Consider the following 543370-nt stretch of genomic DNA (forward strand, 5'->3'; position numbering starts at 1 on the left):
GTCCCCTGCAGCCTGGCACTTCCAGGACGAGCTGAGCAGCACAGTGTGACCCCCTGAACCAACAACCACTCAGCTCCCGAATTTTTCCCTGTGTCCCATCACCTCCCCTGTCCCAAACTGCTGATGCTGGGTCCAGGGTGGTGGGACAGGGAACTGGGTCAACCCAGGAGTCCTGGGGTTTAAACCTGAAATCCTGATGCAGGATTCCTTCCCTTAAACTGTGTCAAGATGAGAGACCAGCGCCTGGGCCCCCCCCGTCCTGGTAACTGGGACACCTGGGGACAAACTTGCAGAGAGGCTGGGAGATATGGCAGCAACATTAATTATTTGCTGCCTGTAACAAGGCTTTGTTTTTCTGGAGCACATCCCAGTGCGGGGCTTTAAAGAGGCTGGAGACGAGGCCAGTGCACATCCCGTGGCTGTGTCCTCCCGCTGCCTGCATCCCTGCGGGAATACCGGGACTGGGCTGGCGGTGGGATGCAGGGTGGGGTCCCATCCCGGTGTCCCATCCCGGTGGTTGGTGCCTTGGCAGAGGGGCACTGACAGGGGAGGGAGAACAAAGCTCCCACCGGGCTTTTGCATCACCGAGGTTTATTCTGAGCGCTGCTAATTGCAGCCTCCTCTGCTAAATCATTAATAGCTTGTCAGCCCGGGCAGAGATCCTGCAGTGCCACAGGGTTCTGGGGACTCAGTCACTAACTTACTTCAGGCAGTTCTTTTATTTTCCTACTGTTTGCCTTTTCCAGCTGCTGTCTGCTCACCACTGGGACGTGCTGGGACAGCCTGGGGACATGGTCACCTTCAGCCTCACTGCTTAACAAACCCAGCCCCCCCTCTCCCCCCTGCTCCCTGTTTCCATGTCCTTTTCTCACCCCGGAGCAGGGCCTGGAGCTGGGAAGGTGACAAGCAGCGCAGGCGTGGGAGGTGATCCAAAAAAAGCAATTATTTTCTGAGCAGGTGACGACAAAACAGGCACCTCCTGAGATCACTCCAACCTCTGCAATTGAGAGGTTTCACTTTTGGGGAATGGGGGGAGCTCAGAGCACGGCAGATCCCAGCCCTTTTTCCCTTCAGGAGGTACCCTTGGGGATCTAAGTGCCAAGGAAGCAGAGAAAAAACGAGAGAGGAGGATGTTCTGTTAAATTCCTGCCTGTCCCCGCAGATTTTTAGGCACAGGGAGCAAGGGCAGAGCTTTAACCCCACGATGGAGCAGCCCCCCTCAAACCCCACACCCCGTTTTAGAGCAGCATTTGTATCAGATACACGAAGACTTCAGCTTTCCCACAGCCTGGAATGCAGCCTGCAGGGCCTGAGGAAGTGCCGTGGCCGTCTCTCCGACCCCGGGCGGTGGGGGTGCGGTGTCTACAGGGGACGAGCCGGCAGCGGGGGCTGGAGCAGTGACGCAGCGGCCGCTGACGCCGCTCCGGTGCCTGGCAGACGTGTGGCAGCCTGGCAGGAGCAGGAATGTGATGCAAAGCACAAGAGATGGGGTTCTATTTTTCCTCCTAAGGTAAGGGAAGCAAAAATGTCACCAGCTTCGTGGGCGACATCCACTGCAGGCTTGGATGTGGCTCTGCTCGGAACAGATTTAGGCTGGGTTTTTGTTTTTAGCTTAGGCTTTTGCTCCGGTTTGGGGGTGGGATGAGAGCTCGGCACCTGGTTTCTGTCATCCCTTTTATCCTCTCTGCTGCTGCGATGTGAAACACGAGCAGGTTTTACCCCACGCACCCACATGAAGATGCAGCTACTGAGGATGGCGTTCCGGCAGGAGGAACCCCAAAAACCAGGCCCTGTGGGGGAGCGAGGTGGCAGCGGCACCTCCCTCTCCAGCCTCCTCCCCGTGCCATCCCACCCCCAGGTCTATTAACACCGTACAAATGATAATGACGTTGGCAGCGATGTTGCCGTGACAGCCCTGCGACCACGGACACGCGGTCCTGGTGTCACATTCCCTGCGCCCCAGGATGGGACACCCCAACCACAGCCCTGGTGGGTGTTGGGGGGAAAGGGGCTGCCCCCTGCTCTTCTCCTTGCCCCAGGCAGAGGCACCGGCATCGCTCAAACAGCACCAAGACCTTCTCAACTGCTTCTCTCAGGAGCTGCAGACTCAAACCGGCCGTTCCAGTAACCCCTCACAGCCCAGCCGCCCCCACTAACCCATCCCGGTAAATCTCCCCAGGAAACCTTTTCCGGTCCAGCCTTTCCCAGTGACCCCTCAGTAACCTTCTCAGCGTTTCCAAGTGATACCAGCCCTCCCCAGCTCCCTATTACCCACCGGTGTCCCCCGAGGGCACCACAAACTGGTAACGCCACCGGGACAGTGCCCTACCGGGCCATAGCGATCCCGGTGTCCTGTCAGTGCTGGCACCGAACCCGTATCGATGCCGTACTGGGCCATACCGAGCCCGGGGCCGGTGTTGGACAGAGGCCGGTGCCGGTACCGGGTCTGTACAGGGCCATACCGAGCCATGCCCAGCCCGGTGTCGTACCAAGGCTGAGGCCGTGCCAGTGTCGATACTGGTAATGTGCCCTACCGGGCTATGCCCAATCCCGGGCCAGTGCAGAAACAAGCCCGTACCGGTGCCGTACCGGTCCGTACCGACCCCCGGGCTGCACCGCACCGCTCCGGGGTCGCGCGTCCCTCCCCTGCCCCTCCACCCCCCCTTTGCCGGTGCGGAGCCGCTGCCGGAGCCGCCCCCGCCGGGGCCGAGCCACCCGCCGCCAGCACCGCCCCCGGGCTATATATCCCCGCCGCATCCCTCCTCTCCCGCTCCCGCTCCCCATGGCTGCATCACCGGCGGCACCGGCATCCCGGAGCCCCGCCCGCGGCGACACGCAGCGCCCGTCCCGCGGCGGCCCCGGCGGGCCCGAGGCGGGCCCGGAGAGCGGCGGCGGCGGCGGCGGCGGCAGCCCCGGCGCGGTGGAGCTGGCGGCGGCCCGGCGGCGGCTGGTGGCGGCGGAGGGGCGGCGGCGGGCGGCGGCGGAGCTGGAGGGGCGCGTGTGGCAAGTGCACTGCGCCCTGCGGCACGCAGAGCTGCGCCTGGCAGCCCGGGCGGAGACCCTGGGCCGGCTCGGGGCCGGCGTGGCACAGGCACAGCTGGCGCTGGCGGCCCAGAGCCAGCGGCTGCAGAAGGGGCTCCGCCGCCGCCCGCGCCCCCGGCCCGCCGCGCTCCTCGCCGCCGCCCGCGCCCTCCGCAGCTGCGTGCCCTGGGCACCGTCCCGGGCACGGGGGGCGGCCGCGGGGACCCCCGTGCGCCGGCTGCCCGCGGCACCCCGAGGGTCCGCGTAGGGAGGGAGGGGGACGGGGAGGTGTGAAGGGGGCTGGGGTGCTTAAGGGGGTTTGATCGGGGGGGGGTGTTCTGAAAGTTCTTTGGTGGGTCTGGGGACCCTGCAGGATCTGGGAGGACCCGGTGCTCCGAGGAGCCCTGGGGAGTCTGATCGGTGAGGATCCGGCGGGGGGGTTTGGGGAGCTGGAGGGGTTTGAGGTCCTTGAGGGGGTTTGATCGGGTGGGTTCTGGAAGTGGGGGGTGCTGTGATGGGTCTGGGGACCCTGTGGGATCTGGGGGGATCCAGTCCTTCGAGGAGTGTGATCGATGAGGATCCGGGGGCTTTGGGGGTTCTGAAAGTGGGGGACAGTTTGATGGGCCTGGGGGACTCTGCAGGATCTGGGGGACCCCGCGGCATAGGGGGATCCTCCTCCTGAGAAGTCCGACTGGTGAGGATCCAGGGGGCTTTGGGGTCTGGGGGGGTTCTGGGGAGCTGGAGGGGTCTGGGGTCCAGGGGGGACTGATCGGTGGGACACAGGGGTTCTGAAAGTGGGGGGCACTTTGATGAGTCTGGAAAACCCTGCAGGATCTGGGGGACCACATGGTGTGGGGGTGACCCAGCAGGGTCTTGGGTCCTTTAGAGGGTTTAGGGCAGTCTGGTGGGCTGGGAAGCAGTGCGTTTGCAGGTCCTGATTGGATTCTGCAGGGTGGGAGAGGTCTGGGGGACACTATGGGGTGGGAGGACCCAGCAGGATCTGGGGAATCTGATCGGCTGGGACCCAATGGATTTGGGGGTCCCGGAGGGATCCTGCAAGGTGGGGGAGGTCTGGGGGACCCAGCAGGGTCTGGGAACCTTGGGGGTGGCCTGAGGGGTCCAATGGACTGGGAGGGCTTAAGCATCCCTGGGGGTCCCAGAGAGATCCTGCAGGGTCTGGGGGACTCTATGGGGTGGGGGTACCCAGCAGGATCTGGGGACCCCAGCAGTGGCCTGAGGGGTCTGATGGGGGAAGACCCTGTGGGGTCTGAGTTGTTTGGGGTTCTGTAGGGGACCCTCTGGTATTGGAGAACTCCTCAGCAGGGTCTGGGGACCTTGGGGTGCTCTGAGGAATTTTTTGGCAGGGAGGGGGTGGTCCCTGGGTGTTTGGAGTACTTGAAGGATCCTGCAGGGTCGGGGTCCAGGGTGTGCAGTGAGCTGGCAAACTGGGGGGGGCAGTGAGGTTGGGGGGCCCAGCAGGGTCTGGGAACCCCCATGGGGTTGGGAGACCCTCCAGGGTCTGGGATCCCTGGAGGATCTTGCCAGGTTTGGGGGTGTTTATCAGGGAATCTACTGCCAGCACCTCCATCTCAGTCTGGAGTCACCTCCCTCTCTAAGGCAGCAGGTTCAGGGCAGCCACTCTGGGGCAGGGCCCCTTCCCTGTCTGAGCCCCACAGACCCCCAGGAGGGGTTCCAGAGCCCTTGGGCCAGCAGGACACTGATGGGACTGGGACTGATCCTGGGCCTCTGTGCAAGCCTCAGAGGGGAATCAAGTGGGCTCGGGGCCACCCCACTTCCACCAGCCCTGGCCAGCGATTTCAGCCCCGGTAGGGGCAGAGAGCGGGAGAGGACTGGAATTCATGAGGGCTGGAACTCGTGATGGCACCGGCACCATTCGCCTCCCATGGAGCTGGAATTTTGGGACTGCTCTGATGACTGACCAAGCGGGTGACACTTGAAACCTCCCAGTGCTTCCAGCAAACGTCCTTGGGGACATCCAATGTCACCTGGCAGCAGAGCCTGTCGCTGCAGGCTGGCGAGAAGGCACGAGGAGGAGGAGGAGGGCTCGGGATGAAGGATCCCTCCCTGGGCAGAAGGCTCGTGCAGGGCCCTGGTGCTGCTGTCCCCATCACTGTCCCCACTGCTGCCCCACCAGCCCTGAGCCGGCCTCAGGGCGGAGGGCTCGGACCTGACGGGATCACCCCTTTGGATGGAGGACTCGGATGTGATGGGATCACCCTTTCCCCGCCGGGAATTGCAGTGGCTCAGCTGGCAAAGCCCCCCTGTGATCCTGCTCCTCCGCCGCCGTCCCCGGGATAACAGAGCCCCTCACCTGAGCCACCAGCTCTCGCTTCGCTGTGCCAAGCTTCTGCAGTGGCTTTCCCCCAGAGGCTGCATGAATCCCACTGGAAAAAAATGTTATTTATTTATTTTACTTAAAAAAAACCCCCAAAAACCACTTGGTTTTGGGCTGGGGCGGGGGTGGGATTTCACTGACGTACGAATGTGCCGCGACTACCTTGGTGTGACAGCAGGTCTGTTGTGTAACCCTGGCTGCTGCTGCTGCCCTCACCGTGCTCTGGAATAAACTTTGATATATATTTTATTCATTACATGCAGTGTCCTGAGGTGCTGGTTGAAATATAACCGAGAGGGTGATTAGAATGGGGATTAGCAAATAAGCCCCGGTAATGGCGTGTAATTAATACCAGGGTGGATTTCTCTGATTATCAACCTCTTCCCTCCTCCAGGGGTGTGGGGACATGAAAAATGTGCTCAGAATTCCTGCAGCAGAATGTCACTGTGGGTGGCTGGGGTCTCTGGCACCACATATGTAAGTATATATTTATACGTGTATATATATATACACACAAAAATACAGACATAGTCTTTCCTGAAAAACTCATATAAGGTGACAAATAAGGTACAACTTGCACGTAAATATGTGCAGAAAAGAGGTGGTAGAGAAATATTTAAGCTACCACCCTGCCTTTATGGTCCTGCACTGGGAGACCTATACCTTATTCCCATTAATCCCAGTTTTCAAACAATTCTCGGGTTTGTGCTGCCCTAAGTGGAGCTCTGAGTGCTCTGATACCCCTTGGTGCTCCCTAATTTCTACCCTTTCACTGAATCAGTCCCTGGGGGAGGTTTTCCCCTCAGTGCACAGCTGTAATCCCAGCCAGGAGGTGATTCCTGGAGCCGGGTGGGGAATTTGCTGTTAATAGCAGCTTATGGGTCTCAGCCAGGAGAAGGGACACATTATCTCTCTCAGGCTTTCAATTAATGGTATGAAATGCACAGCTTGGGCTTAAATCCCTCGATTTTTTTCCCCCCTTTCTCTGGTGATTATTTGCAAATCAGCTTTTGACCCGATTAGAGCAGAACTGACTCAGAGGAAACGCAGGGAAAGACCTTAAAATTGTGATAAATCAACTCCATTAAACCAGTCAGACCAAAATAATTCAAAATCCTTCGATGCAATGGTTCATGCACACCCTTTGGTCTCAGTAAGGTTATGGTCTCATCCCACTTTGTATTCCTGGAGTACCTTCAGCTGGAACATGACATCCATCACAATTCACTCTTACTCCCATTTTCCTCAGGGATGTGGTCAGCGAGGACAGGAGGAGTGTGGAAGGGCAAGAAGGAGACCCCAGGCCTCCTCACCACCCTGCAAATAGGTGAAATAAAGATACCTGTCTGCTCCAGGTGCCCAGGGAACACCATACCCAGGATTTCAAAGGATGGGGAAAGGCAGTGGGGTCCCCTCTGTCTGCTGGGACAGGGGGACATCCCCTCATTCAGCAGTTAAACTGCACTGGGGAGGTTGGGATGGGCAGTTGTGTCCTGGTTTTTGGAGTGGAGGAATAACAGCAGCTCCCCAGGCTGATGCTGGAGTGAGAAGTGATCCCTGTTTCAGGAAAAATAATTAGAAGGGAATAAAAGCCAGTCTCAGAGTCCCATTACACAGCGGCTGCTCATGGGAGCGGCATCACCTCCTGCACCTCCACAAGTCCCAGGAAGCTCCAGCTGCCACTGCCACTGCTGGAGGGTCCTGGGCCTGTTTGGGGCACAGATCAGGAGGTGGGAATCCCACAGCACCTCCAGCCAGAGGCCAGAGCAGGAGCCAGACCCCCCGGTGCCTTTGGGATCAGCCCCTGCCTCGGGAGCACAGGGTTTTATATAACCCTGCTGCCTTCCTGCCCTCCTGCCAGCCATGCTGTTACATAAACAGCACCGACACTTGTTGGGTTTATGGGATTATTTTGTTACAGACTTTCTGGGAAAAATAAAATTAATGTGGCCTGTTAATACCTAAGCCTGGCTTCTCTCCTTTCCGCTGTTAATTCCTTCGGGCTAGTCCTGGCGAAGTGTGTGGGTGTGAGGGGGGTTGGCAGGGCCACAGGCACCCACGGGCAGGGGTGCCCAGAGCTGAAATGCCTCTGAGGGGCTGGTGTGAGAGCAAGGGGGGGAAGGCAGGGGCTGTGGGAAGGTGGTGGAGGGAGACAGGGACAGTGAGAGTGATGGAGAGGGGGACGAGGATAGTGGGAGGGTGATGGGGAGGGAGAGGGGATGGTACAAGAGTGATGGAGGGGTACAGAGACCATGTGAGAGTGATGGAGGGGAGGACAGGGACAGTGGGAGGGTGATAGAAGGACGACAGGGATGGTACAGGAGTGATGGAGAGGGGACAGGGTGGGTGCAAAGTGATGAAGGGAGGTAAAGGGACGGGGCGACGGCGATGGAGAGGGTCTGAAAGGGACGGTCCCGGAGCGATGGGGAGAAGGGGACAGGGCTACCGTCCCGAAGGTCCCAGGGACCGGGAGGCCACCGAGGCCGCCCGGAGCCTCCTGGTTCGGTCACCAGAGGGCACTGCGGGAGCCGCTGCCGCAGCCGCCGAGGCGGAGCAGCCCCGGGGCGGCGGGGACCGGGCGGGCGGGTCCGGCTCCCCCCTCCAGCCCCGGCACTGGCGAGGTGTCCCCCCACGCAGGGGTCCCCAGACAAGGCTGGGGGACAAGCCTTACCCTCACAGAGTCCTCTCACTTCCCCCCCCACCCCAAGATTCCCCCAGCTCTCCCCTTTCCATCCCTCAAGTTTCCGTCTCCATCCCCCCAGCTCTCCCCTGTCCTCCCCAGAGCTTCTCCTCTCTCCACCCTCCCAGCTCCCCCTCCCCACAGCCCAGCATGTCCCTACACAAACCTCTGTGTGAGCACTTAAAGAACATTCCCCCTGCTCGCCCTTAACTCTTTCCTGCTGGGACCCCCAGTGTCCATTCCACGCCCTCTCCCTGCTCCGGTGTTTTCTTTAAGAGGTGGTTACAGCCCCAAGTAGTCACAGGGAGTGGGAATTGCCCCCCTGGTCCTGATTTACCCCTTCCAGCATCTGAGCCCAGCCTGGGCTCCCCCAGAGCTTTTATGGGGGGCTGAAAGTCATCTTCCCCCACTCCCTCAGCCCCGGGGCGGGTAACCTTGTGCTTCATCCCAGTTCAGACGTGCTGAGAAGTGCCCATAAATCCCCTGTTTTCAGTTCTGTCCCCCCACTCCTGGCCAGACCCCCTCACTGACAGCCTGCACCTTTCCCCCCCAGACCCAAGGGCCAGTGGGTCGGTGTGGGATTTGCAGCCACCCCATCCCTGGGCTGAGGAGAGCTGGAGGTGGGGGGTGCTGCCTGGGGCCTGGAGGTGGGCACCCCTTGTCCCCCCCACCCCATGACCCCCTGCCCCAGCACCCCCAGGGGTATTTCCCTGGCTCTGGTGAGCTTCCAGGTCTCAGAAGCCCATTCCTGTGGGAGCTGGCTGTCCTGCACTCTCCTTACTGTGCCAAGCTCCTCTTGGTCCACTTCTCTCTTCCCCGCTAAAGCTCTTTAAGTCACTGATCTTTTTAAACCTCGGCAATCGGGTTGTTTTGCCCTGTAAGTTAATGTGCCTAATTCCTGCCCTGCTTACTCCTGATTCCCAGCCCCAGAGTCCCACGCTGGGACTCTGCCCCTGCTCCTATCCTGGGCGATTTTGACCATGGCAGCCCCGCGGGGAGTACTTTTGTGTGAAAAACAGCAGGAAGTGGCTTGTTCAGCCTCCTCACAGCCCTTTTCCAAGTGTTTGGGTGTTCAGAACACTTTTCTCCAGGCATTTGAGTCCTTTTTCAAATGAATCATGTAAGGGAAATTGGGTAATTAGAGTGGGCTTAGAGAGGTGGTTTCTCAAGGCCCTTCTCCTTCGGGGAAGGCCAGGCTGGAGCTGGGCACAGCCAGGAGCGTCCAAGCCATGATTTTCCAGGGGTCAGGTATCCCTGCCTCTCACCTCCCCGCCGGGGTTGTCTGGATCACCCTGCGAGTCTCCCCTCACGGAGCAGCGTCTCTATTTTCAGCCCTGGCTGCCCTAATCGGATCACACGCTCTGCCCGCAGCCGGCTCCTTCCCAAAGCCCACAGGTGCTCCAGGTTACAGGCTCGGGCAGGAGCCGCCGTTTCCTCCGAGGGCTGAGTCTTCAGCAGAGGGGAATTAACCTCCCGCTCCTCCCCGGGGCTGATCCCGAGCGTCCCAGGGCTCGCAGCGACCCCTTCCCTGAAGAACTAGGGTTTCCCTCCATCCGCAGCAGCCAAATCTGTGGATTGGCAAGCCCCTGGGAGGGTGATGGAGTGAGGAATGTGCCCCCAAAATAGCTCCATGACGTGCACAGCAAAGGGCAAGGTGCTGCTCGGTGGTTTTGCCTTGCTCGCTGTCCCGTCCCGTGCACGGCAGGGGGAGGTGGGAAGAAACCCTCCCCTGCAACCCCAATATATATAGAACTATAATAAATACATAAAATTTAACATCTAGATGTTGAATCCAACCCCCCCCAGGCTGCAGCAGGGATGCCCAGAGCAGACAATAAGGGATTCATCCCCTCCCCTGGCTGCTTCACTCCCTGTCCCTGCTAATCCCCGGCAATCCGACATGACGGGAGTCCTGTAACCTGATCACGGTTCATTAAGGGGTTTAACGAGATTATTTGCCAAAAGCACCAGTTACTGCCCGCAGCCCCTCCCTGGGGAGGATCCGGAGATCCCTGGGCTCTGCACGCTGGGATGTCAGCGAGGATCTCCCAAAACTCCAGCGGTGTAATCCCCAAAATTAGCAAATTTGGAGGGTTTGGGGTTCTCATTCCAGGGGTGGGGGTGCAGAGGCAGCTCCGGGTTTTCACGTGTCCCAGATCCACCGTGTGGTGTTTATCCCTCCGTGGGTGACACCCCGCCCTCAACATCCCCAAACCAGGGTTTGCAGGCTGCCAAAACTCCAGGAGGTGGGGATTTAAGGAATAATAATAATAATAATAAAAAAATCCCCAAACTTTTCCAGCCTTCTGTTGTTTGCGGGTGTGTTTGTTCGACCAGCAAACCTCGTTTGGCAGAGCTAAAAACATGGTGGTTTTGGGAGGTTTGAGTGATCCCAGTGGTGCCGATCCCGCTGTGAGCTCTTGTGAGGTGCTTTGCCTTGGAAGGGAAGGAGGGAAGGAAGGGGAAAAAGGAAGGAAGGAAAAAAAGGAAAGAAGGGAGGAAGGGAAGAAGAGAGTGAGGGAGGAAGGAAGGGAAATAGAGAAAAGAAAACCTCCACACATCCCTTCTTTCTCTTCCCCCTCCCGCACCTGTGGGTCCGCAGCGAGCTCATCCCTGTGCCATGGGATGGGTGACACCAGGACCCCCCCGTCAGCCTTTTTGGCTGGAAATAACCCCGGGGCAGGGCCCTGTGCCCACCACCCCGCGCGGGACCCCCGGGCACCACGAGGCATCGAGCCCCAGCGATGCCCCCGGGGCTCATCAGCCCGACCCCGGCACCGCTGACACGCGGCAGGGCTGACGCTGGGACTATATCGGTCGGTGACAGGCAGGAAAGGAATCCGTGGAGCAAAGCCAGGCACAGGCTCCTCTCGGTTCTCCCCGTCGCCTCGCCTCTTATGGAGAGGAGCAGGAGGGAAGAGGGGCCGGGAGCAGCTCCCGTTATGGAGAAGCCCTGGGGAAACCCTGGCTCACCCGGACACCCGGCAGGGCCCCAGCAGCCCCAAAGTCCCCAGCGTGCTTGGGACATGCCATAATCCGCGGGGACAGCCCAGAGACACGGCTTCGAGCCGTCCTGCCAAGGGGGTCCTGCCCTCTCCATGGTCAGGAGAGGTGGGATTCCCTGGGAGGTGAAATAATTGCCTCCAGGTTTCAGGCAACTGCCAGACCTCTCCGTGCACAGGCAGAGGGACTTGTCGCACTGAAGAACACAGGGATACAGGGATTTAAATCCCAATGGGACCACAGGGCTGACACCTTTACCTTACAGCTGAAGCCTCCTGGAGAGGAAGAGGAGGAGGAGGAGGAGGAGGAAGAGCTCACATTGGTGCCCTGGTGGGAGCAGCCAGGCCATTAACTCGGCCTCACCCCAGGGCTTTCCATGCCTCTAATTCCCAATTAGTGCTGACTCTCGATGCTCCAGGGTCAGCCACTGTCTGCCAAGGTGTGAGCAGAAGGACCTGGGGGGTGGGCAGGGGCTGCTGGGTGCCCCTGGGTACCCCAGGGATGGTGCCTTTTGCACAGCCTCATTCCTTGATTCCTACACCATTTCCAAGCAGACTGAGCAGATGGGGAATGTGCTGCTCCCAGAGCTGGAGCTGGGAGATGGTTGAGGTGAGGGAGCAGTGGCAGGCACATGTCCCTGCCCTGGTGGTGTCAGGGCAGGAGGGATCTTCGGTGCCTTGCTTTAAAAAGCAATAAAAAATGATGCTTTAAGCTACCATGGACACGGGGGAAAGTTTCAGGATGTGAATCCTGGAGAAAGTAAATGATAGATGGGACTTTCCCCCCCTAAGCACAGCGTTGTCACTGTGGGGGTGAGGGGCTGGGGGTCGTTTGGGGGGATGATGGCACTGGTGAGGGAGGGTGTCCAGCACCCCATGTGTGATGCCCCACTCCAACACCTCGGGGCTGCCACTGCACAGTGCTGCTCCCCTTCATACACAGCAGGATTTGGGGGTAGACTGGGGGTCTCTGGGGACCACAGGAGCTTTGAGGATACTCAGCACAGGCCTCAGGGCAGAGCCAGGCATGCTACAGCTCCACCTCTCCCTGAACACCCCTTCCCTGGTGCCCAGTGGGTTTTTCCAGGGCCATCCAAGAGTGATTCCCCTTTTCTGGGTCGCAAATTAAAACCCATTTTGTGCAAACCCGCAGAGCATGAAGAGGCTCAAAAAACCCAGGCAGCTCAGCATGGTGACAGGTCAGGGCACAGCTGAACCCCCACGGCCCGAGCCTGCCTCCCCAGGAACTTCCCTCTGGAGCCAGGGAAGCAAATTCTCCTGCTCTTTCCCACGTGTTATTGTGCTGGACAAATATTTGCTTTGGAAAGCGCTGCCTTGCCTGAGCCCTGCAGCCAAGGCCGGCCCTGGCACCAAGGCTGCTCGCACCAGGCACCGGGGATGGATCCTGCTCCAACCCAAATCCGTGCCCTTTTCTGAAGGGAAACAACCACCCTGGAGCTGGACTCTCACCGGAATGTTCTGTGGGGACTTGGGACCTTCCTCAGAGTGGGAATGTTACAGTCTGGGAAGGCTGTGGGCTCTGACAAGGGGAGCTCCCTCCTCGGCCACTTCCACAGAAAGGAAATCACCTGGAAAACAGGGCAGCAGGGCTGGAGGGGAGGTCAGCACCCCATCTTGGAGCACCCCGGGGTACAGGGAGTGCAGGAGAGGCATGTGGGGTGCTCAGGGCTACTGGGTGTCCATGCTGGGCTTGGAGCCCCCCAAAATCCTAGGAGACAGGCTGGGGATACACCTGCAGAGGGAAAAGCCCTGGGAAGCTGCTCGAAAGCCTCAGAGGGAAATCCCAGCCTTTCTGTGCTGTTTTACAACCCCTCTTTGCTCCTAGAAGTGCACTTTTGGCGGTGGGGAGCAGGAGAGGGGGTCGTGGTGGGAGCCGGGCGTGGCTGGGGGGGTCTCTAGGGCAGGAATTTGGGGCGGGATCCCCCGCGGCGGCGGCATTCCTGGCTCTGCCAGCGCTCCCCAGCCCTGGCCTCCGCACCGCCGGGAGCGCGACCAGCCCTCGGCGCTGGGACACTGCCCTTTGTTTCGGAGAATAAAGTTAGCGCTGTTACTCAGCCTGTCGCTATTCCAGCAATTCCTGCCTCCACTTTCGCTCGGCAGCAGCGGGAAACATTCCTGCCTGGGGGCTGCCAAGAAAAATACGCACCGGAGGGACACGCAGGGACGGGGACTGGCAGCACCGCGGTGACGGGGATGGCTGTGGGAACGTGGCTGCCCGGGACGGGCATCACACCCCGGCTGTGGGATGCTGCCTGGTTTGCATCCTAGGGGACCCCATTCCCATCTGGAACACCAATAACCTGCTGCTATGGGTGGCTTTGGTCCCTTGAGTGCCCAAACAGCAACCAGAGGATGGGGGGGACAAGGTGTGTCACCTCTGTGTGTCCCAGAGGTGAAGATTCATCTCCGAGTGCCACTGAATTCCACGGAAAGTTCTGCTGATGCCAGCGGGGCTGCCACGGCCGCAGCCTCATGGATCCATGTTTTTTTTTCCCCCCTGCTTGTTTTCTGCTCTTTACCTTGTGATAGGCAAAGCCAACAGTCTGTCCTCGAGGTCCCTGTGCCCCCAGGAACCTCTCGTGTCCTTGTGCTGCTCCGGTGTTATCATCCCGAGTGGAAAAAGGCGGCTGCTCTGATAACCCTGCTCTGAGGGATAAAACAGCTGCCTCGAGGAAAAGCTGGGGCCTCTGCCAGATCCCACACACCAGCACCCTCCTCCTGCACACATCCCTTCCCCTGCATGGTTTGGGAGCCCTGATTTAGGTGCTTCCCACTCCCATCCTGGCCAGCACCTCCTGCCCACACCAGGCTGGGGTTGTAGGACACGTGAAGCCTTGTGAGGGCCAAGAGGGGATCCTCCTCCATCCTTTTTCAGGGGATGGTCCTCTCCCCTCCCCTCCCTGTTACCCCAGGAAGGTGCTGGGACTGCATCCTCTGCGAAACCCTGGAGAACAGCCCCCCTGTCACGTGCATAGTCCTGAAACCCCCCGAAAACCCGTGTGGGCACCAAACCCCAACAGCTTTAATCCGACCGCCCGGGGCAGCTCACCCGCAGCTGGGGCTCCGCGCTACAGTGCCCAACCCCAGGAACAAAGGCAGGACAGGAGGGAGGCCGGGAACGTCCTTTCCCAGCCCCGGGGACATTAAACAAACCCCAAGAGATCATTCTCCCTTTGTCAGCCCCGCAGGTCAGCCGAGGTTTGATCTACAGCCCAGCACAGCAGATGGAAAAATTCCCGGTGAGGGTTTTGGATCAGGTCCTGAGGTTTCCCTTTGACCAGGGAGTTGCTGCTGAAGCTGCCTGGATGCTGCTTGCTGTGGTGTGAACCCCAAAAAGCCCCTCTCATCCTTTCAAAGCCCTCTGAAGCGATATATATTTTCCCCACTTCCCTTCTTCCCGAAATCCTTTAAATCCTTCCTATGTCTGGGAGTAAAAGTTTGAAGGCTGAGCCATAGACGTGCTCAGCAGCTTGGAAACATCCTAAATTTAAGCCCCAGCTGCACCGTGGGCTCCCAGGAGCACAACCCTCCAAACCTCCATGACCTGCTCTGCTTTCAGCCCAGGATTTTAACCCAAATCCCCACTTTGTGCCAGAATTTCAGCCAAGATGAAGCTGCATTTCCACTCGAGAAGAGCTGCTGAGGGCTTTGGGGAGAAAGGGGACAAGGGGCAATGGCTTTAAACTGAAAGAGTAGGTTTAGATTAGATTTTAGGGGAAAATTCCTCCCTGTGAGGGTGGGGAGGCCCTGGCACAGGTTGCCCAGAGAAGCTGTGGCTGTCCCTGGATCCCTGGAAGTGTCCAAGGCCAGGTTGGACGGGGCTTGGGGCAACCTGGCATAGTGGAAGGTGTCCCTGCCCATGGCAGGGGGGTGAAATGGTGCAGGTGATGCTGCACTGCTGGGCTGGGGCTCAGGATGAAGGGAAGGGGATTTTTTGGGCTCACTTCATCTCACTGTGCTTTGTGGGATGGAGCTGATTCTGGCAGCAGGGTCACCAGCACTGGGGACAGGAATCATGGATGGTGTGAGGCAGGATCTGACCTCTCCACGAGCCCTGGTACCAGGCTGTGCCAGCTGTGCCACGATGGACACCCAGGATGTGACATCTCCTCCCTGTCCCCTGCAACCAGTGGGCTCACATGGTCCCGGAGCAGGACACAGCCCACACATCCATCCTGTGTCCCAGGAGCACCACGGAGCTTGGATGCAGCTGGAAAACTCACCTGCCATCCCGGGAGGGGAAAGGCTGGATTAGACCCTCCGGGCTGGGGCTGAGAGAGCGGGCTGGAGCCCAGCACAGGGCACAGGGACATCAGTGTCCTTATCTTGGCTGTCCTTATCACGGCTGGGCACACGTGTCGAGTGCCGCGCTCTGGGAAGGGAACACGGCTCCGGTGGCTCCGGCAGCTCTGGCCCCAGCAGCATTGGCTGGAGCACAGGAGTCGGGCAGATGGGTATCACAAAGCACCCAGTGCCTCATCACCTCCTTTTTCCAGCCCATGTCCTACGAGGGGACAATTAAAAGGTCTTCCCAGGGTGTGACACGTGGCGTGGGGACTCCCAAAGCCGCCCTGTCCGGTTCCCCCGACACCCCACTCCAGGCTGTCCTGCTGCACGGGTGGCCCTGGTCCTGCCCTGGCTGTGACAGCAGGCTGGGGGCAGCTGTGTCCCCTGTCCCCTCTGGCCCTGGCAGTGTGGCTGAGAAGGCAATTCCCACTGGGATGATGCAAGCTCCAGGGCAGGAGGATGAGGAGTGGGCGGCATCTCTGTCCAGATGGAGCCAGGAGTGCTGCTGGTGCACAGCCCTGAGGGTGTGCTGGGCTCAGACAGGCTCTCTGTGCCTTCCCCATGCCCAAAACCTTGTGCTGGCATTTAGGCTCTGCCATACAGCATCTCCTGACACCCCTTTATGCCAGGAAACATCCCCTAAGCTCCAGCGTGACCTGGAACCACAGCCCAGGGCAGACCTGGGTGCTCCCACCTGCTAAATGCCCTCTCCATCAATATTCCAGCTCAAAATACTTATCCAAACTGCTCCTGTCTCAACTGACCTCTTCATCCTTCCTGTTGAATATATGCCCAACACATTTATGTGGCCCAGGTGAGGGCATGGCTGTGTTGGGGGAGATCCAGGCGTGTGTCCCACTGTGCTGGGAGAAATCACCCCGCTGGCCTCTCCCATCTCCTCATCCCACAGCCAAGTCCCCCTGGAAATGGCCCCGGGAGCGCTGGCCTGGCCCAGCCATGCACAGCTTAATGAGCTGGCCCAGCTCCCAGGTCCCAGCCAGGATCAGGGAGGAGCAGGCTCTGCTCCATGCAGGAAGGGCCCCCCCTGCCCGTGCACCCCACACCCAATTCCCCCCCAGCCCAATGCTCTCCCGAGCACGGGTGCTCTCTCTGCACTGGCAGGGTCACACTGCAGCACCTCCTCTCACCCTGTTGATCCACTGGGATGCACCAGATCAGTGGGATTTCATGCTGGCCGAGCTCCTCAGCATCCTCCTCTTCCTCAGGGGTGGCAATGGAGCCATCCCAGCTGGGGGAGCATCCCTGAGAGGTGATGTTTGCCTGATGTGGTGGGAGCTGGGATGGACCCTGGTGTGGGGCTGGGCTGGGGGGCAGAGCAATGGGGCTCTGCCTGGGATGCAGGGCAGCAGGAGGGTCAGGATTCCGGGAGAGCCCAGCATGGTTTTCCTCTTAAGCAGATGTGCCACATCTGGAACTCTCTGGCAGAGCTGGATTTGGATCTGAGTCCTGTTACAGGTGTGCCTGGACCTTGGGTAGCTGATGCTGACGGATATCCCAGCCCGGGATGTTTGTAGGGACAGGCTCAGCAGTGACCACGCTCCATCCCAGAGGCTGCAGGGAGCACGGGCTCCTGCTGGCAGCTCCACCAAGGAGAAAACCTGGTGCAGAAAATTAAGCTTTACCCACAGCAGTCAGGAGGCAGCACCGACCTGCAGTGAGAGCAGAGAGGGGGAAAAACCATCCCAACCCTTTTGATGCCACAGCTCTTGGTGGCACGAGCTGGGGGCTGGGAGCAGCCCTGTGGCCACCCCTACAGCTTGCTGGGTCCCAACCTCTGGGGTGCCTTTTGGGGGGTTCAGGGGTTGGGGAAGCAGTGGGGACCCCCCACCCTGAGAAGAAAGGAGGAAAGGGAACGAGGCAGCAGCAGCCGATGGGGCTAATGAGAGGGTGGATTTCCTCAATTATGGGATAATGCCAGTAATCCCAGCTTTCGAAGGTTTAGGCAAGAGACAACTGCTGTGGGATGAGCCTTCCTCCCACCCACGTGATGGTGAGGAGCCCGGTGCCTCCGCTGTGAACTGGGGAGCAGAGCAGCTCCCAGCCTGCCCACAAACCCCAGCAACCCAAACCCTCTGAGCACCCTCCCCTAAAACTCAGCAGCTGCCCTGGGGGAGATGAACCCTCTTTAGTCCAGATCAGTCCACCCACCAGCATCTGCCATCACCTGTCCTGGAGGCAGGAACCAGCTCTTCCCAGCTGCCAGTGGGTTTTGCACTTACCTAGGGCTGTGGGAGCTGCCAGGGCTGCCAGGGGACCCTCACAGGGAAGAGTTTATCCCCAATATCCCATCTACCCCTGCCCTCTGGCAGTGGAAATCCATTCTCTTGTCCTGTCACTCCATCCCTTGTCCCAGTTCCTTCTCCAGCCCTCCTGGAGCCCCTTTAGGCACTGGAAGGGGCTCTCAAGTCTCCTTGGAGCCTTTTCCTCTCCAGGTGAACACCTCCAGCTCTCCCAGCCTGGTTCCAGAGCAGAGGAGCTCCAGCCCTTGGAGCATCTCTGCGGCCTCCTCTGGATTCTCTCCAGCAGCTCCAGGTCCTCCTGGTGTTGGGGTCCCAGAGCTGGAGGCAGCACTGCAGGTGGGGTCTCACCTAAGTGAGGCAGAGGGGCAGAACCCCCTCACACCTGCTTCGCATGCTGAGGGACAAGCTCAGGACACGGTTGGATTTCTGGGCTGCAAACACACATTTCCAGGTCGTGTTGAGCTTCTCGTCCACCAACACCCCCCAAGTCCTTCTCCCCAGGGCTGGTCTCCCTCCACTCCCCGCCCAGCCTGCATTTGTGCCCATCCCCATGGTCTCTCCTGGCTCACCTGCACGCCCGGGGTGGCCTCGGGGCGGATGAGCTGAGGTCGGAGGTAACACGGCCTGCCTGGATAAAACAAATCATCGGCTGAATAACTACCAGGCAATTACTGCCATTAGCAATGCCGACCTTCTCCAGCTCCCTGGGCACTCACAGGGGGGGTGGAGGGCACCTGGCCCCTCCCAGGGTTGGCTCACCCGTGACGTGGGGTGGTGGTGAGGATGCGCTTCCTCACGTCCCTGCGCCCTCCGTCACGGGCAGCGCACGAGCCAGGGCAGCAGCACCCAACCCCTAATGAGCAGGTTGGCTTCAAAGGCTCCCTTCTTCTTCGGAAAGACACGTTCCCAAACCCCAGAGCTGCCTGTGGTGGGAGCAACCCCGGCGCTGCGGAGGAGGCGACACGTGCTCCGCAGTCCCTCGCGGGCGGTTGTCACCGTAGGGGAGGGCTGTGTCCCTCCTGCCGTCCCACCATCCTCAGTCTGGGGTTTTATAGCCTCCTGATCTCAGGTAAAACACCCCCAGGCACACAGGCATCCTTTGAGGGGCTGATTTCCCCCTGAGCCCTGCTACAGAACCCCTCTGCAAGGGGGGATTACACCCTGGATGATCAACCTTTGTCGGGACTATCAAGGGCTGCAGGGAAGGAGGAGCAGAGGAAGGAACTGGCTAAACTCGTTACACTGGTGACATTTGAAGAGGGTGGTTAGCAAGTTGCATGTTAACATTATGTCCAGTCTTTAAGGAATGCATCCAGGATTCATCAGGGGAGCAGTTGTTAGGTGAGTCACGCTGCGGACATGCGGATTTAACTGGGATTTCAAGCCCAAGCGACCTGTAATTGCACATTAGCAGAGGGATGCTTAAAGTAATCAGCTGTTCCAGCCACGCCGACTACGGGGGGGAAGGGAGGAGGGCTGGAGGGGTGTCCTGCACCCAGCCCCTCCTTGGATTACAAGGCAAAAATATAGGCCACACAAACAGCCCGGGGGACACGCTGCGCGGTGGTGGCTTTTCCTTTGAAGGCAGGGTGACACTGCTCCTGCTGAACCCTTGATAGTGGCAAGATAAGGAGGGTAAACACACCGCGGTGGTGGAGAGGGCAATGATCAACCTCCCCGGCCAGTCGGCCCCATGCAGGGCTTCATCCTCATCCATCACCAAAGGGAAACCTCCCGGCCGAGAGGGAGAGGTGGGAACGGCTACGGCACTCGGAAAGAACGATGAGAGCTGCTGGGAGGGGAAATGCGTGTTCTCGCTTGCACGGGAGGGAGAGATAACACATCACACACCGCCCTGCGCCGCCCCGGGCGCCGCTCCAGCCTCACGCCTGTCTCCAGAGCCACCGTCCCACCCAGAGTCCCTCGTCTCTCCCGGGAGTGTCGTTATTTCCCCTTGGCATCGCCGGTGGGATGTGCAGTGGGTCCGGGCAGGGGGGTGCAAGGACACCCCGTCCTTGGTTCGTGTCACAGCTCGGTTGTGCAACACCTCGAGGCTGCAGCGAGAAGACAATTGACTTCTTTTCCTCCTTCCTGAAGGAAACGCCTCTGTGACGGTTGTCAATCATTCCCCCGAATACCTCGGGATGCCAGCAGAGGATTTTAATCAAATTTGTCAGAGCCATCATGATTCTACAAGCTGAAAGGGGTGTCCAGGCTCGGGGATCCACCCAGGTGAGGGAGCAGCAGCAGCTCGGCACACAGGGCTCACTCCTTCCAGAAGGAGCAGGGAAGAGCAGGCACAGGGCACACTGGGATTTTAGGGAAAGCTGGAATGCTGTGGAGCAGGCGAGAGGCTTTGCACGAGCTGATCCCTCCTTGTGATGGCTCAGGAGGGAAGGAAACGCCTGAGCTGCACATTCCAGGCTGGATGCAAGAAGTCAGAGGTGGGAGAAGGTGGTTGAGTCAGGGAAATCACGGAGCCAACAGCCAAAAGGTCTGTGGCAACCTGTGTTTGGAGCTGAACAGTGCAAATACTGCATGTACAGAGGGAAAAAAAGCCTTTTAAATGCTCCTCCACCTCCACACAAAAGGTTCTTCACCCAGAGGGTGGTTGGGCACTGGAACAGGTTTCCCAGGGAAGTGGTCACAGCACCAAGTCTGCCAGAGGTCAGGAAGCGCTTGGAGACAAGGCTGGGGTTGTCCTTGATGATCCATGTGGTTCCCTTCCAACTCAGGGTATTCCATGTTTCCAACAAGAGCCGAAATCCTATTTGGAGTAGAAAAGCCCAAACCAGAACCTCCAGCAGCAGCTCCAGGAGGTGAGATTGGAGGGTTCAGTGACAGAGCATCACACACTTCTCACCATCCACCCTCACCCACCCAAGGCTCAGGACCAGGCAGGGTGGGCTGTGCCATCCCCCCCAAGGCTCAGGAGCAGGCAGGGTGGGCTGTGCCATCCCCCAGGGCTCAGGAGCAGGCAGGGTGGGCTGTGCCATCCCCCCAAGGCTCAGGAGCAGGCAGGGTGGGCTGTGCCATCCCCCCAAGGCTCAGGAGCAGGCAGAGTGGGCTGTGCCATCTCCCCAGGGCTCAGGACCAGGTAGGGTGGGCTGTGCCATCCCCCCCAAGGCTCAGGAGCAGGCAGAGTGGGCTGTGCCATCCCCCGGGGCTCAGGAGCAGGCAGGGGGGGCTGTGCCATCCCCCGGGGGTCAGGAGCAGGCAGGGTGGGCTGTGCCATCCTGCGGCAGCTCAGCTCCGTCCCGGGAGCAGACTGCCCTCCCGGAGCGTCCAATATCAATGGAGCATTTGTCTCGTGCTTGGCACCAGGCTCTGGAGCACAAGGGCCCGTGTGCTGGATCGCCCAAACACAGCTATAAATGGCAAGAGGAGCTGCACAGACAGACTGTTCTCTCATGCTGCAGGAGCTCGAATGGCACAGTTAACACCCGCGCTGCCCAAGCGGCTCCCGAGGAGGAGGAGGAGGAGGAGGAGGAGAAGGGCAGCCGGGGAGAAACACTGGCACACACTGCAAGGGAGAAAAAAAAAAAAAAAAAAGCTAAATAGAGAGATTAAAATAAAATTTAAATGCCATGCTGGGTCTAGCAACCCGCCTGCACAGAGCTGGTGCCACCCTCGGCACCGGGCCAGCGGATTAAGGATGGCTGGGAGCAGGGAGGCTGGAGCAAGATGCTTCTTGCATTCTGGAGTCAAGACAAATTCCTGCCGTTTCAGCGATCCTGGAGCAGGGCCAGATGTCCTTCCAGGAGAAAAAGCTGCAGATGTGGAGCCCGCATCGCCAGCCCTGGGAGTGATCTCGCTGCTACAACGCCGAGTATTTTTGGATGCGTCTCCAGGCATTGATCACACAGCAGCCCTCTGCAGAGGTGCTGTGGGCACGTGCTGTACTGTACCACGGGCTGTGGCGTGGGCTCCTCCGCTCCTGACTCTGGTTATCCGAGCTGGGCACTGCCCAGACCACTGGGCTAAATATAGGGGACTATATTTATAGACAGTTACTATAAAGGAGCAGCCAGCCCAGCACACGTCTGTCCTCAGAGCAAAGCTCCTGAGCCAAGTGTCACTTAGAGCCCAAATCTCACCCACCAGAGCCCTCAGGCACACCCTGACTTATCCATCGCCCTCTGCCTCAAAGAGGAAAATAATGACAGACTACAGGCTGTGAGAAAATATACAGGTTTTTTTTTTATTTGACAATTAACAAAAGAGGGATCCGAATCTCGGCTGTAAACATTGATAGCTCCTTTCTGATCACAACTAGTACTTTCCACCAACATCCTTTTGTATGGTCTGATCCGCTCCAACAATGCTGAGCCGACTCTGTCAGGGCTTTTGCTGCTCTGCTCAGGGTCACAAATCCAGAGGCAGCTTATTCACCACAGCATCAACAGCAGGACCAACCACCCACACCGAAGACAGCTGATGGACTAAGACACTTTAGAGCTGCTTCCATACATGAGAGACGCTCAGGGAAGGCAGGAGGCCGTGCTGGGTTTGTGCCAGAGAGAAGGAAACATCTCTAAACCCAGCAGGTTTGGAGAGAAACCAGCTCTGCAGAGGCAGAGCCCTACTCGAGCAGGCAACAGGGACTCACACAGTGCCAGCCCAGCCAGAACATCCCAGCCCTGTTGTCAGAGGGAAGCTTTGGCCCCGGACTGTAAAAATTTGGAGATGCAGAGCCAGCAAGTCTGTCCCAAAGAGGGACTGGCACCTCGTCAGCTCCATTGTTGCAGTGGAACCAGAACCGCCTGTAGCTTGACAAGGGGAAGTGAAACTTCATCTTGGGCTGGAGGGCAGCCAGAGCTGGAGGAGCTGGCACCCAGCTGCCAGCCATCCCACGGGAATCTGGCCTGAACATCAGCAGAACTGAGCTTTTTTAGGGAGATAAGCCTTCCAGAGCCTCTCACCCTCCCCTTTTCCAAGAGGAACCACTCTGCAGGTGGGTCAGCTACACACAGTATCCAAGTCTTAACTACTCAAACCACCTTTTGCTGTTCAAAACCACCAGCAGGGAACGAAGCCGTGGAAAACCAGCAGGGAGAGTCTCCCAGTGCCATTCCCACAGCAGGGACCTCAGATCACCACCTCGGGCCACCCTCCCCCCTCCAGCAACATGAGGAGAACCAGGAAAAGGGAAGATGCACAACACTAAAGAACAGTGTTATAAATAGAAACCTCCCTCAGCTGCAGGAGCGACCTGCCAACAGCTACACAATTCCTGGGATTTGTAGCTGCTTCGGAGAGAGGGAGGGAGCAGCCTGAGGTACAAGGAGCATCTGGGCAGATCCAGGACCAGGATCTCAGCTCCTTCTGAGGTCACCCGATGGTTTTGAGCCTGGTTTTTGGTGGGAGCAGAGTCACCTCATCACCACGACTCCCCCGATTGGACAAGCAAATAAAAATAACCCAACAGATTTGAATACACTGTATTTATTCGTAACAGATTCTAAAGAATCTAGTGAGTCTATGTCAAGCCCATTGCATGACAAGTGATACAGGTGTAGGAAAAAAAAAAAAGACATTTAAAACAAAACAAAACAAAAAAAAATATCAAGTGCCATTCAAGCTACTGGAATCTTCCAATTGCCCCCTCACAAGAGGCAGCACAGTATCACTGCAAGGTCTAGAAAAAGTCAGATTCAACCCATTCACAAGAGTCCCACCACACACACTCCGTATATCAAAAGTGCAATCTCAATGGGAAGTCGCCCTGCTGAGCTGTTGGCTGTAGGGGATCTTTTTGGGCACCTCAGAGGGAAGGAGGGAATCTCAGTTTAGTGTGTCTACGTGTCTGTGGGCAGGAGCAGCCTGCAGAAAACATGCTACATGGCATCTACGTTCATCTGAAGTTTAAAATGAAAGAAAAAAAAGTATCATCTGCTCCCACAGGCAGCCCTTAAAGCAGTTTTAACTTGCACTGGAAAATCTCAAGCTCCCACCACTGAGGCTCTGGGGAGTTTTGGGGCTGCAGCAGAGCCGACACAGCAGCCTTGGCCACGAAGGCAGAGCTGTTCTGCAGGGAGGCAGCTAAAAACCTACACTGTTAGTGACACTTCTTCAGCTCTGTCTGGAGAGGGAGCAAAGCTGGACCAGTTTCAACTGGGTTAGTTCATGTTAAGCACAAGAGCCACCCCCCCACCCCTTACTCCCAACTCCACATCGCCCCTACCCCAAAAAAAGGTACCAATCTGGCTATGCACATTCCAAGGATCTAGTCTTTATTAAGAGCGTTTTATCTGCCCAGCTATTACAGTTTTGTCACAAAAAAAAAAAAATCCCAAAACAAAAGAAAAAAAAACAAAACAAGTTAGTAAAGATACTTGGAGTACCTCAGCCTCGGAGGAAGCACCACTGAAGCCGTGGTGTTCCCGGAGCAGCATCCCTAGGGAATGCCTGCTGCCTGCCCGCCTCTCCCTCCGTGCATAGTTAAATCTGAGATGCTCCACGGGCACAGCAATCCAGGCACCTCCATGAAAAACTTTTGTGCTCCAGACACCCAAAAACTTCAAAGCCACGTTGGACTGAGAGAGCCAAACCCTCACAACACAAGAGGGTCTGTTTAGAAGACTTTTTTTTTTCCTTTTTCTTTTTTATTTCCTAAGGCAAACTAACTTCACCCACCCCCCCCAGCTCCATTTCTAGCTAGAGAATGAATTTCAAATGCTGATGGAATCACATAGCTGGGAACAGGCTGCTTTGGAAGACAGGACCTGCCCAAGGGAAGATCTCCAGACTGGAAGAGCTCTGCCCATCTCCTCGGAGGACACAGGCTCCAGCAACAGCTGGAAATAACTGACTCGTGAACTGAGTGGTTTGTGCTTCAAAAGGACAAGCCTCATCTTCCCCGATAACCCAGCTGGCCTCTGGTTTTGTGCATTAAAACCACACTGCATGCCAAAACAAAAAAAAAAAAAAACCAAAACAATTAAAAAAACCTAGGAAGAGCAGCATTTCAAATTCCCCTAGAAAATACAGGATTAGGTCCAGCAGCCTGGGGCAGGCTCCTGGACAGATCATCTGCCTCATCATCTAGGAACAAGACCGTATTTTGGCACTGCAGACTTGGGAGCTTGAAGAAATTCATATGCAAGTCCCCTGCTGCCTTTTTTTCCAGAAAGCTCTGCACAGCATTTTCCACCATGCACTCCCCCCCTTCCCCAGTGTTCCCCGTTTCAGGCATTTACACGTAGCCATTCCAATACCTCCCTGGTTTATGCAGCCCCACTTTGACAGCTCTTTGCTCCAGCTGGTCCTTTCACAGGCAGCAAGTCATGCCAAAAAAAAAAAAACCAAACAAACACAACCTCAGCGACACAGAACCTCAGCCAGGTTACTAGAAATGATCTTACGACCCTCCCCACCCCACAACAGAAACATTTTCCTCTTCAGACAATCCCCACTCAAGCTCTTGGGACATCAGCCCCTGCAAAAATAATAAAGGTTTACAGTACAGTTGTGTTTATATTGTTACAGGCACTTAAACAGGATTCTTTGGTCCTTCAAAGGAATTTAGCCACTCGGGCTTCTGTTGGCAGAAACCACAAGTTTGCACACCCATAACACCTCCTGCACTAAAAAAAAAACACAACAAAACAAAACAAAACACAACACAACTCAGATCCATTTCAGGGCAGTGCAGCTCTACCTTAGCGTAATTCTACAGTCTCCCCTCACACACCCCCACCCACCCCATTGCCTCCCAGAATCCCATAAGCGAGTCTTCCCATGAACGTCCGAGTCACCTCATTTCTATAACACTGCACTTCCCATCACAGTGTACAGCAGACAGGTCTTGTCCCAACAACCCCAAGGAACAAGACACTCAAGCAGGAGTCCAGGAAGTTTCCTTTTGTTGCAGTTCTAGGAAGGTTGGTTGGTTTTTTTGTGTGGGTTTTTTTGGGGGTTTTTTTGTTTTTGTTTTTTTTTTTTTTTTTTTTTTACCCTTCCCCATCCCACCCTCCCGACTCGCCAAGGCAAGGAAATACCTTGGAGGACAGACCCTGACGTTTGTCCTGGCTCAGTTACAGGGAAGCCACGTTGGGTAGGACTGATTGCAAGGCAGGAAGGGCTGCACGTGGGTGACATAGTAGTTGAAGTTTATTTCACTGACATAAGGGGCTGGCTGGTAGTAGCAGGTAACGTTTGTGACGGTGGGGATGATGTTCTGCTCAGCCAGGACCCTCACAGCCAGCATGGCAATGAGGTTCAGGGTCTGCCTCCTCTCGTGTCCCATGAGGCAGACTGTGCTCTCATTGACCACCCTGTGGAGGGTCATTAAATAGTCATATCTGTTGCTCTCCATCCCAACAAAGTGGCTCTGGAGGTAACATTCCAGCTTCCTCAGCTGCTCACCGATGTCAGAGAAGTCTATGAAAAACCTGGAGCACATGTACCTCTGTAGTGCCTTCATATCCACTTCGGATTTGGGCTTAAACCCCCTCACCAGGAGGTTGCAGTACTTCAGGAGCCCCCCCCCTCGGATCTCCTCCGGGTTCCTGGTGGCGATGACCCTGTTCCGCAGGTGGTCCATGGCCTCCTCAAAGTCCCCGTACATGCTCTCCCCGGTGACCGTGGGGTGGAAGTTCTCAGCCATGGGGTTCTCCGAGCACTCCCCGAACAGCAGGAGCGAGTCCAGGATGATCTGGAAGGAGTCCACGCTGAACTCGAACTGCCGCCGGAGAGAGTCCACGAATTTGAGCTCCACGTTCTTCCCGCTGTTGTTGGAGAGCGAGATGAGGCTCCAGCGGTCGGTCTCGTTGCACACCTTCACCAGCTTCTGCACGTAGGCCTCCTTCAGAGTCATGGGGGTGATCTTGTCCTTGTTGACGCCTTCGGGGAGGAAGTCAAGCAGGCAATCCATGACCACGTCTTTGACGAGCTGGAAAACATCTTCTGTCTTCAGGTCCACGCCGAAAATGAGGTCCAGGTCTTTGTACCCCAAGCCACTGTCTTGATGCAGAACGTGACTGGCTGCTGAGCCGTTCAACCTGACATTATGGACCGTGATTCCTTTCTTCTCCAGGCGGCTACGGACAACCTGAGACACAAAGAGAGTCAGTGAGAGGCAAGTAGGAATTTTTTGGAGCAGCCTGGTGACAGCAGGATCCACTCCCTGGGCTTATATGGGTCACTCCAGTGCAAGACAGTGAAATAAAAAGCTAATCCATTAGAAATAGGTCACTTTGGAAAGCATCCCGAGTCCTGCCAGCAGCTAGGGGTGGCTCTCCTTTACTTATTCCCTGGCATTAGAGGGATCTGACTGCACATGATGAGCTGTTCTGCTTCCAGTGCAGTGTCTGCCTTCCCCACACTGAAGGGGAGAGGTTCCCTGACCCCATTTTTGGGGGTGGTCCCTGCCCCCCTTCATCCCCTCACAGTTCCAGCCAGCGAGCCAAGACCAGCCGACCCCAAAGTGACCCCAAACAGGGAGGCAGCAGCACAGCCTGCAGCAGTCCCAGTGGATTTAATCAGGGTGGCTCGCTCCTTTTAGCCATCCCCTTCGGCCTGTCAAGATTCATTAAAGGCAAATCAAGATGCCAGAACTGCTCAAAAGCCCCAGCCAGGCGTATGCAAGTTCATGTCCCAACTAGTAAGTGTATCCTAACAATTTCCAGTGTGTCAGAGCTTCGTGCTGAGCTTGGCATGCTATCAAGCACAAGAGGCAGCTTTCATCTTACGGGTGTTACTCCGGTGATTTTAATGCTGCCTGCTCAGTCCTGGCACACCCACCAGTCCCTCCAAAGCTTTGTTCATTTAGAGGGAAGCTGAATCACCTGCCTGATTACTTAACAAGCAGGAGGCTAAAATAACCCCCAAGACCATAAAATAAACTCTCTGGACACCAGCTTATAATTTGAGTTTAACTCAGCTCAAAGATCCCAGGAAGATTAAGTCCGCATCTTCCACCAGAAGCTCTTCCCACCTCTCATCCTGCTTTCATGTTCCTCTCCAGCCATTACCCATTTTCCTGGGACTCCCAGCTAACCAGCCTGAAGCGAGGCTATGGCTTGAAAGAGCCAAAGCTTGGGACACAAATGGACAAATTGTATCACCAAGAGCCAGTCCAACCAGGCCCTTCAGCTCTGCGAGGCTGCCCTAGTTTGAGAGGCCCCACAAATTCTGATTTTCGGCCTCCCAGAATCCCAATTTTAATTCAGAACTTTATCAGAAGGGGCAAACCCTCTTGCTGGTTGAGCAGACAGTGCTGGGGGAGATCAGAGCGCTGCAGCTCCGGCCTCAGCAGCCGTAAAGCTGCCCCTCCACGAGTTTTGTTTAGAAAGAAGAACACACAAAAAGTGAAGAACTGCAGCGTGAAACCCTCACTGTGTCACAGACCCCTTGGTGACCCAGCTAAGGGCCGCCATCAAGTTCTGCTGCCTCTGCAAAAAAAAACCCCAAAACATCTCAGAACAACCTCACGGATGTTTTTGCACTTAGAGGTTGTTCAGGCTCACGATGCAGCTTCCCTGCTGGTGTTTCCCTTTTCTCCCTGACACGAGCCATCCCTGCTCAGGCTAGAAACATGCCTGGGCTCCTTGCCAGGCCCGTGGTGACAGTCACATGTCAGGCAACAGTTAACCAGGGAGCTATTCACCATCAGAAGTCTCAGGTCCCCACCAGCACATCCAATCCAGCCAGTGAAAGAAGTTGTTTTCCAAGGCAGATAGTTTGAAAAAAAATAAAATAAAATTAAGTTTACTCCTGGAAGAGACACAGGGTTAATCCCCCAAATTGAACAAACATCATGCAGGGGAGCTCCTGGTCTGCATCTGCTGCCAACTGGAGTCACTCACCCGGGGCACGGCTCCAGCACTACTCGTGGAGTTAAGAGTTTTGTGCTATTAGGCTTAGAGAGACAAGATGTAGGTCACAAAAGTGTTAGATGCGGAGCCAGGCCCAGTGCTTGGAGAAGATCTCATTCCAGATTAATTCCCTAACCCCAGAGAACATCTGCTTAACCCCTTTCCGAGCAAAGCTCGGGACCTGCAGTGTTTCAGACCCATAAGCTCCAGGCTTACTTGAGCTCCCCAGGTCTGTCCGTGTGAGATGTACTCAGAAAACAGGGGAAAAATGCAACTGCTCGAGTCAGCTTTGTCCTAAATCACCCCAGAAAGCTCCAACCCTGCAGAGCACCTTGCCATTCCCTGGGAGCTCAGCTCCCCAGCTGCAGGCAGTGGGTTCAGGGATGCATTTTTTCCCCCAGAGGGTTGGATATTTCTAGGGTTAGGCAGCTGCTGACCTGCTTCCCAAAACAGCAGCTCACCTTCCGTGTGGTTGGGATAATTGACTCTGACAGCCAGGCAGGAGCAAATCCTGCTGCGTCCTGACCTGCCGCTTCCCACCTCCCACAACAACAACAACAGGATAAATAACTGCCTTTTGGGTTACTTGTTCCAGCTTAGTCAGCCCTAAACACAGGGTCTGCCAGTACGGCCGGGCACAATTACAGCCCTCAGTTATTCCATGTTTGAAGTTGCTACTGGCAACATCCTTTTCGGCAGCTCCGACACCGAATCGCCGCAGTTTTTGTGGAACCAGAGAGGAATAACTGGTGGAACATTTGATGCTGCACAGTGCTGTGGTCTCGCCCGAGCCAAGGGCAGCGTCCTGCCTGCAAATCTCATCTGTCATTCAGCTTCAAGATCCAGCGGCCAAAATTTAGCGCTTCTGCCCCCGACAGATGCGGCAGGAACTCGAGGAATTTAAAACCAGCCGAGCCTTTCAAATGTCACCCTCCCGTCTTCCAGGCTTAACTCGAACTATTTCTCAAGCAGCTGAGGCTCCGAAATCCCGGCGATTAGGTTATTGTGAAAGCCAGTTGGGTTTTAGCACCGTGAATAGGCTTTTTAATTAGAAGCCAACATGCCCGATTTTACATTTGATGAGTCATTACTGAGGAATGAAGTCGCCTCCCAAACATGAATATGCATCAGCTCATTCGAACTACATTGTTAGTTTAATATTAAACACGGTTATTACTTGATAGTTAAACTAACAGGAGCTCGTGAAGTCTCGGGCAGGCTCTGGAGGATACATCAGTGTCCCGAGAAATCAAAGGACACGGACATTTGATCCGGCATTTGAATTAATAAATGCCTCTTCCAACACAAGCCCAACATGTCCACCAGCACGAAGCCATTTCGTGGAAGCAGCTCCAAAAAAAAAAAAAAAAAAAAAAAAAAAGAAAAAAAAGCCACTTTTGCCTTGGCCACACACACTTCACAGCTCTTAGGGCACCAAATTAACTCGAAAAGAGGAGGAACAACACAAGATGGGAGGAAGCTGAGCATTTTAAAGGCATGCAAGTTTTCCAGGAGGGTCCTTCCAGCTTTAGACATCGCTGCAGTGCAATGAATTCCTGCCAGCCCTACCGAGACCCTCAGGGTTGGGAAGTGGGGCCAGTTGAGTGCACAGCACCCCCCGGATGATGGGAGCCGGTCCTCCCATGCAGCTTTTAACCCCTGTGGAGCATCCAGGCCAGGCTGGACAGAGCTTGGAGCAACCCGGTCTAGTGGAAGGTGTTGGAATAGGGGTAGGGGCTTGGAATGAGACGGTCTTCCCGAATCCCAGGCGTGCCAGAGGCCAAGCAGCGTCTTGACAATGCTCTGAGACACAGGGTGGGATTTCTGGGGTTTGTGCCGTGCAGAGCCGGGGGCTGGGATGGATGATCCTCGCGGGTCCCTTCCAGCGGAGAGTATTCAAGGTATTTAAGGTACTTTGCAACCCAAAGCGTTCTGCGATCCCCGCGCCAGGAGCTCTGCCCTGGGCCCGGCGGGGGGAGGCCGAGGGTGCCCGGGCGGGTTGGCTCGGGGCCCGACGGGGACGATTAATGTCGCCTCAGCACTTTTTATTTTCTCCCTGACCCCCGCTGGAACCGGGGCAGAGTCCAACGGGGCGACAGCGAGCGGCCCGTGTGTCCCCCCGCACCCCGCACCCCACAACCCACCCGGACGGCCCCTCCAGCCCCTCGGCGCTCACCTGGACGATGGTGCGGGGCCGCACGGACAGCGTGGGGAAGTTGCCCCGGCCGTGGATGGGCACGGCCTCCCCCAGGATCTGGTCCAGCCGCTGCACCTGCTCCCACGTCAGGACGCTGAAGCGGCTCCCGCGCTCCTCCGAACCGCCCGGGGCGGCCCCCGCCGGCACCGCCGACACCTCCAGCATCTCTCGCAGACCGCCCCCCGTCCCCCCGAAAAACGAGAAACGAACCGCCGCCCGAAAAAAACGAGCCGCTCACCCGGAAACAGCCCGGAAACCGGCCGGAAGTGGCGGGTGGGGAGGGGAAACGGGGGGGAAGGTTTAAAATGAGGGGGAAAAGGTAAAAAGGAATCCCCCGAGAGGCGCCGGCGAGAGGGGGGGGGGTGGGCGCGCGGGGCGCGGCGGGAGGCGCGGTCGGTGCCCGCAGGGACTCGCAGCGAACCGGCCCGTCCGCCCCCCGCCCGCCACCGGCTCCGCCGAGCGCTGCGCCCGCCCGCCCCCCGCCGCGCCTTATATAGCCCCCGCCCGCGCCCCATTGGCCCGGCCCACAGCCAATCCCGACCCGAGCGCGGGCACGGGGGGAGGAGAGCGGCCGGGCCCGGAGCCAATTGGAGGAGAGGGGAGGGGGAAAGGGGAGGGACGATGGAGGGGGCGGAGCGAAGGCGGTGGAGCTCCGCCCCTCCGGCGCGCGGGAATCCCGGCGGCGATTAGTCGGGACGGGGCGCGCGCTGAAGGGACACCCCATTGATGGGCTTTGATTCCCCATTGATGGGCTTTGATTCCCCATTGATGGGCTTTGATACCCCATTGATGGGCTTTGATACCCCACTGATGGGCTTTGATACCCCATTGATGGGCTTTGATTCCCCATTGATGGGCTTTGATACCCCACTGATGGCCTTTCTTACTCCACCAATGCCTCTTTGATGCCTGTTTGATTCCCTTTGATACCCTTTGATTCCAATTCATGCCCATCGATGCCCCATTGATGCCCCTTTGATGTCCCTTTGATGTCCCTTTTATGCCCTTTTGATGTTCTTTGCTGTCCATTGCTCTTCATTGATGCCCATTGATGCCCCAGTGATGCCCAACAGGCTGGTACCCCATTGATTCTCCATGGACTGATACCCCATTAATGCCCTGTGATCTGATACCCCACTGATACCCCACTGCTGTCTATGCCCTAGTGCCCTGCTGATGCCCCATGATCTGACACCCCATTAATACCCTGTGCCCTGGTGCCCCATTGATGCCCTGTGATGTGATGCCTCATTAATGCCATTGATGCCCCATGCTCTGGTACCCCATTGATTCTCCATGGACTGATGCCCCACAACCCATTGCCCCCAACTCCCCCAGGCCAACAGTGTCCCCAGGGAGCTCTGGCACCCAGGAGACACAGGGTCACACCGCGGGGTGACACCCCAGGGTGACAGAGCTCTCCCAGCCCCGGGAGCTCAACCCCAGCCCCTAAATCCCATCGCGTGGCCTCACTGCCAGTCAAGCCACCGCCTCCTCCTGGGGCCAGACGTGTCCCCAGCCTCTGGTAGCCCATTTCCTTTCATCCCAACAATTCCCATCCCTTTAAAGAGCTCATTTCTCCGCAACATCTCCCCCTGCAGACATTCCCAGCAGGCGCCTCCCCGCCGAGCTGGTGCCCGATGCCCCGCGGACCCGTGGATGGATGGGCACGACTCCAGGCTCTGCATCTGCAGCTGCTGCTCCCTTTCCCCAGTTCCTGCTTGGAGCTGGGATCCATTCTTAAAAGCTACAAACCCCGTTGGAAGATGAGCCCAATTTTATTTTTACACCCTCACAGGGTTTTATTGCGAGAGCTCCCCTGAAAACCCCCACCTGCCCACCCCGGGGCTTTGCAGAGCTCTTCCAAGCTGCAAAGTCTGTCAGTGAAGCCAAGGTCTCTCCCATATCCCAGGGGTTTGCTGCTGGAAGCTGGAGTTGGCAGCGGAAAGAGCAACTGAGTGCTGAGGGATCTGGGGGGAAATGGGGTGTTTAGGAGCATCCACAGCTGAGGCTGGAGGGGAAAGGGGGCACCGGGTGTCCCAAGCACTGTCACCTCCATAATCCTCCCCATTCCCTGATGGGGAGTCTCAGCAGTCCCCATGGGGGCTGGAGTCCCCTCTGCCAGGGTCCCCACTTGGGATTCTCCTCCTGCTGAGGTGTTTTGCTCTCTGGCTTCTGTCTGTGTCATCCCATGACTCCCCCAGTCATCTCCACCTGGATTAAAAGCTGCTCCTGGTTGCTCTCCATGAGTCTCTGAACCGGGGCACAGGAGGAGGGGAGCCCTGCTGTAAAATGATTTTTCCAAGGAACTTGATAAAATCAGGCAGCTGCCTCCAGTTGCAAAACCCTTTTTATTCTGCCAGCAGCAAAGCTGGATCGGGAAGGGTTTCCCAAGGTTCTGAGAAGGGCCAAATAGTGTTAGGGATCGGGGTCCATCCAGCTGGGGGGATCCAGCAGGATGAAGGGCTGACTGGGGGCTGAGCACCCCTCGGGTTTGGGGGACCCCACGGGCCACAACACCTCTGGGTGGAGGGGCAGGATGTGCCATGGAGCTGGTGGGATGGACAGGGCACTGCAGGTCCCTGGGGGACGAGCCGGTGGCCTGGCAATGAGCTGGGACATCCACGGGCCGGGAGGGACGGGCTGCTGCCAGCTCCGGAGAAAACATCGGCCCATTAAAAAGAGCTGACGCGCTCCGGCCGGACTGGCTGAGCTGCTCGTTAACATCCATCACCAAACGATTATCCCAGAGAGCCGCCGGCAGCGAACCCAGCGCTGGGAATGGCACCCAGGCCGTTTCCTTCCAGCTCAGCAAGAGCCAGCCCGGGCTTTATTCGTTTGTTTTGTTGGCAATTAAGGAATAATCGTCGTCCCGGGGTGAAACGCGGGCGGATCCTGCCTCCCGGGTGGTGGCACGAGGGTGGCAAAGCCCCTTTGGGGATGTGAGGGTGGGACAGGGGCTGTGCAGGAAGACGGGGGCTCGGGGTGCCACGGTCCCATTCGTCCCACGGATCTGGGGTCGGCAGCATCCCAGTGCTGCCCGGGGGACACCGGGAAATCATCTGGGGTGGAGCCGGAACGTGCCCCGGCGTGTGCACGGGGAGGAGCAGGGGTCTTCCTGAATTCCAAGCATTTCCAGGGGTACGGAAAGGGGCAGAGGCTGCCAGGAGGGCGGGTGGGGACAAAGGTGGAACATCCCCACCTGAGCTGAGCCCCGCGGGGCGTTGGGAACCTTTGGCAGCTCCGTGTGGCGTGGCGGGCTGGTCAGTGGGGGAACTGTGGGGAAAAGGGCTGGAAGCGCCGGGGGAGCGGGGCAGGGGGCGAAAGCCCAGCCTGGAGGTGAAGAGACCTCAGGGACGCCCTGAGCCGCGTGGGACCGGCTCCGTCCCACTCGGCATTGCGCAGGGTGTGTGCCAACTCCCTGAGCGCGCAGGAGGGACCAAGCCCTTCTCCCGGAGCCACCAACGTCACCCGGTGTCGCCCCGGGGGAGCAGCAGTGCTCGTGTCGGGGTGGGGGCATTCCTCCCGCCCCGCTCCCACGGCAGCCGCCCTGGCACCGCTCACGTCAGCCGCGTCCCGGGCTGTCCCCGTGAACACGCGGGCTGTCCCCAAGCCCACGGCGGCTCTCACCGGGCACGCACGGGCTGTCCTGTGCAGGGCTGCCCCGTGCACACGCACAGCTGTCCCCGTGGACACGCAGCTGTCCCCACGGCGGCACAAACTGTCCCCGTGCAGACACGAGCTGTCCCCGCACACACAAACTGTCCCCATGCACGCACACAGCTGTCCCCACGCAGACATGAGCTGTCCCCGTGCACACAGCTGTCCCCACGCAGATGCCAGCTGTCCCCAGGCAGGCACCAGCCGTCCCTATGCATTTCCCTGCCATCCCCATGCACGCACTTGCCACCATCTCCACACAAACGCCCGCTGTCCCATGCACACCTGCTGCTGTCCCCACACACTTGTCACCGTCCCCACGCCCACACTGCCATCCCCACTCACGCCGGGCTCCACGTGCCTGCTGTGGGTTTAGGAGGTGGAACCCTCCTCTGTGGCCGTGTCCAGCCCCTCCCTGGGCAAACACAGCTCCTGGACACCTCCCAGTCACTCGGGTTCACTGTCCAGCTCCTCTCGCTCCCACACAGCCCATCCCAGAGGTGCCACTGCTGCTCGCTGTCCCCAGACCCTCACTGATGGGGAACCCGTGTCCCTGGGGCTGTGCCACCAGCTGCTGTGGTGGCCCTGAGTGGCCACAGTTGCCCAGAGAGGTGGTTTTCCCATGCTGGCCATGGCAGGGTTGGATTTGGCACAGGTGCACAGTGAGCACTTGTGTTCACTGCATGGCATGAGGGGGGTCACTCTCTGCTGTCACTCTCTGCTCTCAGCCCGGGGTCCCTGTGTCACCATCCAGGACCCCCAGACTCGGCCCCATCCCCGGCTGCCTCCTGGAATGGATGATGAGTGATGCCTCCGGGATGCCCTCGCCCTGGAGAGGGGCCACCAGGGAGGCCCCGAGATGAAAGGGAGCACAGGGTGTTATTACTGCAGGTGACACAGAGCTGGGGAATGGCTCCTGTCACCTCCCCTGGCTGCTGCAAAATGCTGCCCGGGGAGTGTGGGGGGGACATGGCACCCCCGGGGCTCAGGGACAAGGACACAGCAACGACATGGAGCACCAACCTGGCCCCACAGTGGGCAGGGACTGAGATGCCCTCTTGCAGCTTCCCTGGGGTGTCACCAGCTGGGGAGGTCTCCATCCCCTGGCAGCATGAACAGTGACCTGTGTGTCCCCAGGCTCAGTGGCTTCCCGGTGACACCACACGCTGTTTTTCTTGGCATGATTTGTGCCTTTAAAGCCGTGGCAGGGGATGACCCATCTCAGTGCCACTAATTTGAGCCTGGCAGAGAGCGCAGCCGCTCCCTTCGCTTTGGGTTCTTGGGCCCCGGGTGACACCTGAGCACGGCTGAGGGTGGTGGCAGCTCCAGGACACCTTGTGCCATCGCCGTGCTGGCCTCTCCTCCTGGGAAATTTGGGGAGCCAGCCAGGAGCTCTGCCTTGTTGGGCTGCTCAGCCTGGAGCCAGTGATTTGAGGAGTGATTTCATGGCCTTTCCCAAGTCCTCTCGGTCCTTGCTGGGGCTGTGGGAATGTTTGCTCTCCTCCTGCCACCCACTGCCCCCCAGGCTTCATGTCAGACCACAGAGGGAAACAACAGAGTCCATCTCCTGGCTGGGGCAGTTTCCTGCAGCTCTTTAACCCCCATGGATGGGGGTTATGGGGAAGGGGGATAAACACCCTGGCACGTGTGTGTGTGTGTGTGACAAGGTCGTCCCGCTCAGGAACTCCCTGTTCAGGAAGAACTTGATGTGTCCTTGGTGCCACCACCATGGCCCAAATACACTTTGGGAGGGAAAGGGGGGATACAGGGCTGGAGGGAGCCATATGTAGGGAAAAGGCATCACCACCAGGACTGTGGATAGGGCTGGGGGTACACACCAGGGCCCATCCACCCCTGGCCTCGGCACTTCGTGTGCTTTGGCAGTTGCTCAGCGGTGACAGCCCATCCCTGGGGGGGGGATCATTAGTCCTCCCTCATTAAAAAAAGTTACTCACCCTTTAAGACAGAAACAAGAATATCCTGGAAATGCCTGGGTTTGGGGAGCTCTCACATTAAAGCTATGACTGGAGCCAAGAGGACGGCTGCACGTGACGCTCACTGGCACGTGGGCAGGTGAGATTCCCGGGCACTGCTCGGGGCTGCCGTGCTCCTGCTGCTCCCTCCGTGCCCTGGGCTGTATCCAGCACCTCTAGTTCTCCTACCCCTTGAGCTGGGATGGCAAAACCGCTGCTTTCCTCCAGCAAGGACAGAGCCATGGCCTGGCTGTGCCTGTTCCTGCCAAACCCTCCCGCTTTGGCACTGCTGCCCCCAGGGATGAGCCACCCTGATCCTTGTGTGGGGTGCAAGGATGGCACTCACCAAACTGGCACCTCCATGGGGCATATGTCATTGCCCACCCCGTGGGCCCCATGGCATCACCTGCCCCATGGCATTGCCCATCCCATGGGCCCAACAGCATCACCCACCTCATGGGCCCCATGGCATTGTCTGTCCCCTGTCATTGCCTGCCCCATGGGCCCCACAGCATCACCTGCCCCACGGCATCCCCTGTCCCACATCCCTGGCCACCTCATCCCGCCCAGGCCCCCCTCGGCAAGGAGGGAACCCCTGGGGCAGGGTGACCTGGCCAAATCCCAGCCCGGGGCCACGGGGGACCCTGGGGTTCAGGTATTTTAAGCAGGTGAGCAAGGCCGGCGCTGACGCGCTGCTGGAGGGCGGGGGCTGAGTCACGGCCGCCTGGTGGCTCAGGGCTTTAATTTGCAGCCATGAAACACATTCCCATTGCAGTTGCCCCAGGGCGAGGGGCTCCGGTTGCCCCGGGCTCTGGGAGGGGTCTTGGTGGGGAGGGGGGAGAAGGTGCAAGCCCTGCTGGAGCTGGGGAGGAGGATCCTGGGGGATTTTTGGGTTGCCCTCACCCAGGCAACCCAGGCAGCCTTGAGCCTCTTCCCTCTCTGCAAACGCTCCTCTCTGAGGGCTCAGCTCCAACTCCTGGGGAAATCCAGGAAAAAAATCACAGGGCTCAGATGTCCTTGAGCCCCCTTCCCTAGGGATGGAACCTTTAGCCCCCCCAAAAACCCTGCTGCAGCGCCAGGACAAGGCAGCTGCTGCCCCTTCCTGCCTGGGGACAACATCCTGAGCTTGGGGTGGGCAGAGCTGTGCTGGCACATCTAGCCGGCACCCCAGGGCTGTGCCAGGGTGATCCATCCCCCTCCAAAAGCACCTTCATCCCGTGAGACCACCAGCCCTTTCCCTCCCAACACACCCTTACATCGGTGTGGCTCTGGGAGGGATGTGGGAGCCCAGGATCTGTCGAGTATCCATCTTTGCCAAAACTGGGAATGGCTTAAAAAGCCCCCCTTGGGATGAGGTTCCAGTTCTCCCCAGGCCACAGCAGGAGGGCAAGGGGCAAACCCTCCATCCCAGTGCTGGGGACGAAGCCTCACACCCACCTTGTTCCTCTGGGGCAGCCGGGACCGTGTGGCAGAGGGTAGGAGCCCGAACAGCTGGAAAATACCCCCACTAAAAATTAACATTAATTTATTAGAATATTTATGATAAAAACCAAGAATCTCTCTTTACATGTGGGTTTGGTTTTTTCCTTTTTTTTTTTCCTTTTTTTTTTTTTTTTCTTTTTATACAAGAGAATTTCCATTGCTTTTTGTTGTTGTTTTGTATTTTTTTTCCCCCTCCTGGAGGCAGAGCAGGGCAGCAGGCAGGCGCAGGCAGCGACGTGGGTGCTCACCCCGGCACACACCGGACCCCCAGGGGTCCCAGTGGGATGTGGAGCGGGGTGGGCACGGGGGGCAGGTGCCCACCAAGGCAGCGGGGCAGAGGCGACGCGTGGCAAGGCACGGCACGGGGAGGGGGGAAGCGGCTGGGGGGGCTCCCCAGGGAGGGGAGGCACATGGCATCCACGTGGTGGGAGCTGGGTGGCACATGGGGGACGAGGTGATGTGCTCAGACAGGATGCAGGACACCCCTGGGCCCGGGGAGGGCTGTAAATCACCAAAACACTCGGTGATCCCTCCAGCCAAGCTTTAGGGGAAAGACGGGTCCTTCCAAACCCAGGACCCCTGGCACCCACTGACATCCCCCTCCTGCCAACTTCCCAACGTGTCCCCATGCTGTTCCTCAGCTCTCCCCCAGCTCCTCTTGGTTGCAGGAGAGATAAATAATCCCCCCCAAGTAGGAGATGCTCCCCTGGCACACCCCAGACCCCGTCTTTGGTTAAGGAGCAGCCGCTGCCGCGCTGGCACAGGGTGAGGGGCCAAGGCTGGTGGAGAGTCCCCACGGGGACAGGTGACAGTGGTTCCAGGAGGGATGGAGAGGCTGCTCAACGAAAGGGGATCCTGGCTCCCCCCTTGCATGGCTCTAAGATATTTATTTGACAAGACCTGGCATGAAATGTGGGGCCAGGGGGGAGGATCCTGGGCACAGCTGGCCCTGGGGGGGAAGTGGCCAGGGCAGGGAGCAGAGGCACCATCCCGAGGTCCCTGGGAGGGTCCTGGGGGGAGTGTGTGTATGCCAGCCCCACACAGAGCCTGGCTCCTGTTGTCCCATCCCTCTGCTCCAGAGCAAGGCAAGGGGGCAGATAAAGCACAACTGGGGAGAGGGGAAGCTGTGCCATGGGGGAGCTGTTATGGACACCCCTGGTCAGAGCCCCCTGTGCCGGCCGCAGCCCCCCCAGGGAGCCACTCGCAGGCCCTGAGTGGGTGGGCACCTCTAGGAGAGCCCCGTGGGGGCTGTGAGGCACCTGCAAATCCCAGTAAATCGTCCGTCACCCCCAGGCCACGGCGCCCGAGGAGCCCGGGGCATCCCGGGGCTCCTTCCCTGCTCATCGGGGCCAGCCCAGGGCAGAGCTGTCCTGGCAATTCCCAGTCCATCCAGGACAGTCTCCCCTTCCCAAACCTGGTGTGTAGTGACAGGAAACCAAAAAAAGGAGAGCAAAGAACGAACGAATGAAGAGAGAGAGTAACGATAACGAGGCTTCGTGCCAGCAGCTACTGCCCCTTGGGGATGAAGGGCTCCCCCTCCTCCGGCTCCGGCCGGGGCCCCGGGTCGCTCAAGCACCGCAGCATCCGCTGGTTGCTGGGACTGTCGCCGGTCCCCGGGGTGAAGACATCGTCAGTCCCCGGGGAGGAGGGCTCCTTCACCCGCATCACCAGCCCCTCCTCATCCTCCTCGGGCGAGGGCGGGAGGCCGCTGCAGCCCTTGGGCTCCTCGCTCATCAGGTCCACGGACTCGGGGGACTGCGGCGAGGCCGGGTCGATGGTGATGATGGGCAGGTTCTCCGAGTCCGCCTTGGGTTCGTAGGCCAGCGGGTCTGGCGGGGCAGAGAGGGGTCAGGAAGGGAAGGGGGGGTCTCAGGGACACCCAGGTGATGCACCCCAGATATTATGGCTGGGGTGTTTGGGGCTGGAGGGCCTGGGTTGTCTCTCTGCTTTCCAATTCTGCTGTGTAATTCCTTTCCCCGATTTCCACATCCCGTCTGGAGCCGCCGACAGCCCGGCTCCATTTGGAAGGACAAAGCTGCCCTCTGCTGATGGACCGCAGACTCTGCAGCCCCGTCACACCCCGTCACACTGTCACCGTGTCACCAGAGCAGGAAGGGACACACAGGACAGGAGGAACTGAGGATTGCAAAGCACGTGCGTGACAGAGGAGCTGGGAGTCCAGACCAACAGGTCTTGGGGCTGAGCGCTCCTGGTCTCCTCCCCTGGGGAGGGCAGGGAAAGGCATGGACACAGACATGGCTGCATGGAAGGAGTAAGCTGAGCTCTGGAGAGACCGGCCAACCCCACTTGCCAGTGGGAATTGTGCTGAGAAGCAAACTAGGTGCTTCTGCTCAGAACAGCAAACCCCTGGGGCTTGGCTGGATGGGTGTGGGATGGGGATGGTCGGGGCTGGAGAGCCACAGGGAGCCGAGGAGGTGCAGGACAGCACACCCTCCGAGTGTTTTGGGTGCCAGCAGTGACACTCCTGCCACAGCTCCATCCCACCTACCTGAGCCTATGCGAGCCCGGGACATGGTGGGCGAATCCAGCCTGTGAGCCGGCACCGTCAGGTAGTTGTTCATCTGGAATGGGAGCACAGGGACTGTCTCAGGGGAATGGCCAAGGTACATGAGGAAGGGGAGGCAGGGAACTGACCCCAGGCCCCAGGGATGAGCAAGGAGCAGCAGTGGGATGCACAGCACATGTGCACATCCTCCCAGCCATGCTGCAGGGAATTGCTCAGAGCCTGGGGCAATCAGAGACCCCCAAGGTTTGGGGTCGCTCACTGTCATCTGAACCTCAGCTCCCTCCCTGTGCTGGACACTCATGTGTTTCCCAGGCTGGGAAGCCACCCTGTCTTCCCCATCCTCCCCAGCCTGTGGCAGCATCCCAGTTCCAGCATTGCCCTGACACCTTCTGTTCCAGCTGCCGGGCCTTCTGCCTCCGCAGGAGCATCTGGTTCCAGGCCTCCTCGTAGGGGTCGGCCACGAGCGTGTGCCGGTTGTAGGATCGCAACTGGGAAGAGACCCCAAGGAAAGGAGGCGTTAAAATCCCACACGGAAAGGGAAGGAAGGTCACAGCCCTGTTTTCCCTGGAGATTGATGAAACAGCCACCAGTGGGCAGAGCAGCTCCAGGCAAGCTGGTGGTTCATCTCTTGTGTGCCACTGTGGGATGCCTGATCCTGACCCACCTTGGCCCAGTGAGGGTTTAAAGGCTGGGCTCACCCCTTGACCAAGCCATCCTTCCCCTCAGATTATCCGAGTGCCATCTCAGGAGGAAAAGCCTCCTGGGGATGGAGAGCCAGGCCAGGAACACAAAGGGCAGCAGGGTAGGGACAGTGGGAGTGAAGGGCCCAGCTGAGGGCTTCTGGTGGGCAGTGGTCCTGGCCACCCCCAGCGAGGCAAAGGGGACACACACGGTGCCAGGGGACACCTCACCCTCTGCCTGGTTTTCTGCAGGTTGTTGCGGAGGATTTTCCGGATCTCCTCCTCCTTGTCCTTGGACAGGGCCGGAAGGATGCGCTCCACAGGGAGGGACTTGGGGTTGATATTCCTGCGTGGACAGACAGGATTCAGAGCGACACCACAATGGCCACGCAGGACCCAAGGGCTGCTTGCCCTGTGGCCATTAGCAGGGAGCACTCAGGGTCCCATGGGAGGTGCCAGGGCTGGGAACTCACTGGATGGAGACAGTGGAGACAGCAGAGGGGATCTTGCCTATGCCCCCACTCTCCACCAGCTCGATGGCCTGCTTCATCTCCATCTTGTGGTAGAAGGCGATGAGCTGGGGCTCCTTGGAGCGCTCCCCTGCGATCAGGCACTTCTTCACATACTTCTTGTTGAAGCGGTTCAGCCTTCCCGAGGACACGGGGAAAGAAGGAGCAGCAACATGTCAGACCTCCCCCTGCCCTGCCACCCACTCCCTGCTCCCCATCCCTGGCCCAGGATAGCCTGTTCAGTGGTGGGCTCAGTTCCCACCAGCGCAGGTTAGGCCAAGCTTCTCTGAATCCCTCCTGAGCCACACAGACTCCAAAACACCCAGAAGCTGCTCACACCCACTATGGACAGTCCTGAGCTCCTGCAGGGACCAGCCACCAGCAGCTCCCACCCTGCTGTGGTGAAGGGGCACAGCCCTGCAGCCCCGCTTGGACCCAACCCAGGGCCATAATTCACCGCAGGGAGAGTGTGTGTGAATGTTACAGCCTAGGGAAAAACCCAGCACGGGGCTGAGAAACCTTCTGGGTGGTGATTCAAACCCTTTCCCAGCCACCAAACCTCCACACTCACTTGTCCTTCCAGTGGTGATGCCCGTAGTGACCACAGATATCCTCAATCCCCGTCAGAAGGTGATCCAAGAACTGGAAGAGACACTCCAAGGCGTCAGCAGCTCAGAGGGCTGTTGCCCACCCTCTCCCCACCCCAACACCCAGGCTGACACAGAGGGCACTCAGGGGGTGCAAAATCAGGGCTGTGGGTCCAGGATGGGCCTCGGGAGGGCAGGACAGACCTACACAACCAGGTTGCGGCTCTACCAGGCACAGGGGAGAGCTGGGTCGGAGCGGGCACTGGATGACACAGACGGGAGAGAGCCCTCGCTCTGTCCCCCCTTACCTTGGGCACTGATTTAGGGGCAGGTCCTGCTCTGTGAACCTGCCTGGTTACAGCGGTGGAGGTGGCAGAAGCAGAGAGAGCAGAGGGCTAAGGCGGCGACGAGAAGCGCGCGGGGAGGGCCGGCCGGAGCAGCGCGTTACCTGTGTGTGGATCTCTTCGTTGATGGAGCGTTTTGTCTCTTGCTTCTTCTTCACGGCCAGCAGATCCACTAAGGGCCGGATGGTCATGCCCTAGGGAAGGGGGAGAGGGGGTTAGATCTCTCCCCAAGGCACACTGGTGGGAGCAGGGGGGGGTTCAGCAAAGCCAAGTCGCTGTTGGTGTCACCAGGGAACCTCAAGAGCTTTTGGGGGGACAGTGACAGGGTCAGGGAGGGAGGGTGGGGTTGTGCTCCTCACTCTCCACACACACACACAGAGCCATTAAATAACCCCTTTCCCTCTGAAACCACAACCTGAGCACCACCAACCTGCACGAAAACTGTGAAGAAGATGACGGTGATGATGGCTGTGAGGAACATGTCCCTCATGCCGAAATGTTTGTAGTCCAGGAGGTACCCGAGGGAGAAGGCGATGGCTCCCCGCAGGCCCCCATAGGCGATGATGAACTGGTCCTTCGGCGTCAGCTTCACAATTCGGAACTTGTTGATGAACCAGGTGAGGACCAGGACACCTGGGGGAGCAGGGCAGGGTCTTGTGTGACCACATGGTGAAGGATCCCCTCCAGACCCAAAGAGACCTCCTGGCAGTCCAGCCTGCAGTGCAGTGTCACCCTCCCCAGGGTTGTGGGTGTGGGTGGGTGCTGTCCTGCTGCTCATCCCAACATCCCTCACTAGCTCCAATCCCACACCTGGGACAAACATGGCCTTTACCCCACCTCCCAAAGCCAACCACCTGCAGGGGTGGTGCCCATGGTGGAGCAGTGCCACCCAGTCAACTCCAGTCTCCCCAGCAAGGCAAACCTGGGCATCAGGGTCCTGAGAGTTGCCCATGACCCAACACCAGGGTGGCCACTCAAGGCCACATTGGACTGGAGCAACCTGGTCTAGTGGAAGGTGTCCCTGCCCATGGCAGGGGGGAACTAGATGGTGTTTAAGGTCCCTTCCAACCCAAACCACTCCATGATTCTGTGACCATCCCCAAGGACTTTGCCACCACACTGACACCTCACCTAACACCCTGGCGATGAGGCAGAAGAGCAGCGTGCTGATGACGAAGGTCCAGTTCCAGTAGTGGTGACCAGCCACGGTGGAGACACCCAGGAAGATGAAGATGAGGGTCTCGCTCACGCTGCTCCACATCTTGAGGAAATACTTGATGGTGGTGTGAGACTTGTGGGAGATGTTGGCTTCCACATAGGGCCTCATGACCACGCCGGAGGCGATGAGCCTGGGGGCAAGGTTGGGACACTCAGCAGTCATGGGGACATGGGGACAGCGCCAAACCCTGGCCCTGCAGCAGTGTTTTGGGGGACAGCCCCAAACCCTGGCCCTGCAGCAGCATTTTGTGCTCTTGCACCAAAACACAGAGCAGGACAAAGCTTGTGAGGCACCAGCAATTATTCAAGGCCTCTAGAGAAGGCAACAGGAGGTTTATCCTTCCCCCTGGCAGGGCAGGAGTGAGCATTGGAGCCAGGCCCTGCCTGCTCCTGTGTACCCAGGAGAATGGGAAACGGGCTGCCAGCACCCTGGGATCTGTGGAACAACTCAAGAGTCACTTTCCTCATCTGCCTCCCTGCTTATACCACCCCAAACACACCTCTGGCCCTCACTGGGCAGTTACTAGCCATGCTGGGTCGGTGGTTACACCACAGTAAATCCTCCAAACGGTCCTGGGGACAGGAGGGTGTCTCATCCCCCCCATTCCCAACTCACGCCATAATGCCGGAGAGGTGGAAGAGCTCTGCAGAGAGATAGGCCATGTAGCTGTAGAGGAAGACGAAGAGGGGCTCGATGACTCGGATGTGGGAGGTGAAGCGGGACGTGAAGGCGGCGATCACCCCGTAAATGACGCCCACCAAGACACCACCCAGCGACACCACGAAGAAGCTGAGGAAGCCGAGGATGATGTCGAGGATGGTCACCTGCTCGAAGTTGGCAAACTCCTCAAAGAGGTGGTAGAGGACCTGGGAGGGAGAAAGGAGATGGGTTCAAACTGTCCTGCTGGCAAGAGACAACCCCACCTCGGAGGAGACCTGCACGGGGACCTTCCCTGGGAGCCAGGCAGGGCCCCAGTGTGGCACACCTGAGCTGAGGTGTGTCAGTGCTTGGTGACCCCACGCTGGGTCCTGTGCTTGACCAAGCCTCATGCCAAAAAAGGCTGGTGGTGCTTTGCTACACAGACCCATAGGGACCGACCAGCTCCTCGTCCTCTGTAGCTCGGAGGGACACTGGGCCATCAGAGATGTGTCTGGGACAGCTCTACTCTCCAACTGTCCCAGGAAGGGCTTTGGTCATGGTCTAAACCAGCCAGAGACCATTCCTGTTTCCCAATGGAACAGTCAGGAAGGATCCAGGTTGGGAGACCCTTGACAGATGCACAGAGAGAAAAGCCACCATCTGCTCTGCTCAGCCGGAGAGGAGCCCAAACCCTTGAGACAGCTTTGGAACTGAGGGAAACCTCACAGGAGGAGCCCACCCCGGGCTGCATCACCTTCTCCCACCTCCAGACACTGGAGAGATGTTAAGGCAGCATGTCAGGATGGGAAAAGGGATTTAGGGCATCCTGCAGGAACAGCAGCACTTGCAAGCAGGCAGAGGGCGAGGTGCCAGCTCCTGCCTGCCAGGGCTGGGCCCTGGGACATGGGCAGGGACAGATGTGGCAGCAGAAGGCAAAAGAATTCCCCAGGGATGGGAGCAGGGACACAGATCCTGCAGGCAGCCCCTCTGGTCAAAAATGGGGGAGTAGTGCCTGGGAGGAGCCCTGTGGTGGGTCAGCATGTTCCTCGTCACCAGGAACCTCGTCAGCAACACAGCAGCACGCTGAGCAGCCAGCTCCGAAACGGACAGCTGGGACATGGGAGAGGAGCCAGGAAAAAGCAGTGGGTTAGAAGTAAATTTAGAGGTCAGCTCTGCAGAGAGGAGGAGGCCACACTGATGGCTGAGCCAGCACCTGGACACTGACGTCCTTTGGAAATGGAGCAGGCCTGGCTCCACCTCCCAAAGGTCCCTGCAAAGCTGCTGCTCAAAATGGGGCCGAGGGTGGTCTGGTGGGATGCCAGCCTGGCTGCAGCCCCCCAGCTCCCCTCTTGCCATGGCTGGTGATGTCCTGCCCTCCCACCTCCTCATGGCTGCATCTGGAGGACAGCAAGGGTGACCACATGAGAGGAGACAGAGGGAGCAGCAGCTACATGGCTGTGCTGCCTGACCCAGCACCAGCCCCTCTTGCTTTCTCTGGCAGGACAGGCATGGGCACGGCAGCAATTCCACCCTGGAGAGCTGATTCCCAGCAAACCAAGGCACCAGGCACAGTCCCCGCTCTTCACCAAGAGGCAGCAGCTGGCTGGACACGTGCCCTTGGCCTCCCCAAACCATCAAGCAAACTGCTTCACCCTAACTCACCTCCGCAGTGTTTTAAGCCACTATATTTAGCTTCGAGCTGGACAAGGTTTGGAGCGTTTGGAGCTGCTGCAGCTGAGCAGCTTGGAATGGCCCTGACATGAGCTGCCAGTCCCGGTGTCCTGGTGCCACCACCCCGAGATGCTCCCCCAAACCCAGCCCCATCCCCTTGGCCGAGCCCCTCCGCGCACTCACCACCGTGACGGCGTCGTTGAGCAGGGACTCCCCGAAGACCAGGATGTGGAGCAGCTCGTTGATGTGGATCTCCTCAAACACGGCCAGCACGGCCACAGGGTCCACGGCAGAGATGATGCTGCCAAAAAGCAGGTTGGCCAGGAGGCCGATGTGGTTGAGGCCGGGGCCACCCAGCTGGCACACGGCGTACATCAGCCCCCCCAGGAAGAAGGCGTTCCAGAGCGTCCCCACCACGGCGAAGATGAGGATGGTGCCCAGGTTCTCGGTGAACTGGCGCAAGGGGAGGAAGTAGCCGGCGTCCAGGATGATGGGTGGGAGGAGGAAGAGGAAGAAGATGTCCGATTTGAGGATGGGGGGCTTCTCGCCCACCCCTTTGATGAGCCCCCCGACCAGAAGGCCCACCACGATGAGCAGGCAGCTCTCGGGAACGATGCTGGACACTGAAGGGATCACGTGGAAGCCTGGAGAGGAGGAGGAGAGAGGAAGGCACATGTTGGCTGTACAAATGGAAGGTGTTGTCTGCAGGAGGACACCCCTGCTGGGGTCAGGGAGCAGTTCCCAGCCCTCCCTGCACTCTTCAGCATCCACTATCTTTGTGTGCCTCAGTTTCCTCTCCTGTCCCAAGAGGAAAACCTTGACACTCTGTCAAGTGGAAACCAGACCCACACACCCTGACACTGCTGATCTCAAGCCGGAACATAACAGTAAATCCCAGTTCAACAGCCACCCTTGGGACACCCCAGGGTCTCTCTGCAGACCCCCAGGCCCACGACAGCCGCCTGTGGCACAGACAGTTCTCCCCACACAAGCTGTCGCTGGCTCCAGCTCTTCCCATTGCAACTAATCCCGAGCACACGTAGGCACTGGCATTTCCCTCCTGTCAGACAGCACCCTGCCCACCCAGTGCCATTATTCCTGGCATACCAGTGCTGGCAGCAGCACACTGCCCATCCCTGGTGATCCCTGATGCAGGGGACAGGTTGGTGCCCGGTGGGTTTCAGGATGCAATTCACCTTCCTGCAGCTTCAGGAGCCAGCAGGGAGGTTTCACATGCCTGGTTGCAGCAGGGACAGGATGAATCCTTGAGGTGCAAGGTAACAGGGAACATGTTTTCCCCTTTTCTAATCACAGCAAGACCCCAAATGCTGGTCTCTGAGCCAGCCATGACCTGCTGGGATGATATTCCCCCACCAAACACCCCCCCAGCCAGGCATCTGGCCAACACACCCATACCCACAGAAGGATTTTGGGTTCCCTGGATCTTCTCCCAGGCTTTATAATTATTATTTTGAAGTGAGGCATATTTGTTCCCTGGCAAGGGAAGCAGCTTAAAATAAGGAACCCTGCCTTGGCATCCCGTGTTCCTCCGTTCCTTCCGGCCGGGCGGCTGTGCCATCTGCACATCGTTTCACAACACATTAAATCCCATCCCATAACGAGTCACGATCCCACTGACGATCCAGAGCCCCCCCCGGGCCCCCTCCCTGAGCCTGCAGGGACCACATCTGCGCCACGGTGCCGGCTCATCCCTCCTCCACCTGCGCAGCCGACGGGGGGAAGGCGCCGCATCAATCCGGCTCCGATGGGAAAAGGTGTCACTTCCACAATCCCTCCCTAAGGACGGGCAGTGAATCAGCTCCCAGCCACAGGCACGGGGGCAGGATTAGATCCCAGACTGCCACCTGAGCTGCAGGCACAGGGTGGGTGAGCCCAGAGGATTCATCACGCCCGAGGCTCCGTGCAGGTCCGGCCGCACCACTCCGGCTGCTCCGATGGGTCCCTGGTGCCGGAGCGATGTGGGAGGGAGCCTGGTTTCTACCTTGGCTTTGCCACAGCAGCACCAGCAAATGCTCAGTGGCTTCAGGTTCAGGTATGAGGGGAGGCCAGGAGGAGATGGGAACATCCAGACTTTCTCCCAGAGCTCTCCCAAAATCCAGCCACCCATGTTCAGGGACTTCTCAGCCTGGATGCAGCTCCTGATTCACCCCCACAGGGTTTTCCTCTGTCTCGGATCCCCTGGAGCCCACACAAGTGCTGAGCACCCCAAGGCAGCCCTGGCAGGGTGCTCCCCATGGGAGGGGAGAGAATAATCCCTTCTCCATGCACAGCTCATGCAAACACCAGGAACAACCAACCTTCCAGCATGCCAGGCAACTGCTGGCTGGAATAAGGCTCAAAGCCACACAAGCAGTGAGAAGCCCACAGCAAATCAGTTTTTGCTTGGTAAGTATGTTCAATCATGAATAAAACACAAACACTGACAATTAAGCATCTCTCACTTCTTCCCCACAGGCCCCAGGATTCCATTAAACTGGAACATTCGTGTGCTGATGGGAATTCAGTGGTTTAGGGCCTTTTTGTAGGGTCCTAAAAATACACTCACACGGGCTGCATTTTAATTATGCCTTTGATTTCACTGAATCTCAGCCATTTTTTGCTCCCTGCTTTCTCTGCTTTAGTATTTTTAGAGCGCTCCAGAGCTCATCTGGACCAATCTGTTGGTGGGATCCTGCTGGGATCCTGCTCCAAGCGTTCCAGCATCCCGCTTTGGGGTGGGAGTGACTAGTGGGAAGAAAACCCCTCGCTGTGGGGATGATGCCAGGCAGGGGTGAACTGGTTTGATCCCAGCTCTGTGCCCGAATTTCCCTCCTGGAGGATGAGGAAGGCTGTGGCAGGGTGAGGAAGGCTGCAGCAGGATGCTGGGTGATGAGGATGGCCAGCCATGGGCACACCCGGGGGCAGCAGGAAGGGGAATAAGCCTTGGTAATAACTAGAATAATAATAACAATAACAATAACAATAATAATAACAATGCTTAATACCCTTCAGGCTCCTGTTTCTGGCTGATTTAGTAAAGATTAGTTGCTGTTCATCTGCACCTACTGGTGCCACCCTCCTGTTCCCAAATGTGGTGCCCCTGCTGCAAACTGGGATCTCTGCTGCAGTGAGGTCTGTAAATCCTCCACCACGGGGCAGGAGGGCACAGCCAGAACCCACTGCTCCTTCAGGTTCCTTTGTTAAGCAGCAAGTGGTTCTTTCCACAGAAGGGCAGGAACTGGCATCTGAGAGGTCCCCCCAGCTGGCAGGGCTGTGTGGGATGTGCTTCCCTAAGGATTGAGGAGCAGGAATGGGGAGGCAGTGCCCGCACCAGGCGTACGAGACTCCTGGCACGCTGCTGCCAGCACAGCCTGAATAAACAAGTGGTGGGGAGCTGAGGGGATGAGGCAGCTGGTCCCTGGCACATCCACATTTGGAGGATGAACAGGGAAGCACAGGCGAGCACACGGAGCAGCTTCACCCATGAAGAAGCACCCACTGTATTTCAAATAGTCTTCCTGAATCCTACCAGCAGGGAATTCCCCTTGAGACCTCATTTCCCTGAGAGCAACACCTGACCCCCAAATCCCCAGCTTGGGGCAGGCGCAGTCACTCAAGTTTCTTCCTCTGGAAAACAAACTCCATGGAAGCAGCTCTCCTGTGCACAGCATCAAACAGCACCGAAACTACTAAAAGAGAGACCAGTTGAGTCAACACCAACCCTGAGAGCTTGAGCAAACAAGGAAAAGGAAACCCAGGAGTTAATAGATCCTATTAAAACAGCTCCTTGCCCACATCACGCACCCCGGCTTCCACGTGCCCAGCAAGGGAACACAGGGATTGCTGGTGGTCAGCAATTCCTTGGGTTAGGGTAGAAAGGAGATGGGACTGGAATTCCAGTTTTAACCACAGTCTAAACACTTGAAGGACTGGAGGAAACACCCATCCTTCAAATGAAAGAGATTTTGGGGCAAGGAAAGCTGTTGCAAGGCAGTGCTGGCGCTGCAGCTCCTGAACGTTTCTTGTCTTTATGTTGGGATCAGCAGATTCACACAGGGCCATTCCTGCCCAAGGAATCGATGGCAACATCAGGAATTTGCCCCCACTAACTTCTCCAACACAAGGGCTCCCATTTCAGCTGCTAAAAGTTCATCCCCATCCCTCCAAGGGGGAGCTGGGCTGCTTTTCCCAAGGCTCCGGCTGCTGGCGGATGCAGTGCCACGTAAATATTTACTCCTGAGCAACCAGTCAGGGAGAGACTCTGCCCCACGAGTAGTTTTTTTCCTTCCTGGGCTGTATCTGGGTTACTGTAGCCCTGGCAGGGGCCGGATGCTGTGCCTGGGGTTATATAAGCTCCATCCAGCAGCGTCTGCTCCCTCTCTGCCTAATGACTCCAAACCCACCCTGATCTGATCTGCTTCCATCCTCAGCCCGGGCAGGAAGAGCCCAGGGAGGGATGTGGAGGGAAGGGATAGGGAGGGAAGGGTGATGGCACCCAACCCAGACCCAGCATTCCCACCCTGGGGATGTCAGAACCAGCCAGGTCCCACATGCTTCTCGCCCTGCAGCTGAAGCTGAGGTGACCTCCATGCCCTGAGCTGCTCACAGACATTTGGGAACCCTCTCTCAAGGCCAGAAGGGAACGATTTGCAGCTTCCCAGCACCCTGGCCGCTGCAATACAGCTCCATATGGCACAGGATCCAAGGTCAGGCTTAGTCAGAGCTCTGGCAGCGCTCCCTCCCCTGATTTTAAAGACCTCCCTCAAAGCAGTGCGGAAAGAACATTAGAAGAACACTTTAATCAAACACTTTTCGTGCAGGAAAGGAGGTAAAGCCTTCACGCACTTCCCTGATCCAGGCCAGGTCAGGGAGATGTTGACATCTCCCATTCCAGCTCCCACCATGGGGACATTCCTGGAGTCAGAGCTGGAAGAGGCTCTGCAATTCCCATGGCCCTGAAAAATGCTGGTGTTCAGAGGCAATAAAAAAAAAGAAAATAAAAAAATAATATATATGCCTGCCTGCATCAGGAGACACTGTGCCAGCCCTGGGGACAAGGGGGTTGTCCCTGTGAGCCAGTCCCTGCAGTTGGGGTTGGCATGAGCCACCACATCCTCCTGCAGGTTGAATTAGGGTGGGATTAACGTCCCCTCCTTTCACAGGAGGAAAAGAAATATGAAGGAGGAGGGAGGGAAGAAAACCCACTTGGTTGGTGTTTCAAGTTGGAGCCGGGTACAGAGGGGGAGAAGGAGGGAAGGGAGCACATGGAGTGGTTGGAAGGGCTTGGCACGTTCACGGTTAAGCCGGATGCTCCCGTGGCTTCATCCCGGCTTCCCAAGCACCCACGCATGGGAAGATTGTTTGGGAAAGCCAGGATGCTTCCAGGATGATGCCTGTTAGCTAAGAAGAGGCACAAAAATGAGAATGGTTACAAAAACACCCTGTCCTCCCAGGCCTCCCAAGTTTACTGGAGCAGCTGCGGGCTCCAGCAGACGAGGAATTACACAATCATTAACCAGGGTTAGGCAGCTCTCCCACCCCCCTGGATGATTTTTCTCTGGAAGGAGGCAGATGAGGGGTCAGTCTGGGTGAGGGGGTGGTGAAGACCCCCGGGTGAGGCTCGCTGGGGACCCATGGGTGATTTTTTGGGGTGCAGGGTGGGAGTGAGTGGCTGCGGAGCTGGAAAAGCCCTGGGAGAAGGCACAGGGTTTGGGAAGGAGGGGGAGCAGGCATGCTCAGAAGGGCTGCCCTTCTGAAGGACACTGCAGAGAGCAGGGCTGGAGGAGACACACGTGTCTGAGCAGACCAGGGCCACTCCAAAGGCCACTTTAACCCTTTAGGACACTGGGCTGGGTGGGCCCTACAGAGAGGCAGCAGTCCTGGGTCAATCAGCAATCCTAGTGGGGAGGGATGCAGGCAGGTGTGGACACCATCCCATATTCCTGTGTCACATGGGGACCATGGAGAGCCCCCACATGTGGATACTTTGCTGGCTGAACCCCAAAATCACTGATGTGTCCCCAGCCACGGGGACTCTTCATCCACAAAGCCATTACTCAGGACCATCCCCTTCTTTCTCCAGGTAGAAGAAGCAGCAGGGCAGGAAGGAGAGATGGTTGGTTTTGGGTGGTGGAGGGTCAAGGATGTGGGAATAAGCCCCCAGCAAGGCTAAAGCCCTGTGAGGACAGTAATGAAAGAACAGAGCATTTTGCAACTGGCTCCCAGGGGAAAACCCATCTCAGGCTCCCACAGTTTGGCTGCAGCTTCTTCCCATTTATCCCTTTTCCTCATGTAAAAAACATGCTGGATTTCTCTCTTCCCTTGCCTGACCATCAATTGCCCAAAGATCAGCCAGGCTTTGCTGATGGCTGGTGGCCTCCAGCACAGCCCTCATGGGATGTGTCACTGGGAGTGTCTCAGCCCCGCTGTGCATCTCCCTTGGAAAACGGAGCTGGATCCAGTGACTCCCTGCAAAGACAGGGAGTGAGGAGCCTGGGAAGGGCACGGAGAGGGCTGTGTGCTCCCAGCACCAGCAGCAGACGTAGCAGGGAAGCCTCGAGGGAAGGGGATGAAAATTGAACTTGCTCGAAAGGAATTAAACAGCTGCCGATTTACACCTATAAATAGAGCGAGGCCACGGCTCGTGTCACCCTGCAAGGGGAGGTGGTAAAACCACGATACTTAAATTACACCCACTGCGTCTCACAACGTCACCACACGCCCTGAACTTCCAGCCCCACGGAGCTCCAGCGTGGATCACTCCAGGAGCTGTCCCGCTGGGACGGCACGTGCGGGGCCGTGACGCACCTTCGGCTTTGCCAAACCCTCTTCTGCCTCACCAGGGAGCAGGCAGGGGTTCAATGCAGGTCCACATCCCCCCGCTGCTCTCCTGCAGCTCTTTTTGGGCTGGTTTCAGCAATTTGGGTTGGTTTGGGCAATCTGTAAGAGAAGCACCCAGTGGCTTCAATGTTCAGAACGGAAAAGCGTTGATTTTCCACCCCAAAATGACATTTCCTGGTGAGAAGTTGACTTCTTGTTTTTTGTTTAAAGATATAGGTACAGAAAGTGCTTCTAAGCAAAACAATTTCCTCCAGAACAAACCAAATGTTTCATTCAAGCCTCATTATTTTCTTGTCGCTAATTACAAAGAAAAGCCAAGAACCAGGAAGGTAATTAATTTATGCTGCTTTTTGTGACTCACTGAGTTAATGCAGATACCACACAGGGGCCACAGAGCCATTCTCCCCCCCAAACCTCTCTGTGGGCTCAGCTTGCAAAGCAAGCACAGGGAGAGAAGGGAAAAGCAAAACATCCGGCCCTACTTTCGGGGATCACTCCTGTCTTGGGTGGCAGGGGCTGTAACCAGGATTGGGGTTAAAATCCTCGAGCATCCAGCACTGCCCTGCAGCCTCCAGGCATTTCCAGCTGTGAGGATGGACTACATCCACATGGGATGCAGGTGGGGAGGTGGATGAAGTCCTGGGTTTCGCCTGGGCTGGGTCCCTGCAGGGTTTGCCCACCCAAGGTGCCCAGCACAGCCTGGCTGTGATCCCAACCAGTTCCCAGAGCTGGATTGCACACAACGCCCCCAAAAGTCATGTTGTCACAGTCAATAACCATTAAGACCCGTTGCTAGTGACAAAGGGACTGTTTTATTTTCTCTTGGTGTGACGTTACCACCCCCTTACCTACAGACCTTGCTCAAACAGCTGGGCCCCACCTCGAAGTCACTGAACTGCCCCTTGTTTTCCCTCTCTTTCCCCATAATGCAAACACCCCAGGGGCAAATGGAAAGAGTTTCCCATGATAGGAGCCCAAGAGCTGCCTGGTACAGCCTGCAGCTCCCTCGATCCCGCGTATCCAGCCCCAACGCCTACGTGTGGGAGAAGGTGACCTGGCTGCACCCTGCCTGCTTTGCACAAGATAAGAACAGCCTTGATAGCATCGGGCCAGCCCTGGAGTGACTCAAAAGCCACAGAACAAAAAGCAGACACTGACAGGTACCAGCCTTGCTGCAGCTCAGCCAGGCAGCCACAACCCAGAACCCGTACCTCGCAGACCTTGTGAGGGTTTAGGTTGGATATTAGGAAAAGGTTCTGCACCCAGAGGGTAGCTGGGCACTGGAACAGGGTCCTCAGGGCAGCAGTCACAGCACCAACCCTGACAGAGCTCAAGGAGTGTTTGGGCACATGGTGTGACTCTTTGGGATGGTCCCGTGCAGGGCCAAGAGCTGGACTCAGTGATCCCTGTGGGTCCCTTCCAGCTCAGCATATTCCATGACTCTGTGACTCTCTTGTCAGGAGGGGCTGGCAGGGGATGCAGCAGGGCTCTGATGTCTGACAGTTTCCCAGTGCCACCATCCTCCTGCAGCAGCAGCTCACAGGCAGTTCCCACTGGCAGGCCCCGAAGAAATCCTCCAATGGAAGGGGAGACAAGTGTAGCCACTCTGCATCCCAAGGCAGCTGGAGGGAGCAGCCGTGCCTTTCCCAAATCTCACTGTCCCCTGGGGACCTCTGGGGAGCAAAGCCCACACCCCTTAACAGGATAAACACAGAAAAAGCTGCAGCCAGAGCCTTCCTCCTGGATGCTGAGAGCTTCCCATGCTCCCTGCACACATGGGATGGATGCCAGGGCACCAGCAGGAGCGATGCTGGTGGGGCTCCCTGCAAGGTCAACGTGCCAAGTACAGTTCAGAGCCGGTCCAGGGGACAAGGATGGGCTGTCTCATGCCTGAAGCCTTTTGGAGAGCAGCTCTTTAGAGCCATTTCATGCATTTTAGCAGCGAGGCCATGGGGAATGGTGACCATGGGGATGGGTGTGGTGTGCTGGTTTAACAGCCATTATGGCAGGGCACGGAGGGAAGGGTGAGCAGGGGGTGCTGATCCCTCTCCCCTGCACCAGTCATTGGCACAGCACAGCTGGGCACACAGAGGGCGAGGAGCTGAGCCCTGGCACAGGCAGCAACAGCTAGGCAGGGCAAGGGCAAAGCCTCTTCTGGTAACTCAGTGCCTGCAGCAACACCACGTAGGAATGTGCCTCTAATCCCATACCAGCCCCAGCAGGCACTGCCAGACTCCAGAGGGATGCAGGGAGTGCCAAACTTCACACCCTGGGGAAGCAGCCCCCTCCCAGCCATGGGAATACCCAAGGATGGTGATGGCACTACCAGGAAGCTGGGAGGTTGTGGGTTTTGTGTAGGGCTTGATCCAGAGACGCAGAAAGGTCCCCAAAAAGATGAGCAGCCCGGGGAACACGACCAAAGGCGTCACTGCATCCTGCAGCAGCCGGAGTCAGGAGCCGCATGCAGATGAGCCTGGCTCCCTACCTGCCCTGACACCCTCCCAGGAGCAACACGCTCCCCTTGGAAAGGCAAACCTCATTTTTCCCACCCAGAGCACCCCTGGAAGGCGGCAGGGGAGGGGAGGAGGGTGCTGCACCGCAGCCAAGTGGGACGCAGGTGTGGTGGGACCCCGCCGGCAGCGCTGCAGTGCTGCAGAGCAGGAGGGGGATGCAGCGATCCCGGAGAGCTGTGAATCATCCGCAGGCACCCTGGATATCAGCCTGCCAGGATGGGCGGCCCCCCTGCCAGAGCCCGCTGTGTACACTTAGGAATAAGCTGTTTACACAGAGAATTCAATGATAACACAGAGATCTCTCCCTTGGCCACGATCCAGGCTCGGCACCCACTCGCCCCTCTGGCACAAAGCTCCTTCATTTGTTTTTCCCACTTGCCTACTTCCCGTTCAAAGGGGCTATGCCAACCTCTCTTCCCAAACATCCTGGGACAGCTGAGGGAAGCCCACCAAGCCCTTTGCATGACCTAAGGACCAGGCCTTCCCTGCAAACCAGACAGCAAACCTCCGTGTGCTGAGCCTGCAGCTTCGCAGACAAGCGCCAAAGAGCCGGCGGCGATTCCTCCCAATTAAACCTCATTGCCCTGACCCAGAAGGTCTGGTCAGCCAGGCGAGCCACAGACAGCCTGAGTGCTCCTAATTCTCCCCCTTCTGACTCTAAAAGATACACTAATTAATTAAGATCAACCCAAACCAACCAGTTGGCTCCACTGTGCTGTGTGGAGCAGCTTGCAGCAAACTCTAATTGCGGCACTGGCGTCTATCAGTGGGAAAGGGACTCATCCTGCTTTGTCTGCACTGTTCCAACTTGGGCTTTCACTTCCTTTAGGCTTAGGTTAGGGTTAGGCTTAGTTTTAGGAATAGTTCCAGGCCAGTCAGCACCTCCCCACAGAGAGGGGGGCATCCACTGCAAGAGCCACGTTCGGGGGAGACCCATGCCCAGAAAAACTGCCTAAAACAGGCCGAGAAGTGCCCGGTTGTCACTGCCCTTGCAGGCAGGGCAGGAGTGATCCTGCTTCCCTGACTCATCCATGCCTGATTCAGGTAAGCCCTAAAAGCTCATTTTTCCCACCACCTACTTCTCACCAGGTCAACTGTGTGGCTCCATGCTGCAGCACAGCAGGCATTCCCTGGAATCTCACAGGGAGCATCCACGCAGGGCAATGTCCCCAAGGGCTCAGGGTGCCAGCAGTGATCATCACAGTGCCAAAATTTTGGGACGGATATCCCCTCTGACCAGGCTGGGATGGATCACAGCCTGTTGCTTGCCCAATGGCACCTTGGCTGGGATAAGAATGTGCTGGTGAACATTCCAGGGAGGACAGGGAAGGCAGCACCAGCCTCCTGGGAGGAAAAGGTGTCCATACACAACCATAACAGCAATCCACAGACAGAGGCCTTCAGGAGAAACACTTTAACATATTTATTTTTGAGAGCAGGGAGAACCGAAGCAGCAAGAGCGTGTCACCCTCATTTTATCTCCTAAGCACTCACAAGAAATTAACAGATCAATTGGGAGTCTTTTACAGGGCTGGTATTAATTTCCTCCCAGCTGTAAAAAGGAAATGAGAGACAAAGGGCATTAAATGGACTTGCCCAAGTCCCCAAGTGAATGGTGTGAGAGCTGGCGTGAGAACCCAGCAGCTCCCAATTTCCAGCCCTGTGTTTAGATAATGCTTCTCCTTCACACCAGAAGGAAAGCCAAGGACACTCTGCAAGAAAAGCAGATATTAAGAAAGACCTAATTGCTGGTAAAGATTGAGAGGCTCAGGGTGCCTTGGACTGTCACCCCATGCCTACAGCACTTCAAACAGAGAGAGAAACACGGAGTCAGCTGGAGATGCTGCTGGAGCAGCGATGGCTTGGGAGGCTTCAAAGCTCTCCTCCACCTCTCTGCAGCTCCAGGGCTGTCCCATGACAAGATGCTGTCAAACCCAACGTTCTCCTCTGAGCTTTGAGAAACAAGTCAGGGTTTGGCACTACGTGTCCAAACCTCCAGTGACTCTGGGTGCTCCGGTAACCCCGATCCCTCCTGACTACATTCCTCTAACGGGCACGTTGTGGAGCCACTCCCAAACCACAGCCTGAGATCACCAAACCTGTTCAGAGCCTCCAGGCAAGCTCCACACACAGCTTTTCTAGGGTGGAACCGCATGAATCTTTACCAACACATGGCACTCACCCAGCAGGAGCCGGGCACGCAGGCACAGAGGCACACAGGGACAAACTGCTGCTGCTCCAAGACTCATTCTGACTTTTTCTCACCAACCCTGGATGGGTGAATACCACAGCCAAGCCTGCAAGGCTGGAATCTTCCTGGCACAGCTCATTTACCCTGGAAAACTGAGTCTTCTTTAGGGCAACAGCATGCTCATCCAAGTTCATATCCTTCAAAACTATCAGAACAGTGACAGCAGCTGGACTTGAGCATTTTGGGGAGGTTTAAGGTCTAGAAAAACTTCTCCAGCCCCAGGGAAAGGGACCAGCAGCTAAACATAACTCGCTCTCACCAGCCACACTCTTCTCAGATTCTCTCAGCTGCCGCAAGGCGCTGGATGCCGCGAACAGCTGGGTTAGGAGGGGTCAGTGCCGGGGGATTTCTAGAACAAAATCCTCCCAGTTAACATCTGCATGGTGCAAAGGGAACCTTCACGCTGTTTGATGCAGGTGGTGAGTGCTCTGGAGCAGAAGGGACCCAAGCTGATGTGGAGAGACAGCACCTGGTCACCCAAAATAAGGCTCCAGTCGCTCTCCCAGCTCCTTGCCCTCAACCACATGGCACAGCTTTTAACTCCCAGTTCCTGCTGGCCCTCGAAGCCTTGGGGAGAGTTAAAACTGAGCCAGCACGAGGTGACCATGGACAAACTCCCCAGGCAGAGTGATGCCAATCAGCCTTTCCCAGGAAGGGCAGATTTCCTACCAGGAACACGGGCAGGAAAGACAAACAAAAGCTTTTCAGGAAACAACCTGTTGGTCTCCACTCGGACAGGAGGGAGGAGGTAATTGCAATTAGCACTGATTGCTACCGGGCTTTGCAAGCCCAGACAAAGTGACACCACTCTCAGCACACGCCAGGGGTGACTCCAGAGCCAACTGAGCACTCGGCCACCGTCACCTCTTCCCCAGCTTTTGTCAGCAGCTGCCAGCACACAGAGATCCCACCCTGGTGAGAGACCCCAGTGGCTGGAGAGCCTTCCCTGTCAGACACCATTCCAGCCTTCCAGCACTGTTCCCAGCCAGGATGCTATTTCACACCCAGCCAAGCTCCTGGGAGCAGATGCTCTCCCCACCACACAGCAATTCAGACAGGAGAGGAGCTGTACCCTGCAAAACACACCCCCAGGGACCAAGGCTGCTGTGGGAAAAGCATTCCCAAGAGAAACTGAGGCACTCATGGGGCTAGATGCACCAGCTCTTCTCTTTAAATGCCTCTGTGTGCTTAAATTTGTGCTTAAATCTGGCATGTCTGCTGTTAAATCTCCAGCAGTGGGGTGGGAAACTGCCTTGTCTCCAAATCCGTCATTAGGATTTAGCATGTCGTGACTCCAGAATGCAGAATAATTCCAGGCACTGGAAAAAAAAAACCGCTGCCAAAGAGTGTCTGCCTCTGCAAATGTGTGTCTTGCAGGCCTGATGAAGAGAGGGGAATTATTTCCCCAGCAGCACCCTCTGTTAAGTGTAATTTAAGTGGTGTCCCTCGAGGTCGATCATATTGTGACTTTCTGGAGACAAAGGCCATGGATGGTGTGATGTTTCTGAGTCACTCCTGGGAAACCCAAGGAAACACACGTGTTCTCCTCTGATTACAAAAAGTACTTTGTATTCTCTGACTTTCCGCTCACAACATCACCCCAACTTCAAAGGAGCCTTTGGTCAGCCCTGCCCTAATCACACAGCTCTCCTGGGAAGGAACCCGAAGCCACGGGGTGATGTGCCACCAAATTTTTGTACCACCCCAAAGGTGACACATCACCAGATTTATTCCCACTGCTCCACTCCAAGCAAGGCTCAATCTTTGATCTTGCCTTTTCTGACAAATGCAAACCAACAAGTGTGTGCACGCCCGTCTGCAGAGCTTTTAATTTCATTTCTTCCTTCCCGAGCAGGAACACACGTGTTCTTCTGCCCGAGGAAAGAGCAGAGGAAGAAAACGTGACAAGATAGCCATCCCTCAATTAACACGCAGCTGGAAGGTGTTGGAAAATCAGAGAGATAAGTGAGATCTCAAGCACCATGCAGAATAGGTGGTGAGGGCACACTTGCCTAAGGAGGTGCATCAGCCAGCACCGTGAAGTGAGGGGATTAACCATCAATACTTGGTTCAACTCAAACCATCCCCTGCTCCTCTGCTGTTCCCTTTGAAGTCACCTGGCCCTAATTTCAAAACACTGAGGATGTTATTGAGCCTACACCAGCAGCTTTGAGCCCCAAACAGGGGAGAAGGAACTGCTGATGAGCCAGGCAGCCCAGCAAAGCCAGAGTGGGGATGAGGTGTTACCCAGCTCCGGCTCTGCTCCACAAGGCTGTGTTTTCACAGAGTATTCCATGAGGATTTCGGTTTTCATTTGAACAAATTAGGCCTTGGGGATGCAAAAGAGAAGAAAAAAAAATAAAAGAAATCAAATGTTTACAAGGCAGCTGCAGTAATTCATCCTCATTACTGCTTTTCCTCTGCTGGTATCCACAGCTCCAATGATGCTCCACCAAAGGATCAACTCCTGCACGACCCTGGGACAAGGCTCTACAGTCCCCATCTGCAGTCTACAGCCAAAATCCAAGACTTGCAGGAGGGAAAAGGGAAAGGATCATGTTAATGAAGTATTTATTTGAAAGCCTAATGAGTGTCTGGTTTATACAAGTGCTACAGAGATGTCTGTCTCTGTTCTGCAGAAGAGGGGCTGCAGTCTCTTGGTGCCACAGGATTATTGTCATCCAAAGAAGGACCCTCTGCCCTCCACCACCACCTGGTTTCCCCTTCCCCCATGTGTAATTCTCAAACCTCAAAGGACTCTAATTAGCTACATTAATTGCAGACAAAAGACTTGTTCTTCACCACACTAATTCCCAAGGGAACTCCAGCACCTCTGGGTATTGTGGCTGGGTCCCTGGACAATTTGGGAGAGAGGACAGGAATCAAACAGGCCAAATATTGGCACGTTCTGTTCTTACCCCACAAACCACCCCAGGTCTCCTGGAGGTCTCAGGGGAGGGGGAACTTCATGGCATCTCCCTGAAAGCCGGGCCAGCACCAATCTGGGCTCCAGCTGCCACAGGACCTCTCAAGGCGACCCCCAGATCCCAAATTCCACCTGCAGCCTGTGTGGGAAGCCAGCCCATCCCTGACCCCTGGCATCAGGTCTCCAATAAGATAAATGGGATGAAACAAAAGCTTCAGATCCTGAGGGCCTCGAGGTCCAGAAGCTGCCACAGGCAACAGAATCCCTGCAGGGAGCAAAGCCATGGCTGCAAACGGAGTGTAATCCTGCCTTAATGGACATTAGGGCTCACCAGGGAGGAATGGGCTGTGATTACAGACCTGTTCTGCTTTTCCCACTCCATCACCATCCCCGTATTTCACAGCAGGAACCTTTCAGTCTTCCAGCCCTAATTAAACTAATGTTTTTCTCAGATCCATGAAGGGAACGGTTTGGATGTTTTTTAGCTCGAACACCAGCAATGGGCAGAGCAGGGAGGAAAAAATAAATGCCATGGCTGTTCTTTGTGAGATGGCAAAGCAGGGAGAAAGGGAGCCAGAGCATGTGTTTGGATCATTCCCCAATAAGGAAGTAGGAATGCAACAAGTCTGCATTGGAAGAGACTGTTTAAATTCATTATCATGACAATTTACACTTCTGTGGCACCAGCTGCATCAGTATTTCAAAATCCTTCCCGAACAGTTATTCACCAAGCCTCAATTCCCCTGAAACAGCCACCAGCTCCCCAAGACAAGCAGGGAAGCATCTGAGGTTATCCCAGTCCACACACCACCACGGTATCTGCAGACAATACCTGTGATAAGACAGGTTTTAAGACAAACATTTCCCTCCAGCCCAGCGAGGGAATCCGCATCAACCAGTCCCAGGATCCAGCTGGAACAGCCCTTCCCACCAGCCTTGCTTTGCCAATGGCCATCCCAGCAAAGCCAGCCCAGCACAGCCCTGCCTGGCTCCCAGGAGAAGCCAACCCTGGGGCGGCAGAAGGGTGACACAGATAACCCCTGTCATGCTCATCCCACGTCACACACACACGCATTTCCATCACGGGGCAAAGCACTTCTTGGAATGTTACTTTGCTGTCCCCTTTCCCAGCCTTGCAGGTGGCACCAACAGCGACGTCCCCATGCTGGTGGCTTTGCTCCGGGGTGTTTCTGCTGTGTCTGGCCTCAAGATCCGGTTCCTACATCCTGTGCCACCACCACAACAGGTTTCCTACCCTGCTTATCATCCCTCACCCAAAAAAACCCCTCAAGTTCCTCAACTGTAAGACCTCAGGGTGGCCCCTCCAAAAGCCCTGGTTTCAGAGGACGGGTGTGGGCCGCTGAAAACATTTTGAAAAGCACCCAAGTTTTTTAGCACCCAAGTGTTTTAGCACCCAGATGCCGCTGCCAGCCAGCAGCTGCCAGCTTCCAAAAACATTTCTCTGGCAATTTAAAAGCTGTCCCTTCTCCTCCGTGTGCAGGAGCCACCCCACCATGGCTTGAGCTTCCGTGAGGCTCCACCACCCCACTTGCACCCATCGTGTTCTGCTCTTCTTTCCCCAGCTCCTATCACCCCCCTGCAGGCACCGGGAACTTCCTTAATCTCGTTCCTCCCCAGACACCAGCAGCAACAGGGGGCAGCTGGAACTGGCCAAAGGCGACTGGTGCCACTGCACTGAGCACCAGAGCTGTGCTGGTACAGTGGGCTGAGATGTGACACCAAGTCACCCCCAGAGCAGCAGCGTGTCCCCACGTGCCCACGGCTCTGGGCTGAGCACCGACTCCGTCCCCGGCTCGCTTTACACCAGCCCCACAATCACACACTGGGGACGTTTCTGGTTGGTGCTGGCAGCTGTCAGACGATCTGGAGGGAGAGGGAACACCCCAGACACACGGCAGAGCCGAGTGCTGCGAAGGGGGAAGAAGAGAGAGAGCAATGACTCAGTGATTGCTACAGGCTCCAAACCCAACCGGCGGTGCGCACGTCTGGCGCATCAGCGAGCCGGGGAGCTCAGCTGTGAAGTCGTGCCCTGCAGTCACCGGCGTGGACACGCAGGAAATCGAGTCCCCATGTGCTGGCTCTGGCTGAGCTGGAGTTCATTTTGCCCTCACAGTGGCTGGAAGGGGGTTTATAACACCCCGGTGTTTCGGCTACTACTCAGCAGGGTTCGCAGCATCAAGGATACCTTCAACATTCCCCCCTCACCAGGAGGCCGGTGGTGGGCATGATCCTGGGAGGGACTGCCAGGACAGCTGCCCCAAACTGACCAAAGGGATACTCCATACCACATGAAAGCCCAGAGAAAGGAGGAAGTGGGGTGGATATTTGTTATTATGACATTTGCCTTCCGGAGCAGCCACTCTGCGTGCACTGAAGCCCCACTTCCTGGGAAGCGGCTGGACATCGCCTGCTGATGGGAAGTAGAGAATAAATCTTTTGTTTCCCTTTGTTTCTGCACATGACCTTTGCTTTTGCTTTATTAAACTGCCTTTATCTTGACTCATGAGGGTTTTTTCCATCCTAGGGTCTCCCATCCCATCCTGCTGAAGAGGGGAGTGATAGAGTGCTTGGTGGGCACCCGGGGTCACAGAATCCCAGAATGGTTTGGGTTGGAAGGGACCTTCAAAGACTATCCAGTCCCACCCCTGCCATGGGCAGGGACGCCTTCCACTAGCCCAGGTTGCTCCAAGCCCCATCCAACCTGGCCTTGGACACCTCCAGGGATCCAGGGGCAGCCACAGCTTCTCTGGGCAACCTGTGCCAGGGCCTCACCACCCTCAAAGGAAATTATTTCTTTCTTATATTTAATCTAAACCTTCCCTTTTCTAGTTTAAAACCACTGCCCCTCGTCCTGTCACTAAAGGCCCCAGACTGAAGTTTCTCTCCATCTTGCAGTCAGAAAGATGGACTCCCAGAGAAAAGAAGTAGAGGCACCACCCAACTTTCAAACTTTGGTCTCAAGATGTAAATTTTAGGTGACTTTCCAGTCAAGCTCGGCCCATCACACCCCTTGATGCTCCAAGGAGGCTGGGAAGCCATTTGGTGCAGACAGACAGCCCTGCAGGCAGAAAACAGGACTGGATGGAAGGTAGCTCCTAATGGAATATGACTGCTGTGCTTTCTGGCTTTAGAAGGAAGGGCCTGAGATGTGCTTTGGAGACACAGTAGCCCAAACTCTTCTCCAAGGTGGGTAAGAGCTGGTGGCCCACCACAAAGCTCTGCCTGCTGGGCCCCAGCACATCCAGCAAAGGGACTGCTGCCCACAATCTGTTATTTACACTCCTGACTCACTCCTTCCCTTTCCCCTGAAACAGAAAAGTATTTACAGTCAAACTTGAATTCCCCTGAATGTCTCCAGGAGCCACGTGAGCTGAAAGGTCAGTCCTCAGTCAGGAAACCAGGTCCTCGTGCTAAGAACCCCCCAGCCCTTCCCAGCCACTCCTTGGGCATGGGGTGAAGGAACCCATAAAATATCCTTGCAAAACCTTGGATATAGGGCACAGAGGGCTTCTGCTTCGGATGTTTTATGGAGAGCTGACCTGCAGCAATGCAACAGGTTGAGGCAACAAGCCTCAGCCACAAAGGTTTCTCCTGGCAAAGTCAAGTCACCACCAGATGTGGTCTGCACATGGTTGTAGCTGCACCTCACCCCCTCTTCTCCTACACAGTCTTAAAATACCACGTGATTATTAAGTAAAGCAGCCAGCACCAGCCTTCCCCTTCTTAACAAAGGGGATTAACAAAGCAGGAACAGCCCATGCCTGCAGGACATGCTGGGGTGACAAGTCCCTCCATCCCCTGTCCAGTGGGGAACCCTCCAGGAACCAACATCCTCTGAGGTACTTTACAAAAATGACATGAAGAGGGGAAGGGCTCAAACTCACACCTTGGATTCCTCAAACAAACCTAAAGTTTGGGCTGCTGGAGAGAGGATATATCACCTGGAAGGGACAACACCTGGATGCATTTAAGCCTTAATATGTGTCTAAAGTGTCAAGAGGAACAAGGGGGAACTGAGCAACAGGACAAGGGTCAGGATGCATCTCCTGGCCCAGGGAAGAGCCCTGTAAGCACTTCTGAGCTCCTCAACACAGTCACCCTGCACTATGCCAGGGGATAATACACCAAAGCCATTCAGAGCACTGAAGACTCTCAATTTTGTAGCAACACATGGCTCAATCACCAGTTCTAACCCAGCACAGAGGCCCCAAGAGCTGGGGAAGGGAAGTCAGGAGGTGCCCAGCTGTCACTCACAGCCCACACTGCATTCCTAAGAAGGAATTCCCCTTCTCAGAACAAAGATGTTTGTCCCTGGCACCTCAGAATTTTGCAGGGTCACCCTGATGCACCAATAAACTCACACTGGCAGGATGGGGGGAAGGAGGAAGCACTGCAAATTCCTGCTCTGCTTATCTCCCCCCTCCTCCTCTACATGGAAACTGGATGCTCCAAACCCTGTCCTGTTCAGGGGAGCCTGGAGATGTGTGTGGCTCATCCTGCCATCCCAGTTTGTACTACACAGCAGTGCAGGTTGTGTAAGAGCTATTCCTGTGTGGAAAAAAGCCTGTTTTGCTGCTCCTGAAAAACATCCTGTGATCCAAGGCGGGACAGACAAGGCTGGGATTTGGACATGGAGCAGCAGCTCACGAGTGGAGGGAGGTGTACCAGTAACTTGGGAACTACATGCCAAGACAACATGAACAAGCAACGCTATCCCCATCAGAACCACGGAGAGGAGGCCAAGGAAAAGGAAGTCCCAGGACTGCACTGCTGCCACAGCCCCTATCAGAGGTTAAGGTAAGCTAAGGTGTGGATTTTGGCATAATCGGCATCCCTGGAGCTCTGCAGAGCACCTTCCATCCCCAAGGACCCCTGCCAGACCTTCAGCCTCTCCTAAAATACACCCCTTAAACACGCACAGTTGCATAATATTCGTAACACCTAAGAACTCGCCGGCAGAAATAACTTTTCCTGCAGCACAAACCAGCCCCAACTCCAGGCAAGGGCGGCAGGAACAGCTTCTCCCGGGGCCGACGATGACGGAGGGTGCCCGTGGGAGGATGTCCCCGTGTCCCCCACCACGGACGCCCCCCCGGGAGCCGCTTCCCGATGCCCATTCTGGTGTTTTCCAGCGGCGGTTTCCCAACGCACACCCCGAGCAGGCAGGGCCGCAGGCCATTAGCCCCTCCTTTCTCCACCAGCTTCCGCACACAGATACTCCTGATTTCATCACTCTTTGCTCTCCGAGGCAGGAGGACTGAAAGCGCAGTGCAACAGCCCCGCACAGCTCGCTCAACACGCGCTGGGAGAGCCCTGGGAAAGAGGTTTCCCGGCTGCGATCCCCCCATGGAGAGGCACCTTCCAGCTGAACGTGCCTGAAAATCGTCCTGGGCAAAGCCAGGAAGGGATAAACCTCCATGGATCCAACCCCCTGCCCCGACTGCCTGTCTCCCAGACAAGCCTCCGGGTCTGAAGTGTTTGCACTCCTGCGCCCACACGAAAATAAAACACCCAGGAGGGGTTGTGAAAACGGGGATTTACCTGCCTACTCACGCTCACACCAAGCTGGGAAGGGGATGGGATATTTTTAGGAATACGGATCTGACCTCCTGGGGGTCTCTTGGACCCCTCCAGACCAGGACAGCGCACAGTTTACAACAGGCATCAGCTTAAAAAAGCTCCCAAAGCGAGATTTCCCTCAGCAAGCTGGAGTGCTCCATAATCACAAGAGCTGCCCTGAGTGTTATTGAACCACTAATGGTAATTGAGGAGCAAAATTTAAAAAAAAAAAAAACAAACAACAAAAACAAACCAAATCACCCTCCTCACCAGCTCCAGGCAAACATTTCGCCTGCCCTCTTGGCTTTATCAGCACGGACAGGACCGGGGCCAGCTCAACCCCTGCACTGCCAGGAGTGCGGAGCAGTTACATCACATCGCCGGTTTGGGGTAATTCGGTTGGCACGGATCCAGCTCCAGAAGTTTGGAAAACACTTTGTCAACAACACCCCCGCCCCGGCAGGCTGATGCTTTCCCAAGAGCAGGTGACTTTTCCAGCCCTGCTGCCCGTTATCCTTAATGCGGGAATCCTCCGGACGCTTTGCAGCAGAGGCAGCTGCCCACCCCGGTTCGCTGCAGAGGGGGAGGAAGGGGAGGCTGAAGCACCGGGAGATTTTTTTAAGTGACTTCTCCAAGGTTACAAAAGGCGTCTGTGGCTGAGAGAGGAAGAGAACAACCCGGACGCTTCTGCCCTGAGTGTCAAAGCAAAGCTGGTTCAAGAAGGGGATGGTCGGGGGTCACGGAGCATCTTCAGCCCCGCTCCCGGGCAGGGAGATGAGCGAGTCTGTGGGAGCAGAGGGGCTGAGGTGCTGCTGCCTGCCAGGCCCGGGACAGAGACCCAAGGTCGTGGGCAGAGGGGTGCCCACCCCAGCCCAGCAGGCCTGGAGGGGGTGTACAGGACGTTTAGGAGAATTTACCCTGGGATGTTTGCGGTAGTCATACCCTGAGATGCTCAGGAGGGTCTCTCCTTGGGATGCTCACAGGGGTCACTCCTTAGGATGCTCAGGGATGTCTGTCCTGTTCGGCTGTGAGGTCCTACCCTGGAATGCTTGAGGGGCCATCCCTGGGATGCTCAGGGGGTCTCTCTCCTTGGGATGCTCAGGGGGTCACTCCTTGGGATGCTCAGGGGGTCTCTCTCCTTGGGGTGCTCAGGGGGTCTCTCTCCTTGGGGTGCTCAGGGGGTCTCTCTCCTTGGGATGCTCAGGGGGTCACTCCTTGGGATGCTCAGGGGGTCTCTCTCCTTGGGATGCTCAGGGGGTCTCTCTCCTTGGGATGCTCAGGGGGTGACTCCTTGGGATGCTTGGCATGTCTGTCCCATCTGCCTGGGGGGTCCCACCCTGGGATGCTCAGGGGGTCCCTCCTTGGGATACCTGGGGCGTGACATTTCCATTTGGCTGGGGGTCCCGCTCTGTGATGCTCGGGGGGGGTCCCTCCTTCAGACACTCGAGGCCCTGCTCCATGACACCGGGGGCCCCTCCCCAGCCGCCTTCCCCGTGACCCCCCCCCACGCCGCCGCCCACCTACCCAGCTTCATGAGGCAGGCCAGGAGGATCCAGAGGGAGATCTCGAAGGGGATGCGGACGTGCGTGTAGTCGATGCCCAGCACGGGGAAGGCTTTGCGGGGCTTGTGGTGCCCCTCTCCCGAGCCGTTGGCCGGCTGCTCCTTGAGGGGGTGGATCACCTCGGGGGCCGCGGGGGGCGCGGGGGTGAAGCCCCCGATCTCTCCGGCGGGCAGCGGGGCGGGCTGGCCCGGCGAGGGCTCGGAGGTCACCATGGGGTTGGCCTGCAAGCCCTGCCTGGGCAGCAGCGGCCCCAGCAGCAGCAGCGCCCAGGGCAGGGCGCGCAGGGCCGCGGCGCCCATGGCGGCGGGCTCGGGGGGCTCTGAGGGGCTCTGGGGGGGCGGCCGCGGCGGCGGCTCGGGGCTGGGGCCGCCCGGGGCTGGGGCCGCCCCGCCGGTACCGGAGCGCAGCTCGGGGCGGCCGCGGCGCCGGGGCTCGGCCCAGCGAGCGGGGCGGGAGGGGCGGGCGGGAGGCGGCGGGGGCGGCGCCGGCGGCGGAGGGAGGGAGGGAGGGAGGGGAAGGGGGGACGGGGAGAGCGGTGAGGGGGGTAACGGAGGGAGGGAGGGAGAGAGGGAGGGGAAGGGAAATGGCGGAGCACGGGGGGGGTGGGAGGTGGGGTGCAGGGGGGGACAGGAATGGGGAGAGGGGATGATGGGCGTGTCGGGGGGAGAGGGAGGGGAAGGGAAGGGGAAAAGGAAAGGACAGAAGATGGGGTGCAGGATTGGGGAGAGGGGGAGTTGGGGGTGTCGGGGGGAGAGGGGCAGTTGGGGGTGTCGGGGGGAGAGAGGGAGTTGGGGATGTCAGGGGGGAGAGGGGGAGCTGGGGGTGTCGGGGGGAGAGGGAGGGAAAGGCAAAGGGAAAAGAAAGGGGGAGAAGATGGGGTGCAGGGGAAAGGGGGTGCAGGACTGGGGAGAGGGAGAGTTGGGGATGTCGGGGGGAGAGGGAGAGTTGGGGTGTCGGGGGGAGAGGGAGGGAAAGGCAAAGGGAAAAGGAAGGGGGAGAAGATGGGGTGCAGGGGAGAGGGGGTGCAGGACTGGGGAGAGGGAGAGTTGGGGGGGTCGAGGGGAGAGGGAGGGGAAGGGAAGGGGAAAAGGAAAGGGCAGAAGATGGGGTGCAGGGGAAAGGGGGTGCAGGACTGGGGAGAGGGAGAGTTGGGGGTGTCGGGGGGAGAGGGAGGGAAAGGCAAAGGGAAAAGGAAGGGGGAGAAGATGGGGTGCAGGGGAAAGGGGGTGCAGGGGGGCAGGAACGGGGAGAGGAGGAGTTGAGAGTGTTGGTAGGAGAGGGAGAGGAAGGAAAATGGGGGAGCAAGGGGGGTAGGAGATGGAAAAGAGGATGTGGGGGTCAGGAATGGGGAGAGGGGGATTTGGGGGTGTCAGTGGGAGAGGGAGGGGGAGGGAAAGGAAAAGGGGTTCATGGACGGGGGTGCAAAGGGGGGATCACGGGGGGTGGGAGGTGGGGTACAGGGGAAAGGGGGTGTGAGGGAGCAGGAATGGGGAGAGGGGGAATTGGGGTGCTGATGGGAGAGGGAACGAAAGGGAGAAGGGGTGCACAGAGGGGGGTGCACAGAGGGGGGTGCAAAGGGGAGGGCAGGGGGGAGTGTGGGCGCCTGGAGGTGAGGGGGTGCAGTGCAAAGCGGGGAGCAGAGAAATGGAAGGGAGCTAAGGCAAGGCTGGCACCGGGAGAGGAAAGGCAGGAAGGGATGCAGAGAGATGATGGGGGTGCAGGAATCAAAGGCACCCCAATGCAAAGGCGGGGAGGTGCCAAAGGAAAGAAGGAAAACGGGATCTGCGAGCAGGTGCCTGCTGCTGGAAGGGAGCAGAGAGGTGACACAGCACTGCACCGTGCCCAGCAGTGTGTGGGTGGCAGGGAGATGGAGGGCTGCACAGCCCAGGCACCCTGTGGGGAGTCAGACAGGGTTTGTGGGGCTGGCAGAGCACCTTGGCTTGTCAGGAAGAGCCCGGCAGCCACCTCTGTGTTTGCTCCTTGAAGAGGCACAGCTGTGGTCTGCGTATCACTGGGAGCAGGAGAGTTGCAGGGCGGTGGGGTTTGTGGGACACGGAGGGGTCTGATGGGCATTGGCTGCTATTCTGGCCCAGCCTGGATCTGTAACCCCATCTGTGCTTGCTGGAACGGCCGTGCCCTTCGCCCCGGTCACCAGCCGAGTCTGAGTCACCAGGAAATCTGATAAGGCTCCAATAAAACCACTGGAGTAGCATTGAGGGGGGGTTGCTTGGCACTGTGTGGCCGGGCTCAGCCGCCCTGATTTCTTGGCTCTGCTCCCGACATCCTGAGTGTCATATGTGTGTGTGATTAGAACGGTCCAGACCAGTGGGAGTTTTGACCTGGTTTAGCTAAACTTCAGAAGCTAAGGGGCCTTTTGGTAAAGATGCAGTCCCTAGTCCTTGGGGGGGCAATGTGTGGGGAAGGCATGGGCTCTTTTTCCATGACATGTGGCAGCTAAACCTCGAGCTTTGAAGGTTACGCCTGTTGGTTTGCATCGGTTACATTCTTAATTTAAGACGGCATCAGTTCCCAGAGCGCTGGTGCTTGGAAGGCTGCAGGGAATGCAGCCCTTCCCGGCAGGCAGGAGGGGAGCCCAGCAGCCCCTGCTGCAGCTCCTGGGTGGAAATCATCCCCAAACAGTGACCCATCAATTAAAGCGAATCGTCAGCCCCAGCAGGAACCAGCTAGGTGTGTCAATTCCTCTCTTCCGCTTGGTTATGTGCTGGATATTCAAATTAATCTGTTTTAGCAATTAGGCAAGAAATCCTGAAGCGTTTCTCTTTTTGAAAGGGCTTAGTCATAACTGGGTGAGAAGCCTGAGCTGAGGCGATGCGGTTGGTACGCTTTGGGTTGAGGCAGGACTGTGCACTGGCAGCGAGAGACTCGCTGAGGCGAAAACACGGGGGCTGGTTTGCTTTCAGAAACAGTTCCTGGAAGCTAAAACAGGTACAATGTTCCCATGAAATAACTGGGTCAGGTTTTTTCTACCTCCTCGTGCCTGGATCAGTCGGCAGCCAGGGTGGGTAGGGCTGGATCTTTCGGTACGTGGCTGTTGTGCGTTTGCCAGAGGGGGATGAAGCGTCAAATGAAGTCCTTGCTGCTTTGGTAGCAGGTCCCCAACTGGCTGGAGACTGTTGAACTCTGCAAAAAATTCCGGTTGGTGCAGATTCTTGACAAGGAGGAAGAATTTCCACCCCTGGAGGTGTCCAAGGCCAGGTTGGACGGGGCCTGGAACAAGCTGGTCTAGTGGAAGGTGTCCCTGGATAGTCTTTACAGACCATCCAGCCCAAACCATTTGGTGATTCTGATTCTATATTCCTGCTTCCTTCGGATCAGGAGATGAAAACCTGGAGATACTCAGTTAAACCCGTGTTGCCAAGTTAATTCATCAGCACTGCAGTGCTCTGACAGTGGCAGATACCCCCATCAGAGCCTTGGGGCTGGACCTCCCTTGGGGCTTCATCAGTTCTTTGTGTCAGGAGAGGACTCCAGTTACCTCCAGCTTGTCCTGGCCCAGCTGAGGTGCTCAGAGTGACTCCTGGAACACTGTCCTTGCATTGGGAGAGAATGTAATTAGAATTAAGCTCCTTAGCCTGGGAAGGGCACAGGGTGTAAAAATTGAACTTTATGTGCATGTTGTGGGTTTTTTACACTGAATTTTCTTTTTTTTTTTCCCCTGCATGTTGCATAGATTGAGGATAGAAAAGGAGACAGATTTATTGAAAGTGTTAAAAATGCCTTCTGAATTAAATTGTTTTCCTTCAAACATTGTAAAAAGGGGCAAGGCCAGCTCTCAGGCAGTTTTATTCCTTGTTCCCTGTAAATTTCCTTTAAACCCACGCCCTGTTTCATGAGGGTACTTCCCCAGATGCAGGAGCTGAAGTGCTGGGAGAACACCTTGTTTCCATTCCCCAACTTCGAAACTGCAGCAGGAAGCTTCAGCTCTGACATCCAGAACCAGCAAGTCCTCCTTGTCTCCAGCCCTGTTATTCCTGTCTGTCACCAGCTTGAAAAAAAATCAGGCTCCTGCGCCCCAATTTTCTCTCCATCAGCAAGAAAAACTTCCATGTCAAGGGCATCCAAAGCCTGCCCGATTTTCTCTGTGGAGCTTTAGATGCCCATGGGGACGGTATCTGAGAAGAGAAGATAAAACCCTTTTATAAGGATGGTGGTGATGGATCCCAATTATTATTTGTTTAATTAAAAGACTCTGGACCGATGCAGAGGCAACAATTAACAATTATCTTCTGTGAAGAACTTTGACAACAGCTGAATAAGTTAATGCATTATGAGATGGAGACAAATCATTGCAGCTCTGTCATTTACGAGGGTGGAGGTGTAAGGGAGAGTCCTCAGGCTTCCACATACTGTCTGATTTAAGGGGCTTTTCCTCCTCCTGTTGGAATAAGCAAGTAGAAATTTTCTTCTGTTGTGCAGCTGGGATTATCTGGGAGCCAGGGAATTAAGATCTAAATGAAAATTTATACTATTCATTACACTTTATTAATAGACCTTGGGGATGTTTAATTGTGGAAATAAATTATAGAGGGATGAATTGGTAAGTTTTGATTCGTTTTAAGCACACCCCCTTTTTGGGAGGGTTCGTTGAGATAATTGGGACTAGAGGGGACACCAGCTTTGCCTTCATCCCAGGCCCGTCCCCACAGTCCACAGGGCCAGCGAAGGACAAGGCAAAGGGAAGGGTTTTGCAAACACTGCCACCCCCTGGCTCTTCCCACGGAGTTTTATTTTCCAGCAAACCCCGAGCTTTGTGCTGCCTGGGCGAGCTGCTTCTCGCACACTTCCCTTCGACAAGTTGTGCTGGAAAGAGCAAGCGCTGGGATGGGTTTTTCCGCAGGGGCTTGGTCACAACTCGCTTCCCGTGGAGAGGTCAGAGAATCACAGAATATCCTGAGGAGGCCACTGAGATGATCAGAGGGATGGAGCAGCTCTGCTGTGAGGAAAGGCTGAGGGAATTGGGATTGTTCAGCCTGGAGAAGACTACAGGGTGACCTAATTGTGGCCCTTCAGTACCTGAAGGGAGCTGACAGGAGAGATGGAGAGAAACTATTGACAAGGGACTGGAGTGACAGAACAAGGGGGAATGGCTTCAAACTAAAAGAGTAGGTTTAGATTAGATTTTAGGAAAAAATTCCTCCCTGTGAGGGTGGTGGGGCCCTGGCACAGGTTGCCCAGAGAAGCTGTGGCTGCCCCTGGATCCCTGGAAGTGTCCAAGACCAGGTTGGACAGGGCTTGGAGCAACCTGGGCTAGTGGAAGGTGTCCCTGCCCACAGCAAGGGTGGAATTGGATATTCTTTAACATCCCCTCCAACCTGAACTGCTTTGGGATTGTATGATTCTCCTGACCTGAAAGGGACCCACAAGGATCATCCAAGTCCAACTCCAGGCCCTGCACAGACACCCCAACAATCCCACCCTGTCCAAGCCCTCCTGGAGCTCTGGCAGCCTTGGGGCTGTGCCCACTGCCCTGGGGAGCCTGGTCAGTGCCCAACCACCCTCTGGGGGAAGAACGTTTCCCTGATATCCAACCCGACCCTGCCCTGACACAGCTCCAGCCGTTCCCTGGTTGCTGTCCCTGCTCACCCAGAGCAGAGTTCGGAGCTACCCCTCAGGAGGAATAGAACCATGGAATGGTTTGGGCTGGAAGGGCCCTTAAAGCTCACCTCATTCTACCCCCTGCCATGGGCAGGGACACCTTCCACTAGCCCAGGTTGCTCCAAGCCCCATCCAACCTGGCCTTGGACACTTCCAGGGATGGGGAAGCTGCAGACCCCATTGAGGTTTCCCTTCAGCCTCCTGGACAAACCGAGTGATCTCAGCCTATGGCTTCCCCTCGAGACTCTTCACCACCCTCGTAGCGGAGTCCATACCTCGAGCTGCCCGTGATGCTGAGAGAGCCCAGACACAGTGAGAGCTTCTACCCCGCCCAGGCTTGGGGAACGGGAGGGGGAGTTATGGCCGCCATCACTCCTCGACTACAACTCCCAGCAGCCCCTTCGCGCCGCCGCGCTCCCGCCCCCTCACACCATTGGTGCGTCCCTCAGGAAGCGCTCTCTCCCTCCCCATTGGCTCAGCGAGCTGTCAATCCCGGCTCGGCGGCGCGCAGCAAACGGTGCGCTATTCACGAACAGCACTTACGCCATTTGCGCAGCGGCCGGGGCGTGGCGCCGCGTGGGGGGCGGTTGCGCAGTTGGCGTGGCGCATGCGCGGTGCGCGGCGGCGGGGTTGGGGGGGGCGCAGCGGAGCCCCGGACAGCTGGCGGGGGTAAACAGGGCCGGGGGCGGGGGGCACGGCCGGGGGGCCCTCGGGCACCCCCTGCGCTCCGTCCCGTCCCGTCCCGTCCCGTCCCGCTCGGGCCCGCATGGATGGAGCCTCGCCGCTGCCCGCTGCCTGCCGCGTTCGCGCCCGGGAGGCCTGACAGGTAACGGCCCCTCCTGCCCCCCTCCCGCGGGCCGGAGGGGCCCCCCTGCCCTGTCAGCCGCCCCCTCCTGTATCCCCTTCCCTGGCAGCCGCCCCCTCTCTGTGCCCCCTTCCTTGTCGTCTGTCCCCGCTATGCCCTCTTCCCTCTGAGCTACAGCCCTCATAGCCCCTTCCTTGTCTGTCGCCCCCCCTCCGTGCCCCCTTCCCTGTCATCTGTCCCTGCCGTGTCCCCTTCCCTCTGAACTACACCCCCCCTAGCCCCTTCCTTGTCAGCCACACCCCTGTGCCCTCTTTCCTCTAAGCTACAGCCTCCATACCCCCTTCCCTGTCAGCAGCCCCCCCTGCCCTGTCAGCCCTGTACCCCCTTTTCTCTGAGCTACACCCCCCCAAACCCTTGCCCTGTCAGCTGTACCCCCTTCCCTGTCAGCTACACCCCCCGTGCCCCCTGCCCTGTCAGTGGCACCCCCTTCCCACTGCTCCCTGCGCCCTCTTCTACCCGCCCTGTACCCTCTTCCCTTGAGCTATCCCCCCCTTCCCTGTCTGCCACACCCCCTGTGTCCCCTTAGCTATCAGCTTTCCCTCCTCTCCCTTTCCTGACATTTCCCCCCTATCCCTGTCTTTCCCATCAGTTACCCCACCCCAGGCTCTGTCGAGTGCCCCCCTATCTCCCCCCAGGTGTTACCTCCCTTCTCTTTGCCAGGAGCAAACCAGTCCCAATTTTCTCCAGCCCCTCATCCCCGTTTTCCCTAGACCCTCTTCCTGCCCTCTCCCCCCCATTCCTGCATCCTCTGGCAGGTACCCAGCCCCTGTCAGGTGCAGCCCCTGCTTTTTGGCTTCCCTTTCCCCCTCCTACACCTGGCATTGCCCTGTCCTCACCTTCCTCTTCCCTTTCCTAACTGTGACCCTGCCCTGCTCCCTCCTCTGCTCACCATCCCCTCTCTAAACCCTTCACAGAACCTTTCTCTGCCCCTGATGGGGTTCCTGCAGCCCCTTTCCCTGGAAGGGGGATCAGCCTTTCCTCCTCTGCCAGCTGAACTCCTTCCTGGAGCTACTGGGCTGTGTGGGTCTGGGCACTGGGATGTTGCTTGTGCTGGGTGAGGTGTTGTCTGGCATCTTTCTGTTATCTCAGTGGATGTGCGAGCTGGGGGATGAAGGGGAGAGGTAGGATTCCAGTTGGAGGGCTGAGCTGAAAGCACTGTATGGCTCTGGGCTATCTGGGTTTCCCTGACAGTCCCCTTGTGCTGAGTCTGTCAGGGCTCAGATCCCACTTCTCCTCACTCTCTCCATGTTCCATGTCCTGGGGACCTCCTGGCCACTCCTTCAGCTGGAGCAAAACCTTCTTTTAGCAAGGTATTTGCTGCTAACCAGCTCATTCCCTCTTGGTTTTCCAGGTTTCTTAAAAAAAAAAAAACAAACACATAAATGTACCTATCTCCATGTATTTTAATTTGATCCGTGACCTCTTGGGAAGTCAAGGTAAAGAGGGCAGGAAAATTAAGTTGTGAGGATAAAGAAGCTGCCTGAGTTGTGTCCTGACTGGTGTTTGGATGGGTCAAATAATTTGTAGATGCTGAAGGGAAGGGTCTTGGGAATGTTCCTTGGGGATGAGCCGTGTATCTGCAGGGCTCGTGGTGTGCAGAGTGCTGCTTATTCCCAGTGACCTTGAGAAACTTGGGCACATCCACACAGTTAGGAATTGGATTGCTTGCGTAAAGCTGCTGATTTCAGGGGTCCTGCTGCTTTGTGGAGTTTCTTGGGGTGGATGGAGCTTTTCCAAAGGCTCTGACCCCCTCCTCTGCAGGGCAGGTCTGTGTCAGGATGTCGCTGTGGGGGTGAGGGAGGTGGGGGCTGTTCAGGTGCTTCCATGACAGGGAAATACAATCCAGCAAAGGGGCAATCCCCCAAATCCGACCTGCGTTGGGATAACTTGGTATTAAATCAGTGGAATTATTTGTGTTATCACTGTCAAGGTTTTGTTTCCAGACTTCGAGCGAGTGTTTTGGGAAAATTGGAATCCCTTTACTCCCCTTCCTCCCCATGCCCTGGAGCACCCTCTGGAAGTGTACTTTCCCAGGAGCTTAAGGGGCTTTTAAACTGCTGTCAGTGTAAACACAGCCTGCCAGGTTTGGAGCCCACAGCCTGCAGAAATCTGTGGCTTGTTAATTTTTGACTGCGAATTTAAAGGCCAAGTGTTGCGAAAGTGCTTTTTGTGCCTTTGGAGTTCAGTGCTGCAGGAGCAGGAGAGTCCAGGAGGGAACTGCAGGTGGGCTGGTGCTCTGTGTGCTCCAGGTGGAGTTTAAGAAGAGGCTGTTGCCATGGGTGAGGTGACAGTTGTAACTAGATCCCAAGTTTTTAGTCCTGTCTGTGGTGTCCCCAGGGCAGGTTTGGAGCACTGAGGGATGAGGGAAGGTTGTCCTTGCTTGGAATTGAAGTGTGATGGAGAAACTCGCTCCAGTGTCATCTAATAAATGACCCAACAAGGTCACAATCACAGAATCATGGAATAGTTTGAGTTGGAAGGGACCTTAAAGATCATCCTGTTCCAATGGCAGGGACACCTTCCACTGTCCCAGGTACCTCCAAGCCCTGTCCAGCCTGGCCTTGGGCACTTCCAGGGATGGGAAGGGATGGGATCATCTCTAACGTGTAGCCAAAATGAAGCTGCTTGTGGAGTCATCCCTGGTAGCACTAGTGCAGACTCATCCTCCACTGTCCTTGTCTCTGGGACTTAATCCTCTCATTCCACCACAATCTGGTTGTGCAGGGTTAGTGAAAAGCCAGAGAAGTGCAAGGATGGGATAGAACAGAATTTGCACAGTGGTTTTGCCAGAAGAGGAACATCCTTTACTGATTTCCATGCCTTTGGTGGTGACAAAGACTCTCTGAAGGGGCTTCATGTTTGGAAGCCTTTATGTGGCTAAGAAATTGGGAGACAGGGTTTATTTTTGTCTAATTATTTATTATGTATATTTTTCAGGGGACCTACAAATCTTGGGGGATTCTGTGTTTTATTCCAGGGTCAGTTTGTAACTGGAGAGTGGATCTACCTGTACAGTGGTGGGGTCAGTAGTCTTTAGTGTTAACAGCACTTAATATTTGTTTAATTAAGTTATTATGTATTTAGTTAGTTAATAGTCAAGAATGAGGTAACTGTTATATTCATGGTGAATGTGAGTCTAAGATTGTGACCAGTTGTGGCTAATGCTCAAAATCTGACCCAGAATCAGAATTTGGCACCTTTTAATTCTTTGTCTGTGATCCCACGATAATTTAAAGGTTGCCTAAGCTTTTGTAGCTGTGGAATACCTGTTGAGCAACAAAAAAAATAGCAATATGAAAGCAAGAGAGGCTCTTGGAGTCTTCTTGGCCAAGCATAGACACGTGTTCTGGGAGACCTTTGAGCATTTTACAACACCCAGCTGCCAAACCAAGCCCTTTCTAGGAAAGAGAGACACCTCAGGCTCCTGCATTCCTGTTTGACTGTGGGTTTTTTCCTCAGCCTGTCACCCAAAGGGCTGATTTCACTGATAATTTTCCTGACCTGTATCTTTTAAGGAATAAAGTTGTGTTGATCTCCTGAGACCTGAGGAACAACGTTCTGTTGGGGACACCTCTGAGTGACAGTGACCTGTCCAGAGAGTTGGGAAGCTCCACAACACATCTTTAATCCTAAAAACACTCCCAGAAATAGCCAGCTCCTGTGTATTGTGTCCCCTGGCCAGTGTGGGTGTCAGAGTTCCAGAAGGGAGAAAATACTGGGACAAAGGAGACTGTTGAAAATCAAGGCAATTTGAGTCTCTCTTATATAGACTGGCAGGTTTTGGGGGATTTGAATCTTCCTTCTCTCCATTCATACAGTGGATTTATAGTGTATTAATGGTTTTGCATTGATTTATTTAGCCCTAAACTGGCTTCTTGGTGTGGGTTATTTCAGTCTGTATAGGGGAGATCTGGATCTTTCCTTGGACGTGGATTTTTCCACGTGTGTCCTTGAGGTTGTTTGGTGCTGTTTGAATGAAAAGGAGCTGATTGGAAATTAGCCATAATTGGACATAGAAAATGTGACCAGGTTTTTTTTGTAGGGCTCTTAAGAGAGCAGTGGGGTTTTTTGTCCTTTGGGAGGTGAGAGCCTGCCTGGCCCTGGCATGGTGTGGGTCCTTTTGGGGTTCTAAGCTCAAAATTAAACTGCTCTCAAAGAGGGAGACAAGAAATCTGCCTGTCAGGGAAGAAGAGGAAAAACCTGAATGCTGCTTGGAGAGAGGACAGAATCTGGGAATGTTGTAGGGAAGCACTTGGAAGAGTGGAAAGCTGCAGACAAGACTGAGGCCCTGAGATCTGCTGGAATATTGTCCCTCGTGTCTCTTGAGGATAATTTGTTTCCATGGAAAAAGTTGTTTAGCTGCCATCAGTGACTGGTCACAGGTTCCTGTGGAGAAGGGCTGGGTGAGGGAGGGTGGCTGGTGTGGTTAAAATTCCCTGTGAGGAGGAGAAGGAGTGGAGCACTGGGATATAAATCTTAGAGGTAAGAAGATCTTGGGTTTTGTCCAGTGAGCAGCAGCCCCTCACCTGAGGGGTGAACTGCTGAGGTGTCACAGAATGATGGTCTTTGCCCTGTTGCAGCTCTGGCTGGAGAAACTTGCTGTATCCTGGGGGATTTGTTTAAGGAGGCCAATCCATGGGGATCCAGCCCAGGAGAAAGGCAGGTGGAGGCTTGCTAGCTGGAAAAGGTGTCTGGAGAAGCTGGAGGAGAGGGATGGCAGATACCATTGATCCTGCACGTGTGGTGTGTCCAAACCTGGAGCTGCTTTTTGAGGCAGCAGTGCTCCCTCTCCCTGCAGAGCTCAGCACACAGGGCTGTCTGGGAACCCCATCCTCTGGGATATCTCCAGCAATGGGGCTTATTTAGCCCAGCTTTGTGTGGATCTGACCTTGGACATGAGTAGTGAGGGGTCTGTCCTGATTCCCTGTGTTTCACAGGGTCACCGAGGTAATTACCTCTTGCTGAGGTAATTGGGTGTTCAGTTGGCCAACCATCACCTGGTGGTTGGCTGTTGTGATTTCTAGGAATGTTTGTACCCTTTTGGTTGTTCTAATTTGGTTTTGCTGATAATTTAATGTAGTAAAAAAGAGAGAAGAGGTGACCAAAACCATCCATACTGTGTTTATTCACAATATGAGTCTTGTTGATTGTAGAGCTTGGGAAACATGACATTGGACATGAGTGGACATGGAATGATGGGAGGGGAAGCTGTGGGACAGGATGCTGCCCAGGGTCTTTGCTGGCATAGAAACATGGATTTTCTAGACTTGTTTAGTCCTGGAATTCTGCTCATTGTGAATTCCTCCACAGACTGGGGATGGCCTCAAGTCGGGCACTGTTCCTTCCTAGAGTTTCTTCAGGAGCCTCTATACCCAACTTCTCAGTTCTTACCCACTGCTGTGTTTGGAAAATAAAGCTTGACATTGTCTGAATGGCCTAATATGGTGTGTGCCTGCCTGTGTCCCCTCCCTGTGCTGTCCTGCAGGTAACTGAATGCCCCCAGCGTGGATCTTGGCTCGGTTGGAATGCTTGGATGCACAGCAGCTCTTCCCATAGCTTCTTTTCCTCTGCCCCATTACAAGAAGATGGCAAAAGCCAACATTACCAGAGACATCATCCACAGACAGATCAAGGTATGTGTTGGGTGGAGGGAGATGGAGGATCAGTGTTTGTGCTGGATTGGGAAATACTTGTGGTGGTGCCTTTACTTTGGAAAAGATCTCTTGTTGATAAGCTCCATGAGAAGCTTAAGAGAACAAACACATAGGACCTATCACTGTCCTTAATGAGGAGCTGGGGTGAAGTGTGGCATGGCAGGAATACAGTTCCTCTCCCTGTGCTAGTTTGCCATCAGGAGGTCTGTTCCTTTTGAGGGAAATAAATCTGCTTGTGTTTGGGCACCACAAAGGCCCCTTAGCCAGCTTCTCTCTCTCCTCTCTGTGTTCTCCCCGTGTGATCTTGCCATCAGAGGTATTTCTGACTGTAGTAGAGCTAATGATCTCTGTCACAGCCTCTCTCTGTCTCCTCTTCTTTAGAGAGTGGTGTGTTGCTTCCTTTGTGTAGGGGAAAAAGCTGCTGCAGTGGTTGGATCAGTCATCTGATGGCTGCATTTGTGGAATATCAACGTGAAAGGACTGGCTGCAGCAGACACAATAGGCAATTATTGCTTGGACTCAGAGGCCTGAAATCATTTGCAGCTCTGCTGGTAATCAGCATTCAGGAAAAGGGTCTGTGAGTAGCCAGAATAAGGAATTGGAAGTGCTCACTTTGCAGTTTGGTACCAAACTTTGTGTTACGAGCTTGTAATTTAATCCATGTGCAAAGATTTGTTTTGCTGCCCTAACAAGGAGAGGCTGGTTCTGTGGTTAGAGCCTTAGCCTGGGACTGTCTCATGCTGTCTGCTCTGTCAGACTTCGATCTGTGACCTTGGAAAGGTTGCTAAGTCTGACAGTTCCTTGTAGGGAAAGCAAAATCCTACTCCACAGCCCTCACAAAGCCCCTGAGGCTGCAGCAGCACAGGAATTACACCTGCAGCACCTTGCACTGGGCCCAGCAGGGCCTTAGGAATGCTCTCCACAAAAATACATCAGGGGGTTTGAAGTTTGTCATGGAAGCTCCTACAAAAGGCCTGGTTTGTTTTCCCTCCAACGCTTTCATGTCTGTCTCCATTTTGTTTTCAAATAGCTTTTGGAGTGTGTGGAGTTCATTACTGAGCGTTGGGCTGGGAAGGGAATTCAGCAGTTCTGTGTCTGCTCTGGGACTGCTGACATGTTCCAAACCCCATCAGTGTGATTTTTTTTTTTTTGAGCCCCGTCAGTGTAATTTTGACATTGTTGTTCCCATCCCTAAATGCTGATAGTGAAGGAGTAAGTTACAATTTTTGACATTGGTGTTCCCATCTTTAAATGCTGATTAAAAAGGCTTGAGTTGAGCGTGGTATGGGATGGGACCAAGGCTGGGTGAGGTCCTAGGAAGGAACCTCCTTGGCTGTTCCACCCAAAATGTGACTTGCATTCCCTTGCCTTCATCCCTGCCTCTGCAGTTGGCCTTTTTTCATCGAAGCCATCTGCTGATGCATCTGTGAGCCCTGTGAGATCACAGGGGAAACAACTGTCCTGCTTTTCTTCACCTTCATTTGTACTGACGCAGTTCTGTGGCAGCTGTTCCCTCTAGAACAGCCTGTGCTGTGGTGCTGCAGCTCCAAGGTCCTGCTCCATGGCTGAGGAAATAACCCATCCCAAAGGAAGCTGTCCAGTCACATTCCCTGGGACTTTGCCCGTGCTGGTGCCTCAGGACAGGCTCTGTAATGGCAGAGTTCTCCTGAGCAGCTCTGGTCCAGAACTGCTGTCCTCAGGATTGAGTTCCTGCTGAAGTCATCACCAGGGGATAATAATAGGCATTCCCAAGCTCTTGCATGTCTTCTGTTTCAGGCCCTAAGTAGGCAACTTACTCTGCCTTAGTGTGGGCCTGGTCTTGGCTCCCCAGCTGAGCCTGGCGCTGAGCTGAACATCATTTTAAACCAAATCAGGGGCAAAAATTATGCCTGAAGATGTTCAAATGATGGCTTAGAAGGCTAGAGAGGGAATTGTCAAAAAGGCATGGAGTGATAGGACAAGGGGGAATGGTCTCAGCTGAAAGAGGCCAGGGTTAGATGGGATATTGGGAAGAAATTCTTCCCTGTGAGGGTGGTGAGGCCCTGGCACAGGTTGCCCAGAGAAACTGTGGCTGCCCCATCCCTGGAAGTGTCCAAGGCCAGGTTGGACGGGGCTTGGAGCAACCTGGGCTAGTGGAAGGTGTCCCTGCCCATGAAGAGGGTGGAACTGCATCATCTTTAAGGTCCCTTCCATGCCAAACCATTCAGTGATCCTCTGATTCTGTGCCTCCTTACTTAGAGCACAGCTCCCTCGTGCTATGGACACCCCAATACCCAGCAAAGCACCTGCTTGATTTTTAAACTTTCAAGAATCTTCTCTTAAAAGGGGAAATGGGAAATGTTTTGTTTGCTGTAGTCAGTGTGGTGCTTGTTTGCCCCGTGCAGGAGAGGGGAGCGCTGGGCTTTGAGCGGCACTACCACGTCACTGACCCCTTCATCCGCCGCCTGGGCCTGGAGGCAGAACTGCAGGTGAGTGGGCAGTGCCCAAAGAGCAAACCAGCTGCTTCCTCACTGCAGGAAGGGTATGAAATTCTCTCTTTTGAGGGGTAGATGCTGATTTCTTATCCCCTAAGCTGTGTTAGAGCCAGGAATAGCTCAGTGAGAGTTGGTGTGAGCTTTCCGCGCTTACCTGATGCACCTGCAGGAGAGCCAGTTGTCAACTCCTCAACACACTCAGCTCTAATGCTTAATGTGTTCCCTAAAGAACAGGTTGTTTTGCACTCTGACACAGCTTATTGTGTCACATCTTAATATTATCTTGGTTTGGGGGAGGAAAGGGTCCTTTTGCCCCCCTTTTCAGTCGCATCTCCCGAATCAAACGCCATCAGTGCTCCCCCACTTCTCACTACAGCTGTTGGTTAATTTGGATGAAGGTGGATGATGGAGTCACCCAGCAGCAAGGTGCTTCTAACAGAGCTATCAAAAGTGCCTTTTCCCTGTGTTCCCAGAGAACCTGCACATGTAATTTGTCAGCCTCACCAAGGGCTTTGGAAGCAAAGTCACCTTTCCCTGCGTACAGCAGGATCTCAGCTGTAGCCTCCGAGACTAAAACTGCCATTTTATTCAACACTACCTTTTTTTTTTATTATTTGTTTCACTTTGCCTTTTTTACCCCGACTGCTATAGCGTGTCTTTCTTTTCTGGAGGTGCTTATTTGCCATGTGGGTGGGTTTTTTTTGGGTTTTTTTGGGTTTTTTTACAGGGTTGGAATAAAAACATAAAAAAACCTGCTTGTATTGGAACAAGTTGTTATTTGTGGGGAGCTCGCTGTGTCCTTGCCTTAGAACAACTCTGCTTGATGAATCTGAAGTTTGTGTAATACCATCTTCCTTTTTTTTTTTTTAATTCCCTCAGGGTCACTCTGGGTGTGTCAACTGTCTAGAGTGGAATGAAAAAGGAGAGTAAGTATGTGGCTTGGTTTGGGAGCAACAAACCCATAACCCCAAGTTCTCCTAAGAGTAGGATGTAGGTCATCTTATCACAAGCAGCTGCTTCCCATTTCTAGTAAAGTGGAGCTCAAGCTCAAAGTTTTAGCTGTAGTAGAGCTCACGCTTCAAAAAGAAGCTTTATTTTGTTAAATATATCTGGATATTATTAGAAATGCCCCTTTAGTCAGTTCAGAAGGGAAATGGTCAGACTAAGAAGTGGAGATTGAAGGCTGCTTCTCTTCTCTTAAGTGGTATTATGGATTATAATGGATCTTTAGGATTTGCCCAGCTGGTGGTGACATTTCCCAACCCCCTTCACCATGCTGTTAAAAGCTGCTGCAGGGGCACAAATATCTAAGGGAAGGAGGTAGAGAATTTACCCCTCTGCAATTTTAGAGAGAAACTAAAGGGCATTTCCATTAACCAAGTGGAATAAAGACTTTCTGCCTGAGAAATGAGTGGATGGAAGGAAGAGCATGTATTTCTGGACACGCCTCTTAGAACATCCAAGGTCTGCTTCTCAGAATGATTTACCAGAAAAATTTCATGTGCTTGAAAGAGATTTGGCTACAAGGAAATAAGTTTAAAACAGCTGAGAGTTGCAGATGTCCAGTTCTTTTGGGCTCAGATGCAGAGGGATGTGTGAGATCAACAGCACCTTGCAATGACTTTATGCTTTTAAAGCGGTTTGTGGTTCACTCCATGAGCCCTGGGACTGCTTGGGCACATCCAGAGCCTGGGAATAAATGCCTTGGCTTGGCTTCAGGGATGATGGGGAGCACTTAACACAGCCAGGATAATAAGGAAAATGGAGGCCCTGCATTTTGTTGTTGACCAAATACCTCTGTTTTCCCCTGTGCCATCGGAATCCGTTCAATGAGCCGAACCGACGAAAACCACTCACTTTATTTTCCATGGAGCTGCTGTTTGGCTGGTTTAGCTCCTTGACCTGGCTGAATGGATGAGTGCATGGGGAACACAGAGCTGAGGAAAGAGAGAGGAAATGGGCCGCTTAGGGCTGAATTAACTTAATGGATGTCTGTGGTCAAACCGCTCTGTGAAATTGGTCACGGCTTAGAACAGAACAATACTTGGTGCATATTTCTCTTCTCTTTCATTCAGCTTGTTGGCCTCTGGCTCTGATGACCAGCACACCATTGTCTGGGATCCTCTGCACCACAAGAAACTCCTTTCTATGCACACAGGACATACTGCGAACATCTTTTCTGTCAAGGTATGTGGTTAGAAGGAATGAACAGCCAACAAAATTGGTAGCTAAGCAGCAAGAGAATAAATCCTTGCTGGGAAACATTTTCCTGCAAGCAGTTTGCCTCCCAAATAATTTAATATTTCTAATGATAAAAAAAATGAATTAAATCCAGTACTGCATTTAGTTTATGCAGATCTCAGGCTTATTCTCTCTGTGAGTTCAAAGGAAATGGTTGTAGCAAATTGGGATTTGTGACGAAGAGGCAAATTGAAATGTGTGTGTCTTGCTGTAGCTGGTGACTCCTGGGTGTGCACACTGCCATGTGTGTAATGTAGGCAATGACATGGGTTATCCCATGTTCCTGAAGCAGTTACTGCTCCGTGACTGCCCAGACAGCCCAGTGATGTCCACGTGAGCAGCCTCAGCCTGAAGGTCAGATCTCTCTCCCGCAGTTCTTGCCGCATTCGGGGGATCGGATCCTCATCACGGGAGCTGCGGATTCCAAGGTGCACGTCCATGACTTGACTGTCAAGGAGACAGTCCACATGTTTGGAGACCACACCAACAGAGTGAAGCGGATTGCCACAGCTCCCATGTGGCCAAACACCTTCTGGAGTGCAGCAGAAGACGGGTTGATCAGGTACAGAATTCCAGCTGGTTTGGTTTTAGGATCCCTCACAGTACATGCTGTGCAGGCATCTGGAGGAAGGCTGTCTCTGTACTACAGAGCTTAAGCTCATCTCTCCCTTTCTTAAAACTGGAAAAATTTATCTCATAAAATCTGATAAATACCCTCCTCATCTCCTCCATTTTGCTCCCCTGAAGAGGGAGGCCAGGAAAGGAACAACCATGTCAGAGGCAAGGGAGATATAACACTGCATAACATTTCCCTCCAGAGTCATTGAGACTCTGAAATGAGTATTTTTACTATGAGGCTCTCTTTCACTTTTCCTACGAGCTACTGTTTGTGAGGTCATGACTTGGAGTTTAATTTGGAACTTGAATAAATCTGTGCACGTTATAGAGCTGGTTTTAATGATTATCCTGATACTGAGGCCTAGTGTGTATTGAACTGAGATGCTTCCAGTAACCTGTGGCACAAATTACTGTTGTTAACATGTCCTTGGTGTCATCTCATCATGGATAATGAAGTGTAGGTCACTGCTTAGCAGTGTCAGTGTGCTGCTTTGAGTGGTCTTCAGTTTGGTCACCAAGGAAAACTTAACAAAAGGTTCTTCCCCCAGAGGCTGGTTGGGCACTGCCCAGGCTCCCCAGGGCAGTGGGCACAGCCCCAAGGCTGCCAGAGCTCCAGGAGCATTTGGACAACGCTCTCAGGGACAGGGTGGGATTGTTGGGGTGTCCTGTGCAGGGCCAGGAGTTGGACTGGATGATCCTTGTGGGTCCCTCCCAACTCAGGGTGTTCCATGATCCTCTGTTGCTGCTTCTGCTCTCCATGACACGAGTGCCTGACTCCCTCCCTTTGCAGACAGTACGACCTGCGAGAGAACAGCAAACGCTCCGAGGTCCTCATAGACCTGACTGAGTACTGTGGGCAGCTGGTGGAGGCCAAATGCCTGACAGTGAACCCCCAGGACAACAACTACCTGGCAGTGGGGGCCAGCGGGCCCTTCGTGCGGCTCTACGACATCCGCATGATCCACAACCACAGGTACCAGCACCTGGCTTTGCTGGGCACGTGTGGGCTGCAGAAATCTGGTCAAGGCTCTGGGGGGAAGGGGGACTTGGAGGGATTCATCATCTGTGAAGTTTTACTCTTTTTTTTTTTTCTATCACCCAAAGCCTTTTTGATTTCTGAATACACTGGGGTGATGTGAGGCTGGTGACCCATAGCTGAGTGGGCCTTGTCCTCGTGGGTGAACATAAAGTGTTAGCTTGAATCAGGCTTCCAGCAGTTGAATGCTATGATTATAATAAGGCTGTTCTGGCTAGAAAAAGCATGAAGCAGAGCCCTTCAGCTGGAGTACACACGTTCTGTGACCGACAGAAGCCCCTCCCGGACGGCGCGGCGCAGTACTACGTGGCAGGTATGGACACCTGTACTGGGGAGACACTGGGAGAGACTGGTGGGACTTTAATGCCTGAAGAAGCAGAGTTGTGCTCCTCACACAAGGAACCACTGCTTGGAGGAGTTCTTCCATGGGATATTCCCTGGAATTGCAGTTTATTTCACTTCTGTGCTGTGGATTCTTGCTCAGTTCCCTGACCTGGCAGTGCTGTGGGGTGGTGAGCTGACCTTGCTGCTTCTTGTCCAGCATAAATGTCTTTTTGTCACTTTTGTTGGAAAGTCAAGAATTGGATAACCTGGGCTCTTTATGCTTTCCTGGAACTGGTCCCAGCAAAGCTGCTGTTCAAAATCTTTTTGGCACAGGAGAGAAATGACTTGTCCTCATCCTGCAGATGAAGAATCAGTGATGCAGTGTCTAAGCAATCTATATGACATTCTTCTCCAGTGCTTGTTATTTACTATCCTTTTCCCCAAAATGTTCGGGTTTTTTCCAATATCTCAGACCAGCACGTTCAGCAGACCAGTTCTGACAGTCCTGCTTCTGATGAGTCCCACTGGAGGATTCCTCAGGTCCCCTGAATTGGTCATGCAACACATCTGCTGTCTGAGCAACAGAACCTGTGTGTGAGCTGAATATTTAGGAGCTTTGGTTTGGTTGTGCTGAGGGCTTTATTAAGGAGACCTGATTAGAGGGTTGAAGATGGAGGTATTTGCAGATGGCACAAATCGCAGAAGCCAAATCCTGGTGAATCCCTAAAACTGAGATTTCCTGGGTTCTGCAGGCTCCTTTTTAACAAGGCAGTTACAATCCCCATCTTCATGTGGAGATGGCCTTGCAGAATTAAAATCATTGGATGGTTTGGGTTGGAAGGGACTTTAAAGCCCATTTCATTCCACCTCTTGCTATGTATGGGCAGGGACATCTTCCACTAGAGTGGTTGCTCAGAGCCTTGGACTCTTCCAGGGATGGGCATTGATACTTAGAAGCTGTGAAAAAGCTCCCTGTGTGTTTTGGTGGCTGGTGGAAGGATCCAATAAACAGCAGGAAATGGGTGCTCCATGGCTTTGCCCTTGTAAAAGGGAGCAGCTGGGGTAGGACAAAGACAGCACTTACTGGTTAAGCCAATAATTACAAACTTCTCCTCTCCACAGGGCACCTTCCAGTGAAGCTTCCAGACTACAACAACAGGCTGAGGGTTCTGGTGGCCACATATGTCACCTTCAGTCCTGATGGCACTGAGCTCTTGGTCAACATGGGAGGGGAGCAGGTAAGGAGACAGCTGAAGTTTGGCAGAAAGCTTCAGATGCAGTTGTTGAGTCACTGCACATTGTTGTGTGCTCTTGAAAACAGGTACAGCAACTTCTCTGTGGGTAATCTGATTGATTTTAAACTGCTTTCTGATTAATTCAGACTAAGCGCTTGGGATTAGGGATTTATTTGTTATGCTGTCACTGATCAAACTTGAACCACATTCTGTTCTGGTTTTCCAATTCACAGTTCACTCTCTGGAAGAGGAAAAAAAAAAATAAACAAGTTCTGGAACTGACCTTTGCTGACCTAGAAAAGATTTCATAACTCATTCTTGAAACATCAAACTGCTTCTGTAATAGGGCATAGTGACTAAAGGACTTGGAGAAGTAAAGGCCTTCACCTGGAATATTGATTGCTTTAATTTTAAGCTCTGGGTGATATTCATGGATCTTCTGTAAAGCCTATCAATGAAATGAGAAAATCCTCCTGACAGCATTAATCAGCATGGATTAAGCAGGAACTTTGCTAGTGGGCAGGTTGCACTGTGGTTGTCCCCTGCAGGTCTTTCTCACCTGTGCTCTCGTTCTCTTTAAGAGAAGGTGCTGAGAAGGTGAAGTGTAGGGCTGATCTGGGCTGTCCATTCCTGTCCCAATACAACTGTAAAATGGAATTTCACAGGGCTGCCTTTGGAGTTTCTCGGGAAATCTTATAGAAATCTTGAATCTCAATATATCCTTCTCAGTTTCTCAGGTTTCATCTTGAAGAAATTCTTCTCTCAGTTCAGTGTACCACCTCTTTTCTGTCAGTAAATGTTTGGTTCCTTCATGATCACTGTGTTAATTAAAGTATCTTACTGGAGTTGAAGCTTTCTGAGCAGGTTGGTCAGTGGTCAGGCCATCTTTTAAGTTCTGTAGGTATGGGGAGGGCTGTCTTAGCTCTGGGATAAGACCAGGCTGCTGTTTCTCAGCATTATTCCTTCTGAACCCAGTGCTGGAATGGAGCACACCACTAGTACTGCTGCCATCCCCATCTCTAAACAAGACTCCCAGTTAGAAAATTGGAAACAGCAAACACAAACATGAAACTGTACACCCATCTGGCCCTGTTTTATTTTGGTGACTTGAGCATCTATATTTTGCTGATTTTTTTTTTCTTTTTCCTTTTTTTTTTTGGTCTCATTCTCTCTTTTTCCTTTCTTTAGGTCTATTTGTTTGATCTGACATACAAACAGCGACCGTACACTTTCCTCCTCCCGAAGAAGTGCCACACTTCAGGGGGTAAGTGTGATGCTGTCACTAAAGGGAGTGGAAGGCAGAGTGAAGTCAGGGTGCAGCAGGGAAAATGAAGCTGTTGCTGGGCTGTTCCTGCAGTGCAGTTCACACCCTGAGTTCTAAAACCCTTCTGCAGAGGGCCAAAACGTGTGTCTGGAGGGGAGAAGTGACCTATGGGGAGCTGGATGTGTGTGTCTTAATTAAGGAGAATGCTTAAAGCTGTGCACAAGGATTAAGTAGACTTTGTAAGTGGTTGAGGTCCTGGTATCCTGTCTTCAGCTAAGGGGGAAGCTTTGTGGACAGGCATGGAAGAGATATATTGTTTGATTTTTTTTTTTCCTTTTAATTATTAGTAAAATATAGGATACTGTTGTTTCCTTATACACTCAATACAAGGAAACAGAGCAATCTTCCCTAGTCTAACAATCTGGCCTGGCACTAATAGCCCTCTTACAATCAAAAAGTCATTTATTTGACCAGGAAGTTTGTCCAAAAGCCCTTTCATTCCTTGTTCTGTACACAGATACCACAGTCAGCAGGCAGTGAGTGGCTGCAGTGATGCTCCTGACTCTTGGCAGGGAGTGTTCCCTGCTCACCCCTTCCCTGTGTGACCTGTGTCCTCACCTTAGGCCTTAATCTAAAAATCACCTCCTGGTAGCAGGGAGGTGCAGCTGCACCAAACACTCCCTACTGGGCACAGAAAGTTCAGGGAAAGGCTGGGAAAAGGTGTTACCAGGTCAAAGTCCTGTGCCTGCACGTCTCTGCATGCTGAGATCTCTGAGCAGCCCAGCAGGCTGGTTGGGCAGTGTCCCCAGTTCCCCAGTCTGAAGTGGCTGCAGGAGCACTCCCAGCTGCAGCATAAATGCAGTTTGTAAAGTTTAACCTGAATGTTTTCTGGTGAAATGGCAGCTGGTGTGGCTGCATGATCTGCAGAGGATTGGTTCAGCCTGTAACAGCTCCTTGAGCAGTAGGGTAAGAAAAGAACTAAAGGAAGAAAGCAAGCAAGCATCTGGAATTCATCTGGATTCCTTCAGTGGTTCTACTCATCCTCCTTGTTCTATTAAGTATTCAACAGCTTAGTTGTATGTTCATTTGTCTGAAATACAGTGTTATACTGATGTCACTAAATACTTGTGCAGTTTTGGGATTTTTCACAAAGGCATATAGTGACAGGACAATGGGGAATGGCCTTAAACTGAAGGAGAGCAGAGTTAGATGGGATATTGGGAAGAAATTCTTCCCTGTGAGGGTGGTGTGATAGAGGTTGCCCAGAGAAGCTGTGGTTGCCCCATCCCTGGAAGTGTCCAAGGCCAGGTTGGATGGGGCTTGGAGCAACCTGGGCTAGAGGAAGGTGTCCCTGCCCACAGAAGGGGTTGGAACTGGATTATCTTTAAGGTCCCTTCCAACCCAAACCATTCTGGGATTCTGTGATACTCCAGCTATGGCCTAGGCTCAGTCAAAGGCAGGTCCCTTCAAGATGCCCTCTGTGTGTGTGTGAGTACTTAGTTCTGTGTGTATCTGGTTTTCTATTCAAGAGTACCATTGCAAAGGCCACTGCAGAGGTTTGGTACTAAATAGAAGAAGGCAAATCAAATCTGGGTGGCTGGAGGAGGTGGGACGTGTGATATCCCAGAAGTGATGTGGTGTGGCTTTGGCTTGGCTCTGCTGTACAAAAAACCCTGAAGCTGCAGATATGAGTTTGTATAATCTACACTGATGCTTAGCATGGCTTTATATATATATATACATTTTTTTTCTAACCTTCAGAAGTGCAGAATGGAAAAACCTCTACCAATGGAGTGTCGAATGGCATCCACCTCCACAGCAACGGCTTCCGCCTGTCCGAGGGGAGGGCACACGTGAGGTAAGGGCACAGCTGCACCTCCACAGGGGTCCTGGGCCTCTCTCCTTGTCCTCTTCCTCTTGCCAGGGTGAGGTACTGCCAAAAAAAGTGTGAAGTACAAATCCACTTGGTGTGTTCGACTTGATTGTCAAGTGGCCTCTGTCCCAGGAGCTGTATTGGCTTCTGGCGCCTGGGCTGTGAACAAGAGCATCAGGAAGAAATTATCCATGAAGATTTTTCCTCTCTTATGATGAATTAGGGTGGACAAAACTAAGAAATGACTTTTCAGGCCTGGAAGCAAAGCGTCCTGGGTGGTTGTTTCTTCCTGACTTGCAGGAACTGTGTGTTGGGAATGGGAGAGGCTGCCAGGTGAAAGAGCCTTGCTTCCCTTTGCCATTTTTTGGGCACCTGCCTTCTGGAAATTGAAGGAAGCAGCCAGAATTTCTTTAGGACAGTGACACTGGAGTCACTACTCCTGCACTCTGCATGGGAGGTGGGAATGGATGGAGAACCTCTTCTTATTATCCCTGGTCCTTTCATTCTTTAAGAGCAAAATGCAGTTGAGGTGAAGCAGCAGGAGCACATCTTGGTGGCTGTTTTTCCTGAGACGTGGTTCAAAGTCAAGACACTTATTTAATACCATATATGGGTAGTCTGGGTTCCACCAAAGTCACTTTGTGGAATGTTTCAGCTCATTTCCTCTAGATGGCCCCTCCACCACGGCAGCGGGAATGGGGCTGGAATTTTGGGTTGCAGAGCATGGGCCTGGTGAACTCGGATGCTTCTGGATTTGCATTGTTATGCATTGCTAAAAGGGGGTTGGAAATGTTGTTTATGCAGTCGAAACAAAGAGGTGTTGGTGAAGTGTGGTGTTTAAAATACCCACTGCTCAATTTGGAGCATCCCTGTGTATAAAGGAGAAATGGAAGCGGTCAAATGATGGTCAAACTGATGCAGTCAGACTGACAGAGGGCAGGTTTAGATTGGATATTAGGAAGAAATTCTTGACTTTAGGAAGAAATTCTTCCCTGTGAGGGTGGTGAGGCCCTGGCACAGGTTGCCCAGAGAAGCTGTGGCTGCCCCTGGATCCCTGGAAGTGTCCAAGGCCAGGTTGGATGGGGCTTGGAGCAACCTGGGCTAGTGGAAGGTGTCCCTGCCCATGGCAGGGAGTTGGTCCCTCCCAGCCCAAATCATTCTGTGATTCTGTGGTCGAAAAGAAACCTTCCTCCTAAATTCAGGTTATTCAGATCCAGGGTCTCTTCTGCCTTTTCCTGAATCCTTTGGTATTAGGTAATGCTCACTGGGACTTGCTAAGCTTGAACTAAACACCACAAACATTTACCTGGAGTTAAGGATGTCCAACTTAACCTGTGCTCCTCCCTTCTTTCCCATCAGCCCCCAAGTGGAGTTACCTCCTTACCTGGAGAGGATCAAGCAGCAAGCCAACGAGGCCTTTGCCTGCCAGCTGTGGACTCAGGCCATCCAGCTCTACAGCAAAGCAGTGCAGAAAGCCCCCAACAATGCCATGCTCTATGGGAACAGGGCTGCTGCCTACATGAAGCGCAAGTGGTAAGGAGCCAGAGTGTCAGAGTTCAGTGTCACAAGTGCCTGACTTCCAAGGACCATGAATATCTTGTTGGAGGACCTGGTTTTCCTGTGGGGTTGGGGTTATTGGGTTGAGTCATAAGTGGGCACCTCTGGCACAGCAGTGTGTGTTGGAGAAATTATGGTCAGGCCCAGCTGATAAAGCTCATCATCTCACCTGCTGACATGCTGAGTGAAGTTTTGATCCTTCCTTTTTTAAAAAAAAAACCTCAAAATCCACTTCTGAGTCACAGGGTGTCTCCAAGGGTGTTTGCATTTCTCTGGATGGTTCTGATCTGCATTAGAGTGGGGCTCTAAGGCTGCTGTCAACAGATGAGGTGATGGTGACTGTGCTTTATAACATCTCATGGTAGAAGGTTGGTTTAGGGCTGCCTGGGGTGGCTTTGTTTGCTGCTTTATCCAAGTACCTCATACTGGAGATATTCAGACCTGGTGGTTCCTGTGTTACCCCAGTTAACCCACACTCCCCTTGACTGGAAACCTCTCAGAGGGATCTGGAGAAGTGGCAACTGGTGCCTTGGAATGTGAAGGGGATTCTGTCCTAATGGTTGCAAAACACCCTATCAGCCTCTGCAGTAGGTAATGTCTCTCTGACCAGTGGCCAGAGCTGCATCTGCAAGATGCAGCTGAGTTATTTTAGTGTCTGTCCCCTTGAGCAGAGTAAGACTGAGTAGCATGACTTGCCATTAACATATTTAAAATAGCTGTGGTCCTTCATCTCCATTTGCTTTGTGAGGATATCCTTCTCCTCTCCCTGCTGAAATCCCCAGTATGAATTCTCCTCTCCTCTTGCCAAGATAAAGAGCAGCCAGCAGTTGTTGTGACTGTTGGTAACTGGCCTACTGGCTGTTTTGCAATAGCAGAGATTTGGGAGCTGCCTCAAAAAGACCTCAGTGTTCAGAGGGAGAGGAACAATAGGTTGGGATTAAGGAATGGAAGACAGAAGCTGAGTGCTGATCTCATGAATGACATTTTTCATATAGGAATCGTTTTTCCCGAAGGGTATTGGCAGATCTGAACCTTTCAGTGTCAGCTACTGCCTTGCCACAGTTTTTGGTAGCAGGAGGATGTGAAAAACATGCACACAATGGGTTTCTGTGGCATGCAATGGGTAGAATTTAAATAGTACTGAGCTGATCTCTTCCAGGTGCAGAAAAGGGACATTTTTCTGCTAGAAACAGCTTCTGGTGTATGGAGAAGGTGGCTGGGATGTCACTGAGCAGGAGGCAGAGGCAGGCAGTGACCCACACTGAACCACAGCGTGTCTCTGAGGTGTTCTTGATGTTTGGAGCAGGAACAGGTATAGGCCACCCTCAGAAACCTGCAGGTCCTGCTTTGGCCTTGTTCTCTGAATAACAGAGAGATCAAGAAAAAAGGAAGGTCTGTAATTTCCTAACCTCCCCTTGCTCATCTCCCTTAAGATGCTGCTCATACTCTACAGCACTTCAAGGCTGTTCTTTGATATTTTGCTCCTAAAAGCCAACTGCATCACCCTCTGGATTGCTTTTAGCAGTCCATGTTGACAGTACTGAGCTGATTTCCAGTTTTGCACAGGCTGAGTCAAAGCTGTAACAAAGGGAGAAGTCAGTGCCTGTTTTACATCTCACTGTGTACGTTTTCACACCAGTCTGTTGGGCTGACACTGGTAAGTTGAGGCTGAAGGATGTTTGAGAGTGGTAAAGCAGCTCATAACCCAGTCAGGTCTGAAAATGTGACATCCTAACAAATAACTTGCATCCCCTCTTCCTCTGATTAAAAGTGGCCTGTTGCTGTGTCCAGCTTCCTGAATTAACACAGACAGTGCTGCAAAGACAGCCCTGAAGAGCAACATTCCTGCTACCCTTCTGCAGATCTCATGGACAAGGCATTCCACCTTCTGACTGTGCTGGCCAGTGGCCAATACCCACCTAGATAGGAGGGAGCTGGAGGGTCAATGGTTTGCAGAATATGTTTTGTGGCACTGAGTAACTGCTCCTTAGGGTGTAACCCAAAGAGCTGGAGCTCCTCTAGACGAGTCCAGACACTGGAACACCTCTTCCCTGTTCCACTTGAACATGAGGAGCAGCTTCTTTACTATGAGGGTGACAGAGCACTGGGACAGGCTGCCCAGAGATGTTGTGGAGTCTCCCTCACTGCAGATATTCCAAAGCTGTCTGGATACAGTCCTGAGGAACATGCTGTAGAGAACCCTGTTTGGGCAGGGAGGGTGTCCTATGTGACCTCCAGTGATCCCTTCCAACCTGAGTCATTTTGGGATTCTGTGATTCCGTGACAAAGGCTCCGTATGATCTAAAACTGTTACCCTGTAGAAGGCACAGGGCAGTTCATCATCTTCCCTTTGGGACTGTTTCAGACAGTGCATGGAATCCCAGACTCCTGGAATGGTTTGGGTGGGAAGGAACCTTAAAGATCATCCAGTTCCACCCCCTACCATGTGCAGGGACACCTTCCACTAGCCCAGGTTGCCCCAAACTCCATCCAGTCTGGCCTTGAACACTTCCAAGGAATGGGGCATACAGGTTACAGGGATGAAACATCATTATTATTCTTATTATTAACCATCACATGGTACTCTCTCAGGACAGCTTGTGGTGCCTCTGAGCAGTTCAGGCTCCATGCTGGTGCACCAGGTGTGTCAGCCCTGTCAGTCTGAGCTGAACACCACACAAGGCTCAACAAATCCCTCTTGCTCCCAGAGCACGAGCGGGGACACCCTTATTCCCACAGCCAGAGCTCAGGGAAATCAAGCATAGTACTTTAAACAGGATATCAATATCCATTACCATACCAGTCTGCTGTAACACTCATTTCTAAAACTCGAAGTTTTTTCCTGTAAAGGTGAAAAAAAGACTCCTGCTTGAGCTGTTTGTCCATCAGGGCTCTGAGGTGGGGTGGGTGGTTCTGCAGCCCCTGGCTGAGGGCTCTGAGTGTCCGTGGGCAGGAGCTGTGCCGTGTGTCCACACAGGGGCACGAGTGAGCTGCCGTGTGAGGAGCCTGTTTGCCTGGCACGGGAGGCCTGTGCTGCCTGGCCAGAGGGCTGCTGCATCCTCCATCTTCAAAGGACTTCCCGAAATGTGTTACAGCAGGGAGCTCTGCTCTCCCGGATTTAAAATGGCAGGTCAGGGCTCGCAGGGCATCCCTGTGTGGTCACATCCCAGGGCTGCCTGTGGGCGTTGGGGAAGCTGGGCTGGGTCAGGTGGTGGCCCCGAGACACAGCAAATGCTGTTAGTGAGCTTTGTGGGGTGCCTGCTGCGTGGAAAGAGCTGGAAACAACAAGCTGTGGTGTGAAATCAGGGCTGGGAAACGGCAGTGGAAAATGTTTGCTGTTGCTGCTCAGGCTGTGTGATCCACTGCTCCCTTTTCCTCAGGGACGGGGACCATTACGATGCTCTGAGAGACTGCTTGAAGGCCATATCCTTAAATCCATGCCACCTGAAGGCCCATTTCCGCCTCGCCCGCTGTCTCTTTGAACTCAAGTATGTGGCAGAAGCACTGGAGTGTCTGGATGACTTTAAAGGGAAGTTTCCAGAACAAGCACACAGCAGTGCCTGCGATGCATTGGACAGGGACATCAATGCAGCCCTTTTCTCCAAGAGTGATAATGGTGAGTGCCACTGCTCCGTGTGCTCCTTCAAGGTTACACTGAAATCTAATGATCAGACAAGGATTTTCCTCCTTAAACTGCCCCTCAGAAGTAAAGCTCCAACTTCTGAGAGAGATTGATTGTTACCATGCACAAAAACCGACCTGAGCCTGTTCTTTCCTTGCGCCTGGTCCTGGTTTGCTCTTGAGTGAGAGTGTGATAAAAGGAGTCTGATGTAGCCAGGAGATAATCTGGAAGGAAGCTGGTGCTCTAAGCCCTGCTCCCTACTGGAATCGTCCTTAACTCTTCCCTAAAGCTGTTGGGGTCTCTTGGAGTGCTGTTTGCTTAGAACGTGTTCCTCCCCAAATGGTGTAGAGGGAAAAAATCTGTTGTCCTTCCAGCTGAAGACAAGAAAGGGGGAGGCCCCATCCGGCTCCGAGCCACAGGCCGCAAGGATTCCATCTCTGAGGACGAGATGGTGCTGAGGGAGCGCAGCTACGACTACAAATTCCGATACTGTGGCCACTGTAACACCACTACAGATATCAAAGAGGCCAATTTCTTTGGCAGGTATGTTGGCAGAGTGTGGCAGGGGTGCAGGACAGGGGTGTGGGCAGCAGCAGGATGCTCTCTTCCGTCAGATGAAGCCTCGTGTGTTTATAAAATGACGCAGGCACTGGTTTGGAGGGTTAAAAAAGACGACAGGAACCCTCCTCCTGTGTGGCTGCTGATCAGTAGCAGATCCACAGAGGGACCTGGTTGGGTTAGTGTTTCAGAAATCCATTTGGGATTAAAAACAGGACTCCTGGGGATAGAGGGACCAGCACAGGAGCTTTATCTGGATCTGTCAGCATGAGGGGTGTCAGCCTGTGAATTATAGAAGATTCTCCTGTCTGCTAGAGACTGGCTCTGAGCTGTGACCTCCAGCCTGTGCTCCTCTCGCCCTAGCAATGCACAGTACATAGTCAGCGGGTCGGACGACGGCTCCTTCTTCATCTGGGAGAAGGAAACCACCAACCTGGTCCGAGTGCTGCAGGGAGACGAGTCCATTGTGAACTGTCTCCAGCCTCATCCCAGCTACTGCTTCCTGGCCACCAGCGGCATCGACCCGGTCGTGCGACTGTGGAACCCCAGGCCAGAGGTAAGAGCTGCAGTCAAAGACTCCCCTTGTCAGGAGGTGGAACATGGTCTTTCCTACTGTTTTCTCCCCGCTGGCATCTCTAGTGAGAGCAGCAGTAACAGCCCCTGAGCTCTCTCCCTTGGTGCCTTGCAGAGTGAAACGCTCAACGGCCGCGTGGTGGTGGACATGGAAGGTGCTTCCCAGGCCAACCAGAGGCGGATGAACGCGGACCCTCTGGAGGTGATGTTGCTCAACATGGGGTACCGGATCACAGGACTGACCAGTGGTGGGGCTGGAGGCTCAGATGATGAAGACAGCTCAGAGGGGCAAGTCCAGTGCCGGCCCAGCTAAAATAGAACTGCCTCTCCTTCCTCTAATTGTTTGGCTGAAAGGGAACCTAGTTTCCTTGGTCCTGGACTCTCTCTGATGAATGACTGCACTGTTTCGCACTATGCACAGAGTAGGACAAGCTGGCAGGGGCAGGAGCGGCCGTCTCTGTAAACCATCACCTCCTCCTCCTCCTCCTCCACAGCATGGCAGTGCAGTCCGGGGTTTGCCTTTAGTGGAATTTAGTCCCAACAGGGGTCTTTGAGTTGTCTGTAAGCAGTGTAACTGGTGATTATTTTTCCAGAGCTGCTGTATGATGTGGTACAGGGTGATGTTGCCTGCATTGCAGAGGGGATGTTAAATTCCTGAATAAAATACAAACCTAGGGCAGGGGTTATGGAATGAATTTACTGCAGTGATTCTGAAAGCTTGACTCTGTGCTACCAGCCTGTCTAGAGGCCCCCAGTTTAGGGTTGTTGGCCATGAAACACCTGTTTTATCCCATAACATCTTTCTTCTGGCTTCCATCTCAGACACGTTGTCAGCAGATGTGGCTGTGCTGTATTGAGGACTGGAGATTGCCTGTCTTGTCCCCCTGTCTTAGCTGAAGGATTGTTGAAGGCACTGGATATGTGCAGCTCAACGGGGCAGGATGTGCTTGCCCAGTTCTGGTACTTCCTCCTGTGGTCCATGAACCCATGGAGGGAGGTGACAGCAGTGGGGACAGATTGGGTCAGAGCCTTAGGACTCGTGTAGCTGAAGCTGCTGAGGAAAGGGGCAGGTCACAGCCTCTCTCTCTGTTGCCCGGTGTGTGTAGCTGTGTTCACCTTCTCCTCTCCATGTCACCTGTGTGGGAGCTGAGAACGTTGTCATCGTGTGTATGTTACAACTACAGTTTGGAGCTGTTAGAAGCAGCATTTCTGGGCAGCCAGCTGCTCTGTCTTGGCCGAGGTGGGCCTTTTCTGCCTCGTTGTTGGTGTGACATTGGATGGATTCATGATCCTCTCAGGAAACCTCCTTCCTCTTCCCGCTCTCCACACACTGACTGGCTGCAGAGCCAGGAGCACACCAAGAAACGCAGCACTGGTACTTCCATTCCTTCCCCTCTCATGTAGCACACGGCCCTGTTTTTCCCTCTTGCAGTTGCCAAACACTAAATACCCAACAGATCTTACACAGCTGTGCTACAACCGAACCCGCAGAAGTTGTTTTTTTCTAGGACTATCAACTAAGACCAAAGAGCCCCTGGAGATCTGAACCGCTCTGCGCTGTCTCGTAGCTCTTCCTGCTGAAGGTCTGAACATGCCAGCCTTGGTCCCAGGGGTGTGAGGTGTGTGTCTGGGAGTGTGTGCGCATGTGTGTGTGCTGTTCTTCCATGTGGTGCAATCCCTGGTCTTCCTGTTGCTGCTGTGGAAAGAGGAGAGGCCTCCTTTTCCTCCTCTGGCTGTTTCTGGCTGCCAGGCGTTGCCGAGCGAGGCTGCGCAGTGCTGGCTGAGCAAGGGCTGCCTCTCCCTTCCAGAACAGTCTTTGAGATGAGGAGGGAGAGAGGTCATGGAGTCTGGCAGCATCTCTCCAAGGACACTGTTCCCTGCAGGGAGAGAGAACTGGGATCTCATCCCTGCCCCTCAGACAGACGTCACCTGCTCTGTCTCGGAGTGAAGCCGAGTCCGCCCCGGTTTAGTGAGAGCCCCTTGAAACAACCGCCTCCCCTCGAGCTCTGGGATGGCAGAGTCCTCTCCACCTTCTCCCACTGAGGCAGAGCTCACCTGGGACAGGTCACTCTGCTCCTGAGGGCAGCTTTGCTTGTTTTCACGTGGAACCCACGACTGTTCAGTTCACCTGTTTGCTGGGGTACAGGCTCCCCCACCCCGGGTGTACCTGCTCTTCAAGACCCAGAGGCAGCAGAAAATTCTCCTCACTTGGGTGGCTTTCTGACACGCTCTGCCCTTTTCTTTTTTTGCTTAAGGCTTCCTACTAGATGCATCCTCTTTTTTTTTTTTCCCCTCTTCTCCTCCCACTCAAACTTTTTTTTCAGTTTTCAGTAGACAACGTCTGCAGACTTTGATTTTTAAACTGAGAGACTGAGATGGAAAGCTCTGAAGAGAACAGACCTCTCCCTCCCTGTTCACCTTTTGCTGTGGCAGCTATTTTTTGGGGTTTTTTTACACTCGTGAGACAGTGCAGCTCTTTTACCTGCCAGTTGCAGTGTGAAAGCAAACAGATTCCCTGCCTCTGCAGTGGGTTGCTGTTTTTAATGGCTGCTTTGGTTAAAAAAAAAAAAAAAAGATAAATAATAATAGGAGTGAAAAATCTTTCTGCCTCCAGCCCCTTTTCCCCTTGTTGTGGGCAGATTACCTGCTTGTCACTTGTTAATGAGGAATTTGTATTTATTGGTGAAGGGAAAAAACATGCTGGGGAAGTCGGGAGAAGATGTTGCTTTATTGACCTCTGCTGTTTACTTCAACCCCCTCTTTGGGAAAGCTTCTTCCTGCTCTTTCTGGTTAACTCTTTCTAGCCTGGGATGTGCAGGGATGCCTCCTTTATTTTTGTATTCTAGCAATGGGCTCTCCGTTAGGAGACTCTAGGATTCTCTTAGTGTTGCAGTGACCATTGCTTCTCGCTTTTTTCGAGTACTAAAGATGATCATCTCGTAAACTTTGCCCCTGCAGTTGTAGAGGTAACACACGAGCCTTACTGCCCTCATTAGTAGGAGCAGAAAACTTGTTTCTCTGGTCCCTGGAAGAGAAAGGGTTAAGTGATTAAATAATTCTTTGTTCTAGTCCTTTCTTGGTGTCATTTTGTTTGGGGGATTGTTCTGGCTTTGTTCTACCTTCCTCCTCTGTGGGTGGGGTGGAGGGTGGCCTGGTTGGGGCTGGGTGTTGTCTGTGCTTCGTGGAGAACAGAGACTCCAAAAACTCGAGTGGAAAGGGGGCTGGGGAGCCCAAAATGTGGTTTATAAGCTGTGGTTGCCACTGAGTTAGTGCTGAGTTAGTTTATCCAGGTTTGGGAACTCATCTGTCAGTGGAGTGAGGGTCCGACACCGTTTAGACCCAGAGATGATCCTTTGCCAAAGGATCTCACAAACTCACTTTCTCCTCTGGGCTCCTGCTGCAAAACCTCCCAAATACTTCCCTGCCCTCCAAGCTGCAGCCCTTAAGGAAGAGTTGGAAAACCAGTCTGCTGTTTTGAGAATCCATTTGAACTCTTTAAAAAATTCCCGTTGGACACCTTTCAGCTGAAGGCCTTTTGAGGCCTCTTCATTTCAAATCCTGTCTGATATAAATTATTGCTTGAAAAGGCAGCTCTGCTCTAACAAAGCAATGAGCATCCATAGCTGGAATTGGCAATCAGCTAATTGGGTCAGCTCTTGGAGTGAGTGGTTGGAAGCTGAGTGGTTGAATCGTGGGTGGAAATGGGTAGAAGGACCCAGAAAATGAGTTTTATTTGTAATTTTGGTGAGGGGATTGGGTTGAGAAGGGAGAGGAGTGATATAGTCTGGGATGTGGGGGGAGGAACAGTCACAGCCTGACTGACAAATTCATTTTTCTCTGATGGAACTGTTGCAGTGCCAGGAACAAATGTGCAAAGGGCTCAAGATGGCTCCTGTCTCTGAGCAAAATGGGAGCAGGATGTTGGGAATCTGCCTGCTGTGGGTGCAGGGGGGAGTTCAGTCCTTGGAATTTTTTCAGGCCTTGCTGCTGCAGGAGATGAGACTGATGGGGACCTTCTCTGGGGCTGGCACAGAGAAGAGGTGGGTCTTGTCCTGGATTTCATAGCTGAGAAATTATAGTGAGCAGCACTTGGCTCTGTGCTTCCACTTGTCCCTGAGAAACTGGTGGCTTTTTCTTTAAACATGAAAGTTGCCCTGTGGACCAGCTGTGTCAGTTGGAGAGGGAGAGAGAGAGGAGGAAATGCAGCTTCCAAGTGACAAGGAAAGAGAAAAGACCCGAAGGTCAGAGCTGAGGGGTGAGGTGGCTCAGGGCCACACAGTTGGGGTGGGTGGCTGAGCTGCGTCTGTTCCTGAGCAGCACCATCATCAATAGAGCCCAGAGTGACGTTTCTGGTTCATGCTGAGCCATTAGAGCCTGTCAGAGATTGCAGCAGGCACAGACCAGAGGAGGGGAACAACAAAAATGCAGAGCAACCCAGCCCAGCCTCACCTCCGGGGCGGGGGAAGGACACCGGGCTCCGTGTCCTCCATCAGCCCGTGGTGCCTCGGTGACATTTCCAGTCGGCTCCTGCTGCTGCCTCGGCTGTCAATGTCAGGAGGGGGAGGGGATCTCCTCCTGGAGTGGTTTGGTTCTGGCAGTCCCTCTAATGTTCGAGCTGTCACAACAGGGAAGGTTCCCAAGGAAGCGCTGCTGAACAGGAGCTGGCTGGGCGCCCGCTCCTTCCAGGCTCTGCCATGAGCCGGGCTGGGAAGGGGCTCCAGCTGCTCCCATGGTGGTGTGTGCTTGGACAAACTGGTCCATCCTCTCCTCTCAGGAAGGCTCTGGATCACCAGGGTACGAGCAACACCCTGGCACCTGCAGTGAGCAGGGAAACGTCCTCCTTGTCCTGAGGATGTTTTGGCTGAGGGGAGGTAGAGCTGCTTCCTCACTGACAACGGCAGAGAGGAGCCATCAGGGGCAAGTCCCTGGCAAAACCTTTTATTTCTCCTCCAACGAGAGCTTGCACAAACAATGATGGCACCATTCCTGCTCTGCACATCGATCCAGTGCTGTAGTCAGGCAAGAGAGCTGCAATAAAACCCTGGCCTTTAATTTTATGCATGGAGAACTTCTTACCTGCTCTCCCCTCCCTGTCCTCTCCCCCCTGCCCCCCCTGCAGTTCCTGTTCCAACTGCAGCTATTTTTCCCTGCTGACTTCAGGTGTTTTGTATTCTGCTTAGATCAATAGCAGCACAACAGCAGCAGCTTTCCAGTTGTCACTAGGAAGACCCTGCTGTCAGCTCCAGCTCATCCGTGCGGTGCTGGAGCTGGAGAGCCCTTGTGCTTCCCTGACAAACACAAAGAGATGTGCAATACACCAGTGCTCTATTGATTTTTTTGTTTTGTTTTGTTTTAATTATTATTTTTATTTTTTTTTTTAATCCAGCCTGGGGAAAGCTGTGTTCTTCCCGAGCTTCAGCAGCTGGATTTGTCTTCCTGCACTTGGTTTGAGAGGGACTAAACTGTCTGAACAGCCCCTTGCCCGCGCGGGAGGTGGCACTGTGGGGACGTGTCCTGCTGAGGCTGTCAGTGATGTCCCTGCTGCGTGGCTTTGCCAAGGAGCTGGTCCCTGGTGATATGCTGCTTAGCAGCCTCAGAGCCACGAGCAGGAAGAGCAAATCCATTGCCTAATCCGACAAACATGCCAGGACCACATTAGCTGATGTGAACATTGGCCCCTATTCATGGATTTTTCACAATCTCTGATGTTTATGGTGGCCGGGAGCAAACTAATGCCAGAGGTTTTTTTTTTTCCTTTGTTGAACAAAAAGTGTTCACTGAAACACAGCCTCTGTGTGCATCTTCCATCCCAAGTGCCAAAATGGAATCATAAATTGTTTAGGGTTGAAAAGGACCTTAAAGCCCATCTTGTTCCACTCCCTGCCATGGGCAGGGACACCTTCCACTAGCCCAGGTTGCTCCAAGCCTTGTCCAACCTGGCCTTGGACACTTCCAGGGATCCAGGGGCAGCCACAGCTTCTCTGGGCAACCTGTGCCAGGGCCTCACCACCCTCAGAGTTAAAAATTTCTTCCTGGTACCTAACCTAAATTTCCCCTCTTTCAATTTGTACCCACTGCTCCTTGTCCTAAAATAGGAAGTGTCTGTCAGAAAGCAAAGCACCAGCCATGGCTTAGCTCTCAAGAGTGTTTGATTTCGTCAGCTTTCTCTCTTTTGGAGACTGTTTTGTGAATTCCTTTACTGTCAGATCCCGAGGAGCACAGTCTGAGGCTCTTGATCAGCTCCTGGCACAGTGACAGGTCACACAGAGACAGTGCCCACGCTGCAGCTCAATGTGAGCACCAGATGGACAACTCTGTGTCCATCCCAATGCCCTCAAAGCAGCTTCCACAGGATCACAGAATAGTCAGGGTTGGAAGGGACTTCTGGAAACCACCCAGTCCAAACCCCCTGCCAAGGCAGGGTCACCTGGAGCAGGTGACGCAGGAATGTGTCCAGGTAGGTTTGGAATGTGTCCAGAGAAGGAGACTCCACACCCTCCCTGGGCAGCTGTTCCAGGGCTCTGCCACCCTCCTGCTGAGGTGGAACTTTTAGTTTATGGCCATTGCTTCTTGTCCTGTTGCTGGGCACCTCTGAACAGAGTCTGGCATCATCCTCTTGACACCTGCCTTGGAAATATTTACCTCTTAGGCTATCCTAAACCATGGTCTAGACTAGGAAATCAGGTGGGATGTTAGATGAAGTCTTGAGGGCTTGGTAGAGGTGAGGAAATGTGTAAATGTAGTGTTTAGGGCATTACTGAGGTACTTGTGTTGAAGACTGAGTGCCCAGGAGGAGCTGGTGTGGCTCGAGGTGGGGAGGCCACCTCAACATGAGACCTTAGTAATTTCTGCTGCCACAGTGGCCCCTGGAAATGGGAGGACACCAAATGGTGTCCCCTCTGACATGGGCAGAGGTCTCCCATCTCCTGGGCTTTCCCCCTGGAAGCTTCACTAATCTCAAACTCGTGGGTTTGTAAGTGCTCTTGTGTCCCAGAACAGAGAATATTGATGGAGGTGAAAGGCTGGGCTCAGCTTAATGATTGGAAAAAGTCAGGTAAGGGAAGGCAGGACAGAAAGTAGGGAGAAGACTTTGTTGAAGGAGAGAAATGTCAGTAAAAAGTGGGAGCTGTAAGTTTGTGATGACTGTTGGGAACAGGGTTTGTTAATCCCAAGGCCTCTGCGCTGGAGCTGCCTGGAGAGGAGCCCAACCACGTGCAGGAAGGGGCAAAGACTGTTTATTTTTATTCCCAAACCCCTTGGCACAGTGCAGTGTGACACCAACAAATGTCCTGGAGAGCTCTGGCCACTCCATGCCCTCGACAGGAAAACACGGCTCAGGGTCTCCGTGTGAGGAGGAAATGAGCAGCTTCCAAGGAAAGTGTGGAGAGGAGAGCAGGGGCTGGATGCTGGACGCTCTCCTGCACCCCTGGGGCAGAACATCCCCATCCTGTGCTTCCCATGGGTCTCGCTCTGTGTTCTGAGTGTGCTGTGGTGGGTGGAAATCCGGAATAAACGCATTTCTTCAGCTTCCTCGTGTAGTTTGGATTAAACTTCCTAATAAAGCAATTGTTATTTTTCTAACCCAATTCTCCCTCTGTAAATGCTGTTGTTCCCCGGGCTGTACCTCCCCCTCCTCCCCTCTCCCGGGGGTCTCCATGTGATGGTCATTCCTGCTCCTGCGCTTCCCTGAGGGGGTTTCAGCTGGGGGGGGGCTCTTCCAGATCCTGCCCTGGGAAGGGCGACAGGGAGGAGGTCGCTGGATCCACACAAGGTGGGTGTGAGGGGTGAAGGGACCTGCCGGGAGGGGCTGTCCCAGGGCAGGGACACAAACCTCGCTCCCTTCTGGCGGGGGACTGGGGGTGCTGGCCCAGAAAGGGGGTCCCAGCCTGGATTTGGGGTCCAGACTGGGGTTGGGGTCCAGGACTGGGACAGGGGTCCAGACCAGGGCTGGGGGTGCTGGGCTACAAGAGGGGGTGTCCAGGACCAGGATGGAGGTCCACTACCGGGGCTGGGGGTGTTGGTCCCGTAGCGGGGGTCCAAACCCGGGTTTAGGGTCCGGTCCTGGGGCTGGGGTCCAGGACCGGAGTGGGGGTTCCAGCCCGACGTCAGTGTCGCTGACGTTTGGGGTCTGGGGTCTCTCCCATTCCCATGTCCTGTTATCCTGTTATCCCGTGTCCCGTATCCCGTTCCCTTTATGCTGCGTCCCGTTCCCGTGTCCCTTGTTATCCCGCTATCCCAACTCCCGTTCCCGTGTCCCCCGTTATCCTGCTATCCCGTGTCCCGTGTCCCTCGTTATCCCGTTATCCTGTGTCCTGTTCCCATGTCCCCCGTTATCCCGTTATCCCGTGTCCCCCGTTATCCCGCTATCCCGTGCCCCCCGTTATCCCGCTATCCCGTGTCCCCCGCTATCCCGTCGTTATCCCGTTGTTATCCCGTTGTTATCCCGCTGTTATCCCGCTGTCCCGTTATTATCCCGTTGTTATCCCGTTGTTATCCCGCTATCCCGTGTCCCCCGTTATCCCGCTATCCCGTGTCCCCTGTTATCCCGTTATCCCGCTATCCCGTGTCCCCCGCTATCCCGTCGTTATCCCGTTGTTATCCCGTTGTTTCCCGTTGTTATCCCGCTGTTATCCCGCTGTTATCCCGCTGTTGTTGTCCCGGCGGTTTCCCGGCAGCGCGCGCGGCCCGCGGGAAGTGACGCGATGCGGGCGCGCGCCCCGGGCATGGCGGCGGCGGAGCCCGGCATGAAGCAGTTCGGTGGCGGCGGCGGCGGCGGGGCCGCCCCGGATGCCGAGCGCGGCCGCTTCCCCCACTGCGTGGTGTGGACCCCGATCCCCGTCCTGACGTGAGCGCCGGGGCCCGGGGCGGGGGGGGCGCCGCGGTCCCCTCGCCCATCCCGCGCCCCTCGGGGGTCCCCCCGCCTCGCTCCTCCCTGAGCCCCCCGAGCCCTTCTCGGACCCCCCCTTCGCCCCTCCCGTGTGTCCATTCGCCCTTCTCGGCCCCCCAGCCCCCATCTCTCCCTGGTTCCCCCTCGCCCCTCCCGGCTCCCCCATCGCCCTTCCCGTCTCCTCCTTCCCCCTTCCCGGTTTCCCCCCCAGCCTTTCCCAGGATCCCCCATTTGTCTCTCCTGGGGCCTCTCGCCCTTCCCGTGTTCCCCACTCCGCTTCTCTCGGGACCCCCTCGCCCTTCTGGACCCCCCCTTACCTCTCCTGGGTCTCCCCCTCTCGGATCCCTCCCATGTCCCTTCCCGGGTCCCCCCTCGCCTCCCCCAGGGCTTTTCCTCGCCCTTTCCTGTCCCTCCTCGCCCCTCCCGGGGTCTTCGGCAGCCTCGGGCCCCTGTCCCTGGGAAGGGCTCCTTGTTTTCCCCCTCCCCGCAGCCAGGGCATGTGTAGGGAAGGCTCTGTGGTGAGCGGGCTTGTCCCTGCAGGAGCGGCATCCAGGGGAACGTGGGAAGGCTTTTTTTGGAGCAAAAGTTTGCCCGCGGGGATCTGAGACCACCCCGTGCCCCCGAGGAGAGTCTCGGGTGCTTTGCTTTTGATGAGTTAGGGCTGGGTTTGCCTTCCCAGGCTCTCCAGCCAAGTGTGAGCAGGCTCCAGGGAGAACTTCTGAGTTTTCCTCTGGTCGTGGGAACGTGAAAAGCTGTGGATGTGGCTGTGGGGGTTGTCTGGGCACACCGAGGCTTGTTTTCCTGCCTTCCTCTTCCCCTCCGGTTCCCATCAGGTGATGTTTACTGAGCCAGAGCTCAAAGTCAGGTAGAAGATGTGGTGTGGTGTGTGCCAGGATCGGGAATGGTCCGGAGCTCTCCTCGCCCAGGAAAAGCTGCACCTTCCCTCTTGCTGTCCCGTTTATCTCTTTCCTTTTTTGATCGCTTAAATTTCTCACCCCAGTCTTTTCCTGGAGGATTTTCCAAAGCTTTTTGACCTCCTTAACCCCTGCTGGGGCTCGCGAAGAGAGTTGCCCTGCTGCCAGAGCCACTGGGCACTCGTGTTTGTGGGAGCATTCCCTGGTGGATTGTGGCATCTGGAGCACGAGTCTGATAAGGAGAAGCTGTGGGGGGCTCATCCTGGAGAAAAGGAGGCTCTGGGGGGGCCCTGCTCCCTCTGCAACTCCCCGATGGGAGGGTGGAGCCAGGTGGAGGTCGGGCTCTGCCCCCAGGGAATAAGGGACAGGATGAGAGGAAACACCCTCAAGTTGTGCCAGGGCAAGTTTAGGTTGGATATGAGGGAAAATTTCTTCATGGAAAGGGTAATCAAGCATTTTGCTGAGAGGAGAGTTACAAAGAGGAAGTGTCTGTACCTGGGAAGGTGACAGTGTTGAATCCAGCCACACTTGGGACTTCCAGAGGCCTTTCCCCACGTCATAGGGTTGTTATCCACAGCTGTTACCCACAGCTATCCAAAAACTATGTGCTATTTATATCCTCAGCCCCTCTTGTTGGCTTGTGTGGCTTGACTTTCCTCCAAAGGCCTCGGTCCCACTTTATTTTGGGATCTCTGGTGGGTTTTTTAGGGTCTCTGGTGAAGCCATGGCTTGTGAATCCGTTGCTGTGGTCTCTTCTGGAATATTAGTCCCTGCACTCAGTCCTTTAGGGAGAGAGGAGTGAGAGGGAGATCACCAAACCTGAGGATGCTGGAGAATGTGGGAGAAGGCTGGAATGTGGCCTGGAGTATTTAATTCTAAGTGATAATGATGGAAAGGGGGTTGGGATAAAGGTCTGCTGCTCCCTGGGGCTGTAAATACCCGTCAGGGAGAAGGTCTTCGAAACAATGGGATCGTTTAGAAGAGGGAATGATCTTCCTAAAGCCAGGAACTCTTGTTTTCTATCCAGACAGCTTAAATCCAGGTTGCTGTGGAAAGCTGCAGGGCGGTGGGAAGATGGGCAGGGTGACCTGATTTTCAGCGGAGTGGAAAGTCCGGTTTATCCCGAGGCAGTTTCTCCAGGATCTGATCTTTTTCCTTGGCTCCACAAATGGGTTTGTCTGGGAGACCGGGGCTCGCCCTTCCGTCCGGGGTGTGTGTCTGGAGCTCTCCTCTAGACCTGCTGCCAGCGGAGTTCTGGGCATTCCCTGTGCATTTTCCCTTCTTTTCCTGGTCTTTACCAGCCTTTCCCTGGCTTTGGCTCCCCCCTTTCCTCCTCCCAGCCGTGTCTCCCAGGTTATCCGTGCCTGCCCACCCCGCGTCGTGCCGTTGGCTGCGGCCGCCCCAGCCATTCCCGCTCCAGCCATTCCCTCTCCAGCCATTCCCACTGCAGCAGTTCCCAGCCCTCCCAGGTGTGATCAGGGACAAATATCCCACCTGATGGACCCCTTGTTGCCTTGGTAGGTGGCTCTTCCCGATCATTGGCCACATGGGGATCTGCACATCCACTGGAGTCATCCGGGACTTCGCGGGGCCGTACTTTGTCTCCGTAAGTAGATCCTGGATCCGGGTGCATGAGGAGAATCCCTGCTCCCTCTGCTCCTCTCCTTCCTCCGTGACTTTCGAGCCATCCCTGCCTCTTGCAGCTCCAAAGTTGTGCAAAATAACAGCTTTAAGTGCTTTTAAAGGTCATGGATCGCTGCTCCGTGGGCAGCTCCAGTGGAGCTCGCTTGGGGATGTGATAGGTGCCTGTTTTGCTGAGCAGAAGGGGAAAAAATCTTGTATTCCAGGCTCCAAATTAGGTGTTTTGGACCTAAATTCTCTTCCAGCAATCTAATTCTGAATAACAGAAGTAACATGGCTGTTAACTGTTGTGCTGTATGTGCCAGTCCTGAAAGCTGCTTGTGGTCCAGTGGGCTTTGGAAGCAAAGTGAGTTTTAATTTGGGATGATTAGTACTCTGACTGGGACATTTGCAACTTTGAGTTAACAAAATATTAACAGTTAAAAAAAAAAAAAAAGGAGGGGAACAAGGCACTTATTCCCTGTATTCCCCATGTAGGGAATATTTCTGGAGTAGAAATACGCTCGAGCTCAGATCAGGAATATGAAAACAATCGGAATCTAAACCAGGCACACACAGGATTGGAGTCTGGGGACTGCTGAGGCAGCCTGGCAGTTTTATCACTCAGCCATCCCGGGCTGTGAGACCTTCCAGCACGATCCATGCCATGAATTTTGCAGGGGGTTATATCCTCCTGAGACAGTTTTCCTCTTTTTTTCTTTTTGTAGGAAGACAACATGGCATTTGGGAAACCAGTGAAGTAAGTGCTGTTTGTTTTTATTAAACTGACCAACTGACCTGCTGGTGTCCTTTAATTCATGGGGACAGAGGAGCTGTGATATTGCTTCTCCTGGTGTTCAGCTGCCCTAATTCACATTGATGGCCACTGTGGCTCTGCTTTTCAGGAAACCACGTTAAATTAAATCTTCTTAGAAGCGTGACAGCAACGTCATGGCATTAATAACCAGAGCTGTGTGGAGCCTTTGTTTAAAAAAAGAAAAAGAAAAAGGCTAAAGCGTTTTAAGATGATGTTAACAAGTGCTCTGAGTAAACAGTGCCTGGCTGTACTAATGAACTGTCCTCACTGACGTCCTGTTAATGGTTCTGGAGGGAGGAGAAGAGGTGCCTGGGGTTTGTGGATCTGTCAGGTCAGGTTTGTGTCCTGAATGGCCAGGAGGTTCTGTGCCATGGGACGTGAAAGCAGTTCAGGGTGTTCTGTGCCCCTGAGGTCTGTGATTTCTCTCTCTGGGGTGCTGTGGGTGCTGAGCAGCCATTTCTGCTGCCCTCTGCTTATTTGAAGAGCTGGGCTCTGTGGATTCCAGAGGCAGTGGATTTCTCCAAGTCCTTCAAGCCTGTGCAGGGCCAGGAGTTGGAGCCGACGATCCTCAGGGGTCCCTTCCAACTCCGGAGGTTCTGTGATCTCGGAAGGGCAAGAAGTGGTGAAGGTGCAGCAGCAGAGTGATGCAGTGGGATCTGTTCTCATCCTCCCAGGTACTGGAAGCTGGATCCCAACAAAGTCTACACCACTGGTCCCAACGCCTGGGACACGGCCGTGCACGACGCCTCGGAGGAGTACAAGCACCGCATGGTACGGCTCCAGTCTGGGGGGGGAAAATCCCTGGAGGTTGGAGAGATACTGGGGATACCCCGTCCCTGGAGGTGTTCCAGGCCAGGCAGGAGGTGGAACTGGATAATCTTTAAGGTCCTTTCCAACCCAAACCATTCTGGGATTCTGTGATTTTGTATCTCCCCAGCGGTTTGGAGGGTGCACCAGGCCTGGGTCGGGAACAGGATGTCTAATCCCTTTTTTTTTTTTCCATTCCAGCACAACCTTTGCTGTGATAACTGCCATTCCCACGTGGCCCTGGCCTTAAACTTGATGAGGTATGATAACAGCACCTCCTGGAACATGGTGAAACTCTGCTTCTTCACACTCCTGTATGGGAAATACGTCAGGTGAGCCGAGGGACAGTCTGGACTCAGCTCTTTCATTCTCCTGAGCCCTCTAAAGCATCCATTTGTCCTGTGGAAAAGGGAGAAACATCTCCCCCCCTCCCAACCCGTGGGTGTGTTGCTGGTGGGTGGCACCATCACTGCCTGTTCTTAGATTCAGGAGTGTTTGCTGGTTTGCACTAGATGCTGCTCCCAAAATACTCTTTTTGGCTGCTAATTTGGAGCGCCTGGAATTTGGGAAATGCTAGCTAAAGCAAATCTCACTCTGTGTTGTCTTCTGGCTGGGTTAGGTCAGAACATAAGGTCACAGGATGGCTTGTCTCCAAGGATTACTGGTTTCTCTTCCCTCTCTTGAATCTTGTTTACATAAAAACTAGTTGGATTTCCAGCAGCTGTGGAGCTTCCAACTGGGGTGGAGAGGGAAAGCCCGAGCTTTCCTTAAGGAAAGGGCACTGAATCTCCATTCCAGCTCATTGTGCCTGAAAAAGAGGTTCTGCAGGGACTACCCTGCATAAAGCTCCACTCGTGTGGGTTCTTCCCTGTTCTGTAAAAGCTTCTTTACCAGCTTTTGGACCAGTGTAGCTCCTGCTCTCTTGGTTAAATCCACCAGCACTCAGAACAGCGATGTCTGTGGTAATGAGGTTTCATTTTTTGTGGTCTGTCACCATTCCTGTCTGTGCAGGTATTAAATATGTCAGTCTCTGACTTAATTTAAGCTGGGAGGAGATTCCAGCCCTGTTTTTGTGATATTTTTGTTGTGGACCTGACTTAGTCCCAGTTTTTACACTGTATCTCCAGCATGATGGGACGTGTGGCAGTGCCAGCAGTGGATGACAGAGTCAGGAAGGTGTCTGTCTCCCTCTGATTGCTCCAGTTATCCCCCCATCCTTTTGTCTCTGCTGGTTTCCCACGTCTGAACCTTCCCCCTGTCTCCCTCTTGCAGCATAGGGGGGTTTGTGAAGACCTGGCTGCCCTTTATCCTGTTCCTGGGGGTGATTGTGACCGTTGTTCTCACCCTGCACCTGCGGTGATGGCAGCTCTGAACCCCCCAATCCCTGAGCACACGAAGGAAGAAACTGTGACTGATCCAGCGGGATGGAGGTTTGGGACTCTGGGAGCCGTTTTCCAGGGAAGGTGGTGACCCCACTCCATTGTAACAGCTCATCTTTGTTTCCTGGAACTGCCTTCTTTTCCTCCTGTTTTTGTTCTGTCGATGGTGTCTCCCAGTGTCAGGGGTCTGGAAGCTCCTGCTCTCCCCCTGCCTGCAGCTGGGGAGGTGGGAATGGGATCAAGAAAGGGAAGGGTTGGGCACCTTTGCTTTCAGTGCCAAGAAAAGCCACGAGGCAAACCTTGCCTCCTCCAGGAGCACAAGCACATCCACCTTTTAAGGTTCTCTCTGATCACCTGCTTTCATCCTCTTGGCAGATTCCACCAGGTGCTCCCTCGGATTCCCTGAGTCTCCAGTTAGGAGTTGTTTTCCCTGTTGCACGTCCCTCCAGTAGCACACATTCCAAGTGGAGGTGTGGGGTTCTTCCCGGGGGGATGGGGTGCCCCAGCACTCACTGTCTCCCTCCCTGGCAGTGGCAGGAAGGTGTTGAGGTGGGACACTCCTGAGGGACGCTCCGTGGCAGGGCCAGCTCCCCTGGTCCCGCTGGTGAGCCTGGAAAGGCAGGAAAGTCGATGGGCTGGCTTGGGAATGGCTCATGGCAGTCTGCACCCCTTCAGGAGCCTGGTGCAGCGCTGGGAATCAGCTGCTCGGGCCCTTTCAGCTTGTGCCAGAGAAAATAGCGCTTCCCTGCTTCTCCCTGTGCTCTGAATAGCTAAATCTGTCCTTGCACTCCTCACAAGCCTCTCGTTTTCCTTTGATCCCTGTCCTTTGTGTCTCCCAGGCGGCGGCAGGGACGTGTTTCTGGGGCAGAGGGCTGAGCGTGGGGTCTGGAGGCCTCTGTGAGAGCAGCACCTGAGCTTAAGAGGGGCCACCAGAGATGAGAAGAGGAGGTGAAGGGACTGGGAGATGCCCATCCTCTGGCTGGGCTTTGCAGCAGCAAACTGGGACACTGGCTTTTCTCCCTGGGCGGTGGTTCAGGGCTGGTTCAGCACCTTTGGTGTGCTTTGGAGGGCACACCTGGGGTACAGCTTTGCAGGGCTGGGTTTGGTGTGAGGCAGGCAGTGGTGGGGGCTGATGGCCCTGTTGAGCCCTGGGAGGGGCAGGATGGGCTGTAGGGGGTGAGGTGGCTCCTGAGTGCCAGGCAGGAAGGCAGTTTGGGTGTGACCCAGCACCCCTTCCACGTCAGGGTCTGTGTCTGCCAAGGCTCTGCCCTGCAGGTGCTGGTTTTGGAGGGCCCTGAGCCAGGTGGGTTCTTAAAAAACAAGCCTGGCTGAAGGCTTATGTGCAGTTGAGCAGATCCCTGCTGACTGCAGAGGGAGGAGAAGAGCTTTTTCCGGTCGGAAAACCAGCTCGTTACCTTGCTGCCTGATGGATTTCAAGCTCAAGGAGTGCCTGTGGCCAGCAGGGAAGCTTTCCTGGACTCCCTGCAGTCTCTGACTGGGGAGCCCAGTCACTGCCACCCCCCTGGCTCTCAGACCCCTCCCCATGTGCCTCCCTGCCCTCTCCCACCTCCCTGATTCCTCCAGCCCTATGGGAGGGTTGGAGCCTCCTCTTGGGCTCATTTTTGTGTTTCCTTTTCCTCAGTCACCTAAATTGCCCCTCTCCCTTCTCCTTCATGGTCTCTCTCTTGCCCTGTGCTGGCTTTCCTGGGGTGGGTGCCGACCTTGGCACCCTTCCCCATCTCTCTGGAGCTCCAACATGCCGGTGTCTGCTCTGTGCAGTCCTTCCCCTCCTGTGTGGGGAGCGTGGGATGGAGGGTGCTGGGCCTGGGGCTGCTCAGAAAGCCAAGATCCCGATCAGAGAGAACCTTAGGATGAAAGGATGGTGTGTTCCGGAGCTCCCCTGCCTTTCCACCCGGTAGCCACAGGCCAGCGTGCCCCGGGGGGGGGGTTGGGAGAGAGGAATCCTTTCCCTCTGTGTTTATTTAAAGTGTGATTCCTTGGAGTGACCGGCCCTGGGGCTGGAGCTGACCCGTCCTACGCAGCAGCAATAACCTCGAGCCCCCTGGGCCCGGCCCGCCCGTGTTTTACCCATGAGCTCCACAAGAATTGCCAAAGCTGAGACTTGGGGGTGTCCGGCAGCCCCGCTCCTGGGACTCCCCAAACCCCACTGTGAGACCCCCTCTCGTTTGCTCCCGATGCTTTTTAACCCCAGGGGGGTTTGGAACGGCGAGGGCGAGCCCCCCCCTGTCCCTCACGTCCTTTGTTCCCTTCATCTCTGCGGGGCGCTGGATTTCTTTGTAAATATTTAAACTCTGCTTCTGTGGTTTCGTAATCCCGATGGCAGGGAAATAAACTGATTTCTGTGGATGTCTCCAAGTGCTGCATCTCTTCTTGTCCAGGCTCTTCCCTCCTCCCAGCCCGCAGCGGGGTTGGGATCCCCCCTGCCCCGCTGACCCCTGGCCTCTCTCCTGCCCACAGGAGCTGGATCCTGGAGCTCATAATCCTTTTACTTTATGAACTTGCCCATTTCCCTCCTCCAGGGAAAACTCACAGCCCTGCTGTTGGGAAGGAGGTTTGGGAGGCAGAAGGATCCCCATCCCTGCAGTGCAGGAAAGGTTTGTGGGGTTTGGTGCCAGGTCTCATGCCTGGGCAGGGGAAACCAAGTGTTCTGGGATGTAAGATTCATTTTCCAAGGTTTTCCTTCAGCTGTGGACAGTTTGCCTTTTGTCTCTCCCATCTTATTTTCCTGGAGATGCTGCATTCCCAGCTCCTTTCCAGTCTGGAGCCCTCCATGCTCCCAGGGGGAGGGGATGCCTGTGCTGGCCCCGGGGCTGCCAGAAGCAGAGTGGAATGGGAAGACCTGGACTCGTTTTCCCCCTCCCAGCAGGATCTGCTGCCTGAGCTGGGAGCAGGGGAAGCTGTGCCTGCTGACTGCCACCGATTTTGTGTTCCATCTGATATCCAGAGGCTGGAGCTGTGTGTGTGGGGAGCAGATCAGCCTTAAAATTGGGTTGTGTCCGAGGCTGAGGGGTTTCACAGTGCATCCATCTTATGGAACACCACCTGGATCCTCCGGCTCAGCCCCTCCAGCCAAACCTCAGCTCCTGCGGGGTGGCAGCTCCGAGGGGTTTATCCCACACACATCTGTCGCTGGAGGATGAGGTGAGGATGCCAAATCCCCCCAGGGCCACAGGGGTCCCTCCTCGCCTCTCCAGCCTGGCAGGATTTTCCTAACCCACTCCTGCTGCCTGGGAGCTGCAGGGAATCTGGCGTGGGATGTGTGGGAGCTGAGCCGCGTGGTTCAGGTCATGGGATGTGGGGGTTATATGGAAGCAGCTGGGTTGTTGTTCCCAGGTAGTGCCACTCAGATGCCTGGGATGCTCCCAGCTCTCTGCCCAGGCTGGTGTGCAAGCCCTGCTTCCCTCATTTTCCTCTCCGAGCCCCCAGTGGCCAGCCCAGCCCCGGGGAGCGAGGAATGCTGTGAAGCAGAATGTCAGGATCCATCCCAGCTGCCACGTGGCCTCAGCCATCATCCCCGAGTGACCCCTCTGCCTCTGCCCCTCTGCCCTCTGCAGTGGCTGAGCATGACCAATCCCCCCGGCACCACGGTGGGGAGCAGGGCTGAGGGTCCCCGACCTCCCTCCCCGCAGGGATCCAGGAATGCCACAGCCCCGGAGCCGCCTTTGATGTGGGATCACTTTGCCTCAGCTGCCGGAGGGGAGGGGGCCCGGGGGTCACCCGTTTTGGGGGGGGATGGGGCATCAAAGGGCTCCCCGAGGAGCAATCTCACGTTGCACTTTGGCAGCTGCACACGGGGAGCTCTGGAAGCCACCGGGGGCTGTGGATCCCTCCTCATCTTCACCCTGTCGTCCCTGATGGTTCCCAGGCAGGGGAGGGGAAAGGGAGTGCAAGACCCAGCACTGGGGGGTCTTCATGCTGGTGGCTTCCCAGAGGCAGTGTCATTCCCAGCTGGAGCCACAGCTGGAAATGCCTCGAGGTCCCTGCTGTGTTGGGAGGGGGGTTGAAATTAAAAATTTGGAGGGGGTGAAAGCGAGGGGCCCCTCCAGCCTGGGGGAGTTGGGATCTGTCACCATGGGAGCTGGGGTCTGTCCTTGTTGAGCTGGGATTGTCCCAGTGGGAGGTGTGGGTCCATCCCTGTGGGAGCTGGTGTCCACCCCTGCGTGTCCAGGGAGGGCTTGAGTGGCACATCAAAGGCTCTGCGAGGGCAAAGGGCACAGGAGCCGAGATCCCATCGGGGGAATGGGGCCAGGTGACCCCATTGTTCGGGGGGACATGTGGCAGTGTCAAAGCCCAGGTGCTGCCCCACTCCTCCCACCAAACCCTCTGGGGGGTCTCTGCCGATGCTCCAGCACATGCTCCTGCCTCAGCTTCCTCCCAGGAAGAACCAGACTCTCCTGCAGCTCCCAGACCTGAGGAACGAGTCCTGGAGGGGGAACAGGGCTGGGAGCAGGACGGGACTTGCTCCTTGTCAATGCTGGCTCGGGGCTGCCCACACAGGGCAGAAATGAGGCAGAACCTGTTCTGCTCATCCACTGGGACACTGCCAGCACCCAGCACCTGGCACTCATCGCCCAGGAGCAGGGTTTGCTCTTCAGAGGCTGCTCCAGGAGGTGGCTGGAAGGAAAACCACCCCCGAGGGCTGGCCCAGCCTCTGGGTCACCGTGTGCTGGTGGCCGGGGTGTTCCTGGGTGTCACTGGGGTGTTTTGGGCTGACACAGCCCCTGGTCCTGCCACCCGAGGCACCAGCTGTGACTGAGACCCAGCAAACTCACTACACCTCTGGGTCACCAGGGGTGGGGTGGGGACATGCTCTGCAGGATGGGACCCACGCCTCGGGCCATGGGGTTTGGCCCTGGCTGTGCTCAGGGCTGTTCCCAGCTGCTGGATGTGTCCCAGAGAGTGGCACCCATGACTGAGGTGCCATCCATCCATCCATCCATCCACCCCTCCTCAGAGATCCAGGAACAGGGACCACATCCTGCCACGTCCTTCTCTATCCCATAAACATTCCTTGCTCTGGATATCGCAGGGGCAAAGGGTCCAGGATGCCCAGAAAGGGCTCAGTGCCCACCATGGGTGACCCAGATCTGAGCCCCCAGCCCATGTTAGGGCTGTCCCCACACCACTGTCCCCCTGCAGAGACCTGGCCACGCTCACTGCATTCCCAGGACAGGGGCCTCGTCCCTCTGGGACCCCTCCCCACCAGAGCTGAGCTACAAGTGCCCTGCAAGGGGAGGAAGACGAGGGTGGCCCACAGACAGATACAGTGTCACTGCTGAAGTCTCATTTCCTGAGAAACCAGGCTAAAAATAATCCCCTTTTCTTGCGGTTCTGTGCTTAGTTTGTGCTGCCATCTCACCACAAAGCTGGGGGGAGCCTGAAACCCCCCCAGTTGGCCTCTCTCCCCCTGGGATTGAGGGAAGCTGAGGCACAGGTCCTGCTCTGCCAGGCAGGGATGTTCCTGCCCCGGGTTTTTCCCTGCCTGGCACTGCCGGCCTCATCCTGCGTGGGGCTGAGCACCCAGGGTGGTCCTGAGTGGGCAGGACCCCCGGCCATTCAGGGCAGGATGGGATTGTTCCTGGCAGGATGGAAGCTGTGGGTCTGGGGGCACCCACAGGATGGGGAATGTGGGGCTGGGGGGAGCCATGGGGTGAGGGAGGGGCTGGTTTGGGGCTGTCCCATGGGAAAGGGGCCATGGGCTGGGAATGCCTTGAGGGGTGGGAGCCATGGAGCTGGGGACACCCTGTGGGATGGGGAACCAGCAAAGCTCCAGGGACCCCACGTTGCCCCACACTGGGCTTTTGGGGTGGGGGGCTTCAGGGTGCTGCAGGGAGGGCAGATGTCCTGCTCCCCCCATGCCCAGCACAGACCAGTCCCCCCAGTGCAGCCCAGGTGCCCTCCCAGGCACCCCATGCCCGCATCCTGCCCCCCCAAACCCCTGCGTGACACCGGGGCAGGGGGGGTCTCCCACCCCATCCCCTTTCCCACACCCCTGACTTCGAGTCTCCACTAGACTTGGGGTCCCCCCGCCGCGGGGCTTCATCCCCGCCGCGCCACCCCTTCCCAGGCGCCTGACGCCTCCCAGTTCAGCCCAGTTCAGCCCAGTTCAGTCCCGTCCGGCAGGTGCTGCTGGCTCCAGTCCCTGATTTCGTGCCGCCGGGCGAGGAGGCGCTCGCAGGGCTGCGGTTGAGTCACCTCGCACCCAGCCGGGGGTGGGACCGGGGGGCACCCGCGCACCCACGAGGGTCCCCGCGGGGTTACCGGGGTCGCGACGAGACACCGAGACCCCACCACCCGGGCAGGTAAGGGCGGCCGAGGGGCTGGACCCGCCGCGGGGGCTGCACAGACACCCCGGGGTGGGTGTGAGTGTGTTTGTGTGTGTGGGTCTGGCTCCTCCCGCCCCACCCCGTGGGCTGCAGCCCCCCCTCCCCTCCCTGCTCCGCTCCCCACTGAGGACAGTGGGCTGGGGGCTCGGGGTCACGCCTTTGTGGGGTGACTTTTCCTTGTCCCCACGCTGTGGTAGAGGCCTGGGGCTGGCTGGGGGGCTCCTTGGTGCCGGGAGGAGTGGAGGGGGGGTCGTGGGTGGCGACAACCCCCGGCTGGGATCTGCCGGTCCCTGGGGGGCTGTGGGGGGTCACCCAAGAGGGGCTGAGCCTTGGGTGCATTTTGGGGGTGAGGGGGCGTTTCATGCCGTCTGTTGACCCCCCTCCACTGCCACGGGCTGCCTGCCAAGAAAAAAGGGGGGCCTGCACACCCCCCTGCAGATTGTGGCTTACTGGGGAGGTTTAACTGGTTTGACTGGTCTCCCGTGCAGGGTGGGGGGCCGGGTGCTCAGCACCCCTTTGCGCACCGGCGGGCGCGGGACGGGGAGTGCCTGTTTACGGCTCGGTTTTTGGGGTCCCCACAGGGAGCTGGGGACCCACAGCAGCGCCTGGGCCAGACCTGGGTGCGTTTCGAGGTGGCAGCGCTGTTCCGGGGCGGGGGGACCCCCCCGTGTGCCGGCAGTAAACAGGATACGAGCGGCTGCGGTGGGGAGGCAGCGGCAGCATCGCCTCAGCCCCGGTGAGAGCCGGTACGTGGCCCCTGAACGCCCCCCACCCCAGCCCTGATGAGAGCCGGGATGTGCCCCCCGAAGACCTCCCAGCCCCGCTGCTGGGGGCAGGGTGCTGGTGGGTGGCACAGGTTCCCCCTGGAAAGGGAGGCCAGGTGGTGTTGGGGGTCCCTGGTGTCGGGCTGGGGGGGTCTGTGGTGGGGATGGCACCCAGTGCTCAGGTGCTGGACTGAGGTCTCCAACACTGGGAGGTGTCTGAGGCCCCCCGGGGCTGGGACAGGGTCACCCGTGGGGCGGGGACAGGGTGACCCACAGGACTGGGGTAAAGGCAGCCGTGGGGCTGGGACAGGACCTTCTGTGGGGCTGAGGACAGGCTGGGAGAGGGCAGGGACAGAGTCACCGGTGGGGCTGGAGGCAGGGCCGCTGGTGGGGGGGGGGTACCCCCGGCCGTGGGGGTGCTCAGGTCCCCGTGGGGTGGCCGGGGGCGGGCTGGGGGGGCTCTGGGTTGGTCCTGCCCCACCGCTGCTGCAATTTCCTGCCCGTGGTGACACCAGGCAGTGCTTCCCCAGCGCCGGGGACAGGAAGGGTAGTGGTGAGGCAACGCCGGCTGTGGAGCAAGACCCCCCTCGGGAGGTGTGATGAGCTGAGTACGGTCTCAGCCCGGTTCAGTCTCAGCCCGGTGCAGTCTCAGCCCGTTGTAGGGGCAGCCAAGCCCCCTTTTGCCATCTGTCCGTGTGCCTTGGCACCCGGTGAATCCCATGGGAAAGCGGGCAGGGGCAGAACCGGCCCTGAGCAAACACCCTGGGCAAACACAGGCCGCGGGCAGGATCCCGGCAGCGGGCGGAGCTGACCCTGGCACGGAGCCGGCGGCGGCGGGAGCGGCACCGTGTCCCTCAGCCTGGCCTGGGCACTGCCCATCCTCTTCCCTCGGCCCCCTCGGCATCATCCCACCCCTTTGTCCTCGCTGGGGGTCTTTGGGGTGGGTGCGTGGGTGCGCGCTGAGCTTCCCCCCCTTCTCCTCGCAGCGGGATGATCGCGGGGGATCATCCCCCGCGGCCCCGAGGTCCCTCTCCAGATGTTGGCATCACTGGTGCATGCCCGGCACGCTGAGCCCCCCCGGCACGCTGAGCCCCCCGATCCTCAGCGCCCACCTAAGCCAGGGCCCCGGGGTGTCCCCGGGGTGTCCCCCCGCCCCGCCATGGCGCTGGAGGTGGGGGTCGAGACACTGCTGGACCTGAGCTTCCTGACGGAGGAGGAGAGATGTGCCATCGCAGAGGTGCTGCGCCGCGACTGGCAGCTCCGCCGGCGCGAGGAGGGGCGCATCAGGTGGGCTGGGGGTCCCCTGCTCGGCGTCACCCTTGGGGACAGCGTGGGCCGCCCCCAGGAGTAGCCAGTGTGGGGTCTATCAGCTTTAGGGACAGCTGCTCCTCCCAGCTCCAGACCCATCAACCTTGGGGACAGCACAAATCCCCCAAAAGCAGCCACCTTGGGGTCTGTCACACTTGGGGACAGCAGGAACCCCCCCAGAGCAGCCACTTTGGGGTCCATCAAAGGTGGGGACAGCACAGCCCCCCCAAAAGCAGGCACTCTGGGGTCTGCCACCCTTGGGGACAGAGCAGTCCCCTTTTCCCCGGTGATGGGGTCACCCACGGAACCCAGCCAGGGTTAAGCCCCCACGGTGGGTCACACCAGCCCTGGGGGTCCCAAACCCCCCGGGAGACAGTGGCCAGTGGCTCCCTTGGTTGGGATGGGCCCTGGGGACGGTGGTGTTGGGGGGCTGATGGCAGTGCCAGGGCAGGGGTCCCAACGCCAACCCTCCCACCACCAGCAAGCTCCGCAAGTCGGTGTCGGACCCGGTGCGGCTGCGGGTGCTCACCGGGGACTGGTTCTGCGACGCCCGCGCCCAGCGCCACCGGCACCCCCTGGGCTCCGACCTCGTCCGGGCCTCCATCCGCCGCAGGAGGCGGCCCCGGGGTAGGTGAGGGACGGGACGTGTGGGGACAGAGGTGCCAGGGCTCTACCGCTGAGCTCCCCGGTGTCCCCAGGAGCGGGGGACCTGGAGCGCGGGCCCAGCCTGGGCGAGCTGGGGGCCATCGGAGAGCCACTGGCGGAGGAGAAGGAGGATGAGGATGGCACGACAGACACGGATGAGAGGTGAGGGGGGAAAGGGGGGCTGTCACCCCACGGTGACACCGGGGCTGGTGACATCTCATTGGTACCCACCAGGGGTGGTACAGGGGGGGCTGGAGGTGGGGATTGAGGAGCAGAGCCTGTGATGAAGGGGATGGTGCAGCTGCAGCTGGTGTATGTCTGTCCACCATCCCAGTGTCCATCTGTCCACTATCCCAGTGTCTCCCACCATCCCAGTGTCCATCTGTCCACTATCCCAGTGTCTCCCACCATCCCAGTGTCCATCTGCCCACCATCCAGTATTTGTCTGTCCCTCATCCCAGTGTCTCCCACCATCCCAGTGTCCACCTGTCCACAATTCAGTATTTGTCTGTCCACCATCCCAGTGTTTCCCGTCTTCCTGGTGTCTACCCACCATCCCAGTGTCCATCTGTCCACCATCCAGTATTTGTCTATCCACCATCACAGTGTCTGTCTGTCCACCACCCAGACCAAACTAACGGTGGTCTCTTCCCACAGCAGCCCCAGGGAGGAGGAGCTGGTGGCCACCAAGCCCCAGGTGGGTCCCTGGGTGGGGGGTTGAGCAGTACCTGACCCTGGTGATGGGCTCGATGGGTGGGTGGAGGGTCACCCCTCTGCAGCCTGGAGCACCTGCAGTGGCACCCCAGGAGTGTGGTGCTGTTGGGGCCAGCCTTGTGTGTGATCCCAAACCCTGTGGAGTGATGGGAGGTGTCCCATGGGATGCCCCCCACGCTGTCCCCAGGGACACAGAGGGGCTGGGCTGAGGGGAGCAGGCAGGGGAGAAGGAGGTCCCTGTTTACACCCTTTCCCTTGGTGCCACCTCACAGCCCAGCCCCCCAGCCCTGGAGGAGGCCCCCGTGTCACAGCCCCCACAGAAGGGTGACATCCCAGCGAGGGAGCAGGACATCCCAGCCCAGACAGGTAACTGGGATGGGGGGTTGGTGCTGGGGAGATCTGGGGGGTTTGAGCCCCCCCAGCACTGCTTCCCAGCCTCCTACCTCCCCCCTGGCTCCCCATTGTGGCCCCTCATCTTGCTCCTTTTGCCAAAAAAGGGGATCCCCACCCTTCTACCCACCCCTGCTGGGTCGGTGCCACCCCACACCCTTGCAGGTGACACGGGAGGTGGGAACCCTTTTGGCTCATCCAGCACGGAGGAGGATGAGGAGGAGCCCGACTCTGCACCCAGCAGTGCTGGGCAGGTGGGATGGGGGGCTGGATGGGATGGGAGGGCTGGAGGGGGCTGGATGGCATTTGGGGGAGAATAGGACTATATAGGGCTATATAGGGCTGTATGGGGTTGGAGGAGCTGTGTGGAGTTGGGAGGGGGCTGGATTGGGCTATAAAGGCCTGTATGGGTGTGGGGGACACATATAGGGCTGTAGGGGGTTGGAGGGGGTTTTATGGGGTTTTGGGGGACTGGAGGGGGCTGCATGGGGTTGGGGGGCACATATAGGGCTGTATGGGATTGGAGGTGTTTTTTGGGGGGTTTGGGGGACTGGAGGGAGCTGTATGGGTTTGGGGGGCATGTATAGGGCTGTATGGGGTCAGAGGGAGTTTTATGGGGTTTTGGGGGACTGGAGGGGGCTATATAGGGTTGCAGAGGAGCCTGTCTGGCCTGAGCAAAGCACAGACCGTGCCCACACACATTGTGGGTCCGGGGGGTGTGCTGACCCCTCCTTGCATTTCCAGAGACCAGAGACCCTCCAGACGGATCAGACACTCCCAGACCAGGTGCCCCCACAGAACGGCCACACCCGCCCAAGCCTGCTGAGCACCAGCTCCTCTGTGTCCAGCCTCAGCTCCTCCACGGTACGGCACCGGGGGCTGGTTGGAGGTGTGTGTGGGGGGGTCACCTCCCCAGCCCCCCCTGACCCCACTGACCCCATCCCCCTGCCCTGCAGCTGAGTGGGAGCCTGATGAGCCTGTACAGCGAGGGGGAGCTGGGCAGTGTGGCCGTGAGGGGCTGTGTCCAGTTCTCCCTCCACTACGACCCGGCCAGGAAGGAGCTGCAGGTCCACGTGGTGCAGTGCCGGGAACTGGCTGAGGCCAAGAGGCAGCGCTCGGACCCGTGAGTGCCACAGCCCCCAGGGGCACTGCCCAGCTGGTGCCCACGCTGGCACCCACTGCACCCACCCCATTTTTTGATTCCCAGGTACATCAAGACGTACCTGCTGCCGGACAAGTCCAACCGCAGCAAGCGCAAGACCGCGGTGAGGAAGAGGAGCTTGGATCCCATCTTCAATGAGACCCTCAAGGTTTCTACCCCTGCCCTGGGGTGGTTTGTGTTGGGGGGGCCCCCTGGTTCAGCTTGGTTGGGTGGGGGTGGATGATCTCACCCTGTGTCCCCTCCCCACCAGTACAAGCTGGAGAAGAGGGACCTGCAGGGCCGGACCCTGAACCTCTCGGTGTGGCACCACGACAGCCTGGGCAGGAACCTCTTCCTGGGGGAGGTGGAGGTCGCACTGGGTGCCTGGGACTGGGCCAACACACGCCCTGAGTGGTTCAACCTCCAGCCACGGGTGAGCCCCCAGCCCCCCCAGCTCCACCTTTCACCCCCAGCCCCCTGTAACCCCCCCCCGATCCTCCACAGATGCCCATCCCCTCGGACGGCCTCGCCAGCCGGGGCAACCTCAGCTTGGCACTGAAGTTCATCCCTGCTGGCTCGGAAGGTGAGAGGTGCCCGTGGGCAGCTGGAGTGGGGGTCTGGCATGGCAGGGTGCCCCTGACCCCTCTGACCCACAGGCAGGGGGAATCCACCCACGGGCGAGCTGCACATCTGGGTGAAGGACGCTCAGAGCCTCATCCCGCTGCAGAGCGGCACCGTGGACGCCTTTGTGCAGTGGTAGGAGTGGGGTGGCACCTTGGGGGGCACCCAGGGGGGCTGGTGGCAGCGTCCCCTCACCCCCTGTGTCCCCCCAGCTACGTGCTGCCGGATGACAGCAAGGCCAGCCGGCAGAAGACGCGGGTGGTGAAGCGGAGCCTGAACCCCCTCTTTAACCATACCATGGTCTACGACGGCTTCCAGGCCAAGGACTTGGCCGAGGCCTGCGCCGAGTTCACCCTCTGGCACCAGGAAGCCTTTTCCAAGCGCCAGCTGGGCGGCATCCGGCTCAGCCTGGGCACCGGTGAGGCCGGGGGGGACCCCAGCACCTCAGGGTGCCCCCTGTGCCGTGGCTCAGGGGGGGACCCCCAGCACCTCAGGGTGCCCCCTGTGCCGTGGCTTGGGGGGTGACCGTGGGGGTCTCTCCGCAGGGAGCAGTTACGGGCTGCCCGTGGGCTGGATGGACTCGACGGCGGAGGAGCAGGGGGTGTGGAAGCGCCTCCTCCAGCAGCCCCGGCAGTGGGTGGAAGCTCTACTGCCCCTGAGGACCAACCTGGCCCCCCGGGCGTAGCCCCCCGGTCCCACAAGGACCACCTGGTGCCAGCGGGACTGTGGGACCTGGGGGGATGGAGACCTGGAGCATCACTGTGCAGGGCTGGGGGTCTGTGCCCTCCCCTTCCAGCAGCAATGAAGTGACATCAGAGGGCACATCTGGTGGCTGTTTATTGCTCTGGGCACCGTACCCCGATTTCTCCCTCCACTCTGGGGCTGGAGCTGCTGCACCTCACTGCTCCCAGCGTGGAGCTGTCCCCTCCATCACTGTCCTGCCAGCCCCTGGGGTGGCAGCCCCGGGGCTCCAGTGGCCTTGTCACAGCCCTGGGTGGGGTGGAGTGGTCACTCCCACACCAGGATGGCCCATTCCTTACTGGGACACCCCACAGTGGTTCTTCTCCCCTGGTCACTGGGAGGACTGGAGTCGTTTGGGGCCACCCACCAACACCACCCTGTGGGCAGGACACAGCCACATCCCCAGAGATTTGGGTTGCAGCCAAAATCTGGGACAGCACCCATTACTGGGGGCCTGGCAGCGACAGGTGACAGTGACACAGACACCAGGAATTACAGGAAAATCCTTTATTAGTCTCTGTCCCACCCTGTGCCGTCTCAGACTTTGCCCCAGTGTGGGTCTGGGGTCTCGGCCAGCAAAGGGCCCCCCCCCTGCCAGCCGTGGCCACGTGTCCTCTGATCCCTGGGGTGCCCCAGGTCCCCTGGGTGCGTGGCAAGAACAGGGTGGGGGAGCCCCAGGTGGGATTCAGGGCTGGATGGGCCCCCCCTGCCCACCTGCATCCCCCGGGGAGCAGCCAGAGGGTGCAACCCCCTGGAGCATCCCCAGCCACCGCTGGGGACAGGGACAGGGGTCAGGCCTGGGGGACATGTCCCACCCTGGTGTCCCCAGCTTTGCATAGTCGTGGTGTGGGGGGGCCCTGTGGCCGCAGGGAGTGGCACCAGCAGCCTCTTCACCCCAGGGAGGACAAGGACAGCGTCCCCCACCCAGCCTGGGGCACGCAGTGGCCTCAGATCCTGGTGCATTGGACAGAGAAGAGCCGTGGCAGGAAGGGTCCTGGAGGGCTTTACCCTGGGGGGGTCCAGCCCTTCGCAGCCCCCCCAGGCAGTGGGGTGCAGGAGGGGTGTCCCAGTGCCCACCCTGCTGCACCCATGCCATGAGGAAGGGTTGGGCTGCACTGGGAACTCCTGCAGGGCAGGGATGGGGGGTACCCCCTGCACCCCCCCCCGGCTACACGACCCCCCCCCGGACACGACACAGACACCACCTCGCAGAGTTTAATGGGGGGCAGCCCAAGCTACAAGTGTCACCCCACAGCACACGACACGCACCCCCCTCCCCAAAACAACACACAGAAAGGGGGTGGGGGGACAGGGAACCCCCCCCAAACGCCCCCCCCAGAGCAACACAGAGGCACAGCAAAAGCACACAGCGAGGGCCTGGCTCCGCTCCTCCGGTGGGCACGGGGGGCTGGGGGGTCGGGGTGGGCGGGGGGGGTGTCAGGGCAAGGGGGTGGGTGCTCCAGTCAAAACGCTGAAGGGAAAAGAGAGACCACCAGGAGAAGAGGGGTGGAGAGGAGAGAGAGAGACCACCCCAGCGAGCCCCTGATCTTTGGAGAGGCTGCCAAGGTGGCTGCTGGGTGCTAACTGGGGCCAAACTGGGAGCCCTGCAGCTCCTGTCCTGTCGAGGACGCTCGGGGTGAGGGGGGGCTGCACCCTGCTGTGGTGGGACTGGGGGTGTTGGAGGCACCTCGCCCCGGTGGCAGAAGGGGCTGTACATCAGCTGCACCCCCCAAGGGGCTCCGTGCCTGAAAAGGGGGCAAAGGGGGGACACCCCCTTCCCTTCCACCACTAACGACTCACAGGAAAACAGCAAACCAGGTGGGAAACACCCGACATGCAAACCAGGGGAGAGGGCCCACGCCACCCTCCTCTCCCTGGGGAGGTGCGAGGGAAGGGTGAAGCTCCGGGGGTGCAGGGAGGGCACCCCCTCCCCATGGCCACCAGCACCCAGAACCTACTGGTTGTCCTCTCTGGCAGCGTGGAAGGAAAGAGAGATGGGGCACAGCCCCCCATGTTAGACACGACGAGCCCCACGGACGTGGGAAGAGAGTGTGGACCCCCACCTGGCTCAGCCTCAGAGGGACGGATTTGGGGTGCCCCCCACTCCCCACAGGGTTTAGAACCAGGATCCAGCCAGACAATGACACACAGAGGAGGTGGCAGGACAGCCAGACACCAGTGAGGGGACAGGTGGGGAGGGACAATGAATCCTCCCCTCACTGAATGAGGACAAAGAGCCACGGGAGACAACACAGCGGCGAGACAGGACACGCACCGGGGTGACCCCATTTTTGGCTTCAAGGGTGGGCTTGGCCTGGGTCCCCCCCTCCACCCCGGATCCCAGGGAGAGTGTGGAAGCCTTACAGTGTTTGGTAGGTGCTGTCCTTCGACTTGATGAACTTGATGACGAAGAAGACAACGGCCTGGATGCTCAGCACCAGCACGATGCCGCCAATGAAACTGGCCGTGTCGAAGCCGGGCGGGTGGAACTCGGGGCTGCCCGTCAGTGGGGCACTAGTGGTGGTGGTCCCTGTTGTCAGGGCAAAATGAGAGGTTTTTAGGGGGTTACGGGTGCTCTGGGTATCCCTGAGCACTGATGATCCTGCCAAGGGGAGGCAATTTGGGGTCCACGCAGCCCCCAGTTGCTGAACAGGGAGGGATGGTAGTTCCCAGCTTGGGGCTACTATGTACCCACCAACATGTGGATGCTGGGATGGGCTCAACCCCTTCCCATGCCATAGCAGCTGGAGCTGCAGGAAAGGAGCCAGCAGGAAAAAGATCCCAGTGGGATCAATAATTCAGAGGGCTCTGGGCTCTGGTTACCCACTGTAATTAGCCCAGTGCTCTCCAGTTCCCGCTTCCTGGAAGACACTTATTCTCTGCTCCCAGCTCCAGCTCCAATCAGGCTGGAGGTGGAATTTCCAGCAAGGATGGCATCAGGGATGGTTCCTGGGGGACTGTGGGGTGCCATGACCCCCTCAGCTCCATCCAAGCACTGTCCAGGGCAGAGAGGGGGGACGGGGACAGAGCTCCGACCCAGGACAGCGGTGGCACCTCCTGGGGCACAGTCCACTGATGCAACCCTGAGGCACATCCCTCCCAAAGGGGTGTGCAATATGGAGGGAATTGTCTTGTTGGGACTGGGGCATCCAGGACCCCCATCCCACCACCTCCCACCCCCCAGACCCACTCACTTGTGGAGTGTGTCACTGGCTCCTTGCTGTGGGACCGTGGAGGCTCTTCTGTGGGGGACTTCAGAGCTGGAGAGGGTAGGGACAGAGGGAAGGGGCAAGAAGGAGTGTGAGGGGACATTGCCACCCCCCCCCCCCACCCCAGATCCCTGTCCCAGGGGTGGGATTTCTTCCCCACGGTCCCAGCACCCAGAGCAGCACCTCTGTCCCGAAGGCTGCTGGGCCTGGGGGGTCTGTGGGGGTCTGGGGTTACCTCGGCACAGGGTGCTGGTGTTGTAGAGTGCACAGGTCTCCCGTGTTGCTGCCCCTCTCTGCACACAGCTCCCTGTTTCTACAGGAAGAGGGAGCAGGGTTTTCCCAAGGATCCCAATCCAGCACCCACTGCAGCCGATGGTGTTTGGGCCCTGGGCTGCCCTGAGCACCAGAGGGTTTGGGATGATGAGGACTCATTCCCAAGGCTGGACATTCATCCCTCCAAGGGGCTGCGAGTTGGGGCTCATATCTGCTCCTCCTCAGGGAAGAGCCCCAAACAGGGGCTTTATGAACAGCTGGTTTTCTTCCTTTTCCATCGCTCGGTGCTGCTCCATGTGCACATGACAGAGGGTTCCCAGTGTTATCCCAGCATGGCAGGGAGCAGCACACACCAAAACCTACACCCTTGCCCACTGGACTGGCACAGATCCCTTCCCTTTGGATGGGTCAGCTGAGATGGACCTTGACCATGGAAAGCAGCTGGGACTGGGCACCTGAGGGTGCTGAGTGCTGGCACCATCCCAGCACTGCCCCAGCCCAGTGACAGGGGCTGGAGAAGGCTGGTGGGAGCCCCTCCCTGTCCCCCCCAGCTGAGCCCCTCACCTGGCTCCTCAGGGGTCCTGCAGCCCACCCAGACGCAGCCGGTGGTGTTGTGTGAGGGGGTGACAGCAGTACATGTCTCACAGGACCTCAGCTCGCCACACTCTCCTGCCAAATCCAGGGAAAAGGGATGAGGGCAGGGCCAGCATCTGTCCCCCTGGCTCTGGGGTTGAGGTTGGACCCTCAGCTCCATGGAGGGGGAATTCTGATGACGCTGTGGGAGGGATGAAGGCACATCCCACAGCACCAAGCCCACCCACACGCCCGTCCCAGTGGAGTGTTTGCAGCGTCACCAGCTCTCCAGAGAGGGGACACCCCACAGCTCCCAGCCTGGGACACACAGGGCTCACCCCATCACCCACAGTGCAGGAAAACATCCCCCAGCCCTTGGGCTGGGATTTGGGATCCTGGGATCTTTTGGCCCATGTTTAAATGCAACGAGGCGGCAGCACAGCCTGGTCGGGGTTACCTGAGCAGCATCACACCCTTGTCCCCCCAGACCACCCCACAGGACCCCCGCTCCCACGGCCCCGGTGAGGGCGGTGAGTCACTCGGGTGTTTGTGGCGCTGCTCTTCCCCCACACACGCTCATCACTAATTTACAGCGCTGACTGTTGGCGAGGGAGGCTGCGACTGACGAGCCGCGGCCGGGCCCTGCCTGCACCTCGCCGCGTCCCACGCCCGCGTTTGCACCATCCCGGGAAAGACCCGGGAGCCATTTCCCACCCTGGATGTGTTTCCAGGCTCTCAGGGGGCAAACCCTCCTCCCAGGGCTCGCTGAGGGCTGGCAACCCCCTGGGTCTGCTCCTCAGGGGTCTTTCCAGGCAGGGACCTACCAAGCACAAGGCATCCCTGCCGGCAGCTCTTCCCACCACATCACCTCCCTTCGAAGGGACCAGCGCCAGCCCCTCAGCTTTTAGGGTCCCCTAAAAACCGTGCTTGGCTGATGGGAAAGTCCCTTCTCTTTTTTTTTCCCAGCAAAAGCCAAGGGGGCAACTGGTGGCATAAGGCAGGAAGCGGGGATGCTGCGGCCCCATTGCCATGGCTACGGGAGGGGGGTGGGCACGCCGCTGGGCCCCCCCTCCAGCATTTAGAGACCTGCCGGGAGCCAATGGGAAAGTAGGACTTTGTTCGCAAGGGTTTCAGGCAGGTTTATAATTTTAAGTTATTTTTATCGCGGCAGGCGCAGGAACAGACGTTTGAGCCCAGCGTTGTCAACTCCCGCTCCTGCCATCAGGTGTGGGGAGGGAGAGGGAATAAAGGGGGACAGCGGGGCCGGCTGAGGGCACCCCCATCCCCATGGGCTCTGGGAACACGCATGGGTCCCGCTGGGATAAGTCAGGGTGGAAACGTCTCCCGGGAGCAGAGCGGGGGATGGGAGAAGGGGGGCAGAAGGATGCCGGGGGTTTGCATAATTAATGCCCGGAGTTGCAGCACCTCGGGAAGGGGGATGACGGCTCCGCTCCCCGCTCCCCACCACGAGCCACGAGATCCCCACACTTTTTGGGGGGGAGTTGGACCCTGCACCCCGCTTATCCCGCAGCAGCCCAGCGCACCCCTCCGGGCCCTGGGGGGTCCCAGCCCCCCGGAACACGGCTGGGAGAAGGGGTCCCTCTCCCTGCGAACCGAGCAGGCAACGGAGTCTTGTGGGGGCGGGAGGAGCCTCTGGAAAGAAAAGACCCCCCAGAAAAAGTTCATCTGCTCCAAAGCTGTAAACTCACCCCCCCAAGCCCCAAGCTCCCCCCCCCCGCGCCCCCCGGCCGTACCTGCGCGGGTGGGAGCGGGTCCCTGCGCACAGAACAGCGCGCACAGGAGCGCGCAGCGCAGCGCCCCGGGACCCGGCGGGGCCATGGCCCGGCCCGGCTCGGCTCGGCGCGGCTCGGCCCGGTCCCAGCGGGCGGTGTGGCCGCGGCTCTCCCGGGAGAGCGGAGCGGAGCGCCGGGCAGATGCGCGCCCGCGGGAGGCGGCCCCGGCGGCGGCGGGGGAGGGTGGGGGGGCGGCCCCGCCTCGTCGCGCCCCGCCCCGGCAGGCCCGGCCCGGGAAGGGGGGGTCTCTCCAGAGGTGCATCCCCCCCCTCCCCACACACACACACCCCCCTCGCTGCCGCGGCCGTGGGAAAGCCGCGGCTGACCCGGGACCGTGGGGTCCGGGCTGAACCCCTGGCACGGGGTGTTCTGCTGCACGGGTTGTACACACCGTACACCTGCACACACCTGAACACCTGGACACACTGTACTCCTGCACACCTGAACACATCTGCACACCTGCACACACCTGCACACCTGTACACCTGCACATCTGCACACACCTGAACACCTGGACACACTGTACTCCTGCACACCTGAACACACCTGCACACACCTGTACACCTGAACACACTGCACACCTGAACACACCTGCACACCTGCACACACCTGCACACCTGAACACACTGTACAACCCGCACACCTGAACACACTACACACACACCTGCACACAGCTGCACACAGTGTACACACTGCACACCTGGACACCCTGCACTCACTGTACACACTGTACACACTGCACACCTGGACACACTGCACCCCCTGCACACCCAGCACACCTGAGCGGGCACACGCAGCACACACCCCGCACGCCGTGTGTGCACCGCACGCTGCCTGTGCACGGTACACCCCGAACACCGCGCACCCCCCGCACAGCCCGCCCGCACACAGCCCCCTGCACACCCCATATGCTCCCCCCGCCCCTGCCCCGCGCTCGGGGCACCGCGACCCTCCCCGGGGCTGGGGCGGGTCCCCCCGGGGCCCGGGTCCTCTCGTTCAGCACCGCGAACAGCTCCCGCCGGGCCGGGCCGGGCCGAACCGGGCCGGGACCCTCCGGTCCCTGGCCGAGCTCCGAGGGGGCGGCCGCAGCCCCCTCTGGGAGCATCGGGGGCTCTCGACCCCCGTGGAGTGCCGGCAGTCTCATGTACCCCGGGACCCCCCCCCTCCCCAGCAGGGACAGGGAAACTCCCCGGGCTTCGAGGAACCGGCGCGGGGGAAGAGTCCCGGGGGGCGCACGGCTTCGCCTTCCTCCCCCTTCTCCTCCTCCTCCTCCTCCTCCTCTTCCTCCTCCTCCTCCTCCTCCTCCCCGGGGGGAGGGCTCCCCGCCAGCCGCCCTTCCCGCAGCCCCTCCCGGCCGGGCCTTCCAGCTTCTCCCGGCCATGAATTATTCAGCCCCGCGTGGGAAAGCCGGGCCGCGGGGACCCTCCGGGGCTGCGCGCCCCTGGATGTGCGGGGCCAGGGGAGGACTCATCCTCACCCCTTCCTCCTCCTTCTCCCCACCGGCCGCCCCCTCCAAGCGGAGCCCCCAAACCTCTGCATTGCGGGGAGGGGGGGATGCGGGGGGGAGCCCGCACCCCTTTTTCTTTATCGTGGGGGTTTAAGGGGAGGGTCCCGTGGGTGGCGTGAGCCCGGGTTTGAGGTGGGCAGGGGGGTTTGAAGCGGGGCGTGGGCCGGGGTGGTGGTGGATGGGGGTGAGGGCCCTGTTTTTTTATGAATGAGCTGCGATTACTATGCGGCGCGCGCGCGCCCGCGCTGCCTGCGCGGGCGCTGATTGGCCCGTCGGCGGCATTGACGTCACGGCGGGGTGAGCGGGGTTTTGGGGGGGGCGGCGGTGAGTCACCCCCCGAACCCCCCCCGAGCCCCCCCGGCCGGGCTCGGCCACTATAACTCGGCGGCGCCCATGGCAGCGGCCCCCCAGCCGGGCAGCCCAGCACAGCCCGGGCCCCGGCCCCGCAGCATCCCGGCAGGTGAGTGCCTGGCACCGCGGGGGGGGGCACCGGGACGGGGGGGGAGCCCGCAGGGCGAAGGGGAGGGCGGCGAGGAGCGGCCGTGCCCCCCCCCACCCCGTCCAGGGGCTGTGCTGCCTGCCCAGGGAGGGGTAGACCCCCCACGGTAAGTGGGGATCCCCTGGTTGGGGGGTGCATGGTGGGGCTGGGGAGGTGCCTCTGGCCGCTGGGGTGCTGGTCTGGGGGGGGAAGGGTTACCCCCTTCACCTGCTGCTTGAGATACCCTCGGTTTGGCCCTGAAGTATTTGCTGGGGAAGGGTTTCCAGTGCCAGTCCTGTTCCCCCAGGATTTATCCACCAAAATCATGCAGTGCCCAACCCCCAGGCAGGCAGGAGCAGGGGTGTCGTGTGTGTGTCCCCCTGCCCTTTATTCACCTGTTTATTTTAAAACCAAACCACTCATCCTAAGAAATCCCCTTGGAGCAAACAGCGAGCCCCCCCCTCAAACACACACAGCTCTGTCCCCACTGCTGTAGACAACTTTTGGGGGGAAGCAGGACTGTCCCCAGCTGAGTGGCACAGGGAGGGCTCGTGAGGGCAGCAGGTGCTGAGGGGGCTGCTTTTGCTTTCAGCTGCAGCAGGTCACCCTCCGCCACCATGATGGAGAAAGGGCCCCCCAACTCCAGCGAAGGCCAGCAGGGCTGGTTTTCTGCCAGGAATGGCAGCGGCAGCTCCCTGGACCTGGAGTCTGTGGTGCGACCCCTGGCCCTGAACCCGTGGGACGTGGTGCTCTGCGTCTCCGGGACCATCATCTCCTGCGAGAACGCCATCGTGGTGGTGGTCATCTTCTACACGCCGGCCTTCCGCGCCCCCATGTTCCTCCTCATCGGCAGCTTGGCCACGGCCGACCTCCTGGCGGGTTTGGGGTTGATCCTGCACTTTGCCTTCGTCTACTTCGCGCCGTCGGAGGCGGTCAGCCTGCTCACGGTGGGGCTGCTGGTCACCTCCTTCACGGCCAGCGTCTGCAGCCTGCTGACCATCACCATCGACCGCTACCTGTCCCTCTACAACGCCCTGACCTACTACTCGGAGAGGACGGTCACCAGGACTTACATCATGCTGATCCTCACCTGGGGAGCCTCCATCTGCTACGGGCTCCTGCCCGTCATGGGCTGGAACTGCCTGAAGGAGCCGCCCGCCTGCAGCGTCGTCAGGCCGCTGACGAAGAACCACCTCATCATCCTCTCCGCGTCCTTCTTCGCGGTGTTCGCGGCGATGCTCCAGCTGTACGTGCAGATCTGCCGGATCGTGTGCCGGCACGCCCACCAGATCGCCGTGCAGAGGCACTTCCTGGCCAGCTCCCACTACGTCACCACCAGGAAAGGCATCGCCACCCTGGCCGTCATCCTGGGCACCTTCGCGTCCTGCTGGCTGCCCTTCGCCGTCTACTGCCTGCTGGGGGACTACACCTACCCGGCCCTCTACACCTACGCCACCCTCCTCCCCGCCACCTACAACTCCATGATCAACCCCGTCATCTACGCCTTCAGGAACCAGGAGATCCAGAAAGTGCTGTGGGCCGTGTGCTGCGGCTGCTTCTCCTCCGCGCCGCCCTTCCGCTCCCGCTCCCCCAGCGACGTCTGACGTGTCCCCCCCCGACCACCTCCCTGCACCTTCCACTCACCGGCTGCACTCGGGGGATCCGCTTTTGTTCCCCCTTCTCATTCCCAGAGGCAACGGTTGCAGGAGCTCTTGGAACCAGGCAGCTCTTCCCAGCCTCGTCCTTTTCGGGCACAACCCCTTCTTGGCCTCTATTTTTCCACTTTTTGAATGTACAGGAGAGAAAAGCGTATTTTTTACCCATAATATAATCTATATTTATGTGTGAGAGAGAGACAGAGAGAGAGAGGGGGGAGTTCCTCATATTTTCTTTAAAACTATTTACGATGCTTTATTTTTTTAAGGGGGGGGCGACACCAGGAACGTTCACCCCCATCTTGCTTTTTTTTACAACCTCATTATTTACCTCAGATAGTTAAAATATATTTTGTACGTTTGGGGAAGGGGGGAAGAGACTCATTGCCAGAGGAGGAGGGATTCAAACCCTCCCCCCCCACACCTTCTCCCAGCTGTCCATCCATCGCTTTATTTATTGTTTTTTTAATTATTATTTAATTTGATTTCTGTACCTCCCTCCCACCCAGCGCTGGGCCCTGCTGCCCTCTAGTGCTCGCTGCCTTCGGGAGGAGGGGGCTGCCGGAGGCTCCGCACCCCCAAACCCAGCAGTTTTGGGGTCCTCTGGGTGCTGCCACCCCCCCTCCTGGCACAGAGAGCTCCCCCCCCCCCCCCCCCCGCCAAAGCCTTTCTTTGCACTGGGGCTGGATTTGCACATTTTGGAGGGGGGAGATAGATGTGAAGAGGCCTCTTGTGATGGGGCCCCTCTGGATGGGGATCTCCTGGGATGGGGGATCCCTCAGGATGGGGAACCCTCGGGATGGGGACCTCTCAGGGTCGAGGTGAGGGCGGAGGGGGCTGCTTCTTGTTTACAACCGTGGGAGGGGAATAAATTAATTTGTGATACGAGGTGCGGCTGTTTGATGCTGGGGAGGGGGTGGGCTGGTGTTTCCCGAGGAGAGAGAGCAGGCTGAGGTCCCCGAGTCCCATCAGGGCCGTCTCCCCGCTCCGTTTCCCTGCTCCCGGACAGGAGATGCCAAGCGACAGCGCTTCCCCCACCCATCACATCCTGTTAGCAGGAGCCGGCCCGGGGGGGCGGGCCCTGACCATCCTCATCCTCACAGCGCCCAGCGGGGCTGCACCCACTCTCCCGGTGACATCTGATGTGTCCCCCTCCAGGCACGGCGAGGACACACATTCCCGGGGGGGTGTGTGTGTCCGTCCGAGGCGCCCGAGCCGGGCCCTCCATCCCCTGGGATGCTGTCCCTGCCTCCATCACTGCGCTCCAACCCCTCTCCTGGGGGTCTCTGCATGGGGGGCACCCCCACACTGAGCCTCCCGTGCTCCAAGAGCCACTGCTCACACAGGGTGTGGGACACCCGACCTTGCTGCCCGTGCTCCTGCTCGGCTCAGGGAAGGAAGGGTTAACGATGGCACAGCTAATTAGGGCAGCTCAGCCCCTCTGGTGTCAGGACTCTGCACCCCCCAGAGCCCCCCGTGTCCCTGCCCACCCCGGTCAGGGAGCAGCAGGTCTCTCCCAGGCGTTTGTGCATCCGCAGACGCGCCGGGATGTGGCAGAGCCCGGGGCTGAGGAGCAGCCGGGGCCGGCTGGTGCTGTGGGAGGAGTGTCGGTTCCCCCCCCGAGGCTCCACTTCACCTTGGGCTCGGGGACCTGGTGGCAGCCCGGGGGGTTGGTGCTGTTTATTGCAAAGGAAATAAAGATTTCCTTCGGCTCTGTGCTGGAAAGGGGCTGTGGCAGCAAGTGATGAGGGGAAATGGGGTTGGAGAGAGGCTGAAGGACCCACAGATCGTCTCTCCCACTCTCCCAGGGCTGGACTCAGTGTTGTAGATGGGGAATTTGGGGCTCTGCTTGTCCCCAGGGAGGTTAAGGCAGGGGTTGGAGATGCTCATTGTACCCCAGGGCCCTCCATCCCTCAGCCAGGGGATAATTCCCAAGCCCACCTCCCCCAGCAGTGAAAAATCCTGTAATTCCCAGCCCTGCTGTGTTCAGGAGCAGTTCATACCTGGTGGTTCTTATGTCAACATCACATGGCAGCTGAAACAGCTTCTCTCTCTCCCTCGTGCCTCCCCTGCTGATGTCTTCAGAGGGAGCTTCTCCGTGGTGTGCAAGCCCATCCAGTCCCTCCCACTCCCCGGGGTCCCTGTCACCTTCCCTGGGGACAGGGTGACACACCAGGGTGTGCAGGGCACAAAGGCAGCACCATTCAGGTCTGCTGGGACCCCCCTCAGGCTCCCACCCCCCACAGCCAGCAGTGGGGTGGGCACAGGGCTGCAGCTCCCCCTTCCCAGATCCTGGCAGGGCTGTGCTGGAGCTGCTGGGCTTCCAAGATGGATGGGAGGCTGATTTCTCCTGAGTCCTGGGAGTGACCCACAGTGACAAAAGCCACCACAACCTAGGCCAAGGGGTTCTCCCCACGGCCAGCAATTTGGGAGCTGTTGGTGCTGGAGCCCTTGAGTCCTTTCCCCCCCCCCCACAGGTGCCCCAAAAACGTCACCCTCACAGCCCTGTCCCCTGGTGCCACCAGGGTGGCCATCACCCAGCACGTGGCTGCTCCGTGTGCCCCTTCCTGCGTGGGAAACACACCCTGTGCCTCCTACCTGTGTCTGATTCCCTGCTGCCAGGATGGATGAGGGAAGCTGAGGCTGAGCACAGGGCTGGAGGAGCCACCACCCCCCAAGCCTGCTGTTGCTGGTCCTTCTCCCAGCACTCCAGCCAGTCCAGAGGCATTCCCAGTTGCTCCAGGCCTTTGGGGGATGATGGAGCAGGCGGCAGCAGGCAGGGAGGTACAGCCTGCAGCAGCATGGCCCAGCCTGCTCCCTTTTTTGGTGGAGAAAGACGCAGAAAGTGGAGCTATAAAAAAGAGTCAAACCCATCCAAGAAGGCGCCTGAGTGCTGAGCAGCCACCCCCACGCTGGGGATGAGCAGGAGGGGCTCGGGGGGGACCAACAGCCCAACTTTGGGGTTAAAACATGAGCTGAGAGATGTGGGCACGGTGTCACCCCAACTGTGCTCACACATCTGGCAGGGCCAGCCCTCCCCAGGGTCCCAGCAGATGCCGTAAGCACAGCCAGCTCTTGCCTCCAAGCCCTGCCCATGCTGCAGTGCAGGCAGGGGACTGGGGTGGGATTTGTTTCCTGTCTCCAGTGTGGGCAGCCCTGGTCCTGTTGGCAGCAGCAGGGCTCAGATCTGGCTCCAAGGACCTGCCCTTGGCCACCTTGCAGGTGAGAGTGCTGGCAGCACCCACAGCAGAGCCAGGGCTGGTCCCAAAGCACCCACTGCGGAGCCTCCACTCCAGCCCTGGTGCCAGTTTCACCAGATGGGAGGAGGGGAGGAGGTTGCTGCCACCCCAAAACCTCCCACCAGCATCCTGAACCCTGAGTGCCCTCCCTGGGGCAGAGCCAAGCGTTGCCCTTGCCCACACCTCATCCCAGGGATGGGTCTCTGTCCCAGTGCCTTACTGGGACACCCGTGACGGGATCACGATCCCCAATATCCTCCCTGCACCACCCTGGGTCCGCCGGGCCATGGGGAGGGCTGGCAGCTCCAGTTATGGGCCTGGGTTACATTTAAATGAGAAACCTCAGCCCTGGCTTGGGGGATTTTGTTTCCTTGGAAGCAGGAGCAGGCAGGAAATGAAGAAAACACGGCCCCACTGTAAGCGTTTTACCAAATGCCGGAGGCAGCGGGAGGCATTTCCCGGCGCGGCTCAGCCTCGGAGCATCATCCCGGGCCACCACCGCAGCCGTGGCTCCAGGAGGCATGGGGTGGTGCTTCCCAGGGAGGAAAGTCTGTCTGAAAAGGTTGTGCTGTATGGGAGACAGAGAAGTGCAGGGTGGAGAGGGGGTCAGTCAGTTTTGTTCCCGCCGCAGCATCTGATGCAGAAGCGGCTTCGTGCCACGAGCCCTGGATGGGGCGCAGGGACCCGGGGCCAGCAGGACCCTCTGCTCCCCTTGGGAAGCTCCCAGAGGACCAGGCTCCCATGCTGGCTGAGGACTGGGGCTTTGTCTGACTGGATGGGGAGGATAATTCCTCCCTGGCCACATCCCCAGCTCCGCGCCGGCTGCCTCGAGCCCTCGCCATGCCGGCCTTTGCAGAGCGGCTGAGCCCGGCGCAGAGCTGCTGCCCTGCCAGACTGCAGAAACTTGAGCTCCAAATAACATAATTCCTCTGGCACCCCGTGGTTATTTGTGAGCTGCTGTGAGCAGATGGAAGAGTTACAGATAAAGCCATCCGCAGCACGGGAGCCGATTGCCTTCCCCACACAACCGCGTAGGCAACGGCAAAGGCAGGGAGGAGGAGAGAAAAAAAACCACCAGGCAGCAAGAGGAGCGAGAGAGAAGGAGTCAGCCATTTCTGAGGGGCTGAGCTGCCATCTCAGCACACCTACGTGCGAGGAACGGGGACTCTCTGCTGGCAGCGGGCCCTTCCCATGATGCTGGAAGAGGGGAGTGCTCTCCCACCACCCATGGCTGCTTGGCCAGGGACAGCAGCGCGAGTCGGGGGTGACATTGGCACGGCGGAGCGCTGCCACACACTGGGAGAGCAGGCTGTTAACGCTGATCCGAGCTGGCAGCGCCTGCACTCGCTTCGGTCCCAGAGGGGGAATTAAGGGAGAGAAGCTGACGTCAGTGGTGGAAAGGACACGCAGCCCACTCGTCCAAGGCAGCCGGCAGCATCTTCTGGGTGTTGCTAACACCACCTTGAAGGAGAAAATTAAATAGGTCTTTGGAGACGAGGGGCTCCTGTGAAGCCGCAGCCCGGCCAGCTGTGATCCGGTGCCGAGTCGTGTGGAAGAGACAGACGGGCAAGGACAGAGATCAAAGGCCAGGGCCAAGGTTGGTGTGCCAAGGCACTGGAGCTGTGGAGAGGCTCCCCCAGCTGGGGCAGGAAACTGCAGCTCATGGGCAGGGCTGGGGCTCCGAGAGCACCGGCACACAACTCCCAACAATTCCCATCTTCTCCCTGCACCAGGCACCAGCAGCTTCCCTGGAGAGTGGAAGAGTAGGGCCCTGTGGGTTACCCGGGAAGGCAGATCTGGGACTGAGTTCTCCCTGTGTTTTAGGGGGTTAAACCAGCACGACACTCACCAACACCCCCCGGACTCCAAAGATGACTTCCAAGGGCTGTCACCCCAAAAGCACAGGGCCACGTGCTACCGTGCACCCCAAAAAAGCAGAGGCACCACCTGGCCACAGCCACACCCATGCGGGGTGCCAGGAGCACCGGCTGCTCCTCCCGGCCTCGAGGCAGAGCCATGAGCTGGGACACAGAGCTCCAGGGAGCGTGGAAGCCCCAGAGCTCCCTCCTTCCCCTGCCCTCCGCGCCCCAGCACGACTAAAGGCCTTGCTTGTTCAGGAGCTGGCAAGGCCAATTAATCTAATGAGGTTTTGCAGCCAGGGACTATTGTCAGCCAAGAAAGGCACAGCACTGCGGAGCGAGGCACCGGTGTCTCCGAAAGCCAAGGGAATTTGGCAGAGCAGAGCCCGCGGTAAAAGCAGGGACGAGGAGCAGCAGGGATGGAGCCTTTTGTTGCTCTTCAGCGACCGGGAAGAAAACGGAGCCACACGGAGCGAGGCCAGACGAGGCACCTGAGCTCGGGGCCAGGAGCCGCCGCTGCCAGGCAGATTAACTGCACGAGGGACCTTGAGCTGCGAAATGGAGGCAAAAAGCCTCGGCAGCCCCCTCCCAGCCCAGCTGCAGCCACTCCGCTCTGCAAGATGGAGCCCAGGCTCATTTCCTAGGGCAGGGAGCACCGGCAGGAGGCTCCTCCTGGATGGGGCTTCCTCGGATCTGTCACGAGACTCCCACCATGGATAACCCCCAGCCCAGCCCGGCACAGGGAAGAGGTGTTTGTGCTGGTGGTGTTTGCCAGACAGCTCGGGATGCGCTGGGTGTCCTCGGACACAGCCAGCACTTCCATGGACACTGGGCTTCCCAAGGGACACCCAGCAGCCCCGTGTGACACACTAAGGACACAAGGGTAGGCACGAGTGGCTCGTGGCCCAGCACCTCTCAGTGCTCCCGGGAAGGAGACAAGTTGCCCAGAGAAGCTGCAGCTGCTCCATCCCTGGAGGTGTCCAAGGCCAGCTTGGAAAGGACTTGGAGCAAACTGGGATAGTGGAAGGTGTCCCTGCCCATGGAATGGGATGAGCTTTAAGGTCCCTTCCAGCCCAAACCATTCCATGATTCCAAGTCACGCCCAAAGCCACCGCAGCCCCTGTGCTCACCCCCCACCCCAGTAACACACACAAGCACCGACTGGATAGAAAGGTTTTATCAAGTTTTAAAAAAGGATCAAAAAAATTATTACTTTTTTTTTTTTTATACATGTACATTACAAAATATTTGCAGTTGGGATCTTCATCCGGGGGTTACTGAGCTGATTATTAAAAACAACAAAACAAAGCAGCAGGAAAGCCTGGCTTATACAGCAACCGACAGGGAAAAGCACAGACAGACATTACATGGGAATACAGAAGGCAGGGAGTCTGTGCTGGGATGTACAGGTATGGACCTGGAGCGGGTTCCAATCCCCCACCACCCACTGCCTCCCTGCAGAGTCCGACCATCAGTGTTTATTTTGCAGGGGTAAAAAACAAACCAAATAAACCTACAGTATTTTTGCTCACAAGGTTGGTTTTTTCCTTTTCTTTTTTTTTTTTTTTTTTTTTTTAAATCTTTTTTTCTTCTTTCTAAGCAGAGTTTCACTGCTGAAACTCCTTTGGTCTGAAGTGAGGAAGCCCCTGCACCCTGAGAGTATCCATCAAACATCACCCTTCCAACCCTCCCAGCCTGGCCGGGTCCAAGGAGGGCACTTCCCCTCCCTCCTCTCCCACCTCATCTTCTGCTCAGCAATAAAACCCTAAGACACAAGTGGAATAATTACTCTTATAAATATATTTATATCATGTAGGAAAATAAGGCACTTCAGGAGGGGTTACAGCTCGTCTAATTCTATGACATTCTAATCAGGAAGAAAAATGGGTTAGTTTCTGAAATGAATTAAAAGGTATGTTAATACAGTAATGAAAACATAGGATCCACTTCCCACTTCAAGGCTTTGTTTAAAAAGGAAGAGAAGAAAGCACCCCCCCCTCCCCTGCCCGAAATCCAACAGCAATGAAACCTGACCCGGGGCAGCTGCATCTGCCCTGCCAGGCAGCTCCCCCCCAGAGCCCCTCCAGGGCAGTGACTTCCAAAAGAAACATGTTAAATAAGTTCGTGGACTGAAAAAAAAAAATAAAAAAAAAATCTCTATATATAACCCCCAATCTATCCTTTCCCCGAAACGCCGCTCTGCACGATTCCTCAGCCATCTGGGAGCTCCGGGAGCCCCTTCCCTGGATCTGGTCTGGTGCTCTGGGTCTGATAAGGAGAGGAGAAGCAGTGAAGGTCACCGACTGCGGCGGAGGCTCCGGGCTGAGCCCGGGGAGCCGGGATGAGGCTTTCCCAGCGAGCGGGAAGGGGGGCGGCGGGGGAGAGGCTGCCGGGAGCAGCAGCCAAGCACTGCGGGCGAGGACACCGGGAGAATGTTTAACCAGGGAAGGGAAGGCGGTGGTGACCTGCCCCAACTTGCACACCCGGAGCAAAACGGCTCCCGGGATGGGCGAAATGGCTGCTCCGGCTTCCAGCGGGATGAAATGGAAAGCGGGGGGGGGGATCCTCGTGGGGAGGACGGGCTCTGGGCTCTGTGAGATGGTCTGAGGTTCGCCCCAGCCTCGCCTGGGAAGAGGGGAGGAAGGAGTAAGTGAGCACGACATGACGACAGCGATGGCAGTGCCCTCGGCCCCGCAGTTACAGCACAGCTGCTCTGTCTTGCAAAGGTTGTTTTTGGCACCTCTCCTCCTCCCCTACTGCTTCAAAAAATATTGAGCTTACTTGGTGGCCCAGCGCTCTGTGATTTTGCAACGATACTCAGAGATGGTCCCTTTACAGCAGCTGTTTCTCAGGGATCCCCACACAGGCTCATCCCGCTTGGCAACCAGACATTTAAAAGAAAAGCAGGAATCAAAGGAGATTTAAAAAAAAAACACCGAAACAACCAACCTTCCCTACCTGTTCCTACAACCCTGACCCTGCAGTTTTGATTCCCACCCTGGGATGGGATTTGGGAGCAGAGGGTGGTTGCAGGCTTGCAGGGACAAGGCAGCGTCCTTCCCGCTGCCAGGAGGGCTGGAGGAGCCGCCTCCACCCAGGGCTGAGCCCTGACGCCCACACAGCAACATCCTTGTGCAACAGGCAGAGTGTGGGGGGCACCCCAAGGCACGGCCCTGCCCGACAGACCATCCACAAGGGCACAGGGAATATGGCACTGCTCCGTATTTCAGGCGACAGGAGGACTCGCTCCCCTTCCCCAGCAGGGGCCAAGTCTAGTTAAGGCAATTTAAAATTAACCCAGGTTTGGCATTTGTGAGCTCCTCCTCCCCTGTGTGACACTGCTGTCAGCCCGGGTGAGCTCAGGGGTCTGTTTTTCCCAGGAACCCGGAGGAGGATGCTGCCAGGAAGAGCATCAGCAGAACAAGAGGCAGCGACCCTCTCACACACCCCCCCCCATCAGCTTGCAGCAATCATCCCTTTGCATTTCCAAGCCTCTCCACTGCACCACGGCTCACTGGCACTCCAGGGGTTTGTTCCCTCTTCCAGAACCTGGAACTAGTGCTGCTCAGATGTTCCCAGCCCATCGGGATGCCTCGCTGCCTACGCCCTCTGCATCCTGCCTGGCAGCTGAGCTGCAGACAAAACCTGACGGTGCAGCGATCCAGGGAATCTCGGGGGGTCTCACTGGATCCCAGCTCGATCCACACCCCAAATCCCACCCTCCAGGCCATTGTCTGCTCTGGCCAGGATTAAAATGCACAGGCACACACACAAGAAATCAGTAAGAACTCGATGGCACAAGCTGAAGCCATCAATCAAACCCCAAGCACGCTGGAAGCCTCGGGCAGGGCCTGGTGTTCCAGGTATCAGCAACATCATTAAAGGAGGAGAACCAGGGAAGAGAGAACAGGCACAGGCTGGTGAAATACTTTAGGAAAGGCAAAAAGGTGGGAGAGCTGGTATAGTGGGACACACACCCCACAACAGCTGGACCCATAACCTCCAAAAGGCTTTGGAATTGCTTTTTGCATGACCCTGACCGAGTCATGTCCAAATTAAAATACACACCGAGGGTATTTGGGTTAGATTTGTAAGATATGCTCATATTCTATGTACGGTAACATAAAACAGCAATAAAACCGAGGTCAGCTAGTTCAAATTCCCCATTTTCCCCTGCCAGTACTGGATCTGTAGTGAGCAGCCTGGGAATTAATTCGCAGGGTTAGTGAGGAGAAGAAACGTTCTCTTAAAATTAACTAATGAATTATGGTAGCAAAATTAGGGTAGGTTAGGTCTGATGTAACTGATGGGCAACTCAGTCCACACACACGATGTTTTTAGGCACACAAACTCCCCTCCCTAAGTGGAAGGGAGAAGAAGCAAAGGTAATACCAGCATTGAAGTCCCTGTGTTAAAAGTATGGTCATCCCACTAAAAAAAGCACCTCTCAAACTGCTCTGGCCAGGCCAAAGACCACCACAGTGCCTGGTGTTCAGAGAACCCCTCCCCACCCCATCTCCCTGCTCTAGGCACTGGATTTGGAATTTTTAAACACAATCTCAGCATGAATTGGAGAAATCAGCCCAGCGGGGTCTGGCCCCCACTCGGAGCCGACCACAGATGTGTCTCAGTGGGGCAGTGGCTCTGCTTTCCCAAAAGTGGGAAGCTGAGCAACCATCCTGCCCTGGTTTTACATCCCTCTGTGCAAGTCTCCTCTTGGCAAAGCAGTCCAGGAGATCTGAGCAAGGTAAAGGCAGCTTTTAAAATAAAACAAGTCCCTCCTTACATTGCACCCAAGGCACTCCATGGTCCCGGAGTCAGGAAGCTCACCCCACGCAGGGTGGTCTGGAATTAATACTCAGGGGTCAGAGGGGAAGGAATTGTGCACTAGTGCCAAAAACCTGATTATTTGACAGTGGGATGCAGCAGAGAACTGACATTTAAAGCCCATTTTCTTGCAGCACTACCAGTATTCACTGGAAAGGAAGAGCCATCAGATCAACTGTCTGCTGTTGCACTGAGAAAACCAGCTGAAAATGTCCTTCATCCAAAAGGCCACGCGGCCGCAACAGGATCATCCATCTTTACTTTAAAAATCCCTCAGGATGGAGGGTTTATATGTGCTCTGCCTGGTGGCATCGAGAATCTGGAGGTTTAGCTCTCTTTTAAATAAGCAACCGTTACACCCCCTCCAGCTAAATCCCAACGCCGCATCCTCAGTGTCCATGAGGAGACCTTTTGGAAAGGCAGAGCACAGAGTCCTGCCAAAGCCGGAGGGGGAAGGGAGAGGGGAGATATGCTGCTGGTTGTCTGAAAACCCTTGGCACATCTTTGGTTACGGGATGAAAAAGGATGTGGTGGAAGGTTTGGCCACCTGATTCTGTAAGAAGTGAACCCAGGAGGGAGGGGGAGAAGGGGATGGGACCGTGCCTAATCCGACCACTCGTCCTCGTCAAACTCGGAGGAGTCGTCCTCGGAGTCGCTGTATTCCACAGCGATGCGGCGCGACAGGATCGTTGCCACGTCATTCCCTACAACGTCCCGCTTCTCCTGCTCCCTCTGCTCCTCCACCTTGCGCAGCTGGAAGCCTGTAGGGAAGAAGGGAACGGAGGGGGATCATGCAAAGGCTTTGGTCGCGCTGGAATCTCCCACGCAGCCTTGTCAGAGTCCCCTGAGCAAGGGAGTATTGGGATAACACTGATGGTGAATGACAGCCAGGACAGGCTGGGTGGGGAGGTGGAATGGGAAGCAAATCCTTTCTGTGCTGCTCCAAGGGGTAACACCACTGCTGCAAATCCACAACAAACGTGGACCACCCCAATTCCAGCACTGCCATGCTCGGCAAGGCAATAAAACCCAGTGAGGTGCTCATGAGGAGGGACCCCAAGGGACAGGTCTTGAGCAGTGGGGCAGTCACACAGCTTACATGAGACAGCTCCCAAATGTTCCCACTGGGAAACTGTGGGGTTTTCCAGAGCCAAAGGAGAACACTGGGATGGAAACAGAACCTCACCTTGCCGAATAGCCGAAAGCAGATCACTCCTGGCATCGCTAACCGCGGGCAAGGATGACTTGGGCTTGGAGGCGGAGGTGTCGGAGGGTGGAGGAGGGGGTGGGGGGCCATCCAGGCCCCCAGAAACCAGTGGAGGTGGGCCAGGAGGTGGTGGGGGTGGAGGGGGGGGCGGTGCACTCCCAGTGCCCGGCTGAGGCAGCGGAGGTGGGAGCACACTGGAATAGTCGACTGCTGGAGGGGGTGGGGGGGGTGGAGGGGCAGCAAACTCGGGGTGAGGGGGGAAAGAAGGGGGTGAGGGTGGTGGGGGGGTTCCCGGGGAGGGGAAGCCCATGGCAGGTGGTGGAGGGGGGGGGTTTCCCATCAGTGGTGGTGGTGGAGGAGGAGCTGGAGGGGGAGCAAAGCCCGGCCTGGCTGCCGAGGGGGATCCGATCGGAGGAGCTGGTGGTGGGTGGCTCGGGCTGACCAGGCTGGACCGTTTGGTCCCTCCAGAACCAGAACCTCTTTGGTTGTCTACAGGATAGCTGTGGCAATGGAAGGAGAGAGAGAGAAACAAGGAATTAGCTGCGAGGCCAGATCAGACTGTACAGTCTCAATGTTAATGCAAATCATGTGTGTTCGCTGCAGTCCAGACCAAAAAAAAATCCGAGTTCCAGCTTTAACTGGTGTTTCCATGAGACCTCAACTCCTTGGTTTTAGTTCCCTCACAGTGTTTCTTTTGGCCTTCACCTCCAGAACAAAGGAAAGCTGCTAGGGACGGGCAGGAATGCTATCCCTCCATCCCATCTCCCCGGCTGACAAGAACACCCGCCACCTCACCTCTCCGAGCTCAGAGCAGCCTCCTGGCTCCAGAGCTCCTGCAGCAAAACACCCCTCCTCACCGAGGTCAGGCTCGTGACACGCCAGGCAGGGATGTCTGCCGTGATAAATCGCACGAGGAGGGGTGGGGGAGCCAGGAAAGCATATGCTCTGAACACCTGCTAGGAACAGATCTCCTCACCGGATTCCACGGCTCGGAGCTGGAGCGCAGCAGCCACGGCTCATAGCTTGCCGTGGGGAGCGAAGGGGAAGGCATGGAAACCCAGTACTGCTGGATGCATGAGTGACTGAATCTCCCATGATGGAGGCTGTGTTCATACCAGAAAATTCTACAGGTAAGGCCAGCCCCGAACTGACACCTCCTCCCATGGCGAGACAGAGAAATAAGGTACATTTGGCACAAAAACGTCGCAATTTCTAACAGTGCTGATCCAAAACAGACTCCTGGAGATCAAACCAAACACCCAGGGTTCATTATGAAAACAACCACCAAAACAAAACCAGAGAGGGGAGATCTGTGTGGCTGGGCAGAGATCTAAGCAACCGCATAAGGCAGCGTGAGCTTCATCTGAGAGCTCGTGTCTGCTCTGCCCGAGAGGCACAGGCTGCAGAGAGCAGTGCTGGGTATCTCTGACACATCAGAAGAGCCTTTGCTGCAGCACTGCTGCCTTTGGATAAGATGGAGACAAGCCAAGCAGCCCTGTCTATCAGACAGACTTGCTCTTGTTACTCTTGACTCGGTTTTACTGTCTTTAAAACAAAAAGTCTACTCTTGTTTCACCCTTTGTGTCTTGAGCCACTGCTGGACCGTAACTCTCATCTCTAGAGGTGCCTGGGAGTCACCATTTCATTCAATCCAAAGTAAATGCCCTGAACTTGCACCCAAGTCCCTGGGAAGGAGGCAGCTGCTGTGCTCAAGTCCTTGAAATTCAACTACATCTACACCTCCAGTGCTCACGTAGTGCATTTCCCAAAGATCAGGGGGCAAATGGTAAAAAAAAAAAGAAGTGAAAGAAGTTGTTCTTTGCAAAGCTCAGTCATGGAATATCCTGAGCTGGAAGGGACCCACAAGGATCATCGAGTCCAACTCCTGGCCCTGCACAGGACACCCCAACAATGCCACCATGTGCCTGGGAGCGCTGTCCAAATGGAACATGAGTCCACTCTCTGGAACAACTGCATTGGAAAACCCAGGCAATGGAGCCAAACCATTCACTGGGACCCTGCTGTGGAATAAATCTGCTCTTAGTTCTCCCCTTCTGCCTGGGAATGAGGACAGTGGCTGGGAGTCATGGAGAGCTGTGCTGCCTGTGCCTCTGCCCCTGCCTGCAGTTGCACTTCCCCTCCAGACAGGAGCATTCTGGTTCCCATACAACACCCGTCAGGAAGTTCTGCTGAACTATCTCAGCCCGTCTCATGTCATCCTTTTACACCACCTACTACTCCTTGGTGACAGAAGGGATCCCGTAGGCTTACCTAAATTCCACCGGGGGTGGAGGCAGGCTGTCATCTGGGAACGAGGGAGGTGGTGGCACAATGGAGTCAGTCTGCGGCGGTGGCGGGTAGCAGTTCCCATCCATGCTCTCGTTGGAGCCGATGCTGCCGTTCTGATACACCATGTTGGAGGGGTACCTGGGCCACAGCAGGATGAGCAGGTTATTTAATGAGCTTGAGGCAACGTCTAAAGCTTGTTTTTCCTCAGAGAGTTGCCCGGAGAAGCTGTAGCTGCCCCGTTCCTGGAGGTGTTCAAGGTCAGGTTGGACAGGGCTTGGAGCAACCTGGGATAGTGGAAGGTGTCCCTGCCCATGGCAGGGGGTGGAACTTAATCCTTAATGTCCTTTCCAACCCAAACCATTCCAGGATTCTATAACATTAAAAAAAACCCCTCTACTTCTCAAAGATTCCTACATAAAGAACCACATACACCTGTATTAGTTTGCTCTGCATAATTCTTTGGTTAAAATTTGGCCAGATTTTGCCTGTTTGTTTATTGCTGCCACACACCAGAACAGCACTGGTATACATTTTAATAAACAAGGAAATGCCTAAATAAACAGATTTTCCTCAACATTTCATTTTGTGAAAACACTTAGAAGTGTTTTGACCAACTTGGACTTAAAGAACTTGCAGTTACACTGAGTATCATCAGTGGCAAAAGCAGAGGAGGTAATCAAAGATGCCAAAAAATAAGCTTGAGAACAGAATATCAAAAAGGACCCCAGAAACAGTGATGCCTTTAAAACAACTCTCCAAAGCTGGAGTACTACTGAAGGAAGAGACTCTCAGTGAGCTCTGTGAGGTGGTAGAACCACCCCATCTTTGGGGGATCTGGACCCTGAGTGAATTCAAACACATGAACACACACACACACACACACAAAAAAGAGAGGAGCAAGAAAATGGTGCTGTTGTGCTGCTCAATTCCCCTGCTAGAAACCAAACCTGCTCTCCTATTAAACTAAAGGCAAGTTTTATTTTTAGCTGGAGAGTGTGATTTAAAGAGAGATTTTTTTTTTTTTCTTATATGAAAGGAAGCTGCAAGGGAGAAGAGCATTGTGGGGAATTCAGTCTGCTTCCAGCCTTGCTGGTGTCAAAAGTTAAATGAATTCCCAAGCCAGAAGTGCTAAAGAGAGATCTGTAGAGCTTGAAATACTTGGATGGGGATGGCCCCCGCTCCAACTTCGGGGTGTGAAGAGCCATTTGTGAAATGTAACAAAGCAATCCCACAATGCCACCGAGATCCCACCCTCGGCTGGGTGTGAGGGGAGGGCATCACCACGGGGCAGAGCCAGAGCTCCCGACACCTCCGTGCCCACAGGCAGCTGGGAGCAGCCTCGCTGCTCCTGCCACCTTGCTCGAACCGTGTAGCTCCCTGATTTATTTGGCAAATTTGAAATCAGCAGACGGATTTACTTTGGAGAATGTGATTAGTGGCAGTATCGATCCGCGCCGCGGATCCGGAGGAGCTGCAGAGCAGGGTGAACTGCATCCCAATCAACCAGCCCCAGACTTGCTTACCCAGCAGGACCGTGTTTGTCCTTTGACTCGACAAATTCTTGTCCCATTTTCAGCTTCTCCCACTCTTCTTTCCGGGTCTTGATTTTCCGCGGATTCACATTTCCTCGGTTGGGATTCTCCTTTTTCTCTTTCTAAGGGTGGAGGAATCGAACACGAGCTTTATTTTGGCTTTAAATTCACTGGGCATGGGGAGGGACAGGACAGACCTGTGGCCTCTAAAAGCAGACACATTCTCAAAGAGGATTTTCAGTTCCCTTTCCCGACTGCTGCATGCTCCAGAGATCTCCCATACAGAAAATTTGGAGCACAGATAATACGAAAAATGCCAGACAACACCAGATTTCCCAGTGCAGCCCAGACATGATTCCATCATTACCCCCTGGTACAACCACCTTGAGGGCAGTGAAAGCTCAGTTTCCCACATCAATTCAGACTTTGTCAAGAATTCCAAATCTCACCATCGTCCTGATGGTGTTTAGTGTTTTGGGGTGCAATAATGGACACCTGCCCACAAAGAATTGGGCTTTATCCTCACTCTTCATTCTAACACACCTTAAATCTCTCCTTTCTTATTTCGGTTGAAAAAATCACGATCTGTTTTGATATTTAATACTCCAGTTGCTCAGAAGCTAAATAAAGTATGTTAAAACTACATCTTTCATGGTATGATATAATTTAACATTAAGGCCCAAAGACGATGGCATTTGGAAAAACCAATTAAGGGTACCTTTATTTTCTTTGTTTAATTAACAAGGATGAGGGTAAACCGGGTAAAAACTTCACCAAATTGATCCCTGAAGAGTTTAAAAAGTGCAAACCTGAATTCTGGATGGCAAATGTGGAGTCCAAGATTTATTAACACTTCCCACCTCCTATTCCTCCCAGCCAATGACTCCCAGTTCCTCACCCTATGTTTCCTCTTCTCCTTCATGATATCCTTGGTGTCCTGAAGCATCTTCTCTTTCCAGAGGTCAAAGAAATATGAAGGATCTGTGTAGAATTTAAGCGCCTCTTTGCCATCATCCCTGGAATGGGGAGGGGAAAACATAGAAAGGGATCAAGTCACACATTTGAAGCCCAAAGAAAACACCAGGCACAACCTCAGATGACAGTTTAAAAGTGCAGTGAGATGGTCAAATGGGCTGGTCTTGCCTCTGTCCTCCATTTCAGACTGGAACAGACCCCCAGCCTCCCCCATCCCGGCCTCTCCCACTTCCCATCCCTTCTGCCCTCACACAGACCCTCCATTCCTGAGCACCCGAAGAGCTCAGCTGCTCTGAACAATCACCAAGAGAGCAGCAGGTCTCTCACTTCAACTCCCTCTTGTTTGTGTTGTGGTTTTGGTGTGAAAAAACCCCTCCTTCTCCAGCTCAGGAACCCTAAATCAGACCAGGAACGTCCTTGAGGCTCCCGAGCGAGCGCACACACACACACACTCACACACTCCCTTCCTCCCACTTTGCAGTGCAGCCGCGTCTGGCAGGAGACAGCTGCCTCCAGCTATCTGTAATTACTTTTTACCTGTTCAAAAGATATTTATGGATGTGGGATAAGTCTCTGGATTCTGACCCCCTTTCCTTCTACTACCCACAAGATGAAATCGGAGCGGGGTTGCTCAGAGCAGGTTGCACAGCCAGTGTAGGACCCACCAGACGTCTCAGACCCGGCGCTGGAGGCCACAGGAAGCGTCTCCAGGAGGCTGCTGTGCCCACCTGGGTGAGAGCCACTTCCAAGGGAACGCTCTGCACTGCGGCTCTTTGGAAAGGAGCCAGGGGGCCACGGAGAAGCACAAGAAAAATGCCTCCTCTGCAGCACACCCAGCGTGGTTCTGCAGTGCCAGCCAAGCCTTGCCCCAGGGCAGTCACAAAAGCGACAGCAGGGAACCAAAGAGATCATTTTCTAGCTGCATCCATTTGTACGACCCCAAAAGTGAAGTTTTATGTAATCCAGAGGATGGAGATTTCCTGGTGGATCTGAGTTTAGTAACCCAATAGCCTATTGGAAATGGCCACCTCAACACAGCACGGGATGGGAAAGGACCTTCCCAGCAGGTTGGGAGGAAGAGGATCTCCTCTGCAAGGGAACAGGAAGGTATTGCAGCCATACCTGTAAGGTGAGAGGATGTTGAGAGGTGGAGGAGTATTGCAGGCCCTGTAGGTTTCGAGGACAGGCACAGGGAGAGAATCTCTGTCAAAGAGCTTCTGGTCCTGAGTGGTGGAGCTTTTGAAGGCCTTCCTGGTGTTAATGCCTTGCAGGGAGACTGTAAGGAAGAGGAGAGAGCAAGTGAAGAGCAGCTTGACCCAGGCCAATGATACTGAAGACCAAGCAGCAAACATCTGATTTCACTTGGAGTTCTTGGCATGCTTCGCACTTCTTAAGGTCAGGTTCCTTTTCCCACAGGTCCCCTGGGAAACCCATCAAATCTCAGAGTGTGCCGTGCCAAGATCCGCTGCCGTATCGACACAGCTCTCTCGAGAGGTTTGGAACCTCTGTGACCAAGCTCAGGCTGCTCAGCCACTGCTATCCAGCTGCTGGAAAGCGAGTTCCCACATGGAGACTCACCAACGAGCAAACCTACACCTGGCCAAAAAGGCTGTGTCCACCTGAGGGGAGGAAACAGCCCCCTTTTGTGAGGGAAGGCAACAGTCCCTCTCAGCTCCAGAGAAGACATTCCAGCCCCCATGGCAGTGTCACACTGGTTTTATGGCACTGGGCCCACCCTGCTGACTCAACAAGAACCCCTGTGCTCCACTCCATTACCTTCTTCCTCTTTGGGGTCCAGCTGAGTGACTTTGACTTGCAAACGGTCAACCCTCTCGACCAGAACGCTCACCCGAGAGGCAAAGGTGTTGGCTTGAGTAAACAACTCTCCAAATATGTCTTCTGCAGATTTACCTGGAATATTAAAGTGTCCACGTCACCCCTGTGAGCCACACCAGACCATACTCAGTCTCCCAGTTTGTTTTCTTGAAGAAAGAAGAAAGGAAGAAAGAACCAACCGTGCTTCTTTTCAAGTTTGTCAGGGTTGAGTTTAACATCCAGGAAGAAAACGCTTTGTTCCACCAAAACCTGACATTTCCAAGGGATCTTCAAGCAATAAGGAAACAATTGAGACATACTTTAAAGTCTATTAAAGTAAAGAACTAAAGAGGGCTGACAACACTACACTGGTCTGAGTCTGGATGGGTCTGAGGGTCCTTTAAGATTCTCTGCTGTTCTGTTTATTAGACAAGGAAATACAGTTAGATTTTTATTGCTCTGGAGAATCTCAAAGGCTCCCAAGTCTCCAGCAGACCTGCCTCCAGGGGAACTGGCACATATTTACAAGCTCAAAGCACTCTGGAGGCAGAGAGCAGACCCAGTCCTTGATCCCAAAGCTGGAGCTGTAACCGCAGCCAAAAGCACTGACCCTGTTGTTCCTTCAGGTGGCAGTGTCTGAAAAATTGATGTGTTCACGTTGATTCTAAATCAAAACCAAAGGGGAACTTCTCAATCAGGGACCATTCTCTCTGGAACAGCTTGGATTGCCCAGTGGGCTGCTATGACAAACACCATCCATTGTTTGGATCAGGAACTCGCTGCACCACTTACAGGCGCCACAAAAAGATGTCCCTGTTTAAAAGGGAGGTTAAAAACCTGCAGACGCGACAAGGGATGGCCACAGGTAGACAGAGGTGGGAGAGCTGGAAGAAAACCAAGCACTTCCAAAGATTCCTGTCTTTTTGTTCTGCTCCCAGGCACGACCCAAGCCAGGGAACCCCAACCACGCCGAGGACAGGCTTGGCACCGACAGCAGACATGGGCCCGTGGCGTTCCCACTGATGGGAAACATTTCCAGCCACGGCTGCTGAGTACAAGGCTGCTCCCAATAAGCAGCCTGGTTTTGAAGTGCATCATCATATGGTCAACAGTTTGCTCTGGAATCTGTTACTCCCAAGGATCCTCGCCGACATTCAGGAGAGGATAACCAGTTGGAAGTCTAACTTTGGAAAATGTGGTTGTCTGCAGAGCCTCATCAGAGAGATGAGCGCCCCTTGCACAAGGCAAGGCGAGGGCATCCCCCAAAGCCCGGTTGCACAAACACTCCCAGCTATCTAACCCAACATATCAGCTCTGTTCCTGCTCCCAGAGCTCCTTGTTCCTGCTCCCAGGAGATCTCTTTACACTGCCAAGCACGGGGAACCGGCCAGGTTAAAATTCAACCTCCTCCACCCCTTTTGGTGGCAATGCCAAGCTCCAAGTGTTTGTAGAAAGCAAATGCTGGAGGTTAACTTCAACTGACCTCTTCCTTCTACCCTCCCAGACAGTACAGACTCCACAGATGAGCCATTAACAAGCCCAAGCAGCTTTCCCCAAACTCATGAGAAGGATTTTATTTCTGGAGGCCCAAGGGCCAGGTAGCTCTTGCCCTCTCCGTGTTCAACATCAGCACAGACCAGCTCTCCTATTTGACCAAAGAGAGTAAAAATTTATCTGTGGGAAAATCTGAAACCTTCCAGCAACAGCTCAAAAAAAGAAAAGTTGTAATTCGGTTTCTACTTTCATGAGAAGTGAAAATACTTTCTGAATTTCACAAGGAACTGCAAAAAAGCACTCGGGGGGGGGGGGGCGAATGAAGTCCTTGGTTTGCAAAGTATTTTTCAAGTGTAAAATAATATATAACAGCATTTTATACACTGGTCTTGACCCCGGAGGGAGAAGAAGGGATGATCTGTGTTCCCTTGCCTGTGTAAGTGCACCTGGAGTTATCACACGCCGGCTGTGCTTCACACACACTTTTAGACGGGGCAAGACAGAGATTAATTTTTTAGTTTAGTTACTTTGACTGCAAAAGCACAGCTTACAATCAGAATTATCTTTGTCATGCACTGGCAGGAAGACAGACGGCATGATTTAATAGGTCCTTCCATCTTTAGCTTGTGGATTCTATAAAATCACACAAAAACGCGCAGTCGACTTATACAAAGTGCTCCCAGCTGCGATAGTAACGAAGGGTAAACTCACTGGAATATGAAAGTTTGACAAGATTTATGTTTGCATCTTTGTAAAGAGACTGTGGTGCACCAGGCATGGCTGATTATTCACTTGACAGGGCTGTCACAGCCTACTGAACCCGCTCTGCGTTCCTGTAACAGTCAAGGTACAAGGAAAGAGCGGGTTTGTTTTTTGGAAGAGAGAGGAAAGGGTGGGGGGCAGGAGTTTGGGCATTTGGGTGCAAGTGCAGGCTAAATATTGCTTTATTTAAAGTACTGCTGACCCTGGGGAAGCGGATGGTGCTCAGCATTTCCTCCCCACCTGCCTGGCTCCCCCCTCACACCGAGTGTCAGCAGGAGCCACCTCTCCACAGTTTCTCCTCCAGGTACCAGCTCCCACCTCCTCCCCACATCCCAGCTCCCAGGGTACCTTCCCCAGGGAGAAACCAGGCTGCAATTTGGCTCCCAGCGCTTCAGAAGCAGAGAAGCTCTGAATATCTGAGCTGTGCAAAGGTCTAAACCTGCAGGATCTGGGCAGGGCTCTGTCACACTAACCCAGGGAGTGTCTCTGGACTGGGATAAGCTTTCCCTGCAGCTGGGATTTGCACAGCTTTACTGCCTCCTTCCTCACCATTTCACATGCACGAGATGGATTTTACTCACACTCCACAACCATCTTGGCTACCAGACCTAACAAATGAACACCAAGGGCCAGTTGAACACGAGCACAGAGCCTGGTCTCGCCTGTGCAGTGACATTTCTCCAACCCAACAGAATGTGACACAGACTGGCAGCAAACACGGGCCCAGATTTCAGTGACAGCCATGGTTTGCACTGCTGGAAAGAGGCTGCACCCAAACTTTCCCTGCCACATGGCGGAAAACAAGGGGCCTGCTTTGCAGAGCAAGCAGAAGGGCTTGCAAACACCACGGAGAAGCTAAACAATAGATTAATTTGATTATCAAAGTCTCGCTTCAAGGACAAAGGTGGTTAATCAGAACCCAGAGCATTTCAACAGAGTACAGAGTCATCCCGGAGAGACCACAATTAACTCTTCATTTTTCCTAGGGCATGTAGGCCCGTGTTTTCCCTCCAGCTTTTCCAAGGCTATGGGTCAGCCCACTGGAGAGCTGAGCCAGGCATTGCTCCAGCTCCTGCTGCCATTTCAGAGCAGCCTCAAGCCCCTGACGCTCCAGAGGCACCGCTTGGCTCAGACGGGTCTTTGGGTCTCACGACACAACAAACAGCAGCAGGGGCAAACAGGAGCTTCTGCGTGGGGGCTTTAATTATCTTTCATTATAAATAAGACTACTGACATGGTGCAGATTCAACAGAGTCAAGCTCCATTTAGTAGCTCGTGCAATTACAGGCACGTTCTCTGACACAAGATCCCGGCTGCTCCGAGAGCCTCCCATTTTACAAGCCTGAGTTGTGCTCCATCCTTCCATCTGCAGTTTCACTGCAGCCTCTCTCTCTCACACACAACACACACATCCACACACACCCCCCTCCCCATTTTCTCCTAGATAGGGAAGGCAGTGGGACCGGGGATATGAAATTAGCATCGGATTTCTTTAGGAAAACATTTTAGCATTACCCAGGGAAGGCAGATGGGGGAGAAATAGGAACACGAGAGTAGAAAGGGAGCTAAATAAAGAGCAGTAGCGACTCCTGAGGGCAACGCGCAGGCTCGCCATGGTACTCACTCAGGCTGCCCAGCTGTCGAATGACATTTGCCAGGGTGATGTTGGTCACGCATTCCAGCTCGCTCCGAACGCTAGGCAACGTCTGACGGCACAGGTGCCTTGGCTCAATGTTCCTCGTTACTAACGGCATGGTGGACCTGCTTCAGGCACTGTTCTGAAAGATGAAAAACAACCCAAAAAAGAAACAGGAAAGGATTACTCAACCGCAAATTCCAGGCACACCAGAGCCATGGTGTTCGTTTTTCCTGCTCTCGAATGGCTTTATTTATAAGCCTTCGCTGCCCCCCCCCCTGCTCCCCACCCTGAGAAAACTGGCTCATCAGAAATAAAGATCCTGCTGTTCTCTCGCTGGCAGTGACAGCAGAGCCCCACCAGCTCAGGTACAGAGGCAGAGATGGAGAACTCCACATCTTCGCCCACACGCAGCCCTTGTTCCTTCCCTTCCTACCCATCCGTGGTCTCCTTCCTCCCGCGCTCACGCGCAGCCTCCTGCGTGACTCTTACGAGCTCTCCTTCACAAACATTTCAAACTCGCAATCAATAGTTGCTTAAACCGAGGAGAGGAAGATGGGAGATGTTATTATTGAAAAAAAAAAAAAAAAGGAAAAGGAAAAAAAAAAAAAAAAAAGGAACAGAACAGCTTCTCCCAGCACACCAAAGCACACGCGGTGCCTCTCTCCTGGAGCAGCAGACAGGGCCCTCCTGGAACAACAGGAAGCGCTTGCAGCTGACCAGGAAACTTTCTGGTGACTGTTCCTTATCCTGCAGGCTGCACCCCTCTTCCCTTGGGAAATCCCCCGGGGATGAGGTTTACACTGGACCATTGTTTTCGTGCTAGAGCAGTTTAAGGCTGAGGGAGCTCTGCTCAGGATGCAGGACTGGAGCGCGCTCAGGGAGAAGTCAAGATTGATTGTACAACAGGCAGGACAAACTTCCAGTTCTTTAAAAAAAAAAAAAAAAGAAAAAGAAATAAAAAACCTGAAGAAAACGGAGTGTCCGGAAGTTACACTTTGGACAGAAAATGCTTTTATGTGCAGGTCAGTGCCTTGAACTCACAAAAATCTCCTTTGCTAACAGGCCCAAACACTGAAGCAACAAACAGCTCCCTCCTGGATCATCCAGCTCCAAGAGGGAGGAGGAATCCTGGGTGACCAGGAGCATGAGACATGCCTGAAATCTTTAGGACTAAGTGAAAGCAAATACATCCCAACTTCTTGATTAATTTAGAAGGGGAAAGAATCACTTTTCTAGGTCAGCTGAGGAACAACCCAAGAGAAGCAGGCAGCTCCCATGTGATAGGCATGCGGATCTGCTCGGGCTGGGTGTAAAAATAAAACAGGAAGCGAACAGCTTGGGGAACATGGCTTCCTGTCACCACCAGCAAAAAACCAAGAACCAGAAAAAATCAGCTGTTTGCTCTTGACTTTGAGCCACCCTTTGATAGTCTCTGTGGCAGCTGGCAGCTTATCTTTGAGGTCCAGGAGTCCTTCCTGGATGTTTTTCTATCAGGGTGTTAAGAGGAAGAAGTGGGCATTATCCCTCCTAATTACCTCACCAGCCAGATTTTGAATTGCTAAATTTGACCCATTAAGGCAGAGGAGTTCAAGAGCCGCAGCACCCGGCGCTGGGATATCTCCCAGACAAGCAGATGCAGGTTGCTGCCATTTTGCAACATCTCTACACGAGGGATTTCACAGAATCAGAGAATCACAGGATGGTTTGGGTTGGAAGGGACCTTAGAGATCATCTCGTTCCAACGCCCTGGGCAGGGACACCTTCCACTAGAACAGGCTGCACGGAAAAGGGTCTCTGAAACCAGACACTGCATAGAACAGGGAGATCTGCATCCAAATAAATAAAAGCAAGACCCTCTGAGGATCAAGTCCACGTTGTTCTTCACCGTGTCCAAGCACTGCCACAGCCACCAGGATATTTAAAGAACAGGGTGAACTAAGGAAGGGCTCTGACCTTCGCTTCCCAACACCCTGTGTTTTATCGATTCCAGCCCAAGCCCTACAATCTTTTGTCAGCTTTAGTGCTTCATGCCAGACAAACTTTCCCAGCTCCCCCCAGACTGCAGTCTGCACCAAGAAGCAGCTCTCATAAACAAGGCAGCATTTGCAGGCTGCCTGCATCCAGCTTTTCTCCCCCGTGCTTCCCCAGGGCTCGGCCAGGGAGCACACGCGGTGGGATCTGCAGAGCCGGAGTGGACAGCCTGGCTGGAAACCTTCCAAGGTGTAGGACAGACAGAAGGAAAACAGCAAGAGGAAAAATAAGCCTGGAAGTGGGGGGTGAGATGTGAGCATACTGTGTAAAAAAGAGACAAAAAAGCCCCCTGAAGATGATGGGTAGCTTGGTCAGAGAAACACAGGTAGCACTGATCCCTGCAAGGATGGGGAAAACAGGGTAGAAAACGGAGCAGTGCCTCAAATACCCACAAAAAAAAGGCTCAGAATGCATTGCCTATGTACAGCCACCCCAAAAGTGTTTGCCTTCAAAGCATGCTTTGAAACTAAAAGCAAGGAGTAGTGGGGAAAATTGCTGTTTTTAAACGAAAAACAATGGTAGAGCACCCATACAGTACAGCACCAATCTGCACCGGTACAAGACAGCAGAGATAAGGGCTAAGAAAAACACTCCCTTCATAGCCCAGCTCATCCTGCCAGCCACCCCCACCCTCTGGGTGCAGCCACACTCCACTGCAGAACCCAGAGTTTCGCCCTCGTGATCGCCACGACAGCCTCCTCGACAGCCTCCTCGGGCTTCCCAAGGCCACTGGGACGGCCCTGCTGCCCCTAAAACCAGCCAGGATCCAGCAAACTACGGGATTAACCCTCTGGAGCACTGGAGAGGAGCAAGGCAAGGAGGGCAGGATGGGCTGTGGACAACCACCCTGCTCTCCCAGCAGCTTCTGAGGGTAAGAGGCGTTTTAAAGCAAAAATTCCCCTCCTCTGAGCAGGACAAGGAGCTTCGAGGTTTTAGGAAGGAAATCTGGGACCCACACGAGCAAAAAGAGCAGTCGATGCCCCCCTAAAAGAATGTCGTTAGACCTTGTTTTTCCCAGGAGTGTTCAGAGGGGAGGGATAGAGATAACAGCTAATGGGCTCCTGTAAAACCTTCATGCCTCCTGAGTAGGTGGGACAAAGATTAATAGCGGGGATTGGAAAATAAGTGGTGTATTTCGAAAGCAGGAGTCAGGTAGGGCAGAAAACCAGGTGTGGAAAAGCACAAGGTGTGAGAGGAGAGGGGGAAGGAGGAAGAGGAAGCAAAACACTGGAGCCCAGCGCAAGGCATGAACTGGGGGCAGGGAGGAGACACGGTGGAGCTAAAAGAGCTTTCCGGGAGGCTCCTGCTTTTATTCTTTAAGAGAGTCATTAAGAAGCCGATTGACAGCACAGTGCCAGGCACAGGACATCCAGAAGCGCTTCACTTTCTGTGCTCAGGGCATGACAGCACAGCAGAATTCCACCCTGGCTGGCCAGCCTGGTCATCAGGCATTAGTCACTGTCACACAACCACCGCACACCATATATTATAACTAAATCCTACCACTCACATGCAACTTAAATGGATTGCAAGGCCGAAAATCCTTATCTTCGGGGCAAAGATAAGCGTTTCCATTTGCTTAGGAACGCTGGAGATTAGATTTGTTTCAGGAGTAGAGTTTTGGGGTGTGGACATTGATTTTAAGAAGTTGCAAGAATGACGTGGGCACAGAGGACCTGCCTTGATCACAGTGTAATGGGAGAGGAGACCAAGTATGTTAAAAGTAAAAGGAAACTGCGTTTAGAAACAGAAAACTGTCTGCAACAGATTCCTGATGAATATGGAATCTTCAAGGAAACTAAGGAAGTCTTCAAATTGCAACACGGTGCGAGGCAAGAAGTTCAGTGATCTCTGCTGGCTGGGAGAGCCATAAGGAAAATCCACAAACCTTGCATCAGTGATGTTCAAAAGACTCATCCTCCCAACCACTGTGCTTCACACCTTCTTAGAAACAAGGCTTCTGACACACTAACAAATGATTTTCCACTCTCACTTGAACCAGCCCCTTCCTACCTGCTCCCAAGCATTTCCTCTGAAGCCTCCAAGTCACGACTTGAACCACAGAAGGCTCCAAGTCCTGTTGTGACGGCAGTGACTAAACGCCAAACCCTCCGCAAAGCCCGGCTTCGCCCCGCAGCTCCCTTCCCCACCTCCAGCCGGCCACTGCCAGGATTCCTCACAATTTCCCCTCTCCCGAAATGCTTACGCAGGCGCTGCCGAGCCCTGGCCCGCTCCAGCCCAGGGAAAAAGTTTGCTGAGCACGACAAAAGCCCTGGAAGCTGAACTCACCCCTCCTACATTCCTACTGATCTTCCAGCCACAACTGGCACCTCGTTTCCTGGGCTCACCCTTCCTGACAACTCCTGAGCTTTGTCACTGCCCTCGTCATGGTCTTGGGTGCCTCGTGTTTCTCCAAGAAAGCAGGATCCATGTGCAGAGCTTCTTCCCATGGCTGCCCATCTCACACCTCGCTCCCTCCACAATAAATTCTCACCTTGAACGTCCTGCTCACCAGTTTTTAAGAGGATTCCGACTTTGGCAATTAGTTCTGTAAATACTCTTGGGGCACTGGGGAACGAGCATGGCCCAAAACACACCCAAAAAGGAGCAGGGGGGGGAAATGCAGCTTGCAATTTTTGCCTTTCCGAATGCGGCGCTTTGAGCAAAGCCTGAGGTAAATCCCAGATAAGTGTGCTGCTCCAAGATTTCCTATCAGCAAGTCATCGACCGCTCTCCCCATGAGCTCTGCTGCAGCAGATCACTCAGGAATCCCAGTTCTGGATTAGAGTCAAGCACAATTGGTTTGTTTCAAACAAGAACTGCCAGCCTATAAACCCCTCGCACAAAGCTGCGCCTTATTGACTATTTTTAATAAATGGGGTTGGCACAGTAAAATTGGACAATTGTTAGGGACAATGAAGGAGACAGACTTTGATTACAAGTATTGAGAAGCAATACAGGGCTGTTTTAGGGTTGAGTGTTTGCTTTCCAAGGCGAGTTCTGTCAACTGAAAGCAGCAACTCGGAGCAAATACTCCTTAACAAGCACTCTGGAACCGAGCAGAAAACAGTGCTGCACAGCAAGGGAGGAATCAGACCCGGGTTTGGGGGGTTTTTTTGTGGATAGCACAGTCACCGTGGTGGTGCAGAGAAGGCAGGCAGGACTCCAACAATGCACACAAAGAGCTGTAAATAACAGGTGAGCTGGAGGGAGAGATCTGGCGGGTTCTCCTCACTGGTATTTGACCAGTTAGCATAGCGTTACTGGGAGTCACCTGGGTAATTCCCCGCTCAATGTGACACACAACCTCTTAGATCAGGGACCATCTGCAAATAAATCTGGACCCCAGCAGTGAGATCATCTGTCATAGTGTCTGGTGTAGCACAAAGCACCTAAGGAGGGCAGGGAGCTTTTTTGGGGGAAGGGGAGGGAATTTAGGCTTGATTTCCAAGTACGTCAGGGTGACCAACCACCCTTACAAAATCCTCTGCCTGGACACAAACAAGCAGCACAGTCAAGGAGACCAAGCCTTCAGCTAAGCCCCTTGGAGAGCTGCCTTTAGGAGTGCCCATCAGGGGATTAGGCACACCAGCAGGTTTGGGAATGAGGGAGAAAGGAGATAATCAGATCTGAAATTCCCATCAGTATGAAATAAGACTTAACTCAGTAGCTTGCCAACGCAGACCGACTGTTCTTTCTAATGTCTGTGACAACTCTGCTTCAAATTTCAAGCTTCTCTCAGCAGTAACTACTCCCCCATGTAGCTGTAATGGCCAGAAAGAGACTGGCTTTTATGTAACCCCAAAAGACTTGCAGAAAGGGAAGCAGCAGCCACACACACACACACACAGAGGGAGAACTGAGGGGGGGGGGAAATCAGCAGAAGGCTCTGCTGAGTGCTCAGGGCTATATCCAAGCTCACAATGCAGCCACAGAGAAGTGGGATGCAGCAATCAGAAATGCTCCAGTTCCACGCTCGGAGAGAGACCCAGCAATCAGTGCTGCATCCGAGCAATAGGGAGCGAAATTATAGAGCAAACTGCCATGTGATGCCACAAACTACTCCATCCCGCCAGCTGTAACAAGTATTCATTCCCAAAAACGCGTCACAGGCTCATCTGTCATTACCAGCCCTGCCTGCCAGCAGCTGAGCAGGAGTCAGCAGTGAAGGGCAGCTGCAGGGCTGCTTCCTTTCACAGTGGGCTATTCTCCCAAAAAAACACGGGGAGATGGACGGGTAAAAACCCCCTAGGGCACCAGGGAACACGCTGCCCACCATCCCTCACCAGCCGGTGGGATGGGAAGGGCATGCTGTGTTCTCACCCACCATTACACAAAAGCCCTCCTGAAGCAGGATCCAGCAAAAACCCTGCGGGGCTTTCAGGGGAACACACCGAGCTGATCCCAAAAACCCAAAAACCGGCCTCCATAACCCCTCTGTGCATTACCAACCCACTCCAATCGCCGGGAGCAGAACTCTGCAGATAAGATCTGCCAGCCTTACGAAAGAGGCTGTTTGGGCAACAACGTGGGGCAAGAGCAGCCGCTGCCCATCTCCACAGCGATGTTCCGACACACCGGGGGGGAAGGTCAGCCCTGATCCCGCGGCATAACGAGCCATTGCACAGCACACCGCGGAGTCCTTGAGACAACAAACACCCAGCCCGCTCCGTTCCCGGAGTAAAAATACCCTTTTTTTTCCCCTCTCCAGTCTGCTGGCTCTGAAAAATGCAAAAGAGGCTCAGAAAGCCATTTTCTGCCTCTTTTTTTTTTTTTTTTTTTTTTGTCTGGCTCATGCATTATCATCATCATTTACTGCCCTCAAGGGGATTGCACAGGTGTGACTGAAAATTTGGCTCTTCCTTTTAAACTTTTTTGTTATCGGCTTTGCTGAAGATGATCTTGCCGGAATAAATACCAGGCTGCTCTCCTGGAGAGGGACTTGCTCGGAGCTGTTGGCAGAAATCAAGCTGGGGGTGGAAGGATGGGGGTGTCACTAATGGGGAACGTACAGATCCTCCTGGCTTCTGCTGGAGTGCTAATACAGCCAGCAGTTTGACCTGGACTTCTATTTTTTTAATCCCTAAAAAACACACCGTTGCACTAATTAATGTTTCCATTCATTTAGCTGAAAAACAAGTTAAACAAAGAGGGTCACCTGGTGTTCCTATCAATACCTGACTAGGATACAGGCAGAACAAATGCATTTAAATAAAACTCTAGAAGAGATGTGACAAGAGAAAGGCAGTTTAGCTCAATTAAAGAGAGCTGTCACAGGGATTTGATTCTCAGAATACAGAACTATTGATTAAACAGGAATTAAAGCTCCGGAACAGAAAGGTTTCAAGGTCTTTGCCGTGAGGGTGTACATCAGCAGAGAGAGGCAGGGCTCCTTCAGCGCCACAAGAGCTCTGGCTTTGTTGCTTCCTAGGAAACAGGAGCAGCAAAGGGAGCAGAATGCTCTCTGCTAAACCTGTGAATAATTTGGGCAAGGATACAAGGGCAGTGACAACGCAGAGTGGCATCACGAGCGTCAATCAACAGGTAGGTTGGATGTACTCAGGCACGGAAAACCCGTGAGAGGTTCTAAAATGTTTTAGGAGTGGGTGGGGAGGTGCCTGGGCAGCGGGCAGGTTTCAGTCCTAGAATCCTGGAATGGTTTCAGTTTGAAAGGACACTAAAACTCATCTTGTTCCATCCTCCTGCCATGGGCAAGGACACCTTCCACCATCCCAGGTTGCTCCAAGTCCCATCCAACCTGGCCTTGCACACTCCCAGGGATCCAGGGGCAGCCACAGCTTCTCTGGCCAACCTGTGCCAGGGCCTCCCCACCCTCACAGGGAACAATTCCTTCCCAAAATTTAACTCAAACCTACTCTTTCAGTTTGAAGCCATTCCCTGTGTCCTGTCCCTCCATCCCTTGTCCCCAGTCCCTCTCCAGCTCTCCTGGAGCCCCTTTAGGCCCTGCCAGGGGCTCTCAGCTCTCCCATGAGTCTTCTCTCCTCCAGGTGAACATCCCCAGCTCTCCTGGCCTGGCTCCAGAGCAGAGGGGCTCCACCCTGGAGCATCTCCATGGCCTCCTCTGGGCTCACTCCAACAGCTCCACGTCCTTCCTGTGCCGAGCTGGAGGCAGCTCTGCAGGTGGGTCTCACCTGAGCGGAGCAGAATTTTCCAAGGCTTAAAGTCCGTAACAGCACCGAATTCACTTCAAAAAGGTCTTGAGGAGAAGGACACAATTTAGGTGGAGAAGACAAGCTGTGTCCTTCCCCATGGCTGCCTGTGGAGGTCCTGCAGGAATTCAGCCCTCTGGCTGTGAGAATGCCTGCGCAGACCCACAGCCCAGCTCCCGGAGCAAACAGCACTGACTGGCTCAACCCCGGGCTGAATTCCCGCTAATGAGGAGAGCGGGTTTGCTTCCTCTCCTTCCCAGCAGCCTCCTCAGCGAGGGAAGGCTTGTGCCTGTCGCTCTAACAAAGCACAACTCACAATACATCAGCACATTCCCGTTCCCGGGCAGCACTCAGTAATTAATACGGAAAGAGAGGGAGTGGGGTGGTTTTTTTTCCCCCCCAAATGACTTATCCCTTAAGTTCGAGCATATTTTAACCTTCCTTTTCAGCAGATAAACTCTGTCTCATTTGCAGCTAAGCTCAGCCTTCCCTTCTTTGCCACACACTAAACTATTTTGATTAATGAAAGAGTAGGAACAAACCAGTTCCAAGTGTTTTCTATAGAGCTCAACTGCTCTTTCGGTTTCCACTCACGCCTAGATAATTATATCACAGCTCTGAGTGCCCCCACCCTTCTGCTGCACTTGGGGAATACTGGAAAGATAAGTCTTTTCTTAATTATTAAATGTAAATAGCTCATTAAATATAATCCAATTACTTTAATTGTAAGAAAAAGGAAGTAATTACAATATGTACATGTATTCTTGCCTGAACAGTTTTCATATCTTAAATGAATCTTTGCAGCATTAATATTTTAAGTTAACCTTTGACATGAGGGGAGGAAAAAAAAAAAAAGACATTGACTCCCTGATATTTTCCAGAAGTGTTATATCTGCTGGGATTTCGGTCACAAAAAACAAGAGAGTAGCCTTGGGCGCTTAAATTAAAATGGTTATGAGTGGTTTTTATAAAGTCAAAATAACACAGAGGTTTTCTATTGTGGAGGGAATAAATAAATATATACACATGATGCCACATAAAGAGCCTGAACACGCTTCTGGGATCCATCCTGGATCTCAGGAGTCAAGTGGCACTACTGTGATCCCCCCACACCAGTACCAAAGTCACCACGTATCTGGGGTTTTCCAGGCAGTTCTTCCCCGTGCCTACAATCTGTCCTGTCCAAATGTGGCAAGAGGATGCAGGCCTGGGGGAGAAGGGGCCTGCTCCATGTCTGGGATTCCCCAGCTCCTTCATGGGGGTGCCCAGTGAGGTGATCCCACAAAACCACCAAATCCAACGTTGTTGTGTGCACACACCATCTGTGCAACGCACGGGCTCGGCACATGATCCCGGGCTGCCATTTGGGATTTGCAGGCAGAGCTGCAGGAAGCTGTGAGTAGCTCCCCTCTGGTTTTGCTCAACAGCATGACAATCCTTGGACTCACTTTCTCCATCCCTGCAGCCAGCAGGACCGAACAACCTTCCAGCAGACTCCAGCAAGGCCCCGCTGTTTCGATCGGCCCCCCTGGTCTGACAGAGCAGGGTCAGGTTTCAGCTTGGCTGTGGTGACAGATGCCTGTGAAATCTCCCTGGGACAGGCAGAAAAATACTCGGTTTAAGCTGTAGTTGTTTCCATTTTGCATGTTCTGAGCCCAGCAGTGATCTCACCTTATGTAATCTCCAGTGCAAACTCCGGGCTCTGAACCGTCCAAAACTATTTCAGAGTGTTTGAAACCATAAAATCCCAGAACGGTTTTGCCTGGAAGGGACCTTAAAGCTCATCTTGTTCCATCCCTGCCATGGGCAGGGACACCTTTCACTAGCCCAAGCTGCTCCAAGTCCCGTCCAACCTGGCCTTGAACACTTCCAGGGATCCAGGGGCAGCCACAGCTTCTCTGGGCAACCTGTGCCAGGGCCTGCCCACCCTCACAGGGAACAATTCCTTTCCAATATCCCATCTAACCCTGCTCTCTGACAGTGGGAAGCCATTCCCTGTGTCCTGTCCCTCCATCCCTTGTCCCCAGTCCCTCTCCAGCTCTCCTGGAGCCCCTTTAGGCCCTGCAAGGGGTTCTCAGGTCTCCCTGGAGCCTTCTCTGCTCCAGGTCAACACTCCCAGCTCTCCCAGCCTGGCTCCAGAGTAGAGGGGCTCCAATCCTTGGAGCATCTCCATGGCCTCCTCTGGACTCTCTCCTGCAGCTCCACATACTTCTTGTGTTTGGGAAGCCAGAGCTGGATGAAATACTCCAGGTACTGGAGTAGAGGGGGAAATCATCTCTCTACCGAACTGATCTTTTTGGGAGAAGACAGATTAGATCGTATTAGGGATTCTATGGATGCAGCCCCTTCTATCCAAGCTTACCACAAGGTCTATAATAAGCTGCTTTATGGAAACCTCTCATGTGGAGCCAGCCCCTAGATGTAACCTCCTTGATACAATATTGAATCCTCAATAGCAACCAAAAGGCTATTTTGTCGAAGTTAATTACAGCCGTTTTTAATTTAGCTTCCAGAAGGGAAGTGGCCAGTGATTTCATGCTGCCCTAGACAGAAGGTAAAGGTTTTCCACAAGCTGTGTTTACAGCTCTACGCCTTCCTCCAGCAAAGCACCGGCTCTGCAGCTGCTGGTATTGAAAGAACAGGATCTGGGTGTGTGCTCGGTTCTCTCTTGCCTGGTTGGGTTGTTGTTTTTTTTTTTTTTCCTTTTTTTTTTTTTTTGCAGCTGCAAGGCCAAACCCATGAGAGTGTGTGTGCTTTTTCTTACGGTGACAAAGGCAGGGTGCCTGAAAGGGAACTCGCTTCCGCTCTGGCAAGCACTCAACCAACTATTTGCTGGGCTAAGGGGTGGTCGGGGAACTTTCACCCATCCATTCAGCCAAGGCCGCTATTCCCCCTCCCTCCCAATTAAATCCCATTTTTTGCACTCCATGCATGAACTGCAGCCACACCAATACATCAGATATTGTGGCTGATAGTCTCCTCTGAATGCCACTTAAAGCCCTCCAGTGTGGAGAGCTCTGAAAAGCAAAGCATCGCTCATTCTTTGAGCGACAGAAAGAGACTTTTCGCTATAGAGAGACTCGAAGCAAGACTCTGAGTAGTAGGAAAAGGGCATCCAGAGAAAGAGGAAATGAGAAATTAAAACCACATTCAATCTTATTAGGGGTAATACAATAGGTCAACAAAAGTACTTTGCACAACTCCACAGCATGGGAACAATTTATGCAGAACTCGGAGCAGTGACACAAACGAGTCTGGCTTTCACCGAAACCAGCAAATCTTGTCAGCGCTACTTTAAACAGCCCAGCTGGGAGGGGAGAGGGCTGGAGGGACGTTTTTACCTCCATGCCTTGCAGGAGAGCACACTTAGGAGAGGAGAACGTGAGGAATATTCCCCCCCTCCTCCTTTTCCATCTGAAACATTTTCTCTCTCAGGGGATTTCCAGCATCTTATGAGCGCAGCCTCTTTGAAGTGCCGCAAAGTGGCATTGCTCATCATTTCAGTAATGATAGTAAATAAGCTCCAGTATTTTGTTGATCCTTTTCCTTTTGCTTTCCAAACAAAAGGTCAGAGTCATTAGCCCAGTTTGATGAGTGGGGAGAAATGGAGGCTCGGAAGAGGCAGGTCATCGGAAATGAATGAACGAGACAAGTCACAGGAATTAAAGGACATCCACACTGGGTCATCCAGCCTCCAGATAATCCAGAGTCCTCTCTCCACTGTGGCCAGGGATCAGATGCACCAAGAAATGAGCATGGGAACAAGGCAAGCACAGCTCTCCCCGCTCTCCTGCTCCATGCTGCAGCATCCCACTGGCACCTTAAGACCATGTGGAAACAAACACTCTCATTTAATTGTCCTTTACGGATTTAACTTCCATAAACTGGTCTCCTCGATTCCTGAACTCATCTAACAGTGAATCCGTGAGACCCTGGGGCAGCAAATCCCATTTTTTATCACACACTAGGGAAAAGATGCTTCATTTTATGCCCTTCACTTGACAATTAGGGGATTTTAATCTCAAATCTATGTGTGGCTTTCCTGCATAAGGGGGTTGTTCAATAAATTTATCACCATTCATATGAAACAAGTCTTTCTGAGAAGGTTATCATCAGGCTGTATTCTGAAGGCCAGGCTGGACAGGGTTTGGAGCAACGTGAGATAGTGGAAGGTGTCCCTGCCCATGGCAGGGGGTTTGAAAAGATGGGCTTTAAGGTTTTTCCCAACCCAAACCATTCTGGGATTCTGTGATCAAACACAACAGAGGCTCTCGGTTCTCATGGAGCACTTTTAGCAGAAACCAAACTAATAAACTCATGGTTTAGGGTTTGATTTACAGCAGCAGTAAGAACAGACTTTTTTAGTGATCAGTTCTTTGTGTCCAACCCAGTCTGGGCCCTGCACAACTTCCAACAGGAAGGAGAATCCAACCTCACAAACTCCAGTGCAGGAGAATCCAAACCTCCCAAACCCCCAGTGATTTGGGAGCAGCTCACCTGAAGCAGTGGTGCAGCAACAGCCTCCCAGGCAGAACTTTCAGCCCTCAAGAACAAGCATCAACTGCTGCTGCCCCACAGGCGTCACCCCTGCCTTCCTCACTCATCACAGCACCCCTTAAACCACTGCTCCTCCCCAAAAACAGTCTGGGACACTGCTGGGGGAGAGGAGGGGACACAGAAGGCACTGAAGGAACAGAGCAGGTCACCACTGAGCCATTAGGGAGAGACCCATCGAGATTCCTTGGTGCTTTAAATTCCTTCATCAAAGCCCCTGGCAGATGCATACTTGAGATATTTGAGCTCCACCACTTCTCCAGCAGCAACCTAACACCAGAAAGCTTTCCTGCGATTTCAGGAATTAGGGTAGGATCTAGAGGAGCTATTTCCCAGGCTCATTACTGCAGGGAAGGCGAGCTCGGGATGGAGAATGTGATTAACACTTTGCATGGCCTCAACAAAAAAAAAAACCAACCCAAACACGTGGAAATGCACATTTCAGTTCTTTTGGGAAGGGCCCTCCCCTCCCACTGCCTCCCAGGCAGGGAAAAAAATATCCTGCAGACCTTCAGATGGAAGAAGAAATGTTACATAAATGAGAATCGGGCCGGGAGCTGATCACCTTCTAGCAAGCACATCCTTTGCAGTGAAGCCTGATCTGCTTCCCCTCCCCAAAAAAAGAACCAGCATGTCTTTTTATTACACAGAGTTGCAAAAATACAAAAGGAAGTAAATGTCACCGGGGTGGTTCTGTTCTGAGCAGTCATTTGCTTATTACCCAGAAGCCACTGCCACATGCCTTTTTTTAAATCCCGTGTTTATAAATACCTAAAGTATTTAAATAAATGTTAATCTGCGGTAACTAAGGCCCTGATCTCACAAATATTTATCCTTGCACAGTGAGAATAAACACTCAAATACACAAATTTCTTACTACAGATCCCATTTCAGCGAGAGCGTTGCTGAAAACAGTAACACACCAGAAGACAGGCTGGGAAAAAAAAAAAATAGTTGCATTTTTGCTTTCCTGGGTTTTCCACACAGTGGAAGTGTCACTTTTGGTTTGTCTCCTGTGCTTTAGAAACTGTACAAAGGAGCGAGGGCAGCGCTGAGCCATTGGACAGGGCCCGTTGTGGCTGTTGGAACCCTCAGAGGGAGCTCTTGGCAGGGTTTTTTGCCAGTGTCCCATTCTGTACTGGGACAGCAGGAACTTTATCCACAGCACATGCGAACACAGTCCCTATTCAATCCCTTTCCTGGTTTGTGACTGACTCATGAGCAACGTATTCTGCTCAGCTGAATGACCAAGGGCTCGGCATCAAACCCAGCAGAGGCAAACCCAAACCCCTGCATTTAAAGTTATTAAACATTTCGAGTCCAGAAAACCCACAGAGAGAAACTATCTAAAAGGATTAAAGCCCAGCCTTACACTTGCTGAAATCTTCCTTGTTATAATCTGTCAAAAGAAAACCTGATTTTGTGAAAAACATTAATCCCACCAGCTTTCTTTGTTCTCCTAGCACGTCAAAAATATTAATAAATAAATAAATAAATAAATAAATAAACCCAGGGGAGGGATTTGTTGCTGTAACTTTATGCATATGAGGCAACCACTGAAGTTTTAACCCCTCCACCCACACGCCACGATTATCTAACCTTGGTGAATGAAATCAACTTTTCCTAGACCAGCCCTGAAGAATGAGATATATTCAAAGCACGCTGAGAAACTGGGTTGGGACTGATCAGAAAGGTTGTATTCTCTGTCATGAATCACTGCCTGCAAATACCTTCTGAGCTGTAACTTAAAAAAAAAAAAAATACACCATTTCTGTGTGATGTGTCATGTTATTCATAGGGAAAGCAGTTTTACACTGGCACGGGCCATCAGAAAGGTTTTATTGCTTTAAATAATAAAAAAAAAAGGAATTTGGGGCATTTACTTTTTGAACTTGTTACCAGACAGATAAAGAAATACCACATCTCTTTTTAAAACCATTGAAAATACAGAGTTTAGGAAAAAAAGTTGACATTGAGTTCACCCCTGGAAGTTTATCCTCTTACAAATCACAATTATAAAGCACAGCAAGGCTTCACCTTGTCTCAGGTGGGCTGCACAGGGAGCTGCTAAACCCGCTCCTCCAGGCTTTTTAGCCAAGCAGAAATCGATGCTTTGGAAGGTAAATCCCAGGAAGTTTGATCCCCACCAAGGGACAGCACTGACAACCCCAGTTTAAGCCAAGATCAGCCTTAGGCAGGTCTTGAAAGCTCAGGTCACGCTCTGTCACTCAAACTTCACGTTTTCAAGCACATTCCTTAACAACAAAACCCCTCAAAAAAGGGCACAGAACTTTGTGCCCCACCCCGGTTGGATAAAGCCCCTCCTCAGCTGTGGGTGTGAGGGGGGGGTTTCAAAGCCTCTCCACGGACACACTGGTTGTGTTTTCCGTGGGGAGATGTTGGCCCTGGTTTGTTTTTTAACTAAAGTTTGGGATTAAACTCCGAGTTGGTTTCTATGGCAAAGCCCCACTCAAGGTCAGCAGGGGACAAACGGGGACGAGAAGTGTCGCAAGGCAGGGTTTGGGGATTCCTGCAGTGTTCAAGCAGCAACTGATTCTGCAGATGTTGAAAACGGGGGGAAAACGTAACTGCACAACCATTCCCCTCCCTCACGTGAGCGAGTGCACCAAGCCTCAGGGAAATCCCGCTTTATGGGAAGTACTGGTCTCGTGGAAGCTGCCCCTGCCCACGGCAGGGGGTGGAATGAGATGGGCTGGAAGGTCCCTTCCAACCCAAACCATTCCATGATTCTATAAAAGCAATGTTTTGCATCAGTTTTACCTCAGGGAAGCACACCCCCCCCACACACACACACCAACTGGCTTCCAACATCTTTTGGTTTCAACTTCTTCACCTCACGATTCCTTGGGAAGGACACACCAGGGTGAGGGTTACAGAGGGCTCCATCAGTTATGACCCTGCCTGCAGCTGATGTACTTACTAGAAGTTTTTGGGATTTTTTTTTTATCATTATTAATATAATTTCACGTCCACCAACACCTGCAGTGCCGAGAGATTTAAGACTTCCAGTGTTTCCTTGTGCTGAACTCCTGGCATTAAGACATCAAACAGCCCCACCAGTGCTCTGACCCATTCAGAGGTGCCCAATTCTTGCTGTTGCTACTAAAGAAAGTAAAACAGCAAGGGCCAAATGTGAAACTCTGACAGGGAAATAAAAAATGCTGCTGCAGGAAGGTCCTAGAGGTCAAATAACAGCTAACAAGGAGAAGCTGCAATCTTTACCTTTCTCCAGATTATTTGTATCCCAAAGTAACCCCAGCACACTTAAATGCTGGTGAGTTACAACCCCAAGGACATTCCCTAATAACTTATTTCTTTCCAGAAATATGAGCTGAGGTCACTAAGAGGTTGGTGCACTTGATCAAACTACCCAACTATATCCCAAGCCTTTTTTCAGGAAAAAAACCCACAACATTTCCCAAAGCATTCTCCAGCACCCACAGGGTGTCACCCCAAGCAGTTTAAGGTTTTAAGTGCTGTGTGGACAGTTAACAGCCAAGGGGCTTGGACACATCCTTAAGGCATTCCCAGACAGACCCAGGGGTGCACCCAGGAGTGGGGCAGGAGGAAGGAGAAGTTTCCTTCCCAGCAACACCCTCGAGTGCGACCACCAGAACTGGCACCAACAAGGGCACGCAGGTCCAGCCCCGGCAGACTTTGCACACCGGCACACACACGTTTGCACCAGCACCGATGTCAAACCCAGGCAGCAAACGCCTGGAAGAGAGGGGACCCCCCTCTGCTCCCCCGGCACGGCCCCACTGCTCCCCTACAGAGGGGGCCCGGCGGCACCCCCTTGCTCCCCGAGTCCCCGGGCATTCCCGGCTATCCCAGAGCTCGGTGCCGGCCCCAGGACAGCAGACACCGGCCAGGCCTGGGGAGAGCCCCGCAGGCGGCACTTCCCTCACCCAGCACCGGGCTCTGCCCACCGGCGGGGCAGGACCCTCGCTACACCCCAGCACCCCCTACAACCCGGCCGGGGCACACACCCCGCAGCCAGGCACGGCCCCCGGGAGGGGCTGCACAAGTGTCAGCGCGGGGATGGAGCCCTAGACCGGGACTGACCCTCCAAAACCCCCCGCCCGCGACCACAGCTGGCAGGGCTCACTATGTGGCAGGAAACACTGCCCGCCTCACCCGAATAGCTCACTATTTGGCAAGGGCCTAGCGGCCCACCCCAGCGCCTCTGCCTCTCTCCCCCGGGCAAGAGGAAGTCCGGGGGGCTCGGCGAGGCACCGCTCGCCTCTCCTGCACTCACCCTGTCCGCGGCTGTCCCCTCGGGGCTCCCGGGCTCGCTACCACCAGGGCGGGCCGGCCCGCCCGTCCGCCATTCCACGGCTCCCCCTCCCTTCCCTGGCGGAGCCTCGCCCCGCCTCCCCCGGGCCGCCGGAACGCCGCGCCATTGGCTGAGCGCTCGGCGACGCTGCCGCGCTATTGGCCGAGCGCGCCTGTCCATCAAAGCCTCCCTACGCCATTTGCGTACGCTATTGGCGCAGCCCAGGAACCGCACCCAGGGTGGCCGCGCAAAGAGAGTAAACAGGGAGGGGTGGACCATGAAGGGGGAGAGGCGGGGGGAGCCCCGGGCGGCTTGGGGACAACTTCCAGAGGAAGAGAGAATCGCGGCGCTGTGCACAGCCGCAACGTTTTAAAAATGTTTGTTTGTGTTTGGATAGAGCTCGGTATCCTTACAGGCCTCTTTGGAGGAAAGGGATGTGTGTGTCTTCCGCACCCCCCTCAGAGGGCTCTCCGTTGGTGTCGCCTCTCGCCTCTATGGTCTCCCGCCCTGCGAGGAAAGTTCCACCTGGGGGAGCGGGGGTGTCACTCCAGGGCGGGGCCACGGGGAGAGTGGGGGGTCTGAGATTGGGGATTTGGAATAGGGGGCGGGAGCCGTGGGGTCAGGAGTGTGGGGAGGGGGCTAGGGGGCAGGAGAAGGGGTGAAGGGATGGGGGTTCTGGGGGGGGCTTGGGGAGAGATGGGAGGGTGGCAGGAAGTGCAAGGAATGGGGACAGTGCTGGGGTGGGCAGTGGGAGGGGAGCCTGGCGGCTGCAAACCCGGGGGGGTCTGCAGCCCTTCGCCCACCTACCGCCCTCTAATGAGGGAGGGGGGTCCTGAGCCCTGGGGGTCTCCAGCCCCCCATCTACCTCCAGCCCTCAAATGAGGATGGGGGGTCCCCAGCCCCTTATTGACCTCCAGCCCCCTAATGAGGGTGGAGGGGTTCCCAGCCCCGGGGGTCTCCAGCCCCCCCATCCACTTCCAGTCCCCAAATGAGAGTGGGTTGTCCCCAGCCCCTCATCCATCTCCAGCCCCTGGGGGAGGGTGGGGGGTTCCCAGCCACCTCCAGCTCCCAAACCAGGATGTGGGGGTCCCCAGAGCTGGGGGCCATGGGGACAGCCCCCCCCTGCCCTCCTGTGTGCCTGTGCAGGGGCGATGGCCACTGGAAGCATCCGGGGGACGCTGATTTTGGCTCCTGCCTGGATTTCCCCCCACGGCCTGGAATCAGGGATTAAAGGAGCCTGGATTAACGACCAGGGCTGGTGGGGACATGGGGCCAGGTTCTACCGCCCTGCATCCCAATCCCACAGGGCCATTGCAGCAGGTGGGGGTCACGCCAGGGCTCGGAAAAGCCCCGTTCCCTGCCCGGCCCTGAGCTGGGGTGACCTCGGCAGCACAGAATCAGGATCCTGGAATGGCTTGGGTTGGAAGGGATCTTAAAGCTCATCTTGTTCCACCCTCCCTTCACCTTCCACCAGCCCAGGTGGCTCCAAGCCCTGCCCAACCTGGCCATGAGCACTCCCAGGGATGGGGCAGGAGCATCCTGTGGCTCATGCTGGCCCTCAGCAGAGGGATGCCCCCCTCCAGGGAGTGCAGGAGCAGAGGTTTGATCAGAAATCCCACCACACAGCATTCCACACCTCTGCTGGCACACCTGGCACACCAAATCCTTCCTCCCTGCCTGATCATCCACCCGGAGCATCAGGTTCCTTTGTACCCACAGAGGCAGAAGAGGGAGCGGGATGAAGGGCATGGACATCTGTCTGTCCTGTGCTGTGTGCTCCTGCTTTAAACCAAACTGCAGGGAGTAAATCACCCACCGGGAAGCAAACAAATCCATGTCGGAGCTGTGATGGCACAGCCAGCATCCCAGGGGTCCCTGCCCATCCTGTCCATGCTATCTGCCCTGTGGCACAGCCTGTGCCCGCTCTGGGGGTCTCTCTGCCACTGCCACCCTCCTTTTGGATCCTCCTGGGAGAGATGGACGCACACACGTGTTGAAACTGCTATTTCTTGCCCGTTTTGCATCATTCCCTCCATGCACGACCAGCTGGGTGCGATGCTCAGCACTTCCCGGTGCCCCCATCCTGCTGCATCCAAGCAGGAGGAAATGGGACACAGAGGGTGCCTGGGATGCACGGACACATGGAGTACCTGGGGTGCATGGGATGCCTGGGGTGCCTGGGATTCTGAGGACACATGGGATGCATGGGGGATCTGGAATTCACAGGACACATGGGGCGCCTGGGATGCACAGGATACCCGGGATGAAACTGTGCACACAGGAGGGAGAGGGTGCCCAGGGTACTCAGGATACACAGGACACATGGGATGCACGTGGTACCTGGGATGCAGAGGGGCACAAGGGATGAATGGGGTACATGGGATACTGCCCCAGCACCCCCATACTGCCCCAGGACCCCCAGTTCTCCCCTGTGGGTGCAAACCAGGGGCTGAGGTGCTGCTGGAGGCCGCTCAGCTCCATGTTTTCCAAGCTGCCAGCGAGCCTGTTCCCTTGAAGAAGATCTGCCTCTATCTCAAGGTGTCACAGCCTCAAGGGACCCACCTAATCTGTATCTGCACTGCAACCTTTATCTCTCCTGCTCTGTTTATAGCTGCCGAATAAAACCTGCTAAACTGCAGGATCCAGCCCCCCCTCCCCACCGCGGTGCCCCCCGACACCTTTTTCCCTGATGCTCCCGCCTGCCAGGTGCTTCCCTGCGTTTTGCTGGAGGTAAATGATTCCCCAGGGCATGGGGAAGGGCAGCCAGGCTGCTCCTGCCTCCTGCCTCCCTCCCAGGTGGGCTCCAGCCGTGTCCAAGCCTCTGATAACCCCAGACAGACCCTGGCACAGATTGGTGCCTCACCCCAACCCCGCTTCCCTCAGCCTGGGCTTGGATTCTGCCAAAAACGAGGTGGGATCCAGCAGGTCCAGCCTCATCCTTTCTCTGTGCGATCCGGGGATGGAGAGGGGACATTCTCCACGGGAGGGAGGAGATGGCAGCTTGTTGCAGCCTTGGATGTCCCTTCCCTGGCCAACTGCCCCTATCCCAGCAGGCACAGCTGCATCCCTGTGGGAAAGGAGCCAGGGCTGTCAGCACCAGAGCTGTGAGGATGCTTTGGAAACACTCAGTCAGGTTTCTCCTCCATCCCTGCTTCCCATAGACCTGGGTGTGTGGGATGCACAGGGTGTGTGGGGCACCTGGCTGGGCCCCAGAGATGTGTGGGGCATGTGGGATGCACCGGGTACACGGGGTATCCGAGGTGCCTGGGATGCAGGGTGCACAAGGATGCAGTGGGGCCCGTGGGATGAACAGGGTTCCCAGGATACAGAGGGCAAATGGGATGCATGGGATGCACGGGGGACCTGCCATACCCAGGACACTCGTGGTGGCCAGGAGTGCATGGGGTACCTGGGATGCAACGGGCCACAGGGATGGATGGAGTGCCCAGGGTACCTGGGATGCACAGGACACATGGAGAGGCCAGGGAGGTGTGGGATTCATGGGATACCCAGAATGTGATGGGGGACACAGGATGAACAGAGTGGCCAGGTTATCTGGGATGCACAGGACACGTGGGATACCTGGGATGGAATGGGGCCAACAGGATGGACGAGGTGCCTGGGATGCACAAGGGTCATGGGATGCACGGGATACCTGGGATGGAATGGGGCACAGGGGAGGAATGGGGTGCCCAGAGTGCCTGGGACACACAAGACACACGGAGTGCCCAGGGTACCTGGGATGCCCAGGACACGCGGGATGCCCAGGATGAAGTGGTGCACACAGGATGGATGGGGTGCCCAGGGTGACTGGGATGCAAGGACACACGGAGTGCCTGGGGTGCCCACGACACAGAGGATGCACAGGACACCCGGGATGCAAGGGGGCACACAGGATAAACGGGGTACCTGGGACGGAGGGGGTACATGGGACACCCAGGGTAACCCGGGATGCGACGGGGCACACAGGACGGGCAGGACACATGGAATACCGGGGGTACACGGGATGGCCGGGACGCCCAGGGTGTCTGGGATGCACAGGAGGTGCCCGGGGCGTGGGGGGTGCCCGGGGGCACCCGCTGCCCGCCGGGTCCCCGCGCCAGCGTGGCGCGGGCAGTGGCTGCGCCGCTGACATTTACTAATCAGCTCTCACCCAGCGCACACCCGCTCCCTTCTCTTGCTGTCTTGTCTCCATGGAGACTCCGCAACCTTTGCTCACTCGTTAATGGTATCTCAGCAAACGAAACTCCAACGCCACCCAGCCTTCCCCTCCCGGCCCCGGGAGAAATCCTCGCCTCTCACCTCCATCCCCATCCCCTCCTGCCGCTGGGGATAAAAGGGACGAGTCCTTGTTAGCGAAGGACCCAGCCACGGGGGCAAGTTCTGACGGCGGCGCGGGGAGGAGGGAGAGCCACCATCATCCTCCTCGGCGCCAAAAAAACAAGGCCGGGGGATTTTATTGCTGTGGCAGCAAGGACAGGCTCCATCCGTGCGGGATTCCGGCCAGCAGCCCTTTTCCTGGCTGATTTATTGAGCCACGAGGCTTGGCACGTGGTTGTGCCTGGGGTTGGTGTGTTCCCCCATCCCAAGCCCACCCCCTCCCAGCATCTGCAGGAGCCACCCAAAAATCATCCAGAGGGAGCAGTGGGTGCCGGGAACACGCTCCGTCCCCGGTGTCCTGCTCTCGCTGATTCTGTTTTCAAATTAACATGGGAAAGATGCCCATTACCTGCTTCCAGATAATGACTATGATTAGGCAGAGCTCTGCTGCCAGCCGAGATCTGAAGGATTTCTGTGCTCTCCAGCAGCGCTTTGCCGGTGCAAAAACAAGAGCAATAAAGTGTAAATAAAAGACTAAAGGAAATCGTGGGTCCATCAGCGGATGGGGGTGTGGAAGGGGCTCTAGTGATGGGCTCTCTGAGGTGGAGTGGTGGCTTTGGCGTCGCTCCAGGCAAGGGAAAATGGGAGAGGGGCTGCCTCAGTGCCTGCACCCCACGTTTGAACCTGGCTGGGCCTCTGCTTGCTGGGTACTTGGGGTTCTGGCAAGGAAAATTCAAGATGTGCCTGTGCAAGGCTGGTCTTGGGGGGCTCCTGGCCCTGCAGATGGAGATGTGGGCTTAAAAGAGGGGGAAAAAACCAGCTGGGTGTACTGAGATGGCTGCACTGGCTCCTGGAGCACTCAGGGTGGTCCCACATGTCTGCCATGTGTGTGACACCCTGGATCCATGGAGCAGGGCAGGGGTGGCACCTCTGTGCCAGGTATTCCAAGGCATCTCTGTCCCCAGCCCACCAGAGAGACCTGGGCAGGGGATGCTCAGGATGGGCAGGGAGCAGCACAGGACACGCAGGGATAGGATGGGGCTCGTGACCCCACTGTCAGAGGGGAACCCCAAAATTTGCTGTTCATGGGTATGTGGGTCAGCTGGACCCCCCTCATCCTCCTGCCCCTCTGCCAGCCCAAACTGGGGCTGACTGGATGGGTGTCACTTGTGTCTTCACGTGCCAGCGTGCCCTGTGACACCCCAGCCCAGCCTCCATCCCCTGCATCCACATGACATGTCACCCCAGGGAATGTCACCCCAGGGCATGTCATCCCATCGAGCCACCCCTTTCCCCATCACTCCTCCTGAGTCTGAGCCAGGCAGGGCTGAGCTTGTCCCCGTCCTCTGAGGATGCTGGGGTGTCACTGGAGGCATCACCCTCATCCCAGTGCTGAGGGAGGCACAAACTCCCTGCCTGTGCTGCCAAGCTGAGCTCCAGCCCCTTCCAAACCTCCCAAGATCCCCCCAAACTTCCCAAGATCCGCCCAGCATGGCTGGAGGAGATGGAGAACCGTGGCCATGAGCTGTCCCTCACCAGGAGCCTTTGAGGTGGCTCTCACCATCCCCGAGGCAGAGCATCTGCAGTGAACCACGGGGACATCTCCCAGGACGGGGTGACACTGTGCCTGGATGAGGGTCATGATCCCCCCAATCCCGAGGGAGACTGGAAAAGGAGCTGCCACTCCCTCTGCCAACTGCTTTGGGCAGGAACTGGCACATCCAAAAACTGGCCCCACATGTGGCTCAAGGGCGAGGCAGCTCCTTGGGGACCCCAGAGCCTCGTGTGACCCCGCTGTGCTCCCAGTCCCAGCGGGACAGACACTGGGGAGCCCCCCCGGGCCCCCACCCCGGTCAGGAGGAGGCAGGAAGCTAATCTGTGCTCCGATTAGGCAGAGTTCCCAGCAATGGAGGTTTCTTCTTTTTTTTTTCTCCCCCCCTCAGTGATAACAAATAATAATATAATCCCCTTAATCCCTCCCCGAGGAGCCGGCGCGCACTCCCGGCCGGGAAGCACCGCGCTTCTGCCGCCGCTGATAACTCGCACCCGGGGCCCCCGGAAAAAACAAACGCTTCGGATCACACGTTGCCCCCCAAAATTCCATGTGCTGCCTCGTGGCTCCCCTTCCCAGCATCCCCAGACCCTCCCATCCAGCCCCACTGAAAGCCTGGGGGGAATCCGGCATCGCTCCAGGCTCCTTCCTGCTGGGCAAGGCCATTGTGACCCCACGGAGCTCCCCATCCCAATTGGGGGGCCAACATCCCCTTTTCCAGGGGGTCTCATCCAGGACCCCCATGGGGCCTCTGCCCTCTCAACTCCTGCTCCCTTTGCAGCAGAAGTGTGGAGAAGCCCCTGGAAGCTGAGTCACTCAGGTGTTCCCCCTGCACCTTCTGGTCCCCAGAGGAGATGCTCTGGGTGTCCTCCCTACACCATCCTGGTCCTGGGTGCCCACCCTGCATCCTCCTTGTCCTGGGTGCCCACCCTGCACCATCCTGATCCTGGGTGGTGCCCATCCTGCATCCTCCTTGTCCTGGGTGCCCACCCTGCACTTCCTTGTCCTGGGTGTCCTCCCTGCACCCTCCTGGTCTCCGGGGGAGATGCCCTGTGTGCCCCCACCCCAGGGGGGGAGGGAGGATCCTGCCTCCCCCCAGGATGCCCCAGCTGAGCCCCAGTGCTTTGCTTTAGGGGTGTCAGTGTGGGAAGCATCACCTCCCACCCCACCGGCGCCCCAGGAGTTCTGGCACTGATCCTGCACCTCCCACCCATCTCTGGGGTGCCAGGAAGGAACCCAGGCACCCAGCTACTGAATCCCCCCTCCCTTCCCAGGGATCCCAGCCTGCCTTTTCCCCTCGGTGCCGAGCCCCCCTTCCCATCACCATCCAGCAAATATTAATAACAACCCTGCAGCCGCCTGTGCTTTTATTCCCTGGCTTTGCTGGCCCCAGCTCTGCTGAGCTCAGCTCCTCCGGCTCCAAAACGCCTTTTAAAATTACCGGAGAGTGGAGACCCCTGTGAACACCCTGCCCTCGGCTGCCCCCTCCTCCCTGGCACCCACCCCAGGGCCAGCAGCACCCATGTGCCACGCGGGGAGCTGGGTGCCATCCGCCCCCCTTATTTAAGAGGCGCCAGGCTGGGCTTGATTAAAACCAAGTGAAAGCCAGAGCCAGGGCAGAGAGGGGGATTAGATCGCTCCGGGGAATGTTAATGGACTCCAGAGCTTTCTGCCCGGCTGGCGGCTGGGATGGATCCAGCCCTGGATGGGCAGGGGGGGTGCAATGAGTGCGTCAGGGCTCAGCTGGACCCTGGAGCACATGGTGGAGCGGAAGGAGGATGGAGGGGGGGGGGGGAACGACACATAAATAGGGGGGGAGTGTGTGGAAATATCTTCCAAGGGCCTGGCTGTTCCTCTGGGAAAAGCAGGGGTGGTCTGGTGCTCCAGCTGGGCTCCAACCGCCCCCGCTGCCGGCGCTGAGGCTGATCCTGCGGTGGGGACGTGGCACAGCACGGGCTGCCCGTGGAGGGGTGGCCCTGGGGGGCGTTGGCATTGCCCTGTGCCCCCGCCCTGGCTGTTCTGGGGTGGGGGACAAGGACAGTCTGGGGTCATGCCAGCCCTGGGGGGCTTCAATGGGGCTAAAGGGGCTGTTTGCTGGAGGGAAGGGCCAGTGTGGCATCGGGGTGATGGTACTGGGGTGTTGGTGGCTGCTACCCACGTTGGCTGTCCCAGAGTGGAGGACAAGGACAATCCGGGGTGACATCAGCCACAGGGGGTTTCAGTAATGTTTAAAGGGGCTGTTTGTTGGGGTGCTTGTTGATGGGAAGGGCTGGTGTGGCAGCAGCAGTGCAGTACTGGGGTGTCAGTGCCCCTGACACCAAGATGCTCCCTGGGATGGCAGAGTGGGGAACAAGGAGAGCTGGGGTGACACCAGCCATGGGGGGCCTTCAGCTGGGCTAAAGGGGTTGTTTTCAGAGCCCTGCCAGTGGGAAGGGCTGGTGCAGCATCAGGGAAGGGCCAGTGTGGCAGCAGGGATGACAGTATTGGGGTGTCATTGTCCTCTGACACCAATTTGCTCCCCACCCTGCCTGCTCCAGAGTGGGGGACAATGACAGCTGTGGTACACCAGCCACGGGGGGCTTCAGCTGGGCTGAAGGGGCTGTTTGTTGGGGTGCTGCTGGTGGGAAGGGACCATACAGCAGCAGGGGTGATGGTATTGGGTGCCAGCACCGAGATGCTCCCCACACCATTTCCCTGTCTGGGAACGGGGGACAAGGACAACCTGGGGTGACACCAGCCACGGGGGGCTTCCAGTGGGCTGAGGGGGCTGTTTTTTGGGGTGCTGCTGGTGGGAAGGACTGGTGCTGGGAACGAGGTGCTGCTGTTGGGGTGCCAGTGCCCCCTACACGGAGGTGCTCCCCACCCCGGCTGCCAGATGCGCTGGATTGCAGGTCTGACGTGGGAAATCGCCTCCCTCCCTCGTTAGCTTGTGATTAGCATGTCAAGTGGTTGAAGTTGGTGGGTATAAAGGATGCGAGCGAAGAATAATGGCTTCAATTTTCTTCACGGCACAGCCATTAATTTGAAGGAGAAGGGGGTGTCCAAACCTCGCGGCAGCTCCCGGTGGCTCCGCTGGCCCCAGCGCTGCGGGCTGAGGGCAGGTCCTGCTGCTGCCCCGGCCGGGCTGGGCGACACGGCCCTCTCCCCGCTCCGGGTGCGGGTACCGGGGTGAGTTTGGCGCTGGCACGGGCATCCCGTGCGCTTCCCGTGCGGGGGTGGCGGGGCACATGGATGCGCAACACGTGTGCGTCCGCTCACACCATCCTCCGCCCCCGGCACATCGTCCCGGGAGCGGGGAATTCCCCGGGCTCCAGCCCCAGGTGATGGGCCGGAGGAAAGGGCAGGAGGGCAAATTCCTGCCGTGTTTCCAAGGGGATGGAGAAGAGTGGAAATGGCGGCAGAGCTGCCTTTGCCAGGTGCATGCCGGGTCCTGGCACAGCGCTCTGAGCATCCGCGGTCCCCATGGATCGAGCGGGCAGCGCTCCGGCTCTGCAGTGGTCCAGCCCTGGACCCCCCCGACGTGAAGCATCCCCTCATCCCATGATCCTGTAGCATCCCTGGGCTTCGAGATCCAGCATCCTGAGAGGCCAGAACCCTCCTCCCGGCAGAGCTGCTTAATTAAAATCATCATTTCCATCCCGAGGTACAGCCAGGCACCAGGACCTGGCTCATCCCACATCCCCTGGCACTGCCTGGCCGTGCAGGGCTTGCCCTGGGTGCCCTCACAAGCAGCTCTCAGAAACCTTCAATAAATCCATGTCAGAAAAATAAAGAAATAGCAAAACAACCATTTCTCCCTCAAATCTGGAGGTCTTTTCTCCTTTCCCCCCAGTCACTGGGCTGTGCTGATCAACCCCCAGCAATCAGCCCCATCACGAGGTTTTTCAGGCTCTGGAGCTGCTCTTGCTGCTTGAGAGACAGAACTGAGGGTTGAAAGAAAGACAAAAAATAATAAAATAAGTAAAATCCAGCTGTGGTCTGAGCAGCCTGGCCATGCCAGGTGATGCTTCCCAGTGGGATTTACCTCCTGAGGGGAAAGGATTTCATCCTCTTTTGGTGCTGCTTGTTGTGACCTGAAATGAAAGAGAGAAAAAACGGGGCGGGAAAGAGGAAATTTGATCCTTGTGGGAAGCATTGTGTGGGAGGCAAGGTGGGAATGAGCAGTCATGGACCCCCAAAGGACCCCCCCAGGAGGGGCTGTGTGGGATCCAGTGGGGGGGTTCAGCACCTGTGGGATGCGAGCACAGGAGCAGGAATGGCCGGACCCCCCAGGTTCTCACATGCCTCAGTTTCCCTACTGAGCAATGTCACAGTCAGGGGACATTTGGTGCCCACCAGGGTGGGGGCACACCTTGGGGTTGCCCCCCCCCGAGGGGTCCCCTTTCCCCCCAGCCCTGTCACTCTGCCTGAGGATGGTGGGAAGAGGGACTCCAGCACCCAGCCCTCCTCCATCACCCCCCCAGCTCACCCTGAGGGTCTCATGGGGTTCTTCGTGGGGGGCACAGAGGAGCAAGCCCCTCCCACCTCAGTTTGGCCCCTGAGGGGATGTGGTTGCACCAAGGGTTACATCTCATTCCCATGCACACATATGGCCCTGCTGCAACACCCCCAGCCAGATTTTGGGGGGGTCCATGATCCACTAAACCCCCCAAATCCCCACCCTGCAACCCTTGGGGTGGGGGACTGGAAATAACCCCCCCCAAACTCCCAACCACCTTCACCCGGGGCACAGGGACGGGCAGGTGCCCCCCCTCCCTTTCAGCACCCCCGAGGTGTGTGTGTGGGGGTCCTGGGAGCCCATCTGAGTGCTCAGGGCACCCCTAACGGGGGGCTGCGTTGGACCGTGCTCCTCCCAGCCTGGGGGTGGGCTTCGCTGCTCCCCCAGCCCAGCAGAGAGGGGGTCCCCCAGCACCCCCCCCACCCCATTAAGCTGCTGCAGCGCCGGCAGTCCCGCTCCCCCCCCCCCATCCATCAGTATGCACCGTGTGTTCCTCTCCATAGCAACCCCCCTGCTCCCCCCCGGCCCCCCCAAACCCTCGGCTGCCGCAGCCCTGACCCCGCCGGCATCGCTCACCTCTCCCACCCACAGGTAGCTGGTCCTCCCCTCCCCACCCCGCGACACCACCCCCCCCTCCCCTCTCCTCGCCCGGAGGATGCAGCCGCCTTCGTTTTCCCAGGCTGGAAGTTGGTGTGCTTTTGAATTTTATTTGTTTCGCCTTTATTTTGCTCCTTTTTTTTTTTTTTTACCGCTCCTTTCCGGTGTTGATGCTTCTCCCATCCATCAGCGCCTGTATCCCTGTGTGTGTGTTCCCCCCCCACGCCGCATTGGTGCCAGGGAGGGGTGGGCAATCATCCTGCCTGGAAAGCCGAGGTGCCACCCGAGGTGCCACCAGCCCCTTGCATTGTCCCCCCGGGACCCCCCTGCTGCCACCCCATCCCCGGGGGAGCAGCAGAGGGGCCCCCCCGGTGTCACACCACACCCCTAATTAGTACCAAAACTCAGCTTTCTTGCTGCAATTCCCACCTTAGAGCCGGATCCTGGCGTCCTCCCTAAATCCAGGGAGGGTGGGCATCCCTCCAGCAGCCCCCTCCCCGCCATGGCACAGCCAGGCCGTGCCCCCCCCCCACAAAAAAAAAAAAAAATGAGAAGCAAGAAAGCAGCGGGCATCGCTCAATATATAGGTTTCTTTTTAATATAAAAAAAGTGCCTATTAAAAATTCCTTCCTAAATAACACAAAAAGACCGTTTGAGGGGCAAAGCGGGGGGGGGGAGGCCGGGAGGGGGGGGCTCATTGGGGGGGCCCCTCCGGCCAGGGCAGCACAAACACTGCGCAGGGCAGCTGGGGGGGGGGGGGGAAGGGGGAAGGAGGGGCTGTTCTGACCAATTTGGGGTATTTTTCCCTTTTTTTTTGAATTTTGCCTTTTTTATCCACTTCAGGGTGGTTTTCCTCTCTTTTGGTGTGTGTGTTTCCTCGGTTTTTGCACAAAGCTGTACGGAAGTTGCCGAATTCTTGAGGAGGGGGGACACACACGCAGGGGATTGGGGGGGGAGAGGACCCCAAAGCCCCCCCTGGCACCCACACACGCACCCACACCCTGAGCTCATCACCGCCAGTGGCCCCCCCTTCCCAGTCCCCCCCACTCCCCCTTCCCACCAAGAGGGTCTGTGATTGATTTATTTTTTTTTTCTTTTTAATTTTTCTTCTTTTTTTTGGCTTTTTTTTTTGTGTGTGTGTGTGTGTTTTTCGTTGTTTGTTTTTTTTTTTTTTCTTTTCTTTTTAAACTCCTTTTTGTTTTTATACAAATTTTGGATCTTTGGGTGTGTACTGCCAAAAAAAAAAAAACAAAAAAACCCAAACAAAAAAATCCCAACCGAGAAAAAAAAAACAAACCCCAAAACCAAAAACCAAAAACCCGCCTTCGTTCTTCGGAATAATAATAAAAATAAAACCCAAATCATCATCAAATCATTAAAAAAAAAGGCAACGGAAACCCAAGGAACCCATGCGGAAGTTGCACACCACAAAACCACAGCAGATGTACAGAATGCAATATACAAGACACGATTTATAATAAAACATTATATACAATAAATAGGTTATTGTTACTTTTTTCTTTTTTTTTCTTTTTTTTTTTCTTTTTTTTGTCGCTCGATCTGTAAATAAATTTTTTTTCTCAGTGCATACTGGGGGGGTTTTTGCTCTTTTCTGCTGCATATTCACCTCTTGGATGCTTTAGGTCTGTTCTCCATCATTTTTTTTTTGGATTCTCCCTCCGGTGCGTGCCTCTCTCTTATTTTATTTATTTTTTTTCCCACGTGTGTGATTTTTCGGCTTTTTTAAAATTTTATTTATTTTTTTTTTTTATTATCATTACCATTATTTTTTTTATTTTTTTTTTTTAATCCTTAAACTTTTTTTTTTTTTTTTTTTTACTTTTCTTTAACTTCTTTTCTTCAAAAGTATTTACAATTGCTGGTTTTGTGCAGAAAATGAAAATTAATCAAATAAAAAATAAAAATTAAAGAGTCCCTCTGCTTCTGGCTGGGAGGAAAGAGAGAGAGAGAGAGAAAGAGAGAGAGAGAACGCGGCGCCGGCGCCACGGCCGAGGCGGGGGCCGGGGGGCGAAGCGGGGGGCGACGGGGCCGGGGTGCCCCCGGGGGTGGTGGCCCCCTCCTCTCCTCTCTGCTCCGGCGGCCGAGATGGGTGGGGGGCGCAGGGCTGAGGGTGCTGTGGCTGCTGGGAGAGGGAGAGAGGGGTGAGTGGCCCACCCTGGGGGCTCCTGCCCACCTCCCATCCAGCACCCACAGACTCTGGGATTTGGGGTCCTGCCCATTCCCATCCAGCACCCACAGACCCTGGGATTTGGGGTCCTGTCCACCCCCATCCAGCACCCAGAGACTCTGGGATCTGGGGTCCTGCCCACCCCCATCCAGTACCCACGGGCCCAAGGGTGTGGGGTCCTGCCCACCTCCCATCCAGCACCCACAGACTCTGGGATTTGGGGTCCTGCCCATCCCTCATCCAGCACCCACGGGCCCAGGGGTGTGGCACCCAGGGGTCTGAGGTCCTGCCCACCTCCCATCCGACACCCACAGACTCTGGGATCTGGGGTCCTGCTCACCCTTATCCAGCACTCACAGACTCTGGGATTTGGGGTCCTGCCTACCTCCCATCTGACACCCACGGTCCCAGGGGTCTGGCATCCAGATCTTCAGGGGCTTGGGGTCCTGCCCATTCCCATCCAGCACCCACAGACTCTGGGATTTGGGGTCCTGCCCACCCCCATCCAGCACCCACAGGCTCAGGGGTCTGGCATCCAGATCTTCAGGGGCTTGGGGTCCTGTCCACTTCCCATTTGACACCCACAGACTCTGGGATTTGGGGTCCTGCCCACCCCCATCCAGCACCCACAGGCTCAGGGGTCTGGCATCCAGATCTTCAGGGGTTTGGGGTCCTGTCCACCCTCATCCAGCACCCACAGACCCTGGGATTTGGGGTCCTGCCCATTCCCATCCAGCACCCACAGACCCTGGGATTTGGGGTCCTGCCCACCCCCAATCCAGCACCCACCTACCCAGGGATTTGGGGTCCTGCTCATCCTCATCTGTAACCCACATACCCAGGGGCCTGGGGTCCTGCCCACCCCCAGTCCAGCACCCACATATCCAGGGATCTGGGGTCCTGTTCATCCTCATCTGGCACCCACATACCCAGGGGTCTGGGGTCTTGCTGACCTCCCACATGGCACCCACAAACCCAGGGATTTGGGGTCCTGTCCACCCTCATTCAAAACTCACATACTTGGGGGTCCTGGCTCCTGCCCACCCCCGATCTGACACCCATGTTCCAGGGGTTTGGTGTTCTGATGACCCCAAATCTGGCCACCTACGTACTCAGGGCTTTGGGGGTCTGACCACTCCTTATCCTGCACCACATACCCGGGGGTTTGGGGTCCTGCTCACCCCCATCTGGCACCCACACACCCAGGACTCTGGGCCATCCCACACCCCCCTAACTCTGGCACACCCAGGGTCCAGCCACCCCCCAGACATCGGGGCCAAAGGGGTCCCCAATTTGATGCTTGGTGGGGCAACACCTGGGGCAAATTCCCACAGTCCAAAAGGCGCTGGGGGCACCCAGAGGGTGGGTGCAATTGGGTTACAGAACCCCTGGGAAAGCACAGAGCACCCGGCACGCCCCTGATGCCCCTCAACACCCCTCCTGGAGGGCACCAGCATCGGGTGGGGGGCTCGGCTGGCACTTACCTGGTGGTGGTGGCGTCTCCGAGCCCCGCTGGCGACGCTGCCAGAGCCTGGTGGGGGGGTCAGCGCTTCCCAACACCCATCGGCCTCCATCCGGCAGGAACAACCCCCGGGGCGAGCGAGCGGACGGGGAGGGACCAGAAAAAGAAAAGAATCCCCAAACAGCCTCCCCGCGGGCGGCCAAGGGGGTCCCCGCGCCCCCACACCCCGGCCGGGCTGCGGGCAGGGGGCACCCAGCCGCTGACCCCCCTCCTGCCCTCCCTGCCTGCGCCCCTGCCCCGGGCTCGGCGGGAGCCTGTGCTGTCCGTCCGTCCGTCCATCCGATTGTCCTGCTGCGGGGCGGGGGGTCGGCAGTCCGGAAAGCAGAGCCGGGCGGTTCGGCAGGCGGGGCGGATTTGAGTGCGGAGGGGGAAAAACGGGGGAGGGGGTTTCTCTCTTCGTCCGTTATTATTAATTTTTTTCCTTTCGTTTCACTTATTTTTTATCTTTTTTTTTCTGCTCTTTTTTTTTCCTTTTTTTTCCTTTTTTTCCTTTCTTCTTCTTTTTTTTTCTTTTTTTTTTTTTTTTTTTAGAAAACAAACAAACGGTTCCAATCCCAGTTAAATACAGAACTTGAAAAGTGTTCCAGAAAAAAGTGCTGGCTAAATTACCTCTGAAAGAGAAACACAACACGGAGAGAAAGAGGGGGGGACACATGGTGAGAATGGCCTTTAGGGCATCCCCTGTGTCCCCCTCTGCCACCCCCCACCCTCACCCCCAGGTTCTCCCCCACCTACCCTGTAACAAAACCTCGTTGTCCGGTTGGCACGTCAGCAGACACTACAATGAGGTGACCGTAAAAGTGTCCTCAGGGTGTTGTTGCTCTACCATGGGTCCCAAAAACCCGCTCTTCTGGGTGGGGGCCATGACGGGGTGCCCTTGGGGTGCAAAACTGGGGTACCTGTAGTTGTCCTGCAGCTGCAGCATTGAGTCTCTCGGTACGGGGGAGATGTTCAAGTCATTGATCAGGGGACAAGCGTAGGGTCCTCGGTGGTGAGCCCGGGACATCTCCAAGGGCTCCTTCTCGCCCTTGGAGGGGTGGGTGCCGCTCGGGCTGCTCAAGTGGGGGTTCAGACACGGGGGGTCCGTCCTGCCCATGAAGTCCACCAGCATCCCGGCCCCCGCTTTGCCGTCGTACGAAGGGCTCCGGGTGCTGGTGTTGGGGGAATACCAGTACGGGGGGTTTTTGCAGCTGGGGGAGTCGTAGTGCGGTTGAGGCATGGGGAGGTCGCGGCAGGCCAGGTGGGGGGCGTGCGGCAGGGCCCCCCCCTGCATGCTGTGTTTGAGCGAGTCGCAGGCCGGCAGCTTCCGGATGCTGCCTGCCCGGAGGTCCTCCTTGAAGGCCAAGGTCGGGGAGCAGTTGGGCGAGAAGGCTTTCTGCAAGCCGGCCTCGAAGACAGTCTGCTGGCCGGGGGCCGCCAGCTGGTGCGGGAGGGCAGGGAAGTGCTTGCTCTCCAAATCTGGCTGCCCCAAGCCGGGGGAGTCGCTCTGGAACCCCTGGACGAAGGTCCCGTCCGAGGGGGTGGAGGGGTTCATGGAGTAGGGGCCGGCGTAGTCGCAGGGCTCCCGCTCGCCCACCCCGAAGCCCCGGGACTGGGAGGGCAGGGGGGACATGCTGCTGTCCCCGCTGTAGTAGTCCAAGCCCAGGTCCGTGCTCTCCTGGAAGAGGGGGTTCACTGCCTGCGACTTAGTGGGGAACTTGGCCTTGCCCGTCCCCCTCTCCTTCTTGGAGGCACAAGCCCCCCGGGAACCTCGGGGCTGCCGGGGTCCCGTGTTCCTCTTGGCGGGGTACACGGAGGAGGAGGAGGAAGAGGAGGAGAAGCTCAGGTGGGAGGTGTCGAACATATCCACCTTCTTCCGTCGGCCTCGACCGGGCTTGGAGTTGCTCTGGAAGAGGACGCTCTGGTTCCAGTTGTAGCCGGGGGCGGAGGATGCCTCGTTCCAGTCCATCATCAGCTTCTCCAGGCTGGAGAGGCTGGACTGGCCCTCGCTGGAAGATGCCTCGCTGTTGGCACGCCGGTAACCGGCCGGCTGGTTGAACTGGGTGCTGTCGGAGGAGGACTCGGAGAAGGTCTCGGAGACCGTCTGCTGCTTGGCTTTCTGCGGGGTGTAGTTGGAGATGTCCAGGATGACATTGGGCTCGTTGAGGTGGCACTCGAAGCCCGGGTTGTAGAGCTGGCTGAAGGCTTCCGAGCTCCAATCCAACCCGCCATAGCCCTGCCGGAAAGCCCACGGCGCAGCGCTGGGGAACTGCCGGCAGTTTTCAGGTGAGGGCTGGAAGGACGCCGACCCCTTGGGCACCATGTAGCCGCCGGGCGAGACGGTGCTGGCGCGGCTGTCGCAGCGCAGGGGGGTGTGCGCGGCGCTGGAGAACTGCCCCCCCTGCTCGGCGCTGTTGAAGAAGGCGGCTTTTCCCAGCGGCAAACTGGGCCCGGCTGTCGGTGGCGCGTACCCGGCGCTGTGGGCGCTGCTGGGCGAGGATGGGAGGCTGCTGCCGCTGCCGTAGGCGAAGCTGCAGTCCTTGCTGTTGGGGCAGTCCTGTGCCGGTGGGTACTGCTTTCCTGGTGGGAACACGCTGGTGGGTGCCACGCTCTGCCCGGCGCTGCCATAGCTGCCATAAGGGGAGTAGCCGGGGGTGCCGCTGGCTGCCGGGTGAGCTGTGGGAGACCGGGACACGGCTGATGGCGGTGCCAGTTTGGGGAAGGACTCGGCGCCCCGGCACTCTGACGACCCTTGGGTCACCCCATAGCCGCCGGCGGCGCGGCCGGGTGGGAATGCCGGCCGGCCCTGCATGGCTGCGTGGAAGGCGGCTTCAGCTCCAGGGGTGGCCGTTGCCACCTTGCCACCCCTGGCCGTGTAGGCGGCCATGCCCCGCTGGCCGGGCAGCGCAGCCGGGGGGGCCGTGTAGGCGGCCGCTGATTTACGGGACTCGGAGCGGGATGCGGAGAGGGCGAAATCCAGCAGGTCAGAGGAGTCGTCCGAGTCCAGCAAGGAGCGGAAGTATCCGGTGAAGAGGCTGTGCCGCTCAGGACCGGCCTCCGTCTGCGAGGATGGCGCGCTCCCAGCGTAGAAGCCGGCGCGGCCGGAGGAGCCCGATTCCAACCCCGCGGCGTGGAAGGGTCTCGCCTCGGCCCCTTGGTAGCCACCGTTGCGTCCAGCCTGGCCACCAGGGTGGCCGTGGTGGGGGGCCCAGGGGCTGCCCTTCTCCCCACCTCCCCACTCTCCGGCGGGGCCGTCACCGAAGTTCTGCCCAGAGCTGGGTTCGGGGAAGAGCGCCCCGTTCTTGCGCGCCCGCCGCTTCCTCTTGGGTTTTCCCACGGGATCGGGCTCCGGCCTGCCGCGCTTGCGCGGGTGCACGGGGTCGGCGTGGAGGGCGGTGGGGGCTTTCTTCTTCTTCCCGATGCCCTCGAAGAAGTCGCTGAAGGAGCAGCGCGCGGCGCGGGCGGCGTGGCCCCCGCCGCGCCCGCCGAAGCCCCCCGCCTTGCCGCCGCGCCGGCGGAAGCCCTGGACGCGGTGCAGGAAATGGGAGATGCTCTGGGTGTCGGGGGCTTGGTGGATGGACTCGGGCTCGCTGGGGGTCCAGCAGCGGGGTGGCGAGCAGCGCCCCGAGCACTGGCTCTGCCGGTTGAGGAAGGCCAGCTTGGCCAACACATCCGAGTAGTCGGCTTTGCTGTCGTTGGTGTCAGCGATGTAGGAGGGCTGGGGTGACGCCAGCTTCTGCTTCCTCCTCCTCCTCTTCTTCACCTCGGGAGTGGGCTCCTTGGGCTTGGCCTGGCCCAGCAGCAGGTTTTTGGGAGGCCGGCCCCGCTTGCGCTTCAGGATGATGGGCATCTCTCCGGGGGGGAAGACCACCACCACATTGCGCCCGTTGTTCTTCATCTTGAGCAGCGGCGTGGGCTCCATGGAGGTGCTGGCCGCCAGCTCCTTCCCCTCCAGGTTCAAGTTGCTGCTGAGCGATGACACCTTGTAGGTGGTCTTGTTCCTCCTCCCCAGGGACACGGGGATCTTGGCCATCTTCACCACCATCTTCCTCACCCCCCGGCACTTGCTCTTCTTCCCTGCCACGGGGGCCTTGGGCATCTCGTCAGGGTCCAGCGTGGCGGGGGGCGGCGGCGGCGGCGGGGGGCTCAGCAGTGGGGTGTCGGGCTCCTCTGGCCCGGGGGGCACCTCGGCAGGCAGGGCGAGGGGGGACAGGACGCGGGTTTCAGGGGTGACGTCCACCCGGCGCCCTCGCCCCGCCCTCCTCCGGCGGCACAGCATCTTTGGCTTGTCTGTCCGGCGCAGGGCGTACTTGCGGTGGTCCTCGCCGCACCGCCCGGCCCCCCGGCCCCCGCAGGGACCCCGCTTCACCATCGTGCTCAGGGGGCACCCCCCGAGCCTGGGCTGCAGCCCGTGGGGCCGCAGCGGGTCCCCGGTGCCCGGCTGTGCCTCCAGCAGCTCCGAGACGGTTCCCAGCGGCTGCGGCTCCAGCAGCGAGGGCTCGGTGGGCAGCAGTGGGGGCTCCAGTGCTCCAGGCAGCGGCTCCAGGGTCTGCAGCCCCAGCGGCTCCGCCAGCGGCTCCAGCGACTGCAGCTCCAGCGACTCGGACAGGGGCTCCAGCGACTGCAGCTCCAGCGACTCGGAGAGCGGCTCCAGCGACTGCAGCCCCAACGGCTCCAGGTTTTGCAGCTCCAGCGACTCTGGCAGAGGCTCCAGGCTCTGCGAATCGAGCAGCTGGGGCTGCGACTCTAGGGACTGGGAATCCAACAGCCGGGATTGGGAGTCCAGCTCTTGTGCTGGCAGCAACTGGGGCTGCGGCTCCATCGCCTGCGACTCCAGCAGCTGCGTCCCTGGGCACGCCAGGGAGGCCAGCTCGTTCAGGATGTCCGCCTCAGCCAGCTCCGAGTAATCGCCGGCATCAGGCTGGGAGCAACCGGCTTCCTCCGCCGGCGCTTTGGAGACGCCTCCCACGCCCCCACTGTGTCCGGGGGGCTGTGGGGCGCTCCCCCCGCCTCCATCAGCTTCTCCATCGCGCGCCGGGGGCCGGGGGTGCCGCGGCGGGTCGGACTTGAGGAGCACCCCCCGCTCCTCGGGGCTGCGGATGCTGTTGGCCAGGGAGGGCGAGGAGAAGAAGCTGTACTGGAGGTCGCGGTCGGCGGGCAGGAGGCGGCTGTCCTCGTGGCCCCCGCCGCCACCGCGGAGGCTGCCACAGTCCAGGTGCACCCCACTGTTCTTGAGGTCCTCGGAGAGGCGGTTGAGGTCCTTCATGATGTCGATGAGCTGCACCACGGGGTGGAGGTTGATGTGCCCGTTGCCGCACTTGCTCCGGAGCAAGGCGAGGATGCTGTCGATGTTGCAGCGGCCCGAGGCCAGCGTCGCGTTGGGGAAGGTTTTGGGTGCCCGGTCGCGGGCGGGTGCCTCCTCCGCGCTGCCCCCCAGGATCCGGGGCTCCCCGGCACAGCCCAGAAGGTCCTCCGCCGCCTTGGTGCCGCCGTGGACGCTCTGGCAGCGGTCGGCCGGGTCGCCGTGCAGCAGCGAGCCCGCCTGGTGCTCCCGGCCGAGTGCGGGGCACGACCCCTCAGGGAAGCTGAGCACGCTGCAGGACAACGCCTTCTCGGCCGGGCAGGCTGCGGGCTGCTGCGCCGGGTGTCCCGGGGGGTAGAATTTGGGCTCTCGGACGTAGTCGGGCGAGCCACGCACAACGCTGGTCGTTACCACTGGGCCCGGGGGCTTCACGCGCATCCTGACCTCCTCCTCCCCCGCGTGCCGCTTGGCCAGGCAGTTGCTGACATGGGGGTCAGGGAAGGTGACACCGGGACCTGTGGGCGGCAGAGAAGGGGACAGTGAGGCTCTGTGGGCACTGCCGCCTGAAAGCAGCCTCGCTCCATCCCCGCTGTTCTCAGGGATGGGGCCCCACGTCCATCCCCCAGCTCATCCCTGCCCTGTCACCAGCGAGGACCTGACTGGCACTGTGGGAATATGTCCCCACTGTCTCCAACTGGGAAAATGGGGGCTTCCCCCCTCCCCAGCTCAGGGGTCTGCCCACCACAACTCACAGGGGTCTGGACAACCTTCCCAGCTCAAGGGGGGCTGGATGACCTCCCCAACTCAGGGAGTCTGGCCCTCTCTCCAGTTCAAAAGGGGCTGAATGCCTTTCCCAACTCAGGGGGGCTGGATACCCTCCCCACACCAGGACCACCTGTGCCAGCCCCTGGCACAGAGCCCCCGCCAAGGTCTGGGTTGCCCCATTCTGCCATAGGGCAGATTTTGGGGTGCTGGAGGAGGTCGAGGTGCCAGGGCTGGGACTTACCTTCGGCTTTGCTGCTGCTCCTGCTATTGCACTTGAGCTCTCTGCAAAGGAAGGGGTGTGCAGGGTTAACCCCACGTGGGGAGGGGACACTTGGGTGCCCACCACCCCCATGCCAGTCCCTCCACGGGCCATACCAGGGGCTGATCCTCCCGAGCTCCCACGGCCGCCCATCACCGTGGCGTCGGGGCTGCGGGGGGTGGGGAAAGAGGGGGGAGGCTGCCTCTGATCTGGGGGACAGAGGGGACAGGTTTACACCCCCCTCCCATCCCCACCACCACCACCAACCCCTCCGTGGGGCTGGGGGGGCTCGGGGGGTGGCGGGGGTCCTTTGGTGGCTCTGCCACTAGGTGTCCCCGGCGAGCCGCGCTCCGGACACGCGGGGGGGGGGTCTTCGCCCGAGGAAGTGGCTCAGCAAATCCCACCCCCCCACATCCCATCCCGGCTCCCACCCGCTCATGGACACCCCACGCACAGCTCCAACCCCCCCCACCCCGTGGTGACACTGCCCGGTGCCAGCAGACCCCCTTCCCCCTTGCCAGGACCCTCCCTGTGTGGTGCCTGCCTCAGTTTCCCCTCGCTGGCAATGGGGTACAGCGAGGGCTGGGCGGGGTGCGTGGCGCAGACACCCACGGGTGGGTGCTGGGCGTCGTGTGCCCACTGCACAGCCCACCCTGCGCCCCATGGGGGGGCTGCAGCCCCAAAACCCCAAGCCAAGAGGCTTTGCAAAGCCATGGGGCATCCCCTCTCCGTCTCCAGGGATGCCCAGACAGGGACGGGCAGAGCATTGGCAGCAAGATGTGCTGCCAAACCCCTCCTCGGTGCACCCCCTGCTTCTCATTTCTGGGGTGAGCCCCCCCCGGTACCTGTTCCGGGGGTGTTTGCAGTGCAGGTTCACTCGGAAGCTCCTGCCGTCGCCGTCGCTGCCGGGCTGGCGGGGGCCGGAGCCCTGGGCACGCGGGAACCACTCGGCTGGCGGGCTGGCACCGTTCTCCAGTGCGAGGGGCTGGCAGGCGACCGAGCTCCCATCTGCTCGAGAGAGACCCCCACGCGTCAGCCCGGCGGCCCCCTCCCCAGGGAGCACCCCCTGAGCAGGGGGACACCCGCGGACGCCCTCCCCCTTGAAGCCACATCCCAGGGGACACCCACCCTGTGCCCTCCGCCCCGCCACGGGACGCCCAGGGTGGTGTTCCGGGGCAGGACACACCTTTCCTCCTCACCCTGGCCGTGCCTTGAGCCGGGGGCTGCCCGTATGAGGTGAGGGGCATCTCCCCACCAGGCTGTGGGCACACGTGTGCGTGGCTACGCGTGTGCACCTCCACACGGATGCTGCACACGCGTGTTCACACAGATCCAGCCCCCCCACTCCCTTGCGTGAGGTCAGGGCACCTACAGCTGCTGCCCATTTGGCACAGGGGGGCACGGTGGAGCCCCTCAACCCCTCCCAGTCCCCCTGTGCCAGCATGTCCGCCTGTTTTCCCTCCCCAGCTCCGCGTGTGAATCCCTGCCGGGTTGGCTCCCTCCCCCAGCAGACACACACACACACTCACTCACACACACACACACACTCACACGCAGCCGCTCGGCGTGATCCAGGCTCTTCCCGGTGTCTGGATTAGCGTGACAACTTATCAACAAGGCAGGGAAAGAGAATTCAAACCTGTCAGTCCATCCGCATCCCCCCCTTCCCCCCTGTCTCCCCCGCCAGGCTCTGGGCGCAGCGCTGGCACCGCGGAGATGCGGGCACCTCGGTGTAAAGTTACACCAAGGGCGATGTGCAGCAGGAAAATATGTGCTAGAAAGACCGGTCTCTGTCTCTGCTGAGGCTGCTGGTGTGCCCAGGGAGCTGTCGGAGGGGAGGCAGGCAGGCAGGAAGGAAGCAAACGGGAGGTTTTCCAGAACAGCCGCCGGGAGCTGGTCCCCGCCGCACACGCTGCGCGCGGCTGGATGGGGAGGAGCGGGGGGTCGAGAGGTGCCAGGGGGTGGTGGGGCGCAGCCCCCCAGCTCTGCGCCACAGTGCCACCATGTATCCATGGCACACGGAGCTGTGGATGCTTTGGCTTGCTTTTGGGATGCCCGTGGGGTCCCCACCGGGGTGTGTGGGGTCTCTGGACACCCCATCACCCATGTTCTATGTGTTCCCCACCGCCCACGTTCACCCCCCAGGCGTGCCCCTGGGCACAACCCCCAGCTCTGACCCACACCACCAGTGTCTGGCTCCTGCCCTCGGCCCCACTGGGGCCACATGTCCGGTGACACCGGGGGACCCTTCCTGTGCCAAGACTCCTCCCTCACCCCAGCCAAACCACCCCCCACACACAGCAGGGACCACCTGCACCCCCCACCCACCTCAGGGCCGGGCAGTGCCCACCAGCCCACCCCACTGCCCACCATGGCACAGGGCACAGGTGGGAGCCCGGCAGCACTGGTGGGGAGGGGGCTGCAGTGGGGAGGGGGCTCCGGAGGGGCAGTGGGGTGCCCGGGGGGACAGCGGGGACACCGGGATGTTCACGGCACTGCCGCGCTCACTTTCACCTCCCCGCTCAGCCCCAGGCAGCCACCACATGTTTCCCATTAGGCTCTCCGGACCTCACCATTCCTGGCTTCCTCGCCAGGGGTAGGGCCTTTTTCCTTTTTTTTTTTTTTTTTTTTTCCCTTTTTTTCCCTTTCTTTTTTTAATTTTTTTTTTTTTTTCTCTCCGCGCTAGTTACAAAACACCAGCCGAGACCACACAAGCGAGGAGGGACAGAGGGAGAAGGAAAGATAGAGATGGGCGCCTCGGGCAGGGGAGAGGCAGCGAGGCCGGGTGCTGGGGGGTGGGGTGGGGGGGCTGGAGGGGTGAGGATGAGGAGGAGGGGGGGATGAAGCGGGCGAGATTGCAGTCACCTCCGCTTCCCACCTCCTGACCCCGCAGCCCTGCAAAGATAACAGCCCCTGAAGACTGCTGACTCGCCTCGCAGAAATCCAATATCCTCGCCTGGTGAACTAATCGACTACCTGGGCTCCCACCTCCCCTGCCCGGGCTTAATCCTGCTGCTGCAAAGCTTTAATTAGTTTAACGGTTTCAGGCTTGACGGAGGTTGGTGGCGAGAGGAATCAGAATCATGGAATGGTTTGGGTTGGAAGGGACCTTAAAGCTCATCTCATTCCACCCCCCTGCCACAGGCAGGGACACCTTCCACTGGACCAGGTTGCTCCAAGCCCCGTCCAACCTCACAGGGGGCAAAACATCCCCCCACCTCACCCCCTCCACCGAGTCAGGGCCCCCCTTGGGTGGCAGGGGTGCTGTGTGGTGGCACCATGAGGGCGCAGGGGGTTGCAGACCCACCCCCAAGCCCCCAGAGCCCGCTGGCACCCGGCCCTGACCCCCAGTGCTGGAAATGGGGGGCACGGAGGGGCTGGCTTGGCACCGGCGTGGCAGCGGGGGGATGGAGGGATGGCCCTGCAGGGCACGGACATGGTTTGGTGCCCGGCTCCGAGGCCACCCAGACGTCAGGGTGGGGCCGGAGATGCCACCAGGAGACAGGCAGGCGGCGGGGACACAGCCGCCACACAGATGGGGACACGCTGGCCCGACGCCTCCCACCCCGCCGGGGCGCCGTGCCCAGCCGCCCGCGGCCACAGCAGCGGGGACGGGGGGTCCTCGGGGGTCCCTGGGCACCACGGGGCGCCGGGAGGGGTTGGGGTGGCCCTAAGTACCCCCATATGGTTGCGGGGAGTGTCTCCAGACACCCCCGTCACCCGTGTCCTGGCTTGTGTGTGCCCTGACACATCTGGGGCACTGCAGAGGTGCCCCCCTCCCTGGCACACAAACACACACACGAGTGGCATCGGGGGGTGCCCCACTCATGTCCCCCAAGCCTGGGGATGCTGTGGTGGTGCCTCTCCCTTGCACACTCACTCACACACAAACACACAGAGCACTGTGGAGGTTTTCCTCCCCTGCTTCCACACATCTGGGGGCACCAAAGGGGTGCAGCTGCCTTACACTCCTCCCTCATGGGGCATCGGGGAGGTTGTCCCCTCTGTGCCCCACCCCTTGCACACCCTCGCACCCCCCTGCTCCCCTCCCAGGGCCTCGGCCCCCTCCTCCCCACGAGTCCCCCACCAGCCCGTCCTGCTCCTGCTGACACCAATGGAAAATCCCCTCCAGTGACAGCTTCCTGGCAGGCGTTTGCCGAGGGTTTCCGTGTTCCCCTGCCAGCCCCCCCGCCCCGGCCACCTCCTCCCGGAGCCACGCGGGGGGTCCCTGTGTCTCCTCCCCCTCCACCCCAACCTCCATGTCACCCCCAATTCAGCATCACAGACCCCAAAGCACGTGGGTCCTGTTCCCTCCCCTTCCTCCCCACACCTCATCCCCTGCCAGCACCCTGCCCTCCTGTGCAGTAGGGCCACCCCAGCAGCACCACGGGAGATTTCGAGTCCCCCTTGGGTACCACTGGCAGCTCCCAGGGCACCCACCCACCCTGGGGGCCCACCAGCCTGAGACTGGGAGCAGGACAGGAGTCAGGGGGCCAGAAGGGTGGGCACAGATGGGTGCTGAGGCACAGGGTGCCTGCAGGCAGCCCTGACCCCTCCTCTAGCTGTCACCCCGTGGCTGGAACCCCGCTGTCACCACGTCCCCCCGCCGCCCTGACTCCTCTGCCATGCTCGTAATTAGGAGACAGAGCAGATGGCGCCTGGGTTTCATCTTAGGTAACGGGTCCAGACGAGCTGCTTGGCCGCCAGTTCCCTTTGAGGAGCCATCAGAGGATTTTTGGGGTGCTCCCCCCCCCCCAAGCAGGGAGCTGGTGGGGGAACACGACCCTCCAAGGTGGTGTGGGGATGTGGTGCTGCCATGGGAGGAGACGGCGGTGCCGGGAAGGGCTTGGCTGGCACACAGGGCAAACACACCTGGGATCCGCCCTCTCACGTCACCTCAGGGTGTCCCATCCCCAGGGCAGGCTCAGGCACCCGCCCTGGCACTGGGAATGGGGGTCCTGGACTGCTGGGCTATAAGCAGGGGGTGTCCAAAGGTCTCGGCATCCCCCCATCACCCGGCGCTGCAGGAAGGTGGGTGGGGAGCTCATTGCCCTGCAATCCCACTGGCCTGGGGCAGCAGGGACCCCGTGGACACCCCCACACTGCTGGGACAATGCTGAGCTGGGGACACAGCCCTTCTCCTGGGCCTGGTCCCAGGTGTGCTGCTGCCACCGGGGTCTCCTGCATCCTCCAGGCCTGCTGGTCCCAAGGCTGGTGGGACCCTTGGTGGGTTCAGCCCTCAGCACCAGAACGTGGCACAGTGCCCTCGAGGTGGGCAGGGATGGGGATGCCTGGTCAGGTCCCTATTCCTGCTGCTGCAAGAAACCACCTCCCCTGCAAGGACCACCTCCCCCTCAAGGACCATCTACCCCAGGAGAAACCAGCTGTCCTGAAATGACCACCTTCCCAGCTTCCCTGCAAGAAACCATCTCCTATGAAGAGCCACCCCACCTGCAATGACCATCTCCCCTGCAACAACCATCTCCCCTGCAATGACCATAAGAAGCCATCTGCCCTGCAAAAGCCACCTACCCTGCAAGAACCATCTCCCTCACAAGAAACCACCCCCCCTGCAAGAGCCATTCTTCCTGCAAGGATCATCTCCCCTGCAAGATCCACCTCCCCTTCAAGGACCATCTTCCCTGCAAGAATCATCTCCCCAACACAAAACCGTCTCCCCTGCAACCATCTCCCCCTCAAAGACCATCTCCCCCTCAATTATCATCTCCCCCTTAAAGACCACCTCCCCATAATGTCCATCTCCCCCAAAAGCCACCTCCCCCACAACGACCACCCCCCTGCAGTGACCATTTCCTCCTCAGTCATCCCCCCCTCAAGAACCCCTAACCCCGTGTGAGGACCCTCCCCTCCCACACCACAGATGTGGGTGCCTGCAGCCCCCCAGGGCTGCAAGGGGGTGCCCAGCTGCCCCCAGTGGCACCGCCCAGCACGGACACAGCCCCCAACCCCCTTGGCCCCGGAGGGCTCTGACCCCCCTCCCCGGCCTGGGGGGCCCTGGGGGGGCTGGGGAACAGCTCGACAGATGGACTGCAGCGATGGTGGCACCTCGGCCGGCTGGAGCCCAGCGCCGCAGTTCAGAGCTAGCAGGGAAACGGGCTAAATTTAGCTCTTCCCTCGGTGCCAGCTTTGTTCCCCCGCCCCGTCGAGCCGGCGCAGGAGGAGAGCAGCCGCCGGGCCCCCTCCTCTGCCCTCTCCCTGCCAGGGGGAACACGGGGCACCCCAGCACCGCTCCCTCGGGGTGCCAGCCCGGAGTGCCAGGCGCTCCTCGGGGTGCCGGCTGTGTTTGTTCACACATCCCCGTGCGACGGCCGTTCCTGGCAGTGCCATGGGGTGCCGTGCCCCGGTGTGGCGAGTGCCCCCCCCCCCAGGGCCCCCTCAAATGTGCTGGCGGGCCTGAGGCTGCGCAGATGGCCACGGCCCCCCTTTCTGAGCTCCCTGTTATAGCCACAGCATGAGTCACAGCCCCGGTGTGTCCCTGCCCAGCGCCGGCCACGCCGGGTCATGTAACACCCGCGGCCGCGGCGGCGCAGAGGGGGCTCTGCTGGCTGCCCACGCCGCCCCTCACCCGCAGCACGTGGCACCTCGGGCCCCACAGCCCCCCCAGCACCCCGCCGGGGGCACCCCGAGGGGGTCACAGCGGCCATGCCCAGCTCTCCCCCAGCTCCCCGCCGGTGCGCTGCGGGTTAACGCCAAGCGGAGCCGGGATCCTGCGAGGCCAGTAACATTTGGAAGGCGCCAGATGGACGCGTGCCCATGCCGAAGGCTCGCTCGGCACAGCCATGCTCCCCCGGCGCTGGGGCTGGGGGGCTGCCCAGGGCGACAAAGGGGCGCCCGCCGGGATGGGGGGACGCTGACCATGAGCCCACCGGGGTCCCGGGTCAGCCAGAGCCCACCCACCCCCCACGCTGGGCACCGCCCCCATTGCTCACACCCCGCACAGGGAATGGGGCGATGGGGCCCAGGTGCTGACAGAGCACAGGGGTGACCAGGTGGGGACCGAGGGGGGGTCTGGGTGGGGGGAGAGCAGCCAGTTGCCTCCCTTGGCCAATTTTAGAAACTGGCTAGACAAGAAAAGCAGAATGAGCCGGGCAGGATTAACGGCCGGGCTTGGTGTCAGGGTGGGTTTTTTTTCTTTTTTTTTTTTCTCTTCTTTTTTTTTTTTTTTTTTGTGGGAGGCACACATGAGTTGAGCGGAAACTCCTGGCTGTGGATCCTGTTTCCTGGGAGATGTGGCCGGTTGGGGCCGAGCTGGGGTGTGGGAGCCACTGGGGACGGTGCCAATGACGGCGTGACGGGGCAGGGGTGCGGGGATGGGGGGGCCCTGCCCTGTCACACCGGCGGCCTGGCACCCCTTAGATAGGTGGGCATGGAGGGGATGCACCCACTAACAGGCTCCCACACAGGTGTGTGCACAGGTACACGCGTGGGGGGAGGACTGTGCACACACGTGTGCAGACATGAAGACAAACATGGTACAGGTCCACGCACACCTTCGCGGGTGCAGGTGGACACACAGGTACAGGAACACGTGTGGCCACCGGAGTGGGCACAGGTGGGTGAACACAGGTGTGGCAAGCGTGGTGCAGGTGCACACACACACACACACACCTGCACAGATGTGGGTGCACACACAGGCACAGGAACACGCACGGACAGCGGTGAGGACATGGATGGGCACACATGGGTGTCACAGGTACACACACAGGGGTGTGCACACTCCCACCTCTGTGCACACTCAGGATCACACCCACTTGGGGGGTACAGTGCCCATGGGCTCCAGGGAACCCCCAAAACACCAGCCCAGCGCTGCAGACCCCCATCCCACACCCTGCTGGCAGCACTGCCAAGGGGGACACTGGGGTTTGACCCCAAAACATGGCTCTCCCTCCCCTTTGAGAGGTCATGGTGGCCCCCCAAAGCTGGAGGTGCACGGAAGGGGTCTGGCAGTGATATGCAGTGGAGACATGGATAGGTATGGGGAAACTGAGGCAGGAGCAGGGTGCCTGGGCTGCTGATGGAAACAGGGAGATGCAGCCAACTATCCCAGAGGATCCAGGAGTCCTGTGACACCCCAGCCCCCCACCCTGATCCCACCCAGCTGCCCCCCAGCTCCAGTTACCACTGCGGAACAGGCTCCCTGGGGATGGGGCTTTGGAGCACACAGGCCTCCCTGCACCCATCCATGACCCACCAGCACCACCAGTCCACACCCATCGGAGCACACACACCTACAGACACACCGATTTTCGCTCTCCCCCCTCGCCAGGGAGCTTTCCATTAAAATTGGAAGAACACAACTTGCCGGCAGAGCCCCGGCGCGGATCGTACACAGCCTGTCACTCACACATCACTTTGTAGATGCCCATAAATTGCTTCATTACCTCTTCTAATTGAGGAGAACGCAGCTGCTGTGGGGCGGTGACGGAGCGCCTTCCCTTTGAAGGATGCCTCGCTCGCCAAAGACGGGTCCAGCAGAGCCGCAGAGCCCCACCAACATCCCAATAATAATAATAATAATAGTAATAATAACCATAATGACAGTATCCAAGCGAAACCCCTCGGCAAAGGGCAGCGGGGCTCACATGTGATGGAGCCCGCGCGAGGGAGGGGGATGAGGGGCTCGCTGGGCGCTGCACCGGTGGGGAAACTGAGGCACAGGGGGAGGTCGCGCCAGGCACAGGGAGAAGGTGGGGATGGAAGCACCGGGACCATGGAAGGCAACGCTGCGGCGACAACATTTAGGAACAACCCCGTGGTGGACCCAGATGACGGAGCGTCTCCCTGCCCGCAGATTTGGGGGGGCAGAGGGGATTCCCGGCACCACCCGAAACTCCCCGGAGAACTTCCCACCCTGCTCCAGGGCTGCATCCTCCCGGCCTCGCCGGCACGACGCCAGGGGTGCCTGGCACCCTCCGGTGCCCCCGTCCCCTGCGCCCCGTCCCCGCGGGGGCCCCCCGGCTTTGTCTGGCGGCGGCGGGCGGCTGCGGCTGGGCTCGGTCCCCTTGCAGGATACTGCAGAAGGATTTACTGTATTGCAGCTTGTGCTGGCTGCAGCCCAGCGCACAATAGATTAGCTGTAGCCCAGGGCAGCACGTTGCGGGGGAAGGAAGGTGGGATTCATCCGGCTGCAGATTGCAGGGCATTTGCTGCAGTATCCTGCAGGATCCGGGCCCTCGCTCCGGACACCCCGTCACCCCACTCTGGGCTGGCAGAGGCAGCTCCAGGGGCTTGTGAGTCCCCCCCTCCTCATCCTCTTCTGCCAGATTTAATGGCGTGGATGTTTCTTGTGTCCACGTGGGCTGGAGGACACCCTGCTTGTTCCCCATCCCTATTTGGGGGTCCGGAGGGGCCGCGGTCCCTCACGGCACCTGGGTGGTGCTGGGGACACCGGGGCCCCCCTCGCTGGGTGCGACAAAGCTGGTGCAGGGAGGGAGCTGGGGACTGCAAGCAGCACTAATTGATCGCGATTAATTCAGCTCCTACCTCCCCGGGTGGCAGGAGAGATGCTGAGACACAAGCGCAGCCCACAGAGCTCCCCAAACAGGCTCCTCTCTCCCCCGTGCCCACCCTTCCCCCTGTGGGGGACCCACGCTGCCGGTCCCTGCGGATGTGGGGGGGCTCTGGTGGGTGTCTGGCTCCTGCTGCTGCCCTGGAGGTGCTGGGGATGTGTCCCTGGGGGTGGACCCACGTTCCCGGGGTGCTGTTTAAGGGTGGGGGTCCTGCTGGCACCCCACCCCACATCCTCTCTGGGGTGCAGGGATGGCACACACATACCGGGAGGCGACGCTCAGGCCATGGCACAGGGGAGCAGACGTGCCAGAGGTCACCGATGACCTCGTGGTGACACCGTGGCACCCTCGGCAGCGTCACCAGCCGGTGGCTGCAAAGCAGGGCACACAGAAGTGCTGCTGCCACCTCCTCCAGCACTCAGCTGCCATCTCGTTGGGGACATCAGACACCCCGTGGGCACCCCGTGGGCACCGCGGGCACGGGGGGGGGGGCTGGCGCGGCAGGCGGGGGGGGAGGACCCCGGTGACCGTCTGGATTTCGAGGGGAGTTTGGAGCCTGCGGATTCCGGCTCCATAATCCTACGTGGGATGCAGTTTCCACAGCAACAGCGGGTCAGAGGGCAGTGAGGGGAGCCGGCTGCTCCGCTTGGGATTGCAATCCTGCCGGCGCTGCCGAAACGCCGCCGGGGCGAGGTGTCGGGGCGCGGTGCCGGGGCCGGACCGCGGCGGGGCCACGGTGGCGAAGGCAGGGCGGGTGGAGCGGGGGCCGCATGGGGCGCGGGGGCGGCCAGGCTGGTGCTGCCGGGAGGCGGCAGAGGCTCAGTGTGGCGTTGTCAGCAAAGATGTCACTAATTGTCTGCAGGAGCAGCAAACTCTCGTTAACCCTTGGGCAGCCGGCGGCGGGAGCGCTGCCGAGGCTGTGGGGCACCCCAGGACCTCGAGGCTGTGGGGGCACCCCGGGACCTCGTTGCTGAGCGCCCTGGGGCAGTGCCAGCTCTGCCACTGCCCCGCCTGCACAGCCCTGGGTGGGTCACCACACACACCTTCCCCCAGGGTGGCTGCTGAGACATCCAGCTGGTGACTGTGGGAAGCCCTTTTCCTTGTCCCGTGGGCTCCTGTCCCCACTGCCTGTGGTTGTGACAGCACTTGGACAAGCAGGAGCATGGAGGAAAATGCTGGTAGTGCCAGAGTCACCAGGGCAGGGTGACCTCCATCCCTGGTCACCTCCATCCCTGATCATGTCCATCTATGTCCATCCCTGTTCACCTCCACCAATGGCCACCTCCATTCTTGGTCGCTTCCATCCATCTCCATCCCTGGCCACCTCCATCCCTGGTCACATCCATCCATCTGCATCCCTGGCCACCTGCGCCCCTGGTCACCTCCTCCACCTCCAGCCCTGGCCACATCCATCCCTGGTCACCTCCATCCATCTCCAGCTCTGGCCACTGTCCCCACAGACGCACCCAGTGGGGCACAGAGGGGGGCACAGCACCCACACCACAGCCACCACCACCACCCAACCCGTGCCACTCTCCACACCTCACCACGGCTCCATCCTCAGGGAAAAGGGCACGTGGCCCCGCGGTGCCGCTTGGGCACAAGGCACGAGCACCCACCCTGTCCCAGGAGGCTTTGGCCACGGCTGGTGGAGGTGTGAGCGCCAGGGCAGAGGCAGAAATGGCTTTCCCACCTCCCAGCCAGCTCCAGGTAGGCCTGGGAGTGCTGCTGGGAAGCGCTGACGTCGGCAGGAGCGGGTGGGGGTGGCGGGGGGAGGCCGGGGCCGGGGCAGCCGGAGCGGGGTCAGCAGAAAGCCTCCGGCTCTGCTCGGCCCTGCCAGCCACCCCACAGACCTTTTGTTCCCATTCAGCACCTTTCCCAGCACCTCCCTGCTCCCAGGGCTTCTATCCTGGGGGCCAGGGCAGGGGGCCCCTCCAGTACTGCGGGTTTTGGTGAGCAGGAGGTGCCCGACTTGGGTCATGGCACAGGGACCCGTGTGGTGATGGGAATGTGGGCGCATCCAGCCCCCAGGTGGGGTGACTAGGGGAGGTGGTGGGGCCTCTGTGTGGGGGATCTGAACACAAACCCCAAAACCTGATCCCCCAATAGCACTGGGAGAGGGTGAGGGGAGGAAGGCAGCACTGCACTGCATCCCTGTGTCCCTGATATTCCTGGATCCCCACTTCTGCCCCAAAGCACAGACAGCCTGCTGAGCCCAGAGAAGAGGATGGATCCTGCACAGCACTGGAAAATGGGTACAAAACCAGTGTTCCCACAGCCAGCAGCCACTGGAACTGGGAGGACACAGGGCACAGCCCTCTGCCCCCATTCCTGGTATCCCAACACCCCAGCAGCACACAGGGACACTGACCTGACACCCCTGGGTGAAACCCATCCCTCAGGGTGACAACAGCAGGGACCCCAGGAGTGACCCCAGCTCTCCCTGTCCCCCCACAGCCACCGCTGGTGCCTGGGAGGAGCAGGGCTGGGCAGGTCTGGGCATGTCCAGGGACTCTCCCAGCCTCCAAGGACTTTCGGCTGGGATTTCCTGTGCGGGATGCGGGTTTGTGGATGTCACAACACTCCGGGATTTCTGCTCCATGAGCTCCTCAGCCCCATGCACACATCAGCCCTGTGGGTGCCCATTGATGGGGATCCCATGGGATGCACCTGTGGCCTCCCTTTTCCAAAGCTCCCAGGGTAGCACTGCCAGACTGGGACAGCAACACCCTGCCCAGTACTGCCTGTTGGTTATACTGGGCATCCTGCAGCTGGCACTGGCTCTAAACAGCTCCCCATTTCAACCTAATCCTCCTGGCCCCCAACGTCCCACCACGCTCCTTCCAGCTGGGGTGCAAACCCACCCCTGGATGCAAAGTTATCCCTGGGTGCAAACCCATCCCTGGGTGCAAACCCATCCCACTACAGGGTGCAAAGCCACACCTGGGTGAAACCCCCCCTGGGGTGAAACACACCCCTGGATACAAACTCATCCCTGGGTGAATATTCAAACCTGGACAACAAACCCATCCCCGGATGCAAACACTCTCCTGGGTGCAGATCCATCCGTGGGTGCAAATCCATCCCACTACAGGGTGCAAAGCTATACCTGGGTGAAAATCCACCTCAACTAATCATTTATCCCCGGATGCAAACCCATCCCTGGTCCCAAACCCACTCCTGGATACAAACCCAGCTCCAGGGTGCTGCCCCCCATTCCACCGCCCTCTCCTCCCCTAGCTGCCCCAGCCCAGCCCAGTGCCACCAGTCCCCCCTCGCCTCCAGCCTCGCCCTCCGGAGCCGGCAGACAGGTCTCTCCCCCCCAGGCTCCCTGCTCGGTGTCTGGCTGAGCTAAGCGTATTTAGCGCTTTTAATTGTTCTTAATAAATCAATCCCGCCAGCCCCTTAAATCATTTTTGTGGCTTCCCTCGCCGCCGTCCCCGCGGCCGTGCCGGTGTGGAGCCTGCTGTCTGCAGCACTGCCGGGGGGGGTGGCACCCTGCCCGCCCCAGCACCCACCTCGCTGCCCCTCAGCCCCCACAGGCTGTGGGGGGGGGGGCTCTGCCTGCCCGTGCCTCAGTTTCCCTCCCTGCCCGGGGGTGTTTTGGGGTCTGCCTGCCCTCTCCCTGCTCCGTGGGTTTGGTCACCCCAACATCGCTGTGTTTTGGGGGGGAGCACAAGTCCCTTCTCTCACTCCGTTCCCCTCAGGGCTGAGAGCAGTGGCAACAGAGGTGGTGACAGTGGATGTCACCCATGTGGCACTTCTGTCCCTGCCTGGCACATGGTGGTGCCAGACAGACACGTGTCTTGTCCTCCAGACCCCCCGGTGCCACCACAGACCCCAGGGACATGCGCCGTCCCCTGCCCATGCCCAGCCAAGGGCTGAGCCCCTCAGGGTGCAGAATGAGGCCAGCCCTGCTTGTGACACCCATGTGGGATGAGTGCAGCCTCCAGCCCCCTCCAAGTGACTTCCTGGGGCTGGGATGACAGTGACATCCAGTTGGGTGATGGCACTCCTATTTTTGGAGAACCCATGCCATCACCAACACCCTGTGGCATCCCATGGGACACTCACCTCCACATCTCAGCCATCCCATCACCCCATCAGCCACTCCATCCCCAATGGCATTTTCCATGGCAGGGATGAGCACACGACGCCCGGGATGGTTGGTGGGGGACATGGTTGGACTGAAAGGACTGTGTTGCCTTTGGGCAGAAACCAAATCTGGCAGAGGGACACCCAAGTGGGATCAGTGCAGCTCCCAACTCCCTCTGGGTGACTTCCTGGGCTTGGTGCTGCACAGGGGTGACGGTGACACCCAGCTGGGTAACAGCATTCCTGTTTTTGGGGATGCATTATGCACTCAGCACCATCACCAACACCCCACAGCATCTCCCAGAGCACCCAACCCCACATCCTGCTCCATCCCACCATCCAACCCTGCATCCCCATCCATCCTATCACCCAGTGCTGCATCCTGCTCCATCCCACTACCAAACCCTGCACCCTTCTTTATCCCACCACCTAATCCTGCATCCTGCACCATCCCACCACACAACCCCACATCCCACCCATTGCCATCCCACCAACCACTCCAGCCCTCTGATGATTTTCATGGAAGGATGAACACCCAACACCCCAGTGGGATCAGCACAGCTCCCAACCCTCTCTGGGTGACTTTTTGGGGCTCAGTGCAGCACAGGGGCGACGGTGACACCCAACCAGATGACAGCATTCCTATTTTTGGGGATGCATTATGCACTCAATGCCATCACCGACACCCCACAGCATCTCCCAGCGCGCCCAACCCCGCATCCTGCTCCATCCCACCACCCAAACCTGCATCCCATCCATCACCCAACCCCACGTCACCATCCCACCAACTGCTCCAGCCCCGCTGGCATTTTCCATGGCAGGGATGAACACCCAAAACCCAAGACGGTTGCCGGGGGACATGTCACCAAACAGCCTGTGCTGGCTTTGGGCGAAAAACAAACCCGGCAGCGCTTGGAGGGAGAGAGCTAACCTTGACACAGTTGCAGCAGTCACTAATAGCAGGCAATATGCCTGTTCTTGGGGGACTGTTGCAGTTGCTAAGATACTGGCAGCCGTGTGAATGGAAATGGGTCAGTAAACCTGTGGAGAGATAGTGTGACACTGTAACCGGCACAGCTGTTGCAGCCTACATCGAAATCCCACCCTTTCAATATTTATCACTCTCCGCCTTCGGTTCCTTCCTCCCAGCAATTTTTTCCACGTTGGTTTTGCCCGGGGTTGGTGAAATCACCCCGAAGACTTTAATGAGACGAGAGGTGGAGGAGCTGGGCGATGGGATGGGGTGGGAAAGGCGTGGCGCGGGGGGGACGAGGAGGGAAATTAAAGCCCCTGCTCCGGGTGGGTGTCCCTCCCTCCCCACCCTGCTCCACAAGCAGGATGGAGCCAGTTCTTGGAGAGATTTAACAGGAAACAGGCTATAATCCCCCTGGTAGGAAAACGGGTGAAAAGGTCAATTTACTTCTGTCCCTCGTTTAGGCACTGTGGTGAAATTACACACTCGCAGGAGCCGCTGCGCACGGCCGGGAGAGGAGGGAGCAGTGCTTGTGCCTGTCCTCGGCTGTCTGTCCGTCCATCCCCACCTGCTGTGTGCCCTGAGGCTCCCTGAGGCGCCCCGAGCGCGAGCAGCATTCATATGGCCCGGGAACAGCATCCATGAAACCCACCAGCTGCATCCCTGAACCCCACAAGCAGCATCCACGAACCCCACGAGTGGCATCCATCAATCCCATGAGCTACATACACAAACCCCACAAACAACATCCATGAATCCCACGAGCTGCATCCATGAACCCCATGAGCTGCATCCATGAACCCCATGAGCTGCATCCATGAACCCCACAAGCAGCATCCATGAATCCCATGAGCTGCATACACAAACCCCACAAGCAACATCCATGAATCCCCACGAGCTGCATCCATGAACCCCATGAGCTGCATCCATGAACCCCCATGAGCTGCATCCATGAATCCCCACGAGCTGCATCCATGAACCCCACGAGCTGCATCCATGAACCCCGTGAGCTGCATCCATGAATCCCATGAGCTGTATCCATGAACTCCACGAGCAGTGTCCGTGCATCCCGGCATCCCATCCCGCGTGGCTCATGTCGCACACGCCCATGCACCCACGAGGGTCCAGCATGCACATGGATGCCTCATCCCAGCATCTCCCCAAGTCCTCCAACACCTCCCCAACTGCTCCAGCAACCCCTGAAATGCCCCAGTACCTCCCACCCCAAATGCTAAAGTGCCACCCCAAATATTTCAGCATCCTTCTTAAAGCTCCGGCATTTCTCCAAGTCCCCCAGTATCACCTCAATACTCCAGTATCCCCACCCCAAATGCTCCAAGACACCCCCCAATGTGCCAGCATCCTCCCAAACACTCCAGTACCCCACCCCAAATACTCCAACATCCCCCCAAATACCCCAACACCCCCACAACAAATGCTCCAGTGCCTCCATAAATGCTGTAGCATCCAGTCAAGTGCTCCAGCACCCCCCCAAATGCTCCAGCATCCCCCCAAACACTCAATCATCCCCCCAATACCATGCCCTGGGCTCAGCTCCCCACTGCCTTCGGGGCTGTCACAGCCCCACTGGGGCGGGGAGGGGTTGGCACTGGGGGAGCCCCGGGAGCCGGGACACACAGCCAGAGGGCACCACTAAGTGTGTCCCGTCCCCTGTCCCGGCTGCCGTCCAGGTGCAGGGCAGGAGGAGGGATCCAGCAGCAGGAGGAGGGATCCCGGCAGGCGTTTGCCGTCCCGGCGCTGGCCCGGACCCCGCTGGGGGGAGGAGGGTGAGAACATCTGGTCGCAGGGAAGAGGGACAAGTCCAGGGAAAAATGCCGAGCTGTTGGAAGAGGCCCTCGCAGCCGCGGCTGGGGTGGAACGAGCCCCAGCACCCCTCCTGTGCCGCAGCTGCACCGGGGAGGGGAAACTGAGGCACGGCGGGGCCAGACAGTGAGGTGGGGTTGGGAAACTGCCGGTGCCAGGGTCACCCCCATCTCCCAGGCACATCCCAGGTGGCTGGAGGAGCGTCGCCCACGATTTATAGCCCAGGGCCTGGCATCCTGGGAGGGGGGGGGAGAAGCAGGGAAGGAAGGGGAGGCTGCAGGGAGCGAGGGGAGCGGCGGGCGAGCTCTCCTCCTCCCAAAGGCACTCCCTGCCACCCCCCCGCAGGTGGCTGGAGCAGAACGGTTGATATGGAGACAGGGAAGCACAGACTGTCTGGGTAAGGTGACATTCGACAGATGCCAGGTTCAGACTCGCTCCAGCCAGTATTCCCACCCCCCCACACCGCCTGCCTCCGGCCCCTGCGCAAAGGCATGTGCAGGCAGGGAGGGGGGGCAGGGTGGGCAGGGGGAGATGGGGGGAGTGGGGCACCCTGTGATCTGCTGGTAGGGTGAAATGCCACCATGTGTGTGCCAGCACTCAGCCTGTCCCCTGCCAGGGGGGCTTGGACCCCCTGGGACCCCACCCCTGGGCCCCGCGGTGTGAGAAAAGGTGCCACATCCCCTGTGAGCACCCACCCACAGCCATGGGGGACACTGTCCTGTGCCAAGCAGGCAAAACTGGACGATTTGGAACACACCCGGGGAAGGGACCTTCCCCCATTGCACAGGGGGCAATTAGTTGATGCCTAATTACAAACACCTCAATTTTGGGGGGAGCATGGGCTTCACATCTCCCACTCAGGCAGAGTGACACCGGGCATGGCAGCCCCTCACCCCCAGGTTCATTGCCCAGGGAGGGGTCCCAGGGTGCCAGACCCCACCGAGGCTGCAGCCCCGTCTCTCTGCACCTCAGTGGGGCCCCTCACGCCCTCTCACCCCTCTGGGCTGGAGATCAAAGGGATGCTGGAGGGATTCCTGGCACGCACCCGGCTGAGAGACCCTGCTCCACGTGGGCAGGGAGGGACAGGGCAGTGGCATGCAGGGGAGGGATGGGCACCCCCCAGTACCCAGAAGAAGGTTCATGGTCTGCAGTGAAGGAGATGGGGTGATTTGGTGGGGAAGGGAAGGAAAGACCACAGCAGGATGCAGCACTGGGCAGGGGGAGCCCCTGGGGAGCCCCCTCAACACCGTGCCTGTCAGATCCCCATCCAGCAGTGCTGCTCCCCCAGACCTCCAGGAGCTGGGATGGCTCACTGGGGCCTTTAAGAGGGACAGTGGGGGCTGCCAGCCCACACAAAGCCCCTCCAGCCTGTCTCCATGCCCCCCGGCTGCTGCTCCCTGACCCCCTGTGCGGGGAGGCTGGAGCCTGCTAATGAGCTCGACCCTTTCCCAGCATCCCGGTCCCGGGTGGCCCTGGCAGGTGTGGGTCACTGCTCGCCCTGGGATGGCAGGGACGCCCTGGTCTGGATCGGTGGAAACGGGAAGTACCCGGTGAGGGGGCTGCAGAGCCTTTGGCATCGCCTGGATGGGCTCCAGCGCTCGCTCAAGCTCTGCTGCCTCCTCTTCGTCACCCATCTGTCCCCCCAAAATATCCCCAATCTGGTTCATGAAGAGGCTTGGCAGAGCCCCAGCTGGGACATGGCATCGACCTGGGGACACCCAGCACCCCGACATGGGGGGGACGCAGCCCCTCTCCCTCCTGCTCCCTCCGCTGCATCTTCCTCCCTCCTCCTCCTCCTCTCTGCCCTACAGCCAGACGGATTTCACTGCTCTGTTGAGCTCCAAACTCCACTTCCAGATTTTCAGTGCGACCTTCTGGCTACCTGGATCCGGCACTGCAAGATGCCCCCTCTGATCCCCCCTCCCCTCCGGCCCCCCAGCATCCCCGGGGGAGCCAGGGTTGGATGCAGCCAGGAGCTGGATGCAGGGGGGAGCCGGGGGTGGCCGAGGAGGAGGAGGAGGAGGAGGAGGAGGGAGAGGTCGGGCTGCACCTGGATGCAAGACCAGCCTCGAGGGGCTTGGGTTGTTGTGTTTAACCCAGCCTGGCCCAGGGAGAAGCAGGAGCGTGGTCAGAGGGCGCCTGGAAAACTCATTGCGTGTGTGGGAGGTGCTGCCGTGGCTCCTGGGGCAGCCTTCGGCCTCACTGCCTGCACAGCAGGTCTCCCCAAAGGGCCCCCTGCTCTCCCAGGACACCATCCTGCAGGGACGTGTCCCTTCTCCAGGCTGCTCCTCCCTCCCTGAGCCCAGATCCAAGCCCAAGGCACAGGTCTGTGGGACCCCCGCGCCCCACCATGGCTGACCCCAGATAACCAGGGGAAGAAGTGGGGAAAGAAGGGAGGAAAGACATAAAATACCCCAACCTCCCCCCCCCGGATACCCCAAACTCCCTGCTCAGGCACCAGCAGCACCGCAGGGTGCAGAAAAACAAGCAAAAAAAAAATAAAAAATCCAGGAGAAGAGCTGGAAAAAGCCCCAAAGCACCACGTCCCCCCCACCCGCTGCCCCCTGCCCTCGCTGCTCTCCCCGCCGGTTATTTCGAGCCCTCTGCATCCCCCCTCCTCCTCCTCCTCCTCCTCCTCCCCATTCCCTCCCGGCACCCTGCTCTCCTCCGCTCTGCTCTTGCATTCTGGTATTTGGTGTGTTCCTCAGCTGCAGGAAATTCCTGATGCTCTCCATCATGCAGCCTGCGCTCGCATCCCCCGCCCTGCCCGGCTCCCCTCCAAAGGACAGCCATGTGCCGGACAAACCAGCGCCGCCGCCATCGCTCCCCTCCCAAAAACGGGATTTACTTCTCCCTCTCCGCCTGCTCTTTCTCCCGCGGCTCTTTTTTCCCCCCCTTCCTCCCTTAATTATTTTCAACTCTAACCCTGCAAAACACCCCCTTCTCCATCCCTGCCTGGGGGGGAGGCTGAAGCCGCCCAGCTCCGGCCATTCCCCTGCCTGGCTTTTCCCTCTTCGTCTTCCTCTCTTCGCGAGACCGCTCCTGATCTTATTTTAATTCGTCTCAGACGGTGTTGGAGTGTTATTTTAAGAGAGAGGATATGCACAGACATTGTGTTTTCTGCTTTTTCCTGGCCCCAAGCCAGGCTCTCTGGGCTGTCAGCTACCCACTGTGTTGCAGTCACGTGTGGGAAGAGGCAGCCAGAGCCAGCCTCACAACTCCTGGTAGCAACATGGAAATCAAGTGTGCACTTTCTTCCCTCTGTATGTGTCTGTATTATTAATAGCGTCTCTCTCCGTGAGTTATCCATAATGTATCTTAATACCTGTCCGTCTGTAAATGATGTATTACGGTGCCCGCACCCACAGCTCTGTGTGCTGCCAAGGGGGAGGTGGCATTGTGACGGTGCTGGCGTCACCCCCAAGGTGTGGTGTGGGGATGGAGGACAGGAGAGAGGGATGGGGACGGGATCTGGGAGCCACGAGCCGCTCCGGTGTGTCACCGCGGTGGAATGGGCATGTGGGGAGCAGCGGGGTGCTGCACAGGGAATGGGGACAGCTGGCACTGGGATGGCTGAGTGATCCCTGGCACCGGGGGACACCGATGTCCCACCCTGGGGACAGCAAAGCTGGCTCCTACAAGCTCACACAGGAATGGGATGTGTGGCCGCACACCTGAGGGGCCACGGGAGGCCAGTGGGTAGCAGGGAAGGCACAGGATGGATGGACACGGCACTGCACGGGCTGGAGGGGCACGGCACAGGTTGGAGGGACGTGGCACAGGCTGGACAGACACGGCACAGAGTGGATGGGCACGGCGTGGCACAGGCTGGATGAGCATGATGGTGCAGGTTGGATGGCACGGCACGGGATGGATGGACGTGGCATGGCATGGGCTGGATGGGCACAGTACATGTTGGAAAGACACGGCATGGCACAGGTTGGATGGACACAACTTGGCACAGGGCTCAGGGCTCAGCTTTGCGGGACACAGATGTGTCCCACAAGGCTCCACTTTGGCCGGAGCTGCCCGGAGCACTCCGGGGGTCTCCCAGCCCCAGGAGACCAAGCAGAGTCCCCCCAAGTCATACACATACACCTGGAATTTGGGCAGCACCCAGGACCCTGCTGGCAGGTCTGGTGCTGCCCCTCTCCAGGCTATGGGGACCCCTGTCCCCCCTGCACCCTGGGGATGGGGACACCAGGGCAAGGAAACACTGCAGGATTGGGGTCTTCCCAGTGCAAACCAGTAACATACAGACTACATATTGATCCATACCATGTCTACACTCGTTACACCTGTAAAACACATATGTCCATGCAGGACCACGTGTGCACATCCATCACACCCACTCTTGCCACCACCACAGGTGTGTGCAGTGTTGTCTGAACTCATCTGTGCCTGTAATGTCCCCTGTCTGCAGTGTCCCCTGCCTGCAATGTCCCCTTCCCGCAGTACCCCCTGCCCACTGCACATCCCTGCTGGCACCCCATGCCATCCCCACACACCGTGCCCACAGATGCTGCAGAGTGCACGGACACAGGAGCACCCCGACCCCACAGGGTGCCCAGAGGGTCCAGCCCTGCACCCCTGACACGGTGGGAGCAGTGTGGGTGCCAGCACCCAGACGGGGTCACAGGGAGCAGGATCCAGGAAGGCGAACTGGAGCTCAAGGCTTCGCATTTCTGGATTCTGGTTCCCGTTTCTGCTCCCGGCTGTTTCCATGGAAACTGGCGTCGGACCTGGGAAAATAAGGTTAGGGTTTGCAGCAGAGGCCCACTGCCAGCGCCAGCCTGCCTCCGTGCCCTGTCAGCCCTGCTGGGGGCACGAGCACGGGCATTTCCTGCTCCTGTGCCCAGCAGTGATGCTCAGGTTTGGGGGCTGAGCCGCACCGGCACCCCCCGGAACCCTCAGGTACCCCCCGGAACCCTCTGGCACCCTCCATCCTTCCACCTGGTGACCCCTGGGAATCCGGCACACACTGGGTAGTTTGGGAACTGAGACCACAGTGCCACTCCCTGGCACCCTGGTGAGGGTGGAGAGCTGGTGGTGGCACCCACTGGACCCACAGCCCTTCCCTGCTATCCCGCTCTCCTCCCTGGTGCTCCAAACCCGGCACAGCTCAGCCTCAACAGGAACTTCCCAACAGTGCTCATGTGCCCGTGACACCCCACCAGCCCCACTGGGACAGGGGACACTGAGGCTGTCCCCACCCCTGACACCCCATCCCCGCATTTTCCAAGGACCCAACATCATCACCACCACCATCACCCTCCCCTTCCCCAGCCCAGGATCCCCAACTGCTCCGGGGAAGGTGGGGAGTCGGAGAGAGAGTGGGGGGGAAGAGAACCAGGACACGACACCTCGGGGGAGCCGTGAAGACTAATGAATGGAGGCTTTTAAAAAGCACTTTGACTGAGAAGTGCTATAGTAGGAACTAATTATTCCTCCCGCCTGCGCGCACCCCTCGCGCGCCGCCGCGCAGCCGCGGCCCCGCTCCCTCCCGGAGCCACAGCTGCAAAATCCCAGCCAGCCCCGGCACCCAGCACCGCCACGGTGGCCACCGTGCCAGCCAGCACTGCCCCTGCCAGGGATTGTACCCTCCCGGGCCCCGGTTGTCCCCCTGGGCCCCCCCACGGGGCCGTGAACCCCGCTTTGCTGTCCTCGCCCCCATGGGCGGGGGGCGCGGGGCAGTGCTCGCCCCCCTCCTCGTGCTGTGGGTTTTGGGGAATGTCTCCTTCTGGATTCAAACCCACCATTTTACGGCGAGGGGAGGAAGGCCGGGCGGGTGGGGGACGGACGGCACCTGGCACGGCCCCCTCAGGTGTGACCCCGAGCCCTGGCACAGCCCGGTCAGTGGGACCAGCCCTTCGCCGGTGCCATTATGGGCTGGCTTGGAGCGCGGCCCAGCTCCCGGGCAGCAGGGAGAGGCAGGAAGACACCCTGAATCTTCGCCCTGCTCAGCCCAGTGGGTCCTCACGCTGCCAACCCACAGCACCCACAGTTTTGGGGCGGTGCTCCCCGTCCCTCTGCGCTCCTGGGGCAGGACCCGGCGCGATCCCGTCCCGCCGCCCCAGCGCTGCCCGCTGCCCCATTTCGCATTCCGGTGCTGGCCGGCCCCGCTGCCCTCCCACTCCCACCCCCACCCCGGGCTGTGTTTCAGCTGTTGTTGAATTCTGTCCAGGCTGGATTCATCACAAGAGCCCTCAAGCGGCTGCAAACAAACAGAAAAAACAGGGAGCAGGAGCGCGCGGAACGATCGATCGGCGCTGGGGGGGCCCGGGGCCCTTCGGCGACGCCAAACCAGCCTCCAATTCCCCACTTCCAAGAGAAAAGGGGCTGAGGATGAGCAGCAGGAAGAGGGGGATGGAGAGCACAACGGCCACCAGGCGCTGGACCGTGGCGGCGAAGCCCCCGGGCGCAGCGCTGCGGCGATGGGCACAGAGTAGTGGTGGCTCTCCCTTCCCGATGGAGACGGGCTTGTACCGCTCCAAAACTTCCCTCTTGTGGTTACTGCAGTTAAAAAAGCAAACAGGAGGTTTGGGTGCATTAAAAAAGAAATAGGAAATGGTACAGAGGGGGTGGGGATGGGGTTCACCCAGAACCGGCAGCACCGAGACGGGTGAGGGGTCAGGGTGCCCGTCCCTGGGAAGGGGGTAAGGAAAGATCCCACACCCCAGCACTGCAGAAGGGACGAGGCTTTGGGGACATGGTGGCACATGATGTGTGGCTGTGGCCCTGTATCTCAGGAATGGATGGTAATGGCAGGGGAAGCAAACACTGACACTGCTCCGGTGGGAATTGCCACCACCGGAGCCTGCGGGGTCAGGTTGCTGCGCCTGGGTTTTTAAGAGGGGCTGGATAATTTTTACCACCACTAACGATCCCATCTGTGTCTGACATGCTCCAGCTCCGAGCCTGGTGTTCCAGCAGGGCTCCCACACCTCCCTGTCCAGCCTCTCCAACTCATCTCCCCCTGCCTCAACCACCGACAGCTCAGGACATGGATACGGCCTGTGCACGGTGCCAGTGGCACAAGGGGCAGCTGTGCTCCTGGCACCTCCTGGTGTCACCACTACACCCATCCACAGTGCTCTGGGGGACTGTGGGTGACACCCATGGTGTGCCCAATGGGGACAAGGTGGCAGTGACTGGGGACACTGCACAGCCTGGGGACACAGAGGGGCCTCTCTGGGTTGAAGGAACACATAACAGGGGTTTTTCTGGTGGTGGTCCCTTGCAGGGTGCCACTCACCATCCTCCCCGCACAGGGATGAGGACCCCGGGATGCGCTGGCACCATCCGCCCCCTTCTCAGCTCCAAACAAAGACCTGCCAGAGGACGCTGCTTTTTGGGGAGGGGGTTTGGACCCTCCCCATAGGACCCCCCACCAAATCCCATCCAGGCAGGAGCAGGGGGGCACAGCACCGGTGCCTGCAGCACAAGGCTCCTCTCCCTGCAATGTCAACCTGCTGCTCCGCATCCAAGGCTGCCCTTGGAAAAGCTGTCGGCTGCGCCGGCTGGTTTGCCAAGCCCAGGACAAGCTCTTTAGCTCGACTCTGCCAGAACAGATGCCTGGGCGACTGTAATTCTTCCTAGCATGGATGGAGGGGAGGGGGGAGATTTGTGGGAAAAAACCCAACCTCATTTAAGCATCGCAGCGGCCGCTCCTCCCACCCTCAGCATCCGCAGCGTCGTGGCCCCCACGGAGGGTCCCCCAAAAACTGGGGGGGTGAAGCGGGGGGCAGGGGGGTGATGCCAGGAGGGAAGGCAATGCCCAGAGGGAGGATGGCGTGGCACAGAACACACCAGAGCCGAACATGGCTCTGCTGCCAGCTGGGGAGGAGAGAGCGACCCGCTGCAAGGACAAGTGGGAAGCGCGAGCTCCGCGTGCCACCGGTGTCCTTGCAGCCTCTCGCCTGCTCCAACTCGATGCTCCCCACAAAACAACGAGCCCGTTCTCATGGCAATGTCCTCTGCAAAGAGCACGGGGAGGGGAGCACAGTGCCACTCTCCAGGGGGGGCCATGCTCCTTCTCCTCCCTCTGCACCCAAAATCCCCTGACGCCGCGCGGCCGCGGGGCAGGAGCTCCAGCCCGGCCATTGCACTGCGGGAGGAGGCCAGCAGCGTTTCCACATGGATATTTTCTTCCACTGGCTGCAGTTTGGGGCTGCCAAAAGCCAAAACAAGAATGGAAACATCCCATTTTGTTGGCAAAAATTCAAGGCAGGGTTGGTTTTTTTTTTTCTTTTGGTTTTGCCTTTTTTTTTCTTTTTTTTTTTCTGTTCTTGTCTTTGGTTACGAACGGAAATTCCCTGCCATGAAATCATGACGAAACCCCAAACCAAAACACAGCTTGGGCCGAAACCTTCACCCAATTCCCCGGGGATCCCGTGTGGGGCTGGGCCCAGGGCTGGGGATCACCCTCACACGGCCCCAGGACATGGGGCCGAGCCCGGACCCCAGCACCAGCCACGTGTGAGGTGAGGGGATGGCATGCTTTGGGGATCCCTCCAGCAACCCAATGTGATTCCCACCTTGGAATGTACCACTTCCCAGCCCTGCTCTGCACCACCCTGCCTCAGCGATGGCACCTGGGAACCGTCACTGGGCCTGGCAAGGCACAAGTTTGTCCATGGGGAAGTAGGTCCCTATGGATGGGGCCAGGCAGGGACAGGGATCGAGGTGCTAGTGGCTCCAAGTGTGGCATTATGGCAGCGTTTGCTCCCAGTGTTCGTGGGAAGGTGCCAGTGCCTGGCTGTCCTGAGCTCCCCATGGAAGCCAGAGACCTCCAGGCTCCTTCGCAAGAGCAGTCACTGGGAATGGCCTCATCCAGCCCATCCCAGGGAGTCCGGATGCAGCCAAGCCCCGGGGCTCACCCCTGCAACCCGCCCGGCATTCCCCCCTCCCATCCCCTCTTTCCACCAGATGTTGGGGCTGGAGGATGAAACGGCTCTTCCCACCCCAGTCCCTGCCGCGTCTCTCTGCAGCTCCCGTTCCGGAGCCTGGATCCGGCCACGCAGGCTGAATAAGGCTGAGCCTTTGTCCGGCTCCCCCCACCGCGCTTCCCTTATCTGGCCCGGCCGCCTTGCCAAGAGCAGGCAGGAGGATGGAGGCAGCGCCAGGCTGGCGAGGCCCTTCTCTTCTCCTCCTCCCGCCCCAGAGCCCCCCAGGCTGCTGTCACCCCTTGCCAAGCCCCGTCAGCACCTCTCCTCCATCCCTGCCTGCTCCCCAAAACCGGGAGACCCCCTCTCACTGCTCAGTGCTTCATCCCAATCCGCCCGGCTGGGCACAGCATCACCCCCTCTGCTTCCCTGCCTGCTTCTCCATCCCGGGGGGGCCTGAGCAGCCCTTGAGGGGTCTGAGCATCCCCTGGGGACTGCAGCCAAGGCAGGGCTGGGCGAGGCAGGGGTCCAGGGGCAGCATGGAGCCGGGTTATCTCTCTGCAGAGCTCCATGCGCAGCAATTAACCTCGAGAGAGCAGCCGCGGCTCCTGCCAAGAACCACATTAGGTGTGTGTGGCAGCGTCTAGACATGCGAGAGACCAGAGGCCTTGATCTGGAGGAAGGCGGCTCCATCCCTTCCCCCTCTCCTTGCCCGCCTTCCCCACAGGGACCCTGTCGCTGGGGTCCGGCCAGAATCGAGCATGGAGCACCAGGAGGGACGCAGGGATGGGAGCAGGAGGTTGGGATCAGCCCCGCATCCCTCTGTATGGGTGTGGGTCCATGCTGGGCTATTAAACCAGGGCTCTACTGCTTGGCACAGCATGGCACAGCAATCCTCACGGATGCCAGACCCCCAGGTCCCCAGCCATCAGTGGGAGGAGGAGGAGGAAGGTGGTTGCAAGCACCACCTGAGCTGTCTCCCACCAGGAGATGCAATGAACATCCCGTGGAGCCAGCAGCAAACCCTGGGATGAGCCCTGGAGTGGGGATGGAGCTGGGAGGAGAACCAGCTCGCTGCCTCCCCACGGCAATCCTGTCACCTGGGGCAGGTGGGATGGAACTGGCTGGGCACCCTAGGGGCTGGGCACCCTCTCTGCTTGCACCCCTCACACCCGTGACACCCCCTTGCTCTCACCTCCCGGGTGCAGCCACCCCAGACGGCTGCAGGATGCTGGGGAGAAGAGATTTTCCCGACGTTAATTAATTAAAATAAACAGCAAATTAAATACAGCAAAATTAAAATAGCTCCGGAAATTAATTTTCAACAAAACCCACCTGGAAAGGCTGGATATTTAAAGAATTAATGGAGCCCTCTGAGACCATAAAGAACCGCTGAGCTCCCGGCATCCACCAGTCCCCTCCGAGCCCGCCCGGGGACCCAGTGCTGTGGGGAAGCTGGGATGGGACCCTGGAATTAGACCTTGGGATAGGACCCAGGATGGGACCCAGGATGGGACCCAAACCTCCTGGCAGCTGCCTCTCCTCACTGCTGCCTGCACGTGCCTGATGCTGCCATACTGGGAGGGAAGGATGCTGGAGGAGGATGCAGGGATGTTCCACACCATCCCAATGGGAAACACCAGCCCCAGCCCTGGCACAGGGCTCTGCAGGGACACCGAACTCCTGTCGGCCTTGCCCCTTGGTCCCCCATCGGTGTGACCTGTTCCGGCACAAGGATGTCCCTGTCACCCTCCCGGCCAAAACCCGCTGCACTGAGGGAAACCCGGCCTTCCAGAACCCATCTGCCTGGGCGCCCCAGGCCCCCCACAGCTCTCCCCACACATAATCCCCCCCGGCCGAGGAAGGATTACTGTGCAAACTGGCTGTGCAGTCGGACAAAGCTCCTTACCAGGCAGGACGGGCGGATCGAGGGGCTCCCCAGGGGCCCGGCGGGGCACGGGCGGGGCGTGGGGTGGGCGGTGGATGGGGCAAAGTGCCAGGGAGCATCCCCCTGCCCGGCCAAGCTCCGGCCTGAGGCCAGGCAAAACTCCTCACACGGTTTGGGGCGTGCCAAACCCAACCAGGGCTGGAAGGCCCAGCCGGTGCCCGCCAGCCCTGCCACGGCACCAGTGGCGTTTCCTCTCCCCCGCGCCCGGCGTGTGCACAGGCGCAGCGGCACCGACACGGGCGGGTGAGAAAAGGCTCCGGAAGGAAATGGAGAAAGCAAAGAAGAAGCCGACAGGTGGAGAGCAAGGAGGGGCTGAGGTCACCTCCGCCCTGGCGCGGGGTGCGAGAGGGCATCCGGGGGTCCCCACCCTGCCAGGGTGCCGCCAGCACTGCGCTGCTCCACTCCCATCACCCAGGGAAACCGAGGCATGGGGGCCATGTGGAGTCCCCCGGCATCCCGGGGAGGGAAATGCTCCCCCCCCCGCCACGGCCGGGATGACACCAGCTCCCCATCCTCCTCCCGCTCCACCCTGTTCCTGCAGGAACCCAGGAGTCCGGGCTCCGGGCAGGCAGCCAGAGCCTCCCTCCTGCCTGCACCTCCCGCCCTGCCTGCTCCACGGGCGCCCGCGGCCGGCTCCGGCCCTCGCACCCGCATCCGTGCCCGGTTCCCGCCGGCACACACCTTCCCACCGCGTGTCAGGGCGACCTTGGAGTGCTGCCGCGGCCGCTCCATGCCAAACTTCCCGGCGGTGCCCACGGCACAGCCGGGGGCGACTGACCGGCAGGAAGGGGGTTTCCCTCCCCTGTTTGTTTATTAGTTAGGGGTTTTTTTCGCCCCTTGCTGGAGACAAAGGCAGGCCGTGTGCCCAGGCGAGGGGTCTGGGGGGTGCCGGCAGTGCCGGGACCGGTGGCCATGCCGGGCCAGCCACGCTGGGGGCTCTGGGTGGCCGGTTTCCTCCGCACACAGATGGCTGTTTCGACTCAGTCGAGCGCTTGACCTAAATCTCCTCCTGATCCACGGGAGCTGCAGTCCCTCAGCAGCACAGCTCAAGGCAAGGAGGAGGAGGAGGAGGAGGAGGAGGAGGAGGAGGAGGAGGAGGATGAAGGGGGGGGACCGTGGCCAGCTGCGGACCGGCGGGAGGGTCGCGCCGGAGGGCCCCCACCCCGGGTTTGGCAGCGGGGCCGGCGGAGGCGGTGGTGGAGGGAAGGAGGGAGGGAAAGGGGGGGTGGAAAAAAAAAAAAATCTCCCACGCTTCGAGCTCCAGCGCTGGCCGCCAGCGCCTGCGTGCTGCACCCACCGGGACGGGGCAACCGCCCCGCCGGGCTCGACGCCCCGGCAGACCACTTCCTCGGAGAGGGGCCCCGGTGGAGGAAGCTCCAACGGCTCGAAAGTTTCGCCTGTGACTCAGCCGCTGGCTGGGGTGACCAAGCCGACCCCCACAAAGAGGAGGCCCATGGGATCCCAGGGGTTCGGGGCACCGGGGTGGGGGATTTTTTCGGGTTCCCCAGACGAGGGTTGTCTGCGAGGCTTTGGCGCTCCACCCCCAGTGTCGGAGCAGCCCAAACCGGCTTCCCAGCGACAGCAGAAAGCTTTTAAAATCCCCTACGCGCGGCATGACTCACTCCAGAGCCAGTGCCCAAAACAAGCTCCGACACGGAGAGGAATGGCGAGAGCAGGGATGCTGGGGGCGGGCAGGAGGGGCTGGGGAGGGCCGGGGAGGGGGAAAGGGGGAGACAGAAGGAGGGAGAGAAAAGAGAAGAGGCAGAAATAACAGCATCTGAAACTCTGCCTGCTGGAGGCTAATTGGTTCCGGCACAGCCTGGTTTGTTTGGCAATGTTTCCTCTAATCCTTCAGGCTCCGCGCTCTCAGCCCCAGGGACATGGGGACATCTCGACACCCGGCCAGCGCCACTGCGGCACTCCCAGTTTGGACCCCCTCCCACCGGGGGATGCAGAGGGGTGATGCTGCAACCGGCTCTGCCCGCCCTGGGGTCCCTCTGAATCCTTCAGGCTCCTCACTCCCAGCCCCAGGGACATGGGGACATCTCAACACCCAGCCAGTGCCTCTGCGGCACTCCTGGCTTGGATCCCTCTTCCAGCCTGGGATGCAGAGGGGTGATGCTGGGACCACCTTGGAGTCCTCCTGGGGCTGCACCCCACTGGGGTGACACGCTGGGGATGGGGTCTGTAGAGACACCCTGGGGGTGGGGTCTGTGGTGACACCCTGGGGATGGGGTCTGTGGTGACACCCTGGGGATGGAGTCTGCAGAGACACCCTGGGGATGGGGTCTGTGGTGACACCCTGGGGATGGGGTCTGTAGAGACACCCTGGGGATGGGGTCTGTGGTGACACCCTGGGGATGGAGTCTGTGGTGACACCCTGGGGATGGGGTCTGTGGTGACACCCTGGGGATGGGGTTCCCTTCCATGGCACTGGGCACGAGGATGCTCAGAGGACCGGGCAGGCAATGGCCGGGGCAGAGGAGGGAAAGGAGGGGAAGGGAGGGGAAGGGACGGGAAGGGAGGGGGGGGCCCCACAGCCCAGCATGGCCGAGCCAGAGCACTAGCCAAGAGTCGGCAGCTTTGTTCCAGGTGCCGGCTCCCTTTTTTTCATTAGGCTAATGGGATGCGGATGCATTATTCCATTCCACATGCTGCTAATGAACCACTCAGGCCAGTGCATTTGCATTAATGTGCAAAGCACTGGAGGAGGGTGGAGTGGCTGCATCTGGCCAAGGCTGACCTTCCCCACACCACCCAGCCTCCCCGAGCCACACTGCGCTCCCACTGAGCTCCCACCGTGCTCCCACTGCCCCTCTGGACCCGGGATCTCCTCGGGATGGCTCCGACGCACATTCCAGGACACTGTAACCAGCCCTGAGCCACCCTAAACTTGCTGCCTGTGTTGTCCTCTTGCTCATACTATGCCTGCCCAACTCCATGACCCCCTCCCATATGGATCCTGGATGATACCCCATGCCAACAGCCCGCTCTGCACCCCATCCCTGATGTAGATGTGACCACAGCATCCCTCCTGCGGTCCCCACCAGTCCCCGAAAAAGCGATGACTCCCACCTCCCGCCAGGAAACCCGCTCGGAACGTCCCTCCTCCCCGGTTTTTTGTCCTGGGACTTCCCAGCATCACCCCAAAGCTCCCCCCCCAGGGGGGGCCGACTCCCAAGCCCGCCCCCCACCCCAGTGCTGGCAGGCAGTGCCGGGCGCGGGCGTCATCGGAGCCCTTGGGTTGTTTGTTACGGCTCCCAACTGCCTCCGTCCCCGGAGAGGTTTCGAAGGCGAGTGACCCACGAACTGGAATGCGCAAAGCCTCCAGCAAACAGAGCCAGCTGCCTGCACCCGCGCAGGGGGGGCAGCGAGGGGAGAGCAGCCGGCCCCGCGGCACGGCACGGCACAGAACAGCACGGCAAAGCCCGGCACAGCACGGCACAGCTCGGCCCCGACGCTCTCCCAAGATGGGCAGCCACCCGGATGGGGTGAGATGAGAGCGGCCCACTGGCCTTGCCATGTCCCCAGTGCCACCAGCTATCTCACCAGGCCTCCAGCCTTCTATGCTCCACTTCCTGCCTCCCTCCCAGCCTGGTTTTTTGGCCGCCCAGAGCTTTGCTGGGACCATACTTTGCCCCTTGCCCAGCGGGAAGACACGTGCCCTTGGGTGGCTGAAGGGCCTCCAGGACATGGGACAACATGGTGGCAGTGCCAGACCCCCCATCTCGGCCTGTGCCACCCTCCCCAGGTGCCGGAGGGTTCCCAGCTGGAATCAGTGCGGATGGGCCTGGCTCTGCACACCCTGAGGGCCACGCTGGGGTCTCAGCAGCCCCATGCCCGGTGAGTGTGCGAAGCCCCCGTGCCCGAGCGCGCGCACGCGGGTGTCTGGGTTTGTCACAGCCTGGTGAGCAAGTTAATCTCAGGCTCCCTGACACGTGGAATAAAATCGCGATCCCGTAATGGAATTCATTCATCTTCCTGTCCAGGCTGAGAACAAGCCCTCCGCCGCCCACCAGGGCTGGGGCTGGGCCAGGGTAAGGTGACCAGTGCCCAGCTCCCTGCTGGGGGTCCCTACCTGCCCCCACCCTCCTCCCTGCCACGGGACGGGACCGGCACCAGAGCGATATTCCCACGAGCAGAAACCCAGCGAGGTGCCAAACAGTGGGTGCTGCAAAGTGTCCCCTTCCCAGGGGACGTCAGCCATGCCCGTGGGGAAAGTCAGGGTCACCAAGGAGGGCTGGCATCCCCCCAGGGTGATCCAGGGTCCTGCCATGCCAGAGGGCAGCCACAGCACTCAGGAGGTGGGAAAGGGAAACTGAGGCAGGTGGTGTTGGGAAAGGGCAATCTGGGCAGCACGAAGGGGACAGGGGAAAATGTCCCTCTGTCCCCATGATGTGCCTCTCTGTTCCTGCAACTCCTTCTCCACTGCCAGCGCCCTGGCCAGCCCTGGCAGGGAGGCCCCACCACAGGGATCCTGCAGGGGTGACACCGGCTGGGGCACCCATGGGGGAACCCCAGCCCTGTCCCCAGGGACTGGCTCACCCACAGCCACAGGTACAAGCGACGGGGAAAAGCTTGGGAGCCTGAGCAGGGCAGGAGGCCACAGGGCTGCAGCACCGCCCTGTGCCTCAGTTTCCCTCTGGCACCCACATCGAGGCCACCCCCAGGCGCGAAAGTGGCCCCGCAGCCAGGGGAGAAGGAGGAGGAGGAGAAGGAGGAGGGCTGCTCCTTCCCGGGCACACAAAGCCCCTTTCATAGGGGCCGAGTTTGGATTTCCTCCGCCAGCCCAGCACCTCGCTGCCTCCTGCCCTGCCAGAAACGCTGTGGTCAGAGCAGGGGGCTGGTGGGTGGGACGCCTGGGCTGGGGGCACAGGGACCTTCAGGTGGCTTCATCCCTCACCCCGACCGTCCCCGTGATTTTCCCCTCCTGTCAGCTTTTAATTATACCCCTAATAAAAGTCGCTTTGCAGGGGGAACAGGAGCTTTGTTGCTCAGGAGCTCATCTGCTCCCGCTGCTCCTTCCCTGCTTTAAACCGTAATCCTCAGCTGGGGACACTGCAATTAGCCACCGCGGGGCCGGGCACCGTGTCACCGAGGATTAGGGCTCCCTTCGGCGGGGAGCTGGGGCACCCGGCCCTGGCGTGGGTCGATGGCTCTGTGCAGGGTGGGCCGTCCCCCTCTGCAGCCCCCAAAAGAAGAGGACAAGCCTAAGAGCCCCTCCGAGCCAGGCAGCCCCCCAGCCCCCCTCCTCCGGGTACCCACCACCCTGCACTGCATCAGAGCCTCTGGGTTGGTTTTGGGGTGCACAGGAGCCACAGACCCTCGGCTGAACCCACTGGAGCCCCCCTGCACAGGAGGGCTTCCCAGGGGTTGGGTGGCCTTGTGCAGAGTGACTCTGGGGACAAAAATGGGGCTGGGGGCACCAGCAGGAGCCTCAACCCACATCTCTGCATGTCTGCAAGCCCCAGTGCCCGTTCCCAGGGCGCTGTACCCCCAGGAGGGGAAACTGAGGCCCAGGGCACCGGGTGCCCATGACACAACACCCCGAGGAGCTGGGGAGAGATGTGACACCGGCACAGTGACTGTGACAGGGGACCCTCCTCCTCGGTGCAACGGGCACGTCTGCAGCACAGCAAAGGGGTCACTGGACCCCTCGAAGCCCCCGAAAGGAGCCCGTGCGTTGCTCCCGGGTGCCTCTCGCCAATCAGCCTCTTCCCGGGGCTGGAAGGGGAGCGGGAGCGCTCGTTAGCAGCCGCTCATTAAGAGCCCTCGGGGAGGATGAAGGTACCGGGGGCACCTGCACCTCCGTTTAATGAGCTGCAGCGCCATTAAATGCTGGAGGGGACCTTGGGCACGGTGCGGGTGCCGGCGCGGGGGGCTGACCCCCACCCTGACCCCCACCCAAACCCCGGGGTGGGTCCTGGGCTGGCGTGGCCATGGGAAAGGGAGGGACGCAGCGAGTTGAGTCATGGTGACAACTGCAGAGGTGGTGGCAGCTGCTGCCAGGAACACCCTGAGCTGCCCGGGGGGCACCGTGGGGGCTCATCCCCCCCCTTGCCCATCCAGCACCCACAGGTGCTGCACGGAGAGGGTGACAGTGGGTAGCAGCACCCGGAGAGGGTGACCACAAGGGGTAGCAGCACCGGTGCCAGGGCACAGCAGGACACCTGGGACCTCAAGGTGGTGACCTTCCCACTGTGGGTGCCCCAAACTGGGAAGGGGACTGACAACCTGTCCCCCAGGATGCGCCCAGAGCTCCCAGTCAGACCATTAAGGCACAGCCTCACACGGCACCTGGAGGGGACTCCCTGGGGGGAATCTCCCGGGTGCACCCCCACCCACGCAGGGGCCGTGCCACAGCCCCCCGCCGCAGCCCCCAGCCCCGCAGGACGCCTGGTCCCCACCCTCGCACCCACCCGCGTGGGGCTCTCCCTCGTTAATGTTTACTCGGGTTCGTTAGCGCCAGCACATCGCCATGGCAACCCTGCAAGCTGCGCCGTCGCCATCCGCGCCACCGTCGCGAGGCTTGGGGACGTCCCCACGCGTGGGGTCACCGCGGGCACCCACCACCCACCGCGGGCACCCACCACGGCCAACCACCCACCCCGGGCACGTGGGGCCGGGGGACAGCGTGGGGAGCAAGGGACACACACACATAGACACACACACACACACACACACACACACACACTGGGGTTCGCCACCTCCCCACGGGGTGACACGGCTCAGTGTCACCCAGCCAGGGTGACAGCACCCGCCGCTCGCCCCCGGAGCGCCCGCCGCCGCGCCAGGGCTGCAGGCATGTGCGGGCGCTGCCAACACGCCTCGGTGCTGCATTATTTATAAACCGGAGGAGCAGAGGGCTCGGCAGCAGCTGCAGAGCCCTCACGGGCCACCCTGCCCGGCGTCACGCAGCCACCGAGCCCGCTGGCACGGTGGCACCGAGGCCCCGCAGCCAGGAGGGACAATGGGGACGAGGCTGCCCGTGGGGCTGGCAGAGCCACGGGGTGCCCAGATGCCATCCCGGTGTCCCCTTGGATTTGGTGGGTGGCTGGTGCAGCATGTGGGGGTGCCCGGTGTGTCACTGTGTCCCCTGCACTGGCACAGCACCCCAACTGCCTTGTGCCACCTCAACCTGCCTCCTGCCACCTCAGCCTCCCTCCTGTCACCCCAGCCTGCTCCTGCCGCCCCAACCCACCTCCTGCCACCTCAACCTGCCTCGTGCCACTTCAACCAGCTACTACCACCATGACCTGCCTGTTGTCATCCCAACCTGCTCCTGCTACCTCGACCTCCTTTCTGTCACTCCAGCCATCCTCCTGCCACTCCAACCTCCCTCTCGCCACCTCGACCTCCTTCCTGTCACCCCAACCTGCCTCCTGTCACCCCAAACCTCCCTCCTGTCACCCCAACCTGCCTCCTACCACTGCATGACCCCATTGCAGAGGGGGCTGGGTGATGGCAGCAAAGAGGTGCCCCCACCCCAGACCCAGCCAGCCCCCCGTGGCACACAGCCGAGCCCCGGCTGTGCCACAGCTCCGTTCACCAGGAGCAGGATGAGTCCCTGGCGCTTTCTCCCACCGCGGGCTCCGCTGGCTACGGCAAACAGGTTTTCCTTAAGCTTTGCAGAATCCACCCACCTCCTTCCCCCCTACGAGTCCCACCTCCAGGCTGATGGGGAGAAGGAAGGAGCAGGGAGCGGGGAAGGTGGGGGGGGGGAGAGGAAGGCTGAATTGGGGCTTTTAATTTTTCATTATTAATTTCCCATCGACGCCGAGAGGCGCCGGGGCTCGCTCAGCCGCCCCCAGCATCGCCCCCCGTGCTCCCGCGCGCTCTCCCGGAGCTCTGCACCGGCTGAAGCCGAGCCAGGCTGCCGATAGGATTAATTCTGCATGACTGCCCATCTCCGCGGGGGGATCTAAGACCCTCAGGCCTGCAGCAATCTTTAAAATTCCTCCAGCCCAACTTAATTCCCTCTTCCTGCAGAGCTGGCGCATCTGCTGCAGTCAGGCACGGAGAGAAGGAGACGGAGGGAGAGGGGGGGATGACGGGCACCCAGGACCGCCGTGGCTCTGGCGCCAGGCGGTGGCCCTGCTACGGTGGTCGCGGTGCTGCGCTGTCACCGTGGGGTCACCCAAAGCCACGGCGCTCACCCATCCCATCCCCGTGGGTGGTTTGTGCTGGGGATGGGGGAAACTGAGTCACAGAGGGGAAAGCAGGGACGGATGCACTGTTGTCACCCCCCTGTCCCCGCTGGGACTCCCCAGAGCAGGAGGTTGATTTAAAAACGGGGGTTTTCCATCACCTATGAGCTCTGCCTCTCTGAGGGGGAGCTCGTTCAGACTCCACCCTCACTTTCCGCAGCCCCAGCCGACAGGCCCCCAGCAAGCACCCAAGAGTCCAAGATCCCTGGATTTCGGGACAGCTCATGGAAACACAGCTCGGGAAAAGCAGCGTGGGGGGGAAACCCCCTCCTCCTCAGCCCCTCTCCCGGGGGACACGGGCCCAGCGTCACCCGGGGGCCGTGCGCGCCCATCCCCACCCCCGCGGGACCCCCTGGGACAGCGTCAGGACGAGGAGCCCGGCCAAGCCCGGGGGGTGCTCCCCCCCACAGCCCCGCCATGCACCGCGGCAGCCCGGGGACGGTGGCGTGTCCCCGCGCTTTGAAGGCTCAGCCGCCACGCCGAGCCTGGCAGCCGGCGGGCAGAGCTAACCTTCAGGGGGTGACGGGGAGAGGCGGCTGCGGGATGGAGGGGTGGAGGGATGCAGGGATGGATGGATGGATACAGCCACCGAGCCGCAGCCCCCGCTGCGCCCGCCATCCACCCAGCCACCTTCCCAAGGTGGATGCAGGAGAACCATCCCTTTTTTTCCCTCCTTGCCTCCAAGTTGCCCGGCTCGCCAGGCGGCCGAGGAGCGCAGCCCAGCCCAGCTGCCGGCGGAGCTGCGGATACATGCATTTAAATCACTTATATCTTTACTTTCTCCTGCACTGGCTGTGAGATGGGCTTTTTTTTGCATGCGTAATTAGGGGGTGGAACAGATGGCGGAGGGTTCGTTTAAAGTAATGCATCCATTAAAATAACCTTCGCTGTCGGGGACTGCGCTCCGACAGGGGCCTGTTTCACCGGGGGCGGTGGGGAGGGTAGGGGGGGGCTTTGTTTGGCGAGGAGGGGGGTGTTGGACTTTTGGAAGGGGGCCGGAGCGCGCATTCCCTCTGGGATGCATCATCCCAGATCGTGGGATGAAGGATACACCAAGCTGTGTTGCCACGGATGGGTTGTGCATGGGAGCCGGGGCCAAACCGGGACCAAAGTGGGGGCAAACTGGGGTTGAAGTGGTACCCTCCAGGGCTCAGTTTCCATAGCAATATGATGGCAGTGACATGGTGGGGACGCAAAGCCCAGGTTGGGGAGGATGCCAACAGTCCTCACGGCGGGCACAGTCCTCCTGGGTACCCTGGGGTACCCCATCCAGAGCTGTCCCTCACAGGGACCGTGCCCACCCCTGTCCCCCACCCACCAGAGACTCCAAAACCAGCTGGAGGAGGACATTGCCACGCAGCACCAGCCGCCTCTCCTGTTTCAAACCCCGGGTTCCCGGGAGAGGCAGGAGGGCTTTGTTCAGGCACCAGAGGAGCGGAGGCCAGAGAAAGCAGGAGTGCCCTGCCAGCTCTTGTGTTTCACTCCCAAGGAATGCCGGGGAGGGGAGGGGAACTCTGCTCCCCCCCCTTCCCGCCCCGTTGGGCTCCCAGCCCGGCTGCAGGGTGCTGGGGCTGGGAGGAAGAGGAGGGATGAAGGATGGGGAGGCGGGCGTCGCGCGGATGCCGCGGTGCCACCACGTGCGGCCGGGGCTGGCAGCGGGTGGGCTGGGGAAGGGGGGGGGGACACATGGTGACACACACCCCCAGGGTGACACGGCCGTGCAGAGCCCCACGCCAGCTCGGCTGGAGCAAATAATTCCAGGCAAGAGTTGCTGAGAAAATATCACACCCCTGTCTGGGAGGAAAGGAGGAGCCCCTGCGGGTAACCCCCTAAATTTGGGGGGATCCAGAGAGGCCGGGGAAGGGGGTGGGGAAGGGCAAAAGCAGCAGCGACGCCAGAGCCACCCAAGCGTGTTCAAATATTTAGTGTGCACTTGCGAAGGTGCTTCTGCTGCCTTTAGGGCATCGCTTCGTTGGAAGCACTGGAGAGGTGGGAACTGGGGGGATGGGGAGCAAATGCCAGGGATTTGCTGTGAGGAGGGTGTCTCTTTTCCAGCTGGGCTGGGAGGGCCAAGGCACACGGAGCACAGGAAGGGCTGGGACAAGCTCAGCTTCGCCCTAAGCCTGGCCCCTGGCTCGCCGCCCCCTCCCCAGCCACAGCCCTTAGACCCCATGGGACACATCTTTCCATCCTCCTCCTCCTCCTCCTCTTCCTCCAGCCCCTCTGCGCCTCGCCAGTTCCCTACACTCCCACTCGGCAGCGCCGTGGGGTGTCCCCAAGCACCGTGGTGGCCCAGGGGACAGCCAGCGGCTGTGGCAACGTGGCACGTGACGCCGATGGCAGAGGTGCTGTGCCGGGGGCGGCGATGGCAGGCGAGGGACCGAGGGGACATGCGGGATAGCAGGGCTGGGGACCACCCGAGAGACGCCAACAGCCCCGAGGGGATCGCAGCAGGACACAGACCACAGGGTGACAGGGCTCCCCAGAGCAGCCAGGGGAGAAGGCCCTCCGGCTTTCCCACCCCAGCCCCACGGACGCGCCGAGGAGGAGCCGCTGTGGCGGCACAACACGGGACGCTGGGGTTCACCCCGTCCCCACGCCGTCCCCCGGCCGCAGAGCCCCTGCCCCACCACCCCCACTCCCACTTCCTGCTCCCAAACGCTCCCCCGGCTCGCCCCTGCCCTCTCACCTGCTGTCACCTCCCCATCACACGCCACGCTCCCCCCTTCGCCTCCGCGGGCGCTTCACCCGCTCCCTTCGGTGCCCCCCAAACACCACGAGCTCTTCCCGCTCCCCAGCCAACAATCCGCCGGGAAAAACCGGTCCCAAAAACCTTCCCCACATCCGCGCCAGCTCTGCGGGTCTGGGGGGGCCGCGGCCGGCCCCCCGCTCGCCAAGAACAATAGCGCCTTGTTCCAGCCCGGCTCCGTCCTCTCCTCCCTGGGCAAAGCCCTGGCCACTCTCACCTCTACGTTCCTCTCGCTGTTTCCCAGCTCCCTCCTGCCAAATCCCCGCTCCCGAGTGCTTCTCCTCCCCGCGGGTCCATATTAAGCTACATTCTCCTTTCAGCTGGGTGGAAAACAGCAGTAATAACCATGTGGAGAGAGCCGTGCCCCCCACCTCCACTTCCCTCCCACTTTGGGGTTCAAATTTCATTTCAGCAAAAAAGCTTCCCCCGCCTCCAATTTCTTCCCCCAAACCGAGTCGCTGTCGTCGCGTCTGATCTCGGCAGGGGCCGTATGGATGCTCAGCTCCTCCTGGTTCAGGATCTGCTGCCAATCTGGACCTCGCAAACTGGTTCTCACACAGCTCCCGCCTAGCACCTCCCTCCCAGCAGTTATTGTCCCTCCTCAGCCACCGGGACCCAGCTCTCTCCCCGCCACCCTGCTCTGCTGTCACCCTGCCACCCTGTTCCACTGTCACCCTGCTCCTCAGCCACCCTTCTCCCTGCCACCCTGTTCCACTGTCACCCTGCTCCCCACCACCCTGTTCCACTGTCACCCTGTTCCACTGTCACCCTGCTCCTCTGCAACCCTGCTCTACTGTCACCCTCGTTCCCTGCCACCCTGTTCCCCTCTGACCCTACTCTGTGACCCTGTTCCCCTGTCACCCCGCTCCCTGCCACCAGGCCCTCCTGTCACCCCTTCCCAATGCCATCCCTGCTCCCCATGCCCCTCATCCAGCGCTGCACAAGGCACCACACTCCCCTCCCGCCCCTGCTTCTGCCCGGGCACATCCACCCCAAACCAAACCACTGCCTTTGCCAGGCAAGATTTATTCCCGGCGAATTCCCGGGGGGCCAGCGGGGCTGGCAGCTGGCGGGGAGCAGAGAGTCCCTGCTGCCTCCAGCCCAGCAGCCTCCCTCTTTCCCGCAGCTGAGGAGCTCATCTCCCTCGCCCAAGGCGCTCCATCCTCCTCCAGATATTTTAGGCCCAGGTTTTGCGAGGAATGTTCAGGCGCCGAGCCCAAGCCGATGCGCTGAAGTCAGCAGGAGGCGAAGAGCGAGGAGGGAAGAGGGAAGAGTGTACGTGGGGCTCGGGGCCCCGGGGGCGGCAGCGGCGACACAGGGATGGGATGGGATGGGATGGGATGGGATGGGATGGGATGGGATGGGATGGGATGGGATGGCGTGCTGCTCCCTCTGCCTGGAGCTGGTTTAGCTGTGGGAAGGGCAGAGGTTGGACCTGGCGGATGCCAGAGCTGCTTTGCACTCCCTCCCAGAGGATCAATACCACATTTTGCCACTCCCCTGTCTCCCCGCCTCGTGCCAGGCCAGGCTGCACCAGCACTCACCCACTGGCACAGTGGGATTTGGAACAGGGAGAGGATCCCCAACACTGTCTGTCCCCTTCACTGGGAGGGGAATGAGGTGTTTTCACGAGTGCAGAGTGTTCCCTGCCAACACCTGCACAGACCTACCTTAACTCCCAGGATCTGCATGGCAGCCTCATCCCTGTACATCAAACCCTGCACACCAACACCAATCCCTGTCCACACAGCAAACCCTGTACACCAAACCCTGCCAGCACACCAAAACCTGCACACCAAACCCTGCACACCAACCCCTGCACACCAGTCCCTGTCCATGCACCAAACCCTGCACACCAAACCCTGCCAGCACACCAAAACCTGCACACCAGTCCCTGTCCATGCACCAAACCCTGCACACCAAACCCTGCCTGCACACCAATCCCTTCTGTGCACACCAAACCCTGCACATCAATCCCTGCCTGCACACCAAACCCTGCCTGTACACCAGTCCTTACACACCAATCCCTTCCTGCACACCAAACTCTGCCTGCACACAATACCCTGCACACCAAACCTTGTTTGTTATACCAAACCCTGCACATCCAACCTGGCACATCAACCCTTGCCTGTACACCAAACCCTGTCTGTACACCAAACCCTGCACAGCAAACCTTGCCTGCACACCATACCCTGCACACCAAACCTTGTTCATTATACCAAACCCTGCACACCAAACCCTGCACACCAAACCCTGCCCGCACACCAAGCCCCCCCTGCACACCAAACCTGTCCACATGCCCTACCTGCACAGGAAGCTCTGCCTGCACACCAAACGGTGCCCGCACACCCAAACTCTCCCCGCGCACCAAACGCTGCCCACGCACGTGCCAACAGCTCCCGCTCACACCCCCCCTCCCTGCGCTCACCCCGCTGACCCCCTGCACCCCCAAACACCCCCACGACCCACCCACCGCCACCCTGGCACCGTGGCAGCTCATCCCCGCTCCCGAGCCCGGCTGGGTGTCCGGGGGGTTTCTCCCGGGTGCCGAGGGAGTCCCCGGCGTGGCGGCACACGCCAGCCCCTGTCACGGCCTCGCTGGCACGGCGCGCCCGGCGTGCTCCGACAGGTGAGCCCCGGGGGCAGCGTTCCTGCCTGGGCCGGCAACTGTCCCCACCGGGCAGCCGGTTTGCCGGCGTGTTCCTTCCCAGCACGTCCCTCCCCTCCTTCCCTCCATATCCAGCCTCCCTCGGCCGGAGAAAGGGGGGAGCCGACAGATTTTAATGAGCTCCCCGGAGGCATCGCTCCGCACCCCCCCATCCTCCCGCCTCTTCCCGCGCCCGGGAACCGATGCTCTGAAACACAACCCTCGGTGGCAAGCCTGGAAAAAAACCACAGGGCACATTTCCCCCCCCCCCCAACCCATCCCCCTTCCTTTTCCCTTCCCTCCTCGCCTCCCCCAGCTTTTTTTTGCTCTCCTGCCGATGCCAAAGACCCAGCCGGGCTCTTGTGCTTTCACTCGCAGCTGCAGCTGCCGATTTTCGCTGTAAGCCCTTGTGCCTAGAAGGCCCAGAGCGAGGGATTCTGGGACGCGGTGATTGAAGACAGCACCAGCACGGAGACCATTGCTCAGACTTTCCCTGTCTGTCGCCCCAACGCTCAACCCACAGAGAGGGAGGGAAAGAAAAAGAAAAAAAAAAAAAAGAAAGAAAGAAAAAAGGAAAAAAAAAAAAAAAAAAAAGAAAAAGAAAGATGGAGAGGGAAGAGGAAAAAAAAAAAAAACCACCGGACTGGCGCTCGCCCCTTCCCACCCACGCCGAGGGCACACTCTGCTGTGCTGGCACTGAGCACCCGGGCGAGCAGCACATGGGGACAGGGTGAGCCCCCCAGGCCTGTGACACCCCGGTGAACTCCGAGTCCAGCACCAAATCCCACCAGGAGCGCGCTGGATCCCTCTCACTGCACAGCCTGCTGCACATCACCCTGAAAACTCCCAGTGGGGAGCTGAGCGCAGCCCAGTTGCTGCCCTTCTGTGTTATTTTTTAAGGGAAATAACGTTAAGGCAGCTTTTGAGCCACTGTCTGCGGTACAGGGTGAGCATTGGGGTACAGGCGTGAGGGGAGGTCACACCGAGCACGGGGCTGGGTCGTCATGGGAAGCTGAGTGCTCACCCTGGCACCGGGACTGCCAGGATGCACCCCGGAGCCAGCAAACACCCTGGGAACATGTCACCACGTCCCCTCCGCATTTAGAACCCCCCCGAGGAAGGAGGTCCGCAGCACCCTGGGTGTCCAGACATGCCTGGGAAGGTCCCACGGGATCAAATCCCTGCCCTCCAGCACGCGCAAGGCAGCGCTCAGCATGTGCCCCGAGGCAGAGTGGGAACAACTCCAGCCCGGACGGATGCGCGGTGGGGAGCGGGGGAGCCGGGCTGCGACCCCACAGACCCCCGTGCCGGTGAGAGGAGGGGGTGTGCCGAGCATCCCCCGGCCAGCTGAGCCCCGGCGCCCCCAGCACCACCCCCGGCACCGCCGGCTCCCCGAGGACCATGTCCGGACCACACGGCGCATCCCAGCCCCGAAGTTTGGCGGGCGGCGGGGCCGGGGAGGGGACGGCAGCGGAGGCGGGGGGGGGACACACACATCTGCGACGCATTCAGGGGCCATCCCGCATCCGGGCAGCCCGGCCACAGCCCGGCATCCAGCCGGCCGGCCCCGGGGGGGAACGCTGCCATATCGCCAGGCAAAAAAATCCCCCCCACATCCCTCCCGCTCCTGTTACCGAGCCCGGAAGAAGGAAACAGCCCTCCCCACCGCTGCCCTGTTTACCAAGAGCTGGTTCCAAGCACTCGGGAGAATAGCAGGAGCATTTCAAGGCCCTGTTTCCACTCGGCTGACACACACTATTTATAGAAGCCCACAATTCTCCCAGAGCTTTCCTCGGGATCTCAGCAGAAATAGCCTGCCCCGGGTCTCTGCTGCCTCCTCTAAGGAGGCCAGGGCAGCGCCGGCCCCCCCAGGCTTCCCGTAACCTTCCATGGGCTTCCATGGCTTCTCCTCCGCCGGCCAGCCCCGCTCCCGGCGTGTCCTTGGCTACCCCGTCCCTGCCACGGTGCCAACCTTTCTCCCCCAAACCATCTCCACCTCCTGCCCGACCGGCTCCCGGCGGGCTCGCGGTGGCTCCGGCCGGTGCCCGGGAGGGAACCGGGGCCGGGGTTGCCGGGCCGTCAGCGGGGGGGACACGGCAGCAACCCGGGCGAAAGCCACCTCCCGCCTGACTGCATCGGAGCGCGGCGGAGCCCCGGGGGACTCGCACCGGGGATGGAGTTGGCCTATTCAGGTTACAGAGACATGGCAGAGCGGAATTTGGCGCCGCGCCATCCCTTCTCCAGCCCCCCCCCACCCCCACTCCGCCCTCCTCTTCCCCCCGCGCTCCCCACCACCACCACCACCCTCCCCTGCAAATTCCACAGCCCAGCAGGAGAAGCCAGTGTAAGGGGACACCTGGGGGGGCGAGGAAAGGCGGGGAGGCTTGGGAGGGGGGCCCCCGATTCAGACCACGGGGCCCAGTTCGGACCACGCGCCCCCCTCCCCCGGTTCGGACCACGCCGGCGCCAGGGTGGGCAAGCGAGCGGGGCAGGATCCGTGCCCGCCGCCCCGGGGGTTCGCTTCTGCTCTCTGTCACGCCAGGATAAATCTGGAGTGACTCCACCGCGCGCTGTGGCACACAATGAGCTCACCCCGCCGCTTTTGGGGGGCTCTCCCGGCAGCCACGGGCCGAGGGGGCTGGATGCACGAGGCCACTCGGTCGTGGGCACAGCCACGTCGTGCCCCCCACAGCACGTAAACAAGCAGGGACCCAGGTGTCTCCACCTGCGAGGGCCTCGGGGACACCAAACACATCCCCAAGGTGGGCAGAGGGTCTGGCGTCACCGTGACCCCCGTGGGGCGACTCCAGCCCCCGCCAAAGCCATCGCGGTCCCCCCGTGGTCCCCATCACAAGCACCGAGGGGCCGCGCGGGGGGGGGGTGGTGGTGGTGGTGTTAAATCAGCTGATCGATAAAAACAAATCAGAGGGGGGATGACAGGCACCGGAGTGACAACCGCTCGCCGAGCCCCGCGCCACAGACCTCGCAACTTCACCGGCGGGGCTGGGGGGGAGCCCCCCGCGCCCCCCGCGTCCCCCTCACCCCCACCACCCCCCCGGGGCTGCCCCTCGAGGGCCAGCCCGCCGCTCCCGGGGCCAGGCTGCCAGGGGAAGGGGGTGGGATGCTGTGCCCCGGGGGGTCCCCACGTCCCCCGGGGAGCCCCCCCTAACCCCCAGCGCTGTTGACAGGCTCTGCCTTCTAGTGGCCGGAGCCGGCTCTGACAGCTGTCACTCACCGCTCGCACCCGGGGGGGGTGAAGAGGCGGGGGGGGGGTGTCCAGGGGGAGGCGGCCGAACTCGTGGACATGGCAGCCCCCCTTGCAATGGGGGGCTCGCCCCGGGCTTCCCCCCTCCCCCTCGCACGCCCCTCCCCGCCCCAAGTGCCATTAAACTCCGGCAATTTGGCACCAACTCGCCGCGCAACTTCAGCGGAGGGGACGGCGCGGGGGGGACACACACACACACGCGCGACACGCCGCCTCCTCCCCCCCCTCCCGCTCTGCCCAAAGGGGGTGTCCCGCGTGTCCTCCCCCCTCCCAGCCCCACACAAAGGCGGGGGTCCCCGGTACTCACCCGCCGGCTCCTGCGCTCCGCGCCCCTCGGAGCCCGCCCGCTTGGGGAGGCTCCTGCCGCCCGCCGGGGCTGCGTCCTGACCGGCCGCGGGGGTCCCGGAGCCCTCGGCACCGCTCGCCACCTTCAACGAGAGCATTTCCAGCGCCTCCTGCTCACATTCTCCCCAGGCAACTCCGCTCCTGCCAGCCCGCCCCCTCCTCCGTCCCCTGCCTGCTCTTTCCTCCTTCCCTCTCCCCCCCCCCTCCACCCCTCTATTTTATTTTTTCCGGGATTTTCTCTCCCCTCTACAGCTCAGCTTATTTTTTCCCTTTTTTTCCCCCTTTTTTTCTCTCCCCCTATTTTTCTCCCTTTTTTTCCCCTTTTTTTTTTCTCTCCTCTTTTTTTTTTTTCTCTCTCCCCCCCCCCCCTTCGCCTCTCACACACACACAAAAGGCAGCGGAGCGGGAGGCGGAGGGGAACCGACCTCCCCTCTGCGCCTCCGCCGCTCGCCGCCTGCGGAAAGCAAAGAAAGACACAGCGCAGCAGAGCCCTGGCTTGCCGCTGCCTCCCCCCTTCCTCCTCCTCCTCCTCCTCCTCCTCCTCCTCCTCCTCCTCCTCCTCCTCCTCCTCCTCCTCCACCACCTCCTCCCTCTCTCTTGCCTTCTGCCGCTCCCGGCTTTGTGGGGGCTGGGATAAAAGGGGGGGAGCAGAGCCGGCGGCCAGGCGCGCCCAGCCCCTCGCTCCTCTCTCCGTGCGCGGCGGGGACCGCGGCTCCGCTTCGCTCCGCTGTCAGCGGCACGGCCAGCATCCGGCACCCCGGGGAGCCGTGCAGCACCGCCGGGGCATGCCGGGCCTTGTAGTCCTTCCTTTTCCCCCCCCTCTTTTTTTTCCCCTCCTTCCTTTTCTCTCCCCCCCCACCCCTTTTTTTTTTTTTTTTTTTTTTTTTTTCCTCTCTCTCTCCTCCCAGTCGCTGCGAAGCGCGCAGGGAGGGGCGCAAATGGGCGCGCGGCCGTTGCGCGCCGCGCTGGGAGAGAGGGGGGGGGGGTACTTACAGAGAGGGGAGAGTTTGGTGGGGGGCACCCCGAGGGGAGGGTAACACCCCCCCACCCCCGAGATTGGCCCCCCCCCCCCCCCCCGAGGTCCCAGTGGGATGCGCGGGGCATTGCTGCCCTCTCCCGGGTTGCACCCGCACTGCGCACCCCCTCCTTAGGGATGCAGGATTTGGGGATACACCTCCCCGCCCCCCCTCTGCGGCCCCCCCCTCACAATCCGGGGTGCGCCTCATCACCCTCTCCAACTCAGCACCCCTGAGCCCTCCCAAACCCCTACGGAGCCAGGTATCCCCACAGAGCCAAGCACCTCCTTTTTTCCTTTGCCCCCCACACTTTTTTTTTTTTTTTTTTTTTTTTTTAAACTAAAGCTCTATCTGAGGCCTGGAAACATCTCTGCCGTTAGCTAAACACCCTGCTCCTCCAATTTATTTGGGATGCAGTGCTGCGTCCCCTCTTGGCCATGTCCCAGAGGGAATGCCAGGAGGGAAGGTGGTGACCAAGACCACTCAGGACACGGTGGCAGAGCAGGGAGCTGCTCCCCCAGCTCCTTGATCACCCCATAACCTCCCTCCCCATGGCTCCATGGAGCATCCCCCCGGCATCAAGTCTCCCTCGCTGTTAATGCTCCCGGAGCCGGGTAGACACAATATAATTAAAGCAGATAATACCGGTGATGTTTGTTATGACATCGTGTTTTTGTGAGTGACGAGTGAAGGGTTAACTCCAGGGAATTGGGAATATTGCCTGGCTGCTAATAACACGTGAGTCATCGATGGAATAACACATGGGTGCAGGGAGAGACACGGCACCTGGCTCCACAGCAGCCCTCTGCCTGCGTGGGGCAGCTTGGGCTTGGATGTGTGGTTTTGGATCAACAGGCAGCCAGGGGGGAATCCATGCTCTGGATGCATCCTGGGCACCCCAGTTTCACTGCTGAAACGGGAGGAACTGGTGAGCTGGGGTCAGGCTGAGAGTGGCCTTCCAGCAGGGACCTGCTGCAGCTGGAAAGGCGTCAGCTCCGTCCCCTCCACGCGCCCCAGCGGGATCAGCAGGGCTGGATTTGGGACTGGATTTGGGACTGGCTGGACTCTGCACACCCCGGATAAGGATGGGGCATGGACTGCCTGGCTCCTGGGAGCGGAGCAGAGAGGAGGCCTGGGCTCCAGCCCGGTCAGCAGAGGAATCTGCACACGCAGACAGGATCGCTGCAATTGCTGGTGGCTGAGTGAGCAACTTTGCAGGCTTCCTCGTCCCCTCGCCCTGAATGTCAGCTTTGAATTTTCTTGCTATTTTTAGGGATGGTTCAAAGAAAAAAAAAAAAAACCTCACTGAGGAGGATCCCTCCCTTCTCGCCTTGCAGGGCTCTGAGCCCCATGAATATTGCAAGGCTGTGGATCACTGTACCTGTGCAGGGATGAGGGGAGTGGGACAGAGGGACGGGGCAGGGAAGAGAGAGAGGTCGTGCAAAAAACATGACATTGCAAGCGGAATGGGTTAGAATGTAAAAGATTTATTAATTTAATCCGAAGCATTAAAAGGTCATGTATTAATCAAAGAGATGCTTAAAACTGTCAAAGTCCTTTGTCAGGTTTGAAGTGCATCTCTATAGTTATCATAAAATATATATATCAGTCTGGCATGGAGCCCTGGGCAGGGCTGGAGGAGGATGAGGAGGAAAATGAGGCTCTTCACAGTGGGATGGACACCCCCATCCCAGCCCTGCCAGGCTCCTGTGGGTGCCCAGCAGCCCCAGGCTTAGCTGGGTACCTTGTGGGTCACCCCACTTGTCCCCAGGCCTGGGTTTGTCCCCCCTCAAGTCAGGCTTGTGCCCTGCAGTGTCTTTGGGGTTGTTTTTGGGATCTGGATTTGGGGTAGAGATGGGTGTGATGGGGTTGGGAGTGGGGTCCCCCATGCATCCCCATGGGCACAGGTGGCTCGTGGCCATGGCAGGGGACAGGGGGGTGGGTGAGCTGTGCCCTGCCTCCCGTGTCACAACCCCGCGGGTGCTCAGCCCTGCCAGCATCTCTTTGCAGCTGGGGAGGGGGGTGGCGGAGGCGGGTCCCCAGGGCCACCCGGGTCACCCGGGCACCCTGTCCCCTCTCCCAGCCAAGTGCTGTGTCAGCAGCGTTAGCGTGGACTTACGCTACCATCTAGTGGCTGCTTTGCCGAGCCGGGGCCACCGCTGTCCCCGGCTCAGCCCGTGTCCCCGCACCCCGCGACCCCACCCCCCCTTCCCAAACCCGAGGGGCGAAGCCACCCCCGTGGCCAGGATCAGGAGGACCTGCCTGGGTTTGTCCCCTCAGAGCTGGGGTTGGCTTGGCTGGAGGGTGGTGGCAGTTGTCACCCGAAAAGCCACCAGCTCCCCGGGGTGGGAGCAGGGGGTTTGGGGGCAGGGGGGTGGTGTTGGGGAGATCTGGGGTGCGCGGGGACAGGGGGCCGAGGGTACGGCGAAAGGTGTTTGATGCTTTGCTGGGATACAGGAGTTGCACCGTCCAGGGACCCCAACGGGATTTGGGGAGGGTTGGGTCCTGCCCCCCCGACGTCTGTGAAGGGTTTGAGCCAGACAGATTTTACCTCCATAAATGTAACTGCGGCAGAAGAGCCCCATTTATCCCTGAATTCCAGCCTCAGGCTGCCCCGGAGCAGCAGCAAAACCATCCCAGATTTCTCCCAATAAAGCAATTTCCGAGCAGCCCCGTGCCCGGCAGAGCAGGGCTCCCGCTGTGCCCCCTCCCCATCGCCTGTGTCTGCGCTGTCACCTGACCGTCCCCACGCCTAAGAAACCTCCGTCCCCAAATCCTGCTGCTTCCCCACTGCTGTCACAGATGCTGCTGTTGTCGGAGCACAGCTCTTCCCAATTATCTGTTGTTTTTCCACGGGAAAAAAAAGGTGTCCCCTCCCAGCGACTGGTGCTGAGCTGCTGGCTGACTGCAGATAAATCCATCTGTGCCTCAGTTTCCCCTCTGGGGACACAGCCCCCGCAGGCCTGGACCAGCAGGCTCAAGCCTGGTCAAGCCTAAACCCACATTTTTGGCCATTTTCCACTGTTGTCTGGCCATCGCTGCCGCGGAGAGGTGGCTCCGATCCACGACCCAGGAGCTCTGCGGGCTCTGCCAGTCCCCGGGGAGCCGGGGCCGAGGGGGACAGGGGCAAACCCCCGCCCTGCTGCGGGTAGGCACGGCCACGAGGGTCCCCAGCAGCCCCTCGGGGTCGAGGGGACCCCCGGGGAGGGGTGGCAGTGCCGCGGCTCCCCCGTGCCAGGGTCTGCGGCGCCGGCCATCTGCGGCGGGCTCGCAGCTGCGCCCACCGCGCTCCTGGCACAGGGTGGGCACGCCGGCTCCAGAGCCCCCCGCCGGGAGCCCCCCGTGGTGGGCCCGGCCTGGCACGGTGCTGGCAGAGCAGCCGTCCGGAGCTGGGCACCATGGGGATGGGGGGCCTGGGGAGCAGGGGGGGACCTGGTGATGCTGGATCAACCCCCGGGGGCAGGGAAGGCGGTGCTGAGCTGCTCTGGCTCCTCTCTGAAGATGCTGCAGCTGTGACGCCACAGGGATGCAGCCAGGAGGGGAAGAGCCCCCCCAGCTTTGCCCTCCCCCAGCACCCACAGCCGCCTTCCCGTTAAGCCCCCAGGCCGAGCTGTGCAGCAAAAATGAGCCTGCAGCACCTCCGGGGGGGTCCCAGCCTCCTTCCCCACCTCCCCATCGCTCCTGGCTCCGGGGCTGACCCTGCTGGGAGCTGCAGGGGCTCTGTGAAGGGTGACCCCGGGAGTGGGGGTGTGGCCGTGCCCCCCAGCAGTTGTCCCTCCACCCCTGATCGATGCAGCCCAGCATTAACATAAAATCGATGCCCCCTCCCCTGCCCAGCCTGCAGTCACCCCGCAGCAAAACCCTTTAACCCCTTCACCCCTCCTGGGGCACCCACGTAGGGAGAGGAGGGAGGGACAGGATGGGGGTCCCTCCCTTCAGGTCCCTGCAACCTCGGGCCCCACCCGCTGTCCCCGAGAGCTTTCACACTCACGACACCGAAGGGGAAAACTGGGGACAGGCTCTGGTGACATGCCCGTGGCTGCCCGGTGATTGTGGTGGCACAACCGCATGGAAAAGCACGTGGCTGAATCCACGTGGATCCCCCGGGGCACGGCAGGGTCAGCACAAACCCTCTGCCTCCGCCCTGACCCGCTCCTGCCACCGGGACTGCTGGGGACAAGGGACCTTGGCTGGGGACAAGGCGGGGTGGCATCGCTTCCAGTCGGGAGCTGGACAGAGGAGGGTGGGATCAGCCCCTCTGAATGCCCAAGCAGGCAGGAACGGGCAGGGGTGGGCAGGAATGGGCAGGAACTGGCAGGAAACGGGCAGGAATGGGCAGGAACCAGAAAGGAATGGGCAGTAACAAGGCGGGAATGGGCAGGAACCAGGAGGGAATGGGCAGGAACCAGGAGGGAATGGGCAGGAACAGGCAGGGATGGGTAGGAACAGGCAGTAACAAGGCAGGAATGGGCAGGAACCAGGAGGGAATGGGCCAGGAACAGGCAGGAACAAGGCAGGAATGGGCGGGAACAGGGACGGAGTCAGGGCTGGGTCTCAGCTGTGTGTGCCAAATACCAGGGGGTGCTGGTGACAGTGGGGTGCCCCTGGAAGTGTCCCCCGGTGTCCAGCCCCAGGCGTGGGGTGGCTGGAGCCGATGGCCACAATCTGGCACCGGGGCCGTGCCCGTGGCCACCCGGTGCCAGCCGAGTCCTGGCCCTGCCCCACAATCTGCTCTGCCCCCCCCCAGCCCCGGGCAGGCTGCCACCCTGCCCAGCCAGGCCTGGCCAGGGGCCTGGCCCTTCCCCAGGGATTCTTCCCCGGGATGGGGAAGGGGGGGGAGGCATTTCCAGCCCTCCTCTGCTCCACGGCCTTGTGCCCAGGGATCCGCAGCCTGGGGGCAAAGCAGGAGCTGGGAGATGTCCAGAGGTACCCAGGGATGGTGGTGTGTCCCCAGACCCCCTGGTATATCCCCAACCCCTTGGTGTGTCCCCAAGCCTCTGATATGTCCCCAACCCCTCTGTCATGTTCCCAAGCTCCCTGGTATGTCCCCAAACCCCCTGGTATGCCCACAACCCCACTGGCATGTCCCCAAGCCCTGCTATGACCCCAGACCTCTTGTTACATCCCATAAGCCCCCTTGTATGTCCCTAAACACCTCGGCATGTCCCCAAGTCCCTTTGTATATCCCCAAACCCCCCTGACGTGTTCCCCAAACCCCTGGTATGCCCCCCAAGCCCTCTGGTATGTCTCCAAACCCCCCTGGTATGTCCCCCAAGCTCCCTGGCATGTCCCCAAACCCACTGACCTTGGCCCTGTGCCCCCCTCTCCACCTGCCCAGGGCCTCCTCCCCTAGCCTGACACCCCCCCTCAAGCCCGGGGCCAGTCCCCTCTTCCCACCAGTGCTGGGGAATTCATTAACCGGCCACAGCTGGGCCCTGCTGGGGAGGCCAAGCTGCAAGGAAAATTAACCTCTTCCTGCCCAGCCTCCCAAGCCTGGGATCCCCCCCACTGTCACAGCTGGCAGAAGAGGATGGTCCCCTCTCAGGGGGTGCTGGGGGGCTTTGCTTCCCAGTACTTCCCAATCCAGGCTTTTATTTGCAAGGGAAGCTGGTGTGTCCCTTCCCCACACAGCCTGGGAGGGCAGGGGGGGCTTTCTTTGCTCACCCCCATGGAGCCCCTCAAGCCTGTGTGCCCTGGGGTTGGAGGGGGTGAGGGTTCATCACTCAGTTCTGGCTTGGCTGAACCTGGGAGCCCCCCTGCCCAGGAATGGGTGCCCCCACCCCAAATCTTGCTGTTCCCCCAGGCCTCAACCACCCCCCCAGCCCACCCTGCAGGGTGACCATCTCCCCCTCTCCCTTGGGAGGGAGGGGCAGAAGGACCCAGGCTCCCCCCCCCAGCTCGTTAGAAAGCTTTTATTTCTCTCTATTTACAGACTTCATTAAAAAAAATAAACAACAAATCCCTCCCCTTCCCTCCCTCCCTCTCCATCCCCCCCCCCATGGCACTGCTCACCCACAGCCCTGCCCTGTGGGTGCACAGGGGGCTCCTGACCATGGGGCCAAGCCTGGGACCCCACTCAGGAATGGGGGGGCCCAGGGGGAGAGTGGGACCCCAGGAACCAGCTGGCAGTGCCATCACATTCACATTGACCCCCAAAGCCCCCCCCTCAGTGCCACAGGGGGTTGAGCCAAGCTGCCACCGGGACCCCCATGAGTGCCATGGGGGGTGACCCCATCCTGTAACCCCCTCCTACCCCCCACGGGGCAGCAGGGAACAGCTCCTGGGGTAGAGCTGCCCCCCACCCTGCCTGCACCCCTTGTCATCCCCCCAGGACTCCTTGTACCCCCCCAGGACTCCCTGTGCCCCCCCCCAGTGCAAGCAGAGGTTTATGGCTTTCAGGAGTTGGCCCTACTATAAGCAGAGGGGATAAAAAGGTGGGGGGGACAAGGGAATCCCCTCAAATATCAGGATCCCTTGGGGTGGGGGGGTGATGGCTGCTGGGGTGAGGGATGTAAAATCTCATAAATTAAAGAAGATAGAAGTGGGGGTCGGGGTAGGGGGGGAATTGAGGTGGCCTTCCCCAGGTCAGTGCCAGGATTTTGGGGGCTGAACCCCCCAGATGCATTACCAGAGGAGATTGGGGTTGGCATGGGGAGAGCCCCCCCGAGCTCTCTGCTGCTGTGAGTCTAGGTTTGTCGGGGGGGGGGGGGGGGGCAGAGGGGGGTCCCCCACACTCCTCCCCCCCAGCCAAAGCCCTTCTCAAGTTCAAAGGTGGGTGTGAAGGCAACAAAGAGGGGTGGGGAAGGGAGGGACTCCTCTCTGAGTCCAACATCCTTGTGCAAAGCCCCACGTCCTCCCTGGGGCACCCTGAGCACCCCCAACAGGTGTTTTGGGGGCGGGGGAGCAAAAAGGCCCCTAAAAAAGGGGGGAGATTCACCCCCAAAGCCACCCCAAAGCCTCCTGGGGGTCACTGGTTGTCCCCAGGCTGGTACTGGGGCTCGGTGGCGGTGAAATAGTCCTCGAGGAAGGACTGGAGGTACTCGAAGGTGGGGCGTTCCTCGGGCTCCCGCTTCCAGCACTGCACCATCACCTCGTGCAGGGACGAGGGGCAGCTCCCCGGGCACTGCATGCGGTACCCCCGCTCCACCTGCTCCAGCACCTCCCTGTTGTTCATCCCTGCGTGACAGGGACAGCCCTGCTCAGCGAGCAGCACCCCCGCGGGACCAGCCAGCGGGGAAAACGAGGCACGGGGCACCCCTTGCCAAGGGAGATCAGCCCCTGTCTGCACCCCAGGGGTGCCCACTGCCCTGGGGGGACCATACCTGGGTAGGGCACCCGGCCTTTGGTCACCAGCTCCGTCAGGAGGATGCCGAAGGACCAGACGTCCGACTTGATGGTGAACTTCCCGAAAAGCGCGGCCTCCGGAGCCGTCCACTTGATGGGGAACTTGGCACCTGCAGGGAGAGGCAGGAGAGCCATGGCTGGGGCACCCCCCTGCAGCCACACCCACGGCACCCAGGTCTGGGGACACCCCACACCCGGGACATCCTGCACATGGAGCTCCCTGTGCTGGGGGTGTCCTGAACCCAGGGCACCCTGAACTGGGGGTGCCCAGCACCCATGAAACCCTCAGCCTGGGGCACCCCACACATGGGGCACCCAGCACCCAAGGCACCCAGCACTGGGGACACCCTGCATCTGGGGCACCCATCCCCTGGGGCACCCATAAACTGGGGTACTTATAATTTGGGGTGTCCTTCACCCATGATATCCATTCCCTGGGTCACCCATACCATAGGGTGCCAATCCACTGGGGTATCACCCATCATCTGAGGCATCCATCACCTAAAATACCCATCCCCTGAGGCACCTATCTTTTGGGGTGTCCATCACCAGGGACACCCATCCCCTGGGGTACCCATCATCCAAGTTATCCCTCACCCAAAATACCCATTTCCTGGGGCACCCATTATCTGGGGTGTCCATCACCCAGGACACCCATCCCCCGGGATACCCATTATTTGGGGTGTCCATCACCCAGGACACCCATCCCCTGGGATACCCATTATTTGGGGTGTCCATCACCAGGATACCCACCCCCCTGGGTACCCATTATTTGGGGTGTCCATCACCCAGGATACCCACCCCCCTGGGTACCCATTATTTGGGGTGTCCATCACCCAGGACACCCATCCCCTGGGATACCCATCACCCAGGACACCTATCCCCCTGGGATACCCATTATTCGGGGTGTCCATCACCAGGATACCCACCCCCCTGGGTACCCACTATTTGGGGCACCCACTGCCCAGGCCACCCAGCCCTGGGGGGTGACCATTTCCAGGCTGAGGGTGGGACCCAGCAGGGAGGGGGCAGGTCAGGGGTGCCCACCCTGCCGTGCCGTGTACTCGTCGTCCTCGATGAGGCGGGCGAGGCCGAAGTCGGCGATCTTGCACACCAGGTTGTCCCCCACCAGGATGTTGGCGGCGCGCAGGTCCCGGTGGATGTAGTTCATCCGCTCGATGTACGCCATGCCCGCCGCGATCTGAGCGGGGGGGGGGAAGCAGTAAAACCCCCCAAAAACACCCTCGGGGGTCCCCCCACCCTGTGCCAGCCCCCCCACCCTGTGCCAGCCCCCCCCCAGTACCTGGGCTGCCATGTCCACCAGCTGGGGCAGCTTCAGGTAGCGACCGTCCCCGTCCTTCAGGAAATCCAGCAGGCTGCCTGCAGGCAGAGGGGGGCCCATTCACAACACCCCAAAACCCAAGAGTGCCCTCCCCTGCGAGCCCCCCTGCCCGGGACTGTAGCCAAGCAGGGTGAGGCTTGCAGGAGAGGTGGTGGGTCCCCCGGGCAGTGCCCCAGGCTCACCCTGGCTCATGAACTCGGTGACGATGTAGATGGGCTCCTCGGACACCACGGCGTAGAGCTGCACCAGCTTGTCGTGCCGCAGCCGCTTCATGATCTGAGCCTCCTCCAGGAAGGCCTCGGGGGACATGGTCCCCGGCTTCAGCGTCTTCACTGCCACCTTCGTGGTGCCGTTCCACGTGCCTGGGTTTGGGGGCACGGGGTCAGCAAGAGCCCGGGGGACAGCCAGCCCCTGCAGGGCCGGGATGGAGGGTATGTGGATGGAGGGTGAGTGGATGGAGGGGTGAGTGGATGGAGGGGTGTGTGGATGGAGGGGTGTGTGGATGGAGGGTGAGTGGATGGAGGGGTGAGTGGATGGAGGGGTGAGTGGATGGAGGGTGAGTGGATGGAGGGTGAGTGGATGGAGGGGTGAGTGGATGGAGGGTGAGTGGATGGAGGGTGAGTGGATGGAGGGTGAGTGGATGGAGGGGTGAGTGGATGGAGGGTGTGTGGATGGATGGATGGATGGATGGAGGAGTAAGGAATCAGGGCAAGGCAAGGAAGGGCCATGATCCCACCACACCCCACCCAGGACAAGGGGTCCCACTCACCCCAAGGCTCATCTTCTGATACCTCACCCCATTCCCCGTCCATCCATGGGGGATCCTGTGCCAAGCTGCCATCTCCCCCACACCAGTGAGTACCACTTGGCACCTCGTGACTCTCCCTGCCAGGGCAGGACTGGGCTTCTCCTGCCCACCCTGTGCCCCCCTGCCCTGGCCGGCTGGGCCAGCCTTACCCATCCACACGTCTCCGAAATATCCCATGCCGAGTTTCTTGTCCAGGGTGATGGATTCCCTCGCTATCTCCCAGGCGTCCTTAGCTAATCCCAGGGTCTGGGGCTTCATAGCGGGGCACGGGTGGGTGAGCAGATGGCACAACCCGTCGTTATACTCTGCAGGGGGTGGGGGGGGCAGGCAGGGGAGGAGGAGGAGGAGGAGGAGGGAGGGAGGGGGTGCGATGGGATGAATGGAACATGGGGATGGGGAGGATGGGGGATGGAGGATGGAGGATGGGATGAATGGAGCATGCACGCCGAGCGGGGGGAGCACAGGGCGCCGCAGGAAGGGGAGGACGAAGGTGGGACCCCCCAGCCTGGTCTTGTGGTCCCATCTGAAATGAGGAGGGGCTGCTTGCCCCTATATCAAGGAGCATCTCAGAATACCCATTATGATCCCAGAGGACATGGGATATTTCCCCATGCTGACGAATCGGTCTGGCTCAGCCTGTCCCAGCAGGCAGGAGCTTTTCCAAGGTGGGTGCCAGGCCTGGGGGTACCCCCGTGTCCCCCCCGCTGCTCGCCCCGGCTTGCCCGCCAGGCCCTACCCATCCAGACTTCCCCGAACTGCCCGTTCCCCAGCTTCTTGAGGAGCTGGAGGGACTCTCGGGGGATCTCCCACACGTCTTTGGTTTTGACCGACAGGTCAGCCAGCTTTGGGGTGCCCTTGTGGCATGGCACGGCCAGGCGGCAGCACAGCCCGGCCGCCCGCTCTGCGGCACCGGGGCAGGGGGTCGGTGTGGGCACAGACCCCTGCCAGCCCCCTGCCCACCTTCCACCACCCCGGGCATTGCCCAGGATCCTGCATCAGCCAGTCACACCCCAGCATCTACGTACAAAAATGGGGTGCACCCCCTTTTGCCTGCCCCGGGACAGCCCCACACCCCCTCAGCTGGGCTGGACCCCCAACCCCCCCAGCCGTGCCCAGGGAGTGGGTGAGGCCCACCCCAACTGTCATCGGGTGCTCCCTGTACCCAGGACATGGAAAAGGGGGAGGCCCTCGGGGAATCCCCGAATGCCACCACCGCAACAGCCCCCTCCTTCCCCAGTTCCGCCCAGTTTGCCCAGCCAGCCTCTTACCAAAGGCTCTCCTGGGCTTTCCCTACCCCTCCCATCGCCCCCCCCCCCGGGCCCCCCATCCCACCCTACCTATATAGTGCTGGACCAGCTGCTGGACGGTGTCGAACTGGGCGCGGGTGGTGATGTAGTACCCCCCGCTGTCCAGCTTCCGAATCTTATAGTGCTTCACGTGGTCTCCCTTGGCCTCATCCCAGTCCCGGATGGAGAGCGAGTAGGCCCCTGCGTGGGGGCACAGGTCAGGGAGGGACACGGGTCAGGGAGGGACACGGGGCACACCCGCCGGCGTCCCCGTCCCCGTGCCCTTACCTTTGGTGGTCTCGCTCTCCCGGATGAGGAAGGTGCCCCTGCAGTTGCCGTGGCACAGGAGCTGCCGCTCCGCGTCCTTGCGCCCGATCTTCCCGAAGTACCACCTGCCACGGGGACGGGCTCGGGACCACCCAGGGGCACCCAGGGGGACCCCACCGGCACCGCTGCCACGCTGCCCCCACCCCTGTCCCTCTACTCACTCCTCTGCCTGGATGGAATCCACGGGGGCCACGTAGTTGCTGGGGATGTAGCCCGTGGCGCCCGAGCTCAGCGACCTGGCCTCCCACCAGTCCCCCTCCCTGGGGCAGAGGAACAGAGAGTGAGGAGGAGGAGGGGGGACAGACAGACAGATCTGGCCATCCTGCATCCCCTCACCCTTCACACAGCACCCCCAGACCCCGCTCTGCCCCACCCATCTCTGCTGAGCCCACCCAGCTCGTGACACACGTGGCCCTGGTATCCAACACCGAAGCCAAGACAGAGCTTGTGTCCCCCAGCCTGGGTCCTGCAGGGGGTACCCACGGCATGGAGACCCCTCCCTGGGGTGGCAGGGGGGCACTGGGAGCGGCAGGGGGTCCAGGAGGGCTCACGTGTTGTTGATGATGTGGAATTTCTCCCCTTTCTGGAACGTCAGGTCATCCTCCGTGCGGGCCTCGTAGTCGTACAGGGCGATGAAGAGCGTCACCCCCCCACCTGCAGAGGGGACCACAGTGAGCCCCCGGGTCCCCTGCCCTCCCCGGGGTGCAGCTGGACCCCCCTGCCACCACCCAGCCCTGCTGCTGACCTGTGATGCCCCCGCTCCGCATCGGCAGCGTGTTGGAGCTGAACACGCCCGGCCCCGCCAGCGACGGGGCCGAGGGCACCGCCGGCCCCTGGAAGTTGTTGAAGTCGGGGATGCAGGTGAAGTTGGCCCCGGGCTGGGTGGGGTCGGGGTCGTACTGGGAGGGGGGGGGCAGGGAGAAGCCCCCCTCGCCCCCCCCCTGCCCTTTGCCAGCCCCTTTCTCCTTGCAGGGCACGCAGCCCATCCTGGGCACCGCCTGCGGGACAGAGGGCCCGTGACACAGGATTGGGGGCACCGGGGGGCACCCTGCCTGTCCCAGGAGGAGCAGGGGCCTTCCTGCCACCCCCCTGGCACGAAGCACTGGGTGACATGGGGACACCGGGGTGCTCTGCTGCCCGGGGGTCCCCACGTCCCCCCCAGCACCTGGGGGGGCTCCGTGGTGGCTCCACTCACTGCGAGGGCTCCTCGGGTCACTTCAGCTGCTCCATGTCACCTCGGGGAGGGGAAGAGGCACCTGTGGGCACCAGGGAGGGTCTCAGGCAGAGGGCAAGAGTTTTGCATGGGCTGAAACGCCTCTGCAAGGGCTAAAACACCCCATCAAAGCTGAAACACCCCGTCCAAGAGCTGCAACACCCCACCAAGGGCTGGAACACCCCTACCATGGGCTGCAACACCACTACAAGAGTAGAAATACCCCTGCCATGAGCTGTAACACCCCTGCATGGGCTGAAACATCCCTGCCTTGGGCTCAGACACTCCTGTCACGGGCTAAAATACCCCTGCATGTGCTGAAACACCCTTGCATGGGTTGAATTACCCCTGCATAGGCTGGAACACCTCTGAACAGGATGCAACACCCCTGCTTTGGGCTGTAACACCTCTGTCACGGGTTATAACACCCCTGCATGAGTTACAACAGCCCTGCATAACCTGAAGCACCCCTGCACGAGCTGAAACACCCTTGCACGGACCAAAGCACCCCTGCACGGGCTGTAATATACCCCTGCACGAGCTAAAACACCCCTGCACAGACTACAAACCCCCCCTGCATGAGTTAAAATGATCTACATGATCTGCAACACCCCCACAGAGGCTGCAACCCTCCTCCAAGGGCTGCGACACCCCTGCACAGGCTGAAACCACATCCTCGAGCGGGTTTTTCTCTCACTGTGGCCTCCCCACACCTTCAAGAGCAGCTGTGTCCTTGGCTGCCCCGAGGCTGGAGGGAGCCAGGGTGGGTGGGGAGGAGCCTCTGAAGTGTCCCTGACCCCACACCCTCTGCTCAGCAGGGAGGAGGTGTTTTGGGGAGGAAGGTCCCTGCAGTCACCTCGTGCTCTTCCGGCCACGAAGGTGTCACAGGGGAGGAGGAAACTGAACCTCTCCCGCCGTGGAGCTGCGAGGACACGGCCTGTCCCCAGCTCTGTCACTCCCCTGGGTGCTGAACACCCACACCAGTCTGCCCAGTTTGCACCGGGCAGAGCTTTCCACTCTGCAATCTGGCAGAGCTCCAGCTGAGAGCGGAGGGGAGGAGCAGGAAGGTGCCCTGTCCCCTGCGCTCCAGAGAGCAGGAGGAGATGAAGGTTTTGGGGTGGATGAGACGTTTCAGGCGGGTTTCCCTCATCATGGCCACTGATTTCCTTTTCTCTCCGTCAGTGGGGGTGGAAAGAGTCCCAGCTCTCCCCTTCCACCTCCACTTTCAACACCATTGGTGTGGCAAGGCCGCGACCGTTGCCGACGGGGCAACGTTGCCAAATCCGAGAGCGCTCAGCTGGTTGGGGATTTCATTCTTGCTCGCTATTAGTGGCTGTTTCAGCTGATGGACACCCCTGGTTCTCACAAACCTTGTCCCTTACGTGTGGGAATCACCCACCCACCACGCTCAGAAACTTCCCATTTCGCCGAATTTCGGTGCTGAGCGGGTGGCTCAGAGCTGCCAGAGCTGCCAGCAGGGATGGGGCTGGCAAGGAGCATCTTCCAGGCGAGCCCAAGCCCCCAGTATCACAGCACCGAGGGTTCAGGTGCTGTGCAGCAGCGTGGCACCCACTCTTCCCCTTCCCTGGGCTCCCACAGCCCCCCGAGCCCGTCACAGCCCGTCCCAGAGCCGTCCCCCCGCGCTGTCCCTGGGGAGGGGACGCAGCTGGCGCCGTGTCCGGTGGCTCCGCGCTGGCACCGGGCTCCAGCTCTCCCGAAAAGGAGCTGCTGGGAGCCCGGGAGCAGATGGCAACTGAGCCCTTCCCGCCCCGGCTCCACCGGCACCGGTCCCAGCTCCCGCCCCGCGCTGAGACCCGGCCAACTCGTCACCCCCCGTCCTGCAGGGCACGGCTGGGCACGGAGCAGCCACGTCCCTGGCTGCCCATCCATCTGCTCCCCGGCCCCATGGGACAGGGGGTGGCTCAGCCCCATCCCCAGCTCCTGGACGGGGCACAATGTCCCCTGCACGTGCCGCTGTGGCCCCTGTGACCCATGATGTCCCCTCCGTCCCCTCGTGAAGGAGGGCTCGGGGGGGGGCAGGGAATGTCACACAGCCCAGGCTTGGGGACAAGCCAGGGTGGCATTGGCCAGGCTGAGGGTGCCATGACCCCCCCTGCCCCGGGCACGGGGGCAGCTGCCAGAGGAACTCCCATGGCACCTACACAGCGGGAAGAGGAAGCTGCAGGAGCCCGGCACGGGGGAGGAGGGGCAGCCAAGGGGAACCTCCGGGCTGGCAGGACCCCAGGCCTTGGGGTTGGTGGTATTTGGGGGGGGCCAGGCAGGAACCACAGCAGGGCTGCAGCCTTTTGGACACCCAGTGCCCCATGCCCTGACCCGCCCCCTCACCCTGCACAGCCCCCACATTCCGGTGGCTCTCACAACCTGTTCCCAGGGAAGAGGAACCGAGAGGGCTGCAGAGCCCAGCTGGGGTTCCTCTGTCACCCCACAGCTCTGGAGGTGCCTGGTCCCAGGGGGGAAACTGAGGCACGAGGCAGCTGCAGCCCAGAAGGGGAAGGTGCCTCTTTTTAGGACACAGGAGTCCGAGACACGTTCCCAGCCCGTGTCCATGACCCCACAGACCTGGGGAGGGGATGAGAGGATACATTTGCCTTGACTGTCTGCTCCTCATCCTGGTGTGGTAGCAGATGGTGGCGTGTCCCTGCCCCTTCCCCACTGCCCCCAGCTCCTTTCCCACTGCCCCCAGCCCCAGGTCCAGCCCTGCATCCCAGAGCAGGAACCCTGCTCCTGCTCCAGCCCTCCCAGTTCACTCAGGGCCTGGTGAGTCCCCTGTGGCTCCCAGTGGGAGCAGGTTCCTTGAGAACAAGGGGTGCAAGGAGGGATGACACCCCATCCCCTGCATGCCCACGAGAAGGACAGGGCTCAAAGGTGCCCCCCAAAACCTGCTGTGCTGGCCAGGCCTGACCAGTGCTTGGCCAGCATCGCCCCGTGCCAGCCCCAGGAGGTGGCAGGGCCATTCCCTGGGGTAAAAGAGGCCGCCCCCCAGAAGTGAGCTGCTGCACAAGCCTACCCACCAGCCACCAGGCCAAGGGCAGGGGGGTCTCCTTGCCCCCTGCCAAGGAAGAGATGCCCAGGAGGGAGGCAACCCCCCTTCCCCAGCCTCCCAGCCCCATCGCTGGCTGGGAAAGCAGGATTTCCGCTGGAAGAAGAGCAATTCCCGGATCCAAGGGGCTGCAGGGGCGGAGGGAGGGAGCCGGCCAGGGCTCCAAATACAATGTCCCGGGAGGAGCGGGGTGGGGAGGGAATTGTGCAGGGCAGGAAGCGGCGAGTTCCTGTCCCTCCTTGGGACACACCAAGGACCTGGGACGAGGCAGAGCTGCAGGGAGCGGGGGGAGCACCCGCTCCGGCCAGAGCCTGAGCCCCTCACTGTTCCCGCAGCCCCAACCAGGGATTGCTCAACCCCCGGAGCGCTGGCTGGGCTGGCAGCCCAGGGACACCCGCGGGGCTGAGGGCACAGGTGTGTCCCCATCCCACCGTCCCGGAGTGCCGTGACCTGTCCCCTCCCCAGCGCGGGGGTCCGGCGCGGGTGAAGGCACCGCGTGTCCCCGCAGGCTCCCGACGCGGTGTCACCGCCATCAGTGCCGGCACAGCGAGCTGGAGCCGGCGGGTGCCCCCAGCCCTCCCCACGCCACAGCCCCCGCTGACCCGCTGCCCCCCAGCACGGCGAGGACGGGGGTCTCCTCCCGCCCCCAGGCATTGCCTGGGGGGAGCAGTGAGGGCAGAGCCCAGGCAGGGCCCCCAAAAGCCCCGCACGGGGGTCACGGGGGCCTCCATCCCCAAAGCTCGGTGCCCGTCCCAGCCGGGACCCAGAGCCACCCCACACCTGGGGGGATCATCCCTCAGCACCTCCCCAAACACACAACAAGGGGATTAAGAGACCCCCCCACTTTACAGGGGTGAGCCCCCCACCACCCTGCACCGTGCCCCCCACGCATCCTCCCCTACCGTCAGCGCTCCCGCTCCGCCTGGCATGGACCCCCCGCTCCCGAGCTGCTCCCAACGGGACCCCCGGCCGGGGTGCCACGGCAGCACCCGCTTCTCCCGGCGCCGGGGGCCGGGGTGTCGAGGCGGGGGCCGTGGGAGAGCGGGAGAGCGCCCGGCCGTGTGCTTCCCGTGTCTCTTCGGCGGCTCTGGCAGCCGAGCAAGAGCTTCCCCTCCCCTCGCCCCCCCTTCCTCCCCGCGCTCCCAGCGATGGTTCATTGTACCAGCCAGCCCGGCCGGGGCGGCTGCTGGATCACCGGCGGGATCGCCCTCGGGATCGCCTGGATCGCCCCCTGGATCACCCTCCGGCACACTCGCTGAGGACCCGCGGGGGTGGTATAGCAGGACACACGCTGGCATTGGGGTGTCCCCGGTCCCCAGCAGCACAAGGGGACACGGGCATGGATCCCCTGGTTCTGCCTTATGGGATTTATGGGATGTGTGTGGGGATCCAGCCTGTGCCAGGGTGGGGGGCTGCCTGCACTCATCCCCAGAGATCCTGGCATGGCTCCCCTGAGCCCCCGAGCCAGGCAAGGCACATGGATTGCACACGGGGGGCTGTGTCCCTGCGAGGCACAGGGACAAGGTGCCTGTCTGGTGGCAGAGCACACACAGCAGCCACGCAGCCACCTGGCACAGGGGCTCTCGGGGCAGGGCAGAGCCCACCCTGCCCCAGCACTGTGTTCCAGGGGGGTCCTACTGTCCCCCCAAGATGGGGACCAGCTCCCAGCTGGCTCAAGCCAGTGCTGTGGCCATCGACAGCCCACCAGACATCACCCCCCTTACTACTTACCCCTTCTCCAGATGAAGCTGCTGGTGGGATGACCCCAAGATTTGGTGCCTGTCACACCAAGCCACAAACCTCAGAGAGCTCTGGGAGAGGGGAGGAGACCCCCAGCACCCTGTCTGAAACCCCCTCAGGCTCCCAGCCCAGATCACTGAGGTACCCACCTGCAAGAGAGCACTTCAGGCCTTTGGCACCCTGACCCCCAGATCGAGGGGTTCTCGATGGGGCCCCTCACTGGGGGAACACCCTGTGCAAACCAGGGGTGCAGGGAAGCCTCCCCTCCAAATCAGAACCTCCCTGGATGGAAATACCCTCCCCAGCTCCACCGAGCCCCACCCTGCACACCCCCCAGCCCTCCCTCCCTCCACCACAGTGGACAGGGGTATTTTTGGGTGTCCCCCTGCTGCAGTTTCCGGTGTGGGGCTGTGCTCTCAAGGGGGGGGTGAGGGTGCACAGGGTGGGATGGGGGCTCTGGTCACGCTCCAGCCTGGAGCTGCTGCATCCTGGCTCTGCCACCCTGTTTCCCCACACAGCTGAGCTGGAGAGGGGTCCTTCCCCATCTCTCCAGAGCCTTCCTCCTCCTCCTCCTCCTCCTCCTCCTCCTTGTCCTGTGGTTAACCCTCACAGGGTGACCTCTTTCCTCTGTACACTAAGTCTGGCCCTGATGTTTCCTGTTCTCACAGAGGGGTTGGGGCTGGTGGAGGTCCTGGGTGCTCACCAGGATGGGGACCTGCCCCTCCAGACTGGTGGCACCCTCACCTTGTCACCTCCCACCTCATCCTGGGAACACAGCTCCCCTTTAATCTTGGATTTGGGGGCTCTGGGACTTGCTGAGGGGGGATTCAGACCCTGCTGGGGATGGAAACAGCCCTGTCACTGTCCCTGGGAGGGGATGGAAACAGGAGGGACAGCAGGGACAGGGACTGCTCACCTGTGGGGCCCTGAGCCCCTCCAGCCTCCCAGAACCCTCCCCTCTCCCCTTGGGGCTGGCTGTGGGGTTCCTACATCCCCTTGCACCCCGTGATTGGCTCAGATCCCCCCAAAAAAGAGTTCCCAGTGCTCCCAGTCCCAGGATCTGCCTCGGTAAGGCCGAACTGCTCACAGCCCTGACCCTGTGCTGTAGGTGCTGCCCCTTGCCCCTCACCCTGGCATCAGGGCTGCTTGGCAAAGACCCCAAGGAGGTCTCCCTTTGCAGCCCAGGAGGGGACACACAGCCCTGAGCACCCCACTTTGCTCTCCATTTCTCCCACCCGGATGCAGAAGAAGGGACCAGCTGTGACGACCCACCCTTAAGGGGAAGGAATCCTGTTTTGGTGAAAACCCAATTTTACTAATTCGTATATTCTGCATTAGGTGGGATAAGGCAGTACTTGAAAAAAGGTTTGTAAGAAGAAGGTGTTTCTGCTTTCAGCTGATTTTTCTGCTTGGAGATCCTGGTGATATTGCAGTTACCAGGAGCCCTTGCTGTTTGCAGGAGAGAAGGACCTCTGGCTAACCCACTCCTTACCTTCTGTGCGGGGTATTTGGGATCTCGAGGCTGATTTCAACCTGTTTGAACGTACCAACACATAAAATAAAGCAGCCAGTGCTTTAACCATCGAGTTAACATCAGATCTGGAAGGAAGCCTGGTTGACCCCAAGCCGGAGGGTCCCCACGGATCCATCCCGCCTGCACCTCCCACGCGCTGCTGGAGGTGTTTTGGGGGCCCCTCCCGCACCTCCCACGCGCTGCTGGAGGTGTTTTGGGGACCCCTCCCGCACCTCCCATCCCCTGCAGCACCCGGCGTTGTTCCATCTGCCCTGCCGGGACACGCTCTCCCCGCCGAGCACCCCGAGGGTGCCCGTCCCCCCGCCAGGCACCACATGATGCCGGTTCCTTCCCTCCTCCGGGGAGGGCCCGGACTCCTGCATTGGCTCCGGCAGGTTTCGCTGCCGCCGGCTCCGGATTAAAGCTGAGGAGCCGGCGCCGGGCGAGCCGGGGAGGTGAGGATGGGTTTTCTCCGCTGGCTCGTGGCCTCTGCGCTCTGCATCTTCATCTGGGGTGAGTCTGGACCCCCCCTCTCATGGCACTGTCCCCACTGGGGGCACCACGGGGGTGGGAGGGAGGTGGGGGCACCTCAACAGGTCCGTCCCCCCCCCCCCCGCGCTGTGCGGTGGGGCAGGCTGGAGATTTGGGAAGTGGTTTCATTGCTCGTTGGGTCCTAAAGTTTGCGGTTCCTCCGAGGCAGAGCTGGGGTGGGGTGGCAAAGAGGGGGGGACGTGCCTTGAGGGCTCGGTGAGGGTGAGGGGAAGAAAACATGGCTAAACTGTGGCTTTAACCCAAGGTGTTTAACCCAAGCAAGCAGGGGAGAGGGGATGGGGGTGACAGGGGACTGTGCCCCTGTGGGACCCCCTTTCTGTGTGGCTGTAAGCAGGGTTGTGGGGTCACTGGACTCACTGCTCCCCCCACCCCGGGCACTCTCTGTGGGGGCACGGGGTGTGATGGGCACCCACGGGATAGCCTGGGGTGCAGTGGGGGGCTGCCTGGCCCTGGCTCCCCCCGGTTTGGGGTTCAGGGTTGGTCCTGGGGCAGGTGCTGCTGGTTGCTCCCGGCGAGGAGGAAGATGCTGACAGAGGGAAGGGCCCGTTCCCAGTGGCGGGTGTGTTGGCGTGGCTTGGGGTTGCACAAGCTGGGAGCCCTCAGGGAGGTTGGGGAGGTCACTGGGAGATGCCAAGCGGGACCAGTCAGCTCCCTGGCACCCCTCAACCACGCCACGTGTGTTGGGGACAGCTTGGCTGTGTCCCCCCTTGGAAACATCACCCAATGCCACGGCCACCTGCGCTGGAGGTGACACCGGGGCATCACCCCAACAGTCATCCCAGGAACTGGGGTTCCCTGGGGGTGCAACAGCGCAGGGCTCACCCCAGTGTCGTGGCAGGTTGTGGCATGGTGGTGGCCCTGGATCTGGCCCTGGGAAGGTATCAGTGCCTTGGTGTCCCGTGGATGTGTCACCGGTGGGCTCGGGGAGTTCTTTTGGCCAAGCAGGGGGGCCCCAGGTTGCAGGGAAGGAGACACTGGCTCAGGACATCTCCTGTCCCCAACTCAGCTTGGGGGGACACACAGAGCCCCCCTCACCCCTGCCCCTCTCTGCCTTCCAGGACAGGACTATGTGCTCTCCCGCCCACCCCCTCAGTTCGGCTCCATCTACCACGTCCGAGGTAACAGGACCACACAGCCCCCTTTGCTGGGGGGGAGCAGAGGATGCTCAGCACTGGGCAGGACCAGGCTGTCCCAGTGCCAGACTGGGGCAGCTTTCCACAGCCAAGTGCCTCTCCCTGTCCTGTCGCCCGTGGGGACAGTGGCTTGGTGAGCTGCAGGCTCTTGGGGGCCCAGGGAGGGACGTCAGGGTGCTGAGGCTTTGGGGCTGACCTGTCTGGGGGGGCTCACAGGGGTCATAAAGCTGCCCTATGCTGAGATTGAAGAGCCCTTCGAAGCCTGGTACAACCTGACGGGGAACAAGAGCCGGATCCAGTATTATGGAGGTAAGAGGTGGGCACCCACCTGCTCCAGCTGCGCCCACCCTGCGCTGGCAGGACCACCCTGCCTCAGCTTCCCGTCCCCACGGGCACAGGGCAGGTCATCACCTACCAGCTGGCAGCGGTGAAGCCCTACGGGGTGAGGTACAAGATCACCCCAGAGACCACCGAGAAGGAGGTGAACGCCAGGAAATGCTTCCAGCTGCCCGGCTCCAAGGAGGATGTGGTGAAGGCTCAGAGCGTCTTCCCCAACATGAAAGGCTTTAAGGTGGGAGACGCCAGAGCCCGGATCCGCCCCGCTGCCCGGAGCACGTGCAGGCTGTGGGAAGGGGTGCTGGGAGATGCTCCTCTCCGTCCAAGGGGTGCTGGGACAGGCCAGGACGTGCCCCCCCCCACACCCCAGGGCGCAGGGAGGGTCACTTCCCCACCCGGATTGGGACCGGACCGCCGGCTCCTTTCCCAACTCCGGCAGCCGTGTCAGGACGTGCCACATCCCACACGAACGCCGGCGTTTCGGCACCGTTTGGGCAAGTCTCTGCAGCTCCCGCTGGCCCCAGGGTCTGACAGGGCTGGGCACAGCACGTGATCGGTGGGGACAGCAGGCTGTCACCCAGCTGGGCACTGCCTGCAGGGAGAGAGCTTGGAAACACTCAGGAAAAACCTGGAAGCTCTTTTTAGCCTTTGGAAGGCAGACCTCCCGCTGTGGGTGCACACAGAGTGCTCTGCACGGTGGGGTGTCCCCAGGGCACCGCTGAGCCAGACGGGGGGGGGTCTGCCCTGTGTGGCACCCCAAATCCTTGCCCACGGTTTGCATCCCACTCGTGGGTGTGTGCTCATGGCCATGGAGCCTCCGGATCCGGGTGGAGAGCCCGGTGTGTGCACTGGGAGCACTGGGCTGTGTGAGCACTGGGAGCACCGCCGAGCCAAACGGGGGGGGGTCTGCCCTGTGTTGCTCCCCAAATCCTTGCCCCAGTTTCCATCCCAAGCATGTGCTTATGTCCATGGACCCTCTGGATCCAGCCGGTGTGTGTGCTGGGAGCACTTGGCTGTGCAAAGGGGCCGGGTGGGGAGGGGGACGCCTCGGGGGGGTTGGGGACCCCTCCCTGATGCCGTGTCCCCCCCAGTTCCTGCGGGAGGAGTACTACCAGGGCCGGTACTGCGCCGTGTGGCAGAACAGCACCCGCTGGGCGCAGAAGAAGAACGTCTACACCCTGTGGGTCACCAACTCCAGCTGCGGGGTGGCCCCCGTGCACTACGAGATGCGGGGCTACAACAGCCTGCTGGGCTCCCACTACGACAAGTACGAGATCGACTACTCCGACTTCGACAACAGCTACCCCCCCTCCGTGTTCGACCTCCCCGCCAACGGTGAGCCAGGGAGGGCCCCCCTGCCCTGCCCTGCCCTGCCCTGCCCTGCCCGCGGGGCTCGGGCTGACGGTGTCCCCTCCCTGTCCCCAGTGACCACGTGCGGGGTGCTGCCGGGGGCCGCGGCGGAGCACCGGGTGCTGGCAAACCCCATGGAGGACCTGGTGGGGCGGCACCAGCCCTGGGCACACCAGGCTTTCCACGAGTACCGGCGGCGGATGGGGCGGCGGTACAGCTCCGTGCGGGAGCTGGAGCACAGGCAGAGCGCCTTCGTGCACAACATGAGGTACAGGCAGGCGGGGCAGTGGGTGGTGGCTCTCCGAGGGTGCCCCTCAGCCCGAGGAGGAGGTGGCAGTGCCAGCCGGTGCTGTCCCCACGTGCCCCAGGTTCGTGCACTCCCGGAACCGCGCCGCGCTCTCCTACACGCTGGCCCTGAACCACCTGGCCGACCGCACGCCCCAGGAACTGGCAGCCCTGCGGGGCCGCCGGCGCAGCGGGGACCCCAACAACGGGCAGCCCTTCCCCACCCACCTCTACACCGGCCTCATCCTGCCAGAGAGCCTCGACTGGCGCATGTACGGTAGGTGTGGGGCTGGGGGGACCCAACCCGGTCCAGCTGAGACCCCCCTGCTCCCTGTCACTGCACTGAGGAGCCTGTGGGGCTTTGCTGCTTCTGGGGGTCCACATCTCCCCGTGGTCCCGGCTCTGCTCAGCAGCTGGATCAAAGCTGGGTTTAAGCCGGGCTCTGTGAGGGTGCTGAGGCACTGGGATGGGCTGCACAGAGATGCCTCATTCCTGGAAGTGTTCAAGGCCAGGTTGGATGGGGCTTGGAGCAATCTGGTCTAGTGGAAGGTGTCCCTGGCCATGGCAGGGGGTGGAACAGGATGAGCTTTAAGGTCCCTTCCAGCCAAATCCATTTTGGGATTCTGTGATTAAAGGCAGCTGGGTCAGCAGTTGGCCCTCATTCAGTCTGGTGCTCCAGGGACAGGTGTGACATCTGAAGCCACATCCTTCCCTCACAACTCCATCAGCTGGGAATGACACCCCCAGAGCTTGCCCCAGCCCAAGGGTGGGGATCCCAGTTTTGCTGGTGCATTCCCCACCTTTCCTGATTAACACCAAGCCCTGGCTGTGCTGCCTCTGGAACTCACCTCCTGCCTCAGTTTCCCTCCCACCTGCCCCCATCCCTCGGTGCCCACCCAGTTTCTCACCCCCCCTTGCTGTCCCCAGGCGCTGTCACCCCCGTGAAGGACCAGGCTGTCTGTGGGTCGTGCTGGAGCTTCGCCACCACCGGGGCCATGGAAGGTGCCCTGTTCCTCAAGGTGGGAGCGGGGCTGTGCCCCACAGGGGTGGACAGGGTGCCTGCAGGGTGCCTGTCCCCATTCCTGCAGCGTGTCCCCCCCACAGACCGGCGTGCTGACCCCCCTGTCCCAACAAGTCCTCATCGACTGCTCCTGGGGCTTCGGGAACTACGCCTGTGACGGGGGGGAGGAGTGGAGAGCCTATGAGTGGATCAAGAAACACGGTGGCATCGCCAGCACCGAGTCCTATGGCACCTACAAGGGACAGGTAGGGGTGGCTCTGTGTCCTTGACAGAGTCCCCAATGTCTTGGAGCTTAAAGCCACGGTGGGACCCACCTCGATGGGTCAAAGGCACTAGCAGGCTCTGGAGGTGTGGATGTCACCTCATCCCCAAGGCAGCAGGCTCCTGTGGTTCAAAGCACAGTCCAAAGCCAAGCCCCAGGGCTCAGCTGGGCAGTTTCATCACTGTGTGCCTCAGTTTCTCTTCTTGCAAAACAGGGACAAGGCTCCTCCACCCATGGGTGGTGCTGTGGGTCACTCCGTACCCTGGGGAGCAGGGATGGAGCAAAGCTGCCTGGGGACAGGGATGTGGCTGAATGACACAGGCAACAGCCACCCCCGGGGCTTGGGGTGCAGAGCCAGCTCCCTGTGCAACTGGGAAAACATCCCCACCACCCTGGGCTTGGGAGCACAGCGGGAACGCTGTCACAGCCCAAACCCCGGGTCGCTGGGAAGAGCTCCACGGGGAGCAGGCAGGGTGGGCATGGGGAGGGGGAGCAGGGCGTGCTGCTGACAGCCTGCGTGTCCCCTGGGTGTGTAGAACGGTCTGTGCCACTACAACCAGTCGGAGATGCTGGCCAAGATCACGGGCTACGTCAACGTCACCTCGGGCAACATCACGGCCGTCAAAGCCGCCATCTACAAGCACGGCCCCGTGGCCGTGAGCATCGACGCCTCCCACAAGAGCTTCTCCTTCTACTCCAACGGCATCTACTACGAGCCCAAGTGCGGTGAGTCGGGTGGCACGCGGGGCACGGCGGGACCTGGGTGCCCAGGGAATTGCCAGGACAGCCAGTTCCCAGCCTGGCAGTCCAGGGAAGGGTGGAGGGGACCGGCCCCGCGGTGCTCTGCGGCACTGTGGGCAGCCCTGGGAGCAGGGGTGCTCTCCAGGTTGGGATGTTCGCTGGACAGGGATCCTCTCCAGGCAGGGAGGTCTCCAGGTAGGAATGGTCTCTGCACAGGGATGCTCTTAGGTCAGGGGTGCTCTCAGGGTGCTCTTAGGTCAGGATCTCTCTCTATATAATTATAATTATACCGACATATAATAGTATGTCAGTATGGGTAAGGATACTGTCCATACAGGGCTGCTCTCCAGACAGGGATCCTCTCCACACAGGGATGGTCTTCAGACAGGAATGCTCACTAGACAGGGACGGTCACCAGACAGTAATGGTCTCTGGACAGGGATGCTCTTATGTCTGCAGTGCTCTCTGAATAGGGATGTTCTCTGGATACAGGTGGTCTCCAAACAGGGATGCTCACTGGATAAGGATGCTCTCTGACAAGGATAATCACTGTACAGGGATGTTCTCCAGACAGGGATGCTCTTAGGTCAGGGATGCTCTCTAGATAGGGATGATAACTGGGTAGGGATGCTCTTAGGCCAAGGATGCTCTCCAGACAGGGATGCTCTCTGAACAGGAATGCTCTCCAAATGAACCCTCTCCCACGTCATTCCCTGCAGACAACACACCAGGATCTCTGGACCATGCAGTGCTGGCCGTGGGCTACGGGGTCTTGCAGGGAGAGACCTACTGGCTCATCAAGAACTCCTGGTCCACCTACTGGGGCAACGACGGCTACATCCTCATGGCCATGAAGGACAACAACTGCGGCGTGGCCACTGAGGCCACCTACCCCATCCTGGCCTGAGCCACCCCGGCCCTGCAGGGACACTCTGGGCACCCAGCCCTGGATCAGCCCCTTTGGTGGAGCCCCCAGGCAGCAGGAAGCAGGACAGGGCCAGGGGGTGCTGGACACGGGGTAGGATGGGGACCCAGCAGTGGCCTTGCCAATAAAGACACTGGAAAAATACCGGATGGCTCCTACAGCAGGGATTCAACTGCTGCCCACCCAGCTGTGCCCCCTGTGCAGACCCCCAGTGACACATCCTGCCCCCAGGCTGGTTTTTCTTGGTCCTGTGGGACCCCAGGGGCCTCCCAGGGAGGGGACCTGCCTGGCAGAGCCAGCTGGCTCTCACAGCCCGTCCCAGACACCCGGGGCGAGGGGAGCGGCTTTTCCAGCCCTGTCTCTGAGGTGGAGCACAAACAACCCCAGGGATTTCTGCTGAGATGAGAAATTCCTGGCGTGGGGTGTCGGGGAGGGGGGAAGGCATCCACCCTTTGCCCCACTGCCCTGTTGTGGCTGTGGGTGGGGACGTCACCGGGGTGTTTGCCAGGGTCACCCTTCACCCCCTGGGGCTGCTCCCCCTTTACCCCGTGGCCATGGCTCGGCTGGGAGATCCTAGTTTGGGATCAAGCCATCCTGGAGAATGGGATCAGTGCATGAGGATACTAAAACAGGGTGGGAAGTTCTCCCTGCCCTCAGCCTGGTGGTCTCCCATCTTTGCTGGCGCATCCTCAGGGCAGGATGCACATCTGCAGTGGTGGGCTGTGATGGTTTTTCAGGCTTTTCATAGATTTCAGTTTTTTCACAGCTTTTTCAGGCCAGATCATTAAATTTCCTAGGCTTTTCTCCAGTATAACCTGAGTATCTCCTGAATATTCCTGAATATCCTGAATATTCTCCAGTATAACCTGAATATCCCTCCCAGAGAAAAACTAGATAATTAAAAAACAAAACCAAAAACATCGGGGGGTGGGGGGGAAAGCAAAACAATAACTTGCACTTGGATAACATTTTGGAAGACCTGCTTGAGTCAGGCTTGGTATCACGACTTCAAAAGCTGTTCATCACTGTCCAGGAATGATTGGGATGCATCATCCCAGCCAGTCCTTCAGAGGGACAGTGCTCAGGCACTTCATCTCTTGTTTTGCCTTCAGCACTTAAACCTCCCCGGGTCCCTGGGGAGGTGCTGCAGCCCGGGGGGCACCAGCCCAGCCCTGCACCCCGGGGTGCAGCCCAGTCCAGCCCAACAAGACCCCGCAAAGCCCTTTTATCAGCTTTGTTTGGGGCTCGTTGTCACCTTGGGCCGGGGGCCAGCTGGACACGCGGCAAGTGGGAGGGGTGAAGGCCACTCTGCACCCGCTCCTCCCCGGGGCTGTTTTGCCATGTTGCTCCTCACACTTCATCTGCATTTTTTCCCCCTTTTTCCAATGAAACCCCCTCTAATCGCAGTCCTGGCCTTGCCCTGATGGCGTATCCGTAAGGATGCAGGGGTGCAAACAGCCCCCACCTCCCCATCTTTCTGTCTCCCCTTTGGTGGGGTCACCTTGGCTCCTGTCCCACCCCAGGGGGGCTCTGGGGTGCCTGGGTGGGTGTCACTGCACCCCGTTGCCCCCCTGGTTGCTGCAGATGCTCCCCCTGCTCGCAGCGGATCCTGGCTGGCAAACTGCCACACCGGGGATGGGTGGGGGCACAGGGACACCCCCAGCACCCATCCCCAAACCCCCAACCCATGGGGCACCCACAGGGGCCGGGGTCCCACCCTGACCCCCCCTCCCCAAGCCCCACCAGCACACGGCATCAGCACCCACCCTGGTGTGGGTGGGAAGGGATGGGGGAGTGCCCGTGGTGGGACAGAGGGGCAAGACAAAGCCCCGCCTTCCCCCTGGTCTCATTCCAGCCCGGGGAAGGGGGGGCTGTGCCCGTTGGCTGCCCGCAGCTCCCTGCCCACCCACCAGTGGTATTTAATCACCCACGGGTGCAGGACAGCAGCCTGGGCAGGATGGAGGGGCTGCTGGTGCTGGGGGCTGCTGTGCTGCTGGGTGAGCCCTCACCCTGGCTGGGCTCGGGGTGGGGGGGTGGGTGCTGTGCCCCCATCCCAGGGTGATGCCATCGTGCCCCTCGCCCTGGGCACTGTGGTGGTCCTGGGCCACTGAGGGTCTTTGCCCTGGGATGGGGCTGCTCTGCCCCTGTCCCCATTCCTGGAGCTGTGGCAGGGCAGTGGGCAGTGTTCCATATGGGAGTGTATATTTGGGGTGTGCAGGGGGGGCTTTGGGGTGCCCCTGAGCTGGTCACACCCCCAGGGAGATTGGAGATGTGCTGGGGGGACTCTTGGACAGCCAGAGGGTGGGTGGAGGAGCGGAGACCCCTGGCTTGGGGACCCCCAGGGTCTGCCCTGCCTTGCCACCAGCACAGGCTCCCCTGGGTCTGTCCCCCTCTCCCGAGGGACAGCAGGCCAAGGGCCAGCACTGCTGCCAGCCCCTGCGGTGGGGAGATGGGAAATCAGGGGGGTTGGGGTTTGTTTCCGTTTTTCTTGCAGGAGCAGAGTGCAGAGGTCCTTTGGAGACACCCACATTTGGGGACATCTACCATGTCACAGGTACTGCTCAGGGACAGGGTGCCCAGCCCAAGGGGGTCCTGCACCTCCAGCCACCGGCTCCCACCTGACATGCCTGAGCAAGGAGGCTCCAATTCCCCCAGGAATGCCGGAGTTGGGGTGCTCGGGGCTGTGGGGCGCTGCTGGGGGTGACCATGGGGTGATGCTGCGGGACCCCGGGGTGCTCCAGAGGGTCAGGGAAGGGGGACAGGGGATGCCCCTGAGGCTCAGCCCCCCCACAGCCCCCAAGTCCTGCCTCTCTGTGCCCACAGGAATCATCAGCCTGCCCTATGCAGAGATCAGGGAGCCTTTTGAAGCCTGGTACAACCTCACGGGGGGGAAGAGCCGCATCGAGTACTACGGTGGTGGGTGCAGAAGGGGGTCCGGCCCCCCGACCCCTCAGCATCCCCTTCCTTCTGCCCCAGCACCTCTGGGGAAAACACCAGGAGAGCCCCGAGAGGCATCACTGTGCCAGGCCTGACATTCCCTGCCCGCAGGCCAAGTAGTCACCTACCAGTTTGGCTCCATGGAGCCCTTCGGCGCCAGCTTCAAGGTGACCCCGGAGACCACGGAGACGGAGCTCAACGTCCGCAAGTGCTTCCGCATCAACGGCACCATCGGGGCCCTCATCGCCCCCCAGAGCGTCTTCCCCAGCCTGGAGAACTTCAGGGTGAGCCCGGGAACGGCCCTCCAGGATGTGGGACGGGGCAGGCAAAGGGAGGGACGAGGGCACTGCGCGGGTAAGGGGTGTCTGGGGGGTACCTCCCCGTGAGGCGGGAATTGGTGAACGCACGGCTGGATGCGGCCGCGGGTGATGGACTGGGGGGGTTGCTTTTGGCGTGGCAGGATGCAGGGTAGGGGTGGCATCACCGTGGGGTGCCCCAGCTCATGCTGGGGTGGCACCCCTGTCCCTGCCGTGTGTCCCCAGCGCGTGCGGGAGGAGCGGTTCCGGGGGCGGCGCTGCGCCGTGTGGCAGAACGTCTCCTACTGGGGGCACAAGAAGAACGTGTACACGCTGCGGGTGGGCAGCTCTGCCCGCGGCCCCGTGCCCCTGCACTACGAGGTGAGGGGCTTCAACAGCCTCCTGGGCTCCCACTACGACAAGTACGAGATCGACTATTCCTCCTTCAGCCACCGCTTCCCGCCCGGCGTCTTCCAGCTCCCCGAGGGTGAGCGTCCCTGGGCACCCACGGCCGGTGCTGACACCTGAACACTCTTAAATTTGGGCTTTTGGAAGGGTTTAGATTGGATATCAGGAAGAAATTCTTCCCTGTGAGGGTGGGGAGGCCCTGGCACAGGTTGCCCAGAGAAGCTGTGGCTGCCCCTGGATCCCTGGAAGTGTCCAAGGCCAGGTTGGACGGGGCTTGGAGCAACCTGGGCTAGTGGGAGGTGTCCCTGCCCATGGAAGGGGGATGGAACAAGATGAGCTTTAAGGTCCCTTCCAGTCCAAACCATTCCAGGATTCTATGAGCCTGATAATTTTGGTGAATTGGTTCGCCTGGGAAAAAAGCAGGATGAGAGCTGGGGTGATGTGGGTGCTCCCCTGATGCTCAGGGTGCCGGGTGGGATGGTGGGAGCTCAAGAGATGGCTCTGGAAGGATGTGTGGATGCAGATCCCCCCTGGATGGGACGGGCAGCCCCGATGGTTTTGGGGGCCCAGGAGAGCCCAGCCCAGCCCAGGAGGCACCAGCACCGCCCATGTCTCGTGGCAGGGGTGCAGTGTGAGCAGTGGCCCACGGGCAGCCCCGAGCACCTCCTCGTGGCCAACCCCATGCAGGAGTTTGTGGGGAGGGGGCCGGACACAGACCACGTCCACCACCGCCTCTTCCACCGCTACAAGGAGCAGTTTGGGAAGAGCTATGGCAGCGAGGAGGAGCACGAGCACCGCAGGCACACCTTCATCCACAACATGAGGTACGGGAGGGCAGGGGGGCTGGGGGGGCTCAGGGAGGGGGTACCCTGCTCCCCTCTCACAGGCACGTGGCACAGGATGCCAGGGGACAGGCTGGGGGGTCAGGAATGGGATCTCCACTCACCTCTTGGCAGGTGGAATAGGATGACAAGGCATGGGCTGGGGGGGGCTCAGGGATGGGGCCCCCACTCCTCTTTCACAGACACGAGTTACAGGAGACCACGAGGATGGGCTGGGGGGGCTCAGGGATGGGGTCCTCACTCCCCTCTCACAGCCCTGCGGCACAGGATGCCAGGGGATGTGCTGGGGGGGGTCAGGGAGGGGTTCCCCACTCCCCTCCCGCCGTGCCCCAGGTTCGTGCACTCCCGGAACCGCGCCGCGCTCTCCTACACGCTGGCCCTGAACCACCTGGCCGACCGCACGCCCCAGGAACTGGCAGCCCTGCGGGGCCGCCGGCGCAGCGGGGACCCCAACAACGGGCAGCCCTTCCCCACCCACCTCTACGCCGGCCTCACCCTGCCCGAGAGCCTCGACTGGCGGCTCTACGGTGAGGAGGGGGCTGGTGACACCAGAGCTGTGCACACTGGGGTCCGTGTAGGGACAGCCAGCAGCCCAGCTGGTCACGTGTCCCCACCCCGCTGTCCCCAGGCGCCGTCACCCCCGTGAAGGACCAGGCTGTCTGTGGGTCGTGCTGGAGCTTCGCCACCACGGGGGCCATGGAAGGTGCCCTGTTCCTCAAGGTGGGAGTGGGGCTGTGCCCCACGGGGGTGGACGGGGTGCCTGGAGGGTGCCTGTCCCCATTCCTGCAGCGTGTCCCCCCCACAGACCGGCGTGCTGACCCCCCTGTCCCAACAAGTCCTCATCGACTGCTCCTGGGGCTTCGGGAACTACGCCTGTGACGGGGGGGAGGAGTGGAGAGCCTATGAGTGGATCAAGAAACACGGTGGCATCGCCAGCACCGAGTCCTACGGGCCCTACCTGGGGCAGGTGAGGGTGGCAGTGCCACTCAGAGTGGGTGCAGTGCCACCCCCTCCCCAGTCCTTCCCTCCAGGCTCTCCCAAACCAGCCATCGGCCCTTTGGCAGCAGATGGCTCCACCTTGGATGCTCCACCCGAGCTGCCCCGCTCCCTCCCACCTCCTCACCACCCCACCCTGCCCCGGGATCCTGGTGCCACCTCAGCTTTCCCTGCTCCCACTCCAGAATGGCTACTGTCACTGTAACCAGTCGGAGCTGGTGGCCCCCCTGGCCGGCTACGCCCGCGTGGCACCGGGCAGTGCCGTGGCCCTGAAGGCTGCGCTGGTCAAGCACGGCCCCGTGGCCGTCAACATCGACGCCTCCCACAAGTCCTTCGCCTTCTACGCCAACGGCGTCTACGAGGAGCCCCTCTGCGGTGAGTCCCGGCCCCTGGAGGCTCCATGCCCTGCTCGTTGCCACTGGGATGAGCAAAAACATTTGTAGGGTGGGATTTGGCTCTGAGACAGGGACTGAGTTGGCTTTGTTTTCTTCTCTCTTCCGTCCAGGAAACGAGACGTGGGCGCTGGACCACGCGGTGCTGGCCGTGGGCTACGGGGTCCTGCACGGCAAGGGCTACTGGCTCATCAAGAACTCCTGGTCCACCTACTGGGGCAACGACGGCTACATCCTCATGGCCATGAAGGACAACAACTGCGGCGTGGCCACCGCCGCCTCCTTCCCCATCCTGGCCTGATGTCCCCTCCCGGGCAGCTCCAGATGGATGCAGAGCTGGCAGAGGGATGTGGGGCACTGGGAGGTGATTGTGGGGCAGCTCAGCTGGGAGGTCAGAGGATGCTCCCAGCCCTCTGCAGAGGTATTTAACCATTTTGGCAATAAAAAGCTGTAGAAGTGATTCTGTGTCCTGCTGGGGTGTCTTCAACCAGTCTCAACCCATCTACCACCAACCACAGCCCTGGCTGTGACTGACTCTGCAGCCTCTGTGTGATGAGTTCCACCCTGTGCTCAGCCCTGCCTGGGTTACATGTGCCTTAACCCCAGGGTTGTCAGTGCCACCCCCAGAAGTGCCAGCACTCCCTTCCCCAGCAGCGGGAAGGAGCCTGAATCCTCTCTCAGAAGCTGGGCTTGGCTCAGACTCCAGTTCCCAACAGGATTCTGCCCCATCCCAGCAGTTGGTGTCGTGTTGGGAAGAGAGAGACTCCTGGGTTCTCTGCTCAGCCTCTCTCCAGGCTCCCCCACAGATCAGCACCCGGTGACTCCGTTTCCCCACCTACCAGGGGGAAGGCAGAGCATGGGGAGGGTCCCTTGGGTGGAGGGAGCCCAGATGGACCCAAAGGAGTCATTTCACCCAGGACACTTCAGGGAGGGCTGCCTGGGGATCCTAGGGCTCAGCCAGGCTCAGAGCTGCCACTCCAGAGCTGTTGTGCTCCTTCCATCTCGCCTTGCTCCAGAGCTTCACCCCAAAACTTCGTGGCCAGGTGAAACCTCACCATAAGCCAAGGGTTTGGCGAGGGTGGTGCTGCTCTTGGGGTGTCCAGGCTGGAGATCAGTGTGGTGTGAAGGTTCATTCTTGGGGTTTGGGCTCCCTACTGATGTCCAACCTGGGACTGGAGCCAAGCTGGCAGCTCCAGCGGGCAGCCTCGAGCTCCCAGTGAGAGCTTCCCAGTTTGCCTTCCCAGCCTGAGCCCAGCTAGCAGCCGGGGAAGGGAGCCTAGGAGAGGGGAAAAATCACCCCTGGCTTGTGTCTGCATCTGCACAGGCTGTGCCTTCCCCCGGAATGAGGGTTTGGTAGTTGAGAAGTGCCATCCCCCGTGGCTCCATCCCAATTTTGTACAGCAAACAGCCGGCAGCACCCAGGGAGCTGCACTTCCATCCCGGCACTGTGACTGCTCCCAGCGGAGGGGGGCAGGTCAACACTTCCCCTTGTTTTCTTTCACTTGTTCACCTGCTTATATGACACTTTGCTGATTGCTAAAGGGGTCTTTAATCATTCCCAGCAGGGGAGGCTGAGTGGAATTCACGTCTGGGAGAGGAATGATCCCTGCACAGGACTAATGTGGTTTATTCCGTGGGAGTCCAGGTCTCCAGATCTTTGATTCTCTTGACTGCAGTCAATAAAACATGCTTTGACTTTCAGGGGACCGTGACTTTCAGGCTCCCTTTGGAGAGGTGATGTCCTGAATTTGCTGCTGAACACGCAAGTGGCTCTGAGAGCTGGAGGTTTTGCACCCCCAAGGAAGCATTTACTGAAATTCTGCATTTGTGGCAGGAGGGATATTGCAGTTCCGAGCGTGGGTAGTTCAGGATGGCTGGGAACTTAAAAAAAAAAAAAAAAAAAAAAAGAAAAAAGAAAGACCCATTTATGATATTTGAAAAGGGAGAAAACAAGAAAGGACATACCTGGAGGGAGGTTTGCAGAGCCAGCCGTGGGTTCTGGCTCCCAGCCCGGCTGAGCCGTGACCTCCAGACTTCCCTGGGCACCCAAACCTCAGAGTGGCTCCAGGTTTTGCAGAGCACAGCAAAGCACAACCACTCCAAACCCTGTTGCTTATTGGAAGCAAAGCTGGCCTGAAGGTCTGCATTTAAGGTTGCTTTTGGAAGAGGCACCTTGCCTGCAGAACAGCAGGAAACCTCCCAAATTTGATGCCTTGACGAGGAAATATCAGCCGAGGTTGGTGCTTTAAGGGAGCAAGCATTGCCCAGACAGTGAAAGGTGAGAGGATTTGGTACCCACCTCCCACATACCCGCTTGAGACCCTCAACTTCTCCTTCAGGTTGGTGCTCCAGTGCTTAAACCCGGCAGAGATGGTGTCTGCCTGCACACTGATCCCTCTGGAGAAAGTCCAAGCTGGTGGTGGCTTGTGCTGGAGGTGGGAGCCTGTTTGGCCACCTCACAGGCTCTCCTGAGCCTCCAAACAGCTTCTTTGTCCTGCCTGATGCTCTCCTGATGCTTCTCTGGGAATTGATTCATGAAGATGCTCAGCAAAGGGCTGTCAGTCACGGTGAGGTGTGGCTTCAACTCAACAATGTCCCTGTGATGGGATGGAGTCCATGCCAAAGGGGACTCTGTGCTCTCTGTCGGGTGAAGGGGGTGAAGGACAGGGCTGAGATGTCTCATTCTTCACAAAAAGGTGAGGCACTGGAGGGGGTGGAGTCCCCACCCCTGGAGGTGTTTCAGGAAAGACTGGAGGTGGCTCTCAGTGCTCTGGGCTGGGTGACAAGGTGGGGATGGGGCACAGGTTGGACTCAACGATCTCGGCGTTCTTTTCCAACCTCAGTGATTCTGTGGCTGGAGCCCCCTCAGCACAGTGACACCAGCAACTCTCCTGGTTCTGGGAGCCTCCAGGATACAGGCACAGGGACACCAGCAATTCCCCTGGTTCTGGGAGCCTCCAGGATACAGGCACAGGGACACCAGCAATTCTCCTGGTTCTGGGAGCCTCCAGGATACAGGCACAGGGACACCAGCAATTCCCCTGGTTCTGGGAGGCTCCAGGATACAGGCACAGGGATGATCCCTTCTCCTCCTGCCCCACATCAACTCACCCCTGGCATGGGGATGGGAACCCTGAGGCAATCCCAGCTCCACACTGGGCTCCAACCCCCCCAGGCCGTGGGGAGCGAGCCCAGACAGAGCTCACCATCACAAACCGCTCCTGGGAGGAATCCTGTTTCCAGTGAAACGGCCTCTCTGCGGCTGAGAGCATCCAGATCTGTGGGATCAATCTGTCCACACATCCAGCAATTCAGGGTGGGCTGGGCTTGCCAAGCTAAATTATCCTCCGAGGGAGGGCGGCCGGGATTTCAGCCGGGTTTGGTTCTTCGCCCTGCCCTCGGCTGTCCTGGATACGGCACTTCCCTCCGGAGGCAGCTGTGCTCCAGCACAGACCTTTGTGCAGCAATGCCAGGTGGCCAGAAAATGTGCTCCAGCCCAAAATCTGGCTGCCTCTCCCCGCTGGATGAATTATCTGTGAAAACCTCTCACGGCTCGCACAAAACAAGGTAATTATTCAGCAGGCAGGGGACACGCAGAGCCAGAATATGAAATTATTATCTGTTAGTGATTTACAGAGAACCACAGACGGTGTCAGGGAACAGGGGCTGAATCAAACTTGCCTTGGCAACTTCTTGGCTCTCAAATGCTCCAGACGACCTGGGGTGGGGGGGGGGAGAGTTGGAGAGGTTGATGGAGAGCTCCCAACAACACTCCTACACCCTGGGGAAGGGGTTCCAGGGGGGCTGGATCTCCCCAGGACAGAGCAGGTGGTTCACAGAGGGGAAGGACATGTTTTATCTAAAACCCTGAGACTTTAGGATGGCAAAGACCACAATCCAGGGGACCCCACGTCACTTTTGCTGCCTCACACAGTAGCCAGAGGGGGTTTGGGGCACAAATAAACGTCCCTGCCCATGGCAGGGGCGTGGAATGAGCTAATCTTCAAGATCCCTTCCAGCCCAAACCGTTTCCACGATGAAATGGTGCATCCAATTAATCTGAGCAGCCTTCCAAGCTCTGCAAAGCTCGGAGCCGCTTTGCTGCCAGCGCAGCTCTCCTGGAAAATCACCGAGGCAGCGGCTTCCTAAAGGTTCCTTCTCACACTTCCCTCAGTAGCAGCTTTACAAACGCTCTCCCTCAGCCAAATGTTTCTCCCTTGGCGCCTGCTCTGGCAGGTCTGTTGTTCACGGGCTCAAACCAAACCATTCCCTCTCCTTTTCAGCCCGAGGTATTTTGCCACTCCACACACACACCCACCCCCACACCCTGACTTTTAGGCTTTATTTGGTAGGATAGGAGGGAATGGATTCAAATTAAAAGAGGGCAGGGTTAGGTTGGGTATTAGGGAGGAATTCTTTACTCAGAGGGTGGTGAGGTACTGGAAAAGGTTTCCCAGAGAAGCTGTGGCTGCCCCATCCCTGCAAATGTCCAAGGCCAGGTTGGATGGGGCTTGGAGCAACCTGGGCTAGTGGAAGGTGTCCCTGCCCAGGGAAGGGTGGTGGAATTAGATGAGCTTTAAGGTCCCTTCCAGCCCAAACCATTCCAGGATTTCCTGTAACAGATCGCGGGCGGTTCCCTCCTCCAGGTGCGCTGTCAAACCCCAAACCCCGGGCGGCCCCAGCCCTCCGCCTCCTCCTCGTCCCCCAAAACCCTTCCCGGGAGCGCGGCAGCCCCTGAGCAGCGAGGCGGGGTTTGTTCCCAGCCATCCCCCGCCTCTGCCAAGCTCTGCCTCCCGCTTCCCACCGACGAGATGTTTCCCAATCAGCGCCCGGCATCCAGCACAATGCGGCTAATTTCATGAAATTAAGCATTTCTCCTACACACAGCACATTTGCCCGGTGATTAGAACGAGTCCCCGAGGTAGCCAAGCACAGCAGAAGCCGGGTTTATTATGCACACCCACGCAGCCAAGCTAAAAACCCAAGACACTCCCCCGGTCCTTCCTGGGAAAGCCTGAGCAGCTCAGATTTCAGCTTCCAATTGCACCAGCCAGGACTGGGAATACTCTGTCATCTGGTGTAGGGGAAAAAAAAAAAAAAGGTAAGGATAGAAGTTTCCCAAAGATTCCAAGGTATCCCTGAATGCCTGAGAGAGGGAAGGGTGCAGGAGGACAGGAGCAGATCACACCGTGGGTTTATTAACACAACTGTGAGTAGTTACTGCCTTTTGCTCGCTCTGTCTTGGCTTTAGAGTGAGTTTTTAACTCCAAAATGCTGTAATTCCCCCATTCCTCTGGGCTGTCAGCTCACAGCACCTCCCCTGTGTCACATTGTACAAAATGACAATTACTGGATGAGAAAAAAATGAGCATTTATTGTGTGTGTGCAGCGTGTGACCTGCCCTGGCTGCAGCGAGTCCAACCCCACTTCAGAAATGAAACAGGGCCAAATCTCCCCCTGCCCCGTGCTCCCATCTGGAGCTGCTGCCAAGCTGCAAACACAGGGAGCTGCAGTTTGCTCCGACCCTTCCCCACACCAGGGGCAGACCCACCCCTGGAATCCCAGCCTTGGCTGTGCCTGGGACTGGTGGGTGAGCAGCTGCAGCTGCTGGAGCCAGAGCAAAGGGGGAAGCAAGTTCAGGTGGAGGTTTTCCTCTCCCTGCAGACACCACCTCCTGCCTCGTTCTCCCTTCCTCTTCCTCCAATTCTCTTTCTCTCAACCCCTCCAGCCACGGTTTTCCCTCTGCCCTGCCCCTGTCTCCTCGTGGCTCTGCTCCCCCTAAAGGTGGAGAAATCCCCTCCTCCTCCACACACTCCCCTGCTCCTTCTGCTTCCTTCCTTCCTTCCCCCAGCCCTGACCCTCCTTCACCCACCTCCAGAGAGACCTTCCCCTCACTGCAGCAGCTCCTCATCTCCCCAGCCCAGTTCTAACTCAGCTTCCACTCCTCTTCCAGCCCTAATCCAACACCCATTCCTCCCTCTGCCCTCCCCCACCACACTCCAGTTCCTCATCTCCCTTTTACTTTGTCCTGGTTTAGCCCTGCCATCCCTCCCCCTCCTTTACCCTTCCCTCAGCCCAGCTCAGCCCCTTCACAGAATCCCAGAGGTTGGAAAAGACCCTTGAGATCAAGTCCAGCCTGTGCCCCATCCCCACCTTGTCGCCCATCCCAGAGCACAGAGAGCCACCTCCAGGGATGGGTTTTTGGCCCTGGCCCAGCTCAGCCCCTATGCCTGACCCAGCCCCACTTGGCCTGGCCCAGGCCCAGCTCAGCTGCCTTCTCCCAGCCCTGGCCTGGCCCAGCTCAGCTGCCTTCTCCCAGCCCTGGCCTGGCCCAGCTCAGCTGCCTTCTCCCAGCCCTGGCCTGGCCCAGCTCAGCTGCCTTCTCCCAGCCCTGGCCTGGCCCAGCTCAGCTGCCTTCTCCCAGCCCTGGCCTGGCCCAGCTCAGCTGCCTTCTCCCAGCCCCGGCCTGGCCCTGCTCAGCCCCTTCTCCCAGCTCAGTTCAACCCTTTCTCATAGCCCTGGCTTAGTTCAGTTCTTCCTCCCAGTCCAGCCCAGCTCAGCCCCTTCCCTTGACCCAACTCCACTTGGCCTGGCCCTGGCCCTGCTCAGCCCCTTCTCCCAGCCCAGCTCAGCCCCTTGCCTTGGCCCTGTCTCGGCCCAGCCCTTTCCCCCGGCCCTGGCCTAGCCCTGTTCCCAGTCCCAGCCCAGTTAACATCAGCTCCATTCCAGCCCCACTTCCGGGTTCTCCCGCCCCCGCGCTCGAAATCTCGCGAGACCTCCCCCGCGCGTCGCGTCACGCGGGGCCGGGCGGTTGCATCACCGCAGGCCCCCTCCCACGTGACGTTCGGCTCCGTCCCGCCCCTCCGCCCTGATTGACGGCACTCCAAACTAATCAGAAGCTGTTGCGGCATGAGTGACGCGGCGCGCAACCAATGGGTGGCGGTCGAGGGCGGGGCGGGCCCGCGGGGCGGGGCGGCGGGGCCGCGCCTGTCAGCAGGGCGGCGGGATGGCGGCGCTGTACGCCTGCACCAAGTGCCACCAGCGCTTCCCCTTCGAGGCGCTCAGCCAGGGACAGCAGCTCTGCAAGGTCCGGGACTGGGGATGGGAGCGGGCGGAGGGTCGGGAGGCTGAGGGGGAGGGCGCTGAGGGGGCTGGGAGGGACGCGGGGGAGGCGGTGTGGGGACTGAGGGGCTGTGAGGGGACTTGGGGGGGCAGTCTGAGTGAGGGAGCTTGGGGGGTTATTAATGAGGGGGCTGATGGGGGAGTCTGGCGAGGGCAGTTTGTCAGGGAATCGTGGAGGGTGGTCTTTGGGGGGCTGTTTGTGAGGGAGCTGAGGGTGGGGGGTTGTGAGGGAACTGAGGGAGCTTGGGGGGGACAGTTGATGAGTAGGCTGATGGGGGGCGGTCTGTGAGGGGGCTGGGGAGGGCAGCTTGTCAGGGAATTGGAGGGGGTGGTCTATGAGGGAATTGGGGAGGTAGTTTGTGAGGGAGCTGCTGGGAGAGGCTGTCTGTGAGGTAGTTGTGGGGGGGCTGAGGGGTTTTTACCCCTTGGATAGCTCTTTGTGAGGGAGGGCAGGCAGGGGGTGTTTTTGAGGGGTCGGGGGGCTCTTAGAGGGACTGAGGGTAATTGGGGGGCTGTTTGTGAGGAGGCACTGGGGGTATCTATGGAGACTGGGGAGTTGTGAGGCTGTTTGGGGTCTGTGGGGTGGGCGGGGGGGAGTGTAGGTGAGGCCCTGGGAACATTTGGGAGGTTTGGAGGGGCTGGAGCACAGGGGTAGAGCCTGGGGGCTGTCAGGGGGGTATCTGGGGAGCCGCTGAGAGGAGCTGTTTGTCAGGGGGACCTGAGGGCACTGAAGGCAGTTTGGGGGTGCTGGGGGTGTTTGGAGGGTGTTGGAGTGGGAGTCATGGGGATATTGGGGGGACATGGAGGGCTGTTCCTGAGGGAGGGCCTGGGGGCACCTGAAGGGCTGTTTGTGAGGAGGGCTCTTAGCAAGGAGAGAGGTGTGGAGGGTTTGGGGGGTCCTGAGAGGTTTGGGAGCATCTGGGGACACAAATGGGAGATCTGATGGTACCTTGAAAGAAGGAGGTGGGTTTGGGGGCACAGTCTAGGTGGGGAAGAATGAAATCAGGGATGAGATGGGGCAGGAACTGGAGTAATGTGGGACCTCTGGGGCAAAGCAGGTGAGTGTGGGGAGCCTGAGAGAGCTATGATGGGAGGAGAGCAGGGCTGGAGGCACCGGGAGCTGCTGGAGGGCAGAGCTGTGAGTAAGTGAGGCAGGATTGTGTGTTCCTGCCCTGGGAGCCCAGGCCACCCCGTGCCCCTGCTCCGGCACAAACAAACCCCGGTCATGGATCTCAGTTCACTCCTGGCTCACCTGTGACACATCCCTGCCACCCTTCCTTGTCCATCATGACTAAAGGCAGGAAGTGTTTGGGAGTGGAGGGCAGCAGGAGCTGTGGGATGTGGGGAATGGGAGCGTGGGAGCAGCACTGCAGCTCACTGAACACCTGTGTCCTTGCAGGAGTGCCGGATTGCTCACCCCATTGTTAAATGCACTTACTGCAGGACTGAATTCCAGCAGGAAAGGTAAATGCCTGCTGAGCTGGGCAGATCCATGTTTCCTGTGGAGCAGACACACCTGGGTGACTGTAGTGCTTCCACACCTCTGCTGACTGAGCCGTAATTGCTGCCATGGGATACCTGGGGGACCTTTGCCCGCCTTCAAAGGTCTGCTGGGCGAGTCCCAGTGTCTGCAGTGCCCTTGGGTCACACCTTTTGCTTGGGTTTTATTTCTGGTCAGCGCTCAGATGCATCTTCCAGTGAAGGCTCTGGGTGCTTCTGCCCACGAGTTTTCCTCTTACCTGATTTCTGGTACCCAGAACTTCCTTCCTGTCGTGTTTCCTTCAGCTGGGCTTTTGCCTTTTTGCATTTTGACAAGTCAGAGGGAGGACTGAGGTAAACCCAGAGCCAAGTGGGGTGTTCCTTCCTGTGTTTGCTTGACAAATACACTTCTGTCCTCACCTGCCTTACCCTCATCCTCCAGGATGGTGCTGAATCACTCCTGCTCCCAATTAGTCAGTGATCAAATCCTGTGTTCATAAGGACAAAAAAACCTGGTATCATCTGGGGATGCCTTAATTAAAAGACACCTCTTAGTGATGCCACTTTTTGGCAACTTTTGCTCAGCCAGATGGGGTTAGGAAGAGCACTTTGATATGTGTGTCCCAGAGATGGAGCAGAGGGGAGGCTGGGATCACACCCAGGGATCCTAGGATTCCCAACCACAGAGGTTTCATTTTCTGTCAGGAAGTGTCAATGGAATGACCTGCCCTTTGTTTTTTTTAACAGCAAAACCAACACGATATGCAAGAAGTGTGCTCAGAACGTGAAGCTCTACGGCACAGTAAGTGATTCACGAGCCTCTCTTCCTTTCATCTCTCTTATCTTTATCCTGCTGAAATCCCAGAGCAGTTTATGGACTGGCTCTGCTGTAAGAGCATGACTGATCAATACCACAGGTCACTCAAGCGTGAAGCTTTGACTTTTTCTCTTCTTTTAGCGCCGAAAAAGAGCAGCTTTGCATCATTTAAGGCCAGGAAATGATCTGTTCGATACCCAGCAGAAACAGCAGTGTGCTTACAGACTGAGATTGCTGCAGGAAGCAGTGATAAATCTTTATTTCCTGCCTGTCTGAAGTCTGAAATAGAGATTTGGATTGGTTCTGTTTGGGTGTTAGACGTTTTTCTAAAGATTTCACAGCACTTGGGTGCCATGGATAGATACACCCAGCTGGAGGCCAGGGGTCCAAATGGAGTTATGTCTCTTGGATCAGCGTCATAGGAGGAAAGAAAAATTAGAAATCATGGGGAGGAGGGGAAGGAGCAACATATTAATCAGTTGTTCTTGTTTCTTGAAGCCAAAGCCCTGCCAGTACTGCAACATCATAGCAGCATTTATTGGCAACAAGTGCCAGCGTTGCACCAACTCGGAGAAGAAGTATGGCCCCCCTCACTCGTGTGAGCAGTGCAAGCAGCAGTGTGCCTTCGACAGGAAGGACGACAGGAAGAAGGTCAGTATTGCTGGAAAAGGAGGCTAGAAAGGGGAAAGGGCTCATCACAGTGATCCTCTGCCCATCTCCTTCACGGCTTCTCCAGCATTCCTGATCAGACAAGGGGGAATGGCTTCACCTTGACGGAGGGCAGGGTTAGATGGGATTTTGGGGAGGAATTGTTGGCTGTGAGGGTGGGGAGGCCCTGGCACAGGTTGCCCAGAGAAGCTGTGGCTGCCCCTGGATCCCTGGAAGTGTCCAAGGCCAGGTTGGACAGGGCTTGGAGCAACCTGGGCTAGTGGAAGGTGTCCCTGCCCATGGCAGGGGGTGGGACTGGATGACCTTTAAGGTCCCTTCCACCCCAAACCATTCCATGGTTCCAAAAGGGGTTGTCCCTTGGTTATGGAGTGTTTCTGGGGAGTTGAGCTTTGCTGTGCTTTAGAGCTGTTTAATTTTTAAGCCCCTTCTGCTCCTCTGCCAGACCTGCTGAGAAAGATCTCTTAGATTTGTCCCAAGGGGTGGCAGAGGAGCAGAGGCCTCTGAGTGAGAAGGGAGGTGCTGCTCGGGGAGAGGGATGGGGAATGATATTTAGAAGGAGCTGGGACTGTTGTACCTCCACCAGGAACCCCATTCCATGGCTTCTGCACAGCCTTGGCTTAAACACCCCAAGTGCTCTGTAGGAGGTGTGTATTCCCAATGTTTGTATTCCCAAGGCCTGCTTCCTGCAGACTGTAAACATCTCATTTAGGAGGCTGCTCTGATAATCCCTGTCCTGCTGAGCCTCCTCTTGCTGGTTTGGTGTCCATCCAGGGGATCCTCTTTGAGTCCCTGCTTGTTCATATGTGATCTTAAGCCTGAAGGTGCTTTTTGCCTTTCCTCTATTTACTTTATGAGCAGGAAAAAGAAGCCCAAACTCCTTTCTCCCTCCCTTTCCAGGTGGATGGGAAGCTGCTGTGCTGGTTGTGCACGTTGTCCTACAAACGGGTCCTGCAGAAGACCAAAGAGCAGTGCAAACACCTGAGCAGCTCTTCCCGGGCCAGCCTGCAGGAGAAGGAGCAGTTCAGCAGGCTCAGCAGTGGCAGCCACTACAACAGGTAACCTTGGGGAAGGCTTTGGGCACTGTCTAAGTGCAGGAGGACCTGGCTAAGCCAGGCTTTGCTTGTTTTTAAACCCCGCTGTGCTGCAGACTTGTGCTTCCGAGTGATCTGACTTGCTGAACTTGTACACAGTGGAAGTTGCATTTGTAGAATGTAATGATTAAAATGCAGATTTTTCAGCAGGAGTTCTTCACCCACGTGCTGCTCTGCCTGACTCATTGTTTTCTGATTATTTTTAGTCTCCAGCGACTCTTCAAGCAATGAATTTTTTATCGCTCTTTCTTGCACCGGGAAATATTGTTTTAATGGGATCAAAGTGGGTGGGAATATTTATCTGCCTCTCTCTGTCTTAGACTGAAAGTCATTCAGGTTCTGACATACAATTTCCTCCTTTCTTTTCTAGCCAGAAAACCTTATCCACCTCTTCCATTCAGAACGAAATCCCAAAGAAGAAAGCCAAGTTTGACGCCATATCTGCCAATGGTGACAGGTGAGCTTGTTACATGGGGAAATTGTGGGTGGGTGGGTTTGTTTGCTGAGTTTATCTGAGACAGAGTTGTGTGTGAACAGCAGGAAGCTCTTATGCCAGAGCAGGGATCTCGGGCTTTGGGCCCTCGAGGGGCTGCACTAGAACCTGGCAGGCCAGTGTTGCCTGGCATTTAGACACAGGTTTGAAGAGGAAAAGAGTACTGAGCACCTGCAGGGTTTGTGCTCCTGCAGGGAGACCCTCGGAAGACAGGAGAGGATCCAGACCCACCTCCCATGTCCCCTCCTGCCTTTGGGGGAGGGACGAGCAACCAAACAGCTTTGCTTGAAAGGTTGTGGACTCCTCATCCCTGCAAGTGTCCAAGGCCAGGCTGGATGGGGCTTGGAGCAACCTGGGCTAGTGGAAGGTGTCCCTGCCCATGGCAGGGGGGTGGAATGAAGTGAGCTTTAAGGTCCCTTCCAACCCAAACCATTCCATGATTCTGTGAGAGCATCCAACCCCATTCTGCTGCCACACTCAGTGCTGGGTCACGTTGTCACCAGCTGCCTGTGCAGCAGGATGGGGGGTCACTAGCAGAAACAGGAGATTAAGGTGGATTTGTGTTTTTGTGGTCTTGTACATGCATATTTTCATTCCTGCCTTTCCTCTCTGATTCTCAGCGTTCCTTCCTCTCCCGAGATGCTTTGCCCCCTTATCCAGAGGGCCCCGTCCACGTTGGCGCAGTGGGCTGCTTCCCAGCAGGCTCTCGGGGCCCACCATTGTCCTGTTGCTCAAGGCACTGACATCCTGAAGTGAGATCACCTGTTGTTTTCTCCCCTCCCTCCCTGGGAACTGCCTCACACACGGGAACTCTCCCTCTCCATGGATCTCTTTCTAAACAGCAGGGATTTGGGAGCATGGACCAGAGCGTAGTTAGTGCCAAAGGGTCTGGTAAAGCCCCTGGTAATTCATCACCACCTGCCTTGAATGTCTCTGAGATCACAGAGCAAATCTCTCCTATAGATGCTGTTGACACCTAGTCAGTGTTGATGTCTGAAATGCTCCCATGGGAAATGCCTCATCCCTGGAAGTGTCCAAGGCCAGGTGGGATGGGGCTTGGAGCAACCTGCACTAGTGGAAGGTGTCCCTGCCCATGGCAGGGGGGTGGAACGAGATCTTCTTTAAGTCCCTTCCAACCCAAACCATTCCATGATTCTATAAAATAGACCTCCAGTGACTTTGCAGGGCAGTGGCTCCCACAGAGTGGTCCACAAGACCATTTACCACCTGAGCAGTGTTGTAACTAAAAAGTTGAAAAAATGTAAGGATTAAATATAGCTTGGGAGCCGTGGCTGAGCACAGAGGGGTCAGAATTCATCTCCCTTCAGCGCTGCTGGAGCCAAAGGAGAGGCTGGACACAGGTTGCTGGTAGAACTGGGGCAGCCCTTCAGTCCTGCTGCAGCTTTCCCTCTAGAGAGGCTGTAGGACAGCACCAAGTGTTTTTATCTCCCCATTAAATCCTGGGCTGAGATCTCATGACTCCCTGTAACAGCCCTGCTGGCTTAAAAACACTCAAACCCTGAAATGTCCTGTGCTCTGGGGTTGCTCAAGCCATTCTTTTAGAAAACAGGAGCATGGATTGGAGCAATCAAGTGCCTCCTTCCTGCTCTAGTGTCAGATATTGTCAGTCTGGCTCCTGCCAAGGCTGTGGGCCTTGCTACAGGCTTTTTTTTTTTTTTTTTGATGAATCCCAGTAACAAACTGAGTGTAAATTTAGCAACTAAAGAGCTCCAGCAACGTGCTGCAGAAAAGGCAAGAGCTGCAGCTGCCTTAAATAGACACATGTGTCTTGAGTGGAATAATAATGGGGGTTCATTGAATGGGGTTTGGGAGTTCCTGAGGTTGTTTTTTTTTTTTTTTGTGAGGATGAACCCCTAAAACCCTCCCCATTTACAGTATTTTCTGTAAGATTGTCCTCCCCAGAGTCAGCCTGGAGTTTGGGGCAGAGCCTGGGCGTGGGGTCTGCAGCAGCACAGTCAGGAGTGGGGTGGCACAACCAGCACCTCCTCACTGCTGAGAGCAGCCCCACCTTCCTGTGCAGTGTCTCCTGGCTCCAGCCAAACCTCTGGTGCAGCCTCACCTGGGCAAAATTTGGGCATGTTTGAGCTCAGTTGACTCTGGCAGCACCTCCAACAAGGTCCAGCTTATCTGAAATCGTTGCTCCTTTTTGGATACTTTTTGGATACTATAGGAATTCCTTTACTGGGTCTTACAGAATTCTCTCTGCATGTGTTTGCTTACATATTTTGGGTGGCTCTTGCTCCCAGTGGCTGTGACTGTGGGGACAGGGCGATTCCCAACAGTCCTTTAAAGGGTGGTGTTGAATGGTTTGTCCTGGGGGAGCTCTGGGAGGAGCAAATAGCTCTGGCCCTGCTGCAGGGGCGGTGGTTTTCCCTCACAGTGCTCTCAGCACATCTTGCAGCAGACTTGGCCTTACTAATCCTGCCCCTCAGTCCTGCTCTGGCTTCACCTCCAGCCTCTGGAGCTCTTCTGGTCCTCATTTGGGCAGTTTTGATGTCCCCATCCTCTCTTGTTTTTATACTGCAGGCTCTGCAGGGGGAACAGGCTGTGGCCCCTTCTTCTCTCACTGCAAACAAGGTGCTAAATTGGGCTTTTAACACCAGGCAGCGACAGCTGGGGGAGGGCAGCGGTGCCTGAGGGTGCTCAGCAGCAAAGTTGCCTTGTTAAAGGGTCCTCATTTTGTATAGAAAAGGTTTCATTTGCATAGAAGAGTCCTGGCTTTAAAAAGATTAAGACTGTGGGACTTGGGCTGAACTGCACCAGCTTTTGGGGTGGTGGGGGGAGTGGGGGTCCAGATGCTGGTCCTTTGGCCTGGATGGAGTTTTGCATGTGAGAGATGTTTTTCTTGGAATCCCAGAATGGTTTGGGTTGGAAGGAACATTAAAGCCCATCTCATTCCACCCCCCTGCCATGGGCAGGGACCTCTTCCACTAGCCCAGGTTGCTCCAACCTGGCCTTGGACACTTCTAGGGATGGGGAGAATTTCTTCCCAATATCCCACCTAACCCTGCCCTCTGGCACTGGGAAGCCATTCCCTGTGTCCTGTCCTTCCATCCCTTGTCCCCAGTCCCTCCAGCTCTCCAGCAGCCCCTTTAGGCTCCAAGGCCTCCCTGGAGCCTTCTCTTCTCCAGCTCTCCCAGCCTGGCTCCAGGGCAGAGGGGCTCCAGCCCTTGGAGCATCTCTGTGGCCTCTGAACTCTCTCCAGCAGCTCCAGGTTCTCCTGGTGTTGGGGCCCAGGGCTGGCTGCTGTATTCTAGGTGGTTTTTGTCTGAGGTGAAACCTGGATGCTGGTTCCATGCCTGATCTGTGCCTCTTCACGCCAGCCTGACTTGAATAGCAAAATCCTTAAGCTTGGCATTTGCTTTGCCTAATTTCAGCCATTTAACAGGTGTGGAGTTTAAAGCAGTCAATTTGGTTTCTGTTCCAGTCAATAGAGAGGCAGGTGCCTTTGGAACAGCTCCATTTTTGTCCTCTGTCTGCACTGAAAACAACGGGAGCTCATCAATTCCCCTTTAATTAGCAACGTGCATTTTCGGCTGTTTGAACAGGGGGAGCACATGCCCCCCGACCTATCCCAAGGGGCAGGGATGCTGAGTTTATTTGTATAGAGGATATGGCTCTTTTTTTTTTTTTTTTTTTTTTTGCTTGGTTGTTTTAGTTCTTGATCTGGTTTTTTAAAGGAATGAAGCAACTTGCATTTGGCAGTTTTCCTTCCAGTTTTGGAGTCTCAGGCTGCTCCCTTAAAGACAGAGGAACCTTTCATTTGGCAACCTTCAAAAAATATAAAAGAAGAGTGAATCAAAAAAAAAAAAGCTGCTTTTTTAATTAGCACCTTGACATATTTGAGGGGGCATTTTGCAGCAACTGGACAGGAAAATACCTGCCTGATATTTATTTATACTTTATCTTCCCCCCCCCCTCCAGCAGGGGATCCCTGATAACTCCAAGCCCTCGTTCCCAGCTGGTGGGTGCTCTGTGGAAGGTTGGTGTCCCTCCTGTCCCTTCTCCCCACTGGGTGGCAGGGCTGGCTCTCACCTTCCCTGCTCCACGATGTGCTGGGCAGCAGGAGCTGCCAAGCAGGGAATTTTTCCTGCTGGAGCTGCTCAGGGAAATGGGAGCATCTCCCAGCACTCTTTATCCCCCCAGGGCACGGCAGGAGGGAAGCGTGCCTGGGCAAAGGAGTGGTATGTCAAGGGATTGTTTTTAGCCAGAGGGAATGGTGAGGAAGCCTTTTTTTCTCCGTGGAGGCTGGGGTTTTTTTGATTTCTCTCTCTCCTCCCCAGCATATTTGCACTGAGTGGGAAATTAAAGCTGCTGTTGGTAACGTGCTTGCACACAGGAAGGTGATGGAGCTCCCACCATCACCCTGCACAGCCTGCACTTGGGAAAACTACTCGGGAACAGTTTTAAAATGGATCCAGCGTGCCCAGAGTGCTGTCACATCTCGGTGTGGGCTCTGCTGTCAGCACGTTTTAGCCATGCCAGGCTCCTCCACCACGGGCTGTCTCCTGCAGCCCCTCAGTCCCGAGTTTTCCTTTGCCAGGCTTTCTTTCCCAGCGCCTCAGGGCCATCCTCTGACTCTCAGATCTGGGAAGCTGCCTCTGCTTAGTTCCCCTCTGTAGATCCCCAGCACAGTGGGGGAAGGAGCCTTTCTCCTGCCACATCCTGGCTAACGAGTCCAGTCAAAGCAGGCTGTGCTTTTAATTAGGAAATGGATCGTTTCCAGGCGCTAGAGGAGACCCCGTGTGAGGTGAGCAGTGGGTACTCTCTGCCTTGGTGGGGAACTGAAAGCTCAGAGGTGGAAACATCCTTGAGAGAGGCAGAATTTTGGGTTCACACCGTGCCTTCCACACGTGCCTGCCACACCCTGCTGCAGCTCCCAGCTTTAGAGCTCAGTGATGACCTACTCTGGAGGCTTTAAAAAAAAAAAAGAGTCAGGCTCCAGGTGACCCTGGTGATTTATCTTTATTTATCTGATAACAACCAGACCTGAAGTCCATCTTCTAGGTTAGGCTTTGTTGTCTTATTGCTGCTCAGTTTTTATACAGCAATTTCAGGTGTGTGTGGCTGGGAGTGCACTGCCCTCTTAGCACCAGGAGATAAAAACAAGCCTTAGGGGTGGAACAGAAGGCAGGGAAAAATCAGGTGAGCTCCCTGGGCCTCTGGCTGCAGCTTGTGGTATCTTATGATCCAGAATATTCCTGCAGCACAGGACTGTGTGTGGCTGCCCCGGGTCACTGGTGTCTCGTAGGGAGGTTTGTGATTTACCAGTCCAGATAAGTTCCCAGCTGGTTGCTTATGATTAGAGACCTGGTGGTGTACAGGTGATGTGCTCAGCTATTTCTCTGTCTTCCCAGAGAGTTTTTCCTGCTCTGAGATAATGAAGCTTCTCCCTAAATTGCTTTACCGTGGCAGAACCAAAATACAAAGTCCAGCATGTTTTTTACCCCTTTTTCCTGCTGAGGACAGTGCTGACTTCAATTTAGCTGTTCCCTTTGCTCTGTTTGTTGAACTTGGGCGTTATTTGTTTCTCTTTCATGTCCCCTCCCTGCCAGAATGTTTGTTTACATTCAGTGGGAAGTTCTGCCGTGCATCCGAGGACTGCCTGCGAGCAAAGGAGTTCCAGAGGGATCATAAAAGTTTCAGTATTTCTCTGATTGCTGTCTTCAGCTCTTTGGTTTGAAAAAAGGATCCTGAAGGATCCTGAAACGATTCCCATCTGAATGCATCCGTGGGAGTTTCCCCTGACTCAGTGGAAATGAGAGTTGTGCTGAGAGCCTCTCCCTGTTCTTTTTGCTGCAGCTTTTCTCCAGACCTGGCCCTGGACTCCCCTGGCACCGACCACTTTGTCATCATTGCCCAGCTGAAGGAGGAAGTGGCTACTTTAAAAAAGATGCTGCACCAGAAGGATCAGATGATTCTGGAGAAGGAGAAAAAGGTACAGCCCTTGGCTTGCTTCCCCCCCAGCAGGCTGGAATGTTCTCACAGATCACACTCCAAAGCACAGCCTGGCTTTTTATCTTGGAGTGAGCAAGAGCATGTCTGGCTGTTTGCAGGCTGTCTCCTGTCCAAAGCCAAGAGGCTCTCTGGACCCACCCAGGAGATCTCATTTCATAAAGGGTCACTTCCTGACCACTCTCTTGGAGACCTCTGTGTGTGGGCAAGACTGGGAGTGAACATGCTGCTCCTTGCAGTCCCTGTGCTGCTCAGGGCCACGGTTCTGGCGTGGTTGCACTCCCCAGGCATGTCTCTGACCTCAGCCAGTCTCACACACCTTCTGCAGAGGTGTTTTCCATGGCAAGGAGGGGGGGAGGGAATTCATTGCCTCTTCCAGCTGCCTTGCTCCTTCCTGGTTTCTCCCCAGATCACGGAGCTGAAAGCCGACCTGCAGTACCAGGAATCACAGATGAGGGCAAAGATGAACCAGATGGAGAAGACACACAAGGAGGTCATGGAGCAGTTACAGGTGACACACTCTTGGGTCAATTTGCTGGGCTGTGCTTTATCTGGGAGTGACTGAGGACACTCCTGATCACAACACCCCGTGAGCTCCTGCACACACGGCTCTGTTAATCCTTCTCATCCCTATCCTACAGCCTCTGCACTGCATTCCAACCTCCATTCACACTTACTGTGTTGTGAAGTGCTGTGTTGTGTCCCTCATGGACTAGACTGAAACCATCAGACTCATTTTACCTATTGCCAAAATCAGGTTTGAACTTGTTTTTCCAGCCTGCAGGACCTTTGTGAGCTCCCTGCACCTCTAAATCGCCTCCTTGTGATTGGTGTGACCAGTAAGGAGGGAGAACAAAGGAACAATTGGCAGTTCCTTTAGCCCTGTATCTCTCTAGTCCAAATAAAGAAGTCCCTGAGCTGGAGGGAACAGGGAGAGCAGGATTTTTGCCAGGGCCCTGGAGACACAGCGATTATCAGCATGAATAGCCCGAGCCATGGAAGGGATCAGGTCAAAGGGGGAGAAATCAGACAGAGAAATGAACTTTGCACCCTTTAATTACTCTGGGTATATAAAGATCTAAAGCCCCAGCGATGAGAGGTGGGAGGGGATGAGACAAAAGGCTTCTGTTGCCTCTGAGGAAAGAGCCCCTCCTCCATCCAATATTCCCGGGGAAGTATCCCAGTGCAGGGCAGGTTTTGGAGCCTCCAGCTGCTGTCAGAGTGCTGGTGCCTGTGATATCCCCTTGACCATGCTCATCCTTCTGCCTGGCTGAAGGCTGGAACATCTGTGTGTGGTGTGGAGAGGGCTGGCTGTGCTTCCTGCTCCCTGTGAGGGAGGAGAAGGAAGCATCAGCTCCAGGAGCAGTTGTGTCCCAGCCACCTGCCTCTCCTGGGGATTTCCATGCTGGGCTCAGCTCTGGCTGGGACTGCCCTGATCTCTGGTGTCCAAGTGTTTTCTGCTGGTATTGGCTGGGGCTCTGGAAGTTTCACTGATTCCAGAATAAAAGCTCAAATCCTCTCAGAGTGTACTCTAGGTGCCTTGAATTGTTCATATGGATCCTTTTTTGACCAGGCTCTCTCAGGTTTTAATATTTTATCTTTGTCCTTTCGGGGGGAAGCTGGGATGGGAGAGCCCCTTCTAGGTGGTCAGAGGTGAGCTCAACATCTGCCTCCTTTTCCACCTCTGTGCAGGATGCCAGCAGCTCCTGCCCAGGCAATTCTGGGAACCCAAGAGCTTCTGCTGATCCATACCCTTAAACACCCCTTTTCCCTGTTCCCAGGCCAAGAACAGAGAACTCCTGAAGCAAGCGGCTGCCCTGTCGAAAGGCAAAAAGCCGGAGAAGTCGGGAGCAATAACCTCCCCTTAAAGCCAACCCCCCAGTCTGGGAGCTTTCCCCAGCATTAGCCAAGGAGTCTGGGAGACCTGCTGGATCCCTGGAAGCCAAAACCTCCGTGTTGTCACTGTCCCACTGCCGTGGACTCCATGGGAATTCCTGATGTGTGTTGCCTTCCGACAGCATGCTCGAGCGTGGCCGGTTTCCATCCGCAGGGAGAGGTCCCAGGCCTTCCTAAATCCCCCCTGAAGTACTGTTTTCTGGGAGAAATCTTTCCCTAGCCAGTTGCTACCACTGCCAGCCCTTTCCATGAGCAAACAGGAACCTGCTGCATTAGGGGCTCCTTGCTGGTTCCCAGCCTGCTGCTGCCAGGGAATTGCTGTGGCCAGTTGTTCCGCAGATAAAGCGGGAGCTGGGCGTGGTGGGACCTGGATTCTTTTTTCCCCTTGAACTGTTCCCTCTTCAAAAGGGAGCCGAGAACTCACCAGCCCAACAGATGTTCCTGGGAGGTTGTGCCACTGCTGACAAACGGTTGATCCAGTTTTTTTGAAGATGCTTCCAAAATGGGGGCTGTGTATTTATCTTGGAAGATTTTTTTTTTTTGTGTGTGTGTGTTTTGTTTTGGATTTTTTTTTTCTTCTTCTTTTCTCTGTCAACTCGACAGACCAAACTGCCTGGTTTTGTGTTTCCTTGTTTTTCTGATGAGAGCTTTTGGGTTGGGAGCCAGAGTGGAACGATACAGCCCCAAACCCATCCCAAATTCCCCCACCAGCACCCTGGTTACGTGGTGACCTTTGGGGCTTCAATGACTTCTGCAGCTTGGTGTGATCCCTCTTCTCCCCCCTTTCCCTGCCTCTTCCAGATGCAGGGGCCAGCTTGGCTCCAGGAAAGCACTTACTCAGGCAGCCACCTGAGCCAGGGAGTGGTTTTTTTTTGGGGGGGGGGGACTCTCCAGGGATTTTTCTCACTGCTGATTCCAAACCAGCAGGATCAAAGGGCTATGAGAGTTCCCTGTACCAGGGATGTGCTGCCCCGAAACAGCACAGCCACCACTGACCCTTCCAGCTGGGCTGGGGCCCCCCAGGCGCCTCTTTTGGTGGAAAAAAGGCACTTGGAGGGGAAGCTCCAGGCTGGCAGGAGCTCCTTGGCATCCCAAAATCCGGGCAGGGGGTGGAGAAACATCTCAGGGCTTGGAGACCCCCGAGCAGGGAGTGAAGGCAGGTAAGAGAACTCATCCTGTTGCTGCAGGGCGGCCGCTCCGTCAGGGCTTTGATGAAGCTTTTAAACAGAGCTTGTGATTATTATTTTTTTTTCACCCTCTTGTGGGTTGGTTTTTTTTTTATTTGTTACTAAAGTTGATTTTACTCAAAAGGCACTTTTTTGGGATGATGTTGGCTTCTGGCACGGAAGGAGCACGTTTTCATTGGACACTGCCATGTAGTTTTTTTCTTCTTTTTGGTTTTTTTCTTTTTTTTATGTTTTTTTCTAAGAGACCTCTGACGTGAAAACAAGCAAAACCAGAACTTGTCACACTTCCCCGAGAGTGTGACAGCAGGAAAAAAAAACTCACCCAATTTTATACTTTTTAGAAAAAAACGAGGTGCACTGGGGGGAGTTTTTGTTTGGGGGTTTTTTTAAGGGGGAGGGAGGGGGGGGCTTCGCTTTTTTTTTTTCCCCTGCTTCCCCTCAGACACGGAAATTTTAAAAAAACAAAAGAAAAACAAAAAAAAAAACAACAAAGAGGGAGAGAGGGCCCTGTAAATACCGTTCCCTGGGGGTTTTTAATCGTGAGGAATCGCTCTCCCGCCGTGGTGTAGCTGATTTGTAGCACCCAAACATCGTTTCTTTGTATGTTTGTAATAACCCGGGTTTTCGAGGGACGCTTGGATTTGTACAAACTGACACCTGTAAAAGTGGTTTAAAAAAAGAACAAAACAACAAACAAACAAACAAAAAAAACCAAACACCAAACCCCTTCATCTGCGGCTTGGAATTTCTGTTTGCTTTAAAAAAAAAAAAAGAAAGGAAAAACAAAACAACCAAAGCACCTTTTCCCCTGCCTGCAGCTGATTTATCTGGGAAGGAGTCGGCATTTTCCCATTGTTTGCTTTGCTCCTACTTTTCTTTCTATCTTTAAATCCTCCCATCAAGCCTGTTGCTAGGAGCCCTGTTACTTGGTTACATCCAGCTTCCCAGGACCCATCCAGCTGTATCCAAGATTTATTCCCTGTTTTCTTCCCCAGAACACACAAAGACAGAGCGGGGAAACAATAGCAGGAAAAACAAAATGTGAGGATAAGGGAGTTGTTTCTTTTTGAGACATGAGGTGAGTGAACCCCCTGTGTGTCTCTAAAGTCTTTCCCTCAACCATAAATCTGGGGGGAAAATGTGGGGGGTTTGGTGCTGGTTGTTTTTTTTTAAAAGCTTCCAGTTTTCCAGCAGAAATTTGGGAGGGCAAAAACCTCCCCAGAGATTTCCATCGGGAAATGCCCCCCAGGTCCTGGTGGGAGTGTAGTTGAGAATTTTCATGGAATCATGGAATATCCTGAGTTGGAAGGGACCCACAAGGCTCATTTTGTGCTTTCTTTGTGCTGTGGGTGCAGGATCCTGGGAAGAGGAGCAGCACTCCAGGCCAAGGAGCTGCCATGGCCTTGGATGTCTGTTCCCAGGGTGGGAAAAGGCAAACCCTAGTTCTGTTGGAAAAACCCCCCAGCAGCTTTTCCAGCTCAAAATGCAGTTTCTGTATGGTTTTTTTTCAAAGCCTGGAGTTGCACACGAAAAACATTCCCCTTTTCTGGGAATCATTAATTGTGACAAACACCCAAATGGAGAGTTAAACGCAGTGAAGAAAAACAGTTTCTATGAAATCTTCCTCATCATGTTGTTCTTCCAGTCTCTGTGTTATTCCTTCAAGTTTCTTTGGCATCTCAGGCCAGAGGTTGATGGTGTGCACTGGGCAGGGTTCTTCTCATCCCAGGTTTCTTAGAATCATGGAATGATTTGGGTTGGAAGGGACCTTAAAGGCCATCCAGTTCCACCCCCTGCCCTGGGCAGGGACACCTTCCACTAGACCAGGTTGCTCATATTCCAGACTGATCTCAGCCATGTGCTAGTGATGAAATCAAAGTCAAAATTGAGAATTCCAGTTTTTGGTCGGTGTTTTTGCCCATTCCATGAGCTGAGGTTTGGCTGCCCCTCACCTGTTTCCAGCAGAAATCCCTCCTGAAGATCCAGAAGCTCCAAGAAGCTGCCCTGGGGAGCTGGAGGTGCCTGGGTTTTCAGGGCACGACAAAACCCTCTTGCAAAGCATTTCCTGAGCTCTGCCAACCAGGAGGATTAGATTTTGTTTTTTTTAAGTAATTACTTGAATAAATATTTCCTTTCCAAACTTGCAGGGCCCAGGGCAAGGATCTGAAACTTTAGTATGGAAATGAATGTAAACTCTTCTGCAGCTTGACAGAAGAGTTGAACCCACAGCAGGATTGAACCTGCAGCAGAATTAAACCAATTTAACCAGCTGGTAATTACCCACAAACACTCTCCCTTCCACTCCTCCCTAATTCCTGGGAGTGCTGGCTCAGCACGACCTGGAGGCAACAGGCTTCAAAATTGTCTTTCAAAAAGCCAACACTGAGGATTTTCAAATCTTATAAAGTTTTTAGTGACTTGTGTTTGGTGGCTGAGGCAGGAGAGGAGAGCACAAGGCCTGTTCCAGAGGTGAGGGAAGTGAGGAATTGGGATTTTAGGGATGGGAAGTGTTCAGTGTCGCTCCCAATCTGGGTAAAGGGGTCCAGCTGACACAGCCAGTGAGATCTACTCCTTTGTCATGCTTTGCCCTCTTTCCATGAAATTGCCATGAAGAATACTCAGCTGCCCTTTGTCTTCTTCCAAGAAAACCTTCAGAGTTGGCCCAGGAGTCCAAAGGTGTTTTGGCTGTGACCCCCCTCACCTATATCCAGCTCCCAGAGCACATGGGGATAACATCTCCCTCCTGCTGCTATTCCCAGAGCAACAGGGATCACTCACCAGTACAGACCAGTACAAACCACTGTTTCTAATGTGTTTATGCTGCCAAAGCCACATCCCTCTGCCTTCCCTGCCTTGGGAATCGCTAACCCTCCACAGCTCCAAACGGGGCAGCTGTGGAGGAAATAAGAGGGAACAGCCTCAAGCTGTGCCAGGGGAAGTTTAGGTTGGATATTAGGGAAAATTTCTCCAAGGAGAGGGTTGTCCATCCCTGGCACAGCTGCCCAGGGCAGGGGTGGAGTCCCCATCCCTGGAGGGCTTTGAAAGCCATGTGGATGTGGCACTTGGGGACATGGGACAGTGGTGGCCTTGGCAGTGCTGGGGGACAGTTGGCCTCGATGATCTTAAAGATCTTTTCCAACCTGAACTATTTCATTATTCCAGTTCCCTTCTCCACCCCACGAGTGCTCTGGGCTTCCTTCTTCCAGCCCACCAAGCCCCAGTGAGTCTGGGGGATCTGGGCTGCCCAAAACTGCTGGCTGGTGACAAAAGGCAGGCGTTGTCCCCAGCCAACCTTGCTCTGGGGTGACACACCTTGAGCAATCTGCCTTCCCTTCCTGTTTAGCTCTCCTGGAGCACCAGGCTTGTCCAGTCAGCAGGATGATGACCAGGGCTCTGTCAAACCCCAGATAATTACCTGCTCTTGTGTGTGTTTCCCAGGATTGCTGTTTCTGGAAACAGGGGCTTGGGTTTGTTCTCGAGGAAGTTTTGCCTCTCCCTGGCCACCCTTTTTCCATTAATATTGTAATGAGCCTGGCTGGGAATCAACCAGCGTGGAAAACCCTCCTGCAGTTGTATTTCCTGGAGGAATGAGCTCAAAGTGGGACAAAAAGGGGAAGAGATGTCAAGTGCTCTGAGTGAGGCTGGTGGGAAAAGGACTTGAGCTGGACTTGGTGTGTCCAGAGAAGGGAATGGAGCTGGGGAAGGGGCTGGAGCAGCAGGAGTAGCTGAGGGAGCTGGGGGGGCTCATCCTGGAGAAAGGGAGGCTCAGGGGGGACCTTCTGGCTCTGCAACCCCCTGACAGGAGGGGGGAGCCGGGGGGGGGTCGGGCTCTGCTCCCAGGGAACAAGGGACAGGAGGAGAGGGAATGGCCTCCAGCTGTGCCAGGGGAGGTTCAGGTTGGATATTGGGAAAATTTCTCCATGGAAAGGGTTGTCCAGCCCTGGCACAGCTGCCCAGGGCACTGTTGGAGTCCCCACCCCTGGAGGGGTTTAAAAGCCATGTGGATGTGGCACTTGGGGCCGTGGGTTAGTGCCCACCCAGCCACGCTCTGCCCCTCCTGCCCCTGCTCAGCACACAGGGATAAATATCCTCCTGGCACAGCCCTCTGTGTCTTCTGATGGGATATTTTTGTATTAAATACTTGGCAGCATCTCCAGCTGGATCAGGGCCTGACACACTCCCCAGCCCTGGGGTGCCCAGGTCCATCTCAGCCTGTCCCCCTCATAGCCAGAGCTTTTTAGGGGGCAAAAAGGGGGGAACAGAGGCAGCCCCCCTGCCCTGCTTTGCTTACACTGTGTTACCTTCAGTGCTGCAGAGGAAGAGATGGATTTTCCACTCCAGGCTGACTGTTCAGCCAGAGCAAACACAGAGCTGCAGCCTCAGGGGGAATCACAGAATCATCCTGGAATGGTTTGGGTTGGAAGGGACCCTAAAGCTCATCCTGTCCCACCCCTTGCCATGGGCAGGGACACCTTCCACTAGCCCAGGTTGCTCCAAGCCCCATCCAACCTGGCCTTGGACACTTCCAGGGATGGGGCAGCCACAGCTTCTCTGTGTCCAGGGCCAAAGGAGTTGCTGCTGGAGCTGGACCGAGGGACAGAGGCTGAATCAGCCCCTCCAGCCCCAGGGCAGTGCAGGGCTGGGTCCCCCGAGAGCAGCTGCAGTGAAACCCCCAAACTGTGCCTCTGAAGTGACACAGGTGGCAGAAGAGAAGCAGAAACCTCGGGGTGGCCAGAGCCACACAGACCCCACACCCTCGGTGCAAAACACCCTAAAAAAACAGCCTCGTGTTTGCGAAACACCCTAAAAATAGCCCTGGGAAGGGGACAAGGACAAGGAGCAGTGACCAGGGACATCTGAAACTGGGATGTGCTCCCTCCCTGCGGGGGCTGCTGTGGCTGTGCTGGCCGTGGGGCTCTGACATGTTCCCTTTGTTGGCAGGAGCTCAGGACAGAGCTGGAGGAGGCTGTTGCCAGGCAAACCCGGAGTTGTTTGTGCAGCAATTCCCATTTGCTGGACTTTGCCATGTGGGGCTGTCAGGCAGTGCCAGAGCGGTACCAGTGCTGTGTCTGGGGCTGCCCGTGCTTGTGGGGGTGGGTTTTTTTCCCCTTTCTTTCATTTTTTTTTCTTTCTTTATTGTTCTTTTTTTTTTTTTTCTTTTCACCTTTTTTTTTTCAAAGCCACGTTGCAGCAACCTGGGCTAGTGGGAGGTGTCCCTGCCCATGGCACGGGGGTGGGAGGACACGAGCTTTAAGATCCCTTCCAACCCAAACCATTCTGGGATTCTACAGCTCTTTCATTGAGCTTGGTGTTTATCCAAAGGGACGGGAGCTGGGCTGGGACCTTGTAGAGACTGGGAGGGGAAAACTGCTCAATTCTTGGGGCTCCTCTGCTTGAGGTTAATCAAAGTGTTCCATGGCAGGGAGCACTGGAGTGGCTGGAGGAGGAACATGGTTCTGTGTGCAGAGGGGGGATTTTTGGGGTTGTCCTGTGCAGAGCAAGGAGTTGAACTTCATGACCCTAGTGGGTCCCTTCCAATTCAGGGTATTCTGTGATTCTGTGACAGGGCAGCTCGGTGATTTTGGACATAGAACCTGCCTGGGAAGGTGTGCAGGGTCCTCATGTGCCATTTCACAGAATCCCAAAGCCCATCTCATTCCACCTCCATGGGCAGGGACAATTTCCTCTAGCCCAGGTAGCTCCAAGCCCTGTCCAGCCTGGCCTTGGACACTTCCAGGGATCCAGGAGCAGCCACAGCTTCTCTGGGCAACCTGTGCCAGGGCCTCCCCACCCTCACAGGGAACAATTCCTTCCCAATATCCCATCTAACTCTGCCCTCTGGCAGTGGGAAGCCATTCCCTGTGTCCTGTCCCTCCATGCCTTGTCCCCAGTCCCTCTCCAGCTCTTCTGGAGCCCCTTTAGGCCCTGCAAGGGGCTCTCAGGTCTCCCTGAGGCCTTCTCTTTTCCAGGTGAACCCCCCCAGCTCTCCCAGCCTGGCTCCAGAGCAGAGGGGCTCCAGCCCTGGAGCATCTCCATGGCCTCCTCTGGAATTGTTCCAGCAGCTCCAGGTCAATCTGATGCTGGTCCACGGGGCCGGAGGCAGCTCTGCCGATGAGAGCTCGGCTCTCACTGGGGGGAGCAGAGGGGGTTTCCACCAGTTTTCTTTCCCCTTTGCCCGCAGGAGACAATTCCAGCACTCCCAAGTGTCCCGAGGGCGAGGGGAGCTCCCGCTGGCGGCTGCGGGTTGACCTGATGCCTGTGCCTTGGCCCCGCCCCTACGCTACCATTGGCCCGGCGGGTGCTTGGTGGTCACGCCCCCGCGTTTCCATTGGTGGAGGCCGCCCGGGGGGCGTGTCCCCGCCCGCCCTATGTAACCGGGGCGGGCGCGGGATCCGGGGGTCGCTGCGCAGCCCGGGGGTGTCCGGGGGGCTTTCAGGGGGGTTTTGGGGGTCTCCGGGGGTCTCCCCACCGCCCACCCCCCGCCGCGATGCTCGTGGCCGGCTCGCCGTGTCCCCTGGAGGAGCACCGGGGCTGCGGGACCCGGCGGGGCGGGCAGGTAAGGAAGAGCTGCCGGGGGGATACACGGGGGGGGCAGCGCGCCCGGGAGGGGCTGGGGGTGTCCCCCTGAGCATCGCTGCTGTCCCCCCCCCCCCCGCCCGGGGACACCTCCCACCCCCGGCCGGCTGCAGGGAGGGGACAAGTCGGGACACGTCGAGGGACCGTCCGGGATGCGGGAGGCTGGACATGGTGGGGGAGCGGGGGGTGGGGGGTGCTGGGGGCATCTCCAGACTCCTGGAGGGGCACTGGAGGGCTGGGCAGGGAAGTTTTGGTGTTGCCGATCCCTCCGGGAGCTGGGACGTGTGTGGGAGCAGGGCAGAACCGGGGACAAAGGGAAACTGAGGCAGGGGGTGATGGGATGTGCCCGCCGGTGTGAGTGGTGGGGGGCCGGCAGGAGGATGGGGGCCCTCTGGGAGTTCTGTCCTGTTGTTTGGCTCGCGCTGCTGTTCCCAGGCCGGTTATGGGATCTCTGATGACCCGTTAACCCAAATATTCTGGAAGTGTCTGGCATCACTTTTGCATTTGGAGTCCAGCGTGGAAAACTGGGGTGTCCGTGGAGCTTTGCATGATCTCCCTGACCCTCTCAGGCAACCAGAGCGGTCTGCAGTGTCAGTCCAACATCCTGAGTGTCCTGAAAAGTTTGGAACTACCTCTATTTGCAAGACTTGTTTTCCCCTCTCCAAAAAAAAAAAAAAAAAAAATCGCATTTTTTCCCTGTTGCTCCTGCATTCCCCCTTCCCTCAGGTTTCCCCAGGGACAGCGGGATTGCTCTGCAGCTGGGGGGAGAGCTGGTGGTCCCCTAGCCATGTCACTGCAGGATGGTTCCCCCTGACACGGGCTGGAGGCTGGGAGTGCCGGGACAGTGGGTGGGAGAAACCCCAGGGAACAAACAGCAGGGGCGTCGCTCCAGCACTTGTCCTGACATGAGCCAAAGCCCGAAATTTGGAGCAGGCAGGGGTGAGGCTGGGGGTGTCGGGGATGCCCCAGACCTTGGCCAGCAGTGTCTGGCAGGTACCACCGAAATTCCCTGGATCTGGGGCTTCCCCACTGCCCGTGAAGGTGCCTCGGTTGTGTTCCTGTGATGGTGTTTGTTTAACCTCATCTGATAAGGGATGGTTTCCCCACACCTGACTAAGCGCTGGCACCAGTGTGGGGAGGGGGGATTAGTGCTCAGCACACCCATCTTCCCACTCCTGGGGTATTGTCTCCTTTCCCCGGAGCCCCTCTGCCTGCCCTGTGCCAGCTGGAGCCGGGGAGCAGGTTGTGTGCCCGGTGCAGGGCACAGCACCCCCGTGCCTCAGCTTCCCTTTGGTTTGACAGGATAGCAGGAAGCAGCCTTCAGCTGTACCAGGGGAAGTCGAGATCGGATGTTAGGAAAAATTTTTCATGGCAAGGGTCGTCCAGCCCTGGCACAGCTGCCCAGGGAAGTGGTGGGATCACCATCCCTGGAGGGATTTAAGAGATGTGTGGATGTGGCACTTCGGGGACGTGGGTTAGTGGTGGCCTTGGCAGCGCCGGGTTGGACTCAGTGACCTTAGGGGGCTTCTCCAACTTGAACTATTCCCATGATGTGATTCCCCACCAGTGGAAGCAGGAGGAGATCCCTTATCCAGAGGTGGCACAGGGAGGGTTAAACCACAGCACCCCCGGGATTGCTTAATGCAGCAAAACACGGGGATGATTAAAAACACCTTCAAAGGTCACCCTGAGCTGTCACCGAAAAGCCTCGGGCTGGCTCCGGGCTCCTCGGCTCCTCCCTGCCGTCGGGGTTGGAATTCCAGCCGGCTGGAATGCTGCTGCCTGTCCCGTGGATTTGCCGTCCCGTGGATTTGCCGTGCTGGGATCTGGCTGTTGCTGTCCCTTCCCGGGGATCCTCTCAGAGCTTTTGGAGCAGCTCCTGTCCCCAAACCCTGAGTTAGCACGGAGCCAACTCAGCGCCTGGAGCAGCGACGGCAGGAACCCGATCCCGCTGCCCCCTGGAGTGCTTCCGTGGTGACTCAGGGCGGGAGCATCCCATGGGAGCCCTTGGATGTGGGCACTCCTGGCTGTATCCCGGGCCGTGTCCTGCTGCCCGGCTCATGAGCAGCACGTGGCCACAGTGACAGCTGCTGCCTGTCACCTCCTGCCATCCCACACCCCTTCCCTGCTCGGGAGAGGGTGCCAGGCTGCACCTCCAGAGGGATTTGGGTCGTGCCTTGGCATCCCTCCCTGTGGGCAACTTGGCCAGTTCACCCAGGAACTGGGTGACTGGGTGCTGTGGGAGCCCGGCTGCCCCTTTCCAGCCCTCAGGGGTGTGGGGCAGCACCCCCTGCACCCTGCTGGGGATGATAATTTATTTTTGGGTCCTGGGGGCTGGCAGGGATCCAGCTGTGTCCTGGTTTTGCCTGGGATAGGGTTCATTTTCCTCTTTTGGTGGCTTTGGCCGGGCTGGGACAGGGTTCCCTGGGTGTCCCCAGCAGCACAAGTGGGGTGACCAGTGGGCACTGCCTGCCCTGTGTGGGTCTCCCTGAGCCCAGAGCAGGGAGCAGGCACTGGATGAAGTGTCCCTCAGGATGGGCCAAGGCAGCTTTGTGTCTGACACCACGGGCACAGCTCCTGCCTCTGGTTCTCCGTGGCACTGCTCCCCCCTGGATGTGCTGGGGGGACCATGGGATGGAGCAGGGTGGTCTTGGGCATCCCAGGGTGATGTGAGACACTGGGTGGGCAGATCCAGCCTCTAGGTTGGTGTTGGGATCCCATTCAAACATCCCGTGGAGGTGCTTGGGAACAGGTCGTACCCTGATGGGGCCACACCCAGCTCCTGCTGCTGGAGGGGCCGGGGGATTTCTGCAGGGAAGGGGAAGAGCAGGGTGGTTCTTCACCAGCTGGAGAGGATTCCTGAGCAGCTTCTCCGTGGCAGGACCTGTATCCAGAGGGTGGGCTGGGGGAAGCTGCTGTGTCCCTCCTGCTGCTGCTTCCATGTCTCTGTCCTGGTTTGGGGCTGTTTGTGTCACTGTCCCCGTGTGCTCCCTGACTGGGGACAGCCTGCACCCACCTGCCGGCAGAGAGGAGGCAAATCGGTGTTTGGAGAAAACATGGCATAGAAAACTTGCTTTTCCCTTGGGAGATGGAAGGGGAAGGGGGTTTGAGCAGGAGGGGGGGGCAGAAAGGATCTAAACCCTGTGCTTGAAGCGTGGAAAGCCCCTGTGAGGGGCGGGGCTCGTTTCTGGCTTAACTGTGTGAATGGATTTGGGGAGGGGGGGGCAAGCCGGTGATGTTCAGGGATATTTTGTGCCCGGGTGGGGTCAGAGGGACCGTGGTTGTGCTGGGGATTGCCACCACAGTGCCCGGTGCCGCTCCTGTCCCCCTCTGCCAATCCTGCGGGACTCTCGCCCCCTGTTTTTCCCAGTTTTTCCCTGTTTTCCCAAGGAGGGGGCGGTGTCCCCGCCGTCCTGCCCCGTGTCCCGCTGTGTCACACGCACCTCCGGGAGCGGAGCAACGTCCCCGCCGGGTTTCATCAGGCACTGCCAGCCTGACGTAAGGGCTGTGGGGGCGAGGGCCAGTGGCCCCAGCGGGGTGGCTGCCTGAGTCACCCCTTCCGCTGACACCGGCGGGGACACTCGGTGGCTCCGGTGGCTCCGGTGACTCCCGGCTGCTCCTTCCTCCCCAGGAAACAGGGATCAAGGTCTCCCGGGAGCTGGCGAAGGGCCCCAGTGCCTTCATCCCCCTGGCAGAGGTGAGAGCCGTGGGGAGGGGGCTCCTTCCCCCCTCCCTGCCCTGGGTGGGGGGTCAGGGGGGATTCCCACACCCCACCCCAATTCCTAGTGCCTGGTGGGGCTGGGATGCTGGGGAAGGGTCAGCCAGCCCGGGGGTGTCCCCATGGCAGTGTGGGGGGGTATCGTTTGGGAGGGTTGTGTTGTCACCCGGGTGTTTTCCTGCCCTGCCCGTGCCTCGGTTTCCCCGCTCATCCAGACACACAAACGTCCTTCCCCTGACAGGCAAAGGTCCTGCCCACCCCTGCCCTGCCCTGCCCCTCCCCAGAAGGAAAACTCTGTCCCAAAATCCCCGGGGCACCCTCAGCCCTATCTCAGCTCCCACCGAGGGTGTCCCAGATGGTCCCTCCCCGGGCAGAGATATCGGTGTCGTCACCCTGCCGGGGGGGCTGAGCCCCAGCTCCTGCCCTCCAGTGCCCAAATAAACAACCCAGCCCACGGGCTGAGCCCCACGGGAGCCAGCATGGACACCCCCGGACACCCCCAGCCCCCTGGGAATGGGAAGGGGGAGCTGGGCACCGGGAGCCACCGGCGGTGCCCATTCCGGAGGCAGGGAGCTCCCGCCGGGGTGAGGATCTGCTGCAAGGGGATGGGTGCTGCTTGTTGGGGGGGGGGAGGGTCTCCCTGGAGGTTGTGGGGGTGGAAGGAGCGAGGGGCTGCATCTCACAGCCCCTTCCCTGCTCTCTGCACCCCGCAGATCCCGCGGGAAGGAGCGGAGAGCGGCCTGCGCCAGCTCCTCATCGAGGCCTTCGTGTCGGCGGGGAGGGTGGACCACGTCGCCATGGTCATGGGGCTGCACCCCCAGTACCTCAGCAGCTTCTGGAAGACCCAGTACCTCCTGCTGCGCATGGACGGGCCCCTGCCCTACCACAAGCGCCACTACATCGCCATCATGGTGAGCAGGGGGGGCCTGGGGGGGTCACAGTGGGCTCTGGGGGGTCCCAGCGCTGCTGCTCGGGAGGCAGAAAGGGATTTGGGGTCTTAGAGATGAGCCCCTCTCTGATCTGAGGTCCCAGGGGGTTAAAGTGGGGTCTCAGCACTGCTGTAGGAAGGCATTTGGGACCCCACCATTGGGCCCCCTCTGATCTCGGGTCCCAAAGCCTTGGAAGCCCCTTTAAGGTTGGTGCCCACCCAGGTACCCCAGCACCCTCCCTTCCAGAGCCCCTGGGGACTGGCATTGATGGTGGAGGGAGAAAACCTCCCCTGGCGGGGTCCCAGCACCACTGCTCAGGAGGCAGGAGGGCATTTGGGACCCCAAAGATGAGCCCCTCTCTGATTTGGGGTCCCAGGGGCTTAAGGTGAGGTCCCAGCACTTCTGCAGGAAGGCATTTGGGACCCCCCCAGTTGGACCCTCCCTGATCTGGGGTGTCCCAAAGGTTTATGAACCCTTTTGGAGTTGGTGCCCACCCAGTGTTCCCCAACACCCTCCCTCCAGAGCCTCTGGGGACTGGCATTGATGAGGGGGGGGTCAGACCTCCCTGTCTGGACTCATATCCCAGGGAAAACCCCCCAGGAGGGATGTGTGGGGGGGTGTCCCTGCCTTGGCTTCTCCGAGGGTTTGTCTCAGGGTTGGGGGGCCCTGGCCGGTTCTGGGGGTGACTCCCGGCTCTCCCTCAGGCAGCAGCCCGGCACCAGTGCTCCTACCTGGTGAGACTGCACATGGGGGAGTTCCTGCAGGTGGGGGGCAGCCCTGCCTGGCTGCAGGGGCTGCACTGTGCCCCCCAAAAGCTCCGCAACCTCAACGAGATCAACAAGCTGCTGGCGCACCGGCCCTGGCTCGTCACCAAGGAGCACATCGAGGTGAGGGGGGTGCTGCCGGCACAAATCACCCCCAAAACACACTGTCTGGGGGGGTGCTGACCCCGGGGGCCACACCCCTGCTTGCACCCACCCCCAGGTTTAACCCTTTCGGGGCTGAGTGACCCCCACGGGTCTGTGGGGGAGGCACATCCCAAACGCACTCCCGTGTCCCTGCCCTGGGTCTGCCCGGCCCTGGGCTGGGGTGGGGGGTTCCGTGGGGAAGCTGGGGGGTCTCTCCAACCCTCCCTGTGCCTTGCAGGCTCTGCTGAAGCCCGGGGAGGACAGCTGGTCGCTGGCAGAGCTGGTGCAGGCCCTGGTGCTCCTCACCCACTACCACTCGCTCGCCTCCTTCGTCTTCGGCTGCGGCATCAAACCCGAGGGGGACCAGGATGGGGGGAACGGCTGCTGGGCCCCCTCACCCCACAGTGACAGCAGCCCTGGCTCTGAGGACAGCATGGGGGGCTCTGGGGTAAGGGGGGGCTTTGCCTTGCAGGGGTGGGAGGGCATGGTGGGGTACTGGGTGCTTTCTGCAGCTTCTCCTGGGAATCCCAGAATGGTTTGGGTTGGGAGAGACCTTAAAGCTCATCCTGTTCCACTCCCTGCCATGGGCAGGGACACCTTCCACTAGCCCAGGTTGCTCCAAGCCCCATCCAGCCTGGCCCTGGACACTTCCAGGGATCCAGGGGCAGCCACAGCTTCTCTGGGCAACCTGTGCCAGGGCTTCACCCCCCTCACAGGGAAGAATTTCTTCCCAATATCCCATCTAACCCTGTCCTCTGACAGTGGGAAGCCATTCCCTGTGTCCTGTCCCTCCATCCCTTGTCCCAAGTCCCTCTTCTGCTCTCCTGGAGCCCCTTTAGGCCCTGGAAGGGGCTCTCAGGTCTCCCTGGAGCCTTCTCCTCTCCAGGTGAACCCCCCCAGCTCTCCAGCCTGGCTCCATCATCAAGGTGCTCCAGGCCTTGGAGCATCTCCGTGGCCTTTTGTTGGGAACAGCAAATGCTTTAGGGCTGTGCAGTATCATCCTCATCCTCTGCAGGGCTTCCCCCTCCTCCCAGTCCTGGGCATGGAGTGTGGGAGCTGCTTGAGGTCTGGGCAGGACAAACCCAGAGGCAAACACTCTTTGCAGCAGCCCTGAGGCTGCTCCAAGTGCCAGCAGAGCTGGTTTTGGGGGCCCCTCTGCTCGAGCAGAGGCAGGGTTGACCCTGCCCTGTGCTCCCCCCAGGGCAGGGATGCCATGCAGGAGGTGGAGATGCTGATGGAGAGGATGAAGCTGCTGCAGGAAAACCAGCAGGAGGAGGAGGGCGTCACACAGGAGGAGATGGAGACGCGCTTCGAGCTGGAGAAGACGGAGAGTTTGCTGGTCCCTCCCTCAGGTGAGGAGGTGCAGGGGGGCACCTGGCTGGGGAGGGGGTCCCCATGGGCCGGGGGAAGGGGGAAGAGCCAGAATCTGCCTGGGAGAGCAGGATCAGCCTCTCAGTGCAGGGCTGGCTCTGTCTGGGGTCCCACCACGTCACTCCCGGCCGCCCTGGTGGTGCCTTGCAGATATTTTGGACCCCTCCCTGCAGTCCCACGTCCGCTGCTTCGTGGAGGACCCCGAGTTCGGCTACAAGGACTTCACACGGAGGGGGGAGCAGGCCCCCCCCACCTTCCATGCTCAGGTGAGAGGGGGGTGCTGGGAGGGGAGGGGGGGCAGCCCCTGCTTGTCTTGCCCTGGGGGGGACAGGGGGGACGTTCCCAGGGTGGTGGGAGCAGCTGGGTGGGTGAAGGGCTGGAGCTGAGCGAGATGCTGAGAGTTGTGGGGCCAACTTAGGGGGGAGAGACCCCCCCCGAAACCCCGAAATCCCCAATCCCCCAGGATTACACGTGGGAGGACCACGGCTTCTCGCTGATCAACCGCCTGTACCCGGACGTGGGGCAGCTGCTGGACGAGAAGTTCCAGGTGGTTTATAACCTGACCTACAACACCATCGCCATGCACTGCGGGGTGGACACCTCCATGCTCCGCAGGGCCATCTGGAACTACGTCCACTGCGTCTTCGGCATCCGGTACGTCCCCAAAACCTGGCCTGGAGCTTGTTCTCCGCCTCGGGAAGAGCCCGGGAGGGGGTCCAGTGACTTGGTCTTGCTCAGGTTGTTGTTGACTAAGGGAAAATGGTGCTGTTGTGGGGCTCGGCTGAGGTCCAGAAGGACCCCGGGGGGTGGCAATTTGGGAATAATTTTTTATTATAAGGGAGGCACAAAATTCTCTGTGATGAGGGAAGTGAGGCCCTGGCACAGGTTGCCCAGAGAGGTGGTGGACTCTCCATCCCTGGTTGTGGACTCCTCATCCCTGGAAGTGTCCAAGGCCAGGCTGGACAGGGCTTGGAGCTACCTGGGCTAGTGGAAGGTGTCCCTGCCCATGGCAGTGGGTGGAACGAGATGGGCTTTAATATCCCTTCCAACACAAACTATTTTGGGATTCTGTGAGCGCACAGAGGCTGTGGCTGAAGAACACACTCTCCCCTCTCCCCCCAGCTACGACGACTACGACTACGGGGAGGTGAACCAGCTCCTGGAGCGCAACCTGAAGATCTACATCAAGACAGTGGCTTGTTACCCGGAGAAGACGACCAAGCAGATCTACACCCAGTTCTGGAGGCACTTCAAACACTCGGAGAAGGTGCTGCCCCCTCCCTGCCCCTGCTGGCGGGGTGTTTGGGGGTGCTGATCCCACCCCCTGACCCCCCTCTCTCTCTCCCCTCAGGTGCACATCAACCTGCTCCTGCTGGAGGCCCGCATGCAGGCGGCCCTGCTCTACGCCCTCCGCGCCGTCACCCGCTACATGACCTGACCCTGCTCTGCTCCCTCCTCCTCCTCCTCCTGCCCCACGGGCCCCACGGGTGGGGGACAGGCCAGGGGGGAGCTGCCACCCCTGTTCCAGTGAGCCTGCAACGTTATCTCCCTGCTGAAGGGAGCTGGGGAAGGAAAGTTGGGGCTTCCCCGTTCGTTCTCCCAGGGAAGGGGATCCCTAAGAAGTGGTGGGAAGAGCCCGTTGTGCTGCCCTGGCAGAGCTGGGGGTGCCCCAGTGCTCTGTGCCCTTTTGGGGTGAGCCTGAAGGAAGCCAAACTGGGGTGTCTGTGGGAGCAGTGCCAGAGGACTGTCCCCCCCTGCCAGAGAGGGCCAGAGGGCTTCACTCCTGCTTTTTGGGGTCTCGTTGTGCCTTTAACTTGGGTGCCAGGGCAGGGTGAGGGGAGAAGTGCCCGTGGGGTGTTTTACACCTTTTCTTGCGCATCTCCACTGCCCCAGTTCGAGGGGCTGAGGTGGGAGCTGTGCTGGGACACGGGGCTCCCTCCTGCTCTCAGGGTGATGGAGTGACCGTGGCTTTATCCAGACGTGCCAGAGCATTCCCAGAGGCGCAGGTCGCCAGGGAGGTGTCTGTTTTGGGAAAGTCCCCACTCCTGGCTCTGCTGGAGCAGGATCCAGGGCCAGCAGCACCACCATCCTTTGGTTTGGCTGTTTAATCATATCTCCAGTTAAGTTATTTCTATATTTTTTTGGGGTGTATTTACTTCTGACTGGGCATGGAAATGCCCCTGTGACTTTGCTACGGATCTTGTTCGAAAAAATAAAGTTGTTGGTTTTTATTTTCAATTTATATTTTTAAGGGTTTTTTTTTTTTTATTCTTTCTCCTTCTTCCCCTTCCCCTTGCTCAGCCCAGGGGCTGATCCTGTATGGAACTGGGGGGAGGTGGGTGGGGTGGATCCTGCTGCTCTGGAAGTGTGTGGGAGCATCCCTGGGTTGTCCAAGGGGGAAAACAGGGGGTCTGAGCACTCCCTATTTTCCTGAGGGGAGTGGGTTGGACTCCAGTCCACCCTCCTTGTGGTGATTGTTCCCACCCAGTTTTGGATGTAACACCCTCCTGGGAAGTCGGGATGTGGGGCACGACAGTCGTCCCACTGTGGGTTTTCCGTGGGATGTGTGATCCTGCTGCTGGGATGGTTCTGGGGGGGTGGAGCAGCACTGGGGACACACCAACCCTGTGCTGGGGAGCCAGGCAATTATCAGGGCGTGGGCAGCAGCCCCTGGAAGCTGCTGATAAGATCCCTGAGGAGGGGCCAGCCCTGCAGGCTGAGGTGGATCCTTGTGTGCCTGAGGAGCTGGATCCTGGCTCTGCATCCAGAGACCCTCTGGACTCACCTCTGAGCAGGGACGGGGGGGCAGCAGGGCTGGAAGGGGCTCACTGGGGGTTTTCTGGGGATTTTACAGGGCAGAGCCTCTGCCTGCACCGAGGGAAAGAGGTTTGGGGGCAGCTCAGGGGCCCTGGGGAAGCTGAGGCAGGAGGACGGGGCTCCCTGAGCGCTGCTGGTTGGGCCAAAGTTCCTGCTGGAGAGGACGAAACCCCTCCCCAAAAAGTGCTGTATTTTTAGGGTGTCACCCTCTAACACCAAACTGCACTCTGTGGGGGACGTGGAAGTGTTTGGGGACCTGCCAGGGTGACAGCCCCCTGTCACACAACCTTGGGGTTATTCCCCAAAGATGCTGGGAATGGCAACCCTGAGCTTATTTTTAAGTGAGTCTGGCACGATTTTTAGGGCCTTTTGAGATTTTATTTTTTAGCACTAGTGGCTTTTCTGCCACGTATATGGGGGGGGTCTGGCCATGGGGTCTCAGTGCCCTGGAGCAGCTGGAGAATTTGTGTGTTGGTTTTTCCAAAGAAGTGAGGAAAATGTCATCTTTTAGGGAACTGAAACAGCTCAGAGGACCAAAGACAAGCTGTAGAAAAGGGTCAAGGCAACAGGGACATTCTGTCCGAGGAGGAATTTCCCTGCAGCCTCCTGGCTCTCTTTGAGGCATCCCAAATATTTTGTTCAAATGGAAGAGATCCTTGACTGAAGGTGCTGTTTCTGGTCACAAAGCCTCGCTGGGAAGGGCTGAGCTGTCAAAAAAAAAAAAAAGAGAAAACCTCTTCTTTTTTTGCTGCACTTTCACCACAATGTGTCTGGTGAAATCAGTTTCTTCAGCTGGCCACAATTATAAACCAATAAATCCTTTACCCTGTGCCTAACCAAGGCCTGCAATTTGTCTACATATATATATATATATATAATTTATCAGCAGCTTTCGCTGTTGTCTTGCAGGGCAGAAGGTATATTAATAATCTCCCCACCTGTAGCTGATAGTTATGATCCCAATGGATGCAATTTTTGTGTTCCACCACAGTTGCCCTCAATTTAAAAACATGTGTTAACGGTGTTTATCACACAGGAAAGCAACAGGAAATAATAATAATGATAATTATAATAATAATAATAATAATCTGTGCTGAGTGAGCACTTTAAGGCTGATGGAGCCCAAAATGCTTTGGGAAATGGGCATTACTGGGGCTGGGCTGCCCTCAGGGGTGCAGGGGTTCATGTGGGGCTGGAGATGAGGAGGAATATCCATGCCCTGAGTGTTGGCAGCTCGTTGCCCTACGGATGCAAGTGGATACCTGGATCCACTGCACGGGCAGGAGATGGATAATCATAGAACCATGGAATGGTTCAGATTGGAAGGGACATTAAACATCACCTCGTTCCAACCCTCTGCCATGGGAGGGGATAAATCCAGGCTGAAAACAAAGCAGCTCCTCAAGCTCTGCAAAGCCTCTGCCATGGCCAGCTCAGGCTGTGATGGAGCTGAGCCCCCAGTGCTCCCAGTGGAGACCTGGAGCCACCCAGTGACCCCCGTGAGGGTTTTGTGGGGCAGTGGGTGGGAAGGGACCGGCCCCCATCACTGGCTGAGCTCATGGGAACAGAATGTGTCCTGCCCATGGAGCCCAAAATATCCCCTGGCACCCTCCGTGCCCGGTGCCAGCCCTTGCATAACCCACCCCTCGGTGGGCACCTCGGGGGCTCTGCAGTGCCAGGAGCCATCCCGGGGAGGGGCTGCGAGCCAGGGACCCCCCATAAGCCCCTCCAAAAGGAGCTCCATCCTCAGGGACACAGCGGGAAAGCCTGGCAGGGTGGGGGGTCCGTAAGCTCCGAGCCCTCCGCAGGTAAAAAGCCGCTCGCTTTGGATTTAAGGGGCGGTCACCGGGCCATTGAGTCCCTGCCCTCGCTGGGGATAAATCGGGCTTATCCCGGGGGAACTGCGGGCTCTGGGCACCTCAAATGGCCGCTGGAGCGTTTCAGTCCTTGGGAAGCAGCCAGGGAAGGGCTGGGAGCAGCCGTCGTTCAGGATGTGTCCCCGAGCTGCTGTCCCCGGGGCTCGGGGGGTCACCCCGCACCCCCAGCTCTGCCACCGCTGGGTGCAAGGGGGTCCCCAACCCCTGCCGGGGCGATGGAGGGGGACAATCGGGCAGCACAGCCCGGATTTACGGCCCGAACCACCCCCGAGGGGGCTGAAGGCGGGCGGGCGTGTCCCCTCCCCGCCCGTTCCCGGCTTTCCCGGCCCGGCAGCGCCGCTCGCTGGGGACCGGCAGGAGCTGCGGACCGACCGCTGGAACCTGCCCCGCGTTCCTGCCGGGAACCTGCCCCGCACCGCTGCTCCGGACGCTGGAACCACAGAATCCCAGCGTGGGTTGGGTTGGAAGGGACTTTAAAGCCCATCTCGTTCCACCCCCTTCTCGTTCCACACCTTCCACTGGCCCAGGTTGTGGAGGGGGTGTGGGGTCGTGTCAGCTGACTCCCCCCGGAACACTGGGGGTTTTGGGGGTGAGAGTTCCCTTGCCGGGGTGCAAAGGGCTAAATCCACCTCCCAGGTAACCCAGGGAGCCATCTCAGGCTTCCGTGGGTAAACCCCGACGCCAAAGCCTCATCTCCGCCCCCTCAGCACCCCATCATCCTGCACCCCAAGCCCCCGTGACCTCTGTCTCCCCCTGACCCCAAAGCCTCACTCCAAACCCTCCAGCATCCCCTACCCCAAACCCTCACAATCTCCCTCATCTGCAAACCCAAAGCCTCACCCCGCGCTCCTGTCCCCCCTCACCCCAAAGCCCTACAGCCCCCCTCACCCTCAGCCCCAACCTCCCCAGCACCCCATCACCCCCTACCCCAAACCCCACAGCCCCCCTTACCCCTTGACCCCAAAGCCTCCCCCGAGCCCTCTCAGCAGCCCATCACCCCTACCCCAACCCCTGACGACCCCTGTCACCCCCTCACCCCAAACCCTCACCCCAAATCCCCCCATCACCCCCCCCCGGTTCCGCGCCGAGGGGGCGTGTCCTCCCCAGGGGGGCGTGTTCTCCCAGGGGGCGTGTTCTCCCAAGGGGCGTGTTTTTCCCCGGGGGCGTGTCCTCCCACCGAGTGGGGCGTGTCCTTTCCCAAGGGGCGTGTCCTTTCCCAAGGGGCGTGTCCTTCCCAAGGGGCGTGTCCTCCCGCCGAGGGGGCGTTCCCCGTTACCGGACTACATCTCCCGTCATGCCCCGCGCCCGGCCCGCGGCGGTTTCCGGCGGGGCGGCCCGGCAGCGGCGGCAGCAGCGGCAGGTGAGGGCGGGCGGGGACCGGGGGGCTCCGGGGACCCCCGGGCCGACCGTGCAGAGCCCCCCTACCCCGGCACAGCGCTCCGGGAGCGGGGAGGGGGGCGAGAAGGACCTTCCGCGGGGTGCGGGAGCGCGGGGGGGGCGCTCATTGAGGGGAGCTCGGGGGACACGGGGCTCAAACCCCGCGGGTTTGAACCCGCGTCTGATTCAAACCCACCCCCCAAACCGGCCCCAAACCCGCTCTGAGCCCCACAAGCGGAGTTTCAGCCGCTGTGACAATTCGCGAGCCCTCCCGGAGGTCCGGGCTGGGACCCCGCTGAAAGCCGGGGTGTCCGTCCCTCCTGTGCCTCGCCGCGGGTGTCTCCCCTTCCCTTCCCTTCCCTTCCCTTCCCTTCCCTTCCCTTCCCTTCCCCGGGGTTCTCTCTCGGGCAGCCCCGCTGGTATTTCTTTGTTTGATCTTCCCCCCCCCCCCCAACCCCGTCTTAATGTTGACTGAAATTCGAACCGTCCCCGCTGTGCTTTCTGGCTTAATTGTTCTTTCCCTGTGTTTGCACGCAGATGAATTATTTACCTCTCTGCGCCTCGCCGCGGGGTTGTGTTTGCCCAGGTGGAGGTAGGTGAGGGCTCGGTGCCCCTCTCTGGGGCTGAGACACTGGAAAAAGAGTGATTAATGGGAGAAGGTGCTTCACTGCGGCCGGAATGAACGGTGAAGCTCCACTTCTCAAACTTTAGGATGTGTAAATGTTGCTTCCGACGAGGCCAGAAAGAGGAGTGGGAGTCACAGCATCATGGGATGGTTTGGGTTGGAAGGGACCTTAAAGATTATCCAATTCCAGCCCCCTGCCATGGGCAGGGACACCTTCCACTAGCTCAGGTCGATCCAACCTGGCCTTGGACACTTCCAGGGATGGGACAGCCACAGCTCTGGGAAATCCATTCCAGCCCCTCACCACCCTCACAGGGAGGAATTTCTTCCCAATATCCCATCTAAATCTCTCCTATTTTAGTTTAAAACTGTGTTCCCTCCCCCCCCCCTTGTCCTATCTCTTTCTGCCTGTGCAAAAAGTCACTCTCTCTCTCTCTTTTTACAATCCTTGAAGTGCTGCAGTGAGATCTCCCGGGAGCCTTCTCTTCTCCTTGTAATTGCTTAAAGAAAGCTGGAATTGTGCCGGGGTGAGTGTTGAACTTGAAGTTTGCCTTTGGAAAAGAAGAACATCAGCAAGTCCTGGGCAGAGTCAGGGAAGGAGAGGGTGGTGAAGTTTTCTGTGCTCAGAAGGATGTTCAGCTGAGTTAGTTTGTGCTGTAGAAGCTGCAAGGGAGTGTAAATCAGATTCCTCTATCTGCTATGATTTCCTCAGAAATGCCTGTTGCTCTTTAGTCAGACCTTCTAAATGAATCCAAATTGCTTTTTAAGAGTAGACAACACCTAAAACTGTACATTTACGTGGTTTAAATTCCTTTTTGAGGAGAGAGCAAAAAAAAAAGGGGGGGGAAATAAAGCCAAAATGAGGCCACTTGTGAGGGACCTGGTTGGCACAGTTACACCAACTAAAGCTGATACTTTGGACAGTGATGGCAACAAACCCTTTTCCCATTCAGAGTAGGTTTAAACTTATTCTTCCCAACAATGCTGGAAATGACTGTGCTGTTCTGTCCTAAATCAGGGTGGTTTCAAGTGTGTCAAGGTGTCCTTTCACTCTGTTATCTGATAATATCTCACAGGGTGCTTTGCAAGGAAGGTTTTCCTTTTGGATTTACCCAGAAATGAGATGTGCCCGAGGCACAGAGCATCCTCAGGTCCTGGGAGAGGGGGTGGAAATCCCGTTGGGAGCACAGGGCAGTGCCACAAACACTGGGAATGTGATTGCATCCCTGTTTTCATGCTGCTGGATCAGTGATCTGTGATTATGCAGCCCTCTACTTCATTCAATCACTGGTTAATTTGATTTCCAGTTTAATTTGATGACAGTTTTGAGAGCCAAATCGCTTGTATTTAAACAAATGGCTTCTATTTTGATCAAATTTCATTGTGTTTGGCATGTGTTGGGGCATTATATGGATTAAAAATCGCTGAGACTGCGGTTCCTGCAGGTTTATTAGTTGGTGATGAATATTCAGTTACAAGCTGTACAAAACCTGGGTCTGGCAGGGAGTGGGAGAGGGGGGGCTTAGAGCAAAACTGGGCTTTTCTCGCTGGTCCCAGTGATGCTGTGCAGCAAAGAAGCTCCAGATATCCTTGGGATCACCTGGATCTCCCTCAAAACATCTCATTTTTCAGGCCAAACCAGAACTTTGGGCTGCAGGGAGTGCGAGGGGGCAAGGCTGTCACCTTGTTCCTGCTCCCATTAAGGTGGGAGTGGGGTGTGCAGGGCGAAGAGAGGCTCCCTGTCCTCCAGAACCAGTCCCCTAATTCTGTTTAGTTGGGATTTTTCTGCCTGCAAGTGCCATGTGGGGTGATTCTTGAGAGTGTGAGAATGCTTTTATTATTTTGCTGGCGAGTTTGGAGCCCGTGGAAAAGGAATGGATGTGAGACTGCAGCAGTGTTGGGCCTCGGCTTTGTGTGTCTAGGGGGGAAAAGAGCCCTTTCAGAGTTCTATTTTTATCAGTTAATTAGTAGCTCTTGCTGACTTGTCAGTGCTGTGGTGATAACTATTCCCAGCTCTTCCCTGCAGTGGGGTCACTTTAGGCAGGGGATGCAGCAGCCAGCATTTGGCTGGGGGTTTAACCCCTTCCAAACTGTGCCCCCAAATCCAAGGGCAGGTTCCCAGGGGAGGAACCAGCATGTAAATACACAGAATATCGTGAGTCTTTACAAATTGTGGTTGACCTTAATTTCCCCTCTGCCCTGGAGGAGGAGTTGTGTCTCAGGAGGAGCAGAGTGTGGAGGTTTGCCGGTGGCTGAGTGACAGGCTTGGGATCAGAGGTAAAAGGCTGCAGGTTTCCCAATTCGGGCTCTTATCTGCTCTGCTGTTTTTCAGTGACTCAGGATGATCTGGGACCATGCTGGGGGTTTAACCCTTTCCAAACTGTGCCCCAAAATCCAAGGGCAGATTCCCGGGGGGAGGAACCAGCATGTAAATATACAGAACATCGTGAGTCTTCAGCAGAGGTGCTTTACAAATGGTGATTGACCTTAATTTTCCCTGTGCCCTGGAGGAGCTGCTGGATCTCAGGAGGAGCTGAGAGTGTGGAGGTTTGCTGATGGCTTGGGAGCAGAGGTAAAAGGCTGCAGGTTTCCCAATTCTGGCTCTTATCTGCTGGTTTTCAGTGACTCAGGGGGGCGGGAGGTGACCACGCAGAACCTCTGGAGATAACACGCTGGTGTTTTGCGCCCTGTGGATGAGGAATTGCTGTTTTCCTGGTTTCTAAATGACGAAGCCCTGAATCTGCAGGTGCTGTTCTCCTCTTGTTGGGTTTATTGCCTGTGGTGTCACCTGGGTTTGATTCTCAGCAGTGCCGAGAGATAGGGAGGTGAGAGGCAGCTCAGCCCCAGCTCCAGCCTGGTTGTCACGGCCTGAATTTCTTTGTTTGTTGGTGACTCTCCGCTCGGGATGGGGGAGGGAGGACTAATTATCTCCAGAGAGAGGCTTTTAATGCTATTAGCCAGAGGAACAGGCTTCATCTCCCAACTTGAATGAGTTGTGTGAAATAACACGAAGCCCCGGTGGCAAAGATACGAAAATTGAGAGCAGTCCAAGCGGTTTCTCTCTGCTGAACCCTGCAAATAGATTTATTTTATTTTTTTTTCCCCCTGCAAGCCTTTGGCTGGCAGCAGCTACTGGAGGAGGGGGAGAGCCGGGTAAACAGATTGTTAACTTTATTCTTTTGTGTTTGTGCTTTTGGAATGCTGATTCCAAAACACAGTTAGGAATCGCTCACCTACCAGCTGCACTGCGAAGTCGTGATGGGCAATTCATTATCAGGGACTAATTAACCGCGGCTGCTGAGTGTCATGGGGCAAAACAAGGTGCATACTGATGAGGTGGGTTTGTGCAAGCCTGGCACTTCTCCCGCAGTCGGTGCCTTTTGAAACAGATTTGGGAAAGATCATTGGACTTTGGTAAAGTTGAAGTGCCGTTAGACCTGAGGGTTTGAACCTTTTCACTGCCAGCTCCAAAAAGCTGCTGCTAAAAGCAGGAACCTCTTGCTGCCAGTACCTCACTTGTCTGCAAGGTTCTCCTTTAACCAATCCCCAAAAGTGATGCCCTTAATTAGAGCTGTGTTGCCACAGATTTAGTTGTCTAAAATCCAGCAAGATTAATCCCCAGCATTGATTTAAACCAGCCAGCCCCATATGGGCGTCTTTCATCACCTCACACTTATCTGTGGGAGGAGTGAACCTCTCTTTAATGTGCTTTTCTCTCCTCAGTTCTCTGCCTTAGCTTTTAAGGGTGCAAGCAAGAAAAAAATTTGGCCTGAATCCCACAGAGGAGCCTTGATTTGTAAACTTGGATCAAAGTTTGGGAGGCACTGACTGAGTTGGTGCCTGCACAGTGTTTAGTGCCAGGGCAAGCTCAGGGTAAGCACCATGTTACTGAGGGTGTCTTAGCAAAAAAAGGGGTTATTCTGGATGTGAGGTTGGCATCACAAGCTGTGTCTCAGACGTGGATGTGAAGCAGCCATGGAGGTGAAGCTTCCAGAGGCATTTATGGACGGGGGGGTAAAGCCAAAGGTTGTCGCCCTCGGAGAATTTGAGCTTTGAACAAAGGAAAGTCACTGTGCCAGTGTTCAGGGGACTTTGGCTGCACTCATGTGCCCTTGGAGGTTGTTCTCTTGACTAATCCTCCTCCTCAAAATCAAGTCAGGGGTGTTGGTCACTGGCTGAAGTCTCTGGTGCAGGTCGGGGGGATCGGCTGTGGGAGGTGGGATTTGATGGATATTATTTCTGTGTTGGCAGGAGCTCCCCTGCAGGTGCACAGAAGTGCTGCTGGGGGCTTGTTCTGGATCCCTCTCCTCTCCAGAGCTGTGTGAAAGCTCTTGCTGTTTTGCTGCAGTGGGTTTGCAGGTACAGCTGTCACCTGCCAGCCTTCGGATCCCAGTGCAGGAGAGGCTTCACTGGGATTCTGGGACAGAATCAAGGGCACGAGGGTTTGGGCTGGTCTTTGCTGGCTGCCTCAGGTTCTGTGGGAATGCATTTTTAAAGCTGCTCTGCTGCAGTGCAGTGACAGTGGAAATCTGGATGGATCCACAGAATTCCTGCTCCGTGCTCCTGGATGGAGTGACCTTGTGCTGCCGAGGTTCTCTTTATCAGCTGGGACCAAGGAGGAGGATGATAATTACTGAAGTAGTGATAATCTGTCAGATTTGTGCTAGAAAATGTGGGCTTTTATTGCCGTGGATATGAAGTTTAGTGTCTGTTCCAAACCAGGTGTAATTTACTGGTAGGTGGGAAACAGCAGGAGCAGGAGAAGGGCTGTTATGGAATCATAAATATGCTGAGTTGGAAGGGACCCATCAGAGGCATCATGTCCAACTCTTGTTAGGTTTGTTCCCCCGTAAAAGGTGTTTGTGTGATGCCAGAAGAGAGAACAAATAATTAGAAGCAGAGTCTTCTTCCCTTACATGTTTTGATCAGCAGCAGGTGAGAAGTGGCACATTCCCTGCAGGGTCATGAAAGCTTCACTTACCTTGTGCTGAGAGTCAAATTAGTGCTTATATCCTGCTCCTGACTTGCTCTGTATCCTGTTCCTCCTGCCTGTGGATCAGGGCCAGAGGGGGAGCAAGGTCATGGAATTTTTCATCTTGTAATTCCAAATCAGTCTTTAGCATGCAGTCCCACAATTATGGACAGGAGCCCTGAGATTACAGGTGGGTGTAAATGGGATTTCTCCTGGCTCAGCTGTGCCTTCTCAGAGCACTATCCACCTTTGGGTGGAAGTGTCAGGTGAGTGGGTCAGGCTGTCTTGGCTTGTGCTGTTTTCCAGGAGTTTTGGAGTTAGGGATGGCTTTTCTGTACCTGTTCAGAGCAGGTGGAGGCAATTAATAGGCTCAGCACAGGCAGAGCAGGGAAACTTCAGGAAACCCCATACCTGACATTATAAAAAGTGGGTTTTTTTGTTGTCATTGTTCCATTTCACTTGTCTTCTAAATACAGGATTTTTTTCCTGACTATGAGGATAAATGCAGGGACTGCTCAGTTACCTGAGGTTCTTCTGTCCCTCACCCAGGGAGGCTGTTATTTGGGAGTGTTAAGTATCCAGCTTCTTTGAGGATATTGGTGGGCTTATGGAATACATCTGGTAGAAAGAAATGGGATTTCCAGGATGAATTAATTGAGCTGGTCCTGAATGTGTCAGGCTTCCCAAAACCTGTGTGAGCACATCAGGCTTTGGGAAGTGGGATGGAGTGCTCTGAGGATCCCCAAAATTCACTTGACACCAGTGATTACACTAATCAGTGTTGTTCCTCACCTGCTTTCAGCTTCTAAAGGGAGCCTTCAATTTGTATTTTGATGACTGGGTTCTCTCCACCTATCAGCTGTGAGTCCAGGGAAAATAAGGATGTTTGTGTGGACAGAAGGCCTGATTTAGCTCCCAGCTACGTGGTGTTTGATGTCAGGCAAGTCACTTTTTCCTTGTTTCATCCTCCTGTCTATCCTCTCCCAGATTAGTGCTTAGTGAGGGTGTAGTCACCCTCCTCTTTGTAGCTGGAGGGACAAATTAATTCATCTCAGCCTTAAGGGCCATAATTAGCAGGTTCTACTGGTCTGGGTCCCATCCTACTCTGTGTGTAGGTGGGACCTTTAGTAAATGGAATATGAGTAACAGGAGGAAGGAAGCATTTGAGCAGCTGGGATGTGTTGGGTAAGTCCAACATCAGGTTCAGGGAGTTGTTTCTTCATTTGCACCTCGTCCTGTATTTTGTGAATGTGTAATTTGAAGTTTTAACTCTGCAGGTATTTTTTTATTTTAAGTCTTTATTCAGGTTTTACATTGGGCTTTTCTGCCTGTGGATCTTGTGGGTTTTTTTGGTTTGGCTTTTTTTATATTAAGTTCTTTTGCAAGGGAGGTTTTTTCAAGAGCTTCTCCAGTGAAATGGGAACAAGTTTGCCTTGATTCTGCAGCAAATTCCTGCTGCTCTTGGGAAGTGGGATTTATAAAGCTGCTGTGCTACATTTCAGCATGGAAAGGGAGGTGGGGCAGAAACCCCCAGAAATCTGTGCCTCCTTTAATATGGAATTCTATAGGTGCTACTCTTGCATGGAGAGCAGCAGTCCTTGCATAAACACTGGATATATTAACATTTCTAACTAGTAAATTTATGGATAATCTCTTCTTTTGGAGGATTTATTCCGATTTGAGAGCATTAGTCTCTGGGAAAATTAAACCTCTTTTAAATCCACTTTGTTCAGAGACCAGACTGGGGAACTGCTGGTAAGCCCTGCCATCTTCCTCCTGCTTTTTCTGCAGGCTTGATTGGAATTGCAGTGCAGGGGCACAGCTGGTCCAGAGGCACCAGGGGTTGAGTTTTCGGTGCTTTATCCAGTTGTGGCAAAATGGATTTTGGAGCCTGTTTGCTGTTCCTGTAACGGGCGTGTGCAGCAAAAACAGGGGAGCCCCTAAACCTGCCCCCAAGGTAAGGAACATGGAATGTCTGTGGGAGCTGAAATGGGTGGATAAAGCTGTTTATTGGCACGAGGCTGCAGGTTTTGGGAGGGCTGGGGGAGGCGAAATATCAGTGCTGCTGTGCCCGCTGAGGCATAACCTTGTTTCAGGTGGCTGATTCATGGCTCTGGGTATTTAATCATAGTTTCTATAGCAGTGAAACCTTTAATGGGAGGGTGGAGTTCACTCCCAGTCCACGGCGGGTGTGCGGGAATTCTGTGGCCGATTCATTGCTGTGGTTTTGCTGAGCAGAGTCGGTTTTATTGGGGATGATATCGAAGGATATTCTGCGTTCGTGGTGCGTGTAATGGGGACTGAAACAGCTCTTGCTTTTTAAGAGTAGTGTTATTTCTAATAGTAGTATCATTTTTAATATTGTGGCACTGCCTTGGGTTGGTTTGTACCGTGCTGTGTGGCTGCACTGCTGAGTAAATGCAGAGTATGTTGGTGTGGATGTTCATCTTGCTACCTTTTGATCACCAGTTAAGATAACAGAACTTGTGATTGTAGCTGACTTGGGGCCTCCTGTGCTCTCCAGAAACCCTTCCCTCAGGGTGTGACATTATCTGATGGCTCAGAAGTTATTGGGACACTCTTTACTGGCGTGGTTTAGTTCTGTCCTACTGAAAACTCATATTCTTTGGTATTTCCAAGGTGACTTTGCTGCAGGAAGCTGTTGGAGCCTTCATTCTTAGTGCCAGCAGCAAGGGGTTTGATTTGCATCATCAAGATAATGTGGTGGATGGTGTTTCTGTGTGGATTTGGAGCCACATGTCACCTTGCTCTGGTGTCCTATAAAAATATTAGTGCGTTCTTGAACCTGGAGAAGAAGGTTGATCCTGGAGAAGGGCATTATCTGATGGATCCCTCAGTGGGATGAGGGTCCTCTGGGATGGCTGATGGTGCTGCTGAGGGGTTGGGCTTCAACAAAACCTTGTCTGAGGCTGCTTTTAGGGGTTGCTCTTGGGGAAGTGTGACAGCTTGTTGTCTGCCGGCACCGACTGTCCCCTCTGTTCATCCCTGCCCTGTTTGGAGTGCGAGCACTTTAAAAGCAAATAAAGCTTCCTCGTCCAGAACTCTGGTTCTGATGTGGCACATGACATGCTTGTGACAGCGAGGGCAGCTGAAACAGGAATCTGCTGGGAATGGATTTGTATCTGCATTAAGCAGAGGGGTCCATTGCCAAGAGTCTGTCAGGGGGGTGTTGGTTAAATACTGGTGTGCTCAACTTGGTGTGTGTGGGGCTCACCAGCAGCACGAGGACTTTTGCCCGTGTCCCTGAGGTGAACCGTGTGTGGGGGTGAACCTGCTGTTCAAAATCCAGCACCAAGGCAGTTGGGAATGTGGTGCACGAGGAGCTGGAGTGGTGGATGTCGGCGCTGCTCGGCTCTGTGGGTGTTGTTCGTGTCTCCCCCTCCGTGGGGAATAGCTCCCGTGTTATTGTGGGGGTCTCTTGCACTGGGAGATCAGAGAAGCTTTGCCTGTTGCACAGACTTTGCAGGTAAAGTGGAGATCTTGGTTTATTTGCCTTTTCTGTTACACTGTCGGAGGCAGGAACACTTTGCTCCTTGCTTTTTGATTGTAGCAGTTTGGGGCATGAGATCATCTAAAGCTGGTTTTGTGGAGTTGCAGGCTTGATCCTTAAACTCAGTGTCCCCACAGGCTCTGTCTTCAAAAAGAATTCCTTGCTGGAAGGCTGTGTTTGTGCTGGCTGATAGGAGCCGAGCTGAGCTGCCTGTAATCGCTGTCTGGGTTTGAAGTAGCCTTTGTGGGGTGAAATGTTTGCTGCCTTTCAGCAGAGTGCTTGTCAAATAGTTTCATTCAGTGCACTCAGCTTTTTAACAGATGGGACAGATTTTTGTGAGCCTGGGCAACCACAGCAATTGTTTTGCAAGGTGAGACATTTCTGTTTTGACGGGCAGGAGAATTAATAATGCTGTGTGATTCATACCAGCGATGAGTCTGGGTTTGGATCAGATTTGGTTGTTGGTTTGTTGTTTTTTTTTAAAGGATATTAGCATTTGTCTTCAAAGAAAGCTGAGCTGAAAGCCAAAAGCTGACAGAACAGTTCCTGAGCTGCCCTGATAGGATGGATCTTGTGGATGGAGATCCCAGTGCACTTGAGAGACTGGGAGAATTGGTGTTGGGCAATGTGAGCACTTCCCCAAGAGGGAGGGTGGGTGGGTGGCACCAGGGCAGTGCTGTCTGGGGACACGAGGGCTGTGCCAGCCCACAGCTTCTGGGAGGGACTGGGAGCTGTGGGACACCAGATCTGCCTCAAGTCTGCTGGGGGAATGATTAACCACGGCAGGAATCCATCCTGTGGATAGCCAGCTCCAAATGGAAGCGTTCTGCAGATGGCCAGACTTGCTAAACAGCACAGGAACCACAAGCAGGGAAGGAGATTCTGGTGTCTGGTGCTTGTTGAGCTCAGTGTGCATTGCAGGGCAGCGATTCTGTGTCTTGGCAAAGGCAGCAGCAGGATCTGTGTGAGTATTCAGCAGTCTCTGGTGGCCAGGCCTCCATTTGCCAGCCCTGTTCCTGCTGCGAATCCAGGGCTACCCTAAATCCCTGCAGACCTGAGGGATTAGGGGGCAGGTCCTGGAGGAGCGAGCGAGGCAGGGATCAGTTCCCATCTCAGCAGTTCATTGCCTGCTCTCGGGGCTATCGCTTCCTCTGCACAGGGGTTATTTCCTTCCTGCAGGGTGTGCAAGAAAGTGAAAATCCGAGCCACTGCACATGAAATTTAGTCATCTGGGGACATGTGGGGCAGTCAGTTGGATCTTGGGGTGTGATCTGCCAGCGGAGAGCCGCGGTCCCCAAAAGCCACAGAGAGCCTGTGTGTTTTAGCAGATTGGAATTTAATTGGCCTGGGAGCGAGTTTGAGCTGTTTTTGTGGCTGGAGAATTGCTGGTTTATGTTGTGATCCCTTAACAAAACAGCTCTGCCATCAGGCTTTGTGTCTGAGCAGCACAAAGGCTGTGCTGGGAGCAGAGTGGTGTCTGTGCGTGCCTGGTGTGTCCATCTGCGCTGGCTGAGGGAGAGCTGGAATTTGGAAGTGCTTTTAATTGTGTGTGTGGGGGGAGCAGGTGGCTTTTCATCGCAGGGAATTGTTTATTCCGGTCCAGATTGGGGCAGGGTTTTGTTGCTGTTTGTTTTTCCAAGAAGAGGGGAGGAACCAGGGGGTAGAAAGGGTGGAACTGGTTGAACTGGAATTCCTGGGTCATGCTTGGCCTTGGGTTATGATCAGCAAGGTCCTGCTCATTTCAAAACCCAGGGCTGGCAAATCCTGGTGCCTTGGGATCTGTTGGTGCTTCAGGTGTTCAGATGCTTCAGGTTGTTCACAAGTGTATTGAAAGAGTTTAAGAATAGTTTTGTAGCAGAGATCTCAAATAATTTTATAAATGAGAGTAAAAAAGTCCTGTTTTGTCACAGGAATTCTGTTCTCTGAGGATATGTAGGATAGACACTCGTGGCTTGGTGATTGAACTGGCTCAGCGTGGAGAGATGAGGGTGGCACCTTCCCTGTGGTGTTTGCTATGGGAAAAGGAACAGAGGAGCAGGCAGGATCTGATGATTCCAGGCTCTTTGGTGCTGGGAAGCCTCCCTTGATGCCTTCCAAACCCAGTCCTACCCCTTCCCTGCAAGGACAGGCTGTCAGAGCCCTGTTTGGGGCTGCAGCTGTGTAAACACCCCAAAGTGCTGAACAGGTCCTGGGTATTCACTGCCTTCCCTTATTCTCCAACAACTGCTTTGTGGCCCATGTGACAAACAAATTGAGGAACTGAGCTGGATTCAAACCAGCTGCTTCTGCACCAGGCTGGTTTTGACTGGGGTCAGCTGCTCCACGGGATCTCCCTGGTACCCATAGAGGCAGAGCCTGTGGAGCCACAGCTTTAATTACAGGGGTATTTTGGGGTTCCAGGGCCATTCCTGTGGTTGTGCCTCTGTCCCCTCACCCTGAATCGCTCCCTCCAGGAGGTTTCCAGGTCGAGCTGTGCCTCCAGTTCCATTTTCAGCTGAGACTGACCCCAAAGAGCTGTGAGGCTGCAGGTGTTGGAGGGGGCTGTGCTGAGCTCCACGGGTTTGTACTGGTGGGCTTTCCATGCTGTTCATTTTTGTGGGAAGCCTGTTCTTTCCATTGGCTCCCACAGATCATAGAATGGCCTGGGCTGGAAGGGATTTTAAAGATCATCTCATTCCAACCCACCTTCCAGCAGACCAGGTTGCTTTTTCCTGGTAAAAAGCTGATTTTTATCCCAAATACACTACAATATTATATTTTGTAAGACATGAGGGAAGTTCTGGTTCTTTGCAGTGGGTTCTCTGCTGCAAATAAAGTAATTTGAGACCTCATTAGTTACTTCTGTAGTAAAAGCTACTCAGAGCTTGACTCTGCAGCGGGATAGTTAATACCAGACCTCACACAAGGCTGAAAGGAAGCCACAGTGATGGGGAGGGCAGTTAAAACCAGTCTTTCCATTCCTGTTGGCTGCTGAAACTGGGATGGAAGTAGGATTGTGTTATGGCTGAGCGCTCTGAGCTTCCTGGTCCGTGGGCTGCCTTTCCCTGGAGCTCCCTGACCCGTCCAGAGGGACCAGGAGAGGCTTCAGAGAGGTGCAGGTACAGGTTCCAACAAATAAATTTACAGTTACTTAAATTCCTGAGAGCTGGCAGAGCTCCTGCAGCTTTCTGCATGTCATTCCTGGCTGTTGGGGTGGGGAGGATGCAAACCTGTGGGCTGGAGTCCCTCTGAAAGCTGCTGTAAGTTTGTGCTGGGTGCTGTGTGGGTGTCTCACAGCTCCTGTGCTCAGGGAAGCTGTTATGCATCTAAACACTGATTTTTTGTGGGCACCTCTTTGTGAATTGAAGTGTTCCTCGGATTAAGTCATTTAGGAAATCTCTATTTGTAGGCAAACCTCAAAGCTGGCTGATAAACACCCTCTGCAGCCTTCAAATGAGTGACATCATCCATCCAACTTGGAGCTGTGGCAGAGGGGAAGGATACCTCCCAGTCCTGGCAGCATTCATTTACTGAGCAAAGCTGGGGCAGATTGGATCCAGTTTCACTTCCTTTCTACAACAGAACTCTTCCTCAGCACCACTTCCATTGCAGATGCAAGTTTCCCTTTAGTAAACCTGTCACTGTGGGTGGGGGTCATCTGCACAAACACTTCCTTTGGCCACTGTACAACGGGCTGTGCAGGTTTCTAACACCTGGGGCTCACTCACAGCCACCTTTTGAAGCCTTAAAAACCTTGCAAAGCATTTTTTTGTTCTGTTTATATGGCCCAGTGTGAACATTTTTCCTTGCTGTGCCTTTTCCACGTTACATCTTGCCAGCGATGACTTTCTCCTTCAGTTTTGCTCCTTTTCATCTACTTTGTTGCTCTCATATACAGTTCACTCCCTTCCCAGAAGCCTTGTTCAGGATTTGCTGGGAGTGCTGGTGTAGGTGGAGGGAGTGGGGTTCCTTTGTAACCATTCCTGGTGCTGGCACCTCTGGGAAGGTCCCTGTTTGCTGAGCAAACCAGCAGTTCCTGGCTGGCTGATAACTGTGCTGGGGAGTCACAAAATGAACCTGCTCTGATGTCCAAGGACACAGCAGCTTGAACAGAACAGAAAGGCTGTTCAAGAGAAGTCACCAGAAAGCCCACAGCTGTTTCAAGCTGCTTATTTTTCAAGGATTTTTTTTTTTCCCTCACTGGATTTTAAGGTTCTTTCTAACACTGGACTTCTGTTATACTATTGTGAGGTGTATATATAATTCTTGATAGCTTTGATTGATTCAAGGTGATCTGCCAAACCCCCCAGGTGTGCTGGTTCTTGAGCAGGGCTGGGATTTACCTGGAGTGCTCCTGTCCAAGGCACATCTGGTGGATCCTCTGCTTGTGAACCAGGTTTTCACTGTGCCAGGTATGCAGAGCCAGCTCCAGTGACCTTCCAGGTAATACAGCCCATCCAAAGGCATTTCCTCAGCTTCTGTGCCTTGGGAATGTCTGAGACTCTTGATATCCCCTCCTTCCACGTCCTCTCTGCTGTTGCTTTTGCAGTTGCAACGATTCCCTTGGTTTGATTTGCACAGTTTTCCCTGGTTGCCTCCCTGGCCCAGGTCAGCTCATCTGCCTGCAGGGCACAGAGGAGAGATTTGCCACTTCAGCTGGGTGTTTTTTTTAGCCATTGTTACTGTGAAAGGTCCTTTTGTGGCTGAAAAGAAGCCGTGATAGTTTTGCTGAGCTCTTAATGCAGCTGAAAGTGTTGGCTGGGAAATGTCATCTCTAATGGAGGGTGAGAGACTGAGAGCTGAAACCTTCCTGTTCTTGGGAGAGTTCCAGGAGATCACTGCCTTTAAGATTATGCCATTTAAGCTTTAATTTCAGATTATTTGAAGGAGTTTATCAGATCAAAACCTCCCACAGATCTGGAAGGTGAGTGACCACGTGCTGAGCAACCTGGGCTGGTGGGAAGGTGTCCCTGCCCATGGCAGGAGGTTTTGGAATTGGGTGGTCTTCAAGGTCCCTTCCAACCTAAACCATTCCACAATTCTGTGTGAATGGAACCCTAACCCTTGGAAAAGCACTAGGAAAGGCACAGCTTTCCCCTGAGTTTAAAATCAACTCAGGGCCCCTTAGCTCAGATGGCTGCACTAAGCACCATCCTCAGGCAAACACTGTCGCTGCTTCATAAACTTTGTGCACAGCCATGAGAAGTACAAATTATCTTTATTTTTTTTTTTTTAGGAAATGTTCTTGTTCAGGGACTTTATGGCCTTATTTTCACAGTGGGATGCCTCGCTGCCTGCACTTTGTTATATAAAGACTTTGCCAGATCAGTAATGGGAATTAATTTCTCTGTTTTCCTGGTTATGGCCAGGGCACCTTTTTTTTTAAAGCTGGAGCTTTAAGAGTAATAAATTGCCTGGGGAGGGTTTCTTTAAGGAGATTTGATACCTTAATTAGAATTAATTAGAAATTATGCTGGTGAGACTGTGAAGGAAAAAGTAAGGCTACAGCTGATTTACAAACTACCTGAACTGCTTGGCAAAATCTCCCTCAAAAGGTGAAATTCAAGGCTCCTGTAGGTTCAGTGAGGTAATTTCCATTCAGGAAGAGTTTTAATTTCAAACAGCTGAGCTGTGCCCAGTTAAAAAGCGTTGACTCTATATGTTGATAAAGACACCTACACCTCACAGGTTTCCTGTGCCTCACGTTTTTTCAAGTGGGGACACACTCCCAGTGTGGAGTTGGATCAGAGGTGCCTGGTTTGTGCTGGAATGTTGCAGTGAGGGAAGTGTGGGGTTTAATCAGGTTTCCCACTCCCTGTGGGCTGTGTATCCCGGGAAGCAGCTGGGCAAGGGGTCCTTTTGGAAAGATCCATAGGGCAGGACTGCAAATTCAGCTCCACTGCTGCTGGAGTTTTGGGAGTTCAGGTGAGCTTTCTAACAAATCCCTTCTGGTGCTTCGATGGGGGTTGAGCTCATTCCTGTCGCTTCTTAAAAAGAAACAGTTTTCAAGCTGCCTCTGCAGCTGCTGAGGCCAAAAGTGGCCTCATTTTGGGGAGGAAATGGTGGTTGCAAATGAAGTTGTGTATCGAGTCATAATTGCAGGGCCATGACCACAGCACTGCTTCGTTTTCATTGAAAGTCTGACGAAAATGGAAACCACAAGACGAAGGCAAAGGTGGTTTGAATTTTACCCCAGAAGCCAGAGAGAAATAAATAACCCTGTTATTTTGTGCCTTCTGGGTGTGTGTTACAGACACAGATTATGTATAGCCCAGATAGGTGCAACCCACAGTCCTCAGCTGCTCCTGCAGTGGTGGGTCTGGGATGGAGGTTTTTGTTTGGATGCATCCAAACCGACTCATTCGGATCCTTCCTGGAAAGATTATCTAATTCCACCCCCCTGCCATGGGCAGGGACACCTTCCACTAGCCCAGGTGGCTCCAAGCCCCATCCAACCTGGCCTTGGACACTTCCAGGGATCCAGGGGCAGCCACAGCTTCTCTGGGCAACCTGTGCCAGGGCCTCCCCACCCTCCCAGGGAACAATTCCTTCCCAATATCCCATCTATCCCTGCCCTCTGGCAGTGTGCAGCCATTCCCTGTGTCCTGTCCCTCCATCCCTTGTCCCCAGTCCCTCTCCAGCTCTCCTGGAGCCCCTTTATGCCCTGCCAGGGGCTCTCAGCTCTCCCTGGAGCCTTCTCTGCTCCAGGTCAACACTCCCAGCTCTCCCAGCCTGGCTCCAGAGCAGAGGGGCTCCAGTCCCCTTATCAACCTCATGGCTCCAGGATCTTGTTCCCAAGATGCAGGTTTGCCTGGAAGGTCCTGTTGGGTTCTCGAGGCTGATTCTGCTACTTCAAAAGCTTCTTTGGAAGCAGGAAAGCCTTTTTTGCTGAATCAGTGCTGAGACCCAACAAACATGATGATGTTTCTCTCTGATCAACCTTTGTGACAGAGGTGTGAGATTCCTCACTGGTCTCTGTACACACTAAAAAGCTAATTGTTAAAACTGGGGGGGAAATGTAACTTGGTGTGTACTGTTGTCTGCTCTGCAGTTTTGGAGTTTCAGACACTATCCCACACTTCCAGGCTGCTGCAGTTCCTTCCCCCTGAGTCACTAATCCTCTCCTTTCTGTCTGTATCTGTGGTTCTGTACAGACAGAGTTGGTTGGAGGGTTTTGTGGTTTTTTTTTTTGTTGTTGTTTTGGGTTTTTTTGAGTAAATTGAAATTCCCTGCGAGGTGTGGTACAAGGAGGAACTGCTGCAGGAACAGGTATGTGCAGATCACAGAGGAATTTTAATTTCTGACAAGCCCTATTGTCCTGAAATCAGTTGTGCAGAAAGACACGAGGGAAATGTGCCAATTCCAGAGCTGAAACCAGTGTGGTGCTGCTGGGGCTGGGATTTCACTGGGGCTGCAAGCTGACCTCAGTTGCTTTTGGAAAGGAGCAGCCCTGGTTTTTTCCCTTTAAAAAAAACCCAACTGGGACTCATGTTGTTGTGGCAACACAAGCTGGAAGAAATCTGGGTGAAAAACCCTTTTATTGGTGATCTGCATTTTGGGTGGTTTAAGGCAATCAGGCTGATTTTTTTTATTTTTTTTTTTAATTGGGGGGGGGAAATTTGAATCTTAAATGCTCAATGTTCCACACATGTTGTGTGTTGTTTTATAACCTTTGTGGGGGGGGAAAAAAGGCACCTCAAGGCTTCCTGTTCTTAACAATCTCAGGTCTGAGGAAGGGGGACCACACTCCTGGATGTTTGCACTAAAATAACCCTCTCTGAAAGGTGAATTGGGCTTGAGGCATTTCCCCACCTCCTCTGTGCTTCAAATTACTGCACTAATTAATTTATACAGGCCTTGTGGTCAGGTTTGCAGAGGCTCAGCTGATGTTTTTGTAGCTAACTGGGGATACCCCAGTGGCTCCAGCAGCACTGAAGTTCGTCCTAATATGGATTTACATAGACAAGAGTTCAGTTTGTCATCTCGTGCTTTTTGGAAAGAGGGGGGAAATAGAAAATACAGCTCAGATTTTGGGCAGTTGAGCTCTTCATTTCAAATATCCATTATTTTTTGCTTTGCTGAAGCAGGTGCTGGTCGAGCTGGTTCCTTTTCTTTAGTCCCACTGTGCAAACATCAGTTGGGTCCTGGATAACTGGGATCTTCTGTGGAAACTGCTTTGCAAAGACATCAGTTCCCTTCCTTTTCTCTTTCTAGTGTGCCCAGACTTTTCTGGGTAGCAGCAAAATGTGGGAATTGCCTTCTGCAGTATAGGAATTTATTAACATGTTTTGAGGGTTCGTATGTGTTGACAGATTGTGGTGTGTGTTGGTCTGGAACTTCTGTAATCTATTTTATTATATCAAGTAGCTGATGAAGGAATAACCATGCCTTGCCCTTTGGATGCTCCATGATGATAAGAACAAGAGCATCTGTCTTCTGCACCAGTGGGCCATTCTGCTTTAATTTTACCCTCTGCTTTTATCAGGGAGATACTTTTGGTTGAGGCAGCTGCTTCAAGGACAGCAAGGAGAGAAGCTGGTTTGCTCTGTTCATGCAGCAGGTTTTTTTCCCCTCCATGCATCCACACCTCCAGGGTGGTTGATCAGCTGCCAAAAGGTCTGGAGGCGAATTAGAGGTGTTTTTCATACTGATAACTGAATAGAAATAGCACTTGTCACTGGGGGCTGGCACAGAAGCTGTGCCGTGTTCATGCTTTCCTATGGGCTGCTGGCTTATTGTTCTGAGTTGAGTAAATATGGCTCTGAAACACCTGGGAGAGGCTGGAGTGGCTTTTTCAGACTTTGTGTGGTCTTGTTTCAAGTAGAAATATGGAAAAAGTTGCTGTGTTTGGCTTGTTAAATGAATGAAGTGCCCAGGTGCTACTGTGGCGAAAGTTTCTAGGAAATAAGAGTATTGCAACTTTTAATTTGGTTTTGAATTGACTTGCAAAAGAGGTTAATCCCCTCTTGAAGGGACACAGAGAAAGGTCCTTGTCCAGGGTCCCACATCCAGCATCCCTGGAGGTGTCCAAGGCAGGACTGGACATGGCACTCAGTGCTCTGGGCCGGGGGACAAGGTGGGCATCGGGTACAGGCTGGACTTGGATCTTGGATGTCTTTTCCAACCTGAATGATTCTGTGCTGGTCAGAAGCAGATCTGTGAGTGATGGGGGCTCTGGACTCCCACTCCAACACTCTGTGCAGTGTCCATGAGTATTTTTGAGGGTTACTTTGCACAAGCATTGGAAAATCCCGCTCGCCTTCCCTGTGGTGCAACCCCGGAGGGTTCAGCTCCCTTCCCTCCCTTCCCAGTTCCTCCCTGGTAATGTTATATTACTGTGCCACCCACAGGCAGCTACTGAGCTGCTGGAAAATATTTGCTGTTTGCAGCGGGAGGCAGTTATCAAACGTTAAATCTGTGACAAAAAGCTGCTGGTTTCACTGGCTGTGATATCAACCGGACTGAGGTTTCTCAATCCTCGTTATTCCAGTTTTCTGTTTCAGGTGCTTGTAGAGTTGTTATAATATTGTCTGATTTTTTTTATTTTTTTTTCCCCCACTTCTTCCACAAAACTCTTTTCCTGTGCTAACCAGCTGCTCTGTTCCTGATCAAAGCTGTTGCTTCCCAACGAGTGTGGAAATGCCTGAAGTGTTGGGATCCTTGGGAAGAGAGAGAGAGAAACTGCTGGGCTCTTAATTACTGGTGCACCCCATTAATTGACATGTTGCCAGACTGGGCTGTGAGAACAACTGGGTTTAATCTGTGTGGTTTTATTGAGGGGGGAATATTGTGATTTCCCTCCATCTGACCTCTCCACTGCTCCGTGTGTGATTGGTGCAGAACAAACTGGGTCAGCCGAGGCTGCTCAGAAGGATTTTTAAAACCAGCCTTTGTAGCAAATGATGTTCAAACCATATCACTGAAGGACACGAGCAAACTATGGTTTTTAGGTGGAGTTGGTTTGGTTTGAAGTGAGGTCAGATAAACAGATGAGCTTTTTGGCATCCACTGACCTTAAGAAGGGCTTGTGAATCTTTTCTCCTCTGTACTGCTCAATCCAACAGGAGGTTAATTATACCTTCACACCTTGTCTTGTACTCTATAGTAGTGTATTTGCCACGGTTGATCTGTTTAGGTTTTTTTAAGAATTTCCCTTGTAATGTTTAAGCTCCAGCTTGTGCACTCGTGCTGAAATCTGTCCCTTGGGAGAACCCTTTGGTGCTGTTGAGTTATTCTGTTTTATGGAACAAAATTTTAATATTGTTTGCCACGCTCTTAATCTCGTGCCTGGCAGATGAAATGAGCTTCTTTAGCCCTCCCCCTGGGGGGCCTGGTGGGGCTCCATGGCCAACAGACCCATGGCATTGGGTGGAGTTACCTCAGCTTTGTGAAAATCCACTCATCTGCCCTCCCAGAATGAGTAACTGATCGGGGGAGAGAAGAAAATGGTGAATTGATTTTTATTTTTTACGTCGCTTTTATAAAAAGGGATGCTCAGTGCCTGGCCTCCACCTCCCAGCTGGCCTTATTCCTGATGTCCACTTGGCCATGTTGGGATGGTGAGCTCTTCCAGGCAGCCTCAATCCCTCCCTGGGCTCCTGCCATCTGCTCCAGGGGGAACCTGCAGGGGATTTGGCCTTCTGGGTGCTGCTGTAGCAATGGCATTTTTAAACAGTGTAAAGCAAAGGGCTGAACTGGCATCAAAATTACAATATTATATTTGTTTGTTGGCTGCTGGTAGCACCACATCAGGTCAAAATTAAATATCTTCTAGGAGTTGTCAGGTGAGCTTGTTTAATTTCACGGGTCATGGTCTGTATTAGCACAGGACCTTGTTCTTGGGTGTTTGTTAACCCTTCCTTTTCCCTCTCCCTCCAACTGCTGGCTGTAGTTCTGGATCCTTATCAGAGCATCCTTTCTCTCCCCCACGTTTGTTTTTTTTCCAAGACAGCCTCAGGTTTTGTGCCTCATTACAGTAAAAGCCCTGTGGTTGCTGCCCAGCTGCTGTCAGGTCCCTTCTGGATGGTGATTTAGAGCTGAGCCAGCATGGAAAGGGCCTTTCCATGCCTAAGGCAACCCTGTTGGCAGCCACAGTGGAGAAGTAATGTGCCACTCCTGCTTGGAAGAGTTGTCAGTTTTTCTAGTTCAGTTGGGAAAAACAACCAACATTGGCTCGAGTTTTAGCAGGACTTTTGGAGACATCCCATAGTGTTTTGAAGGAAGCTCCTGTTACTGGAAGAGATGAGCAGTGAGGACAGAGGGGTCCAGCTAATGAGCTTCACTCTGGAGCAAGCTAAATGCCTGTTATTCCAGAGGTTTGGGCAAGGGTCACTGAAAATTAGACCATGAGGAAGGGGGGAAGCTGGTCAGCAGTAAAGCTCATGGATGTGGATTGCCAGAGGCTGGAAAAACAGTGGCACCTTGGTGTGACAGCGAGGTCCTGTCCTTCCCAACCCACTCCTCTGGACATGCCTGGGGTGCATCTGGGGCAGCTTTCACTGTTCCCAAGGTGGGTGGATCAGTGCTGGCACAAGGGATGGGTGGGAAGGCATGGGAGGAGGGCCAGGGTGTGGATTTGGGCTGGTTTGTGGGATGCACCCTCGGGAGGATGTGAGAGGGCTGGGAAAGACAAAACTCCCCGTGCAGCAGGGAGTGCATTAAGGCTGAAGAAACAGGGGAAAGAAGAAACAGGGTGGAAAACTGTGGCAAACACTCGGGCATGGCCACGGAGCAGTTCCCATTGTGTGTGGATTAGCTGCCCGGCTGGAAAAAAGCCATCACCTTGCTGCCGGGAGTTCAAAGCCGGGTCAATGGAACAGGGATATATTCTTGGACTGGTACAAAGAGCTGGGGGAAAAAAAAACCCGTGGGGTGTTTGAAGTCCCGGGGCAGACAAAGGCCGCGGTTCTGCTGCTGCGATGGAGAGCGGGAGGGGCTGCGGAGTGTCCGGAGCTGTGCCGGGAACTCTTGGAAACACAGGAATTTCACACAGCTGTCAGGCCCCGGGAATGTGTGAGCACTCGGGGCACATGAATATTCAGAGCTGTGGCATGTGTCACGCCAGAGGAAATGAAAAATCCCAAGTTTTCTCAGGGTTAGGTATCTGGGAAACCTCTGACAGCAACTGGGGATAAAAGCAAATTGCTGTTCTGCAGGGCAGGTTATCTCAACCCAGCTTCCCAATTAGCCAAGCCCTAGTTAAGGCTGGCAGCAGGATCTGCACTGCTTAATCCATTCCTTTGGTGAGCAAGTGCCTGTTCCTTAGAGCTGTGTGTTCCTGCTTTGGCAGCCTGTGGCAATGCTCTGGGAGCCTGGACTTTGCTCCTTCTTCCTCTAACCTGGCATCACTTTTTTTTTTTTCCCCCCCAGTGTTCCTTTTGTGCTCGTTCTATTAATAACCAGATATTGTGGATTTAGTGTTTTGCTCAGAAGGATCCTCCCAGCACAGACTGAGGTGCTTCCAGCCGTGCTGTCAGGCAGTGACAGATGTCCTTGGGTACAGTGAGTGTCCAGCAGTGATGGGGGCTGCCAGGATTAGTATTCCAGGCACAAATGTGCCCCTTGGAATATGCAAAGCACAGAGCAGCCTGTGCAGGAATGCCCTTGAAAGGCAAATTAAACCCAGCTCCCTGGTGGCTCTGGGGGAGTGGGAGTGCTCTGTCATCTGCACTGAGGTTCAAGTAGGCTTTGAGGTGGCTGATTTTTGTTTTCCTTCTGTTTTCCCTTCCCAGAAGGGTTTGCTGAAAGGGCAGGAAGGAATGATGGGTCCTTTGCCTTCAGTAGGGAGCATTCCCTGACAGGAAAGTGGAGCCAGGTGAGGGTCGGGCTCTGCTCCCAGGTAACACGGGACAGGACGAGAGGAAATGGCCTCAAGTTGTGCCAGGGGAGGTTTAGATTGGACAGTAATGAAAAATTTTTCACCAGAAGGGTTGTCAAGCCCTGGAAGAGGCAACCCAGGGCAGTGGTGGAGTCACTATCCCTGGAAGTGCTAAAAAACACATAATGTGGCACTTGGGGACATAGTTCAGTGGTGGCCTTGGCTGTTCTGGGGTAGTGGTTGAACTCAGTGATCTCAGAGGGCTTTTCCAACCCTGATGATTCTGTGACTCATTCATTTGAGTTCTTGCAGATGGTGTCCTTGGTGCAGCACGTGGATGTACCAAACCACATCCCAAACACATATGAAAGTTAACTTTAATTTTCCCAGTGTCCATGGATTAAGCTGTAGGGATTCTGAGGGTGTTGCTCAAGTGACTTGTGTCAGTCTGCCTTCTGAAATCAAGATCATCTGATGTTCCTGACTGACTTGCTGCCCAGAAGTCCTTCTCTTCACTGACCTGTTTAAAGCTGGGATCATCAGCACTGTTTCACCCCATCCAAGAACATCCCTGTGGTGGTACTGGAGCTGCAGCAGGGAGCAGTGCCCTGGAGCGTGGCTGCCTCATCCAGAGAGGTGTTTCTGCCCACAGAGCTGAGCAAAGCAGAGCTGAAATGGCCCTCTGGGCAGAGCTCCCAGGGGTGGGGTGGTGGGGCTGTCTCTGCTGACTTGGCAGCCCTGGGATGCTCCCGTGCTCTCTGCAGGCTGAGCACGTGCTGCACACTCAGCAGGTTGTCACATGAGGGTGATCCAGCTGATCTGATGTGGAGTTACAGCCACCAAACTGTGCTTTGCTGCTGGGAGAGAAGGTGGAAGGCTATGGTTTAAGTCTGGGTTTGACTCCTCAGCACTGGAAACAGCCTTATTTTGTAGTTCTTCCTCAGTCACCCCACGCTGTGCCTGCTGGTGTGTCTGATTGGGGTTCTTAGTCTGAACTGCAAGGTTGTCAGGGCAGAACCTCCCTGTTTTTACTGTGCTACGTCATCTGTCAAAATCAAGACATACCCGATTTTCCCAAACTTAGTTCCTCTTGCACCTCCTTTCAGAACTTTCTCCAGAGAAAAGCTGGCTTTGCTGCTAAAATCCTGGTTCCTCTTTTCTGTGTTCACACCCCCCCCATGTTCAGAAGTGCCTTGATGCTGTGACATCTGAAATACTTCCTGTGCATGTGCTGTGCTGCCTTTGCTAGATAAGCAATAGCTGTTCCCTTTTACAGCAGGCACATCCCTTCCTGAAGAGGCAGATGTGGAATGTTTTCCCTGGGAACAAATATTTGCTGCTTTGTAATTACGGCACCTTAATTTCGCTTCTCTTTCCTTTCCAGCTCAGCGTGTGTCTGATTAGAGGCTACTGATGTCTTCAAAGAGGGGTGATGATGCCACACTCTTGTTCCTGGTTTGGGGCAGGATTTCTGCTTTAGGTTCCCTCCGTGCTGGTTTTGTGTAGGCTGAGCAGAGCTGATAGAGAAATGAAACTAATAATCTGAGCTTTGGTCACGCTTGGAATTGCGGTTTGTGTGTTGATTTTTTTTTTTTTTGCTTCTTGTTTTTGCAGGAGTTGCTCAGGAAGATAGTGTGCAAAAGGGATGGAAGAGAACGCTGGTGAGTACTCTTGGATGTCTTACCACAGGTTGTGAACCTGTTCTTTGTTCCTTGGTTAAGCGTCATAAAGAACTTGATGACTTTAAACTTGGTGTCTTCAGCTGAAGTGTAGAAGGTGATTAGAAAACTATCTGGTTTGGCAGATGCATCAGTACTGTGGTGTGGACCAGATCTGATTTGAAGCTCTCTTGTACATCTGGAAGATCTTTTTTGGTTTTTTTTTTTTGGAATTTCCCATCTCTGAAACCTGGAATACAAGTCTGCTGGCTGTCCCAAGCTCTTGAAAACAAGTAACATCCCCTTTCTTAGCAGGGAAGAGTCAAAAGCAATGAGCTGGTTTGAACAAGCCCATAAAGGAGGATCAGCTCATGGTTGCTCCTGAGTTCTTTTTGTGTATTTATTTCTCTAGGCTGTTCTGTCTTGCAATAGATACAGGATTTCTTTAATTAAAATTTGGCATTAAAGCTCTTGCTTTAGGCACTGTGTGCTGCTTGCCCTGAGGCAAGTAAACTCATCCCTGGTAGGTTTAACTGATGGAAGGATATGGCTGTAACTAAAACTCACAGATTTTTGGCTTAGAGATTGCCTTGAATAGATAGCTCTTCCATCTGTTTGCCTAAAGTGGCTAAAAAAACCCTGAGTTAAGTGGCCATTTTTTTCCCTACCATTGGCATGAGATTTGCATGAAAGCTCTTGCCTGCACCATGGGAAACCAGTTTGTGAAGCATATTGACCTCACATCTTCTGGACCACAGTGCTGCAGTTGGTGACTTCTAACTCATAAACATTATTTCTAGATTATTCTGTGTGGTCAGGTGATGCCATCCTGAAAACCCTGGGAATGGATGTACCTGTCAGCAGGGCAAGGCTGCTTGGTGGGGCAGATGAAGGCCAGTTTTTGGCTTCTTACAGAGCTGGTCTGGTGGAGCCCAGTGGCCTGGCTGGACCAGCTGAGAGTTCTTGCATAAAAACATGTTGTGCTTATAGTCCTGGTGGCAAGAACTGCTGCTGTGCCCTCTGATTGTCAGCCTGTAAGGTGAACATTTAATCTGTGGTGGTTGCTTTCCCTTCTCATTTGCTCGTGGCAAACTAATCCCAAGTGATGACTTCAGGAGGAGGAGGAGGGTGAAGTGTGGCAGCTGAGACTGGAGCAGTGACTGTGCAGGTGGCAGCTCTTGTCAACCTGGGACAGAGCACAGGCAGAGCAGGGCCAGTTTCCATCTCTCCAGCCTGAATTACTGGGATGGCTTTGAGCAACATCGAGGCTGGGTTGGATGGGCTTGGAGCAGCCTGGTCTGGTGGAAGGTATCCCTGCCCACAGCAGGGGGTGGAACTGGATGATCTTCAAGCTCCCCTTCCAACCCCAGCCAGTCTGTGATTCCATGAGCACTGAGCTCTGCTTGTTCCCCGGGTCTCAGCCTGTGCTGGGGCTGCCAGCAGCCAGCTGTGTTCACATCACAAAGCTTTGTGTCCCATTTTATGTGCAGCTGAACCCCATTTTTGGGGTAGATCACTGGGACACAGGGCTGGAGCCTGCTGAGGTTATTGCAAGCTTTAACTCCTGGTTTGAGCAGTGCTGGTGCCCTGGGATGTGAAAAGCCTCATGTTCTGTTTGCATTTTGCCAGCTTAAAGTAGAGTTACCTCCCCTTTCCCTCTGAACTACTTGAGCTGTGCCAGTTTGGGATGGAGTATCTGCACTGGATCTTTGCATGCACAGACACCCCACACAGCTGGTTGAGAAGCTTTACATGTTGCCTCCTTAAGTGCTGGGAGCCAAGAGCTCCACATTAAAGGCAGAATAAGCAGATGGGTCTTCTATTATAATTTCCTTAAAATTCCTTTGCTTTTAAGGACTCTCATTCTCCGAGTGCTGCTAAGCTCAGGACTCTTGATCCCGGAGATGAGGTAAGGCAGAGCTGAGCTGAAGTCCGTGCCCTTTGTTCCCTCCAAGCCTGGTGCTGTGGATGTACTGCTGTCCTTCCCTGGTTGGATATTAACTGCACTCAAATGCTGCATGGCTGGCGCTTGTTTGAGCTGCTGTGCTTGGAATGGCCACTGGGAATGCACAGGGAAGCATAAATCCTTTAGAGCTGTCAGGCTTCACTAGCCATGGGTGGGTGGGGGAGCCCTCCTTGGCTGGCTGCCCTGGCTAATTAAAAATGAAATTTGCTGTTGTCTTCAGATTTTTAATTCATGCTCATCCCCGAGGACGAGTGGAAGCAAGGGCTGCAGGCAGCTGCAGCGAGGTTTCAGAGCTTGTCTATACATGGCTTTTTAGAACAGGTGTGCAGCTTAAAATGTGCTCTCAACCCTACCCTGAGTTGTTTTTCAAGTGTAGAGAAGAATATACAGAAAATTCAGGCAAATCTTGGGATGGGGCCCTTAGCAAGTGACTGTAGGTTAAGCTGCCACATACAGCAATGGCCTTAAGCTGAAGGAGGGTGGGTTTAGGTGGGATATTGGGAAGAAATTCTTCCCTGTGAGGGTGGGGAGGCCCTGGCCCAGGTTGCCCAGAGAAGCTGTGGCTGCCCCTGGATCCCTGAAGTGTCCAAGGCCAGGCTGGAAAGGGCTTGGAGCAACCTGGGCTAGTGGAAGGTGTCCCTGCCCATGACAGAGGGTGGAGCAGGATGAGCTTTAAGGTCCCTTCCATCCCAAACCATTCTATGATTCTGTGATCCTATGTCAGGTCTCTGCAGTGCTGCCCCTGAGGAGTCAGCAGAGCTGGGGCAGGCAGGAGGATGGAGGTTTGGGAGAGGAATAAATGAAATCTAAATATACACACACTGCCAGGCCCAGCTTCCTCAAGGTCCCACCTACACAAGGGTTCTCTTGAAGGGAAATGTCACTGGGATACCTTTCCCCTCTTCAAATCCTTCCTGTGGTGCGGGTGAAGGATCACACTCTATTTTCAGAGCCTGTTTCTGCTGTTCCATCTGCTGCCCAGACCCCCTCCCAAGACCACTCACTCACCTTACCATGATCTGAGCTAAGTCTGGACCTTTCTCTTTGTCAGGGGATTGTGTTCTATCTAGCATTTCATCTGCCTGTAAGTCTGTGAGGTCTTAAAAAGCAAAATATTGAAGAAGCGGGAGCTTTGTGCTTGGCAGGATGAGACTCACCTTGTGCCTGTGGTTCCTTGGAAGCTCTGCTGCCGTGTTGGATCCACCTAATGTGGGAGCAAACCTGCAGTTCACCTGCCCAATAATGAGAAGTCATTAATGAACAGCCTCAGAGGGAGCCTGGGATGCCTTTTCATGGGAGGTGTTTGCTCTTGGGTCCTTTGACCTGCTGTACTTTGGTGCTCTGTTGACAGTTTCTGCCTGTGCTTACACACTCCCTCTGCAGGTATTGGGATAGGAACCTTTAAGTAGTGTCCCTAAAAGGTTTAAATCCCTGTAGGACAACTGTGAAGCATTTTGGGAAATCAGTGAAGTAGCCTTTGCACACACAGGCTCCGACCCAAAGCTGCTTTTTTAAAAAAGCACTTGAAATACTAAGTTTATGGATGCTTTAAGAGTCTTCTGCAGTTACTGCCTTACACCAGGCTGACTTTCATCCCCTTTGACTTTCATCCCCTTTATCTCCTGCTGTGCTACTTTTTTTCCCCAATTCTTTTCCTACTAAAAATAGGAAATACTCTTCAAGTCCTTCACCTTTGTGCAAACAAAGAAGTAATTTGTTTTAGCATCTGAGCTGACTCCTGGGCTACGTGCCTCAGAAGGAAACCAGTGTGATATGAATCTGCTGCTTCTGGAGGCACGGACTCCAAATATAGTCTGAGTAGGGGAAAGGGCTGGAAATGGGAGTGCTTAGTTCTTATGCCACCAGCTCTGCTGCTTTTTCCCAGCAGGATCCCTGGCTGGACACCCAATTCCCATTTTTATCCCCAAAAATCAGAGCTGTACCTTCAGATGGTCACAGGTTCAAAACCATTATGGGAACCACAGAATCCTGGAATGGTTTGGGTTAGAAGGGGCCTTAAAGCCCATCTTGTCCCACCCCCTGCCACGGGCAGGGACACCTTCCACTGTCCCAGGTTGCTCCAGGCCCCATCCAGCCTGGCCTTGGACACTTCCAGGGATGGGGCAGCCACAGCTTCTCTGGGAAATCCACTCTAACCCCTCACTACTCTCAAAGGGAGGAATTTCTTCCCAATATCCCCTTTGTCAGTGGGAAACCATTCCCCCTTCTCCTGTCCCTCCAGGCCCTTGTCCAAAGTCCTTCCCCAGCTCTCTTGGAGCCCCTTTAGGCTTTGGAATAAAATTATTCCAGAATAAAAGAACAGCTTTTTCATTGAGGAAGACACAGAAACTGTGACTTCCCTCTGAGATCCTGGATGTTGTGTCCATGTGATACAGCACAAGAGCCAAAGTGGCCAAAGCGCCTGAGATCAGCCCTTTAATTACAGTTGATGTGTGCTAATTTGCAAGCAGGCAGAAAGGCAAATTCCTACTGTTCCTTAGGCAAATTTAAAGGGAGGAACTGATGGAGAGACTGTTTGACTTTTAAACAAGGTGCAGAAGCACAAGGTGCTAACCTGCATGAAAGCATTATTGTAAATAAGTCGAGTGCACTTGACAAGCCAGCAAAATACTTTGGGACGTTATCCTGACAGCCTTTTGTTCTTAAATTTGCTCTAGTTCTTTGTGTAATTAATGTGCTGAGTGCTGTCAGGGTGCTTGGGGCACTCTATGGGATGTCAGTGCTGGTTTTCTTCCTGCTGCATTTGCAAGTGGTTCAGCTCAGCCATCCATCTACTTGGTGTGGCATTTTATACCCAATAATTTCTCCCCTCCCCGTGAACAACTTGAGGAGGTGTCTGAATTTCTGCTACCTTTCCCTCCTGAGCTACGAGCCAAATGTTTTACAGAGATTTTTTGCTGACCTGCCAGAGACCTCGTAATTCTGTGACACCCCATTTGGAGTGACTTTTGGAGCTGTTGTGGTGAATGACTGTGACTGTGTAGTTTGTACCCATATCTCTTGCCTTGGGGGAAGGCAGAGGTTAACTCTGCTGTTTTTGTGGTTTTGTGGCTCAGCTGTGGATGTGCTGGGATGGAGGTGCTTTGGCCTCCAGGCTGGAGCAAGACAGTAGCAAAGGCTGATGCTGAGTGAGAAACCGTTGTGTTTGCTGAAGTGTTTCGTGATTGAATTGAGCTATCTTGTTCCTTGTGTGAAGAGATAAGACCTTGTAGGAGGTAGTCAATCCTTGGGGTAATTCAGGGCAACTCCCTGTGAAACAATGAGTGTGGAGCTCCTGTGGCTCAGTAAGTAGGACGTGGAGCAGGGGGGGGCACAGGTTTCCAGAGTTCCTAGTTTTCATTTTCAACTTGTTGGACCTTAAATTCACCTTGCTCCTGGAACGTTGCCTGTAACTTCTGTCCAGAGATTTTAGCAGCTGATTTCATTGGGGTGGGGCGTAGGAGAGGAGCCTGCTTGGAACCAGAGGCAAACAGATTTAGTATAAATGGATTTTTTTTTTTGTTATTACTGTTTCTTCACACAGCAGCATCGTGTCCTGACTGAGTGGCAAACCTGGCCTTTTAAAAACAAAATGCTGAATGTTCTCACTACTTTGCTGCCTCTGTGAGCTGTACATGGTGTTAGCTGAGCTGTTGGTTGACAAAGCTGCTCCCAAGGCCCTGGGGCTGGTGCTGAGCTGCACTCCCAGTGCGAATACTTGAATTTTGTCACTGCCAGCGTCATCACCTTATCTGTCTTTGGTTCCCATTTGTCCTGGAAAGGAGCCTGGCTCTGATTGCTGAAGGTGTCTTTTTGTCTCCTGAAACAGAACCCAGAGGTGGCTTTTTTCCAGGCTGGACCTATCCAGCCGTGATGGGACCAGCGATAACCGTGACTTGCTTGGGGGAGAACATTGTTCTTCAACCCAGCCTGGGTTTGTCGTGCTTTGTTAAGCAGAGATTTTAAGATTTCTGAAGGGTTTACTGTCTGGGTTATGGTAGATTTGTATTCCCTTGTACACGAAAACTACCGGCTGCTAAATTTCCCCTCACAGATCTGCTCAGCCCGTGGCGTGCTCAGGTTCTGAGCCGAGCCTTGCCGATTTAGGCTCTGCAGCGGGTCCTGGTGCCTCTTAGAGCCCGTCTTAAGGCCGTGCAAGCTCGGGCTTTGTGCACTGGCGTAACCCACCCGTAGGATTTCCTTTATCGCGGAATCATTTGGGATGGAAAAGCCCCTCGGCGTGCGAGGGTCTGTGCCGTGAGGGGCCGCGCCGGGGCCGCCAGGGGGCGCTCGGCACCGGGCCGAAGGCGGGTGGGTGACAAAGGGAGCCGGGCCGGGCCCCGGGAATGGGATGGCGCTCACCGGGATCGGGCGGGATACTGAGGGGAAATCCCTCCCTGCGAGCGCTGTGAGGCCCTGGGACAGGCTGCCCAGAGAAGCTGTGGCTGCCCCGTCCCTGGGAGTGTCCAAGGCCGGGTTCTGGAGGGGGCTTGTGGAAGGTGTCCCTGCCCGTGTCCCACCGGCTGGATGGGCTTTAAAAGGTCACTTTGAATCCAAACCATTCTGGGATTCTATGAAATGCATTGCTGTAGGGTATTCCCGTGCAAGAGCAGAGCCTTGGGGTCCTCCCTTTTTGCGTGGGGGGAAGAAACAAACCATGAAGGTGCAGCCAAGCAGTGGCCGTGGACATCGGGAGCTGAGGGAACGGCTGGAGCTGTGTCAGGGCAGGCTCAGGTTGGATCTCAGGCAAAGGTTCTTCCCCCAGAGGCTGTTTGGGCACTGCCCAGGCTCCCCAGGGCAGTGGGCACAGCCCCAAGGCTGCCAGAGCTGCAGGAGGGTTTGGCTGATCCTCTGGGGCACAGGGGGTGACTCTTGGGGCTGGACCTGTGCAGGGCTCAGGGTTGGACTGGATGATCCTTGGGGGTCCCTCCCAGCTCAGCACATCCTGGGATTTTGTGGCTTTCATGGGCAGTGCAGTGGGGTCTGATTCAGCACCATGTCAGGCTTAGTGCCAGCATAATAAGACTGGCCTGATTGGTGTAGCACATCCACACGAGAGCCTCCCTCTGCACTTGAAAAGGTGGAATTTAGTAACACCCTGTGCTCCATATAAGAATCCCGTAGAAAGTCACATCCCGGTTCCTGTTCCCTGCTCCCCCGCGGGCTCGGAAGCAGCTCTGTACTGTTTGCTTTGTGTGCTTTCCCTTTCCTTCCCCAGCCCGGCTGCACCAAGGGACTCATTTCCAAGATTTCCAAGGTGAGGTGAGCAGGGAGTCATGGCTTGGCAAGGAAAACCACTCCTGGAGGCTCTGGCACATCAACACCTTCTCCCCGGGAAGGCAGTTGGGCTGAGATTTGAGCCTGACCCTTGATCTTTGAGAGGACTATAACCAACCTGTGCCGTGATTTTCGTTGAAATTCAACCAAAAAGATGAAAAAGCTGCCCCACTACCACCACCACCACCTCCAGCCCTTTGATCTTAACATTAAATCTTGGAAACTTTAGTGGTGATTAGGAAAGCAAACACCCGTCTCTTCCTGCAGGGAAGGCAGGAGTTTGTTCTGCCCAAGCACTGGGTGTTGCAGGGGTTAAGTTACAGTTTATCTTTGGGGGAGGAAAGGAAAATCTCTCCCAAGTAATTAACTGTAGATGCTGACGCTAATGAAGGGGCTTTCAAGGCTGGGACTCGTGGGGGGTGATGGGAATCCCCTGTTGAATCAATGACATTACGGCCTTAGGAGTGATTCTGCAATTATTAGGCTGAAATGATGTTGAACATGAAGTTAATCCTGTTATCTCTCAGATATTGAGCAAACTGCATGCTCTGGATAACTCTGTAATGGGATTATAGGAGTCAGTGTGGCACCCTTGGCACTCCCTATCTGTCCAGGGCTTTTGCTCATTTTCCTGGTCAGGATAAAGTGTTGGTGAGGCTTCCTAGAGTTAATTTTGGGAGGCGGTGTCTGGGGCGGTGTTTTCCAGCTCTTTTTTAGCAGATTAATTTGGTAACGAACACCCTGTTGCCTCCTGAAGCCATTCACTCCTGCACTGCAAAGATCCCTTGAGCCAATCCCTAAATAAATGTTTAGGAAAAGAACTGAAGAACAAGGGCAAGTTTAAAAGGAGACTTCCCTGCGTCACACCTTCCTGGCATCGAGGATCTGCCGTTGAGTGAGTTCCTGTGGCAGAGTCACAGTTCTGGGCCATCCTATTTGCAGGGAATAATCACTCTGGTTTTGAAAAGTGCCATTTTGCATCCGTGATAGCCTGTGGTGACTGTTCTAAACAAAAGTAGCTGGTGGGGGGTTTAGAAGGGATTATCTTGAGCTTGTTTTTAACCGGTGTCAGGAAAACCCGGGAACCAAAATGATCATGTAGAGGGGAGAGAGAAGAGCCATAATGTGTGTTCAGGCACTGGCTGGTGGTCATTACAGATGGGTTTGTTTTCCTGTTGGGCACAGGCCTCCAGGTTTGAGTGGCCTGACTTCCAGGCAGGGTTTGGATGAGCTGGAGCAGCGACTTTCTCGCTGCCAGGTCCAAGCTACAACAGCTGGTTGCAGCAGGACAAAACACAGGGACTTAAGACAACCACATCTGGTGCAGAGGTGAAGCCCCACACCCCAGTGAGAACTAGAGTTTGGGTTTCAGAGTTGTGGAAAACATTTTTTTTTTTCCTCTGCTCAATTACCACTAAACCAGGCCTCTTGCTTTCAGCATCACTATAGAAGTGATTTCTACAGCACCCACTAAATGAGCAGATGTTTTTGTGCCAAACCAGAAATTTCCATAAATATGGGAAAGTTCCATTATTAAATGGTCAGTCAGCTTTTAGTTTCCAAGCTTTGATTCTTTTTGTTTTAAAGACTGATCTCATTAAAAAACTGCAGATTTTTTGGTGAGGTTTTATTTTGGTTTTTTTTTTTTTTCCTACTCCCTTGAGGAAGCTGAGAATTGTTTTGGAAGCTCCAAGGAGCTCATTTCCAGCAGAAATGGGCTTTGGGGTTGTTAATGGCTCTGTGTCTGGGCTGCCTTAAAGCAGGCAGTGAGAGGACATGGGGGCTGGTGTAGCCAAGGGGCCACCTGGGATTTTTAAGCCCAGTTTAGGTGCCCAGGGGCCAACCAGCCCTGCTGCTGATAAGGTGATGGATTTAGATTTCATCATTGTAACCTGTAATTTCGGGGAGCTTGAGGGAAGCCCTGGGATAATTCTCACACCCAGGGATTTGGTGCCTTCTATGAGCTTTTTGAGATGGGAATCCAGCACAGGAGCCAACTCCAGATTGCAAGCCTGAAGTGCACAGAGGAGTGGTTTGATATTTATGTTTATACACCCTAATTCTCATGCACCATATCTGTGCTCCAGGGTAGCCTTGCTGTAACTGCTCTTGAGGAATCCTCTTACTGGAGCCACGGATTTCAGCTCTCCTTCATGCACCTTTGAACGTGGTCTGATAGAGGAGGCACAGAGCCCTCCTAAATAAATTCATCCAAGTGTTTCCCACTGTTCTTCTCAGTGGCTTCCCTTTGAACTTCTTGTAGATCTTGCTTGTTCTTCCTGCAAGCTGAAAACCCCTGAACTTGAGTTTTGGTGTCTGGTGTGTTCTAGATCTCAAGCAGGGAGATCTTGAGGAGTTTCTGCTGATACTCTCCTGTCAAATCTTTCTCCCTAATCAGCAGCATTCCCTCTTTGAGGGTTGGGAAGCGTGTGCTGTAACCTCACGGAGCCATGGGGTGCAGAGTGGGGCTCTGTGGGTGCCATCACATTATCCTTTGATCCCAGCCCCCGTTTCAAGGTGTTTAATTCAGGTGTGAGGCTCCCAAAGGCTGCCCTGGGCAGGAGTGGGGTGAATCCTGCTCTGTCTACCCTGCTGTCCTGGGGGTTTTCTGCATCCAAAGGTGGGACTGCAGCTCCCAGCAGGCTGGCTGGGAGCTTGTTTGCTGACATACTTGAAATAGTCGTGTGCTATAACTCTTATGCTGCAGAATTTGTCTGGGAGGGTGAGTAAATATTTGAGGAGCTCACTCTCCCCAAGCTCAGGGCTGTTCAACAGGGGGGTTGAGCTGCTGCTTCAAAGCCCGTCCTTGATGGTCTGTGGTTCAGAAATAGGTCTGGTTTAATTTGTTGTGTTCAGTTCTGGTCTCTGCAGTGTAACAAAGACAAGTGGAGCTACTGGAGAAGGGCCAGCAGAGGCCACAAAGATGCTGAGGAGAGACTGTGGGAGGTGAGCCTGGTTGGTCTGGAGAGGAGAAGACAGAGGGGTTCTCATCAATGAGCAACCAGGTGTAGAGGGAGGTATAAAAGGGTTGGACTAGAGATGATCTTTAAGGTCCATTCCAACCCCTAAACATTCTATGACATATTTCCAAGGGGTGTCAGGATGGTGCCAGACTCTGTTCAGAGGTGCCCAGCAACAGGACAAGGAGCAGTGGCCATAAACTAAAACACAACAAGTTCCACCTCAACAGGAGGAGGAACTTCTTTCCATGGAGGGTGTCAGAGCTCTGGAACAGCTGCCCAGGGAGGGCTTGGAGTCTCCCTCTCTGCAGACATTCCAAACCCACCTGGGCATGTCCCTGTGTCACCTGCTCTGGGTGACCCTGCCTTGGCAGGGGGTTGGACTGAATGATCTCCAGAGGGCCCTTCCAACCCTAAATATTCTGTGATTCTGTGAATTTAACCCCATTTCCTCCCGGCTGTGCAGCCCCATGCCCAGCCCTGCCAAGTGGGACGAGAGGGAAGCGTTATTTGAGTCTCTCAGAACCTTTTTTTTTGGTCGCTGTTTTGGTTTGGTCACTGCTGGTGCTCTACAGATGCAGGAGGAAGGGAATGAGGTGAAATCACGTGAAATGAGGAATCTGGGAACGTGTGAAGGGTCGTGTGTGCAAGGGGGGGAGCAGCTCAGGGAGAAACAGCTTCCTCCAAGGTTAGATCAGCTGTACCTTTGAGCTGTTGGTGTTATCTCATCTCTTGACATTTCCTTTAATTATATGAAACGACCTTGACACCGTAAACAATTCCCATGGCATTGTCTCTGCACTCGTGAGTCAGAGTGATGTGTAAACAGCACTTGGTTTGGGGGACCTGGGGTCTGTATGGCCTGGGACACAATGGTGACATCTGATTTTTGTGCCCTGTTCTCTCGGTGCCACCGTCTTGTTTTCCCAAGGCCTCTCGTTTCACAACACACCCCCTTTAATCACGTTACCAGCAGTCTTTTACTCCTGTTTCAGTTTTGAGCCTCGCTGCTGCTCAGAGACACCTCAGTGGTTGAGCAAGAGTCAATATTTGAGGAGTTGAGGTTGAGGTTCACTCACTCACTGTCTTGCTGCTGGTTCTTGTCTGGGTGTGACCCGTGGTCTGGCCCTGCCACTGTTTAGGGTGGCCCGTGGTAGATCTATGAAACATCACTTGGCCAGATGCACTTCCTAAGTGTTATCTTGTTCCTGAAATAGAGAATAAAGCCTGTATCAACATGAATCACAAAGTTGATAAACTGGAATGGTTCCTCTTGGAGTCGTCTTCTTGTATTGGGCAAATATTTATCCACATTGTTTCCAAAGGCATATTTGTGCAATAGAAGGAGGTCAGACCTGTAATTACCTGTTAGATTTACTCTGGCAGAAATGGCTTGTAAAAACACAGTAGGTTTGAAAGGAAGCTTTTAAACCTCCTCTCTGTGTGTGAACCTGAAGCTGTGGTTTAAAATTTCAGATTTTATGCGAGTTTTCAGTTGCAAAAAGTACTTTCCTTGCCGAATTAAAGTGCCCCGACCCAAATCGATCCGCAGTTTCTTTTAATTCCTGAACTGTGGCGAGGAATTTGGGTTTCTCTTCCAGCTGTATCTGCTGGAGATGATCAGAAGCTGAGGTTGTGTGCCAGACTTGCCTTGCATTTTAATCAGGAGCTTCTCGTCTGGTCAATAATTAAAGCAGAGCAGGTGCGGTGGGGAAGTTGGGTGTTCCCCAAAAACTGAACCAAGGCGCTTTTGTTGGTCTCCCTGGGCAGAGCCAAGCGAGTGAGGGGTGGTGGGATGCCCTGGCACTGCCTGGCTTGTGCAGTAATTTGGAAAAAATGTAGTTCAGACTGGAGAGCTGTAGGTGTTGAAGGGTGATTTGAATTATTGGTGTGGTGTGGCTGCTGCGAGTCCGTCGGGGCGGCACAGCAGAGCAGGGATGTTCTGCTGCAGTTTCAGCTCTGGGTACGAGGAGCAAATGCACTCGCTGAGATTTTTGTGAAATGGGAAAAAGAGGAAATGGCTTTTACAGAGAAATCTTGCTGCCTTTCTTTTCAGTTAGTGTGTAGGCAGAGAAGCCTGCAGCTTATTTCTTGAAGGATTAAGGGTAGGAAGAGAAATTCGGGATGAGTGTTTTAATGGATCAGAGCCTGTGGACCGTGACCTACACATTGCAGACTAACTTATGGAGTTACAGTGCTACCCCTCAGGGTTAGTTTTAATTTAATCTGATTTTAGAGGTTTAATATTTACTGATATTCTTGCTGTTAACTTTCAGTCTCCATTGCTGGGCTTAACAGAGTTTGTCCCATTGGTTTTATAGGTGGCATAGATGGACTCACCTCTGCTGAAAGACTCGATTATTTTGGGTAATGCCTGCACAAGGCTGTAAAATCTGGTGAGTTAGGTGTGTCCTGGAAGGCAGTTTGTGGTGGCTGCTCACTTGGGAAGAGCTCTGTTTGCTGTGCTGGGCCAGCCCTAAAAGCAAGTGCTGGGCATTGCTTTGGAAGGAGGGGAACATATTTTTAATTTGTGCAAAGCTTTCTTAGTTTGGTCGCTCTTCATCTCCACGTTTTGCAGTGGGAAGCCTCAGGTGATGTCCCTTTGTAGGTTCTGCTCTGAGTTTTTCCTGCAGGAGAGGGTTAAACCAGAGCTGAGCTAAAATGCCATTCCTGTTTCTTCTCTAAACAGTGCAATAATTAATGTAATTTTCTCCTCCGTGTTTTTGCTTAATGTGCTCCTAATAACATAGCTGGAAGTGGCAGATGGGTATCCTGCCTCCGAGTGCTTCGCTGTTGGGAATACGCTGATGCTTTCCTGGAATGTCTCCTATATCTGTGCTTCCTCTGGCTTCTGACCAGAGTTTCTCGTTAATGCTGCTTCAAGGTGCTCCAAAAAGTCGTTTGTCAGCTTTGGAGGTTCCCTTGCCTGGAGATGGCAAAGCCATGAATCACCGTGGTGATGGAGTTAGCCAAGATGTGACTGAATCTTTAATTTTGTCAGGATTGCATTCCTTAGCATTCCCTCCCTGGTAAACAAGAAAATACGTGGCCTGTGTTGTAATGGCAGTGAGTGGTGAGGAGGCATCAACATTTCCAGTACTGGCTGAAATCTGCTTCCATTGGAAGCTGTACTTCCACTGGAAAACAAGGCTGGGGGTTATTTTGGCCTTAAGCTCCTCTGGGCCCAAAGACCAGTTTAATTCATCATTTTTTCAGCCCGTTCCTTGTGACAATGAAGCAATTCCTTGTGTTCCAGCCACCTGCTGTGATCTGTGACCACGGGGCTTTCCAGGAGCACGGCCTCACCTTCCCAGAGGGGGGGCTGGAAGTGCTGTCAGCCAGCTCCTTGGAGAGGAGTGCTCTTCCTCCAGCTGTGCTCCATCCCAGCCGGCATCTGGGCTGCTGTGGGGCACGGATGCTCACCTTCCCTACCAGGGTGGTGGTTCCTGGCATCCTGGATCCGCTGCCCTTTGCTGCCTGGGATGGAGCACCGTGCTGACTAACTGGTGGGGACAAGGGGACTGGAATGCTCTGGGAAATAGGAGTTTCCCTCTTGGAAATGTCACAGGAAGCGTGGAGGAAATCACGTGCTGTAGGAGCGGTTACCTCACATTTCTGTCTCATCCAAACCAGCGCCCTTTCCACCGGAGTCTGCGGGGCCTGAACAATGCCGTGCCAGCTGCCTTATAAATAACCCATTTTCCACTTCCACACCGGCTTTTCAGTCCATGTGAGGAGAAAGGAAGAGCGTCACGTTGTGTTGGTTTGTGCCCTTTCAGAGGGGAGCACGTTGATGATTCCCCCTGCTCTGTTTTAGTGTCAGGGCACAGCCCAGAGATGGTCGTTGCTGCAGCCACCTGGTGCTGGTACACGAAGATATAATAGTTCTTATTTTTTCATTCTACCAAAGCTGAACACAGAAATTGTGGTGAAACCAAGCTGATCAGAGGGATGGAGCACCTCTGCTATGAAGAAACACTGAGAGAATTGGGATTGTTCAGCCAGGAGAAGAGAAGGCTCTGGGGTGACCTAATTCTGGCCTTTCAGTGCCTGAAGGGAGCTACAAGGAAGATGGAGAGAGACTATTGACAAGGGACAGGACAAAGGGGAATGGCTTCAGGCTGACAGAGGGCAGGGTTAGATGGGATTCTAGGAAGAAATTCCTGCCTTTGAGAGTGGTGAGGGGATAGAACAGGTTTCACAGAGAAGCTGTGGGTGCCCCACCCCTGGAAGTGTCCAAGGCCAGGTTGGATGAGGCTTGGAGCAACCTGGGCTAGTGGGAGGTGTCCCTGCCCGTGGCAGGGGAGTGGAACAAGATGAGCTTAAATGTCCCTTCCAACCCAAACCATTCTGGGATTCTCTGAAATGCACTTCTGTAGGACATTCCCCTGCAGGAGCAGGGCCCTGGGGTCCTCCCTCCTGGCGAGGTGGTCCCTGCGTGAGGATTCCAGTCAGGTGCGAGGAAAGAGCCTCAAACACTCTGTAGCTCCTGCTGCCTCTGGTGATGGGGCTCTGAAGGAAAACGCCCCAGCACCCCTGGTTTTAAATACCCAGCTCCCTGTGCAGGGGTGGGATAATGCTGGAGTGCTTTTTGATGTTCCTGTGGCTGACTCATGGAGCACCGAGGGCTGAGTCACCGCGGGTGAATGCGGCGTTTCACGTCGGGGTGAACCCAAAATGGGAGCAACACCAGCTTCATTAGAGGAGCTAATATTGGGCTCATTATGGGCTTCATTAGATTTTTTGAAGTGAAACAATCTGGGAGAGTTCCTTTTGCAGTGTATATAAACAGATTATTAGCATGGGAATGCCAGGGGTTTAATGGGATGCTGGGCTGGATGGAGAGGAAATGAAACTTCAGATGTACCCCAAGTTTTGGGTGTTTGTTGCCCATCCTGTTTTGTTTTAGCCATCTGACTCTCCTGAAATCCCATAAATTTTTCATGCAATTAGGGTTTTTTTGCTTACTATATTTTAGAATAAAATGCTGAAGGGACAGTCAGCTGTTTCCCTTTTTGCTTTCCTTTAGAAAGCTCTTTGCTGTTCCAAGCTTTTCCTCTTATAAAGGTCTTCACCTGTCCCTGAGGAGCAAAAGATTTGCTCTGGTTTCTTCTGGTTGCTGTTCAGCCAAATCAGATGGCCCTTCTCATTATTATGGGAATTTTGGACATTTATTGCTCTTCCTTGCTTGAAATGTAGGTTTTCCTTTATCCCAGATGTCCAGTTGGACAAGGGCAGGTTGCTTTGTCCTGTATTTTCCCTCAGCAGAAACAAAGCACTCTGGAAGCAGAGGGTTCCTTGGGAGCAGAGCTGCTCTCACCCTCTGTCCTCGGGCTACAGTTGAGGCAGGAACATTTTTTGGTGGTGGTGTGTTTGCTGGGGCAGAGTTTGCACCTCTCCTTCCAGAGGTGGAGCTGAAGGATGGACTGGCAGGTTTTTCTGGCCAGGAGTCCACCTAGAAAATAATGTTGCTGGTGACACTTCTGGATTTCTGCTGTTTTGTGCACTTTGTCAGCTCTCTTCTGGTGGGATTTTGTTCTTTCTCCCCCAAAGAGGAGAGAGTTGTGGCTGCTACTCCTGAAGGATGCTGGAAGTCCAAGCTAAATGCAATTTGAAATGCAGATTTGTATCTCTCTCTTCATTGAGCACCACAGCCCTGAGTTTGAGAAGGAAATATTAATACTGCTGGTACACCCTTTGCCAAATAATCCTGTTATTCTCTTTGTGATTGTCTTTAAGACCTGATGAAGGATAGAGAAATGGGAAAGGACTTTATTTCACAGCCTGGTGAGTGCCTGTGTGGAACCAGAGCCTTGAGTAACTGTCGTGCAGCCCTTGGACTGCAGCCACGGTGACTTTAATGCATTTAAATAAATCTTCTATTGAAGTTTAAGCTAATGTCTCATATTTTACTAATGTAGAAGTAAAAGGTCAGGGATATGATTGTGCTTCTGTGCTTTAACAGCCTACCTGTCCTCTGTTCTGCAGCAGAGCTTTGTGCCCTCTGAACCCACAGCAAATGCCTTATAAAATGCAATGGCTTTAATTCCTTGGAAGCCAAGCAGGTCTAGATGCAGTGTTCTGTAGCATTCCCAGCTGCAGGGATGTTTTTTCCAGACCTCCTTCCAAACTGGAGCAGCTGATTTACGGACCTGGAGAAATCTTCCTGCCTCTATCTCTGACCTCTGTGGGTCTCTCTGCCAGATGGCAGCGAATTTAAATGGCTTTTAAATGGCCTTTTCTTTGTCTCAAAGCAAAAAGGTCCTCAGTGAGGTGGAGCATTCCTGGGAATGCTCACAATGGAGATCAAAAGTGCTTGGGAGGGTGGCTGTGGCTGAGCAGACAGAACCACAGCACGGAGATGTCCGTGGTGGGAGGTGGAGAGGAGCAACACTTCCAGGAATGTCCGTATTCCCTGTGGGAGGGAGGGCAGTGCTATTTGCTCTCTGCCTCCCTGGGTCTGCTGATGCCCTGCTCCCCTCCTGCTCCTGCTGTCCATGGGATGGGGGATGTCCTCAGCAGCAGGGATTGAGGACAAGCAGGATGCAGGTGGAGAACGTGCACAGGTGTCCTCCTTCCTCCCGCGTTTTTGCCTCTCTGCTTTGCAAGAGGAGGGGGTTTGCAAGCTGCCTGTTGAGATATTTAGTGTGTTAGTGGGGGAGCCAAGAGCACCAGGTCTCCCAGGTGTGTTTGTGGCTCAGGTGAGGTGTTACTGGATTTCAGAGCTACCTCTTGACCTGTTCTGGGGTGTTCCTGCAGCGCTGCCTCCCCCTGTCCATGGGGCTGGAATGGCAATCCTGTGGTGTTTGCTCTGGGCAATGAGCAGCATCGACTGTTCTCACCTGCACCAGCCCAAATCAGCATCTTGGATCTTGTTGTTTCCCAGAATAGAAGGTTTTCCTATTGGGATTGCTCACTGGGTTGATATTGAAGTCGTGCTCCTGCTGCCCCAACAAGGACAGGGACACCAAGGGCAACAGCAAATCCTGGTGTGGTTAAACCTGCCTTTTCCTACAGTGGGAAGGAGCCAACCTGGATGTGTCACACAGGGTCAGATTCCTGGTTTTAATCCCTTTTATGCTGCAGCAAATTCCTGTATATTTTTGAAAACTGCTTTTCCTTTCCCCCCTTCCCCCCCCCGAGTTAAGATTAAGCTTCTGGATGTTTAAAGGTTTTCCCGCTCCTCCACAGTGGGGTGTACAGGGAAATGAGTTGTAAATTCACAGAAGTCCTAACCCAAATTTCAGTGACAAATTAAAGGTTTCAAGTGGACACATTTAAACTCTGGAGATCTTTGTTGTTGTGATGTAAATGCTGAGGGGGATGTTTGTTTTCTATTCGTGTGTCACAGCTTGATGGTTAAAGTAACAAACTCTTACTTTCCTTGTTAAATTTAAATTTCCCTTTGTTAAATTCAAATTGAACAAGAAGACACGGGCTGCCTGCTTCCTGGTAACTTTAGTGGAGAGGGGAATTGCTATGAAGTTGTACTTTTATTATCCATCTGGCAAGATGCATATCAAGCTCAGGCACTTTAAAGTTCCCTTTGCCCTGGGATAGTGCAGCTCCCACAGCACTTAGAGAGCACGGGCTGTGCCATCCCTGACTGCCTTGCTTTGTGTTTAGAGGGCTCAGGTGGGGTGTTCCCTCTTTGAGGAAGGTTTCACCTTTTAGGAGGTGAAACCCCTTGGTTGTTGGATCCTCCTTGAGGAAAACACCCCCCCCGCTCTCCTTGCTCCCAGCTTTTCCTCTCTCCTTGCTAAACTCGAGCGAGGGGTGTTGATAATTCGGATTATGCAGCTAAGTGGCTGGAGCGTGGCTGGCTGTCTCCTCCCCTTCCTGAGCTTCGGCCCTAGCCAGCTCGGCTCTGGAATGACAGGCATTCCTGCGTGAAGGGAGCTGGCACGGACACCTATTTATGAGCCTGGAGTGCCCGGCCATGGGGTCCGGGGAGAGCCGGAGCCGGGCCGGACCGTCGGACACCGGAGCCGTGGCCTGAGCTCGCCGGGCTCCTTCCCAGCCCACAGCGTGGATTTATCGTTTGAAAGGGTTGAAGCGCTCCCAGGGTAGAGTTTTCCTCTCTCTCTCTCTCTCTCTTTCTCCCCTCCCGCCTCTTCCCCGGGAGCTGCTCAGGACAGGATCCCATGGGGCAGCCGCACTTCTCCAGACCGGTCAATCCAGCTGCTCCCGGTGAGTAATGGAGGGGATTGGGGGCTGCAGGAGCGCAGGTGGAACGGAGGAGTTGGGAGGAGTGGAATGCGGGGCTTGTGTAACCTGTGCCCGGCTGGGGAGAGAAACCAGAGAGGAATAACTCCCGTTTCCTGCCTTCCTCCTGCTCGTGGCACATGCAGCATGTTCCCTGATCCTCAGACAGACTCTGGGACGCTGTTTTTAGGGACAGCCACTGCCTGGCACGGATTCAGGGATACCACCTTGGCAAAGCACTTGGACAGCAGTAAATTCACCTGTGTGGGGCAGGAGCCAGCCCTGATAGTGATCCCGGACCAAAGGCACCCGGAGTTACCTCCTTGGGTGTGATGTCACCCAGTTTTGGGGGCAGCTGTAGCAGCTTTTTGGGGGAGAAGGGCTTGGCAACCATCTCCCTGCTTGTTTTCCCTCTGCACTGTGAGGTATCTCGGTAACAGACAGCCTGGAGCAAACACAAGTGTGTTAAGCCCTGGGAGCAGCTCCACTTCCCGGACACAGTGTTATTCCAGGGCTGTCGTGGGTGCTGTTCCCGGCACTGGCAGTGAGGAGACTTTCCCATCCTGCTGTTCCCATTTCTCTCATCCCCACTTGCTGTCACCTGGCTGGGCTGAGTCGTTCACTCTCATCTGTAACGTGGGGTAATCTGATTTTTTTAGAGAAACACTCAGCATTGGCACAAAGCTCCCCCAGATAGACATTATATTTCTTCATTCTTTTTAACTTCTATAACTTTGAACCTACCTGGTATTTTCAGGGCTCAGATGAAACCAGTGATTCTCTTCTCCCCAACAGTCTTGTTCAAGAGCTGCTAAAAATAAAGTGATAGAGAGACAGAGTGGAAGGGAGAAGTAAAACTTCAGTTGTCTCCACTGTACTGTAAGTGCAGATTAACAGCATCTTCTTCTTGGATTTATTCAGTTAGAAGCCAGCCTGGCCAGTCTTGGGCTTTTCTCTCATCAAGTACCAGTAACAGTGGTAATTTCCAGGGGAGTGGGTTCTTGGGGTAATGACTGTGCTTTGCCAGCAGACCTGGTGTTTTCTCAACTGGTCATTTGCTCTCTGAAGTCTTTTTTTTTTTTTTTTTGTGGCACAGCTCCCACAGTTCCTACTGATTAAATGGTGAACGTGAGGACATGGTTCTTGCATTAACTGTGGCAGGATGCTGTTAAAAAGAGTCCTCTGAAGATTATGGTGATTAGATAAGTACAAAACACAGGGAAGCCGAGGGCTGGGACTGTTTGGGGCTGTTTTGTGACCACAACCTTTTATTGCTTTAAGGTCAGGATTCACATCTTCCCTAGACCATTCAGGAAACGCACATCAAGTTTTTAAAGCTGTTATAGGAGGCTTAGAAACATTTACCCCAAGTGCTTTTTGGATACTCCAACAGCATCTCCTTCAAAAGAGCCTTTGTTTGCTTTTTGAGTTGTAACTGTTTGCTTGGAAGCTTTTGGGATTCTCAACTGCTCTGCTGGACACAACAGAGGGGAAAAGGAGGGAGCTGGGCTGTTCTCCAGGCTGTGCATCCACACTGTGTTGGCACAGGAGGGTTTGTGGCTCAGGGCTGTGATGGTCCTGGGGTATTTGAGGTACCCAAGGTGTGTAAGGAGCAGCCACATTCCCAGCAAAGCTTCCTGATGCACCTCCTGGGCTGGGGTGATAGCAGAACTCCAGGGAGGTGTGTTCCTTGGGGAAACAGAGGTGATTAAGCAGAGTCGTGCTCCTGAGGGAAATAAAGGTGATTAAGCAGAGATGCTTCCATGGCACTGAAGTGCCTGGTTTGCCCCAAGACAGAGATGCCCAGTGAGCTCCTTGTGAGCAGAAACTCCTGGGATTTATGGAAATCCTGCAGTAACTCCTGTGAGAAGAGGTGGATCAGGTTCTGGATGAACTGTGTCTTGCAGGTGGAAGGAGTCTGGCCCAGGCTCATGACTTACACACTGTGCAAGTCTGGCTACACAGGAAAACACAGATGTTTTCTCATTTCCTTTCTGAGGATGTCTCTTAATGAAGTTGGAATTTACCAGCTCTTACATCTCGGAAAAGGAGTGGGGCAAAGAGCCTGTTGTAGTGCAGGCAGGGTGAGACCCATCTTCTTTTGGAGTTAGACTTGGGTGTCTGCAGAGATGTTTTGGGGAGAGAAGCAGCTCGTTCTCAGTCTTCTCCTAACAGCTCTGTTCTGCAGCCCTGTCCTGGGGCTCACAGATCTTTCATCCCTAAAGGATAGTGCCATGTTCCTCATGAACACTGGAAATCAGTGTTTTCCCTCCCAGGCATGTACCAATAGAATATGAATTGTCATCATCTGGGATGCAATTCTTTGATTTATTCACAGCCTTTAACCTTGCTTTTTGGGGGTCTGTAACTCAGATCTTGAAGGGAGTTTTAGCTTAAGTAATGGTGTTAAAAACAAAACAAAACTTCTCCGTAGCCAGGCTGGCTTTTGAGGGTGTGTGGCCTGAGTTAAAACAGTTTAAAACTCACCAGGACTAATTCTGCACTAGATCCAGGTTGGGTTTAATTCTTTAACACTGTGCATCAGAGGTGCAATTTCATATATTCAGTTATATTTCATATAACTGTTGCAGGTGTTTTCCACATGAGGGATGATCCTCAATGAAATGAATGCTTTCTGGTTATTCCTGTTGGTCCCTGAAGTCCCTGCTGTGCCTTTTTCCAGGCTGGCAGCACTTTGCTCTACAAAACGTTTTGGGGCTTGATCCCTGAAGATGGGGATTAATTCTTTGCTCATGTGGTGGCTTTTCCTCCCTGGACTGTGGTGTGACCATTAAGCCATGACATTTATGGGTGGGTGATCCCGCTGGGAGCTGCCTGGCGTGGTGTCCTGTGTGTGTGACCACGTGTGGTGTCTCTAACTGATCCCAGGGATCCTGGCTCTGCCGGTTTGACCCACTGAGAGCAAGTGGTGGAAGTGAAAGCTTCACCTTCTTTAATGGGAATGGCAGCCCCAAGCCTGACAGGAGCTTTGGGAACAGGTGACACATCACCACAGGCAGCGTGAGAGGCCAACTGTGGGTTTCCAGCTCCTTCCACTTGAAATGGTTTCTCTGGGAAACAAAACAACTCGACTGGGGTAGCTCAACGCCACAAGGAGAAGAGCTTTTCTCCACCTGGAGTTTAACAGCAAGATTTAAGCGTAAATGTGTCATGAGAGAAGGGTTGGAAGGACCAGCTGGCCAAGCAAACCAAAGGGGAATTGCCTCCCGAGCTGCTTGGCACTGCTGGTGCTTCCTGCCTTCTTGTGTGTCCAGGCTGTGCCAACTTTGTGACGTTTCCCAGGATTATTTCAGTCTAAACATTTTGGGTTAACACAAATGTGTGCTGTTTAAACAGCTCAAATTCACCTGCTTGTTTGGATGGAAGGGGATCAGGACAGTGTAAGTGTTTGGCAGGGTGGATCTGAAATGGCAGGAGGCAGCTGGGGAATTGCTCCATCCCTGGACCAGCTGGGTCCTGGGATCTGAGTGCTCCAGGCCATGCCCCCCAGGAGCCTGGAGAAACGTGTTGAATTTGCAGTGATATTTTATTCTGGATTTTTCCTCAGCCAGGGCTCTGACAGAACATTAAGCACATCATGCTGGTGTCAGGGTGGGCTCTGTGGTGCTCTTCCTGCTCCAGGGTTGCTTTTCCAAAGTGTGTGCTACTGCTACTTCCAGAAAGGTTAAACAAGGTCGTGCTTTGGCGTGGGGGCACCTTAGGGACCTGCTAGTTGGGAAGCTCTTGACCTTCTAATGAGGACACTCTGGCTTCACCCAGGCCTGTGTGACCTCATTTAACCTCTTCCACGTATTTAAAGCAGGTTTTCCAGCCTGGCACTACAGTGAGGGTGAGGCTGGTCTCTTGGGCACAGCGTTGGTGCTGAGAAGGGGCTGGGATGGGCGAGGGCATCCTGATGCTTCCCACCCTTCCCTCAGAGTCCTGTTCCCCTTTTTTGGCCCCGTTTCTTTCCCCAGGCACTGCACTGTGGTTCCTTCCCGGGTTCCCAGGGCATGACTCGGATAAGGAGAAGTTTCCCCCTTGCATTGCAAAGCAGCTTAAGGACCCTCCTGTACCTTGTGGAGCAGAGCAGGAGTAGGCACAGCCTCAGCAAGGTGGATTCTCTGCCTTCACAGCCAAGAAACGTCCTCTCTCTCCACACCATTCCCTGGAGGTTTGAGCTGCAAACAGGCTGTGAATGGAAGGGAAGGCCCTTTTTGGAGGGGATGTGAGCACTGTCTAACGTGAACAATCACTGAACAATGAGGTTATTTGAATACAGATCAGTAAATCTCACCTACAGCTGCCGACCCACCCGCTCATTAGCACTGAGTGTCATAATTGCTTCACAACAGATGGCTTTAAATGTCTATGTCCGTGTGTAATTAGGGATGGGAAAAGGAAGAGTGCCGGGGAAGGGCAGGACAGGCTCTCCTGTCAGCAGAACAACTGGACAAAAGGAATCCCAGCGGGGATTGAGGAGGGAATTGCTTCCCTGGCATCCCGGGATGTTTAGTAACATGTCGAGTTTTATTCTACACAGAGCAGAAGGATGGTTTGGGAAACGATTTGGGCGGTTTAATGCTCCGAAGTGGTGTGCCTGTCTCCCCCTCTTGCCTGGCTGTTGTTAGACAAACCAACAAACCAGTTACAAACCAGCAAACCCGAGTGTTTTCGTGTTGTCCAGCACGGCAGGAGCCTCGGAGCAGTTGTAACACGGCCGAGAAAAGAAGCGAGTGAACGATGTGCAGGTCGTTGTGAAACCTCCCGTGTTCACCTGCGTGGTTGCAATTCTGGCAGTGGAACTCCACCCCGGGATGGTATTTGCTTTGACAGCCAGACCTGGGCCTGCAGGAGCTGCTGGAAGAGGTTCTGCCTGGAGTAAAAATCGCATGTGGGCTCTCCCCACCCTCCCTGCTCCGAGCTGCTCCCGCTCGGGGGGTATCGTGTGTCTCCCGCAGTTTCGGCTCATCCTTTCATGTCCCTGCTCCTCCCCGGCTGCTCCGAGGGGACCGTGGTGGGGGAATGCTGCTTGTTCTCCCTCTAATTGGAAATGGAGACATCCCAGCGTGCTGAGGGGGCTCTTCATTAATCCCTGGACCCGAGGGCTGAGTTTACTTTTAATAACTTCCTTTGCTTAGTGCAGTACTCTGACACCTTGGGTGGCAGCGGCACAGAAGCGACATTTCCTCAGAGCAGGGAAGGGATGGATGTGGAGGGAGCGTGGTTTGACTGCCTTCAGCATTGTTCTGCTTGGAAAGGTGAGGGGAGTGCCTCTGATGGCACTTGGGATCCACGTCCAGCCCCCAGCCTGTGCCTGGCAAGTGCTTGTGCCTGCCTGGTGAAGTTTGGGAACGCTCTGTTGAACACAGTGAATACTGTTCGTTAAAATTACATGTACAACTCCAGGGCTAATGCTCTGGTCTCTGAAGAAAGTGCCTCCAAACATCCAGATAATTCAATTCCTCTGGGGTTTCTGGGAGCTGGAAATGCCTTTTTTCTTTTTTTTTTTCTTTTTTTTTTTGCCCCCATTTCCAACTACCCACCCTCCCTCTGTCCCTGCAGAAAAATCACAGATCGGTGCTGACATCGTGTGTGTTATTTTCCACCCAATTTCTCTCCTGTTATGAAGCCAAGGTTGGGGTTTTTTTATTGTTTAAAAGCAGCTCAGATGCTGAATTTATCTTGCTTTTTCAAATAAATGCTGGCTGGCCCCAGCTTCTGACCAGTTCAGAGTGAGGGACTTTCTGTTACGGGGCTGATTTAGACAAAAATACAACCAACAACCCAACACAAAATCCATCAACCCCCACATGTGAAATCTGGAGTTCTGTGAGTGAGAGAAGAGACCTGTACAGAGCTGGCAGGGTCAGGAATTTAGGGTAGAGTCTGGAATGGCCATAGTTAGCTTTGGAAAGGGTTTGTCAGGCTGGTTAGCACAGTGGCAACTTCCATGGCACTTCCGTGCCCCTCCAGCCTCTCCACAGCCCAGAATGCTGGGCTGGCTTTCCTTCCTCCATCACTTCTCACAGGATCGAGATCCCCCTGCTGAAATACTCTCTGGTTTCCCTCGGCTGTTCTTCTCTTCCCTATTTTCCAGTGATTTTTCCATTTCATGTGTGCTCAGACTGGAATATTGGGGTCTGTCTGTGTTGCAGCCTGTCCCCAGGCTCCTCATGAGCCCGTGGCTGTGGCTCCCTGTGCTTGATCTTTCCTGGGATCTGAGATCTCCTGCTGGGAAGCGCTGCAGGGTTGCGGGTAGAACTCCATCAAACAACTCATTTTTTTCCTGTTTGTTATTTTTTCCCTGCCCTGAACGTGCTCACCCCAGTGCTGACAGGAATCTGCTTTCTCACATCTGGGCCCGGATCCTCAGTGGATACTTGTAGGATACAGCAGATACATTACTAGCTCTTTGTCCTATGTGCAAAATGGCTTTCCCCTAAAATTCCTTTCCCAGTCTCCTGCCCTCAGGAGATGGGATTCTTGGCTGAACTTTCCACATTACCTACGGGGCTTTGTCTGTTCTGCAGGCAGGTCCTACAGGCTTCTCTGCAGTTGACTGAAAGCTCTGTTGTTCTCCCAAGCTCCACAACGTCTGACTTGGAGGCTCCAAAACAAGATGCAGGGGTGCAGTTTGTACCAGGACACCCCAGCCTGCCGTGTGTGGTGTCGGGCAGGGCTGGGGGACGTTTTTTTTTTTTTCCATAGGATTTTTTCCACGGAGCTCTGCGATGGATCTCGCGTGTTCCTGCCTTTAGAAGGCGAGGGATTGTGGCTCTGTAAATCCTGCCATGAGCAGGCACCAGCTGGCTTCACTTAGCTTGTGTGCACTGATTTATTTTTTTGCAGGCAGTGCTGGATTGTGCTGATTGTAAACGTTCCCTCATGTTCCATCAAATACCCCCAGAACAGCAACATCAGGATCGACAGTCCCCAGATTAGTGTTTTCATGCTCTGCTTCTGCTTCAAAAGTGGTTTTCTTTGAGTTGGGTGTTGTGGCTTTTTCTTTTTGTGTGTGTGTGTCCCTTCCCACCTCCATGTCCTTCTTGTGTTGTTCTCCAGGGACTCCAGGGCAGTAGGTGGAGCGGGGGCCTGTATTGTGTCCCTTTCCTGTGGAGTTGTTGCTCTTGGCCAGCTTTACTGCCCTTATTTATAGTGGGAAAAATCCGAGAGGCTGAGTTGTAGCACATCCAGCTGCTGGAACGGGTCTGGTGATTCTTGGGGTGTGCAGACAGTTGTGAGTGTCGGCTTGGTGGGCTGGAAGGTGTTTGTGTTCGTGTCGTGATTTGTGTCCAGCAAAAGGGGTTTGTGTTTTGTGGGCAAAGCTGGGATGCTGCAAAATTAAACTAATCCGTGGCTGAGGGAGCTGGGGGGGCTCAGCCTGGAGAAAAGGAGGCTCAGGGGGGACCTTCTGGCTCTGCAACTCCCTGACAGGAGGGGGGAGCCGGGGGGGGTCGGGCTCTGCTCCCAGGGAACAAGGGACAGGAGGAGAGGGAACGGCCTCCAGCTGTGCCAGGGGAGGGTCAGGTTGGACATCAGGAGGAATTTCTTTACAGAAAGGGTTCTCAGGAGCTGGAAGGGGCTGCCCAGAGAGGTGGTGGAGTCCCCACCCCTGGAGGTGCCCAAGCAAGGCCTGACCGTGTCACTCAGTGCTCTGGGCTGGGGGGACAAGGTGGGCATCGGGCACAGATTGGACTTGATCCTGGAGGTCTTTTCCAGCCTAGTTGATTCTGGAATTCTGTAATCCTTGTCTCGGGAAGCCCCTTATCAGTTTCCTTTTGCCCTGTTAACACTGGAAGCCCCTGTCACGTCTCTCCAAGCTGATGTGAGGGTTGCACGGAGCCGTGGATGGAGTTGTGCTCCTTTCTTTGCATGAACGTGCTCTGCTGTTTCCCAGTGTGGGGTGGGCTGGTGGGAGGTGGCAGCTGTTACCTGCAGCACAGAGATAATTCTTGACTTTTTTCCCCCTCTTTATAATTCTTCCTTCTTTTCCTCCTCTCCCCTGCAGCCGAGGAGGTGGATCACACCCCGGGTGATGGCGGCATGGGGGTAGATGTTTTGGAATCGGGTGACACCACACCCCCTACGAAGAGGAAAAGCAAGTTCTCGAGCTTTGGCAAGATCTTCAAACCCTGGAAGTGGAGGAAAAAGAAAAGCAGCGACAAATTTAAGGAGACTTCAGAAGGTAAAGTAACGGGGGGGGGCTGGGTGGGCGTCCCTTCCTCCACAGAGAAACCTGCCACGAGCCATCTGGCCACTGAGAAGGGCTTGCTGTCACCAGCCTGGGTGCTGGCATGTGTCAGAACCAAAAGTGTGACTGTGGTGATGGGCTGGCACCTGCAATCTCTCCACAAACACCTTGCCATCCATGGAGCTGTAGTTTCAGACAAATAAATTCCTTTCTTGCAAGGAGCCTCCCCAAGCAGCTGTGGGGAGGGAGGGTTCCCTCCACGATCACCAGTGTGGTGTGAAGTGCAGGCCTGAACGTGCAGTCCCTCCTCCCTCCTCTTAATCCATGCAAAACCAGTGAAATTTGAAGCCCTTTTATTTCCTCCAGAGGATCCCTTAAAAAAAAAAAAAAAAAATTATCATCTTGAACTTCTAGCTTGCCCTGTTTTCTGAGTGCCTTTTTTCAATTTAATATCAGTTTTAGAACGAAAGATTTCTATGCGAAAGCCAAGAGAGGAGCTGGTAAAAAGAGGGGTTCTGTTGGAAGAGCCTGAGCAGGGTGAGTCTGCAAACCAACTTCTCCTGTCTGTGTCTGTGTAGCTGATCTTCCTCTGGCCAAACCTCACCCTTGGGACACAAATTTAAGGGCTCTTTGCTGTGGTTCCTGTCTGTTTTACCCTTTTCAGTGCTTTCTCTGGTCTGATTTTCACACACTGATTTTTCACAGCCTGCTCAGGGAGGAAGATGCTGCTGAGGAAGCTCACTGCCTGTCTTGGACACATTCCAGGGTGGGAAGGCTGTGCTGTGGCTCACTTCCCATCCTGTCCCTCCCTACCTGTCCTGCTCCAGATCCCTTGTCCTGTCCTGCCAACCTCTGCTGTCACTCACCAACTTCCAGCTGTTCCAATCACATTCCCAACGGCACTAGGGGAGAGGTGCTGACCCTGTGGCCCCAGCTGGGAAAAGAGTCAAAAATGAATGAATTCTGAGCTGCATTTCCTCCAAAAGATGCTTCATGGTGTGGTGTCATAGTCACCACTAAGCTTATTAAAGCTTGCCCTGCTTTAATCTAAGTCTGAGAAGTCTGATCCCCTTCTGTGTCATCCCTGCTGTCTCTGAGTTGGATCACGCTGCCAAAATAAGTTCTCAGATCACCACTGAGTCACCTGGCTGTGAGTTGGATGGTGTGGGTTCACGGGAGGGGGCAGGAAGGTGAGGTGGGGTGGCAGCCCACCTGTCTGGGTGGGATCATGGTCCTTGGATTAGGGTGTAATTGCACCTCAAGAGACACGCTGCAGAGGCAGCCTTGGCCTAGTGCAGATTTCATTCTAAGAAAGCTGTAAAGTGGGAAAGTGGAGGTGAAAAAGTGGTTTTCAGACCAAACCACTGAAAGCAAACCTGAGAGAAAGAGTCTTGACACAGCTTTGCTGTTAATGCTGCCTCTACACCCACCCAAGGGTGTCAGTGCAGCGCTGGAGGAGGAGTTCACCGGGTACAGGAAGGTGTGAGGTCACAGGATGAAACTGGAAGAGACATCAAAGACTTTGGGCACCAAACTTCCAGCTGGAGATGGCAGAGGAGAGCGAGATTGTCCACGCTGTAAGGGTGTAACAGAAGCCTGGCTTAGGGGTGGAATTATTTTCTTCTTTGAGTCATCTGCTCTGCTTTTAGAAGCAGAAGATGGGTGTAATGTGGCCAAAGTGCAAACCCCCAGCACGAGGGAGCAGTGGGTGCTGGCAGGAGGGGCAGATTAGAGGCGCATTATCTAAATCCCTCCTGGGAGTTTAAGGCACTTGGGCAGTCATAAGACGTGAGGGTGGGTTATTGTGTTTGCTTGCAGTTCTAAAAGCTGCTCTTACAAGGTCAGTTAATTTTCTTAGGCAAGTTCTTAGCGGGGTTAAAATGCTGGAAACCCTTTGAGATGAGGAAGTGAGGAGGTGGGGAAGGAGGTGTGGTGGAGGTGAGGCTGGGAGAGGAGGCCTTGCTGCTTTCAGGGCTCCAGGTTGTGGGTACTGGGCTCAGAGTAAGGAAAAGGAGATGGCATTGGATCTCCTGACCTTGAAGGAGGCCACTGGAGCTGAAGTTAGGAGGGAGGTGGTGCGAGAAGCCATCGGGAGCTGAGAAGGGCAGGCAGGGTTGAGTGGTAAGGAAAGCTGGATCTTACTGTTCCTGCCTCCCTTGCTGAAAACTTTGGATAACCAGAAGCAGCTCTATAAAAACCTCTGGCTCATGCCTTGAGTTTCAGCCCTGTCTGAGGAGGAAACTCCCTCTTGTTGCTGTCTGTGCTTCCTGCCTTTCAGGGAAGGGCAGTGAGTGAGCGAGGCAGCGCCGTCTGCCAGCTCCTCCCAGGAACCCAGGCTGCTTCTCCTGGAAAAGAAATCCTGCAGAGCTTTTGGCTCCTTGGTAGCTTTGCTTTCAGCTTCTGAATCACTCCAGGTTGGGGAAGGGGAGGTAATACTTGGGGGAGAGAGGAAAGGTGAAGAGGGCAATGGAATAAATGACCAAAAATCAGAGCAGCAGGGTGTGCTGGGGTCTGCAGCCTTGATGCCACACGCTGCAGTTGGTTCAGAGAGGATAGACTGAAAGGATTTTTAATCAAATTGATGATGTATCCAAGTTTTCTTGAGTTGGAAAGCAATCAAAATGGGCAAGGTCCCATTAGAGTGAGTGTTGAAGTCTGATATTGGGAATAACATCATCAAGAGATTGTCCTGTCAGGGCAGTTGCAAAGAATGGTTGAGTATTTCCTCACGGGGTTTAAAATGCTCTCAAAATTACGGGCTGGAAAGTGGAACTTTTTCCAAAAGAGGTTTTGCTTCTGACCTTGGGAAACTCCGTGCTAGAATCTGTGAAAGCAGAAATAGCCAAGGGGAGCTACATCAGATTCTGGAGCTGTATCATTACATCTGATTAAAACAAAGGTAAAGTGGGGAATTCTGCCTCGCTGCAGAATGTTTGGGGTCGAGCATTGGTTTTTGTGCCAAATTCAGAGTAGAAACAGAAGAAAAACAGAAGTGCTTCCAGTAACTTTAAGACTTTATCAAAATCTACTATTGCATGTGCAACAGATGCCCTGGCTCACGTTGGAATCTGCTGCAGCAGGGAGGTGGTGGCCCCTCTGTGATGGTGGGTGGATACAAAAGCTGCTGGAGTATTTTGACTGCACTTACAACTTCTTTGGGCTGTGGTACAGCACTGGGCACACCAGGAGGAAGGGCAGGACAGGAAGAAGAAAAACCTTTGATGGGATAATACAGAGCTGTACAGTTGTTGACAATGAAATCAAGGGCTCCCAGCCCCAGCTGGGTGGTTGCTGTGCTCTCCTGTGCAGAAGGTGACTGAAGACCAGCTGCTTCAGAGAAGTTGGTGTGGCTCTGTGGTGGTTCAGTCAGCTCAGCCAGCTCTCCTCTCTCCTGCCTTCTGAGTGTTTACTGTTTGCTTCTCTCCCCTCCCATCCCCTTGCAGATGGTGAAGAGCCAGAGAAGCTGAACCCCCCTGCACTGAAGAATGGCCACACAGTCCCCATCAGTGGGCCCGGGGGCTGTGACCTGCCCAGCCAGGAGGAAGAGGCCACGAAGCCCTCCAGCCTTAGGAAGCCTGTTCCAGCAGAGGAACCAAAAAAGAGGCAGGGTAAGAAACCGGACACGTGCAAAATGGGGGTTTTAGGTCATCCCAGGACCAGTTTTGAATTCCCATCTGATTGTTTCCACTCTCCAGTCCCTTAAATTGAGCTGTCTCCCTTTGCAGGCTCCTCCAGCAGCCACCCTGGGCCCGAACTGGAACCACCTCAGGAGCCACATGTTCCCAGACAGCCTCTCCTCCCTCCAAAAAGACCTCCCTCCACCTCCCAGGAGGCAAACGAGGCGCAGCCAAAGGATCCAACGCCCGCCAGCAGCTCTGCAAGAACTGCCCCCTCCACCACAGCCCTCACTGCAGCAAAGACAGTTAATCCCACAGCTGCCCCTTCCCCAGCCCCCAGGACTCTGCTCCCTGCTCCTGCCAGTGCCAACACTACTGCTCCCACCAGTACAACCAGCACAGCTCCTGCCAAACAGCCTCCTGTCCCCCCACCCAAACCTGTCAACAGAAATAGCAACTCACTAATAGGTAAGTGACCCACGAGCTGATTTTTGTACCCTGGGATGTCCTGGAGCCACTGCTCCAAGACTCTCTTCCCTTCATAAGGGAAGATTTTTAGTTCTATCATGAGTGTCTGACCGTTTTTCCTGGAAACAGTCCAGTTTGGACTTGGATCTGCCAGTGTTTAGCCAGGACACACGTGTGCTGGGAACAGTGTAATTACTGGAGTCCTCTGCTGTGAGCCATCCAATCTGTTCCCAACAGCTACCTGCAGGAAGGAGTCCCTGCCTGCTTTTCCTCTGTCAGCTCTAAGGCAGTGTCTGAATGTTGATGCTTTGCTGAGGGCTGGGATTCAGCCAGGATTGGGGGATGGTGGATGAGATTTTGCTTTGCAAGCCTGTGGTCAGGGACAATTCCTGCTTTCAGCTGGTTTTGGGAAAGAAAAAACCCAACAAACTAACCCGAAAAATGCATATCACACCAAAAAATGCCTGTCATGGCTGTCACTGCAGGGCCATGTGGTTTCCACTTAGTGCAGAGAGGCCAGGAGCTGGCAGGGATAATTCAGGCTTCCCTGGTTCTACTCAGGCACCTCCTCTAAGGTCTGTGGCTGGGATATTGCCATATTAGTCTTGCCCTTAAGTCTTGTCCCATGGATAAATCAGCTCAACTGTAATTTGAGCTGAATCTTCCCGCTTAGAGAATTAAATGTCTTTATTTCTGTTACTTTTCTAAGCAGAAGATTTGGGGGAGAGTTTCTTAAAGCTCCTTTAGTCTCTGCTCTCTGTAGGAGTTCTGGGAGGTGTCTTAGAGATGCAACGTTGAGAGCTGGGATGACTTCCATGCAGTCTGTTTGTACCTCAGACAGTTCTGTCACAGACACCTCCTAATCTTTGGACACAGAGGAGGAGGGAGGCTCCTGGGAAGATCAGTCCCACAGGTTTGCACTGTTATCACAGAAACTGGAGGCGTTCCCCAGGTGTGGTTTGGGAGGCAGTGGTGGATGTGCAAGTTGCCATCTGAAGTAGCCTGAGCTTTCAGTGTGAGCTGATGGCTCTGCTCTGCTCTGGGCTCACCTTGCCCTGGCAGGTTTTGCAAGTGACCTTGATATGGTGTTAAACACTCCAGTGTGCCAGACCAGCTCGATTAGCCTGGCCATGCCCGAGCACTCCATGAAATACCTTCTTGTTTTCTTTAAGCTGCTTGCACAGGCTGCAGATGGCATTTAAAATGCCCCAGTGCTAATTGCAGGAGGTACTTGTGGAACGAGAAGTGTGGCTGGAGACAGGAGTGTGTCCAACATCTGTTCAGAGCCATCCTGCTTTTTCCCAGCAGCCACGGGGTGTGCAGGGGAAGGGAGGGGAGAGGAAAGGTCACCCCTTTGTCCTAAAATTCCTGACGATGCTCATTCTCAGAGCAGTTCTTGTGTCTGATGCAGCAGCTGAAAATAAGGCTCAGGGAAGCCTTCTGGGGAGTGGGAATTTATTCAGCAGCAGCTTGAAGGAGCAAGCAGGGAACAGGGTGCTGTCCTGCTGTCCCAGAGCTTGGCAGCAGCCTCAGGACATGTTTCAGGAGACACTGGAGCCCCCTGGGCTGGAGCTGAGGGCACTCGGTGTTTTGCACAATCTTGCCCTTAATCTACGGGGGGGGGGGGGGGGGGGGGAAAGTCTGAGAATGCTAAACATCCCAAAAATGTGCCCACCTCTCTCCAGCTATGCGGCCTTATCTCCGGGAACGCTCCTGCTCGCAGCACCCTCTCGCGGTGCCTGCGCTGCGGGTTCCTCCCGGCTCCGCGCTGGGCACACGGGCGTGTCACGACGTGGGCGTGTCACGACGTGGGCGTGTCACGACGTGGGCGTGTCACGACGTGGGCGTGTCACGACGTGGGCGTGTCACGACGTGGGCGTGTCACATCACCCGCTCCGGGGCAACGAGCAGCGAGTCTCACCCGCTTCAGGCAAAGCCTTTCCAAGCCCCAGAAGCCATGGATATGTGGATGTTCAAGGCTGCAAACTCCTAAGGGAAGAGCTGTCTTCGCTGGTGCAGCTTCTTCCCTAGGAGTGGAGCGGGGTTTGAGGAACCTGAGGTTGCCCACTGCAGGCATTTCCTGTGCCTCCATTTCTCCCTCTCTCCTCCATCACACAGCAGATATGTAGGCTCAAATATTTAGGTATTTTGGGAAGTTTTGCTAGTTATTTTGTAGTTTATTTGGGCATTAAGGAACAGAGTTCAGAGGGAGTAGAGTGGAATCTCATCCTGAGGAGCTGCTGGCCCAGCAGGGTGTTCTCAGACTGGGTCTGATGGGTGAGTGGAAGTGGGAAGAGCACACTGCTACCTGCAGCTCTGCTGACTTTTGCCTTTGAGCAAAAGGTAGGACTTTAGGACTTTTTTGAGACTTCCCAAAAAGTTCTTTAATGTGCAGGGGAGCTGTTAACACAACTGGAGTCTAGGGTGTCCTGGATGTGTCAGATTCCTTTGTTGGTGTAAATACAGCCATAAAGTGCCCACGTTCCTGGGCGAGCTCCCTGTGCTGTCACTTGAGGGCTGGTGCCATTCCTCTCTCTCCAGAGCAGCAGGATCTCTCCCAGCCTGCTTGTTTTTGGCTGCTCTCCCAAGTCTTACCTTTGCTGCAGGAAGGACAAACTAGAGCCTTGCAACCTGGTTATTTCTGGCACCGCGTTCCAGTAAAAAGCAGCAGAGTCTGCTCAGTCCTGGGCTCTGCCTTGCCGTGCTTCTTCCACGCTGCTGAAGGGTATCCGGAAAATTCCCCGTTAAACACCGTGGCTTTTGTGGTTTTTATTTCCAGCTGAACTTTCCCAAGCAATGAACAGTGGTACCGCCTTGTCCAAGCCTTCCCCTCCTCTCCCCCCGAAGAGGGGCATCGTGCCCAACAACACGTCAGAGGTTGTCCCCTCCAAGCCCCTCAACGACAGGACGGGGGCGGCGACTCGCCCGGCGCCGATCCCGCTGCACATGAGCTCGGCTCACCCACCGCCCTCGCCCTCCCCACCCCTGCCCACACACGTGCCCCCCGAGCCCCCACGCATGCCCCTGCCCACCCCTACCCCCACCCTGGACCCCCCACGCTCCCTGGACCTGCCCAGCGAGACCCCTCCTCCCCCGGAGGAGTTCAGGTCCGTGGAAGTGTTGAAGAGGACGGCGGAGCAAGGCTTTGGAGAACCCCACGTGCTGCCCCGCCTGCCCCAGATCCCGCTGCACATCCGGATCCAGCAGGCTCTGAACAGCCCCCTGCCCGTCACCCCCCCTCCCGAGGGCTCCCACAGGGCTCACTCCCTGCTCTTTGAGAATGATGGATTCGGGGATGACAATGGCACCCTGGGCAGGACGAGGTCCCTGCCCGTCACCATCGAGATGCTCAAAGTGTGAGTACCCCCTGGACGTGTGCTGGCTCTGGCAGCTCCTGAGAGCCTGTGGTGGTGAGGAGGGCTCAGGGCAGGCCTGGTGTCTCTGCTGAAACCACTTTCTGTGTTGGCCAAATCTGTGTCTCAGCCTCTTAAGGGCCAGAACGACTTCCCGGCGAAATTACCCCTGGTTCTGGGATTTTGCTGCTCACAAAGGGAAATGGGTTCCAGACTGCAAACACAGGCTGATGCCAGGAATCCAGGCCTGGCCTGTCTTTATTGCACCAAGACAAAACAAGGTCTTGGATTCCATCCATTTGTGGCCTTCCTTAACCTTTCATTTGGCAAAACTGAAGTGGGAAAAGGGCTGTCTTGTTATAGCAGAGCTGAACCTGCAAGTCCCAAAGTAGTGAGGTCAGAGGGCTGTTTAGTTCTGCAGAACCTGCCTCAGGCATTTTCTCTGCCAGAGTTCCCTGTGCTTTGGGGAGAGGGGACAGTGCAGGATCCTGGGATGGCTCTTGCACCTCTGTTTCCTGGGCTCCCTTGGGGAGAGCTAATGAGTTGTTGATCCCAAGGATCTTCCCCAGCCCCTGTGCCATGTGTTAAGAGGTGTAACAGTGTGCTTCTCGTTAGTCCAGACGATGAGGAAGAGGAAGAAGACGACCAGGAGGAGGAACAGAATCTGGGTCCTCGTGTATATATTGGAGATGTGCCATCTGTCACAGTCATCCCCAAACTGGTACCCCAGGTCCTGCCAGAGGAGCAGGAAGGAGACGAAGGGATGAGCGACTCTGACTCGGAGGGGCCCATCCTGTACAAAGATGATGAGGATGAGGAGGAAGATGAAAGCCATAACAGTAAGGCTTTGACATTGCAGCTGGCTTTTTTATTTCTCTGCTGAACCCGTGCCTGGCTGTACTGAGCTCTGGATCAAAGAGCTGGTTCCCACAGCGCTGCAGAGCAGCTGGTTCTCGGTTTCATGATGTACCACATGTCCTCTGCCTCGCTTTTTGGTAAGGCTCTGCAGCCAAACCTGTGCTCTCACCTGCTGAGTGCACCCCTCCAGTTGCAGATGGCTCCTGCAGCAGCCTGTGCTGTCCCAGCCCCTGGGGTGGGACAGCTTTAGGTGAGCATGTGGTGTCACACAGGAGCGCTGGATGCTGCTGCAAAGCACAGAGCTTGGGAAACACGAGGAGAGAGGACGGTTCTCCCTCAGGGGGAGCACAGCTGCCAGGGATCGTGGCTGGGATCGCTGTGCTCAGGCTCTGCAGCCTTGAGCTGCATCCCATTGCTCTCCCTCCCCGCAGGCACGTTGGCCAACAAGGTGAAGAGGAAAGACACGCTGGCTATAAAGCTGGGGAACACGACCGCGCCGCAGGAGGACAAGATCGTCTTCCCTCGGAAGAGCAAGGAGGAGTGGAATGAGATCCGGCACCAGATCGGGACAACGCTCATCAGGTACAGAGAACAAGGAGGGGGTTCTGTCTGAACTGCTGGCTGGGGTGGGAATGGGCAAAGCTGGTGCCTTGTCTAAGCAACCTCTGCTGGTGGGTGGTTGGGCACGGCAGCTGGAGCAGGGCTGGGAGGATGAGTGTTGCTGTTCCTCCCTGCTTAGAAAAGTTGGGAGTTCCTCTTGGAGTTGAGCAATAGCCCCTGACAGGCCCCTGTTTCCAGAGGTTAAGTGGAACGGGAAGGGAAAATCTCAAGGGCTGCAGAAATGTAAAATACAGATGGTGTAGAAAGGTGTGGATGGGTGCAGGGTGGGTGGATAAAGCTGGTGACAGTCCAGGCTCCGCTCTGAGCTTGAGTTCCCTGCACAGCTGCTTTCTGAGGGTCCAGAGCCCTTCCCAGACCCGTGCTGGGGGCTGAGCAGCTGTTTGAGCAGAGCACAAACAGGGCAGCAGTGATCCCCGCTGGCGAATGAGGGGTGTGGAGGAGGCTCTCCAGAGCACCAAAACCAGGCAGTTGTGTCCTTCATCCCCTGCTGAGGAGTGACCAGATACAACATAATGCACTTGTCACACATTTTTCAGGCGACTGAGCCAGAGACCCACAGCAGAAGAGCTGGAGCAGAGGAACATCCTGCAGCGTGAGTAGCACTTGTGTGGGGTCCTGAGAAATGCAGCGTTTGCCTGTAATGTCTTAGTTCATTGGGAGGGGATGGTTTTAAACTGAAACAGGTTTACATTAGATTTTGGGAAGCAATTCTTCCCTGTGAGGGTGGGGAGGCCCTGGCAGAGGTTGCCCAGAGAAGCTGTGGCTACCCCAAGTGTCCAAGGCTGGGTTGGACAGGGCTTGGAGCAACCTGGGCTAGTGGAAGGTGTCCCTGCCCATGGCAGGTGATCTTTGATGTCCCTTCCAACTCCAACCATTCCTGCCTGGCACCTCAGAGTGTGTGAGCTGGTTCAGACTCTGCTGTTACCCAGCAAGGGCTGTGAAAGGTGTTTTGTTTGGGCTGGACTTTCATTTGTGGTCCAGACATTACAGCATTGCATTGCATGATCCCAAAAGCAGCAGTGCATCGCTCAGTCAGGGCTGTTTCTCTTGGCCATATCTTGTTCTGCAAAAGTTTTAAATAAACATCAGGAGGAAAGGGAAATGTCAGTTCAGGAAGTTTCCATTTAAAATATTTATCTGTGCTTTTATTTTCTTTTAAACTCTAAAAACTTCGGGGAGGACTGAGCTGCAGAGTGGCTGGGATGTATTTTGGCAACATAGGCCTTAGTCTTTAACATGAGAATGACTCAGTGGTGCTGTTTAAAGGCTATATGGCCCCTCATAGTCCAGGAGGTGACTCTGTGTTGAGTTGGGCTGCGCTCTGTGCCCGTCCTAAGCGCAGACATGCCACAGTGAGCCTTCAGATGTGTAGATAATCCCATGCAGCTCCACACTCTGTTCAAACCCAGAATTCCCTTTTCAAAAGCCCGATGCTTACATGAAAAATGTATTTTTTTCCCCCCCCCTTGGCAGCAAAGAATGAAGCTGACCGTCAAGCTGAGAAGCGCGAGATCAAGCGCCGGCTCACCAGAAAGGTACTGCTGGCCCCCGTGGCGACGGCCACCTGGCAGGGCTGGTGGCAACGGGCACGGCATGGGCACCGTGCTGTGGGGGCAGTCACGGGGCCATTGTGTAAGTGTCCCCAGCGCCCTCGGGCTGCGGGGACTTTGGCACGAGGGCTGTCACCCGCGGGGAGCCGCTGGCGCCGTTGGCAGTGACAGATCTGAGCTGGCAGCGAGCGTAACGAGGGAGACGAGAACTAAATTTGGCACCTGGCACCTGCCAGGCCAGCAAACCTTTCTGCTCTAGCACAGCTCTTCAGCGGCCACGACTCACACCAGGCTCCCTAAAGCTCATTTCTAAAGCAACAGCGGTGTGGGAGCTGAGCAGAGCAGCAGCTGCTTTGAGCTGTTACGTCCGGGTTACTTTGGGATTGTTACTCATGGCTGGGAAAAGCTTCCTCGGGGCCTGTGGGTGTGAAATGTGAGTGTTGCCATTGCTGGGGTTGAGTTGAGGGGTGGGAAAAGCTTCCTCGGGGCCTGTGGGTGTGAAATGTGAGTGTTGCCATTGCTGGGGTTGAGTTGAGGGGTGTCATGCAGGGCTCACCGTTTAATAGATATTCCTAAACCTTTTGTCTTCTTTCTTTGTGGCAATGTGTCCTGGGTTCTGCCCTATCCTGGCCTGATGATCCAAATGGGAATATCCAGTCTGTAAGAGGGTTTGCCTGCTCCCTTGCAGGATGTGAGCAGGACCTGGCAGGGTCTGTGGCTCAGCCCCAGCGAGGGAACTGGTTTTCGTTTTGCTCAGGGTGCTTAGCCCTGATCTGCTTCGGGGACAAGGCTCAGACTAACCTCCTTTGTTCTTGCTGGTGTTCAGCTTAGCCAAAGGCCTACGGTGGCAGAGCTGCAGGCCAGGAAGATCCTGAGGTTTAATGAGTACGTGGAGGTAACAGATGCTCAGGACTATGACCGGCGAGCGGATAAGCCGTGGACAAAGCTGACACCAGCTGACAAGGTAACGGGGAGTGCCCTGGCCCCAGGTGGGGAGGGGAGCCACACCAGGGTGGGAGCCAAGGAGATTTGCTCTGTTCTTCTTGCTTCACCTCTTCATCTTTCCCTCTGCCCTCCCACCGAGCACCACCAGTGTCCCTTTACCCGTGTGTGCTGTCCCAGCTCTGCTTCCTGCTGCCTCATGGGGAGGTGGAGCCCAGGGGGGCAGGGGCTGCAGGCCAGCATGGCCTCTGCATCAGCTTCTGAGTGATGTAAGAATCATAAAATCACGGAATGGTTTAAGTTGGAAAAGCCCTCTGAGATCATTGAGTCCAGCTTTTGACCTGGCACCACCACGTTCATCACTAACCCATGTCCCCAAGTGCCACATCCACGTGTTCTTTGAGCACTTCCAGGGATAGTGACTCCACCACTGCCCTGGGCTGCCTCTTCCAGGGCTTGACAACCCTTTTGGTGAATAAATTTTCCTTAATATCCAATCTAAACCTCCCCTAGTGCAACTTGAGCCCATTTCCTGTCATCCTGTCTCTTGTTCCCTGGGAGCAGAGCCCGACCCCCCCCGGCTCCCCTTTCCTGTCAGGGAGTTGTAGAGCACAAGAAGGTCCCCCCTAAGCCTCCTTTTCTCCAGGCTGAGACCCCCAACTCCCTCCATCACTCCTGGTGCTCCAGACCCTTCCCCAGCTCCATTCCCTTCCTGGCCACACCAAGGATGCAGGCCATGGGTCAGAGGAATTTCCTTGCAGGCTCAGGCAAAAAGCTGGCAGGGAAGTCTGTCCTTGTCCTCCCTGGCCACTTGTGGGACTGCCCAGCCCTGAGGTGGAGGAGGTGGGGCAGATTAAATTCAGTTTAGTGTGAACGAACTGCCAAAGCTGGTGTGGCTGCTGCAACCTGAGCCCTTTCCTTTCTCAAAAAAAAAAAATCTCCCTCTCTGTGCAGGCGGCCATCAGGAAGGAGCTGAATGAGTTTAAGAGCTCTGAAATGGAAGTGCATGAGGAGAGCAAGCAGTTCACGAGGTGAGAACATGTTACTCGAGTTTGTCTTGTAGGAGCTGTTAGAGTTCTGCCCTTGGGTGCTGTGCTGAGGAGCAGAAAACTTGTCTGTGCAGAAATGGGAGATTGAATGTCCCCTCCTGCCTTGGTGGTGAGGGGTGATCGGAGCAGTAGCAGACACAAAGTGGGTTGGTTTTCCTTAAAAAATTGGGGCTTCCACCCTGGAAACTCAAAGTGACCAGTGACTGGTTTGCAGTGTATCTGAAACCAGTGTGACCTTGCAGCTGGAGTGGACTTTTCTGGGGCTAGAGAAGCCACAACCACAAAACACCTTGGTAATGAGCTGGGATATTATCTGTGAAATCACCTGTGAATTGTGGCCCAAGTGATTCTTTTCCTTCCAGCTTTGTGAGGTGGAGTTGTTTGCAGAGCACAAAAGGTGAAATTGTTTGATGTTTACAGCTTCCCCCGAGGGCTGGGAGCTCTGAGATAATTCAGTTTACCCTCTTTGGCCATCTGACCATTTAACCTGGACAACACTCAGATTTTTCACTTGGCTTTCAGGTACCATCGACCATAATCTTCCAAGAAGGGAGCAAGAGACCCGAGAGGCCTGGAAGTTCTCTGCGTCCCTCTCCTAGGCAATACAGCGAGGGTGGAACCCTGGCTCTTCCAAGATTTGCCTTCCAACCATGTCCAGAAAAGGGCTTTCAGCCAGGGAAAGGGGAATCCTGTCTGAATGTAGCATTTCACTGGAACAAACACGTCTCTCGTGCCATCAGGCTGGAACTGACACTATACCTCGTGTGGCTCAGCAATAACCCCCTGCCAGGAGACCATGCCCAGGGGAACAGACTCCTTTTTGGGATGCAATTCCTCCTCTTTTCCACGAGGAAGGGGGGGGGAAAAAGAAAAAAAGGCAGCTCTAGTGTTGGGAAGCTGAGGAGAGGATGTGCTTGGAAGCACGTGTGTGTATATTAGCTGTGTACAGAGAAACCTGGCACACAACTGACATGTCACTCGTTATTTTTTGGGGTTTTGCTTGTTTCTGTCATGTCCTTAATGTCCTGAATCACTACTGACCAACGGTTTGTTGTGCTGGAAGGGAACTGTATAGGTATTAACATATGCTGCATCCTTTTTGTAAAAAAAAAAACCACAAACAAAATCAAACAAACAAAAACAACAAAAACCACAGATGTATAAAACATTCCCTCCCCACCCTCTCACACTTGCTGTGATGTTAATAACAGATCTTGAGATATCTAGGATTGTTTAACAAATTACAGAACCAGAGAAATGACTGTTGCCTTTTAAAACTTTTTAATTCGGGGAAAAGGTGAGAGTAGTCAATCCTTTTTATTGTGGCTTCCTCTCAGATGTTTTTTACTCTCCCAAATCAGGGTTGAAACTTGCCTTTTTTTCTCATTTTTACAGCTAAACCTACTGGAAACTTGATGAATTTCACTGTGTGGGTCGAAGGGAGTGGAGGAAGAGGTTTAAAAAGTGACCTTAAAAAGATGATATTTCTCTTCTGAAAGAAGTTCTTCTGAAATGTGGGGTTTTAAAAAAAAAAAAAAGAATCTGTTATAGGCCACTGCTGTATTATGCACAAAACCTAAACCATGTGTGAGATGCCACTTGTGAGGGAAGGGAGTGTGGGGATGGAGAGAGGGGTTTTGCCTTGTTCACAGGCAGGGTGGCAACACCCCAGCCTTGACCCGGCACCCTCATGTGACATGGCGAAGGTTCTTCCCTCACAGCTCCCCCCCTGTACAGCCACCTGTAGACTTAAACCATTGCGTTGTATATCAGTCTCCTCAGCAACAGATTTTAACTATGGAATAAAAGTATTTTAGGATTTTTTTTAAAAAAAAAAAAAAAAGTAAAGTGCTTTTGTGGTGTTTTTAACCGCTGGGGCCCGAAGGGGCGGGACCGGCCCTTGAGGGGGCGGGGCTGGGGGTGGTGGATCCATCATGGCGGCGCCTCCCGGAGGGGGCGGGTTTTCCCGCCTTTCCAACCGTCGCCGTCGCCACTGCGCAGGCGCCGCTGGCCCCGCCCCTTTGCTCACGGGCCAGGGGAGTCTGGCCCCTCCCCTTGCTCACTGCTCATGCCCATGTACGGTTTAACTCCGGCCCCCTACTTGGTGCGCATGCGCATTTTGCCACGCCCCCTTTCACAGTCTATAAATACCGTGGCGCGGAAGTTCTCGGCCTCTTTCTCGCTGTGGTCTCGACGCTGTTGCAGGTGGGTCTGACCCTCTTTTACCCATTTTTAATCCTCTCTTTCGCTATGCTATGGGGCCCTCGTGGCCATGAAGCCTCCTACAGGGACACCACATGTCCTTTTAGCGCTAAAACAGGCCGTGAGTTACACGTGGCGGAGGGTGCGCCTCAGCAGCCCCTCACGGCCTGCTCCTCTTCCCACAGGTTACACTGTCGCCTGCCCAGCCCGGCCTGCCCAGCTCGCTCCAGCGTGAGTATCGCGTGGCAACGTCTGTGCTCTGCGGAGCGCAGGGGTGTGCAGGGGTTATTAATATAAAACCACAAACCCAACGTGGATATCCGGAGAAGTCGCTCTCTCTCGGCTCTGTCCGTGTGGCGCACGGGAGCGCAGGCCCTCGGGCCCGTGACGTACAGTCCCCTTCCACGACGTTGGAGAACAAGCCGGGCCGCCGAGCCTGCAGCCTGCATATTCCTACTGCTTCTCTGAGCCCCCGGGCCGTTACAGAGGAGACAAACCATGCAGGAAACAATTCGCACACGCGGGATGGGGCGGGAGACGCGTGCGGGGCTGGAGAGGGGAGAGAGGGGAAAAAATATATCTCCCGAGCAATTCCTTAAAAAACTTTCTTTTCCGTTTCCAGTTGTAAAGCTTAAGGAACGATTGAGAGTAACTCGACTTTGAAAGGTAAGTGCATAAATACGTGTTCTGTTCTCTTTAAAATTTAAAGTTTAATTACACTGTTCACTTGAAAATTTAAACATACTTCTAATCGGCTTTAACCGTTTTTAAGCCTCTTATGGGACAGTTGGATCGGCTTAAAGTGATTAAACTCCAATCCAGACTATGTAGGTGTTGCTTAACACAAAGTTTGGCTCAGCCGTTCCTAACTTTAAAGATTTTTGTTGGGTTTTGGTTTCATGGGTGGGTAAAAAAAAGGTGGTTCCTGGCTCTTTAAGAGAAAGAAAGCTCCGTTCATAAATCTCTGCAGAGAAGAAAAAAAAAATCTGCTGAAGTGAGGATTAATAATGCATTTGCAACCTTACTTGTCCTATATGAAAAATGGGAAAAAAAAAGAAATCTAATCTTATTTTCCTAAATATTGCAGATACTGTATGAGATGACAGAAAAAAATACGTTTTTAGTGGGAAAAGGTGAGTATATTGGGAGAATCGGCCCAAATAGTTAAAAGGGGTGGTAGCTGAAGACCAGTTCTTGCACTAATTGGCTGGGAGCAGGGGATACTTAAATTTGGTGGCTTTCCAGAGCATGTGCTTGTGCTGGGAAATGGCCACGTGTGTGACTTGGTCGCTTGGTGGAATGTGCAGCTCCTGGATTTTGGGGAGCAGTGGAGCAGGGCCTGGGGCTGGGCACGTGTGTGTGAGGTGGAAAAATCAGTGGGCTGTGGTGGGCAAGTGAAAAGCAAAGGGCTGGATGGCCCAGCTGTGAAAGGTGCTGCTTTTGGAGCCCTCTGAAACTGGGAGGGGGGAGAGAGGGGTGTAAGGAAGAAGCCACGTGCTCTCCTGTGGATCCGGACTTGCCAACCACCCTCCCATCCAGAGGGAGTGCCAGCTGCCAGGGAAGCCACACTCTGACCTCGTGGGCCAAGGGCATTCCAGGGAAGCTGATCCTGGAGGGGGGGGTGGCTCGCAGGGTGTGGGTGGGAGCAGCAGTTTGTGTGTGTGTGTAAACCCTGAAATCAGCCCTGCCCGGTGCTGCTTCTAAATCTGTACTTGGCTGCTGTAGAGAATATAATAAACTTGATTTGCTTTGGCTTGGTGTGTGTTTCTTGGTAAGTGAGCTACTGGTTAATCCATCAATATTAAGGAGATATTGAGGCTCCTGTTGGGTGTTTCTCAGTTGTGTGGAAGCAGAATTCTGGTGTGATGGTGTCCCTCTCCAAAGGGTGTAAAAACCCTCTGTTAGATCTGAATTAGAGCAGGTAATACTTAAAGTTCAGTTTGGGATCATATCAAGGCAAAAAAAGTCTTAGGGCTGAACCCAGATAGTTAATGGAGTTTGTACTCTGGGGGTGTGGCTTTTGTGGGGGAAGGAGGGAGGGGGATCACGAGTTCTGCACCCTGTTCTAGGGGGAGTGGTTTTGGGGAGGTTCTGCAGGGATTGGTTTAAAATCCCCTCCAGCAGTTGCCTGGCTGTCCTGTCCCCAGCCATGAAATCCACGGGCAAAGGGTCAGGGGGTGGTTGTGCCTGAGGAGATCCAGCATGAGCCTGGGATAACAAACATTCCAGGGTTATACCCCTCCCAGAAGGGTTTTCTGATGGCCTAGATGCTGTGCAGGGCACCTCGGGGGTCTGTGTAAATGAGCTGGTGAATCAGCTGAGGGTGCAATTGGGAGCTTGATTTCATTAAAAAAGTGCCTTTGAATGCCAAACTGCAGGCCCTTGGTGTGGAACATCCCCAGGGCTGGATTTGCATGTTAACTGGAGCAGAATTAATCAGTGGAATGGAGATTCATCCCATTAGATAAGGGGGGGAAACTTGAACGTTTGCTGTCCTCTCATCACCCCAAGACACTCAGTCTGGTTCCTGCTTCAAGAATGAAAGTGGATTTTCCACATTAAGCAGTGGGATGCTGGAAAATGTGGGAGCAGCTCTTGTCGCCTCAGCCTGGGCTGGAGGCACCGCTGAGGTTCAGAGGCAGGAAGAGTGAGTTACACTAACAGCATTTATTGCCCGGGGGGCAACAGATTGTCTGAGGGTGGCAGCTGTCAGCCCTGCTTGTCCTACCTGGCCTATCCTACCTCTCCTGCCCTGTGTCCTCCTGTCCTACCTGCCTTGCCCCATCTGACCTGCCTGTGTCCTTCTGTCCCGCTTGTCCTTCTGTCCTTTCCTGCCCTACCTGTCCCTCTGCCCTTTCAGTCCTACTTGTTCTGTGCCACCTTTCCTTCTGTCCCACCTGTACTTCTGCCCTACTTGTCTTCTGTTTCTGCCCTGTCCCTCTTGTCCTGCCCGTCCTGCCCCGTCTTTCTGTACTACCTGTCCTGTCCTACTGCCAAACCTGTCCTTTTGTCCTACTTAACCTTCTGTCCTGTCCCACCTGTCTTTCTGTCCTACCTGTCCTTTTGTCCTGTCCTACCTCTCCTTCTGTCCTATCTGTCCCATTCCTCCTGTCCAACCTGTACTTCTGTCCTGCCCTACCCATCCTCTTGTCCTGTCCTTTCTTCCTTCTCCCTTGTCTGTCCCACCTGTCCTGTCCTGCCTGTCCTTCTGTCTGCCCTGTCTTTTGTCCATCCCGTCCTGTCCTATCCCACCTCTACTTCTGTCCTGCCCTACCCGTGCTCCTGTCCTTTCTGTCCTTCTTCCTTGTCTGTCCTACCTGTGACACCTGTCCTACTAGTCCACTTGTACTTCTGTCCTATCCTCCCTGTCCAGCCTGTCCTTCTGTCCCCACTGTCTGTCCCTCTGTCTGTCCCTCTGTCCCCCCGGGGTGGTTTGTCCCTGCCCGGTGCCCGCCGGCCGCCAGGGGGCGCTGCTGCGCGCGGAGCGCGGCGCACGCGGCGCTGGCGCATGCGCAGGTCGGCGGGCGGCGCGGTGAGGGAGCGGGAGCGGCGCCGGGCCGGGAACGGGAACGGGAGCGGGAGCGGGAACGGGCGGGCCGGGATGGGCACACGGTCACGGCGGGGACGGAGGGCACCCAGCCGGCCTCGGCGCAGCCGGGCGGTTCGAAAGGACAGCGGCGACCCGCGCGAGGAGAGGCTGGGCCCGGTCGAGGCCTGCGCGGCCCCACGTGAGGCGGCGGCGCGGGGAATTCGAATGGCGGGAAGGGGCTGGGATGGGGGGGCTCGGGGGTCGGGACGGGAGAGAGGGACACGGACATGGACACGGCTTGGCTAGGGAGAGGGGGAGTTCGCGGGGTGCTGCTGTCTCTGGCTCCTCGTCTCCCCTTTCCCTCTCCTTTTCCCTTCCCGTCATCCTTTCCTTTTCCCTTTACTCTACTCTTCCTCCTTTCTTCTTTCCTCTTCCTTTTCCACTTCCTTTCTCTTCCCTTCCTCCTTTCCCCTTCGTTTTCCCTTTCGTTTCCTCTTCTCTTTCCCCTTTCTCCTTTCCCCTTTCCTTTCACTTTATCTTCCCCGTTCATTTCCTCCTTTCCCCTTCGATCTTCCCTTTCCCTTCCCTTTCTCCTTCCCTTCCACCTTTCCCCTTCCCTCCCTGCCTTCCTGGACCTGACAGAGTGAGGACAGGGAGTGTGGACCAAACCTGCAGGGAACAACCCTCCATTCTACCACAACGGGAGCAGGGATCGGTTCTCAAAGCCCAGCTCATTCCCCAGCCCCTCAGGTGGCTTCTAGGGCAGGAGGGGACACCCCAAACACCACTGGCCCTGTGGGTGACCCGTGTTTGTGACCTCTAGGTCCCACCATGCCGGGGAAACGCACCGCCAAGAACCCGGCACCGGAGGAGGAGCCTCTGGAGAGGAAGAAAATTAAAGGTAAGGAAAACCCCGGGGGGTTTTCCCCTCCAGGAGTGAACTTTGCCAGGAAGGCTGTACCCCTAACCCTGTCATGTTCTCTCTCCCCACAGTCAGCCACCCGTCGCACCGCACACAGCCAGGGCTGGTGCTGACCCTGGGCCAGGGCAACGTGGGCCAGCTGGGCCTGGGTGAGGACATCATGGAGAGGAAGAAGCCAGCCCTGGTGACGCTACCGGAGATGGTAGTGCAGGTGGAGGCTGGAGGGATGCACACGGTGTGCCTGGGCCAGACGGGCAAGGTGGGTGCACTGCAGGGGGGCTGAGCTTCCCCCCGAGCCCTAGGGGATGTTCTGGGCCAGGGGGGGTGGATTGGGCACTGCTCTGCTCGTGTCTTGTTGCAGCTCTGGGGTGAGTGTGGTCTCACGTGGACCATGAAATTTTAGGGTGTCAGAGGGAGTAACTGAAGAGAGCTGGAGAGGGACTTTGGGCAAGAGAAAGAGGACAAGGGGGAATGGCTCACACTGACAGAGAATAGGTTTAGATTGGATATTGGGAAGAAATTGTTCCCTGTGAGGGTGGGGAGGCCCTGGCACAGGCTGCCCCCTCCCTGGAAGTGTCCAAGGCCGGGTTGGATGGGGCTTGGAGCAACCTGGGCTAGTGGAAGGTGTCCCTGCCCCATCCCAACCCCTCGCTCTCCATCTGCAGATCTACACCTTCGGCTGCAACGACGAAGGTGCCCTGGGGCGCGACACCTCGGAGGAAGGGTCTGAGACCTCCCCGGGGCCGGTGGAGCTGCAGGAGAAGGTGGTGCAGGTGTCAGCAGGGGACAGTCACACGGCTGCACTGACCGAGGACGGCAGGGTCTTCGTGTGGGGCTCCTTCCGGGTACGCCGCTCCCTGGGGCGCTGGCAGCTCCCGTTTTGGCAGCTGCTCCGGTGACTCACGGCCCCGTGTCTGTCTCTCCACCCAGGATAACAACGGGGTGATTGGCCTGCTGGAGCCCATGAAGACAAGCTCCACTCCTTTGCTGCTCCAGCTGGATGCCCCCGTTGTTAAAATAGCCTCAGGTGAGCCCTGGGGGGTGCGGGGTCGGGAGGGTGCACGAGGGTGTCGCAACCCTCGGGGGAAAGTGAAGGTCCAGAAGGTCCGTGACCTTTTCCACCCTCTTGGCTGCTCCAAGCCTGGTGCAAGGCTGTGCTTGCTCTTCTCTTGTGTGTCTTTTAGCCCAAACAGATAGTTTTGCCCCCCACAGATTAACGTATCAAGTTAATATTTGACCCAATCTGCTGTAAAATGCCTTGACTGCAACCTCAGGGTCACGGCGCTCACCTTCTGTGAAGCCTGGGGAAGCTGAGCTGAGCAGCCATGGAGCTTGTCTAGAGCATGGGGGAGTTTGGGGGGCACCTGTGCCCTTAAACCTTCCCAGAGAAACTGCTTTGAAGTTTCCTGGGATCAGGAAGAGGGAAATCCTGGGGTTTTAAGCTGTGCCACGAGTGGTGTCGAGGTGCAGTAAACCCCCTCTAAGGTTTAGCAAGCTGGGGTTTGCCTGTGGGATCCAGCCTCTGGGGCTTGCTGAACACTTCTCCATGACTGCTCCTTCCCTCCTCTCCCAGGGAATGACCACCTGGTGATGCTGACGGTGGATGGTGACCTGTTCACGTGTGGCTGTGGCGAGCAGGGCCAGCTGGGCAGGGTGCCAGCGCTCTTTGCCAACCGAGGAGGACGGAAAGGGCTGCGTGAGTGGCTTTGGTTCTTTGACCTGCATCCATTGGCCCCAGCTCTGGCCTTTCCAGAGGAGCAAAGGGACCCAGTCCCTGGTGCTTGTGTGTAATCAGTGACCTGAATGCAGTGAGTGAATAATCCTTGTGTAACACCTTGTCTCCTGTCCCCAGAGAGGCTGCTGGTCCCCCAGCTCGTCCCTGTCAGAGGCAAAGGGAGAAGAACCAAAATGCGCTTCCAGGACACCTTTTGTGGGGCCTATTTCACTTTTGCTGTCACACAGGAGGGACACATCTATGGATTTGGCCTCTCCAACTACCACCAGCTGGGTGAGTCCCTCCAGATCTCCTGCCAGTCCCATGCTGCCCTGGGTGCCCCAAATCCTAGACACTGGGGACAGACTGGAGCTGGAAATTGGGGTGGGGGGATCACAGCCCCCACAACCAACAGAAATTTGATCTGGGGGCTCAGGAGGGGGGTTACTGTGTTGGTGTCTGGGGGGTGAGCCCCAGGGTGGGTGGCTCAGAGGGGGAGCCTGGCCTGGGCTGTGTGTGCCCGTGGCCCTGATCCGGCCGGGTTTGTGCGTCCCACCCCGCAGGGACCCAGGACACCGAGCCCTGCTTCTCCCCGCAGAACCTCACCTGCTTCAAGAACTCCACCAAGTCCTGGGTCGGGTTCTCTGGTGGGCAGCACCACACAGTCTGCGTCGACTCCGAGGGTGAGTGGCACTGGGAATCACACTGAGCAGGACAAGGGGGACTATCATGGCCCTCATCCTGACCAGGGAGGTGTTGGGGTGAGGGTGATGTGCTGGAGCCCTCCAAGTATTCAAGGCAAGAAGGGTGGTGTGAGGTTGCAGCAAAGGGCAGGGAGCAACCTGGAGTCAGTCACCTGTGGGCTCTGCTCTTACGCCCTCCCACCCTATTGGTTTTGGGGAGCTCAAGCGTGTCTGTCCCACCCTGCCCCTCCTGGGTGGGTTCTGGGGCGTGGCAGGGAGGAGTGATGCTCCTTCAGGAGTCACACCTGGGCAGAGAAGGCCTGGCTGTGTCCTGCTGCAGCTTCTGCCCCCCTCAGCTCACCTGTCCCGTGTGTCCCTTGTGCTCCAGGTAAAGCCTACAGCCTGGGCAGGGCAGAGTACGGCCGGCTGGGCCTGGGGACGGGGGCAGAGGAGAAGAGCACACCCACGGTGATCCCAGAGCTGCCCAGGATCATCTCGGTGGCCTGCGGAGCGTCCGTCGGATACGCCGTCAGCAGTGACGGTGAGTGGGGGCTGGGGGTGCCCCTCATCCCTCCATCCCGGCCCCCCTGCATCCAGCCAGCCCCACACACGCTGCCCAGTGGGTTGGGACTGCAGCCAGGTCCTGGTGCTGGTCTCCTGGGGGCAGCTGGGCGGTGGCTGCTCAGATATGTTTGTGTGCCCGTGGCAACAGGGTCGGTCACGGGGTGTTTACCAGGAGGGGCTTGTTGGCCTGCTAGTCCCTTCTCTGACTCCACTGCTGCCAGAGCCCTGTGCTCTGGTGCTGCACCTGCCTGTGCACAGTGTCTGTGGGGAATGATGGTTTGGAGGGGGCCGTGGCTTTGGTTTTCTTCCCAAAAGGAGTAATTTCTCCCAATTGGCTGCATGATGGAACATCTGTTTGAGGCTCCTCTTCTTCCTTGTCTGTGTTTCTGGCACGCATAAACCCCACTGCCTGAGGTGCTGGGTCCCCCTGGGTTTGGGTGTTGGGTTCCCTTGGGTTTGGGTGCTGGGTTCCTGTTGTTTTGGGGCTGGGTTCCCTTGGGAACTCAGAAGAAGTGGAAAACCCATCCAGTTTAGGACCAAGCCTGAGTCTCGTTGCATTTGGGTGCTGGGTCCCCTTTCCAGCCCATCCTGAACTCAATCCTTGCCTCCCCTCTGCTGCAGGACGAGCGTTTGCCTGGGGAATGGGCACCAACTACCAGCTGGGCACCGGGGAGGAGGATGACGTGTGGAGCCCGGTGGAGATGACGGGGAAGCAGCTGGAGAACCGGCGGGTGCTGGCCGTGTCCAGCGGAGGGCAGCACACGGTGCTGCTGGTCAGGGACAGGGAGCAGAGCTGATGAAGTGACCCACACACCCCTCACACCTCCCACCCGCCTCGGGGGGGCTGATTTCCAGCTCTGGGAGGGCAGGAAGCTCCCGGGACCGGGCCCGGCGTTGCTGGAGCAGGGAGCACTCCTGTGTTCTCCCTGCAGTGTTGTGTCTGTCTGCCCGTGGTGCTCTGTCAGCTCCCGGGATCAGCTTGGTCCTAAACTGATCCCAGCTCTGTGCCTGGATGGGTTTTGCACCTCTTCTCGTCTTGGTTTTTTAATGTTTCCCAGCCTGGCAAAGCCGAAGGTCTCGTTCTTCACTGCACAGTCGGGCTTGGGGCGTCTCCCTGATCATGTTCCCCACATCTGGGTGCTCCTCCATCTCCTTCACCCAAACACCTTTCACCTCCAGCCTGGATTTGTCCACTGCCACCCACCAAACTCCTCTGAGCTCGTTCCAGGGGGATCTCAGCCCAGCAGGAACGTTCCCAAGGGAGCTCTATCCTTGCATCCAGGTGCAGTGGGGAGATCCTGCCTGGCAAGGGGGAACACTGCTGCATGATTCCTGGCACACTGTGACTGCTGGAAGAGAATGGGAAGGGGGGCTCCTGCCTCCCACCCCTCACAGTTCTGAGCCAAAACCCACCAGGCAATGAGGCTCCATCCTGGAGCAGCCACCTCCAGCACTGCTTTTTGCAGGCCTGGCCACTCTCCCTCCTTCCCATTCCATTTGGAAACCCAACAAAATCCATCCCACGGGTGGGAACTTAGGTTTTTTTTCCTCTTTCCCTTGCTGAGGAAAGAGTTTTTATTTGCTGTCAGGGCCTCGCTGAGCAGACACCCAACCCCCAGCTATGTTTCGAGTAGCTCGAAACAATGAGACTCCTCCCCCCCATCACCTCCCTGATCCAGCTGCTCTCGCTCCCTGTGCCTGGCCTGCCCCATCCTCTCCTTCCAGGAGGTGCCTTCCAGGTACCTGGAGTGAGGAGGAGCCTGCAAAGAGCTGAATTATAGCAATAGGAGGGGGGGTGTGGGATGTGTGAATCCTGGGATTGTACAATGGTTCAGAAGGGGTTGGAATTTGTTTTTTTTTTTTAAAAAGAAGATGTATTTTGGTCGATTAATCAAGGCAGAAAGAACAGAAAAACGTGTCATCTTTTAACATTTGGAATAAACTGAGTTTTTGTAAGCCCAGGCTTTTCCCGTGGTTTGGAATGGTGGGCAGCCCTGTCCCCTGGGACCTGTGCCTGGTTTTAGGGGTGCCGTGATCCCCGCCGTGTCCCGGTGTTCCCGTGCAGTGCTGGGACACGGCCGCGGGATGGCAGCAGGAGAAGGCGCTGGGAGCTCCTGGGAGCGGGACTGGGAGAACTGGGAACAGGGAGAGGGGCTGGTCCCTGTCACCCTCCCTGCAGCTCCCTGCCTGTCTGACCGGCCACCCCCGGGGTCTCCGGGTCTCCAGGGACACAGCGGAGCCCACGGCACGGCCGGGAGGGTCCTGGCACAGCTGGAGCTGAGCTGGACATCCTGTGCTCCAGCACGGAGACTGGCACCGATGGAGCAAATTCCCACATCCTGGTGTGACTGGAGCAAATTCCCACATCCTCGTGTGACCCGAGCCCCAGATCTCTGTTTACACTTAATTACTTTGGGCAGGAGCTGGTTCCTCAACGAGCCTCTGGCCTGGCATGGGCTTTGGGCTCCGGGAGCTGTGGGATGAGCTGGGATTACAGTCAGGGACAGCCTCGTGGGGGTCCAGCACAGGCTGGGGGGGGGCTGGGGACTCCCACCTTCCACCACTCAAGGTGTGTTTCTGTTGGTGGTTTCAGTCCTGGGCGTGCAAAAGGCTTTATTTTCCCCTCTAAAGTTTGGGTGTGGGGCCCACGGGGAATATTTTGCTGCCAGGGATCCAGCCCAGAATTTGCCCTCGCTGTGGGTTGTGTTCCCTAATCCTGTGGCTTGTGCTGCTCCCTGGGGACCCACCACCATTTGATGCTCTTCCATGGAATGGGACCTGGATATCTGATGGAGAAACTGCTTCTTGTCTTGGGCCAGATTCCCAGTGACAAGCTCAACATTAAGGTCTTGTTTCCAAAACCAGCCTCAGCTGCCAGGAACCTGGGAGCCAAGACCTCCCATCCCAGCGCTCCCAGTCCCTCCCCATCCCCAGCACAGGCAGGTTTTTGTGTCCATCCCCCGGGGTGTGGGCAATTCCCTTTTTTTGGGGGGGGAGATCATCCCCTTGTGAATGAGGAGCCTGTTGGTATTGTCAAGAAACCGGGGTGGTGGTGGGGAAGAAGGGCTGAGGAGAACAATAGGATTTAAAATATTCGGAGCTGATGAATCAGCCACCGTTGTCTTGGGAGCCAGAGTGACACTTCAGTGGGAAGCTGCTGGAAACTGGGGGAAGGATGAGCCCCCACGCAGCAGGGGGAGAGGGGGGATGAAGGAAAATAACTTAATTGAGGAAAGGGAAATGTCTCATTAACGAGGTTTTGCACTCACTGGGTGAATCGGGGGTGTTTTGGGGATGAGGAGGAGGAATTTGGGTCCTGGGGGAGGGTTTGGGGGGACCCCTGGCTGTGTCAGGATCCAGCCTCGGTCCATGGTGGAGGTTTTCCACCTTTCCAGACCCTTCTTCACTGCCAGGGGGTCCCAGGCAACATCTCCAACCCTGCACTCCCAGTCCCCATCTGTTGCTATTGGAAGTGCATAAAAGGCTTTTAATTTACAGACAAAAGGTGGGAAAGTGGAATTTGGGGGCTTTAGCCTCTGCAGAGGATCAGCCCTGGCGGTGTGGGGCTCTTCTGACCCCAGAATAAAAGCACTTTGGGTGTTGTTTGAGGGGTTTGTGGGGGGATTTTTTCTGTGTTTTTTAACATGTTGCTGTTTTGGATGCAAAAACTCTACCTATGCAGTGGTGCTGCAGGATCTGGCATGAGGGAATTGCGTCTTCAGGAGGGTTTGGAGGACACTGGATTGTTTTCTTGTTCTCCCTTTCCTGCCTGGAAGAGGAAACGAGCTTTAATTATGGCCAAGCTGCCTGTTGTCGGGGTTTAATGATGGGTCTGCAAGCGACAGAGAGGGTTTGGTCCTTGCACTGGGCTGTGTCACCTCCCTGAATCCCGTCATTAAGGCTGGAATCTGGCCAGTACATCCCAGGATAACTGGAATAAGTAATTATCTGGTGTGGTTCCTGGTAGAGGAGCGTGTTGGGTGTCTTGGGGACGGGAATTGGGCTGAAATAAGTGATGTGTGGGTGTCTCTGCCCCCTCCCAAAACTGCTGAAGTTCTGGTTCATCTCCTGCAACAACAGGGCAAAAAGAAGGAAAACTTTTCACCCAGCTCAGGACATCCCTTGGGAGCTGAGGGAATGGGGCTGTGGCTCCATCCCTGCCCAGAGGAGCCCCAGTGCTCCCACAATCCCCCTTCCCTTCCTCCCAGTCCCGTTTGCCCAGGGAATAAAAAAAGCACAAACTGAGAGAATTTGTAACTCTGAAAGGAGAAAAAAAAAAAAAAAACAACCCTCTAGGAATTATTCATAATGATTTTTTTTCCCCCTTTTAAATGATGAATTGCCAGACAAGCGTCCCTGCAGGGCCGAGAGCCTGGATGCATCCCTGGCTGCTCCAGAGCGAGGAGGGTGGGACATCTCAGCCCTATCCTCCCCAGGAAAAGCCAAATCCACTCATTGCCATCTGCATTGTTAATGCAATTCCAAAATCGACCTAAACCTGCAGACAAAGGAACCAGCGTCATCATAATTAATCACACGTGTAAAAATAAAGCCTGATACATCAGGGCTCGTTATTCGCTGGATTAAGTAAAGGAAAAAAAGGGGGAAAGGACGTTTTCTGCAGTAGAAAACGTGATTTTGGGCTGAAGAAGTCCCTGGGAATAGCTGGGAGGTGAGTGGCAGCTCCCGTGTGCTGGCACAGGTCGCTGCATTATTCAGCTGCTGGTTTAACTGGGCTGTGAAATCGCTGGAGTCGGTGCCTGGCTCCGATTTCCCAGGGAGCTGGGACGTGGAGAGGGGTCCTGGAGTGCTGCTCCACCACCCCGGGGCTGGAATTCTGGATTTCACACGCCCACCTTGTGCTCTTTATGGTTCCCCCTTCCCTGGGAACTCACAAACGACAGGGCAGAAGTGAGAAACACCTTAAAATGCAAAGTCTCATTAAGCCCAAGAGGGGTTTCAGGCTCCAACACCCCTTTCTGTTGCTTTTTCACTAAATCCTCATTTGCATTTAAATTGCAAAAAATGTAATTTGGGCCAGATTTTGAGCTGCTGGGCTGTTAAAATAAAATTGTATCTTGATGACCAGCAGCAACAGAGGCTTTTTATTACTCAAGGCTTGGAAATAACTTCAGCTAAAGGGCCTCAGGGGTTCACAAAGGTGATTTTTTCCAAGTCCATGCGAGCTTTTAGAACTTGAATTTAGAATCACAGAACGGTTTGGGATGGAAGGGACCTTAAAGCTCATCTCATTCCACCCCTGCCGTGGGCAGGGACACCTTCCACTGTCCCAGGTTACTCCAAGCCCCGTCCAACCTGGCCTTGGACACTTCCAGGGATGGGGCAGCCACAGCTTCTCTGGAAAACCCATTCCAGGGCCTCACCACCCTCACGGGGAAGAGCAAAGAGTAAATTTAGAGGGTGTTTCCTCTCCCATCACTCCCCAAAACACCCCCCTGAGCCAGACCCTGCTCATTTTCAACGCCCCAGAGTCACGGGAGAGCTGGAAACTGCTTCCTATCTCCGATTTTATTTTGCTTTATTATTTTATTTTTTAGAAAGCAGGGTTCCTTTACAGAAATGCCACTGAAAAGGCCCAAAATCCCGAGGGCTGGAGCTGGAAATAGTGGCTGAAGCACTTTGTGAGGTGCTGTGGACCCGGCGGACTCAGCTCCATCACACACGGGGCAGCTGCTGTAGCAGGGGGTGGGGTGGGGGGGGTCACTTTGACTTCATACACCTATAGACACATATACATACAGATATATTTATATAAGTACACACAGAGCTCCCTCTGAGCATCCCAGTGGCGTTTCCCTGGGCCAGGATTTGTCCTCAGTTTCCCAGCCCGACCGAGGGGCTGGAGCAGCTGGAGGGGCTGGAGCAGTTTTTGGGAGGGGAGGAGCTGGATCAGCCCCCAGATCCCTGCTGGGCTGCTGCCAGGTGGGGATGCTCAAGGTCCACATGTCACCCCATGTGCCCCAGTGCAGTGCTCTCCGCCCATGTCCCGTTTTTCCCGGGAATATTCTGCCTTTCTTTCAGTCAGCAAACCCGGAGCTCAGGAAAGCCGCGTTCCTCGCTGTGTCCTGGGCTCGGAGCTCTGCCCGAGCACTTTAAAAAATAATGACTTGGAGCCTCTTAACCCGCTTTAAGGCCACGGCAGGCACGTTTCCCAGCAGGCTGGGAATTCGGTAGATGGAAAAAAGGCCCCGTGGGGACAGGAAATGGGGGGAAGAACTGCCTTTGGAGCCTCAGGGCAGCCCACGGACCCCAGCACTCGTGGGGGGCTCACTCATCCCCCCAACACGATGACATGTCCTCGGAGGGGCTGCACCAGGACAGAGATGCCTCATCCCTGATGGCAGGATTCACCTTCCCCGTGTCCCTGTTCCTTCCCTGCGGTGGGAAAAGCTGCTCTCCGTTGTGCCATTCCCAGCCTTGATCACGGGGTTGGATTTTAGGGAGCACTGAGGCACTGGCAGGTTGAAGAAATCACTGATTTAGGGTCACCACGTTTTTTTAGGGGTGTCCCCCCAAACTGAGATATCAAGCTGGAATTCAGCTTCATGCTCAAGCCAGGAGAGAACCCTGAGATGTCCTGCTCCACAGCATGGGATGTCCAGCCCGGTGGGACATCCTGAAATCCCACCATGCTCAAGTGCTCACCATCAACCAGCTCCAAACCTTTCCCACCACAGGCTGCTGAGGGTTCTGCCCTGGGGGTGGGTGGGGGTGGACAGCTAAAGGATGGTCTGCAATCCTCTGGACACTTCAGTCTCTCTTTTCAAGGAGCTGAAGCTCAGCTTTGTGGGACCTCGGGGGTTTCCCCCCAGTTCCTGCCCTGGAGCTGACCCTGCTTTCCCTTACCTGATGCTCCACGAGTTGTGGCAGCAGAGGATGAGGAACCCAAGCCAGTGATCCAGGACTCCATCTGTGCCTGCAGAGGGATCCTGAGGAGCCCTGGGCACGAGCTGGAGATGTCCAAGTGGATGTAACACTGAGCAAGAGGCTTTTGCCTGTGGCAGGTTGACACAGTGCAGGCAGAGGAGGAGGATCCGCTGGCACAGTCAATTTGAGACCCAAATGGGCAATTTCACCCTATTTGATTCCTTTGAAAAAGAAATTGGTTTTGGTTGCCTCATGTCTTCCTAACAGGGAAGGCTGCAATTTCCACAGGCTCTGGAGAAAGGTGGGGCTGCTGAGGAGAGGTAATGGCCGTTATTAGCCTAAATTGATGCAACTGGAGAAACCAGACACAAGACAGGCTCTGCCTCCAGCCCATGAGCCCCAGGTGCCCCCAGCGCTCGCCTGCTTCCTCCAGCTGCACCAATTTGTCCAGTCACTGCCATTCCTGCTTCCTCCAAGCATCCCCCTCCTCCTCCCCGGGCTGTCTGACTGCCTGGCAATGACGGTGGGAAGGGGGACAGCAAGGAAAAGTGGTGGCTCAGGGATGTGGGGCGGGGCTGACGGGGGGATTCGGGGAGCGGGAGGACCCATCAGTCGTGGTTCAGCTGCAGGTGATGTGGTCCAGAGGTTCCTGGAAGGTGGTTCCTGCAGGATGTGATGGGAGCTGGAGCTCAGCCATGCCTCTGGGGGGGATGCTGCTCCATCCAGATGAGAGCTGAAACCCCCAAATCTCTGCCTCTTGCAGGCTGTGGGTCCTATCTTGGTGCCTGCACAGCCTCTGTCCCTGCTTGGGGAACTGTGAAAGAAAGGGGATAGTTTTTTCATCTTCTCCTAAAAAAAAATAACACAACCCCATCCTACCCTTTTTGCCTCTGCTATGGAAATCTGGGCAGTGCTGTTGCTCATCCTTCTCCTCATGGGCAGGGAAGGGAGAGCCCTTGGCACTGCCTGTTATTCCATCCTAATTGCTTTAGCACTGCGAGAAGCAACTCGAGTTCCCACAAATTGCTCCCTTAATGAGGTTCTTCTCAGGCTTAATATCTTCATCAGTTCTCTGTCACCCTGATGGACAGTGGGCATGGGGAATTTGGCACTGGCACATGGTACAGGGTGAGCTTCAGGTGTGCTCTGGCTGTATCTGTATTCCCAGCATCACACCCATGTCCAGGGCTGCCCTGGCTGCAGTCAGAGGTCTCTAAATAACAGATTAATGACATTAATGACAGAAAGTTCTTCTCTGGGAGCAGCCCCAGATTGAAGGACTCCAGGTGTGGAGCTGGAGCTCTTTAATTACGGTCTCTGAAGTGGCATCATTTTCTCTTCCCAACTCTGGTTGTTTTTTTGGTCACAACTCAGAGAGGGATGGACTGAAGTCCCATGATCTGGCAGAGGAAACAGCCTCAGGTCATGCCAGGAGAGGTTTAAGTTGGATATTAGGAAACGTTTCTTCACTGAAAAGGTTGTCCAGCCCTGGCACAGCTGCCAGGATGGAGTCCCCATCCCTGCAGGGATTTAAAGCCGTGTGGATGTGGCACTCGGGGACATGGGTCAGTGGTGGCCTTGGCAGTGCTGGGGGAATGGTTGGACTCCACTCAGAGGGCTTTTCCAACCTGAATGATTCCACGGTCCTACAGCCACCCCCTGGCACAGTCCCCTTATGCCACGGGAGCGTTTCCCCTCCTGCCATGGGTTATGGTGCCACCTTGGCCCAGGAGGTGAAGCAGTCCTGGTGTCCTGGGCTCTGCAGAGAGCCACGTTTGGGAGGGTGACAGCCCTTGCTGGGTGGCCTTGGTTGAGGTGGGAGCAGCAGCAGAGCAGCTCTGCCCGGGTCGCCTCCTGTCCCGACCCTCTCCTTACGCCGCTCGGCGAGTCCCAGCTCCCCCATCCCGCTTCTCCGGGACGACCAAAGTCTTTGCAGTCACTGTGGGCACAACCCCCGGGGCGTCACCCAGCGGTGCCACCGCTCCGCTCAGAACTCCGTGGTGGTGACCTGGGTGACCTCCGAGCGCAGGTCGTCCCCTCCGCGGCCCCGGCAGCCCCGCTGGGGGCTGCCCACGCCTAGTCATGCCGGCTTGCTGGGGGCTTCCGAGGGCGTGCAGGTGGACACCCGCTCCCTCGTGGTGTTCCGGGCGCGGGAGAAGCTGTTCTGGTCCACGCGGGCTCGGAAGGGCAGGCAGAACTCCCGGAAGCACCGCTTGAAGTTCTCGTCCAGGAAGGCGTAGAGGACGGGGTTGAGGCTGCTGTTGGTGTAGCCCAGGGCGATGCAGAAGTGCAGGCTGGCCACCACGTAAGGGTTCTTCTTGTCGATGTCCACCAGCGTCCAGACGATGACGAAGATGTGGATGGGGGTCCAGCAGATGATGAAGGCGGCCACCACCACCAGCACCATGCGCGTGATGCGCCGCAGGTTCCGGTCCTTCTCCTTGGAGCCCGAGAGGAGGCGGACGCTCTTCAGGCGCAGGATCATCAGCCCGTAGCAGATGGTGATGACCAGGATGGGCACCAGGAAGGCGAAGATGAAGACGCAGATCTTGGTGACGGTGTCCCAGTAGATGGGAGGGTCGGGGAACTGCAGGGTGCACAGCACCATCCCGTCTGCGGGGGAGAGGAGGGTCAGGGAGGGAGCTGGGGGAGGCTCTGCTCTGGATACTCGGCCTTCTGGTCGTGCCTGGGCACGTTGAAACCTCAAGGAGATGCATTCCCACCTGCCAGCTCTTGGCAGAGGCTCCCCAGAGCCACCAGCCCACAGGGTGCTGAGGGGATACAGGGGGTGCAGTGACCTCTTCCCTGCAGAGCCTCCTGGGCCATCCCCACGCTGCATCCTCCCAACCCCTGTGCTGGACACATCCCCATGTCACCTTCTACTGAGACCTGTCCCCTTCCTCGGGATGCCCAGAGCTTTCCCAGCAGCCGAGGGCTGCTATTCCCACACTGGAACTGCAGATCTCAGTGTGGGCCAACTGGGGACTCCACAGCACTACCGGGGGTGTTTTTAGGAACCTGATTTCAGATATTCATAGAATATTCTGAGTTGGAAGGGATCCACGAAGATCATCAAGTCCAACTCTCTAGGGAATGGCCAGCATGGGAGTTGAACCCTTGGTTCAGTGTTTGGCATTATTAGCACCATGCTCTAACCAGTTTGCACCCCAGGAGCGGGGCAGAGGCACTGGTTGGACTGGAGATGGGGAAGGGTGTGGTGTCCCAGCCTTAAGGGGAAGGGAAGGCAATTTCTGGGATGGTTTCTAAGATGGAAAACTAACACCATGATGCCTTTTCCACAACATGGCACACTATGGTCCCACAGAGAGGTGCCCACACTGACCCCAAACCTGCTACAGGGCCGGGTGTCGAGTTCACCAGATCACCCCTGGGATGCACAGATGGGACAGGAGGGGGACATGTCCCCAAAAAACCACTTGCCTTTTGTCTTGGTGACCGCCATGACCATGATGGGCACCCCGATGAGGGAGGAGAGCACCCAGATGCAGACGTTGATGATCTTGGCCTTGGCCGGCGTCCGGAAGTCCAGGGCCTTGACCGGGTGGCACACGGCGACGTAGCGGTCCACGCTCATCATGGTGAGGGTGAAGATGCTGGTGAACATGTTGTAGTAGTCAATGGAGAGCACAACCTTGCAGAGCAGCTCCCCGAAGGGCCAGGTCTCCATGAGGTACTTGGCGCTCTGGAAGGGCAGCGTGCTGGTGGCCAGCGCGTCGGCCAGCGCCAGGTTGAAGATGTAGATGTTGGTGGCCGTCTTCATCTTGGTGTACCTGGGGAAGGGAGAGGCCACAGGGGGTCAGGGTGGGGGGCACGGGGACGTGTCGTGATGGGACCTTTCTGCAGCGTCAGGGTGCTCAGAGCCCTTCCAGGTGCCCCAGGGAGCACGCTGAGGAAGGACATTGAGCTGCTGGAGCGAGTCCAGAGGAGACCACGGAGCTGATCAGAGGGATGGAGCAGCTCTGCTGTGAGGAAACACTGAGAGAATTGGGGCTGTTCAGCCTGGAGAAGAGAAGGCTCCAGGGTGTTCTAATTGTGGCCTCTCAGTGCCTGAATGAGCTGACAGGAAAGATGGAGAGGGACTATTTACAGAGACTATTTACAAGGGCCTGGAGTGACAGGACAAGGGGGAATGGCTTACCACTGCCAGAGGGCAGGGTTAAATGGGATATTAGGGATAAATTCTTCCCTGTGAGAGTGGGGAGGCCCTGACAGAGGTTGCCCAGAGAAGCTGTGACTGCCCCATCCCTGCAAGTGTCCAAGGCCAGGCTGGACAGGACTTGGAGCAACCTGGGATAGTGGAAGGTGTCCCTGCCCATGGCAGGGGGTGGAATGAGATGAACTTTAAGGTCCCTTCCAATCCAAACCATTCCATGATTCTCTGATTCTACACTTGTGTTCTTGCAGGCGTTTAGTGTGTGTTAAAGTCATAAAATCACAGAATCCCAGAATGGTTTGGGTTGGAAGGGACCTTAAAGCTCCTTAAAGTTCCACCCCCTGTCACGGGCAGGGATGGCACCCACTGAATCCTGGTGCCTGAGCAGGGGGTGACACTCCCACATGCTGAGCTGGGACCTGCAGAACATGGGGCTGGGGCCCTGCAGAACATGGGGCTGGGACCCTGCCACAGTGGTCATCCCTTGTCCAGGGAGGTGGCACTCAATCCATGCCTGCCTTTATTCAAAGGAATAAAGAACTTTCCAGAGAAGTCAATTCTCCGAAGAGACCAATTTACTCCATTTCCCTGACTCAGTTGCATCCACGTCCTTTATCCCCCCTAACCCTCCTCCACCTGATTTTCCACCCAGTAACCCGTGATCATCCAGCCTCCTTCCCTGCAGAAGTCGGATCGATTACCCCCGGAAACAGGCCATCTGGAAGCAGCCCAATTAGCCAGCCTGGAGCTCCAGAACCTTTGGGGAAGCCTGGCTGATTCTCCTGGGGCATTTGGCAAGGGCTGGCTCTGGTCCTTGTCACATCATGGCAAGAGAAACGCCTGGTCCCGCGTGCCCAAACCGTTCCTGAAGGGATGAGGCGAAGTCTTGGTGGATGCCAGGGCAGCAGGGGTGTGTGTGTGTGTGCATCCTGGGAGCATCCAGCCCCGCAGGAGCTGCTCAAGAGGATGCTCTGAGTGTTGGGGTGGGTTGGAAGTGAACGCCAAGGGGTCTACTGGGGGTCCCCAAAGAGCAACACATGGGGTGGGGGCAGCTCTGTGGCTCTTTACTGGGTTGAGGGCAGGGCTACACCAGCAGCTCCAGCCCTTCCCTGTGCTCCCTTCCAGCAAATCCTTGGAGCTCTGAGCATCCTCGGCAGCCTCGAGCTCGTTTGGATGCACCCTAATTAATTAAGAACGGGGTTTGCACACAAGCATCTCTGTGCATGGCTAAACCTGCCCGTGGGCATCGCTGGGGTGGGTCAGGGAGGGGGAAGAGGATGGATGAAAAGGTGGTTGTCCTTGGAGTTCTTATAAAATAGATGGAGAGGGACTTTTTGTATGGGCAGACAGGGGCAAGACAGTTTTAGACTGGCAGAGGGCATATTTGGATCAGGTGTTAGGGAGAAATTCTTCCCTGTGAGGGTGGGGAGGCCCCGGCACAGGTTGCCCAGAGAAGCTGTGGCTGCCCCAAGTGTCCAAGGCCAGGTTGGATGGGGTTTGGAGCAACCTGGGCTAGTGGAAGGTGTTCCCTGACCGTGGAACAAGGTGGATTTAAGGTCCCTTCCTGCCCCCAGGACAGCAGGTTGGTGTAGGAAAGAAGAGAAGCTTTGGGGTGACCTAACTGTGGCCTTCCAGTCCCTGAAGGGAACCTACAAGAGAGATGGAAATCAGACTGGGATTGGTGGTGCTGCCCAACCCCTTCCATTTGTCTTTTCTGCCTCTCAGCAGGTCAGGAGAGCGTGTCAGTGGGGACCAGGAGCTGGAGGCTGCAAAACCCGTTTCTGTCTGGGAAAAAAATAGAAAGCAGCAGCTCATCCCAGCTCCAACAGTGCTCCTTGTCTCCTTCACCACGGCTGCAAATGGCAGCCCCTTGCCCAAGGGTGGAAATATTCGAGTTGAGCTTTCGTTTTTGGTTTTTTTATTATTTATTTATTTATTTTAAATACGGCATTAAAAATGTCTTGCCCTTGAAAAGTCCTTTTCAGTTCTCTTTAGTGTTATTTTCCAGGCGCTTTTGCAAATGCATCTCTCGGAAAAGTTTCCTTCCAGGTTAAACAAAAAAAAAAAAAAAAAGCTGAGAATTCGTGGCCCTGTCAGGTTTTGCCTCCCCTGCAAACAAACGGTCTGTTCGGGTACATTCACACGTCCTTGGGCTCTGGGTTTTTGAGTAAAATGGGGCAAAAAAAAAAATTAATCAGTTATTCGTTCTGTGCTCTGCCAGATGTGCTGGGTGAGCACTTCCCAACCCCTGCCAGATGTGCCAGGGGTGGGGGAGAGGAGGGTCTGAGGCTGTTGCCCCCTCCCCGGGCAGGATGGGGCTGGTGAGGGCAAAGCAGTGACAACTGGGATGATGGAGATAAGTGGGATAATGATGGGGAGGAGTGGGATGATGGGGAAAACTGGGATGGTGATGGGGGTATCTGGGATGAAGAGTTGACTGGGATGAGGGGAAAACTGGGATGGTGATGGGGATAAGTGGGATGATGGGGATAACTGGGATGGTGATGGGGGTAACTGGGATGAAGAGTTGACTGGGATGATGGGGATAACTGGGATGGTGATGCAGATAAGTGGGATGATGGGGATAACTGGGATGGTGATGGGGGTAACTGGGATGAAGAGTTGACTGGGATGATGGGGATAACTGGGATGATGGGTTGACTGAGATGGTGATGGGGATAACTGGGATGATGGGGATGACAATTTATCCCTCAGCACAGGGGTTTTGGGGCAGGATTCAGCCCCTTCCAGGCTCGGGTTGAGGTTCCAACCCACTGCACAGGGTGGGGGGTCCATCCTGGTGACCCCCCTCAGCTGCAAACGGAGCTGCTGCTGCAGAAAAGAGATTTGTTGCCCCCATTAGAGAGAACCATCTTCTGCTGATGGAGCTCCCCAGGCTGCCAAACCCTTCGTAATTAAGCGAGTGCCTTGATTGGGAAGTTACCACGCACTTGAACGGAACAATCTGGGAGGTGTTGATGGAGAGGAGGGGAGGGAGGGGATGGAACAAGCACAGGGCAGCTCTGCTTTCCAGGCTGGACCCCCAAGTAGGGACCCCCCCTCTCCAAACCTCTCGGAAAATAAATAAGCGAAAGAAAAAGTGAATAACAAGCCAAAGAAAAAACTCCTGGAGCTGCTAAAAAGCCACCGCCTGGCAGAGCCTGGCTTAACAAAGCCTGCACCCAGCTGTCCCTGCAGCCTGTGTGGGAGCTGGCAGGGGGCTGATGGGCTCCAGAGGGATGGGGGGCACTCACAGGCCTGAGCTCGCAGCTGCAAATTGCTTCCAAGGGTGTTTTTAAAAGCAGTGGGAATGGCAGTGCTGGCCAGAGCTGTGGTGGGGAGGGTGCTGGGTGTGCTGGGCTCCCTCCCAGTGCGTGGATGGGAGCTGGGAGCTATGGAGCAGGTCCTGTGTCCGCCTGCTCCTGGCACTCAGCGTGGTCCCCGGGGGTCCCTGAGTCAGCAGGATGTGCTCCAGCCGTGCTTCCAGAGTGCCCAGGTACCCTGCCCAGACAGGGTGGCACCTGCCCAGACAGCGGGAGGTGGCACCAGGAGGATGGCACAAGGCAAACACCAACATCTCCCTGGCAGTGAGGTCTGAACCCGAGTTGATCCCAGCTCACAGCCCCATCCTGCACGGACACAGGTCATCCCAAGTCCTGGCCTAAACCCTGCTGGTGTGGAACAACTCTGCCAAGGAACCCTGGGAGACTCCTGGCAGGTTTGGCCATGGAAAGGGCGAGGGCAAATCACCACAGCCACTCCTGAGCCAGGAGCTCGGAGGACAGTGTTTATTCATTCCTTGGGAGATATTCCCTATCCCTGGAAGTGTTCAAAGCCAAGCTGGACAGGGCCTGGAGCAACCTGGGATAGTGGAAGGTGTCCCTGCCAGTGGCAGGGGGTGGAACAAATGGTCTTAAAGTCCCTTCCAACCCAAACCATTCCATAATTCTATGATTCTGTGTTTAATTCCAGAATCAGGTGGAAAAGGGGGGGCTAGAAGCCACGGTGATGGGATCTGTGGATCAGTAGAATCAGGTTACTCAGTGAGTGAAACAGGGAGGATGTTGTTTGCACATGACATTGTTCTCTTTAAAACGCCCTCCCCTCTCCCTGCCGAGCAGAACCAGCTGGAGGGGGTCTAATAACACCCATCCCTCACCCTGACACCGCTCGTGGCTCTGGCTCTGCTGCAATTACCTCAGTTTGCTTTTTCAGACCGGGGCTCATTTTTAACTCCGCTTCGAGCGGGTGAAAAATCCTGTCGGGTGTCAGGTCAGGTCAGGGAGTGACACCCCAACCCCTGTCCCCCTCACCCACCCCGCAGGGTGGCTGAAAGCACAACCCAAAGAGTGGGGAGCTGGGGTGCTGAGGGTGATCTCACGAGGGTGATGGTCAGCCCGGAGTGGCTCACGGACACGTTTCAGGCTCATTTCCTCCCCTCCGGTGAGTCACCACATTTATCCCCGTGCACAGGCAGTGCCAGGCTGTGCTGACCTCCTGTAACCATCCCTGTGGACTGAAAGGGATGGGAAAAGGGGCGTGGGAATGGTTAGAAAGTGGGGATTTGGCAGGGTTGCTTAGAGAAAGCCACCAGCTCTGGTTTGGCCCCAGGGTTTTGGCCAGGCTGGGGTTACAACAACCCCTGAGGTGATTGGGATTAATCCCACAAATCCTGGACGCCCAGGAAAAGACCCCTCCAGTGTGGGAGGGGGAGCTGCAAAGCCCAGCACCCAGTGAGACCCTCGTGCTCCCTCCTGCCAGGCTGGAGGTGCTGGAGTCTGTGCCAGTGCAGAGTGTGACAGCAGTGTGTCAGTGAGCACAGCCCAGTCCTCCACTGCCAGCGGGGTCTGGGGGCCATGGAGTGGGCTCTGCCAACCCCACTGCTGGTGCTGGTCCTGTGCTCTGCAAGACTCGGCTTTATTGTCCCATATTCCCTCTTGTTCGGGCAGGACCAAACAGTGCCTCGGACAAAGGGTCTGGCAGGAGATTTTGTACCTCAGCACGAGTGCCAGGCTGGATACAGCAGTGCCCTGTCTTTCACAGGGGGGTGGTGGGGTCCTGCTGCTTGTCCTGGGGTGCAGAGACCCCTCAGACCCCCCCTCCCTGCCCAGGGACAGCCTCAACAAAGGTGCCAAGGTCCTGGATGGATCCAAAGGAGGCTTTGGGGTCCCCCGGGACAGGAGGGGGGGTCTCTGTGCCGCTGGAGCTGGTACCCCCCCCGAGGGGCTCAGGGACAGCTCGGCCGGGTGGGAGCGGGGCCGGGCCACGCGGCTCCTGCTCTTTGTTAGAGCAAAGCAGGAGCCAGGCGGCTGCGGGAGCTGGGAATGGGCTGGATGGGTAATTCCCACGCACGGAGTGGGGTGGTGCCAGTGGGAGCCCACCAGCCCCTCCATCCCCGGCTGCGGGGGGCAGAGCAGCTCCCAGCCCCCGGCGCGACCAGCCCTGCGGCTCCTCTCCCTCACACGGGGCGAGGGGACACTCAGCACTGCTGGGGTCGGGCCGTCCCCCCAAACACGGCTCCCCTGCACCCCTCGAGCTGCTCCGTGCACACACAGCCTCTGCTTTTACCCCTCGCGCAGCCCCTGGACCCCTCCTCACACACACACGCGTGTCACACGCGTGTCACACACCTGTCACACCCATCTCGGTGCCGCCCGCTCACAAGCACCCGGTGCGCGCCCACTCTCCCTCCTCCTCCTCCTCCCTCCCCGAGCCGCTGGCTCACACCCCGGGCACGCTCAGATTCACACCCCGGGCACACCCACACTCATCCCTCGTGCACCCTCACTTTGCTGCTGGTTCACACGTGGCACACACTCGGTCCCGGTGCTGTCTCACCCCTGGCGCACGCTCACCCTCACTCACACTCACACTCACCTTTCACTCCTGATGCACACACACAATCCCGGTGTGCACACTCACACACCCCTCTGCACGCTCAGCCCTGCCGCTGTCTCACACTCGGTGCACACCCATTCCCGGTGCACACCCGCTCCTCTTGCCCTCTCACACCTCGCTGCACACCCACCCCCGGCCCACCCCGGCTCCCGGTGCCCACCCCCCCGTGCCCACCCCCCCGTGCCCCGCTCTCACCTGACGATGCCGTACATGACCAGGACGTTGCCCAGCAGCCCCACCACGCACACCACGGAGTAGAGCGCGGTGATGACGATGGCGATCAGGATGGACGTGGCGTTCTTGGCCCTCTGCGGGCCCGTCTCGTTGCCCCCGTGCCCGGGCAGGGGGGCCCAGGCGGTGCCGTTGCCCCAGGGGGTGGCCGCGGCCGAGGGCAGCACCGAGGGCAGCACCGAGGGCAGCACCGTGCTCAGCTCCATGGGCGCATCCATGGGCACATCCATGGGCAGCTCCATGGCCCGCGGGCTGCCGTGGCCCCGCCGGGGCTCCCGGGGCGCACCCGAGCGCCGAGGGTTCGAGTCCCGCTCCCGCCCGGTGCCGACGCCGCTCCCGCACCCGCGCGGGGCCGGGGACGCTTTATAAACCCGCGTGTCCCCCGAGCCACGTGGGGCCGGGGGCGGCCCTGTTCGCCTGCCCGCCCCCCCCGCCCGCCCGCCCGCCTGCCTGCAGCCCCCCGCTCCCTGCCTGCTCCCCCCGCTCCCTCCCTGCTATCCTCTCCCCCTGCTCCCTACCTGTCCCCCCCTCCCTCTCCGTCCCTGCCTTCCTCCCCGCGGCAGATCCTTATCTTCCCTCCCCGGTCTCTTTTTCCTTCATCCCTGTCTGCGTCCCCTCATGCCTACCTGCTCCCCCTCTCTCTACCTGATCCCCTCATCCCTACCTGCTCCCCGCATCCCTGCCCCTCCCGCCCCATCCCTGCCTGTCCCCCCTATCCCTGCCTTCCCCCCCGCATTCCCTCCCTGCCTCCCCCCATCCCTCCGTTCCTCCCTGCCTTTCTCCCCCCCGGATCCCTACCTGCGCCCCCCGCCCCCGCCCCGCTTGTCTCTCTCTCCCCCAATCCCCTCCAACCTCCTCTCCCGGTCCCTGCCTTCCCAACCTCTGCCTTACCCCCGCCCCCCCCCGCAATTCCTGCTTCCCTTCCCACCACCCAGGTCCCTGGACCTGCACTCCCTCCTCCCCATCCCTGCCTCTCCCCTCCATCCCTGCCTTCCCCACCCCAATCCCTGTCTGTCCCCAAATCCCTCCCGGTCCCTGCCTTCCCCTATCCCTGCCTGTCGCCCACCCCCCGAGCCGGCGAGGGCTAAGGGGGCGGCCCCGAACGTCCCGGGGGTCCCCGGGCTGAGGGGGGGCTGAGATGGATCCCGACGTTATGGCTGTTTCGGGTTTTCTTTGTCTGGAAGTGGAAGAAAGGGGGGGGGACAACCAGCCCCCTTGTCCCCAAGGCAAAGCTGGGGTCTCTCCAGTCCCCTCCACTCCGTGCCTTTTCCCCCCTCTCTCTTCTCCCCCCCCCCACATATGTTGTTGTGTTGGGGGGTGCTGGGTGGGTTTGGGTGGGTGTGGGGTGCTGAGGAGGTTTGGGAGGAGGTTACAGGGGGATTCAGGAGGGAATTGGAGGGATACTGGCAGTGGGGGGCTTTGTAAGGATGCTGGGGGGGGAAAGGTAGGAGGGTGTTCTGGGTGAAGGGTTTGGGGGGTGCTGAAGAGGGATTTGGGGAGCAGTGCTGCAGGGACTTAGGATGGAAGCTTGGGAGGGATAGGGAGGGATGCTGGGGGTCTTAGGAGAGATGCTGCTGCAGGTTGAGGGGTTTGGGGGGAAGCTGCAGGGTGGGGGTGCAGGCACAGACCCATCAGCACCACCTGCTCAGCAGAGCTGGGCTTTGTGGGGTGCTGAGGGTCACCCTACCCTTTCCAAGGATCCTTACCAGCCATGGGGCAGGACCCCCCTCTTCTGACAGGGCTCCCCCCCTTTCAGGGTCTGCAAAGCCGAGAGGAAGGAGCCTCATTTCTCCCGGAGCCCCCGTGGATGAGGGGGTACCCACATTTGGGGTGTCCCCCACTATTTGCTTTGGGGATGGATTAATTCACTGCCCTGGGGCAGCGCTGGGTCTGCCAGAGGATGATTTGGTGCAGTTTTGGGTGCTTTGGGCTCAGGAGGGGTGGATTAGGGGACACAGGACAAGAGACCAGCAGCTGGTTCAGCCCTGGAGATGGGGTTTTCAGTCTGCACAGAGCTCTGCCAGCATCAAACTCCTGCAGTGCTGAAGCATCCAGACATTTCATCAAGAGCCTCATAAAAACGCCCAGGAGGGAATTAATGGCTTTTCATTCATCCCATGGCTCAGATGGTATCCAGCTCCAGGGCCGCTGAGTGGGGAGGCAGGATCAACGTGCCGTGGGTTTCTGTCAGCACAGCCAGGGGTTTGGTGGCCCTGGCTCTGTCCCAGAGGGGTGGTGGGATGGGTCCGGGCAGGAATTGGGAGCAGAGGGATGGATTTAATGTGCATATCTTGGGTGCTGCACTTGGGATGCACCGCCCTCTTTACCTGGAGGGTGTTCCCATTCCCGTGCCGAGGCAGCACAGAGGGGTACACGCTGCACGCGGTCCAGGACACGGGGTTTAAGGACCTTCCCGGGGTGAAAACCCCCTCCCAGACCCAGAGCGAGGTGTTGAGTCCCTGCCCTGCCCGGCTCTGACGCAGGAGGGCTCCTGATCACTCCCAGAGGGAGGAAAACGTCAGGTCAAGGAGTGTAAACCAGCTTTTAGCGTGGCTGAGGAGCTCTTCGGAAGAGGACTCATCCCTTTCCTTGGCCCCCGGCGCGGCCGGAGCCCCCAGCCTGACCCTTTTCCAAGGGGTTATCTGCGAAGGACTAATCATCCTGGCAGGTCTCAGCAAACACGTCCTCTCGGCTCAGCTCCGGCGTTGCTTTAATTTTATTCTCTTTTTTTTTTTTTTTTTTTTTTTTTTTTTTTTCCGGCTGGAATGTTAAAAATAAACCCAGAAGACACATAAAACAAATGGAAAAAAATCTTTAAAAGGGCTTTGGTGTTCATCTGCCTGCACTCAGCTGTTGCTGCTCCGCCTGCCGTGGACGGGGGTTCCAAAATTGGGGAAACTGAGGCAGGGGGGGCGTGTTGGACAGGAGAGCATCACCCCTTTGAGGTGCACAGAGAATCCTGAACCCCACTGCCGATGCTGGGAATTCTCTCTGCACCCTGAGTTTCCCCAATGAAATGAATTTGTCTCCCCTGGGAGGGTGGGGAGGGCCTGGCACAGGTTGCCCAGAGAAGCTGTGGCTGCCCCTGGATCCCTGGAAGTGTCCAAGGCTGGGTTGGAGCAACCTGGAAGGTGGGACTGGATTATCTTTAAGGTCCAAACCCATTCTGTGACTCTGTGATCTTAGATCGAGTCCTGCTCTCCCATGGGATTGCTCCTCTTGGGAAGTTCTCCATGGCAATGCCTTAGCTCTTATTTTCTTATTTTCTCCTCCTCACCCTGAAAAATGGATAAATAATAAATCAAATGGAGGAAGTGAGAGAGATACTGAGGCTGTCAAGGAGGAAAATTCACATTACTCACCTGTCTGGTGAGCTGGGATCCATCCAGGGGGATTTACAGCTGGAGCCCCTGATGGCAACATTTTGATTTACTCAGAGGCTGCAAACTTGACAAAGTGTATTTCACACTGGAAAGACCCACTTTCCCCCCGGAATTTATTGGTTTTAATTAAAATGGCCATAAAAATAACAGGCAAGAGCCTTGAATTTGCTCTGGCAGGACTCCAGTCAAAATCCATGGGAATCTCTGGAGGTTAATTCAATGGAGGAGGAAATGGGGCAGCGGGCAAAGATTTCTCCCCAATGATTTTTAGGAATTCAGAAGGGCACTAAGCCTCTGTAGGTGCTTCTCACCTTGTCTTGCCATGGCCCTGTTAGAGAGAGCCTTGGACAGAGCTCTGGTGACACCAGAGCTGCATCCTGTGCCCAGGTGGGAGAAAGGGCAGCTCTGCCAGGTGTAGAACTGTGATAGAAACATGTCCATGTCTAAAATATAAATATATAAAAATATTTAGATGTTTTCATATAATTTCCAGATTGGCAGCCAGCTGGAGTCCTGCCTGTGACATTTCAGGGCTGTGGTGCAGAGATGGGAAGCTCCAGTTTTTATTCCTCCTGCATAGTGCCCATCTTCACAGAATCCTGGAATCATGGAATGGTTTGGGTTGGAAGGGACCTTAAAGCTCATCCAGTTCCACCCCCCTACCATGGGCAGGGACACCTTCCACTAGACCAGGCTGCTCCAAGCCCTGTCCAACCTGCCCTTGGACACTTCCAGGGACAGAAGTGCTCCCTTTTTACTGTTTTTTTTTTAGCCCCAACCCTGAAGAAGCAGTGCTGGGACAGCTGAGTGTACTGGCTTTCAGCTGGGGTGAGGGTTGTTTTTGGCAAGAGGAGCAGCCCCCAGTGCCTCCCCCTGGGCTCTCCTGCTTCCCTCACAGTCCCTGTGTCTCTCTCTCACCTCCCAGTGCTACAAAAGCAGGATTTTCATTTGTGCAGGGTTTTGCCTTTAGAGCAACTACCCCCCAGACCTGGAGCTCTGCGTCCGTGATCGATCCTGTGGGGCTGAAATGCACCACATCCCAAAATAGCCCTGTTGGGGCAGCAAATGGACAACCCCCTCAACAAATCCACTGCCCTGGAAGTCAAAATCAGATGCTGCTTGGAAAGCCTCTGGAATGTTTCACCTGCACCCTGCCAGGAGAAGGAATTATTTGCCTGGTTTTGCTCTTGGTAGTGAAAACCACATGCAAAAGGAGCAGGACTGTGTTTGCACCATCCATCCACCCATCCATCAGTCTGTGCATCCACCCATCCATCCACCCATCCATCCACTCATCCATCCCCTTGTAGAAGTGATGCACCAGCCCTTGCAGAGGGATTTGCCAGCCCCTCCCTCTCCCCCTCTCCCTGAGCTGCTGTTACCCTTCTCCATGGTCTGATCCCCCCCATCCCAACTCAGAAACCCTTCTCCAGGGCCTGATCCCCCCCATCCCAACTCAGAAACCCTTCTCCAGGGTCTGATCCCCCCCATCCCAACTCAGAAACCCAAGCTGTCAGCACGGTGGAGGCACCAGGATGGAGCCCATCTTGTGGTGAACCACGTTTCTGGGGGGGCTCCCTCGGCATCCAGCTCCTCTCATTTTGGAGGATGAGCTGGGGCATGTGTGGGACCACACCTTGGGGAATTGTAGCAGAAAATGTCGTTCTGTTTTCCGTAGATCTGAGGTGTTTTGGGGCTTTGGAGAGAATGGACCAGATGCTCCACGAGCATCCCAACCGCACCGGTACCCACCAAGCTGCAAGCCCAGGCTGCTCCCCCATCTCCCCAGGGCTCATCACTTCCCCTCCCGCCACTGACAGCTCCAGATAAATCGGCCTTGAAGAGGAAAATGGGCTGATTTGTGTGTTTTGTTTTCCCACGTCAACATATCTGAATGTTTTCATACCTTGCGGGGCAGCTGCTGGAAAGAACAAAGCCCGTCCGTCAGGGGAGTTAAAATTAGATGAGATTCTTCTCTGCCTCCCCGTTCTGCGTGGCTGCATGGGAGGGGGGAGGGGGGCAGAGGGGTTTGCAGCATTGTTTCCTCGGCATTTGGTGTGCAGGGGCTGTGTCCGAGGGCAAGGTTTGCACACCGGGGCTGCCCGGAGTCGGAGTCGGGTCTGGAGGTTGGATGGGAAAACTGCTCAGCACCTTACAGTCAACAATCCCTCTCCTGGAGGTCGGTGGTGTCCCGAGGGTGATGCCAACCAGTGTTCCTGAGATGTTCCTGGGACATGAGGGCGACTGTCCCCTTGCTAGGCTCGGGCTGGTGACAGTGGCAGCCTGCCCTGAGCCTTCTGCTCCCACACAGGGCACCGAGGGTCCTTCCAAACACAGGGCGGGTGCATCAGCTGGTTCATCCTTTTTCCTTCAAAAATACCTCCAAAGTCATTATTTTATTGGAGGGGGCTACCAAACACTTTTCCTTCACCCAGGCTCGTGCCCGGCCCCATAAAAGCGGCAGGGATGGGGACAGCAAGTGCCCCGTGGGCACCGAGCCGCTCCGGCAGCGAAGGAAGGACGCGCATCACACCCCATCCCCGCGGGACTCAATCCCCGCGGGAGGGCCTTTGTTTTCCCTGATTGTTGCTTATTTAGGTGTTTTCACCATCCCACCGCCCCCCTCCGTGCTGCCGTCGGCTGACAATGGAGCAGTGATTGGGAACTGGCAGCGTCTCCCAGGATTTCGGGGCGCCGGGAGCCCGGGCTGTGCCCCCCCCTCCTCCCCGGCTGGCGCTCGGAGGTGGCAGCGCCGCTTCCATCCCATGCGCGTCGGGAGCATCAACAACTTGTGAGTCATCTCATAAACGAACCAGCGTGGGGAGGGGGAATCCAGGCTGGGATGCTGCTCCCAGACGGAGCCCGGCAGGAAAAATGAAGCCTTTTTGCTGCTGGTGGAGAGAACTGGTGTCAGTGTGACCCCTGGGCTGCCCGAGGGGCTGGGGATGGGCAGGGAGGAGGTCCCTTGAGATTGGGGCATGGGGACTGTGTGTCCTGGTGCCCGTGGCCTGTGGTGACATGGGGACTGTGTGTCCTGGTGCCCGGGGCTGGTCATGACATGCTGGAGGGACAAGGACACACATGCAGCACTAGGAAGGGACAAGGAGGACTGTTAGGGCCAGGTTTCCTAAGGGATAAGATCCATTTGTCCACCTCCACAAATGTGACAGGAGATTTGCCAGTGCCTGTTCCTGTACCAGCAGGATGGGGTTTAGACCCAGGCCAGATGTGGCTTAGACCCCCTGGGCCACCCTTGACCACCCTGATCGTGGAGGAGGCAGTTTTCTTTCTCAGTATTTGGATTTTCTGCAGATTTTTAGCTCTGTGCTGCAGCACAGGGGGGACACTCCTGCCAGCACTCGCCATCCTGGGTGCCAGTGCCAGGGATGGGATGGACACGTGGGCGTTCAGCCCATTGATTCACCTCCTCTGAGGGCTCCAGGGATGCTGGGGAGGAAGCTGGTGTTGTCTTTGATGTTGGGAATCCAGGTCAGCGCTATCCCAGCTGCAATCCTGCTGCTCTCTTAACTGTACCAAATCCCAGAGCGCAGCTTTGGTGCCTCTTGCTCCGGACACAGAGCCCAGCTCTTCCCTCCACCTGCTTTCATGCTCCTGCAAAAGTCTGTGGGGTGAGTTGATTTGGGGTTGGGAGCAGACAGGAAACCTCTTTTTGGTGGAAAAGTGCGGGAGGGGTTGGTTAAGGTTTGGTTTGGGGCTGATGGATGAAGAGCTGGGTGGTTTGGAGATGCAGAAAGAGCATCAGTTCCCACCAGCTCTTTGTTTTCATGCCAGTCAGTCCCTGCCAGGAGCCAAGATGTGGAGGTCAGGGAGGCAATGGCAAGGGATTGAGCAGGGGGGGTTACAGAGTGTGATTAAGGATCTTTTCCCAGCTATCTCAGAGCCAGTGCCAGGGCTGGGCAGGGTGACTGCCTGGCTATGGGGCAGAGTGTCCCCATCACAGTGTGGGCTCTCAGGAGCAGGTCCTGAAGAGATGCTCGGGTTTGTGGCAGAATCCTGGGAAGTTCTGAGGGTGCTCAGCGGATCCTGAGGGCTGGACTTGTGCAGGGAGTCCATCCACAGCGTCCCTCACCTGCATGGCTTTGCCCCTGGATGCCACAGGGGTGAGGGATGGCTCAGTGCTGGGGCAGGACTCACCCCAAAAAGCTCAGCAAAGCTCAGGATTTTTCCTTGCCGCTTCGACCGAGCTCTGGAGGGCTCAGGAGCTGGAATCAGCCAGAGCCAGACTGGACACAGGCTTGGCCAGAGCCCAAACAAAGATTTCTGGTCACCAGCCACCCGCCTTCCAGCTCATCCCTGGCTTGTCCAAGCTGGATCTCCAGCAGAAGAGCCAACAGCATCCCTTGTTGATGGGGGTGAACATTCCTGGTGATGCCAGCCCTGCCACAGCTGTCTCCGTGGGTTCCTCCCCCACCCCTTTGCCAGCGCTGGGGATTTTGCTTTGCTTCAGTTCCCAGCCTGATACCATCAGGTGCCTGCTCCCATCTGTCTTGGCTGGCCCTGGTGGCCTCAGGAGAGCACCCGGGGAGGGCAGCACCTCCTCCACCCACAGGGACACAGATGGTGGCTGCCCAATGCTGGGTTTTTCCAAGACTGCCACCTGCTTCCCTCACTGCCAAGCTGAGGGGTAGAGCTGCTGCTGGTGTTCCCTGCCCATCAATCAGCACTGGGAGAGCAGAGGGATGTCCAGGGAAAAGGCAGGGAAAGGAGTTGAACCCCATCAGTGCTGGGTCTTGAAGAAAATCCCTGGCCCTGGGAGAGACCAGTATGTGAGCAACGGTGAGAACCCAGCAGGATGTTGGGCACCCCTAAAAGGGTGTTTTGGCCATCCCAAGGGTGGGCTGCCAGTCTGGGCAGAGGGCAGGGAGCAGGAAGGAGCTGGAGGAAGAGGAGCAGTGCCAGTGAAGGCTGCTGCACTCAGCCATCGCCTCTTTGTGCCTCTCCCGGCTTCAAAGGCAGCTCCCCCTCCTCCAGCCTCTCCATCCTGCAGAACCTCAGACAGCTGATCAGAGAGGGTGATTTCTCTCCCTCTTTTATTTCTTCTCCTGAAAGGCACAAACCCCCCCTCCCTTCACCCCCCTGCATCTCACAAACATGCTGGATCTTCCTCCCACCCGCTCCCACTCTTCCTCCCTGAAGCCTTCCCGGCCCAGCACGAAGCCAGGGACAGACTCCAGCCACATCCCCGTCCTCTTCCTGAGCGCCTCCGCCTTGGGAAGACATTTTCAGGGAAGATTTCCTCTCTGATTATAATTTTAACTTTTTTTTTTTTTCTGGAGACATCCCCCTTTCAGGGCTGCAAACCTGCCGGGCTCAGCTGGTCTGTCCCCGGGGAGCACTTGGCCAGCCCGGCCTGTGGTTAAATGAAGAATAGTAATAAGGAAAAATTGAAAGCGGTGGTTTAATGACTGGAACAGCTCTTCTTCCACAGCTATCTGTCTCCCTATCTAAATACAGATAAATATTTTCTAAACACAAAGTGCCAACATCCTGCTTCGAGCCGGGCGAAACGGCTGAGAGCCAAACACGAGGGTTTAAAAGAGCAATATGAAATGACTGATGTCCAACCAAAGCCTGAGGCTGAGGGAAACGCTCTGCCCAGAGATGTTTATTTACAGGGAGAGGAAAACAGCTGGAAAAGAGGCTTTTTTTTTCCCCCTTCTCCCAAGGTTTTGGTTGCAGTAGTTTGGGGAAGAGGGTGTTTGATGTGTAAATCCCTTCCCATTGCCCGGTTTGGTGGAGGCAGAGCCATGCCAGGAGCAGCCCTGGCACAGGGAGGTGTTGGCTTATCTAAAATGCTGTTGATTTAGAGGATGTTTTCTATTTTTGGGGGGTTTTAACTCATTCTTCTCGGCTGGGAAGATGCATCCCATGGCAAAGTTTGGTCAGGGGTGGCCGTGGTCCCTGGGAACTGGAGACCCTCCTGTCCCCATGGAAGTAGCAACACACACATATCCATATGGATGTGGCTGAGTGACCAGGAGCACCAGAGCAGCGATGCTGCTGTGGATGAAGGGAAGCAGTGCCTGCCCATAACCACCTTCAAGGTGATGCTCCAACCCGATTCCCAACCCCAGGATGGATTTTCCCCACCAGCCTGATGGAAAGGCCCATCCTCCTCCAGGCAGGAGGAAGAAAACCACTAATAACTGTGCTCTGTTATTGACTTGAATGTTCCCAGGCTGAGTGTTCCCATTTCTCCACTAAACGAGCCCCTCCTTGCCCACCCTCCTCCCCACAGCTGTGGGACGGGGGTGGGTGCCAGGGGGACAATTTTTATTCCTTGCTGTAACCAAGATATCTTCCGAGCAAAGCAATTTTTCCTCCCGCCTTGCGCTTCCACCTTCTCGGTATCCAAGCGCAGCCGGGATCCTCGGAGGGCCTGGATGACTCACCACGGCAGCAGTGTAAGGGCATTAGCACATGATTCCTCCCCGGGCTCTGCATCCCCCATCACCAGGAGTTTTTTGTATTCCTGAGCAGCTCTCCTGGCCCGAGGAAATGTCACGTTCACCTGCAAAACGACCGGGCAAGAGGGAGCACCAACCCTCGGTGGAAGGGACAGCAGGGACAGGGTCGGCTACCGGGACAGGGAGGGCGATGCAGGGATCCAAGGGGTGCAGGGAGACGTTTGGAGTGGCACAGTCTCACTGACAGCAGCGTGACACACACCTCCCCAGCACAATTAGTGCCCTCACCCTGAGTTGTAACTGGGAGCTGCAGCGGGTCCCTCCCAGGAGCTGCTCCCTCACCCCTTTCCCCACATCCCCGGCTCTGTGGTGGGAGCAGTTTGCTCACTAATTACACGCCGTGCCCGGACAGGCTGCTTTGCACAGTGCTATTAATTAGCATTTGCTTCCCTGACGGTGTCTGACCCTGTCAGAGTCGGGAATAAATTGGCTGCTGTGGGGAAATGAGTTTGCTGCGAGCGGCCGGCGCTGGTGGCACAGCTCCTGGGTAATGGCTTCCTTACAGGACAAGGCTATTTATATTCTCATTTTGGAAAGACAAGGAAGAATGTGGCCCCCTGTGCCAGCTGCTCTCGGCTCTCGGCTCTCGGGCTTGTGGGGAACTCAGAGAAAAAGAGAAGAGCTGAGAGAATTGGGATTGTTCAGCCTGGAAAAGAGGCTTCGGGGTGACCTAATTGTGGCCTTCCAGTACCTGAAGGGAGCTGACAAGAAAGATGGAGAGAGACTAATTACAAGGGACTGGAGTGGCAAGACACAGGGAATGGCTTCACACTGACAGAGGGCAGGGTTAGGTGGGATATTGGGAAGAAATTCTTCCCTGTGAGGGTGGGGAGGCCCTGGCACAGGTTGCCCAGAGAAGCTGTGGCTGCCCCATCCCTGGAAGTGTCCAAGGCCAGGTTGGACAGGGCTTGGAGCAACCTGTGCTAGTGGGAGGTGTCCCTGCCCATGGCAGGAGCTGGAATGGGATGGGCTTTAAGGTCCCTTCCAGCCCAAACCATTCCATGATTCTATGAAAGGAGGCACAGACGTGGCTGGGGGGAAGGCAGATCTCGGGACAGCTCCGACCTGCCCTCCTGGGCCATTTTTCCTCAAGAAAATAATTGACCGGGGGCTGGGAGATGCTGGGAGGGTGCAAAGCAGGTGGAAAGACACTTTGGAGATGTTACAAGTGGTTCAGGGTCAGAAAATGTGCAAAGATCGTTTTCATCCTGCAGCACCAACCCCGCCCACTCCCCGTGTTTGGATGCAGAGCAGCCGGGGATGGGGATGAGCCCGAATATCCCACTGAGCCCCACAGCCCCCCACCACCCTGAGTGCTCTGTCTGCACTAAACCTGCCCTAAACCACGTTAATCTGGAGAGCAAACACCCCCCCCTGCTCAGCAGCCCTGTCCTCCAGCCGCCCAGCACTTCATTATATCACTCAAGATTAATCTGCAGCTCCTAATTGCCGAGTGCCCAAGAGCTCCTGGTAGGGAGAAAAATAAGTGTCAGGCGAAAAAGCCAACGTGGTTTTTTTCTTCCCTCTGTAATATTTAGGTCGACTTACTGACGTGGGAAGCACAGGGGTAGGAATTCGTGTGGTTTTGGGGGACTTGGGGGGAGTTTTATGGCATTTTTGGGAGGGTTTTCCCTGTGTATCTCCTCCATCCTGGCTGTGAGAGGGAAGAGCGTGCAGGATTCCAGCTGAAAGCGGGGAGAAATTTTATTTTTTGCTTTCAGTGGGGGATCTTCGCTCAGTTCTCTGCCTCTCCAGCTAAAGGAGGGGGAAAAAAAAGGTCTGTGCCAAGTGCCGTGATTTTAGGAAGGCTGAGATCAAAGTGCTCTGCAGACTCAGCAAACCTTTCTAGCCAGGAAACAAAAGGGCACAGGGTTTTTCTTTAGGAAAAGTGCATTCTGTAATTTTCCATGAAACACATTCCACTTCAGAAGCGAAAATGTGGGTCCTGTTTGGGGTCTTTTGATGCTTTCAATCATCACAAAGCCTGGGCTGCAGAATCACAGCCCTACACCTCCATGAATCATTTCCCCCCAATGAACTGCAAACATTGCAGGTGAAAACTGATTTCTCCCCCTTTTTTTTTTTTTTTCCATGAAAAACACCCCAAACCAAATACCCAGTCAGCTCAAATCCATGGCTTTGCTCCGAGTATTTTGGCTCGCCTGGAGATCCAGGCTGGATGGTGGGGCTGGCTTGGGCAATCATTAATTTTTTCAGAGCAGCTCCAAAGCAGCTGATTCACTCACATCAAGGCAGAACAATGGAGGAGAAAGGAAATTATTCTGTTTGTATCCCAGCCTGGAGCTGGAGCCAGCACTGAGAGGCTCAGCAATTTTTCCCCCCTATTTTCGTGCTGTTTGGGTGACATTCAGTGCCTGGCGTGTCCTGCCTGGCTCCTCCAGGTGTTTAGGGACCATCACACACCTCCTCATCCTTTGACAGACGTGGGATCCATCCCCATGGAATCCACCCCCAAATCCCTGCACACCCCATCCTCCCCTGGAGGCAACTCAGGAAAACCAGATTTTAAGGGTTTAATTAAAACAAAAAGCTGAATAAAAAGCCCAGACCTTGGAAAGCTCTGGCTGAGCCACGGCTCAAAGTGGATGCACCAGCTGTGGTCTCCCTAAAATATTTAGGGTCTCCATAGCTCTTGTTTTCACTCAGCACCAAGTCCCAGGCTGGCACGGGGTCTGCTCGGCTTTGGGGGCACTGACCACCCCTCTGGGGCCACTGACCACCCCTTTGGGGGCACTGACCACCCCTTTGGGATTTGGGGAACAGCTGTTGGAGTCCCTGCTTTGGGGGTAGAGCAGGAGCTTTTCCCAGCTCACCAAGGCACAGGGAGTTTTCTGGGCTCCCCCAACCCCACTCAGCACCCTCAGCACCAATCCTGCCCTCCCTAAACCACCCCGGTGCTGCGTTTTCCCGCTTTTTTCAAGGAAAATCAGCCCGATTGCTGAGCAGGGCTGGCCCCTTCCCCTGCGCCCACCACTCCAAGCGCGGCTCCAGGGACGCGACCCGCGGGAGCAGCCCCGGCGCGGGGGCGGGAGCGACGGGATCCGCGCCGGAGGTTTTCCCGGGGGATCAGGATCCTGTCTGCTGCCAACAGCAGGGCGAGCAGTGCCGGGAGCCCGCGGCTGTCAGCACGGAAATATTGCATGTGGGCTCGAGGGCTGGGGAGGCAGTGAGAGCCTGTGCCTGATCGTTACCTATTGATTGGAGGCAAACGTGGGAATGGGCACGGGAATCCGCTCTGTTTGTGGCAGAGGCTGCCAGTCGTGGAATCACGGGATGGTTTGGGTTGGGAAGGGACCTTGGTCGTGTCATTCCACCCCCACCCTGCCACAGGCAGGGACACCTTCCACCAGCCCAGGTTGCTCCAAGACCCGTCCAACCTGGCCTTGGACACTTCCAGGGATGGGGCAGCCACAGCTTCTCTGGGCAACCTGTGCCAGGGCCTCTCCACCCTCACAGGGAGGAATTTATCCCTGTTAATCCAAACTCATTCTTTGTCAGTGGGAAGCCATTCCCACTCTGGGCAGCCCATGCACAGGGTTTTTAGTTTTTACCCCACACAGAGGCGTAAAGGCCGGCTCCAAAACAGCTTTACTTTAGTCCAGTTCAGACACAAACCACCACCAGCCACTCCACTCCCTTTCCAAGAAGCCCAGGTTCTCGGGAAGCCCTGGCTGAGGGTCCCCCCAGGATCGGGACCCACCACCTCCTGCTCCATCCCTGTGGACAGGGACCTGTCACTGTGCTTTGGGGGCCAGTGACCAGGGCCAGGGGGGGTTACAGACGCACCAAGCGAGAGGATGGGGAAATGGGGTTGCCAAGGAAACCACTGAGCAGCGAAGTGCTGGTTTTTTTGTCAAGGCTGGCAAAATGCGGGGGAGAAGGGCAGCGGCGAAGCCCCCGCGCCGCGGGCGAGCCGGGGGGCTGGAGCACAGGGGGTCGACCCCTGGGCAAGCTGGGATTGCAAAGCAAAACGTGGCCACTGAGGTGACCATGTGCTGGACTCTGTGAGACAGAGTGTCCCTGGGGTGGCTCGGGGCAGTCCACGGGGAAGGGATGTGGTCTGGTGGCACCGGTGGTGGCTGTCCCCTCATGGGGGACACACCGTGGGGTTGTCTGAAGTGCTGCAGGCTGGAGGTCGAATACAAAACCTCCATCAGATGGAGGACTGAGAGCCTCATTTGAGTCATCATTCCTAGAGGGATTTGATGTGACACTTGAGGACGTGGTTCGTGGTGGGCTTGGCAGTGCCAAATGGGGGAACAGCTGGACTCGATGGTCTTGGACGTCTTTTCCAACCAAACTGATGCTATGATTCATGCAGGGACAGGCAGGGAGAGGCACCAGCTTCTGCTGAAGCTTTGGAGCATCCAAACCTGGAGGCTCCAGAGGGGCAAATCAACCCCTGGCAGGGACTGCAGGAGCCTCTCCATCATTGCACAGTCACGACCAGCCCCGGGTGGGGCCGGGGCTGTGACAGAGCCCCCGAGCTCCTGAGGGCTCTTGTCTGAGCCTCCTGCCTGCAGGGCTGGGCAGGAGGAGGGGGGGACCAGCATTAGCTGCTGCAGCCGTGGCTGCACCTCTCCAGCGCTGATGAGAAAGGAGAACTGAAGTGCCCAATTCCCCAAAGTTCAAGAGAGCTCCCAGCTGAGCGCTGCCAGGGATCCTCCCTCCTCGTCTTCCCTGCCAGGCTGGGGGGTGTGGAGGGGAGGAGGGGACAGTCACCGGCGTGGAGAGAGGGGAAACCCCCGAGACAAAGCACCTACGGGGCTGAGGGTTGGGGAGGGACGGCAGGGTCTCCTGGAGGGGGGCTCAGTCATCCCAGTTTGGGGGCTGGAAATTTGGGAATTGGGGTTTTGTAACACACACACGTTTGTGGCCTCCTCAAGGAGTGGGTCAGAGGTTCAGTGCTGGGAACTGTCCCCAAGAGCCACCCAGAGCCTGTTTCAACCCCTGGAAACAGGAGGATGCCAGAGAGCCCCTCACTGCCCCTTGTTCCAGTGCCACCCCCCCTGCTGTGCCACAGGGGGACACATCCTGCATCCCCCCCCCCGAGGCAGGAGAATCCCTCAGGACCAAGAGTTCCTCCAGGTTCAGGCAGGTGGGAAAGCCCTCCCTGGGAGCTGGGACATCCTTGCCTGGGTGGCTGTGCCCTGCTCTCCAGTTTGCCTTCCCTGCTCCCTTTCCTCCTCTGGGATTTCCCAGGGGACCTGGGGAGGGGCCACAGGGTGACATTTCCCTAGGGACAGAAGGACACAGAGGGGTGCCAAGAGCTCCACAATAACGTGTTTGGGGCCAGGGTCCCTCTGGTATCGCTCAAATGCCTTTATTGGACTGGACTCCAAAAAATCCAGGTCCAAATCCCCCTGTTTCAGCCTTGTCCCACCCAAACACACCCTGTGACACCCTGGGGACAGCCAGGAGCCCTGGAACTGCCCCTCCTGAGCTCCCCCTCCCCAGCTCAAGGTCACACTGATGTTTTATTCATCCCCCACGACCCACTATACTCCTTAATTGCAGCCACACGCACTCTGCAAGCGTAAATAATTGCCTTGGAGGCTTATTAATGACTTCGGCGTGCTAACGAGCACTGCAGCCCAGAGAGCTCTCTGGGGGGGCTCAGGGGTGGCCTAGACCCCCAAACACGGAGGGTTTAGCACCCAGGTCTGGGTGCAAACAGCCTTGGGCTCTGCCTGGGGAAAAATTCACACCTCAGCCCAAGATTAGAACATTAATGATGGGTTAATTAGCAGTTCCACCATCCTCCTGCACTCCTGCATGTGAGCTCACACAGGCGTGGGAGCAGCACCCTCCTCCTCCTCACCCTTGGCCACCTGTGGTCACTGTGACCTTCCTGTGTCCCTGTCACATCTCACTGCCACTGGAAGAGGCTGGTGGTGACAAGGGACGGGTTCGGTGCCACGAGGCTCTGTCCCAAACTTCCCACAGCCAAAGGGACGTGTCCCAGCTGGTCTCTGATGCCCTTTCCCTGGAAAACCCTCCTGGCTGTCAGTGGAGGTTCTGCCCTGCCGTGGGACAGCCCACAGCGTCCAGACCCAGCCAGGGAGCTGCTCCAGCCATAATTAAAGGGTTTTAATCACCAGGCAGGTGATGGATGAGCATCGAGCCAGAGTTACATCCCAAGCTGGGGGCTGGTGGATGCAGGGTGTGTGTTGGAGCTGGGTGGGAGCTCTCAGAGGACCACAAGGCTCGAGCTGGGGGGGCACAAACTGAGGCAGAGGTGCTGGACCCCCTCACAAAACAGTCTGTGCCTCAGAGACAGTTACACCTTTATTGTTTTGGCTGGAGGGTTTTTCCTCACTCCTCTCCCCGCCATCCCTCCTTCTTCCCTGGGACACAGTGCCCTCAAGCCAGGATGGATTGTCCTTGTGTTTCAGTATAGAGGGACACAGTGGCATCCCAAGAGCATCCAGACACCCTGCAACCACCCTGTCCCCTCCATGCCCTCCCTCCGAGTGTTCAGGTGAGGAAGGAGGTGTTTGGGTTAAAACCTGACCCACTCCCAACCCTGGGCACAGCCCCACATCCATGGGATGACATTCCTCCTGCCCCCAAATCATCCAGGTCCAGGTCTCCCACAGGGAAGGGCACGCTGCCCAGGTCATACCAGTCTCTCTATCCAGGGATGAGCCTGTTCCCAGTGGGATCCCAGCTCAACCTGAGCAAAGGGCAGGGATTTACAGGGAGGAACCATTGAATTCACTGGGACCTTCTCGAGCAAAACAGACTTTGCTGGAGCCTGGTTGCCTGGGATGTTTGAGGGAGCCCAGTGCAAGGAATCAGGGAGCCAGGGTGTAGGGACTGGTGCCACCCTGTCACCCTTCTCCCCACATGTGATGGCCAACACAGCATCTCATCTCGCACCACGTTCCCTCCAGCCCCATCAGCGGCACCATCAGCAGAACTGCAGGAGAGGCAGAGCACAGGGCAGGTGGTGAGCCCTCACCCAGCCCCCCAGGCAACATTCTGGGGGGGCTAGGAAAGGGCTGGTGAGCCACCCCCCCCCCCCGAGATGGGCACAGACCTTCCAGCGGTTCCCACACTCGTTGCACAGCACGAATGTCGTCATGGGCTCGTCGGCGCTGCGCGTCTGCACCTGGGACGGAGCAGGGGTCGGGTCAGCAGAGACCCCTCTGGTGGGGATGGGGCCAGGAGAGACCTCCTGGGGTTCCCCAGGGCCCAGGGCTGACCTGGTTGTAGGTGCAGTTCTTCTTCTTGCACTTGCCGCACTGGAAGAGGTCGGTGACGGTGCCGCCCGTCTTGGCCATCTGGTGCTCCCGGATGGCCTCCTGGGTCATGGCATTCCGCAGCTGCTTCAGCTCATCGCTGGCCATCTCCTGCCACCAGTGTCGGCCCCGTGGTCAGTGTGGCCACAGCTCTGCTCACAGCCACCTGCCGTGGCCCAGCACCCTCCCCGTCCTCTCCCGGACCAGGATTGATCCTGCTCTCCGTGCTCACGGGAGGGATCAGACCCACCCAGGTGGAAAAATCACCCCATCCTCAACCCCAAACTGCTGCCTGCAGGGATCTGGCTCCCTGCAGGGGAAACTGGGCTTCCCAGGAGCCTGATTTGTAGACTCCAGTTGAGGAGGAGGAATGGGGACCCTGCAGGCTGACTGCTGCCCTTGTGACACCCCACAGCCAGCTCTGTGATGGGCTGGGGGGGCTGCAGGGCTCTGAGGGGCAGTGCCTCCACTTTCTCCCCGTGCCTGTTGCTCCCTGTGGCCCAGGCAACACCGGGATGGGACGAGGTGGTGTTGGGACAAGCCCAGTGTGGGCACCACCAAGCCAAGTCCATCTGCTGTGGAGGAAGGATGGGTGTGACCCACGAATCAGCCCCGTGCCCCCCGCCCCGTGCCCACCTCGGCGGTCATGCGGGCGATGAGGGCGGGCTCGATGGCCCCACACAGCACGTTCCTCCTCAGCCCGGGGTTCTTGGGGTCCTTCAGGTTGCTGATCCTGCTCCGCACCCGGTTGCGATACTTCATGTCCGTGCTCTTCAGCTCCTGGAAGATATGTGGGGCCTGTCAAGGAATCAAGGGGGCTGCTGGCTGTCACCAGGGTCGGTGCCCACGAGGAGATGGCTGATTTCAATGGGAATTCGCTCCCTGAGTGTCCCCATCCTCGAGTTTAGGAGGGTGAAGCAGAGCTTTGGGAAGAGAACAGCTTTGCATTGCCTTGGATGCCTCTGGCATCCAGGCCAGGCTGTGGGGCTCAGGGACTGTCAGCAAGCCCTGTGCTGTGACAAGTTCGTGCTGCAGAGGACTCAGCCTGTTCCCTCCTCCCTGGATGGCCAAAAGTCACCTGCTGCCTGCACAGGTGTGGGCAGGTGGGCTGAGCCGGCAGCTTCTGGCACAGAGTCTGGGATGCACCAAAAATCAAACTGTATCCAGGAGGGGTACGGCCCCACCTCGGGGCTGATTTCGGTCTTGGGGGGCTGCCAAGAGACCCCCAGGTCTTGAACTGGGCATGGGTGGAGGTGGCTCCATCTCTGCCAGCCTGGGCACGTAGGCACCCACAGCAGGCTCAAGGAAAAGGCCTTGCCTGGGTTTGGGTTTCTTTCCCCAGGGATGAAGGCAGGTCCCTGAGCAGAGTGGTTTGAGAGGGGACATACAGACCCCCCGGACTAAGGCAGGTGCTCAGGCGATGCTCTGCTCACCATCAACACCAGCATCAACATCAGCCTCTGCATCCTCTAACCGTGGTCTGGGCTCCCTCTGCAGGCAACGAGCACAGCAGAGCCTGTCACACTCTGTCCTTGTCCCTGCCCCCCTCTGCCCTGTCCCCATCACCACTCTCAAGCCCACGTGTGCCCCCCCAGCAGACAGTGCCCGGGGACCCCCACCCTCCCCAAAGGATATGGTCTTCAATCTCCGATGCCATCTTCTCACAGTTGACACCGAACTCCTTGTAGTCATCTAAAGGACAGAGGGGTCAAGGGGTGACTTTCAGGTGTGAAACCATTCAAGTCTCACTGCACCCCCCCCAAAACACCTCACGTCCTCCCCCTGCTTATCCCAGACACCCCATCTCCAAAATACCTATTTTTACCCACCTTGAACTTTACAAAGGCCCATCCCCACCACCCCTACCAACCTCCTTTTCTTTCATTTTGGCGCCGAAGGCTCCCTTTAGGGCTGTCCCACAGGAGAACCAGCCCAGGTTGGGGTGCAGCCCCCCCAGCCCTGCTCACCATCCACACGGAGCGCGGCCGTCAGCATCTCGATGCACTTGTCCCGCACGGAATCCCCTGTCAGGTAACAGGGGGCCAGGAAACAGGGGCTGGGAGAGAAGGAGGGGCTGGTGGGGGTCCGTGGTGTCTCTGGTTTGCCCTTGCTGCTGTTGGCTCTGTGGGGGCACACCAGGGGGACAGGCAGGGGGTGAGGTCTTGGCACAGCCCCAGGGACCTGTCGGGGTCTTGCAGCAGCGGGATGGGTCTCTCCTACCTTTCCTCCTTGCTGTCACTGGAGTTTCTCCGGGAGCCTGTGGGAGCTGGAGAGGGGCTGGAGCCCACAGAGGCTCTCCTGGGGGAGAGGGGACAGTGGGATGACACCAGACATGGGACGGGCAGGACAGGGGAGAGGGAATGGTGGCAGGACTTCAGGCACCAGCACATCAATGTGAGTGCTCAGAAGCCAACAGGAATCACCCCAGGGTCCAAGGAATGTCCCAGGGCCTATGGCAGGATCAGGGCTCCCAGCCATCTCTGCCCACCCAGGATGGGGCTCCCACGGTCAGGGCATCCCCAAAGGGGACTCCCAAAGCATCCTCAGGCTGCCCTGGGACGTCCCCTCTTTACCTCTCCCCCGAGAGCCTCTTCTGTGGGGAGGAAGAGGAGGAGGCGGCTGAGGTGGTGGAGGACCTGGAGTCAGCAGAGTCCCTCCTGGCAGGACGAGCCCCAGGTCAGAGGACAGTGATAGGGACTAGGCAGTGGGTCCAGACCCCCAACCACAGCCCAGTGAGGGGGTGGGGTCCAACCTCCCCCATCCCCACCCAGCCCAGCACCCACCTCTCTTTCTTGCCATCCAGAGGTGGCTTCTTGGAGGATGCAGTGGGGCTCCGGCTGTCACTGGACTCTCTTCACCATGGAAGCCCAAAGGAAGGGAGAGATGCTCTCAGCAAGCCCAGCCCCAGCATCTCCCAGAGTCCTGTGAGCCAGATCCTGCCCCTCTGCACAGCCCATCCCTAGCTGGGTCAGCCCTGAGCCCCACAACCCCCAGGCTGCCAGGAAAGCCTCCCCTGGGCTGGCAATGCCCAGCAGAGCCCAGTGTGAGCTCAGGGCATCCTTCAGCAGGTACCTCTCTGGGTTGGAGTTGGCAGAGTGGCCCTGGGTGGTGGCAGCATGAGAGCTGGATTTGCTGGGCTTCCTAGGGAGAGAGAGAGCGGGACAGGGTCAGATGAGCACCATCCAAACAGCCCTCATCCAAGGAATAATTAGCTCTAGAGAAAGGAAAATAAAAAATTCCCAATTATCCATCCTCCAAAAGCCACCCTGGTGCTGCTTCTGCTGCCCTTTTCATCTCCAGAAGTGTGGGCATCCAGGGGCAGGCAGAGAGGGATAAACTCTTAAGGACTAAACAGAGGGTGGTCTTATATCAGCCCCTGGTGCCCCCCAGCTGGGGGCAGGAGCCCCCACCTCTCCTTGTGCTTCTCCTTGTGCTTCTCAGCTGGGTTCTTGGGGTGCTTCACCCCTTCATTGGGGCAGCTGGAAACATCCAGCCCCTTCTTCTTGTCCCTGTCCCCATCCGAGTCCTTCTCCTTCTTCCCATCCGCGTCCTTCTCCTTCTTTGGGGTGGTGGACTCTGGGGGAAGGATTTGGGTGTCACAGCCACAGCCCAAACCAGCACAGGGCACCTGGGGAGCTGCATCCTGGGCTGGGGGATGACTGGGGGGGATGCTCACCCCTGGTGGGGCACACAGTGATTTACACCACTCCATCCCGGAGCGAAAACAAGCCCTTGGAAAGTCCAAGTCCATTCATTGCCTGGGAGGGCTGGGTTACAGGTTAGGGGAGCCTGCACGGGCTGGGACTGATCCCAGTGCAGCCTCCCTGGGGTTTGGGGTTCGGGGATGGCCCAGGGAAGGTCGAGGCTTTTGGGGGGCTCCTTCCTCCCCTGGCATTGCTCACCCAGCAGCCGCTTCCAGTTCTTGATGAGGATTTTGGCCGAGGCCACCACCTCTTCGTCGGAGCAGTGCTTCCTCACCGAGTTCACGGCCACCCCGATCCGTGTGGTCTGGGGACACGCGGCAGGGACACATCCTTAGGGATGTGCCAGCTGGCACGGGAGGGCCAGGACCAGCCGCCCCAGGGGGTGTCCCCCCACCCCCAGCCCCTCACCTGGAGCAGCTGGATGGTCATGGTGTAGCCGGTGAGGGATTTGAGCAGATCCAGCGCCCCTTCCTAGAGCAGGGAGAAGCCACGGGGGCCCTTGAGGAGCTGGAGATAAATGGAGTAGGGGGCCTGCATGTCCCCCCTTTCCTCGCCAGCACCAGGCAGCACCAGGGAGGGCACCCCAAGGGGACCCAAAGCAGCGCTGGGCTGGTCCCTTGGAACATCTGACCCCTTGTGTCAACACACCACAGAAAAATCCCACACCCAAATCCTGGCGGGCCATCCCAGCACCAAATCATGTCTCCAGCTGCAGAGCAGGAGTTTAAAACCTGAGAAAAACCCCTCCCTAAGGAAACTCCGGCTGCTGGGAGCTGGCCATGGCTGGGGGACCTCCGAGTGTCCCCACCCAGGGGCAGGAGGGACACACCCACCCCGGGATTTCATCCTGACCCCCCACAGTGTCTCCTGGGCTAAAGGTAGTTGGGTGTGGTGTCCTCCCACTCCTCCTCAGTATTTTTAGAGCCCCAGCAGCAGACCCAGCTCCCAGGTATCCCCCCCCAGGGATCCAGCTCCATGGACCCCCACCACAGGGGCTGGATAAGGCCCCCCTCGGTATGCTGGGTGCAGGAATGACCCCAGGCTGTGGTCAGCCCCTGGCTCTGTCCCTTCCCAAAGTGCAGCAGGAGGGGTGTGGAGCTCCCCAGTTACCCCGGGGGTAACTCCCAGCAGGACACAGAGCCCGTGTGGCTCCCAAGGGATATGGTTTGGTACCAAGCATTGGCACCCCAAAAAGCCACCAGATCCTGAGCTGCCCCCCTGCACCCAGGAGCCTGCACCTTGTCGGGGCAAAGGCCGCTGGAAACAGTCAAATATTAACCCTGAGGGCCGGGCTCAGCACACGTAACCGGCTCACCAGGATCCCCGGATGGATCCTCACCTGGCACAAGAGTGGCAGGGCTGGATCCCGGCTCCCCCTGGCACCACCAAAACCACCCGGGGGGCCAGCGCTCAGCCCCCTCCCCTCCTTTTGCAACAGGCAGGGCTTGTGGGGCTGGGGGGGGCTGTGTCCCCCAGCCCGGAGTGATCCCTCGCTGGGATCCGAGCCCGCGGCATCGGCACCGATCGGGTGTTGGTGGCCGGGCCGGTGGCCAAACACCTGTCACCCACAGTCTGGCACTGCTGAGGGGCACCCGGAGCTGCCACCCATGGGCAGACCTCCTCCTTACCCCCACATCCCACTGTCTGGGAGCAACGGGGCACAGGAGAGCCTCAAACTGGGGACAAAATGAACCCCCCCCGGGTGCTGGCCCCAAGGTCCCGAGGCAGGGTGGGGTGGCACAGGCAGCACCCCGGGGGTGCTGGAGGCACCTGCGGGGGTTCAGCACCCCCTAAAAACCCACTCGGCCCCTCCAGGGTGAACGGGAAGGGGGGTGAAGGGCACACCTCGGCCCCCCCCTTTCCCAATCTGCGCTGCCACGTCCAAACACGCCCGTAAATAACGCGCGTGTGTAAATGTGCACGTGTGTGCAAACGCACACGTGTGTGAATGTGCACGCACGCACCCCGAGCAGCTCGGCCACCTTACCGTGCTCTTCCTCGCCACCATCTTATCCAGTTTCTTGGCAATCCGGACCAGCTCCTCAGCGGGCCCCATTCCGGGGGCTCGTGGCTCGCCGGGCTCTGGTGGCCCGCGGGGCAGGACGGTGGCCACGGGCACAGCCGGGCACTGCCAGCATTGGGGAGGGGGGGGGTCCCGGGCAGGCGGGTGGGAGGGAGCAAAGAGGGGTGAAAAGGGGGAAAGGGAAGGGAAGGGAAGAGAGAGAAAGCAGAAAGGAGGTGGGGCTGTCCCGGCCAGTTATAAACTCCTGCCAGGAAGGCGAAATAGCACGGGGGAGGGCTAAATATAGCCGGGAGCCACGATTGCAGGAGCGGGGGGAGGCGCGGCTGTGGCGGCCCTGGGGGGCACGGGGGGTCCGGGGACAGGGTTGGGGCTTTGGCACCGGGATGGCTTAGCCAGGGAATCCCGAGGGCCACGGGGGAACGGGGAGGGGGAAAGTGCTGCGTGGCAAACTCTGCTCTTCCCGAAGTTGGTGTCCTGCGGCAGCAAGATGCTTGGGGGGCGGAGGGGGGGTGCCTTTATACTCCATATAGTCCAATATATGTGGAATTCTTCTATACTGGAATATCCCAACCCGTTGGAATATTCCACGAATTAGAATATTCCGATACTGAGAACACCCCAGCTCTGGAAGTGTTCAAGGTCAGGTTGGACGGAGCTTGGAGCAACCTGGTCTAGGGGAAGGTGACCCTGCCCGTGGCAGCAGGGGGAACGAGATGATCCTTAAGGTCCTCTCCAAAACAAAGCATTCCATGATCGTGTGATGACAAATGACATCCCAGCTCCTCCTGCAGGTTTTGATGCCCAGCACAGCCCTGCCGAGCCCTGCCCCCCCCCAAGCACCAGGTCCTTACAAAAACGATGGTTTATTAGAAATCAGAGACAGAAAACATTAAAAAAAAGAGACTGTTTTTTGAGATGAAAAATTTGACACAGGAACGAGAAGGGGGAGAGGGTAAATTGGGGGGGGGTACAGAGGCAGGTGGGTCCCAAGGGACACTGGCACAAGGGGATGTTGGTCCCAGAAAAATAATGCAAAAACTCTCTTGGAGAGGCCCCCAAGGCTGGGGCGGTGATCCAGCACCCACCCCAGGGGAGGGACACGGGGCAGGGGCTCTGTGGTGCCACCTCAACTCCTACCCCCCCAAAATCAGGGAATGGCATTTCACTAGAGTTTTGGGGAAGCTTTGGAGCATCCCCAAGCCCCACCAGCCCAGGCAGCTCCAAGTCTGGGGTGGAGACCCTCCAGCCCAGCCAGGCAAGGGCAAGAGCCCTCTCCTACTTCTTGCCCATCCCAAAGGTTTCACAGTTGGGGTACAGAAGGAGGCTGGGGGGAAACGGCTGCCCCCCAGCCCTGCTCCCCCCCGGCTGGGGAGGGGGCTCCATGACTACTTGGCAGAAGGTGGAGCTCCCCCATCCCCAAGTCCTTGCAGAGGAAGGGAGAAGAAATCCCTAGGGATGAGCAGAGCCCCTGGGAAGGATGAGAGAGCAGCAGGAGCAGGGGCTGGCACAGAAACCTCAGCCCACCAATGCAGCGAGCGTGTCCATTCTCTGCCCCTCAGCTCCCCAGCGCTGCCCTCCATGGACGGGTTTCCCAGTGGGTGGTCTCTGAGCCCCCTTGGAGGGCAGTGGTCCCATGCCAGGGTCCTGGGCATGTGTCCCTCGTGGTCTGGCTCTGCTGAGCCCCCAGCAGGGAGCTGCCTCTGGTCCTTGCCCGGTCAGTCTTGCAAGAGGTGGACGAAGCTGGCGGGGAAGACTCCGGTGCGGGAGCCGTCACCCTCGATGAAGCCGACCTGGGGGTGCAGAGATGGGGGTCAAGGGGGTGGGAAGTCCCATCTCAGGCATGGGAGAAGCTTTGGGGCTGATATCCCAATTCCCAGGGGAATTAGAGAGGCTAAGCCAAGGTGACACAGCAGCTGGAGCCTTCCCAGCCCTACTCCATGCACAGATGGGCGAAGGATTCCCCCCATCCATGCCCCCCAGGAACGCCCCAGCCACCTCCAGAGGGAAAAAAGGACTGGGATCAGGATCCCAGCACCTGTGCCATGGTGACACTCACCCAGCTCTGCTCATCTTCCTCCCGTGTCACCACGATCACCTCCCCCTTGGAGAAGGTCAGCTCCCGGGCCTTGTCCCCCTTGCAGTCAGCCACCGCCTTCACCCGCTTCTGCCTCCCCTTGGCCTAAAACGGGGTGGAAAGCGGGTGAAAGACCCCCCAAAGTCGCTCCCAAGAGGGGTGCAGGGATGTGACACCCCTGATCCTTCCCTCTCTGCAGCCCCCAGGATAAGGAGAGCAGGGATGCTCGGGGATGCAGAGGGTGACACCCCCCCAAGTCGTGGCACCTACCGGAGCAAATCTCCTGGGCATGGGCACAGGGGGCACCTTGCTGAGAGCGGGGTCCTCGGGGCCAGCAGGGCTCTGGGGGGACACGGCCGGCCCTGCCTTGCCCACCCCTCCGCCGATGCGCCGGTACGAGCGGGTGCTCTCGGAGCTGTGGGGACAGCGGGGACAGTGTCACCCCCTCCCTACTGGTGCCTTCCCCCTCCCTGTCCTCCTCCCTGGGAGGTCTCAGTAGGGTCAGGGCTCCCCCATGGGACCCACATCCCCCTGGATGCTGATGGAGAGGGAGGGACCCCAGCACCCAAACTCCCTCAAACCAGCCCGTCCCACCACATTTTCCCAAGAGAGAGAAAAAACACATAATATTTTATATAATATATAAATATCATTATATATTACATAAAAATGCATCTATACTATTACATAAATTTGTATATAATAATATAATTTGCATGGGGGGTCTTGGTGTCACCCCCAAATAATCTGCATCACCTTTTCCAGGGACAACCCATCACCCCCACGGCTGCTCTTATCCCATCCTGCGTCCCAGTGGCAGCATCAACTCCTCTGGGGTCTCCAGGGGGTGGGAACCCCTTTCCTCCACAAGGGGCAATTGAAACCAAACCACCACAATGACCCCCCCCAACACCCAGTGCCCCCCCAGCCTGGAGGTAGGGGGGGGTCCCTACCCAAACTTGACGGGGGGGATGTCGGGGGCTGTGCTGCCCGGCGGGGGCTGCCCAGGCGGGGGGCTCAGCTCCGGCCCCCTCCGGGTGCTGCTGGCGTCGCTCTCGGAGCGGGTCTCCCAGTAGGCTGCCCGCCGGCTCTCGGTGGGGCTGCGGGTGCCGGGGGCCGGGGGGCCAGGGGTGCCATCCAGGGCACCCGTGCTGCTGGCAGAGGGGAGGCTGCGCGGTGCCGGAGCCTCCGCCGGCCCGGGGAAGTGCGGCTCTGACGCCTGCCGGGGCAGCTCGGGGCGCTCTGGGGGACACACACACATAAAGGGGACAATAAATCGGTGTCCTGCTGAAGGGAGAACCCCACCACGGGTGACCCCTCCCCACCCCAACTCACCGGTGGGGCTGTGGCCGGGTTTGGGGCGGGAGCCGCCCCGCGTGGGGTTTTTGAGGGGCAGCGGCGGGGGGATCTCCTCGCTGTGGGCCCGGCGGGGCGCGGGGCGGGAGGGCACCAGGATGCTCTCGTAGGTCTTGTTGGTGATGTCCATCCCCCCCACGCAGCTCCAGCGGGTCTGGGGGCAGGCGGGCGGGGGGCTGGCGGCCAGCGGGGACGTGCCCTTGAAGGAGCGCTGGAGGGGGCTCACCTGGGGGCAGGCACGTGGGTCCAGGGATGCCCCACTGCCACCAGCCCCAAAAAAGGGTCTGCGCTCCCCCAGCCCCCCCACTGGGGATGTGGGATCTCTGTCACAGGATGTGCTGTCCCCTCCCAGAGGTACCTTCTCCTCCAGCTCGTCCTCACTGTCGTAAGGGAACTCTGAGGGTGGCTCCCAGTCATAGTCCACGTGGATCTGCAGGGAGAGCTTCCCTGCCTGTGCCTGCTCCAGCTGCCAGGTGGATGGGACAGGTCAGAGGAGTCCTGGTAGAGAGGGAACAGGCCCCAGCAGCCCCCCACCTCCAATGCCAGCCCTCCCCAGGTGCTTTGGTCCCCTCTCCCCATCCCAAGCCATCTCCCCCAATCCCTCCATCACACCTACCAGCTCTTCACACTCGCTGTGCTTCAGCCTCCTCGCCACATCCAGAGCCGTCTCACCCGCCGCATTCGCTGCCCGAGGGACAAAAGGGGGGACAGATCCAGGTTACAGCCTTGCCCCTCCCACCAGAGACCCCCAAAACCCCCAATCCCAGCCCCGTACCCGTGGTGAAGGCAGCTTTGCCCTTCAGGAGCAGCTTGAGGCAGTTGGGCTGGTTGTAGAGCGCGCTGTAGTGCAGGGCCGTGTTCCCGTCCTGCGTCACCCGGTCCAGCGTCCCCCTGCAGGGCCAGCAGCAGGAGAGTCAAGGCCTGAGAGCACACAGGCCTCCTGCACACCCCTCCCGTGTGGGAAAGGGCAGGGGATACCGGGAGCACTTGGGGACACACCCGTTCTGGATGATGAAGTCCACCAAGGGCAGGGAGGATCTGTCGGCGTGGCGCACAGCCATGTGCAGCGCCAGTTCACCTGCCTCCTGCCACGAGAGGGGACAGGAGAGATGAGCCTCAGGCTGCTCATCTCCCCCAGGACGGAGGGGAGAGGAGAGCTGGACCCAAGGATGCTCTCATCTCCCACAGCTTGAAGGAGAGAGGAAAGCTGGACCTGAGGGATGCTCATCTTCCCGGGGGCACCTCTCCACCCAGAGCCCAAGAAAACTCCAAGCACAGGCACCCCAGAGGGGGCAAATCCATCCACGCTGCTAAGTGTGGGGCTCACCTGGCCCTCGGGGCTGGCCAGGGGCTTGGCCAGGTCGTGCCCCTCAGCAAAGGCCTGGAGCAGGGCCAGGAGGTCCCGGGCACGAATGGCTTCCCAGAGGCGGTGGGGATCGTCCCGGCTGCTTTTCTGGACGTAGCGACGCTCCATGTACTTGGCCACGATGTACTCCTTGCGGGCAGCCCTGGGGGAAGGGGGGCTTGGGTGGGCATGGAGACCAGAACCTTCCAGCTCCCACCACAGCCAGGGGCACCCTGAGTTCCTCCCTTCTCCTGAAGCCCTGGGATCAAGGGGAAACCTCCAGAGAGGTGCAGATCCCCCACCAAAATCCAGGTGATGACATCAGGATCTTCCATTCTCACATCCCTGGACTGTCTCAGAGTTGATGGGCATGGAAGCAAGGGCAGACCACACACCATGCACTCCTTTTCCTCCTCCTCCTCCTCCTCCTAGCCCACCCTGAGCCCACATCCTGCACCCAACTCACATATCACTGCCAGCTGAGGGTTTGGGACAGTCCTGTGTGGGCAGTGTGGCCTCCATGATCTCGTTGAAACGGGTGTTCCCAATGCTGACAGCCAGCTATGGAGAGAGAGAGATGGGGGGAGACAAGCCCTCCTGGCCTGGCCACACTCCCCCTGCCCCCAGCCAGATCACATCCTGGAGGGAAGGAATCCACTGGATCCACCCAGGACTTTTCTAGAGCAGCACCTCCCCTAGGGGTGATCTTTCACAGCAGAGGAAGTCTGGTTTAGGAGGGAGCAGTTCTGGCATCCCCCTCTTTAGGAAACAGGTTTGTAAAGGCCCCCCCCTTGCCCAAACCACCACACTGGGGAAACTGGAGCAAGTTAGCAAGCACTGGAGCAAACTGGGGACAGAGGAGGAAGAATAAACTCTGCATCCCAGAAGGTTTGGGAGCCGCAGAGGGCGATTCCCAGCGGCCATGAGACCCTCCAGGCTCAGGGAGCAGCTTACCAGCAGCTCAGAGGTGCTGAGGACATCCAGGGTGAGGGACTGGATGCGGGAATAATGCACCCCCAGCTCCCGATGGATGCCGGAGCACTCGATGCACGTCAGGATGCCCAGGTTGGTGGAGAGCCACGTGGGGTCTGCGGTGGGAGCAGCGCAGGGGGCTCAGCATCACACAGGATGCTGTGACCCCCGTGGGTACCAGACCCACACCCGGGGGGATGGGGGGCACCCTGACGTACCCGGGGCCCCGCAGTCACAGCACTGTTTGTTCCCTGGCATGTTCTTCACCTCGCTGATGACCAGCCTGGTGAGCTCCTGGACGCCGCCGTCCACCCCGGCGCCCGCCGCTGCCCCGCTGCCCACGTCCCCCTTGAAGGCGTTGCTCAGGGCTTCGTCCTTGCTGTTCTGCAGCACTGAGACCCACCTGGGCAGGAGGGAGGAGGAGAAGGAGGAGGAGGATGGGAAAGGCGGAGCAGGATCTGGCACCTCAAGGAGTGGGGATGGGCTGTGGCACTTACACGACGCACTCCTGCTCGTCCTCCGCTTGGAAGTGATACGTCCTGTTGTCTGCAGGGATGGGGAGAGAAGGGAAAGGGGAGAAATTGTGGTTGCCCCATCCCTGGAAGTGTTCAAGGCCAGGTTGGACTGGGCTTGGAGCAACCTGGCCTAGTGGAAGGTGACCCTGCCCATGGCAGAGGGTGGAACAAGATGGGCTTTAAGGTCATTTCCAACCCAAACCATTCTGGGATTCTGTCATTCTATGATTCAGGGATGCCCAGGACAGCAAGAATCTGCTAAAATCTCTCCAAAGGAGCTGCTTAACTAAAAATTAAATCACTGCACATCACTCCCCTATCACCTGAGCCCTGTCACAACTTCTTTTTGTCTGAGCTTTCTCGATCTTGGAGAGGTTGGTCCTTCCTCTGTAAAGACAGCCAGGGAGGCATCCAGAGCCAGGTTAAAAGGGCTTCAGAGGGAAAACCCACTCCAAAAAGGGAGAGCTCCCACCACAGCCTCTGTCTCAGGGTCAAACACCACCCCCCAGCCATGGCACCCTGCCCTGGGCACTCACGTGTCACCAGGTCAAAGCATTTCTTCTCCTCGGCGTGGGGCCGCACTTGGCAGGTGAGGAGGTTCAGCTTGACAGGGGGACGGTTAATCTGCAGGGTGAGAGGATGGAGAGGGGTTAAAGGACTGGGAGGGGTGGGATGGGCATCACCAAGGGATTGGGCATCACCATCTCTGACGGCAACTGTGGGGGGACAACCACCAGCACAGACAGTTCCCCTTGGGATAACCAGGGGAGTGGGACCCTGTCTGACCTTTTGCAGGAGAACAGGGTCCCTCTGCAGGAGAACAGGGCTCTCAGATGTCCCTGGTCCTCTGTCCCTGCCACAGTTTCCAGCCTCCAACACCAGGGGGAAGCACCTCCCTCCCAACCCACCCCAGCCCATTCTGGGCTTGTCTGGACCCTCATCGCCCAACTCGCTGCCCCAACCAACCCCCCCTTCCCTCCCACAGACCCCTGTCAGACAGGGGGGATCCCCTTTAGGCTTTCCAGTCCCATCTTGTGCTAAATTCTAAGCCAGGCAGGTTTGAGACCAGTTTGGGAAAAACTAAACCTGAAAGAAAGGGATCTGAAATCCAGTGGACAACGGACACCAAGGCTCCAAGGTGCACAAAGAAGGGTCAGGGCTGCAGCCCCGCCCCGTTCCTCACCGTGCTGTGGGAAATGGTCAGGCAGCCGTATTTTACACCACACTTCCTCTTCTGCCACACTTTGCGGATCCTGAGGAGGAGGAAGAGGAAGAGTGAGGGTTTCACGGCCCCCATCGCCCACATCCGCATCCCAAACCTCCCAGGGCAGCCCTTGGCACGATCCTGTGGGGCTGTGCTTCCTGTAACTCACAGAGCACAGAATGTCCTGCTGAGCTATGGGCTGTGGGGATCCCAGCTCTGGATCCCAACACCGGGATGGAGCTGGGAGCTCTCTGGGATAACACCCATCCCTACCCATCGCTCTTCTTGTACAGGAATCCCGACTTCTCTGTCCCGTACTGCTTGTTCCCTTGGTGCTGGTGGATGCTGTAGCCACTGCCAGAGTTCTTCCTGCTCAGGTTTTCCTGGGGAAAAAAAAAGGCAGTTAAAAAGCAAAGTGAGAGGTGCAGGAGTGGCTGCTCCAAGTGACCTCATCCTTATGTGGAGTGCAGTGTCCAGCAGGATGCCAGAGACCCCCGTGCCCTTGCAGCATCCAAACATCTCCCAGGTCTCCTGCTCTGCTCCCACGGATGTCTCCTTTGCTCCTTAGCTTCTCCCCATCCCCAACCTAACCCCAGGGTAGCCAGCACCCTCCCAATGCTCCTTCCCAGCTCTCCCATGCCCATCCCGGGGGTCTCACCTCCTTGTTTTCCAGCTGCAGGATGCTGCGGAGGGAATCGCGGGTCTGCGTGAGCTGCTTCACCTCCTCCTCCTGTGCTTGGTGGAGCTGCAAAGGGAGGAGCTGCCACCACTGCTGTGCTGAGCCAGGGGCATTCTCAGGGACTGGCAGGGGCACAGGGGGGGTGGCATCCCATGGGACACGTCTGGATGGATGGATGGCAGCGTGGGGGACTCACCGCGTGGAGGGACACAGCCAGCTTCTCAATGAAGGGGTAGAGGTTCTGGGCAGCCTTCCAGCCATCTTGGAAGAAACTGGGCGTTTGTTGAGGGTGATTAAGATGCAGACAGGGAGGATGGAGGAAAAACAGAGGGGGTTTTTTTAGAGGAAACGTGGCAGGAGATCATGGCAACCCCCTCGCTGGGAAGCTGCCCTTGCTTTGTGGTTCCCTGGCTACTGTGATCTGGACAGAGCCCACCAAAGGCCTTGGGATCTGGATACCCCACATATTTGGGCTGTCTGGGATGCAGGATTGGCCTCTTGGTCAATCCTAGTTCGTCTCATTGAGGAGCAGCTCTGCTGGAGGCCACGTCTGGGGGTCTCTGGGTCACAGCCCCAGCCAAGGAGATGCCTTTAACCAGCAGGACTGTCCCCTCTGCCTCAGTTTCCCCACTCGAGAGCTGCAGGAGATGATGGCATCCACTCCAGCCTCATGGAGCGATGGGAAAGGCAAGGGGATGTTAATCCTTGCTCCAAACACCCTCGTTACGAGCCCCACAGCTGATGCTGGAGCCTCTCAGCTGAACTCATCCCTGGAAATCTAATCCAGAAACCAAATCATCTGATATATCCCGAGCCAACCCCCTTCCCCCAGCCCCATGGACACGTTTACAGCTGCTCAAGCCAACAAAAAGCACATTCCAACTCCCCAGATGCAACCTGGGCTCTGCCCAGCACTTCCATCAACAGCTTTATGGAGCTGGGATGGGAGAAGGAGCCCCCAGACCCTTGTGGGACCTCCCAAAGGTGACAACAACCCCACTTTTATCCAGGTGGCACCTACTTGTGCTGAGCATGGAAAAACTTGATGAGGCTCTGCAGGAAATCTGGTCCCTGTTTCATCTGAGACTCGCTGGCTTTCAGCAGGTACTGGAGGAGGAGAAGACACCCCATTAGGTGACGGAGACAAGGACCAGCTGAAAATATTCCCAGAGGAAAGAGCAAGAGCCTGCCCAGCCCTCGCTTCCCTTCCCGACACGGGGAGGAGGGTTAAAACACTGGCTGGGCTTCAAGGAGTCGAGTCACGATGTTGGATTTGAAGGCAGCTCACAGGGGACCACCCTCAAAAAACCTGGCTCTGGAAGTTCTCCAAGAGCTGGAAAGTTCAAGGGCTGAGGCCTCCGGGGTTTCCAGCCAAGCACGCTTCTCCTGCTGCTCATTACTTCTGGAGTTAATAAATAACCAAAACTCAAGGCAGCTCGTGAAGGGGAAAGGAAAAAAATAAAAAAAAATCCCCAAAGTTTTTTAAGATATGACCCTTTTATTCCCAAAAATCAGATTCCAAGCAGCAAGCACCTGCAGCACACCAGCCCTGGAGGTCTGCTGAGGTGTCCCGTGGGATGGGGAATTTCAGCTCCATGCATCAAACCCATCCATCAGCTGCAGGCAGGGAAGGAAAGACCCAGAGTCTCGCTCACCCTGAGCAAAATGAGGAGGGGAAGAGATTTTCCCCCTGCGAGCTCCTCTCCAGCTGCTGGAATGGTTTTGAGCGGGAGGCGAGGGGAGGGGAAGGCAGCCCTGAGCTCCAGGGGCTTTCCATGCAGGGATGGAGCCTCTGGAATGGAGTCTCCCGGTGCCCTGGGCGCTCTGAACACCCTGAGGGGTCACTGGGCTGCAGAGGGTCCTTAAACTGCCCCGTGCAAGCAGGAGATGCTGAGTCACTGTCACAGCACTGCACTCCCTGAACCAAGTCCCACCTGGGAAAGGCCACACGTCCCCAGCTCCCATGGAATGTCCCTGCCCTGCCACCCACGCCCTGGGGTGCACAGGGATGCTCCCAGCACCCCCGGATCCGGATCCAGCTGCACCCACAGCCCCAGGGGTGCAAGACGGCCCACGATGGGGGGACACAACCACCCCGCGGGGCGGAACAGGACCACGTTCCCACCCCAGGAAGCAGCAAAACCCACTTCCCTATAAACCCACGTGCATCACATGCCCCTCAAACCCCCCCAAGAAGAGCTGCCCCCCCACACACTTGCAGGGCCAGCAGCAGCTCTCACGTGCACGTGCCCCACTCCAGCTCCCGCCCCTCCATGTGCTGTTATTTATCCCACAGTGGAGCTATTCAAGGGAGTGACTCATCTGGCCCTGTCCCAGCTCCCCGGCGGGCGCAGCCTCCTCCCCTCACCCCCTGCCCTTTGCTGGGAGGGGCACAGGCAGCACCGGGCTCTGGCCCTTGGGAACGTGGGAGAGCCCTGGAACAACCCACTGGGGAGTTGTTCCCTGCTCTGTGTGTCACCTTAAAGAGGTTTGTGGGGCTGCTGAGTGTCTGGAGCCAGGACACTCGGGCTCCTCCTCGCTGTGGGGGCCCACAATTGTGTCTCCATCCTTCACTTATTCCCATCTCACCTCCTGAGCAGGGACTGCCAGCAACCGGGACTGCCAGAGGGATCTGGGGTGACTCGTGATCCCCCCTAACCAAAACCAAAAAACTCACTTTTTGCCTCAAGTGGCACCCAGTGAAGGGGGAGGAGCAGGGCTGGGAGGACACGGGTGGGGCCACTGCAGAGAAGGGTCATGGGGGACTCCATGAGGCACCACGGGTGCTTCTTGAAGCTGCATCCCACAGGGACCCCAGTCTGGGGATGGGACGAGGATCCCTGAGCCGGGACCGTGCAGGGATGGGGCGGGGACAGCCGAGGGTCCCACACAGCACCCACATGGGGCTGGTTTGGTGGCAGGGACAGGGACAGGCTCCGGTGTCCCCACAGAGGTTCAGCAGAGCGATCCCCCTGGAGATGAACAATCCCTGTATCCCCCCAGGAGAGTCCCTACCTCGCACATGTGGAGCTGGAAGAGCCGCCGCTCCCTCTGCATGTCCTCGGCCACCTCGGCGGCTGCCGGCTCGGCCTGGATGACCCCGGCCAGGCGGGATCGCTCCTTCTCCTTCTCCAGCTTCCCCCTGTGGAATGGGATGGCAGCGGGCTGGAGACATCCCTGCTCTGAGGGGTGCCCCATACTGGAGGCCACGGTGGGAATGGCATCAGGAGAAACATCTCCAGCCCCTCTCCCTGTCCCTTTCCCCTTTGGAAAAGGCTGGACCGGAGCCTTCCCAGTGGCAAACTGGCACCATCGGGGCCCGACTCCATTCCAGGGACAAAACACCTTTGTGCAGAGCAGGATTTAGGTAGATTTTGCTGGAGGCAGCGTGTTCCTTACACTTTGGTCTCATAATCCTTCCAGGCCTTTTCAATCTGCTTCTTGGAGTCCTGTGGCAAAGGAGAGGGCGGGGGGAAGGTCAGGGAAGGTGACAGAGCTGGTGGCACTGAAGAGGCCAAAGGCTTTGCTCTGCATCACTGCACCCCGTGGGGACAGGGGATGTCCCCAGTGGGTCTTCACCCCTTGCTCCCATCACCCCCAACCCTCACTGCTCCCTTCTAGCCCCTGGTACTTGCTCCTTCCTTCTGCCCACAGGCATGAGCTGAGCCCACACCGGGGTCTCACTGCAGCATGTCCCCACATGGGTGACCCTGGGGACAGGGCTGGGGGGGACTCACCAGGCGGCCATCCCTCAGCTGCCCCTTCAGCAGGCTGTCCAGGGGGAAGGACACGATGTTGTTCAGGTTCTGCACCTGCAAAAGGCAGAGATGGGGTTACCCCACAGTGGGGGGGGTGGGGGACCTGGAGCCCCAGGTCCTTCCCGGCACCAGGGACCTCCCTCCAGCTCCATCGCTGCCCTGGGAAGGGTTAAAGAGGCTGGAAGCAGGGCTGGATCCAGGATCCAGGCACGGGGCAGGCTGGGGCTTGTTGGAGCTGGCTGCAAGATGTCTGACGCAGGGCCCTTCCCACAAACCACATCAGCACCGCGGCTGCCAAAACCAAAACTGTTCCCCCTCCATCGACACCTCGTCCCTGTCCCCACACCCAGTAATGCCACCAGCCCCTCCACAGCCCCATGATGCAAAGAGCACCCCCAATGTCAAAGGGGCTTCCCAAAATGTCCCTCTTTCCTGGGGTTTGGGGACAGCAGAGCAGCCACCACCATCCCCGGCAGTGCCGTGCAGGGGTCCATGGTGGGGACACAGGAGCCTACTCCAGACATTCCAGAGTCCTGGAATCCCTCTGAGCATCCCATTTTAAAGCTGTGAGAGCAGTTCCAGCACCCACGAGACCTCCCCACTGCACTCAGATTTTTTTTTAAAGGGTTTTGGTCCCCTGCAGCACCTGGGGAGAAACCCAGTCCTGGAGCACAGGACCGGCCCCAAACCAGTGGGAATGGGGCACCCTGCTCCTGACAGCTCCAGGGAGACTCCAGGAGGGGAAACACAGCTTTTGGGATCTGGGTGAGGGTCCTGGCACAGAACTGAGCTCGGCAGCATGCAGGGCAGGAGGTGGGGGCCCCCAAAACTGATCTGACTCCTCCACCAGGACAGTTCTGCAGAGCACGGGGGTCTGGGTGGGCTGGGACAGGCGGGATGGGGAAGGGGAGGAGCAGGGAGGCCCAGATTGGGGTAACTGGGAGAGAAGACGCCAAAAATCTGAGATTCTTGCTGGGGGAAGGGCAGCAGAAATCGATCTCCTCCTTGAGCAGAGCCAGGGACCAAAAACACCCCTTGGAGAGGGGGATTTGAAAGGGAACGAAGAGGGAGCCACGTGGGGCTTTGCTGCTGGGTGTGCACGGACCCGGCTCCGCTCAGGAACTGAGTTTTCCAGCGGAGCCATTCCCGAGGTGGGGAAGGCGCCGGCGGCTCCGCTCACGTCCGTCTCTGCCTGCTCCCCACGGCCCCGCTGCACGGCCCAGCGTGGCTTTGATTTACTCTTGGCAAGCGAGATCAGAGATGCAATTGATGTGAGGGAAAAAAAATGAAACAGAAAGAAAGAAAAAAAGGGAAAAAAATTGAAAATAGCAGCCCCAGCTGCCCATGGGATCCCAGGGTCGGCAGCCCTGGGGAGCTGGGAATGAGCTGTAAATCCAGTAATGAGGGTATCAGATGGTCTGGGAGCACTGGGGATGTGCCCCCGAGCCCCAGGATGGGAGGTGGGGATTGCTGCATGCATCTGGGAGGAAGGGGGCTGCACTGGGGTGGGGGGGGTGTGTCCAAATCCAGATAGGTTTGGGACAGCTCACCAGGTTCTTGAAGAGCGCGGTGACCTCGCGGGTGAAGACGGCCAGGTTGAGGAAACCAGTGGAGAGCTCGTGGTTGTTCTGGGAGAGGTGGTTGTTGCCAAAGTTCTCCAGGGCCTCGCTGTACTGCTCCTCATTCTCCACGTGGGCTGCAAGGGGAGACACCGGAGAGGGACATGGGGTGGCCCTGCAGCACCCTGACACGTCATGGTCACACCGTGAGGTCCCACCAGCACCCACCTCCCCCTCACTCCACAGCAGAGTTGGGCTGGTCCTGCTGCAGGACAGCAGTGGTGTGCCCCAAACAACCTCCCTAAGGTTCTCAGTTTCCCTTTTTTACGTATATTTCAGACATTTTCTGGCACCTTAGCATGTTGCTGGGTCACATCATGAAGTCCCACCAGCACCCAGCACTCATCTCCCCATCCCTCCGTAGCAAAGCTGGGCTGACCCTGCTGCAGGACAGCACTGGAATGTCCAAAACAACCTTCCCAAGGTTCTCAATTTCCCTTTTTATATTGTCTTAAGGCAATTTTTGGCACCTTAGCATGCAGCTACGTCACCTTTCACTGGTCAGCACCCATGACCACCCCGCTGTCTGGCGTGATCAGTGTTGGTGGAGAACAGGACTGTCCCAGCCCCCCCCCCCCAGCCCCATGGTCCAGGGATGCCCTCCTGAAGCCCAACTCACTGAGCCCGGAGATGTGAATGGCTTTCACATATTTCCTGATCCTCTGGAGCACAGCTTGGTCCCCATCCAGGCTCTGCGAAAGCAAAGAGAGAAAACAAACGGAGCTCGTTACCGAGCTCCCCCAGCCCAGCTGGCCCTTGGAAAGGCTGCAGCTCTGCCATGCAGATGTGTGGGGCAGGATCCAAGCTCCCAGGGCTGGGAAAGGAGCTGGAGGCATCCTGGGGGTGCTGGAGCCACGGCGTCCAGCCGGTCCCTGTAGCTTTGCTGCCAGGCAGGGCTTTGGCTGCCCCTGGAGAGGAGGGTTTGAGCAAGACGGTAGCAGGGGGTGAGAGGCTCCTCGGATCCCAGCAGCTTCCAGCAGCCACAGAAAATGCCTCCCTGGCTCTTGCAGGGGCTGTTTCAACTAACAAGGAGGAGGCATCACATCAGCCCATCCCCACAGCTCAGGACTAGGCACAGCACAAGCCCAGCTTCCCACAGAGCCAAAACCAGGATTCACCTCCTGCTGATGGCGACCTAAATCCCATAAACCCCTGTGCCAGCTGTGTGCTAAACCACAACAACCCCACAACCAGGGATGTGGCCTTCCACAATCCCCCCTGCCCCGAGCTCAGGCAGGGTCTTGCCTGTGGCTCCCAGCACCGTGAGCTTCCCTGCAGCCCCACCAGCCACATCCTGCACTGGTTTGGAGCCCTCCCCATCCCCAGCCTAGTCCCTCCATCCTTCCCTACCTGCACAGCCCCCGTTGGCACCCTGAGCACCACAGCAAACTCTGCCCCAGCCCAACCCCAGGCCAAGGGGCCGCAGCATCGCAGCCAAACACAGCAACAGGAAAGGGTTAAGGGTGGCTTGGCTGCAGGTACCAGAGCCATGATAACAGGCTGGAAATATTTAGAGGGTGTGAACAGCAAGAAGGGCGAGGGATGAAACCGCGGAGGAATTACAATAAAGAGGCTCTCTCTCTGCTCTGAGCTCTGCCGAAGGTTTTGGGGCTGATGTCAAGGCCTGATTTCCTGACAGCAGGGTCAGCCTGGCTCCAGCGCCGCTCTCCCAGGCCCTCCTCGTTGGATGGGATGCTGTGGATGAGCTTTGGCCAGGATGAGCCGGCTGGGAGGGAACTGGGGCTGAGGTGGGAGCCAAACCCCCCGCCCGGAGGGGTCCTGCAATGCATCTACAATGGGGAGGATGTTGGGGAGCACCAAAGCCCCCCATGGCCCCTCTCTGCACCAAATCCAGGCACACCAAGCCCTCCAGAGCAGAGGGATTCCCTGCCTCAGGGGGGGAAGCTGGGGCTGCATGTCTGGATGCTCCAGGGTTGCAAACTTGGCATAGTCACAAGAAGGGGAAACTGAGGCAGCACGAGATGCTCTGGATGCATCACTGAGAAAATGAGGGAAGAAACTGCTCTAAGTGTCCAGGATGGGGCAGCTCATCCTGGTGCCACCTCACGCTGCAGAAGGTTGAATATGGGGCTGGTATGGAGCAGGGACGGACATAAGGCTTTTGGGATTGGGTCCATGAGTTTACCAGTGGGGACAGGGCAGAAGAGCCTGGCACTGGGGTGGTAAATGCAGAGGAAATCCCTTCATGTTGCTGCCCCAGCAGCAACACTGGCATCCCCCATGCACCAGGCTGGCTGCTGGGAACACGGGCCTTGGCTGCACAGGGACAGCCCTCTGGAGCCCCCCATAACACCCATCACCCCTGGGCTCCAGCTCATGGGGCAGCTGAGGACAGTGGGGCCAGGAGCAGGAGGGATTCCCTGTGGGATGGAGGAAGGGATGAATCCCCGGGCTCCAGCCTGGGGACTCCGGGCAGGATTCTCAATGGGGGCCATTCTTCTGCATCCCCCCCCCGGCACTGGCTCGTGCCGCCCGGCGAAGGAGCCGCCGCGGGTGCCAGGGCCGGGGTGACAAACTGCCAGGCTGGGAGCAGGATGTGGTGCTGCCCTGGGGGACAGGGGGAGCTGGGAGCTCATCTGCCAGCTCTGCCACTGGGTGCACCAGCAGCCTCTGCCATGTCACCCTGTCCCGGCCTGGAGGTGCCCAGTCCCCTCTAACACACACGCCCAAAACCAGGGCTGATTATCCCCCTTGGCTGATGCTATCGCCCCATCAGGGTTCTGAGGGCGGCGTGGAGCTGGTTTAGTTGGATCTCCCTCTTCCTCTCGTGCTGGGACAGGGGATGCCAAAGGGCTGGCAGTGGTTTGGTCCCCTCCCTGCAGCCTCCAGTGGGACGGGGGGGGCTCAGCCCCGTGGCCCCCGTGGCACATGACAGCAGTCACGATTCCCAGTTCTCTCGAGCTCACTGGAGCTTTACTAAGCCAACCCCACAGAGACCCCCTGCCATTCCTGGGGGACGCCTCTCCCCCCATCCCAGTCCCCTTTACCCGCAGCCTCTCCGAGCAGCCAAACAAAATTCCTGCTGCTCCCTCCTGGCTGGAGCTGCCTCCCCCTTCCCGGCTGGGAGGCAGATCCATGGTAGGAGATCCACGGCAGTGACCAGCATGTACTGGTGGAGACCAGGATACCCCGTGGTGTGTCCTCAGATTTCCAGCCCCAGGACACCCCTCCCACTGCCTCCAGGGATCCCAAAGCCCCGGCACCTGGGGCCCCCCGCTCGCCGCCAGCCCTGGCTCTCCTTCAAAGCCATTCCTTCGCTAAGAGGAGTTGGCAAAAGCCACAGGACCAGCTGGAAACCGCCTTTATTCCAGGCGGGAGAAGGGGGACGAAGGCACCCCCCGCCACCTCCGCCCTTCCCACAAACGCTGCCAGGGATATTGGGGGGAGCCTAAAAATACTCCCCTGGCTTTAATCTCGGGGAACCTCCCCGAGTCCCATCGGAGCTGGCTGCAGCACAGGAACTCGACAGCGGATGAAGATGTGGGGCTGATGCTCTGGGGGGATGCCCTGGCCCCTGGGAAGGGAGTGTCTACTCTGGATCCAGGGGGAAAAAGAAGGATGCCCTGGTCCCAGGAGGGGCAGAGGGGAATGCCCAGATCATCGGACTGGGGGATGTTCTGGCCCCAGGGATGCAGGGGGACGCCCCGGCTCCGGGGAGATGGGGGGATATCCCAGCCCCGGGAGGCACGTGGAGCTTTAAAGGAGGCTTAAAAAAAAGTCTCTTGCCCATTTCTACAGGCTTTGCCCCCCCAGAAAAAACGCACGCTGGGGCAGCTGGCTAATGCAAACAACTTCCCTACCCGAGGGTCCCAAAGCACCTGCCTTAGGGTGTCGGGGTGAAGGGGAGGAACCCCAAAAAAACAGAAACCCGAGGGAGGTGCAAGCATCAAGGGATCAGCACCTACGAGTGCGGGGGGGTGTTCCCATGGGGGGTGCGCAGCCCGACCACCCCCCCGAGCCCCTTTGGCCCCGCTCACCTCCTCCAGAGCCCCCACCGCCCCCCGGCACTTCTGCATCTTGGAGGCGAAGGCGGCGGCCGGGGAGCTCAGATCCTCGCCGGTCACGGCCAAGAACTCGGCCACGCTGAGCTGCTCGGGCATGGTGCGGGGGGGACACCGGGGAGGGGGCACCGGGGCTGGGGGGGGCACGGGGAGCGCGCGGGGGGCTCCCCCTGCGGAGCGCGCCGGGGGTGCGGGCTCAGCCCGGCTCAGCGCCCCGCGCCCCGCACCGGGAGCCCCGCGCGCCGCACCGGGAGCTGCTCCTTCCCTCCCTCCCTCCGTCCCCTCCGCCCGCTCCCGCCCCGCCGCCGTCACGAGGCGGCCCCGCCCGCCCGCCCGTTAAAGGCGAAGAGCCCCCGGGATCCCAAATAACCCCCCCAGGCGACCCCCGCGCCGGGGGATGGGTGGGGGATGCGGGGTCTCCCGGTGCGGCGTGGGGAGGAACGGGAAACCCCGGGGTCTGGCTGGATCTGCACCTCCAGTCTCGCCACGGCACGGCTGGGTGCTTTCCCAGGCAGGCAGCACTCGCATCACCCCGACATCCACCTTTCCCAGGCACCCAGGAGCCGCTCACCCCAACACTCACCTTTCCCAGGCACCCCTCAGCCACCTCACCCCGGCTCGGCAGGAGATGGAGACGCAGTAAAGGATGGCTTGGGATTAAACCCAGTCCCCCCCGGGCACTGGTTTAACTGGAGGCTGCCCCCATCCTGCCCTTCCCGAGACCCTGAGGGGACAATCCTTGAGCGGGGGACAATTCCCAAAGCCCTCGGTCCTTTGTCTCGCTGGAGGGGACCTCTGAGCCCACTGTCCCCTCACTTATCCCACCCCTCACAGGCCCAAGGAGCTGGATTTTGATGTCCCATTCCTGGTTATTTGCTCTTCCCGGAGGAACACGCAGGACACGCCGGGAGAGGCGCTGAGGCTGAACAGACACCGAGCACATCCCACCACGGGGCTGGTGACAAACTGGAACAGAAGGGGACAAAAAGCTTCAGTGGGGCTGGTTTGCCATGGGAGAGGCCAAAATGGGGGTGAGTGTGCTTAGCAGACCCCTCCACGCCCCTCGCACCAAGCACCCCTCACCCCTTGTCAGAGGGTGACAAACCCTCGACCCCTTTACTGAGCCAGGGGTGGGGCTCAGTAAAGCTCAGGTCTGTGCCTAATCAGGTCCAGCCCAAGCCCTGTTCTATCTCGGCGTAATTGGGGTGCTGTGAGGGACCAGGGTGTGGGAAGAGCCATCACAGGCCTTGGATGAATGGCTGTGAAGATTCCATCCCTCAGGCACCGGCAAGCCCACGGTTTGGGGGTGCCCGCCCTAATTTCGAGGGGACCGGGCATCTGCCGAACTCCCGGGACATCCCTGAGCAGAGCAGGGCCCTGGCAGACACAAGGTTAAGAGGCTGCAGCCCGGACAGGACGGGAGCAGGAGGGATTTGGGGGTTCCCCATGGGTAAGAGCCTCCCTCAACCTTCTCTTCCCCCCGGTGCGCCGCGGGGTCCCTCCGGGCGCGGGGCCGGGGCGGTCCCTTGGCTGGGGTGGCCCTGCCACCTCCTGGCCGGCCCGGGGACTGCGGGGGGGCCACACGACCCGGGGACATCCCCCGAGCTCCTGCGGGACACGCAGCCCCACGGGGATGGGGACATGGGGACAGGGTCGTGCCTACAGCACTCTGTGCCCCTCACCTGGCTTACCTGGCCCGGGGCTCTCCTCCTCCTCTTTCTTCCTCCTCCTCTTCCTCCACCTCACCAGATGAGCCACGTGCCACAAGCTCAGGTACCACCCACATCAGTGGGTACCACTGGACATCACCAGGTACCACTGGAGATCACTGGGGACCACCAGACATCAGGTACCACCATGCCCTGGTACCACTGGTCACTGTGACACCAGCACTGTTGGCATCCCCAGGACAGGCAGCAGGCGGGGGAAGGATCCTCCATGGGCACAGCTCCCCCAGGATTTTGCTCTGCAGCCTCCAAACCTGGCCTGAAATCAGGGTGCATGAGCCCATCCAGCCCCAGTATCCCTAGGGATCTGACCTCCATCCCTGGGGCTTTTCCCATGCTCCTGGTTTAAGGGGTGAAAGCTCAGGTGAAAGCTCATCCCAGGTGGATTTGGGCTGGAAATCACCGATTGGAGCAGGTCAGACTTGTTTTCATGGCTTCATCTCAACCTCCTTCTCCACCAGTGCCTTCAGAGCAGGCTGGCCAGTTAAAAAGCCCCCAAACAGGCTTTTTTGTGCTTGAAAACAGGAGCAAAAACAGCCCAACACCTCCCTCCTCCCAAATGACTCCAGCATTTTGCTGCTTAGAGGAAAACGACCCCTTCTAAACACCAAAATTTCATTTTATTTCAACCCCTCCCGGGCAGAAAACATCAAGTGCCACGAGTTTTTCCAAGCCAAAACACACTCTCACCCACAGCACCTCCAAGCCAAACTGCAGGAGCACCAACAACCCAAGGAAGGACAACTTAAATACACCCACTGACAATCCCAAATCCCCCCCGACCCCCACGCCAAAGGGAGGGCCCAGATAAATACAGTGCAATAATTATGGATATTTTGCAATTAAAAGCCCTGTGTCCAAGGGCTCGTCCTATGCTGCTTCCCAAGCCCCTCTGCAGGCCATCACCTCCTCCCAGTACACTCCAGTTTCAATACTCCCAGCACCAGTAGCTCCAAGAGGCTGGAGGGGAGCTTGTAAGGACTGGGGGAGAGGGGCTGCAGCTCCCCCAGGGAATATGGCTCTGTGTCCTGGCCAGAGATTTGCTGGAGCCTTGTAAGCTTCATCCTCTCATCACCCAAAGGTCACTTCAGCTTTGCTGCCTGGATGGTTTTTTTAAGGATATTCCAGCCGTGGTGGGGGGAAACGCTGCTGGACACGACCTGCCATGACCCTGAAGAACCAGTTTAACTGGGGAGCAACTGGAAAACATGACACAGCCCACTCTGGGCAGGGATTTCTCTACCCCCTACAGGGGTGCCCCAAAGCCACCTGGGGCACCCAGAAGCATCCCCAGTCCACCAGCACCTCCAGGGTAGTGGGGGGGTTATGGTGGGGAGCATCAGCACTGGCACCCCACAGTTTTTTGGGAGGACGCTGGGATGGGACCTGGATGGATCTCTGGGACAAACACAGCCCCAGGTGATAACCAGCCCAGGAGAGTGAGGAGAGTCCACACAGGGTGGGCAACACAAGCCCCCCACCTGCACCCTCAGAAAAGCCAGCGCTCCCCAACACCCCCCACTCTCCCCAGCCACCCCGCAGAGACCCCACGTGCTCAGGACACAAGTGACCAGTGGGGACAAAGGCAGTGGAGCCCAGGGGGGACACTCAGGGCTTCAGCAGGTCCCCCAGGTCATAGGCCTCAAAGAGGTCAGTGACACCCTCGCCCTCGAGCCCCCAGAGATAATCGTCCTGTTCCAGGGGGGGCGAGAAGGCAATGAAGGGTCCAAAGTCCAGCTGGGAGGGGGTGCAGGGCAGTTGGTCCTCTGTCTGCTGCAGGAGGTGGGCAGGAGAGCCCAGGAGCCCGGGCTCCACCTCCAGCAGTGAGCTGGGCCCCCCCGGGATGGTGAGAGGCAGAGATGAGGGTGAGGAGGGGGTTCCTGTGCCCCCCCAGCCCTGGGGGGTGGCGTGGGGCAGCTGTGGGGCTGGTCTGGAGCTGTTTGGCGGGGAGAGGGGGATGGCGTGGTCCCGTGGGGAGGTGGCAGCGTAGGGGTCGGGGTGGTCCTTGGTGGGGCTCTCCTCTGTGATCTCCTCCGGGCAGAGGTACACCTCGATGGGGCCATTGGTGCTCTTCAGGTGGAGCTGGAAGTTGTCCTGGAGGGGCAGAGCAAGGCTCAGGGGGGGCAGCCAGAAGGTCTCCCATATCCCACCCCACAGCCCCCAACCCACGAGGGGCCTTCACAGGGCATTGCAACCCCTAAAGGACCAGCTCAGGGTCAAACAGCCCCACGGAGACACCGCAAAACCACCCAGGCTCAGGCTGGGCTGATTCCCCAAGGAACCCACCGAGGATGGCGCGGATCCAGCAGCACCCACACCCCAGCCCCACGCACACACACCTCGCTGAAGTCTGGCACCTCCAGCTGCGTCTCTGGGGGAGCCTTCACAGCGATCACTGTCTGCTCCTGGAAGCTGCTGATGGCACGGAGGTCCTGGTAGGTGACATATGCCAGCGTGGACAGGCACGAGGTATAGGAAAAAGAGGGGCTGCAAGCAGGACATCGACCCCCCCATCCCTCCAAACATTCCCGCCAATCCCAGGGGAATCCAGCTGGAGAAGAGGCTCAGAAAGTTCCCCAAGACCCTGCCCTCCCTCCCTCCCCTCTTCCCCAGCAAGGATATCTCTGGTTGGCCTCATCTTCCACCAGCTGCCGGAGCTGCAGGGCACAGTCCTGCACGAGCTGCTCCAGCGTCCTCTCCGTCCTGGCCAGCTCAGCCAGCTCCCCCCGCAGCACCTGCTGCCTCGCCGTCACCGCCGCGTCCTCGAAGATCCCCGTCCCCCTGCCAGCGGGGATGGCACCTCAGTGACACCACAGCACACCCTGCACGGCCCCCGAGCCACCCGCCCCGCCCCATCCCCGCGGCCTGCTTCCAGCCCCACCCTCCTCCCTCCTTCCCAGCATCACCTACATCCACTGGATGTGGTTCTTGGACTTCTTGCGGATGAGCTGGATGCCCTCCAGCACGTTGGTGATGTCGTAGATGCGGCGCTTCTGGACCTCCAGCACCTCGGCCGCCCGGTTCAGGTCCACGACGCCGTCGGGGGACTCGTTCAGCAGGCGGATGAATTTTTTGGTGAGCAGCCCCAGGGAGGTGTCGTAGCGGGTCTTCTCCCCAGGAGACTTGGGGGCTGTGGGGGAAACAGGAGACACCCCCCGTCGGTCCTCTCCTTAGTTTGGGACGTGGGATGGAGGTGACACAGGGCTGGATGTGAGAGACCCATCCTCTTCCTTCCCATCCTCTCCTTAGTGTGGAATATGGGACGCAGGTGACATGGGGCTGGACACAAGAGACCCTCCCGTCCTCTCCTTAGTTTGGGACAGAGGTGACATAGAGCTGGACACAAGACACTCTCCCTTGTCCTCGCCTCAGTGTGGGATAGAGGTGACACAGCACTGGACAAAAGACCCCTGTCCTCTCCTCAGTGTGGGAGGGAGGTGACACTGGGTGGTGCTAGAGGGGACACGGTTGAAGAGGGGAGAGAAGTGGGGTGTGTTCCTCTCCCAGCTCAGCCCCGTCCCGCCTCACCCAGCACCACTTACTCCTGGGGCTGGGGACCTGCGCCAGCGTCCGGCCCTTCCCCTTGGGCGTGCGAAATTCGGGGCCCTCCAGGTCCAGCTTCCTCTTGGCCTGGAGCAGGAGAGAAAACTCAGCGTTGGGGCTGAGCCAGACACCCCTGTGAGCCCCCCCGAGCCCCCCCGGGGTCATCAACAGAGCCCCGGGTGCCACATCCTGTGGTGGGAATTGTCTTCAAGAGGCTCCTCCCGTTCCAAATCCCTTTTGGGAAGGGGCACAGCAGCACCCAGCAGCGCGATGGGCCACTGGGAGGAGATGGGGGGGGGGTCCCATTCATCCCCCACCTGCCCACCCCAGAGCTCCTCAGGAACCCACTGGGATTTCTCCTCACCCCCAGCTCCTGGCAGGGCTCCCCGGGGCTGAGCCCTGGGAGTGCAGAGGCTCTGGAGCCGGATCCTCCCCCTCCCACCCTGCCAGCTGGGTTTCACCCCCCCCTCCTCCCGCCCCTGAGGCAGCCGAGGACACCCAGCTGCCACCAGCACACCCGGGACCAGCCAAGCTCAGCCCCCCCGGGACCTGCGGGTGCCCCGGGCACGTGCACCCAGCTGGAGGGAAACTGGGGCAAGCTGGGGGGGAGCACTGGGTCCTGGGAGGGGGGGGACACACATCCCCACACATGTGTCCTCTTGCCAGGGCAAACAGCTCCTTGAAATCGCCCCCGAGGGGCCCCCCAGCAGCACTTGGGGAGAAGGGAAAAAGGGGGGGTGCAGCAGAGCAGACACAGAGGGGAGCTGGGGGTGGTGTCACTCAACCACTCCCAACGCAAACAAATCCCCCAGGATACCCCCCCACCCCCAAATGTGCACGGGGGGATTTTGGGGGGACACTTTGGCAGAAAGCAGCCCCCCAGCCCCATCTCACCCCCATCCCCGGTACCTGCTCCCAGTCTGGGCTGTCCCACAGAGTCCCCCCAGTCCCATCCCACCCCCCCCAGTACCTGCTCCCACGCCGGGCTGCCCCACAGGGTCCCCCCCAGCACGTCCCTCATGGCTCCCAGGTCCCAGTGCCGGCTCGGTGCCGCTCCGACGGCGGCTCCCCGGGGAGCACACCCCACTTTGTGGGGAAGGGTTGGGCACCTCGGCGTGTTCCCACCCGAGGGGGCCGGCGGGAGAGGCGCCCGGGGGCTGTTTTCCGCGCCCCCTCCCCCCCCCAGGGAGCCAGGCAGGTCCCGAGCTCCTGTGGGAATCTGTTCCCTCCCACCCTTCCCCGAGCAGGTTTTTCCCAGCCAACACGCCTCCATCCCCTGCCCCCGGATCTGCCCCGGAGCCTCCGGCACCCCAACGGTTAATGCCGAGTGCATGGGAAACACCTGCCCCGGATCAGACCCCATCCATCTGCCAGCACGGGGGGAGGCATCACCCTGACCCCCCCCTTCTGCTGGCACCCCTTTGCTCCTCCAGCACCCATGGCCAACGTGTGCTCCCATCGCTGTAGGGGGGGCTCAGCTGCACCCCACCTGCCCCAGGCGTGGGGAAACCGAGGCAGGGAGCACCCCATGGCAGGTCCTGGTGTTCCCAGACACCTCCAACCTCCCCCTCCCCTTGTGTAGGAAGGGAGCAAGAGGGACCCCTGCACCCCCATGTGCAGTTTGAGGGGGTGGGGGCGGCAGGGGCAGGACCCTGAGTGTCCCAGCAAGGGACAATGGACAAGGGGGTCCCTCCTGTGCCCCAGCTGCCACCCCCCCCCCCGAGCCAGGCAGGATTAGGCACACGACAGCTGAGCGGGGCACAGCGAGGGGCTCCCAGCACCCTGCCAGCACTGGGGAGGGGTGGGATGAACCAGAGCAGGTGGGGGGGGGCAGGGACCAAACCCAAAGACCCCTCCAGGGCACGAAAGGGCCCCCACTACACCATTTGCCAGCCCCCAGTATGACAACCCGGGATGTGGGGACACCCTGATGGGATGGTGGGGTGGGAAATGACACTCGACCACAAAATTTGGGGGGGGTGGGTGTAAAGAAGCAGAGGGGGGGGCAGGCTGGGCCCCCTGCCAGCTCTGCCTGCCAAGCAGCCCTCGGCCCAGCCCTGGCGCCAGGGGCTACACCCTGCACCCAGCCCAAGCATCAGAGCATCCCTCAGCCCCGGGGGGGCCACGGGGGCTCCTCCTGCCAACCCTCCCTTTCAACAGAACCCACTGCCTTCCTCAGGCTTGCCCGGGCCCTGCCCGGCCCTTTATGGGGCTCCCCCCTCCCTGTCCCCTCCCCTTTTCCAGCCCCGCCGCCCCCACGGGGGCGTGGGAACGCAGCACCTGGGAATGGGCACCCCGGGATCAGGATGCTGCTCGTGGCACGGGATTGCCGCGTCAGAACCCCCCCTCAGGCACAGCTCCCACTGCCTTGGGGTGGCTCAGGGCTAGTGGGGCACGAGGGGGGCACAGGGGGATGCGGAACTCCCCCATTTGGAGGAGGGAGGGGTGGGAGGTTGATCCCAGGCTTGGGAGACATGGGGACCACCCTGCGCTGGGGGGGAAGGCAGTAACCCCCACCCCAGGTACTGCTCCCCACTCCAGGGTGCAGCCAGCATCTCCATCCCCTCCCTCAGCCCCTTCCCAGGAGACATTCCCCAGCTGGAGGCTGTAAAAGCCAGATCCCCAAAAAGCTCCTCTGAAGGCAACAGCCACAGTCACCACCTCCCCACCCATCCCCAGCCCCAAAAAATCCCCCCTCCTGCCCATGCAGGAAAACCCCTTGATGGGGTCAAGGCGGGATGGGATCACCCTGTGTCACCCCTGTGGAATCCAGGGGTGCTGCTGAGCAGGTTCTCCTGCCAACCCAGCACCCACAGGGGCTGCCACCCTCAGCTGCTCTTTGCACGGGTGGCTCAGCCCTGCCAGGTCATACCGAAACCGTGGTGGACTCTGGACACCCTTGTCCTGGCACAGAGCAGGCAGGGAGAGCCGGGACACCACAGCACAGACACCCCTGCCTCTGGTACTTCTGGACAGCCCTGAGCCCCTGCAGATGTCCCACAGCCCCTATAGAGACCCCAAACACTCAGGATAGCATTGGCACGGACTAAAAACGCTCCAAAACACCCATTTGCCGTGGAGGGAAATGCATTTACCTACTCCAGAACCCTCAAATCAGAGAGTATATGAAATTTAGGACTTTTTTTGGACCACGAGAGACAACCCATCCTGCTTTCCCTGGGTGATGGGCTCCTCCAGGTGACCCCAGATCATTCCTGTGGCACAAAGCCGGTGCCGGGTGGGAGCGGCCGCGATTGCCCTGCTCAGGAATTGGGAGGAAACGCTCATTATCTGATTGCCTGGGCTCTGCACACAAAGGTTGTGCCATAAACAGGGTGTGTGGGGCAGGAGCCCCAGCTGTCAGGGCTGCAAGGGCCACCCCGGCACTGAAAATGAGATCTCCAGTGCCAAGAATGGGATAATGGTAGAAGGGAACGGGATGGGGACAGAGGGGAACGCCACTTGCAAGACACCAAGGGGGATGTAGGGATGTCCCCAAGGGTCAAATAAGCTCCCTCAGACCCTGTTCAGGGAACAGTTGTGGGCAGGAACACCCTGAGCATCTCCTGGTGTGGGTGGTGATGATGATGGTGATGACAAAAGAGGCCACTAGCCCAAAACCTCCTGATGCCAACTGTCACTTGAGGATAAGCATTTCATGTCCCTGATTATCTCACAAGCCCCCTAGACCCCATTCAGGGGACAGCCCCAGACAGAAGGACCCTGAGCATCTCCTGGGTGATGATGATGATCATCATCATGACAAAGGGGACGTTAGCCCAGAACCAGCTCCACAGCGACAGGACTGGGAGTTTGTGGGGTGATTTTAGGGGAGGGGTCAGCACCGATGGTGTCTCCTTAAACAACAGCCCCTGGCAGTGCAGGATGTGGCATCTCGCACAGTTTGGAGACAAAGAGGCCAGAGAGGAGACAGGTGGTCCTAAAGCCCCCCTGGATGGGGCTCCAAACGGCCCCATCCAGCCCCACAGCCATGGCACAAAGGGGGGAGCAAAGACACCCCGTCTCCCCCCGCTGTGGCCATGTCCCCAGCTGGCACTGAGCATCAGGGATTGGGGAAAGGGGGGGGGGGGGAATAAATAAATAAATCAAGCCTTGAAAAAACTAAATGGGAGTTAGCGGGGTCTGGGATCCCTCCCAGGGCCCAGGGAGAACAGAGGCTCACAGTGAGGGCTGGACCTGCGCCCAGGCTGGGGCGGGCAGGAATTAAATGCCAGCTGCCAGCAGGGCCGACGGGGCCGGGGGGCTCTGTGGGGGCCCTCCGGGAGGAGGGACAGGCTGGGCAGAGCCACCCATGCACCCAAAAACCAGGCATGGGGCCAGCGCCCGACCCGTGCCTCAGTTTCCCTGTTTTAGGGGTGTTGGCCTTTGCAAGCCAACAGCCGTGACCCCCTTGGGGACTTGGTGACAGGGACACGGGACAGCGACCCCCCTACACGGCTCCCAGCAACGGGGTCCCTGTGAAAGCCTTGGGGCGACCCACGGAGGATGGGACCCCCCCCAAAAAAAGCAGCCATTGCAAGCCCTGCCGTAGGCACGGGCAGGAACCAAGGATGGGCAGCAATGCTGAACCAGCCCTGCCCCGTGTCCCCCGCCCCGGGGGTCACAGCCCCGAAGGGGGGAGAGCCAGAGGGCAGGGCCGGTGCCCCCCACCCACAGCAGGCAGGGGCTCTGCCGGCACCCATCGCTCGCTTCCCCACCGCGGGAAGGGGTTCGCGGAGGGGCTGGGAATCCTGGGGTGGGTTTTGAGGCACAACCCGGGCTTTTCGCAAGCTGGAGAAAAGGAAAAAGGGCCGAAAAAGGCCGAAAAGCGGAAGCCTGAGCCGCGGACACGCAGGGGCGAGGGGAAGTTGGGAAACATCTGAGCCATTTCACTGCGGCTCCTGATTTCAGACCTCACCCTCCCCCGCTCCAGAAAGACACCCTGCGGGACGCGGACCCCCAGTATCAGCTGCAAAATTTGGAAGGGAGGGTGCTGCACGCGCTGGGGTCACCCAACCCCCGCTCCCCACCCTGCTCGACCCCCAGCCCCCCGAGCCCCCGCAGCGATGCCCGGGGAGGGGAGGGGGTGCAGACACCTTACCGGCAGCCGTCCCGCCGAGGCTGAACCGAGGGTCCTGAGCTCGGGGCCCTGGGGGGTGTCATAGAAACACCCCCTGCGGGCAGCGGGGCCGCTGACAGCCGCCGGCGTGTAGACCTGGGTGAAGCAGCCGCTGGATAACGGGGGGCTGCCCATGCTGGAAGCCCCCCGCTCGCAGGAGCCCATCACCGACATGACCTTCTTCGGGTGGTGGTGGGGAGCGGGGGCCGGGAGGGCGGTGCCCCCCCCTCCCCGGGGCGGGGGACACTCCCCTGGGGAGCCGCAGCATTGCAAAGTCCTTTCCGAGAAGCCCGGCCCGGGGGAGGGGGCAGGAGCACCCCGCGGTTCCGCACCGGGGAGAGGGGTCACAATCTCAGCCGTGGCATTTTGGGGGAGCGGGGAGGGGGCCCGGCGGGCGATGCCATCGGCCAGTCCCCCAAAACCCCCCGAAAAACCGGCAGAGAAGCAACGCGGCGGGGATGCCGCCAAAACGGGCGGAAAAAAAGCGCTTTTGGCCCCAAAAATCGGCCGCGTTGGGGGCCGGATGGGGCCGGGGCGCGGCCCCGCCTTGTGCCGGGACCCCCCGCGCCCGGCTCCGCTGCCGCCCGATCGCGCCGGGGCCCGATCGCTCCTTTTCTTTTCTTTTCTTTTTTTTTTTTTTTTTTCCGGTTTTTTTTAAGCGCCAAAACCCGTCCCGCGAAATTCGGATTTCCCGCGGAAAACGCCGAGCGCTGATTGGCTGCCGCCTCCCAGGCCCCGCCCCTTCCCCGCCGCTGGCGGGAGGGGCCTTAAAGGGGCCGCGCGGCCGCGGGAGGGAGGGGACGGGGCGTGGTCCCTTATGCAAATCAGGGGGCGGAGCCTCATTGAGATCACCTCCGAGGATGAGGCGGGGCGCCTGGGATGGGACTGGGGGGTCGTTGGTGTTGGGGATCACAGCTAGGATTCATTTTTTGTCATTTATTTATTTATTTATTTATTTATTTATTTATTAGAGGAGACCCCCCCTCAATCTGATGGGTTCTAATCTGGGGGCCGCGACCCCCCCCAGCCCTCATCACCCCCCCTTCCCCATTGTCTCTGCATCCCCATCACTCCCCCATCCTCATTCCCCCCATTTCCCATCATCCCCATCCCCTCATTCCCATCTTCTCCTATCCCCATCCCAATCATCCCCCATGTCCCCATTGTCCCACCATTCCTGTCATCCCCTCTATTTCCCATCACCCCCCCCATCCTCAGCACCCCCTCCACATCTCTCCGCCCTCATCCTCCCATTTCCCATCACCCCCACCCACCCACCCCCCCAGCTGCAGCACCCCGGGGTGGGGCAGAGGGGGCTGCATCTGTTTGGGAGACTAAAAATGTTGGGGTCCTCCAGCCAGAGGCTGCCTGGGACCCCCCACCCCGCAGGCAGGGGTCGGTGCTGCTGGGGGGGGCAGGGACCTCAGAGGGCCTCAGCACGAGCACATTTGGCCCCTGGTTCACTCTCAGAAGTTCACCCAACCCACCACTCAGTGTCACCCAACACTCTCTCAGTGTCACCTGCGTGTCCCACCCAGTATTTCCTTGGGGTGCACCAGGTCTTTCTGGAAAAGAGGAGGGACAAAGATGGGGTGAAGGGCCCTCACTTTGGCCTATGGGGTATTTCAGGGTGCAGCAGTGACAGAAGTGGCAAACCCCTGAGTGAGGGCAACTCTGAGACTTACTGGGACCAGTAAAAGGCCACTGAGACACCCCACAGTTTAATCCTGCTGAGGTCACTGAGCCACTGCAGTTGGTTCCTCTCCATCCTCTGGTTCCTCTCCACCACCTGGTTCCCCTCCATCACCTCTTTCCATCACCTGGTTGCCTCCATTCATTCCTCTCCCTCATTCTCCTCTCCAGCATGAGCCAATCCCATGTCCAGGTCTGGGATGGGGATGACCACGTGCAGAGGTGGACTTTCTTGCCAAGAAGCCTCCTGGAAGACAAACAGACGGACACATACTCCGTGCACGGCCTCTGCTGTGGATGAGGACGGACACCAGACCTCCAGACTCCAACTCAGCTGGAAGGGACACCCAAAAACGTGCCAGGAACATCCAATCCGGGACAGGCATTTGCCTCCCACCGCGCAGGGGCTTTGAGGCACAACAAAAGGCCTGGCAGCAGTGATGCCACCTCGGCTGGGCACCGTGTCCCTCTGCCAGGAGCACGGCTGAGCTTGGCAGCTCCACCCACCCAGACCTTCATTTTCCCCCCTGCAGGAAGGAGGCAACTGCCGTCTCCATCTCAGTGCACAAAGACAAGGCCATGCCCAGCAGGGTGGAGAAATCCATGGGTTTGGCTGCCTTGGGCTGGCTCCAGTGGGTGACCCTTGGAACAGGGACACTGGGGTACAGGGAGGGCCTGGGTTCAGGGGGCTCAGGCTGGCAGGTTGTGCCTCCTCCAAAAGCAGAGGTGGTGTTCCCTCACACATCATCAGTGTGGCCTCTCTGGGGTAAGGGCTGTCCCAGAGGGTAGGATGGCCCTCACCCCTTCGACTGTGCTGAGGGAGGAGGAGCCACAAGCATCCTTCCCTCACAGTACCTAATAAACCTCCTCTGAGCCTTCCAGCCATGGCTTTCCACCACCAAAGTCCTCTCCCAAGCCAGAAGCCACAGACTTGTATCTCCCTGTGACACCAGGGCGTCCAGAAGGGTGACAGCCACCAGCTTCCACCCTCCAACCCAGAGGGGTTTGGGTTGGAAGGAACCCTAGAGAGCATTCCATTCCATGATCTTCCAGAAGTCCGGGGCGACCCTGAGGATGGCCTGAAGCATCCTGACCAGCCCCTTGACCAGCTCCTCACCCTGGGGCAAGGTGAGAGATCCATCATTGCACTGGGAAGGAGCCAAGAGATCTGTGTTGCCTCCCCTGAGGGTCTGGGGAGGGTCTGCACTGCACCCCCAAACCAAGATGAAGAGGTGATGGTGAAGAGCCTTTCCCAGTGCAGATGCAGCACGTGGGAATGGGGGCACCACATCTGGGCCACTGAATCTCTGCCCAGACCAAGACGGGGTCACCAGAGGCTTTGGGGTGCCACCTCCCCACTCTTGCTCCCCTCAGGATCTGGAAAATCTTCTGGATATTCAGTTTAGGGATTAGGGACCCTAAGCAGAGGAGATCCCAGTTCTTCCCGAAGGGAACACCAGAGGAGGTGCCGGGCTCTTCCCCCTCTGCCCTGGAGACGGCAGCAGCGAGCCGCGGCTGCGGGGCCCGCATCGCCCCGGCCCCGGTACCGGCATCCCGGGGCCCGCGAGGAGATGCAGGGATGGATGGACACGGGATGGAGGGACACTGGAGCACAAAGAGAGAGGAGTGGAGCCTCGTCCTCGGTGGATTTTAGGGCGTGTGTGAAGCCCCCGGCCCCCCCGGGACGGAGCCCCGATGTCACCCGTGGGAAAGGGAGGGCTGGCAGGAACACGCAGCGTGGCTGCCAGGACAGCCGATGGTCTCCAGAGGGAGTGGGGAGAGGGCAGGAATAGCCCCCCCCGGAATTCCACGGCACTCTCGGGAGCTCCTGCCAAAGGGGTGCTGAGCCCCCCCCTCAGCTTGGTTTGCAGGATGAGCCCTCCTGGCCTGGCAGTTTGGAGCCACCGGGGTGGAGAGTGCCAGAGGAAATTTAGGGATCCGGAAGGGTGGGGGGGGAGGTGGGAACACCTTTCCCACACTGGAAACCCCGTGCCTCAGTTTCCCCACTCAGCGCTGGCGTGGGAACTGGAGCAGGGTGGGGTGTGGGCAGTGTCGAGGGTGTTGGGAACACCCTGTGCCAGGCAGGATGGGGTCACCCACGCACCCCCACCCCCGGGGACAGGCTGGGATCCAGCCCCTGACACTGTCCCTGAGGCCAGACGAGCTGGAGGGGCGGTGGGATTCCCCCAAAAAAGGACGAGCTAGGAGCAGCCCCTGGGGCCCGGTGTGGGGGCTGAGGCACTGGGGGGGTTCATGTTTGGATTTGGGATACTCTGCGTGTGGATGTGTGTCCATGTTGGCTGGATTAGGGTGTGCCTGTGTGCACACGTGTGTGCACGTGTGTGCCCCTGCTGAGGGGGTGCACGTGTGTGTCACAGCCCATGAGAGATAGATATAGACATATAGACATATAAACATATATATATATATGCGCATATAGATATATAGGCATATAGGCATATAGATATATAGATATATAGATATATAGATATATAGATATGTGTGTGTGTGTGCACAGTGTGAGTGCAAATGTGCATCCATGTATAATTGTCTGCAGACACATGTGTAGGTGTGTGTAAATACGGTCATGTGTGCATACATGCAGATGTGTCAGTGTCTGTAGAAATGTGTGTAAATGCACATGGGTGTGTATAAGTACACGTGTGCATACATACACACGCATGTGCACAGACGTGTCAGGGTAGACACGTGTGTAAATGCACATAGACACGTGTGTAAATGTGCATGCATGTGGGAGTGTGCACAACGTGTGTCAGTGTCAGGAGGCACATAAGAGCACTCAGGGGTGTGTGCACAGACATGTGTGTCCCTGTCTGTAGACGTGGGTGTAAGTGCACAGAAGTGTCAGTGCACACATACACACGTGTAAGTGTGCACAGACGTGTGTCAGTGTCTGTAGATATGTGCATAAATACACACGTGTGTGCACATAAGTGTCAGGGCACACATACACACGTGTGAGTGTGCACAGACGTGTGTCAGTGTCTGCAGGCAGGTGTGTAAATGCACATATGTGTGTACATGCACACACACATGTGTGTAAACATGCACGATGTGTCAGTAGGCTCATGTGTAAGTGTGCACTCAGGTGTGTGTGTGCTCAGACACGCGTGTCAGTGTCTGTATCCACGTGTGTCAGCGCACATACGTGTGCATGAACACACGCAGGCACCGGCGCATACCCGCACACGCATGTGAGCGTGCCCAGACACGCGTGTCAGAAGCGCACACGCGTGTGAGCACATGTGCACACCCCTGCTCAGCCCCCCGCCCGGCCAAGGTCACGCGTGTGCCGCATCCGTGTGAGCGCGGCTGGCGAGGAGCCGGCCGGGGGGGCCGGGGGGGGCCAGGCCTTGGCCGGGGCAGCCGCGGGAGGAGGAGGAGGAGGAGGAGGAGGAGGAGGAGGAGGAGGAGGAGGAGGAGGAGGAGGAGGGAAGTGCGGCTCAGACAGCGCGGCGCCAGCAAACACCTGCAAACAGCTCCGGGCACACAATGGCAAATACAGGTGGGAACCGCCGCCTCCGTCAGCGCGGCGATTGCATCAGACTGCGGCGCTTGCCAAGAGGCGAGCGAGCCGGCCCAGGGGCCACCGGCACCGCTCGACCTTCACCCCCCACCCCCGGGGTTAGTTTTTTTGCCCTCCTCATCCTCTTTTCTGCACCCCAGCAGTGGAGGCGGGGGGGGGGGGATAAAAGCAAAGCCGGGTTTGCTCATCCAAGGGTGTTTTTCCCGGTCCAGCTGCACCCTCCCCGAGGTAAATCCCAGCCCCGGCGGTTATTTTTAGTTGGGGGGGGGGGTGTTTCCCTTTTTCTCTTCTTTTTATTTCTTTTATTTATTTTTTTTTAAATCAGGGTTTTCCAGGAAAGCATCAGCATTCCACAACGGCCTAGGTAAATCTGCCCCGTGGAGTTAAATCCCATCTGCCCCACGGGGTAAAACCTGTCTGCCTCCGAGGCAAATCCCAGCCTTGGCAGTTATTTTTAGTTGTGTTTTTTTCCCTTTTTCTTTACTTTTAATTTTTTTTAAATCAGGGTTTTCCAGGAAAGCATTGGCATCCCACCACAGTCTAGATAAATCTGCCCCATGGGGTAAATTCCATCTGCCCCAGGGGGTAGATTCCATCTTCCCCCCGAGGTGATTTTCCATCTGCTCCCCCCGAGGAAAAATCTCATCCGCCCCACAGGGTAAATCCCATCTGCCCCCTGGGGTAAATCCCAGCCCTGGCAGCTATTTTTAGTTCTGCTTTTTCCCTTTTTTTTTTATTTTTAATTTATTTTTTTTTTAAATCAGGTTTTTCAAGGAAAGCGCTGGCATCGCGCCACAGCCCAGTCCAAGGAGCCAATGAGGGTCCGGATAAGGCTTGTTCACCCCCCCCCCCCGGCCATCCCCAGGGCCTGGGAATGTCAGGGTGGCTGTTCCGGGCAAGGCGCCGGGATCCATCCACGATGGGGGAGGAGGTGACAGCCCTGGGAGGCTTCCCAGGAAGCAGCGCCAAACCCTCCCCCTGCCAAACCCCACAGCCCCCGGCCCCGGCCGAGGGAATCCCCTGCCCTGACCCCCGGGAGGGGACAGAGACGGGGGCCACCTCCACTCCCCGGGGGCAGGAGTCCCCTCCACCTCCCCAGTGCCCTTTCCATCCGGAAAGTCCCAGCAGAACTTGTTTCTCCCACCCCACCAGTGCCTGGCCCCACTTCTCCCAGTAACCCCAGCCCCAAACTGGGCTCATTAATGCTCCCACGGGTCCAGGATCTCCACTGGGGGACCCCTGGGCCCTGGAGTGCTCACACTGCAGGAAGCCCCACTTTGCAGCTACCGAGGCCCATCCCCGTCCCCTGGCTCATTCCCAGGGCGCTTTTCCCACCCTTCCCACTTGAATCCCTTTGGCACAACAGCGCTGGCGCAGCTGGAGGACCACGACACCGGGGTGAGCGTGGGGACACTCACCCCTAACCCACCCCTCGGCTTTTCCTCCGGAGCCAAGAGCCAGTGAAGATGGCAAAAGCCTATTTTTAGCCTCAGCACAGCAGCAGCTCCGTTCCCAGACACTGAGGTTTCCACATGGACACCCTCACCTGCCTCCCACCACACCCAGACACCCCCTTGCCACCCCATCCCATCCCACCCCACCCGTGGGTGCCTGAGGGTGCTGCCCTCAGGGAGCCTGGGGACATCAAGCTGGGAGGAGGGAGGAATGTTCCCAGGGGTTGGTGATCCCGTTGGACCAGCTGGTGCTTTTTGGAAGCTCCACGTGCTGCTTTTCCCTGTGGAAATGCCCATGGACGAGGGGGGGGGGGGTTGGGGGGTGCCAGCTGCACCCTGAGCTCATGTTGGCTGTTGTGGGGATGGAGGCTGAAGCTGGTGTCTGTGGGGGAAGCTTTGCATCACCCTGAATCCCACGACCCTCGTGCCTTCCTCCTCTTCTTACCATCTTCCCAGCTCCCCATGATGCTGCAGCACCCCAGGGACACCTCGATGGCAAGGGGCAGCACCCACACCACGCAAAGCCAGAGCCCAGGACAGGGCATGGGTGAGGATGATGGTGCTACAGGTGGGGGGGAAGTTAATTTAACTCCATCCCAGGCAGGCCAGCACCTTCCCCAGGGAGCAGGATCCGGCTCCGCAGCTGAGCCGGCCGGGGGTCACATCTGCTCCCGGGCCAAAGGGAAACCGCAGCATTACCCAAGGGGAGGGAAAGGCATCTCTGCTCCCAACACCCCTTCCCTGGGGTGCTGACCCCGGAGGGGGGATCAGGCCAGGCAGAGGATGTGCTCTGGATACCACCTGGGGAAGCACAGGCAGCCCAGAAACCCCCCTTCCCCTGGGGGTGTATCCTGGGGGAACAGCATCACCCCTTCCAGCCCCAGAGCAGCTCAAATCCAGCGCCCAGGTACCAAATAGCCCTTTTTCACAAGGCAGAAAGTGAGAGGAAAAAAAAAAAAAAAAAAGGCATCTTTTCCCCCCCTCCCGGGGCTCCAGCTACACCTCCAGATGGTCCCCGGGGCTCAGCAGCGTCTTCACTTCTTCCATATCAGATAAGCAGCACAGCACCCAAAATAGCTGGCAGCCACCTCGGCCCGGAGCCGGCAGCCCAGGGTTAATTCCTCCCATACCTGAGCTGACATTTCAAAGCTGTTACACAATTACGGAGATTCCTACCGTAACCCTAGAAGTTCCCATCAGAGTTCGGGGGGCTCCCACCCACAGGGGGCTGTTTTCCCACCCAAGGGTGCCCCCCCCTGCTCCCTCCAGCCCCAATGATAGGAGAAAAAAAAAAACAGTCAAACCGATTTTTTTTATTATGTAAAAATGGTAACTTTTATAAAAAGTTTATAAAGCGAGTACAAGGCATGTTCGCAGAAATTCACCTTCCTGCACAAAAGGTACAAAAAGTTATACTCTAGTATAGAGCTCCACAATACACGAGGCCACGGCCCCAGAGAGTTTGGTTCATACTCGAGGATGTGTGTGTGTCCCCCTCCCCAAAACCCCCCTAAAAATCCCGCCCTCCCCATCCCATTCAACACCTTTACAAAAAAAGGACTCGCTGCTATAATCCAAAAATATACAGACAACCTCCTCTCTCTTCATCACCAGTCTTATGATTAAAAAATATCTCGATTAAAAAGTTCGGGTCCGAAGCCGGGACGGGACGCTGAGCTCCGGGGGGGTGGGATGCTGGCGGTGGAGGGCTGGGGGGGTCGGGACCAGCCGCTCCCCGCCCGCGGTGCCCGGGCCCGGGGGAGGCGATGCCGGGGCCGGTAGGTCGCAGACAGCCCGGCGCCACGGAGGAAGCTGCTATTTACCTCCGGCTGATAACGAACCAGGAACCGACACTCGCTGCCTGTTTGCTAATTGGCACCGGGAGGGGAGAGAGAGAAGAGGGAGAGGGAGGAGAAAAATAATAAGAGATAATTAGTGTGGTGATAAGCGGGGTTGGGGATGGGGATTTGGGAAGAGGGGGGTGGGAGCCGGGGGACCGCCTTGCTCAGGACGCACACGGGTCCCCCGGGGATGCTGGGGGTGGGTGGGTGATGGTGGGGGACGGGGGTGCAGGATTGTTGGGGTCGGTATCAGTCCCCCGGGGATGCTGGGGGTGGGTGGGTGATGGTGGGGGACGGGGGTGCAGGTTGGGAGAGGATTTGGGGGGGCTGGATTGTTGGGGTCCGTATCAGTCCCCTGGGGATGCTAGGGATGGGTTGGGGGAGTGGACTGGGGTGCGGGGGGGGGATTGTGGAGGGGGGGGAGATGGGATCGCTTCGGTGGGGCTGCTGTCGGTGCCCTGGTGATGTTGGTGCTGGGGGGCCGGGCCGGGACTGCAATGGGGTGTATGGGAAGGACTGGGGTGCAGATGGCGGCGGGGGGTCGGTGGGGACACTCACCTGATGGAGGAGCCGTTAGTGACACAAACTTCTCTCGTCTTTGGAGCAGAGTTCAGAAGCGAGTTCGGCCGCCTGCGGAGAGACGGGACACGGCTTAGGGTCACCCCGGCGGCGAGTGATCCCCATTCCTCCCCCTTCCCCAGCGCGCCAGGACCCCCCCAACACACCCAGGACCTGCATCCCCCCTCTCCCAACATGTATGCCCCTCCAACTCAACATATCCCCCCCCTCCCCAAAATATCCACTCCCCCAGCCCAGACCAGCCCTTACCTTAAGGGAGAACAGCGTGGCCTCGGAGGAGGGGTCGCGGCCCTTGGCCCCCTCCTCCAGCACGATCTGGAGGTCGAAGATGTAGTCGATGACGTGCTGCAGGATCTCCACCTGGCTCACCTTGGTGCCTTGCGGGATGCCCGGCACCAGCTCCCGCAGCTTGGAATAGCAGTCGTTCATATCGTACAGCAAGTTCATAGGCTCTTCCAAGGCCGGGCTCTTGTTGTGGCTGCCCCGGGCGATGGCAAAACTCTGCTCCGAGAGGCAGCAAACGGCCTCGTAGCAGCTCCGCACGGAGCGCACCGGGCTGATGGCTTTCATGGTGGGCTCGGAGCTGGGCTGGGGGCGCAGGACGGGGGGTGCCTGGGGGTTGTCGCGGCGGCTGTGGTTCTGCTGGGACCTCCGAACACCGGGACCACCAAAGCCTAGACCTTTGAGCGCCGGGATTGTCCCCCCCTTCACCCTGCAACTTTCAGACCTCGCTGGCGGACTGGGGGGGGAATAGCCCCGCGCCGCCCTTTATATAGACAGCGAGGCTCGGTCACACCCCCTGCATTCAAATTGAATCAAACCCCACCCTTTTCTATGTAAAATAACAATTAAACCACCCCTTTTAATGTAAACTAAGCCCTAAACCCCACCCCTGCATGTTAATGAAGCCTCAACCCCCGCCCCTGTATCTCAATGAAGCCTTAAACCCCCTCTGCCTCCCCCCCCACAGCCCCCCAAAATTGACCCTTGGTGGCCGGAGTGGCCCCACGGGGGGTGACACGACCACGCAGGTCCCCCACTCCATTTCCAGACCCCCAAACCCACCCCCTTCGCGGGGGGATTCCCCCCTAAACCCCTCGGACACCCCGACCCCAGCCCCCCCGACTGCCCCCCTCTGCATGCCAGTGAATCCCCCCTATTTTTAGGCAGGACGATGGGGGTTCCCCCCCCTCCAACCTCCCAGTTTTAAGGAAATTAGTGCCGCCCTGTTCCTCAATCCGCTTCTCATCTGACCTCCAGACTTTCTGGCGTCAGGAATTATCTTGTGACCAGCAGAAAAAAATTAATTGCGGTAAAACTGAGGTTACGATGGAGAAACCAGATTTAGGTCAGCGCCTGCGAGAGGCCTGGAGGGTTCTTTTATTTTGGAGGGGGGGAAAGAGGAGATTTATAGGCAAGGGGGTTATTCCAGTAGAAGCGATGAGGGGGGGATGAAGGAAACCCCCCTCCCGAACCATCGCTGCCTCAAAACTTACAGAATCCGAGAATATCCGTGGAAAAAGCCCAAAGCTGGAGCGATGTGGGGTCCCCACGGGTGTCAGCGCAGCGGGTGGCACATGGAGGGGTCCCGGGGAGGGGGGTGACAGCCCCCAACACCCAGATTGTGAATCCTTACGAGCCCAAGGGGCGATCCCCCCCTTCCTAAATACTGATTTCTACAGGCTGTAGTTATGGGGGATGTTATGAGGATTTGCTTCTGGAAGTGCAGGAAGGGGATGTTACTGAGAGGGTGGGGGGGCACCCTGGGACCCTGCTCGGCCCGGGGGTCCCAGCTAATGAGGGGTGCAGGGGGGGTGGGGGGCAGAGGCACCTGGACCAAATTACTCCTGCCCACAGCAGCAATTTATTCCAGATCTGCCCAAATCCCAGTTCGGTGGCGCTGGGGTTTATTTCCCTCCTTTCCACCCCCCCCCAAAAGGGGTCTGGAGGCTGCAGGCTGGGGGGGGGCACCCACCCTCCCCGAGTCTCCCCCAAGCCATGAGTCTTTCAACAGCCCCCCCAAAAGACCTTCAAAGCAGTCTCCAGCTCTTTTTGGGGTTGGATTATTTTTTATTTCTTCCTGCCCCCCCCCCGCCCCTCCCGCCCCACCTCGTTATGAATTTCCTGGGAAATCGCCTCCGTGCGAAGGGTGGCAGCTTGGGAATAGACATAATTACCCTCATTAACCTGCTTGGGAGCAAGAGCCAGCAACCCGGAGTCCCCCCCTAAAAATAAGAACAATCCAAAATTAAGTTAAAAAAATTTTTAAAAAAAAATTAAACAAAAAAAAAAAAAAAAAAGAAACGTAAAAGTCAAAGAAATTCCCAAAAATTTAAAAAATGTTTACAAAACATTTCAAAACTCTTTTCAAACCACATAAACGCTTTTTAACGAGTTAAACGACAACCCCCCCCCACTGTACAACCCCCGCTTATTCCCATAGACACCCCCCCCCCTTATTTCCCAAGGGATGGAGGGGCCTGAAAAGCTGCAGAGGGGTTGTGTGTGTGGGGGGGGGAGTTGAGCTTTTGTTTGCAGGGGGGTTTTGTTGGCGGCGGTTCCCACAGGCCCTGCCTGGGCGGCGGGACCCGCTGCCTTTGCCCAGCTGTGGCCCGGGCCCTCCAGCTGTGTTGATCTAACTCCCGGCCCCAGACAGCCTGGCGCCAGCCCTGCGCACGTCATGCATTCACACAGGGATGCGTGGCCAAGGCAACCTCCCCCCCCCACCCCCTCCCCGCCCCGCACAACCTTCCCCCCCAAACCACCGCCACGGCCAAATTCCGGGGGGATTCGTTCCGATCCCGGCGTACCCCAAGTGCGCAAAAGGCTGGGAGCGCCGGGATGTCTCCACGGGATCCCCCCTACTTTGTGTCGCCCCCCCCTTCCCCCTCCCCGGCTGCGTCGCTTTGGGGGTGTGTGGGGGGGTGTGTGTGTAATTTTTGGGGTGCTGTCGCCCCGTCCGCGCCGGGTTTGGGGTGTCCTCGCGGGGGGGCGGGGGGGGCGGGAGCGGATTTCTTGGCGTGGAGGAGGGAAAAGGGGGGGAGGAAGGGAGCGGGAATGCTCCGGAGCGCGATGATTTCATGGTGAAAAGGGCCCACACCGGGTGCTTTATTAAAAGAAAAGCTAAAAGGAGCAGGAGGAGAAGCGGGAGCTGGGATTATCCCACCTCGGCGAGCCCCCCGAAATGACACGAAGCCTTCCCAAGTCCCCCGGGAGGAGGTGACCGTGTCGTCCCCCCCCCCCTCCCCTTACAGCTCAGCCATTGCTCCCCGCAACCTTTCCCCCTTTCCCTGGAACGGATCGTTAATCCCACGGGATTTGCCCATGCTGCAAATACCTGTGGAGGTCCCCGCGGCTCCGTGTGTGTGTGTGTGTGTGTGTGTGTTCAAAAGCAGCTGTACCCCCACCCCAAAAATAAAAATCCCCCTCCCCCTTGGGCTCGGGTTTGGTTTGATATATTTATTTTTTTTCCTGAAATAAGTCGGTACAGGTGGCAGGATGTGAGGGATGGAGTGGAAAGGGCCGGATTCAGCCCGGCTGCCGCGGGGCAGGGAGGGCAAGCGTGGGGGTCCCGGTGTCCCAGGGGGGACAACACCGGCCTTTTGGGAGGAATTTCTGGTGTTTTGGAAGCTGGAGGCTGCCTGGAAGCGCTGGCTGCAGGGAAGGGATTTGGACGGGAGAGGGAAGGAACGGAGACGTGGCAGAGCGCCCAAGGCAGCTACAAAGGGAAGGGCTCTTCCCCAGGGGTCATCTGGATTCGCTTTCAGACGGGGCCGGGGTATAAATCCCGGCTCCCTGGGATCTTCAGAGACCCTCAGGATCCTTCAGGAGCGAGGGAGGCTGGGGGACCTGGCTGGCTGTGCTCAGGCTCGGCGCAATGTGGGAGCAGGAGCTCGGGGATGGCTTTAATTCACTGGTTTTTGGAGATGCTTCAAGCCAAGCCCCCAGCCCGGGCACCCACATGGCACAGCGTGGCATGGCAGCGATCTCAGGGAGCTCTGGTGCTGGAGAGGAAATCCAGATGGGTGCTTAAGAGGAAGAAGGGATTCTGGCTTCTCAAACGGGCTCTGGGATCCACTTCCCACCTCATCCCCGGAACGGGGAGGCAGCGCAGTGACATTTAGTGATTCTACTCTTACCCAGGTGCCAACTCTCCTGATCCCCCAGTTCGTGCTCCCGGATGGGCAGAGGGTCCGGGATGGGCAGGGACAGGCAGGGATGGGCACTGTGGTCCTGCTCTGGCCATTGGTCACGTGAAGAAGGTGCCAAAACCCTCTCCCTGGAGTCCCCATGGCCGCAGTGACACCCCATCCTGAGCTGTGATGTCCCAGATTTGGGGGTTTTTGAGATAAACGAGTGTTCTAAATTGGAGCTGGCAGATTTGGGTGGACATCAGGGTCTGCAGCTGATGGAAGGAACCTGGCCCAGCCACCCCCACCTACTCTGTGCCTCAGTTTACCCCCTCACTCACCACAGGGACCTACCACGAGAGCCAGACAGTGCTGGGGGCTGTGAGATGGGCCACGAACGGGGCTGTATACGCGGGGAAATGGGGGGGAAATTGGGGGACACTGCTGGGAATGGGCACCCAAAACAGGGCAGCGAGCCCCCCCTCCCTTGAGCCCTGTCACCAGGAGACCGGATCCTGCCCTGGGGAATGTGTGGCTGTTTGTGCAGAGGATTAGTCCCAGGGACCCCCCTCAGCCCTGTGCCCGAGGCAGGGACAGTGTGTCCCATCCCAACGAGCCTGAGGCAGTGCCCGGCACTGCTGGTTGTCATCGGGGACCAGAGTGAACACAGCGGGGCATTCCCGTGTTCCAGAGCACCCAGGGGAGGGAGAGGAGCACTCCCATCCCTCTGATCCATGACAGGAACCGTGGCCAGGCTTCTCAGCTACCGCCTGTGCCTCAGTTTCCCCACATCTCCTCCCATCCCAAGCCCAGCCAGGAGCAGAGCCATGAATCCCTCAGCACTGACAAGAGCCAGAGGGAACCACCTATTCCCGTGGGGAATCAGAGCTGCTTCTCCAGGGCGGACCCTGGCCACCTCCATCTCCCCGCAGGACACTCGGAGCATCCCCGGGTGGTACCCGGAGGGGGGCCGGGGGGGTCCCGCAGCCCCGGGGGGCGTTGGGCGGGCGGCAGCCGCTGTTCCCAGCGCCGGGATTCCCCGCAGCTGCTTCCTGCCGTCCTATCTCACGGGCACATCTGGGGGAGCCGGGAGCGGCCGCCCCGCCGGCGCTTCCTGCGCTGCCCCCCCGGCCCCGGCCGCCGTTCTCACGGCCTCCCCCCAGGGCCAGCCGGAGCCCCCCGCTTCCCCTCCCCACGCCTGACACCACAGCAGCCCCCCCCCCCGTGTCCCATCTGCACCCCTGGGGGGTCTTACCCCCCCCCCCTTGACCCTTTGGGGCATCCCCAGTGTTTTGGGGGCAGTGGAGCATCACACCTCCGTGTCACCCCAACAGGGTGACCAGCTCATGCCATGTGACCACCCCCCAGGCCCTATGGGGGTCCACGGGCACATGTGGGTGCCCCCGGCAGGGTGGGTGCTGAGGTGGTGTGGGGATGCACCTCCAGTTTGGCGCTCAGCCCCCCCCCCCTCCTCCTTCTTCTCTCTCCACCCCTTTGATTCCTCCCTCCCCAAATTGCATCCCTCATTTCCCCTACAAAAGGAGGAGGAGGAGGATGGCGCTGGAGGGTGTGAAGGCTGCAGGTGTGAGCATCCCTCCCCCCCCCGGGTCGGTGCAGGTGTGGGGACACTGGGGTGACTCAGAGGAGCCCGGGCCCCGCTGTCACCGCCGGGGTGATGAGTGAGGCACCTCCTGCCTCCCACGATATCCTCCCGGGGCCGGGGTGCGGCGGCGGGGGGGGCAGCGGGCACCCAGACCTGGCACCGCCCTCGCCACAGCCCCCCCCACGCGTGGGGAGCTCCCGCCTGGAGAGGGGAAACTGAGGCACGGGGGGAAGAGGAGCCCAGCCTGGGTTTTGTGGGGGGTTTGCAGGTCCCTGGAGGGGGTTTCGCTGTTCCCTGCTGTTCCCTCCCCCCCAATCCCTCCCTTTCTCAGCCCCCCCCCAAATTCCTCCCCCCAGGTCCTGACACGCTGCAGGATGTGGCTTTGCCAGGCTGCCTCGTTACACCCAGAGACCGTTACAACTCATCACACCCCCCACCCTGCGCTGCCCAGCCCCAAATCACACCAGCCCCAGCAACCCCTCACCCCAGAAAACCCGACACGCCCCTCCAACACCCTAAACCCCTCCAGATCCTCCCCAAAACCCTGAACTACGAGCCTCTGGCCCAGCCATTCATCCCCACTAGCCTCGGAAACCCACATCCCTCAGCGTCGCACGGAACAAACCCCCCCATGGAAAAACCTGGAGGGGGGGGGAGCAGAGATGTTTTATCTCAGCCCCCATCGGCCCCTAATGAGGCAGGTTTATTTTTAGTGGAGGTGAAAGCCGGAGCCACCAGCTCAAGAGCTTTTTCCACTCACATCTGCATTTGCACAATTTGGGTTTCCTGTCGTGGTTTCGGCGCTTTTCAAACCTGCCCGAATTGTTATTTTCTTCACTCCGGTGAAGAAGCCCCACAGATCCTTCCCTCCCCTGGTATAAATATCCCACTGACATCCCCTCTGCGACTCCCTGCTCATCCAGCCCCTGCCACCCCGATTTCTTGGAATGGGATCTGAGCACCCCCCCGGCATTGGGATGCTGGTGGAGGCTCAGGTTGGACCACGTCATTCCTGGATTTGTGTCTTTCCAGCCCTGGATTGTGCCTTTCCAGCCCCAGCGTGGGATGAGAAGCCATTTTGCAGACCCTGAGTGGGGAAACTGAGGCAGGGATGGGTGTCAGTGCTGGGGACCCCCAGCCTGGTCACCCCCAGGGTTGTGTGGCCACAATGGGGTTAAGCTGGACACGTGTCAGGCAGAAAAGTGGGGAACAAAAGGGTTGTGCCCTCCCTCTGCTGGGAACCCAGTACATGGGGATGGGCTGAGCCCGGCCCGACTCATCCCAGCTGTGCTGGGGGACGGGTGGGTCGGGGGGGGACAGCTGGGTGTCCCCCCACTTCCTCTGACACACAGTTTCCATCCGCCCGGAGCAGGTGCCAGGTGAGGGGCAGCGGGGGGGTCAGGGAGGGCCCCCTCATCTCCTCTCCTCAAGCCACATCCCTGCAGGGCTCTGCAGGAAAGGGGGGACATTTGGGTTTTCCCCCCCGGTACATCCCAGTGCTCCTCCAAACCCACGGGAGCTGTGGCTGCGCAATCCAAGGACCCTTGGGAGCGGCCAAGCTGGGGGTTCCCATTCCCAAAGCCCAGCACTGTGACTGTCCCTGCCTCAATTTTCCCACTCAGAGTCTGAAAAGCAGCTTCTCTTGCACTTGCTGGGGATGAAAACCACAATCCAGGGCTGGAATGATGTGGTCCAGCCCAAACCTCCACCAGCTTCTCCATCCTTTGACCCCTCTCCTTGTCCTGTCAGCAGCTGGGGAAGGGAGTCCAGGGGGTCCCAGGGGAACAACCCACAAATCCTGACATTTGGGCACCCCCCATCCCAGCCATCCCCTGTCATGAAACCCCACCACGTGTGCCCACGGCCTCTCCAGGACCATTCCATGGGATGAGGAGGATGCTGGGGTGTGAGGCTGAAGGCCAGAGTGCCTTGTCCCCTGTCCCTGTGCCCAACTCCCTCTGCAGGGCCGGGTGCTGTGGCAGCTGCGGGGCCAGGTGCAGGAAGCCGACCTGCACTCGCTTTCTCTCTGCTTTTAGTTTTTCACTCTCTGGTGACCCTGGGGGAACTTCACTTTCTGCAAAAACGTCCCTCTGTGTGTCATCTCCTGTGGAGTTGGGGACAAGCCCCATACCCCATACCGAGCTCAGCCCCATGGGGACGTGATGGCACCTTGTGTGCCCCCATCCCTGGAGCTGTGGGGACAGCCAGCACCCGGTGGGGACACAGGGGCGGGAGGTCACGGCACGTGGCACCTGTGCATGCACATATGTGAGTTGCATGTGAGTTGTATGGCCCCGCGCGCGTATGTAGGTGTGTGTAGGTGGCCTGTATGTCCCTGAGCGCGCCCACTCTCGTCCCCTCTGTCCCCGTGTGCCGCCCACACCCGTGCGGGCCGCGGGGGCCGTGTTTGGGGTGCGCGCGTACCGTATGTACGGCTCGTACCGTAAGTACCGAATAGGCGCGCACTCGCTGCGCCGCTGCTGCCCCCTGGCGGGTGGGAGGAAGCGCGGCCCCGCAGCGCCACCTGGCGGGAGAGAGGGGAACTGCAGGCCGGACACACGGACGGGACAGACGGGACACACGGACACGGGGACACACGGACAGGACAGACGGACACGGGGACACGGATAACGAGGATACAGGGATACAGGGACAGGACACACGGACACAGGGACACGGGGACACAGGCATACAGGGATACAGGGACACATGGAGAGGACAGACGGACATGGGGACACGGATAACGAGGATACAGGGACACACGGACACACGGAGATGACAGACGGACACGGGGACACGGATGCGAGGATACAGGGATACAGGGACAGGACACACGGACACAGAGACATGGGGACACAGGGACACAAGGATACAGGGATACAGGGACACACGGACACACGGACAGGACAGATGGACACAGGGACACAGGGATACAGGGACACACGGATACACGGACACAGGTGCACATGGGCAGGACAGATGGACACGGGGACACAGGGACACAGATACGAGGATACAGGGATACAGGGACAGGACGCACGGACACAAGGACACAGGGATACAGGGACACACGGACACAGACAGGACACAAGGACACAGGGATACAGGGATGCAGGGATACAGGGACACGGACACACAGGCACATGGATACATGGACTGTGGACACTTGGACACAGCATCCACGGACACAGGGACATGTGGACAGGACACAGGGACACAGGGACACGGGGACATGGACACAGGGTCACATGGACAGGACACACGGACACAGGGACACAGGGACACAGGGATGCAGACATGGACAGAGGGACATGGGCACACAGACGCATGGACACACGGACACAGGGACACATGGACCATGGACACAGGGACACGGACTTATGGACACAGACCAACCTATACACAGACAGGGACACACGGACATGGACACACGGACACACAGACACAGGCACAGCTCCCCCCCCAACCAGCACCCAGTGACCCCCCAGAGCCCCCAGGAAAAGCCAGGACAGGGTGGGGGTCACAGGGCTTTAACTGGGGGACATAGGGGTGCTATGGGGTGGCAGTGACACGTGGGGCCAGCAATGCCAGGGTCGTGGGGACAGCGCAGGGGACACGGGGACAGCGCAGGGGACATGGGGTGGCCCCTCAGCGTGTGATGGGGCAGGTGACCCCGGTGCCCTTCATGCCACAGGAGGCCCCGGGCACCTTGTGCAGGTACTGCTGGTGACGGTCCTCGGCGTAGTAGAAGTCACGGGCCGGCTCGATGGTGGTGGTGATGTCCCCACACTGCTGTGTCCCCAGCTCCTAGGACAGTCCCATGGCGGGGGGAGCCTGGAGGGACCCCCCATCCCACTGCCCCACACGTGGCACAGCCAGGGCAGGGGCTTGTCCCATGTCCCGGGGCTGGGGGAGGTGGCTGCTGTCCCCAGGGGTGTCACAGTGCCCCCAGGGTGGGGCCAGGCGTTCCCAGGGGGGGCCACAGTGATCCCAGGGTGTGTCCCAGTGTCCCCAGGGGTGCTCTCGGTATCCCCGGGGGAGTCCTGATGTCCACAGGGGGGTCCCAGAGTCCCCAGAGTCCTCCTAGTGTGACCAGGAGCAATCCCAGTGTCCCGGGGGGGGGTGTCTCTGTGTCCCACGGGTGTGTCCTGGTGTCCCCAGGAGGGTCGTGGTGCCCTCAGGGAGGGCCTTGGCGTCCTTATGGGGGCTCCTGGTGTCCCCAGGGAGGGTCCCAGTGTTCCCAGGGTGGGTCCCAGTGCCCCCATGGGTGTCCTGGTGTCCAGAGGGGGGATCTCAGTGTTCCCAAGAGGGGTCCCAGTGTCCCCGGGGGCGTTCCCACTGTCACCAGAGGTGTCCCAGTGTCCTGGAGGGGTCCCAGTGTCCCCAAGGTGGTTCCCAGTGGCCCTGGGGGGATCTCTGTGTCCCCAGGGCGTCCCAGTGTCCCCAGTACCTGCTGGTACAGGTCCCTGCTCCGGAGGGCAGTCTCCTGCTGCCGGGGGCCCAGGGTGTAGATGACGGAGCGGTACTGGGTGCCCACGTCCTCCTGCTGCCTCATGCCTGGGGGGCAGCCCCCACGGGGGGGTTATGGGGCACCCCCAGACCCCACAAAGCACTGCCTTCCCCCCTGGTGGGGAAACTGAGGCATGGGGGGCAAGGCAGGGGGATCCTGCTAAAGGGGTCGGTGAGGGAAGTCCCTGCAAGACCCCCCCAGCACCAAACTGGGGAGATGCCAAAGACCTTCTGCTGGAGCCTGTTTGGGGTTAAACCCTCCAAAACTGGGGCTGCCCCAGGTGCTGCCCCCCCACAGCCAGCACCAAGGGGTGCAAATGCCAAGACCCTCCTGTTGGAGCCCATTTGGGGTTAAGGCCCCCCAGACTCCCCCGTGCCCAGGCCAGGGGCTCATCCCTACCTTGAGTGGGATCGTGGTTCTCCCAGAACATTTTGAGGAGCTCCTCGTAGCTGATTTTCTGGGGGTCAAAGACCACCCTCACCACCTCGGCGTGCCCTGTCAGCCCTGTGAGCAGAGCCAGCCCTGCTGCAGCCCCTCGGCGTGGCCTCCTGCCCCCCAGCCTCCCCCTGCCCCGGGATGGAGGCAGGGATTGGGATAGGGAGGGGCACCAGCATCCTCTCACGCCCCGGGACCCCCTTCCCCAGGTGCCTGGTGGAGATGGGATCCCCAAGGCTATCCCACACTGGGATAAACCCCCAGCTGGACATGGCAGCCGGGATAATATTCCCTGCAGACAGTTAATCCTCTGCAGAATGTCTGTCCAGCTAAGCCAGGGCTGTCTGTCCAGGCTGGGGGGGTTTGAGGAGCTGGGGTGGGGGACAGGGGGGATCATTGTCCAGCAGACACCGGAGAGCATCCCATGGGATCCAGGCCAGGGCAAGGGGCTGTGGGACACCCTGAGGTGCTGGATGGGGATGTCACCCCTTGTGGGGGACACTGGGGGTCCCCGTGGCAGCAGGGGAGGGTGAGCCCCCGGTTACCTGTGCGAACCTCTTCGTAGGTGGGGTTGGGGGTGAAGCCTCCTGCGAACCCCACCTGGGTGGAGAAGACCCCTGGCGTGTTCCAGAAGAGCTGCTCGGCCCCCCAGAAGCAGCCCATGCCTGTGGGGGGACAGGCAGGGAGGGTGAGCGGGGCTGGGGGGGCTCGGGGCTGCTGGGGCCCCCCTCCCCCGGCACGGCAGGAGCCACTCACCGAAAATCGCCGTCTCCATCTCCGCCGGGAAGGGCGGGACCGTGGCATTCCCGGTGACAGCGTGGGTGGCTGGGGGGGGGACACGGGGTCAGGACCCCCAGCCCACCCCAAATTGAAGCCAGCTCCACCCTGTGTGTCCCCCTAAAAGCAGGCACTGACCCTGTCCCCGTCCCCTCCAGCTCCTGGGGACGCTGGAACCCTCCCCATGAGACATTATCACCCTCTGGGGACACCAGGACCACTTCTGGCCCATCTGGCCACTGGCCTGTGTCCTCTCATGGCCACCCTGACCCCAAACGGGTCCCTGTGGGCATCTCGAGGCTGTCACTGCCATCCTCCAACACCAACACCCCAGAGCAGCCCCCCAAAACCACAAGGGTGTCCCATGGGTGGGTCCTGGTGTTCCCAAGAGGGTCCCAGTATCCCCAGGGAGAGTCTTCGTGTCCCCAGGGTGGGTCCCACTATTCCCAGGGGTGGTCCTGGTGTTCTCAGGGGGATCCCAGCGTCACTGGAGGGGTCTGCTGTCCCCAGGGTGGGTCACAATGTCTCTAGAGGGGGTCCTGGTGACCCTTCAGGGATCCCAGTGTCATCAAGAAGGGTCCCTGTGTCCCCGGGGTGATTCGGGTGTCACTAGGGGATCCCAGTGTCCCCAGGGGGGTCTCCGTGTCCCGTGAGGGTGTCCCAGTGTCCCCAGCACTGATGCCCTCAGAGTAGCCCCCCAAAAACCTCGGGGGGGGGGAGATCAAGGTACCACCCCCTCCCTGCCCCCAGTACCTGTCACTGTCATCCTCTGTGCTCTGCCTGGCAGAGCCTCGGCGGGGCTGGGGAGCACCCCTGCACCCCGCATGGCCCTCCAGAGAGGGGCTGTCCCACCCTCCAAACCGGGAGCTGGACGCTGCAGGTGCTGGGAGAGGCACTGGGAGAGGCACTGGGAGCACTGGGAGGGAGGAGGGTGCGGGAGGCAGAGCCCGGCCCGGAGCGGAGTCGCCTCGGGGGGCGCAGGAGGGGCCGTCACAGGGACACAGGGACACAGGGACATAGGGACACAGGGACAGGGTGCACAGCCCCGGGGAACCCCCCAGTGGGACCCCCGCGGGTGTCAGAGCGTGTCCGGGGACACGGCAGTGGCCCCCGCCCGGGGGTGACACGGGCAGAGTCCCGCAGTGTCCCGACAGCCCGTCAATCGTTAAACAGCCCGAGGGTCACCCCGGGACGGCTCCGGCCAGCGTCTCCCCAAAAACAGGAGTGGGGATGCAGGCCCTGCCAAAAGCCTCCAAAAAACCAGGAGTGAGGCTCCAGATCCCCGTGGCTGAGTCCCAGCAAAGCCTCCCCAAACCAGGATTAGGGTCTGGCCCCCCCCGGCCGTCCTGGACCCCAGGGCAGCATGAGGCTGAAGGGATGCAAGCCCGGGGCGCCCCTAAATCCCCCTCCCCAGCCCACAGAGCCCCATCCCGGGTCATCCCTCTCCAGGAGAGGGTGCTGCTGCCTTTAGAGGCGCTGGAGTGGGATCGGGGAACACGGACGGGACGTCTTGGATGGAGGGAGGGGGCGAAATCTCATCACCTTCGTTTGTGGGGGAAGAGGAGAAGGAGAACAAGGATCAGTTTGGCCACATTAACACCCATTTCCCAACTGTTTGGTCCTTTTGAGGAATGCTTTTTGCTGCTTTCCCTGCACGGAGCCACGTCCAGCTCTATCCTGCAGAGCAATTCCTCCTGGATAGCGCTGCCACCGCTGAGGGTTTGCTGCTCTCAGTGTCCCTGCTGTCCCCCAAGGCTGCCAGAATCCCTCCACCCGGGCTGGATGAGCCCTGTTCCCCTTTGCTGCATCCTCATCCTCATCCTCCCACGGGTCCTGTGCCCCCCAGCCATCCTGCATCCCTCAGGAATGGTGAACACAACTGTGCTGGGTTAATGGCTGGACTTCATGACCTCAGAGGGCTTTCCCAACCTAAAGGGTTCCATGATTCTGTCAGGAATTTCCTTTTCCCAAGCAAACACACTGGTGCTGAGCCACAGCACCAAACCTACCCCCTCCCCCCCCAGCCCCTGCCTGGAGTTTCTTGGCTCCAAGGCTCAGCTCAGCTGTTCCCTTTCAGGGATTTGGGGTGTTTGCAAAGTTTGGAAAACCCCAAATCAGCCCCTGCACGAGCCCTTGCAAAGGCCCAGCCTGGGTTTACATAACTCCAGGGATTTATGCAATTTTGGGAAGCACAGCAGCAAAGCAGCTTTTCCTTTCCCTTTCCCCATGACCCTCCCCCCCCCCCAAATATTTTTACCTGTTTTTCTTTTCCAAGGAAATCACAGTAATAAACACCTTTTTGCTCTTACCTGTGCCCCCTTCACAGTGAGATGACATTCTGTGCTTTTGGGGTCTTCAGTCACAATTACAGGTGGATTTTTTCCCCCCTTATCCTGCAGTTTCCCACACACAGCCCTGCTGAAAGCAAACCTAGAAAATTCCCAGGTTTTGTCCCAGTTTAGACCAAAACAGGACCAGGTCCAGACTGAAGCAGGGGAAATTCAAGCAGCAGCTTGTCCCAGCTCGGAGGACAAGGATATGACCAGTGGATAAAGCTGTTTTTCCCTTAAATAAAAATAATTGCAGGCACCACACCTGCAGCTGAAGTATCGTGGTTTTCAAATCCAATCTTCCTCTTCCTCTCACGTCTCTTGGGTTGTCACTTGAAGACCAAAAAGGGGAAGAAACTGCCTGACCAACAGTGAAACCAGCACACAAACACCTGCAGGCACAGCCCAAAACCCCTTTCTCCAGCTTTATTTTTTTTACTTACAACTAAAATTGTCTCAAAAGACAAATTGTTTAAAAATGTGGGCTTTTAATCAAGTTGAGTTTCTGTCCTTCCCTCCTCCAGCTTTGCAACAACGTGGGTTTTACCTCCCTCTGAAAGCACACGAGGACACCAGTGAGGAATTTGGGGGTTTGGCCACCCCAAAGAGAGACTGAAAGTATTGAAGAATTAAGAAGAGAAAAGTTCTTTTGGAGAAAGCAAGTGACATCATAGAATTACAGACTGGTTTGGGTTGCAAGGAACCTTAAAGACCACCTAATCCAACATGCAGGGACACCTTCCACTAGCCCAGGTTGCTCCAAGCCCTGTCCAACCTGGCCTTTAATTTCATATAAAATATCCCAGGAAAATGCAAATGGCCACAGAGCTGCTTTGACACCTGCAGAAAACACCAGCCCAGGTCCTTTGCCTGACACCCACTGGAATATTTTGGAACTGAGTTTTCTTTGTTTGCTGTTCAAAAGGAACGATTAACAATAAAAAAAAATAACAATTGAGCTGATTTTTCAGTGAGTGCAGCAACACAGGGTGCAGGAGCATCCCCATCCTGCCTGGGAGCAGGGAAATGGGAATGCCAGGAGCACCAGGATCATCTTCTGCCCGAGCAGGTGGCTGGATCCAGATGTTTCCCAGCTGTGATTTAATAACTGGGATATTTTCAACATCCTCAAGGACACCCACTGACCACACCAGGAGACACCAGTGATGCTCAACAGGATTTCACGTTTATTACTGAGAAGTGATTAATGGTGAAAAGAAAGGCAACGCCCATTCCTCGTTGGCTTAACAAGAAACTGAAACAAAGTCACTACACATTTTTTTTTACAATTATTTCTTCCTTGGTTTGTTTTTTTTTTTTTTGGTGCTTTTTTTTTCTTTTTTTTTTTTTTTTATCTTGTCCAAAATTTTAAATTTTTCCTGTAAACAAAACGAGTTTTTTAACCACTGTTCTCAGCTTTCAAAAAAAAAAAATCAAATTAATCCAGACTTAATCTGTATAATGCACAAGAACAGAACATTTCTTAGGACTCCTAGTACTTGACTTTTGAGTAACAAAGGGTTGGAGAAAAATGAACCACCTTTAAGACACAACTTCGTGGATAATTTCTGTTTAATTCTTCTCAGGCCAAAAAACTCCCAACTTCCTTGGAGAATTCATCCTTTTCCAGGATGGGGAGGAGGGGAGAAAGAAAAATATAAAACAAGAATTACTCCACTCTCCACGGGTGGATGTCACAACTCTTGGTGTTCCAAGTGCAAATGTCAGAACCAGGGGGAAGGAGGCGCGAGGGGGTGGAAGGGAGGGAGGCTGCAGGGTTGAAAAATTAGAGAGGGAAAAAAAAAAAAAGGCATATGCCACTTATGGACTTGAAAATCCCCCCCCCCCAAAAAAAAAAACCATAGTAAAAAGACAAAAAACAAAGTGTATGCTCTGAAATCACAACCAAAGCCAAAAGAAAGGGGGACAGGTTTTACTTCTACTCTACCTAGAAGGGATTTTTTTTGTTGTTGTTTTTGTTTTTTTTTAAGTCCTATGTCTTGTGATACTCCCAATACTTTTTTTTTTTTTAAACTGCAAGTTTGTAAAAGTCTTTTTTTTGAAGTCAATGAAATTAAGAAAAAAAAAAAAAAAGAAGTCCTAATTCTCTCTGGGATGCTCTTGCTCCTTCTCTTTGCCTCTCTGAAGGATCACTGGGATGCAATCTCTGCTGCAGTCTCTGGGGAGGAATGGCCTTTTACTTGACACGACCTTGGCGTTCCTGCAGAAGAAATAACAAAGATCATGTCAGCTCAGGGCAGTTTTGTTCCCCACTGCCACACCCCAGTGTCCCAACATGTGGCTCCCAGATGGAGCCTGTCCCATGGCAGTAAAGTCAGGGAAAGGGCATTTTTCTTGGCAGGTTCCCCCTCTTCCCACCTGCAGAGCTGCCTCCAGCTCTGGGGTCCCAGCAAAAGGATGTGGAGCTGCTGGAATGTATCCAGAGGAGGCCATGGAGATGCTCCAGGGCTGGAGCCCCTCTGCTCTGGAGCCAGGCTGGGAGAGCTGGGGGGGTTCCCCTGGAGAAGAGAAGGCTCCAGGGAGAGCTGAGAGCCCCTGGCAGGGCCTAAAGGGGCTCCAGGAGAGCTGGAGAGGGACTGGGGACAAGGGATGGAGGGACAGGACACAGGGAATGGCTTCCCAGTGCCAGAGGGCAGGGATAGATGGGATATTGGGGAGAAATTGTTCCCTGTGAGGGTGGGGAGGCCCAGAGGAGCTGTGGCTGCCCCTGGATCCCTTGGAAGTGTCCCAGGCCAGGTTGGGCAGGGCTTGGAGCAACCTAGCCTGTGGAAATTGTCCCTCCACTGGAACAAGACAGGCTTTAAGTTTCCTTCCAACCCAAACCATTCCATGATTCTATTTAAAAAAAAAAAAATCCCAGCTGAACTCCCATGTGGGCAGGAAGGCAGAGTGGAGCTCAAACCCAGGGGGCACAGACACCTGCCCTGGTCTGCAGGGACTGAAACAATCTCCTGATGGCATCTCACCTGTAAACTAAAGTTCACAGGGATCTCCCACCAACTGCTGCTCCCACCCCGCTGGTATCCAGCCATGTCTCTCCTCCAGCACTGCAGGAATGTTCTGTCCAAACATTTGCACCAGGCCAAAGGGGCAGGACAGTACCAAACACAGCCAGGCACCAAGGGCTGGCTGTCCAAGCCCCCTGTGCCAGCCCCTGCTGGGTTCTATTTGGGTCTAACAGAGAAGCTCTCACAGCCCAGGCTGTCCCAAAGGGTTATGAGGGGCTGCCCAGCCCACACTCACTGTCATTTCCAGATCATAAGACAAAACCAAAACCTGTCAACAGCCAGAGGGCTCTGGGCTGATGCTCCTCCCTGGCTCTGCCTCCTTCCCTGAGCACAGGCAGGTCCCTGCAGTCTGGGCACAATGGGCACTGTGGTGCTTTGGCTCTGGCTCCCATGGAGCAAATCCATCCCCACCCCAGCTGCTCCCAGAGGTGCCAAGTCCATCCCACCTCCACAGCAAAGCAACACCTGCAGCAGGTGCCCACAGGTACAGCAGGTTCTCCCTCCCCACTCAGAGAGGAGACGCTGTCAGGGCTCCAAAACTGGTGTGATGGTTCAGCCCAGAACGTTTCCCTGTGTGTTGGCTGTTCTGTCCATGAAATCAGGGCAGCAGCAGAGCTCCCTGCCTGCTTCCCCCTGTCCCACATTAACCTGGTGATGGGAGGCAGCTTCCCACTCCCCTTGGCAGCTCACACCACCTCTGCCACAAACACAGGGGCTGCTCAAAGAAACCACATCCACTGCTAAACCCAGGGAGAGCCCATCCCCAGCCAGCTTCAATCCTGGGATAACAGCATGTGTAGCCATCTATCCTCAGAAACCTTCCCAAAAAAGGGAAAACTGGACTCCAGCTCAGAACAATACCCCAGGCTTTGGCAGCCCCTCAGCCACACACCCAAGGAGGCTTCACCTCCAACTCCTCTGCACGAGTTGGATACAAATGGAGCCCAGTGTGATCCCATGCTCAGACTGTCTTCTGGGGACAGGGATCAGACCAAGGCACGTGTTCTGCTCAAGAGTAGCTACCCCCCATAAGTGGATTTAATCCCCCCCTTCTCCTGTAACTCTGCCCAAGGCTGTTGGAGCGGCCAAAACTGCCAAATCCCAACCGCCAGGGCGGGGAGCAAAGCCAGGCCCGAACAGGGAGCGCTGCAGGGAGAGCCACAGATCCAAAGGAAAGTGCCAAGCCCTGTTCCTGGCTCGGCAGCCAGCACGTTGTGTTACACATGGACAGATGGCAACGTGACTCATTCCTTCGGGAAGCAACTGCCCCGGCTAATGCCGCCGCTTCCCGAACGCGGACACGGGATAAGCCGGCTGCCAGGCTCAGTCACCCCCCTCCCACCTCCAGGGACAGTGTCCTGGGCTGGGACAGCAGCCCGAGGTCCTGCTGCACATGTCACCCTGTTACCTGAGCAGCTGGACCTCGAATAGTTGCCTCTTCCTGCTGGGAAGGTGAAGCAACCCCGAAGTCAGTGTGGGGATAACAAGGAGACAGTCCCAGGGAAAAAGTGACCCCCCTCTCAAAATCCCAGTGTGCCAGAACAGAAGGCACCACCTTCCAAAGGGTCTAGAGCAGATGTCCTCATGTGCCCAACCTAGAGAGGGGACCAAAGTGAACATCTTCACTTCAGCCCAATTTTCCTCAACCCAGTGTTGTTTCAAAACCTTCTCCTCCTCAGCCTTGAAATGCCAGCACAGAACTGCTCCACTCCATCAGTGCTGCAAAGTGTCCTGAGGAGCCTGACATGGAAAATGCAGCCTGACATCTTTTTCTACCCCCTCCAGGGGCAGGGACACCTTCCACTAGCCCAGGTTGCTCCCGTCCAGCGCAGCCTTGGACACTTCCAGGGATGGGACAGCCACAGCTTCTCTGGGCAACCTGTGCCAGGGCCTCCCCACCCTCACAGGGAAGGATTTTTCCCTAATATCCCACCTAATCCTGCCCTCTGGCAGTGGGAAGTCACTCCAGGCCCTTGTCCAAATTCCCTCTCCAGCTCTTTTGGAGCCCCTTTAGGCACTGGAAGGAGCCCTAAAGTCTCCCTGGAGCTTTTTTTCCTCCAGGCTGAACAACTCCAGCAGCCCTTCATCCTTCCTGGCCCATCCTCTTCCAAATCCACAGGCTGTGGGATGCTGTAACCCACAGCCCACCCAGCTATGAGACAGCCCAGAGAAGGCAGAGCAGCATCTACATACACACATTGGGTGGGCATTACTCTGGGATACAATCCCTGGAGAGCAAAGAGATTCCATCAGGAAGTCTTTTATTCTCTTTGCCTGCACTTCCATTAGACCTGGGCTGCATCTTATTGATCCCCAGGGGAGGAGCAAGGAAAAGACACTGGCTCAGACTGATTCCCTCAGGAACAGGAGGGGCAGGAGCAGCTCGAGGAATGGCAACTTGTCCTGTCACTGCTGCCCCCAGCGGTGCAGCAATGTCACAAACCAGGTCCTGAACCAGCCGATAAGAATCACCTTATCTGTTATCACCTGATCTGTTCACACTGGGGGAAACAACAACAACAAAAGGCTCAAGAGTTTGTACCAAAGCACAGTGACAATGGGTGACAACACTTCCCACTTGCTGAGAGCCTCTTCCCTTGATTAACAACCAACACTGAGCCTCAGCGCTCCCAGCAAAGGTAAGGATTTTATTGCCACACCACAGGTGGGGAAATAGCAGAGTGGAATCCCAAGGAGGGCCTGGAGAAGCAGCCAGGGCAGGGCTCCCACAAACCCTGGTTGGCTGGGACCTGCCTGAGCTGGAGCACAGCCCTGGGGCAGGGAAGGCCAGGCAGCAGTGCCAGTTCAACCCGAGAAGGTCCTGCAAAGCTTGGCTCACCCACAGCAGGAGATCCCCCAGCAGAGCATGGTCTGTGCTACCAGCATCATTCCACAAAGGGTTGAGACTTCCAATCACAGAATATCCCGAGTTGGACCCACAAGGATCATCCATCCAACTCCTGGCCCTGCACAGACACCCCAACAATCCCACCCTGTCCCCGAGAGCGTTGTCCAAACCCTCCTGGAGCTCTGGCAGCCTTGGGGCTGTGCCCACTGCCCTGTAACCAAATCCTGGCCTTAAGACACACACACACACAGACACACACAATTCTCCCTGATCACACACAGGAGTTACAGCAGCCCATTGCCTTCCCAGCAGGATCTGCTCAAGGCATGGACACAGCACAAGTGATGGATGATGCATCACTTTGCTTATTAAGCTCCTCAAGCAGCCTCGAGCCCCAACATTTACAAACCAAACGTTCTCCTCTTGTCAGCATCAGAAAGCCATCAGGGTTACAGAGAAAAGCTGCATCCCAGCCTGCCTCCCCCAGGAAAGGGGATAAAAATCAGGCAGGGATCTGGTTATGGCCTGACAACTTCATCCTACCTCCTGTTCACCTCATGGAGCTCAGCACCAAGGAAGACAGAATAAAAGTGGTTCTGTGTCAGAGCAGGAAAGGCCTTTTGTTCTACAGATCAAAATCAAACCCAAAATATCCACAGAACCCCAAGCTGGGCAGACTCACATCACTGAAAAAGCAGGAGACACGTGGCCTTGGACACTTATTTCCATGTCAGAGCAACCAGCTTGGGGCAAGAAGGGCACAAAGAGAGCCAGGGCTTTCCTCTCCAGTGGGTTTTCCAGTCGGATATCCACAGGCATGCTGCTGCTTCCCAGCATCTTTCCAGGCACCTTTTTAAACCTGATGCAATCAATTGCAAAGAACAAACCTCTTCTTGCTTAAACACCACATTTAATTGCCTGAATAAAGCAGCCCAATTCCCATAAACATTTATAATGACTCTCCCATAGGGAGCCTCGTCCCACAGGGCAAAACTTGTGCAGGATGGTGAAAAGCTGAGAACATCCATGAATATTTAGAGCAAAGAGGGAGGCAGAGCAGGCTGGGAGGATTCCCAGTGGTATTCCATGTAAGGACAACTGGGATCACACCAGGGACTGGATCTGGACTTGCTGGCTTTGGAGCACAAGCAAAATAACACAACACAAGTCCTTTCAAGTCATTAGGAAGGAAGAAAATTCTCCTGGTCTTCAACCAGGGAGTCTTTATTCTTCCCCATCACTCCAAGTGAAATGTGTTTCATTACTTTGGTTGCCTTAAATCATCACCCAGGCAATAAGTATTAGCACTGGTGCCACGAGACTCTTTAGAAAAGGAAGGAACTTCACTTTAATGTTCCAAAATCCTCACAGCTATAGAGTTAATAAAGCCTTGGCAGTGTCCCCTGTCACACCATGTACCTGTAATGCCAAGGACTGAAAACCCATGGAGCTTCAGTGGAATTTGTGGCTCCACATATTCATAAAATATCTAGAAGGAGGAGTGAATAATAAAGTGACCAAGTTTACTGATGATATTGAGCTATTCAGGGTAATAAAAATAGCAACCAACTGTGGAGGACTTTGTGAGAAAAAGCACTTGAGCCTTCCAGTGAATTTGGTCTACCTGGTTGAGATAAATTTAAAGGTGCATATGGGAAAATCCCTGTCCTAACTCCAAGGTGGCAGGCTCCAAACTGGCCATTAACCATTGGAAACATGACCTCTAACTCGAGGAAAATGGAAACCCTCAAGAAAAGCAACCATCACCCTGAACAGAACCCACCACTCTGCTGTTACACAAACCCAAACCTGGAAAAGAACTGGAAAAGGGTCAGAGAAAACAGGGATGAGCAAGGGACAGAAGGGTTTCCATCTGCAGAGCCACTGTGCTCTCCAGCCTGGAAGAGATGACTGCAAAAGCAGAGCAGACAGGAAGGACACTAAAATAACTGCTCACCACCTCTACCAGCACAAGAACCAGGGGGAATCACAGGAGGCAGGCTCAAAATAAAATAAAGGGACACATTTCTTCACACAACACATAATTAAGCCAAAGAACTCGAGATCATGAGGATGCTCAAAGAGCATACTGGACAAGAAATCATGAACTAATAAAGACATAACCTCTGGCTCACAGAAATTCCTGAGCCACAAGTAGTTAAAGGCAAGGAAAACTTCAGAGATGGATAAAAATGTCCTTGTACTGTCCTTACAGGTGTTTGCAGCCACCTGAGATGCAACATCAGACTGCACAGACTTAGGTCTGACCCACTGAGGCTAAAACACCACCTCCACCCCAAATAAAGCAGAAGAAGTACTTCATGTCACAAGAAAAACACACCACAATATTCTGCATTATGAGAGGACAAGAGGAGATCTATTTGCCTGCTTCTGTCAACCATGAAGAGCTGAATTCACAAGCCCAAGCAAAAGAGCCAACGCTCCCTATAGTGTGTCCCCTCATTTTACAGCTACTCCAAAGGGAGCACAAAGCCACATTCACTGGAACATGGTTTTGTATTTCAACTTCTTTTCTTCCTCTCCTTTAAATCCATCAAGAACTGGAATTGGGCTGAACCCCCAAATCAGGACTTCAGGACTTCTTCAATTTTGCGAAGATGACGATGGGAAATTCTCTGAAGTCATTTTACAAGGAGATGCCACCACAAAAAAGCTGAGAGAGCAGAGCCTTCCCCCTGGGCACAGATACACAGGGGAAGGAAACTCTGAGAGCTGGGTTTTCCCTTCCCCCCCCCCAAAGATTAGAAACAAAAGACATCAGTTTTAGGTAGATTTTATCTAAGTCTTCTAAACTGGGATTACATTACAATAGCTCTGCAGTTAACCACACACAAAAGCAGCTCAAGCACTGTGCTTTTAAGGAAACAAGAGTTCTAATGATATAGAACCAGAAATTTCCAAGTCTTCACTGAAGGAGGCTCACAAAACCCAAATGGTTCATTATTAACTGTTCAAATGCACTGTTACATGACTTATATGTCAATTAAAAAGCCTCACACTGGGCACCAGTCACTGGCAGGAGCTACAAACAAGTCTCTATCCCGGCCATGAGTGTGGATAATGACAGCCCTTGTTAACAGGGACTTCCCCGGGTAACTGCTGTGGTAAATAAGGGTGGCACTGCTCCTGCTGCCAAACCTCCAGCGGTTTGCACCACCGAGGAATTAGTTATTAACTCAACAAAGCCATAAAATAGGACAATTACTACCAGGTACAAACAAGAGCAAGCAGGAAAATGAGAGGACTAATCGTGGTGAGAGCTCTCACACAGCACAGCACAAAAAGCTTCGCGAACTTGAGAAGGGAAAGAAAAAAAAAAGCAGCTTCTTTCAGGCAAAAAAAGCTGCTGCAGAACTACATTTTCAGTAAGAACAAGGGAGGAATATTGTGCATGGAGCTGCTCTTGATGGACTGCCCACCTTGGGATCCTAATCGGCTTTCAGCCACATCTTGTGACCCACTGCACTCCTGCACCAGGGAGAAAATCCAGGGAACTGAACCAGGCCGTGCCCTGGGGCTTTCACTGAACACAACAGCTGCCTAAGAGGTTTCCTTGGAAGATAAGCACTTTTTCTGGACAAGGAGCTGTTAATAAAATAACCTGAAACACAATACCTGTGTCAGTAGCTCTTAACTTCAGTGTCAGCAAGTTACCCAGAAACTGGGAGGGGGGAAAGCAGCCAGAGCTACTGACACCTCACACACTCCCTTCTGCATTCCAAGCCCTCCATGGTATTTCTAGGGAATTTGCCAGCCACACATGTGCAATTTATCACAGAATCCCAGAATGTTTTGGGATGGAAGGGACCTTAGAGCTCATCTCATTCCACCCCCTGCCATGGGCAGGGACACCTTCCACCAGCCCAGGTTGTTCCAAGCCCCCTCCAACCTGGCCTTGGACACTTCCAGGGATGGGGCAGCCACAACTTCTCTGGGAAATCCATTCCAGGGCCTCACCCCCCTCACAGGGAGGAATTTCTTCCGGATATCTAATCTAAATCTCCCCTGGGAGCTGAAATCACCCAGCCAAGGTAACCTGGAGGGGAGGGGCCACGAAGCTTTAACCACACCAGGTGGGCAAAAAGCGGTTTGGGAACATTCACAAGAACAGGGTGTGGAATAAACTCGCCCTGCTCAAAGCCATACCTGTGAGAGCTGCAAAACCTCCTCACTGCATGTGGCCTGCACTCTGTCTGCCCAATCCCAACCCCAGTCCTTGAATCCTAGAACAGCTTGGGTTGGAAGGGACCTTATACCCCATGGACAGGGGTAAAAAAAGGGAAAAACAACTTTAAACAGCCCATCTCGACAGCCCCTTAAACCAACTTCACCAAGAAGGCTTTAAATATTATATTATTTCATAATATTGATAGATGTTACAGTAAAGATTTCTAACAAGATACTAACAGAGAGAGACAGGGCCATGAGGCAAGTGCAACAGGTTTGCTCTTCCACTACTCAGCTTCCACTTCAGTTGCAGTGAAATGGCTCCCAGCTGCTCTTGGTTTCAGGGATGAGGAAACACAGTTCCCTGTCTGACAGCAGAAAACATGGATTAGAGCACCAGCCAGATCTAAGCCTTCCCCTCCAGTTCCATCCTGCCTTTAGACAAAGCTACAACCACTAAAAACCCACGAGTGTTGTCAGGGGCTTTGGAGTGCTGGCTTAAAAATATCATAAGCACAAAGCATTCCTTATGTCCAACATAGGAAGGTTTGTTTCCTCTATTCCTGAGCAAATATACGAGCATGGACACAGACCTACAGGATTTAAACAGCCTGGAAATAAACTGAGAGAAACCATGTGCATTGCTGAGCAGCACAGCGAGGGAATCCTGTCCTGGTGCATCAATCAATTAACTTCACTATGGTCAGGATTTGGAGCAGAAAAGAGCAAACAGCCTTGGGATCACGGGATGAAAGGAACTGTGGGAGTGTAAGCAGCGTTCCCTCGCTGCCACGGGAAACAGTTGGCTTTGCCTGGATATGGAATATCCAGGAATTGAACCCTGTAGTCAGAAATGCTGCCCTGTAGGATATGGGAAAGCCAAGGCAACGCAGCATTCCCAGGATGACTGAGAGCAGGAGAAAGTGCTGGTCCACCCTATAGGGAATATTCTCTCTCCTCCCCTCTGAGGTTATAAATTAGGAAGAAGAAAAGAGCTTTGTAAAATCCATCAGAAAGCATTCCTGTATTCCAGGGACTGTGAAACAGGCTGTTTCACGGGCTCATACAACACCCCTCAGTTATGCCTTAAATCACATGTTCCAAGGGGGCAGTGACACTTGACACTGTTAATACTCCCTTAACCAGCAGTGTCAGCTGAGCCACAAAGCAGCACAATTCCAGAAATAACGGCTCCAATCTGGCCAATCCCACCTTTCTGCTTCAGGCCGGTGAACCTCAGCATGGAAAACCTCACCAAAAGCCCACCCCATCCTGCCCAGCTCAGCCTGACTCAACACCCCAAAGTCCCAACCCAAAGAGTCCCTTCTCAGCTGCAAACCTGACCATCCGACTGCTTTTCATGGGATATCCTTCCTAAAATCCCTGGAACCTGCAAGGAGCCAAGTATCCCAGGCCTGGGCACGGAGAAAGAACCAAACCAAACTTCCCTTTAGAGTTTTCCATTGATTATTTTTCCACAAAACACCAAGCAGATCACTATTGGAGATCTTTAGACCCAGGTTAGGGCAGCATTCCTAGAAATCCAGGTGCATGACTAAAGGCCAGGGATTTTTGTGGTTGTTCAAAAAGAAGATAAAATAGTTCTTACAGGGAAGACATCAGTGACATGCTCTGCCATAAAAGCAGCTGTTCTGGGTTTCAAGAAGTCCTAAACTGCTCTGGGTAGGATTGCACTGGGAGTTGGCTTCATCATTTTGGGTCAGGAGACCATCCAACCCTTTTAAAAAACTGGATCAGTAGAGCAAAGCAAGACACTGAAAAGGAATGGACACGAACCTCCAAGGACAGTATGGGCACAGGCAACAGGAAAGGACAAGCAAGAGGATTATTCCAGTGTTTTCAACACTGAACTACCTACCCCCCCTTCACTGGACAATGGGAGTAACACAAATACTAAGTAGAGCATTTTTCATATCATTTCTTGGACCTGCTTTAGGGAATTCTGAAGAAATGAGGAGTATAAAAGAATACTCAAGAACTCCCAGACTTTCACAAGAGCTCATTCATCTTGGGCAGCAATTGGGAATCAAACTGCAAATCAGCCAAAGGTTTGGGCAAGTTAAAGCTAAATGAGACAATTTCAGCCTGGGAGAAGTTCAAAACAAGCCAAACCTTGAGACATTTAAGCTTCAAGGAACACGACTGCAGAGCATTAACATCTCACACTGTGGCAGAGACAAAGAGCTGGGAGCAATGGGATTTCCCCAGCACAAAAAGCAGCACAAAAAGCAGGCAGGGAGCTGCTGCCAGAGCAGCATTTGAACTTTTCAGTGCTTCAACTCTGGTTCCTCGTGGATTTTTTTTAATTCAGGTGATTACCTGAGACGCTCCAAGGCAGACAGAGCATGGCTTGGGCTTCTTTGGCACCTACAATCCCGGGGTGAGCATCACCCCAGGCAAAACCAAAACCCTGCCTGAGCAAAAATAACTGGTTCTCAATGAAACCACGAAAAGAGCAGTCACAGAAACCTCAGCCACTTTCCAGGCTGCGTCAGAGAGCGATGGAGGAGGTCAAACTGTCCTGCAAGAACAACCGAGTCACTTCCTCCGTGCCGGATGTCCCAGGGGCCCCGAGCGTGACACAGCCAGGGAGTAAATGGCAAAAGGCAAACACTAACCCCTGTTTTTACACAGCTCCCTCCTCATCTGTGAATTCCAGAGACCTATGACTAAGTTCCTTTTCAAAGAGCAAGCGCTTTCCTAATCAACTGCTGCTGCATCCACTCGGATGTGGTCGGGGAAGGCGGCGCTATCGCCGCTGCTTCCGACCCTCCACAGCACAGCCTGGAGTGAAGCAAGCAGGGGAGGAGACTTCAAAATGCAACTGGGAAGATGGTTTACAAGCTTTAAGAAAATTGCCAAGCCTCGTTTCTAGCGTCTTCCTGATTTTCAGGCTTTAGGCAGCAAACACAGCAGCTTTCCCCAGGGAGAAACCATCGGTCTGTCTGCTTTTCCCACAGCCTTTCCCATTCTTCCCTTCTTTCTTCTGCTTACAGGTACTCAGGATTAACTCATCCATCTGCCTCTCACCTGTCCTCCAGCAGCATTTTCCCTCTCCCCTGTATTCTCTTACAGTACTAAGGTTTGACTCTCTCACACTGCAAACTGTTGCTCCCTAAAGTCAGATCTGGAGGATGTCACAGAACCATGGAATGGCTGGGGTTGGAAGGGACTCTAAAGCCCATCTCATTCCATCCCCTGCCATGGGAGGGACACCTTCCACCAGCCCAGGCTGCTCCAAGCCCTGTCCAACCTGGCCTTGGACACTTCCAGGGATGGGGCAGCCACAGCTTCTCTGGGCAACCTGTGCCAGGGCCTCCCCACCCTCACAGGGAAGAATTCCTTCCCAACTTCCCACCTAACCCTGCCCTCCAGCAGCAGGAAGCAAACCACCTTTGTGCTTAAGTGATATTATTTATAAAATGCTCCATGTAAAATATACATCAAAAATCCAAAACTGCATCAACTGTCACTGTGAGCAGCTGCAGCTCCTGACTCTGTTCTTCAACTGCTGGATGAAAAATTCCCTGTTGCTGCAACTAAAGAGATCATCAGGAAACTTGGCAAACTCCCAGCCAGCTGTGCTAATGCTAATTTGTAATTATCATTTTGATCAAACACAAGCCGGATCTGCATTGTGGGGAGGGGCAGCCCCAGGTGACTTTACCACAGCTGAACCCAAGCACAATTCAAAGCCCACTGGCCACTGAATTTGGGGCAGGATTTCCAATTAACAAGTTGTTAAGGAGTACACGATGAGAGGAGGCTTTGAGCCAACCCCAGCAGCACCCAGAGGAGCTGCAGGCAGGTGGTGAGCTCAGCACAGGTGCCACACTGATGGTGACAGCAGGTGACAGCCCACCCTGGCCCCAAACACAGCCACAAGGAACAGAACAACCCGATCCATGTCCACTGGAGACAGGACAAGCAGTCAGAGATTTCAGTTACAGTGAAGGAGATTTAGGCTGGGCATTAGACAAAGCCTCCTTACAGGAAGGATAATTAAGCATAGGAATAGACTGCCTGGGGAGGGACAGGAACTGCTGTTCCTGGAGGTTCTACAAGTGGTGGGAAACATCTGTCACACTGACCCCACTGTGGGCATGGGGTGGATTAGAGCCATCTCTGATTGCTACAACTCCCCAAACCTCCCACTGATCTCCAAGTACAAACTGCTCTGCCCCAGGAGCTGACAATGGCACAGAAATACATTTTGGTTAAAGCACAGCACTCAGGGGAGGCTGAGGCTCAGGGCAGCCCAGGCAGGGCCTGGGCAAGGCTCCTCATCCTGCTCTGCCAGGAGCTGGCACCTGATTCACAGACTGGTTTGGGCTGGAAGGGATGTTAAAGAACATCCAGTTCCAACTCCCTGCCATGGGCAGGGACACTTTCCACTAGCCCAGGTTGCTCCAAGCCCTGTCCAATCTGGCCTTGGACACTTCCAGGGACAGCCACAGCTTCTCTGGGCAACCTGTGCCAGGGCCTCCCCACCCTCACAGGGAAGAATGTATCCCTAATATCCAATCTAAACCTACTCTTTCAGTTTGAAGCCATTCCCTCTTCTCCTGTCACTTATAAATAGTCCCTCACCATCTTTCTTGTGGGCTCCCTTCAGGCACTGGAAGGCTGCATTTAGGTCACTCCAAAGCTTCTCTTCTCCAGGCTGAACAACCCCAGCTCTCTCAGCCTTTCCCCACAGGAGAGGCTCCATCCCTCTAATCAACTTGATGGCCTCCTCTGGACATTTTCCCCCCAAACAGGGACTACCATGTGGGTGTGGGTTCCAAGTGTGGGCAGGCAGGTAGCCAAAAGGCAGCTGATGCCCACCAAGCCTGTTCACAAGCCTGGTTCACACCCTGGAATTCAGTCCAGCCCATGGCAGCCCCTCCTGCCCCTCAGGACTCATCCGAGCCCCACGAACACATTACCTTTTTAACATTTTCCTCCTCCTCTTGGCGTTTCTCGTAGTGTGAGAAGTCATCAAAGATGGAGGTGGTGTGCTTGTAGGTGGCAATGATTTTCAACACCTGCTTAGCCTTTTCCAGAGGCACCTCCTGAGTGTCCCTGGAGTTGGTCACTGGTTTATTCTCGTTGTTCTCTAGGCGGATGTGCCTCAGCTGGCTGTTGGGAACGTCCTTCACAAAAATCCACCTGACATCAAAGCGTCCCTTCCACTTGTCCTGGGACCACACCCCTGCACAGGTGTTATAGTCCACAGCAGATTTCATCTCTGCCACGCCGCAGAAGTGGCCGCTACCGTTGACGCTGAACAGTAAGTACACGGGGCCCTTGCCGTTCATGGAGCGATAGGCCGCGTCCAGTCTCTTGTTGCCGTGCTCCGTGCTGCACCAGATGTTGTACTTGATGGAGCGGTGGATGTCGTCCTCGGAGTAGCTCTTAATGATGAACACCCGCCCGTGCTTCGGGTTCCAGTCAAAATCCTTGGGGTTGTAGTTGTTGATGGACCTCAGCTTCTCCAGGACCGGGTGCGGCTCCGAAGGGGAGCCGGAGCTGGTCTGGGCCGTCCCCACCCCGTTACCGTCCACGCCGTTCTGGCCGAAGCCGCCGCCGCGGTTGCGGGGGGCGACCCAGCGGGTGGGCTGTGCCGGGGGCACGGGCAGCGGGGCCGGCTGCGCCGGGGGCACGGGCAGCGGGGCCGGCGGCTGCTGCCCGCCCGCAGCCTGGGCCACCGGCGGGCTGCCGGCCATCTGCTGGCCCACGGGCTGTGGGGCCGCCTGCGCCGGCTGCTGGGCGAGGTTCTGCACCAGGGCCTGCGCCGGGGCTTTGGCCACGGGGCCTTTGTTGTCCCAGGTCCCGATATCCATGTTGTGTTTTATGGGGGGCGGCGGAAGACTCGACCCGGCGATGCCGTTCTTGGCCTTGAGCTTGGGCTGCTGCTTGGCGGGTTTGCTGGCGATGTCGGCCCACGAGGCCGGCTTGGGCGGCGCGATGGTGGCCGGGGGGAGGCTGCTGGAGGCCACGATGTTACTGGCGATGGAGCCGCTGCCCACGGCCGAGCCCACCACTTTGGGGACGCTGCTGGCCACGTCTGTGCTGCCCAGCTTGAGGGCCGCCATGCCCTGGTCCAGGGTGTTCATGCCGGGGGCCTTGTTCAGGGTCTCGCTGGCGAAGGCCGACTGCCCGTCGATCATGGCCCCCCCCAGCGAGCTGGGGGCGTAGGCGTAGTTGCTGCTGTAGCCCGAGCTCTGAGTGGACTGTCCCTGAGAACTGTTGTTGCCCCAGGCTGAGAAGTCGATCCCGCTGGGGAAGAAGTTAAAGCCGTGCTGCCCGAGGAAGGGGGTGCTGCCCAGGGCCCCTGGCTGCCCGAACATGGCGTCGGGGAGGAAGTGGGGCTCCCCGTTGCTCAGCTGTCCGTACGAGGTCAGGTAGGGCATGGGGGGGTCTCCCCCCGTGGACCAGGCAGCCTCCCCTAGGGAGTAGGAGAATCCGATGGAGGGGCTGAAGTAGCTCGGTAAGTAGGAATCAGACATTGCAGTGTATGCATTGTTCTGAAAGGAAACCACAAAAACATGAGTGCTGGGGAGCCAGGAGGAGCTGAACCCATTTCAAGGGACCAGGAATAAAGCCAGCTTAAGGCTTCCCGTGCCCCACCCCTCCCTACCTTAGGGCTGGGCAGATAAACAGGCCCAGCCTTGAACACCTCCTTTGTTACAAGGGCTCGAAAATCTGTTTTATTGCCAGAAAGGTTAAAGACAAAGGCTCAGACAGCTTCCCACGTGGAGTTCCTGCTGCATGGAGTGGGCCTGGACACCGAGCTGCCCCAGAGCTCCTGCTCAGGCTTTAAAACCACTGTCTTACCTTGCATCCAAATATCTTCTGTTTGTAGCTACTCTCAACGAGGGCTTTTCTTGCCTGTGTAACATATTTAAACCTTATTCTAGTGTTAGAGGGAAAACTTGTGGGAAGGATGCAGGCAGAAGTGGAATAAGGAGGAAAAAGATCCAGTGGAAGCACACTGCCAAAATTATGTGTCCTTAATTGCCTTCCTTAAACTTACTACCCACGAAAACAGCTTTATTCCCACAATTTAAAGTTGCAGAGCTCACAGTATTCCAAGAACTTGCAAACAAACAGGGATTTAAAGCCTATTCCTCAGAACACCAACTGCTCTAGTGCCGTGGGCCCATACTAAAAAACACCTGAAAATGAGGAGTAATCCACAGGGTCTCAAGAGGAGCCTTTTACAGGCAGCAGCACGAGCAGGTTTCAAACCCAGAAAGGAAAAAAAAAAATCCCTGCTCTGTGCCTTGGTCTCCCTTTTAACATCCAAGTAGCCTTTAGGTTACAAAAACAAACGCCTAATTTGACAATTAGGGAAGTCTCAGACATCCCCAAGATTTGCTTACATGAAAAACCATCTGTCATTTCCCATTCCAAGCCAGGTCCCCTCCGGGGAGCGGTTCCAGCCGCGCTAATGGACATTATCCTCAGTAATTTGAACCTGGGAGCAGCAGCCTCGTGCTGCCCCAGCCCCTGACAAGCCAGCCCAGTGCAAGGCAGATCAAAGGCAGGTTCAGCTCCCAGTTAAAAGCCTGGCTTTGCAGCAGGGCCCTGCTCCATTTCTGGTTGAATCATGTTCTCACGTGCCAAGCGCGGCTCCCAGAGGACTTCATGCCGTGCTGAGATCCAGGGAGCCTCTCAAGATGGCTCTGGCACCCTCCAGAAACAGCTGGTTTGCCACTCTACCATCCACAGGGTTGCAGGAAAGCAACAGGTTTGGGGCCAACCCAGCCCCGAGTTCACAAACATTAACAGGAATTATTTAATGTTAATGTGCTCAGAGACAAGATTTCTGTGGCACTTCACGGTGTGAAGGCATGAAAACTCACAGAGATGCTCCCTCCAGCCTTTGTTTTCCCACAAAAGCCTCCAAGTTAATAACAAAACTCACACCCACCCTGGGTTTTACTAATTGAGGAACTGAGTCCTGCTAAACCCAAGGCCTAACCTGCCCAAAAGCACCAACACTGACAAGAATTTGTGAGGCAAATGAAAGAACTGAAACCCTCATATTATTATTTTGAACCAGCAAAGTCTCTTCCCAAGTTAATCCCCTCGATTATAAGAGTAACATTTGCACTCCTAAAACTTCCTTTAATGGAACAGGAACATGCTGGGCCACCCCTAAACCCAAGGCAGAGCTCTTTCCTCTCCACAAGAGCACAGGAAGCACATCACTGTCACATTAAAACCTGTCCCCTTGTCACCTCAACCATACCAATAAAACTCCACCAGCTTCTCATTCTCTCCATGACTAAGACTTTTCACACAGTTATTTCCTCAAACTTGCTGCTCCCCTTCACCTAAGAGCAGAACTAAATGAACCTGACCTAGTGTTTATGTGAGTTTCTGGTTTTTAAAGGGCTGAAGAATCATTCACTGCATATCTTTTAAAATACACAGTAACCTCATCGAGGGGCTGACAGTAACAGTCACACCTCCAAGAGCAGCTGAGGAATGAGGAACAGTGAAACTGCACAACTTGGTCACCCCCTGTGAGTGTGGAGAGCTTGGAAAGCAACCCCAAAATTCCTTTAACTCCTTATCCAGAGCCATATCTCTGACTTCTCCCTTTGCCACCTCCAGCAACTTTGTATTTTTGAGCAGAACTGTGCCTCCCTCCAGACTCAGCTCTCGGGGTTTGGATTCTATTTTATGGAGCTGAGAAGCACCACAGCACAGCGAGGAACTGAGACAGAGTCACCCAAAGGTCCCACTCCAAGATAACTCGGTGGTTTCACCTCCTTCCTGGCTCAATTTCTGCCTCCTGGGGCACCTCCAATCACTTCCTGATTTTTAAAATGTGTTTTTCCCAGTGCGAGACACACCAAAAGAAATTAAAGATCCAGAAGTTCTTCATCAAACATGAAAAATGGGGTAAAATATCGTGTTGCTTGTAGTAACCCTCATTCCCTTTAGGACACTTAAACACAGAAAATACCATCCACATTCAGAAGGAAGCTGGAAATTAGGGATGTTGATAACTGGGATAGAAAAAAACCCCACCATTAAATGACAGCTACTGGAAAGGTAGCTGGTTTTATTCAAGATTTAAGAAAGCAATCACATTCTCTCACTCTATGAAGGCTGAATTTAGGCTCATTAACTTTTTAGGGAGCAGAATGCAGTGAGTTATCTTGATGGACAGGTGAACTCTGAAGATTATGAACAGCTGACAGGACATAAAGAACATTTACCCTCAGACCTTTAGCACAAAAAATGAAAATACTTGTTGAAAATTTCACTGAGACAGAAACCTGTGTCCTAATAAACAGGCATCACTTTTACATGAAAAAAAAATGATGTACTGACTGGTAAAAATGAGCAAAAATACAGAAAGGGGAAACCAGAAGAGCTTATTTTTACTGATCACAACTGGAAAGAGAAGCCAAGAGAATGAACTGAGAGCTCTGGTGCTATTACAGATGTTTATCTATGGTGCTCACTTGTACATCTAATCAGCTGAAGTCCATCTGTTCTGTGTCACTCCCCTGCAGCTCATTAAGGAAAACAAACAAAAACCAGTTAGCAGGGGAGCCAGTCTAAGGGAAAGTGAGGAGGAAAAGTAGGTGGGAGCCTGAATTCCAGGGGCTGGTCACAGACCCTCCAGCTCGACTTGTAATCAGGGTTCTCAGGAAGTCTCAACACTCTTTATCACACGTGGGCTCTGGGTTTTGTTTTTGGGTGTTTTTTTTGGTGACAAACAGAAATTCCCATGACAGGCACTGTCAGTTGACTCGGTGCAGAGATAAGAAGGTTGATCTGATCCTCCAAAAGCCCTGCTGAGAAGAGCAGCCTCGTGTGAGGTGACTTCCCAACCCAGCTCGGCACATCTGTGTGGTGCAAAAAGAGCCAAAACCCAACACAGGCACAACAGTAAAACTGAAAGAGCAGAAATGGTGACTTGGAGATTGAAAAAAAAGGAGCTGAACACCACGTGGAGGAAGTTCTCACAGCCTCAAAAAGTTGCTAAACCCCTTCCTACCTCACCCACCACCACAACCTAAAGGCAGAGTCAGTGCTTCCTGCCTGCAGGAAATGCAGGTGTAGGGTGGGAAATGCAGGTGTAGGATGGGATATAAGGTGCTGGCAAAGATCAAATGCAGCCAGTGGAGATGGAGAACACACACAAGGAGGCCAAATTCCCCTCTGCTGGAGCAGCAGGAAACCAGCAGGCTCCTGGTACTCACCGGGCGGGCCTGGGGGCTCAGGTAGGGCTCAAAGTCATCATCATTCAGCCCATCCTTCTGGTGCACAGAGCCGTTTTGCACTGAGGAGAGACGTGAAACTTCAGAAAACAACACGCAACAAACTCCCAACGTTTACCGACTTAAAGTATTTAAAGCCAAATCCTGTAATATAGCGAACTCCTGCCGGTTCTAACACACCGCGCACGGCACAAACAACACCCGCAAACTTCCTGCAGCCACGCGGGGCTCGTTCCCCTCCTGGCTCCCGACAGATTTTGGGGAGACCTTCCTTCCCTCCCTCCCCCGCGTTCCCAGCCCTGCCCAGGGCTCTCACCTTTGTTGCCTTGGCCCTTGGGTCTCTGGAGCAGCGGCGGCGTGGGGGGAGAGAAAGAGGGAGGGAGAGAAGGAGAGCGGTGAGTCAGGGGGAGAAGCGGCTGCGGGAGGGGCAAGGACGAGCCCGGGGGGAGGGAAACAGACCCGGCCTGGGGGAAGGGGAGGGTCAGACCCGGCTCTGGAAGCGTGGAAAAAAGACCCGGGGGTGGGGAAAACAGACTCGGCCAGTGGGAAGGGGGGAAAACACACCCGGGGGCTGAAAAACGGAGCCAGCCCGGGGGGAGGAAACACGCCTGGCCCAGCGAGGGACGCCCAGGCCCGGCGGGGACGGACCCGGTCCTGGAGGGGAAACAGGCCCGGTCCGGGACAGGCCCGGCTCAAACAACAGCCCCAGGCCCGGCCCAGGCGCGGCCCGGCCCCGCCGCAGCACAATGGAGCGCGGCGAGGCCGTCGCCGCCCCGGGGCGCTCCCCCTGCGCTGGGCCCGGCGCGGCGGAGCTCGGCCCGGCGGCGCGGGCGGGAGGGGGAGGCTCGTACCTGCTCCAGGAGGCTGCTGGCCGACATGGCTCCGCGGCGGGGGCTGCGGGCGGGGCGGGGCGGGGCGGGAGAGGAGGAGGAGGAGGAGGAGGCGGCGGCGGCGCTTTGTCCGGGCCCGGCGGGGGCTGCGGGGCGGCCCTTTGGCGGACTCGGCGGCGGCCGGCGGGGCGGAGCGGAGCGGGGCGAGGGGGGGACGCTCTATCCCCCGCCCCCCCACCCCCAGTCTCTATGGCCCCCGGGCCCCGCCGCCTCGCGCTCCCCCCCGCCCGGTCACGCGGCGCCGCGCGCGCCCAGGCACAATGGCGGGAAATGAGGGGGGGGGGGGCGGGCGCGGGGCATGCCGGGACGGAGGAGGACCGCGGGGAGGGGAGAGCGGCAGCGCCCCCGCTCGGCCGGGAGCGGGAACTGCTCTTAAAGGGCCAGGCGGCCCCGCGCCGGCTTTGGGGCGAAACGCGGCGAATTCGGGGCACGGCGGCGGATTCAGCACGACCTGATTTTAGCTCCCCGCTGTCCCCAGCTCTACAAGGCGTGGAGGACCCAGCCCTCCGGGACCCCCAGCCGGGTCAAGGGGCTCGCTGGCTGTTGGTCTGTCGCCTCTCCCGTCTCCCACCCAGGTCCTGCCCCTTTCCCGGGAAAGGACGGGCACGGCTCATGCTGTGAGCCTGGATCGCGGAATGGGGTCCCCAAAAGATCCCCGTCCCTCTCAGGTCAAGGCTGCATGAAGCGAGCCAGAGGGGAGGGAAGGGAAGGTGGCTGGATGTGGAAGGAAATGGATCCTTGATCTAAAACCATGGAATCACAGGAGGGTTGGGATTGGAAGGGACCTTAAAGCGCATCTCGTTCTACCCCCTGCCATGGGCAGGGGGACACCTTCCACCATCCCAGGTTGCTCCAAGCCCCCTCCAACCTGGCCTTGGACACTTCCAGGGATACAGGGGCAGCCACAGCTTCTCTGGGAAACCTGTGCCAGGGCCTCACCACCTTCATAGGAAACAATTCCTTCCCAATATCCCATCTAACCCTGCCCTCTGGCAGTGGGAAGCCGTTCCCCCTTGTCCTGTCCCTCCACCCTTGTCCCAAGTCCATCTCCAGCTCTCCTGGAGCCCCTTTAGGCACTGGAAGAGGCCCCAAGGTCTCCCTGGTGCCTTCCCTCCTCCGGGCTGAACATGGGATCTGGCTCCCACTGCTCTTCCCACCTCCAACCCAAGCCAGGAAACACTTCCCAGAGTCCAGGGTCAGAGCAACTGCAACCACCACTCCCAAAGGGAGGCAGAGGGATCCTTGCCCATCCCATCCTGGAGGTGACGGAGTCGCTGCCTTCCACCTCTCCACGAATAAACCATGGGAGCTTAGTTCCATTTTTCCTTTTAATGCAAAAAAATAGCCAAACACATCTTCCTGCCCTCCCCCCGCCCTCCCCAGGTGTGTTTCTTTTTATCTTTGCCTGTTGTTTTGCTTAATATTTCCAGCCAAGCAGCTCCCCCCTCCCAGCCCCTCCCAAACCTCCGCAGCTCTAAAGGCACCCGGCGCTTCCCCATTTCCATCTTCCCACTGAAAAATAAAGAGGGAAAACAGTGGGGTGCACATTATTTCAGCAACGTGCCAGTTCTAATCCTGCCAAGAGATTATAGGAAGAAAGAAGAAATAATAATAATAATAATAATAATAATAATAATACAAAAATAAAACCACCAAAACGAGTAGCAACAAGCACGGAGCAGCCTCAGCACACAGTGTAAACAGAAGCTGTCCCAATCCAGGATCCAGCTCTCCCGGAAAGCAACAGCACAACATGCTTTGTACACCCCAAAAAGGTCCCTGTGGCGCTGAGCAGCCAAGGGGAGGGTCTGGGTTTGAGCTTGAGTTGGTATTTTTTTGCCTTTCTGTGAAAGGCTGAAAGTGATCTCGGAGTCTCCAAGCGGCAGCACCGAGCCTGGCCAGGCAGGGAAAGGGATGGGGGGGAAAGTGCCACGGGAAGAAGTGGGATTGGGATACAGGGAACCCGGAGAGGAGGCCCCAGGGCTTTGCAGCTGGGCTATCTGGGCAGCGGGAAGGGAGAGAGTAAACAAATACAAAAAAATAGAGATACAAAAACAATCTGTGTGGAGGAAGAGGAGGAGGAGAACATGGACAGCAAATTCATGGACTGTCAGGCTCTCCAAAGCAAGAATAACAATAAAAAAAATCCCAATTGAGGTGACAGCAAAGAGTCCGACAGAACTCCCTTCCCTGGGGAAAATAAAAATACAAATGAGGTACCTGTTCCACCCCAAATCCGTCACCCCTTCCCACAGCCACATCCACGCTCCAGCCACTGGTTATTGTCTCTCAGATAAAGCCTCTGGGGCCAGGGCAGCCCCGGAGCAGAAGCACCAAGTGTGTGGCTGGTTCCTCCCAGTTGGGTTGTCCAGCAGAGATCCAGTCTCTCCTTGACCCTGCAAACAGGGGGGGATTGTTCAGTGCTCCACGGAGACGGAGCCTTTTCCAGGTCTCACGTGTTTCTCCAGATTTTTTTTTTGTTTTAAAAAACAAAATTATATATATATATATATATATTATATACAGGACAATGAAAATATCCATGGAAACAAATGGGGTGGCCGGAAAAGATGCTTAACAAAAAAAAAAAAAAAGAAGCCTGAAATAAGATAAATTCCCAACTCTTCCCCAAACTGATGCTTTGCCTTCCCCACTAGTCCTCCAAGACCACAATCTCCACGTTATGGACCTGGTGCTGGTGGTCCTCCACGTCTCCTCCCACCACTTTCTCCTCAGTCCTCAGCTCCGTTTCCAGGATCACAGCTTTGCCCTCGGGCTCGTCCGCGTCCGCCTCGGGATCCGGCGCCGGGTCGATCTCTATGATGGTCTGCCCGTCGTCCGAGGTGCCCTCCACGGCCTGGATGGTGGAGGTGATGCCCGACTCCATGGCCACCAGCTCCACGGGGTTGACCACAGCCGCCACGTTGGCCAGGGCCCCGCTGTCCTGCATGGCCGCCGAGCTCAGCAGCGCCAGGCTGGAGGACGGGTGCAGGGTCACCGTGTCCGAGGAGCTGGTCTTGGAGGAGGAGGAGGAGGAGGAGGAGGAGGACACCACGGTGGCGTATCGGAAGAGCTGGGAGCCGGAGGGCAGCGTGTGCACAGTCACGGGGCTGGAGCCCTGGCTGATGGTGGCCACGGGGATGTTGCCCACGGAGAACTGCTGCCCGACGGGCGCGATGGTGATGGGGGAGATGACGGTGAACTGGGGCTGCTGCAGGGGGGTGGAGGGGCTCAGCACGGTGGCGGAGGCCGGGCGCTGCAGGCGGGGTCTCTTGGGGGGCTTGGGAGCGCTCACGGGCATCAGCACCACGTTCTGGATGGTCTGGGACTTGGCCTTCTGGTACCGGGCGAGTTTCTTCTGCTCTTCCAGCTGCCGCTCCAGGTCTGTGAAGGGAAGGGCACGTCAGGCTGGGGACACCGGGAGCTCCTGGGGCTCCATCACCCCCCAGGGTTGTGACAGGGGACACCCAACCACCCAGCCAGCGTGGTCTTGGCATCTCCCTTGGGATCAAACTACACTCAAAGAAAAGGTCAGGTTCTCTTGCCACCCACACAGGTCAGTGTTCCAGCAGTCAGCACCTGGATAAGGCACAGGTAATGTTCCATCCCTGTTGGCTACTCCTAATGGTAAGAAGATGGGCATTTCTGCTCCCCAAGCTAAACCCACCTATAAGGGAGAGTGGACAAACCCCCCTGGACAGTTGGAATTGCTTCCTGAGCTTGGCTGAGTCACATTCCCAGAGCCAAGCACCAGCACTGGGCACAGGAGCAGGACCTGGGGGCAGTGAAACATCTCCCTCACCCCCATCCTTCCTCCCTTGTTGGTGGGAACACTGGGAGCCAGAAGCAGCACAGTGACCTCATTTATCCAGGGCAGTAGGGGACTAGGACAGGGGTAAGGACAAATCCTATAGGACACAATGAGGAGGGAGTTGCATTGAGGTTGTGTGGAAGGAAAATCACATTTGTTCCCAAGAGCAGCAGCAGGATGTGAACCTTTATTAGGCACTTTACCTGCTAGTGTGTAAAGAAACTGCTCCTCTCCTTGCTCTGTCTGGTTTTTCCTGTTGTCCAGAACCTTCTTGACTGTGTCCATTAGACCAAATGTGTGGGCAACGTTGTTCAGGACAGCAGCATCTGCAAGGAAAGGGTGCTCAGTCCCATGCAGGACTCAGGTACTCAAAAGATGCTCCTATTACAGCAAAAATTTTCCGCTGCTTTCTGTAAAACTCTGTTCTTTCACAAGGGCTGGCTGACAAAGGCAGACCCAGCTCCCTCATCCTTCTGACATCCCAGGACTAAATAATCCCATTCACATGATAAAGCAAGAGGAACAGAGCTGTGTCACTCAAGCAGCTCCAAACTGCTGCAAATGAAAGCATAATTTGCAATCACAGAGATACAAACGAGCTCTCCACCTACAAACCATCACCCCATGCTGCTGACAGTGTCATTAACATGCCAAGCTCCACTGAAAGCTTTGCAAAATGTCTGTTATAATCCACTGACTTCAATCACTCACAGCTCCCAAAAGCTGCCACCTACCAGACACAAAGATCCGCTAGCCCGAAGTTAAATTAGAAAATTAAGGGGAAAAAAAATAAAATATCCTGGGTAAAATGAAGTTTGTGGCTCCATGGATGTTCTCTCAGGAAGAGCATCAACAAGAGGTGCTCACAGGGGCATGTGCCCAACTGAATTAGGGAACGGATCCAAGCTAAAAATAACCCTAAAAAAGGGGAGAGGAGTTATTTTTAACCCAGATCGTCCCCCTCGTCTGGTTCAGCCCCAAAACCACATTTTCTGGCACCACTGAAAGCTGAACGAGAAGTGAGGGGGCAGGACCCTTTTAAGCCTGTACTGTCACAGAGAAGTGTTTGAATAACTCTGCTCCAAGAAGTGACTCTGGAAGAGCTTCCATGAGGGCTGGGAGCTGTGGACAGTCATCTCAAAGTCCCAACAAGCTGCCAGGGTCACTCTGCTCAGGGAACAGGGTGGAATGGTGTGTCCTAGTGCCTTGAAGCAAAGGCACTTCACAGCTGGGCAGGCTGAGAACACATCCAGGCTATGCTCCCACAGCTCAGCTAATGAGTGGGAACTCGTTCCCAATCCTGACTCACCAGCTTTACGTGGTGGGATGGACACTTGCCAGGTTTTTTTGCCTGCAGCTGCCCTTTGGAGGCTCCTTCCTCACAACCTACCTGTCATCTGGAAGGGAGACTGCCCCAACCTCTGCTGCACCCCTCTTAGGACTTCTTCTATCTCCTTCTGGATGTTGCATACCACCTCTTCCATCAGCCCCACATCAGCTATTCCCTTCCAGAACATCAGCGTGTCCTCTGGCACAAAAAAGGGGAAAAAGAAGTCAACATGTCCAAGCAACTGGCATTTTCCCCACAGGGCCACCTTAAACCTTTCAGGCAAGTGTAACTTTACAAGGTGACTTCCAGTTTGGCCACTGGGGTAGACAGGACATGTGAAAAAGAAACAACCAACCCCAAAGCAAGCAAAACAGGCAGCAAATTAGAGCAGGTTTTCAAGCAGCTCCGTGACTTCCAAGGCAAAGATGTGAAAAATGTTCATTTCACATCTTTGCAAGATGCAGAGCTTAAAATCTTGAGGAAGTTCTGGCTAAACTTCTGTACTGATCCTAAGAGGGAATGCAAGCCAGAGAGACAGCCCAGAGAGCTGACAGGGAACATGCTCCAGGCTGCCAGACATGTTTTACATCCTTAGAATAAATTAAGAAAAGCCCCTCACTGTAACTAGTAACATCTGAACTGGGGGATCATCCATCAGCCACGAGGCCAGGGCTGAAGTCCTGCAGTGGTGAGGAGTTCTGTTTGGCAGGAAGCCTGGATGTCTGGGAAAAGCTGGGATAGCCAAGGGGCTGGGGGACAGCTCACTGCTCAAACTCTCCTTATTTTCAGGATTTCCAACATATAACAAGGGGAGGAGAGGGGAAGAAAACACCCAGCAAGCAGCCTGGGCTTACCTGAGATCTCATCAGTGTCCTTTTTGATGCCCTCCTCAGTGGCCATGGTGACAGCAGCTGTGAGAGCCGAGTTCCACTCGATGCCCTCCTCCATGCTCTCCTCCGACAGCGCGATCTGGGTGATGCTCCCTGCCAGAGAGCCCCTGTCAGCTCCCTCTGGAGCTGGAGTGCCAGCCTTGGACCCCTGCTTTGATTCCCACCCCCTCACCCCTCCCAAAGCTCTCCTTCACTCTCAGGTCAAGTTTGTGCTTGGCTTCTTTCAACCAAATGCTTCTTGTTGGAGCTGTGGCAGCGAAAGGCTCTGGGAGTTCTGGAGGGAAAACGATGTGCCCTCCAGAAAGCAGAGTGGGGTCCTCACACCAACAGAGCAGAAAGGGATCAGAATAAAGAAGGGAACAAATAAGGCTCAGGCAACCTTCTCACCTTGTATCATCCACAGGGACCCCTGCACCCCAGAGGCACCCTAATCCCTCAGGAAATGATGGAGTGGGGGTCCAAGCTGGTTTATAGAAGGGAAATGGATCTGACTCAATCTTGATCAAATTTGGGACTAAGCCAATGTGCAGCCACTGTAAGGTTTTACCACATGGCCATGGTACTTTCCAGAAGATTCTCCTTAGCCTATGGACAACTCTTCCATCCCACTCACACATGGACTCAGAGAAATGTAACCCACCCAACTGAGCAATGCCATAAAACTGGGAATAGACTTAACCTCAGCATGGGATCACTGAGCATTTGCAGTTGGAATGACAATCAAATCATGTCCAGCCATCACACCCCATTCATGGATGTTCTGGAGGAGCTCAGCACCCCTAAATTCATTGTCAGAATGAGCCCAGCTTTTGCCTTTGTAACAGATTCCCAAATGGGAAATACATGGGAAAACGCTGTGCGAGCTCTCTCAGGTGATCCCAGAATAGGGATCCCTTCAAGGCTCTCAATCCCTCTCCTGGCTCCCAAGGCTGCCTCTGGAAAGCATCTGCTTGATGCCAGCTGCTTACAGTCCCTCCCAGTCCTGCACAGCAGAGCTCCCTGACAAATGCTGCCGAGACCTCTCTGAGCAGACACAAGACACACTTTCCTTCCCAAAAACCAGAGCAGTCTCCTTCAAAACAGTGGGACCACCCTGCTGTGCCCGGGGAGAAGGTGGGAGGGAGAGGAGCATGAGAAGGAATTCCTATGGCACTGGTAGCTGGTTTCCTACCATCAGCTGAGGTCGGGGTCTGCACCACGCTCTGCTGCCCCGGCACCGGCGCTCGGGCGCTGCTGATCAGGAGATCAAACTTGGTGCTCCGACACGTGTTGGTGCAAACTTTGTCGTGCTGGTAGAAGTCAATCTGCCCCGAATCCATCATCTTCCTGTGCAGGGAGTGGGGAGAGAACCAGGCTCAGCTCAAGGCTCAGCCTGGAGACAAAACGGGTGTGTTCCACATGGGAATGCTACAGCCATGGGAAGGACACAGAAAGGGAGACCTCAGGGCCACTCCGTGCACAAAAAACGTCCTGCAAGGCTTGCAAATGGCAAACACAAGCCATCCCCCAGCTTCACGTGCAGGGCTCCAGTCCTGTTCCACCCCACCAAGAACCAGGACCCCCAGTGAGGCCACTTCTTCCAGGATGAGGGATCCTGGATCACACCACAGGGCCAGGATCTCTGCAGGGTGCTGGCCAGGTACTGTGAGGCTCCAAGAGACCTCCTGGGGACTTCAAAGCAGACAAAATGCCTGCTCGGGGTCCTGCAGCTGCAGGGGTGAAGCCCAGAGGCTGGACAGGGTCAGATACCTCAGCATGATCCCTCCGAGGCGAATGGCCCTTTTCCAGTCCTTCAGGGTGGATTTCCCAGCCAGGTGAACAAAATGCTTCGGGCTGATCAGCTGGTCATTGAACTGACAACGAGACAAACAAAGGCTCAGCAAACAGGGAAACGTCATTTGGGAAGACTGGGACATCCAACACAGCCAGTCTGCAGCCCCACTTCCACTCAGAGAGAGGAGCTGCTTCTCAGATCCCTCCCAGCTTTGATCCCCTGGGCACAGCAGTTCCTACAGCTCGAGGATGGATGTCTGCAGGGATGGCCTGCCACCATCAGCATTCAAACCACACAGTCTAACCAAGAACAGCCCTGAAGGCTCTGTATGAACCAAATCATCTCCTGTGAACATGTCACCTTGGAGATCCTTGCAGGAGCTCCTGTTACATCAAATAGCCCAGGAGCTTCCAGCTGACACAGGTGTTCCCTCAGGCATTCATTCTGTCCTGCTCCAGTGACTCAGGTAATTCCCACTGAGGGGGAGCAGTACATGGGGCTCAGACTCATATTTGCTGTCACACTGCCACGCTCTCAAGTGGGAAAAGGTAACAGCAAGATTTCTCTTCCCAGTGCAACCTGCTCCCCAAGGAAGTGACAGGAGTGGAGTACCAGGACTCCGAGGGAAAGAGGGAAGGAAACAAAGCTCCTCTGAATCTCAGCACACATCCCCTGCCTGCCTTCAATCCCTCCTCAAGGGCCAATATGGCTGTGAAATCTAAGATGTGTGATATCCTCCTCTCCTCTTCCCGTGCTTCTTCCCATCTAAAAACAACTCAAGCACCAGCAATCCAAAGGCAAAGCCACCCAGTTCCAGGACAAGGTTAGGATGAAACACAAGAAGTAAGGAAGTCCTGTGGAGGTCAAGCAGAGAAGAAATCCACGGGGAGTTTTCCCCTTACCTTCACACACTTGACATTGATTCCTGGACAGACAAACTTCTTCCAGAGCAGGATGGCCTTGCTCTCCCCGCAGGTGATGGGGTAGGCGATCTCGATCTCCTCGCTCGTTTCCAGGGTGCTGGGGTCTGAGGGAGGAATGGCTCAAAATGAGAACTTCCCACCCAAGAGGCTTGAATCCCACAAGGTAGGAGATAGGAGCTCACAGGCTGTGAGATCTGCACTTGGGAAAGCAAAAAAAAGGGCTGATCCCAGTTCAGGATCAGTCCTCTCTTAGTCTTCTCCACGCACTAACTCCAAAAGCAACTGGCATCTGCTTTTTGGTATAATGATGCCCAAAATTAAGCTCAGCTATCAGGAGAACATGAGACCAGAAATCCAACACATCTGTAAGGGGGAGGTGTCAATGAGAACAATCTTTGTGGCAACAAAATGGCTTAAAATTTGAAGCACAGATCTCTCTCACATTCTTGGAGCTCTGGTACCTCTTTAGCAGCAATATCAGATATTTACTGATAATATATTCACTTCACACATAGAGTTTCTGCTACTACTGCCAAAAGACCCACACCCACACAGGAAGCAGAACTCTAGTCAAGATCTAGTGACAGCACCCAGCGACAGGAGCCTTTCCCACACACTGCTCAGGGAATGGCAGGGAGCACTTGGCTCTTCTGAGCATCCAACCCAAACCACCAGGCTATTGCTTCAGCAAAGACCCAGCGACCAGAGCCTGGGGCTCCAGGCACCATCATTCCTCACCACCATCCTTCCTGCTGCCAGTGCCTGCACACCACGACTAGGGTGACATCCCGGCTCCCCTGGACCCCATGGGAGCCCTTACCATTCACTGCAGGAGAGCCAGGATCTCACTTCCAGGACTTTGGGACCAAGCAGTAACAGCAGACTCTTATTCCAGAGTATGCCCAGCCCCTGCACCCACATCCATGCCTGGGAATCAGCATCTGCAGGGGCAGAGCCAGAAGGAAGCCCAGCGGACTGGAGACACCAGCCCTGCACAGGAGGGGATCTGTCCATGCTGAGGGGGAACTCACCAATCCCTTCTTCCAGCTTGTGGATGGTGTGGGTTTCCACGGCCACCACGGCAGCACTGGCCTCGGAGCCCTCCTGGTAAATCCTGTGGTGAGAGTGGCCATCCATAAACAAACCATGGAAATCATGGGAAACCAGGATGCACAGCACAGGGTTAAAATTTCGGCTCCCTCCTTCTGCCTGTCTTTGAAGGACGTGGATTTTGTCTGGTGCAGTGTTTTTTGGCACTAATAATCCCAAGGACTGACACATGCAGAGGCGTTCCCAGTGCTGTCAGCCCACCCTCCATGCTGCCAGCACCACCAAGGCAGCTCTGCAGTCTTCCCTGTGCCTTCTCCTCTGCTCTCTGTCACCCACAACAACAGGAAGAGGAGAACAGTGTCCCAGGATGTCCCTTCCAGCCCTGTGTGCCACTGCAGCACAGGCTGACCACACAGGGGAGTCACTGCCAGGCCCACAGCCACCCTGCTCTGTGAATATTATCTACCTGGCGCCAGTTTTTTCACATCCTGATTGATCCAGAGTGAAAATGAAGCACCAAGGGTGCCACAAAATTCCCTCCACATCCCAGCTTCACTGTATTCAAGGATTATTTTAGGGGAAAGCTGGCACAGAGGCACAGGTAGTCTAGACACACAGACCACCAGGTGCAGCAGCTGCAGCGTGGCCAAAATCCACCCCGGGGCTGCAGAGGGACAGCACCACTGCCACGATCCAGGCAGGATCCCTCAGAACACTTTCAGCCCTTGGAGGCCCCATGACAGTCACACACACAAGCTTTTTCCTGTTGTATTTTTCCCTCTCCCCTGTGTGGCACAAACCCGACACAGCCCTGGAAAACACTGTGATGCTCCGTCCCCACGCCAGGGAAACCCACAGATCCCCCCACCCCCATCACACCCCACACCTCCCAGTCACACCAGTGCCACCCAACTCACCCTTGCTGCACCGGCTGGAGCTGCAGGATCACCTGGGTTTTGGTATCCTCCGGGTTCTCCCCTTCATTCCCGTCACTTGGTACAACCACCACATCACCCACAGGGACGCTCACCTCGGCATTCGCCATCTCTCACATGAACACGGCGAGGTTTTCCTCCTCCCTGTGGATCACGAGAGCTGGGAACAGATCCCACAGGCAGATTTCCCCCCCCCAGTGCCATCCCACTCCTGACTTCCCGAGCTGGTGGCTCTCCCTGGCCCTGCACCCCCGAGGCCAGGGAAGCAAACCCACATGGTGGGTTTTGGCAAGAGCTTGAGTTTCCAAGCCAGCCCCTGGGATGCTCTGATCCACCTCTGGGATGCTCTGATCCTTTGCTACCAGGAACATGCCTGGGGATGATCCTTCCCAGGAGAAACTGTGGTGCTGCAGGAGAACCTGGCAGGGAGGGGGGTCACAGAGCAGCTGCACTCCCAGGGGATGTTCCTGTGGCTGTGCGGGAGGCACAGAGGTGGTTTTGTGACTGCTGTGGGGCCAGGATCACCCCTTTGGGGTGTAAAAGCTTCAGGGAAAGACAGACTGTCAGAACCATGGAATGGTTTGGGTCGGAAGGGATGTTAAAGATCGCCCAGTCCCACCCCCTGCCATGGGCAGGGACACCTTCCACTAGCCCAGGTTTCTCCAAGCCCCATCCAACCTCGCCTTGGACACTTCCAGGGATCCAGGGGCAGCCACAGTTTCTCTGGGCAACCTGTGCCAGGGCCTCCCCACCCTCCCAGGGAACAATTCCTTCCCAGTATCCCATCTAAACCTCAGAGATCTCAGGTCGGGACATCCCGGCGGGTGACGGGGGTCTCGATGTCCCAAGCCTGGGGACTCACCACCACAGGGGCCACGCTCCAGCCATGGGCTCCCCGGGGATCCCTGCGCCTCCCCCAGCTCCGGGGGGCACCCAGGCCCCCCGGAACCTCCCAGGACCGCCCGGTACCCCCGGAGGGGCGGTGGGGCTGCGGCTTCCCCAGGATGTCCGGCACGGGGGGGGGCCGCCAGCACACGGTCAGCCCCGGGCGGGGGTCGCCCCCAGCGCTGGTGAGGGCTGGGGTGGGGGGGGTCCCCCCCCATCTCCCCCCGGGGGGGGTCCCCGAGCGGCGGTTCGGGGGTCGGGGGGGGGGTCAGGTCCCCCCGGCGGCGCGCGGCGCCCGAGGGGCGTGGCCTGCCCGGGGGAGGGGGCGTGGTCTCGCCCCCCCCTCTCCTCCCTCCACCCCCCCCCCTCACGGCGCTGCCCCCCCCCCGCCCGCCCCCCCGCGGCGCGCGACGTCCGCCCTCACGGCGGCGGCGGCGGCACGTACGGCAGCGACCCCTCCCTCCCCTCACGGCGGGGGCCGGGCCCCCTCGCGCCCAGCCCAGCCCCGCCCCGTCGCGCCCGCACGGCCCCTCCCGGCTCCTCCCGGGCCTTACCGTCGGCGAGCGGCCGAGAACCGGGGGCTGAGGAACGGGGGGAACGGGGAGGGGGGGGGAGCGGGGGGGAACGGGCCGGGCAGCGCCCGCGCATGCGCAGCGCCCGCCGCGGCCTCGGCCGCCAGCACTTCCGGCCGCCGCCTGCCTTAAGGGGCCCGCGGCGCTGCCGCCTGGTGGCCGCCGGGGGTATCGCCCCCGCCACGCCGGGACACGAGATGAGGGGGAGCGGGGCGGTCACGGCGGGGTGTGCTCGCCCTCTCGCGGCCATCCAAGCTGCGAGAAGTGGAACGCGGTACCGGGCATCTCCACACTGCGACCCCTGAGACCCCCACGCCGCCAGACCCCCCGCTCCCCTAACAGCGAGGCGTCGCTTGATTGACAGCGAGATGAACCAATAGCGATGCGAGGGCGGGCAGCGACAGCCAATGGGTGCGAAGGAGGCGGGTGCAGCGTGGCGGGCGTGGCGGTCCCGGCTGACTGACAGCAAGACAGACCAATAATATTGCAGAAGCGCGGCAGCAGCCAATGGCCGCGCGAGAAGCGGAAAGAGGGCGGGCTCTACCTGGTGGGTGTGGCAAGGGCGGATGGCTGACAGAGAGATGACCCAATAGCAACGCAGGGCAGGGCGGAGGCAGCCAATGGGCGGAGGGGGCGGGCCGGGGCGGTGGCGCGGCGGGGCCGCGGCGGGGCCGTAGCGGCGGCGGCGGGAGGAGGATGCGGGCGGGCGGCGGGGCGGCCTCGCGGGCGCTGGCGCTGGCGCTGCTGCTCCGCCGCTGCTGCCTCCTGCTCGGCCCGCTGGGGCTGCGCCCGGCCGCCGCACAGGACGGTGAGTGCGGGTTGGGGGGGCGCCGGCGCCGGGATTCCCTGGTCCCACCGGCAACTCCCGGGGCTTCCCTTTCGCTCGCCGGATTGGGGAGCAAGGCTGGGTATGGGATGGGGAACGGGACGGGGCTGCTCTCTGTCCTGGTGAGTTCCGGGATGGGCTCCCGGGAACGGGTCCCTGCTGTGTCCAGAGCGGAGCGCACCGGGACAGGGTCCTCGCGGTGTGCTTGCCCCGGTCTCGATCCGGGACGAAGTTCCTGCCATCCCTCTGCTCCAGCAGCGATCGGGGACGGAGCCCCGTCCATCCCTCTGTCTCGGTACCGGGCGGGATGGAGCACATCCATCTCTCTGTCACGGTCCTGATCCGCGTCCCTGCCGTCCCTCTGTCCCGGTACCGGACGGGACGGGGTCCGCTCCATCCCCCTTCTCCGGTACGAGCTCCCCGCTGCCCCTACCCCCTCTCATCACCCCGGTCCTGTTCCCCCCACTCCCTCTGTCCCCACTCCCGGTGCCTCCTGTCCCAGCGGTCCCGGGGGTCCCGGCTCCGTCCCGCCCCCAGGGCTTTCTCCAGGATCCCCTAATCCCCGGGTTAAGAGGATCGCTGGCGCTCCCGGTGCGCAGTCGGGAGAGCCGGGCAGCGGCTCCATCCCAGGAATGCCGCGGAGCAGTGGGATTTGCACCCGCGGGGTCCAGGACGACCCCGAGGGAATGTTCACCCAGACCTCATCCCGAAGTTGATGTTTCCCGGTGCCGCTTGTCCTCAGCTCATCCCAGAGCGAGGAGAGACAAGGACGGGGCATCCAAGGCATCGTTCCCAGCGAAGGGAAACTGAGGCACGGGGCCAGGGCGGGATGACCAGGGGCACAATCCCGCTGCGCCCCCCAAGGCTGGGACACATCCAGTTTTGGGACACATCCTGCACTGGGTTTCCAGCGGATCCGAGACCCGCTGGTGGACGCGGGGGAACTTTCCCGGGGCCGGCGGCGTGACGGAGGCGGGAGTGTGCCGGGCTTTTCCCGGAGCATCGCCCTGTTGTGTCTTTCCTGCATCCTGTGAGAAAACAAACAAATCCCTGGCAGGAATGAGCCCAGCGGGGGCCCGGCCGCGACTTCGCCCTCACCCGCCGGAAACCCAGTTTCCACATTTTTTGGCAATTCAGGGTTTTTTTGGGGGAGGAGGGGAGGGCAAGTCCCCCGTGGCTCTGTCTTGGCTGTTCCTGGCCCCTCCGGAGCATCTCCGGAGCCCAATTCCCAGGAGTGTCTGCAGCTCTCGGCTTATCTCTGGCGTGGCTTATCTCTGGCATTCCCTCCCGGCACGCGCTGGCCACACTCGGGATGTTTTTAACAAGGATTTCCTTTCCCGGGGTGTTTTTTTTTTCCTGGAATGGATCCCCCCAGCTCTTCCACACCCACCAGCGTGGAGATGGAGCTTGGAGGGGGTCCATCCAAGACCCCCGACTGGGCTCGCTGGGGTCTGGCCATCCCGGGCAGGGAGGGTTTTTCGTGCAGATCCCAACGGCTTTGCCTTTCCTTGCTGGAAACTCCCCCGAAATACCCCGAATTTCTCTCCCCCCAGCACAGCAGCCCTTCTGGCAGCCACTGTCCCGGCAGCCCTGGGGTCCCCACTGCCCCTCCACCACCCTCAGTCCTGGAAGGTTTGATCCTTCCCAGCTCTGCTCCAGCAGCATCCAGAGGGAAAACTGGGGATTTCTCCCGGTCCCACAGGATGAACCCCCCCAGTTTGGCCTCCAGCCCTTCCCGCAGGCTGGGGAGGAGGGAGGGGGCTCCGTGGGGGGGGCTGGCATCTTCCACCTCCGGCGCTCCCCCTTTTTCATCCCTGTAGGATTTTCCCTTGCCTGCACTTTGTGCCGTCTCCCGGCGACGGCGAGGGGAGCCAAGGCTGGGCAAAACCCTGCCCACCATCCCTTTTCTTTCTGGCTGTGCCAGGAGGATGCTTGGCAGGAGCAGCAGCTTTTTGGGGAGGCGGAGAGAGGGTGGGCACTGGACCCCCACATGCCCCCAGCCCACACAGAGCGGCTGAGCGATGCTTCCCCTCTTTCCCTGCATCCCAACCCTGCCCAGAAGTCCCGTCTGGATCCCAACACCGGGCGCTTTCAGCTCGTTTCCAGGATGTTCCCTCGTGCCTGGGGGCGGTGAGCTCAGAGAAAAGCCCCTTTTGTGGTGGGTCTGGCATCGCCCTGGGAAGGAGGCAGTGGGGATGCAGCTGCCCAAGGTCGTGCTCAAGGTCAAGGCGGGTCCTGGGGGGCTGCCCAGTGCTGTACAGCCCCATGGATGGGGGGATTTCCTCCTTGAATCCCTTTGTGTCCCCCCAAATTGGGGTTCTCCTGGCTTGGGGGACAGAGAGGAGCTGGAAGTGCTGGGTGGCTGTGGGGAGAAACTGAGGCAGCTTCAGGGATGAATCTAGGAACCCCTCCCTTTCCCCCCTAAGATGTCTGGAGTTATGTTACTTAATGAACTGGTTAAAAGGCAGTGCTGCTTGCCTTTTTTTTTTTTTTTTTTTTAATTTTCAAAAGGAGATCTACTGCTGAAGGCTTCCCTGAAAATTAAGCACTGCTGGCGAACCAGTACCCCCCCCTCCCAGTGCAGGGGAATGGCCAGAAAATCCACCCAAAAAAAAAAAAATATGTTTTGGACTAGGAAAACCCATTTGAAGGTGCTGAGGGGGGGGTCACACCGAGGGGGGGACACTGCAGCAGGGAGCTGAGCCCTTCCCGGTGTCTCCACAGGGAATGGCTGTGGCCACACACTGCTGGCACCCCACAGTGGCACCCTGAGCTCCAAGAACTACCCGGGCACGTACCCCAACCACACCATGTGCCGCTGGCGGCTCCAGGCTCCCCATGGCACCTCCCTGCTCCTGGCGTTTGGGGACGTGGATCTGGAACCCTCGGAGCACTGTGCCCACAGCTCCCTGCTGCTCTCAGACCCCCAGGCTGGCACTGCCTATGGTAAGGGGGAGGTCCCATGGGGAGGGGAAGCTGAGGCAGAGCCCACCCAGGGGCTGGGGGTGGGGTGGGGGGGGTGATGTCAGTGACCTGTGTAGGGACAGTGTTGGGAAAATTTGGGGTTTTATCTGATTTTGTCATGGGAAGGGGAGGAGGGGGTATCCAAGGAAGGGGGTATTTGAGGAGGGGTGTATCTGAGGAAGGGGGTATCTGAGGATGAGGGTATCCAAGGAAGGGGAATGTCTGAGGAGGGAGTTATCCAAAGAGGGAAATAACCTGTGGATGAGGGTACGCAATACAGGGGGTTATCTGAGGAGTGCATTATCCAAGGAAGAGGAATATCCAGGTATGGGGGTACCTGAGTAAGGGGGTACCCAAATACAGGGGGCATCCGAGGAGGGAGATATTTGAGAATGGGGATATCTGAGGAGGGGGGTACCCAAGGAGGGGATTATCGAAGGAGGAGGATATTTGAGGATGGGGGTATTTGAGGAAGGGGGGTATTGCCAAGCTGGAGGGGGGGAGATGTGCAGTTGGGACCAGATGCAGCTGCTGATGAATTAATTCCATCGGCCCAGCCACTGCCCAAGCGCTTCCAGGATTTTCCCAGAGAGATTTAATGGTCTTGGAGGGATTTGGCAGCACCAGGAGCATGATGGGTGCCAGGGAAAATGTATTGAGGGGGTGGGGGGAAGCATCACGGGTGAGGTGGGATGGAGGAGCAACCCTGGTGAGGGGCAGGGGACACAACAGGAAATACAGGATGGAAGGGAGCCAGCGTGGACCCACATCTGCTCCTGGGACTGGGAATTCTCCCTGTTCTCCAGGGCTTTCACCCTTTCTGGGGTGGTATCCAGAGGGGTGACAGCATGTGAGGTCCCTGACCCCATGGGACATGTTTGTCCCCAAAGCCAAGAGACCTTCTGGCCCAGGCTGAGACGGAGCAATGTGGGACAGGGGGGACCCCCTAATGATGCTCCCAAGAGGCTGGGGGAGGTGTTGGAGGGCTGGAGGAGGTGGCCAGGCCCCCACAGCCCCTTTGGATGCCCTCACCAGGGCCGTGCCAGTGCGTGACACAGGGCTGGGGTCCCACTCCTGCAGCCGGCGCCGGCCCTTGAGGAGTCCCAGATGTTTTTCGGGAAGTGGCCGGAGCAGGCGGGGGCCGTGGGCTCCTTCCCGCTGACTCAGCCCCAGTGTCTGGCCCCTGGCCTGATCCTGCCTGGAGACGTGGCTGGGTCCCCGTGGGAGTGGCAGCCTCCAGCCCTGGGGCTCAGCCAAGGGGTCCCGGGGTGTCCCCAGAAGCCGTGCAGACGTGGCAGCAGCGACCCGGGGCAGTGGGTGGGAAATCTGCACGTGTCTCATCTGCATCTCATCTGCATATCGTGCAGAGCCCCCCCGTCCTGTCATGTCTGTGACCCTGTGACATCCCTGCACACGCATGTCCCATGTCCCCTGGGCTCTCAGTTCACCCCAGGCAGGGGGAGGGTGCAAGTCAGGATGGGGGGAAACTGAGGCACGGCACGACCCCACATCGTGGTGTCACCACGGGAGGTGTCACCACCAGCCCCATGGGGACACAGGGACACAGCTCCGTGTCCCCCAGACAAGAATGGGGTTTGCTCAAAGCATCTCTGGGCACCCCGAGACCCCAGTGATGGACGTGACACAGAGCAGAGCGATGGGGGGGTGGGTGGGATGATGGCAGTCCGGGGATTGGGGCCACCTCTGGTCCCCAGCTGGGACCAGGGATGTCCCTAAGGAACCCGCCTGCCTGCTAAGCCGAAGTTTTAATCAGGGAGATGGAGATTGCAAATTAATGGGGATTAAATGGGGGTGGGATTTAGGAGGCAGCTCTGGCAGCGTCTGTGAGAGGGGAGATGGGGAGGGGACACAGCCCCTGTTTCGGGGTCCCGTGGGGTCATGCCACATGTGCCAACCCTGGCAGTGGGGGATGTGGTGGCCGGTCCCCATAAGGGCTGGTGGCCGCTCATGCCATCCCAGGAGACATCTTGGGGTATCCCCCAGGAACCTGATCCAGCTCCCATGCCCTCATCTGGGGGCTGTGTGTCCCCCCCCGTGCTGCTTGTGGCTGTGGGGGGACAGTGTGGAGGGGAGGGAGCAATCAGGGGGGGCTGCAACCCAGGTCCTCCCATGGCATGGATGTAACTGCTCTGGGGATGGGGCCACTCTGGGTGTGGGGCCACCCTGGGGCTGGGACTGCCCTGGCACGAGGTCACACTGGTATGGGACCACCCCAGGACATGAGACCACCCTGGGCAAGGGGACACCCTGGCATGAGGTCCCATGGCATGGGACCACCCTGGGTGTGGGACAACCCTGGGCATGGGGCCACCCTCAAGATGGGGACCCTTCAGCACCCTGGGGCTGGGATTACCTTGGGGATGGGCCACCCTGGGTGTGGGACAATCCCAGGACCTAAATGCCTGAGCTCCCCCAGCCCTGGCGAGGGCTGAGCCGGGGGAGGTGAAACCCTGGGGTCTGTGTGCCCTCACCTGTCCCCAGGGAGCCCCAACCCTCTCCACGGCCCCATCCCTGCGGCAGGGCCCTACTGCAGGAACTCCGTCCCCTCTGCCCCGCTCCTGGTGACAAACTCCAGCTCTGTGACCGTCCTGTTCAACAGCACCAGCCACCGCTCAGGGCGAGGCCTCCTCCTGTCCTATGCCACCTCTCAGCACCCAGGTGAGGGGGGCATCCCCTGGGAGTGCAGAGACCCCCCCCCCAGGATGTGTCTTGGCCCATGGAGGGGGGCACGGCCTGAGGTGGAGGGAGCTCCTTGCTGACCCCTGGGTGGGCTCCCATTGCCCTGAATATCCGTGTTCTCCCTGACTGGGGGCACAACATGGGACACCCCCAGGTCAGGTGGCCAATATCAAACAGAGCCACTCTGGATGGTGGCACGGCTGCAGGGACCAAAGGGCCACCTCTCCCTACCCCTCCACACATGGGGATATGGGGTGGAAAACCCAAATGTGGAGCAGGATTTGGTTGGGAAGGGCATGGGAATGGGGTGCCCTTGGGCAGAGGTGGGTGGGTGTTGTGGGGTGGGTGGGGGTCCCTCACCCTGGGGTGTCCCTGCCTTGCAGACCTGGTCTCCTGCCTGGTTCGAGGCACCCACTACACCCAGGAGCACATCAGGTGAGTGGTCAGGGGGGTGAGTGGTCCTGCTTTGGTGTCCCCACCCCGGCAGTTCCCATCAGCCCTGGTTTCACCCCATCCCTCTCCCAGGGCTCTTGGGGTGCAGCTGCAGTGGGATGGGGAACAGAGAGGGTGTGAAGAGGGGCAGAGCAAGCCCTGACCCCCCCTTGCTGTGCGTTTCAGCGTGTACTGCCCTGCAGGCTGCAAGGACATCCATGGGGACATCTGGGGCAACCCCAGCCAGGGCTACCGGGACGTAAGTGTGGGACAGTCCCCAGCACGTGTGGCCACTGCCTGGCACCCCCAGCAGCCCCCAGGGGGTGGGTTGGGCCTCGGGGTGCCCTGTGGGGGCTGCTCTGACCCCCTGCTCCCTGCAGACCTCGGTGCTGTGCAAGGCCGCCGTGCACGCCGGGGTGATCGCGGACGAGCTGGGCGGGCAGGTCACGCTGTCCCGGGAGAAGGGGATCACGCTCTACGAGTCAGCCTTTGCCAACGGGCTCCACTCCAAAAGGTGGGTGAGCAGGGGCTGCACCCCACGCCCGGCTGTGGGAGCCGCCTGTGCTGTCCCATGGAACAGCCAGCCCTCGATTGCAAACCCCCCGGGGCTTGTTCACCAGCCTGATGCTGCCCCTGCTTCCCTCCCCACAGGGGATCCCTCTCCGAGAAGCGACTCATATTCCACAAAGGTATTTTTTGTCCCACTCCCCCTGAAATTAAGGCATTATTTGGGCTGCCAATCCCAGTGCCACCCCCGTGCCACGCCTGGTTGGGGGTCCTGAGTTCCCAGCCTGCTGCCTCCTGTCCCCAGCCTGTGACGATGTGCTGGAGGTGGCCGCCTTCAACGCCTCATCCTGGTGGCACGAGGTGGATGTGCTGGGCCAGGTCAGGGCCTGGGTGGCCGAACGGGCAGCGCTTGGCACCGCCGGCCACTCCTGGGCAGCCGAACCCAGCGCCGAGATCGCCTGGCTGGAGCTGGACCTGGGCACCCGCAGGAATGTCACAGGTGAGGGGGACAACAGCTGCCCGTGTCCCTGCTCCACCCTGGCCACTGTGGTGACACGGTGCCAGCCCCGTTGATCCCCACAACACCACACCCCCACAACTCCCAGGACGCACTGGAGCTCCTTGTGTCATGGTTTTACTGGGATACAAAGCAAATCAACTCCCCCCCCGGCTGTGCCCTGTCCCCCTTTTTGTCCCTTCTTCCCCCCCTTCCTTCATCCGCAGCAGTTTCTGGGACGAACAAGTTAATATTATGCTCTTGCATCTGGTGCCAGCGAGCGCCTTTTGTGCTTCGGAGCCTGCCCAGAGCGGGGGCTTTGTGCGCCGGCGGCCGGCCAGGAAAATGGGCACATTGTCCGCCCGGAGGCTGGAGGAGGGAGGAATGTGGGGCTGGCAGCCGGGGCCGGAGGTTATCGGCTGCTGGGAGCAGAGCGGCGGAAGGGGAGGGGGGGGGTTCCGCGCTGGAATCTGCCACCCAAACCCCTTCCCGGGGTCAGAGGGACCCCCCTCCGCTGGGTGATGTCCTGCCCTCCTCCTTTCCCGGCTGGAGTGTGGATGTCCAAGAGATGGGGGTTATTCCAGCCCTGCCCCGAGCTCTTCCCCAGTCCCACACCCTGTGACTGACAGGGGGGACCCCCCTCCTGCACCCACAGGCATCATCACAAAGGGCTCCTCCGAGCAGCTACGGGACTACTACGTGACGTCCTACCGGGTCTCCTCCAGCCGCGACGGGAAGAACTGGAAACCCTACAGGGGCAGTGCCAGCCAGGAGGACAAGGTGGGCATGGAGGGGACAGCAGAGGGGCTGAGACCCCCTGCCTGTGGATATTCAGCTTTGGCAGCTCTTTGCCCTCTCCAGGTCTTCGAAGGAAATGCCGACAGCCACGGGGAGGTCTCCAACGCCTTCATCCCCCCCATCGTTGCCCGCTACGTCCGGGTCACACCCCAGAGGTGGCATCAGCGCGTGGCCCTCAAGGTGGCCCTGGTGGGCTGCCCCCTGGCACGGGTCCGTGCGCCCCGGCCCTATGGTGAGCCCTTCCTGAGGATCCCACACCCCCCCATCCCAAACATCCCTCCCGGGACCGCTGCCTCCCCAGTGCTGCTCCCACAGTCAGGTCCCCGCTCTGCCCCGCAGTGCCCAGTGTCCCCAAGGAGGTCCCTGTGCCCACCAGCCGCCTGTCCACCCACACCCCCATCCCTGGCATTGCCCTGGACCCGGAGAAGGCAGGTGGGTGCCATGGGGGGCACAGCATCGTCTTGTGGTGCTCCCGGTGCCACTGGGGCTTCATCCCCCTGTGACAACACGTTGATTTTCTCTTCTGGGGGCCCCGAGTGGGCTCCTGGCACCCCTGGGTGCGGAGGGGTGGGATGGGCTGATGTGCCCTCCCTCCCCAGGCTCCACGCTGCTGGTGATGCTGCTCATTGGTGGCTTCGTGCTCCTCTGCTCCGTCCTCCTGCTCCTGGCTTTCCTCTGCCATAGGAAAAGGTGGGTCCCATCCTGCCCCCCACTTTTACCCGGCATCACCTTCATTCAGCTGCTCACTCAGTGGGTGTGAGGAGGTGGGTGATGGTGGGCACAAGGTGCCTGGGACCCCTCACCCCACCTTGCTTCTCCCCTTGGCAGGAAATCAGCAGCAGAGCTGAACTGTGGGATCACAAAAGGTAAAGGGTCCCCAAGCCCTCCCCAGAACCAGGAGTCCTGTGGGCCACAGGGTGCAGCTGGTTTAACTGGTGCTGCTGCTGAGCCCAGAGCCATCCCCTTCCTGGGGGGACTGTCCAGGTGACAGCCTGGGACAAACAGGGGTTTCTGCTCCCTGCCCAGGGTACCCCAAGCTGGAGTCAAGCCAGGTGTGCTCCCTGCAGAGCTTGCAGCCCCCCAGCCTGGCCTCCTTCCCCACGGCACCTGCACCAGGAGACCTCAGCCGGACCCATTCCCCAGGTAACAGGGACAAACAGTGGGGGGCAAACAGGTCCCCCAGCCCAGAGTCAGGACTGTGTCTCCCCCACTGCACCCTGGGGACACTCTGGGGTGTCCATTCCTCTCCCCTTCCCGTTCTGGTCCAACCCCTCCTGCATCACAGTCCTATGCAAAAGGGAGACCCTTTGGGGGCTTATTATTTTATAATAGTAGTAACAATAATAATAATAACAGAATAATAAACAGTAATAAAGAATAATAAATAATAAATAAGGATAATAACAATGGCAGCAATGATAACAATAATTACAGCAATAACTATACTATTACTAAATAATAAGAACAATAGTGATATGGGTAATAAATAACAGCTATAATAATAAATAATAAGAACAACATTAATAATAAGGATGATAAATAACAATGATAATAATATTAATAACAACAATAATAGCAGATGGTAGTAGTAGTAGTAGTAGTAGTAATAATAATAATAATAATAAATTCCATCTCAGTCACAGCCGTGGGTATTGGAGGGTGGCCAGGTGGCACCAGGAGCCCTTCTCTGTGCTGGGGCAGAGGGATGTGGGGTCCATGGGGCGGGCATCCTCCCCCTGGTTTTGGCACAGCTTTTCCCAGCCCCGGGGGTCCAAACTCGCCCACTTTTTCAACCCCCCCCACCCCCCCGTCCCAGCCCCACGCCCCCCTGACCGCGCAGCCCCCTTTCAGAGTACGCCGAGCCAGACCTGGTGCAGGTGAGCCCCAGCAGCCAGACGGGTCCCTCCACCTTCAAGCCGCTCCCGGACGAGGGCTACACCCTGCCGCTGGTCCTGAGCCACTACGACGTGCCGGGGAAGCACCACGAGTACGCGGAGCCGCTGCCCCCGGAGCCCGAGTACGCCACACCCTTCAGCGAGCCCGAGCCCCCCGGGACGCGCCGCAGCCCCTGCGGCATCGCGGGGCCCCCCGGGTGCCCCCCGGTGCGGTACCGGAGCCCCGCCCCGCGGCCCGGGGAGGAGCGGACTGGCAGCCCCTGCCCCGAGGGGTCCCGCGGGGACGGTCCCCTCGCACACGTGTATCACGAAGCCTTGTGAGGAGGGGGAGCACGGTACCGGGAGGGGGGGAGGATGCGCGGGGGAGGGAGCTTCCCCGCGGTCCCCGGAGGGCTTTTTTTAAGAATAATCCTATTTAAATATATATATTATATATATTTATATAGATAGATGCATGTATGTGCTGCTCCCACTGGTCCGGGGTGTCACAGCGATCATCCTGGGTCACCCGGCGGGTGTGGGGTATCACAGGGGTGGTCCCTCCGTTCTGAGGCATCACCGTGATGGTCCCTCTGCTCCCACCGGTTCAGGGTGTCACAGGGACCGTCCTGCCTGTCCGGGGTGTCACAGGGACCGTCCTGCCTGTCCGGGGTGTCACAGGGATGGTCCTTCTGCTCCCGCCGGTCTGCGGTGTCACAGCGATCAGTGTCGCATACCCCGGGATGTCACAGGGACCATCCTGCCGGTCCGGGATCATCCCGCATGCCCCGGGATGTCACAGGGACCATCCTGCCGGTCCGGGATCATCCCGCATAGCCGGGATGTCGCAGCGACCGTCCCGCATCACCCACTGGTCCGTGGTGTCACAGGGACCGTCCCACATATTCGTGAGTCCCGGTACCGCAGGCACCGCCCGATACCGAGGGGTGGTCGCGGCCCCGGAATTGGCCCACTGGGGCACTGCCGGAGCCACCCCAGTAATCCAGCCCCCGTCCCTCTCCCCCTCGCCTCTGCCGTTCCACACTGCCGGTACCGGGGCGCCGGAACGGGCGGTTACCGGCGACCCCCCTCACAAAAATTGTGCTTCCGAAATCTCTTGATGTCGATTCCGCGGGGGCGGCGCGAGGCCCCCCCGTGCCACGCACGGCAGAAGCCCTTTTTAAAAGGTGGGCCCGCGCCCTCCCCGCACGGCAAAGCGCCGGAGCGCCGCTGAGGTCAGGGCGAGGCACGGGAACGACCGACTAAACGATGCGTGTGCCTCTGTTCTGTCATCCTTTCTCCCTACGTTTCTCCCTTTATTTTCGCCATTCGTGCTGCTTTTCACCTTAAAAAAGCGCCGTTTCCGCGCTGTTTGCGATGGCCGGCGCTATGCAAACCGCGCGGGGCATGCTGGGAGTTGGGAAGGGGGGGGGCACCTTTGGCGGGAGCGCCTCGGCGCGCGCACGGGCGGACGCGCTCCCGATTGGCGGAGGCGCGCGCGCGCAGGGGCGGACGCGCCCCCGATTGGCGGAGGCGCGCCCGGAAGCGGAAGCGCTGCCCCGGTGTCGGCGGAGGGAGCGCGGCGGGGCCTCGGAGCGGCCGCGGGTCATGGGGAGGTACGGGGGGGACCCGGGCGAGATTCACGGAGCCTCCGGGGGGCTCAGCACGGCTGCAAGTGTGGGAGGAGGCCCCGGGGCGGGCGCGCTGCGCGGTGCCGGTGGCGTTCGGTGACCTTCGCGCTGCCTCCGCGGCGCCCGGCGCGCTCAGCACGGGGAGGGAGTTCGGTCCCATCCCCGTGGGGGTGTTGAGTGCTGAGGGCTGGGGGTGTTCAGCCTGGAGGAGGGAAGGCTCCAGGGAGAACTTAGAGCTCTTTCCAGTGCCTAAAGGGGCTCCAGGAGAGCTGGAGAGGGACTTGGGACAAGGGATGGAGGGACAGGACAAGGGGGAATGGCTTTCCACTGCCAGAGGGCAGGGATAGATGGGATATTGGGGAGAAATTCTTCCCTGTGAAGGTGGTGAGGCCCTGGCACAGGTTGCCCAGAGAAGCTGTGGCTGCCCCATCCCTGGAAGTGTCCAAGACCAGGTTGGATGGGGCTTGGAGCAACCTGGGCTAGTGGGAGGTGTCCCTGCCCATGGCAGGGGGTGGAACTTGGGTAGTCTTTAACATCCCTTCCAGGCCAAACCATTCCATGATTCTGTGGTTGTATTTAGATGTGAAAATCACTGTGACTGATGGAAATGGGAGCCCCCTGAGCCCTCCAGGGAATATGCTGTTAGGCATTAACATGGATTTTAGTTGCAGCTCTAACCCTGTGCTGCCCCAGAGCTGAACCAGTCCCAGTTGTCACTGCCCTCAAATCTCCTGCCCTGGAGGGACCTGCTGCTGTGGGGCCTGGGCTCACCTGCACGCCAGCAGGCACCAGGATACTCCCATTTCCTGGCAGAAGAAGGAGGAATTTGGCCATATATTTCTTCAGGATCCTGTGGGATGCTCCTCCTCTGCAACAGCCACTGTGTGATCTGTCAGAGAAACCTTTGGCCCTGTAGTGAGGACAACGTGTGAAACTGCTTCCTCTCAGCATCTGATAAAGGATGGGTGATACCAAAAAAAATATCTGGTGTTCCTGTAGGATTGGGAGTTGTGTGGAAGAGGAGGAGGCCAGAGTAGGTCCTGCTGGCTGGTGACACCCTGGGAAGGCTGTGGGCCATGGCCTCTGCACCCTCTGGGCCCACAGCAGTTGCTGATGTAATTAAAGATCTAGACACTCAGATAGCTGTAAGTAAAACGGGGCTGGCATGTGGGATTTGCCCTGGGAACCTGCTCATCCCGCGGGTTTTGTGTCCAGGGATCTTGGCAGCACACGGAGGGTGCGGTAAGATCCTGGAATAAACCAGCAAAACCACTTTGTGCTTCTTCCTGAGGGTTCTGGGGCTTTCTGCCCCGGGGTTTGGGTGCTCCCTGCCCTGCATGGTGGGCAGGAATTCGTGCTGGGTGGATTTGGGAAGTGAGGAGTGGGGTAAACAGCCTGAGATGAGCTCCAGCTAAAACCGAGACTGGAGGTCCCTCCTGGTCTTGTGCTGAGCTCCTCGGCCCCAAGTACAGCTGAGGGGGTTCAGGGTGTGAGTGCCCTGGTTTTCCATCATTAATCCAGTTAAAACTGAGCTGGAGACTTGCTGAGGGCAGTGCAGGAGGGTGTCTGGGGTATAAATCCATGTCTGCAGGTGCATGAGTGTGCCTTGGAGTGAAGCACTAAAGCAGCTGCCTCTGAGTGTTCCTGTGTGCTTTCTGGTGTGGGTTTAACTAATCCAGACTAACCAGGCTTGCTCTGATGAGGGGGAAATGTCTGTTTGTGGCTCAGGGGGCAGACACTCTGTGTGAACGTCCTGTAAAGCTGGTTAAACAGACTCTTCTTTTGTAAGTTCAGCCCCAGCTGCTGTTTTCCACCCACCTCTGTCCCTTCCACAAGGGGTTTTGCCGTCAAACCATTCCCTGAACTCTCCTTCCCTGTGAGAGGCCCATCCCTGCTGCCTGTGGTGGGAGGTGCAGGGTTTGCATGAGTTTCCTGTCATGGAGCAAAGTGAGGACAGAGCAAAACTTCACCCAGCCTGGGCTTTAGAGCCTCCCAGCCGTGGAACAGAGGAGGAGCCGATCAGTCTGTGACCAAGAACCTGAGAAACTTCAGGCACCTGGAGGATCTGTGTAGCCACAGCCCACTTCTGGTTCACCTTCAGGAGCTCCATAAATCCCAGTCCTTTTCCTGTGGCTGTTGGTTGCCCAGTGCAGGAGGAACGATGGGCAGGTGTGGGCACACACACACACGTGTTCCTGCCCCTCTGAGCTCCCAGACTCTGCTCTCAGCCCCCAAAATGGACCTGCTGGTGTCAGTCCCACGTGGAGGGGTCGCTGCAGGCTGGGCTGGCAGCCTGGTGCTGCCAAAAATGAGACTCCAGGGAGGCTGAGCCTTGCCTTCTCCTGAGACCCCTGCAGTGTGGGGATGAGGGATCCTGTGCTGCTGCACTTCAGTCTGCTCTGTGTGGCCTGTTCCTCAAAGCTGGCTGTGGGAAGTGGGCTCAGGAAGGCCCTGAGTGGGGTGGGAGTGGGGGGGTTCAGCCCGAGGGGTGAGTGGGTGGGTGGGTCAGTGCTGCTGTCACTGGCCTGTGCTTCTGGCAAACTTCATTTTCCACACACCAGGGAAGGTTTTCTCGTCTACTTAAACATCACTTCTCCCTTCTTGCTGTGTCCAGAGACTCCTGATCTTCTATAAACTCCAGTTTTCTCAGGACAAAGACCTGTCCACCCCACTGAACTCCCTGTCTGCCTCTAACCCTGGCTCTCCTTTCCTTTCCCAGTTGATTGGTTTGGGTCCCCACAATCCCAAGAAGAAGCAGGACCTGGACAAGCTTTATGACCTAAAATCTAAAGCCCAGCAGATTATGAACCAGTTTGGCCCTTCTACCTTGATCAACCTCTCCAACTTCTCCTCCATCAAACCAGAGCCAGCCAGCACCCCCCCCCAGAGCTCCATGGCCAACAGCACCACCGTGGCCAAGATGCCTGGAACACCCAGTGGAGGGGGCAGGCTCAGCCCTGAGAGCAACCAGGTAATTCCATCCCTGACTCCAGGACAACAGGGATGATGCTCAGCCCTGCCCCTGGCTCCTTTCTCCCTCCTTAAATCACCAGCAAATACTTTGTGTCTGTTAGAGTATCAGTTACTGAGTGAGCAGAACTTCTTCCTGGAGTTCTTCCAGCTGCTTCCAGGCCGGTGGAATGGATGCTGTGGGTTTTGCAGTCTCAGGAAAATGTATATTGGGGGAAAATTCTTTTTAAATGGGGTTTAGTTGGGAGGAATTTTGGGGGGAAATGGGTGGTGAGGCACAGGTTGCCCAGGGAAGCTGTGGCTGCCCCATCCCTGGAAGTGTCCAAGGCCAGGTTGGACGGGGCTTGGAGCAACCTGGGATAGTGGGAGGTGTCCCTGCCCATGGCAGGGGGTGGAATAAGGTGGGTTTAAGGTCCCTTCCAACCTTTGGAGGCTTTGATGTGCATGAAACAAGCTGCTGCCCTGGGATTGCTCCCTTATGGCTTCACTGAGGCTCTCAGGAATTGCACCAGACCCCCCCACAAACACAGGCACAGCAGCGAGGGAACCAGGAAAGGCAGGAATTTCCCACCTGTACCTGGATCACCCGAGCAGGCTGACAACTTCCATCCAGATCTTTTAAGACTCAGCATCCTGTTGGTCAAGCCCAGTGTGGTTTTTGCTCCCTGCCACGTTTGGCTGCTGCCCTGGGATAACCCAGCACTCACCTATCTCTGTTTTCCATGAGAAGCACTAAAGCTGATAAGCACTAGAGCCATGGAAATACTTCCCTCGTGCCCTGAGCACAGCTTTAGTCACTGATATGTTGCTTACACTTGCTCTCTTCCTCTTAAAAGTTGTAGTTTTGCTTTTCCCCCCACCCTTGCCAGCAGCATTTTGGTGCCAGTTCGGTGCTGGAGATATTTATCCTGGCTGCTGCATTCCCCTCTCTGCCCAGAGCAACCTCTGGTGCTCCAAAATGACTCCTTAACACCTGATATTCCTTATCCCTGCCATTCCTGAGGTGATAAACTGTGTCAACAGTGTGACTCAGGCCCTGGGAGCACAGGGGAGGGGGTGTTTGTGGCGGTGCTGCTGCTTTGCTGGAGCAGGGCAGTAAATCCTTCTTCTCCCACACCCTCAGGTTTTAACCAAGAAGAAATTGCAGGACCTGGTGCGTGAGGTGGATCCCAACGAGCAGCTGGATGAAGATGTGGAGGAGGTGGGTACCAACCCACGGCAGGGGCTGCAGAAAGAGCTAATCTGGGCATTTTCACAGACATTTCCACGATTCATTTGACACCTCTCTGTTCTCCTGCAGCCTTCAGGCATCCCTGTCTTTCTGTGTCCCGGTGCCAAAATGGGTCTGTTGCAAAAAGCTGTGAAATACAGTCCTGGGGGAAACACAGTTTGGGGCACCACGATACAGAAAAGATACAAAAACCATAATAGAGGGACATAAAAGAGGGACACTGAGGTGGTGAAGGGTGAGGAGGGGCCATATGAGGAGTGGCTGAGGGCACTTGGTGTGCAGCTCAGCAGGGGCTGCAGCTCCTCCCCAGGGGCAGCTCCGATCTCTGCTCTGGGGGAGCAGGGACAGCACCCAGGGAACGGCTGGAGCTGTGTCAGGGCAGGCTCAGGTTGGATCTCAGGCAAAGGTTCTTTCCCCAGAGGCTGGTTGGGCACTGCCCAGGCTCCCCAGGGCAGTGGGCACAGCCCCAAGGCTGCCAGAGCTGCAGGAGGGTTTGGACAACGCTCTGAGGGACAGGGTGGGATTGTTGGGGTGTCTGTGCAGGGCCGCGGGTTGGATTCCATAATCCCTGTGGGTCTCTTCCAACTCGGAGCGTTCCACGCTTCTAAATACCAACTTCTGAGGGCTCGTTTTCATCCCTCCCACATGATTTGAGCTGACCAGGCTGGCTGTGGCCCTTGTTCCCCCCAGATGCTGCTGCAGATCGCCGATGACTTCATCGAGAGCGTGGTCACCGCCGCCTGCCAGCTCGCGCGGCACCGCAAGTCCAACACCCTGGAGGTCAAAGACGTCCAGTTGCACCTTGGTGAGTGAGTTTTACCTGTGTTTTTTCCCCTCAGCTGAGACCCAGGGTTGCACTTCAAGAAGTCAGGCTGTGGTGTTGGGCTGGGTAAAGCACCGCTGCCCGTGGCAGGGGGTTGGAACTGGATGAGCTCTGTGGTCCTTCCCAACCCAAAGCCTTCTGTGATTCCAGAGCGCCAGTGGAACATGTGGATCCCGGGCTTTGGTTCTGAAGAAATCAGGCCCTACAAAAAAGCCTGCACTACAGAAGCTCACAAACAGGTAAAGGAGCCCTCACAATGCTGGGAATCACGTGGCTGGTACGGGGAAGGTGGTGAAATTGTGGCCTCCTCCAAGTGGTTTGGGCTTGAAATGACTCCCAGAACCTCCTGGCCTGTTAGTGCAGAGAGGGTTGAGGTTGCTGTGGCTCCTCTGTAGTGCTGACTGTGCCCTAAGAGCACAAGTCTGAGGGCCAGCCCAGCTTGGGAGGGTTAAAACCAGCTGGGAGCTGCACACAGGCACTTCTCAGCTGCCCCTGGCAGATTTGTCTCTGTCTTTGTGCAAAGGGACTGAAAACACCTTTAATTTTGCTTTAAACTGAATTAATCCATTGCTTTTGAAGTGCACAGTCAGAGCCAGGAAGGAGCTGGAGGGTTCCTGGGTGATGCTGCAGCTCCCACTGGGCACAGAGGGGGGGCCTTGAGGTGGGGTTTGATCCCACTGCCCCGGGGTGCCGAGTGGAGCAGCACAGACACTTCCTTCTCCTCTGGCTCCAGCCTGGGACCCCATTAGGATTCCAGCAGACCTGACAGACCTGTGTGGGAGCAGGTCAGGCAGCGTCCCCAGAGCATCTGGGATGCCTCTCTCCTGCACGGCTGCAGCTGGTTTGGGCAGTCACCTGCTCTGAGCTGCTCAGCTTCCCACATTTTTCCCTTTCCTTGTTGCAGAGGATGGCACTGATCCGCAAAACCACCAAGAAATAGCCCCTGGGCAGAGCTGGGAGACGCCGCCAGTGCAGTTTGGGATATTTTGCCTCTCCACTGAAGCCTCCACGATGTCACCCGTGGGATGTTTTTTTTTTTTAGTGCTTTACAGAGAAGCATCTATTTTTTATTAATGGTGCAGCAATATCTTGACTCTACGAGGAGATCTGCCAAAAACACTCTCTGCCCCTTTCCTTGTTCCTCCTCAGAGCGCGACGTGTCTCAAGGAGAGACTTTTATTTGTGACTTGAAAGTGGTTTCTCGTACAAGTGATTGATTACCCAAGGGACAGAGCGTTTGGTCGTGTGTGGGACAGTATTAGAAGCATCTGTAGAGGTTTTTGTTTCCTCCTTCCTGCTCCAGTACTTTGTAATGTCAGTGTTTATATAAATACTTGCGTTTGTTTTACATGAATAAAGAAATTATTAATCTAAGCTCCTGGCACGGGCTCGTGCTCTTCAGGCAGCACTGCAGAGGGGTGGCAGGGGTTGTGTCACTGGTGGGAGTTCTCCTGGGGATTTAAAGGGAGCAGAATCATGGAATATCCTGAGCTGGAAGGGACTCACGAGGATCATCCAGTCCAACTCCTGGCCCTGCACAGACACCCCAACAATCCCACCCTGTCCCTCAGAGCATTGTCCAAACCCTCCTGGAGCTCTGACAGCCTTGGGGCTGTGCCCACTGCCCTGGGGAGCCTGGGCAGTGCCCAACCAGCCTCTGGGGGAAGAACCTTTCCCTGAGATCCAACCTGAGCCTGCCCTGACACAGCTCCAGCCGTTCCCTGGGTGCTGTCCCTGCTCCCCCAGAGCAGAGATCGGAGCTGCCCCTGGGGAGGAGCTGCAGCCCCTGCTGAGCTCTGCCCTCAGTCTGCTCTGCTCCAGGTTGAGCAACCCAAGTTCAGCTTCTCCTTCTGTGGCTTCCCCTCCAGCCCCTTCTAGACCAGAAGGATTTTTGCTTTTGACTCAGGCAGGTCCTGAGCCAGAGTGATAATCAGATATTACCCGAGTTACATAATAAATCTTTTATTTCTAATTGTATTTGGGAAGATTTAAAGAATTTAGGGCTTTATGATTTGGGACTTGGTCAGTACAGGAGAGAGAGGAGGGGAATGGGGTGACACCCACCTCTGCTGGTGCCTGAAGTCTCACCTGGGCATTCCACCCTTTCCAAGAGCAGCCTAAGCACTGCTGCTTCCCCAGGAAACACAGGCAGGCAGAGGGATGACCAGGGGTGTTTAGTGCTCCCGTGCTGCTCCTTCCTGCTGCATCTCTGGGATCACTGTGTGATGGCCAAACCTGCACAGCCCCATGATTACAAAACAATTACCCAGCAGGCAGGGAGCACCAAGAGCTTCCTGCAGCTGAAGGAATGAGAGCTCCCCAGTCCCTGCAGCCACAACCCTGGAGCTCTCCTGTCTCTGCTGCCGTGTCCCGGGAGCTCTCCTGTCCCTGCAGCCACAGTCCTGGGCACGTTGATCACTGGAATGTGCAGAGGACGAGCCATGCCTCAGGGTCCTTGCAACGTTCATTTTATTTCATTGCTACTTTATTTCCCTGTCCTTTCGAAAACCGCTCCATTAACCACCAGATCTCCCACACTGAGCCCTAAACTGTTAAAATTAGACCGTTTAACAATTACAGTTAATTACAGAGAGCACTTGCCACCCTGTCCTGGCAAGCCGATGTGCAGCAGGGGGGGGCACATCCCAGCCCGTCCCAGCCCTCGTGTCCCCAGCTCTAGCACGAGCACCTCTTCCTCTTCTCCTCCTTCTCCGCCAGCCGAGCTTTGGGCGGCACGGGCAGGGGGACGCTGCTCTTCACCCCGTCCCACGCCTCGCCGGCCGCCAACCTCCCCGTCTGCAGCGCCTGGTAGATGGCCACCGTCAGCATCCGGAACGCCAGCGCCACGTTGGAGGCGTCCTTGGCCGAGGTCTCCACGTACTGGGCGCCCAGCGAGGCCGCCAACCTCTCGGCCTCCCTGCGGCCCACGCGGCGCTGCCCCGCCAGGTCGCTCTTGTGCCCCACCAGCAGGAAGACGACGCGGGAGGGCTGCACCGTGTCGGTCACGTCGCGGTGCCAGCGCCGCACGCTCTCGAAGGACGCGCGGTTGGTGAGGTCGAAGAGCAGCATCCCCCCGGCGGAGTTGCGGTAGTAGGAGCGAGTCACGGACCTTGAGGCCGGGAAAAGGGGGTGAGTGGCCCCCCCAGGGTCGCCTGTGCCACCTCGGGCTGCAGCTCCCCCGCCCGAAGCACAGGGAGAGGGTGGAGAATCGGCCCTTTGGGTGCGTCAGGGAGGGCCCCAAGGGAGGGTCTGTCCCTGCTCGGCCACCAAAGCCTGTCTGTCCCCCGCAGCCACAGTCCCCGGGGCTCCCCCAGCCCTGTAGCCATGGTCCTGGAGCTCTCCTGTCCCTGTAGCCATGGTCCTGGAGCTCTCCTGTCCCTGCAGCCACAGTCCCCGGGGCTCCCCCAGCCCTGTAGCCATGGTCCTGGAGCTCTCCTGTCCCTGCAGCCACAGCCCTGGAGCTCCCTCAGCCCTGCAGCCATGACCCAGTGCTCCCCCATTCCTGCAGACACGGTCCTGGAGCTCTCCTGTCCCTGTGAGCTTTCCCACCCCTGCAGCCGTGGTCCTGGAGTTTTCCCTCCCCTTCAGCCGCAGTCCTGGAGCTCTCTTACCCCTGCAGCCACATCTCCTGAGTTCCCTTGTCCCCAGCAGCCACTTGGCCAGCAGTGGCAGCCACACAGTGAGGTGTGAAGGCTCCTGGCATCTGAGCTGTAAACCACTTTGGGAAACCACTTTGCCCAGCTCCCAGTGGGCTCCCAGCTTCTTCCCCAACCCCTCTGCAGCTGTGGGACAGAGGAGTGCTTGGAGCAGGGCCCACCCCCCCTTTAGAGCTGAACCAAGTGCTCCTTTCCCTCGGCTTTGGCTGGTTCTTCACACAGGGGGCTCCCCCACCAAAGGGACCAGCGGGAACACAGCCCCATCCAGGACCTCCCTGGGGTCGGGATCACATCATTCCACCCCAAATCCAGGGTGGGACACCCACCTCCCTCACCCCTCCCCACCCCACGGACCCACCTGAACCTCTCCTGCCCGGCCGTGTCCCAGAACTGCAGCTTCACCCTCAGCCCCGGCTCCAGCTCCACAAACTGGACGTAGAAATCCACCCCCACCGTCTGGTTGACGGCGTCCAGGAAGGTGCCCTCGGTGTAGCGCCGCAGGAGGGAGGATTTCCCCACCGTGGAGTCCCCCAGCATGATCACCCGGAACTGGTACTGCCACCGCGGCTCCATCGGTGCCTCCGCCGGTGCCGGGCCCCGCCGCCCCCACGCCGGGCGCGTGTCCGGGCAGGCAGGGAGCTCCTCCACCCAGGAGGCGTTCCCAGAGCCGGGGGTGCTGGTTTGGAACCCCTTCGTTCCCTTCATTTTGACTCCATCCAGCTGGATGTGGTTCCTGGTCCCAATTTTCCCAGGGGTGGCCCCTTTGGAGCCCCTTCACTCCCTTTATTTTGGCTCCATCCAGCTGGAACCACTCGGGTGTTCCTGCTCCCATTTTCCCAGTGACAGGAGGCTCCCAAAAGTGTCACAGACATGGGGGGGGTGGGTGTGTAACCCCACCAGCCAACGCCCCCTCCAAATCAGAGCACCCCTCATGCTGTGGGTCGAGTGCTGTGTCCCTGCCCGGCATCTGGTTCTTGACACAGCCTTTATTTAGTGTGGAAAACCCTCAGGTTTATTAAAAACACTCCTAGAGCAGAGCATTATTTTTTCAGAGTCCCCAGATTAAGATTTGAAATAAACCCAAGCCTGGCTGAAGAGAGAAAGACATCCCCTTGGGTGGAGGGTCCCGGGTGGAGGGTCCCGTGTACCCCCGTCCCCATCAGCACCGGCAGCGCTCCCGGGGCTCCCCCCGTGCCGGGGGCTGGCGGCGGCTCTGGCTGGGGATGAGCCTGATGCCATCACAGCCCTGGTGAGGAGCGAGGACCCCCCGTCCCAGGGCCTCCTGGATGCCCCCTGCCAACATCTGGAAGGCCAAGTCCACGTTGAGGTTGCTGCGTGCCGAGGTCTCCACGAAGGCCATGCCCAGGCTGGCGGCGAGGTGCCCGGCCTCCTCTGCTGACACGGCTCTCTCGGCCTCCAGGTCACACTTGTGCCCCACCAGGACGAAGGCGGGGCAGTCCCCCCCCCCCGCGGCCTCGCGGTGCCACTCGGGGACGCGCTCGAAGGACGCGCGGTTGGTGAGGTCGAACACCAGCAGCACCCCCGCCGCGCTCCGGTAGAAGGACCTGGTGATGGACCTGGGCACACCCAGGGGGCGTTTCCAGGGGCGCCGGGGCAGCCCCCGCGTTGACATACCTGGGGTGGGGCTGAGGGGCTTTTTGGGTGCCGGTCGGGACTTGAGGAGTGGAAAAGGAGACCTGCCAGGGCTTTTACATCCTCCCTTTCTGTTCAGCATCCCCCTTCCCAGTGTGTTTTTCAGGGGCTCTGGGGTCCCTCCGTCCCCCCCAACAGCCTGGAGCGCAGTGGGGAGGGGGCAGCACCCCCAGGCCAAGCCTTGGACAGAAACAGGGCACCCCCAGACCAACTCTGGGGTCCCAAAAAGGCTCCCAGGGACAGGGAGAGCGTGGAACCCCCGGTCCAGCCGCGGCACCGGCTCTCCAGCCCTTTGTGTCCCGTTTGAGCCTCTTCCACACTCCCAAGAGCTGCTGATGCAATCAGGAGAGAAACCATCCATCCCCAGCCCACCAGCAGCCCAGGAGCAGCATCCCAGGACTCTCCCCAAGCCCTGCTCCCTTGGTTGTCTCCCAAAAGCCAGCTCTGGAGTCACTACAAGCTCAGCACAAGGTTTCACTGTCCCTTAAAGCATCAGTGAGGCATCGCTGCCTGTCCCTGCATGCCCGCCGGGGATTTACACCCAGCCCAGGGTGGGGGGAACGCTTCGCTGGGTCTGGGGTCCCGCATGGGGGCTGTGTCCCCGTCCCCAGCTCACCTGAAGCGCTCCTGGCCGGCCGTGTCCCAGAGCTGCAGCTTGGCCCTGCCCGCGGGCGGCACCGGGACGGTCCGGCTGTAGAACTCGACGCCCACGGTGGGGCCGGGGGTGGCCGCCCCCCCGGGACACCCCCCCGGCCCCTCGGCGAAGCAGCGCAGCAGCGAGGACTTGCCCACGGCCGCGTCCCCCAGCACGATAACGCGGAACTGGAAGTGTCCCCCGGGGTCGGGGTCCTGCGGAGAATCCGTCACTGTCCCCATGACCGGCTGGATCCTGACTGCTGTGCTGGCGGTGACACGGGCAGCTCTCCACCCTTGTCCCCACCCCACCTGGGGACAGGGACGGCTCCGGCCCCGCAGTCACCCGGGTAGACAAACAAACCGTCCCCGGGAGGAGGGAGAAGCTTCTCCGTCCTCATCCTCCTGCCCCCGGGGTGTTGTTCGGCCTTATCCTCCTGCCCCCGGGGTGTTGTTTGCCGTTGTCACATGCCAGGTCTGTCCTGCTGCCCGGCTTTGGTGACAAAGGGACAGCGAGGCTGTGAGTGCACAGACACATTGCTGTCCCCCCTGAGATCCTGGGAGAGCTGGGAGGGACAGGCTCCACAGGGAAGGGGCTCCAGAGTCCCCGCCGGGAAAAGGGATCAGAGGCACTGGACAAAGGTGCTCTTGCCAAACAGCCAGGTCACCCCAGGGGATTTTGCCATGGCCCAGCCATCCCGGGACAAGGAATGACAACTCTCAAGCTGCTGTGACCCCTACATCCCTGCTTGTTGCCCATCATGAAAAACCCGGCCACTGGCATCACTGAAGCTCCATTCGAGGGTGTTGGGAAGTGTAGGATTGCAGGAGTTGCTCCAGCACCTCTGTGATGGTCCAGGTGTGTTCCTGCACTCCAGGGATACCCACCCAGGGCCGTGGGGACACCCCAGGGGTGGGTGCTGCAGTAGGGACAGGATCCCATGCTGGAGCACCACTGGAAGGGGATGCTCAGAACCCCTGGCACTGATCATCCCCAGCCAGGCTCAGAGCCAGCCCAGTCTCACCCCATCCCAACACACCCCAAACATGGGAGACACCACAAGGATTTCAAGCAGTTGTGTTTATTGAGCCTCCAAGATTTAATATCCACTAATATTAAATAACTCCACTCCTGAGGAAACTCCACAGAAGGGACTGCTCTTCCACGCAGTGTCAGAACAGGATCTTGAGCAGCACCCGGAGCCAAAGCAGTTCCCTGTCCCTGCAATGCAGGTGAGTGGAGCCCAGGAGTGGATCCTGCCCGGGAAGGAGCCGGGATCTGGCTCTGCAGAGCTCCCACTGCTGGAGGACTGGTAAAGTACCACATAGCAACGAACCCCTCAGGAATGGGCTCAATTCAGCTCCACGCTCTGCTTGGACCTGAAAAAAATAATCCAGCTGAGCGAGGAGCAGTCAGGCTTGGTGCTGTGCCAGATCCCACCCGCACTCAGGAGCTCCTGGCTGTCCCCTCCCCACCCCAGAGTGGTTTTGGGGTAGCTCAGGCCTGGCCTCAGCCCCATATCCGCAGGACTCATCCAACAGTCTCCAGACACAGGAGTCATCACAGACCAGGCTGTGCTGCCACTGATCCCACCCAGGCACTGCCCCCAGGGAAACACTCAAATGGTTGGGGTTGGAAGGGACCTTAAAGCCCATCTTGTTCCCATCCCCTGCCATGGGCAGGGACACTTTCCACTAGCCCAGGTTGCTCCAAGCCCTGTCCAACCTGGCCTTGGACACTTCCAGGGATGGGGCAGCCACAGCTTCTCTGGGCAACCTGGGCCTCCTCACCCTCACAGGGAAGGATTTCCCCCTGATGTCTGATCCAAACCTCCTGCCCAGCCAGCACCAGGACACTCACTTGCTCCACGCTGCAGCTTCCCCACGACTCAGGCCCTACAGGAAGCAAACCAGACCCCCTGGGAGAGGGTTCACAAGCTCTCATTCTCTCTCAGTGAGTAATTCCTGAAAACACAGAGCCAGAGTGAAGCTGAAGGATCCCTGTAAATCCATGGCTCAGATCCCCCCACATAGACCCCAGCCCTCCACCCACCACAACACCCCTGCCCTCTGTGCCCAATATTTATCCCTCCTCCCCAGCAGGAGTTTCCCTGCCTCCCATCCAGCCTTCCCTAAGGAGCGAGGCTGGCACAGCCTGTCTTCCCACTGGCCCCTCTCAGGACAGGACACACCCGCAGAGAGCCCTAGACCAGGGTGAATTTTCACTCTTCCTCCTTTTTCGACCACAAGATCGGTATTCAGATCCAATGGGAAAGGGAACTGGAGGGATGAGCTGTGGAGCTCCAACACGGATACCACGTTCCTACCTGGGGTCTATCCATCAGGCAGGAGAGCTCTGAAACACCCAGGAACCCTGAAAGACATCACAAAACCCTTAAAAAAAAATCAGCAGCAGGCTGCAGATTCCTGTGGACACATCCCTGACTCATCCCACCCTGAAACCACAAGGAACAGCCCAATTCCCCAAAATATATAGGAGGGGTGAGTGACAGCCACGGGCAGAGGAGGCCCAGCAGTCAAAGACCTTCCCGTTGCTCTGGCATGTTGTTGGAGACCTGCAGCCACTGTGTGGAGCCACAGCTCTTGGATAAACATGCGGATAAACACCGAGCTGAGCCAGGAAAGCCTGTGACAGTGATCCACCGGCTTTGGATCAGGGTTGCTTCCCAGTTTTCTGCCCCTAGCTTGGCCCAGAGAGAGGAGTGCCCTTATTCCACACACACATGATCTTGATAGAACAAGAACTAAGGGCAGTCTGCAGGGCCCAGCAGAGGATCCACATCCCTGGAAGAAGGACGTGCTGGCACCGTCCTAAGGGCAGAGGGGCAGGAAACGCTGCTGGTCCCTGCTCTGGCCCAGGGAGGCCACGAAACCACCCGAATTCCCAACCTAAAGGAGAATCCAGGGCCTGGAACTCCCACCTCACCTGCAGAATGCTGCCAGAGCGAGGCTGCCACCAGCCATCCCACACTCCGGGATCACCAGGATGCTGCTGGGGAAGAACACAGTCTTGAGCTTCAGGTACATAAAGTATCTTAAAACAACAGGAAGGTGGGATCCCCGCCCGCTCCCACCTCCCTGTGCAGCAATTCGGACCCCAGGAGCAGGGATCTGGGGCAGCCGCTTCCTTCCACTCCCCCCAGCTCCGGCCCCTCCCGGGCCGTGTATTTTCCCGAGATGTTGCCGGACAGTTACGGAGGCTCCAACTGAGCGGCGACCGTCGGGGAAAATCCCTTCGCTCTCGGCTCCTTTTTGACCGAGTCTGCCACAGCACCGACAGACACAGCTTCGATAGGGCCTCGGGACGGGGGCTGGTTCAGCCTCGGGGGTCCCTCCCTCACTCACCCGGGGCCGGGCCCGGCCCGGGACGGATCAAGGTCGCGCTGCCCTTCCAGGCCATCGGAGCGCCCCGAAGCTCCGCCGCGGGGCGAGGTGCCCACGGGTAGCCGGGGCGGCGGGGGAGCCCCGGGGAGGGCGGATGGCGGCGGATGGCGGCGGATGGCGGCGGATGGCGGCGGATGGCGGCGGATGGCGGCGGATGGCGGCGGATGGCGGCGGATGGCGGCGGATGGCGGCGGATATCGACGGATGGCGGCGGATATCGAAGGATGCTCCCGCCGGGCCCAGCACCGCCCGCCCGCCCGCCCCGCCGCCATCACCGAGAGAGGAAGGAAGCGGCCCGCGCTCGCCCTTTATAGTGCGGCATCGCGCGCTGATTGGTTGCTGGGGTAGCAGAGGCTGCTGGGAGTTGTAGTTCCAGCTGCCCACGGTCCCCGTCGTCCGTCCTTCCCACTCCATTCCCTTCCATCCCCATCCATATCCATCCATCCCCATCCATATCCATCCGTCCATCCATCCATCCATCCCTCAATCCATCCATCTGCCCATCCATCCCATCCATCTACGCATTTATTATCCATCCCTCAATCCATCTGTTCATCCATCCATCCACTTATCTCTCCCACTCCATTCATCCCTCCCTCCCTCCCTTCCCACCCCTCCCCATCCCACTCCATCCCATCCCACTTCCCAAAGGACAAACCCACCCCACTGAGCAATCTGCTCCAGTGGAAGGTGTCCCTGCCCACGGCAGGAATCGGAATTGGATGATCCTTAAGGTCCATCCCAACCCCAACCACTCCACAATTCCATGATTCCCCACCTGTGAGCTGTGCTCCCCCTCCCCACCTCAAAGACCCTCCAATCCAGGTGGCACCAAGACAGTTCTCTCCTCTTCCATCCAAGAGGCATGTCAGGGGCTGCTCTTGGAAAAGCTGAAGGCAGCAGCTGCCTTTTCCCTACTCCTTCCTCCCTTTTGGAACATGGGGGGGATCATCCCACCCTCAGGGAATAGAAGGAAAGTTTCTTGGAAACAAAAGTCTGTTTGCCAACAAAATACCTCTGTCAGGCTCCTGGCTCGTGATCCATAATCCATGGAAAGGATTTAAAGTGGGAGCACCTGCCAAAGGGTTGGAAGGCAGTGCTGGAACAGCTGCAGGTGCTGAAGGCACAGGCACTGTGGGAAATCAGCTGGAAAAGCCCAGGAATGCTCCCTGCCTGAGCCCTGGAGAAAGGGTAAAAAGGATGGGGGAGAACAGTCAGTTTTTAATCTGTTCTGAGCAAAATTAACAGATGAAAGAATTCCCAGTGCTCAGGAATAGCCCTTTCCAACTGGTAGCTCCCCCCAAACACGCCAGACCAGCAACAAAATAAACCTGGCACTCATTTAAAGCCAAGTCTGGAAATGAGCCCCCAACTTTGTGGCCAAACCCTTGCAAAGACAGCCCCTGTCAAAGCTGGCAGGGACAGGGGACCAGCAGCTGCTCCCATTCTCCTCCTCCTCCTCCTCCATGGATCTCCCAGCTGCTCTGCCAAATCACGAGGCATTCCCTGGAGTCTCCTTGGCACAGCCACTTGTGCAAAAGGAACCTAAAAATCTCCCTCTCAAATCCTAGGGCAGGGCAGGAACTGGGAGATCACTGTAGGAAAAAAAACAACCCCAGTCTTCCCCAAAAATTCAAACCTTGGTAAACATTTGGGAAGAGGCTGAACTGGGAGAATCCCCCCCAAAGAGCAACAGTGGAAAGCACTGGATGCCCAGCAGACCTCAGCCCACCACAGGAAGATGGATGGAGATCCAAAGAGGAGCAGGGAAAATCCCACTGCACATCCACAGTCAGTGGGTCCCTGATGGAACCTCCCAGGAACCTCTCACCAGCCTCTTCTACAGCGCAGGACAGGGAGAAAATGCTGGAAGAGCCTGTAATTCCCATCACCTGACAGGTGGGAGCAGGCAATGCACAGGGATGTGCTCTGTGAGAACCATCAGTGAGGAAAAGCAGGGGAGAATTAAGTGATTCAGGGGTTCGTTGTGCCTGTGGCTCCCTGGGACAAGCCAGGCCCTGGCCATGATCAGCTCTCAATCTTTTTCACCTTAACTGTGTTATCCATCACTGCTTTTTCCCTGGAAATTTAACAGCAGAAGCAGCATGACATTGGAATCATAGAATCATGGAATGTGCTGAGTTGGGAGAGACCCACAAGGATCATCGAGTCCAACTCCTGGTCATGGACAGGACACCCCAACAATCCCACCCTGTCCCTGAGAAAAGAGGGTGTGTGCCAAGCAGAACCCCAAAACCCTTCCTACAAAACTGACTGCACTTGGAAAAACCATTTTGACCGGGGAATAATTGCAAAGGAAGGAAAAAAAGGAGACGTTTTTCACCAGGCAAAAAGGGAAAGTGAGCCCTATCAGTGACATTTCCTGAACCAGCTCTAGCAGTTTCTGCTATTGCATTTCAAATTCATACCCTATCCTGCCACTGAATTCATTTCATGTCTAAGCAAATCCCAAGTTAAATCCAGAAACTGGTGTATCCAGTATGATTTACAAGATGCACTGGGAGATAGCAAGGCTGGAAGGTAAAAATTCCTCTCAGATCTTTGTTTAGCAGAAGCTGGGGATTAACGAGGCAGTAATGAGAAACCCAGCACGGAAAGATCAGAGTCAAATGTTTATCTCTGTTCCTCAAAAGGGATTCAGAGAAATTCCTGAGGGTGTTGGGTACGTCTCAGTGTGCGGGATATGAACCCGTGTCCTGACACTGATCCAAGTAACAGGAATTTTGTTTAGTCAGACTCACATGGAAAAAAATCATCACAGTCAGCCCCCTGTCAGCCCCAGATCAGCTCAAGAAATGCTTCCAGACTCCTCATCCCTTTGGAAGCGGGTCAGGATCTCTCCCAGGCCACCCCTGGTGTGTATTGTCAAGCTTTTAATTAAACACAAGCTAATGGCAACAGGCCACCCCACAACCTCAGAGCTCACCCTCTGGAGAGTCCAAACACACCCAACATCCCTCCAGCTCTGCTGAACTTTTCCCAGTTTGTGTAACTCAAATGGGAATCTGAGTCCCTGCACTTTCATCTAAATTGGATTATCTCATCTTCAACAAGAGCGTTTGGGTTGTTGTTTTAATTGCTGTAAACCCTGCCTGCTGAAAGGCAGAGTGCTCCATAATCTCAGGGGCAGATTTGGATGCAATTTTCAGGAATTACATAATCCCAGGGAGCTGTGATATCATCTGCCTGGGATTTCTTGCCTTGAGCACACGAAGATAAAAGCAGGATTTACCTTACTACACGGAGTCCTTGTCTTTCATCCCATGTGACACTAAATGGTAATTAATCCAGGCTTTTCCTGCAGCCACCCAGGAGAAACAAAATCCCACACTCTGTTTGACTTGGATTCCAAAGCACAAACCCTACAAATTCCAGGTGATGGGCTGTTTTGGAGCTCCACAGAAAAGCCTCTTCTGTGCTTCAGACGCTGCAATAACGGCCAGGAGCTGAAAATGAACATTAGGGCGAGTTAAGTGATACCCAGTAAAAAAAAAAAAACCCAGATTTAACAGCTCCACAGAACCCTTGGCTGAGATTCTCCCAAACAACCTCAAAAGGCTGGCTCACACCTCCAGGGAATGTGGCCCAGAGCCTCACATCAACCCCTCTTAAAAGGAAACGCAGGAGCTATTTTGGGCTCTGCAGTAGCAGTAAACAGCGTCAGCAGGTCATCCCTGCTGGCCTCTGTGCTCCCAAATTGCTCCTCCTGAGGGTCTGTACGTGCCCAGCTCTCCCAGGAATTAGGGGTCAGGATGAGCTGGGCTAATATTTATCATTTTTCTTCCACTATGAAAACAAAAGCAGAGAGTAAAAGGATTTTACTTTCCCCCGGGGTTGCTGTCAGTGGGAGGTGATAACCTGCTCCTCCCTCCTTTAGGGACAGGTCTGGATGGAGAGGGTTTATCCAGGCATTGGGAAACGCTCCACAGGATAGCAATGCTGGGCAGCTGAGAGTAAACTTATACTGATAAATAAATTGTGTCTTCAGGTCACTCCTGCAGCAAACTGAGATGGCTGCATTAAAAAGCTAAAATTTGGGGGGATGGGGAAAGACAGCTCCCAAAGAGAAGGAAGGGCACACAGGGCAGCACAGGAACAAAATGATCTAGAAAGTGTTTAACAGCAGGAAGTGATTAACAGCAGGACATAAAACCCCCCTTCTTTACATCACCTCTGGAATGCCACTCCACTGAACTTCCCAGGAAGAGGGGCTGCTCTGAGCTGAGCAGAAGATGTAAAAGCTCTGCTCTCTTCCACTTCTGCCGCCTCTGAAACTCCCAGAACACACAGGGCACACTCCTTTCCTCAAATTCAGAGGATCTGAAGGTGAGGACATTGGCAGCAGCACAGTTAGGGGCACAGCAGGAGGGATAATTCGCAGCAGATGAGAAGGCAGGAGTCCAGCAGTCCTTCAGGGATAACTTAACTGCAGTCCCTCGCATCCCCAGGTGCAGTTGTTAAGGAAAAAACCACAGACTGACAAATAGATCATAATTATGGACACAAACAAAGGTGTAGTAGAAGTAGCTTTATCAAAGTATTTAAATCTTGTGGCAAATCTCTGCATCAACATGGGCAGGGAGGCAACGAAACGCTCGGCAGCAGCAATTTCAGTTACCAAACTATTCCTTGGATAGACATTTATTACAGGTAGTTTCTCTGTTCCTATTTCTCCAAGAGTTTAAGGCACAAAAGCCTGAAAAGGGCTTGTAATACGTACATAAGTGCTATTATTTTCACTTTCACCTCTAATGCAACATAATATCAGCTTATTTATATTGCTTGTCCACCCAGCTCATACAACATCCAGTAGAAAACTGCTTTCCAGGTTCACAACAATTTGTTGCACAATATATCAGTGAGATTGCTCTGACCCGTTTTTGCTGCAAGATCTTCTGTTTCCCTCTGACAGGACAGTGGAAGACACTACAAAATCTCAACATTAACGAGACCAATAAAAAAATAAAGGCATGATACACAAAATAACATTTAAATATGGTTGCTGGTTAAAGTGTTTTTAAACTGCTTGGTTGATGGGGAATTTTTCCTCATACACAGGTGGAGAAGCAAGTCAGGTGTGCAAGAGATCACCAGGTAAAAGGCATTGGTCTGTAGTTTTCTAACACTCCTTTCTGTCTTTTCTCTCCAAAGTGCTCTTCAGGTAGGTTGTTTAAGAACACCAAACTTTCTAGCTCATGATCACAGCTTAGCTTAACCAGAACACAAGTCTTCATCCCGTGCTCAAGTTACAGCAACCTTACCCAGTCACTAGAAACCTTTTGAGACCTTTCAGTGGCATCCAACAATGATCTTTCTTTTTAAAAGTAACACATTCACAAGTGTTGGGCCAAGTGGCTGGAGACAAGTTGAATGGGCAGCAAAACAGAAAGATGGGCAGGAACCAAAATGGGCAGGAACCAAAATGGGCAGGAACCAAAATGCAAGGGGTAATTTGTATTTAAAAGACCAACTTTTTTATTGTAGGATGGGGTAGAGTCTCTCCCCTGTGCCACCTCGTCGAAAGTTTATAAATTACAATTCCCAACAAGTATCAAGAGTCCATTTCAAGACAAAAAGGAATAAAACTGTTGCAGTTCTAATTTTCACCATGAATCAAGGTTACCATGATGCTCCTACGACACTTGTTCTGTACAGGAAAAGGGCCACAGTCCTCCTGTACCTCCGAGTCCCAGGCCTGGGTGGGGAAAGGGCCACCTCTGATCCCGCGGGATCCGGCGGAACAGTCCGGAGTGCACTGCTGGGATATTCCACAGACACAGTGCCTCAGCAACGAGGCTATAACACAGCTGGGATCTCTGAGGAGACAGTGTCCAAGGGCTGCCAGTGACAGTCCATCAAGGCATCGTACAGCTCTTCGCTCTGCTCCATGAACTGCTTGTTCGCTTCGTGGACGTCTAACTGAGGCGTGGGATCTGCAGGGGGGGGGAAAGGCAAAGTTCTCAGATTTACTCAGAGATGAAGGGATGGTACACACCGAAATCAGGGCCAAACTGGGAAAGTCTGTCTCTGGTCAGTGCAGAACAGACAGACAATTTCAGTATAGAATTTGAGAAACGTACCTTCCAGTGCATCCTCCCCAACTTCTTCGTACGTCTGCAAGGAGAAACAAACCCCTTAGGACAGCAGATAATTATCTTTTCTTTTACAAGCATCACCTGTTGATTGGTACTGTCAGAGACTGACTTTTATATCAGAGTGATTACAACAGAATTCTTCACACATAAGCCTGTGTTCCACTCCCAGCACTCCACGGGGGAGATCCCACACTAAACCTCTGACAGAGGCAGCAGTTCTTGCAGTTCCTGGGGTGAAGTGGGGTGGCTGTTCTGATGGGTTCTGTCCTTTAAAACAAGCCTTAGGAAGGATCCCAGAAGGCTGCCTGAGCACTGCCTGTACCAAGAGAACCCTTCTACCCTGAAAACTGTATTAAGAGACCCCTTGTGTCCTTACCCAGTGTAAGGGGCAACATTTTACCTCATGTAAGGCAACAGGACACACCAGGTACTACTGAACACCATAGAGCAGCTCTATTAAGAACTCATTATTAAGAGGTCTGTTATTAAGATCACTTGTTCTATTCAGCCTGGAGGAGACTGAGGGCAGAACTCAGCAGGGGCTGCAGCTCCTCCCCAGGGGCAGCTCTGAGCTCTGCTCTGGGGGACCAGGGACAGCACCCAGGGAACGGCTGGAGCTGTGTCAGGGCAGGTTCAGGTTGGATCTCAGGCAAAGGTTCTTCCCCCAGAGGCTGGTTGGGCACTGCCCAGGCTCCCCAGGGCAGTGGGCACAGCCCCAAGGCTACCAGAGCTGCAGGAGGGTTTGGACGATGCTCTGAGAGACAGGGTGGGATTGTTGGGGTGTCTGTGCAGGGCCAGGAGTTGGATTCCATAATCCCTGTGGGTCCCTTCAAGCTCAGGACATCCTGTGATCCTCAGAGCTTGAAGCTAAAACGTTCCCATCCCCACTGGCAAGCTCTGGGGGGATTCTGGGCTGCCCTACCTGCATGGTGCTCTGCGTGTAGCCATACTGGGGGTAACTGTAGCTGTAACTGCCCGTGTTCTGGTCGTACCCCCACTGGGCGTAGTAGTTGTGATACTGTTGATAATACTGGTTGTAGTTGTAGCTGTACATCTGATTGTACTCCATTGGTTTCACACGGTTACTTCAAAAAATAAAGCAGGAGTGAGTTGCAAATAGTGCAGAACAAGTATGAAAAAAGCAGTGAAATAGCTTAAGATACAGTCTGGTACATAGACAAGGCTTAGTCTAACATGCAGTTTTCAGTCTTTAAAATATATTCACTATTTACTACGGCAGTGTTTATCATTTGCATACATTTGCATAAAGAAAGAAGTGGTTTAAATTAAACGCCCTTTCCTGTATTCATCTTCCTCTTCATTAATAAACATTGCTTTCATTCTTTAGGAGTTAATTTAGGGTCACTTCCTGGCTTTGGGAAGGGAAGAGTTCAGGACCACGAGCTTCAGTTTTAGAACAATCCTGAACCACAATCCAGATTCTTGGGCCCCTTTTTTCTTCTGATAAATAGGATGAAGTTAAGTAATCTGCAGCTTCCTGAGACAAGGTACTGAATCTTGCTTTACATGAAGAGTTAAAGACTTAAAGCCTTGCAAAAAAAGTGGAGTTTTCTTTAATAAGAACTGACAAAACCCCTCTTCCTTCTGCCACTGTCACACAGAAACCTAAGCAATGACTTGTCCCCTTTCTCACTGAACTGAGAGGTCCTCTATGCACAGAGTTGGAAGAGTTCATGAAATAAAAAGAACTACAGGTAATCAAAAAATAAACTTAAGTACCCTGTGAGCTGACTAAAGTTCCCATTCCTCTCCATAAAGTGGCAGCATTCCCAAGGAACTTGGAATCCCACCTGACTACCAAGATTTGAAATGAGATGGCAAACATCGTTTAAAATGAAGGTATGTCACACATAAAAAGCTAGTGATGAAATCAGTGAGAAGTAGGAAGAAGGAAACATCAATCTTCTCACCACAATACACCTCTTTTTTCTGCTTTTCTCTTCCTTTCCCCCCCAAGACTTCTGAAAATCTAAATATTATTCAAATAGGGAGCAATTACTATGATTCGTATTACCCTAGTGCTACGAGCCCCAAGTCAGACCAGGATCTCATTGTATCAGGTTCTGAACAAACACAGAAAAAAAAGTTAATCCCTGCCCCAAAATACTTATATTTAGTAGACATCATAATAGAATTAGCAAGGTAATTGAGCTTTGCTATCCAGACATCAATAAGCAGATTTAGGCTATTTCAATTAAAAGCAAAGGAACATACACTTTAAAAACAATCATATTTAACTACAGTGTGGGTACATGTGTGTGGATTTCATAATGTATACAATTAAAAACAGTGGAATATGCTTAGTCTTGAGCTAATGTTATAATTTCTCTGAATTCCTGGGCATTCTGATGCTCCCCATTATCAGGGGTATTCCTTCACTTTGTGATGGAAACATCCAGGAAATGTACCCAAACCACTAAACCACATTTAAAACCAGATGTGGTGACTCCTAATGAACACCTGGCTGCTCTTATACTCACGCTTTTGGTATAGCCACACTCAATCGTACGGGTTTGGAGCCCAGCCCCACAGCTCCCTGACACTCTGTCAGCGCTCTCTTCTGCTCCAGCTCGTCTGTGAACTTCACAAACCCATAACCTCTGCAGAGACACAGAATAAAACCACGTTAAAACCAACCCCAAAAAGCCGGGCCACGTCTTAAAAATTATTTAGGGTGAAATTTCAAATTGGTTTGGGGAACGCAGAGAGCGAAACACATTCGTTTGGGTTGTTGTCCCTGCTTTGGGGAGAGGTGAAACGATTCCACCTTCCAGTTGCTTTTCCAAAGGGCCTGAAGCCACAGGTCCAAGTTCCAGAGGTGCTTTTAAGGGCTTGACAAATAGAAAGCAGCTCCTGTGCCAGTGGATTGTGCAGAACTGGAAGGGAGCTGACACAAGCCATGTCGAAATGCACGAGCAGACAGTGGTAAAGCCCCAAATCTCTGCTGGGAGGATTCTGATAATCTCAAAGAGTTGCAAGTCAGCACAGCACTGACAAGACACAGGCACTGCTTGCATCCCAAACTGCCCCACTGTGAAGGAAAACACTGCTTTTCCCTAAGAAGCACCTTCCAGTCAAGTTCTTTCTCAACAGGAATATATTCAAACAGGCTTTCTGTCATTCCCAAAGCGCGGCTTAAAACGAGCTTGTAACATCAAGTCTCTAAAACCTGCTCTGAGAGCACAGCTGGGACAGGGACAGCACAGCCAGGACCCCTGGACTCTGTGAAAACACTGTGGTGGGGCAGCTCTGCACTGCAGCCAGAGGAGAAACACCAACTCTCTCCAAGCCCAACGGTCCTTTGCGTGGGATTCTGGTGCTGCAGTGAGTCAGAAGCGATGCAACAGCATCCAGGAGGGCAGTGCCAGGATCCCAGCATGGGATGGGCTGCCTCATGCAGCAGAAAGATCAAAGACTTAGGTGTGGGAGGGTAAGGGAATCCATCTAAGTGGAGGAAGGAGTTTAGGAGGGAAGGACTTGTCTAGCTGGGGAAAAGAACGAGCCGTAAGCAAGGGTGTAAGTTTACAATGTATTATCTATTCTGTGGGAACTCCTAAACACCAAGTAATGTTTTATTTGGAAAGCAGCATCACCTACTCCCCCTGGGAGGTCCCCACTGGAAGCTGTCCCAGAGCAGTTTGTGCCCCAGAAAACTCATTATCTTGGCCAGCACGAGTCCAAATATCTATTTTTATACAAATACACGGGTATGGCTGTGTCTTCCTCACAAAAATACCAGATCAAAGCTCAGGCTTATCTATGTACAAACTAGATAATTAAGCACAAGCAAAACTCTACATGGGCCCCCATTCTGTTTAACTTGCCCTCTGCCAAAGGAGTGTGGCAAATTAAGCCAGTGCAAGTCGACCTT

At 57.0% G+C, this 543370-nt stretch overlaps 33 protein-coding genes and 5 non-coding genes across 73 annotated transcripts in view; 14 read left to right on the plus strand and 24 right to left on the minus strand.

The window, feature by feature from the left end:
- UBXN11 (UBX domain protein 11) overlaps positions 1-2724 on the minus strand; it is a 283062-nt gene extending 280338 nt beyond the window's left edge. Inside the window, exon 1 of the mRNA XM_051807196.1 lies at positions 2712-2724. The gene's annotated coding sequence lies outside the window, so the exon portion shown is untranslated. The remainder of the gene's footprint in view (positions 1-2711) is intronic.
- Positions 2725-2782: 58 nt separating this feature from the next.
- TRNP1 (TMF1 regulated nuclear protein 1) lies at positions 2783-3289 on the plus strand. Its single transcript, XM_051807068.1, has one exon. The coding sequence runs from the start codon at positions 2783-2785 to the stop codon at positions 3287-3289; it is 507 nt and encodes a 168-aa protein (XP_051663028.1).
- A 20551-nt stretch (positions 3290-23840) lies between these two features.
- TENT5B (terminal nucleotidyltransferase 5B) lies at positions 23841-31097 on the minus strand. The gene is made up of 2 exons (XM_051807207.1): positions 30622-31097; positions 23841-26680 (listed from the first exon to the last, which is right to left on the minus strand). The coding sequence occupies exons 1-2, from the start codon at positions 30805-30807 to the stop codon at positions 25661-25663; spliced, it is 1206 nt and encodes a 401-aa protein (XP_051663167.1). The 5' UTR covers positions 30808-31097; the 3' UTR covers positions 23841-25660.
- Positions 31098-37783: 6686 nt separating this feature from the next.
- Positions 37784-68043, minus strand: SLC9A1 (solute carrier family 9 member A1). The gene is made up of 12 exons (XM_051807143.1): positions 67568-68043; positions 46117-46577; positions 44239-44489; positions 43536-43753; positions 42835-43037; positions 42509-42598; positions 42045-42115; positions 41438-41611; positions 41196-41310; positions 40671-40772; positions 40267-40339; positions 37784-39586 (listed from the first exon to the last, which is right to left on the minus strand). Exons 1-12 carry the CDS (start codon positions 67902-67904, stop codon positions 39264-39266), a joined length of 2418 nt encoding a protein of 805 aa, XP_051663103.1. The 5' UTR covers positions 67905-68043; the 3' UTR covers positions 37784-39263.
- A 5818-nt stretch (positions 68044-73861) lies between these two features.
- Positions 73862-104696, plus strand: WDTC1 (WD and tetratricopeptide repeats 1). 2 transcript variants are annotated; one of them, XM_051807157.1, is made up of 16 exons: positions 73862-74047; positions 79572-79719; positions 82125-82208; positions 83094-83140; positions 84290-84401; positions 84830-85017; positions 85864-86046; positions 86328-86422; positions 87556-87671; positions 88857-88932; positions 90694-90790; positions 92165-92338; positions 95743-95978; positions 96359-96527; positions 96906-97098; positions 97231-104696. In XM_051807157.1, the coding sequence occupies exons 2-16, from the start codon at positions 79612-79614 to the stop codon at positions 97426-97428; spliced, it is 2076 nt and encodes a 691-aa protein (XP_051663117.1). In that variant the 5' UTR covers positions 73862-74047; positions 79572-79611; the 3' UTR covers positions 97429-104696. The 2 variants fall into 2 exon arrangements, with proteins under 2 accessions (XP_051663117.1, XP_051663118.1); XM_051807158.1 differs by lacking the exon at positions 73862-74047 and adding an exon at positions 75379-75396.
- Positions 104697-105787: 1091 nt separating this feature from the next.
- On the plus strand, positions 105788-113915 carry TMEM222 (transmembrane protein 222). The gene is made up of 6 exons (XM_051807242.1): positions 105788-105960; positions 108438-108522; positions 109265-109296; positions 110028-110124; positions 110362-110492; positions 111433-113915. The coding sequence occupies exons 1-6, from the start codon at positions 105818-105820 to the stop codon at positions 111518-111520; spliced, it is 576 nt and encodes a 191-aa protein (XP_051663202.1). The 5' UTR covers positions 105788-105817; the 3' UTR covers positions 111521-113915.
- A 3810-nt stretch (positions 113916-117725) lies between these two features.
- On the plus strand, positions 117726-124513 carry SYTL1 (synaptotagmin like 1). The gene is made up of 16 exons (XM_051807167.1): positions 117726-117862; positions 118468-118632; positions 119637-119937; positions 120440-120585; positions 120657-120765; positions 121261-121300; positions 121590-121683; positions 121873-121961; positions 122452-122571; positions 122664-122830; positions 122915-123017; positions 123120-123281; positions 123353-123431; positions 123505-123604; positions 123682-123887; positions 124015-124513. Exons 3-16 carry the CDS (start codon positions 119687-119689, stop codon positions 124152-124154), a joined length of 1806 nt encoding a protein of 601 aa, XP_051663127.1. The 5' UTR covers positions 117726-117862; positions 118468-118632; positions 119637-119686; the 3' UTR covers positions 124155-124513.
- A 100-nt stretch (positions 124514-124613) lies between these two features.
- CD164L2 (CD164 molecule like 2) lies at positions 124614-130335 on the minus strand. 2 transcript variants are annotated; one of them, XM_051807234.1, is made up of 6 exons: positions 130020-130335; positions 128257-128361; positions 127655-127732; positions 127405-127470; positions 126575-126740; positions 124614-125164 (listed from the first exon to the last, which is right to left on the minus strand). In XM_051807234.1, the coding sequence occupies exons 1-6, from the start codon at positions 130318-130320 to the stop codon at positions 125158-125160; spliced, it is 723 nt and encodes a 240-aa protein (XP_051663194.1). In that variant the 5' UTR covers positions 130321-130335; the 3' UTR covers positions 124614-125157. The 2 variants fall into 2 exon arrangements, with proteins under 2 accessions (XP_051663194.1, XP_051663195.1); XM_051807235.1 differs by lacking the exon at positions 124614-125164 and having other exon boundaries at positions 125648-126740.
- A 1539-nt stretch (positions 130336-131874) lies between these two features.
- On the plus strand, positions 131875-134606 carry GPR3 (G protein-coupled receptor 3). Its single transcript, XM_051807219.1, has 2 exons — positions 131875-132025; positions 132636-134606. The coding sequence occupies exon 2, from the start codon at positions 132661-132663 to the stop codon at positions 133645-133647; it is 987 nt and encodes a 328-aa protein (XP_051663179.1). The 5' UTR covers positions 131875-132025; positions 132636-132660; the 3' UTR covers positions 133648-134606.
- A 5972-nt stretch (positions 134607-140578) lies between these two features.
- Positions 140579-172486, minus strand: WASF2 (WASP family member 2). 4 transcript variants are annotated; one of them, XM_051807187.1, is made up of 9 exons: positions 172371-172486; positions 155322-155475; positions 151403-151537; positions 150749-150902; positions 149550-149667; positions 148643-148773; positions 147102-147257; positions 144810-145330; positions 140579-144384 (listed from the first exon to the last, which is right to left on the minus strand). In XM_051807187.1, the coding sequence occupies exons 2-9, from the start codon at positions 155449-155451 to the stop codon at positions 144227-144229; spliced, it is 1503 nt and encodes a 500-aa protein (XP_051663147.1). In that variant the 5' UTR covers positions 155452-155475; positions 172371-172486; the 3' UTR covers positions 140579-144226. The 4 variants fall into 4 exon arrangements, with proteins under 4 accessions (XP_051663147.1, XP_051663148.1, XP_051663146.1 ...); XM_051807188.1 differs by having other exon boundaries at positions 155322-155470; positions 172371-172471; XM_051807186.1 differs by lacking the exon at positions 172371-172486 and adding an exon at positions 155770-155907.
- Positions 172487-184501: 12015 nt separating this feature from the next.
- Positions 184502-238561, minus strand: AHDC1 (AT-hook DNA binding motif containing 1). 3 transcript variants are annotated; one of them, XM_051807082.1, is made up of 7 exons: positions 238440-238561; positions 237801-237921; positions 194216-194378; positions 193353-193393; positions 187801-192861; positions 187028-187676; positions 184502-185498 (listed from the first exon to the last, which is right to left on the minus strand). In XM_051807082.1, the coding sequence occupies exon 5, from the start codon at positions 192782-192784 to the stop codon at positions 187844-187846; it is 4941 nt and encodes a 1646-aa protein (XP_051663042.1). In that variant the 5' UTR covers positions 192785-192861; positions 193353-193393; positions 194216-194378; positions 237801-237921; positions 238440-238561; the 3' UTR covers positions 184502-185498; positions 187028-187676; positions 187801-187843. The 3 variants fall into 3 exon arrangements, with proteins under 3 accessions (XP_051663042.1, XP_051663043.1, XP_051663041.1); XM_051807083.1 differs by lacking the exon at positions 238440-238561 and adding an exon at positions 238264-238349; XM_051807081.1 differs by lacking the exon at positions 238440-238561 and having other exon boundaries at positions 237801-238349.
- Positions 194476-195823, minus strand: LOC127479803 (uncharacterized). The gene has a single exon (XM_051807222.1). It carries the CDS (start codon positions 195741-195743, stop codon positions 194784-194786), a length of 960 nt encoding a protein of 319 aa, XP_051663182.1. The 5' UTR covers positions 195744-195823; the 3' UTR covers positions 194476-194783.
- A 6322-nt stretch (positions 238562-244883) lies between the features above and the next one.
- Positions 244884-255997, minus strand: FGR (FGR proto-oncogene, Src family tyrosine kinase). Of its 3 annotated transcripts, none has more exons than XM_051807182.1 (13): positions 255967-255997; positions 251157-251217; positions 250707-250959; positions 250513-250615; positions 250123-250221; positions 249923-250026; positions 249686-249835; positions 249085-249249; positions 247723-247902; positions 247502-247578; positions 247246-247399; positions 246177-246308; positions 244884-246030 (listed from the first exon to the last, which is right to left on the minus strand). In XM_051807182.1, the coding sequence occupies exons 3-13, from the start codon at positions 250945-250947 to the stop codon at positions 245822-245824; spliced, it is 1614 nt and encodes a 537-aa protein (XP_051663142.1). In that variant the 5' UTR covers positions 250948-250959; positions 251157-251217; positions 255967-255997; the 3' UTR covers positions 244884-245821. The 3 variants fall into 3 exon arrangements, with proteins under 3 accessions (XP_051663142.1, XP_051663141.1, XP_051663140.1); XM_051807181.1 differs by lacking the exon at positions 255967-255997 and adding an exon at positions 255138-255312; XM_051807180.1 differs by lacking the exon at positions 255967-255997 and adding an exon at positions 255138-255312 and having other exon boundaries at positions 251127-251217.
- Positions 255998-257882: 1885 nt separating this feature from the next.
- Positions 257883-264250, plus strand: LOC127479778 (digestive cysteine proteinase 1-like). Its single transcript, XM_051807179.1, has 11 exons — positions 257883-258001; positions 259099-259158; positions 259390-259482; positions 259572-259744; positions 260601-260844; positions 260935-261127; positions 261228-261421; positions 262072-262163; positions 262249-262410; positions 262964-263153; positions 263888-264250. The coding sequence occupies exons 1-11, from the start codon at positions 257950-257952 to the stop codon at positions 264073-264075; spliced, it is 1641 nt and encodes a 546-aa protein (XP_051663139.1). The 5' UTR covers positions 257883-257949; the 3' UTR covers positions 264076-264250.
- A 1800-nt stretch (positions 264251-266050) lies between these two features.
- Positions 266051-270265, plus strand: LOC127479781 (digestive cysteine proteinase 1-like). Its single transcript, XM_051807185.1, has 11 exons — positions 266051-266090; positions 266588-266647; positions 266917-267009; positions 267142-267314; positions 267573-267813; positions 268357-268558; positions 268910-269103; positions 269205-269296; positions 269382-269543; positions 269758-269947; positions 270078-270265. Exons 1-11 carry the CDS (start codon positions 266051-266053, stop codon positions 270263-270265), a joined length of 1635 nt encoding a protein of 544 aa, XP_051663145.1.
- A 6646-nt stretch (positions 270266-276911) lies between these two features.
- On the plus strand, positions 276912-291231 carry FAM76A (family with sequence similarity 76 member A). 3 transcript variants are annotated; one of them, XM_051807214.1, is made up of 10 exons: positions 276912-277051; positions 278486-278550; positions 279313-279367; positions 279881-280033; positions 280949-281106; positions 281513-281599; positions 282256-282387; positions 287459-287594; positions 288021-288122; positions 288253-289378. In XM_051807214.1, exons 1-10 carry the CDS (start codon positions 276971-276973, stop codon positions 288325-288327), a joined length of 1044 nt encoding a protein of 347 aa, XP_051663174.1. In that variant the 5' UTR covers positions 276912-276970; the 3' UTR covers positions 288328-289378. The 3 variants fall into 3 exon arrangements, with proteins under 3 accessions (XP_051663174.1, XP_051663173.1, XP_051663175.1); XM_051807213.1 differs by lacking the exon at positions 288253-289378 and adding an exon at positions 289393-291231 and having other exon boundaries at positions 276913-277051; XM_051807215.1 differs by lacking the exons at positions 282256-282387; positions 288253-289378 and adding an exon at positions 289393-291231 and having other exon boundaries at positions 276913-277051.
- A 5856-nt stretch (positions 291232-297087) lies between these two features.
- On the plus strand, positions 297088-306434 carry SESN2 (sestrin 2). 2 transcript variants are annotated; one of them, XM_051807174.1, is made up of 10 exons: positions 297088-297250; positions 300902-300967; positions 301702-301899; positions 302622-302804; positions 303064-303273; positions 304027-304177; positions 304347-304462; positions 304660-304850; positions 305319-305463; positions 305548-306434. In XM_051807174.1, exons 1-10 carry the CDS (start codon positions 297182-297184, stop codon positions 305632-305634), a joined length of 1416 nt encoding a protein of 471 aa, XP_051663134.1. In that variant the 5' UTR covers positions 297088-297181; the 3' UTR covers positions 305635-306434. The 2 variants fall into 2 exon arrangements, with proteins under 2 accessions (XP_051663134.1, XP_051663133.1); XM_051807173.1 differs by lacking the exons at positions 297088-297250; positions 300902-300967 and adding an exon at positions 301130-301572.
- A 3742-nt stretch (positions 306435-310176) lies between these two features.
- PHACTR4 (phosphatase and actin regulator 4) lies at positions 310177-376844 on the plus strand. Of its 9 annotated transcripts, XM_051807153.1 has the most exons (20): positions 310193-310250; positions 310805-310859; positions 311347-311419; positions 333786-333832; positions 335685-335738; positions 360249-360425; positions 360888-360968; positions 363875-364039; positions 364157-364516; positions 367296-367872; positions 368485-368708; positions 369159-369309; positions 369885-369940; positions 370822-370883; positions 371725-371862; positions 372795-372871; positions 373412-375094; positions 375277-375322; positions 375714-375757; positions 376179-376844. In XM_051807153.1, exons 6-17 carry the CDS (start codon positions 360284-360286, stop codon positions 373425-373427), a joined length of 2049 nt encoding a protein of 682 aa, XP_051663113.1. In that variant the 5' UTR covers positions 310193-310250; positions 310805-310859; positions 311347-311419; positions 333786-333832; positions 335685-335738; positions 360249-360283; the 3' UTR covers positions 373428-375094; positions 375277-375322; positions 375714-375757; positions 376179-376844. The 9 variants fall into 9 exon arrangements, with proteins under 9 accessions (XP_051663114.1, XP_051663109.1, XP_051663113.1 ...); XM_051807154.1 differs by lacking the exon at positions 311347-311419 and having other exon boundaries at positions 310177-310250; XM_051807151.1 differs by lacking the exon at positions 335685-335738.
- Positions 375399-375604, plus strand: LOC127479901 (small nucleolar RNA SNORA73 family). The gene has a single exon (XR_007907708.1). It is a non-coding gene; the product is annotated as a small nucleolar RNA SNORA73 family (small nucleolar RNA).
- On the plus strand, positions 375714-384459 carry RCC1 (regulator of chromosome condensation 1). 2 transcript variants are annotated; one of them, XM_051807172.1, is made up of 11 exons: positions 375714-375757; positions 376179-376224; positions 379444-379521; positions 379614-379801; positions 380208-380387; positions 380473-380569; positions 381116-381238; positions 381395-381550; positions 381820-381939; positions 382328-382480; positions 383125-384459. In XM_051807172.1, exons 2-11 carry the CDS (start codon positions 376191-376193, stop codon positions 383298-383300), a joined length of 1305 nt encoding a protein of 434 aa, XP_051663132.1. In that variant the 5' UTR covers positions 375714-375757; positions 376179-376190; the 3' UTR covers positions 383301-384459. The 2 variants fall into 2 exon arrangements, with proteins under 2 accessions (XP_051663132.1, XP_051663131.1); XM_051807171.1 differs by lacking the exons at positions 375714-375757; positions 376179-376224 and adding an exon at positions 378681-378819.
- A 3462-nt stretch (positions 384460-387921) lies between these two features.
- OPRD1 (opioid receptor delta 1) lies at positions 387922-400077 on the minus strand. The gene is made up of 3 exons (XM_051807209.1): positions 399659-400077; positions 392833-393182; positions 387922-392004 (listed from the first exon to the last, which is right to left on the minus strand). The coding sequence occupies exons 1-3, from the start codon at positions 399934-399936 to the stop codon at positions 391472-391474; spliced, it is 1161 nt and encodes a 386-aa protein (XP_051663169.1). The 5' UTR covers positions 399937-400077; the 3' UTR covers positions 387922-391471.
- Positions 400078-415856: 15779 nt separating this feature from the next.
- Positions 415857-422782, minus strand: TCEA3 (transcription elongation factor A3). Of its 3 annotated transcripts, none has more exons than XM_051807197.1 (14): positions 422522-422782; positions 420943-421005; positions 420733-420838; positions 420241-420406; positions 419903-419971; positions 419614-419682; positions 419404-419487; positions 419051-419128; positions 418798-418952; positions 418461-418522; positions 417467-417616; positions 416795-416941; positions 416629-416700; positions 415857-416508 (listed from the first exon to the last, which is right to left on the minus strand). In XM_051807197.1, exons 1-14 carry the CDS (start codon positions 422588-422590, stop codon positions 416500-416502), a joined length of 1299 nt encoding a protein of 432 aa, XP_051663157.1. In that variant the 5' UTR covers positions 422591-422782; the 3' UTR covers positions 415857-416499. The 3 variants fall into 3 exon arrangements, with proteins under 3 accessions (XP_051663157.1, XP_051663158.1, XP_051663159.1); XM_051807198.1 differs by having other exon boundaries at positions 420943-421041; XM_051807199.1 differs by lacking the exons at positions 419404-419487; positions 419614-419682.
- Positions 422783-423404: 622 nt separating this feature from the next.
- ASAP3 (ArfGAP with SH3 domain, ankyrin repeat and PH domain 3) lies at positions 423405-440363 on the minus strand. The gene is made up of 26 exons (XM_051807137.1): positions 440078-440363; positions 436699-436771; positions 436011-436156; positions 434440-434514; positions 434102-434151; positions 433718-433844; positions 431724-431809; positions 430899-430974; positions 430682-430768; positions 430297-430406; positions 430003-430072; positions 429356-429443; positions 428802-428850; positions 428523-428707; positions 428287-428420; positions 427799-427893; positions 427315-427495; positions 426987-427072; positions 426763-426878; positions 426604-426671; positions 426346-426453; positions 425967-426213; positions 425585-425873; positions 424902-425046; positions 424614-424736; positions 423405-424347 (listed from the first exon to the last, which is right to left on the minus strand). Exons 1-26 carry the CDS (start codon positions 440198-440200, stop codon positions 424273-424275), a joined length of 3012 nt encoding a protein of 1003 aa, XP_051663097.1. The 5' UTR covers positions 440201-440363; the 3' UTR covers positions 423405-424272.
- A 1583-nt stretch (positions 440364-441946) lies between these two features.
- On the minus strand, positions 441947-451043 carry E2F2 (E2F transcription factor 2). The gene is made up of 6 exons (XM_051807201.1): positions 450473-451043; positions 445371-445458; positions 444739-444958; positions 444451-444609; positions 444168-444282; positions 441947-443922 (listed from the first exon to the last, which is right to left on the minus strand). The coding sequence occupies exons 1-6, from the start codon at positions 450662-450664 to the stop codon at positions 443437-443439; spliced, it is 1260 nt and encodes a 419-aa protein (XP_051663161.1). The 5' UTR covers positions 450665-451043; the 3' UTR covers positions 441947-443436.
- A 7437-nt stretch (positions 451044-458480) lies between these two features.
- ID3 (inhibitor of DNA binding 3) lies at positions 458481-460382 on the minus strand. Its single transcript, XM_051807245.1, has 3 exons — positions 459853-460382; positions 459583-459654; positions 458481-459051 (listed from the first exon to the last, which is right to left on the minus strand). The coding sequence occupies exons 1-2, from the start codon at positions 460171-460173 to the stop codon at positions 459598-459600; spliced, it is 378 nt and encodes a 125-aa protein (XP_051663205.1). The 5' UTR covers positions 460174-460382; the 3' UTR covers positions 458481-459051; positions 459583-459597.
- Positions 460383-465999: 5617 nt separating this feature from the next.
- LOC127479787 (uncharacterized) lies at positions 466000-468689 on the minus strand. Of its 2 annotated transcripts, XM_051807193.1 has the most exons (3): positions 468249-468689; positions 468147-468171; positions 466000-468043 (listed from the first exon to the last, which is right to left on the minus strand). In XM_051807193.1, the coding sequence occupies exons 1-3, from the start codon at positions 468687-468689 to the stop codon at positions 467172-467174; spliced, it is 1338 nt and encodes a 445-aa protein (XP_051663153.1). In that variant the 3' UTR covers positions 466000-467171. The 2 variants fall into 2 exon arrangements, with proteins under 2 accessions (XP_051663153.1, XP_051663154.1); XM_051807194.1 differs by having other exon boundaries at positions 468147-468652.
- Positions 468690-468843: 154 nt separating this feature from the next.
- Positions 468844-471987, minus strand: LOC127479809 (peptide methionine sulfoxide reductase MsrA-like). Of its 2 annotated transcripts, XM_051807239.1 has the most exons (6): positions 471812-471986; positions 471038-471106; positions 470827-470946; positions 470246-470350; positions 469787-469893; positions 468845-469143 (listed from the first exon to the last, which is right to left on the minus strand). In XM_051807239.1, the coding sequence occupies exons 1-6, from the start codon at positions 471882-471884 to the stop codon at positions 468985-468987; spliced, it is 633 nt and encodes a 210-aa protein (XP_051663199.1). In that variant the 5' UTR covers positions 471885-471986; the 3' UTR covers positions 468845-468984. The 2 variants fall into 2 exon arrangements, with proteins under 2 accessions (XP_051663200.1, XP_051663199.1); XM_051807240.1 differs by lacking the exon at positions 471038-471106 and having other exon boundaries at positions 468844-469143; positions 471812-471987.
- A 2565-nt stretch (positions 471988-474552) lies between these two features.
- On the minus strand, positions 474553-494860 carry YTHDF2 (YTH N6-methyladenosine RNA binding protein F2). Of its 3 annotated transcripts, none has more exons than XM_051807175.1 (5): positions 494555-494857; positions 494020-494044; positions 493686-493765; positions 488403-489983; positions 474553-475609 (listed from the first exon to the last, which is right to left on the minus strand). In XM_051807175.1, the coding sequence occupies exons 1-5, from the start codon at positions 494579-494581 to the stop codon at positions 475586-475588; spliced, it is 1737 nt and encodes a 578-aa protein (XP_051663135.1). In that variant the 5' UTR covers positions 494582-494857; the 3' UTR covers positions 474553-475585. The 3 variants fall into 3 exon arrangements, with proteins under 3 accessions (XP_051663135.1, XP_051663136.1, XP_051663137.1); XM_051807177.1 differs by lacking the exon at positions 474553-475609 and adding an exon at positions 486918-487013 and having other exon boundaries at positions 494555-494860; XM_051807176.1 differs by lacking the exon at positions 494020-494044 and having other exon boundaries at positions 494555-494761.
- Positions 494861-495750: 890 nt separating this feature from the next.
- Positions 495751-506853, minus strand: GMEB1 (glucocorticoid modulatory element binding protein 1). 2 transcript variants are annotated; one of them, XM_051807168.1, is made up of 11 exons: positions 506746-506853; positions 505289-505450; positions 504353-504435; positions 503301-503425; positions 502374-502477; positions 501796-501950; positions 500589-500717; positions 499795-499932; positions 498608-498730; positions 497283-497977; positions 495751-496989 (listed from the first exon to the last, which is right to left on the minus strand). In XM_051807168.1, the coding sequence occupies exons 2-11, from the start codon at positions 505414-505416 to the stop codon at positions 496873-496875; spliced, it is 1797 nt and encodes a 598-aa protein (XP_051663128.1). In that variant the 5' UTR covers positions 505417-505450; positions 506746-506853; the 3' UTR covers positions 495751-496872. The 2 variants fall into 2 exon arrangements, with proteins under 2 accessions (XP_051663128.1, XP_051663130.1); XM_051807170.1 differs by having other exon boundaries at positions 496851-497977.
- Positions 506854-507444: 591 nt separating this feature from the next.
- LOC127479771 (discoidin, CUB and LCCL domain-containing protein 1-like) lies at positions 507445-518120 on the plus strand. Its single transcript, XM_051807165.1, has 15 exons — positions 507445-507571; positions 510314-510535; positions 513095-513232; positions 513637-513688; positions 513872-513944; positions 514066-514199; positions 514337-514374; positions 514497-514691; positions 515344-515468; positions 515550-515718; positions 515826-515918; positions 516086-516176; positions 516315-516352; positions 516513-516629; positions 517338-518120. The coding sequence occupies exons 1-15, from the start codon at positions 507460-507462 to the stop codon at positions 517700-517702; spliced, it is 1962 nt and encodes a 653-aa protein (XP_051663125.1). The 5' UTR covers positions 507445-507459; the 3' UTR covers positions 517703-518120.
- A 294-nt stretch (positions 518121-518414) lies between these two features.
- LOC127479904 (U11 spliceosomal RNA) lies at positions 518415-518542 on the minus strand. Its single transcript, XR_007907710.1, has one exon. It is a non-coding gene; the product is annotated as a U11 spliceosomal RNA (small nuclear RNA).
- A 359-nt stretch (positions 518543-518901) lies between these two features.
- TAF12 (TATA-box binding protein associated factor 12) lies at positions 518902-525389 on the plus strand. Of its 3 annotated transcripts, XM_051807236.1 has the most exons (7): positions 518902-518976; positions 519991-520136; positions 521711-521962; positions 523085-523162; positions 523883-523997; positions 524166-524254; positions 524920-525389. In XM_051807236.1, exons 2-7 carry the CDS (start codon positions 520068-520070, stop codon positions 524953-524955), a joined length of 639 nt encoding a protein of 212 aa, XP_051663196.1. In that variant the 5' UTR covers positions 518902-518976; positions 519991-520067; the 3' UTR covers positions 524956-525389. The 3 variants fall into 3 exon arrangements, with proteins under 3 accessions (XP_051663196.1, XP_051663197.1, XP_051663198.1); XM_051807237.1 differs by lacking the exon at positions 519991-520136 and having other exon boundaries at positions 518907-518976; XM_051807238.1 differs by lacking the exons at positions 518902-518976; positions 519991-520136 and adding an exon at positions 520828-521160.
- Positions 525390-526582: 1193 nt separating this feature from the next.
- LOC127479810 (ras-related protein Rab-39B-like) lies at positions 526583-528244 on the minus strand. The gene is made up of 2 exons (XM_051807241.1): positions 528030-528244; positions 526583-527124 (listed from the first exon to the last, which is right to left on the minus strand). The coding sequence occupies exons 1-2, from the start codon at positions 528242-528244 to the stop codon at positions 526692-526694; spliced, it is 648 nt and encodes a 215-aa protein (XP_051663201.1). The 3' UTR covers positions 526583-526691.
- Positions 528245-528830: 586 nt separating this feature from the next.
- Positions 528831-530200, minus strand: LOC127479749 (ras-related protein Rab-42-like). The gene is made up of 2 exons (XM_051807069.1): positions 529941-530200; positions 528831-529248 (listed from the first exon to the last, which is right to left on the minus strand). Exons 1-2 carry the CDS (start codon positions 530198-530200, stop codon positions 528831-528833), a joined length of 678 nt encoding a protein of 225 aa, XP_051663029.1.
- Positions 530201-531023: 823 nt separating this feature from the next.
- Positions 531024-543370, minus strand: part of TRNAU1AP (tRNA selenocysteine 1 associated protein 1) — a 21532-nt gene continuing 9185 nt past the window's right edge. For 3 of the 6 annotated variants that reach the window (XM_051807225.1, XM_051807232.1, XM_051807229.1), the window contains 10 exons: positions 541980-542099; positions 540401-540563; positions 539464-539497; positions 537555-539316; positions 536616-536829; positions 534378-534542; positions 532905-532967; positions 532285-532331; positions 531819-531922; positions 531024-531337 (listed from right to left, as the gene is read on the minus strand). In XM_051807225.1, coding sequence (XP_051663185.1) covers positions 539180-539316; positions 539464-539497; positions 540401-540563; positions 541980-542099 — 454 coding nt within the window. In that variant the 3' untranslated portion in view covers positions 531024-531337; positions 531819-531922; positions 532285-532331; ... (2 more) ...; positions 536616-536829; positions 537555-539179. Of the gene's footprint in view, positions 531338-531818; positions 531923-532284; positions 532332-532904; positions 532971-534377; positions 534543-536615; positions 536830-537554; positions 539317-539463; positions 539498-540400; positions 540564-541979; positions 542100-543370 lie in introns of all 6 variants that reach the window. The other 3 variants (XM_051807226.1, XM_051807227.1, XM_051807228.1) reach the window with 3 other exon arrangements.
- LOC127479905 (small nucleolar RNA SNORD99) lies at positions 531460-531530 on the minus strand. The gene has a single exon (XR_007907711.1). It is a non-coding gene; the product is annotated as a small nucleolar RNA SNORD99 (small nucleolar RNA).
- LOC127479907 (small nucleolar RNA SNORA44) lies at positions 532447-532577 on the minus strand. The gene has a single exon (XR_007907714.1). It is a non-coding gene; the product is annotated as a small nucleolar RNA SNORA44 (small nucleolar RNA).
- LOC127479906 (small nucleolar RNA SNORA16B/SNORA16A family) lies at positions 533139-533281 on the minus strand. Its single transcript, XR_007907712.1, has one exon. It is a non-coding gene; the product is annotated as a small nucleolar RNA SNORA16B/SNORA16A family (small nucleolar RNA).

This window comes from Manacus candei, unplaced genomic scaffold (assembly GCF_025592945.1).
Source record: "Manacus candei isolate 608988 ecotype Guabito, Panama unplaced genomic scaffold, ASM2559294v1 h1tg000070l, whole genome shotgun sequence".
Lineage (NCBI taxonomy): Eukaryota > Metazoa > Chordata > Aves > Passeriformes > Pipridae > Manacus > Manacus candei.

Excerpts from the sequence above, each read along its gene's own strand:
- LOC127479810 (XM_051807241.1), bottom strand. The coding sequence starts at position 528,244 with ATGGAGCCGCGGTGGCAGTACCAGTTCCGGGTGATCATGCTGGGGGAC. Across the intron at positions 527,125-528,029 it reads GCCGGGCAGGAGAGGTTCAG|GTCCGTGACTCGCTCCTACT; the intron begins GTGGGTCCGTGG and ends CCCGGCCTCAAG.
- LOC127479781 (XM_051807185.1), top strand. The coding sequence starts at position 266,051 with ATGGAGGGGCTGCTGGTGCTGGGGGCTGCTGTGCTGCTGG. Across the intron at positions 266,648-266,916 it reads GGACATCTACCATGTCACAG|GAATCATCAGCCTGCCCTAT; the intron begins GTACTGCTCAGG and ends CTGTGCCCACAG. Across the intron at positions 269,544-269,757 it reads ACGGGCCCTACCTGGGGCAG|AATGGCTACTGTCACTGTAA; the intron begins GTGAGGGTGGCA and ends CTCCCACTCCAG.
- ID3 (XM_051807245.1), bottom strand. The coding sequence starts at position 460,173 with ATGAAAGCCATCAGCCCGGTGCGCTCCGTGCGGAGCTGCTACGAGGCC. Across the intron at positions 459,655-459,852 it reads CCACGCTGTTCTCCCTTAAG|GCGGCCGAACTCGCTTCTGA; the intron begins GTAAGGGCTGGT and ends GTCTCTCCGCAG.
- TAF12 (XM_051807236.1), top strand. The coding sequence starts at position 520,068 with ATGGCCTCTGCACCCTCTGGGCCCACAGCAGTTGCTGATGTAATTAAA. Across the intron at positions 520,137-521,710 it reads ATCTAGACACTCAGATAGCT|TTGATTGGTTTGGGTCCCCA; the intron begins GTAAGTAAAACG and ends TTCCTTTCCCAG. Across the intron at positions 524,255-524,919 it reads CTACAGAAGCTCACAAACAG|AGGATGGCACTGATCCGCAA; the intron begins GTAAAGGAGCCC and ends TCCTTGTTGCAG.
- CD164L2 (XM_051807234.1), bottom strand. The coding sequence starts at position 130,320 with ATGCACCTCTGGAGAGACCCCCCCTTCCCGGGCCGGGCCTGCCGGGGC. Across the intron at positions 127,471-127,654 it reads CACCAGCACCCTGTGCCGAG|CTCTGAAGTCCCCCACAGAA; the intron begins GTAACCCCAGAC and ends TACCCTCTCCAG. Across the intron at positions 126,741-127,404 it reads GCCAGTGACACACTCCACAA|GGACCACCACCACTAGTGCC; the intron begins GTGAGTGGGTCT and ends CCCTGACAACAG.
- E2F2 (XM_051807201.1), bottom strand. The coding sequence starts at position 450,664 with ATGTCGGTGATGGGCTCCTGCGAGCGGGGGGCTTCCAGCATGGGCAGC. Across the intron at positions 444,610-444,738 it reads AAGAACCACATCCAGTGGAT|GGGGACGGGGATCTTCGAGG; the intron begins GTAGGTGATGCT and ends CCCCGCTGGCAG. Across the intron at positions 444,283-444,450 it reads GAAGATGAGGCCAACCAGAG|GCTGGCATATGTCACCTACC; the intron begins ATATCCTTGCTG and ends GTGCCTGTCCAC.
- GPR3 (XM_051807219.1), top strand. The coding sequence starts at position 132,661 with ATGATGGAGAAAGGGCCCCCCAACTCCAGCGAAGGCCAGCAGGGCTGG.
- FAM76A (XM_051807213.1), top strand. The coding sequence starts at position 276,971 with ATGGCGGCGCTGTACGCCTGCACCAAGTGCCACCAGCGCTTCCCCTTC. Across the intron at positions 278,551-279,312 it reads ACTGAATTCCAGCAGGAAAG|CAAAACCAACACGATATGCA; the intron begins GTAAATGCCTGC and ends TTTTTTTAACAG. Across the intron at positions 288,123-289,392 it reads AGGTCATGGAGCAGTTACAG|GCCAAGAACAGAGAACTCCT; the intron begins GTGACACACTCT and ends CCCTGTTCCCAG.
- TCEA3 (XM_051807197.1), bottom strand. The coding sequence starts at position 422,590 with ATGGGGCCCGCTGAGGAGCTGGTCCGGATTGCCAAGAAACTGGATAAG. Across the intron at positions 419,972-420,240 it reads AAGGAGAAGCACAAGGAGAG|GAAGCCCAGCAAATCCAGCT; the intron begins GTGGGGGCTCCT and ends CTCTCTCCCTAG. Across the intron at positions 418,523-418,797 it reads GGCCGCGCTCCGTGTGGATG|ATGACTACAAGGAGTTCGGT; the intron begins GTGAGCAGGGCT and ends TCTGTCCTTTAG.
- TMEM222 (XM_051807242.1), top strand. The coding sequence starts at position 105,818 with ATGCGGGCGCGCGCCCCGGGCATGGCGGCGGCGGAGCCCGGCATGAAG. Across the intron at positions 108,523-109,264 it reads CGGGGCCGTACTTTGTCTCC|GAAGACAACATGGCATTTGG; the intron begins GTAAGTAGATCC and ends TTCTTTTTGTAG. Across the intron at positions 110,125-110,361 it reads AGGAGTACAAGCACCGCATG|CACAACCTTTGCTGTGATAA; the intron begins GTACGGCTCCAG and ends TTTCCATTCCAG.
- AHDC1 (XM_051807081.1), bottom strand. The coding sequence starts at position 237,936 with ATGCTCTCGTTGAAGGTGGCGAGCGGTGCCGAGGGCTCCGGGACCCCC. Across the intron at positions 194,379-237,800 it reads CGGAGCGCAGGAGCCGGCGG|ATGGGAGCTCGGTCGCCTGC; the intron begins GTGAGTACCGGG and ends TCTCTCGAGCAG. Across the intron at positions 192,862-193,352 it reads GAGCAGCAGCAAAGCCGAAG|GTCCCGGTGTCACCTTCCCT; the intron begins GTAAGTCCCAGC and ends TGCCGCCCACAG.
- PHACTR4 (XM_051807147.1), top strand. The coding sequence starts at position 352,177 with ATGGGGCAGCCGCACTTCTCCAGACCGGTCAATCCAGCTGCTCCCG. Across the intron at positions 368,709-369,158 it reads GGAAGATGAAAGCCATAACA|GCACGTTGGCCAACAAGGTG; the intron begins GTAAGGCTTTGA and ends CCCTCCCCGCAG. Across the intron at positions 370,884-371,724 it reads AGCGCCGGCTCACCAGAAAG|CTTAGCCAAAGGCCTACGGT; the intron begins GTACTGCTGGCC and ends GCTGGTGTTCAG.
- WASF2 (XM_051807187.1), bottom strand. The coding sequence starts at position 155,451 with ATGCCGTTAGTAACGAGGAACATTGAGCCAAGGCACCTGTGCCGTCAG. Across the intron at positions 148,774-149,549 it reads AGGAGAAGAGGAAACATAGG|AAAGAGAAAAAGGAGAATCC; the intron begins GTGAGGAACTGG and ends CTCCACCCTTAG. Across the intron at positions 145,331-147,101 it reads CCACCCCCGGTGGAATTTAG|CTATCCTGTAGACAACCAAA; the intron begins GTAAGCCTACGG and ends CCATTGCCACAG.
- LOC127479771 (XM_051807165.1), top strand. The coding sequence starts at position 507,460 with ATGCGGGCGGGCGGCGGGGCGGCCTCGCGGGCGCTGGCGCTGGCGCTG. Across the intron at positions 514,692-515,343 it reads CACCCGCAGGAATGTCACAG|GCATCATCACAAAGGGCTCC; the intron begins GTGAGGGGGACA and ends CTGCACCCACAG. Across the intron at positions 516,177-516,314 it reads TTCCTCTGCCATAGGAAAAG|GAAATCAGCAGCAGAGCTGA; the intron begins GTGGGTCCCATC and ends TCCCCTTGGCAG.
- TENT5B (XM_051807207.1), bottom strand. The coding sequence starts at position 30,807 with ATGCTGGAGGTGTCGGCGGTGCCGGCGGGGGCCGCCCCGGGCGGTTCG. Across the intron at positions 26,681-30,621 it reads GGCCCCGCACCATCGTCCAG|GTTGTCCGTAGCCGCCTGGA; the intron begins GTGAGCGCCGAG and ends TTTGTGTCTCAG.
- SYTL1 (XM_051807167.1), top strand. The coding sequence starts at position 119,687 with ATGTTGGCATCACTGGTGCATGCCCGGCACGCTGAGCCCCCCCGGCAC. Across the intron at positions 121,684-121,872 it reads GGACATCCCAGCCCAGACAG|GTGACACGGGAGGTGGGAAC; the intron begins GTAACTGGGATG and ends ACACCCTTGCAG. Across the intron at positions 121,962-122,451 it reads CACCCAGCAGTGCTGGGCAG|AGACCAGAGACCCTCCAGAC; the intron begins GTGGGATGGGGG and ends TTGCATTTCCAG.
- SLC9A1 (XM_051807143.1), bottom strand. The coding sequence starts at position 67,904 with ATGGGCGCCGCGGCCCTGCGCGCCCTGCCCTGGGCGCTGCTGCTGCTG. Across the intron at positions 46,578-67,567 it reads GGCCTGCCTCATGAAGCTGG|GCTTCCACGTGATCCCTTCA; the intron begins GTAGGTGGGCGG and ends CCTCCTCTCCAG. Across the intron at positions 41,612-42,044 it reads CATCACCACTGGAAGGACAA|GCTGAACCGCTTCAACAAGA; the intron begins GTGAGTGTGGAG and ends GTCCTCGGGAAG.
- GMEB1 (XM_051807168.1), bottom strand. The coding sequence starts at position 505,416 with ATGGCGAATGCCGAGGTGAGCGTCCCTGTGGGTGATGTGGTGGTTGTA. Across the intron at positions 503,426-504,352 it reads CAAGCTGGAAGAAGGGATTG|ACCCCAGCACCCTGGAAACG; the intron begins GTGAGTTCCCCC and ends TTCCTCCCTCAG. Across the intron at positions 497,978-498,607 it reads GTTTCTTTACACACTAGCAG|ACCTGGAGCGGCAGCTGGAA; the intron begins GTAAAGTGCCTA and ends TTCCCTTCACAG.
- ASAP3 (XM_051807137.1), bottom strand. The coding sequence starts at position 440,200 with ATGCCCGAGCAGCTCAGCGTGGCCGAGTTCTTGGCCGTGACCGGCGAG. Across the intron at positions 428,708-428,801 it reads GACGAGCAGGAGTGCGTCGT|GTGGGTCTCAGTGCTGCAGA; the intron begins GTAAGTGCCACA and ends CCTCCTGCCCAG. Across the intron at positions 426,454-426,603 it reads ACAGCGAGTGTGAAGAGCTG|CTGGAGCAGGCACAGGCAGG; the intron begins GTAGGTGTGATG and ends TCCACCTGGCAG.
- SESN2 (XM_051807174.1), top strand. The coding sequence starts at position 297,182 with ATGCTCGTGGCCGGCTCGCCGTGTCCCCTGGAGGAGCACCGGGGCTGC. Across the intron at positions 302,805-303,063 it reads TCACCAAGGAGCACATCGAG|GCTCTGCTGAAGCCCGGGGA; the intron begins GTGAGGGGGGTG and ends TGTGCCTTGCAG. Across the intron at positions 304,178-304,346 it reads TTTGCTGGTCCCTCCCTCAG|ATATTTTGGACCCCTCCCTG; the intron begins GTGAGGAGGTGC and ends GGTGCCTTGCAG.
- LOC127479749 (XM_051807069.1), bottom strand. The coding sequence starts at position 530,200 with ATGGGGACAGTGACGGATTCTCCGCAGGACCCCGACCCCGGGGGACAC. Across the intron at positions 529,249-529,940 it reads GCCGGCCAGGAGCGCTTCAG|GTCCATCACCAGGTCCTTCT; the intron begins GTGAGCTGGGGA and ends GGGTGTGCCCAG.
- LOC127479778 (XM_051807179.1), top strand. The coding sequence starts at position 257,950 with ATGGGTTTTCTCCGCTGGCTCGTGGCCTCTGCGCTCTGCATCTTCATC. Across the intron at positions 258,002-259,098 it reads GCTCTGCATCTTCATCTGGG|GACAGGACTATGTGCTCTCC; the intron begins GTGAGTCTGGAC and ends TCTGCCTTCCAG. Across the intron at positions 260,845-260,934 it reads GTTCGACCTCCCCGCCAACG|TGACCACGTGCGGGGTGCTG; the intron begins GTGAGCCAGGGA and ends CCCTGTCCCCAG.
- RCC1 (XM_051807171.1), top strand. The coding sequence starts at position 378,693 with ATGGGCACACGGTCACGGCGGGGACGGAGGGCACCCAGCCGGCCTCGG. Across the intron at positions 381,239-381,394 it reads AGGAGGACGGAAAGGGCTGC|AGAGGCTGCTGGTCCCCCAG; the intron begins GTGAGTGGCTTT and ends TCCTGTCCCCAG. Across the intron at positions 381,940-382,327 it reads AGTCTGCGTCGACTCCGAGG|GTAAAGCCTACAGCCTGGGC; the intron begins GTGAGTGGCACT and ends CTTGTGCTCCAG.
- OPRD1 (XM_051807209.1), bottom strand. The coding sequence starts at position 399,936 with ATGGAGCTGCCCATGGATGTGCCCATGGATGCGCCCATGGAGCTGAGC. Across the intron at positions 393,183-399,658 it reads GTCATGTACGGCATCGTCAG|GTACACCAAGATGAAGACGG; the intron begins GTGAGAGCGGGG and ends TCCCTTCCCCAG. Across the intron at positions 392,005-392,832 it reads GGCGGTCACCAAGACAAAAG|ACGGGATGGTGCTGTGCACC; the intron begins GCAAGTGGTTTT and ends TCTCCCCCGCAG.
- TRNP1 (XM_051807068.1), top strand. The coding sequence starts at position 2,783 with ATGGCTGCATCACCGGCGGCACCGGCATCCCGGAGCCCCGCCCGCGGC.
- LOC127479787 (XM_051807193.1), bottom strand. The coding sequence starts at position 468,689 with ATGTGTCCCTGTGTCCGTGTGTCCATGCGTCTGTGTGCCCATGTCCCT. Across the intron at positions 468,172-468,248 it reads ATCCCTGTGTCCCTGTGTCC|GTGTGTCCTGTCCCTGTATC; the intron begins ATCTGTCCTGTC and ends GTCTCTGTGTCC. Across the intron at positions 468,044-468,146 it reads TCCTGTCCCTGTATCCCTGT|GTCCCTGTATCCCTGTATGC; the intron begins ATCCTCGCATCC and ends TCCTCTCCATGT.
- YTHDF2 (XM_051807177.1), bottom strand. The coding sequence starts at position 494,581 with ATGTCGGCCAGCAGCCTCCTGGAGCAG. Across the intron at positions 494,045-494,554 it reads CCAGCAGCCTCCTGGAGCAG|AGACCCAAGGGCCAAGGCAA; the intron begins GTACGAGCCTCC and ends CCGCTGCTCCAG. Across the intron at positions 487,014-488,402 it reads AGGAGGAAAATGTTAAAAAG|TTGCAGCAACAGGGAATTTT; the intron begins GTAATGTGTTCG and ends TGATCTCTTTAG.
- FGR (XM_051807182.1), bottom strand. The coding sequence starts at position 250,947 with ATGGGCTGCGTGCCCTGCAAGGAGAAAGGGGCTGGCAAAGGGCAGGGG. Across the intron at positions 250,616-250,706 it reads GCGGAGCGGGGGCATCACAG|GTGGGGGGGTGACGCTCTTC; the intron begins GTCAGCAGCAGG and ends TCCCCTCTGCAG. Across the intron at positions 249,836-249,922 it reads GGAGAGCGAGACCACCAAAG|GGGCCTACTCGCTCTCCATC; the intron begins GTAAGGGCACGG and ends GCCCCCACGCAG.
- LOC127479809 (XM_051807239.1), bottom strand. The coding sequence starts at position 471,884 with ATGCGGGGTGCAGGGGTGCTCCCCAGCCCCGCCGAGGCTCTGCCAGGC. Across the intron at positions 471,107-471,811 it reads ACAGAGGATGACAGTGACAG|CCACCCACGCTGTCACCGGG; the intron begins GTACTGGGGGCA and ends TCCCCCCCCCAG. Across the intron at positions 470,351-470,826 it reads CTACGAAGAGGTTCGCACAG|GGCTGACAGGGCACGCCGAG; the intron begins GTAACCGGGGGC and ends CTCTGCTCACAG.
- LOC127479803 (XM_051807222.1), bottom strand. The coding sequence starts at position 195,743 with ATGGTGGGCAGTGGGGTGGGCTGGTGGGCACTGCCCGGCCCTGAGGTG.
- WDTC1 (XM_051807157.1), top strand. The coding sequence starts at position 79,612 with ATGCTTGGATGCACAGCAGCTCTTCCCATAGCTTCTTTTCCTCTGCCC. Across the intron at positions 86,423-87,555 it reads GGCGCAGTACTACGTGGCAG|GGCACCTTCCAGTGAAGCTT; the intron begins GTATGGACACCT and ends TCCTCTCCACAG. Across the intron at positions 87,672-88,856 it reads TCAACATGGGAGGGGAGCAG|GTCTATTTGTTTGATCTGAC; the intron begins GTAAGGAGACAG and ends TCCTTTCTTTAG.